This window comes from Peromyscus californicus, unplaced genomic scaffold (assembly GCF_007827085.1).
Source record: "Peromyscus californicus insignis strain IS unplaced genomic scaffold, ASM782708v3 Scaffold_23__1_contigs__length_62951481, whole genome shotgun sequence".
NCBI lineage: Eukaryota > Metazoa > Chordata > Mammalia > Rodentia > Cricetidae > Peromyscus > Peromyscus californicus.
This window is the reverse complement of record NW_026294534.1, coordinates 56,703,926-57,280,641: the sequence shown is the minus strand read 5'-3', so window position 1 is coordinate 57,280,641 and position 576,716 is coordinate 56,703,926. Positions and strand designations below refer to the sequence as shown.

The following is a 576,716-nucleotide window of genomic DNA, read 5'->3' as shown; positions in this document are numbered from 1 at the left end:
TCTGCTGACTCTCACCCTAACTCACCTTAACTCTTCCCACTCATTCTCAAGCTGCCATGAGAGGCACAGATGGGTCTGGAAGTGGGCTAAGATCCATGCAAATAAGTTTACAATAGTCAGAAGTTTAAACTAGCCAGAGGTCAGTTTATAGCCTGCCTTCAGGCAAGTCTTCCGAAAGCTGTCCTCAAGCCAGCAAACAGGGGGAAAAAATTCAAGACACGGAATAAAATCTGTCTCTTGTTCCCCAGACCTCCCCCACTAAAACTTAAGCATCTGAAAAGCAAGGCTCCTGACCCCACAGGCAAAAGTGTCATCTGTGATGTTCAAGGTATGCCAGGGAAGAGATTAAAAAGCCCGAGGACAAAATTGCCAAGTACTGACACACGCTGGCGCCTGAAGCTGCCAGGTCCCTGTTTCAAGTGCAGGACAAACAGCCACTGGGCCCAGGCTTGCACCACCGCCCCATGGGGGGCACCGATAGGGCCTTGCCCAAAATGTTGCCAGAAGGGTCACTGGTCAACTGACTGTCCTAATGCATCTAGCGGCATAGGAACATCAGATAAAGACCACCCTCCAGCTGACTTTGTAGGCTTGGCTTTCAGTGATGACTGAAGCTGCCCGGGTCCAGCCCCAGCCATTTCCATCTCACACAGGAAACCCAGGGTAGTGATCATTTCTTTCCTTCTGGACACCAGAGCCACTGACCCAGTCCTGGGAGTTTTGGGGTGTCATCTCTCCTCATTTCCCTATTGTCGGGGTAGGGAGGACAGCCTTACCCACCTCACCAGACTTAATTGTACTTACAGGGTTACTTAATGGGAAAAGATTTCCAGCAGAGCTTTCATTTCATTGCTCCGGAGCTTTCATTTCATTGCTCCTTCCATGTACCTCACTCCAGACCCACCCGCCTGTGCTTCTCCTCATGCACACAGACAGGGCCTTGATCTCTGCCTTGTCCCTAATTCCAAAGAAATAAGTTCTCATGCACCACAAGCTTTTCTCTTCCCAGTTCCCTGTTCTGACTCACTGCTCAGCTAATGGTACAGAACCACCACAGAACTGGAGTCCAAAGATCATCAAGTAAGAAACTGTAACAGCTAAAAGGTATTTACACCCCCAGACCCAAAAGTGTCTGGGCTCTACAAAAACAAACTTAAACTGGGTTCTACAAAAATAGACATTGATATAACCATCTATTACTGTTAAATGCTTTTAACAATTGATCACCTGTCTCCTGGATTCCAAACTAGTAAAGGAAACAGGTGCCTTAAAATAATCTATCTCTGATAAAGCTTAACATGTCCCCAATCTCTCCTTCTCTCTCATTAACACTAACCAATACAAGCAGAGTACTAAACACCACAAATGGTCATTAATTTTCTCATGGCTGCTTCTTAACATGTTCAAAATTTTTACCAAGCTCCAGAAACCAGCTTAAATCCATCTGGACAGGTTAGATCTACTTCAGGCTTTTCCTGTCTCATCAGCATCCTGTCAGACACAAAAGTGCCCAGGGTGCCCAGCCAAGAGGGATGCACGGCTCCAGAGCAGCAGGGCAGCCTTACCCTCCATCACAGGATGCCTGTCTACCTCGGAAGATCCCTTCCCTATTCCCCCTAAGAGCCAACCGATGCCCACCAAGTCAGCTGGAAGCAGTTTTCTGGGAGAAACAACGCCCCTATTCCTATTTACTTGCTTTTTATAATAAGCAAAAATCTGGAATGTTAGGATTCTGTACATGTGCAGCTCGGGGTCTTGTCTGGTGCCTTATGTCATCAGCGGGCAACTACGTACCGCCTTAAAAGCTGGACACGGACCCCCACGCTCTCTCTCTCTGTACCTTCCTGTGTTTCCTCTCTCTGTCCCTGCTCTGTTCCCTCTACCAGGCCTGGGTTCTCCCTCCTTCCTATCCTCTCTTCTTTCTAATAAAGCCCATTCTAACTCTGGTAACCATGGCCCATGACTCTTCCGCTGACCAAGCAGCACCATTCATCCTTTCAGTAGGACATGATGAAGCTTCAGGGGATCTTACACTGTAGGAAGCCTAGCCATAGAGCAAGGAATCACAACATGGGACCCAACAAGAGCTTGGCTACAGAGGAAACTAGCCACTGACAAATTGATGGCCCCAAGGGAGGAGGTTTGGAGAAACAACCAGATTTTCTCATCTTATCTGTTTTAGTTACGTTTTTATTGCTGTGATGAAACACCATGACCAATGCAAATTACAAAAGAAAGCATTTGATTTGACTTATAATTTCAGAGAGCTAGAGTTCATAATGGTGGAGTGAAGGAACAGAGTTCGCATCGTGATCTACCACCACAAGGCAGAGAGAGGCAGGAGGACTGAGAAAAGCAGGAATCTTTTGAAACCTCTAAGTCCTCCCCCAGTGACATGCTCCTCCAAAATGACACACCTCCTAATCCTTCCTAAGCAGTTCCACAAAATGGGGGCTAAATATCCAAATGCGTGAGCCTATGGGGGCTATTTTCGTTCAAATCACCACACTACTCACCAAATCTCCTGCTGGAACATCTGTCAGCTGGTGGGGAAGTAGTATGTTGGCTATAAAGCCATACCCTGGGGCATAGAGCAGGTAAGTCCAGGGTGGAGAAAGGAAAGATAGGCAAAGGAAAAGAATCAGCTTTGTCTCTCCAAGCAGTGTCCAGGGAAGAGGAGGATCTGATTAGCTAAGTGTCATGTGCACCTTGAGTAGGACAGACCCGATGTAAATGTAGGTGCCCAAGGCTCATATTCAGGGTTTGACTTCCCAGATGACTCGGCTTACACACACAAAAGAAAACACTCAGCATGTGCTGTGTTTGTTTCTTCATGGAACAGTTTGCTCTCTCACTGTAAATCAATAAATTGGCAACTTCAGAAAGAATTTCTGAGCTTGCAAGACCAGAAACAACACCCATTGGTGTAGGTCAGTTTACCACGTTGAGGAGCACAACTGTAAGAAGGACTTAGGATGCATCTAACTAGTCTTACCCTAATGAGGATTCTGAAACAGTCATGGACTTGGGAACAAAGATTCTTCACTCCTATCTGCCTCATGGACCTGTGACTGTTTGTTGTATGACTGTTCCTGGAGAGGTGTGAACAAATATTTATTCACTCCACATTGGGCACCAATGACAGACCAGAGAAATGATTCCACCCAGGTCTAGACTGGTGAACCAGAGTTTACCTGATTAGTTACAGGAACATGGGTGACTCAAAGGCAGCAGCATCACCAAGAAGCCCATCCCACCATGAGTGATCAAACAAAAGCTGCATCCCTGGAGTGTTCCCTGTCTAACTTGTAGTCCGCGCTGATGAAGAGTCTCCTCAGCCCACCCTGCTCTCTGCTTTTATACCCCTGGGGGCAGAGGCTTTGTAAGTCTTGTAACTTTCTGAGTTTCTCCAGCCTCCTCTTCCCTATCAGGAGTTTCCCTCCTTATCCCAGAGTGAATGTCGCAATTCTTAGGAAATAGCAGCACACACTACTCATTGCCATGATTTCCTTAAAACATCCAGGACAGTGCAAGGAATATAGGAGACCATTTGTTCATCTCTTGACAGCCGTTTAGAAGGACTGTTGCACTGATTAGTTTGTTCAACTTGACAAAAAGACTAGACATACCTGGGAAGACAGGATCTCAGCTGAGGAACTGCCTCCGTCACATTGGCCCTATGGGTATGTCTGTGGGGCATTTCCTTGGCTGCTAGTTAATGTGGGAGGGCCTAGCCTACTATGGGTGGTACAATCCTTGGGCAGGTGGGCCTGGGATGCAAAAGAAAAGTATCTGAGCAGTCAGGGAAATGAAGCCAGAAAGCCGTGTTCCTCCATGGTTTTTGCTTCGGCACCCGCCTCCAGAGTCCTGCTTTGAGTCCGTGCCTTGGTTTCCCTTGGTGGTGAGCAGTGGTTGATAAGTCAAGTAAATTCCTCCTCCTCCTCCTCCGAGTTGATTTTGCTCAGTGTTTTATCATGGCAAGAGGAAAGCAAACTAGGATATCTGTCATGGGTCAGGCATTGCTCTGGGCTTTAGGGATCTAACAGCGGCATAACTGATCTAATGTCCTGCCCTCGGAGAGCCTATATCCTAGTGGAGGCGGGCATAGCGATAAGAAAGATGGGTTGGTAAATCCTATGTTAGACACGGGTCTACACTGCATTCAAAAATAAAGCAAAGAGTGGCCCTGGGAAAGAAGTTAGAAATGCAGACAGAGATGGGGGGGGGGGGTGTAGGGGAGATCCCTCCTCCCCCACAATGCACCAGTACATGACACAGGGTGAGGAAAGCATAAAGGAAGTGAGTAGTAAGCCATGTGGATGGGGAAGAGGAAGTCAGACTGCGGAGTTCTGTAGATGGAGACGTCTTACAATGTAGTAGGGTCCACAGAGGTGACCAGAGTGGGTGGAGCACAGGAGAGGCTGGAGGAAAGAGATGAGAAAGCAGACCGTGGGAGCAGGGTAGGGTCAGGCAGGGCTTGCAAAGAGTTACACTCAGATGACTTTAATTATGCAGCCGGAAGTTCACGGCGTCTGCTGGTTCTTTAAGGCTGGTTCTTGTGAAAATGCTCTGGATAATCCTGGAGATGCTCATTGTCAGTGTCTTGACAGCAGAAATCCCATCATGCATCATTTTAATTTGTGCTATCTGACACACAGCTCACATTCATTTGATCCTGAATAGCTGCTGATATACTGATACAGAATTTCCCACTTGGTCTCCAATATGTTCCACACAAACAATTCAGTGATGTCCCAGTCCTAGCATCTCGTGAACCACTGGGACCTCACAATAGAGCTGAGCACACCAGCCTGAGCAGAGATTGATGTGCTTTAATGGGTAGGGCAGCTGCAGAGTTCAGCATCAGAAGACCCTGAATCAGTCATACTCACACATTCCTTCAAAGAAATGACAACCTGGGGACTGGGCTATGCCTAGAGACTTTATTGAAATTCCTCAAAGAGATCAGAATGCACAAAACAGGGGCATACTCACATTGAAAAAGGAGTTTCCTATATTCCAAAGAGAAAGCAGGACTTTATCAAAACTCAAATCTCGATTGTATAGGGCTACCATTTAGACTTGTATGTTCTGTTGCAGAGGCAGCCCAACTTCCTCAGGTCGCTATTTGGTAGTTGGGTGTCCCTCCCAGTGCTTATCCCTCCTCATCGTTTCTTCTTCATCTGCTTCATTTCCTGATTGATGTCTCTTGATTTCTCTTGTTTCATTTCCCAGGAAAACAAGCCATGCATGCATTAAGAATTATTCCAGGCTGAATGACTGATTACAACTTAGTGATTGTAGTGATGTAGATTGTTGCGCATACAGTGACAAATTATCTTGGGCTATTTTTAGCATGCTAGCAAGAACGATATCAGGTAATATTTGAAAACTACAGCAGTGATTTCTGGGCTTTGTTGTGACCCTCTGACCTGGGGTCTCAACAGGGAACTCAGCAATGCTTCGCTTTATGACTTTCTTTGCTCTATAACTCATAAAGCCGTATGTAGCCACTTGTACAATGGCTACTAAGGGCAACTGAACTCATGTCCAGACCATGGTCACAGGCATTTGCCTTAGAATAAACTCTGTTTTCTTCCATTTGAGGTGAGTTTAGCATCAATGCCCTTCATATTACAGCTCCCTTATTCCCATTCTCTTCCAAATCTCCCCTGATACTTGTTCGGTTCCCAAGAGGGCACCGTGTTTGAATTGAAACCAACTGCCCCTGTCCAAGAATGCCTTTGACAGTGCGGGACATAGGGTGGATTCCTATTGTTGATTTATTCTGTGTGTTTTCTTTATTTAGGTAAACTCTTGTTCCAAAAGGGGACTGAGATAGCTTCTAGGAAGACACATCACATAGCTCATTTAGACAGCCTAAAGTCCCATCAGAGATGCTGCAGTGAACGATCGAAGAGACTGTCTTTATCTCATTTATTCTTCTTCATTGGTCCTTCTCATGCAGCACAGCCCTGCAATGTCATGAACAGAGTCCTGTCCTCCACTGATACCACCCAAGAGCTCGAGTGCAGGCCTGTGGCTTGACTTCACACCGGGGCAGTGTGACCTGCCCTGCTCAATACAGTGGCTGCTTTGAGAGGCAATACTTGCTGTCATATACTCAGTGTGAATTCTAAAACGAATCTAGACTCTTTCTTTCCTCCATGTCTGTTATGAAGAAAAAGAACTACCAGTTCAACTGTGAAATCCAACAGGATAATGTCTTCCATTTCACTGTAGCAAAGGAGACTTTTCCGACTCAATTATGGCCTTTTTCTTTTTTGTTTTATACCCTGAAAATTGCAGACTATTAAGAAAGGGGGGAAAGTCATCCACTATCCTCCCTCATAAAGCAGAATTTTTTTAAACATTCGCTTCTAAGCATTTTAATAGTTGTAACAATAGAGCTCTTGTACTTTCCTCCCTAGCATTATTCTACCATCATTTCCTATGTGGTAATTTTAATATCTGTATAATATTTCTTCTATGATTTCCATAACCATTCTCTATTAGTTAGCATTTAAATTGCTTCCATCCAGTTTTTTAGTTTAGTGTGTACTGCAGTGAGCAACTATGAACACAGACTTTTTCTTATATTTTCAATTATTTCTTCAGGATCAATTCCCAGAGCTAGGATTATAGGTCAAATGGCTTTAATATGTTTATTGTGCATTTCACCAACTTGTTTGCCAGAAAGTCATACTGATTGACAAGGCATTCTGCCTAGCTTCCCTGAAAGCTCTTAGATTTCTTTAGTCTGCAAAGTAACAACGGGGAATGAATATGTACATGCAAATTTTTTGAGACATGTTTTCTCTGTGTAGCCCTGGCTGTGCTGGAACTCACCCTGTGGACAAGGCTGGTCTTGAACTCAGATATCTGCCTGCCTCTGCCTCTCAAGTTTTGGGATTAAGGGCTTGTGCCACCTTCAAGAAAGATATTTTTACTGAGAGTTGCAGTTAAGAAATACATCATAGTTCCATTTGTTATTGCTGCAGCTATTTTGAGTTTTATATGTCAGACACTCATACACACACACACACACACACACACACACACACACAGACACACACACAGACACAAATAATAGATCAGATGTAGGCAGTAAGGAGGTATTTCTCTGTTCTCTTTTATCTGTCCTGCGGTCTTCTCTGAACCCTATGTACCCCCAAGCCCACCCACAGAGCATCTTAGCACGTCACTGTGATAATAAGCCCAAACACAACTGTTGAGTGGCAGAGGTTTACAAGTGCATGTAGAGGCCAGTAACTGCAGTCACCTGTGTGATGATTGGCTCAGGCCACCCTAGAAGTACATGGACAGTATGATAGACTCCTATTCCAATAGTGATGCTTTCTTTAAATTTTTAAGAATAGGATCTCAGTGTGTAGGTCAAGATGGCCTCAAATACTCAATCCTCCCACCTCAGCATCCCAAGCCGCCAGAGTCGCAGGTGTGCACCACTGCACTTGACTTGAGGAACGTTCTTGATGAGGGTTTTACTGAGTGCCTGAAAAGGTGATGTCTGCACAGGCATTCTGCCTAGCTCTTTGGCTACAATCTCTGCTCCTAAGGGCAAGCTGTGGAAAGCTTAGAGGATGACACCTTGCTACCCCAGGGCCAAATGAGGAAGGAGCGTATGATGCTTCGGTGCCTGCCCTGTCTCCCACTTCGCTGTATCCAGTCCTGACTCACTTTCTCCCAGACTGCTGATTGGCACACACCACCCTGGAAGTGGATGGATGGTGCTGTAGATTCCTAGTCCCATAGTTCATGATGAAAACTGTGGAGACATCTTTTATTTATAGGAGTATTTTATTTTATATGTGTTTTGCCTGTATGTATTTCTGTATACTATGTGCATGCCTGGTGCCTACAGAGGCCAGAGAGGGTGTTGGAGCCCCAGGAACTGGAGTTACAGACAGGTGTGAGCTGCCATGTGGGAGTTGAGAAATGAACTCAAGTCCTCTGGAAGAGCAGTAAGTACTCTTAATCACCGACCCATCTCTCTAGCACTCAGAACATCTTTTAAATATGTTTAAACAGAATCTCATTATGTAGCTCAAGTTGGTCTCAAACCCTCAATCTTCCTAGTTCAACAAGTCAAGTATCGTGAGTCACAGGTATGCACCACTGCATAAATGAATAAATGAATGAGTGACTAAATCTGGCAAATCCATCTGATCTAGTCCTTATCTTTTGCATAGATATGACATTATAGTCAAGAAAACCACAGTAACAGAATCTAGGCTACACTGCTGCAGAACCAGCAGCTAAACCATCCTGGGAACCAAGGTATCGAGAGAAAAAGGGCTTGAGGTTCAGGGATGCGGAACAGGGTACCTGGGCCTAATTCTGTCCTCTAGAAACACTTGACTTTGGGTAAGCCAGTCACACAGGGTGCTTGTTTACAGAGTGACTTTCTACATTGGTCTATTCAGAGAGCTGTTGTAAGGATTCCACTGAATGGCACACCTGAGAAAGGGCTTTAGGAATTGCAGTGTATTCTGTTAATACACTGACTTTAATATAAAAATTCTGCTGAGGCCAAGCACGGGGCAGAGGGTGCGATCACCTCCATTCTCAGACAGTAAAAGAGTGCATCATCGGTTAAAGAATTAAAATACAATTATAAAAGCCATTAAATGTCTGGTTGGCTTGGGTTATCATGGTGTTAATGGGTCCTAGGTAATATAAGTAACAAAATGCTCATCCCCCAAAAGTTCTTTTTTTTTAATCTCTGAATTGCAAATAAATACTATAATCAAATCTTTAAAATGCACATGAAATTATCTATTTAGCAACATTTTTCTTAAGTATTTTATTTACTTTTGTTAAATAGTAAATATTTATATATATAACTTTTTATGTTTTATTTATATTTGTATTTAATTTATATATTTATCATTTTTATATATTTTATATATAACTATATATAAGCTAAATATTAAAATTTTTCTGTGATAAAACCTTGAATTCTGCATGAAAGTTAATTCAGACACCTCCCAATTACTGTTGCCAAGTTTACCAAATAAGAATACAGAGGGAAAAAGGATATAAGATGCCCAGCTAAATATGAATACCAAATAGACAGTGAATACTTTTTCCAGTATAAATGTCTCACGCTTATTTAAAACATGTTTTAAAAATATTATTTACTTGAAATTCAAAGTTAACTAGTATTTGGGTTTCAACTGAAGTCCCTGCCACTTAACCTTAAGGGCAGAGCTCTATGCCCGGCCCAGGGAGTAAATGTGTGATGATGGCTTAGTGTGGTTTTTCATGTGCTGGAGGCGCAGGTTTTTAATGTCCCCAGCACTGAAAGTAATAAACGTTTGTATTTGGACGTAAGCAATGGATTTGAACTGCATATGATGGCACACACCTGTCACCCTAGCAATAAGTAGGCTGAGACAGGAGGATGGAATGGTTCCTTGCCGGTCTGTGTTACATAATGAGATCCAGTCCAGCCTGGACTACAGAGTTGAGGTTCACGAGTGGATTCTAGGCCAGCATGAACTGCCTAGTGAGAATACCTATAAATTAGATTAGTTAATTAAGTAACTTGAAATAGAGCTAGCATAGAGATTGTAAACAAAAAGATAGTGAGTCCTTCAATTTCATAATTCTCTGAATAATCACTTGGAGTTTTTTGTTTGCTGATTTTTTTATTATTTAAAATTGAAATAGAGGAGATAGGGACTGGAAGGATGGCTCAGTGATCCAGGGTGCACATTCCCATGCCTACACCTACACATAGGATCTTCAGTGTAAAATCCTCGTTGCTGTGGGTGATAGTGTTGATGATGGTGTCTAGTGGCCCTAGGTCCAGCATTTGTCTGCATTCACAGAACCTGAAATTTGAAGACTAAAGTTCTTAGGACCTCTACTTATGATTTATGTAAGGTTTCTAACTTGTGAGGTTAAGCTTTTCCCTGGTGGAAAGCAGCTGCCTTCCTCCCATCCTATCCTGCCCTTGAAACCATGCCTTTGCCCCACCCAAGCCTGCCGGAGCCCTTCCATTTCGCCTGAAGATGGAGTTGTTTGGAGGGATAAATGATTTCCTGGTAGTAATTTTAAGCAAGGATTACTGAGTTGAGAGCTGTTTCCATGGGCTTTTAACCAGATGTTGGTGTATAAAACAGTATTTATTCCTTGTGGACCAAGCCCATAGGCTCTGATAGTTGCCTTTGCTGTTTTTGTTGAATGAGCATATGTTTTATATTTAATATTGGTGTTCCTAATTCACAGAGTTCTTATAGTTCCCTGGCTATCCTCTGGCTTGAGAGACGTACATTCAGGACACAGTTGTGATTCCCAGACACCAATCTTTTTCCCCCCTTTATTTCCTTATTTCCATCTCTGTATTCCATACACCCCTTTTGAACAACCCACCTTTGAAGCCCGGCCTATACTTATCTACAGTGTGTTGGCACAAATCAAGAAGCTGATGGCTTTTTCCTTTTTTTTTTTTTTTTTTTTTTTGTAAGTTTACAAGCAGTTAAGAGTTCACCACAATTTGCTGAAGATGAATGAAATAAAATGTTCTTCCAGCAGGCGGCGCTGTAGACCTCTGCAGCAGCTGGCTGCAAGACCAAGTCCTTGTTTACTGTACTACTAGGATCTGAAAGGAACTTCCATGCTGTGTCCCTGCAGAGACAGAGCTAGATACCAAGACTTTATCCCAGAATCCAACGGTGGACCTGTGAGCCTTTCTACAGACAAGATTATCAACTGATAATCAGGCCATTCAGGATATTGGTTGAGTCGGACAATCCTAGAGAAACAGCTAAGTGTGTGTTAAGAGTCCCACTCTTGGTGAAGATACGCTGTGTTAATAGAAACTGGGCTACGCTGGGGTTGGAGAGTAAACCACACAATTTAAATACAAATAGAATTCAGAATAACACAGGTTTGTTTGTGGTCACTTGCTTCTGCTGTACAAAGCATTGCTCAGAATTGCCCCGAGAGCTTGAATTAGGAGAACAATCTCTTGATTCCGTTTTGGAACACTCTGATTGGGTAAACCTGGGTAGGCTCTGACAGCTGGCTTCTGAATTTCCATGGGGGATTCTATTGGCTACTCCTAGTAGTTGATACCTAGCCACTGGGTTCTTCTAACTGCTCTTTGTCCTCTAGTTTCTGTGACTTGATGGAAGGAGTCTGTCATATTGATATGAGCTTTCACGTTCCTGGAGCATTATGCTCATCTGCTCAATGGGTCCAGCTGGAGAGTCCACATTTCAGCTCTGATTAGATGTCCATATTCCCTACATCCATACATCTCGTTGCATGGAGAGATATCACCATCATTGAGACCCTTGCCTTCCTCACTAACCAGTTACAATAGAGCGATGTCCTGAACAGGACTGACTTGGTCCTCTCCCTAATGTTTGTCTGTATTAGGAAATTGACCCTCTTTCATTTTATATTTTAAGAAGTAGCAAATGAGTCTGTGGTGGTTTGAATAGGTATGCACCCATAGACTAATGTGTTTGAAAGCTTGGCTCATAGGGAGTGGTGCTGTTAGGAGGTGTGGCTTTGTTGGAGTAGGTGTGGCTTTGTTACAGTAGGTATGGCTTTACTGGAGGAAGTGTGCCACCATGAAGATGGGCTTTTTGAGGTCTTTTTGTTTGTTTGTTTTGTATTGTTTTGTTTTTCGAGACAGGGTTTCTCTGTGTAGCTTTGTGCCTTTCCTGAATCTCACTCTGTAGACCAGGCTGGCCTCAAACTCACAAAGATCCGCCTGCCTCTGCCTCCCGAATGCTGGGATTAAAGGCGCACCACCACCCGGCCAGGCTTTGAGGTTTTATATGCTCAAGCTACACCCTGCGTGGGACACAATTGCTTCTGCTGTCTGTGCATCAAGATGGAGAACTCTCAGCTCCTTCTCCAGCACCATGTCTGCCTGCATGCCACCATGACAGTAATGGACTAAACCTCTGAAAGTATAAGCCAGGCCCAATGAAATGTTTTCCTTTATAAGATTTTCCGTGGCCATGGTGTCTCTTCACAGCAATCGTGCACTAACTAAGACAGAGCTTAGAACAGTACTTACTCAGGTCACTAATTGTTTAGTCATTTGGGTATCAGAGATGCTATGAAGGAATAATTAATTAAATCTGCTCACTGTGGAAGGAAAGTAGTATATGAACATTAGTGACTGAGTTTATTTATGTTAAGGGAAGAGATCAGAATAAGAACTTCCTGGAAGGACATGGACTCTCTGAAAAGCCTGCACCAGCATTCTGAAGGCACCATCTAGCTGACATACATTAAAACACAGCAACTTGTCCTCAGTGACACTCCAGAACTACTAACTCCTGGGATATTTTCTACCCTTCTGCCCTCTGCTGCTCCTACCTGACATCCTCCATACCCTTAAGAGAGAGAAAAGCTCACAGTCTACATGTGAAATAGTCTATAGTGACATAATGATTGCCCTTGTTCCACTCTGGATGCCACCTTTCCTGTTATCAGAGCCTAGCCTAGTACCCAGCTGGCTAAGTTCATGATATCTTCAACAGTAGGGGCTTGCCTTTAAGTTCTATGGAGGAACTATGGTCTATAGCAACAGCCTATATTGTTTTGGGAGTCTCTTGGGCTCCCCTGATCAACAACTAGAAAGGAGGGTTCTCATGCCTGGAACTAGGCTGTTCGCCTATGGATCTTGGGGGCACATATCACCCCAAGTGGCATAACTGTATTGCTCACCACAAACATCCTCACCCATGAAGAACTTAGCTTATAGAAAAGCTGGGGAGCTCTCAGTTGTGATCACAAAAGATGAGCTGAAAACCAGAGACATTTGGCAGGATGCAGAAGCTAGAAATGAGCTGCAGAAGTCCGGCTTTTAAACTTTCTCTTTGTCTGGCAATTTTAACCTTTATAAATGAGTCTTGGTTTCAGGAAGAACTGGAGTAAATCAATCAATGCTTATAATTAAGGAATAATGAAAACACTACCTGTCAAAACATGTGGAATAGCTAACGAAGAAATGGCAGCAAATATAACAGCCGTAAATGTGTCTAACGGAAAAATTTAAAATATTATAAATTATAAGCTGCTGTTAGTTTGTATCTAAAGATTAGTCTGCAGAGAACAAAGAAGGCACAGCTGACTGCAGATGGGGACAGACTGTAGTTGACCCAGACAATGAGAGGCTAAGTCTCAGCAGTCAGCCACGTTCAAGACAGATGTGCGCTGTATCCACTTGGCTTCTTTGTGCCTCTCTTCCTTTCCTACACATCACTTCCTTTCCTCTACATAGAAATTTGACCTTCCCACATGGGCTTGATGTGGGGAAACTGAGGGACGTTCTGAATGTCCCTCTTTTAAGCTGAACTGCTGCCCGATTTTGGAATCATAAATAAAGCCAAACAAGAACATAAAACTGCTCCCTTTCTGTCTCTCTCTGTCTCTGTGGTGTGTGTGTGTGTGTGTGTGTGTGTGTGTGTGTGTGTGTGTGTGTGTGTGTGTGTCTGTCTGTCTGTCTGTCTGTGTCTGTGCGTGTGCGTGTGTGTGTGTGTGTGCGTGTATGGGTGTAATTTTATCTTTCAACTCATCAGCTCAAGAGTGTAGAAAAATAGTAACTGAAGAAACACAAAGAAACCCTGTAGGTGGAAGTTTCTGTGTCTGGCCAGCAACTCCCAAATATGCAGCAGCCACTTCTTAGATAATTGACTCAGAGACTTAATATTATTTATGAATGTTCAGCCAGTAGCTCAGGCTTACTAACTAGCTCTTACACTTAAATTAGCCCATAATTATTATCTATGTTTAGCCACGTGACTTGGTACCTTTTCCCAGTATGGCAATCTCATCTTGCTTCCTCTGCATCTGGCTGGCAACTCATGACTCCACCTTCCCCTTTCCAGCATTCTTAGTTTGGTCACCCCACCTATACTTCCTGCCTGGCTACTGGCCAATCAGCGTTTTATTAAACCAATTCAAGTGACAAATCTTTACAGTGTACAAGAGAATTATTCCACAGCAAAACCCCATGGGGGGGGGGACAGAATTCCTGAGGTAGAAAAGAGGAAACTGCCAAGTGAGATGAACAAAGTCATCAGCTAATTCAGATAAATGATAGAGAAAGAAAAAGAGCCAGAATAGAGAAGTGCCAATATATTGGATATATACTGAAGGAGGACAATAACTACAGATACAACGTTGTGAATTTTAAGGTGATGATGAATAACTATATTTTAATGAACTTGAAAACCTACATGAGTCAGATGACTTCCAAGAAATGTAAAAATATATAAAAAATAGCAGAAAGAGATTTTTCTAAACTAAAGAGACCACTAAGTATACAAGCTTTTATAACAGAATTGATACATTGTTCCTCCCCAGTAAAATACAGGTTCCTGTCTCTGGTATTCACTCCCTTGTGTAATTTCCGACCCTTGGGTGTGTGCTGGATCTTTTTTTTTTTCTTTTTTGTTTGTTTTTTTCCAGACAGAGTTTCTCTGTGTAGTTTTGGTGCCTGTCCTGGATCTCACTCTGTAGACCAGGCTGGCTCTGCCTCCTGAGTGCTGGGATCAAAGGTGTGCACCACTGCCGCCCAGCCGTGTGCTATATCTTTTAATTCACCTCTTTCAAATAAAGCAGGGCAGAATGATTGAATGTCACTTCTGAGCTTAGAGTTGAGGGAGACCATGGCTTCCATCTTGGTGTTTCTCATTCATCCCTAAGTGCTTTCATAGCCCAGTTTCTGGCAGAAGCGTTGTGCTTCTATGGATGAGGTCCAGAAGCAAGGAACCTCTGGCCAACAGTCACTGAGAATCCAAAAACTCATGATTGAAAATGGAAGAGGATTTCTGAGTCCTTCCAAAAGTCAAGAGAGCCTGGCCACAGATACCTTTCAATAGAGCTATGTACTTTGATAACATCTCATAAGAGACCTCAAGTCTGAGGCACCTGAACTATGAGATCATTGTATGTATATGTTTTTTCTACAGTCATTTGTTACATGGAAATACACACATACATATGCATACACATGCACATACATACAGAGAGGTAATGTTTGACTTGTGGATTCAAATGACTTAAAATAAATATTTTCTATCTTCCTTAGTTAGTATTCTATTTCTCTGACAAAACACCGTGACAAAGTCAACTAATAAAAGAAAGTATTTAATTTGGTAGCTCACAGGTCCAGATGGTTAGAGTCCATGACCATCAGGGCAGGGAACATGGAAACAGACAGGCAGGCATGGTGTTTGAGCAATAGCTGAGAGCTTGTGTCTAATCCTCAAGCACAAGGCAGAGATAGAGACAGAGATAGAGATAAGAACTGGGAATGATATGGGCTTTTGAAACCTCAATGCTCACTCCCAGTAATGCATCTCCTCCAACAAGGCCACACCTCCTAATCCTTCCCAAACAGTTCTACCAACTGGGGACCAAGCATTCAAACATATGAGCCCATGGAGGATCATTCCCATTCAAACCACCACACTATCTTCTAAAATGAATTCTAAAGGCTAGAGTAAAGATTCTCATCTAAGGAAATCTTGAAGGAGAAAGGAAGTCCTGGGAGGTAGGGAAAAGACAGACCCTCAGTCCTTGTGACAATGAGTTCACTGTCATGTGGATGTGAACTGAACTCTCCTTTTGAGAGAAGAAGACAAACTGAGGCTCCTGGTGTTCATGAGTTTGCTGTCCCATGAAGAAGACAGACCCTTGACCCGTGTGACTGTGAGTTTGCTGTCACATGGGTGTGAACTGATCCCTCCTTTAGCAAAAGCTGCTCTGCCCTGTGCATTATTGCCAGGCCTGGGGGCAGGAATCTTGCTGTTCAGAGATGAGGAAAGGCAACAGACAGATGATCCAGAGGGCCATGGGCTCAACAGGCTAGCATCTCAGCTCCACAGAGTTCTCACGGCAGACCACCAACTCTCCAGAGAAAGAAGGAATAATCTGACTGTCAAAGAGGAGAGCGAGAGGTCCTCTTAGCAACCTGAGGGACAGAAGGAGGAAAATTAAAATGCATTATTATTGGCAGTGTCAATTTTCTTTTCTTTCTTTAACTTTTTATTGATTCTTCATAGATTTCACATCATGCATCCCTATCCCATTCATCTCCCTGTACTTTCATATCAGCCCTCTGCCCTGGCAACTTTCCCCAAATAAAATAAAATAAAATTTAAAAGAAAAAACTCATCCTGGAAGCTGTAGTGTGACCCAGTGAGTCATACAGTATACCATTTATTCCATACATCTTTACTTGCAAGTATTCATTGCAATGAGTCAATGGTCTGGCTCAAGGTCTCTGGCTTCTACTACACTATCAATACTGGCCCTCATTGGGGTTCCTCTTGGATACCCTGATGTTGCCCTATGTCATGGAGAGCCTGCAGCTTTGGATCTGCAGGACCAGCCCCTTCATGTGCCCCAGCATTTCAAAGATGGGGTGAATGTTGAGGTGGGCCAACTCATAGCCCTGGTTCTGAGCCTGGGTGGTAGCTGGGTTGGTCAGCCTGTCAGCTCTCCCCATTCTCACTGCCAGGGCTCACCCAAGCTAGCTTACCCAATGCCATAGGCAGTAAGGGGCTGTGCTGTGGGATGGTCTGTATGTCAAATGTGTTGCTGATTGGTCAATGAATAAATCACTGATTGGTCAGTGGCCAGGCAGGAAGTATAGGCGGGACTAACAGAGAGGAGAATTGAGAGAACAGGAAGCTGGGTGAGGGAGACACTGCCAGCCGCCATCAGGACAAGGAAGATGTAAAGTACCGGTAAGCCACAAGCCACGTGGCAAGGTATAGATTAATAGAAATGGATTAATTTAAGCTATAAGAACAGTTAGCAAAAAGCCTGCCATGGCCATACAGTTTGAAACCAATATAAGTCTCTGTGTTTACTTGGTCAGGTCTGAGTGGCCGTGGGACTGGCGGGTGACAGAGATTTGTCCTGACTGTGGGCCAGGCAGGAAAACTCTAGCTACAGGGCTGGGCCAGTTCTCCTGTTTGCATTCCCTCAGGGGTGGCTCACCCCCACACATACCACCTGGACCAGCTCTACTGCACTGTCCAGGCAAGGTGCAGGGCCTGCTCTCCCAAGTGTTGCAGCCAGTGAGGAGCAGAGTCGGCAATCCCACCCTCATGCCCTGAGACCAGCTCTCCCACCAGCTGCAGGTGGTAAGAGATGAGGGTCAAGGGTGGGCATCTCTCCCTCACCCATGCCACAGCATGACAGACAAATAGTATGGCCAGCTCTCCCATGCTCACATTCTCAGGACTTGCTTAACTGTGCCCCTGCCAACAGGGTCAGCTCTACTGTGCTGACCAGGTGAGGTGTCAATTTTCTTCCCCCGAATAGTAGACCTGTTATTCAAAGCTTGCTAAAATTTTTCATCTCAATTATTTCATCAAAATTTTTTTTAAAAATTAGTAAACATTTATCAGAAAGTCATTTCACATTGCCATATAATAAAATAGATTCCATTACATGGTGCCTGAGAGTTAACAACTCAAAGTGCTAACATTTAGACTGTAATACAACTTTCAGTATTTTAAAATCACTGACTATGTAAGGTAAGTAACCATCATGTAAAGCAGAAAGTGGTTTTTTAACTTCACTATGTATCTGGAGGCATTCAAATTTCCAAAGAAAGTGTTTCCGATCTTCCAACAGTTTATATTTTCTGATGAATGTATGTCTTAGTTTATCAGATTATGAAATTTGCTTGGATGGTTCTTGCCATCACTATCCTATAGATACAGGGTATAACTATCACAAGAAAACATTCTCTCCTTTTTAGGATATCTGTTAATAAAATCCTGAGTTTGGCCATAACTTGCAATATAAAACCAATTAAAAAAGGAAATTCAAAGCTGTTTCCCCTGGTCCTGATAGACTCTAACAAGGTTCTTTGATACCTATGAAATCGACCACAGTTGCAGAAATTAGTGTGTTCTACATGTACGCTAAGCTCTTATGGAAGTACACTCTTGCTTCATTAATTTACTTTTCAATAAATGTCTCAAGGATAAGGATAACACTCGAAGACAATCAGAGCAGTGATGTCTACACCGATGTTTCAGCAAGTGCTTAATTAATTGGAATAATTATAAAGATGAAGAGAAAAATGTCCTACTGAGCCCAGGCCTTTGGCTCTTGTATCCTTACTGCCTCTTCTATCTTTCGATATCACCACAAACATGACGTTCAGAATAACCAAGTAGAAATGAGGAGATGAAGCCCAGTAGTGGCACAGGTCTGTCATCCCAGCACTTTGGAGGTAGGTGGAGGCAGGAGAATCAGGAATTCAAGGCCACTCTCAGCCATTCCACATAGTATATTTGAGGCCATCCTGAGCTACATGGGACCCTGTTTCCAAAAACACACAAAAATAAATAAATGAGATTCCATTGTTTCTCAGCAGTAGACAGTTAAGAGCAAAATGTGAGAGGCTTGGTGATGGGCCAGAATTGAGTTTGGAAACTTCGTTTTGAAGCCAACTCAGGCAAAGGCACCTAGAGTAAGACGTGAAACTCATTTCAATAATTACATTCACCACACAAGATGGAAGTCCATTTTCACCTTTCATCTTCCTGGCCGTCCTTTCAGATTCATGATTTCATTTGCTTGATATGCTGTGCAGACCCAAATGTAGCTGGAACGTGAGCCAGATGTCAAACAGAAATGATGCTGCTAGCATTGAACTTCCCTCTTCCTTTGAAGAACCACAAAGAGTAACGGCACTTACAGAACAAATTGATTCAAAGGCCCCGACATGAACCGTGGCTGCCTATATTTTCAGCACACACTCTTCATGCCTGCATTCTTATTATTTTGCTACAGAATATAACAAGAAATTGATGCAGCTTCCAAAGAGAGGCATTTGGCCTTTGAAACACATCTTTGACTTATATAATATAAATAATTGACTTTTATTAATAGCATGGATTAATATAGTAACATTAAATTAAAATCTTATTTATGGACTTCTATTTTAAAAATAATAAAGAAAATGCTATCATTAGAATGTTTCTTTTGCCCATAACTTAGTTATAAATGATTATCACAGTACCTTTCAGTATAAAATAAAACTCTGCCTGTCATCCTCCTATGCAAAGAACACCCTTTAAAGGTAGACATAAAGATAATTCAAATAGCATGTTCATAATAAAATCAAAATCCAAGACTGAGGGAAAAGATAAGATGAAGACTTTTGGGATTTGGGTTTGGGATTTGTACATCAGGAACGTTTTGAGTGTGAATGATAAAATCTGTGTGCTGGTTTGTTTTTGTCGACTTGACACAATCTAACGTCATCTGGGAAGAGGCACCTCAGTTGAGAACATGCTACCTTCACATTGACCTGTAGGCAGGCCTGTGATTAATGATCCACGTGAGAGCACCCAGCCCACTGTGGATGGTGCCACCCCTGGGGGTGGTCCTGGACGATATACTCAAGCAGGCTCAGAAAACTATGGAGAGCAAGCTGTGTTTCTCTGTGGTCTCTGCTACAGTTCCTGACTTGAGATTCTTGCCTTGAGTTCCTGCCCTGACTTCCCTCAGTGATGGACTTGTAAGATGGAAATGTAAGGCAAAAGAGAAGCTTTCCTCCCCTGAGTTAGCTTTGACATTTTATCACAGTAATAAAAAAATAAGCTATGCAAATTTTATAGTCATAGTCAGTGTTCTATTGCTGTGAAGAGACACTGTGACCATAGCAACTCTTATACCAAAAAGCATTTAACTAGGGCTTGCTTACTGTTTCAGAGGTTTAGTCCATTTAGCATGGTGGGAAACATGTCAGCATGCAGGCAGATATGGTGCTGAAGAAGTAGCTAACAGTTCTACATCCAGATCTGCAAGCAGCAGGAAGAGAAAGACACTGGGCCTGACTTGGGCTTTTGAATTCTCAAAGCCCACCCTCCAATGATACACTTTCTCCAACAAAGTCACACCTACTTCAACAAGACCACACCTCCTAGTAGTGCCACTCCCTGGTGACCAAGCATTCAAATCTATGAGCCTATTGGGACCATTCCTATTCAAACCACCACAGGATTCCTTCCCTTCAACTAGGCAAGATGTTAAAGAAAGTTATTGGATGAGAGAATTCCCATGCTATAATCATCTGTCTAGATCTTCCTTTATACCTGGCTGTAGCACCCAGGATCTTCACTTTTAATTCTGACTCTTGCACATCTTTAATAAACTTAGTCTTTTCCTCCAGTGAGACTTTTTGTTGTTTTTATTTGTTTGTTTGTTTTTTGTTTTTCAAGACAGGGTTTCTCTTTATGGTTTTGGTGCCTGTCCTGGATCTCACTCTGTAGACCAGGCTGGCCTCAAACTCACAGACATCTGCCTGGATCTGTCTCCCGAGTGCTGGGATTAAAGGCCTGCTACACAGCCGCCTGGCCCTCTGGTGAGATTTTAATGATTCCATCTAATTAGGCAGCTCAGGATTCTTCTAGAGTTTTTCATAGAAACTGAGATGTAGCTCAGTTTGTAGCATGCTTGCCCATTATAAACAAAGCCATGGGTTCAATTACAAATACCCAATAAAACTGGGCATGGTGATTTATCCCAGCCTTTGAGATGTGGAGGCAGGAATATCAGAAATTCAAAATCATTCTTGGCTATGTAGTGAGTTCAGGTTCAACTAGAGTTTCATAAGACATGTCAAAAAAAAAAAAGAAAGAAAGAAAGCTGGATCACCTCTCACCTCAATCCAACTGATCTATGAAATTAATCAAAGACATGAAAATTTGACCAAATTCCATTTAGGAGTCATTTTTCAGTTTCTTTATTATAATTACTTTTGCATTTGCTTCTTGAATTATGTACTTAGGAAACACAGATAATCTTCCTGGGTCTGGTTGAAGGAACATCTCAGGGCAACTGACTTAACAATGAGGTGATCTCAAGTAATCACATACGCACTGAATCTAACATGTTAGCATTTGTAAAATGCATTTGGTGCCTCAGATATTGTGGGCTGAATTATGTCTCAAAAAAATGGTCCTATTTAAGTCCTAACTTCTGGAATATCTGAGTGTCACCTTATTTGAGAATAGGAACTTTATAGATATCATCAAAACGATGTTTTACTAAATTAGTTCATCCAAGGAGCTAGTGTCCTTTAAAAAAAAAGAAGACAACTTTGAACAACAATTATACAGAAGATAGATGGGGACAGAGAGCAGAGTGATGGGATTTCAAGACAAAGAATGCCCAGGCATGCCATGCCAGCAACCTACAGAGACCAGGAGACTCACAAGAAGCAAGGAAAGTTTATTACCTGGAGCCTTCAGAGTCATCATGCCTGCTGATTCTTTCATCTGGGGCCTCTCGGCTCCAGAGTGATGAGAGAATAATTTTCCATTAGTTTAAGCTGCTTGTGAGACTGTATTTTGTTGTAGAAGCACCAAGAATCTAGTATATCATGTCTCATGGGATTGTCAGTAATTTGAATATCAATGTCTTCACTAATATCCTCTTCATTGTCCAGACAGGGTCTCCAACACACACACACACACACACACACACACACACACACACACACACACACACACACCTATTCAATTTACCAAATGCAATTTACATACACTAACATGTTAGACTCAGTGTGTATGCTATTACTTGAGATCATCACACTATTAAGCTTGTTGCCTTGAGATGTTCCTTTGACAAGGCCCAGGAACCTATGATATATATGTCATACACACACACACACACACACACACATATATATATATTCCCTAAATATGTATACCCCTAAATACATATATATATATCCATATATATATATCCATATATATATATATATATATATATATATATCCCTAAATAGATATATTCCTAAATATATATCACTCAAGATACACACACATACATAAAGTGAGAGTCTTAAATTTAGCTCTGTCTGGTCTGGATCTTGCTATATAGATCAGACTGGCCTCGAGTTGTAGCAATCCTCCTGCCTCTGCCTCCAAAGTGCTAGAATTACAGATCTAAAACACTATGTCCAAGCAAATGTAGTTGTTTTACTTTTATGTATATGTGTATGTGCCTGCTCATCTGTATGATCTCTACACATGCGGTGACTGAGGAGACAAGGGTGTTAGATCCCCTGAAACTGGAGGTAAAGGCAGGGGACCACCATCTGGGTGCTGGGAACCAAAGCCAGACACATCTCTGCAGCTCCTACTAATGTATTGTCAATGGCCGGAGAAATGTCATTGAGGTACTGCTTTAGTTTCCTTCTATTGCTGTGATAAAACACTATGGCCAAAAGCAACTTGGAGGAGAAGGAGTTTATTTTCCTTACACTTTCAGGTCTCAAACTATCACAGGGAAGCTGGGGTGGGGACGCAAGGCAGGAACGTGGAGGCAGGCACCGTGGCTGAATGCAGTTTGCTGGCTTGTTCTCCAGCCTCCTCTCAGGCTCATGATCAGCCAGCTTTCTTCAACAGCCCAGCAGCACCTGCCTGGTATGGCATTGCCCACAGTATATTGGTCCCTCTGCATCAACTGGTAATTAAGACAATCCCCCAAACCGTGCCCACTGGCCGATCCAATGGAGGTAACTCCTCAAAAGATGCTTTCTCTCAGAGGACTCTGAGCTCTGTCGAGCTGATGGTGCTCAGTAGAACAGGTCCATTGTGTTTTATTGTCAGTCTGTTGTGGTAGATCTTCACCATCCTCAGAACTCACATCAGAATCCTAACAATGACAGTCAAAACCACCTTTCAGGAAGGCATTCCAAAATGAGTTGAGAACAGACTCACATGTAGGGGTCGTTCCATGCCGCCTCATCAATACAACCCTGGGCTATTGGAATAACCAACGCTCTTATTTTATCTGAGCCAAAGCTGCACAAGCTTCCACATGCCTCACTCCCTGGGTTGTTTTCTTGCGGCGCTTTCCTTACAGAGTCAGCGGAAGAAGAGGAACCAACTGCAAGCCTGAGGCTTTCTGGCAGAGCTACACCAAGACTCAGTCCAGTAATGAAAAACTGAACAACCACGTTCTGCGCAAAAGGCAGTGTAATCTATGGCTCATTTGTGGTCCTATTCCTGGAAATCCACACTACAGAGTTTGTCATTGAAGAGACAAAATGAGGATAGCCACAAGCCAACCGCACTTGCCTTGCCAACCAACACGATAACAGTAAGTTGTCTTGTGGAACCAACTCTCTGATTTGGTGCTGTTTGAACTGGCAGCTTTTGGTATTATGCATACTCCTCACGGGCTGTTTTATCCCAGTTATTCCCTTGAAAAATCTGTTTCCTTTCAATTCTCTTTGCTCTCTGTTCCAGGAACAAGCAAAAGCACAAAGAGGCTGCGTAGGAGTTATAGCTAAAGGAAGTCACCAGCGTCTCCCAGGGCCTTCCTTCCGCTGCTACCCAGATGGCAAGATACCGACAACCTAAAGCTTCACCTCTGTCAAGTGAGGATGCTCTGTCTGTTTGCAGATGGTGCCCGAGGATCATCAGCTTCTCCGTGGGCAGCAAGTTATGCAAACTGATCTGCTCCATATCGTCGTCACCAGCCCTGGAGTGCCTGGAGCGGTACTCCCTCTGCCGGCCCCGATGCTCTGCGTCCTTTCTTCCTCATGGATGCATCTCTCTCTATTGAAGAGCTACACAGTCGTTGATGCTGCCTGCTGCACCACATGTGCCATGGTCCCAACAGGATGACACTCCAGCTAGGGCAGCAGTTCTTCTTCTACCAGCTGACATCTCAGGCTCATGAGCTCATCCTCAGGTTTATGGTAGAAAGAACTGGACCAGTGAGATGAGGCAGCCACATCAAAGACATGGAGACTAGTGCATCAACATGCACACATGGACCGGAAAAGTCCTGCTATGTCCCTACCGTGCGCCCCTGTACTCAGGTTCCTGCAAGTCCCTCTGAAGCCCTGGCTTGGGCAGGTCTCCAGGAGTGCTCTAGGTCTGCTATTGTCAAAATAAGAACTCCTTACCAAGCAACCAGCTTCTCCCATGGTCACCACCACCACTGCTCTCACTGTAGCGGCCTGGTGGAGCCACCAGAGGGAGGCAAAGCTAAGCAGGCAGAAACAAAGAGGTGGCACGTATGTTCTCTTGCTCTCCAAGTTCAACACCACTGGATCACTGCACAGCCCTTGCTTCCTTCCCTCTTTCTCTAGGGATCCCAGTCCCTGAAATGAGTCACCCTGGGGTACGTACCCGTATTTGTATTTCTCCCACTGAACTAGAAAGTCTCCTCCCACCACACTCTCCTCCATTCTGGTTCCCAGATTCTTCTACCACACCCGGCCTCAGCCTTCCTCCATTATAGGTAGGCAGACTCTAGGACACTTCAAAAACATCCAGGGATAAAACACATCAAGATGGCCTGGCAGTGGTGGTACACGTCTTTAATCCCAGCACTCAGGAGGCAGAGCCAGGTGGATCTCTGATTTCGAGGCCAGCCTGGGCTATAGAGAGAGATCCAGGACAGGCACCAAAGCTACAAAGAAAAACACTGTCCCAAAACGAACAACCAACCAACCACACCAAGATAACACATATGAGAGCAAGCAAAAGCTATTCCTTCAAAGCTTGCTATGAATCCATCACCTGCCTCAGAGACTCACAGGAAGGCAGGGTGAGAAAGCTTTGTGGCAGAAAAAAAAAATGATCTGAAGGTCAGCATCCCCTGGGGGCTGTTTTGGAAACTGTGGTGGTTTGAAAGAAAACAGCCCCCAAAGGGTGTGGCACTATTAGGAGGTGTGGCCTTGTTGGCGGAAGTGTGTCACTGGGAGGGGGCGGGCTTTGAGGTCTCTTTTTCTCAACCTTCTATCAGTGTGACAGTCAGTTGATTTCCTGCTGCCTTCTGGTCAAGATGTAGCCAGCATCACATCTGCCTGCACACTGCCAGGCTCCCCTTCATGATCATAATGGACTGAACCTCTGAAACTGTAATCGAGCCACCCTCTATGAAATGTTTCCTTTATTAGAGTTGTCAAGGTCATGGTGACTCCTCACAGTAATAAAAACCCTAACTAATAAGACAGAAATTGTATTTGTTTTCTCATTTTTGACCCCAAGTAGGAAGTGTGGGGATAGCAAGCATGAGGGAACCCTATCATAAATGGGAAAAATTTGATCCTTTCTTTGGTTCCATTGATGAAGAAGTCTCAAACCTGGTCTTATTTTTTATGAATGGACTAGTCATCATTCCTTTGAAAATCACATCTCCCCAATCATCCATCCCATCTATATCCCTAGGCTATATCATCTTTCCAGGAGAGAACTTGTGGGTGGCTCTAACCTTCCAGATGCTGGGATTGAAGGTACTTTTGAGAGAAATGCTTCAAGGAGCTGGCATTTCCTACAGGTAGCATGAGGTCAAGGCCTTCAGTCTTGTAATGAGGGCATCTGAGCTCTTTGGTTTTCACATAGTGAGTCCAGAGCCCCAATCTACACCTCCCTTGTCGTCAGGCTGCATTCCACCATGGTGTAGACATCCAGGGGCCATAGACAACTACATATGGGGGTGGGCTGAGGAGGCAGCTCAGTAGAGTGTTGTCCACCATACACAAAACCCTAAGTTTACCCTCAACACCATATGAACTGATTTGGGGGTTCGTGCCTGTAATCTCAGTACTCCAGAGATAGACACAAGAGGCTCAGAAGTTCAAGGCATTCTTCAGCTATGTGAGGAGTTCTAAAACAACCTGAGATACATGAGATCCTGTTGAAAGAAAAGGGACAGGGATGAAAGGAGGAAAAGGGGGAAGGAAGGTAGGAAGGGATGGAGGAAGGAGACTGTATATGGTCTACATGTCATCATTTATTCTCATGAATAATTTAGAAACAGTTTGTACCACATGTAAGATTCTGCATTATACACGGCGGGGAGGGGGGGGAGGATGCAGTGGACATTCTGTAACTACAGATTGGTACTAATCCAATTTTTGTATCTATGCATCCTCCCAGATTCGCTTTTGTTGTGGTTGTTTCCTTTTGTGTGGTTCTCTTGCACCATGATGTGGGAAGCAAATGATGTCCTTATACCCTAGGCTTTTGAACATCTTTTGCAAATCTGCCAATGAGAAATAAGCATTCTATACTAGGCTTCCATCTCCCCCAGTCTGGTGAACAGTAAGTGATGGCGCACTGGTGATTCATTGAGTGCTATTTAATTCATTCTGTCAGCTGTTTATTAATCTGTAACTTCCTGCTGAGATGCAGGGTGTGCTTTTTAAAGAAACCTTACACAGCACAAGTTTTATTTTGGGACCGGACACACTAATATACAAAGAGGATCTGCAAGAGTTTCAGAGTCCTACAAGGGGTTTTCTCACTGCAAAGAGTTTTGTGATCACTCACTGGCACACCCAAACACTGTCCAGTGAAGTGGTAGTGTACAGATGGATGAACTCTCCTCAGCTTCAAGAAAATAATCATCTATGCCAGGGAACTGAAGGTTGCAATGTGTGGTAAGTACAATCTTGACATTCAAGGTCCATTGGGAATCAAGAGAACTGCAATATTCTAGAGAACAGAAGGATGAGTACCATAGAAGACTCTAGAAGGGAGATGGAGGAAGACTTTCAGCTAGTGGGTATCATAACAAAGCATCTCATTTTGGTGACCGTGAAGGGGACAGAGTAGACAAGGAAGAGCTGGAAGGTAGGGTAATGGCTTGACAGTTACTCTAAGAGTTTCTTCCAAATGGTTTAGGAAAGAGGCCCTAAAGGACAACTTAAGAGCACAAGGGAGGAAGCAGGTGGGAGAGTTGAGGAATTTTCATTAAAAGACATTACAGTAGGAGGTGAAAGAGGACCTGAATCAGGGGGCTGACTTAGAATTCTTGGTGGATGGTGCTGTCTTCCAGCTGAATGGAAGAAGAGAAGAAGTGTGTTTAGGTGATATCTGTGGGGATAATAGACTCACTTTGGGGACTGATGATGTCTATATGCCACCTGAACTGTGAGTACATTATTTGGGGCCATCTAGATCATGTAGGGATATCATTCAGCCACTGGACATCAAGTTTGCCATTTGAGAAAGAAGTACAGACTAGAAATATGTAATAGAGCAACATCTACCAACTTGGAAATATTTTTTCCTCCATAGAACTTCATGAATAGCTAGTGCTTCAAAGACTTGTGCCTTGTGTTTTGAAAGTGTTTTATAATGTTGGTACACTCCAGATCACAGCAATTTCATGGTGTCAGCTTCTATGTTGGGTGCTGGAGATGTTAGAGGAGAGAGAAGTACAAACTGAATATGATCCATCAGTTGACCTTTAGGCTGTTAGTGCCTACATGAAAGTATTACTTGTCTCTCTCTATGAGAGGGCTTTAAAAATACACTAGCCATCTATGGTAAACTGTTAGTTACAGCTTATCTGAAGAACACTGCTGGGAAACTGTTAGTTACAGCTTATCTGAAGAAAACTGTACAATGAAGCTTTCCCCCCAGTAATTCTTATATCAGTCCCAAGAAAATGGGCAAAATGTAAGATATGTCTTTTACCATACAAGATGAAAATTTCCAGAATATCTTTTAGTGAGAGTATCCTTTGTATTAGGGAATATGGACATAGCCTAACCCAGCTTAACCTAATCCTAGCCATAACATCAACACTAGCTCTGGCGTGAAGCCTAGCCTTAAACCTAATATTAAAACTCAGCTTCATCCTAAAGTGAATTCTGATCCCCAACACTAATGACAAATCTAACCATAGCCCTAGTTTTAAACCTAAATGTAGCACAAACTCTAACTCAATCCTTAGCCCCTTGCTTGTTCCCTAAATCTAACTTCAACCCTACAGGTGATATTTTAGGTGTTAACCTAATTGGTGAGAATGTTCTTTGGGACTCTACTAACTAGAGAAAACCAAAAGTTGACTTTTAGATTAAATAAGTAATTTCAAAACAGGTTTCATCAGAGTCTTTATCAAGATATCACTTCCCTGGCATTTCCAGTGAAGACAACCCAGGGTATAGTTTCATTTCTAAGTGTCTACAGGACACACTTGACTCTTCACTCTGACATCAATAAGTGTGCCTTAGGAAGAACTGCTATAAAATTTTACGAAATATTTCTAAGAAACAATATTTAAGTGGAGAAAGTACTTTCATATATAGCTCTCACAAAGTATAAGCTAATCTTAATTTCAGACTTTAAAAATCTCCCCAGAGAGCAAGAGTTTTCTATTCCTAGAGCCTTTCAGAAGGGTTGGGGTCACAAGCTCTTCTATTTACATTTAAATCCCAGTGAGACCCCACCTAGCTCTTGCCAGCTAGAATGTATCTTGATTAGACTGGTGATCACCAGGGTGATGTGTGGCATTTGGATCTGGGATTTATAGGCATAAAATAAGGCAACACACTGTACTGCACCTAGAAACTCACGGCTGAGCTGAGCAAGAAAGATGATTAACACACACAAGACAAGAGAGAATGAGATGAGACAGACAAAACTCAAATTCATAATTTGACGATCATGAGAACACAAATGCTCCTAAGTGCTACAGTATGTGGCAGAGTCCTGGATATTGAAATGACCCAAAGTTAAAGATATCAATGGAAGCAGTCGACAATGTTTTCTCTCTTCTGTATAGCATTAGAAACTTACCAAAACTTTGTAACATATATTCAATTCTTCCCAGGCTCTTACGAGGTGCATAGAGCATTATCATTTGCATATGCAGAAACAGGCTTGGTGGAATTTTTTGTTTGTCCCCTAGTTCCCCAGCAAGAATGGTAGAGATTTGGACTAGTGTTGCACAATTTTGAATGTCGCAGAAACTCAGTTTCACCAAATAGATAAGGCATGAACTATGCCCTAGAGGATTGAGCAAAACTTAAGAGCGATAGCAAGTAAAATCACTTTTGAATTCGAAGGGAATAAGAGGAAGGCAGGAATCTGGGGATGGGATTGCAGACAGATGGAAAACATGGATGCAAATGAAAACCACTGGAAGGTGTGGCGCTTTGAGTGCCAGCACAGGTAATGCTATTTCATGTAAAGCCTCATGGAAAAGCCAACAGTGTTTAGAAACAGAGAACGAACTAATGAAAGACGGATCTGTAGTGGTGACCAGGGCAGACTAGAAAGCAAGTCCTAGAGGCCAGCTGGGTGACTTTCAGGGGTGACATCAAGCAAGAGTCTGGAATGTGGTAGTAGAACTTAGTATAAAATTGAAATAAACGGGCTTACGGAAAAACAGTTAGAGGACAGGGTAGTGTTTGAGTACAGGAGGTGAAGGAAGCAGAAAAATGAAAGAATTCCACAGTTTTAATAGCTAGATGGAGGCAGGCAAATCATGTGCTCTTTCTGGGTCTCTCAGGAAGAAGAGGGGTGGGGATGAGATCAGCCACATGCCGATGGTACATAAATCTGGTGCATACATGGGACTATTGCATAAATCCATCACTCTTAATGAATAAAAACAATTTTAAAATGGCAAGAAACACAATGTTTTCAATAACATTATTTATAATTATCAAAAATGGGAAATACCTGAATACTGTACAATGGGGGAAGAGTTAAACAAATTAGGAGTATTATGTTAAAATTAAAACTGTATTTGAAGAACATGAGGATGTAAATGCTCATAGTATAATGGTAGGTGGGAAAAATGATATAACACTACCTAAATATCGTGGAGAGGGATGATGGGCATGAAGTCCCTCCCACCCCTGGCCGAGACACTATTGGCATCTGACAGTTACAGGAAAAGGGAGGATTGGTTTTCTTTAAGGCTGTGGCCTCTGGGAAGTCTACCATGCTCCAGCAGCAAGCCAAACATCCAAGAGTGTAGAAACAGCTATTTCTTTGTCGTTTGTGTTTTAATGACATAAAGTCGGGTAGGCAGGAAAGTGGGGAGGATCTGGGAGGGGGTGAGGAAGGGGTGAATGTGATCAAAATACAATGTATAAAGTTTTTAAAGAACTAATAAAATTTAATAAGTATTCTCAATAACTATGTGAATGAAGCAAAGACTGGTTAGAAGGAGTTATCTTGGTGCTTTATACAACTAGTTTGCATTATTTTGTACAGCTCTGAAATTTCCAAACTGTTCATAATGAGCCTTTATTTAGTTTTTATACTGAGAAAGTCTTTAGGGACAGCTGTTAGTATTCAAACTCTTTAGATGTGCTATGTTTCAAAGCACACATCACATAATGGGCAAAGAGGGTGGATTCATCCTGCACTGGCCTTAAGAATCGGAGTGGAATGGAATGTCTTCTGAGAAATGGCAAAGGAGAGGTGACCTTCACAGGAGACAGACGCAGTTCAGAAGACAAATGCAGCAGTAACAGACGGAGCAGAGATAGAGCCTCAACTAGACGGGACCAAAGTCCTCATCAGAGGCAGGCTGACCTTTGGGAGCTGTTTACATCTCAGATAAATACAGAACCGACTCCGGAAGCAGATAAGAAGACAGTTATGTCCCAGTTGCAAACAATACCTCACAAAATACTTCGGGGGGGGGGGGGGTCGCTAACCTCTGGGAGAGCTCTGCTAGAATTCCTCCCATTGCCATCAGGACTGTAAAGCACTCAAACGCATGTGCATTCCTGAATAAAACCAAAAATCATCCATCCAGGGGCACTGCAAAATATCTCTGTGGAATTAACTTAGTGAATTTATATTTAATGAAATAGAATGTTTCCAAAAAAATACACTCACATGTGTGTCTTTGGGAACAAATAATAATTGAAAGTCTAAATTGTGAATATCTTAGAATGACATTCATCCATGCCAATGCCTGTTTTCCTGGTTGGTGAGCCGCTCACGGAGTACAAAGTCACCACTCATCTGAGGGAATACGGAGCTGTAAAACATCCACCGGGCTCCGGGATTTCTGCTCATGTGCTGCCTCGCATGACCTTGCACTCTGCCACTTGAAGCAAACACCATGGTCACTATCTCTGACAGATGAGCTCCTGACAACGGAGCCTTCCTTTACATGCAGCTTTGATTTCACTTATTTTCGAGCTGCTCAAAGTGCAGGAAGTTTTCCCCAGATTATTCTTTGCTTCTCCCCACCAAAAAATTAGCCTTGCTCTTTGTTTTTGCTGCCCTCCTTCCCAACGTAGAACACCTCCAGGAAACCCCCTAAAATAACCAAATCTAGAAAGAGTCAAGATGTGGTTCTTCTCTTTTCATTTGGGGACTGCTTGTTAGTTGACTTTCTATACGCCTATCTGTGCCTGTCTCCTTGGCCACGTTCACATTTGAGGGGAAATAATGAGCATAGGTGGCAGTGGAGGTGCCCAGATTCCTTGCCAGCCAGTGTCCATGATTCCTGCCGGATCTTCCAGGTACAGAATAAGTATAACTGCTCTGTATAGAGGTGGAGGATTTCCCTCAGTGATGAGATTTTTTTTTTTTTTTTTTTTTTACCCATTGGGGACTGTCAAAACAAACACAGCAAGATTGTCTGCTTATCTCTCCACACAGGAAGTGAGCAGCATTTGGAAAACAAAACCTCCTATGCTGGTTGTAAAGTTTTAATAGATGAACCTTAGACTATGTTTGCATCTTCAAAATATCAAAGGGGAGCCAGTGCTGGAGGAGCATTTGGCCTTATTTATAGACACGAAATCATTAAACTTCAAATGGGTTTTTCTCCTACAGCTCTCTCAGAGTGCATTTTAACTAGAATGGCTGTCAAAATAAGCTGCAACTTACCACACCGCATGGAATCAGTGTGACATCAGGACCTCCATAAGAGGCCACTGTTTGTCTAACTTTAGCTACCCCGTGTACTTCCTGTAGTGTGCTTTAGCTGGCGGAGCCGAAGGGTCCAATTACCCTCTGGCTAGCTTTGGGATCCTCTTGCTCTCTCTGAGAGGTATCTCTTTCTGCACTTATTACTTCTGGATCGAAAAGCTTATATTCTGTTGATGAATTTATATCAGCAGAGAGCAAACAGAGTCATCTCCATCTATCTGGAAAAAGAAAGAAAAAGAATTTCTGAATCCTTTTGCGGATGGCAATTTCCACTTGCTTGATTACATGTACATTTCATACAGTTTGCTTGAGAAGTGAGCCAAGACTGTGTGTTTTTCATCCACGACTTGGTGTGCAGAAGAGGAGGAAGATGACGAGGAAGAGAGTCTGAAGATTTTGAGGAGAGAAGGGACTGGAGTTTCACTGTGTCGTGGAGTCTGCTGGGATAAACAGCCATTCACACACATTTTGCATTTTAAATTCCAGGCACAACCTGAAACCCAAAGAGGAACTTCTGTGAGGAGGTAGCAGACTCCAACCTGGTAAGTCACTGGCACTCTCTGTGGAAGCCACTAGCAAGAAAGTAATTTAGGGGGATATGTTTGAATCCTGAGAAATTCTGTCTTTTCCATATCCAGGGTTTTGTAGAGGTAAGAATTCTCACATGGTGGGAGAGGAGCTTAGGAACTTTGTAACAAGACTGGTGCATATTTTCCTTCAAAGATGCAGAAAAATAGTGATTTTACTAACCTCATTCTACCCTGGCATAAAGATCAAATTGTCAGTAGCATGGCAAGATTAAGAAGGTTAATGATGCAAATTTTGCCTTTCTTTCAAAATATTCCTAGATGTCAACTCTTGGTACCTAGGCTTTTCATGGACATATGCTGAGGGACAGCATTGTATATGTGTTCTTGTGTGTTTGTATGTGTGGAAGTACATGTACACATGTGTATGGAGGTCAGAAGACAACCTCACATGTCGTTCCTCAGGAGATGTCCATCTTGTTCTTTAGAGACAGGAGCTTGCCCAGTAGACTAGGTAGGCTGACCAGCAAGCCCCAGGGATCCACCTGTCTCTGCCCTCCTAGGGCTGGAACTACCAGTGTATGGCACCACACTTGGCTTTTGTGTGTGGGTTCTGGGGAGCTAACTCAGGCCCACAAGCCTTTAAGCAAGCATTTCACTGATTGAGTTTTCTCTCCAGCTTTGAGGGATGATGTTTTTTATTAAAAATTTAAGTGTATCATTTTGACAAGAAATTTAATTTAGATACACTAATAAATTAGAACAGAAAATTTGCTTTTTTTGCCCTTTGTTTTATAATAGTGTTAGTGTTAAAGAGATAAAATCATCTGAAAAGCATTTAGCTGATGACAAGTCAATTATAAAGAAAATTTTAAGTGATATAAATATTAGACTAAGATACCACATATATATTTTAACTGAGTAAACTTCAAAAAACAGTATTGCAAGCAAAAACAAAATAAAGCAACAAACTACAAAGAATATTTTATTTTTATTTATCTTTAATTCTTTCTAGTTTTATAGTCAAACCCACCGAGTTGTCTTTTATATGTCCTTTGCCCTCATCCTACCAATGAAGAAATATCTAAATGTGAAAGTACTGCCATTTATTAGATACCAAAAAGAAAGGTATTCACTAGACACACAAGTATCCAGTCTCCATGTGGATCAGTTGCTAACAACAGTAAAGGTAACTATTCTCTTCGAAGATGAGCAACCATACAAAGTGCCGTAAGTTTATAAATAATTAGGAAAAATAATTTGACATCATGCAATCTTGTACTGTGCCATGCGTGTTCCTAAGGAGAATAGACGCCACGATTTATAAGGAGCAAAGGCTAGGAATTGTGTGGCAGGTTGACACAATGCCAGCCTCATACCTCAGGCACAGTGAGGTAAGTGGACACGGCAGGAAAGGGGAGCACGTGTAGCTGGCGGGGTTTGGGAGTGCATGGTACACCTCTGCGGCTGTGATAGTACTAGATTCTCAGGAAAAATTCTTGCAGCATCAAGGGATATTATTTCTGCCCTTCTCCATCTGGAAATTTTCATTTCCCTGAGATAGGGGAAGGGAGGGAACTTCCTTGGCCTCCTCAGGGTACCCTTTGTCCCGAAAAAGAAGGAACTAAAACTCTCAGTATGGAATCCTAAGGAGCAACTCTAGGGACTGGGGAGGCCTTTGGGATTCTAGAGGGTCCATGCTTGAATGGGCCTTAGAAAACATGAGGAGTCCAGGCAATTTTGTGTTGAATTTCTAGTTAATGAATTTTGCAAATATCAGCGGAAAGGGACTTGCATAAGAGGAAGAGAGAGGCTTTCACACTAAACCTGCCTTTGAAGCCAGAGCATCTGCCCAACGTGTGCCCCGTATCTCTGACTCTTCATGGTGACTTTTCAGAGGGTATCTGTGTGGATATGGAAAAGGACAGAGCCTTCCTCCTCTTCGTAAACAGACGTGGGTCAGCCAGGGAGACTCAAAAAGATTGCAACCGGGTTAGTCTTGGTGACTGAGCATCTTGGCTGTGAGAGGAATGGGGGTGTGTTGGGGTGACTGTGAGTTGGCAAAATGAAAAGACAAGTGGAGAATCAGAATCTAGGTGCAATGGATTGTAGGAAAGAAGAGAGGTATGTGATAGAGAGCTAGATGAAAGGGAAAGGGAGGTTGGCTGCCGAAAGTGAAGAAGGCACCAAGAGAGCCAGAAACAGGTCGACAGGAAGGACTTGTGATGATCTGAACTGATTCTGCTAACAGAGTGTGTGTCTGTATTCTGGGTGGACTAACCATGGTCATGGTGCCCGAAAGGTAAGAGAACAGAATGGCCAAACAATTAGACATGGCTAGGAAATACAGGATTTCTCTTCTGTGCCTTCTAACTTCTAATATAGGTCTCCTAATTGCTGGGTCCTTTGCCTTGATCCTAGAAGCCCATTCAGTGTTGTGCTGATAGGTTTAAATGTCAACTGGACACAACCTAGAATTACGTAGTAAGAGTCTTAATGAGGAATTATGTAGAGCAGGTTGGCCTGTGTGAATGTCTGTGGGGAATTGTCTTGAGTGTTAACAGATGAATGGAGATCCAGTCCCTTGTGGGCAGCACTAACCCCAAGGCAGGGGATCCCAAACTGTAATAGAGGAGAAAATACCTGAGATCAATAAGGATATGTAAATTATCTCTTTGATCTTGGCTATGGATGTGGCAAGACCAGCTGCTTGAATGCCTGTCATGATTTCCCTGAAATGATTCACTGTAATTTGGAAATGTAAGCCAATCAACCCCACCCCACACCAGGAGAGGAAGGGAGCCACAGCAAAGCTGCCAGATGTTCATCCCCAGGTTTGTCATGTTACCAGAGTTAGGGTCAGAATCTGTGCCCCCAGGAGCTATAATAAGCTGGGCTTGGCCACACATCCCCAATAGGCTAATTGAAAGAGCCAAATTCATAGTAAAAAGCAGATGAAGGAGGTTAATTAAGTGTAGGTGCATCGGGAAAGGGGGCAAAAAGATTCATAGACAGGCACAGCCTCCATCGACCCACCCTACGCCCTGTCCATCTGTCCATCCATCTTTCGGGTCCTTAAATTAGGGCAAAGATTTAATAGTAGGCAAGAGAAGTGCATAATTCAGCAGCCCATCACTGACCCGTCATTGCCTGGGCTCCCGTCTTTCCTGCAAGGTGGTTGGATAAGTCATTGCTCTCCTGTGAAATCCCTTTTCCTTCTCCCAGTGTGAAATTCAGGGGAGAAATTCCAATCAACTAGGTGCCTGTTTCAATAGTCCACGTAGCCAGTCTCTTTAGAACGTCCTCATTCCTTCCAGGCATGCTGGTTACAGTCTGTTGTAGAGTTCTTCTATGTGTGGTGGATCCTAACAGCTGATTCTTCTGGGGAGTGAGAAGACTTTAATATGATTTCAAAAATATTCCTTTGGGTACCTCCAGCTGGACTCCACTAAGGCGGATGCTGGTTTTCCTTGTGGTCATCTTCAACGTCTTCTTTCCCCTACAATCCTTTGACTAGGGCCTATTCCAGACTCCTCCTGCCCAAATGAAGTAGGGCCCCTGGAATCAGGCTCAGGGAAACATTTTTAAAGGTTTTGCAAATGAGCCTTCCTGCTTAGGTATAGGCCATTCGCTGGCCCAAGTGAGGAGCTTGCGTCTGTACCCAGCCAGTGACGGAAGGTAATGTGCTTCTGGTGTCATCCTTCTCCTTCTCGCTTGCTCTGTGGTACAGACTACCCTGTCAAGCCTGTGGTGAGTGCTTTTGTGGGCCTACTAGAGCTCCTCTCCCCTCCTCCCCCAGGGCAGGGTGAGGGAGTCGGGGAAGCTCAGCTTTGTAACATATAACATGCCTTGGTGGGCTTTGGAATTTGATAGTATCTGGAATTTATTATTTTTCAGTCTTCGAGGAAAAACTAAAACGAAACCAGCCAGGCTCATCCTAATAGTCAGTTAAAAGCAAATACAAAACAAAACAAAACAAAAACAACAACAAAACTACAAAGAGAAAGAAGAAATGCCCATCAAATATGATAAAATGGGCTGAGATACCACAAGATTTCATAGGAAAACTTAATCATCTAAATAGTGAATCCAATAGTGAATGTGTGTGAGCATGCACACATGTTCCTACTGTCATATGGATCTATGTGGCTGCGAGTTGGGGCCTGAGATTGAAAAGAGGTATTTTCCTTAATCACACTGCACCTTGTTTATTGAGACAGGGTTTCTCACTGAACCTGGAACTCACTGATTTGGCTAGACTGCCCTGGCCAGCAAGCCCCAGGCTTTGTCCTCCCAGTCACAGGTTATGCTCAAAAACAGTTTATTCAGTGAACGCTTCTGACACTTCAGGTATCAAATAATAGAATCAAGGTCTCTAAAACTTCTTCGAAGCCCAGTTTTTTTAGACAAATTTGATCGGCTAATTAAGCTTAAAGGGAACTTCATAGAAAAAGATGATATTGGAATATTGTTAAATACTTAGAAATGGACTTTTAATTAGTTCCTGCAAATCTTTCGCATATGTAGTTAGTCAAAGTAAGATAATATCCTCATTTAAATTAAAACACTTTAGTAAATGAAAAACATTTTTAAAAATGGATTAGATTTAATTTTGATATGTGGAATTTCTATCTATTCACTTATCTGACATTCCCTTTCAAAACAAGGTCTAAAAAAAAAACCCGATGAAGGTCTGAGACAGTTTCCAATCTTCAACTTAAAAGTTGTTTGTTTTTGATGGCTGTCTCAGTATTTTCCTGTCTTTCAGTTTCCTCCTTGTTTGTTTGTGTTTGTTTTTGGAAACAGGGTCTCAATGTGTAGACCAAGCTAGCCTGAAAACCGCAACCACCACCTCCCTCAGCTTTCCAGGTGCTGGGATTTGTAGACCTAGTGAGCCACCACACCTGGCTTTTTCTCGGGCTGTAACTAAATGCCTTGGGTTTGGAAATTAATGAATCGTGTTAATTGATGTCTTGTACTTTCAACAGCATGTTGTTGGCGTCTAGTGAGGGCCTTCTTAGGGCTGCTTCTGGTGTCAGGACATGCTGGAGAGCCATGAGCTGAAAGGCAGTGAGAGTTGACCGTTATAGCAAACACCCCAACATAATAACCCATGGATTCATATACACCTCCCTCAGCCCCGCATCCCAGCTGCACTACGCTGGTAGGTAAGTTTGAGAACACTTGAACTCTGAGGGAACACATTAAAATCATAATTTTGATATTATATTCATACTAAATGTTTTCATTTATACTATCTTGATTGTGCTTTAAGCCTATCTCACCGATTAGGTAAGTGTTAGCTAGGTAACTCAGGCTTCATATCTGACTGTGTCAAAGTAGACTATAAGGAACCCAGATTAGAGCACAATGTGTTAAGTTAACCAATAAATAACTAATAGAGTAAGGGGGCAGCAAAAGGCTTGACAGATAAAGCAATAAACTTTCTGGCCAAGCCAGAGTCTTCTGTACATAAAACATGTATTTCTTAGATAACTTATAATCTTAAGAAATATCTCAGAAGCATTAAAACAATAAACTTGAACTCTAGTTCATGAAGTAGTAAATATACCCAGGCAGTTGAGTTCTATCGTGTCTTGCTCAGTACCACACTACGTTGGTTATGCAAGAGCTAATGAGTACTCTGCCCGTCTGGCACTTATGTTTAGAAATTAATGGTAGGCTGAACTGTGACTAAATGTGTGTCCAAGGTTTGAAGCATGACCCTTGACCTGGTGGCAGCTTTGCTATTGGAAACATCATCAGTATTTTACACATTTGCAGATGGAAACTTTTCTGACAACCAGCCCTCTAGAAGACTGAGAGCATTCGAAGGGGTTGTTGCCCCTGTCAGGTCAGTGTTGACAGGCAAGCTCTTGCCTCATTTCCGGTGAAACTCCAGTTTCTCAGAGCCAGCTGTCTGATGGACTGTGTTGGAAGCAGTCGGAAAGCAGCCTGTACATTACCTGGAGACCCCCTCCTCCCCAGAGACTTCTTGGTTTCCTTGAGCGCTCCGTTGAGCTTGGGATGGTTTCCCTCTTGTCTTGGCAGAAACCATAGCCTCCTGAGGGCTGTACCTGCAGCCTTGTGGCAGTCAGGCAGGTCAAGGGCACATGACAGCTCTGTCTGGCAAAGAGTCCCACCCTGAAGGTAATCATTACCTTCCTTCAGCGGAGGCTACTCTTGTCCCCCAAGAGAGCAATTAATGCAACCACATTTTATGTTCAGAGCTAAGGTCCTGAGCCACTGTGGTTTCTCTTTCTGACATAATTGATGATGCCAATAAATGTAACTCCTGCCTGAGCATCTCTTGTCTTCACATTTTAAAGTGCTGTTTGGTCAGAGGTGCGATGACGAGTGGAAGCTGATCAAATCAATGGAGGTTCACATTTCTCCTCTAAGCTCCCTGTGGGAACCCCTTGTCCTCCATTCCCTTCTCTCCTAGCTCCTGGCAGGAAGTGTGGATTCACTCCCAGGGTATTGAGAAGGAAGCAGTTGTGGTCTCCACGTGAAATGTCCCCTTTTGGCTCAGGTGTTTGAACTCTTGGTCTGTAGCTGCCAGTACGATTTTGGAAGTTGGAACCTCTAGGAGGTGGATCACTGCAGACCGGCCTTAAGGTTTAACCTGATTCTACTTCCTAGGCACAGGTGGCTTCCTGACTTTGGAATCAATGCCACAAGGTGCCTCACACACTTGTCACCATGGAGCTAGTACTGTGTGCCTTCCCCACCATGCAGACTGGATCTGCTGGGACTTTAAACCTGAATAAACTTTCCTGCCCTTGGGTTGCTCCTTGCCAGACAGTCTGTCCTAACAGGTAACTAGTATGTGTCTTCTTTCAGCCTCAATTTCTTTCTTTTCTACCATATACCTATTTATTCTTGGCTGCTTCTTGTCTTAGGGACTTTTTTTTTCTAAAGTCATATTTTTCATTGGCTTTCTGATTGTTTTGATCTTCCTCATTTTCCACCTCCTCTGCATTTGTTTTATTAATCTTACACTTTCCTCCACTCCTTCCAGCCTCCCTGTAATCATACACACCTTACCTTAGTAAACAAAGACAGTGACTTTTTGTGATAAAGTCCTTAATCATTCTGTCATATTCTTTTTAAACGGGTCAGAACACAAGAGGGCTTCTTAGGAGAGCCTGTGAAATCTTGAGCAATTCCTATTTCTTGGTGCTTTAAATGAACTCATATTGAAAATTAGACCACACTGAGCTATGCAATGTCTGTGAGCCTCCGTGGCCCAGTTTCTCCCTAGAGGAGGGTGGCACATTCTGCTCCAATGAAATCATTGAGGAAAACTTTTTGAGGTATAATTTCATGCTCATTACAAGGTACCCTATAACTTCTCCTCACCACATCTTTGAGATAAGCCCAGGGTGTCTCCCTGGGGAAGCTTCTGCTTTCTCTGAGTGTGTTCCCTCACAAATGTCTCCAAAGCTAGATGGCTCATCATCCTGTTTCTGTGTGCAGGTTCCAGTCTCTTAGCTACTTCTCACGTCAGCAATCTTTCTTCCTCTTCTTCTCTTCCCGTCCCTTCCTGTTTATGGGACTGCTTTCCTAGAAACTGTTAATGACCCCTCAAAAGTGCACTTTCTGCTTTCTTCCAGAAATTTAATTCTTCAGATGCTGGAGTCATGTGATCTGCTGGGGCAATGTGGCTTTCACAATAGCCAGTGAGTGCTTTAACTTGTAAATTAAAAAAAAAAAAAGACACTCAGACACTCATGCAAATACTGAACAGGAAAAATAGAAACTTATGAAATAAGATATAAGACAGGGCAAGAGCCTGAGGGGGAGTCCAGAAGGCTCCAGAAACCCCAGAAGTCATCACAGCCTCTGAGGTCTAGAAGAAAAGAAATCTCAAACCCCAGCTAAGGGATTTAGCTTTTTAAAATTTCTTTCATTTTTTGCTGATTACATTCCTTGGTAAATAAAGTTTACTCCCGGTTCTCATTAAAAACCACACAAACTGTTCATTTTTTTTTTTAGAGGAAGTAAACATACTGGTTACATCAGCCCCAATTAGCCCTTGCTTTTCTTTTTAGTAGATTCAACTTATAGAGAAATGGGGACATATCTAGTAATCTCCCAAGAAGTAGCTCTTTCATCACACATTTGGATTGTCGGGAGGGTCTTCCTGGACTCTGACTTCTTTTGTACCTCTGTGTTTCTAGATTGTTGCAAAGGTTAGCACTGGCCTGAGCTGATGTAAAATGGAAGTTCCTTGGTTGGGAAGGGTTGACGGTGTTTATTCTTTCCTTCAGTCTCCCAAATACTTCTATCACGTATATGCAAACAAAATCCGTTGTTTATTCCTTTGTGTTTGGTTTTGTTTCTCATCTATTTTTCAAGTTAAAGCACTCACTGGCTATTGTGAAAGCCTCGTTGCCCCAGCGGATCGCATGACTCTAGCATCTGAAACTATGGCACATGCCTCCTTAGGAATAACCCACAATGTCAACGGGGCAGATGTGGTGTCTTTTTCTCAGGATCTAATGTTTCTTCAGGAGTTGAAAGGCAAACAGTCATGGACTGAACTAAAGATTTTTTTTTTTTTTTTTTTTTTTTTTGGTGCTGAAAACGTGTTCCATGTGACTGACTAGCAAACCTGAGAGCACACCCAAAGCATACGACCCACGGTGGTTGTTTCTCACTTAGTTTATCCCGCTCTTACTGTAATCCGTAGTAGATAACAAGTGTGTTCCTGGAACTTCGCCTGTGGTCATAACTGCCTGGAAGGTGTGTTAAAATGCGTATTGCTGGGCCTTCTTTCCAGTTTCTGACTCGATTCCGCCTGATCTAGCAAAACCCAGTGATTTGCCGTTAACAAGCTCCCAGGTGCTGCTGCTGCTAGTGTAGACAGTGCTTTGAGGAACTACTGTTCTAATTACAGCCCTCCACGGCAAGGATCACACACGGTGGTTCAAATCAGCTTCTAATTTTACTCTACATTGTGCAAGAGAAACAGCAAGATTACTCTGGGTATTTGCAATTTTGATGAAGAACACATATTGAGAAAGACGTTATTTTTGAGAAACTTAATATCTGTTCTCTTAAGCTTCAAAGGATAGCATGGGCAAAACAGCAAAGCCTGGATTGCTCAGAGGTAATCTCCAGCCAGTGTTGCTTTTGCTGATGGACCAGGATTCAGTGTGTGAGCTGGGCTGTTCTTCAAGCTAGATCTGTTATATAGAAAACCCGTTGAACCAGCAAGCCTGTTGTAAGGTCCATTTGAATGTCTGCTTACAATCTGCATTCAGTTAGCTGTCATCCACACAGCTCAAAGGGTTGATGCTCTGTGTCCTTCTGCAGCCAAAGTACAAAACGGGCAGCATCTTTCTTGGAAAATTTTACCTCTAGGATTGAAAATCAACCAGGATTCCCTGAATTGCTATTCAAAGAAATATTGCAAACATGTTTTTCATGATTTAGCTTTATTTCTCTTCCCCTTATCTGTTAGGTATTTATGGGTTTGAAGCATCCTTAAGGTGTTTGCCTTTTCATTTTTTCCATATGAGGTCACATCTGTCTCTAAGGAACACAAAGAGACAAGAGATCAAGGGACTGTCACAAGCACAAGTTCAGACCTTATAAGAATAAACAAGGGCTGAGGAGATGGATCCGTGGGTAAAGCACTGGCAAAAAACATGTGTGAGTTCTGAGTTTGGATCCTTAGAGCCCTTATAATCCTGGACACAGCATTGCATCTGTTATCATAGTGTTTCTACTAAAAGGAGGGAGAAGGAAGGAGAGTTGCAGGAGTTCAAAGGCCAACCAGCCTGAGGTATCTAATGGCAAGCAGGAGACCCTGTCTCAAACAAGGAAGAAGGCTAGGACAACACCCAAGGCTGTCCTTAGTCAAGCACGGCCACACTCACACCCCCACACAAATATGCACAAATATAAACATACAGACCATCACATGCACATTGAAGACAAGACAGAGACAGACTGCTGCAGAATCACTGTGCTTGGACTAATGGGCGTGGCTGTAGAGGCCAGTTCAACAGAGCCTTGGAGTATAAAGCAGAAGGAAGATGAGCCACACATCATGTAGGGAAGAGGAACTTCACAAACTGTGTCTGTGCAACTTGCTATACAGAGCTGATGAAGAACAGTGGGGCTAGTCTGAATATTAAGCACACAGCAGCAGAAGTGCCTGCATATTATTATTTTTTCCTTCCAAACCTCTGGTGTCGTGCAGCATGACATACACATCCAAAGGCTGTGGCATCACTGTTGCTTAGCGCAGGTTTTAGGTGAACCAACTGGCCCAGGGAAGAAGCCAGGAAAGGAAAACTTGGCAAAAGAAATGAACCATGTTCTGTGTGGTTCTGTCATTTTCTTTCTTGACTACCTCGCCTGGGTTCTGCCCCTTAGATTTTCAAGTGGGCACGGGGCACAAAGATAGATATTGCCATTGGGAAGGAAGTAGGGAGCACTGAGGAATCTCTTTAACATTGGTTTCTTTCTTCATTTTTATCTGTTTTTTATAACCATCCTTTTCTTTTTTCTAAATAAAATGGTCATAAAACTTCATCTGAGGAAACTTTCTGTCTTCATAATTTGACTAGAATAGATCTGTTCTCAATTAGGTTTTCCAGGTTATTCAGTCTGTGTTTTATCTCCCTCCCTCCCTCCACCCATCCTTCCACCCCCCTTTCCTCTCTGATAGTTAGCTTTAAACCCAACTTAGGCTCACCTAGAGAGTCTCACCGAGTTAATGTCTACATGGGGTTGACCTGTAGGCATGTGTGTCAGGATCATCTTAATTGATTTAATTGAAGTGGGAAGACCCAGCCCATTGTGGGCAGCCGTTCCCAAGGCAGATAATCTTGAACTGTATGCGTGAACAAGTCAAGCTGCACACACAGCATGTGAGCATGTGTTCGTTCACTTCTCTCTGCTGTTACCTGTGGACATGACATGCCAGCTGTCTGAAGTTACTGCCTTGACTGACCCAGAACGATGACTGTCACTTGGCATTGTGAGTAAAAAGAAACCCCTTTCTCCCAAAAGTTGATCTTTTGTCAGGGTATTTTATCACAGCAACGAACATGAACCCCTCCCCATCTCTTTCCTTTTCCATTTTTGATGGGGGAAGGATTTACTCAACTGTGAATGCTCAAATAATGTAACTTTTCCTATTGTCCTCTCTGAAACACGGCAAAAGATAAATGCTCTACCGACACTCATTGCAAAAATCAGTAAGAAAATGTGATTTTGAATATTATTTTCATTTTCTGGACTATGAATCAAGCAAGACTCTTCATGATAATAGAGAATATAGGATTTTGCCTCATATTTTTAGTAGATACTAAATTGTTAATGGTCCCTTCTCCTACCAATTTAATATTGTAAAAACTGACAATGTATTTTCACACTTGACCTCAATTCAATGGCTTATTATATATTAACTTATCATATATTAATATATAATAATTTAATATATTATAATATATATGATATATTATTAAAACAGAATTTTTGTGTCTGAAAAAAGGGTAAATTTTTTTCTTATAAGCTGGTTAGGCTTTTAAATTTAAATATATATACATATATACATACATACATATATGTTGATATATCTCAACATCCTTTGAAAATATGTAGACTGAAGACTGGGAAGCAAAACAATTAGAAAACAGAATAGATATAAATTACTAATGAGCTATTAGTGAGTGAGTAATATTACAAGCCTGATGTAGAAAATGCAAGGTAAAGAATTACCTTTCTTTCTTAAGACTGCATATTTGGAGCCCCATAAATATCCCCTAACTAATCTAGCTGGTCTTGACATACCACACAGCCTTGTCCTGGATTGACATCATTTCTAACAGTGAGTCTGAGATGTGATTACTCAGGAGGTTGAACAGGCATGCAGTTCTATACTGTTCTGGAAATGACCCTGAGTGAGCACTGTGGGGTGAGACACTACTCCATGCACTCTGCATGGTACATGCTTCATGATGCACTCCTGGAGCAGTTAAGATTCATGGACTGTGGTAATGGCATCCCTCACACCTTTGCAGGAAAGGGCTTTACTTTACACACGGAGTTGCAGAGTATGAGTCTTTGGCAAAGATCCCATAGAACCTGGCATTCTGGATGGTGACAGAGGACCCAGTAGAACTCAGCACTGGCTTTACAGAAGATGTTATAGAGAAGCCATGTCAGGTGAGGAGCTGAGTACTGGGGCCTTTGGGGTTCAGTCCCTGGGGTCTTGCTGACCTGATTTGGGGGATACCTATTACGCCAGCCTTTCTCAATAGTGACTGCTCTCTTCCTGACTTTAAGTATAGTGTGTCAGAATGAGGCAGAATGGTGGTGATACATCAAGCCATGATTTCCAATAGAAAGAAAAACGAGAGGAGTATGAAATATTGAACCTGTTTTTCTGCTTGGGAGGAAGACACATAAAGCCACTGAACTACATATTGATTGATTTAAATGCACCTTCTTACCCACAGGCTAATCTGTGTTCATTGGCTTAATGATCCTTTCAGAAGACTAGACTTACACATCCCTTTGTTTTCCCTTTAGACTCTGAGGTAGACAAGAACAGGGAGACAGCCTGGAGGTGAGGGCTCAGAGAAGGGACCAGGTTAACTGAGAAATGCTACCTCTTCAGACTTGCAGGCTACTTTAATTTATCAATGATTTTTGTAGAAATACAGAGGGTGGGAAAGAAAGTGCAGATTTTGTTTCAATGTACTGGTTATTAGAGAATGTCTAAGAATCTCAGAAGCTGAGATGCCTGGTATTCACCACAAAATGATAATATGTAGAGAAGAGAGGCTTTCCTCTTGCCTGCGAACTTCAGGGGATGCCACAAAATTTTACCAAGTGAGGAAAGTCTCATTTTGATAAATTTAATATTTACTTAAGGGGTGAAAAACCTCTGAAATCACTGTTATTTATCTTAATAACTACAGTTTGGGGGACTCCCTTAAGCTTTGTGTGCTAGCTTTGTGCCTCCCTGGCTTTCCCTTGGTTCCACTAGTGCAAAAGTGCACACTCTTTTAATGTGTTAGACTAATAGAGAAGAGAAGTGACCTATGAGGAGGTGACAGAAAGCACAATTCTCAGAGCAGAGGCCAGGGAAGCCAGACTGGACTGGTTTTCGATTTGTAGTGGGGACATGTAAAGTGTAATCATGTCACAAGAATAAGCAGCTCATGGAATCTGTGTGCACGTGTTTTCTTGTGTGTCCAAGTGCAGAGGCCGGAGGACAGCCTGAGGTGTCATCCTCAGAAATGCCATCCACCTCCTTTGAAACAGGGTCTGTCACTGGCCCAGAGCATAGTCAAATGTTCTGGGTCTCCGATGGGCAAGTTCACTCTGTTGAGCTCCACGCTCACTTAAACCAGTTGCAATAAGTCTCTTTTTATTGGTTCTGCTTTTCTGGAGAACCCTGACCCCACTGACTCTGATCTAGGAAGCCTCCCACCCACACCCAGCCGGGAGGCTATTGAGGATATTCACATCCTTGGCACAGAGCAGAGCTGCCGAGGATTAGTTCAGTGCTGGCTGCCAAGGAAAGTGAGTTAAATGTACAGCAGTTTACAATGGAAAGACTAGAGCTGACGGAGAAATTTTTATGTAGAAGGTGGGCTTTCAGCTATTTTTCTTAGGATCAAATGCAAATATGCCTGAAAGTCATTTAATGGCTATAAAGTTTCCATAACAGCATCGGATTATATTTAGATTAAGATCTATTGTACTGCACACAGCATGATGATACTACTTATGCAACAAAATTGTAATAAGTGTATTAATAGTTAACTGTATGAAATATTTGAATGCTAGGCACTATGATAAATATGTTACACTGGATATTTCCTTCATAAATATTAGATAAGGATGAGATAATATGCGCACAGATTCACACCAGGGAGTCCAAATGCGTATCCAATGGCTGTAGGAATGGCTACCAGCTGCTCAAACGGGGCTCTAAGGATTAAGTGCTCTGGCCTGCCACAATGAATTCCACACATTCCATACAATCCTGTTGTTGTTGGAGCAGCTCTGGCCTTGTGGTCAAGCCAAAGCCACTCATGTACAAAGAAAACAGCTCCCTGACTCCCACAGTAAGCATTACTTCTGTCTTCTTAGAAGGAGAGAAGCCCAGTTCCATCAGGTTCTTCCAACAGCCTACTCTTAATTTTCCACTGCCCTCTACCCCGGGCCAGACCTGGGAAGGCTGATAAACACAGAGGTAAACTCGGGAGGTCATAGATTAAACATGACTCTGCCCTGGGAAGGAGTCAGAGGCGCTCAGCTTTCCGCTGGTAGGCAGTTCCACTCTCTGTGTCTTACTGAGCTTTGGGGGAGGTTAAAAGTGCCTGTCTTCATGTTGTCACAAATCCAGGAGTTCCATGGGAGTGGGGAGATAAAGGCATAAGTGATACAAAATGAAAAACTGATAATGATCACAGCAAGCCAGGAAGCATCTCCCACCCCTGAGCCTGTATTAGGTGGAATGAGGTCAAGGCCAACATGAGGAGTGCACTGGAGAAGAATCTGACTCCATGTCTTCTCTTCTCCTGGGTTGGCTCTTGCCATTGGCTAGCCAGAGATGAATGTTTGGGCTGGTTTATGGTTCTCTAGACAAAAATGAAGAGTTTCTACTTCCATGGCTTATGTGATGAAAAGCACTGTATTCCAATCTGAGCTTTGATGGGGTCCTTCAGGGTCCACCATTCTGTGTCTCTCAAATTAAAGAACCCAACGAGGCACTGAACCCCAAGGAATTAAAGATGGCTAATCTCCCAACACCCAAAGGACACAGAAAACAGAACCTAACATTGTAAATGACCAATAGGTGGGCAATGGCTAGGCCTCTACACAACTTTGTTACCAATCTCCCATGGCTACCAGGGCCAGGGACCAGGGCAGCAGACTAGCAGCAAGAAAGGAATCAATAATTACCACAGAACATCAGGCTGCACATCTGGGAGACAGGTAGGGCTAAGTTCTAGGTCCAACTCCGCCTTAAAATTGTCTTATGGCCATTGGCAGGTGAAACACCTTCTCTAGCTTCAGCTTTCTCAAGGTTAAAAGGATATAGCTGTGAAAAATGACCATGCACACTCCCTGAAACCCGAGGGTATGGCTCAGTATTGTCTTGAGTCCCAGAGCCTAATGCCATGTCACTATGGGTTCCAAGTCTCGACTGCTGCTGGTGTCCTTCAAGCAGAGCAGAGAGCATCAGCTCCAGGACACCAGAGCATTGGCCACACGGCTGGGCATCTGGGATTCTGACAAGGCTGTGATAGGCAGGAAGTTATGGACTTATCTCATACCACGGCACACACCACTAGTAAAGCAAGATATTTTCCTCAAAATCCCTTTCACCTCGGAGCTCCTGGAAGACACAACACAACTAATACATAAGATCAAGCTTAGCCAGGTAGTGGTGGTGCACACCTTTAATCCCAGAACTAGAGAGGCAGAAGGGAAAGGGAGCTGGAGACCAGCCTACTCTAGTTACACAGAGAAACCCTGTCTTGAAAAACCAATTACAGATAAAATAAAATAAATAATAGTAGATTTGCTAGATTCAATTCGTCACCCCTGCCCTCATCTCTTTCTTTGCAACTCAATGTTCTTCATTCTGTAGCATGAAAATGAACTGCTTTTCAATGGGAAATTCAGCTCTTATAGATGACCGTATTTTAATTAGGAACTTTAAATACTTGAATTACTTGGGTGATGGTGTTTGTGTTATTATATTGATGAAGAGGTATGTCCTTCTAATTTAGCACTGGATAAGTAAGTAGTAATGCATTTACCACATGAACATATTACTTGGAGAAGACAGTCAGCACATGGCTGGGCCTCTCTTTGGTCCACAGAACACATAGAGAGCAGTTTACTCATGACACTGTGATAATACTGTTTTCTCAGTTCTGAGTAATGCTGTTACTCGAACCTCCTTTGGGAGATTTCCACAGCCTAACAGAGTTTCCAGCAGTTGGTACTAAATATCTTTGACTTAATCTACTCATTTGCTTTCATTAATATTGCTTTGCAACAGTCTTAGTTATTCACCCTTTTCCTAGAAAATGCTCACCATGATTATGGAAAGGCAGCTGTAACATCCCTTCCTGACCAGGACTAAGAATTCTTCTGAATGTGTATATCCCAGTTGGGTTACAAATTCTTCTGGGATGTATTGCATCATCTCCCATGAATTTTTCATACTCTTCCTGGAATCATTTCCAGGTTATCTACACCAGGACAAATATGCTGCCTATCCACAATAGCATCAAGTCCTGGTTGACTTTCTTCTGTCGATGTGATCATACTGTCTGGGTTGGTTCTTGATTCCCTTTCCTTGACACTTTGAAAATTCTATTTCATGTTTTCTCACTGAAAGATGGTTCTTTTCATCGATCATAGTGAGGAACAGAGAAGACGAAACATTTGAAGAAATATTAGTTACTCTTCTCACTGTTGTGGTCAAACATCCAGAACAAGCAAATTGAGGAAGGACAGACTGCCTTTGGTTCCTGGGGTCAGGTGACTCAGTCCATCATGGCAGGAAAGGCATTGTGATTGAGGTAGCCTACGCTGGTGGAAGCTTATGGTGCAGTTTTTGTGTTTTGCTTTTTTTTTTTTTTCATTCTTGGCAGATCAGGAAGCAGATAGTTTAGGTGGGAACCAGAAATGAATACCACCTTTAACGCCTACCCCACAAACCCACTTCTGCTAAGAACACACTACAGTATCAGATACCCCACAGCTTCCCCAAAACACCAGCACCAACAAGTAGGGGTCAAGTGTTCAACCACATGAGTAAGCCTGTGGGAGACATTTCACACTCAAACCATACACATAAAAGGCACACAATTGAGGAAGACTAGGATATCAGAATAAGACAGGAAAAACCAAGTTTTCATTATAATGCAGCAGACCCCCTGGTAGAAAGTAACACTATAGAAGGTTATGGTAGCATGCCTCCTCCATCTAAAAGACATTCTTGAATATGGAGGAATCAAAACATACCCACACATGGTACATCCAGCCGTATACACGGAACACCTTGGCACCGAAGGGGAGCCGAGATACGTGGGGCATAGCCTGGAATGTTGGTTGGGGGTTAACATTAGGAGGAGGCTGGCTGTGGAGCTCATAAAACTGGAACTTCACATGGATGGAACTCTTCCAAGACCCTGGGGACAGGCTTGGCAATGTGTTTACACAGTCAGATGTTCTTATAAAATATTCGAAAAAAATATTTACGAAACTCTAAGTACTTTTGGTTGAGACCTCTGTCTCTAGTTCCTCCCTTCCCCCTCCCTCTTCTCCCATGTGGAAGTGTACCCAGACTGTAATGAGAGCTCTGTGGCTCCATGTGGGGGAAGTAGAGTCAGGGATAATACTGCTGGGTTAGTGGGTTATTGAAGAAGTTCATAGCCACTTGTGTGTAGGACTAAGTCAATGCTCTCTCAATGTGGACATAAATTCCAAAATCCTCTTGTTCTATCCCCCGCTCTTCTTGCTGTGATGGGTAGGTATAGAGTCCAGAGCTCAAAACTATAATGAGAACATGTTCTACAGGGCAGCACTGCTATGGCTGGATGATGCAGAAGAAACTAGGATTTAACGTGTAGAGGCAGAAACTCCTTATTGGGAAACTCTTGCTGTTACCCAAGGTGTAAAATGATAGATAACTCCATTTTAATTCACCTGGTCAAGATGGAAGTGTTAAGGAGGTAACTCAGTGGAAAAACATTTGCCTAGTGTGCGTGGGCCCTGGGTTCGATTACTGGCACCGCCACCCCACCAAACCACCCCTGCACAAGCAAGGAGTAAACAGAAGCGTTCTGTCGAGAATGGGCTGAAGAGGGTCTAGAGAAATGGGTCAGCCTACTGCACAAGCAGAAGGACCAGAACTCAGGCCCAGCACCCCATGCATGCGTGCAACTCAGCACTGAGCGAAGATCTGGGAGGGTCACTGGGACGTGCTGGCTGCCGGCCTTGCTGCACAACACAAACTTCACATTCAGCGGGGACCTTGCTTCAAAAGGAATAAGGCAGAGGGTGACAGGGGAGGATACAAAGGCTGCTCTGGGCTCAGAGCACACATGCAGGCAAGCATACAGGAACACACACGTACATACATATACCACACAAACATTTATCATAACAACACAAATCCATAACACAAAGACACACAAAAGAGATTAGATTGTGGTGGTATTGTGTTCCCAAAAATATTGTGCACCCTAATAAACTTATCTGGGGTCAGAGACAGAACAGCCACAATATTAAACATAGAGGATAGGCAGTGGTAGCACACGCCTTTAATCCTAGCATTCCAGAGGCAGAAATCCATCTGTTCAAGGATACAGCCAAGCATGGTGACTCAAGCCCAGAAAGCGAGACTTTAATCCCAGGGAGTGAAGGTAGAAAGCAGAAGGGTTTATAAGGCGTGAGAACCAGAAACTAGAAGCATTTGGCTGGTTAAGCATTTGGCCTGGTTAAGCTTTTAGGTTTTGAGCAGCAGTTCAGCTGAGAGCCATTCGGATATGAGGACACAGAGGCTTCCAGTCTGAGGAAACAGGACCAGCTGAGAAGTTGGCCAGGTGAGGTTAGCTGTGGCTTGTTCTGTCTCTTTGATCTTTCAGTGTTCACCCCAATACTTGGCCTCAGATTTGATTTTATTAATGAGAACTTTTAAGATTCGTGCTCCATTAGATTAAACCAATTTTATGTTGAAAGCAATAGTAGGACTGCACAACATCTTTGTTGATAGAATGGGTGGGGTGAAAGGTCAGACTTCCTGTGTGATGCTAGACACAAACAAACCCCAGTGCTAGAGGGCTATCTTGATATAGCTTATGCTACAAGTATCCTATGTATAGTCTGCTGGCTCCAGAGGAAGCAACGTGGAGAACAGTCATTGACCTAGGGATAAAAAACCTTGAATTCATTAACTAATAATTGGTCAAGATGTATTGCAAAAGCAAAATTTAATTAAATGCTCATACAACCAAGCGGTATCATAACTTCATTTTATGTGCATGAGTGTTTCGCCTGCATGGATGTATGTGTACCATATGTGTACCTGGTGTCCACAGAAGTCAGAGTGGGCATCAGATCTCCTGGAACTGGAGTCACAGGTGGTTACATGCTATCGTGTGGATGCTGGGCACTGAACTCAGGTTGCCTGCAAGAGCAACAAGTGCTCTTAACTGCTAAGCCAGCTCTCCAGTCCAAGGAATGAACTTAAATTGCTCCTATGTATACCTTAATTTTGAGTTAGTTGGATGCATGTTTATTACTTATATTAAAATTCAAAATGCAATATCCAAGAAGTAGCCTACTAGATTCCCAAACTATAAACTGAATAAAAGAAGACCAGAAGATGTCAAAAAAAAAATCTTTCCTACATGTCACTGCAGAAACATGAGATACATAATAAAAATGACACAGGAGAAATTAAAAATGATATAAAAAGCAGGAAATCAAGACACAAAACAGGAAAAGAAAAAAGTAGACAAGCCATGAAAATAATAGTAAAAGACATTTTTAAAGATTTCTTTATTATTTTTTTGCTTACAGGTATACATGTGTGCCTACATGAGTTTATGTGCATCACATTCATGCAAGAATTGGAGTTGTGGTCACTGTGAACCATCAGGTGGATGCTGGGACTAAACTCGGGTCCTCTGCAAGAGCAGTAAGTGCTCTTAACTTCTAACCCCTAAAAGACATCTCACATGAGTAGTACACAAACACCACCAGCAGCTTTAGGCCAATGTCTTCACTGATAAGTGCTGTGGTCTTGCCCTATATATTTTTCAAATTTCTACAGTTTTTACACAAGTCTACATAGGGTACAGCAGACACTCTTCAGGTGTTGGTTACTGAGCATTTCTTTTTATCAAAGCAACCCCTGTTCATGATTTTTAGCTTTTGACAATGGGAAACTCATTTATCTGTGACTCTATCCTATAAACTCAGTCATGGGACAGCAGAGTCATTTTGAAAGGGGAACAAAAAAGCCACAGCACTCTTCCAAAACATGAGTCATCACATTCCCTGATCTCTTCCAAAGCATGAGTCATCACACTCACTGATTTCTTCCAAGAAAAAGCTGCCTTCATGGTACTGAGGGATGGATCCCTGCATCAGTTAGCATGTTTGTGTTTGAATTGCCTCTTGCTTTAGGAATACCACACAAACCACAATGGAATTTACTACATCCAAACACAGAAAAAGAAACAGGAGTGGCATGGGGCCCTGGAAAGATGGCTCCACCTGTTAAGAGCATTGTATTCTCTCACAGAGGACCCAGGTTCAATTCCCAGCACCCATGAGGCAGCTCACAATTGTCTGTAACTCCAATTCAGGGAAACTAACACCCCCACTGACCTGTGCTACTGCATGTAGTGCACTTTCATACATGCAGGCAAAATACTTACATGCATAAATAAAAATAAATATTTTTTAAAGAAAAGGAAAAAACAGTGAAATGTACCTTAATGGCATGTCTTCTTTGTACTCAGTAACACGTAATTGAATATTTCAAATGTGAACATTAAATGTCAATATCTTTAAATATTTATAACTTAAATGTGTGGATTTTTATTTATTTTTAAATTTTTTAAAAATAATTTATTTATTTTGTGTGCATTCGGGCACCAGGGCCCACCTGACACTTTGTATAGATGTGACGCTTCAATGAACTGCTGAGCAAGCTTCAGGCTGGGTATCCTCTGCAGGTGACACCAGGGACACTCAGTTAGGTGGGCAGCTGGTGTGTCACCCTGCACTCTGGTGGCACTACATTGCCTCAAAGCCTCCCACACTGTGCCCTGAACCTCCAAAACAGCAGCACAAAGCTTGTCCTTGGGACCCCAGGAATCAAATGCACAAAATCATTCCCACATCCAGATCTCATCACCATGTCAGGCTCTGGAAAGCAGCATTACCCACAGGCCAGCTATGGAGTAAGCTTTGTTAATATTCTTATTCCCTGGTTTCTAGAAGCATATCACATAAGTGGAGTCCTCGCAGACTGTTCAGTAATTCTAAGTTCTGTTTGAATTAGTAGAATTATTTCCCCCTGGCTTTAAATGGGTAGAATTTAGACTTTAGATATTGTCCTAAAGGAATGGAGACCAAACCACAGGGAACGAAGCACATTTGAATGAGCAACTTCTATGTAACTAAACATTGACTGTCTCCTCCTAAGACTTCCAGTTTCTGAAACATTTTAAACATTTTTATGTATTAATTACTTATTACTCAAATACTCATCCACTGCCCACACAGCCTTTATTATCCTAACTCAGTTTACTCTCCTCAGTAGACCACAAAGACAACATGCATTTTACCCCTCTTTATTTTGCACTCTTAAATTGCACAGGACCAAACCCTGGCATCCATAGATTTTAATCTGATTTAAATAATAAAGTCTGAAAGTATTGGTGTGGCCATTAAGCTAGGGCTGACTGGTACATCATTATCTGAGCTGCTGAGAGACAGACGTGAGCCCTGAGAGGTCAACTGACCTCTCATAAATTATTAACACCATCAGAGACTGGCTTGGGTCTCGATCCAAGGCACCTAGCCTCCATCGGGCACTACTCAGTTCCTCATGCACTGCAGAGACATTAGGTTCACAGGCAGCCTGGAAGTCACAGAGGATCCTGATGAACTTTTCCTGCTGCCATGCTAATGAGTTATAATCACTGCCCACATTTGTTGAGCAGTAATAATTCAGGGTCCCTGCCATGTGTATAATTCACACAGCCCTGCGCAATTTTCACAAGCACCCTGTCGGTAGGTCTCGTATTTCCCCACAATTTATCTTGCGGAAACAGAAGGAGAGATAAAATAACATACTACAGAATAACAGAAGAAGGTGGGATCCCGTTCTGAGGATGACAGACCTTCAAGTACTGTGACACATCAGTAAGAGCTTTAGGCTGAAAATGCCACATACCGTCACCACGTTGGTCAACTGAAAATGACTAGTGTGTCTGATATAGAGAAGTACCTGTTCTGGGGTAGGTACATCGTCTTTAATGTCCTGACTCTGAGGCAGGACTTCTCAAGGAGGTGGCTTCCACGTTGGTGTGATAATGATCAACATTATGTGTGTGTTTCTCACATCACTGATACCAAGGTGCTAGTTCTGAGGAGACCAGGTTCACATATTAGCACTGTCAGTGATTCCTCATGTCAACCTGGGCATCTTTAACCATCCTCAGCCCTGTTCTCTTCAGAAATTATCTAAATATTTTAATAATATCCATTACATAAGGTTTTTAAGAGGATTGAATAAAACAATAGATGTGGATGCTTATTTCTTGCACACACTAAGAACACTCCATGGCTACTAGCAAAGAATCAGACTTCTCTTGATTTATCTGTAAAACTAATCAGACATATTCAAGGATCCACTGCAGACTGTGAACAACTATCCAGGTAAGGCAGGGAGAAGGAAGTCTGTTGGGGAATATTATTTTAAGGTGAATTACTTTTGTTTATGTTGTATTTGTTTAACTCTGTGAAGCTGTGTTATTGTGCCTGTCTAAAACACTTGATGGGCTAATAAAGAACTGAACGGCCAATAGCGAGGCAGGAGAAATGATAGGTGGGGCTGGCAGGCAGGGAGAACATATAGAAGGAGAAATCTGGGAGGAGGAACAAGTAGCCAGAGAAAGGAAGAGGACATCAGAGGCCAGGCACCCAGCAACACAACCAGCAATGGAGTAAGAAAGAAAGGCATACAACAATAGAGGAAGGTAAAAGCCCAGAGGCAAAAGACAGATGGGTTAATTTAAAGTTAAGAAAAGCTGGCAAGAAACGAGCCAAACTCAGGCCAGGTGTTTGTAATTAAGAATAAGCTTCCGTGTGTGATTTATTTGGGAGCTGGGTGGTGGGCCCCCCAAAAGAGCAAACAACAATCAACAGCAGAAGTCCTGGTTGGGGTGACACCTGGCCCTGTGTGGAAGAAGCATGGATACTGCCAATGCCACATTGGACGGCTGGGAAGGAACAGAGCAGAACCTGGCTGTGCTCCCATCTGAGAGAACGCATCTTTTATATCACAGGGTTGAGTCAACCTCTAACTTCTCTACCTCTTTAAAGAGGTGTTTTTTCATGTGTTCACAATGTAATGAAGAGAACTATTTTTGATTGTTAAAAATCTATTACTAATATGATCACAGATTGAATATCCCTTTTCTGACAAGCCTAGAACTCATCACAGTGTTCCAAATTTCACATTTTTAGGAAATTTGAAGATTTGCATACATGTAGTGAGATCTCTTAGTGATGGGACCCAAGAGTAAGTATGAAATTCACTGATGCTTCATACTAGCCTTATACACATAACCTCAAGGCAGCATCCTACAATATTTTTAGTATGCTTCCATTTTAACTGTGATTTGTCATGTGAGATCAGAAGTGGAATTTTCTACTTGTGGTTCAATAAGTTTTATATTTTGGTGCATTTTGGGTGTTCAGAATCAAAATGTGTGTAGTTATTAAAAAAAAACCTTTGGAAATGTAAAATGGATGGTGTAAAATGTAAAATTAATCTAGTGTGGTCACCATAGTTAATGGTACGGGCAACACTAGCTGAATATACATAATGAGGGCCACAATGCACAGCACCGGCTTGGAGCTCTCTTGCAAATTATTTCCCCGATGAAGCCAGTACGGATAGTGATTGATGGTTAGGTCACTGCAAACATTCTTTCCCTCTGCATCACTGGAAAAGTTACTTGACCCGTCTGACTGTCCAGCTGTTTCTAATCAAGTTAAATGGAAACCAAAGTTATGCTCTGAACAGGATCCAGGAGTCACTCTTCTTGCCCAGGGTTGTGGTGGTGTTAGGATCTGCTTAGCTCAATAGCGTTGTTAATCCTGTGGAGATGTCCTTGGCTTTCTCAGCTCCCTGTCAGTTGTAGTCTCCCTAGAGAGATACTGTGCCAAGCCCAAGCATTTGGTCAAGTCTGGTGTTTGACATGGGTTAATATGATAACCAAGACCTCACTCACATTAGAAGTTCTGATGCCTGCCAGAGTCAAGGGGTGATTCAAACACCAAGTTAGAAAACATTTCTGCAAGGAAGTCTGGCAGCCTTGTTGGATTTGACTTTAGGTACAAACATCCAAAGAAAAATGTGAGGAAAACTTATTCTATAATATAGGAAAATAATAATAATAATATAAATATAATATAGGAATTTGTTAGTGTGAAGGCTCTAAAAACAGGCAAACCATGGTTCCCTTCTGACTCCCCAACCTGGATGCCTCCGTACACATCATCCCACCTCTGAATAGCAGTGCAAAAGTGACCACAAAGTAAATAAAGTAGCATGGTGGTGAATACTATGTCAAAACGAAGATGTCTGAGGAAGTTTAGGTTTGTGGTCAGAAGACAGGAGTCTTAGATGCGTGCCTTTCTACAGCAGCAGTGATATCTAAAACAGAGTATTCCAGCAAGCCTCCGGCTGCTGGTAAAGCAGTTATTTTACATGTTAGAGAGTGCACTATACTGCTCGCCTCGCTGGCATGTTCCTCCGGTCTGTGGTGCCTTTGCTTCTGTTGCTCACCTCTTTTGCTTCTGTTCTACACCTCCAGAGCCAAGTCCCACATCCCACAGCACTCTCCTGAGACACCAACTGTGCAGGTGGGCCGAGTGGCCCCATCGCTTTTGATACACAAAGGTTGAGAGATGAACTCAAGTGACACGGTGTCCTGTGTTCCAGCCTAGCTCTGTCACCTAGCTGTGTGATTCTGAGCTGGTCACTTGACCTCTCCGAATCTGTTTCCTCAGGGGACAGTAGAAATCTCAACCCTATGAGAGATGGAGCTAAAGTGGGCCTTCAGCAACTCACTAGGCTGAAAGTGCTTGTGACCATGGGGAAAGAGTGTGCAGGCCCCAGCATCATGCCAATAATAAAATTCCCCATACTTCTTTGTAGTTAACAATTTAGATGCAAGGCGGGATTAAAAATCAAGTCCTTGCATTACTTGGTACCACAGGAAAAGTGCCACAAATTCTTTAACTTGATTCTACCTATTCTGGGTGTGTCCTTGTGAACTGACAACTGCCACCTCTACCCCTCTTGCTCTGGGAAATACAGCTATGGGATTTACTCTAGCTTCATAATCTGGTGACCTAGTGATGTAAGTATCTACTGAAAGTGCCAGGTGTTTAGAGTAACTTCTGCGTCCCCACACTCCCTGCCACCTCCCACCCAGGACTTACAGAGGGAGGGCAAATGGCTTGTCCAGAGGGCAGGTCCTCAGAGCCACACGCCCTCTGATCCTCTGGCCCTCTTTCCCTAGCTGGGAAACACTGCCTCTTCCTTACACTAGGACCACACTCTGAACTCACACTCAGCTTTCCCTGTTGAAGAAAGAGTGGTCCCCTCCTGGTGATTTGGCTTTGATGAATGGGCTCCTTAGAACAACTGTACATCTCCCATCCTGGCTCCTGGTCCGGGTGGTCAGCACCAGCTCTTTTTCCTCGATGCTACTCTTCACCTTAGCATCTCCAGCCAGGCAGATATGTGAGGAGCTCAGCAGCGAAGCCTCTAAACCTCTGCTTGAGCCTGCTTTGATTAATGTTGGGGCGCTCAAGTCAGCACAGGACTGACAGCCTCCTAAATTCTCCAGTACCCAATATTTCCAACATGCAGCAGCAAATACTACTTCTATTGGCCATTTGGTTCCCATAATCCCTTGGGGTAAAAGGGAGACTCCTAATTCTTCCTAGTTGCTATGTCCCCTTCCTTAATTCTGTGGTCTGAATCGCAGCTTTAAATTTTGTATTGTTTTTTGTTTGTTTGTTTGTTTGTTTGTATGTTGTTTGTGTAGCAGGAAGCTTAAATGGATCTTATTAATGAAATCAAACCCGAGGCCAGTTATTGGGGTAAATGCTGGAAGGTCAGAGAGACAGAATAAGCCACAGAGCACCTCACCTGGCCAACTTCTCAGCTGGTCTTGTTTCCTCAGACTGGAAGCTTCTGTGTCCTCATCCCAATGGCTCTCAGCTGAACTGCTGCTAGAAGCCTGAGTGCTTAACCAGCCAAATGCTTAACCAGTCAAATGCTTCCAGTTTCTGGTCCTCACGCCTTATAAACCTTTCTGCTTTCTACCACCACTCCCTGGGATTAAAGGCTGCTTTCTGGGATTAAAGGTGTGTGTCACCATGCCTGGCTGTTTCCAATGCGGCCTTGAACTCACAGAGATCCAGAGGGATTTCTGCCTCTGGAATGCTAGGATTAAAGGCGTGTGCTAACATTTTCTAGCCTAAGTACCTTGTGGCTTTTCTGTTCTCTGACCCCAGATAAGTTTATTAAGGTACACAATATTTGGGGGAACACAATACCACCACATGTTTGTTTTTTAATGTGGTTTTGCTAAGCATCTCAGGCTGGCATCAAACTTGTAGCTATCCCCCTGCCTCCACCTCTGGAGTGCTGGGATAACATGTTCTACCATGCCTTGCTCATGGTCTCAATCTTAATACGCCTTCCTTCCTTTCCCATCATCTCACATCATCATTGTATCTGTCTTCCAAACAAGCCTATTTTGTCACTGAAAAATTCCATTCTGAATACCAGACTCTGAGCGCCAGTGTTTCCTCTGTCTTCGCACTCACTACACAATTTCAACCCCTTCAAGACAGCTGAGAAAGGAGGTTTCACTCAGGACACTTCCACACGCCCCCACATACAGAAGATGTGCGTCATGTGCCCGGTTGTCTACCTCTCATTAACCCTTAAGCTCTCGGGGTGGGGCCTAGGACTGTCCCGTTTATTGAGCTCAGCTTCTGCCTACATTTTTGAATCCTTACCTAATGACCTTGGACAAGTTACTTATTCGGTTTTGTTTTGTTGGTTTGTTTGTTTTTTATGTGTAAAATGCTAGTAAAACTGTTAGCTGGTGGGTGGGACTTAGGGGATTAAATTACTTAATACACAGAAAGTTCTCCAATAGGGCCTAGAGTGAGTGCTCAGCAAATGGGAACCAAGACTGATATTAGCTCAACATTAGCCAAACTACTTTGCTCAAGAAATGTTAGATTAAACACTACACAGTGAGGTAGCCATAAAACTTAAGATGTGGATCAGGACATCTGATTATCAGTGAAGAAATGTGCTGTTGATTTCACTGTATCGTTAAAAAGAGGGTTGGGGTTAGAGCAATCTGTACACCCTTGTGTGTGTGTGGAAGATAATTTTAGCCTTTCTTTTACCTAACATCATGCATTTATGATATTTAGTACATCTCAGATCTACTTTCAAACTGTGAGCTAATACAGAAAGTGAAATCACAATAGTAACAGCGTGAGAATGTGAAGGGTCAAGGTCGAGAATTAAAATATGTACACCTGCAGGCAGATCTGCCTCATGTGCTGCTGTTGTTCTGTGTGAGCCATGCCACTCTGCTAGTCCTCTCTAGCTCATAAGCAATCATATTCCTTATATCTCTGAAGAAGGAACATGTAGCGTTATGACCTAGATTTTCACTGCTACATGATGATCTGGCCCTTCAATCTGGGTCAGCATCCGGTCAAAATCCTCTTGTGAACTGAGTTACTTCTACCCTAGAACCCTGGGGTTCCAGGAGTCTTGCTTTTAATGGGCTTCTTGTACAGAAAAAAAGGAAATCTTAATGCATACACTTTGGAGAACTTCTTATGATACACTGTTTTATTTGAAGACATTGGTAGATTTAAATATAAAATTCTATATAAATAAATAAGTAGCATCAAAAGTTTAAGCATCCCTTATTACCCACCAAATCATTCTTTTCTTATTTTATTTTATCTCATTTGTTTTGGACAAGGTCTCACCACATAGGCCAAGCTAGTCTTGAACTTGTGGCAGTCCTCTGTCTTCAGAGCCATATGATTGCAGTCCACACCAAATCTCTAAATATTAAATTCACTTTCTTTTTTTTATTTACTCACCATGATGACAATGTAGGCAAGGATTCTTCTCCACTAAAACTTCTGTTGAATTGTAACCCCCAGTGCAAGGCATTACTAGGGAGAATCACTAAGAAATGACAGTGTCTGGGGGTAATCTGCTCTTGTGAATGGATTATTTCATTCTTGGATCAATGGATTAGAGGATTCATGAGTTATATCAAGAGGAACTTGTTATAATAGTGAGGACTCCCTAGCTAGCTTGTTCTGGCCTTCATATGATACCTTGAATTGTCTTATGGCTCTACAGAGTCTCTACCAGCAAGAAAACCCCCACTTAATATGTTCCCTTGATCTTGGGTCTTTCAGTTTTCAGAACCTTGAAGTGAATATACTTCTGTTCAGGATAAATTACCCAGTCTTTAGTATTCCATTATAGCAGCAGAAAACAGACTAAGACAATATGAATGTGTTTTATAATGACTGTCTGCTACTTTCTTGCAGGCTGCAATAATATATTATAGAGATTTGGCTGTATATTAAAGCTATACCTAGAAAATTCAAGGCATTTTTCTAGAGGAAGTCATTTATCAAGGAATATTTAGTGTTATTCAGTTTTTAATATTTCAGCTGTCTTCTGCCATGAAATTCTTGTGTGCCCATATACTACTAGGCCATTGGTGAACAGTTTAGCTTCTCAGACCTACTGCTGATCCACTAGGTAACTACCACCCCTACAGGGCCCAGGAGTCAGGCAGAAGGTAGAGGCATAGCTATGTTTCTTGTGCAAATGAAGCTCAGACCATCCCTTGCCTTCAGGCCTAGTAGCATGCAGAGCAGAGCTATTGACTCAGGACTATAGGGCTTTTTGCATAACCAGGTGCAGTAAAGACTGAGGCAGAATTCCTGGACAGAGCAGAGTCATGTGGCAGGGAGAAAAAGAACAGGCAGAGCCGCATGGCTGGAGGAGAAGAGAACAAGGAGAGTTTCTATAGATGGTAGGTAGAGCCACATGGCCAGAGAGAAGAGAAGAAGGCAGAGTTTCTCAGAGCCAGGGGGAAGGAGCAAGGAAGGAAAGATGGAGGATGAAGGAACAGGGGACAAAGATGAGGTCAAAAGCATAGGAGCTTAGTTAGGACTATGAGAAGACAGGAAAAGTAGGTACAGAGAGGAGCTGAATGTGAGGATGGGGCTGAAGCTGTGTAGATAGAAGTTTGTTATAGAGAAATAAAGTAAACGGACGAAAGAGCATATGTACGTAGATTCTTTTCCCTCAGATAACCCCTCCCCCACCAGACATAGCATCTTCCCCAGGACTCTGGAAGGAATCTGTTCAGGGCAGGCCCTTGGGAAAATTCCATTACTACTTAAGAATATAGTCCATTGTTGCCAGGCGGTGGTGGTGCACACCTTTAATCTCAGCACTCAGGAGGCAGAGACAGGTAGATCTCTACGAGTTCAAGGCCAGCCTGGTCTACAAAGTGAGTTCCAGGAAAATCAGAGTTGAAACATAGAGAAACCCTACCTTGAAAAACAAAAACAAACAGAGAATATAGTCCATTATCTAACTCTTATAACAATGTAGCCCTAAGTTAAGTAAGCCACCAGCTTGAGAATTACGATGAGAATATAACTACAAGTCAGCTGTGCTAATGGAAAGGATATTGACATTTCTGAATTGTTGCCTTATTCTGGGGACATGATTTTAAATGATTTATTCTATTCATTTTGTATGTATGAATGTATGTATATATGTATGAATGTATGAATGTATGTATGTATATATGTATATATGTGTGTATGTATGTATGTATGTATGTATGTATATATGAGTGCAGACACTCTGGAGCAGATGTAGAGATTAGAGGACAACTATTGGGAGTTGATTCTCTCCTGTCACTCTGTGGGACCTGAGGGTCAGACTCAGGTGATCGAGCCTGCATGTAGACACCACTATCTTTTGAGCCATCTCCCTGACCCTAAACACAAATTCTTAGGTCAGTAATTTTAATTTTCTGTGGTTTACTTCCAGTCTTCCAAATCCATCCCTTGTCGTTTTCTATTTATTTTTATGTCATCTTCAAATGCTAATTGGATTTTGTTTCTGGTATCATTTCAAAGCACCCTGTTTTTCTTTCTGAAATTCCCTTTCTATATAATAATTGTGCACTCCTTCCTGGAACGTTACACTTTTTACAGAATATCATTTGCCACATTATTTTCTAAACTCTCCATTTAGCAAAGTTGTGCTCAAAGGCAAATTACAAATACTGCAAACTTAAGAGCAAGGCTGTGTTCCCTTCATGAGGCAGCCAGTGAAGCTGAGAATAAAGAGATCAGGCAGTGCTTTGTAATGAGCTGTGTCTGCTAGACTATGTCAGGGTCTATGTGGAGGACCTCACTCACTTTCACCTTACCTGGGACAATTCTCTTCCTCATGGAGTGACCCTCAGTTCCTTGCAGTCAACAAAGCAGAGTTACTTGATTTGAACTAAAAGGCTGGTGCAGGTCCTGCATTAGTATTGTCCCTACCCTTTGCTCTTATAAAGATAAAATTCTGACTAAACCTTCAGGAAGATGAGTAAGTCATCTCTAGTAGACTTTGGTCGAAATGGATGCTACTCTGAGAGGGAAAACTAAAATGAGAAAAGATTTCATTATTGTATTAGTTTGTGTTCTCATGCTTTGACAAAAATCTCGGATAAAAGCCACTCAAGTGTCTGTTTTGGCTCACAGGGCAAGGGTCTGGTGCAGCATGGTAGAGAAGTCATGGAGACAGGAGTTTGAGACAACTGGTCACATTGTATCCACCATCACAACACAGAGAGTGTCCATTATCACAGAGCAGAGAGTATCCACCATTACAGAACATTGAGAGAGAGAACATAGCACTCAGCTGCGACTACTTTTTATGCAATCCAAGCCCCCAGCCCGAGGTATGGTACCATCCACAGTTAGGAATGGCTTTCCAACTTTGATTAACTAACCTAGAAAATCCCTCACAGACATGCACAGAGGCCTAGTTCCTTGATGATTCTAGATCCTGTTACATTGGCAATATTAACTATTGCATTATGAGGATGTTAATTTTAGTGGAAGAAAGATAAAGTCAAATACTGTGGTAGTTGTAGGCTTGGAGATTATGGAGTTCCAGCATTTTAGGGATGAAGAATTGAGGTCTAGCAGCTAAAGAGGATTTGACCAAGCTTCACTGAGAGCTTAGAAGTAATATTATCCCAACTCTAATGAAAATCCAGGTTGCCATCATTAATAATACATGTATATTTGTAAAATGAGAAGGTAGAGATGTTTTCATAGAAGCATTTGGTAAGGAAGTCCACATTCCCCAGGCATATCTTCAATCTAGAATAAAACAAGTGTTCTATTTTTTCTTTGGACTCTGAATGTTTCTACATAGCTCTTAGTCCTTGAACCATCTATGGAAAATTCACTGGACTGTATTTTAGCAAATGGAATTAAATAAAACAATTATCTAAGGAAACAAAACATCCACTTAGAAAGCATTGGTCCTGAATTTCTAAGACATATGGCTCATGGGAACAGCCTCCTGTGTGTGCCATATAACTGGTATTGGCACAGGCTTAGGTGGACAGAAACCTGACTACCCACATATTCCCATAAGTAAACCTCAAGTCTACCCTAAACCTCTGTTCTTTCTGAAGATGGAAAATCTATTCACTTTCAAGTTTGCCTATCACTTTAAAGATTGTCCAGCCATTTAAAATTGTTTCTGCCCTCCTTCATCCTCTTTCAGAAAGATGATATAAATTCTGGAGCTGTTTATCATCCAAATCTGGGTGGGGCTTCTGCCTGGGGAAAGTGTGGGTTCTCCAGGTGTTCTCTGGACTGACAAGACAGCCATTGATGACCCCATTAGGGTCTTGGGCTTCAACTAGGCATCTGTCTGGCGTCAGCTAGGAAAATTCCTCCTCACCCTCTGCTGGACTGTCATGAGGTCCACCCTTAACATTTTATGTCCCCAAACCAGACTACTGGTTTTTCTCTGAGTGCACATTCCATGTCTCTGTTTTCCCGCATGTTGCTTTCCTTCTATTTGCAAAGTCTTACCCATACCAGTAATCTTGTTTCAAAACACTATCTAATTCTGAAAATCTTCTAAGGCCTGCACACTATGGGTCCAATGCCCGTGTTTCTGCATTCTACCCAAGTACAGCCCTTAACTCTGTACATACTTAGAATGGGGCCCCAAATTACTGAGTTAATCATTCAGTTTTTTTTTCACCTGAACTCACTTAGAGGTCAGAAGGCAGGTGAAACGTAGTTAAGATTATAGTTATTCTAAATAAAACTAAGAACATTATGAAAATCAAAACACCCATCTCCAAGCCCCAGATTGACACTAAAAGACTGTGTGGCTTGGAACAAGCTCCCCCGTTTGTCTGAGCTCTGTTCTTCACTCATACAACTATGGGATGGGAGTAGGGTGTATGAAGGACTCTTCCAGTGCTGAAATTGGGTGAGGCAGTTTTTGAACTCCTTGCAAGTGAATCTGATGTATCCACATGTCATGAAAACCTCTGTGTTCTGGGTGAATTGACCTCACTCCCATCCCCAAAGTGCCACTAGTATATGTCTCCCATCTTTTTAACAAAGAAGAAAAGACAGGGCTGAGCACCAGGCTCAACTGTGAAGAATGCTTGCTGATCTTCCAGAGATTCTGGGCTTGGTTCCGAGCCCCCACATTTGGTGATAAGTTCCAGGGGCATCAGACACACACGCACACACACACTCGTGCACACACACACATGCATGCAAAATCAAAATGAATCTTAAATTAAAAATAAGAAAAGGCTTGTCAACAACTGAAAACCTGTGGTGTTAAATTGCTGAGTGTTGCACTTGTGAAATTAAATCAGTTTGTTAAGTTGCCTTCATCATTTTCTACACTCTATTATATATCTATTTATAACTAAATATTTTTGTTAAATTGTAAGCATTTGTTTACTTTGCTTTCAATCTACATGCAATTCAGTTTTTAGCCCCTAAAATAGCTACCCAAGAAAAAAATCAAGAAACACACACACACACACACACACACACACACACACACACACACACACACCCCTTTGTAAGAAGTTTGGTGAGATCTGAGGCAGAAATAACCTCTTTCTGCTCTCAGTCTCCTATGATACCTTGTAGTTCATATCATCCAACACATAATTCATACTGTGGTCATTCTTGTCCTTTTATTTCCTTGTAGATAATAAGGATTCTGAAAACAGAAGACATTAAATCTTGTCTTAGCCACAGCATTTAAGGATGTTTAAAATCTAGTTTCTGTATGGTTGAAATAGTGATGTCTTAGTAAGTAAGGCTCCACTGTGCTATCACTTTGCTTAAGAGAGTAATTCAGTGGCTATGCCACAAAGGTGGCTTTCTTCCTGGGGTCCTGGGCACCCTGTGATGGCTCTATTCCATGGTCTGTAGTCTAGGACTTAGCTAAAGGAGAAACTACTGTGTAGACCTCACCCTCCCATCATGGATGAATACAGGAACATTGATGGAAAAGTGTGGGACTCCTGTAGGTTTCCAGTTATGCTATTACTACTTCCTTCCTTCCTTGAACCAAGACCAGCCCCCTAGCCAAACCCAACTTCACAGGGAACTATATTCTTCCTGGGCTGAGGTAGGACAGGTTCACGGGGGATACTTGGTAAAATATAAAACAATGCATGGCAGGTAAAAAAAAAAAAAAACCCTGAGAACTGTGGATGAATAGAAGCAGACATATGGGGAGTTTCAACCATCACCATAGCAACCATAGCAAAAGTACTACCAGAGCTAGGTCATCACCACCAAAGAGCTTTTATGCTGTTTTCCAACCTTGAAAATTTTCTACTTGAGGAGTTGTCAGATGCATAGCCCTAGGTTGCATGAAAAACATGTGCCAATGGAGTAAAATACAGATGTGCACAGGTGCAGGCTGTCCTCCAGAGGGCTTAAAATGGACAGCACCTCTCCACATCAGAAGAGCAGAGGGAGCAATTAGGAAGTCATTTTTTAAAAAATTAATGTTTTTATTAAAGTATAATTTACATGCCAAATTCACTCATTAACAGTGTGTGGTGATATTGTGTTCCCCCAAAATATTGTGCACCCTAATAAACTTATCTGGGGTAACAGAACAGAACAGCCACACTATTAAACATAGAGGATAGGCAGTGGTAGCACACGCCTTTAATCCTAGCATTCCAGAGGCAGAAATCCATCTGGATCTCCATGAGTTCAAGGCCACATTGGAAACAGCCAGGCATGGTGACACACGCCTTTAATCCCAGAAAGCAGCCTTTAATCCCAGGGAGTGGTGGTAGAAAGCAGAAAGGTTTATAAGGCGTGAGGACCAGAAAATGGAAGCATTTGGCTGGTTAAAGTTTTAGGCTTTGAGCAGCACAGTTCAGCTGAGACCCATTCTAGATGAGGACTCAGAGGCTTCCAGTCTAAGGAAACAGGATCAGCTGAGGAACTGGCAAGGTGAGGTAGCTGTGGCTTGTTCTGCTTCTCTGATCTTCCAGCGTTCACCCCAATACCTGGCCTCAGGTTTGATTTTATTGATAAGAATCTTTTAAGATTCCTGCTACAACAGTGTGATTTGGAGAATTTAATATCATCACAGAACTGTGCAACTATCAGTGCAATCTAATTTTAGAACATCTCCATAACTTGAAAAATCAATCTCAACTCATTCATTGCATCTTGTATTTACCATACCCCAATGCTAAGGAGCTCTGATCTATTTTATGTCTCTATAGATTAGTCTACTTTGTACACTGCATAGAGATAAAAATATAAAACACATGACTTTCACAACTTTTTCCTTTTGTCTAGTATATATATTGAAGACTCAGTGAAAATATAAGAGAATAATGGGGGAGAGGGACGAATTGGAACAAAGTATAATGACCCCCACTCAGCCATGAAATCTATTATTTTGTATGTTATCTAAGTAATTGATAAAAATAACTGGGTGATAATGGTACACGCCTTTAATATCAGTAAGGAAGCCGAGGCAGGCAGATCTCTGTGAGTTCAAGGCCAGCCTGGTCTACAAAATGAGTGAATTTCAGGACAACCAGGATTGTTACACTGTTGTTGATTTTTTTTTTACTCTTTGCTTTTTTGGGGAGCCTGCCACCCAGCTCCCAAATAAATACACAGAGGCTTATTCTTTCTTATGAAATGCCGAGCCTTAGCTTGGCTTGTTTCTAGCCAGCTTTCTTAACTTAAAGTATCCCATCTATCTTTTGCCTCTGGGCTTTTACCTTTGTACATACCTTTCTTTACTTCTTACTCCATGGCTTGCTGTGTAGCTGGGTGTCGGGCCCGTGGAGTCCTCCTCTCCTTCCCCTTTTGCTTCCCTATCCTCTTTTCCCAGATTTCTCCTATTTATTCTCTCTGCTGCCAGTCCCACCTATCCTTCCTCCTGCCTTGCTATTGGTTGTTTAGTTCTTTATTGGACCAATCAGGTGTTTTAGGCAGTCAAGGTAACATAGCTTCACAGAGTTAAACAAATACAACATAAAAGAATGCAACACATCTTTGCATCATAAAAACAAATGTTTTCATAGACTAAACAAATGGAACACACCTTCACTAATATTCCACAACATTTCACAGACAAACCCTGTCTCAAAAAACCAAAATAATAATAATAATAAAAAAATAAATAAAAAGACTCATCCATATTGTAGCATATATCAGCACTTTAAATTCTATAGTTAAGCAATATTTTATTGTATGGATATATCTTATTTGTTTATTGGTTGATAGATATTTGAGTTGTTTTCACTTTGGGCAATTTCACAAATAATACTGCTATGAGCAATTGTGTTTAGTATTTTGTATGGTCACACATCTTTTCTCCTAAGTTCCATGTAGCAGTGCATTGTTGTGTTACATGTTAGATGTGTGTTTAACCCTTTTAGAGGACAGCCAAATCATTTTCCAAAGCAGTGGCTCCGTCATATAATCTCATGAGCAGCACATAGGATACCCAATGAATGGATGTATGACCCCCTGCTTGCTTGAATCCAGACATCCCAGTGTTAACTCATTGTGGGTTTAATTTGCAGTTCCCTAAAGGCCCCTGTTAACATCTTGTGTGGACTCACTGGCCACTTGAATAGCTTCTTTGCAGTTTCTATCTATGGCTTTTTTATTCTGTATAGACACCAGTCTGTGTTCAGTAAGTTATTTACAAATACTTTCTTTCTGTGGGTTGACTTTTCTTTCTTGATGATATCACAGAATGAAGTTATTTTGTGTAGGCCCTTAAGCTTACAACCTTTACGACTTCAGCTTGGACTTAGGTGCTGGAACAAGGAAGGAGAGCAAGCTAACCTCCCTTCCCACACCTTTGTCCCCAAATCTTGACTTAGCTGTTCGGTTTGTCAGTACAAAGTGAGTTAAATGATCCCTGGCTGTGACTCTACCTCCATAGATGTAACAATCAAGCCTTCTGTTTGTATACCAACCGCACCGGACAAGTCACATACCATGAGCCAACTCAGCTGTGGCTTGAGTGGCCGCCTGTGTCTGTGAGGGTCAGTGTCTGCTCACCCTCCAGTGGAGCCATTTCTACCTCAGTCAGAGTCAGGATGCCAAAGCCTTTCAGATAAAAGATGAAGCAAGGCTGCTGGTTCTCCTCTGGGCATGTCACCCACTGTGAGAAGTTCCTTTAAGTCCTGAGAAGGAATTATTTAACTCTTCACATTTACTCCCAGATAATCTAATTAGAAGAGGTTGGCAGGAACAGTGCACGTTCCATGGACTTTACATCAGCGTCTGTCTGCCTTCGAGTGGTTTCAGAGATAGTCAAGAACACCTCATTGTTTCCAGCTCATGTTCCATGACCTGCCTGCTCCCAGTCCTGGGATCTAAAACCTAAAGATAAAAAGGGGAACTGACTGAGAATGCTAAACCCATCAATCCCCAAGCATAACTGGGCCTTTGTAAACCTGAAATCTTTTAAGAGCCTTGTGTTCCCATCATTTAAGGGAACTTTGGTGTAAAAAGCCTGCATTTAGTTTCAGGCATCTGGATCAAATACAAGTATGCATGGAGCTGGTAATGGTTGGATGTTCTTCAATTCATTACTAAAACTGACTCAAAGAACAGAGAAGTTAGGAGCAGTGAATGGACACTCAGCTGTGTGGTCTGCACGAGAGATCTGCAAACAAGTGTTTAGCTGTACACAATGGCCAGACTCGTGGCGTGACAGCAACACTCACTCTGAGGTAGATTCTGGGAACAGGTGCTGAGACAAGTTTGGGGTTATGTTTCAGGAGCCATGCCTGTAAGGATAAGGGGTACAAGCACAATGGGAGACTAAACTGTGAATTTTTGCCACCGGGAGGGGCATGGAGCTGGAAAGGCCTTTCAGGGTTATCCAGAACGAGATAAGGAAACCTAGCTCTGTACCCAACATGGATCAACCACAGGATATGGGCTGTCCCTAGGGTTGGGGATTGGCCTTGGGCAAGCCAATACCTAAGCAATTCCTAGATAAAGACCGCTGTGTCGGCTTGGAGCTAACACTCTGGCAGCTGGGGGAGTGGGTACCCTAGTTGTAAAATGGAACATCAGGGCCGCACTGTCCACTCCACCCACCACACCTCACCTTTGCCTCCTGCCACTGCACCGTAATGAACAGAACAGAGTGTGTCCACCCCAGTCTGCCTACGTCCCCAAAGTCTAAACTCCCTCCTACCAGCTGCTATTGTGGAATTATGTGTTTCAAGATTGGTGTTAGGAAGTGCTGAGAGTGAACTGTCTTTCATGGTGGGGTCCTGAGTTTTGCAGAGCAGACCTACCTAACTGTTTTAGAGCCTGTCCTCTGACAACCAGGCCCTGAGGCTCCTGACCAGCTTTCTCTACCTTTTTCTGGGAGGTGGGAGCAGACCCTCCACTTCCACATTTTACTCTGAATTGCTCTCCAGTTTTCCATTAAATTACTCCCCTTGTTTTCTTCTCTAAAATGTCAATCTACCTCGTGGCAATAGCCATTCAATTCCACTGTCATTATAGTAACCAATTTCTGCAATCTTTGAAAGTACCAGGTACCAGTTAACTACCTTTCCCCCTGCTAAGATACTATTCTCAATTGGCCATTGGCAAACAGTTTAACAACTGGGCATGTATTAATTTCCTAGCATATCTCCAATAGATGACCCCAAGCTATATGGCTTAGACAATAGGAAGTCCTTGCTCTGAGTCCAGAAAAGCATCTGGAATTGAGCTGTGGGCAAGACCATGCTCTGCCTACAGACTGCAGAAGAGTCATTTTTCCACTTTCTACTTTCGGTGACTCCAAGCATCCCTTATACTGTTAACTACAAATCTGTCTTCTACCTCTATCTCCACGGGGCCTTATTCCCTATGTTTATTGCCTGTCTGTCATCTGCTCCTACAAAGACACCAGTCATTGAACTTCGGGACCAACTTCAATTCAGGCTGCTTTAGCTAGCTCAAGGGCTGACAGAAACAACCCATTTTCAAATAAGATAATATTCTGAAGTCTGAAGCAGTTACAAATTTTGGAGGGATTCTATTCACTAGTTTGCTTGTGCTCAGCCTATCACTATCAACTCTAAAATTCCATATGACTACTCACACCACTCCTAAAATTATCCAGTTTCTCCAGGAAGCAGGTGTGCGGATGCGGGTTTGCATCTAGAAGGCTGTGTCTCCTTGGTAAAATACTTTGAGTATACAGACAGACAGACAGACAGACAGACAGACACACACACACACACACACACACACACACACACACACACACACAGAGGGAGTAACTGCTCTTTAGTTTCTGTTCATCAGGACCTGGGTCATGGGAAAGCAAAGGAAATATCTGGAGCACAGTATTTACAGAGGCACCTACTTTCCAGCAATAAGCCCATGGCTCTATGATCCTGTGAGTGAAGGTCTCCCCTAAGTGCCACGCTGCTAGACACATGCGTGACTCACCGGGGTCCTGACTTCAATGGGTACGTTGTTAACCTAAACAGTTGCTTTCCAAAGTGCTTCTCAGCGTTTGAACCGATTTGCATTCTCATCATCGACATCCGAGAGTATCAATTATACCACATTCTTCAATTTGACGTCAGACGTTAGTTTTTGTGAATCTGATGGATGTGAACCAGTGTACTGACTTATAGCACATTTACTACTAGTAAATTTGAGCATACTGTGTGTTTAATAATCATCAGGTTTCATTTTTGTAGGTTTCTTTTCAAAAACTGCACCAATTTTTCTGTTTTGTTGTCTTATTACTCATTTATGAATCATATTTATCAGCTAGCCTCTCCTGTGTTATATAGTAGCAGATATTTTCTGCTGTGATCTTTTTGTTTGTTTGTTTGTTTGCTTGTTTGCTGAGACAGGGTGTTGCTATGTCGCCTAGGCTGGCCTCACTCACGATGCTCCTACCTCAGATTCTGAGTGTTGGGATTACATGTACACACCACCATGCCAGGTGTTGTTTTTCTTTTGTGGCATTTGTATTATATAGAATGTTTACATTTTAATACATTCAGATCAATAGCTACCTTTTTTACTGTGTCTTAGATTCTTCCCTAATGATGTCATGAAGGTATTTTTGGGAGTTGGAGATATAACTCAGAGGTTAAAAGCACTAGCTGCTCTTCTTGAGGACTAGGATTCAAATCCAGCACCCCCATGCAAGCTAATGACTGTCTGTAGATCCATTGCTAGGGGATCTGATGCCCTCTCCTGGCCTCTGTGGGCACTGCACACACATGTTGCATAGATGTACATTCAGACAAACACTCATACATATAAATAAAATCCCCCCAATTTTTAAAAAGGTATTTTTTATCAATTTTATTATAACATTCCAAAGTTTTACTTATATGGAAACATTTAATATCATTGAAATGTATTTTATGTACAGCATCAAGTTTTCCATATGAACACCCAGTTTCCATCAAGATAATCAGAAAAATATGCCTGAAGAGTTTCCATAAATTTTGACTCAGGAATTAAATTTATTAAAATTTATTCCAAAGTAAGAAAAAGAGACTATATGCAAAGACTTGCTGGGATAGAAATATATTACCTGTCTGCATGAGTGAATTGCAGACAATCTACAAAACAGTATGAGGATGAGGAAATCAACTCCGTTACAGTTGCATAGTAGAATGCTTGATATAAAACAAAATCACACTTGTCAAAAATGATTTCTACAAAGATAAGGGAAGGATAATATTAAATAGAAAGAACTAGGTAAACAAATATTTTTTGGAAAATATATAGCTACAAAAGAACTGAAAAGTTCTTAACCTGTTAATAATTATCTCTAGACTGTGAAATTATGAATAATTGATTTTCTTTTTCTAATGAGTATTTTTCAGTTATTATGAATTATTACACTTTACTACCTTGTTTTCTTGTCATTTTAATTATGACGGACAGGATCGTGCTTTGTGGCTGTAATTAACTTGGAGTTCCCATTGTAGACCAGGCTGGTTGGAACTTCCAAGCGCTGGGACTACAGACACAAGCTGCCATATCCAGCCTACCTATCATATAACAAAAATAGAAAGTTCCTTTAAAACAATCATACCAATAATTTCAGGTAGCAAAGCACTCTTGTGCTTAATGAGGAGTAAGTCACGATTTTATCTTGTACTCTAATTAGATCAAGCCAAAGCCCAGAATCTTTTGTAAAATTGTGTTAGTTCTTGAAGAATTTTGTACAAGGTGTTTTTATCATACCCACCCACCCGCCAACTACTCCCAGATTTTTTTCTCTACCCACCCAAATTGGTGTCCCTTTTTTTCCTTAAGCGCATCAAGACCAACGCATGCATGGGTATGCACCATGTGCATACAGTGTTCCTGGGGTTCAGAAGAGGACATTGGATCTACTAGAACTGGAGTTACTGATGACTGTGAGTCACTGAACTAGTGTCCTCTGCAAAAGCAATGGTGTTCTTAACTGCTGAGGCATCTTTCTAATCCTTTGGATAGATTTTTTTTTTGAGAGAGAGAGAGAGAGAGAGAGAGAGAGAGAGAGAGAGAGCTGCTTAAATTGTTTTTACTCCCTGCAAGGCATGCTAAAAGAATGATTTATTTAAAAAATATAATCCTTGAAAAATTACACAAAATATCAATTAAGTTTTCACTTTTTTTTAATTCTTAAAATTTATTTTAAAAGAACCGGGATGAACTAAATAGATCATTTATTTCAGGTCTTGTCCTGGTCCATGTGAACAGCCAGCTCTTAAAGGGAAAATTGAGAATTTATACCAGTTGTCCTGGTTTCTACTATGGCTAGTTTTAAGGTACTGCCTTGAAATCATTGAATGATGAGTTTGGAAAAAGATATACACAATCAGCTTTCCCTTGTGTGATCCATATCTAGTATACATCTGTTTGTACCTAGTGCCCATATGTATAAATACTAGCAATTTCAGATTTAGTGTATTTATTTATGAAAATAAACCTTATGGATAGTATTGAAGCTCTTTTTGTTTTTCTCCAAGGCAACATTCCCTTACCTTGCTTCCCAATCCCAAGAAACAACTACTATCAGTAATCAGGCATGTATTCTTCCAAATTATGTTTTTATACATTATATAATTATTATAATTATTATAATTATTATTATTATTATTATTATTTTAGTTTTTCAGGGTCCATCTGTATAGCCCTAGCTATCCTAGAACTCACTTTATAGACCAGGCTGGCTTCAAACTCAGAGAGATCTGTCTGCCTCTGCCTTCTGAGTGCTGGAATTGAAGGCATGCACCATCGCTGCCCATTTAATACAATGCATAATTATGCTTTGAATTTCTTAATTTTATTTTTATTTTTATGTTTATGAATGTTTTGCCTACATGTGTGTCTGTGCACCATGTGCATGCAGTGCCCACAGAGGCCAAAAGAAGGTGTTGGATCCTCTGGAACTGGAGTTATAGAGGTTGGTGACAAACCATGTGGGTGCTGAGAACTGAACTCAGTTCCTCTGAAAGAGCAAAAAAGATTTTTAACTGCTGAGCCATCTCTCCAGCTCCTGGAAAATTTAAATTTTATATTAAAAAATTCAATAGCACAAACTCAAATTACTTAACTTAAAATGAATAATAGTCTAAATAGACAATTCCCGAAAGAAAGCATACAAATGGTGAATAGTTACAGGAAAAAAGGTTGAGCATCACAAATCATTGGTGAAATGCAAATCAAAATTAAAATGGCACACCATCTTATTTAAATCAATAATTGTTCTTATCCAAAAGACTAAAGATAACAAAAGTACTGTTCAGCTTGTGACAAAAAGGGACTCCTGGTACACTATTGACTAGAATGTAAATTAGCCCATTTGTTATAGAAGACGGTATGGAGATTCCTCAAAACAGTAAAACTAGAAGTAGTATGTGATTTAGCAATCCCACAGCAGTGTATAGACAAAGGAAATTAAATCAATATGTCAGAGAGACAGCTGCATCCCTATGCTCATGCTTGCTCAATTCATAACAGCCAAGAAATGGAAACAACCCGTGTGTATCAGCTGATGAATGGATGAAGAAAATGCAGTGCATATACACAACGGAATACTAACCAGCCATAAAAGCAATGAAATCCTGCCATTTTCAGAAAGACATATGGAAATGGAAATCATTCTAGGGCGTGAAATGAGTTAAACATAGACAGACAAGTGCCGTGTGGAACCATGTGCTTGCGAAATCTAAAGCAGTTCATCTTGTAAAAGTTGACAGTTGGATGGTGGCCATCATAGGCTGGGAGAGTAAAGGTGTAGGAAAGGTGGAAATGTAATCAATGCGTACTCATTAACAAAAGCTCCAGTGTGTTATCTCATCCGAGAGCGGCTGCAGACAATAATAGCATACTGTATATTCCAAGGAGGAGAAAAAAAATTGTCCATCAGAAAGAAATACTAGAAGTTTGAGAAGACAGAAATATATGCTCCGGTAATGTATTATGCAATGTATACATGTAAAAAACATCATTTCACAGTTGCAATTTTTTTTTATTTTCTTAAGGGTGAGTTTAACTTTTCAAGTATATTTTTATATTAAAATATGGAGAAGTCAGGGAAAGTGATTTTCTTGTAGGCAAATTGCAGAAATTGCACCCATCTCTTTCATTTGCATTCCATTGGCAAGAGCACTCCCCATGGATGGTTTGGCACATCCCTGAGATGAAGTTGGGAGTTACCACTGTTGGCTGGGCACGCTGTGTCCAGGAAGCAGGGTGGGCAAAAAGGGCAGACACTAGCATTCTTTACAAGCTCGGATTTGTTGAACTTTTAGGTTTCCTCTCCTGACAGCTGATCATAGATTTTTCTTTTCCTTGGTTTGTTTGTCTTTTTTTTTTCTGTTGATTTATACAGATGAATTAATGAATAGTTAGTGAGAGTCTTGACTGAAATAAAATATATGTTCTGGATTTGCGTATTTATACAATAAATTTGATCACTTAACATGTGCTAGTGTAGATGCCTAAACAAAGTTGTTTCAAAATATGAAAGACTTTTATTTAAATCATACCATATTTTTGTAAGTTCAGTTTTCCTTTATAAATAATTAACATGTATTCTGTTTTCTTTCTTTTTGAAATATGAAATCCCACCCACTGATTTTATTAAAAATTACACAAATCTATATGTTATTGGCTTCTTAAAATTTCTGCGATTGTGGAAAGTTCTTTAGGTGTATGTGAACTACTTAAAATTAAAACTTACTAGAGTCTACTTCTTAGATCCAACTGCAGCTACAGGAGAATCAGAGATCTGATATGAACATGAGGGAATTCTCTTGATCAATGAATTTCAACGTTCATTCCTGTCTGTGTGATATTATTCATGTCTAATTAGAGATTGTTCTAAAGACTGAGCAAAGTAACCTGAAGAAAACACTAGAAAATGCAAAGCTCATGTCAGTGTTAGGAATTAGAAATGCAAACAGTGTTTCAAAAGCACATATGGATATCACTAGATGTCATTTAAACCTGTTTCCAGTTCTATGGACATATTCAGCCTACTGTTTTCACAGATACTGCTTACTCTGTTTCAAGCTCTGGTCTTCCACAATCACTACCATCTGTGTGTGTGTGTGTGTGTGTGTGTGTGTGTGTGTGTGTGTGTGCCCCCGTGAGCACGCGTATGCGTGAGCATGCACATGTGCACATAAACATATGCGTGGGTGTGGTTGGAATAGCAAGCATGTGTCCAACCACAGTTATATGAGTCAAGCTCTTCTGAAAGTTGTGTTTATACTCTGAGCTGTTCTATTCTTCATGGCAACACAGGGCCTGGCTTTCCAGCCCAGCGCCAAGCAGTTCCGGGAGAAGCCAATCAGGTCAAGTTGTACTTCAGAGTTTCTTTCTGTCACTCTTTCAGAAGAGCACATGTCGTGTTCATCTCTGTCAGCACTGAATCTTTCTTCATCTCCTGCAGTTTTGCATCCCGTCTGACCCACACAGTCAACATCTGATTACTTGGCTGCGCCCCCAGCAAGCTCACCCTATCAGTACCTCACCAGAGCATCTCTGCCCTCCTTAGGGGAATAATCCTCAGGCTTGGCTGAGAAGCAAAAAGACAGGGGTGTGTGGAGGCAAGTATAAGAAAAGTCTAGGGTATGATTTTAGCTTTATTAGAATTTTAATAATGTGCTGAAGAAATGAGCCTCTTTAACAACAATATAGAACTCATTATTTTGTTCATGCAAGTGAAGCTTAGCTTAGAAATCAGCTTCCTGGTGGTTATTTTTCTCTCCGCAACCCAGTCCTGTAGATGACTGGAATGTAGCATCAGAAAGAAGAAATGAGCTGAGGGGAGAAAGGTGGAAGAATTAGATGGATTCCGGGCTCCCTCCTTCCTCCGACCCAGGGTGAAGTTAACGTTAATTTCTTTAATGAGCAAATACAACTGTTGTATTGCTAGGATACTCTAGTTGCTGAGATGTGGCAGAATCTGAGACAAGTGAGGTCCTGCTCTCATGGAGTTTAAGTTAATATGCTAGAGGATAAAAGGACATACAGAGCAAGTAACAAAGAGACACACAACAATTGACAAATAAATAGGAATGTGCCCAGTGGTGGCAAATTCCATGGAAAGATTTAAAGAGTGACATGTAAAGTATTGTTGTCATTAAGGTTTTATATATATATAAAGAATAGCATAGCAATATTCTCATAAAGAATAGCATGGCAATCAGCTGTCTCTTTCATAAATTCATATTGAAATATTCATTTCCAATGTGAGAATATTAGTGGATGGATATTTGAAAGGTCATTAGATCATGATGGTAGAGCCCTCATTGATGGGACTGAATGGGATTGGTGCCAGTTATAAGAGGTAGCAGAGAATACTCTAGCCTCTCACACTGTGTGCTGGCTCAGTGAGACAAAACCACCCATGACAACTTGGATCCTCACCTGGTGTTGACTATCCTGATTTTGAATTCCCAGGCTTTAGAAGTGTGAATTATAAATTCTTGTAATTTATAAGTTTATATGGCATTTTTATTTTATTTTATTTTATTTTATTTTTGGTTTTTTGAGACAGGGTTTCTCTGTGTAACTTTGCGCCTTTCCTGGAACTCACTTGGTAGCCCAGGCTAACCTCGAACTCACAAAGATCCACCTGCCTCTAACTTCCGAGTGCTGGGATTAAAGGTGTGCACCACTACCACCCAGCTGGCATTATTTTATGGCAGCCCAAATGAACTCAGACAGAAGCTGAGACCTTAATAAGAAATAAGCCATGTGAGCTAAGCAGCCAGAGTACATTGAGTGAAAGGCTTAGAAATAGCTAATACTCAGGTCCCAGTGGACACAGGAAAGGGGAAGGCTACCTAGTGTGATGAATGAGAATAGAGAGTTGGGAAGTACACGAGGTGGCTAGAACCAGATCACACAGCCCTCCATCAGGTAGGGCAAGGAGCCTAGATTACCAGTGCAAGGTTTTAATCCAGAAAAGGGTCCATTTTGAGGAGCCTTAGGGACATTGGAAACGCCACAGCTGTCAGAATCAGGAAACTGTAAGATTTAGGAAGTCTGTGTGGGTTGGTTCATGGGCCAACTGCTTGAGAGTATAGAGCAGACAGAGAAGAGAAAGGAGCCATTACAGAAACAGGATCCAGCTGTGGAGGAAACGGCAGCAGCAGGCATGGCTGATTGTGTAAAGGTCTCAGTTGACGGGAGTAAAGCTCTACAGGGTGAAACAGACAGATCTTCCTGATGGAGACTGAGTAGGGTTACTGTGGCTCCATACAAACCCGAGTACCTGGTACTCAGACAGGCCCCCAACATCCCATGGTGAAGACTTGGAGCAGTAAGCCAGCTCTAGAACCCTCACATGTAAACCTGCAAGTTCTGGTTCCATGGGCAAATCCTCACCAGTAGGAGACCAAAGTCCACAAGCATTTTAGAGGACAGGGTAGCTTCATTGCGCTGGGGCTCGCTAAGAGTGGCAATCCAGCAGCAAAAAAAATCTTGCTTTTGATGGTTGAGGACCCAGTCAGTGCTCTGTAGCTTTGGGTCTGGACACTGCTTAAACTAAGCCTTTAATGTTAATGTAAAGCAAGCCCTGATGAAGAACAAACATGGAATTTCTCTGCACCCAGAACCTGATTGTGCGTGCCACAGGCAGGCATGCCCTGGGTTAAGAAAAGATGAACCGAAGCTTCTTACACCAACAACACCTCAGAACAGCAGCGAATGTCCACGCTTTAGTAGCAGTGCAATTTCTAATTGTATGGTCTTTAATTTTTATTGCAAGTAAAACTCTTCTATGTAGCCCCAACGTCCATATGCTTCATCACAGACCTCCCTGCCTCCTAAGTAAACGCGTGCTTAAATTTTTTATTAATTGCAGTAAAATTGAGCCAAAATTATGAGTTGAAATGAAGCCTATTTTAAGGAGATGTAAGAAATATTACATAAAAATGTGTACAGCTGCTGACTTGAAACCACATAGGTAGCTCATGACCTGTCGGCATATGTAGTATTTCCTATAACAAGGTAGCACCAAGACCGTGGTTATTTTATTAGCAGCACTCATTTCTTGGTGCCTTTCTGTGCTCTGGGGAATAGTGCAGCACACGTTCTACATGATCTCATCCCCCTCTGCTCTTCCCCTGTTTGTGTATTTAGTAATATTCCAGAGGAGCCGAAGGGCGTCGAGGGCCATGTGCTCTGCCTTGTGTCATCTGGATTGCAGCCGCTTTTCCACTAACATGTCTTCTTCACCTCATGGAGCTCATGTAGTCACTCACTTGAACTGCCTTTGCTTTTCCTGAGAACAAAGGCAATACCAAATTACCTAAACCGACCGCTTGGTCCACAGATACGCAGACACTAATGCACAATGGGAAAGAGATTAAGGCGTCTGCTCTAGGCCACGCAACTGCTCTCTGTTATACAGTGAGCCCAGAATCTGACCCATCTTCTATTACTGTCACTTCCTCCAAAACGGAGCTTCACTTGAGAGCCAGAGTTAAGCCAGTGTGTGTTCCGAGTTGGGACATCTCTATGTCAGTTCTTCTTGGCCAGGCCATTTCCAAACAATCAATGAAACAGATGGAGTCAGAAATGACTCCTGCAAATGCTATGTGGTGTTTTTAACTGGCCCGTGTGTAAGGAACTGGGGAAAGACAGCTAAAACAAAAACACTGTGGCTTGAGACCGGGTAAGCACCACCTGGAGGAAATAGAGCTTCACTTCTCCTGCAGCCTCACCTGTGGCAACATTCTCCCCAGCTCAGGAATAAGTATGCCAGTGTCTGCTTTGCCACTTCTGCTCAAGCGTGTCCTCTTCATCCCTCCCATCATCTGCTCACATGCTGAACCTCAGCTCAGGACACGAGCGAGCAGGATGGAGCTAAAGGGAGAAGATGCTAAGATGACCTTCTCAGGTGGGTCGTTTTAATGTGGAGGTAGTAATGAGCATTTCAGATCACTTTAGGGGTGTGTGTGTGTGTGTGTGTGTGTGTGTGTGTGTGTGTGTGTGTGTGTGTTGACAGGATGAGTGATCTTTAATGATGGCTGAACCAGAGATCTTGTCTTTCCTGACCCACTGATGAAGTTCCCTGAATTGAATAGAAGCAGTCTCTTCTATCACGAAAGGAGCCAGTCACAGAAAAATCTCTGGGGAGACTAGAAAGCCTGACCAAACATAAAAGAGGCGTTGATTTAATGTAGGTGTTGGTGCTGCACAGGGAACAAGGACACAGGCAAGGTTGGTGGAAGCAGTAGCGTCCTCTGAGAGGAAGAAACAAAGGAATAAATGAATAGACCAAGAATTGAATGGCACACACCAGTGTCCCAGCCACCAGAGAGGCGAAGGCAAGAGGGAGGGTCAACTAAACTCAGGACTTTGGACTAACCTGAGCAATACAGCAAAACTCCATCTTGGGGGAAAATAAATAAATAAATAAAAAGAGCCCAACCAAAGTGGGATGTGAAGCTATCACGTTCCTACTGAAGAGGGAGGGTCTCAAATAATGCTCACTTTTATGTAGTTTATTTACAGATAAATTGGATATCCATCAGTAAGCACAGGAATTTAACTGAAGTGTTCGCCCGCTGTATCACACCCACCGCCATGCCTGTTGAATTACTCCTTAGTGATCTTCTAACGTGCTGTTGAGGAGCAGAGAGTAACAAACACGGCTGCCGTGGTGATATGAAGGCTGGCAAGGGAAGAGGAAGGGGGTGGCGGATAAACCCCCAGAACAAGCTGCATTCTGCAGGGGGCTTAGAGAGCAAAAGACCTTCATAGGTCAGAGCGCTCTGTGCCTGCCCTGTGAGCTTGCTAACAAGGAGGAGGAAACGGCACTCTTCTCCCCATGTGGAAGTTTCATAAGCAGATCCAGGGTGTTGATGGCTTGAGTCAGAGAGTGAGTCAGACCCCACTCCACCCAGGAACAGAGCCACAGTGGAGTCTTTCAGAACACAGGTGTGAGTCATGCTGGAGCACGGACCCACACTGTGACATCACCACTACAGCCTGTGATGGGGCCACCAAGTGGCTGCAAAAGTAGTGGTCACATCTGCCTTCAATTGAGTTCTATTAGATTAATCATAGCAAGGTTAACAGCTGCTACCCGCTTTATGGACAACCAGAAATCTTGAAAATGAGTGTGAAAGGCTTTATTAATAAGGCTGTGATAATAGAAAGCTGGGTTCTGATTAAATTTTGTTTAGCATGTGTTTGTGGACACCAGTGTATCTTGTGGGGATTCTCAGAGGTAGCAATTACATTTAAAAACTGTAACAGCAAATATCCCTTAAAAAGCATCTTATAGTTAGTCATAATATATCCACACATATGTGTATATAAACAACAAAACTGTTCACTACAGTGGATTTTTAAAATAATAAATATCCAGCAATAAATGATCGCTTGTTGGGTATTACTTAATTAGATTATACTCTATCTATATAATGAGATGTTATGGAACTCTGAACAAGTAAAAAGATATATATATATGATATAGATATGAACAGATATATAAAAATGAATGAATATATATTTATAGATATGAAATAAATAAAAATGAATGAAAGACAACCATGTGTTACAAATAACTATATAGTTGGATACTTTGGTGGTTTAAATGAGAATGGCCCTCATAGGTTCATGTATTTGTACTTAGCTCCCAAGTTGGTGAAACTGTTTGGGAAGGATTTAGAAGGTGTGGCCTTGTTGAAGGAGATGTGTCACTTTGAGGTTTCAAGAAACTCATGCCAGTCCCAGACTTCTCTCTCTCTCTCTCTCTCTCTCTCTCTCTCTCTCTCTCTCTCTCTCTCTCTCTCTCTCTGCATTGTGGCTGTGAATTAAGATAAGAGCACTCATATGTTCCTTTGCTGCACCATCATGAAGTCTAACCCTCTGAAATATGAAACCCAATTACTTTCTTTTGTAAATTGCCTTGGTCATAGTATTTGATCACAGTAATAGAAAACTAAGATAGACACTTTGACACTTCGTGTGTAAAAGAACACTTGGGTTGGCAAGATGGCTCAGTGAGTAAAATTATCTCCCACCAAGCCTGATGACCAGAGTTTAAAACACAGAACCAACATGGTAAAGGATAGAACAGACTTCTACGAGGAGTTGTGCTTTGACCTCCACACCTAGACATTATTTGGAAAGTTGAGGGAAACAGCTATAGTCAGGTTAGATATTGCACAAGAACTCATGCACTTGTGGAGATGGAGTGGCAAAAGAAAGAACTGGTTTGTTAAAGTTAGCTCTTTTGTTTAATGTGTCCTTTAAAATATGTTAAGCTCTATAGAAAAATGCATAAATGCATTCAGTATTCAGAGATCAAGTCAGTCACCACATCATTGGTTGCTGAAAAACTTCTAAAATGCTTCCAAGTTTCCATGAATAAGGATTCAAGTGCCCTGAAGCAATTTCATTGTTAATGTTTTCAGACTGCCATGTTTTCTCCTTAGCACCATTTTCAAGGAGTTCGGAGGCATTCTCTTCCAGGATGCTTCCTTTCTTAATTCAGACACTCATTGATCTAATCATAAAAGGAAGCCATTAGAGACACCCTATGCCAGATATTACTCATGCTTGATAAATTGCATGCCCAGAGGGATGGGAAAAAGCACATCCATAAAAATAGAATGTAATTCACATTGATTAAAACAGCATGTGCCAGGCAGCACTTTTTATGGAAGAGGAGAAGTGGCAATAAGTATCCAGGAACTCAAAAACTGAGTGCAGGAGATTCTGGGTTCCTGTGAGTTTCAATTACTTACCAAAATTTTCTTGATTGTTTATTTTGTATTAGGTGGTGCGTGGAGGATTAGCAAGAGGACAACATGGCGAAGAAATAAGTGAGGTCATAGTTGCAGAGCAGTGCCCAAAGTGATATATTACTATATCATTCTATTCACTTGGAAACAAGTGAAGAAGAGATGAGGTCCTAGAATAGGTGCATGCAAAACAGCATCTATCTATGGAAGGACATGAGATTTAGAGAAAGGCAAGTGTGCTGCTGTCCTTGTTTGGAAGGATGCAGACTTCAAATCGACTATTCTTCCCTACAACTTCAATTTAGAATCTAATAAGTACTAAAGCTTAATATACACAATGTTCCAAGTTGGGTGCCTTATTTCTCCATCCTTTCCCCCATTGGCTCTGGGCTCCTTGATGTTTTTTCTTTAGTTCTAGATAACTATTTCCTCCTTCTTTCCTTAGGCAAATGCCTAGAAGGGGTGTGTGTGTGCGCGCACGTGTGTGTGTGTGTGTGTGTGTGTGTGTGTGTGTGTGTGTGTGTGTGTGTGTGTGCATTTTATATGCATGGCTGTACATGTGTATGTGTGGGTTCACACTCTGAGGTGTACACATGGGGAGGCTAGGGAAGAGCATTGAGTGCTCTCTTTCATTCTCTAACTTAATCTTTTGAGCCAGGGCCTCTCCCTGAGCCTGGAGCTGTGTATTGGCTAGACTGGTTGGACAGCAAGCCCACTGTGTTCCTATCTCCCATGCTCCATCTCCAGTGCTGGATTAAGGGCATGCATGGCCACACCTGACTTTTTACACGATTGCCAGTGATCTGAACTCAATTCTTCATGATTGTAGAACAAGCACTTACCCCTGGACCATCTCTCTAACCTCTAGAACCACTGTTGATGATAGTTTCTTCGGTGTTGTCCTAGGGAGATCATTTCTCCGTCTTTGGTCTACAAAACTAAAGAGTTACATTATATTACAAGGGCTAATAAGTATTAATTTAAATATTTTGTTTTTAGTAAGCTTGTAAGGGGTGTTAGAACTAAGACTTGCCTGTACACCATATTGAAAGTATCAGCCAATACTCCTGGCTCTGCTAAATAGAGCTCTGTGTGCCCTCCCGGATCTCAGAGCCTTTAGGCTTCTACACTCCACTTGGCAGATAGTGCTCATTTGTACTACAAGACCGATCACGTAGTTCTCCAGTCTGAAATCTCCAAGGGCCCGCATTTCACTCTGAGGATAGACTGATTACATGGCCTAGCACCTCTGCTCCCTCATCCCGCCCCCTGCCCCCTGCCTACTGCCTCATCCTGCCCGCCCCCCTCCCCTGCCCACTCAATCCCGCCCCCTGGCCCCTGCCCACTCCCTCATCCGACCCCCTGTCTACTTACTTTTTACCAAGACTTCTGCACTCAGCCTAGCTTACTCCTTCAGCCTCTACCAGACATGCTGGACACGCCCCCTCAGACTTCAGTTTTGAATCACCTGTCCTTTTCCTTACCCTACTCCATCATATAGTGATCTCCCCTCTTATACCCTGTTTCTACTCATCTTTCTCTCATCTTGTGTATCCATGTCAAACACACAACATGTTTAACATATAATTTGGTTTGTTGTCTGGCACCTACAGCCCATCCTCATAATATGAGCTCCAGAATGGCAAGGATTTGTTTGGTTTCTTATCTGTTGTGTCCCCTCAATCTATGAAAGCACTCAGAATATTGTATATATTCAATGCATATTTATGGGTTATCTGTCTCTCAGCAGTCATGAATTGCCTGTAGTTCATGCAAGAGTAGGGCCTTCTGAAAATTTTCACATTTTATTGACATGTTAGCTGGTATTGTAATTATGCAGGTTTTCTTTAGGTGAGCATTCTGTTAAGATTTCATGGGCTCAGCTTTTCTGTCATATATAGAAGACACCATCTCGTGGCAGAGGTCTGGTTCTCTGCTCCTTACAGTCCTTCTGCAATATTTCCTGAATCTTAGGTGCAAGGGTCACATTGTAGATGTATCACGTGGAGGTTGGGAACCCCACCATGTGCTGTTCTCTGCATTCAAACCAGGTGTGTATTTCTGTAATGGTCTCCGTCTGATGCAGGAAGGAGCTTCTTTAAGGGGTGAGGGCTGCACTTACCTGATGGTAGAAGGAGAAAGGAGGACCTCCCACTGCTAGTTTCCTGCATAATTACCAACTGCATCCTAAAAGCTTATCCTTATGCTCACAAATGAGTGAGGAATATCTTTCTAATGAAGGAAGTCAAAGAGCCTCAAAATAGAGAGAGACCAGGCTCAGGGGTAGGATGATTCAATATTGTTAGGATGTCGTTTCATCCCAAGGTGTGCTTTGGAGTCAGTGCAACTTAATCAAAATCCCAGAAAGGTATTTTGTAACTATTAATAAAATAATTATAAAGTTTACATCGAGAGGCAATAGACTCTGGATAACTCTACAGTATTAAAAGAGAATGAAGTATGAGGACTTATTACCATAGTCAACCTCAAGGCTGTGAAGTTTTAGCAAAATACTAGAAAAAGAATCAGTAGAATGAAACAGAGAATCCAGAAATTGGCCCCTAGAAATAGAGTGAACTGATCATCAACAAAGGAGCAAAGACTGAAGATTATCATTTTTTAGTGGATGGTGCTGAAACTATCAGACATTCACATGCAAAAAAATCTAGACAAAGATTTACACATGTCATAAAAATTAACTCCAGTTGGATTCAAACCCAAAAATAAACTATGAAAGTATAAAACTCTAACACATGAGAAAAACAAGTGACCTTGCATGTGTTGACAAAAATTAAAAACTTCTGTCCAAATGTTAAGATAATTAAAAGACATACCACATACATACAGAAATCTGAAACTTGTAATGAAATTATGTAAAGAATTCTTACAGCTAACTTCAAATGAAAAAGGGAAAAGTTCTGCACAGGCACTCATCAGAGCCAAGGCACAAGTTACAAGTAAGATATGGGAAAATACTCAATATGTGTCATCAGGGAACTGCAAATTAAAAGAGGCTATGCGCCGGGCGGTGGTGGCGCACGCCTTTAATCCCAGCACTTGGGAGGCAGAGCCAGGTGGATCTCTGTGAGTTCGAGGCCAGCCTGGTCTACAAAGTGAGTTCCAGGAAAGGCGCAAAGCTACACAGAGAAACCCTGTCTCGAAAAACCAAAAAAAAAAAAAAAAAAAAAAAAAAAAAAAAAAAAAACAATAAAAGAGGCTATGCAACTATTCAGGTAGTTAATGTCCAAAACACTGATAACTCCAAGTGCTATCAAGGACACGGGCCAATAACAGCATTCATTCGTTGCTGGTGGAAATGCAAACTAGCACAGCCACTTCGAAAGACACTTTGAAAGTTTCTTATAAAATTAAAAATAGTCTTAGCATATGATATATGTTCCTTGTTACTTTTCCAAACGAGGTGGCATTTATGCCCATAGTAACTTTAGTCACAACAACCCAAATGTGTAAGTAAAATGATGCCCTTCAATAGGTGAATGGATAGTGAGTTGAATAGTATTTAGTGACAAGAATAAATGAGCTATCAATCAGGCCACCAAATGAGATTAGAGAGCCTTAACTGTATTTTGGTAAGTAAAAAAAAAAAATTTAGAAAAAAAACATACTTTGATTTCAACTGAACAGAATTCTTGAAAAGGCAAAATTATAGACATAATAAAATGGGCAGTGGGTATCAGAGGTTGATGGGTATGAAGTTGAATCAAGGAACTAGCACAGATTTTTAGGGCAGTGAACTGCTCTGTATGGTGCCATTATCTCCAAAGAAAGAGAACACACAGACAATAAGCACATGTTATAATACATTGTCCAAACTCAGAAATGAACACAAAGTGTGAACCTAGTGTGAATTTTGGATTTTAGTTAACAACACATCAATATCGGTTCATCAACCTAACATATGTATGATATGAATGTAAGAGATTAGCAATAGGAAAAATTGTGGGCAAGATATGGAAACTACTTTCTGCTGAATTTTTCTATAAAATGTCTCTAATCATCAGTCTATTAAACTTGTGGTATTTTCTTCTACTTTCATTAACATGTATTAATTATGTTATTAATAGTTTTCTCTGTAATATTCCAACAAATGTATCCAGCATACCAATCATCAAATCGAGCCTTTTACATACTCTCCCTCCTCATACTCCCATCCTTGAGTAATCAGTGTTCTAATTTTGGGTCAGCTTTATTTAGCTTCTACATATGAAAAAGAACATATGGTCCATGTCTTTCTGTGCCTTGCTTATTTTACTTAACATAGTATTCTCCTATCTTATCCATTTGCTGAAAATAACAGGGTTTCTCAAATGTTGGCAGAGAAATGAAGGAAAAGATACTCTCATCCATGGTTCTTATGAAAAACATAATGAAAGTTCTTCAGTAAAACTACAAATAGATATATGACCCAGCAATCCCACTTCTAGTTTTAATTATTATAGATCATATTATATATCTAACCAAAAGAAATAAAATTAGCACAATGAAGAGATACCTGCCTGCCCTACTTATTAGAATACTGTTTCTAATAGTTAAGATATAGAATCAGCTTAGGTACCAATCAATGGCTGAATAGATAAAGAAAATGTGCTGCATAGCAGCTAGTGAGATGCCCAGCAGGTAAAGAAAATGTGGTGTTTATATACAACATGTTATTCAGCCACAAAGTCTATTGATTCAAAAAAACATTTTAACTAGGAGTCCTCTGAGTTATTTGTCATCTTTAGGGTCAGAGAAGACCCTTGTGGCCATACAAGGTGGGTGAATGAAGAATGGAATATGATATACTTCAAGGAACAGAGAGGACCAAATTATGTAGAGTTCTGCAAGCCAGAGGAAGGAGTTTTGATTTCATTCTGTATATCATGGGATATTTCTGGGGCAATTCTGAGTTCATAAATTCTCTCTAGCATATCGTGAAGAGTAGATGATTCCAGTTGTGGAACACATGAGATGTTTACAAGGTTATTTGGTTGCATCAGTTAATTCATTAACCTCAAGGACACCAAAATGCATCCATGTTGCATTAAGGAATGAAAACAAAGATACTTCCCCTTAGATTATTTTAACCAAGAGTGAATCCAAGTTGAATTCTCTGTTTCTCTCCCTTTGCCTTCTGTCTGTCTGTAGTTTACAGTAACTAGCCTATCTGCAATCTGGTGTGTGTGTGTGGGTGTGCCTGGTTCCTGTGAGGTGTGTCTATCCCTGTGTCTATTGCTGTGTCTGTCCCCCACAAAGGGCCTTTCTCTGTATCTATTGAACTGCACATTAAATATGGAATGGGAAAGGAATAAGGGATACTTTCAGAAATCTCCAAGAGTTTTACAAGAGAAAAAACTTTACTCACTCCAAAAGCATTCATAAAAGCAAACAATACTGCAAAGAGATTTTATCCACGTTGCTTGCTGCATTTATGGTAGATATGTGTTGTATAAGGCCACTTCCAATCTCTTGGCTGCTTTCAGCCATCAAAATCTGAGTTTCTTTTATCCTTGTTAAGTCTGAGATGCCTATGAAACTTCCAGGTGGAGACATCACTCTTACCGATCTCAGGAATGATGCTACTAGCATATCAATATTGGCAATGGGGGAGAAATTGTAAGTGAGTTTTCAAGATGTTGAATTTGAGATGTTTAAGAGAGCTGAAAGGAGTTGTTGAGTATGCAGGTAGAGATCTCAGTCTGAAACTGACAAGAGAAAGTCAAGTATGAAGATAACTTGTGGACATTTGTGATATGTCAGCTACAGTTAGATGAAACTATGAGGTTGAAAAATGTTGCTTCTTGGATCTCGTATGCTACATCCCCACTTTTCCTTGCAGTACCAGGAAGTCACAAAGAGGAATAAGCATGCTCTCCATGCTGACTCTTTCTAACCCTGGCCTGTAACTCAGGTCTTGTTTTCTGTAAATGCTTCCACTGGACACCACCCCCAAATTCATGGGTGGCTAGAGATGGGAGCAGAACGCAGGGATGTGACATTGCTTCCGTACTTTTATTTCTCTCAATTCTTTCTCTCTCTCTCTCTCTCTCTCTCTCTCTCTCTCTCTCTCTCTCTCTCTCTCTCTCTCTCTCTGTGTGTCCCTCTTTCTCTCCCTTCCTCCCTTCTCTCTGTCTCTCTCTGTCTCTCTCTGTCTCTCTCTGTCTCTCTGTCTCTGTCTCTGTCTCTGTCTCTCTCTCTCTCTCTCTCTCTCAAAGGGCCTGAAGTCCACGTAGTCAACACTTCTTTGTACCAGAGTCACAGTCCTATGAAGTTTCAAAGTCTCTCCATCATATAGTCCAAATAGGATTGGGTTTCGGAAGGATAGAACAAGCTGGCAAATTCCAAAAATACACTTTGCCACAAGCATCTGATTCCTGGTGCGGATCTCTTTTCCATTCTATACATGTATCTACATCCATCTGTCTAAATAGAAATTAGTTTAATTTTATCTCTTCAATGATGGAGAATTTCATATTTTGAGAACTCTCTCATCATTCTTGAAACATTTTCTCCTTTTTGTTTCTTGAGGAAGGAGAAATTTCTAAGGTAAAATTTCTCTAGGAATGAAATACTCAGAAGAGAGATAAAAATCTAATTTTGTAAAAACACTCATTAGTGTATGAAAATATTGACCTTGGAAGTTATCTGGGGCTTGTGAAGAGCTATTTCTGCTCTATTCCTTGCCCCAGTACATTTTTAAGCCAAATTTTGAAATTATTTTTAAACTGAATATCACATGAATAAAATATCAGTTTTCCTAATTGTTACTTATGCATGTTTAAGGTTTAAGTATATAGTATAAGCTATGTACTGCATAATTTTTAAAAGCTTTGTTTTCTTTCTAGAATACTGGAAAGAAAGTATGCTTCAGAAAATAGAGATAATTACATTATTTGATCTCTAGAAATGAACAGTCAAACATTTGGTCTCTGGACACATTTATATTCTCAAAAATCAAGTGTCACTAGGAACTATGCACTGTTGTGTATTAAGATGACAGGTATATGATAGATATGCAAAATACAAATGTGTATTTTATATAGGTATATCATAAATCTGAGAAAATCATACAACATAAGAATATAGAAGCACATATCCCATTATTTGTTAAAATGGTGACACCATGGTAGATGTACAGTGTAAGTGTGCAAAATTCTAGAATAATTATGACAGTCTGGACTTCAAAGGCTTCCTTGAGTCTCAAGGGCTAGCAGTAGTTCCCAGGAGACAGCACAAAAAAATTGTTCTTTTCAATCTCAGTTCATACAGTGACATGAGATGGCACTGGTCAAGATAATCTTTAATGTCCTTGCTCGGGTTCTCTGTGATCTCAGACTCCAATGTCCATTCATTTCAGCTTACAAATTCTTTTACATGTTCATTGACTCATATTTTTGGCAGGTCATGTTTCATTTAGAAATCAGCCCTAGCCGGGCGGTGGTGGCGCACGCCTTTAATCCCAGCACTCGGGAGGCAGAGCCAGGAGGATCTCTGTGAGTTCGAGGCCAGCCTGGGCTACCAAGTGAGTCCCAGGAAAGGCGCAAAGCTACACAGAGAAACCCTGTCTCGAAAAACCAAAAAAAAAAAAAAAAAAAAAAAAAAAAAAAAAAAAAAGAAATCAGCCCTAAGGCTTGGACCTGCCTAGGCTCAGTGCGCCAGGCTCTGCTGACTCCCCATGGAAGACCTTGATTTGGGGGATGTGGGATGTGGGGTGACTTGGGAGAGAGGGCTGGGGGTGGGAGGAGGGAGGAGGTGGGATCTGTGGGTGGTATGTAGAGTGAGTAGAAAATTTCTTAATAAAGAAAAATGAAAAAAAAAAAAAGAAAAAGAAATCATCCCTAAAAACTCCCTGGCTTCAGAAGATGCGATGGAGGTCCAGTGTGGCAGAGGACTTGCTGCTGTGACCTGAAGTAAGAGATCCCATCTCATTTTCAGTAAGGAACCTTCGTTATTCATCCATTTCATAAAGTTGTATTTCACAATAGATTTAATTTTACAAAATAGGCCCTCAAGCACTTGGACCTAATTAAAAAAATAAGTGTTCAGAATGGAGAGAACTATCTTCAAACCATATATCCCATCGAGGTCTAGTACTCCAAATATAGAAAGAACTATTAAACTCAGTCTTAAAAAGCAGAGCAGCACGGTTGAAAAATAGAAAAGATTTCAATAGATAGTGCTCAAAAGACATGCAAATTACAATGACATAACAGATGTGTAATATCATTAGTCATTAAGGGACTTTATATAAAAACCCCTGCATGAGTGTTAGTCATGATGCACTCATTTGGGTATCTATGGTAGGTTTAGAAAAATACATAATTTTAGAAAAAGATAGCAACAAGCCCAAGGTTGTAAAAAAAAAAACCTTAGAATTCTCACTTTCCATTTGATCCCAAAATTAAACATATAGTTGTAGGATTTAACTCTACTCCAAACACAACAGAAACAACAACTTAGATTCACACACAAAAAGGGCATCCAAATGTCCATAGTAACATTAATTTAAAACAGCCGCCAAAGTAGATGCAACTTCAATATCTCTTAACTGAATAAATGAACTGTTTTAGCCATACAGTGAACACAACTATGCATTATTTTGTGCTGTAACATTGATATATCTTGCCGACACTGTCCTAATTCATGGTGAGAATCTCTCCATGCTGGGCTATCTCAACAGCCAGATAAGATTTATTTTCCTTGTGTGTGTGTGTGTGTGTGTGTGTGTGTGTGTAACTACATGTGTTTATGTGTACCACTTGTGTGCAGGAACCCAAAAGGCAGACAAAGGCATCAGGTTTCATGAAAGGAGAGTTACTGGTGGTTGTGAGCTGCCACCAGTGGTTGTGGATGCTGAAAACTAAGGGCCCCTTCAAGAGCAGCAAGTGGTCATAACTGCTGGGTCATCTCCCTAGCCTCCATTATCCTAACTGAAAAAATAAACAAGCTGGACAAGGTAGCCGTACCTGTAATCCCAGAACTTGGGAAGTTGAGACAGGAGGATCATATTATCTAAGAACTAAGGATCACTTAGGATAACTGGGGAGACACAAAGAGAAGCTGTAAGAAAGAAAGAGGGGGAGGGAGGAAAAGATGGAGGGAGGACAGAAGGGAGGGAGGGAGAGAGGGAGGGAGGAACAGAGGGAAAAGGAGGGAGGGAGGGAGGAAGGGAAGGAAGGAAGGAAGGAAGGAAGGAAGGAAGGAAGGAAGGAAGGAAGGAAGAGAAATCAGAAAAGCAAACACAAAAGGCTACATATTATGTGGTTTTATTCATAGGAAATGCCTGGACTAGGCAAATCCATACAGACAGAAATTAGGCCCCTGGTTCCCAGGGGAAGGTAGGAGAGGAGAAAGGCAGAGGACGTGTGTGAGAAGATGGAAAAGTTCTGGAATTAGGTAGTATGGTGATCGCACAACACTGTGAGTATACTAAAAATACTTGAAAATGGTAAGTGTTATATGATATGAATTAAATTCCATGGAAACATTGCAGGAACGAAAAGGGAACTACAGCCTACAGACATCGTTACTTAGAGCAGTAGCGTGTGTTGTGCATAAAACAAACAAATGAGTAGAAGAATTCCTACTGTAGATTTTTATGAGAAGGAATGTGTGGTGAATTCTTATTTCCACTCTGAGTCAGCCTCCCAGAGAAGCAGAGCTGAGCTTTCTTGGGTCACTGCTCTTGCTGGGCAGTGGTTCACAGACTCAGAGTTTGAAAATGCAATCATTTGAGCTGAGTGAACACAATTCAGCTACAGCATATGAAAACCCAAGGACGTGCATACGGGCCAGCTGGGGACGTGCTTGGGTTAAGGAAAAAAATTTGTTTATCTTTTTAAAGATTTAGGTAGAGTGAAACTGATAGAAAAAAAAAAATCAAACAAAATTCCAACCGAAACTACCACCTCCTGCAAAAAGCTCATCGAACTCACATCATAAGTAGAATGCCTGTAGATGAATTTCTAAATGGTCTTATTAAATAAAAAACAAAAGAGATCAGGGAAATAGGGAAAGCCACCAGCCAACCTTACCTCAGCAACTCTGCAGCTTCCAAAAAGAGCGACTTTCTGTCTACCCAGGCTTATTTGCCTTGCTGTTCTGCCATCAGAACATCTACATCACTTCCTCTTCCTGCCCAGATCTGTCACTTCCTGTCTGTACAGGCCTCCAGAACTCTATGGTTGGTACTGGGATTAAAGGCATGTGTTGCCACTCTTGGCTCTGTTCCCTAGTGTGTGCTTGAACACACAGAGATCCTGCCTGCTAAGTGATAGGATTAAGGGCATGTGCTACTGCTGCCTGACTTCTTTGTTTACTTAAAATGGCTTGCTATTTCCTCTGATCTCCAGGCAAACTTTATTTATTAAAGCACAAATAAAATATCACCACAAATGCCCTTTCTTTGGTAATCTTGAGAGGGCAACTCAATTAAGATAGAACTTATCTGCATTCATCCCTAAAAAAACACAAAGAAAGGGAATCATGGTAAAATAGACCATGCTGTTGTGTTTTTCATGGCCCTATGGTAAGCTCATTACTAAGAAGCACACAGCAATCTCCTAAGTCTTGGGAGGAAACATCTAGTGAAGTTTGCTTAGAGTCATTCTCAGATCCATTGTTGAAGGGAATCAGATGAGGCAGGTGGGCAGTGAGAAACTCAGGCCTCAGTGGTGGCCCAAAGGAAAAGAGAAAACTCTGTCATAATACAGATGAACTTTCAGCAAAGACCATCAGGATGACTCTGCATACCCAGCCTGCTGTATCTGGAATGGGAGTTTTAGCTGTCCACTTCTTTGGAGCACTTGAGATGGAACTGATTGCAGCATAAACCTTTCTGGATTTCCAACTATTGGCTCGGACAGTCTTATACAGAAAAGAAAAGAAAAAAAGAAAAAAAAATCCCAAGCAACTTGATAAGTATAAATGAAACTCTCCAAGTTCTGAAAGAAACATGATGTCATTCACATTCCGTGGACTGTCTGTGCTGGAGTTCCAAATGATTTCTAAAGCAGTAAGGCTCAAACACAAACAGGCAGTCCTCAGATATTTGAATCAAACCGATGTATTTTGTAATCCATATAAATCTACATAATCTAAGGAGTTACGTATTTTACCCCACGTCCACAGAGAGAAATAGAAGGTCCTTTCTTAAGGGACAAGAAAAGCATACACCCCTTTGATTAGCTGTCACCTCTTCTGTCACCAAGGAGAGTGAGGTCCCAACCTCAAGAGCAGGAAGGAGCAGTGAATCTGAGCTCTCCACCTGGAGCAGGGGTGGGAATAGTACTGAGGAGAAGCTTCCGGGAGAAAAGAGAAATTCTCTCACCAAAGCAAGAGAAGTTCAAGTGTTTAAGGGACAGAGTCAATTCTTTTTTAATTTCTTGGGTAAGATAATTCAGATACAATTATACTTTTTTGCTGTCAATTTCTTTCAAAATCCTTGTTTTCATAGAAATGAATTGAAATTTTCTTAGAAGGAATTAAAGAGCCTTCAAGTTGTCTTGAAAGATGAGATTAGCGCATAGTTTTTCAAAGTAATTTACAACCATAGTAAGAGAATATCTCTTTGCTCTTTTCTCATAGCTCAGGAGAATTTTTTTCCTCTCTGTAATTGTGCTAAAAAGATTCTGTATACCTTTGATCTGTTTCTCATGACTTGAGAGCAGATACATGTAACTGCTTTTGCTTGTGCGGGCTTGTGTAGCCTGGGAACATCATAGAGAGACAGCATGTGTTGCCCCCAGCATGTGTTGCTTGTATCTCAAACACAGCTAGTAACGATCCCAGCCTGCAGAGAGTTACCTTCAAGTTAGTGTGGAATTGTGTGAATGGGTACTAAAACAAGAAGATCAGAATAATCTGGGAAATGTGGCTGAGTAAGGGGAGTGACTGAGGAGGTAGGGAGTCTGGTTGCTACCTCCCTAGTTCTGATTAGTGGTATCCCACAGGCTGGCTCACAATCCCTTGCCTGAAATCACAGGGTTAGATAAATTTCAAAACACTGAGTGTTTTGGTCTTGAGAAAAGTACCCCATTTCAGAGGTGTTCTATACACTGTGATACTGTGATACCCTTAGGGTTAGAATCGACAGCTCAGAGCCAAGCACATCAACTTGCCTGTAGTTTTATCCTATGAACATCACACTAAATGAGAAACAGACTAAAAATAGGCTCTTATCAGTACAGATCAAGTCATTGCCCTCAAATAGACTCTGGAAAGCTTTTGGGATATAGACATATATAAAGATAGATAGATAGATAGATAGATGGATGGATGGATGGATGGATGGATGGATGGATGGATGGATGGATGGATAGATGGATGGATGGATGGATGGATGGATGGATGGATGGGCAGTTCAGCTATTCAGTTTAAGACACTACCTCTTTTACTTGCTCAAAAGAAAATCCCGTCCTGGACTACTGGTGGCAACTCCTCTGCAATGGGTCCTCCACCCTCTGCTTCCTTTTGGCCTTTCACAACAGAAATTGAACAAAAGACATCAGTACCAAACAGGAGGCCACCACTCAACAGTGGGCCTTATAAGATGTGGCCTTGACATCCAAATAGACAGATCGTTGTTACGAATACTTCCAAGAGAGTTTTAAAATTACTGGTGGGTTTGGGTGAATCATAGAGAATATGTGAATATCCAAGTGATTATGTTAAATAATCTTTCCCCTTATAATTTACCTTTGCCTAAATTATATGCATCGCCTGTCCCAACTCCTTAGGTAATCTGATGTAAACAATACCGATGATCCCTAGAGAACTGAAATGGCTGTGTTATTTCCACCCTCTGTCCTTCTGCTTCCCCCACCCCTCTCACCCAATTCCAAGTTAAGTAATAATTTAAAATATGAAGAGTAAGAAGACAGCACACATAGCAAGTATTGCCAAAGTGAATTATGGTCACCATTTTGGCTCTGTACCCAGGCTTTACTTTGAACTCTTTTTCTTGGTTCCCATCTCCACACAATGAGGGAAAGAGGGGGCTGGTTTTCAGCTGAAGGACTGAGGGCTGTGTCACACCAGTGCATCCAACAGAAACATGTAAGACACATTTATCATTTCAATTTTAAAATTTAAAAAGAAAGGTGATATTAGTCTAATGATGTATTTTATTTAAACCAACATATACAAAATATTAACACTCTAATTAATATACAAATAATAAAGAAAATTAAGAAGATATATTTTACCTTCATCTATATTTTCATACAAAGTCTTCAGAATTCTATATGTAGGTACATTTCAAGGTTTATATGATACACATAGGTATTACATGTTGTATTAAACAGCATAGGAAATGTAGACACTTAGAACACAAAGTAGGACCCAATTCCTCAGGGATTTATTATTCTGGGAAAAGAGTGGTCCCTATTTCTACTTCACTTTTGAATCAACTCTGCTATTTATTATAGCTATAATTAAAAAAAAATAAAAACCATCAGTTGGTAAGGATAAGTTCCTTCCACTACATCTAATCATAGAAGCTTACTGAGTCCACATTGAGAGCGGTGCTGTCCCTTGGCTACTAAAAGTTACAACCAGATATTCTGTTGAAATTAACCCTGAAATTATACTGTAGAGATTCAAACTCATCTAAGAAAAGTTCAGTGTATAAATATAGGTGACAGTGACTTGAAATGACTCTAAAATGCGGTTCAAGCTTATTTAGGAATCTAGATTCCTTCCCCGTTGGAACTAGAGTCCTTAGATCTTTTTTATAGTAGTGTTTATTTAAGAAACCAACTTTATGTAGAATTTTCACTGATAGAAAATGAGAATAATAGCAGGATGTACATACTAATAATAAGATGTATTCCAGGCATACACCAGCACCACCGATTTGTTTACTATTCAGCAGTGGTCATGTGATATCACTCTATTTTATTCCAAGTATAAGAAACTGAGACAAAAAAAGCAGAGCAGTTTGCCCAAGTTCACAGTTAGGAGACAACTGGATCAGAATTCATACCCTGTTCCTTAAATTAATCATAAAGTTATTGTCATGTGTTTTATATAGATATAATATATATTTATACATAATAAATGTATGTAATATATATCCTACAGGCATATAATCTGTATAGTCAGATTAGATATAGAATCCAGAGAACATATGATATTTTTCCTGAGTCATATTTTGCATATCAAATGACTTCTGAGCCATCCATTTTCCGGCAGACGTGATTATTGCATTGTCCTTTACAGATGAATACAATTCAACTGTACGTATTTCAATTTTTGCACAACTTGTGCAAGTGTGAGTTTGATAGGGTTATTACTGTGCAAAATTAGAGTTTATTTCTTTATCTGTCAGTCATTGAAATTCAGATTCTATTTCTCATTGGGCTGTGTCTAGGTGTAGACAGTACCCTTGTTCATCTTGGAGTTGACAGATTATGAGCACTGTGTTTTGGCTCTGCAAACTGAAGCCTTCTCTTTTTTCACCCATCTAGCTGGTCATTCTCTCTCTCTCTCTCTCTCTCTCTCTCTCTCTCTCTCTCTCTCTCCCTCTCTCTCCCCCTCTCTTCCTCTCTCTTTCCCTCTCTCTCTCTCCTCCCTTTCTCTCTGTCTCTCTGTCTCTGTCTCTCTCTGTCTCTCTCTCTCTCACACACACACACATCCTGCTCTTCTTAAATAGGGGTAGGAAATTAGAATTGTGTTTAAGTCAGAGCCTTGAGAAAGAGGACAAGATTGCAGAGGAGTCCTCAAAACACAAGAGTTAATGGCTATCTACATGAGACTCACTCTATGTCATGGACAGTTTGGTTATATTACATAGGACAATGCTTAATGGTGGCCCCTTGAAGCCCTGGAATAATTGTTTTATTCTTGGCCTTCTCTTCTCTCCCTTATTCCCAAAGAGACCAGAACCCAGTGACAGGAATTAAGGCATGCTGCCAATTGCAGAGGCTATAAAGTTGGCATCAATGCTTCCATTCATCTGCCGCTCTTCTGGGTCAAGAGGGCACAGTGACAGTATAGATTATGAAACAAAAGTATGTTAACTTGAGGGCAGGAGGCAAAAGCAAAGTTCAAGTAAACAAACTATAAGGTCACTGCTAATGAGCAGAGAACTGGCTTCTCAATAAGATTCTCCTGGTCTGTGAGGAACTTAATAAAATTAGATGGTGCATCCGTGACTGGTATGAGAGCAAAGTTGCATAATGATGATACAATTAGCCCAGTTTGCACAAATTACTTGTGCACATTATGATAGATTAATGCAAGCTACGTGATGGGATTAACTCCTTCCTCATCTCAGAGCACAAACCTTTATTTTCCTCCTTGGGGGGGGGGCGGGTCTGGAAAAAGTCAGTTGTCAATGATTCATCTATTTCTCCTTGTTGGATCACCATGCAGAAATTAAATGAGGTGCCTAATGAGAATTTAAAAATCAACATACTGTTGACCTAGAAGAAATATGGACATGCTTAGTTTGCATTACATTTCAGCAAATTTGTGTCATTCTGAGTTTGTTTAATTTGGATTGTGGAAGTTATACATGAATATAAATTATACTAAGGGCCCCGGGCCAAGCTATTTTTCATATTGTTTTTCAGAAGTGTAAGCATCAATCTGTTCAATCTAATCCCTAAAATTTGTGTTCTGTGCCAGAGAAAACAATAGTCTCTTCAATATCAAATATTCAGCCATCAAAATGGTGCTTCAAACTGGTCCTAACGCAGTTAGTAGTGTTTTCCTGGAAAGATAAGCGTTTTGGACAGCATTATAAGGATGTATTGAAAACCAAAACAAAACAAATGGTAAGGACTCACACTGCTAGTTTATTGAATATGTAAACATTAATAGATATTATGTACCAGTAGACACTGGCACATCTCTGAGAATAAGAATTAGCCCAAAGGTGGTGCTCACCCAAACAGCTGAGCCTGGCTAAGTAGATTGTCTTGCCCCTTCCCCAACTGACAAGAGTGAGAAATTTCATTACAATAGAAGCCAAACTAGGGTGTAATGTGGTATTAAACATTAGCATATGCATATCATCCCATAACATGTGTTGAATGTTCTTTGGTTTATCTTAAAGCTGGTTCCTTATGTAGTGAATGGCTCCTGTTATCTTTTTAAATGTCACCATCAACCCAATATATTCTGAGCCCTTGTTATCCAAGATTTGGGTAATTTTCCTTTTTGTCTTAGTCTATCAAAACTGCCGTCCAATGCCAAATTGATCACCCTTTAAGCATGCTTAGGGTATTGACACCGCTCGGTACATAACACAGAGTGACCTGCAATTGCCTACAGTAGCAAGCTCAAGCTTCTCAGTCTAGCTTTATGGCCAGGCTTTCTTCTCTTCTCTTCCTTTACATCTCTCTTCCTTCCTTTGTATTTTTTTATTGAATTATAATATGTAATACAGAAAAAATATAAGCTTCTTGAATGTAAAGATGATGAATGTTCACTAACAAAACAACCAAGTAATACTCAGCTCGAGAGAAACGCTGACTCCCTCCCTTCTAGGTACAACCCAGCATTCTAATGGAATCCCTAACCTGACTTCCAAGAGAAGAAATTAATTAAGTCAATATTAACATATATTAAGATTCTCCAACATGCAGAACTTGGAAGAAGTCTCACTTGGAGGACATGAGGATGCCTCAGATCCTCCAAACCTGACAGCCTATGACAGCAAATCTCATTCAAGTCCATGTGGTAGATGTCTCCAAGTACCCTTAGGTATCATTGAAGTAATCACAATTTACCCAAGAACTCCCAGTTGGAGGTATCAGGAAAGGGATTGATGAGAACTGAGCAGGAGGCTAGCAGTGGGACTCGGATGATGGGAAGGAGCCACGTGTGGCTTCGCCTCCCTCCTGTTTCCCAGTTCAACTCCTTAGTCATCTCCCAGCTTCCTACTCAATGACATTTAACAAAGGACTCAAAAAATGATGCCTTCAGCTGTGACATTCAGCTTGTGGAGTTCCCAGATTCTGCCAAAGACCTTTTGCCCTCCAAATAAAATGGACACAGTGAAAAGATGGTCACTGGTGCCATCTGTCCTCAAGAGTACACTTCTTCCTCACCAGGGACAGACAAGACACTCTTTTAAAATATATGTTTCTTTTTAATAAAGATGAGATGGATGCTAGTACTTGGTGTGTTATTATAAAGTTGGAATTTTACTAAGCTCTTATATTGTAAAGGTAATTCAAAAATAGTAAATTAATTACTGTTGGAAAATCAGGGCGGATTACTCATAGTTTCAACCCCACTAGAGGAATACTGTATCTTAGGTTTTGCATACTAATCATCAGGTGGTGTCCACACAATGGATCCAACCTTTGCAAGGTTTCTGTAGTGATCGTATCAGGAAAGTATTTTGTGTGCCTTTGGCTTATCGTTAATCTAATCTCTGCCTCATCTCACCTTGCCTTTTGGTAACATTTCACCTTAGCAAGAAACTCTAACTCTACATATTCAAGGGAGCCACATAGCTGAGTTAAAATCAAAGATACTAGTGCAGCATGCCTGGATTATTGCCCCCTCCATCTATTAATATTTACATAAACAAAGAAATCACCTTACTGCGCATGTAGCTCAGTGTAGAGTACTTATTTACATAGTATAAGCTTGACTTTAGGTTCCGTCATCAGCAAGGGTGGTGAGAACACAGGGAGCACCTCTAGTATTAAAGGACGGGAGGCTCACTCCTGTCCTACACACTCTACAGGATGTTTTATTAACTCAGTGACTTATTTTGAGAATATACTGTATACGTGGAGTGTTAATTGCTGGAGACTGGAAAGCAGTGGAGTTAGCATCTCCAGTTACTGAAGGAACATCTTGCACAGCACCCAGAGACAGGGGAAGCCTCCTTTATTGTCTTCCCTCAAGAATTCACAGGAGATTTTCTTCTGAGAAATGTTTGAAAACATTCCTTTTCAAATCTCATATACCATTCTCCAAACATAATTTCAGAAGCAGAAATAGTCATTTCTAATTAGAAGGACCAGAGAGGACTTTGCAGAAAATGTGGCTTTTAGGACAAATGATAAAGACAGATAGAATTAGACCAAGTAGAGGAAGTCAAAGTGTTTCGTGGGAAGATGGAAGTTAGAAGCGGCAGAAACTAAAGATATCAAAAGATTTCGAGAGAGAGTTGCCACCACTGAGAATGGAGAAAGACCCAGATCTGAACATCAGAATCCATGCTTCTCCAAGACGCCAACAGGCCCCACCCAGCATACACACACCCCAACGCCCCCCCCCCCCCCCCCCCCCCCCCCAACCCCCCCCCCCCCCCCCCCCCGTCCCCAGCGTCCTCCTTGTCGACTGTCACCCTGGCACTCGTTGCCATAGTTCTATGTAAACCTCACCTGACTTCTAGAACTTCCGAACATCCCAATGTCTCTCTGTAACATTCTCCTTGTGTCCCTTCTGGAACATGATGGCTTTCTGAAGATATTTCTCTTTAGATGCTAAAGTTTAGACCATCAGAACTTATTTTTTTTCTCTACAGTATTGAATATCAGAGGCCCAGAGAGAAGGTACTTTCGTGTCCCTCTCTTACCTTCAACTGACTGTTCCTCTTTTTCTTCAGAAGCATCGTCCTTTGAAATACATAGGCATGCATGTGTCATCCTCCTCATTATCACTGTCTCTCCATCCCTCTTCTTCATTTAATCCGAACCTTGGTTTCTTGTTCTCAGTCTTTGTCTCATCCCAATTTTAGTTAGCCCTCAGTAACCCTAGGAAGACAGTTTCTCAGGCTAGTAAGACAGATCACTGGTAAAGGCATTTGCCGCCAAGCCTGGCCCCCTGAACCTTCACACATATGCCATGGTTTGCGCATACATACACACACACACACACACACACACACACACACACACACACACACATACACACACACACACACACACACACTAAAGTGTATGTTGCAGTGTGTATCATAAAATACAATTTTAATTTCCTGACATCTCAATTTATTTACCACTTGAGATAAGTAATACTTATCAGAAATGATTTTTTTTAAATTTCCATCTACTCTAGTTATTCAGTTCAATAGTTGTGTTGTCCTAGATCAATATAGTACCTCTAACATCTCAGCTGCCAATATCATACCCTTGAGCCAACCTGTGTCTTTCTGGTTTCTGAGCTTGGTTATCTCTGCTATAAAAGTCCTTCAGCCTATCCTGGACTCCACTTCATGATCTTCCCAATAGCTCATTATTCATAATATTCTCAAGAGAGCCTCATTTCTTGTTTACATTTCTTTCTATATTCCACTATTCTTATCACTTTTGGTAAGTACAATGGCTCCTTTTATCTACCTCACCTCTGTGAATGAATTCAGCCGTCTTCCTCTTTCTATACACGAGCACACCTTCAGAACGTTGTCATTTTCTTTTTTCATCCAAAGTCTTGACTTCAGGCTTCAAACAAGTTCTAAACAGCTTATCACTGTTCTTCTATTTTTCAATGTCTGGTTCTCCTATAGGGCCAGTCTCAACCTCTCTATCATATCAGTGTTGACACACACTTTTACCTGCCTCTCCACATCTTCTCAAGCTAACACACATCAACCCAGACCTTCTCCAAAGCTTTGTCTATACAGGTTACCTATTTCTGTCCTCATCCAATTTGAAACTTTCTTTCCTGACAAAAATGTTTTTCGTCACCATGTACTCTATTTGTCAAACTCAATGGTCAGTTGTCTGATGCACAATGGTGGCAGGCTGAGTAACAGTCCCACACAGACATTCACAGAGAACATGTTACCTTCTGTGGCCACCTTACAAGCGGGTCCATTTTAGGCATTTCACATTTGCTGGTTCCTCTGCCTCAATGTCCTGGAGATGCTATCCGTCAGCATCCTTAGAGAGGAAACTTCCGGTGCCTTTTATTCTCTGTCACTGTTTTTTATGGAATTTCACAACTTCTATATATGAGCCAGCTCATTTTTTAATCATGCTGTTGTCTCCCTTATTCACTGGACTGAAGTTTCTTTGAAACCTGAGAATATAACTCTCACTTACTGTGGTGATTTGAATGAGAAAAGCCCCCATAGTTCATATATTTGAAGGCTCGGTCCCCAGTTGGTGGTACTATTAGGGAAGGATGAGTACGTATGGCCTTGTTGGAGGAGGTGTGTCACTGGAGGTGAGCTCTGAGGCTTTAGAATCCCATGCTGTTTCTAGTTAGTGCTCTTTCTCTCTCTGCCACCTATAAGATGTGAGCTCTCAACTATGACTCCGGTGCCATGTCGGCCTGCCTGCCATCAGGCTCCCCGGCCTGGTCATGGATTAATGCTCTGAAACTCTAAACCCCAAGTAAACGCTTTCTTCTATAAGTTGCCTTGGTAATGGTGCTCTGTCCCAGCAGCTGAAAAGTAACTAAGATGCCTACCAACATTGAGTCATTAGTTAGCACAATTCAGCATACTCGGCAAATATTCACCAAGAGTTTGAAATTGAGAATGAGGGAGGCAGGTGAGTGGTCCTTGCCACGTGTTACTAGAGGCACATAGGCAAACACTGGGAGAACACAGGGAGAACCTACTGCTATTTTCAGACTTTATTGAAAAAGTAGAATATTTTAGGCCAAAAAAAATCTCAAAATTATTTGGATCCATTTTTATAGGCAAATATTCCTAACTACAGTACATGGGTTGAATTAGAAAGAAATTGTAGGCAAAGATGATGGAGATATAAAAAATAATTTAGCAGATACGCATATCTTTTTAGAAAGAAGAGGACAATATAAATACATGACTATACACAATAGTTATTTTCTTTACTGAGATTTAATATTTGACTTGATAAGACAGTTCAGCCTCATGTTTGCCTGTTCAAATTACCATGTTTGAATGAATGTCCTCGGTTATTTCAGAACATATTTGTAGTAACAAGCTGCAAAACATTAATAGTTTGTGGCTCAAGGGCTAATCAGGCTGAAAGACTCTTTCTACACTAATTGGAAAAAGGTTCCCATATTCATCCGGCTATTTTTAGACACTCACATCCTCCCACTCTTTCCAAATCAGATTGCTTTAAACTAGGAGAGCAAGTCCTCTTACTCAGGCATGTGTGTGCCAGCCCTGAGGTTCTGAGGCCCAGGTCCTTCCAACTATCTGGACTGAAACAGTGCCTGGAAAAAGTGATTAAAGTCACTATGGCTCTTGACTTTGTCAAAAATATCTATTTTTTTTTAAAAAAAAAGAAAAGATGTGCTTCATAACAAACAAAAGCTAATTCTACCCAAGTTACCTGGAAAAAAAGCCAGGCACAGCTCTGCTCAGAACACCAGGAGAGATGAGTGATGGAGTGGTTGGGGGAAGGCTTAAAAGGCTTGAACCCAGTCCACGCCAAGAGGTCCGCCTCTAGCAGACTGTTAAAGGGACAGTTGGTTCAGAAGCTCTTTTATAATCCAAAAGTTTCCACAAAGTGAACACTGGGTGCGGTGTTGTACCTGAGGAGATCCCATGATGAAAGCGGGGTCTGGTGCCTGCTAAAGACATCTGCCTCACCTACCCATTTCCGGGCATCTTCAGGGTTCTGCCTCCTCAGTTCTCACCTACTGGATCATCTTTGGGACAGCAGAACCCGGAGAAATACGGAGAATATAGAGGAGGGGCAAACCAAGTGACTGTGAAAGACAACTGAACAAGTTTGTTTCCATTTTTATTATTAGGACACAGCATTATGTCAATTCCTGGGTAGCCTGACATCTAGCATTAAGAAGTAAATTTTAGTAAGGAAACTTTCACAGATGGATGCTGACGGACATTCCCAATGTGATATTATGCCACTATACAAATGCATTAAGTATGTCCCATTGACATGTAACCAAAGCTTCTGGAATGAGACTATAGACTGGGAGGCATTGCACAGCAGTGTGGCCTGGGGATGAGGCCCCCTAACTGGGTACGAGGCCCCTAGCTGGGCACTGGGGCATCTGTTGCTCTGTTCTTACTAGCTCTCCATTCTTGGCCAGGTAGACTCACTTGGTCTTTTAAACACCTTAAACTAACATAGTGGCATTTGGGTCAAGGAGGGGATGCATCCCTGAGATTAGCAAGGATAGGCATGCTGGAGTGGAATAGAGACCCTGTCTCTAGCTTGGGCTGCATTATTGATGTCAAGTTCATCCATGTGGGGGATGAAGCAGTTTCTCCTACAAAGAAAAGCCTTAGTGGGGGCTGTCTTTGCCAAGCCTAGGAGGGATGAGGAAATACTGATAAAACCACAGTGATATTTACAAGCAAGGACAGACAGTGAGCCGAACAATGGCTCCTCAGGGTTGCAGCATTTCCCACTGGGCAGTGAGGAAATGAAAACCTTGAGCAGTGGACATGCAAGAGAGTGGGGTTCAGGAAAAGGACCTGTGGTCAAAGATCTTAAAGACATGTGGCAGGTTACATTCCCTTCTTGACAATTCGTGAAGCAGAGTAGCATATGGTAGGTTTTGAAAGTTGGGCATTGTGGTACATGGCTGTAATCCAGGAGGCAGAGGCAGAGGCAGAAGGATCATGAGTTCAAGGCCAACTTGAGATCTATAGCAAGACTGTCTCAATAAACAAAGCCCACAGAAATCCTGCAGTCAAGAATCAGGCTTAACAGTGTAAGTCACCACCTTCAGAAACTGAGTGAGTAAAGAAACTCTTAAAAGATATGCTTATTAATAGATTATGCATGCATGTATTTGTGTATAATAATAATTATACTGAACACAGTAGTTAAAATATCATTTTAGGATATAAATTGTGAGCTCCCTAACATGACATGCAATGCCCTCCAGGATGGAGCTCTTGTCACTGCCTGCCTCCAACTTCAGGCTTCATACTATTAACCCAAAGCACCTGGGCTCCCCTCTTTGCAGTCCTGCCTCCCTGCAGGTCTGCAGGCCCCAGCCTGCCCTGAAAATCACAGGCCGCAGGTTTCTTTGTATGCCTGTATTGCCTCAGCAAGGCATAAATAATCTCCCTCCTCTTCCCTCACTGCCTAATGACTATTTATTTTCTAAGCTTTGAGTTAGTCAGAATCTCTTCAGACAATGCATCTGTGTGAGATGTTTTGTAACTTCGAGTGAAGTTGACTATTAAGAAAAGTAACTCACTTATGTGTGATACCTATTTTATAAATTGCTTTCTTGTATTAGTGCCTGCTGCCGTTCTATAAAACAGATAATGTTACAGTCATAATTTATAGATGAGAAGGTATAGGTCAGGAAATTCTAAGTGACTTGCTTAAGATTACCCCGTCGGGAAATAGTAACCAGTCCAGTCAGTATATGACTCATTAGAAATGAAAGACTCAGAAAATCCCAGGAACTGCTTTTAAACCAAAGGAGTTGACTGCTCCCACCCCCACCTCCGTCCCTTCCCCAACACTCACCCTGTTGTCCCCTCGGATGGACCTCTGTGACCAGAGATCACGATGTACATATCGTCTCTTGAGCTGTTGCTCCTTACAGTTTTTGACTTGGTTGGATTTTTTAAGGTTTTTTTTTTCTACCTTAAATGCAAAACAAACAAAAAGCAACTGCAGCCACGTAAAGTCCCCACACATGAGGGTTTTCTTTTACATGCAAATGTTCGTAACAAGAGGAACTTGAAAGAATGAAACTGAGCCCCCTTTCCTTTCTTTCTCCCTTTCTTTTGTGTTTTAAAAATCATTGACTGTATTTTAAAAGTTGAAGGGGGGGAAAAAAGCTAAAGGAAAGCCCCCCCCCCCAGCTGTTATTGTAAACCCTGACTCCTATAGACTGCCGAGTTTAGCTGCCCGCCTTCCCGACTTCTGGTGAGTGAACCTAGGGTATTGGTTAAGGCTTATGCCCGACATGTGTGCCCCATTCTCCACCACTACCACCCCATCAGAGGAATGGCTGGACCTGGACAATCAACCAGGTGTGTTAGACACAAAGCCCATGGGTCACATGGGACCCGGGACAGCTATGAATGTGACTGACCACAAAACTTTAAGTTTGCTTAATCCGTTATTCACAGTTCTCAGGTAGCAAGTATGCAGATAACGGTGTGTCACAATGTCCAAAGGTTAGACAACCTGGGTAGAGAAGGGACCTGGGAAAATCCCTTGCCCTAGAATAATAAAGGCATCGGGGCTTTCTCCTTCCTTTCCATCACTGTAACACGCACTTGAAACACAATCAGTTTATGGAGGGAAAAGGGTAATTCTGGTTCGTGGTTTTAGAGGTTTCCATCCACAAGTGATTGGCCCTTTTGCTTTGGACAGCAAGGCAGCAGAGTAGAAAGGAACGGTTCTCATCATGGCCGGCACACGAGAGGAAGAGGAGGAGGCAGGCCCTCTCTGTCCCTTCCTGCAGCATGCTTCTCTCGACGGGAAGGCTTTCCGCCAGGCTCCACCTATAGCGTTCAGCACCTCCTATCTACGAGGCACTGAGTCTTAACACGTGGGCCTTTGTGGGCCAATCCAGATCTCAACACCACCCCAGAGGAATCAGTATTTTAAAGGAGAGTCCCCTGCTTAACCTAAAGCAATACTTACTCTAGACAAATGAAGTTACAGGGGTAGAACTTTCAGATCTGCGGCACCTTAATGGACCATAGAATTGAAGGCCCAGGAGGCCTTCCTGGCATTTTTCACATTTCATGCTATGGAAGAGTCTATTATTCTTCAGTTTCTAAATCCATTTGACCCTAGGGGAGAAACAATAATCCTAAGAAAGGAGATCTAATGTGCATGTATGTTAAATGGACCAAAGAACCATTTTCTATCATCTAAATAACTACCTAGTGGAAATCGCTCTGGTCAAACAGTCTTACTTTCAAGTGTTGCTTTCTGTGCTCTGTCTCGACTCTTTCTTAAGCTGCCATGGTCTTTTAAGATAAATAAGGTCTTTCTTCTATTTCCAGGTTTCCATAGAAGGCAGAGCATGTGTGATAAGCACATATGCTCATAGCCTGTCTGTATCCCATTAAGGGTGTCAAAACCACTTAAGGTGCCAGGCAGAGGTAAATGGGAGCCTCATGCCTATTATCTATGTACATGTGCTGCTTAGCATGACTCACCCCACCATGCTGTAGTATTCCATATAGACTATGGTCTTCTCTCAGCAACAAAGATGCTCTGTGTTCCACAGGAAGCAGACCGTGACAGAGGGTGGTGTGGACATCTGGCTTCTGCCTCCCCTGTTACTATGTCTGCTGCTTGGTCAAGTAAGCTTCAGAGTCTCTCTTTACTTCTTAAACAGGGGGTACCAGATAAAAAGTAGCTGCTCAATTCACGTATTTTGGGTAATAGTTCTTCATTTGATGTGTAGGCATGAGGGCCTGATCCCCAGACCTCACGTAAATCAATGTGATGATGTGTGTTTATAATCCTAGTGCTGGGAGGCAGAGACAAGAGGATCCCTGGAGTTTATTGACTAGACAGCCTAGTCAATCAGCAAGCTCTAGGTTCAGTGAGACATCCTCCTATCTCAAGAATTAAGGCACGGAGTGGCCAAGGAAGAACCCCAACTCTGCATTTTGGATTCCACAGGCAAAAACACACACAAATATAAAAAACCCATTTTCACTTATCTTTAAACACTACTTTATCATACATGTTTGTGTCTCATACTCGGATTTTTATTCTATTCATGCTGCTAAATACATCAGAGTTTGATAGTGTTTCAGTGAATTTTGTTATCTGTAATACACACACACACACACACACACACACATACACACATACATATATTACCAACATGAAGTTCTATTCAGAGTCTATAATTGAGCCAAATATTTTACTTATGAGAGACATTTGCAATGTTAAAATCCTTTGGATGATCGTTAAGTACAACTCCGAGGAAGTAAAAAGAAAACGTTGACAGCTCTAGCTTTTTCCCTGCTTCTCTTCTCTCTTTCCATCTTATATTCATCACAGCAAAACTGGCCTCAAAATGAGTGTGGCTGGAAGAAAGTACTAGGGAGGAGGGGACTGAGGAGAGGCAGTGGCTGGTGACGGCCTCACAGCTGTTAGGCTGTTGCCAAGGTGCAGGAGGCAGTTAGAGGGAGGAAGAAGGGAGGGGTCAGAGTGGTGGTCCTTATAGAGGGCCTGAGGAACCGTCCTGTCTCGATGGAAACGGTGGAAAAGCACTAAAGAAAACAGGAAAGGTTCCGGCCGGTCCTGGGCTATAGTGATCTTTATCCCAGAGACACTGATGCCCACAGAGAGTGAGCACCATCCAGTGTGAGTCTCCCTAGGCTGACATAAAAGCAAATATTGAATTGATTGGAAAGGGGCTGGAGAGATGGCTCAGAGGTTAAGAGCACTGGCTGTTCTTCCAGAGGTCCTGAGTTCAATTCCCAGCACCCACATGGTGGCTCACAACCATCTATAATGGGATTGGGCACCCTCTTCTGGCACGCAGACATACATGCAGGCAGAACACGGTGTATATATTAAATAAATAAATAAATAAATAAATAAATAAATGACTTGATTGGATAGGTTGCAGTGAGCAATGGAGGATGGGACAGTGGCAGAGGTTGGCAAAACACAGGCATGGGTCTGACCTGCATTCCAGGGAAATAGCAGAGACTCTGGAGCCCAGACAAGAGAGTCTATTGTAGATGTAACCAACCATCTTATTAAATAAGAAACACAGAACCAATGCAAAGAAGAAAGCCAAGAGGTCAGAGCTAAGAGCTAAAACCTTACTCTTCCTCCTGCGGTGGTCCTACCTCTCCAAAAGAGAGCTACTTCCTGTGTTAAAGTCTTTATATAGACTTTCTGTTCTGCCTTCTCATTGGTTGTAAACCCAACCACATGACTGCCTCGTCACTGCCTTTCTGTATAGACTTCCAGGTCTTCTATGGTTGGTATTGAGATTAAAGGTGTGTGTATCCAATGCTGGCTGTATCCCTGAACACACAGAGACTTACCTAGCTCTGTCTACCAAATGCTGGGATTACAAGTGTACACCACCACCCCCTGGCTTTCCTATGGCTTGCTAATAGCTCTGATCCTTGGGCAAATTTATTTATTAACATATAAATAACATTTTAATACAAATAAAGTATCACCATAGGCTGTAGTACTGGCTTTGCCCCTTGTTAACCTAGCCAACTCCCTTCATCCTTCATCCTTCATTCCTTCATCCTTCATTCCTTCATCCTTCATCCTTTAACCCTACAGCTGCATGGAGAGTGAATTGAGAAGCAAATGAGAATGACTTGGCCGGGGGAGAGCACATATTAAAATGCAGTCAGAACCAAGTTCAGTGGAAAGGTGCCTTCCTTTCCCCTAACTACTCATAAGGTGTGCTTTTAAAGGCAGTTCCTATTTGTCTGACAGTTTTGTGACTGCTGTTTCCAGGAAGCTCACAGCTATGTGAAATGACTCACTGGGGACAACCTGGAGCTTTCAGAAGCACGTGAAGGAAGTAGAGTCTGGGTGGCACAGAGTACAGCCACCTCAGTCCCTCATCCACACTCTCAACCCTACAGCCACAGCCTCTCTTTGTAGAGAAATGCTGCTCACCTCCGCCTAGCTGTGAGACCTCTGTGCTAACACCCAGTACCTCCTGCATGTAAAGGGCTCCAGAAAACATGAACCGTGGACATCTACACATGACACACACCAGAGCACTGAATCTCCTTCTGGCCTACTATTCTGTCTGTTTCAGCATTTTTCCCACTCACTTCAAAAGCAATTGGCCTGTTTGATCAGATGCCAGGCTGGGCACATATCAATTAAAAATACAAAAAAATCACTAAGAGCATGCCAATGTGTGCATGGGGTGGGGTGGGGGTAGCAAAGGAAATAGAAACAGGATGGAAATGAAAGACTTCCTAATTAAAATATTTTCCAAGATTTGCCATCTGCTTCTTCCGTAAATGATCACTGCAAAAGGGGTTCCAGACATGGTGTCATCTCTGATGACATGAGTTGGACTTGCCTTTTGAGAAGAGGCAAAAAATAGTTACTCCAGCCAATGTGGAAAGAGTAGGAGGTTGAGGAGTCACAGGGACATGTGCCCTGGGGCTTAAAAAAATGAGATGTGAAACTTGCATTTTAAAAAGCCTCTCCAAATCCCTTATCCATGGCAGATAAAGTGACTCCTAGATACACTAATGTGTAGTGAAACAGTATGGCAGGAACAGCTGTTCGAGCCTGGACAGACTTGGACCTGCTTCTGCATCTGTTTAATTTCTGTGTCACTTTAGGCGAGCAGCTTTACCTTTGGCAGACTGCAAGGCCAGCCACGCTGAGATACAGAATGTCATATACGCCATGTTCTGGGGGTGAGAAGTGATGGAAATGGGAAGTGGGCCATTGGGGGGTGGCTGTGCCATGAGTGGGAAAAAAGAGGCCCCAGAGAGAGCCCTTGCCCTCTCTGTCATGTGTGATTAAAGATTAAAGAGATTCTGCCAGCACCATGGACTTGGACTTTTCCATCCCCAGAAACATGAGAAATAACTTTTTGTTGTTTATAAGTCACCCAATCTATGGTATGCTGCTATAGAAGACCATCTTAGTTAGGATTTCTATTGCTGTGAAGAGACACCATGACCACAGCAACTCTTATAAAGGAAAACATTTAATTGAGGTGGTGGCTCACATTATCATCATGATGGGGTGTAGTTGGATGTTTTCTCCAGTCCCACCAGGCCCCTCACAGTCCTGTGGCCCACTTATAAAATAATCACTCAGATGCTTATATTAATTAAACTGCTTGGCCATTAGCTCAGACTTATTACTGACTAGCTCTTACACTTAAATTAACCCATAATTCTTATCTATGTTTACCCACATGGCTTGGTACCATTTCTCAGTTCTGCCTTGTCATCTTGCTTCCTCTGTGTCTGGCTGGTGACTCCTGACTCAGCATTCCTATTCCCAGCATTCTCCTCATTGGCTCGCCCTGCCTATATTTCCTGCCTGGCTACTGGCCAATTAGTATTTTATTAAACCAGTGTACAATAGCATTATCCCATAGCATTTCCCCTTTCTGTCTAATAAAAAAGGAAAGTTTTAACCTTAACATGGTAAAATTACATATAACAAAACAGTTATCAAGCAAGAACTATGGTTGTAATATCTAGTCTATTTGTATTTGGCAAAAATAAGAAAATAGTCTATCTATCCTATATTTGTGAGTCTAAAGTTTCATATCTAATTTATCTTTTATCATAACCAAGGAAAATTATAACTATCTAGTCTTCAACTACATCAAAGACCTCAGAAGGATATAATATTACCTAAGTAAACAGGAAATACATTGTAAGCAACTTCCAAAAATCTAGAATGATAGAGAGAGCTGGCTGCCTAGACAGTCACCCAAAGTTCTTTGGTAATGTTGGGGCATCCATCTTCAGCCTATAGGTCTAAATTCTCTTAGTCATTTCTCTCTGTGTCCTGTAGAATGTCTGGCAGTTTCTTCTGTAAAGCAGAAACCTGAAGGACCATCTTGCCTTGCAAAGTTCAGTGGTCACCTTCCTATGGTTCCTGCATGTCCAGTTTATATAACATCCTGTCAAGCAGTCCAAGCCTGAACAGTTTCTTGCCCAAATGGCCATTTTGTGCCAAGAAGAAGATAAACTCCATATGGAGTGTCTTTGATGCTCATCTTCCTCTTTGAAGTAAATTGGTGCTGCCAGGAGCAGACATGTCTCACTGTCCAGAAAAGTCTAAGTTTTCAAAACATTTTAAGTGCTATATTCTGTAGGTCTTTGGAGTCTTTGAAGATTACCTACCTAATTGAAATATATCTGTATATGCCTAGAAAACTTAACTAAAATGACTATAAGTGTGACTATCATAGATGACTATTAATCTGTATTTCTTTTTTTTTCTTTTTTCTTTTTTTTGGTTTTTCAAGACAGGGTTTCTCTGTGTAGCCTTTCCTGGAACTCACTTGGTAGCCCAGGCTGGCCTCGAACTCACAGAGATCCGCCTGGCTCTGCCTCCCGAGTGCTGGGATTAAAGGCGTGCGCCACCACCGCCCGGCTTAATCTGTATTTCTTAATTACACATTACAATTTCAAATGAGCTGTACAAACATAATACCTTACATAAGAGTAGAAATATACATAGAGTATAACAAAATTAATTTTAAATTTGTAGTAAACTAAAATCTATAGCAATGTAAAACATTTTACACAAGTTGTTGCTCTTTAAAAGTAGATTCAATAATCTACCCTTCCATCCTATCATATCTCTATCCTATCCCCCTTTTTTCTTTAGAAAGATATTGACTTCACCACAATGGGGAGCATGCAGCATGCAGGCAGACGCGGTGCTAGAGAGGTAGTTTAGACTCCTACATACTTCAGATAACAAGAAGGGAACTCCATGTCATACCGAGTGAAGCTGGAGCAAAAGAGACCTCAAAGCCTGCCTTCACAGTGACGCACTTCCTCCAACAAGACCACACCTACTTCAACAAAGCCACACCTCCTAAGAATGCCACTTCCTTTGGGGTCCATTTTCTTTCAAATCACCACAAAGTCCAAAGACAGTAGCAACAATCACCATCATTATCAGGTTGTATCAATTTCACATCAGGATCACGATGTTCCTCATAATGGGGGAAAGAACTAAACTATAGTCCTGGAAGAATATGGGTGCCCAGCAGATGGGGTTTCCTGGAGTATTCTGAAGCCTGCTTGGTAAGGTGTAAGAGTGCTCAGTGCTTATTGTTACATTTCTGACCTCCTGGGTTGTATTTTTTATTCTGTTTCTACACCCCATGCCCTTGCCTTCTATTCTTTCACCTCTTTACAATCTCACCCAACCCCAGCTCAGCTTTATCTCTCCATTTGTCTTTATGCAAGAATTCCAATCATTTTCCAAATATAATCCTTCTAACCACATTGACTAGGAGCTCCCCAGATAATACCTCCTTTTGATCCTACCAAGTTGTGAATACTCAGCAAGGCACAACCAAATTGGATTCAGGGACTCCCGAGGACTCCAGTATAAGAACACCAACAGGGGACACCACCCTCTGAGGAAACAGATGAGAATTGGTGGCACAGTATCACTCCTTTGAGTTGAAAGTGAATGGAATGCTTCTAGAACTACTTGGAAGCAAACCTAGAGAGTGTGAGGCCAGAGGAGGCAATACCTGTAGGATGGTTGATCCTTCCTCTAGAGACAGGAAGCACAGGCTGAACATATTGTTTAGATGATGTCTACTGGTCAAAGTGGCAGAAGAGCTGGAGAGGTCAGTTTCTGCCCTCACTAACCATGTGGCTTGAAGCAAATTACTCCATATTCCCTGTTCATTCTTTGTATTCCCAATAGGAGGGCCATGCTGCCCGCCTCAGAAAGTTGTGACAGGTTGAAGTGAGAGAATAGAGTGCTCTGATAGTTTTACACACAGCATCCTCCCTCTCTATCTTTGTTAAGACTCTAGAAATTTTCTTTTTCTCTGTAGAACTGTGGAGAAGAAACCATCACCATTAGCTGAGACATGGTGCCATTTAAATTTAAATTATATGTTATTTCTGTCTACATTGTATGAATCTTGATATGGTGGCAGGAAAATAGGAAGCTAGCTTAGAATCGTTTCAAAGGAACGAAACCATGGACTTCATTGAAACTACAGAGAATGATTTAGTTTAGAAGTATTAATAATATTACTATATTATTATAGATGGTGCATGCCTGTAATCCCAGCACTTGAGAGGTAGAAGAAGGAAGATCAAGAGTTGAAGGTCATCCTGAGCTCAAGGTTAGCTTAGGCCATCTGAGATCTTGTCTCAAAAATAACCCTCATGTATACATAGAGATGTGTATGTGTGTGTACCTACGTCTGTGACTGTGTATTACTATTACAACGCATCACAACTTTAAGCTTGTGTTTACAAATTACTTTTATTTTTCTTTTGGTTTTTCGAGACAGGGTTTCTCTGTGTTCTTTTGGTGCCTGTCCTGGATCTATTATTTTTACACAGATTATCCCGTTTGACCTGTAGAAGAGTTCTGTCAAGTGGGAATGATAGACCTGTGTTATAAATACGTCCACTGAGGTTCAGAGATTTGCTGTGAGTCACACTTAATGGATGGTTACTCCAAAACTCAAGCCTATGTCTTCTAACCCCAAACCCACTGCTGACTCTCACATGCCAAGTAATTCCTCTGCTCCTAGAGTCTTCCTTGTCAGACAGGAAGCATAAAAATACGCAAATGGCCACTGCTGTAGGTGAAAACAATACATATGTATACATACATGTATGTGAAATGTAGATATCCATGTATATGATATTTTAATTGTTTTGTTGCATAAACAAATTTCTTCAGAGCTTCAAATGTGTGGAGGCATTCCAAGAGAAGCTAACAGTTATTGAGGAGTTATGTGCCATGTACTAGTCACTTAATCTCTACATAGACAGCAAACTCATGCACTAGGTATTATTAGCTAGTCTTAGAGAAAATTGGTCATCGCAAAGAAAAATTAATTTTCCCAGGGTCACATAGTCACCCAGTGGAAGGAAGATTCAGAGAAATGTTTGTCTGTCACCAAAATTCATGTTTGCAATCACAATGCTGTTTATATCTAATCATAACCATTGTTTCTCTGTACCTTACCCCCTACTTACCCAGAACCAAAGCTCCTTTAGTAGGCTCCCTAATATTTAATGATTTTTCATGGAGGTCTCCTACATGTGCCTTCCAAGCCAGCTGATCATCAGTTCCCAAGCCATCCATTTCTCTATATTTCTTGTATTCCCCCTCATGCAATTTAGAATTTGTCATACTGTCATGTTGTTGGTTATTTTCTGCTCTTTTCTCTTTTGGAGGACCTGCCACCCAGCTCCCAAATAAATCACACACAGAGGTTTACTCTTAATTATAAATGCTCAGCCTTGGCTTGGCTTATTTCTTGCCAGCTTTTCTTAACTTATCCCATTTACCTTTTGCCTCTGGGCTTTTCCCATTCTATTACTTCTATAAATCTTACTCTTACTCTAAGGCTGGCTGTGTAGCTGGATGACTGGCCCCCAGTGTCCTCTTCCTTCTTTGGTTACTTCTTTTTTCCTCACTCTTTCTTCTATAGATTTTCTCTGCCTGCCAGCCCCACCTATCTCTCTCTCTCCTGCCTTGCTATTGGCTGTTCAGTTCACTATTAGACCAGTCAGGTGTTTTAGACAGGCACAGTAACACAGCTGCACAGAGTTAAATGAATGCAACACAAACAAAAGTAACACATCTTAAAATGCTTTTCTACAACACTATCACCCCTGTAATAAGTTCACGAATAAAAAAGTAGAAAGAGCCAGGCGGTGGTGGCGCACACCTTTAATCCCAGCACTTGGGAGGCAGAGCCAGGTGGATCTCTTTGAGTTCGAGGCCAGCCTGGGCTACCAAGTGAGTTCCAGGAAAGGTGCAAAACTACACAGAGAAACCCTGTCTCGAAAAAAACCAAAAAAAAAAAAAAAAGTAGAAAGAAAGGTCCTGGGGTCCACCACTCCCACCATCTGGGGCTCCTCAATCCTTTCTTCAACTAGAATGTTGGACATCTGAACATTAGTTATAAAGAGATGAAAGTGTTGTGAAGTTTCTCCTGTGATATCTTTTAAGCCTTGCCTACTTGGGCTATGTGTAGTACAAAAGCCATCAAGCCTAGGACCTGCCACCCAGGAGGAGGAGCCACCTGTCCCTTAACTCCAGTGCCCCCTGCTTTACAGGTTTGTGTTGTGTTGGATGAAACAATGGTATCTAAAGCACCTGATGCAGTGTCTGGTGCCTCTAGAAGCTAAAACCAAATAGCGGATCCTTCTCGCTGGCCTAATTCCCCGATCTTAGTGAAGGCATAGCTCCTCCCCTTAAGGGTAGCTCACCTCTCTCCAAACTATTGAATGATTACAATATCAAAGAAAGTTCTTTCTAGGATAGTATGAACACTGCATACTTCTTGACCTATCCTGAAACCTTGATAGAAAAAACAAACAAACAAAACCTCTGAAATGATGGGAAAATTCACATTAGAATCCCAGCCAGCCCTGCTGAGAATCTCCAGAGGCTCTAGTCAACCAGCCAGGACCCAGACTGCTTCCTCACCATGGTGGGTGGCAGTGGAGCCAGCGGCAGGAAGCTGCTGCTGCTTTATGACCCAAGCCCAGGGTGGCAGGGTACGCAGACTCTAGCCACCTCTCAGAAATTCTTCCTCCCAGTCACTTCGGCCACACTCGAATTTTAGAGACAACACCTTCAAACTACAGTACTGAATACGTTGACCTGAACCATGAGAACGCCTAAGGAGCCATAGTCTTCAAAGAAGAGCTTCACGAAAAGGTTTAGATTATTTGCAACCGTGTTACACATACATAGACAAAGGCCATTGAAAGTCGATTTTGAAGTTTACAGGAGGTTTCATTGATAAACCACATAGTGTCTTTCAGATCAGACTTTAAATCACAGGTATGGTTAAAAGAATTTAGGATTAAACCATAGAATGGACAGTAAAAAGTGTGGAAAGTAATTCCATTTGGACATAGGCATCCCCGCCCTCCCCCCCACACACACACACATCTGTCACTTGTGGACAGTTCTCCACCAATCTGTTTGTTTTTGTGACTCTGAGCAGAGTCCAGTTCTCCAGCAAACACAGTCCTCTGGCTTCCAACTCGTCGGGGACTCCCCCTGGGTGCTAAAGGTGTGTTATTTCCTTCCACAGGCTGTTGGTGAAACCATGGGGCTGAGTCATGTCTGCCTGCAGCTGCTGAGGCACTGAGGTCCAAAACCCTGGCAAGGACCAGCCCTGCTCTCTTGGAGGAAATGGCCGAGCAGCCTCAGCAACAGCAGATGAAAACTTCCTTCCTCTTCATCCAGCTGCAGCCCCCCCCTACCCGAGCTACCCTAACTCTCCCCGCCCCTTCTCCAGTCACTGCAGCCTTAACAGCAGCCCCAGGGGGCCTGGAGGAGGGACACATTTTCCCAAGTCCCAGGACAGGCTTCTTGGCGTGCTGGGACCTCAGATGTACACAGGATTTAGCTCCTTCTCCTTTGAGCCTGCTGCCCGCCCCCGAAAGTCCTGGAACACAGAGACCAGCTGTTTTCAATTGCTACTCACTGAAGGAAAAGAAGGAAGACACAGAAAAACTCCAGAATCTGGATGTAAGGAGGGGTGGTGTTTGTGGATCCCCACATAGTAGGCGTTGCCTGGCCCCTGCCTCTGGGAAACTTGGCCAACCACAACCACTGCCATGCAGGCTTGCTAGCCCAGCTCCTACAATGAATGATGGAAGCAGCAGTCCTTCCATGGCCTGGAGGCACTGGCCAATCACTTCTGCCCAGGAGGACCTGTGGGGTATGGATGCACAAGCCAGGAATGTCATCGAATTCTCAGTTCCACAAAGTACCCTGCCCTATGGTGCTACTGACAGGGGAAAATGGACAATCCAGAAGAGAGGGACTGCTACCCAAGAGGTGCTTGCGCAGAGTTATGGAGAAGAAACAGGTACCCCAGTCCTGGCAATAAGGGCTCAACTCCTCAGGTACTGCTCAAGCATTCAGATCAGCCAGAGCTGCCTGGCCCCACCTGCTGCCGTGCCTCTCAAGGTAAGGAGCTGAATATACTGCCACCCCTAGACTCCAGCCATCACACAGCAGAGGGCATGGAGACAGGGCAGAGATGTACAAGTGTGAACCCTGGGTCCCCCTCTCCTGTAGGTCACCTGTACCTCAGCAGCAGAGGTGCCCACCAGCTGCAGTGTTTCTTGGGCCCTTTCCCATACTCTGCTACCTTCCCGTCATCGATAACATCCTGTCCTAAAGGAGACAATGAGTATCAGTTTCTCAAGATTTCTGCCAAGGAGAAGTTGGGTAAGGGAGGGCATACTTTATAAGAGAAGGACAGAGAGAAGCACAGGGAAGTCCGCAGACATGGGATGGGGCCGTAGCCAGCTGTTGTACTAGGTGTTTCCTCACATCTGTTCATTCTCACAATGATTCTGAGAAATCGAGGCTTGTATTTCCAGTTTCAGAAAAGAGAATTAGAGTGTGGTAAAGCCAAAATCCTCTCCCTCCTTTCAAAAAAAAATAAGAACAAAAATGAAATCTCTTTTCAAGGGTAGCGTTGAGGAAACTAGGGAGGAGGGAGGGCTGGAGCGGGGAGCGGCATTTTTCAGAGCCTAAGCACAGCCTTGGAACACTTGATCTCCTTAAACACACATGACTTTCAGAGCCCACATTACCTGCCATCTGTCCTGGGCACCAAGTGGATGAGCAGTCCTGGACACAAGCCTCTGGCTATCAGGAAGGGGGAGGTGGCCCCATGTGGCATCCAGGGTTCCTTTGGGCTGTTCCAGACCCTCGTGCTGACCACAGCCATGCTGTGATGTATTAGCATCCTGTTCTCTGCACCTCTGGACCACCCTTCTCAAGATGCTAGCTCCTGAGGTCCACCCTCTCCCCCCAGTTCAGGTGTACCACTCTCAAGGTGGGTGAACAAAATTTAAAATAGTCTTTTTTTTTCATTTTCCCTTTCCCGGTAGCATGGGTATGTTGTTATACTGTAACAATAAGGGTTGGGTAAAACTGAGTCTATATGTAAGGATTAGTAGAATGAGGTAGAAGAAAGGTGTGATGTATGTAGAAGGCCGACATGAAAGGAACTGTCAGGAAAGCTGCAGGAGAATGAGATGAAATTCACAGAAGCCTTCTGAGGGCTTGGAGGTGATCTGCTTTATCTGGATCCTGTGCTGTCTCCTGTGTACTTCCACCCGCCACCTCTCCTTCTCTTTGCTCTCTTAAACAGAGTGCTTGCAGAACCACAATTAAGGATGAGCCCAAGTTCTCTCTGGAGCGAAGCAATGTGAGCATACTTCCTTAAGAAATAGTTCACATTCCATCTAGTTCTTGTATCTCTCTTCCTGCAGGGACTTAGGCGGCAGGACATTTGTGCATCTGAGCCCAAACGTCCGGATGTAGGGCACACAGTAGTTATCTATGGACTTCGATACCACTCATCTGTGACTGTCTTCCTCTGGTCTTTGGAAAATAGGCTCAAGCTTCAGACCCGGGGCCAGTTCTCTGGGGAGAAGTGCTTTGGGAGTTGGCCCAAGAATGTGGATCTCAGCATTAGACACTTTATTTTAGCTTCCTAAGTAAATGTTGTTGCCCCCCCCCCTCCATCTGTCCTGCTGAAACTAAAGGTTATGGAATGCCTAGGGGAAAATGGATGTCCCAAGTTTAAGTCCTAATTGTAAACAAGCCACCAGAACTGAGTTCCGGTTCCCTCATCTTGAAAACAACAGTATCCCTTGCTTGGCAGTTGCTATACATAGTCATTTGTGTTCTCAGGTACTAGTTGAAAGTAACCCTCAGTACCTCTGTATTCTCTTTTCAAATCTTGTGGCCCTGAGGATTGACCCAAGGTTTTTGACATGCTGGACAAGCACTGTGTCACTGAGTTACGTCCCTAGCAGTATACCTGTCTTAAGGGGAGAAGAGAAGAATCAAGACTAATGTGACATTAAGGAGGACCAGAGAAGCCACAGGGTCTGAAGTGCTGCAGAGGGCTCCCAGAATCTAGTCAAAGAACATGGCTTCAGAAGCTTACCCTTAGTCATGCTGTCCAGAGGTAATTCCTCTGCCATAGGCTCTCCAGAGGTTAATTCCTCTGCCATAGGGAGACAGGCATTGTGAAATCCATTCCCTTGGATCTACAAATCTTTTGAATGCTTTACAAGTGCTAGGTTAGGTGATCTGGCCTCCTGCTATGTTTTTTTGTTTGTGTTTGGGGTTTTTTGTTGTTTTGAGAAAAATCAGCAAAGAGTTTTTCCTTCTGTTCATCCTGGGCAGCTTGAAGCATCCATGTACACCCTCAATTTGAAAGATTCTGATAATTATCCAGTATTTTCATGTTTGGGAATTTATCTATAAGAACATAAAAAGACTGAATAAAACATTTTCTCATTCAATCAACTATGAAGGGCAAGACCCTTGATGACTCAGTGGGCTCTTATAATTGATGTAGTAAAGAAAAGTACTGTCAGTTATATTTCAAGTGAAATGGTGATTAGATTTGGTAAAGTCTGCTCATTCCTGTGCATGTTGTAGAGTTGAGGTCCTTGTGTCAACTTTCTCAGAAAAAAAAAATTGAATGTCAAGAGTAAACCTTCTTTGCAGTAGTACAAACGATCAAATATATTTCCTTGGTGTTTAAGCCCTCAGGCTGCAGAGCGTAAGTCATGGACTTACATCCTCTGTAAGGATACAAGGAGGAGGTAAGGATGTAAGTAAGGATACAAGGAGGAAGTAAAGATGTAAGTAAGAATACAAGGAGGAGGTAAGGATGTAAGTAAGGATACAAGGAGGAGGTAAGGATGTAAGTAAGGATACAAGGAGCATGAAACGATGTAAGAAGGATGTAAGGATATAAGATGTAAGTAAGTATGCAAGGAGTGAGTGCAGAGAATCAAAGCTCCTGGTTCTTCATTTGTAGGATGACTAGCATTAGTAAGAAGAACTTGGCTCTAGTTCTCTCACCCACTCTGTGACCTAGAGAGCTCATGAGTGCTATTTTCCCTTCCTTGAGGATGTATGTGGCATCATTCCCAAATCCCGGATGAGAGAAGATGTTTAAAGACAATCAGCAACTTGCTGGGACTCACAGCTAGGACCTGGTATCTTAGGACTGACTGTCAAATCACCTACCTGGGCCCAGGGCTTCCTCAACCTTCTTTCATGGCATCTACAGCTGGGGAGACTCCCTTGGAAGGTAACCTGGACCCTTTGGTTGACACTATCCTGATTTCCATGGTGGGGAGAGTCAGAGCTAACTAAGCCTATGTCATTCAGCACCTCCAGCTTTCTGAGTCGGGAGGAGGTGGGGCTGTGGCTCATGGTGACACCATCAGAGGTCCTTCACATTCCCATGCCTAGCCTGTCAGAGTAAATTAGAAAAGTTCTGGGCCAGAGCCTGCCCTCACCTTGCCTCCTACCCATGTTATGCTGCCCCTTTGTGGGAGCACAAGGAACTGTCCACATTACACCCAAGTTGGGGGGCTAAAGTTATCAAAAGAAGGGTAATAGACATGATTCCAAAGAGGGTGTGGGGAAACCAACCACTCAATAATAGTTTCTGGAATTTACAGATATAAAAAAGTAAGTCTTCATGTCTTACCTGCTCTACACCTCAAATAGCAGTGACTACTTATATGTAAGTATATTAAAAAGTTAGCAGTAAATTTATTTCAAACTCCTGTCCCCCAAATACCATTTGCAAACCCCACAAAATGTTCATAGTTCAAATTTCTAAAAAACCCGAACAGTGTTTTTGGTTTTGTTTTGTCTTTCTTCCCTTCCTCTCTCATGGTAAGAACTTCATTCCAGTTAGCTTTCGGAATTTTCCTCACCAGTTTTTAGGAGTGTTTATGACTTGGGAAATGTCACGTAGATGAGCATAACAGACATGGGCACAGTGGAGGTTTAACCAGCAAACGGAAACAGCAGGGCAGGTGATTTTCTGATAGTCAGACCCTGTCCTGGGAGAATACACCAAATAGTTTTAACTCTCTGTTTTGTATCATTATTCCTTGAAATGAAACCAATGTTTCAACTATAAATCTTTAAAGCACATTAGATTTTTGGTAGAAAGTTTTGGTTTAGGGAAGAGATCATCTGTACTGGGATCCAAGAGATAAGAAGAAGAAGAAGAAGAAGAAGAAGAAGAAGAAGAAGAAGAAGAAGAAGAAGAAGAAGAAGAAGAAGAAGAAGAAGAAGAAGTAAAATTTAAAAGCTCTGGTTCTGCCAATAAACTGGCCCAAGGCCTCTGATGAGTCCTTGAGCAAAGCTGGCTCATCTCCTGTGCTCTCTGGGGACTTCCCAATGCTGTGGTAACTGTGAATCCATGAATCTGGAAAGGAGTGAAAGTGTTTTATGAGATAAAGGACCAACACAATTTCACTTCATCTGTTGTACTCACGTCTCTGAAGATGCATTCTCTTGTCGCTTACCTCCACTGTGAAAAGTTCCCTACAAAGGGGGCATGCCTTTCTTGGGGGACACTGGAGCTTCTAAGTTCAACGTCTGTCACCATTTCCCGTCACAGAATGTTAGCATCCGTGTTGCCAGCTGTCGGATTTTACATAGATATTTCTTTTTCTGACCAGATCCTGGCTTGAATGAAATTCCCTTTGAAGACCAACCCTGAGCCTTGGACTATTTAACCCCCCAGGAAACTGTCACTTCCCTTCTCTGGGAAGTATTCCTTCCTTCCTCAAGCTTTTTTCACTTTTCTGGCCTGTCAGAAGTTTAGAAGCTATTCCACTCCTGACATGGTATCCTAGATAACTCTGTCTCTATTTTAATCTACCTTGGTGATTAATGCTGAATTTTAAGAAGGGATTTGAACAAAGAGAAAGCATGCACAAGTGCTCATATAGAAATTTTAACAGTGACAGCTGAACGTGCATTGGAGCATCCTGTTTAGAAGATTCTGATGTTTCGAAGACAGTGTTGATTGGATTGCAAGGTTTATTTTTAGTCCATTTCATGCTACATTGGTTTGGACAAAGATGTCTTGATTTATTACTAGAATAAATAACTGTTGAGATAGTAGAATGGGTTTCAATCTTCTCTCATCTCGTAATTTGCCTTGGTATCTCCATGACAACACCTCTCTTCCTCCCTTCCTTTGACATTCACACAAAGTCCTGTGGATGGATGTACAGATGCTACCGTCTGTCGAGTAAATACAAAAACCTCTGTGTTTCAGTCCACCTATAGGAAGAAAGGGACAAAATATGTGGACTACTTTATAGCTATGTGTCCCTATGGAGAAAAGTGAACAGACTGGGAGCTGAGACCTGGGGGTTCTGGCTTTCTTTCTGATTCAAGGTAGTAAAGGGAAGGCAAATGTCTCCATTCTGCGTCTGAACTCCATGTTTGTTATGTAGAAAGAGTAAGCTATCTGGTCTGGTTCCTTCCCTTCCAAGTCCACTGATCTAGGACCAATCTTGTCAATCCACTTGGGCCTGTGTTGATAAAGTGACAACTAGAGCTGTAGCTTTTGGTGGCACGTCTCCAAAATCCATACACTGAGAAGTCTCTCTGTGTTAGAAACTTCCTTTATTTGTACAGTTAGATGTCTCTCCTGTCTACAGTGGGAATAAAAAGCAGATATGAGCAGTTAGTTCAATAAATGTCCCCCAATCTCTTTCAGAGTATTACAAAATGATAATACAACTTGTACAAAGATATTGTCTGAGCCTCACAGGTTTTAAGGCCTCCAGGAAGGTTATTTTAAAAGCACATCCTTGAATTAAGTAATATGTGAGTTTCAGCAATGAATGCACACACTTGTAATCCTAGCAGTCAAAAGGCTGAGGCTGAAGGGTGCTGCAATTTCAAAGCCAGCCTGGGCTCCATAACAATACTATCAAGAAAACAAAAAGTGTCAGCTTCAAATCATTGCCTGTTAGGCACTAATTATTGAACAAAAAAATAAATGAATAAAAATAAAAAATAAAAAAGGAAAGACATGAGAAGGAGATTTATTGTAGATAAAAGGGAGAGCATAGCCTGAGGCAGGGATATCAGAGTGACCCTGAGCAGAGCCCTGTGAAGAGATGGGGGAGGGGAGAGAAGAGAGCCAGGAGAGTAAAGGGTAGTCAAAAAGGGCCAGGTAACCAAAAGGACTGGATTATTTATATAGGGAAGGGCAGCTGGGGGAAGGGCAGCCCAGCCCCTGAGCTGGAGAAACTTAAGGTAGGGGGCAAGGTAAGCCAGCCAGACCCTGTAACAGGTAGGGACCGAGGAATGCTGGGAGAACCAGGCAGCCAGGTCTGCTTTGATATATTAAATAGGCACCTTGGTTAGCCCTGGTTTGAGACCTAACAATTATGATATGGTAATTTTTTCTCCTTTAAAGGTGTGTGTGTGTGTGTGTGTGTGTGTGTGTGTGTGTGTGTGTGTGTGTGTGTGTGTAGGAGAGTTGAACAGCTGGCAGATTACCGTCACGGATTCTGCATACTACAGTCTCTTCAACTTTTCATCAATTCACTGGGACACCTGACCCACTGTTCCCAATGCCAGAACAAACAACAAAGTGAAGAAAAACTGCGTCCCTTGTGCGGATTTCTACCCATTCCTTACACTGAACTGTGTCAGTGAAAACCGAACATCCAGCTGTGAGGGGAGGATGGTTATGGGGCTAGCTGATGGAGAGGCTGTAGTTCCAGAATAGTCACTCGCTCGCATTTTAAGGTCATTGGCAGCTCTGGATCCTTTTTATCTGTCCTTTCTGCGTGTATTTCCTGTGATTTATTTATTTATTTATTTATTTATTTATTTATTTATTTATTTATTTATTTGACATTTAACTTTCAGTTTTCAGGATGTGTAGCTTGCATTAATCTTTCAGTTGCCTAGGTCCTGGAGATTCTGAGATAACAGTCCCAAGGCGTTCTATTGAAGTCCTTACCGTTTTTTATCATTTAGAAATGCCTTTTTGGCTGGGAGAGGCTTGGGTATTCTTCAGCGAGTGCTCCGCTTAATTGTGTGGCACAGTGACCTTTGACAAACCGGCCCATTTGTCTCATGTCACAAGCGGAAGGGTCTTAGGAGAATTCAGTTATATATCTAGTCAGTCTTTCGCCACGAAGATCCGGTGCCCCACACAGTGGCACAAATCACAAGTAATAAATAAAAGTAACAGTGCAAGATAAGTATTAACAAATTGTGATGTGTAGGAAAAGTAATAAAAGTCAAGATCAAGGAAAGGTCAGAGTGGGATTAGGGAGAAAATGCCATAAAGAGCTACAGGGCCAATGTATGTAAAAATCAGACATTGAGCTTTCCCTCTGCTCAAGCTAAGGGATGCATGCTTAGCACTGAGGACTTACTGTGAGAGAGAAAGGAGGAAGAAAGGAGTGGAGTTGTTTTGACATGTTATTAAAAATTAAATCTATTAGAAATAAAAATTGGCTTGCCCTTTAAAGGGCTGGTGAGAGGGCTCAGCAATAAGGGCACTTGCTCGTAAGCTGCGTACGATTCCCAGGACCTATGTGGTGGAAGGAGAAAACCAACTCCTGCAAAATGTCCACCTCCATACATGTGCTGTGAGTGCGCACACACACACACACACACACACACATACACACACACACACACCACATATGACACACACACATACACAATACACACACCATACATACCACACACACACTCACACCACATATGACACACACACCACACCACACCCATACACACATACCACATACAACACACACACACACACACACACACACACACACACACACACACACACCACAACACACATATATACCACACACATATACCACATATGACACACACAAATACGTAATACCCACATCATACATACACACCACACACACATACACATATACCACATACCACACACACATACCCACTACACACATATACATACCACACATACCATATAAATGTAAAATGAATAATTAAATAAAAATACTTTGGATAAAAATACTTTTTTAAAATCTTTTTTCCCATTTTACTAAAAGTAGATTCTTTTCTCATATAATATATCCTGATTGCAGTTTCCCCTCCCTCTACACCTTCCCTCCCATAGAGATCCACTCCCTTTCTGTCTTTCATTAGAAGAGAACAGGCTTTGAGCCAGGCTTAGTGGTGCACTCCTTTAATCCCAGGACTTGGGAGGCAGAGGCAGGTGGATCTCTGTGAGTTTGAGGCCAGCCTGGTCTACATGGTGAGTTCCAGGACAGCCAGAGCTAGTAAGACAGTGTCTTGGGAAAGAAGAGGAGGAGGAGGAAGAGGAGGAGGAGGAGGCGGCTTTTAAGAGGTAACAAAACATAACAAAATAAAATATAATAATCTGAAACAAAACCATCACATCAAAGTTGGACAAGACAAATTAACAAAAGGAAAAGAACCCCAAGAGAAGGCACAAGAGTCAGAGGCCCACTTGTTCACATGGGAGTCCCATAAACATACTGAACTGAAAGATTTTACATATGAGCCAGGCAGTGGTGGTCCATGCCTTTAATCCCAGCACTCGGGAGGCAGAGCCAGGCGGATCTCTGTGAGTTCGAGGCCAGCCTGGTCTACAGAGTGAGTTCTAGGAAAGGCACAAAGCTACACAGAGAAACCCTGTCTTGAAAAACCAAAAAAAAAAAATTAAAAATAGGAGATTTTTATATATATGCAGTGGACTTGGAGGACACCTGTATCAGCTCTGTGCTGCTTTGGTTTCTGTGAGCTCATAACATGCTTTGCTCAGTTGATTTAGAGATCCTTGTTCTCTTGGTGTCTTCCTCCCCTCTGGCTCTTACACTCTTTCTACCTCCTCTTCCATGGGGTTCCCTGAGTTCTAAGGGGAGGGATTTGATGGAGTCATCCCATTTAGAGCTGTGTGTCCCAAGGTCTCTCTCTCTCTCTCTCTCTGCATAATGTCTAGCTATGATCATCAGCATCTGTTCCCATCTGCTGCAGGAGAAAGCTTCTCTGATGATGGCTGAACAAGTCACTGATCTATGAGTATAGCAGAATGTCATTAGGAGTCATTTTATTACTTTTTTCAATGAAAAATTTCTAAATTCCTTGTATATTTACATGACATAACTTGATAAAACAGGTAGTCACTATAATGGCAGGTGTTTCTTGCTGATAGCTCTACATCTAAAGGATTATTTGCATCCATTCATAATGATACCCCAAGCCCCCCAACTAGTGCTCTCTCTCTCTCTCTCTCTCTCTCTCTCTCTCTCTCTCTCTCTCTCTCTCTCTCTCTCTCTCTCTGTCTCTCTCTCAGAGGTTTTTTGCTTTTCTAGTACTAACTTTTCTCCATATGGACCATCGTTTCTTTCTGTTATTAGTATGTCTGCCACTAATGTCCTTTTAAAAAACCTACTATAGCCCAGGAATCTAAGCAACAGATTGGTTTAAATTATAAAGAAAACTTATGAATTATGTGAAGAGGCAGTGAAAAGACCGTGTGGGGAGCTGACTGACATACCTCACCAAGGACCTCACGGATTGGTGGTTTGTGTTTTCTTTATCTTTACATGCTTTTTTTTTTTTTTTTTTGTGTGTGTGTGTGTGTGTGTGCACTTATTCATGTATGTGAGTGCAAGTGAATGCCATAGCACAAGTGTGGAGGTCAAAGGACATCTTCTGGTGTCCATCTCCCTTTCCACCTTGTTTGAAGCAGGGTCTCTCTTGTTTGCTACATATACCAGGCCAACTGGCCCACAAACTTCTGGGCAGCCTCCTGCCTCTACCTTCTCTCTCATAGCAGGAGTGCTGACGTTAGAGACCCTTGCAGCCATGTCCAGCTTTATGTGGTTCCGAAGATTTGAGATCATGTCCTCATGCTAGCATAGAAAGCATTTTACCCACTGAAACATCTCCCCAGGCATCCTTGTGAATCTTCATGTCAACTTTTTCATATGACTTTATTTGGTTAGAGATGATCCTTTTGCTTTGGGGGACTATGAGTCTCAGTGAATAAAATCACTACACAAAATGCTACAGTGTGTGTCTGGATTTCTAGCCAGATTGTGTGTCCTTTAGAAACTCATATATTGTAGCTAGAGTTTTCCTGCCTGGCCCACGGTCAGGGCAAATCTCTCTCACCAGCCAGTCCCACAGCCGCTCAGACCGGACCAAGTAAACACAGAGACTTATATTGGTTACAAACTGTATTGCTGTGGCAGGCTTCTTGCTAACTGTTCTTACAGCTTAAATTAATCCATTTCTATAAATCTATACCTTGCCACGTGGCTCGTGGCTTCACATGCTGTTTCTCATCATGGCGGCTGGCAGTGTCTCTCTGACTCAGCCTTCCACTTCCCACTTTATTCTCCTCCTTGTCCCACCTATACTTCCTGCCTAGCCAATGGCCAATCAGTGTTTTATTTATTGACCAATCAGCAACACATTTGCCATACAGAACATCCCACAGCAATATATTAAAGGCCTGGTCTCCCCAACTTGGTGCTACTGGGAGGCAGTGGGGGGGGGGGAGAGCTGGGGACAAGTGGGAGGTCCTCAGGTCACTAGAAGGAGTGAGTGGAACCTCAGCCCTTTCATTTTTCTCTGTAAGCTACTTTATGCACTAAGTTAATGAAAGATTTCTGTAAGGGCTCATGGTAGAGCCCAGTTGGAGAAGTTGAATCCCTAAAACCAACGTTTAGAAAGCCAGGTCTGGTGTTACACTGTTAGAATCTCAGCACCAGGGAAACAGAGACAGTTAGATCTCTGGGGCTAACTAGCCAGCTAGTTTAGTCTACTGGGCAAGCTCCAGGTCAATGAATGAACCTGCTTTTTGTTTTGTTTTGTTTTTTAAAGTGAATCACTCCTGAAGAATGACATCTGACATTGACCTCTGATCTCCCCATGTGTGTACATACATGCACTTACACACACACACACACACACACACACACACACGTGTGTATGTGCCCATGCATATGTGCATGTGCATGTGTGTGCGTGGTGTGCGTGTGTGTGTGCGCGTGCATGTGTGTAGATTTCTTTAAATCTACCATAAAGTGGAATAACTCTCCAAGCTACCTCTGGGCTCATAAATCAAGCACAATGATGTTTTTGCAAGCATTTTTCTCATGGTTTAGGCTTATGTTTAAGGAGTTCCTGAGTGGGCCTGTGGCCAGGAAGTTACAGTAATATTTCTCTCTGGCTGAGCTGCTTGACCTAGTTTTCTAAATCTAGTTTGTGAATAATCTTTGGGAAAAATGTGTCCTCAACAACTGGATCCGTTCTAAAGAATCAGCTTCACTCCTTAAACAACATGCAAAATAAACGTGTTAAATATATGAAACTGAAGTAAGTCTTTCCCACTTTCTGTGATGTTTTAGAAAATTAACGGAAAGTTCTCACCCTTCTTATTAATTAATTAATTAATTTGGGTCCTGCTAGGGATTGAACCCAGGAATTTATGCATGCCGGGCAAGCTCTCCACCACTGAGCTATACATCTCCACTCCCTCCATTTTGTTTCTGAGGCAGGGTTTCAGTAATTTCTACAGGCTGGCCTCATACCCACTCTGCAGCCCAGGCAGGCTTGGGACTTGCATTCCTCCTGCATCAGCTTCCCAAGTTCTTGAGATCAGAGGCCTGGGTCACTAGACCTGGCTACGGCTCCCTTTCCTATGCTCAACCTTTTTCAGTCGATGAGATCTTTCCCGTGGTCACTACGATCTTTCCCGTGGTCACTACAAACTGTTCTCCCACCATCTCTTCATACTGTCGTGTGGACTGCTTATGGCAGTCTGCCTTTTGTACATGCCTGTTAGGGGAATTTTGTTTATGTTGCGGTCCGATGTCCAATTGAATAGAGCCCTTAGTTTGAGAGGCAGAGATCACATGCAGCTGGCTGGAATGGATCATAGAGTTGTTGGCGGACTCCAGAGGAGAAAGAAGGCTCTCGAGAGTGAGATGGGGCCAGGAGGTTGCGAGGGCATTTGCGAATGGGGAAGCGAGCAGTGGTGTTTTGTTTTTTTTTTCCCGCGGTCGCTTGTGATCGTCTCAGGTTTTTATCTTTAATATTAGTCTGTGAGTTTTTTTTTTAATAAACATTAAAAGAAATAGCAATACTAACAGTGCTCTGAATAGAGCCTCTGAAACTATGTGAAAAAATGATACACAAATTAAATTAGAAGTTGTATATTAAAATGAATATAGGATTATATAATTATGCAGTTATTTTATGTATTATTGAATTGATTTGTTAAGTGTTTGTATTCATCACAAAGCAGCAGAGACAGAAGACGCCTTCTCTGGTCTCTATAGCCTTAATGTTTAGGGCAGATGAACATATATGCAAAGGATATTTTAAGACATAGACAAATGAAACAGCAGCAGGACAAAGATCCTGATCAGTGGGAGCAGACACAGGCGTGGTGGCTGAACAGAAGGACTCTGTGTCACTGCTTGCACATTCTAGTTTGAGAGGAAAACCCACTCTCTTTATTCCATTTAGTTCAGGGAACATTTTCAGTGGAGAGGAACTTGAAGGAGATTAAATAGAGGAAAAGCTGGGCGAACTGAAAGAGTGGAAGAACATTTGAGTTTGGGGCTTCTCTCAAGTTCATGCATGGATTTCATAATCCATCATGAAGTGGTGGGACTATGTGAATGCAGAAAAAAATCATTTTCTAGTCTGGAACTTAAATTTTCTTACTTAAAATGTATCTTTTTATCCAGAGTTATAAAAAATTACACTTAGCAAACCACATATATGTGAAACAATAAAATGTCATGAAAAGAAGTACATATTTTATCATTAATAAATGATATCATTTATCTTCAAGATGACTCAGTGGTTAAGAGCCCTGGCTATTTTTCCAGGAGATCAGGATTTGATTCTCAGCACCCACACAGTGGTGCACCGCCATCTGCAACTCTAGTTCCAAGAGATTCAATACCCTCTCTGTCTTCCACAGGTACAAGGCATGCAAGTGGCGCACAGCCACACATGCAGTTATAGGATACCTCTCCACACAGAATTTAAAAATATAAAACATTAAGGATGCATCTTCTAATGCAGCACTGGAGAATTTTAAATTAGGGACAGAAAGTTTGGGTGTAGATCTTCATGTGTACACTGGACCTGGAATGTTCTCCCTCAGTTTGAAAAGATTCCCTTTCCCAGGTGACAGGCAGTGGTAGCAAACAAATAATGCCAGCTTGAAAGATGTTGCTAAGAGACAGCAGAATCACAGAAATGGGTGCTGTGAATGTGGTCCACAACCTGATGCTATTTCCAGGTGAAAGCCCACATCGGTGAGCATCTGGATTGGGCTGGGAACCCGTTGAATGGGGCTCCTTGAGCAAGGACTGCAATTCTGGTATATGAGCAATAAATCAATACAGGTACTGCCTTTGGGAGTAAGCCTATGACCCTTGGTCATAAATGATGTCCAGATATGTGTGACATCTCTAACAGTATGCCAGTTCACAATGGTACTAACTGAAGATTTGCTTTTCTGCTTCTTCCACTCTGAGGGGAGATGATGGTTAAGACCTTTATACCTGTCTTCATCATGAATGCCACATGAAAAATGCACAACAAAGAATTTATAGAGTTAATTTCCCTCCTTTTACACTCCTACTCGGCCTCCACCACAGATGAAACTGGTTTTTCTCTTATGAAAACAATTAGGTCCTCAGCAAGAAAAATCAAAATAAGTTATTCATGAACAATGAATACAGAAGATGTAACAATCTATCAGCTCACAGAAAGAGCCTTTTGATTATTTTAATAACATTATATTTAAATAAGGGTTCATATCCTATACTCTCACCTACTCTGAGGCTTTGTAGACCACGGAAGTTAGATGAGTGGTCTGGAGATACTTATGGCACCAGCATCCAGGTGTTCTTACCTTCCCTGTTAATCAATACATGGTCAGCCTAGCATAATATGGGAGGGTACAGAGTCTGCCGACAGGTTCTTGCCCTGGCCCTTCTAGCTGGGGAGTCATGGGCAAGTCACTTGATCCTTCCAAACCTTTTTGTCCTCCTCTGTAAAATGAAGGTCATAGTAACAGAGGACCCCCTAGCTCCTAGGATATCAACATTTGTATGAGTTATAACCTGTAAGGGCCTGGACGTCGGTCTGGCACAGAGAATGCAGACTTCGGGAAGCCTTTGGCTGCTAGTCTTCCACCCACTCTAACTAAGACTGAGCTCCTTCCCATCCTGACCTTTTCTCTCCTGTGGCTGTGCATCCCCACCTGGCTGGGTTTGAGAGTTTGAAATACAGAATCTGGGTTCCTTCTCCTCTCTGTAAGTCTGAACAGAGATTATTTTTATATTTACCACCCCATTATGTTATGTTAATGACAAAGTTAAAGATTTTATTTTGTTTATTCTTAAATTATGTCTCATGTGAACAATGTCTTAATTCTTCACGAATGTGGCATAATTCAGAGCTAAAAGGATCTTGAGAATAGCATTGAGGCTTACAATTAATTGGAAAAATAAATGAACTCTCTATAGTTTAAAAAAGTAGTGTCACATGTGCCAAAGTCCTTTGATGAGGTTCAGAAGTGGAGGGCAGAAATACTAAGGTCTCGGCAGACAGTACTGATCATGAGGAAATCAGTTCTAGATGCACCTGTTCTTGCTGAATGTGCACCATGCCCCTGCTCACAGCCCACCCTGGGCACTGTGAGCAGCCTCTGGACTTCACCCAATGTTCTTTTTACCCTTTCTGGTCTCCAGCAATGTATTTTAAACTATAAGGGGTCTCCTGGATTTACCTTGGCTTGGTTAGCTGTGAGTTCCAATAGCAAAGACTCAGTCAGAGGGCTGATAGCCAACGAGAACTGAAATGGGAGTGACAAGACAGTCTATTGGGTATGGGGAGAAAATGGCAGCACTTCCATTTACATTTATATGCCTCATCTCTCTAATTTTACTTTTGTTTTTAAAATGTTCGTGAAAGGCCCAGGGTGCGGGTCAGTGGTAAAATGAATACTCAGCATGTACAAGGCAGTAGCTTCAATCCCCAGCACATAGAAAAGTCTTCATAACAATAAACTGGCATATGCTTGATGTATTAATATGATGACATTCATATAATAGTTGTGTGTACATATAAAGTCCTCTGTTCTTGTCTTCGTCTGTTTTGTCTTTTGGTTTTGTTTGGTTTTTTGATACAAGGCCTCTATTATGCAGTTCTGGCTGTTCTGGAACTCACTATGTAGATCAGGCTGGCCTGGATTTCACAGAGATCCACCTGACTCTACCTCCCAAGTGCTGGGATTAAAGGCACACACCACCACACATGGTCTTGTACTGGTCTTCTTGAAGGAAAGGATTCAGTCAGGAGACACAAATAGTTTAGCTGTGGATTTTGAGGATTTTTTTTTAATCAAGATTTATGAGGTATGTGACATATTCATGAGGAAAAGTGGTCCTGTTTCCTTTCTGAAATCATGGGGGATCAGTTTTTCTCTTTAGAATATTTCTTTTCATGGGGCCAGTGAGATGATGGCTCAGTGGGTAAAGGCACTTGCTCCCAAATCCATCCGAGGGCCTGAGTTTGGTTCCCAGAACCCCCATACGGTAGAAGATGGGTAGTGACACAAGCTGTTCCCTGGCCTCCACATCTGTTCTCTCTCTCTCTCTCTCTCTCTCTCTCTCTCTCTCTCTCTCTCTCTCTCTCTCCCTCCCTCCCTCCCTCCCTCCCTCCCTCCCTCCCTCTTTCTCTCTCTCTCTCATACACACACGTAACATTTTCTTAAAATAGAGTATTTTAGTAGTCTTATTGAAAATCCTACAAGAGTAATGACATTATAATAATGTCAGTCTTCGTTTGTACATGTATGACAACCAGGCAGGTGCTCACACTTTACTTTTGACATCACAGGAAGAGCCTAACTGTAGCTTCAAGGATATTTAGCCATCAGGGGACATTCTGATCACCAGAAGACGCAGCTAACAAGAAACCACTGTTTCCTTGGTTTTCTCACATCTAAGGACCTGTTGGATCAGGAGGCACAGCTCTCAGGATAAATCTGCACTTTCCTGGCTTACCTCATAGCGATCTGCTTATTGGGTCAGGTCTTGTCCTTCCTCATCGCTCTTCTTTCCTGGCTCTCTGTCTATCTGTTTCCTTTCTTATTTTGTAATGCACGGGAACCACTATTTTGGAATGCTAGACAATGTTCTACCACTGAGCTACATTCCAAGCATGTCTATGTATATATTTTAGACATATGTGCACCAGTGCTTTTGCTAATAGGGTTCAAGGGTACAGAGGTTTAAACATGGCTAGGCTTATCACACTTAGTACTATCAACATGACAATTCTTTCCAAGTTTTGTGTCTCCTGAAGCTATAACAGCTCATCTGCAAAGGAGTTTGAGCACCTAGAACCATAAGTCTATTTCATAATACTCCTAACTATAGGAATCTCTTCTAATCTGGATTTCTTATACTACTGAAGAATAGCTTATTATTGTGAGATATAGAGTTCTCAGATTAAACAAATGTAGATATCCATCTTAAGGCTATATTTATACTATAAAATCATCCATTATCTGAAATTCAGATTCAACTAGTATCCTTTATTTCACAGATAACCTTAGTTTGGAGTCAGTTCTTATGGAAAAGTCTATCTGCCTGAGTGATCCTGGTCGAATTACTTAACTTCTAGGGCTGGAGAAATGGTTCAGTGGTTAAGAAAATTTGGTGCCCTTGGCAGAGAACTTGGGTTCAGTACCCAGCATCAACATGGCAGCTCACAATTGTCTGTAACTCCAGTCCTAGGTGATCTGATGTCCTTTTCTGGCCCCTTGATGAACCAAGCATGTATATGATAGGTATACATACATGCAGGCAAAACAAACACATAAAATCTTTTTTTTAATTACTAACCTCTCCGAACCTCCTTTCCCCTCAGCTGTTGTGAACATCTTTTGGAAACAAATGTAAAGCACTTAGTATAAGGTAAAGTCCTCATAAAATGCTCGTCTTAACATGATGATGATATCCATGTACAAATCTTATCTCCTTGACTAGAAGGTGGACCTTTCATCTGCACAGACAAGTACTTAAGGAGTGCATGGTTTGCCCATAAACACAACTTTTGCCCCAGAAAGTTTGTAGAATCTGGTTTCCTGGCTACTTGGCCCAGACACCTTTTTTTGGTCTCCTGTTCCATTTTCTTTCCCCTCCTCCCATTGGAAACATGATGTCTTGTTCTTAAGTTATTTGGGGTATGGAAACTGCTTCTCATAGCTTTAATAGGCCAAAGATCCCACAGTGTGCAGAAGATTTATTGCTCATATTAAATTGAAGGCTCTCCTGTATAATTTTTTGCAACTACAGATGAGAATGGCTGGCATGCACTAAGGCCACTCTAAAGATTTAATGATATTTGCATTCAAGCTGTTGAAAGTGGTTATGATACTGGGTGGCTTTTCTTCTGCTGAGTTTCCACAGTTGAAAATAACTTGCCCTATGTAAATTTGACATTAATTCAGGGTGCAAGAACAGCTTCCATCAGAACTATTTGCTGGATGTGAGGGACACTTAGATTTTTCTATAAAATTATGAAGCATAACAAGGATTTTGGAAAAAGTTGACCAGGAATTGTGGGGAGGACATGCTGGATCACGGGTCTTCCCAAGGCCATCCCTTGAGAGAAAAATGAAGTACCCAGCAGAGAGCAACATCATCCTTGGTCACATTCACAGCAAGGTCAACTGTAAACTGCCTGAACACAGCCACAAGTCTAGTGAAATCCCACCTCTACCAGCAAGAGTAAAGACCAGTATGGGAATCCAAGGCCACCTGGGACTGACTTTATTTTCAACTCCGACTACTTCATGTATCATTGGGTTGCATGCCATTCTCAGATATTTTAAGAGTTCCATCAAGTGCAGAGGAGCTAGTATCAGGGCACTGTATGGTCAGTACTGTATTCCTGGCAGATGGGTGCAAACCACTAATTAATAAACTGGATTGACCTTTTGGGTGAGTGGGAAAGCATTCCCTTCTACATCATTATCAGACAGTGTTTCCCATATGCCTAATTGATGGTGGGGCTTTCCTTCAGCCCCTTAGGTGCTCCATGCTAGCAATCTATAAGGGAAATACCTGCCTTCAGCAGGAAAAACAGAGTTCATAGACACATGTCAGGAATGTTTCTCCAAGCATGCCAGAAAATATGTCCAGAGGGTGTAGTCTGATAAGCCCAGGAGTTACTCAATTGGCTTAGAGGGGAAAAAATGAGTCATGAGAGACAATGGATCTGGGTTTCTAGGAACAGCTCTGGCCCATTTCACCTGTTACTGTGAGGTTACTTAGGTTCCTCAGTAACAGATCCCACGCAGACTCTGTGTGAACTCTTGCTGCTGTCTCTGGACATCCTGCAGAATACTCTTCACCTGGACCATCAAATCATGGTTCTCCCTTCCTGTCCTAGCTACATATTCACAGGGGATTTCCCATCCTTTCACCAGCTATTTGAACGATGCCCAGGAGTGTTAGTATTTAGGCTTTTGAATTTAACAAACATGTGGTCAGAGTCTAAGGGCTTTGGGGGTGCTCTTTCTGTGAGAGACATTTTTTTTTTAATGCTGTGATTCTTGTTGCGATGATATCTTTCATGCTCTCAGATTAAGCTCTGGATGAGAAGGCAGTTCTGGGGTTTCTCACAACTTCTCTCAAATTCAATGAGACTGAGCTGGGATAATAGGTATGGAGGCTTCAAGGGCTAAGATGATGATGATGATGGTGTTTACAGCAATGATAATATAAAAAATAACCACATTGTCTCTTCTGTATTATATTGTAAAGTCACAGCAAAATAGTTTCTTTACAGTATTGATAAAAATCTGACCACTTCTTAAAAGTGATGGCATGTCTATCCAAAGGCTTCCTTTATCTTACAATTGAAATAATAAACTCATTTAACAAATAGTAATTTCCAGACTCTGTGCCAGACAATGGGATTATGAAGGATCATAATTTTTTAAAAGACATGTCCTTGAGATCTTTACAATCTAGCTGAGAAGGCAATAATTTAAATAATTAAAAGAATGATGAATGTCACAAGGAAAGTCAGTAGTTGCAGAAATAAAACATTTGGAGGCACCAGGCCTGGTGAGCTGCAAGGAAATGCGTCCTGGTAGGAGCAGCTAGCCAAGTGAGTAATAGGAGCCAACATTTACTGAGCATTTATTATGAACAGTCGTAATATATACATTACTCACATCAGCACAGAACCCCATCTGCAGAGACTGTTACTGGTTTAATTCATGGATAAAAGAAAATCAAGGTTGATGAGCTGAAATATAGTAGGCTGGAGGCTCACAGCTAGTTTGAGGTGGTGCCCGAGCCCAGCTTAAGCAGATGCACCAGACTCTCTGTAACTCTAGGGCAGGAAGAAAAATGGATGAGGTTGGGGATGACTAGGTTAGACTTTGTGGGACTCAATGGGCTGTAGTTAAACCCCATAAAGAAGTGCTGCCTATGTGACCTAGGAAGGGGGTTTCCTTAGTGCCTTCTGCTCCTTTAGAGTTCGATGCCTCCACAAAATAAGAATGTACAGTTTGCTCATTTACAATTGAGGGAGGCGAATTCTCTCTACATAGCCAGAGTTATAAGGGTTTGATTAAATTTTCTTAAAGGATAAGGGATTCGTGAATCAGGCAGCATCCCATCAAAAATTTTAGAAAGGCACTGAGCAGAGCAGCTGGGCCTGTACCTGCGGAAAAGTGGTGAACAAAGAAGAGAAATGGCCAGAGGGTGTGACTAAGTCATTTTCCTCGTGCTGGCTTGAGTAGACTGGCTTCTTTCCTCTGCTAGGGGCGCCACACTCTCTACACGTTCCTCATCTGCCAAGTTGGTTCCATAAACATCATCTAGAAGCATCCTGAGGTAACAGACAGCATTTTGCCCATCTTTGTATCTCGCTTACTAATCCCAGAGAAGGGACTGCTGTTGAGGTTCACTGTGACTGCAAATTCAGTCAGCCGAGCGCGACCCCTTGAGGCCCTCCATTGAGGAGCCCTGTGAGTCTGTTTGAGGAGTTGTCTTCCTCTTTCTTTATGTCTGGTTGATTACAAGCTTGGGTGCGCAAACAATTGACTGAGTATAAATAAGCCAGGATGAGAGGAGCAATTAATGAGCTAAGAGAAGCACAGGAAACAGGGAAGTGCCTTTAAGAGTTGGCAATTCCCTGTGGAAGACGGTGGTGAGGGCAAGTCAGACAGGTGGATAATTCAATATAATTGGATGTGGTCAGTTTCACCCAGGATGGGTGGGGGAATAGGTGTCAGGAAATTTGGGTAGAAACTGAAGCATCATCCTAAGGGAAAGCTAAACTAAAATAAATGGTACTAAAGGGAGAGCATTCTAGATGGTTTAGTCATGTGTATAAAGTCTAGGATTTTTTTCTAGTGTGTAAAAATAGTAGTACCTGCCTGCTCCTGGTACACTCATAGGATTTGCAACCTGGCATACCTGCTCGTTGAGTCATTTGGCTAATAAGTGTGATTTGTCTTCTTACCAAAGATTAAACGAGACTAATTTTTCATTCCCTAAGTACTCTCCAATTTTAAGAATCTTGACCACTTGGATAACTTGATTTATTTACCTGATTTTGTAAGAGTGGTATTGTTGTTCATGCGACTTTAAGGTGTTGCCAACTGTGAGCTCACATACTCCTTTAAAAAAATTTCCATGTTGGTCTAGAGAAAGGGGAAGAGGTAAGGATAAATGAGGCATAATCAGATGCCCCCGGTAGGGGCTGGCTGGCACCTGGCTGATGCCTGAGGAGCTTGCCAAGACTAGGAAGGAAGCCACGGTTAATGAATGTGCCCCACTGTGTCTGTGGATGACTGAAAGGATCCAAAGAAAGAGCTACTCAGAGTAGGTAGAGGCCGGGAGCCTCGAACAAGAGGGCTGCTGTTGTCTTGCCAAGGGAGTTATCTATTTAACCAGGGACAGGCACCTTCTGAGCCACTTCCACCATAAACCTGATGCCCTTGAAAGACTGGTTGCTTCCATGTGTTGTCTTTCATTTCCTTCTTTCCTCGGCTGACTTTATAGCTGAGAACCCCATACAGAAGAATTCAAGCCTACCAATGGGCAGTAGGATAGTGATGCAAGAAATATTGACTGGGCTTGGTTGTGGAAACACATGTCACACTACCGAGATCTACTGATACATCAGTGTCAACCTACATAGGATGACTGGATTACAGATACAAGAAAACAGGAGCTCTCTGTGTAGAACTGTGGATAACCACATATTGATATATAGTTGGTACTGAAAGAAAAACTTCTCTCTATTCATTCTAAGAACTACTTCAGATTTTAATTTTAATTCCGTTTTACAGTATTTTTTAAACTTTTCCTTCAGTCCCATACATACTCCTTAAATTCCAAAACTTCAAAAATGTACTCCTTAAGCTGATGTTATTCACAAGTAAGAAAAAAAGCCATCTCAACTCAACAAAGCCTCCAAATAAATATCCTAGTGCAACCTAAATAAGGTGTCGTTTGGGACGTTTGCTTGGGTCATATACTCTCATCTCAAACTTAGATCTGAAGGTAGAAGGAGAAGAGTTGTGCACCCGTTGGTTCCCAGGTCCGGTTCCATCACCTGGGATGCATCCCTGGATGTGGAGCAAAGCCAGGAGTTCCAATGACTACAGGAGACAGAAGTCAACCAGTCACCTTGGCAACAAGACTGGCTAGTGAGAGTCAACAGCACTCTGGCGGGCTGGAGGAAAATGGTCCAAGACAAGGAACAGTCTGTATTTTTGTTTCTTTCCTAGTCTCTTACCATCCACATAATTCGTTTCTTAACCTTCCTTTTCTTCTGATTTGGGAGTGATTAAAATTTTTAACTCAGTCGGTACTGTAAAAACAGGATCCTTTTTATTTCTTGAATAACCGAGAACGAGCTTTATTTTCATCCCTTTCCCACCTTCCCTACCTAGTGGGAAAGGAGGAGGAAGCTGACCTTACCCAGTCTCAGCTGATACCGGTTTAAATCTCAGACTTTGCTGAAAGTGGCAAGGATCCACCCTCCTTTTCAGGCTTGTTCTTTTTCCACAAGCAGCTGTTACTGCTGTTGGACAGAATGTGTTAAAGAGGGTGGTGTGCTGGCCAGGGGGTTGTAGAGCATGCCTTTAATCCCAGCATGGGAGGCAGAGGCAGACAGATCTCTGAGTTCGAGGCCAGTCTGATCTACAGAGCAAGTTCCATGACAGCTAAGGCTACACAGAGAGACCCTGTGTTTAAAAAAACAAAACAAAAAAACCAAGCAAACAAAAAACAAAACAAGAAAACAAGAAAGAGCCTATTGTGCTCTGCTTTCCTTGGCCTTCCCTTGCCCTGTCCTCCCCAACCCCACCTTTGGGTCATACCATCAGCAGAAGAAACAACAGAATTGGTGGGCAGGGGCCATCTTTCCACGTGAGTAAAAGTTGTCGGAGGAGTTAAGAAGCCTGGGTGTATTACTCTTCTGCTGGTCCTCACTAGGGCACCATCCCATAGCTGCTTCCTGACACTATGGTGTACATTTTACCACAAAGAAATACTAGTTAGGGGACAAGAAGTAGCCCAGACATTAGACCATAGTTCTGTTTTCCATAGTTACTGCGGATTGTATTTGGAGTCTCGCCCAAGGGCGTATGTATTAGATTCAGTTACTGCCTCTGATGCTCTAGAGAGGAACTTTTGAGAGTTAGGGTCTAGAGGAAGGAGTTATATCGTTGGTAGGGTACTCTTTGAAGGGGTTTAGGACCCTAGCCCTCTCCTCCCTTCCTTTTCTCTCCCTTTTCCTCTCTGTCTCCCTTCCACCCACTTTCTCCCCCTCTTCTCCCTCTAGCCCGCCTCTCTCCTTTTCTTTCTCTATCACTCTCCCCATTCTCTCTTTACTTCCTGCCATTAAATGAAATCTTCAAATATACACATTCCTACCGTGGCATACTGTGCCACCACAGGTTCAGATCTCTGGAACCATAAAACAATATATTCCCCCTTTTGAGTGGCATATCTCCAGCACTTTTTTGTCACAGTGATAGAAAACTAGATGGAGATCCAGCCTAAGTGGCATCTAGAAGTTTCATGAGCAGCATTCAATTTTAATACAGCTAATTATCCCTAAGTACTCCCGGGGAGTGATCAACCTCTTCTGGAACTCATGACAGCACAATACGGTGTTTCTCTCCAAACCGGGCAACTCCATTTTGCAGAGAGCGCACACAGACTAGAATGTCTCTGTTTCCCAAGTGAAGATGGGAGCCAACATTGAGATTTGGGCAACCACCAAAGCGGTCAGAAGACTGCAGTTACAAAAGCTTACATGCCTACTCTCACAGTCCTCAGAGATCTCTGATATGTTCCTCAGTTGTACTTTTGTCCCTTAAGAGTGAGGAAAAAAATTGAAAATTTACAAAGAATGCCAAGTAAGGTTGAATTACAAAATCTGCTGAGGACTAGAATGGATGGTAGGGGGAGAAAGAACAGCAGTGGCATTGGGCCACACACTTAGAGCTAGAACTTCATGGGCTAGAGAAAACCCCTTCTCTTTTGAGTTCGGATTTTGACTCCAAGATGTGGCTATGGCTACTCCTATCACTACAGCTACAGGATTAACTGTAGCCTAAGACCTGGGAGACTGGAGAAAGTAGGAAATAAAGGGATGATGTCTACCTTTTTTTTAATTGCAAGATCCTCTTGCTGCTTTTCAGCTGCAGTGTTTCTCTCTCTCTCTCTCTCTCTCTCTCTCTCTCTCTCTCTCTCTCTCTCTCTGTGTGTGTGTGTGTGTGTGTGTCCTTTCCTCCCTCTTCCTCCTTCCCTTCCTCCCTCTCTCTACCTCAAGTTCTCAAGTTCAATTTAGGGGAAATAGAGGAAAAGTAAATTTGGAAAATACCGTTTCACTGTTGCTTTAAGTAGGGGCGCTGTACCCACCTGCTAGTGTATGTTTCGTTCTCAGGATCTTCAAATGTCTGAAGCACCCATACTGTGTAGTTGTCTGGTTTCACTCTACCTGTTGCATAGTTTCCGTCAGTGAGAACACAGGAGCACACAGGCCTACTGCATCATATCTAGAAGCACAGGTTCTGAAAACTTTACCACATTTTTCGATCTCATCTGTTTTGTTTTGAACACATGTTGTCAATGGAGACATTGACATCATTGTATAGGATGAGAAGATGATTGACTAGACAGTATATCCCCCAGCTTTCTCTTCTATAAAATAGGATAGTGCCTTTCTTTACAGTTGTTCCAAAGTTCGAATCATGTAACATGCTATTTTAAATAACAAAGACTCCAGGTTGGGTAGAAAGATGCATTGAGACAGATTTCAGGTCATCAGGTCCTTTGATAATGCTGGCCTCCAGAGGCAGGGGCAGCTGGGAAGGAGCTCTAACAGCAGTTCCCAGAATAAAGGAATTCCTTACATGGACAGACTTTAGAGGGAAGGTGGTCTCTGGCTTAGAAGGGGAGGGTCTCTCTGTTTAGCAGATCAGTGATGGTTCTCGATAAAATACAGGGAAGTAATTTAGGAAGTTAATCCTATTGTCCCACCCTTCCTTAGGGTTGCTACACGCTCGGAGCTTAGAACTTTAGAGAAGGTCCTAGATAGGATATAAGGTGTGACTGGCTCCCTTCTGCATGGGCAACATCTATGATCTAACTCTTGTAAGATGTGACCTATTTAGACATTTCAGATACATATTCAGCTATCTGTTTCTATCCATTGCTGGGTGAAGCCCCTCTGATGGCCACTGGGCTAGCACCAATCTATGAGTATAGCAGAATATCATTAGGAATCATTTCATTGACTTTTTTTTTGCCAGTTGTGTTTGGTTCTATCCTGGGTCTCTGAGCTGTCCTACCTCTGGTTCCTGGCCGTCCAGGCAGTGTCAGGCATAGGCTTCCTCTTGTGTGAGCCTCAAGTTGGACCAGTCATTGGTTGGCCACTTCCACAAGTTCTGCACCACCATTACCCCAGCACATCTTCCAGGACAGATTGTACATTGAAGGTTTTGTAGCTGGGTTGGTGTCCCAGTCCTACTGCTAGGAGCCTTATCTGGTTATAGAAGATGGCCAGTTCAGGGTCTGTATCCACCATTTCCAGGAGAGTTTGCTAGGGTCATTCACATAGATTCCAGGGAGTTTCCACTGCATTAGGTTTCTACATCAACCACCAATTCCAGGCACCTCTCCTAGTACTCTCTCCCTCTGCCCCATCCCCTTTTAATCCTTCCTATTTCCATGCCCACCTGCCCCCAGTGTACCTGTATATTCTATTTCCCCTTCCCAGAGGGGAGATTCATGCTTCTCCCACCCCCCACTCAGTCCTCCTTGTTACTTAGCTTCTCTGACCCTATGGATTGTAGAATGATTATTCTTTACTTAGCAGCTAATGTCCGCTTACAAGTGAGCACACACCATATTTGTCTTTCTGGGTCTGAGTTACCTCACTCAGGATGATCTTTTCTAGTTCCATTTATTTGTCTGCAAATTTCATGATGTCATTATTTTTAACAGCTGAGTAATACTCCATTGTATAGATGTGCCACATTTTCTTTATCCATTCTTCAGCCGAGGACATCTAGGCTATTTCTAGTTTCTGGCTGTTATGAATAAAGCTGCATTTAACATGGTTGAGCAGGTGTCCTTGTGGTAGGATGGCACGTCCTTTGGGTATGTGCCCAAGTGTATGGGGATAGCTGGATCTTGAGGTAGATCAATTTCTAATTTTCTGAGGAATCACCATATTGATTTCCATAGTGGTTATACTAGTTTGCACTCCCACCAGCAATGGAGGAGTGTTCCCCTTGCTCCACATCCTTACCAACATGAGCTCTCACTTGTCCCACCTGCTTCTTGAATCTCCCATAAAAGATTCCTGTGCAAAGGACTAGAGGAACACCCCTGATGCACTCCCCACTATTGCTCTCCATTTTACACAAAGGGAAAGTCACATGAGAAATTCGATATCTTCTGCCAGACTAATATGTGCTCTCAGATATTCTTGAATATTAATCTTCATGGACATAGCACTCCTTTTCAGTTTTCCAAAGATAACTGGGAAGTGGTAGAGAATTTCTATCAACCTGATGCTGAAAACTCACATTCCCACAATCAACAATTTAGATTCACCACTAACATTATGCTTTAATTTAGTTCAAATCTCTAAAATGTCAATATAGTTCAATCTTGTTTCTCCATTGAATAGTTTTAAATGTAAATGAAATTAAACTGTTAGTCTTTAAACTGTGCTTATTTGAATGAATAAATGTGCTGTATGTACAGGCTTCATGGAAATGAGGTCTACAGCAGTTTCAGGTCTCACCCACCTCTCTTGGAATATCATGAAATGTTTCCTCTTCTGTATTGTATCTAGCCTGAGTCTGCCTACCCAGTGACTGTTCCCTAAACTGTTCGGCCACCATTGGAAGAAGACTTCCTGTGACTCTCTCCTGATACCAGTGGGGCTCAATGGAGAGAGGCAGGACAGTCTGAAAACTGGAGTTCTTCCATTATCCTGGGGATGGTAGAGAACAGATTATACCCTTTACCTTCTGACTGCTGGAAAACTGTGAAAATTACAGCTTAGCCTGGGTTGGGTTGGAGAGGGGGTTCTAGTGAGGTAGACAAACCATAAAACAAGCAAAATTATACACTGAGGAAAGTACTCTGAAGCATAGGACAGCGGCCTGCAGAAAGGCTCATCTCACCACCAAGCGTGATGATCTGAGTTCAGTCCTTTGGACCTTCATGATGGAAGATGGGAATCAACTCCCACAAATTGTCCTTTGACCTCCCCATGAGTGCCATGGCACATGTATACACACACACACACACACACACACACACACACACTTGCCAAAATAAATAAAAGTTAAAAAAAAATTATGGAGAAAGTGAGTGGATGATATCATTTGCATTGAGTACCAGAAAAGGCATCTCTAAAATGGAAGCATTTGTACTAAGAGCAGAAGAATGACAATAAAATTATAGAAAAGAAGACTATCTTTGAGGCACAGTTTTTGAAGTTGGAAAAAGCTTGATGAATTCAGGAATGAAAAAAAAAAAGGCCAATGTGATGAGAATCCCAGAACAAAAACAGGAAGTAGCACGCAGAGTCGCATTTATGCGTGTAGTTTATTTCAAGTGCCATGGGAAGTCATTAAACAGTTTTGGACAGTTGGATGCTGTCATAGGATGATATTTTTAGATTCCCCTAATCTCTGTATAGATAAGAGTGGGTATGGGCAAGGATGGAAACAGGAAGCATTCTGGGGGGCTGTCAGTTCAGGAAAGGGAAGACAAGAGAGTAGAGTAAAATGTATTGTGGAGACAGAACTGAGAGAATGTGGGAAGGGAGTGTGGATTCAGTGGAGACAGAGGAGAACTCAGGTAACTGGACTATGGGAAAGACTACAAAGAGACAAGTTGATGCTGCAGTGGTGGAGAAAGGTTTATGTGAGAGATTAGTTAAGATGTGTAAGGTCTGAGGTATCTGCAAAGCATCAAAAAGAAAATTTAGGGAAATTAATTTATAAAACACCCCTCCTACTCCTCTACCATTAGTTTTATTTTCTGTGGATCAAGTTAACAATAATCAACCACAGGCCAAAGTCTCAAATGGAAAATTCTAGAAATAAACAATAATTTTTTAAAAGCTTTTACAACAGTGTATTGCTGCCATTGTTCTACTGTGTCAATTTTTGCTCTTACGATCAGCTTGCCAATCAAACTTTGCTATAGTTATATATTATGTGCAGAACAAACAGTATATATACTGTTGTTGTCCGTGATGTCCAGCGTCCCCTGAGGCTTTAGAGATCTTGCACCTACATGTCAGATGGGGTTATTCTAGAGTCTTGAACTCTGGAAAAAAAGATAGTATAGAAATAAAAGTTTAGAAATTACTAGCATATGACTTTTGGGAGCCTATTCCTCATGCTGAGTTGCCTCACCCAACCTTGATGCAGGAGGAGGAGCTTGGTCCTGCCCCAAATCTTTGTGCCATGCTTTGTTCACACCCATGGGAGGCCTACCCCTTTCTGAATGGAGAGGGAGGAGGAATGGATGGGGGGAATTAGAGGGGAGGCTGGGGGAAGGGATGGGAGAAGAGGAGGGAGGGGAAACTATGATCGGGATGTAGAATAAATGAAAATTTGTAATTAATTAAATAAAAAAATAAATACACACAAAACTAAATTAGTAGCATATTGAAGATACTTAAATCCCTAGAAATAAGCAACATTTCTCATGGAGAGAGTGTAGAGGGAATAGTGGACAAGTTCAGGATTAAACACATGGCCTGTAAGACATCTAGAATGTAGGCAGCAGAGAAATCTGAGTTCACGAAGATGAGGCACAGACATTGGCCAATCAGGGCACATGCCAGTGGCATCCCTATTAGAAATGAGTAAAACAGATATTACTCCTTCCACTCTGTGATTGAAGCAAATGCTTAGCAGGGTTGAACGAGGGGCCAAGATGGTAGGAAGGCTGGGACCGTGGTGGCTTGAAATAGTAGTTGTTGGGGTAGCATGAAATATTACCATCCAGCCACACTCTGAGTGACAGCCACAGCAGTACTTTAGTCCCTCACATTGCTATGTGTTCACAGCGAGGCTGCAATAAACATACCTCATGATTAAATGTTTATCACACACCATTAACGTGGTACCTAATACTTGATGATGATAGTAGATTATTGATATTGCCTTGCAAATGTACTGTCATTGCCTCAAATAGTATTCCGTGAACTGATACAGAAAACCTTATTATAAAATATTTTATCACGGCCGGGTGGTGGTGGCGCACGCCTTTAATCCCAGCACTCGGGAGGCAGAGGCAGGTGGATCTTTGTGAGTTCGAGGCCAGCCTGATCTGCAGGGTGAGATCCAGGAAAGGCGCAAAGCTACACAGAGAAACCTGTCTCGAAAAAACCAAAAAAAAAAAAAAAAAAAAAATTATCACATAATACCGGCAGCAGCCTCATACATCTCGTGTGTATCTCATCTTGTGATTGCATGTCAAGTGATTGGCTTCCATCATTAGGTGTGTGTAACACACTCTATGATGTTCTCACAATGGAGGAATTATCTAGTGATGCATTTCTCAGAAGCTATCCCCATAGTTGAGCAATGCAGGAGTATGTTATAGTAACTGGGACAGATCAGTTAAGTGACTTGCAGTCCTTGTATGCAAGGGGTTGCAGTAAAGAAACTGATAAAATAGTCACTCCATTAGAGAAAATGTTTTTATTGTGGGTAAGAGGAGAAAATATCCAAAGGCACCTGATATTTTGGGAGCAGAGAGAAAGAGAAAGAGATTAGACTTGCCCAGAGCTCTCTGAGAAAAATGAGTGCGTGGGACGGGAAAATGATGCAGGTTATAAGGAGGATGAGTGGCTGTGGGAAGGGAAGCCTGTGAAGTGGAGCAGGTCTGGGAGTTGTGGCAGAAGGCGGATGAGAAGGGCTTTGAGATCTATGGTGGGTACTTGTGAGGAGGGACTGAGGGGCCTAGAAGATAGCATGGACTTGGATGTGCCCATAGGCACCCCAGGTATATGCCAATAGAAAGCCTCTGTGCCTTCTGCCAGAGACAAGTGAAATGACTTCTTTTGGGGAGACTGGGCGGGAACCAATTCTTGAACCAATTCTTGAAGAATGCTGCTTTTTATCTAACCACTAGAAATTGTTCTGCAGTCCAGATTGAGTTCATTTCTGGATATATTGACTGCCTGAGAACTAACACTCATAAATCCTGCAAGAGGAATACAAATATGTGACCAGAGTTACCCCAGTTGTAGGCAGAGGTGTGCCTTTAATGTTTTCGTTTTTAATTTTTTATGGAAGCTTGAAAGATTGTCTCTAATGCTGTTCAGATGAGGCAATGTGAGAAACTTGGCTATAGTTAGTAGTAGAGAAACGAATCTATTGGTAGAAGGGTGTTTAGAGGAAGCAAAGCATGCTTGTATGTCAATAGGAATGGAAGTGAGCATTAAAGATACTGAGTCCAGAGAATATCCAAGAGACACAGTTTGAAAGGGAATGCTATGATAAAGTAGAGCTCTTCAGAACTCTGTAGAGAAGAGATGGATTCAGAGGCAGACATCAGGATGAAAGGTCACAGCCATCTGGGACATCCTATTTTCTTAAGTTTAAGCCAAGGTCATGGCCAAGCACAGCAAGCTTCTACTTGAACTTGTTTTGTACAGTTTTGTCCATTTAATCCCTTAATTTTTTTCTTTTTGTTTTATTTTTGTTCATTTATTTTGAAACAAGTAACTAAGAAATAGGTTAGCAAGGATTATTCAGGCGTATTTGTACCACAGGGATTATTAGTGTTTACATAGCTTCAGAATATGGGGAGCAGACAAGTCCGGGATCAGCAAATGAAGGGGACAGACTGACGATGAAAAAGGTGGACAGACACAAAATGTACCCTGGAACCTGAATGAGCTGTTCCCTGCCTGCTGGATCTGGAAAGCAATAGCAACTGCATTACAGACAGGGCTTCTCTTAGGCATCACTTGGTTTGCCCTTACATTCCTCCACACTTGTTACATTGTCCACATAGAATTTTCTATTCTTTCCATCAGGAGCCTGCTCTTTACCTTGTAATTCCATGACAGGCCAAAATTGTGACTTCTCTCCTACTAAGGGAAGCAGTTTCTAGACACATTTTATGTTGAATCCAGTTATTTAGATGTCCAGATTCAGGCTGTCTAGGTCCATTAGGATATAGGAGAGTGGGATTCATTTGCAAAGAAGTAACAACACAACAGATTTCCCTGAGTCTGTGACAGGTTGCCTTGGAGACTCCTTGGTTTTATATTTTTTGCACTGAAAGGCTGTCTTTTAACTACTTCTAGTTGAATAAAAGATGTAAGGGAAGAGAGTTATCCTAAGAAGTTGTAAGTGATCCCTTTTAAATGAGTCTTCAACTCAACAAATAGCAACAAAGAGCACAACAATCAATACTGTGGAGGAAGAAAATAAATTAGACTAAAATGTACAGGTTTTCAAGATAATAGGAGGACCTTATGGAACAATATATTCTTAATATGGCATGTAGTAACAGATTTACAAGCAAATAACTTAGAGATTGTCCCTTGCATGCCCCTGCACAGCTAACTGCTGAATTACACTGAGTCCTGTGTCTGCCTTTGTTTGGTAGAGCAGCTTTCTAGTTAATCTGAGTGTAATTTGAATACAGGAAAAGGAACCACTGTAAAGATTAAATCTCTGTGGCCACAGGTCACAGACCGAGGTGTGGATTCCACTGGGTCTGGGATTTCAATGTACTGGTTCAAATTATGTAACTTGGCATCATCAATACCCTTTCTACACTTGCCCTTTCTACACCTTGTGGATTTTCTTCATATCTTGTGAATGAAAAACACAGTTTAATCCTTTTACCACAGGATTATAATGTCATTGAGTGAGAAAGTCTTCAGGGTACCTAGGAAGTAGACAAGTCTCATTATGTATGGATTGCTTCTTCAGCAACTCTTCAGTTAGATAAGGCTAAGCTATTCCTTGATAATTTATCATCCCTGAATCCCAATGTATTAGTACATCAAAAGTCTATGTCTTCTTCATACAAATAAAGGGGAGAGTGATCAATCTTGAGAGCCATTGAGAGGATTTTAACTACCTCTATCAAGAAATGACATATACCTGTTTCAATTTATGCTGACCAGAATTACACATAGTGCACACTCTACCTATAAAAGGGCTGAACCTGAAGTCTTCTATGGGCCCAAGAAGAAGCAAAGAGGATACAGTGAGGACCAGAAGTTTTTACCCCAAATTTTCTTTCAGTTTTCAATACATAAAATATTATGCATGTCTATAATGCATATAATATCCTTATTCTTTAACAACTCAGTTAAAAACTTCAGCAAGCTGAAATTTATATAACAAGACTGAACATGATACTGCTTTTAAGGGTCAAATTCATTGATATGATTCTATTTGAGAATTGTTTTAAGTTACATTTTTATAAAATAAATTGATCATTTAATTATTAAAAGTAAGCCTACCAAAACTCAGTATTCCCCGAACTTCATAGATATCAAAATTCCCTTCATAGATATCAAAGTGAAGATTCTTTGTTACATGTTAACATACACAGAGTAGGGGAGATGTGGGGAGCAAAATGGAGATTGTTTGGGCAAAGAAGTTAAATCCATGGCAAGATGATTTCAGTGTCCTGCCGTATCATTTTTCCTTTCTCCTTCCTATTTCCTCTTCTCCTCTTTTTTTCTTTAGCACCTATTATTCAACTTTAATATATGCCACAAATTGCCAAACACCAAGGAGACGTTCACAAAGTAGCCTTTGTTCGTGTATTAGGATATGCTACTGCAGACAAACCCCTAATTCTCAGTGGCTTAGCATAAAAGCTTGCTAATAATCCCTACACAGCCCAAAACATGTATTTTCAAGAAGTGGAAAGATGCTGTCTCTGTGATTGAAGGGCCAGGATCCCTCATTCACGTGGTTCCAAGAATTAAACCTGTAGTTTCCAAAGTGCTTATCTACAGCCAATCAGCACAAGGGAAAAGTTCTTGGAGCCCCATATGGAGGAGATGTCCTTAGCCTGGCCGAGCAGCATTATATGTCATTCACACATCCAGACTCAGGTTGAGAGCAGAGTAACAGAGACCCAATGGGCTAGAGAGAAGCAAACCAGAGGAATTCTCTTCTGGTTTAGTAGGCCAGAAACCAAGCTTTTGTTCAACAAATAATATTGAGAGTCTTTTCTTCCAGGCATTATTGATACTGTGGTAGAAAAAAACAGACAAAATCCTATCTTTTTGGAACTAATGATGAGGTTTAAAATTCCCTTAGGATGCTAATGGTACCAACCAACTTCCATGTTTGTGCCCTTAAAAAAATATTGCACATGTACATAATATTATAGAATATTTAAGATGATGTTTATAAAAGAACTAATTGGAAGCAATGCTTCATTGATAGAAAAATATAGGTTTATATTATGTATTTATTCAGTAAATAATACATTGCAGATAAGCTGAAAAAACATGAGCTACTACTATCAAAATGAATAAATGTCATGGTCATGCAAAGTTGCATGTGCTAGTAATTCCATCACTCAGAAGGCTGAGGCAGGATGACCATGAGTTGAAGGTTAGATTGATCTTTCTAGTGAGTTCAAGACCAGCTAGGGCTACATAGCAAGATCATTTATTTAAAATATCATCATCATCATTATCATCATCATCACTGTCATAGTAAAGAGAAAAACCTCAAAAATGCATTATTTATGGATGCAAATATATATCAAATTTTTTTAATGCACTAGGGGGTTAGGGAGATTGCTCAGTGAATAGGTGTCTTTGTGATATAATCATGAGGACCTGAGTTCAGATCTGCAGCCATGGCCACTTGTGCCTGTTACCTTGGTGCTGGGAGGAGGGGAGCAGGAGAATCACTGAGGCTTGCTGGCTGCCAGCCAAGCTCCAGGTTATGTGACAGGCCCAGTCTCAATAGGACAATAAAGCAAAGAGTGGCAGAGCAGGACACTTCACATGCTCCATTGGCCCTCACCTGGGCATGCATGGGCCTGCATACCTCCATATGTGTACACTATAAATACAAGCAACATCCACTCATGGATGAGTGCATGTGTACACACACACACACACACACACACACACACACACACACACACATACACACTTATTTGCATGGGAAAGATGCATACGTATTCAGATTTTTTTCTCTAGAATGGAGCAATAGAGAAAAATGAATGGGAGGTATAGAGAATGTGAATCATAAAATTTCTCAGAGAATTTTGAAGTAAAACTTGATTAGATAAAACTAGATGCAAGTATACAGGAGTTTAACGCATCACACTCTACTTTGTTATTACATTTGAAGTGTTTTTAGTTCCCTCTTTAGCTGGAGTCACTTCTTCCCAGTTTCATCTCATTCCATCCTATCCCCAGCAAACATCCCGCACAGCCGCTAACTCAATCCCTTGGCTACCAGTTAGGACCAGAAGAGGCTTTTCTCCTTCTTTCTCCATCAGCAAAGCATGTAAAGCAGTTTGGAACGGGTGATGGTGGGAAGGAGGGAAGAACAGAGAACAGGTGTTAGTCTCCCAACCATGAAGGCAGTAGTAACCAAGAACATGTTCCCAGTAGTTCACCTTGCCTGCTCTGTTTGCAGATAACCTCCTAGCAGATTGCTGTTGCCTTTGTCATCTGGAAGTCAGCTCACTGGACCCTTCATTACCTCTTCTGATGTGGAGGGAGCTATTAATTTTATTAGGTTCAAGAGAATCTAAAACACTTGCACTTTTGAGACTTTTGGGGGCAATGCATGTGCTGGGACTTTATAGAACCCGGCTGTTCTTCTTGGAATAGTTATCTTTTATTAGGGCAGATGTCAAGCCCTTTGAGTCATCTTGATCCACAAGGCTGGTTCTTGCATTGGAAAAGCATTTCTAATTGTACATATTTGAATGTCTGATCTCCAGCATATGACTGTGTATATTGGAAAGCTAAAACTTATCCTTGAACTGAACAATGGCAGTTAAAGGAAAGGAGGTAAATTTGTAGCCTTTGTTAATTTCCCAACTGCATGCTGGGTAGAAGGACTCAAGACCAAGATGATCTTTGGTCCAAGGGGCCTCTCAGCAGAACAGTGTCTTCAGAGGTTACATTTTCTCTGGTTTGTGCTGTGGGATATTTTCCATTTTATTACAAATCTCTTTATCTTCTCATTTTGTATCTCTTCATTTTATAACACAACTAGCCTTGAAACCAATGCCCCAGTGATTTTTTCCCATAAGATCTTAACTTTTTTCTATTCTGTTTTACCAAAGGAAAAGGACTTGAATGGTTATGGATATGCATGTGCATTGTGGGTGTTTGTTTGCATGTAGATGTGTTTGTCTGTGTACATGTGTGTTTGTGTGTGCAGGTGTGTGTGACAGGGTTGGGAGGGGTAATTCTGTCTTCTTCACCTGAGTTCCAGAAACATCATTCTTCTTTGCTTGCTCTTAATACCTGCTTTGTGCTATTCAACCATTTCCCACGCTTCCTTCACCCACTTGTGTAGCTGGAGCTATCTCCAGTCCTGCCTGGGCCCCCAGCCACTCAGACTTAAATAAACACACAGATGCTTATATTATTTAAACTGTTTGGCCTAATGGCTCAGGCTTCTTGCTATCTAGTTCTTATATCTTAAATTAACCCATTTCTATAAATCTATACCTTGCCACGTGGCTTGTGGCTTACCAGTATCTTTACATGTTGCTTTTCCTTGTGGTGGCTGGCAGCATCTCCTGACTCAGCCTTCCACCTCCCAAAATTCTCCTCTATCCTTATCCCACCTACACTATACTTTCTGCCTGGCTACTGGCCAATCAGTGTTTTATTTATTAATCAGAGCAACACATTCACAGCATCCCCAGCACACTTGGACATTCCTAATGTGACTTTAACACCTGGCTTGCAATTTCATCTTGGATTCTAGCACTAGCTCTCATGTTGAAAGTCTGCCCATGATTTTATTACTTCAAGACAATGACTCCTGTGGGGATTATCCCTAAATTTGCTTGTGTGGCTGGGACCTTGGCTCCAGGTTGGTCATCTCCTAACTGACCTTTATCTGATACAACCAGTGAGTGTGTAATTCTCATTAAGGCCTGACATGGGCAGGGTACCTACCAGTAAGTGAGGACAGCCTGGCTGGTCCATTATCTGATGACATTCAAGTCTGTGCCCAAGCACATGCTCTTCCTCAGTAGGACTAATTTCCGAGTCATAGAACACTTGATAGACTCATGTAGAGCTTTTCTGGGGTTATGCCCTGACTTTCATCCATCATCAAGTTCCTAACCATTGGAGTCTCCCCACTTTGTCCAGATAATCAGTACCACTGGACTCCTTCCCAAGCCTGGACTCCTTATTTAGAGGTACTGACACCAGCCTCTGCCCATTCTTCAAGCTCTGGAGCTAAGTAGGAAAGCACTCTTGGAGGAATTCCAGTAAATATATTTATGTCAAGTCAATTCTCAGCTCTTGGCACTTGCTTTTATGACTTCCTGTGTATTTTTAATGAACATTCTGGCATTCTTACAAAAGTGGCTTTTCTAGACCATCTCTTCTTTCTTTAAGATCACTTTATTTATTTGAGACAGGGTCTTCTCAAACTCAATATATACCCTAGTCTGGCATCAAATTCCATTTCATTCTTCCTTCTATATTATCCCATACTTTAGTATCTTTCCCAGGAAGGACTGAATGTGGGCATATTATGAGCACCTAGTACAAATGTTCCTCTTCCCATTTCTTGTCAACTTAATCTATTCTTATTTTTACCTCTGTTCTCTCTTCCTTTGTTGTAACACTGGAGGAAGTTTTCCTAGTCATTGCTAGAGTTAACACATCTACCTCTGCTCTACATTGCTTTGCATTTGATCTGGGAAGTCCTTTACCCTGTTATTTTAGGTGAGTGTTATATGTTCTTATCTTTCAGTAAGTGTGTACATACATACATGCACTGCATGGGTACCTTGGATATAACAGTGAATAAAATACAGCTCTTATGCAGGGGAAGATGGTAGCATGATACTAACTTGATTGTGTGGTAAATCAACATGACATAATAAATAGTCCTGCAAGTCCTCATCGGAAGCAGCAATTACTCTGATTGGAGATTTATTTCCTCTGCTGCTCCTCCATTGGTTTCTCCATTCCAGCAGCAGAATAAATAGAAAGGGATAAGATTTATGCAAGTACCCTCATTTTCTTAATCTGATCATCCATCCAGGAAAGACTGATTGGGTGCCAACCATGTTGCAGCACTATGTTGGGTGGTGGATAGTTGATGAGCAAAACCAGGCAATCATTGGGCTCATGGATAACCAAAGTGACAAGCTTTCATCATTCAAATAAGTGTGAGTTGTATTATGTGTCATGATGAAGCGGGGATGGGCCATATGAGAGTGCATAATAAGTCATGTAAACTGTCCAAATGCTAAAAGGCGCCCACAAACAGAGGTGCCTTCTCTACACTTAGGACAGTAAAACTGAGAACCGAAGGGTGAGCATTCAAGGCAAAATAGGAAGGGAAAAACAACCTAGAGGAAGTACACCCCCATAGGAAGCCTGGCCTGTGTGGAACCTTTCCAGAGGAAGGAACCTGATAAGGACATGAGCTTGGCAGAAGGCCTACAAGGAGAGCCAGTGGGACTGAAGGCTAGGCGCATGCAAATCAAGCTGAGCTAGCCCAGACAAAATGGTCTCTAGGGTGGCTTAAGAGATGCCTCTCTCTATATCTAAGAAACACTGAAGATTTGCTCAGAGGTCTGTGTGAGCAGATGGTTGGGGAGAAGACCCTCTAGCAGCACTGTGAGGAATGCTATAGAAGGATTTGAGTCAATTTTGGCAAGACTGGAAGAGCTCTGGCCTCAGAATCAGGAGTTGTGAATTATAACTTCAAGTTTTATGAAGGCAAAGATCTTGAACAAACTTCCATTGTTCCTGAGCCTTGGTATCCTTTTGGGGACATCAAGACAGCCGAGAGAGTATTTAAGACAAATTCATGGTCCACAGGGGTCTCATCCAATTTTCATTTTGTCTAACCCCCAAGTCCTTTATTTTTCTAGTAGGTGGACATGTCAGTGTCACGTGTAGATCATGGAACCTGTAACATTTCTTCTGCTCAGTACTTGGACTTACTTCAAAGGCTTAGAGGTGACCGTGTCAATTAATTTTGAGCCTTTTATTTCTTCTCTTTTGAAAATTACAGTCTTCAAATACTAAGTCAGCAGATCTGACACATAGTCTACATTGTAAGTAATGAGCCCCTGAGCTAAGAACTAGCACAGGCTCCATCAAGAGGAGATTAGCATGTTGGGACAAAATGTTGTTTGAAAGTTCTGGCTCATTTGAGATGTTTACCTTCCTGGTAGGTACTGGCTGGAACTGGAATTTTAACCGCTACATTCTTTCCCTTGTAATTTTTTTTTAAAGTACTATTAATGGTAAATAGTCAATTAACAGGTTAAGCTGATATGTGTCAGATGAGATTCAAAGGCAGGGAGCTTTACTTTAGAGCAGTAGCACATTTTGTTGACCTCCAACCATAAAACTATTTTCTTGCTATTTCATAACTGTAATTTTTTGCTGCTGTTATGAATCATACTGTAAATATCTGATATGCAGAGTATCTGATATGGGATTCCCATGAAAAGGTCACTCAACTTCCAAAAGGGGTCATGACCAAAGGTTTGAAACAGCTGGTTTAGAGACTCATGATGCTTTAGAAGCACATTGAGTCCAACTGCTCTCTTGTTTGTGTGTAAGACTGCAGCGGTAGGAGATATTTTCCTCTCTTCTTAGAAAAGATCACCTCATTTTAGAAACGTTTAAAGAGTAAATTGTGTGTCCCCCATTCATGTCACTACCCTAGCAAATACCACAAAATGTAAATGTGTTTGAAGAGAAGATAAGGCTTGTTAAGAGGTAAGTAAGGTATAAGGTCACCAGGGAGAACACTAATGAAATATCATTGAAGTTACACACCAGCAATCTCAACACTCAGGACACTATGGCAGGAAGATCGCCAGCTAGAGGGTAGCCTGGGCTACTTACGTCGGTTCCCGACTGGCAAGTGTGGGCCTGATGTGACACAAGGCCACATCCATTGGCAATCCAAGTAAAGACGCCCCAGGAAACCAAGCCTGCAGACACTAGCAGCCTCCAGAGCCATGAGAACGTGAGTTGCTCTTAGTGAAGCTTCTCTGTCTGTGGTATTTCTCTTTAGCAGCCCGAGGAAAACACAGGATCTCACACAGCAGCCCCAAATGTATGCGAAGTGAGACCTGGTTGTGCTTCCTTGTTTCCCTGCTCATGCAGAATAAACAGGGGTGGTTTTCCGTATGGTGTGAATGAAGCTACTTAGAGATTCATAATCAAATTATATCCCTCCAGTGTTCAGCTCAACATTTTACAGTTCTGTGCTTATTGGCCACTTGCTGATTTAGAGCCTTATTCTCTTTCACAAGCAAGCACATTGGTATTTAAACTGCTGAGAGTACTCAAAACTATTCATTCAACAGCTGAGTACTTATTCGCTCCTTTATCCATCTATCTTTGCAAGCTAAATGCTCAAGGCTGCAACCATTTCTTCAGAAATCTGGCTTTCAAAGGTGTGGGCTTTAAATGGGGAAACAAAGTACACTCTACTCTCATAAAAGGAGCCTATAAAATGTCTCCAGGTGCTCTTCTGTTTCAGGCAATAGATCTGCCAGGACTATATGCCCTGGGGGAGAGTGTGAGGCCATTTCTCTTTGAAGAGCCGAAGATGTTGGCTCCATTGTCCCACCAGGCTCCCTGGCGTTCAGGTTCATTTAAGTCCCACGACGCCAACAAGCCCATTGGTCTCACCCTGGCTGCCACTTCTGGCAGAGACTTCTGCAGAATGAATCAGAGGCTGTCTGCCCTGGATCTTTGAAGTCTCTGAATGTGCATACTACTTGTTTTTAGGTTCGGGCAAGCCAGGGCTACTGCATCACCAAGGATAGAAAGCAAATTTGCATAGTGCTTCATTTTCCAACATCAAAAAACATTCAGTGGCCAAACTTGACTGTGAGTAGACATTATCTGCCACCAGGAAGCCTACCAACCCAAGACATCAGTCCTAGGACAGGGTGATATGCCAGCTTCTGCCCAGAGTACAAGTATCTCAGAGTTCCTTTGCTAGCATGTTCTTGTCCTTAAGGAGGAGAGAGACAGATCTTGCTGGTTAATTCACATCACTCAACATATTGCTGCTGAGTACTTCCTTGTGCCAGGAGTTATGCAAGGTCCTGGAGAACAGCAATGAGTAGACATCTTGTGCTCTGCCCTCAGGGCTCAACAGCATAACTCAGAAGGAGCAAAAGCTGTTTTCTCTACCCCACTACTCACAGCCTTTAACTCTCTTACCTTTGTCTTTTCCTCTATTCATTTGTCCCCTGCACACGCCTACCTCCCAGGGCGTTTCTACTGAAAAGGCTTCAGGAAGAGTGGTGATGCTTAACCCGAGCCATGAATCCCCAGCAGGGGAGTTTTATCATATAAATAATACTGATATATGTCTTTGGTGGACCCTGTACTGTACTTCAGGGATCCCAAATCCCTGTGTGGTGAAATCTGTACTCTGAACCAGCTCTGCTGTACTCTGGAGGTTCTGTGAAACTTCTCTAGAGCTCAGGGAGCTGCCAAGGGCGAGAGGCACCTCAAGACTTGCAAGTCAACAATGAAGTTTGTCATTCGCTAACCAGAAGCTGACCACCACTGCATTTCTCTCTCTCTGCTTATGTTCTAAAGTACCGTGTCTACTCAAGCACCTAGTTTAGCTTCTGCTTCCTGCAGAGATTTATGACCCCATATCCATACGAATAAAAGTCCTGCTGGCAGACAGCCCCAGAGAGGCAGTGGGGTTTGCAGAGAATCACTGAAAAAATGTAATTGCTGGCAGCTGTTAGCCCCAGGGCTGTCAGCCATAAAATTTAACCCTTAATTATCCAGGTATTATATGGGCAGAGACCTCTCTTGATCTAAGACAAGTGTTCACTATAGTCCTGTAATAGAGGACTGTGTATCTGTCATTACCCATTTTAAAGTCTTTGTTTCTGTTGCAGGAGTAACCAACCATTTCTCTTGCTAAGACTTGAATGATGGTGAGTGCTGCTCTTAAATACTGGTCAGCAACATCGACAACATTTCTTTTGACACATCTTTTGTTAGCTTCAACAAAACCTCCTCAGCTCTTACTGAGGAGTTAGCATCTGGAGCTTTCTGCAGTAATCCAACATTGCATCAACCTGGGAAGAAAAGACAGTTTGGCTTGCCTTGAAAATTCAAGGCAAGGTTATACTGTACTCGGGTGTTTCAAGGGGCAGAACAAAAGGATAAAGCGCATAATGCCAGGATTGAGTAAGAGTATGCACAGCCCTTTGTTGAGTGTGACCTCAGCCAGAGGTATGGCTCTGAGAACATAATTTATTTGTTCAATGAATAAGTGAAAGTCTAAGAAAGGAAATTGCTCAATGCTGATATGGTGGATAAATGAGAATCTCCATCAAACCTAAGACAACAAGGTCAAGTTACCTCATCCTTAAACAATGCAGTGTTCTTATTTCCTATGGGGTCATCACAGTCAGAGTTTACAATGCAATTTCAAATTCATTTCAAATGTAACCATCTATTACAGACATGTCAAAAGCAATGATGCCCATGGGCTAAAGGAAAATATTCAGACTCTAGTACTGATTAAACTAAGGCAGGCCCCCTGGATAGATAGCTTAGTGGTTAAAAGTATTTATTGCTCTTGCAAAGAAGCTGGGTTTGATTCCCAGCACCCACATCGGGTGGCTCACAACCAGTAACCCCAGTTCCAGGGGATCCAATGCTCTTGGTGCACATAGATTCATGCAGACACACAAAATCTTTTTTTTTTCTGTAAAAAAAAAATTAAACCAAGCAAACCTTCAATTCATCTGGGAATAGCACTACCTGCCTAGCAGATAATGTGAGTATTCAACGCTATGGCATGTACACAGCATTATGTATAGTGTTGGTAGCCTAGAAGGCGCCCAGTGAAGCTTCACAGCCTCTCCCAGCCCCCCAGAACTGGCTAACTTTTGGCGAGATCAGTGACTGGTTTTGTTTGATATCTTTCTATTCCTAGGATTTTCTTCCCTTTTTATTGGAGAAAATACAACTGAAGAGTGCCACGATTACCTTTCTCTTGGTCTGTACAGAGATGTGATCTTTGTCAGTCCTAGAAGACAGCTACTTAGAACAGTTGCTTTCAAGAGCTCTGTGCTGTTGCTTAGAAATGGCTTGTGTTTGTCCTGGAAAAAAAAAAAAAAAAAAAAAAAACCTTGGCTGAGTTCAAGAGACTCAGCTACTCTTCTCCTAACTGCCTCAAGGCTCCTGATGAATGAATGGAAAGTAAGACATTTGAGAGAGGGATATAGGGACACCCAGCTCCTTCAGGCAAAATTTTCCATGGTGCGTGACTCTTGTATGTGTGTTTGTATGTGGCATCTGCATGTGTATGCATGCACATGCAGAGGTCAGAGTAAGACGTCAGGTGTCCCCTAATGTTCTTCACCTTATTCCCTTGAGACAAGGCGTCCCATTGAAGCTGAGCTCACTGGTTTTTGTTTGTTTGCTTGTTTTTGTTGTTTTCATTTTGGGCCACAAAAGCCCCAGTGACACCGTTTCCATTTCTACCCCTATCCCCAATACTGGGATGACAGTCACATGTGGCAATGCCCAGGTTTTTACATGAGTGCTGGGAGTCCAAACTCAGGGGTGCTCTTATCTACGGAATCTTAATTTTATTCATTAGACCCTTAAAGTTTTATCCCCATCACCAGTAAGAAACAAAGTCACTTCTTTACAATGGCACTTAAAGCCTTTTACAACTGGGACCTTATTTTCCTTGAAAAATCTTATCTTTTTTTTCCTTGGAGTATACATGTCTATCATGTGACCTTCCTGATTTCTCCACCCAAACCCTATTCATCCTGAAGAACCTAGTCTGTGAAGTTTTCCAGTACCACAGAGCAAGATTCTCATGCTACCTTTCTGGGTCTTTCAATATCACAGTCCTTTTCACATTTTATTTTCATTTCTTTGGCTTCACTAGATTGAAAAAAAAATGACAGAAAAGTGGTTCTCAAATGTGGGTCGTGACCCACTTCGCAAACCTCTATCTCCAAACAATATTTATATTACAATTCATAACAATAGCAAAATTATAGTTATGAAGTAGCTGTGAAAATAATTTTATGGTTGGGGAGTCACCACAACATGAGGAACTGTGTTAAAGGGTCATAACATTAGGAAGGTTGAGAACCATTGTCCTAGAGACTGAGACTTGGACACTAAGGTCTTGTTTGACTAGATTAAAGACTGTGGAATAAGTTCATAAAGAACAAAATGATAGGCAGTGGTGGCATGCTTTTAATGTGCCTTTAATCCCAGCACTCAGGAGGCAGAGGTAGGTGGATCTCTGAGTTCAAGGTCAGCCTGGTCTACAGAGGAAGTTTTAGGATAAGCAAAACAAAGCAAAAATAGAACAAAACAGAAGGTAATTTATATTTGTTTAACTGCTACATTGGGGCTGGTGAGATGGCTCAATGGTTAAGAGCATGTACAGCTCTTCAAGAGGACCTGGGTTTGGTGCCCAGCACCTATATAGTGGCTCACAACCATCTGTAACTCCAGTTCCAGGGGCTCCAAAGCCCATGTCTAGCTTCTGTGGGTGTCTATACAAATGTGGTACCCATATGTACATTCAAGAAAAACATTCATACATACAAAATAAAAATTAATAAATCTTAAAAAAATTGCTGCTACAGATAAGGAACTGTACCAGAAATGTTCTAGAATATAATTTATATAATCTTATATAAGCTACTCAACAATTGAGTCAGGATTAACACATTTGCAGGTTAGTAAGCGAGTTTCAGGGTAGAATGAATTGTTTAGACTGATTCAGGCTGAGCTTACAACTGCATCCTCTGTGATGTCCAGATACCAGGCTCTCAGCACCAACCCAGCAGCTCCAGAGAAGGCAAATGATACAACTGAAGATATAGGTTGTCATTAGTGAGCACCACGAACTTAAGAAAGATAAGGAAAGGTAAGGAAAAGAAGCTAGGAGACTATGCAGTAATTCAGCTGTAAAGTGATGCGGGCAAGGTAGGAGGAGTCATAAATAAGAACAGTCAAATGTGATAGGCATTGGCCAGGAGTTACCAGATAGGAGAGCAATGTAAATGAAAGCAGATTCATAGACACTGTCTATACAGCGCAGGCCATGCTTGCTTGTGGTTGCGGCTGAATCAGGGTTGGCTGGTGGCTCTGAGACCTGTCCATTAAGAATCGGGCACAGTCCTGAGACAGGATTTCCTCAACAATATAGTGGCTTTGGTTTTGTCACTGGAGCTGTTACCTGAAGCCTGTTGAAGAAGAAACAAAAAGATTCAGGTCTTATAGAGAAGTTATGTGTTGTTAACATCTCTTTGAAATACTATACAGTGTGTTGCCACAGTATTTCCACCCATAATCATGCATCTAAGAGTAGCCTATAGAAATAATAGACAGGACCCCGACCTGTTGGTTTCTTTACCAGATAAATCCATCAAGTGTATCAAGGATATTGGCAACTGTATAGACAAAGAGTATCCCAGTTCCATAAAACACTGATATGGGGGGCTATTAGCAAACTCTGTTGGCCAGATATCACTATGCACAGAAAATTGGGGGGGGGGGGGTCATGTGTGTGTATCTATAAGTGCTGTGTGTGGAATTGCTTGGACTTCCATTCATATGGTCTCCATAACTCCCATTCCACTGAGCATCTGGAAGGGAAATATCTTTCCACAGGATGTAATCCTAGAAGATAGGTCAGCTGGGAAATCACTTTGGAATTTGAAACCAAGATTGGGGAGGGGCAGGCGGGGTCTATAGGGATTTCTGTCATATATACAATGTAGGGATGTAGATGCTTTCCTTCCCTTCTGTTGTGTAAGTTTGTCAAGCCACGTGTCCGTTCATCTGTTTCTCGTTAGTTTTGTTTTGTTCTAATTTAAATACACACACACACACACACACACACACACACACACACACACACACACTAAGCAATTTTAATGAAGAGAAATTCCATTTTCTCTTGAATTTTCTTTGGTGATGAGATTCACAGAAAGTTCCGAATTAAAGAGATGTACAAGTTAGAGTCCTTACTAGAATTTAAAACCAAATGCAGTTCCGGTTGTCCCTTTGTGTCACTCTTTCCCTTCAAGTATGTTCCCTCATTCTTCTGATCCTCCTTGTGAAACCACATTGGAAAAATTCAGTCTTGAAACAGTAATAGCAATCAGGGTTGGGGGTTCTTTTCAACAAGAAAAGATAATCCAACAGAAAGCTCTTGCTGACGCTATCCAAACAGATATTCTGGTTTAGAGAGTGTTGGGATGGACCCTTACTCTAGTCTCACCCATTGAAAAGCTGTCTGGACAGAGTGCGCTCTGCTTTTCTAAACCATATTGACTTTCAGCTTTAAACAGTCTTTATGAATGATCTGGGTTAGTTCAGAAGGTATAGCATTCCCCAAAGCACTAGCTCTTCCAGCAGCCAGATTTTCAAAGTGAAATGGCACAGAAGGAAATACTTCATTGCACATTCTGAACTGACTTTCAGGTAAAGTACAACTTGGATTTCCATATAGAACATATTTCTTCATGGTTGTTCCCACAGAGTCTATCACTTGATCTCAAGGATTTGTATCTCCTTTATTCATGATGAAAGAAGGCCCAACAAAATCTGACCCTGAGTAGACAACTAAAATGCGTGTCACATAATAGACACCTTTTCTATGGCAACACATCATATAACATTCAGAGCATATACACAAACATATGTAGAAAATTCACTTGACTAGCTCCCTTCGACTTTGTCTATCTCTGAAGTCATCTATTTCCCATTTTGCTTCAGAGTTAGAAGACAATAGTGAGCCAAATAAAGGCTAGAGAAGGTAATTTTTACATAAAAAGATCAAGTCTCGCAATGTCTTTCAGAGTATGATACTGGAACTCTTTGGTAGTCCAGAACATTCATTGGCCTCATTCCTGACTTTGCTCTCCCTTTTTGGGCATACCACCAGTGACAGGGGGACATACTACTTCACAAATTAGCTTATGCAGCAAGATCATTACTTACATTTTCAGTAATATTCTGGTCCACACTCCCATAGCCTCTTAGCAGGTTGATTCCAGTAGATCATGAATCTTACCAGGTGGTCTTGCTAGTTCTTCTTTTCCCATAAATAACATCACTGATAGATTCTTCACACTGAAGCACATGATCTTCTAAAATGGTAGAAGATTTATGGGATCTAAAGAGAAAACAGAGAATAAATCATATTTTTAACAATGAGAGAAAACCAAGTTCAAATCCTCTAAGGTATATTTGACTACACATATACTCCTAATGGGTTGGGTGTTGAAGCCAAGGACCTTCTACCCTGCCAGTCCCCTTTGTAAGCACTCTCTTCTGATCATATGGCTCTTCTTGTCCTTCCGGCATGTTGTGCTATTTCTGTAGCACAACCTTTGTCCAAGCTCCCTCTGGTTGAAAGGCTATTCCCCTGGGTCGCTGTCGTGTGCTCTCCCATTCTTTTATGGCCACATTCAAGTAAGATGAGTCCCCTCCCCCACTGAGTCACTCACAAACCCTTCAACTACTTCATCCTTCTCTACAGATCACAAATGGTGTCCCATTTGATAATACTTGGGATCTCACAAACTAACCCTTTCTTCCTCAGGTCTGACTCACCAGCATGGAAAGTTCTACTACTAATGTATTGTGGACCTTGAGATTTCGCTTCCTTCACTCATCATTAAGATCTTCTAAGGCTCGGGGATTAAAAGATCCTTTTAAATCAAGGCATGGAGATACTAATAGGGAGCAGAAGAATCCTTTGGTTGTTTAGGTTGGCTTTAAGGACAGGTAAATTCTAATTGTGTAGAGGAGGAGGGGCTGAGCACAGACAGTACTAAAGAGAATAAGATATGGCTCTTGGTGGCGTTGCGGCTGAGCTCGTGTGCGGTGGCAGCCGTGTTAGGAGCGGCTGCAGCAAAGCGTTTGGCGCGATGTCTCACACCATTTTGTTGGTACAGCCTACGAAGAGACCAGAAGGCAGGACTTACGCTGACTATGAGTCTGTGAATGAGTGCATGGAAGGTGTTTGTAAAATGTATGAAGAACATCTGAAGAGAATGAATCCCAACAGCCCCTCCATCACATACAGTATCAGTCAGTTGTTTGACTTTATCGATGATCTGGCAGATCTCAGCTGTCTTGTTTACCGAGCTGATACACAGACGTACCAGCCTTATAACAAAGACAGGATCAAAGAGAAGATCTACGTACTCCTTCGTCGACAGGCCCAACAGGCTGGGAAGTATTTGAGTTGGAAGCATTGGGGGCTGAGGGTGGGCTTGGAACAGGTGCTTACAGCGTGCTGTAGTGAACATTTTGTATGATAGTAATCCTGTTTCCATTTTGTTACTAGAGCCAAGATTGAATGTATGACACCATAGTGAATGACCTTTTCATTCGAAACCACCGTTGCCCCTTTGCTCCTTTCTTTTTTTACTTAAACATTTTTATGATAATTCAGAGAGAAAGTGTTCTTTGCCAGTTAAGGTTGGTTCCAGACCTGGAAACTGTTTGTATCTGCTTTACAGCAGTGAGTGCACCAACCCTTTGTGGGGGGTAGGGATGGTGATGAGCTTAGTTATGTCCTCTGGGAAAGTCTTAGTGAAAAATAAAAAATGTTGTGAAAAAAAAAAAGATATGGCTCTTGAAGACACGCAGGATAAAGGCCTGGGTTGTTCTGAGAATAGAAATGCTGAAGTCAAGTTTATCTTCCTTTACGTCTTTGGCTTCATCTGGCCCTACTGGAATGAGCTGCCACAACCCCTTAAAAAAAAAAAAAGCCTAGGTCTGACCATTTACTCACTGCTAGAAATCATCTCATTTATGAACTTAAATAGTAAACTTAACCCATTTAAAAAGACCGTACCATGATGGCCGCGATGGCTCGAACCTGTTTCCCAGCACTTGTATGGCTGAGGCAGTAGTCTTGCCTTGAGTTTGGGTCAGCTGGGATTCCAGGAAGGGATTCTGTTTCTAAATCAATAAATAGACCAAAGGTTCATGATGTGGTCTGCAGATAGACAGGGCACCACAGTGTGCTGGTGTGTAAGACTTCCCAGATTCCAGCCACATAATCCCACCACAGTCCGGGTGGAGTGCAGCCCAAGTCAGTCCAACCCCAGTACCCTGAGCTTGGTTAAATACACTGTACATTTTTTTTTCCACTTGCAAATACATCTGTATTAAATTCAGGGAGTTGACCTAGAAGATTTCTGGTGGATTTTCCCACTTTGGATTGCATGACATCAGTTGAGCTTCAACATTCTTAGAGACTCAAGAAGTCATGGTGAGCAGCAGGTAGAAAAGGAGCAGTGGTGGCTGTGGATGTCCACCTAGGACAAGCTTGGGGACAGTCTGTGGAGAGGAGAGGCTGGTCGCTTGTCACAGTGCCCCATCTGCATGGTGAGGGGATTTTTGGGGGGGGGCGTTTTCAGGACAGGTTTTCTCTGGGTAGCTTTCCTTGGCTGTCCTGGCATGAGTGGATGTTTTTAGTTCTAGTGAATAAACATTACACAGAACTTGGGAGGGCAATAATATTTTGTGGGTAATCTACAACCCACAGGCAACCTCTTGTGCCATTTGTGGAAAATTTTTCAGGAGTATAGTGTGGTTTATTCCTCTAGTTCTATACCCCCAACAATCTCTAGAATGTTATTTCAGTATTATAAAACTAGAGGGCACATCCCTAACATTTGAAAATTATAATGACCAGTAAAGGGTATCTTTTACTTTATTTTGGCTGAGTCTTGTGGCAAAAGCTTGTAGTCTCAGCTACTTGGGAGGCTGAGTTAGGATGACCAAAAGTTCCAGGCCAGTCTGTACAACATAGTGAGGCATTATCTAAAAATAAAAAGGAAAATGATAGCTGAAAATATAGCTCAATGATACAGCTCTTGTCTAGTATGTATAAACCCCTGTGTTTTATCCCTAACACTACTAGCTTCATAGGAAACATTGATTACCATTACATTAATTTTCTCTTTTGTTTGCATATATATTTGTTAAGACTTAGTCAAGGAATAGACTGGATATTTGTTTGTTTGTTCATTTGTTTGTAGGGTCTCTCTATGTTACCCATGCTGGCCTTGAATCTCTGGACACAAAGAATCCTACTTCTCAGCCTGCCAAGTATCTAGGGCTACAAGCATACATCACTGCCAAGTTATTAAACTTTTTAGAAGACAGTTATTATCATTTGACTGTCCTTCAGAGTCGTGTATTTGAACATTTTTTTTCTTCCGGTTGGTGGTACTGTTTGGAGAGGTTGTGTAACCTTTAGGAGGTGCTGCCTTGGTGGAGGAATATGTCCCTGGGAGCTGGCTTTGAGGGTGTATAGCCCTGTCCTGCTTCTTGTGTGCTAATGGGACCAGATAGCTTCCTGTTTCTGCTAGCATCCTTCTCCTCCATGATGCACTGCATCCTTCTGGGACTCTAAGATAGAGTAAGTTCTTTAAGCTGCTTTCAGTCAGGGTATTTTTTTTTTTTTTTTTTTTTTGGTTTTTCAAGACAGGGTTTCTCTGTGTAGCTTTGCGCCTTTCCTGAATCTCGCGCTGTAGCCCAGGCTGGCCTCGAACTCACAGAGATCCACCTGCCTCTGCCTCCGAGTGCTGGGATTAAAGGCGTGCGCCACCACCGCCCGGCCAGTCAGGGTATTTTTATCACAGCAACAGAAAAGTAACTAAGACACCAGAACAAGTAACAATAGCAACAACAACAACAACAAAATGCAATTTTCCTAATGCAAAAGTGAGATTATTACTTAGTAATAACAAGTGAATTGGTCTATTCTGGTGATAAACTGGTCACTTACAATAACTATATTAGAAGCAATTCTTAACAGTGGCTATCTATTAATAGTAACATAGTGTTTTATCAACAACAAATTAAACACACCTACTTTAATTGGTTGCCATGGTAGTAAATGGAGATACACAGAAATATTTACACCTATCAAATTTATTCTTAGCTCTTGAAACATAATTCATTTTAGGTACTAAGTCATTATTATGCAGTGCTATAAGGTGTTTGGAATGATATATCTGTGTTAGTAATGAAAAGATGTGCAAATATGCACAGATACATTTGTGACTGATTATTTATAATAATAATATTTGTGTTTGTTACTCATAAAAATTTCCTTAGTGAATCTGATAGTTAAAAATGAAAATGTAATTCATTATCATTACTCTGCTGGTAGATCATCTATTGTGTTGGCTTTGGACATTCATCCACCCTGAGAAGGTAATTGTCAGGATGGAAGAGGCCTCAAAATTTTAGCAAGAGGTCCGTTAATAGCTAGCCAGTGAACAGAGGAATTGTGGGAGAAAGTCAGGGAGACATGTCAGTTGCCTTCTGATGAGTCTAACGCAGTTAATGTGGCATTTTACTCCAGGTGTCCTTATTGGAGATCTTTTAGTCCACTTTGCCTGGACACAACTTTGGTTGCAAATATATTTAACCCTCTTCAGACTGGTCACTTCATTAAAGATATCCCACAAAAGTCAATCCAGCAGAGTAGGTAGTAGAAGTCCCTGAAATTTGTCATGTTAATATGTGTGTGTGTGTATTTAATAATATTACTCTTTCATGCTGTGATTTTTCCCCAAAATGTAGTATAATAAGCATTATAATGCTGTTAACTGTTTTTAGCATAGCTGACCCATTACCTTTGCATAACAGAATTCTTTTAAAGCATATAACATCACTGCTATTTTCACTTGATTGTGTAAAGTTTTGACTAGCTATTTATTGAGAGTAGTAGTATTTCTACTGTAATTGAAATCTTTCATTTCAGCAGTTACACAATAAAAAGGGCTATTTTTTTTTTTACTTCACTTCCTGGAATGTGCTGACACCTGTTCTGCTTGCTTTGACCTTGACAACTCTTTCATTAGGCAGAGAACATGGAGGATGTATTAGAGATTGTGTTCCAGGTGTGTATCGCTTCTGTTGACTGTCCATTAACCAGAACCAGTAATGGAGCCCCACCTGGATACAGTCATGCTGGGAAATACAGTCTTCTTTTGTGCCTAGGAGGAAACTAGCTCGGTTTGGCAAACACATCATTGTTTCAGCCTTGCTTCTCTTTACTGATGAATCCATTTTCAACAAGAAAAGGGGCCTACAAGGAGAATTGTTTATCTATCCACATTTTTTTTTATACCTCAAATCAGGCTGTCCCCTGAAGGCTGTGAAGTTACCAAGCTAAGTTCTTTCTGACTGAAATGGTTGAGCAATGAAGGCATGGCATCTGACAGAAACAAAGGAGATACAGGAGGAGAAGATAATGTTGAAGAGGGATATGAGTATACTCTGAGTATGGGGAGCACTGGAGGATTATTTTTAGGATCTGGAGATAATCTTAAACATTGGCTCCACAGTGATTCCTGGGTGCTCACTTTTTATCTTACCGAGTTTGCACCACTTTACCATTTATGTGATTTCTCCCACCATTGAATTTAAGATTAAACTCTTTCTAAGATGCAACCTTAAAAGCTAGAAAAAGAAAAGCAAATAAAATCCAAAGTAAAGATGGAAACACTTGAGCTTGAAACTAATAAAATAAGAAACAGAAAAAAGAATATAGAAAAATCAAGGAGGGGTTGGAGAGATAGCTCAGTAGTTAAGAGCCCTTGCTACTCTTCCAGGGAACCTGAGTTCAGATCACAGCACCCACATCTAATGGCTCACAGCTAACTGTAACTTCAGCTCCAGGGGAACCCAATACCCTTTGTGAGCCTTTAATAGCCTTTGTGAGCACCTACATACAGGTGATACATGCATACATAGGCACATATGCATACACGTATGAATAAAGATAAATCTTTGAGAATATATAAAAAAAGAAAAATCAAGGAAATAAAATATTGACTCTTTGAAAGGTCAGTAAACTTGATGAGCCTCTGGCCAAACTGATGAAAAAATAAAGACACAAATGTTCAGTATCAATATCACAAGTCATGAAGACATTAAAATAGTGACAGGGAAATACCATGAAATACTTTATCTCAATAATGTAGACAGTATAGACGAAATGAGTAACTTGAGAAGATATATATGTGTGAATATTGTTATGGCAAGTCTATCAGAAATGCCTATCTATTTTTAAGAGGCTTTTTGTACTGGTCCAATGCTTAATTTTGTACATTATGCAACCAGTAATTTGGTGAATTAGCTGATTTTCAAGTTCTAAATCAATTTATATTAATATGATGAATTCCATTTTTTCATGACATAGTATTAATTTGTTTGGCAGCTATGACAAAACACAGATTAAGTGGCCTAAGTAATTAAATTTATTTATTTGTTTATAATCTGGGTGCTAAATGTCCAAGATCAAACTGTGTCTTACTCATTTTATGAACATAAGTCCTATTGGATTGGGGACCCACCTTTATAACTTTATTTAATCTATTTTGTTTATTTGTTTGTTTGTTTGTTCTGAGATAGGGCTTCTTTGTGTAACAGCCCTGGCTGTTCTGGAGCTCACTCTGTAGACTCAGAGAGATCTTCCTGCCTCTGCCTCCCAAATGCTGGAATTAAAGGCAGTCCCATCCATGCCATATCTGGCTTGTTTAATCTTAATCAGTCCCTTAAAGGCCCTGTTTCCAACTTCACTCCTGTTGACTTAGACTTCAACAAGTAGGTGTTTTATCTAAGAGGGTACAAGAATGCCCATGATAATTATCCGTTTTATATGTTGCTGGATTCATTTAGCTAGTTATTTTCACTACATCAAGTTTTATAATAGATATTGCTCCATAGTTTCTTTTCTTTGAAACTATTTATCTGGTTGGGTATCAAAGAAGTGCTGACCTTCCAAAATAAATTGGGAAATGTTTTTCCACTTGCTTTAGAATTAGTATTATTATTATTATCTGTCTGTAATGCCATCCAGGCATGTAGTTTTCTTGCAAGTATTTTTAATTAGAAACTCATTTTCTTTTAAAAAATGTATATACACATACACATATCTATATAAACACATGTCTAAACATGTACATACTTTGTTGACAGTATTCACTAAACTTTATCTCTTTAGAGCTACTGAAACCAAAGGAATTCTTAAACAAATAGTATGCTATTGTCCAAAATAAGGAGAGAAAATTCATTCATTGTTCATGGACTTTTGTTGAATATCTCCTATGTTCTATGTTCTAGGCAAAATGGTCAATGCTAGAGTTTTTTTTTTTTTTAAGGTAAATAAATGATGTGTATTTTTGTGGTGGGCCAGAGTTGTGGATGGTGAAAATATTCACTCATTGAAGTCACCCAATAGCCCACACCCCTGTGGAGTCAGTCCCCTGCCTCATAATGTAAACTTCACTAATGTTGAGTATTGTCTGGTGCACTCTGAGTATCATCCCAATGGCCATGCTTGTTTTCACTTTCCCGCCAAACATCCCAGAGCCTTGTGTAGTCAGTCCTCTCCCTCAGTGAAGATATGTTTATTTATTAAGTACACTCAAGGGATGAGGGCCCTGGCCGCCCTAGAGAACTGTCTACTGTGATCCAGTGAACTAGGGCTGTTTATGCAAAAGAGGGATCGAAATACAACAGTTCTAATTGGTCAGTGTTTGGTTCTGGGTAGGGCCTAGGTTCCTATGACAAGCCACTTTGTAGCAGGGGGTAGTGCTTAATTTTGACTCATTGAGTGTTATGAAGGTCCCCTGAGGAGATTGATTAAGCATACCATGTCCACAGTACTCTTTAGATTTATTTCACCCGCCCCACACTTTCTGCCTTTTGAAGAGCTCCATTTAGTATGAATTTTTTTGGTAGTGGGGTAACAGTTCAGAATTAATTTCTTCCTTCCTTCCTTTTTTTTTTTTTTTGTTTGTTTGTTTGTTTGAGACAGGGTCTCACTATTTAGCCCTGGCTGGCCTGGAACTCACTATGTAGACCACACTGGCCTCAGACTCACAGAGGTAGGCTTATGTCTATCTCCCAAGTGCTGGGACCAAAGGCATGAATTACTACACCCATCAAATTAATGATAGCTTTTAATTGAGAGTTCTTTAAATCCTAGAATGGTGGAATTTGTTAATCAGGAAAGCCCATGCTTCCCATTCATAGAAAAGGAAATGAAAGCCTAAGAAAGGACAAATGAAACTGTTTCTCCATTCACACAGCACTTCTGACATTTTACTATGTGGAATTCTCCCTTACCAAGTTAGTCTTCAATTATTTGGGGAAACCAAATATGTGGCCTACAATCTGATCTCAGTAATACCCACCTGCAATTAGCACCATGTCTCATAAATTAGAATACTTAGTCCCTTAAGGCTGTTCCACATCAACTGCTAATAGCAGGTCCCACGCTGTAACCTCTTCTGCTGCCCATCCAGCCATGAATCAGTTCTGATTTATTTCCTAGAATGTCCGGGAACTCAGTAAGGCACTGTGGTGAAGGATGCCTCCCAGGAATAGCCAAAGATGCATGGGCGTGGAGATGGTGCTGTGGTACTCGGGCTTTTCACACCCTCACAATACACAGTATGTTCAAACTTCAGACTCATCAAATCTCTGCCTCCATAAGTTCTGTTTTTAAGAATGATTTTGAAAAAGAAAAGAAAGATTTATTTTTATGTGTATGGATGTTTTACCTGCATGTATATCTATTTGAATGGGCTTGGAGGCCAAAAGAGGGTATTAGATCCCCTGGAACTGGATGCAGATGGTTGTGAGCTACCATGTGGGTACTGGAAATTGAACCTAGGTCTTCTGGGAGTGCAGCAAGCACTCTTAACTGCTGAGTCATTTTCCAGCTTCCTTTTTTTTTTAATTAAAAAATTTAGTTGTGTATGCCTTTCTCTCTCCCTCCCTTCCTTCCTCCCTCCCCCTCTCTTTGTCACTCTCTCTCTGTCCCCTGTCTCTGTGTGTGTGTTGCCGTGGAAGTTAGAGAACTTTCAGGAGTTGGTTCTCACCTTGTACCACATTGGTCACCTGATCTATCTTGCTTGTCCCTATTTTAAGAGTTTTTACTGAGACCAATCCCTCGTACTTTCTCCCTTCCCTCAAGGTCGGTGGGTGGTTTGGGCTGAAGGGTCCAGTCCTTTAACCTGAGGTGGTCTTTTTTGAGGACCATCCTCAACCAGAAGTTGTCTTAATTAACCTACCTTAATGTTCCTCATCAGCATGAGCTTACGTGGATTAAAGGGGTCCTTTATGAGTATCAAGGCACCCCTTCTCTCAGAAATTCCCACAGGTTTGAGGAGCCTTCTGCCGTGAACCGGGACAAAGGCCATATGTATCTTATGATGGTTGGATAGAAGTGAGCTGGGACCTCTGCTCCCTGCCGCAGCCTTCACTGCGTCCTCTTGTCATTCACTACAGAGTGGTTGCATCACTATGCTGTGCTGTCTCCTTGGAAACATCCCAAGGAAATTTTATAATTTGAATACACACTGGAATAGGTAATTTCCATCGTTCACTTCTATCTTGGGGAAAATGTTAAGTAAAATATTTATTTTAGTAAAAATATGTTTTTCTATGGAATCCCCCTTGCATACCAATGTTACTTTTGAAACCATGGCTTTTCATTTGTCGAATAGTTCTGGAAAAGTGGTCCGTGGCTGAAGGGAAACAGGGACTTTTTCTTTTCTCAAATGTTTTCAGGAATTGTTTGATGGTGAAACATTTTCTAGTAGAGTGGGAGGATACAAGTAAAAGAAGAAAAAGGTAACTGTAATTGTGCACTTGTACTGACGTTTGTTTTTGTTTTTAAGGTTGGTACACAGTACGGAGAGGCCTCAGTTTAATATGGGGTTACATCCCAATAGGCCAGCCCCAAGTTGAGACAATCTTAACTCAGCTAAGTTGTAACACGAATCTTAAAAGGTCTTATTAATAAAAATAAACCTGGAGTCAGGTATTGGGGTGAATGCTGAAAGATCAGAGAAGCAGAACAAGCCACAGCCACCTCACCTTGCCAACTTCCCAGCCGATCCTGTTTCCTCAGACTGGAAGCCTTTGAGTCCTCATCCGAATGGATCTCAGCTGAACTGCTGCTAAAAGCCTAAAAGCTTAACAAGCCTAGTTCCTGGTCCTCATGCCTTATATACCTTTCTGCTTCCTGTCATCACTTCCTGGGTTTAAAGGTGTGAGTCACCATGCCTGGCAGTTTCCAGTGTGGCCTTGAACTCACAGAGATCTGCCTGGATCTCTGCCTCCCAAGTGATAGGATTAGAAGTGTGTGTGCCACCATTTTCTGGCCTCTATGTCTGTCTAGTGGCTGTTCTGTTCTCTGACCCCAGCTAAGTTTATTAGGATGCACAGTATATTGGGGGGACACAATATCACCACACTAAGTGTAGTGGTGTATGCCTGTAGTCCCAGTTACTGGAGAGGCTGATGCAGGAGGATCACTTGTGTCCATCAATTAGCCTGGATAACAGCGAGACCCTGTTTAACAATAACAACCAAGTTAAGTAATGTAAAAATACGTTGAATACACAGTTGACCAAACACTTAGCAACTCAGTATAGTGCAGGTGTCGTTTATCATCTTGTTTCTTTGTTTGCTTTGAGACATTCTCCTCTAGCTCTGGATGACCTTGAACTCCTGACCCTCCTACCTCCATCTCCAAGTGCTGGGATCACAGGCCATCCTGAATGTGTGGCTGCTGGGGAGACAGCCTGTATTGCCAGGGTATTTATTGCATCACATATGATAATCAAGGAAAGGGCTTTTTGTTTCACTTTGAAGTATAGTTTCCACTACGTTTGTATTGTTGGTGTATCATGATCATCAAGTTAAAGAATAGTAAGTGAGTAAGTTGGAGACTGTAGTGTACTGAAGAGCTTTACAGTCTGGGACAACAGACAACAGCGTGTTCTTATGCAACCTTAGGACCAAACATTCACCTGTCATTTATTCATTGCCTTTCTCTGGGCCTGCACTCTGTGAGGCTAAGCGTCTAATAGACTGAATTGATGGAAATGGACCTGGCCTGCTCTGTCTAAATAGCATAGCCATTAACTACCTGTGGGTATAGCATGTGGGGAATGTGCTTTAGAGACAGAGAAACTGAATTTTTAAACTTAGTATTCTTTTAATTCATTGAAAATGACCACATGCAGCTATTGAATTGGACATCACAAGTGAGTTGAGTAGGAGAAATGAATGCCCAGGAGTCACAATGTGGGTGTGATAGATTGGGCCAAATGTAGATGTATGGTTATTTTTTCCCCAGTGATATATGGTTGCTGAGAACCAATCTTTCAGAACCATCATCTTTAAACATATGACCATAATTTGAACACTTTTTAATGGACTCTTGTTCCCACTCTGACTTATGCCAGGACTACCTCCTACTTGGATTGCTTCAATAGCTTACTAATTCACCTCCCTGCTTCTAGCACATCCCACAGGGGATCCTAGGGGGAAAAAACAGATCATACCGTTCCTGTGCATGAAATCTTCCAAGGGAAAATTCAAAGCCTAGACCCGTACAACAGCCAATAAGACCCCTCCTGTCATACCTACTCCTTCTGTCTTGCTTAGCCCTAGGCATGCTGATAGATTTGCTGTGCTGAGCACACACCAGGGAAGACCTTAGGAGTTTTGCATTTAGTTATTCACATGTTTGCATAGTTTCCATACCTCACCTGCTTTAGGTCCTTATTCAAATTTCACCTGCTCAGTGAAATCTTCCCTGAAAATTCCTTGCACTTGCCTACTCACTATCCCAGACCCAAGCTCCTTATCCGTTTTATGTGTTTATTTTCTCCCCAAAGCAGTGTTATGTAGCATCCCATATACTTACCTTATGTATTTTCTGTTTCCTCAAGCACCTTAGGCTGGAAGTTCCTTGAGGGAAGAGATATTTTGTGTACTACTATAGTCAGCTAAGTGTACCTAGCCTATCTTAAGTGTTCAACAAATATCACAAGAATGAGTTAAAGAATAGTGGTCCATAAAAACGATAATAAAAAAATGGAGGCTAGATGTGTTTGCATACCTGTTTTTGTTTATGTGTTTGCATATCTTACACTCACCATGTGAAGCAAGAGAATCACAAGTTTGAGATAACCTGAGCAGGTAGCAAGACCATGCCTTAAACAACGTGTACATATTATTACTGTTTTTCTTACCACACTTAGCCTAAATTATTTGGGTCACAGGGAAAGGTCGAGTTGAGTATGCTTGCCATTTCAGACCACCCCCTGATCTTACATTTTTAAATTCCAGAAGTCAGGCAATATCTACTCTCTTCTCACTCTTTCCCATTTCTTCCATTCACCTAAGCACACTAAGCACATTTTGGGGCTCTGTTTCTTATTTCTTATTCCTCTCATCCATCCAGCATTCACTCCACATTCAGCATATTTGTGGTGAATTTTGCTCAGACACATCCTCTCAGTATCATTTTGGGCTCTTGAAATTCAAGCACACCACACTTTGAGGTAAGGTTGAATCGTTCTTCCTTGGGTAATGAACAGCTTCATGTTGACAATGACTCGTTGAAGCACCATTCTGGGCAGGTAGACGATCAGGAGGAAGAGCTAGGACAGCAACCATCACCCTCCCTGTGAACTCTGTGCGTGCAGTTGGTGTGTGCTTCATCAAGTATTCCATCTGCGTACTGACGCATGTGCAGAGGGCCTTCTGATTGTGGAGGCCAATATTGTATGTGATCAGCAACCAACGCCTCTTTCTTTAAATGCATCTTCTAAGAGTCTTGGGTTGTTAAGTAATCCAAAATGAATAAACAAATAATAAAGAAGACTGAACCATAGACCACAATGAGCAAACATTTAAATGTCTTACATTTTTAACACAAAATCATTCACACTTATGAAATATCAAAACTTGTAACAGAGAAAAATAAAATAAGCCGAGTTGTACCTAAATCCTGGGGTCGTACATAGCATGAAACCTTTCACATTTGTTTTTTGCTATGCATTCCTTTCTGTACCTAAATCAGTCAGTTAGTGATCTTGGCTTTCACTGAGCTAAGGAACTTGCCTTGTAACTGTAGGAGAGAAAAAGTATTTCTGGACTTGGCCATTCATGAGCGAAGTATTCAGACTTACTTGGTTTAAGAGTGTTTTGTCTGGTCCTAGATTAACACCTCCCAGCTCTAATCTAAATACGTCACTTGATTCCAATTTTATATATTTTTCTTTTGAGGTTAAATTTATATACAGAGCAGTGAACAGTTCTTAAGTACAAAATTCGAAGTTTTGATTAATATGACATCACCCAAGTAGAATATTTGCATACTCCTAGACAGTTCCTCTCATTCCTCATTAAAACATTATCATTAATCACTGCATATGAAAACTCTGAAATCCTGTGAAAGAAACTTGATAGTTTTTCCAACATTGACATCATAAGTATACACATTATTCTAAATAATTGATATGAAGATAGACTTCCCCTAAAAGTCAAATAAATGACAATAATGTTGGTGTAGGTAACAGGATTCTTTTGGGGATGATAAAATATCCTAAAATTAATTGTGGTGACGTTTGCACTTTTCTGCTAATAAACTAAACATTACTGAATTGTGAGTTTTTTTTTGTTTTTTTTGAATTGTGAGTTTTAAGTGGGTCAGTTTTGTGGCATATAAATTAAGTCTCAATGGAGCTATTAAAAAAATTGTTCCGAAATGGTAATCAAGAGTATGCATCCAGCTGGCTCAGGAACATACACCTTTATTCATAGCACTTGAGAGGCAGAGGCAGGTGGAGTTTTGAGAGTTCGAGGCCTGGTCTACATCGTGAGTTCCAGGGTAGTCAGAACAACACAGTGAGACCCTATCTCAAAAAAAAAGTCTCAAAAAATGTATGTAGCCAAAACACGTGGGAAAACGTATTATTGAAGTATTTTTAGTAAGTTCATTAATAGAAGTAGTTGATAAAAATATTATGTAATTTTTCTTGATTTAGTAGCCTTGTGGAATTGTCAAATTTTGGAAATTTGTATTGATTTTCTTTTTTTTTTCACTCTAATTACTTACTTCTGTAGCAAGATTATATATTGCAGAGTTTGGGCCTTTCAGACTGTTAGAAATAGTAAGGGTTAGATAATGACGAATTGATACATGACAGAATTCCACCCTTTCCTTTTCTCTCTTTGATTTCCAATACTGCATGCCTTCCTTGCAATAGGTTTTCTCTTTCCTTCCATACCGCGTATACCAATGCTCATGGGCCAAGTTAACGGAAGTATACTGTATTGAGTAATCATACACTAATCCATGCTTTGGGGGGTCGCTGCTGCTTAGCTGATTCTTCTTCTTTTGGGGTGATATATGAGAATGCTGTGGATTGGAACCTGGGCATTCTTTGTATTAAGTAAATACTTATCACTGTGAACACCCTAGCTAGCCCTCCTTCCTGTGTTTACGGAGATGAATTCTTAGGCGTTGGATTCTCTAGGTCCCTCAGTTAATAAGCTTATAGAAGTCAAGGTCCACCTCTCAGCCTATATGAAGTTCTGTCTGAATTTATGGATTGTGGTTTATTTTTCCAGGTAAAAGCCACAACAAGGTCCAGTGGCCACACCTCAGGGTAGCAACTGCTTTTTGCGCCAGTTCTTACTCGTGATTCTTGTCAACACAAATGTCAGGCTGGGAGAATCAAGGGGGCAGAAACTTAGAACATGGACACAGGGACTATATCTGTGAGGCTTTTTTATGCAAGGGAAGGGAAGATCCACAGATGAGAAATAGTCCATTCACTGGGGTGCTTCACACTCCCATAAACCCGCCCTTACTGCTGGTCTGGCAGGGGGAACCGGGACAGCAGCTGACTTTCAGAAGCTGGAATGGATTTATTTCCCGGTATACTTTCTCGTTTTGGTTCCTTTGGTGGGTACCATAGTTGACTTTGATAGCCAGAGATGGGTCAATCAAGGGAAGTAGGTGATTCACACACTTTCTTCAGTATTAAGGGAGCAGCTGAACTTAGAGATGGCCCACACTGACCTGGTGGGGTAGATTTATGGGCCACCAGGAAATCTGACCCCTACCTCCTTCTTAAACATGGTCATGTTAGTCACTTCCGTCTCTTTGGTCATCTTCTACTGGTTATGTGAATAAGACAAAAGAGCTGCAAGAGAATTACAGGACCACTATACAACTGTACAGGTGCCATTCTGCCTTCAGGGTGAGTGAATCCCACTTTACATAGACTAGACCTTCCTTTGACTGGACATGTTAGTCCTGCCTCCTTGATGTGTGGCTTTGACAATTGTGTTAACAGAGAACCAGGAATAAGAATCAGCACAAAATAAAGTTGCTAGTTGGAACTTGGCCACTGGCCTCATAGCTTTTGCCTGAAAAATTAGCTACCAACTCCTACATATATTCCTAACTCATAGACGGAAAACCTAAGTCCTGAAAGGGGGTGGATTCAAGGTCTTCCTCTCTCATTCCCAGTGGAGGGAGCTTTTCCAGCTCTTGTTTCTGCTGCAAGGATCAAATGGGACAGAGGCAGAGGCAGGGCAGAAGTGCCTACTTGGACTGGGGCCCTTCTGCCTGAAACTCAGTGAAGTGACATTTCACTGCGGGACCGTCCCAACGGCAAGCTTGCAATGTGGACCAGAGAGCCTGTATCAGGGTGAGACCGGTTTCCTGGAGAAATGGGCCTTTACAGTTGGTCCCAGGGCCTGGAGTCTCTGGATGGGGCAGGTGGCCCCGAGCACCCTCACAGGCCAACGCCGGGGCGCCCTCAGAGACCGACGAACTAGCGCCCCAACCGCGCGGCGACCCCGCGGAGCCTCGCGGGCGCGCGCACCGGGGCCCAGGTGGGACGGCCGGCGCGCGGCTCGCCCCTCCCGGCGCGGCGCTCCGGGGGAGAGGAAACGCCCGCGAGCGCGCCTCTCACTTTTTTTCCTCCAGGCTGGGGAAAAGTGTTGCGGAAGGAGACAAAGCAACAGGCAGCCAGCCGAGGGCTGCAGGACGACGCCGCCGCCGCCGCCGCCGCCGCTCCACTCCGCCGCCGAGCGTGCAAGCGAGCGAGCGAGCGTCGGCCGGCCGCCTCCGCCTCGTCCTCCGCGCGCGCGGGGCGCCGCCCCCGCCGGCCGCCTTCGCCTTGACGTTGCCGGGGGCCGGTCCCGGGTGCCCGCCGCCGCCGCCGCCGCCGCCGCCGCCTCGGGCTCCGCCAGCTACCGCCGCCGCCGGCCGTCCCGGGGCGCGCAACAAAGAGCCGCCCCGCACTCTCGCGCACCCGCCCGGCCCGGCCCGGCCCGCCTGCCCGCTGCCCCGCGCCGCAGCCCGGGGTCGCCCGCAGCCCCGCGGTCGGTCCCCCGAGCCCCGAGCCCCGCGCGGGCGATGGAAGATGGAAGGAAGAAACGCTGCTGCGGTGAGCTCGCCATCCGACCCGGGCTAGGGAGAGGGCGTGTGGAGTCTTGACACGGTGGCCGTACCTGACCCGGGCTTTCTTTTGGACTTGCCCTTTGCTCTGCCCCATCGGGATGTCTGGGCCACTTCACTTGGTGGCTCTGATAACTGTTTTCCCCCCCGCCGTTTTCTTTCTTTGTGTGTGTTGGGGGGACCCCAAGAGGGCCAACTTTTTGTTGTTAAGGTTTTCGTGTTTTTAATTCACCCCTCTCTGGGTGAATTAAACCTCATCTGGGGAGAGAAGAAACCTGGAAGCTGCTTCTTACCTACTGGTCTAAAGAAGGAGGCATTAAAGAGGACCCGAGGTGCCCATGTTAGCCTGCCAAGTCAGCTCTCAGATTGATTATCATGTTTCTCTGTCAGAAAGAGAAAAGAAAACCCTCGCACGGAGAAAGCAAACAGGCAGGAGGAGATTATTCCACGGAACATTTCCACTAGTTTTTAAAGACATTTAAGTGATTCTGTTTAACATGCATTTAACTTTCGACATCCATGTCGTGGCAACTGATGTAATGAAAAAAAAATTGTTAAAAAAAAAAAAAGGCTAACACAGGTTACGAGGCAGAGTTTACCATGCTGTCAGTTCCCTCAGTCATAAGTGTTTACTTTAGCTACTGCTCTGGGTGTAGAATGATGTTAACCACCACCAGGCAGGAGATATAATGGGCATTAGGATTGTATTTTCCAGACTCTGGCCCTCGCGACAGTGGGATCCAGGATTTCCGCTCCAGAGATTTTCTTGAGTGGGTCCAGGTGCAGGTATAGGGAGGAGGGAGATCTGGAAAATCACTTTAAGTGGGATTTTGGCAATACATAGTGCAATTCATTATCTGCAATTGAGTATGTACAAAGGATGTTGCCAAGCCCAATGGCCGGTGAGTAGGACAGAATCTGTGCTCTCTAGGAGCAGCGTTCTGTTAGGAGAGACTGAGTAGGTTCTGTGCAGGATCCGGAGAAAGCGGGCTTCTGTCTTACAGATTTGGAAGTCCCAGAAGAAGCTCTGGCCCTTAAAGGCGTGGGGTTGGTTGGCTTTTGTTTAGGTGTAGGGGAGAGGATGTTCCCTACTGAGAGAGGGCAAATGCTTTCTACCCTTTCACAATAAATGCTTTTGCAGCCTTGCTTAGAGTATTTACAAATTCCCTGTAGAAGTTCTGGAGTGATTGGTCATGCATTATTCACAAACTAAGTCACCAGGGTTATGATGGGTTAATCTAGGTCTTGGTGAAGAGGTGCTGAGGCGAAATTGTGAACATCAAAATGTGTATGCACATTGGCTTCAGCACTGCCTTCTTTGAGGATTATGGGGATAATGTCATTTGGCAATTATGAAAAGATGGTATTTTGGGGTTTGGGTTGGATTAAAAGATGAGTAATACATGCTGATCATTCTCGTTTTGTCTGCAATACATTCAGACTGGATTGGGCTTTAGGCTGACAGAAAAGGAAAATGTAGCCAAAGCCTGCGCTTTAGTATGTGAAATATGGTTATAGAAGGTTGTGGGGGGTGGGTCTAGTCTAACCTGAACCACGTTTGCTGCAAGTGTTCTCCACCATGTTCTTCCATGACCGGGAATGGCTTTCTTCCTGGGTTTTTGATTTTTTTAAAAAAATAATGCTAACATTGAACCCAGAGGCTGATGTATGCTATGCTACTGCTTAGCTGTTTCCCTACACACCCCTGAGTTCGCTTGAGTTAAACCAACCTTGATTTATTTTAGGGGAGTGAGTGCCAATGAAATTCTCTAGATTTCATGGTAGGGTGCCGATGAATTTCATACAGGACGCTGATGACATTCTCCAGAGCATTAGTTCATGTCTTGACAATCTGCTTGTATCTGTGAAAATGTATGTATATTCAGAAATGAAATGGTGCTGTTTTCCTGAGTACCAGTCTGTGTTTCTGAGTTATCTTCCAAAGCTCCATTTGTAGTGACGGTTTGAGTTTACGGTGGAGAAAAGGATAATTTGAAGCGTTCAGTTGACATGTTATTCTAAAATCCAAATTACCATGCCTTGTTGGGAAATAAGGGGTAACTCATAACATTAATAATGAGCCTTTGCTTAGGCTATCTTATTTATACAAAAATAGCACATGTCCTTGCAATACTTGTTTGCCCTACCAAAAGAACGATTTTTCCCTGTGCCCAGAAGGTCAACAAACTAGAATCCAGTTGGTGTTGCCAAATGGACAAGGACCTTGTCGGCACTCCAGGGCACGGGGGTGGTGGATAATTCTCTTTTGGCAACACCTGTGATATAAGGAAGCCCCCCCAGCTCTTCTCTCCTCCCATGGCAGAGTCAGACTGTGAACAGGGCTGCCTTTCTTTCTTTCTTTTTTTTTTTTTTAATTGTGACAAACCATGATCTTGTTTGAAATACTCCTTTATGATCCTAAATCAGTGAGATACATCAAATGTACTTGCTTATGAGCTTTCTTAAGTGGTTATTTTTGGAGTTAGAGATCTGGAGTGAGTGGAGGCATCTCATTTTTACCTGAGGCTGGGACACTTTCCTTTTTATATGTTGTATTTTCGTGTGCTGTGAGTTTGTGTTTATGCGTGTATTGTATTTACATGTGCTGTGAATTTGTGTATATGCGTGTATTGTATTTACATGTGCTGTGAGTTTGTGTATATGCGTGTATTGTATTTACATGTGCTGTGAGTTTGTGTATATGCATGTATTGTATTTACATGTGCTGTGAGTTTGTGTATATGCATGCATGTATAAACACATGCACGTAGGGCCGGAGGATATCGGGTGCTGTTCCTCAGGAGCTATCCATTTCTGATACAGTCTCTCACTGGTTGGGAGCTTGCTGATTTATTCTAGGTGGACTGGTTAGTGGTGTTCCTGTCTCTGCTTCCCCAGTGCTGGGATTGCATGTGTGTGCCCCTGCATCTGGCTTTAGTATGTGGGCTTTTGGGTGCAAATTCAAGCCATTGTGTTTGTAAAACACTTATTTTCATGCAGGGCGCCTGAGCAGCAGACGTGCCTTTACGTTTCATTTCAAGCCCTACCTTTTAGAAAATGTTTTCTTTACAGTGAAGTGCTAAGGTCACAGCTAATACTTTTTGAGTTCTGCCGTGGTGGACCATCTCCTGTCGCTGTGATAGCCAGGAAGTCACTACTGTCATCACCTCCAACTTGGAAGGCCTGGGAAATTTAGTTGCTCAGCGTCCCACAGCTAATAAAGTTGCAGAGCAAATATTCAAACTCAAGTAGTCTAATTTGCTTAATCCCTCTTTCCTGAGTCCTCAGAGTTAGCACTGTGTGCTGTGGAAACTGAGGTTTGGGATCTAAAAGGTGATGATGGATGACGAATTCATCATCAGCCGTCATGGATAGATTTATTGGCTTAAACGGCAGCACTACTATTACTTGGCTCAAGAGATAAAAAAAAATGTATAATTTCTTGTCCAGAGCACATTAAAGAGTTCCCTGTAGTCATAAATCATTGAAATAAAAAAACAGCAGATTAACAATTTAAAGTTGAATGCAAGCCCCACATACTTAAATTTCTAATTATAACACCTCAGAGAAGTATCTAGATGTTTCTGCCACAGTGGTGTTGACATAGAGAAGACTGCTTTTCCTTATTATTTCTTCCCAGGAGCTGGAGCTCAGAGCTTGTTGAGAATGCATCTGAAACAATAAGCGGGGTTAGGGAACCAGCAGAGGGCATTCCTAAGATCAGGCCACAGCTGCTCCCTGCTTGTCTGGCCTTCTGTTCTGGGACCTTTGCTAAGAAACAGTGAATTGTAGAAATGAAGCAGCTTGGCTCTTCCTGAGGCTGTTCAGTGCACATGGGAAAGAGAATGGGTTAAAAAGCAGCTGTAGCTTCCTTTGCTTGGCCTCCAGGAGCTCCTTGCTAAAGCACTAATGGGGTTGCTTTTCTGTATGTAAAATTCTGCTAGCGTTTTCAGAATTGGGGATTTTGAAAACTTTATTTTCCAAGAAGCTGCTGGGGCAGGTAGAGTGGTTCACAGGACACTGAGGAAGGGGGCAGTGAGTGGCAGAGACTCTGTGCAATTAGATGCTTGCTGTCTTTGTGATTATATTACATTGTAGCAAATTTACAGTAGAAAACACCAAGAAATTGGAGGCAGGCTATATGATCTTTTGGGGCATCTCCGGTGACTTCCCCTCTGTGTGTGTGAGAACTTCCAGAGCAAAGCTGCTTTCTTGGGTCTGGAGCTTTGTGCGTGAATGTCACAGTTCGGGCAGCTGTTTTGGTTTTACAGATATATTTCTGGTGGCTCCAAAGGGTCCATGACCTACTTGCCTGGTCTGCTGACACCCATTTCCTCTCATAAAATATCCATAAGAAAACAAAATAAACAAACAAAAAAGCATCATTGCTTTCTGGGCATTAATTTATTATCTTATTAGTAAATTAGGGCAGAAATTAAGGTCCATACTTTTCATTCATTCATTCATTTATTCACGGAGTCTCCAAACAGGTTTGTCTACTGACCCAAGCTGACCTAAGACCATCCAGAGTTCTTGAGTCATTCCTCAGAGAGTCAAACTCCACAACTGGTAAATACTGACATTGCTGTTCTGAAGAATCCAGCTCCTATAACTGATGGACTCAGTCAAGCTCTTCATCAGCATTCCCTAGGAGAACTTTCTGTTCTCTTCAGAATGTCCTGTATCTATCTCCCTTGTCCAGTAGCCAGAATTTGTATGTGGCTAGTGAGTACTTCATATGGCTGGTCTCAAGAACTGAATTTAAAACTAAATGAATTTATTTAGATATTCAGTGAATTTAGACAGTCTTAGGTAGCTAATGACTATTCTGCTGCACAGCCAGGCATTCAAGCAAAAGAACTTTAAGGGATGCCCTTGTCTGACCTGAGCTGACACATCCCTCTTGAACCTCTGGCTGCTCTTGTGTGTTTACTGACTGGACTTTGATAAACTGAGGATTGTTCTTATTTATTTCGTCATGTCTGATAGGTACAGATGTGGGAAAAGTATATGGGAGGTATGAGATTTTAGTGAAAGTGAATAAATTAATTTAAAATGAGAGGAAAAATGGCATTGCCGTAGGAGCTATTAGGAGGAAAACAGGGACATTTTTGTAACTAGTATCATATAAATGGGAAAAGTTTTGAGTCTAGTCTGGCTGAGAGTTGTCTATTGGTTTAGCTTTATGGAAGAATGAGTGACATTGTTTTGAGAGCTTATGGAAATGATGGCAACATTATAGTTGACTTCTTTCTTTTCTGTAAGGCATGTCTGATACTCTGACTTCAAGTTCTTGTGAATCTGTATAGCATAGTCATGATGATCCAGTTGGACAGTGGTGGGTATTGAAACAGTGAAGATCTTTCTTGAAAATCATACAGAACTGTCTTGGAAAACCGGTAGATACTCAAAGAACATGAAGACAACAGGAAAATGCCCGGATGACACACATATTAACAAGAAAGGTGTGTTGGTCTTTATACCTATAGAGAAGTGAATATATTCGTCTATGTTCAGGCTGGCTTTGATCTTCTGTCTCTCTTTTAAATGCTGGAATTACAGGTGTGAGCCACCCTTCATATGATTTCGATTTGCATTTCTCTAATGTCTGATAATATTACGTTTCTTATGTATGTTGGCTACCTGTACATCTTCTTTGGAGAAATAATTGTTCAGATAGATTCTGGATTCCTATCTCCCATGTGAGAGGTGCTTTGCAAGCATCTTCTACCATTCTCTGGATTGTCTTTTTATTTTCATTTCTTAGGGTGCAGACCTTTCTTAGTCTGATTCACATCTTAAATCTGTCACATAGGTGTATCACCCTGGGCAAATTATTTTGACCTCCCTGTGCCTCACTGCCTCGTGACATCATTGAATACCTCACTAACATCTACTGGTTGGGAGACGCTTAGGATTACCTGGAAAAGCAGTAAGTGGGCAGTGACTGTGACCTTTGGATGGAAATCATACTTATGTAGGTGTAGAACTATTATTGCCTTTCTTGAGGTCACATATCTATTAAGTGGTATACTGACCTTTCTGGCATCTGTCTGTGATTACCTGTAAAAGTGCTATATAGAGGTCAGAAGAAAAATTTTCGTACTTTGTATGGTGCTTTGGCACATAGTAGTCATTTAATAAATATTTCTTCAATGACTTATTTAAACATCACAGATAGTTACATAGGTAAGTACAAGAAGCCTCCCAAGAAGAGACAGATAGTGAAAGTGTTCTGCTGTTTAGCCTTGTCTAACCATGGAATAGAATTTAGAGGGTCATCATTGGCCTACTAACTTTCTGCTGTTGGCCTCACTGTGGGCTTTTTGTTTTATGGAAGTAGAATTCTCCCACTTTTTAGTCAGCATTTATGCATTGCAAGTTTCAATGTGACTGGCATTATAAGTCTCAATAACAATCTAGAACACAAAAGATAAGCGTAACATGGCTGTGAAAGTCCTCACCTTGTTCTTTGCCTCCTGGCACAATCTTCTGGTAGAAGTAGATAAAGACTATGAGCTGTGTTTGCCTAGTGTGAGAAAATGGTCTTAGATATCCCTTCCATTCATTCTTTTCTTTGATTTTCTCTTCTCCTTTTCTTTTCCTCTCCTTCCCACTTTTTATTTTGAGACAGGGTTCCATATAGCTGATAGTGACCTTACTCTTCCCCTCTTCCTATGCTCGTATTGTAGGCATGCACTACTCCACCACGTTTACATGGCACTAGGGTCAAACCCAGGACGTCGTGCATGCTAGACAAGTGCTTTATGAACCAAGCTACATCCCCAGCCCCATCGTTCATTCTTGACACATTTCTTCCTACCTTCCTGGTGAGGCTTTTTATGTCAGTTGATAGTCTCTTGTACTGCTGAGTCCTGTTTCGGGCCATGGGGAGACCTTTAATAAGACATAGTATGATATTCTTAAACTGGAGCTCCAGTAAAGATATGTAGCTTATAGACTTTGATAGTCTTAGGGAAACTAAAGCCAAGAATTTTTAATCCTTAGGCCAGTATCTATATGTATATGATTACTCAAGTCAGTGAAATGTGATTTAATTATAAAATCATATCTCAATAAGATTAGCAAGGGAGTTATAAGTTTGATGATCATTCTCTTCTCACCCTAGGTAGTGCATATAGACATATTTGTATCATGAATTTTTATATTTTATAAATAATGTTTTATTTTGCTTCCTTTTAGTAATGGCAATTTAAAAACAAAGTGAAATTCTCTAATGATCACTTAATATCCTTTGGCCTGGAGCTCACTATGTAGCCCAGCTATCTTAAAACTCTTGGCAATCCTCCTGCCTTAACCTCCTCTGTGCTGAGATTATAGGCATGTGTCGCTGTGCCTAGCGTGATGTTCTCTTTGGGGGGTAGGTGAGGAATCTATTTCAGCTTATACTTCAAGGTTACAGTCCATTACTGAGAGAAGTCAGGGCAGGAACTGAAGCAGAAATCATGGAGGAATGTCTCTCACTGGCTTTTAAAGCATTTTGTTTGGCATTTATGCTGAAACCCCTCTTTCTATGCCTATATTTAATTATTTTGGGGAGTGTTTTGTTAAGTGTACACAATTTTAGTAGTAAGTACAGCCATCACAATTTCGGGGCAAACACAAATGGTTTCTGGTAATCTCCATGCGAGCCGAATTTCACAAGTTTGCCTGAATCGTGATGACCGACTGTGATTATTAGTGATAATGGGCGTCAGCTAGGATGTCTTAGGCAGTGCCTAGTCATCTTTGAGGTGGTTAGTGGGAGCTGCTACTATGCACATAGTAACTTCAGAAACAAAAACAAACCTATTATATGCAAATTAGTATTATTGGGATATTGATATTAAGGTAGAGGAATTAGCACTTTTTAAAATTTTGTTTAAAAATCACGTTTGGCTTTTCATCATTCTGTTGTATGCAGAGATACTCCTTTTTGTAATAATTCAATTCTACACACAAACAGGTGCTGAAACTATTTTCCTTTTCTTTTATCTAGAAGACACTTTTAACTTCCGGAAAGTGGCTTATAAAAACATGACCTACCTTGTTCATTTACTGTGTGTGCTACTGAAGGATAGCCGTTTTTTTTTTTTTTTCCTGTTTTGAACTTAAGTCCAGAAGTTCACTGAAAGCGGGTAACGCCCAGATTTTTTACATCATTAAAACATAAAATGCTTGCACCATGCATCATAATTTCCCTTTCACCTGAAGAAATCAAAGTCCATTGCATTGTCCTGGCCACTTTCATCTGCCTGCAGGAAGGATGCGTGTGTAGAGCTCTCATTTAAATGTGCTCTGCTAAAGCAAGATTTAGAGTTTTCAGGAAGCATGGCATCCTTAGGATGTGTTAGAACATCTGAGTTTAGAGAGCTGCTTCTTTATAGTGGGTCGTATTTTATGGGGATAATATAATGATCAAATTTGAGGTTTGTTTTCATATAACTGAATATGTGTTAGCATACAAAGTGATCTACTTAAAAATATAACTTTAAGCCGGGCGGTGGTGACGCACGCCTTTAATCCCAGCACTCGGGAGGCAGAGCCAGGCGGATCTCTGTGAGTTCGAGGCCAGCCTGGGCTACCAAGTGAGTTCCAGGAAAAGGCGCAAAGCTACACAGAGAAACCCTGTCTCGAAAACAAACAAACAAACAAAAAAATATAACTTTAAAATGTTACCAGAAATACTGTAATAGATTCTGTGCAGCTCTGTTACACTGTCCCCTTGCCTTTATTCCTAAACTTCATTTAACAGATATTTACTGAATTTCTCTGTTCTAGGAATTGTTTTAGGTCCTGGGATTTCATTGGTCAGCAAAACAGACTAAAACAGATGTGTGTGTGTGTGTGTGTGTGTGTGTGTGTGTGTGTGTGTGTGTGTGCACGCTTGTGCACATGTGGCAGGAATGTAGCTGCTGTGCCATGTGATGGTCAGAAGACAGTTGGCCAGTCTGTTTTCTGTTTCTACCGTGTGAGTTCTAGGATCACATTCATGTCAGTCCGGCTGGGCCTTTAACCAGTGTGCTCTGTCACTGCCCTCCACCTTATTTTTACTCAGCTCCCCGTGCGTGTACTGAAGGCACTTTATGGACTGACATGTATCAGCAGCTTTAAAACATTGCTTTATTTATTTAGTTTAGGTGTATATCATTTCTGTTCATCTTAGTCACCCAGGACAGTCCCTAGGTGCAATATCCATGTTGCCTGAGGTATTCTTTGTCTGGATTCTGCTGGCAATTGATGGGTTCTTTAGCAGTCATTTGGAACACAGATTTACCACCAACTTTTCAGCATGCATGTAATCTGATTTCCTGTGAACTTATCAGGTAACACAGTAGTCACCATCTGTATTAGATGTATAAAGCCCTGTGTTCGGATGTAACAAACTCAAGGAAACAGATGGGCAATAAGCAAAAATTTGGACAGGACAGATGCCGCTAGATCTTGTGTGGGTGAACAGCTGCTCCTCAGATGTGGCAGAATCATGTGAGGACAAGGTTGAAGTGAAGATTCTGATCCTTTTGGTCTGGGATGGGGACTGAGAAAAAGCTGGGAGTGTTGGAGCATCTCCTGTGGAGTAAAAAGAGATCGATCAGAGGGCAGTACTTTCTGAGTTCCTTTCTCCCCTCACTAGATTTTGTCCTGCACTTTTATTCTGATGCTTCCCTAGCAGTCCTCTTCTACAGGGCCTTAGTGACTTAGAAAAACACAGCATTTCAGTGTCCCTGCCTTCCTCCTCTCTCTTGGCATGTTTTTGATCTCTGACATAAGCCTGTAGGCATCTAGGTGTTTTGCAGAATTATCAGCTAGCTGAGGAGACTTGAAGCAAGTTCATTTGCATATGCAGAAGGCCAGACTTCAGGGTCTCATTTAAGGGGCAAGGTCCTTTTTCCCTCCCTCCTGGACTCCTGACTACCTGTGCTGGTGCTGTTATTTTGTCAGTTTGGGAGTGTTCCCATCGTAGTGCTCTAGACACCTGCCTGCCACAAGTGTCTCTGTAGACACCTGCCTGCCACAGGTGTCTAAGTCACTTCAGTAGCTGGCTCCCTTGTTGGAGGTCAGTCCTGTGGTTTATCATCTAAGGAAATTTGGTCGGTTTGTGGAAGAGAGAGCAAACCACATGCTAATATCAAACTTCTCTCCTTCTTCATCACTTTGGCAGTATCAGGGGTGGAGTCCATCTCCTTAAATCCAATCAAACAGTGGCAGGGGACTCCTGTACATTTGTGCCACTTTTAGTTTCATTTCCATATTTTTTTCTCTTACTGTTTTGTTTTTGATTTTTCTTTTTCTTTTTTTCTTTCTTTTTTTTTTCTTTCCAGAGAAAGAACATGGAGTTGGGTGGGTAGGGGTTTTGGAAGAGTTGGGAGAGGGAAAATAGGATCAAAATATATTATATTAAAACAACAACAACAACAACAACAACAACAAAACCTTTGAGGGTGGTGAGGAATGGGCTGATGGTGGCAGCCTGCTTGCCACCCGGGACCAGGGTGACATACCGGCCAGGGCTGCTGTTTAGGACCACAGCTGGCGTCTGTGTTGATGTCCATGGCTTCAGTTACCACAGAAGGCCGTGTAGAAGACTGGGGTCTAGTCAGATACCTGAGTCCATGTTGGTGTCCAAGGGCCATGCTGCCACCGGGGCCATGCTAATCTGGATGGTCAGTCTGTGTTGCCATCCAGGGCCAAAATGACATCCGAGCCTGGACTGTAGCATAGGGCTATGTCTGGGTCTGTGGCCCTACCTCAGCCAGGGTTTGGGTTGATAGCCATGGCTCCTGATACCACTGAAGGCTGTGCAAATCCCAGAGTCTGGGCCATCACCTGAGGCCTGGTGGGGATCTGGGGGTCATGTTGTAGTTGGGGCCATACAGATCTGAGTGGCCTGCACTGCCACAAGGTGCTATGGTGACATCCAGGCCTGGGCTACAGCTGAGGGCCATGTCAGGGTTCATGGCTCTACTGTAGTCAGGGTCTGTGTTGATGTCCATGGCTCCTGATAACATCAAAAGCCATGCTGATGCTTGGTATCTGGGCTGTCATCTGGGGCCATGTTGGTGTCTGAGGGCCATGCTGCTGCTGCAGAGGCCATGCCAATCTGAGTGGCCTGGGCTGCCACTGGAGCCATAGTGATGGTTGGACCCAAGGTACTGCCTAGACACACACACACACACACACACACACACACACACACACACACACATACACACTCACACATTCATTTCCTAAGTTCTGTGACTTTAGAGAACTCTGACTAATACGACCTCTATGCATTTAAAATGGTTGATGCTTTTAGATAGTAAGTTTTAGTAACATTATTTATGATAATTTGCTTTTTGAGATAGCTTCTGAGTAATGTCACAGTAATATAACAGTGATATCACTGAGTGTTTAAAAGGCAAGGAGCTTCATGCCAAACAGACATTACACCTATTGTCCTCGATTCCTTTATCTCTTATAAGGCAGGGAGGTGGTGTCTTCACATACGTTTACAGTGGAGAGCCCGAGAGCAGAAAGGATACGTGATTTTTCCTAGGTCACATAGAAGGATTTGAACTAATACTAATACTAGAACTTCCTTAAATTTTTCCAGCACATCCAAGTGATGCATGCACTTACTTCATCTTCAGATTATATAGTGGGAGCCTAAGTATTTAGTTGTAAAATGTGTGATCGTTTAGCTGATATAATCTACTTGCACTGGAAACTTTACTGTAAATTCTTAATCTAACTGCATTCTGTCTATTATTAATTTCAGTATTAGTTTCAAGAGTTGCTTAAAGTCTTGATTTTTGATTGATCCACTGTTTAAATTTAACTATAACACCTTAATTTTATGCCTAATCTGTAGTCAAATTTTCTTTGGACCACCAGTTCCCAAATAATTACATGGAGGCCTCTTATTAATTATGAATGTTTGGCCTTATCTTAGGCTTGTTCCCAAATTAACTTGTTTATATTAATCTATGAGCTGCCACATGCTTCTTTACCTTGCCTCAATTCTGTACATCTGACTCCCTCTGTGTCTGCCTGGGGAATCCCACATGCCCCAGATACTTCCTGAGTTCCTCTCTCTCCCTGGAAGTCTCCCCTGTTCTCGCCTGCCTAGCTATTGGTCATTTGGCTCTTTATTAAACCAAAGACACATCTTCACAGTGCACAAAAAGATTGTCCCACAACACTAATCCTTAGGGAATAAATAGCTAATAATATGCAATGTTTTTTATTGTTATAGAAAGCTAGAGTACACAGCTTGATTGTACAGATAGAAATATTGTGGCATTGTTGTTAGCAATCAAGAAAATCATATTTATTGAGTGAGTATTGTTTGGCCAAGCCACCTCTGTGCTAATACTTTGTACTCATGTAATCATTAGAGCAGGCTCTAAGATTAATTTTATTATCGTCAATAGTCAGGTGTCTATAGCAGTACCACCATAGCTGGAAACGGTTAGACTCTAAAAACGATCTGATTATGAGAGTCTTGTATCTAAATTTAATTAATTAATTAATTAACTAAAAAACCTGGCTTTTCCCAAATTGGCCTTGAACTACTGGTGATCCTCCTGCTTCATCCTCCCAAGTACAGGGGTTAGAGATGTGTACTAACATACCTGGCTAGATGTTTGTTTTCAAAATAGCATTAACAGCGAAAGGGTAGATGAGTGGTGAGAAAAACATGGATAGGAGGAGCTTGCGGGCATGGTGATCTTTAACCTAAGGGCAAAAAAAATCAGGAAGAACAATATATGTAAAAGTTGTCTTTCGGCATTTAGAACAAGGATATGACCTGAAGAGAAAAGAAAACAGAACATTTAAGACTTCTGTCTTAGCTAGGGCTACAATTGCTGTAGACACCACGACCACAGCAACTTTTGTAAAGGAAAACATTTAATTGGGGATTGCTTACAGTTTCAGAGGTTCAGTCCATTGTCATCATGGTGGGATATGGTGGCATACAGGCAGATAGGATGCTGGAGAAGTAACCGAGTGTCCTACATCTTGCAGACAATAGGAGTTGATACAGGAGTCTCTGTCACTGGGAGTAGCTTGAGCATAGGAGAACTCAACCCCACCCCCACAGTGACACACATCTACTCGAACAAGGCCACACCTACTCCAACAAGGTCACACCTCCTAATAATGCCACTCCCTTTGGGGGCCATTTTCTTTCAAACCACCACAACTTTCTAACAGAGTTGATTAAAGCGGAATCAACTTTCTGTCTTGATGCCTTTGAACAGACTAGGTCACTGCCTGGATACTCTAGATTAAATGCTTACATTAGCAAATTTGGATATATAAGGACATAGGCAATAACTAAAAAAATTGTTCAAATGTGAAGGAACCTTTAAGTTGTGATGATGTAGTAAAGTGTGTTAAAAAATAAAATATTTTTATAATAAATAATAGATAATAAAATAAAAATAAAAAATTCCCTTTATAATTATGGACTTGCTTTGCAAACGGTGGAGATTCTGATTTAACAATAGAATGTCAGAGCTCAAAAAGACCCTAATGACAAACCCTAAAGTCTAACCTCGTTTTGTAAATGGGGAAGCTGAGAAAGTTAGAGAAAACGAATTAAGTATACACTTGGAATAGAGCTCAGCAATTGAATTCAAGTACACTGACTATATTTTAAAAACAATTTCCAATATATAGATGAAACACATTTAGAAAATTTAAAAGTTCTTTTCAGCCTTTCTTTGTACTAACAGAATGACTTACAGGTCACTTTGTTTGTTCTAATTAGGGCACACTTGAGTTCTTTTGATTCTCTTATCTGAACGCAGAGCCCAGTGATTTTCCTAAGGAACTGTTTCCTCAACTTTATTTAATGCTTCGTTTCACTGAAAACCTGCGTCTTTGCAATAAAAGTAGAAGAAAGGATGAGGTGCCTTTGAGAATTTGTTCTGCCAATACGTATTTCTTTAAATAATCTATTTTTATTTTTCCTTTTGTTTTTTATTTTTAAAGACATTTTATTAATTTTCTTTGAGAATTTCATACATGAGTATTGTATTTACATCTTTTCCTCCCTACTGTCTCCCTCCTTAAACCTCTCCCCTTCTGAGTCTTCCAACTCACTCTCACATTCATGACCTTTTCTTCTTTAATTATTATAGTTACACACACACACACACACACACACACACACACACACACACACACACACCTATTTTTGAGAGCCTCCTGTGTGCTACATGGTTTTTCAAGATTGTAGTGTGAGTGGTTTTTACTTGGAGATGAGAAACCATTAAATAACTTTGAATAGTAGATCTGGAGATATGTAGTTGATTTTTTTTTTTTTTTTTTACTCTTTGGGGGCCTGCCACCCAGCTCTCAAATAAATACATGGAGACTTATTCTTACTCATATGCCTGGCCTTAGCTTAGCTTGTTTCTAGCCAGCTTTTCTGAATTAAATTATCCCATTTCTCTTTAACCACATTTTGCCTCTGGGCTTCGTACCTTTCTTTATTCTATATATCTTTCTTTCCTTCTTACTCCGTGGCTGGCTGGGTGGCTGGCCTGGTGTCTTCCTCTCCTCCTTTTCTTGCTCCTTGACCTCTTCCCTAGATTCCTCCTCCTATTTATCCTCTCTGCCCGCCAGCCCTGTCTATTTCTCTCTCCTGCCTAACTATTAACTGTTCAGCTTTTTTATTAGACCAATCAGGTGTTTTAGACAGGCAGAATAACAAGCTTTACAGAGTTAAAACAAATGCAACATAAAAAAATGAAACCCATCTTTGCATCACTAAACAAATATTCTTCAGCATAAACGAATGTAACACATCTTAAACTAATATTCCACAACAGCTATCTTTTTTCTTTGTCTTTATTTTTAAATAACAGTAATAATTTAAAATCATTCCCTGTGAATTTCAGCAAGCTGTAGTTTAGTTTGCTTTGATTTAGTGAGCTATTCAGACAGCAAAGCAATCGGCATTGCTGCGGGTTGAAGTTTAATCTTGTCATTATTTAAGTATGTTCACAATAAATGCAAGCCGCTTAAAAATAGTCCATCATATACTGGTTGGAAGAGCACCATGACTTCATGAATAAATTTGCTGGATCTAGGGTTGATCTCACATTTTACTGATGGCCAGAATTTTGGGTAAATATATTCATTCATTTTCTTTCATTCTTTCCCTCCTTCCCCCTCTCCTTCTCCCTCCCTCTCTTTCTCTCTCTCTCTCTCTTGATATAATTTTCTACTATAGTCCAAGCTGGCATGGGACTCACTATGTTGCCTAGGGTTGGCCTCAGGCTCACTAGTATTGGGATTTCAGGTGTGAACCACTATACCTGGCTGTATTCATTTTTCTGAGGCTCAGCTTCTTCTTTGATAAAACTTGGTTAATAGGCTTTTTGAAGATTAAATGGCTCAAAAGGAGATGGTACTTTTGAAATGTCTGGCATATTGTAAATATTTAATAAAACATACTATGATAATGTGCCAAGAAGATTTTAACAATGGATACAGACAATAAACTGAGAATATAATTTAGAACTTTATTTTTAGATAATTTTATGATTTATGTTTAGAGTTCTTAGAAAATGTCAAAGTTTTGTTTGAAAGTCTTGACATTGAAACAGTGCTTAAAATAGCACTTCTGTCTTCACACCGGTTGTTCTGCATGTGTGTGAGGGTCATTAGCTCTTTTTGTAGTATCTGAACTTGGTGTATTCTTAAGTCTCCTCCTCATCCCACAGACATCAGTTTTGGATCAGTTCTGGAGGTCAGAGCAGGATAAATTCTGCCTTCAGGTCACAGTTGACCTGTAACTGGAGGACACCCTTGGAATTGGTGTGCTATGAGGACTCCCTGAACACTGTGGGTGGGTGTGAATGAGTGGGTATGTTTGTGTGTATTCTCTGGTACTCAATATTTTTGTCTTCCCAGAGAGCAAACATAGCCCTTTAAGTTGTAGGTGAATTCTGTAGTGCTTTTGTTTGCTTATCGTTTCTGGTAAATACAGTCAGACTTCAAGTTCAGTATCGTACTTGTTGCAGTGTCTGATCAGCAGCATTGTGAATTTGACTTGCTGATCTCCATGTGAGCCCAGGAAGAGACCAATGTAAACCAAGCTGCACCTACGCAGAACTCAGTCCCAGTGGCTCCCTGTTCCTGCCAGGCTCTGGTTGTCTGCTTACTCTGCCTCAGTTCTGCAGCTCATCTTCCTAGGCCTAGGTATCAGTGAGCTGAGCTGATAAATTCATCTGAGTTTATGGAGGGTTAGAGGACTATTGTGGACATTTTAACTGTCTTTGTGCCCCCATCAGTTGCTGAAAAGCACATTAGCAAGTGCTGAGATCACTGTGTTACCGTGCTAATGTTACGTTTCAGCTTTCTTAGTCAATCCCTTTGTGAATGTGATTATCATGGGGATTGTAGATTGCAGATAAGGTAGATGCATGGAGGCATTATGCTTCACAAGCGTGTATGACCTTTTCTTAGGCTGTGTAATGAATTAAAAACATTCCATTTTAAAGTGAAAAAAAAAAGCAATGCTGGTGCTGGTGGTGCATGCCTTTAGTGTTTGAGGTGAGCTTGGTTTATATAGTGAGACTCTACCTCAAAATAAATAAATAAATGAATGAATGAATGAATAATACATTTTCCTGTTTATAAAAAATGCCCTGGTAATAGTAGATAACTCAAGCTATCCAGATGTATCTATAGAAAGAGAAAAAGAAGATTAGTTGTAATTTCTGGAGTTAAAACTGATAATCTTCTTGAGGCATTTCCATTTTTTGCTTTATTGTAAGTATGTGCATCATACAGTATACATTATTTTATGTCGTGTTTTACTGTGCTTAGCATTATATTATGAACATTTCCCCATGTCGTTAAAACCATTTGCAAATATGTTTTTAAATGAATAGTATTTAATCTTAAGACCATACCATAATTTGTTTAGTCAGTTCATTGTTGTTGGAGGTTTAGGATATTTCAAGTTTTTCACTTTGAGGCAAAACACTGTTATGCGATGACTACTGAGTATTAGTAGCTATATAAACTTTGACCTGCATCTCTGATTATTGCCCTCATCTACTGTCCTAAAGTGGAGTGGGAATCAAAGGCTTGATTCCCTCTTTTAAAGGTAGTATCAGTTTACATCTCCACGTCACACAGTAGCAAATGGAAAGAAGCTTCTATACTTTTACTGTGTTACTTTGATATTCATTTCTTTACAGACAGTCTCACTGTGGCAGCCAGGCTAGTCTTGATCTTATATGCATCCTCCAAGTGCTTCTATTAGCACACCTAGCTTTAAAATGATGCTTGAAAAGCCTGGCTTTGGTATAGCCACTAAAAGTCTAAATCTTAAGGAGGTTGTAGAATCATAGGTGTGATTGGTCCTTAGGAAATATGTAATCCTACTTTATATTCCCCCAATGAGAAAACAGAGCTATATAAGTTAATTGACTCACTCAGGATCTTGTAGATAGTAATTTGCAGAACCGGGATTAGAGACTTGACTCTTTCCTCGTCCTATATGTTTTCTGGATTCTGATCCTCACTTAAGACACAGTACTTGGCCAGCTTTGAATCATAAGTGACAAAGCCTGTGACCTAACATTCCCCCTGCCACAGTGTGCCCACTGCTTAGTGTAACAGTGACATACTCATCATCTGACTGACAGCGTCTCTGTTCCAGGATTTCCAGAAATCTCCTTCCGATTAATTCTGATTAAGTCTGACTTGAGTTATGGGTTGGTGAGTTGTGGATAGAGTACCTTGATGGTCTGTGTCATGTGTTCACATTCATGGCCCTGGACTGGGATGCTCGGAGTTGGCAGTTTAAGTCAAACCATGTACAGTGAGAATGAGGGAGAGATGGTTTTAAGAAGAGGCCAGAGGAAAGATGCTTGGCAGGCAGAAACAACAGATGTCTGTGGCAGATGAGATGGGGCTGGCCAGAGGAAGCATATGCCTGAGAGACAAAAGGCGTGTGGAGGGAAGAGGTGAGCATATGAACGAACAGCTGAGAGAAGGTGTGGCCTGAGTAGGTAAGATGGGATGTAAGAGTGGAGACTGGCCTGGAAAGGTAAGTGAGGTTAGATCATGAAGGATCTTACTTAGGTGTTTAGATCTTAACCAGTGAAAACGGGTAGTTATTGGTGGAATTTAAGGTTAGCATTTTAGCTGTCTGGAGAATGTTGGAGAAGGCAGGGAAGGAACCAGGGAGATCTGTTAGGGGCCTGTAGGTGAGAGATGGTTTGGACTCTCAAGGTTGTAGTCGTTGAGATGCAGAAGTAGAAAGACAAATGAGACGCCCTGATGTAGATGAACAGAGCCTGACGGTCAGATGGGGTGTTATGAGCAGACACCCTGATGTAGATGAACAGAGCCTGACAGTCAGATGGGGTGTTATGAGCAGACACCCTGATGTAGATGAACAGAACTTGACGGTCAGATGGGGCGTTATGAGATGCCCTGATGTAAATGAACAGAGCTTCATGGTCAGATGGGGTGTGATGAGCAGAATGCCGTAGATGCCTGACTTGATTCACAGACCTCATGGGGCTGCCATTCTTGTGTTAGTTACTTTTTGTGTTGCTGTGACCCAGGTACTTGGTAGAAACTATTTAAGGGAAGAAACAATTCCTTTTGGTCCCCGGTGTCACAGGGTCACAACCCATCAAGGCCGGGAAGGCAAAGCCGGACATTTCTGTTTAGAGCACCCGGAGTGTGCAGTGGAGTCTGGTTCACGTGGTGTTAACACAGGAGACAGAGAGAGAAGTGGGAACTGGAGACCAGTTAGCTATCAAGATCAGTAGGTCTGCCCCTGCTCATCTTCTTTGGTCAGGTGGGTGTTGCCTCCTAAAGACCCCACAATGTGCCAAAACATAGCCATCTGTTTGTTCGTTGGATATTGTTTTGTGGTGCTAAATGCCTCACACCTAGACTATAAGATTAGAATAAATATTAGCCACATTCCTATCCATCACTGATTCTAGATGTGCTCATTAAGGCACATAGTAGGCTTATGACTTCGTTAGTCATAAATTTAGGTGGGTAGTTGATCCGAAGTCTCACAGCCTTGAGAGGAAACATAAAGGAGCAAAAGACCTCTTTGTTAGAATGATTTTTTTTTTTTTTTTAAACAGGAGGAATTGGACAGAGGCAGACCTAAAGAGACTCTTCACAGAAGCCATACCACAGCTATGGCCTTCTCTTGTGTAGGCCTCTGTTTATGTGGCACTCTTGTAGTATGCTTGGTCCTGGTTTGTTCTCAGGTTGAAAGCCCCACCCCTGTGAAAATGGCAAGCTCCCTTCTAACAAACTGACACTATCTGAATACACAAACATAACGTGTGGGTATCATTTTTCTATAGTTATTGAAAAGTGATGATTAAGAGAATTTTAGAAATCAAAGTTTTTGTGTATGCCTTTGAAGGCATATTAGAGCACTTCTGTTTCTTAGGTTTCTAAGGAAAATGTCTCAATGCTTTGCCATCTTTTCAACTCCCACCCCCACCCCCACCCCCGCAATAAATCAAGACTTGTTTTGACATGCTTTCTTCTGGAAAACTGGCTTTCATTTGCATGTCTGGAAGTAGATCTTTGGAAGGACTTGGCATGGGGGCAGGGTGAACAGTCTTGAGTTGGGTAATTAGCCACAACCATGTAGAACGGAAGCGATGATTAATCTAATTAGGTAAGCCATTTTATAAGTGTTATGGTGGACCCCTGGGTAATGGCCTAGAAATACCTCCTTTCCTAGTTGATTTGATTGATGAAAAGCAGGTTTCACATGTGCAGATTTATTTATTTTTCAAAGCTGAGATTTATTTGCCTGTTTTTTTTAAATATGTTTCTTAGATAACAGAGAGGCAGACATGTCTCGATAGTTTTGGGATAGGCTCTTCCTCCTCTTGTTTCATTACAATGGTTTAGTGGAGCCCCTGGAAACAGGTACCTTCAGTCTTTGCAAAGAACCTCGGTGCTGTATTTGGATAGTTCAGAAGCACCTTTACTAGTGACAGCCTTTTCTGGCCATTTCTAGACAGGCTCTATTAGATGCAAAGGATTGAAAGATAATCTAGCAGTTTCATTTCACAGCTGCAGCCTGATGCTTGGTACACGGTAGGTACTGTATCAGTAGTTGTGGAAAGACTGCGTCCTTGTGCAGGTCTTATACAAGATGTCAGACCACTCAGAGTTCATAGGTGTAAGTACCCTGTTCTGTTTGGAAAACACTGGTCTGTTGTGATTCTTGGTAAAGTCACCATGCTCCAGTGTAGGTCTCATAGACATCATGGTATCCTTGTGGCCCCATTATTATGGTGGGCACAATAGTGTGAGGCTCAGAAGTGAGCTGACTTCCTTCTTCATTTCCTTCCTCACTCATGTCTTTGCTCACCCTACCACATTTGAGTTTTCTCTAAAGTTACTTATCTGTCTGTCTGTCTATCTACTTGATTCTTACGTTGCAAATGGATGCATTGGGCTGACTAGCCCCGTTCTTTAGGGCATTCAGCAATATGAGAAGTATCCACCTTTTCAGTCACCATAGCTGCTAACTTTGCAAGTGGGACGTAGCACATTCAAATGCTGTGTGACTGATTTGGCAGACACTGAATGTTTTGTTTCTGTGTGGCCATGCTTACCTACCTCGGGGGCGTCGGTAAGAAAGTGTAGTGAGACAGAGACTCTGGTGGACCTTTCTGGAGCTCCTGATTACTGTATTAATATTTCTGATAGAAAACCAAAGATAACAGTGTCAACCACTCTAGGATTATTTGGGGGACTGAATGAGCTAATTATCTTAAGTATAGTGTTATCTAAATGAAGTACTCAGTAGTTCACGGTAGAAATGAAATAAAATAGACAGAAACAAATTACTAAGCACCCAAGTGTGGGGTTCATTTCAGGCGCCTTTGGAAACTTTATAATTGAAGTTCTAATTGTAGTAATCCTTACCTAGCCATTAACGTAGTTTTTCTAAGACCTCTAACGTTAACCTAATTTCAGTTACTTTCTATGTGAAAGTATCATAAGAGTTTCTTTTAAAAATAAACTTCCTGGATTCAGTATCAGCCCACAACAATTTATCCAAAATAAATGGATTTTATTACATCATTATGCAGTGAGTCCATTGCTATGCTACCATGTATTTAATGGTTTAGAGACTTTAGAAAAAACTCAACTCTTAGTTTGTATATATTTATTTTGATATGGAGTCATGTTATGTTGTTTAGTTGGCCTTCAGTTCCAAGGCTCAAGCTATCTTTCTACCCTAGACTCCTAAAAAAACTGGAAATATAGGAATGTGGCAAAGTGCTGGGCTGACTCTATTTTTAAATGGAACATTTGGTGGTAAAATGAAGCAAGCTATTGATAGCAAAGCTTAATAATATAATTTTAACAGTGATACTAATTTATAGTTAAGTATTCATTCAAATCATACTATTTAAGAAACAGTTGATTGGTTCTAGTAAAATGAAATACATTGTTATAATACTTTAATATTTGGGGAGAAAAACTTCAAAACTTATTTTTTACTGTTTTATGGAATATTAATACATTATTATTAGAGTAATACTTTCAGATAATATGGAATTGGTACTTCATTTAAAAACTGAAAATTGTTTCCTCAAATGATCAAATAAATAGTTTCCTTAGATATTTTTTCTTGTTTTTTAATTGGGTAGTACAGGGGATTTAAAACTGTACTGTGATGGTTGTTTTCTGACAGCTTGACTCAAACCTTGGCATATGTGAGAATGTGGGAAAGAGGAATGTTATTGAGAATATCACCAAAGATAGACCTGTAGGCAAGTCTGTGGAGGTATTGGTATTGCCTTGATTAATAACTGATGTGTGAAAGCATGATTTATTTAATACTGGAATGAATGTTTCAGTACTATAAAGCTGTAATAAAAGTTAATAGCAAAATATTAAAACTTTTTTTCTTGGAAAGAAGTATGCAATTAACTATATCAAAGCTACGATGTCTATTTTGTGTATGTGAAAGGAACTATTGATGCTATTGATCCAAATGGCAAACATTTTCTTGTTAAATGGGAATGAGCTTGCCTAAGCTAAAACGCACCGGATTTCATATAAGAGCTACTTGTAATGAGTAGAGGGTGCTGTAGAATTCAGCTCTAGGGAAGATACTTTGTTTTCAGTTATACTGTATGAAAATTAAAACATGAGCACAGATTGGGTACACTTCTTGGCAGTAGATACTTGGGAAGCATTAAGTGCGAAATTAAAAATGGCTTTATGCTGCCTCCCTATGGTGTCCTAGTGGTTCTCGTATTCAGTGATTTCATTTGGACTTTGTAGAAGTACAGAGTTTTGAAGCAGGAAAAAGATCTGAGAATCCCTTTTACCCACTCATCTTGCAGATGAGAAAAGGACCTGTGGTTAGGCAGGGGCTGGGGTGAATGATGGGCTTCATTCAGATAGAAGGATGTAGACATTACAATTGTTACGGCTTTCCTTCTTGGAGGAGTGGCTTGTTGCTGCCTAGTCCTGTAGCTCTGGCCTCTTGCTCCTTTGTAGAGTGATAATGGTGGGAAGAGAAAAATGAGGGAGGGACGGAAAGAGGAAAGAGACAGATAGTAAGAGACTACAGAGAGGCTGGTAAAGTCAAAAGGTGGCCTGCTTTGCTTCCTCTAGAAAGTGGCCCCAGTAATGCAGTGATCTGAACAGTTTCTGGTGCATCTATGAAGCCTGGCCATGGTGGAGACAAGGGGCATCCTGTTCTTGCCACTCCCTGCCCCATTCCTAACCCATCTTGAGGTTGCTGTTTCTATGTCTAGGTTTGTTGACTGTCATTTTCTTTTTTTTTTGGTTTTTCGAGACAGGGTTTCTCTGTGTAGCTTTGCGCCTCTCCTGGAACTCACTTGGTAGCCCAGGCTGGCCTCGAACTCACAGAGATCCGCCTGGCTCTGCCTCCCGAGTGCTGGGATTAAAGGCGTGCGCCACCACCGCCCGGCGACTGTCATTTTCTAACCAGTACATGTAGCTGCCTCATGCCATGCCAGGGAGAGAAGAGCAAGCTCCAATACTATGCGTGGTTGACTGTCAAGTTTCATAGTTTTCACACCTTAGCAATAGGACCTCCCCCTTTCCTTTCTACTTTTATATCTCCCTCCAATTCCAGATCGCTCTGCTTATTCAGCGCTTGACATTTTAAGAGAGGTTGCACTGGAAACTCATGGAGCAGATTGAATGCATTAGTTATTCCTTGCCAGCTCGCTCAGTCTTTTATTGATTTGTTGCTGTGAAACTTGTTGAAACCGAGCAACATGTGGGCATGCCTGCTGCTGCAACCTTGCTCACAGTGCCCTCTGGACTTGTAGCCGACTTCAGCCCTAAGCTGTGTTCCCAGTTTTTACTCCTAGAACACTTACCTGGTCTCCATTCTGATTTTTAAATCCTAGCATACTTCCCTGAGTCAAGTAGGAACTGACCTAAAAGAAATGTCAGATTAGCTACTGCTTAGCTTTTGCTGGTGGCCTGGATAGTGTCAGATTCCAACTTACATCTCTTAGGAAAGGTTGTTTACTTACTTTTACTTCGAGGCCCATCTCTGGGTTTCCCATTGGAAATCTTTCTATTTGGCCTCTTCCTTTATTGGCTTCTATGGTTGGAAGTAAACTCATAGCTAAAATGTCATTAGATAAGCAGTACATATTCTAGAAAAATAGGAAAATAAGGATAAGAAAAAGAAAGCAATATAAATTATCTATAATCTATCTGCCAGAGAAACCACTAAATAATATTTTGTGCACATCTGAACATTTTACATGTTTATTCATGGAGTGTTAAATGACTTTCATAAAAAACGAGTCCATAATGTATATGGTGCTTTGAATTAGTGTTTCTCACTTGATGCATTTTATACATCTGTCATATAAAATAGAATTTTGTTTCTTTGGAAAGACAAATCTTTGTGTTTCAGTCTTTTCAAATAAAGCTAGTATAAGGAAAAATTTTAAAAAGGCCCATTATCTTCCTACTCAGGTTAACATATTAAAATGATTAGCAATCAAACAAGTAACTAACTGGTTGCATGGTGTGTACTAAAGGCTGTTTTCATCACCTTCTTTACTTCCCAGAGAAGCTGTAAGAAGTGGGTGTTATCATTAATCCTGCTATAGTGGGGCTAAGTGTTTAAATATATCCCCAAACAGAGATGAACCCAGACTAGGGTTCAGGCTGCTGGGCTCCTAAGGCCATTTGTTCTTAAGATACAATATCATACCTTTAGGGTTTTAACATGAAAACTACCAGTCAACCTTGATGGCAGTTTTAGAATATGTTATCTATTCATCTGTGCCAAAACAAAAGGGATCATACACAGTTTCCTTTATCTTTAAAGGGTGGCGCACGCCTTTAATCCCAGCACTTGGGAGGCAGAGGCAGGTGGATCTCTGTGAGTTCGAGGCCAGCCTGGTCTACAGAGTGAGTTCAGACTCCAAAGCTATACCGAGAAACCCTATCTTGAAAAACAAACAAACAAACAAACAAATAAACAAAAAAGAATTTAGTTAAATACCCATACACATAGCATAATAAACTTATGAGATCTTTATCAACACACATAGAGCTACCTCATAATAATAACCATATAGATATTGATTATGTGCTTTGGCTTAATTTTTGAATTCACTATTGGCAGACAGTTTCATTGTATACAGATATTTTCAATGATAAGCACCAGTATTCTTGTAGTACTAGTTTGTATTGAATGATAAGTTTAACTATTACATAGTAAAATTAGTCATTTCTTGTGAGTGGACCTTATACTTTATGAGAAATTTATATAGTCCTCAAACTATCCTTATGAACCACGTACTGCTATTGTCTCTGTTACACTTGAACAAAATAAAGCTGGAGAGAATCAGCAGGTCTTCTTTCACCATATGGTATGTGAAGTCTAAGATTTGAACCTAGCGTTCCTGGAGATTTGCTCTTGACGACGCATATGTCTATGACAAACATCAAGGGAATAAGTAGCCATTGTTCCAGTGTTGAAGATGAGGCAGTCCTAACAGTCCTCATGGCTGTATACACTTGCACTGTGAGACCGTGAAAGTGCCTCTTTCAAGCTAAACCTTAGATGGAACAACCATTAAGAAGTTAAAAAATGGTATGCTGCAGTAATTTGTACATTGAATGATGAGTACGGTTGAATAATGCATACTTACTGATCATTTCTGTTGCTTTTCCTGCAAATTCCTTCAGTCATTTTCTGTGGTATAACAATTCCACAGACTAAGTAATCTGTAAACAACAAAAGTTTGTTTGGCACCTGGCTCTGGAGCCTGGCAAGCCCGTACATGGCACAAGGCCTTCCTGCTGAGTTATGACATAGCAGAAAGCAAACAAGCATGCCTAAGACAGATATCACACTGAACTCTTACCTGTACTGAATGACCCTGGCCATAACTGCACTCACCCGTACACAGTGCGTAGCCCTCATGACCTAACCACCAGTTAAAGGCTCTTCCTCTTAATATTGTCACATGACAGTTGAATTTCAGCATGAGTTTTGGAGGAGACACATTCAAACCGTAGCTATTCTTCTATTCATTTTTTTGGGTAGTTTAAAAATGATTTAAAATACATTTATTCATTTTATGTATATGTGTGAGTGTATGTCTGTCTATATGTATGTATCACATGTGTGCTAATGTCTTCAGAGACGAGAAGAATGTGTCTAGTTCATTGGAACTAGAGTGACATGTAGTTGTAAATTGCCTGGTATGAGTGCTGGAAACTGGACCTGGGTGCTTTGTAAGAGCAGCAAGAATTCTTTAACCACTGAACCATCTCTCTAGCCCTTTTAAAAACTCTTTAAAATAAAGAAAAATTTTCACATGCATTGCAAATATTTTTCCAACATAAGCATTTTTAATGATTATAGATTTTCCTTTACATTAATAGTGGGACTTTTATTTCCAGCTTTTCATTATAATATTCAGTAATTCCACTTATTGTTTTCTTAAGAAACTTCCTGGACATATAAATAGTAGAGGGAAGTAAATATACATTTTATGCCTCTACTTAGTGGATTATAAGAAACTTGATCCACAGGGTATGATCTAATACCCATTTCCCAATAATATCCGTGATATTATTCATTATTTAGAAAATCTTGACCAAACTATATTTCTTTGAGTATGCATTAAGATTGAAATATTTTTTGATATGTTTATTTGTAGTTAATATTTCTTTTGTTTTGAATTTGCTGTTTGTGCTTTAAGGAGGATTGTGACTTTCTATACAGTTTTTAAAACTCAGTATACACTGATCTAATAGTAGAATGAACACGCCTAGCTTCCTATCACTAATGATATTTGATTAAAAGGTGTTGGAAGTGTTTATGGAAAGGAATGAATGTTTATTAGCTTGCTTTGATATTAGCTTAGTGCTTCTTATCTGGTTTAATCTTTGGTTCAATATTAGAGATGAAATACAAGAGGCTAGAATGGGTCATATGACTGACTAGTAGTTGTGCATATCAGTAATAGCCTGTAATCTTCCTGACTAACCTTGTACCGTGCCTTTCTTCCCTCCCACCACATAGTCTTCTACTCCTTAGTCATCCCTTGTTTAAGGTCATTCATTCATGCTGGGCAGTGGTGGTGTAAGACTTTAATCTCAGCACTGGGGAGGCAGAGGCAGGCAGATCTCTGTGAGATGGAGGCCAGCCTGGTCTACAGAGCAAGTTCTAGGACAGCCAAGGCTACACAGAGAAACCCTGTCTCTAAAAACTAAAAAAAAAAAAAAAAAAACAAAAAAACAAAAACCAAAAAACAAAAAAAAACTGAAAAAAAGAACGTAATTCATTAACTTGCTGCTAGGTTGAAATGGAAGCTATATTCTGGCAAATAGTGTAATGTGATGTGGAGTACTTGAGAAATTTGCTCTTCTTTTATTTTTTTCTACTTATTCCAGTAGGTGTCTTGATGCATCAGAGATGGTAAACATGGGCAGGGTGTAGGCAAAGACCCTTTTCAGAATAGTAGTGACCCCCGCCACCCCCTTCACCCCCTCTTCCCCCCTTCCACACCCTGTGTTTCATTTGAAAGTTTGCTTGCTGCCTGTCCCCTGAAGGCCTCAGCACTTCAGGAAGAGAAGTTTCTGTTGGCCTGTTCTCCTCACCTGTACCTTTCTCTTCATCCCCTGGAGCTTGGAATACTGCTTTCTCTAGTAGCCTAACACCATGGCAACAGGCCATGGTCACTGCGTTCCTTGCAGTCAAGGGAAAAAGACTTCTTACTTTCCTTTCTCTGAAGCCTTTTGTTTGCAATTAGCACTGTGATCCACCCTTTCCTCCAGTAAAAAACAAGGAAGTACTGATCTGCACTCACAACTGCAGGACCTGCTGGGTGTCATAACTATGTGGCTTTCTGCTTTTTTGTCCTCCTTTAAACCAAACTGTCCCTTGACCACTGTTGCTCAAGTAGTACCCATTGCATCCTCTGCCTCTTTCTTTTGCTGTCTTTCTTTCTTTACTTGACATGTTCTGTATTTGAGTAAGTCTGGAGTTTGATTAATTGTTCTCTGTCTAGAATGTAATATTAGTCTTGATTAGTGAGATTCCCTTTTTGCCCACTGCTGTTTGTGTTCCCTTGGCCATAAGTATATGTCAGATGGCCACAGGACTTGGTGATAGAAACCTTGATTTTGTTTCATAGGACTTCCTCTCCTTGGATTGCTTCCCCTCTTGAAAGAAAAACATAGATTACATTTGCCCTTCACTTGGAAGTATACTCAATTCCAGGACATTTTGAAGTCTATCAGTTCCAGGCCCCAGGCCAAGTAAGAGCGCAGTAGGAGCAGGTTACAGTCCACACAATAGAACTGAGGGTTTCCCATGTGAAGTCGCTTGACTGTGGACTGAATCTTGGTGCTTTTGTGTTTCTGGTCACCATGGCTTTAAAGAAGGCTTTTGGAGCCTGTTTCTTCATTTACACCACCTACCTCCTTGACTTTCCATGCAGATTAATTCCGACAGCGTGGAGAAGCAATGGATAGATAAGAAAAAGAGCCAATGGTGTGAATGTGATTGTTAGTGTTTTAATTTTCTTCCGATTTTCCATTGGCAAATGGAGTTATTTTCTCAATTATGTTGCAGGCTGTTGAATATAATACGAGCTGGGTGAGATGCCTATGGAGTTGAACGCCTTAGGATCATGTCTCACTGCTGAATATCAGTGTGACCCTGAGCAAGAGCCAGCCTCTATATAAGGACAGTAGTAAATGTTCACACTACTCGTTTCTACCCTAAAGTAATGTTTTGGCCCACAGTTTCTCAATAACGTATAGTTGCTGAAAGTTTGATAGTTGTTCTCTCCTCCAGCTCTGCTATCCTGCTGTGTTCACTCCTGCCTTATAGAACAGTGGAGAAATATCAGCTTCATTTTTAGATGCAACCTTTCATATACTTAAGATTAGGTTCTATGATGAACTCAGTTGCCTCTCCCTAAAATTTGTTACATTGAAATCATAACCCATTATATCAGTAGTTCCCAACCTATGGGTCATGACCCCTTTTGGGGGGGGGGATCGAATAACCCTTTCTCAGTGGTCACCTAAGACCATTGGAAAACACAAATATTTACAATTTGAGTCATAACAGTAGCAAAATTACAATTATGAAGTAGCAACAAAAATATTTTTTATGGTTAGGAGGTCACCAAAAGGGTTGCAGCATTAGGAAGGTGGAGAACCACTGCACTATATGATGACTGTACTTGAAGATAATCAAGGTTAAATGTAATGATAAGAATGGGGCACTAGTCCACAGTGTGTTCTTGTAAGAAGAGGTAGAAGGAGTGTGAATGCATAAAGGGAAGGTCATGTGAGAGCACAGCAGTCACAAGAGAGCCCAGTGAGAGGGCTCTGTCTGCAAGCCAACAAGAGTGCCCTGGAGGCCCCCTTGATCTGGGACTTGCAACCCTTAGAACTGTGGAGAAAATGCCTACTGATCAGGTACCTTCAAAGGCCTTATCTCGGGGCCTATCATCACATTGGGGTTAGGATTTCACCATAAGAATTTTAGGCAACATAAACATTTAGTCCCCTGAACGGTGTTCTTAGCCATGCCTTCTCCTGTATCTTCAATGGCAGGGATCCCCACAGTTTATTTTGTATCTTGTCGCATTATTGGGTTCACTCAAATCTTCAGAGGAATTATGTGAATCAAATTAAAATCTGTTTAATTTCCACTCCTTGATTACATCTCTGCTCTTTTGAGTAACAAAATGTGTGTTCTTACCGAACATGACAGTTTCTGATGTCCTTCTCTTCCCTGTTTTTTTTCAACATTACAGAACTATTTTATTCAGTATCATTAGGACAGTTAATACCACTCGGTTTTTAAAAGGCTAAACTGGAAAGGTAAATCAATCTGTAAGAACATAAGTAAAGTAGGAGCCTAATTAACACAGAGACACAATTTTTTTTTTGTTCTTTTTGGTGAATATCTAACATCAGATCATTTTTAAAGTGGAAATAGATCGCAGAAATAGACTCTCCATTTTTTTAATATTTGAATCAGTAAAATCCATCTCTCTCTTTTCTGTTCAGTATGATACAGCCTTTCCTATAAATGTTATCCTATTGCATGTTTATCTTAACTCTTGATAGTATTACACAGACTAGAAGAGATCCTTCAAATGAATCCTATCTTCCAATCCTGTATTAGCAGAAAATTTATCATTTTTTTTCTTTTTTGTGCCAATCTCCTGTCCTTTATTAGACCCATCTACTCAAAGGATGAGCTTAGCCTCCCTGTACTGAAGCCAGTGGCTGTGACTCCCTTGTCACCTCTGTTCATCACATTGGGCGTGTCAGCTGAGCACAGCCAATCTGGTCAATTTGATCATTTTCTCAGGTGATTGGTTCTAAGGACCTGTCTGTCATGGACCAGTATCTAGATGATGGTATTAGAGTTCAGAGCGATGAACTTGGAGGTGACATTCCGTTAGAGTACAGTATCATTGTGAAGTATCACTGGGCTGTGCTGTGCTCTCTTTAGTCTCAGCCTGAGTCTGGGTTCCAGCTCTCTGCAGACAATGAGCTTAAATTTCATGAGCAGAAAACTGGGCCAGTTTCTTGCCTTTGACCAGGAACCTCAAAGGTACAAGTTTATTTGACAATTTCCAAGTCATCCAGTAGGACACTGGTGTTCGTTCATTGCCGCCTACACACATGTAAGGTCTGCATGTTCTTGTTAAGGAATGTCCTCCCTTGGGTGGATAACTGCTGTTCATGTGTAGTTGGAAATGATCTCTTCTCATCCTTAACTGTTTAACTTTCAGAGGACTACTGGGAAGAATTTTTTACCCTTTCCAAGTAGGTACTGACTGTTAAGAGAAGGCAGGCAGGCAGGGGACATGCTGGAATGCTGGCTGGTAGAACACAGGACATGTCTTAAAGGTCTAATTAGTAATCCTGCAGCTTGTACATAGTTCTATTGCAAATATCACAAGAAAGGTTTGTTTGCCAGTGGTCAGGTAGTTATTTGGGGGAAATGAGGTGGTTTTTCTTTGTTTCCCTTTGCTACCTACCATACACTTCTCACTTCAAAAGGCCATATAGTTAATAAATAATCTATTGTAAGTTCTTTTAAAATAGGAATTCTAGATGACTAGCTTGTGGTGGTGACTGTTTGAATAAGAACATTGCAGTTAGATATTTATAGTCTGTTTTAAAAACAATGTTTACAGTTTCCATACAGTGTTTATTGTCTAGTAAAAATTTTCTCAGCACCAGACTATTTTGCTGAGTCATAATGAACTTGGGAGCAATTTCCTGAGCTGGAAATCTTATTGGGTGAACTAGGAGGTAACTGTCACTGAGGCTGTCAGGGACTCCCAAGAACCCAGAAGCAGTGTGCAGTTTTGTATGGGTGTGTAGAAATAAGCTCCCCCACACCTCTCAAAGGGTCAGTGAGTTAGTCCTTCTTCTTAGGGATATAGGATCCCCAAACAATGGAGAGCAGGAAGGTCTTCTGTGTTTGGCAGTTTCAGGAGCAGTAGGAACATGGGCATAGATTTCTGATTTATTCCTAAGTCTAGAACTGCTATGAAGAGGGGGGATTTAGTGTCTTGGGTGTCCATAGTTGTTTGGTGAGTTCCTTAAAGGTGTGTGGTTGAGTTTGGTGGTTGGTCTTTTTATTTCTCCTCCTCCTCCTCCTCCTCCTCCTCCTCCTCCTCTTCCTCCTCCTCCTCCTCTCCCTCCTCTCCCTCCTCCTCCTCTTCTTCTCTCCCTCTTCTTCTTGTCCTCCTCATCCTCCTTCCTTCTTTCTTCATCTTCTTGTTTTATTGGGAAGAGTTTCACTATGTAACCCTGGCTTTTTTTTTTTTAATTTGCTCTGTAGACCAGGTTGAACCCAAACTCATTACCCTTCTGCCCCTGCCATCTGGTGCTTTAGACTTAGATATTTCTCTAGCCTCTTGTCAAACATTTTTGTTGTTGGAAGTAATTATTCTTATATCTTGGAGGGTTTATTTGTAAGTGCCTTCCATACCTCCTCTTAATTTTGAGCTTGCACAAATAAGTCTTAGAAAAATCCTTGTGTTTGCACCATCAGCTGATTTCCCTCATAATCTGCATATTACGATTATGTACTTCCAACTCTATAACTAACTTGATTGATCATTTCTTTTATGGTTGATTTTAAAAAGAAGTTCATGTCCATTTGACACTTCACTTCAAAATACATTTTAAAATAAAGTCAATTTTTGTGTGTGTGTGTGTGTGTGTGTGTGTGTGTGTGTGTGTGTGTGTGTGTGTGTAGGTTATAGGTCAGACAGTGTTGGACATCTTCTTTAATCTCTTCCACATGAACTTTTGAAACATGGTTTCTCATTGAACCTGGGGCTCATGGATTTGGTTAGGCAGGCTGGCCACTGAGTTCCAGGGATTGTCTATCTATTTATTCCTAGAGTTAGGATTACAGATGTGTGGGGAGGCTTTTATTTACATGGCTTCCAGGATCTGAGTTCAGGTCCTCATGCTTGTATGGCAAACAATTTATTAACTAAGCCATTTCTCTCCTAGTCCCTAAAATGAGATTTTAAATGACCATCTGTTCAAACTGAGTGCCAAGAAAACCTTCCTATTGGTCAAAGACCAACGGGTCCCTCTTTGGCGCCCTGCCTAGTAATACTGAGAACTCTAAGAGACCTATGTGTTAGAAGCACAGTTGTAGGCCTAAATGGTTTCCTGAAGTCTAGGGAGGTTTTGAGTTCCCTATTATTGTGACGGATGCCTGAGGGAAACAAACTAAAAGGAGGGAAGCTTGATTTTGGCTCACAGCTTACAGAGTTTTAGTCCATGGGAGGCTGACTCCATGTTTCTGGGTCTTTGACAAAGCACCAACTCACAGTAGAAGGGTGTGGCAGAGAAAACTTGTTCACCCTATGACCTCTAGGAAACACACACACACACACACACACACACACACACACACACACACACACACACACACACACACAGAGAGAGAGAGAGAGAGAGAGAGAGAGAGAGAGAGAGAGAGAGAGAGAATCCTGTGAGTAGTTTCCTCATCTTTTTAATTTCTCCCTCAGTTATGGACCCACATGTCAGTTGTCTCTGGAAACACGCTCATAGACACATGGAAGAGTGTGCCTTACTAATCTTTGAGGTATCTCTCAATCTAGTCAGGCTGACAGTCAAGATTAGCCATCATAGGAAGTGCACGTTTTAAAAAATTTCTTTGACAGCCTAGTATCGACTGTGAAGACTGGGAAGTGGAATGGCAATATAGCGTGTAGCTGCTTTACTGAGAATCCACCTCATCTTAGAGGCATTTTCTTTAAAGTGTTCCAGTGTATTCCACAGTTTACCGAGATGCCTGTCAGCTCTTTCCCTAACTATAGGCTTGAGTGCTGGCAGTTAATACTGGGAAAAGTTATGCAGCCCATTTTCCATCTTATAAAGGGCGATTAAAATGCTTGCTGCCTACTCCTTTCATTGGGTGTTGTAAGGATTAATGAGTTCATGCTAGTAATGTGCCTTAAACTCAATGGAAGGAATAGGTATGGGGAACCCCAGGTGTTACATTACTATTTAACTCTTGGCTTTTACTCTGCTATTAAGCTTCCATTTATTTTGTTCACATGTTGCTTTGGACAATAAAGCAAAAAGCTATATTAAGCTTGAGGCCCATCTAGTGGGAGTGATAATATTCATGTGTCAGAATGGAGGAGTGAGCCTAGTCACATGTTTTAACTTCCATCCATTGCAAAAATCACATAAGCTTGAATAGCGAAACTGGGGCTGGACACGTTTTCTGTGGTTCACAGGGTCTTCTTTGTCCACTCAGTACTTTAATAATCTGTAAGTGTTTACAGCATACTTTAAATTCTCATCTTGGTAACTTAATGTGTGTACATTCTCTCCAGAGGGTACGATACATGCTGTCATACGCACTGATGTGTTGGGATTTGAGAGGAAAAGGCTGGCTGGCAAGCTTGTGGTCCCTTTGTGAAGGGTCCTATGGGGCTGCCGGTTCCTGAAGGACACAGCCCTCTTTCCATAGGTAGAGCTTTCCCTGATTCCATTTGGAGAGGCTTCTTTTACCCTTTAGTGTTAACGTGTTCATATATTTTCAGGTAGTATAAACTGGCTTGCATAACTGAGTGTATTATTCGTCTTTATGCTCCAATCAAATACTGGAGGCAGACAACTTATAAAGAGATATTTACGTGCTTGACAGTTTTCGAGTTTGGCTAGGGAAGCAAACGTTGGCACATCATGGTGGGGACAGATGTAGTAGCAAAATGGTCACATCTTGAACTGAAACTGAGAGAGAAAAGATGGGCAAGCTTCCATAATTCCTCCCTGAGCTCCTCAACTTTGTTTGTTTAGAAAGAAAAGGTTTTATTCAGAATGAACCTTAATACAATAAAAAGACCACTCCCATCTAAGAAATCTACAAATGTCTCAAAATCAGGCAGAAAAGGAATTCCTATTATAGCATAAAATAGAATCTTTTGATGGAGACTTGCGTACGCGGGGAAAACACCAGCCCCTTTTCCTACACTGACAGAAAGAGTTCTCCCTGTGCCCAGTCAGTTCTCAGGAAAAGCTGTTGAGGAAACCAGTTCTTTGGTTGTTCATTGGTTCATTTGTTTGCTTGGTCATTGCTCATACTTGACAAGCTCCAGATCATAAAAGGAAGCGATAAATCTGATGTTTGGTGGAGACAAAGGGTAAGGAGTGACAGTTATGAACATTCGATCAGCACCCCTGTTGGTTAATGATACAGAGTCTTGTGAACATCATCAGTACTGGAGTTAAGAGTCACTCTGAGGATCGTACTGGAATGACCCCCATGTGCTTCTAATGCTGAGGTATCAGCTTTGTAGCTTGTGGAGGAGATTCTGTCAGATGGACATGTGCAGGATCTTAGTGACAAGGCACGTAAGGTGGATGTGTCTAGTACTAACATTACAAGAGTAGCTATTGAAAAGTGAACACAGGATTAGAACCAAGGTCTGTAGTCAGAGGGTTGCTAATTGAAATTCTAGAGTCTGAGCCACAAGTATTCAGATGGAGGAGGGAGAACATAGACAAAGCTTCCAATTCACAACCACTTTTAATGACATATGCTTATAACCTACAGGACCCCTCTCTCCATATGGCCTACCTCCTAAACATCCTACCCCTTCCCAATAGGGCCCAAGCCTGTAACACATGTAACAAAGCCTCTGAATTGTAGCACTGGCTCTGAGTTTAAAAGTCATATTCCCAAGTGTTCAGAAAGATATTTATGAATGACCTATGAATGAAGCCATTGTGATAGATAACAGCAAAGTTTAAAATAATGTTGATATTCAGGATGGCAGTTGGGGTGGGGAGGAGGAAATTAGATGGAAGAAAAATAATTCTGAACTTTTCCTTTTATTCCAGAGAAAGAGAATGCCTAATTGTTAACATATTCTAAGCAACGAGTTGGGGAGTTAGGCACATTTAAAAATAGCAATTTAGCATGAATGAGCTTTTGTATGAGCTGCGCTTCAATGAAGAATAAAGTAGTCATGGAAATTGTATTTTAGTAGTCTATTTTAAACATTGGATTTTTAACTAACATTTGAGATTTGTGAAAGAAAATGAAAAAGTCTGACCTAAAAGCAGCACAAGAGATTAAAAATCTGGATAAGAGTGTATACCCTGTGAAGCAATCTTTGTTACCTTATTTAAATGTTATGCTTTCTTTGAGTTTTAAAATAAGTAAAAGGGGTTATAAAAGAGAAACCACTAATTTGGAATGAGTTGAGAATCCATGTAGATGCAGGAGTCTTTTGTGCCTCTTTGCAGAAAAGTAATTCAAAGCCTCTCAGGACATTTTAACAGCTTTGGAGATCAAGGGAGGCCTTGCTAGGGAAGTCAAGAATAGCCCAGGAGGTAACTCTTTAAGGAAGTAATCATTGCTTGTTCTGAGAACTGATTCTGAGGCAACTCAGTCTTTGAAATTAAAACAACAACAAAAGGCAAAAAACCAAAAAACTAATAAGGGTTTTGGATTGTAAGGAAGTTTGTGTGGACAAATAAAGAATAATAAACTAGAATCAGGGACTATTTTTAATTAATCTGTCTTGTCTAAATATGTAGAAATATATGTTGCCTGCTTAAAATATTTCTTTCCTTTGAACCTGAGGAGTTACTGTACCTATAGGGAATACATTAGGTGGGAAATAATTTACCCAAACCAGGTGCCATCTGCCACAAAGTGGTAGTGAGCAGGGAGCACAGTGTGAAATACTCAACAGGAACAACACATTTGAGGGCTAGGCAGTGTTTTCCTCTTCCTTTGGCCTCTGATGTATTTGTTTCATGTCTCAATACTTTATACTGTATATTTTCAACTATAAGTTTGGGTTAGGGAGATGGCTCCATGGACAGAGTGCTTGCCTCCACTAGTGTGAAGATTGGAGTTTGGATCCCTAGACCCTACCTAAAGGCCAGGCAGGTATTGTAGCTACCTGTAGTCCTGGTACTTGGGAAGTAGAGTCAAGGGATCCCCAGGTAGACAAGCTAGAATCAGTGAGCCCCAGATTCAGTGAGAGACCTTGTCTCAGTAAATAAATGTAGAGAGCAACCAGTGAAGAAACATAATCAAGTTAGGGCTTCCACATGCACACCTATACAAGTACATGTGCACTCCTCATCACACATCTGCCCTGTACACATATGGATATGCCACACATGCAAGGAAAAGAGAAAATTCTTAATGCCATTTTGAACTTTTGTAATACTAGTAATTCATTTTTTTTATACTAGAAACCCCTTGATCATTCATTTCTTCAATTTCTCATTTCTTGCCCCCCCCCCCCGCCCCCCGCCATATTTATAGTTCCTTAAATTGTCTTTATCAGTTAATCTAGAACTCTGATTAGGAATGAATTAAGATATGTTAATCAGAATATAAAATGTCTTTCTATCTTTGTTTATCTTTTCTATCACTGGTGTGGATTGAACCTGGGGCCTCTTGTATGCTGGACAATCACCCTTCCGTTGTGCGCATTTCTGGTCCCATCTCCTGTTCCTAGTAAGACGATCCCGTGAGCTTTGTCCCTAAGCGTACTGACTATAGCACCACGTAGAGTACTCACGGACTTTCTTCTTTCCTTATTTATTTTAATGGTTTGTTCTTTGTGAGGCCGTTTCCCGTTATTCTATGGCTTTGGCTTTAATTTGTGACTCTGACATTCGAAGAGCCCTTTTCCAGATCACCTTTTAAGTAGCTTTCTCTATTGCTGCTTCTCTTTGATCTTGTCCTTGCTGCGTATTTCTTGAATCCTAGTCAGATATGACAATGATTTTAATAATCATAATCTAAAGGTTAACCTTGAGAAAGCACCTCTTGATCATGCTTTTCCTTTCCCATTACAATTCCTTCTTACCTACCTAGGACCACACTCCACAGGATGACATTGATAGTTTCACAACTCAAGAAGTAACTGAACAACATCTTTGTTGAGCATTCTTCTGAGGACTGAATGCTCCAAGAGAGTGACCTAGGACCATGGGACTTACTGTCTACTTCATCTTGATAGGTGGACCATTTACTGAAAGAGAGACATTCTCCCAAATGTCAAATGAAAGAGGAGCAGCAGTGTTAAGTTATGGGTGCATCCCAAGGGATGGGCAAACTCCTAAATGTTGTCTACAGGGACAGAGTTTGTAAGTTAGTGTTGGGTCTTGAAAAGAGGTATCTAGCTGTGGCACACACACCTATAATCCTAGCACCTCTGCTACACAGCAGGTTCAAGGCTAACCTGGGTTACATTGCAAGATTTTGGTTTTTGGTTTTTTGAGACAGGGTTTCTCTGTGTAGCTTTGGTGCCTGTCCTGGATCACGCTCTGTAGTCCAGGCTGGCCTCGAACTCACAGAGGTCCACCTACTTCTACCTCCTGAGTGCTGGGATTAAAGGTGTGTGCCACCACCGCCCGGCTCATTGCAAGATTTTGTCTCAAAAAAATTTAAAAATAAGTGTTGATTATTAATGATGGACTCTAGTTTCACTGGTATTATGTTTCTGTAATTAGGACTATAGAGGGAAGGAGAAGGTAGAAAAACAAGGTTGATGTAGTCAGTTCATCACTGAGTGGATGAGTGCGTTTGTGTTTAGAATAATGGGAAAAATATGAAGAGAAATGGAGAAGGAGGTTGGGGTAGTGATTCAGTAGTAGAGTGTTTACCTAGCTTGGTTGAGGCCCTGGGATTGATCCTGGCATTAAAAACAAACTATCAAGATACAGCAAATTTAAGCCAGACTATATAGAACTGAAATTTTGATAAAATTTCAAGAAAAGAATTTTGATAGAAACTCTTTAAAGTTAGCTTCTAATAGACTGTGCCTTTTTATGCCTCGAGACTTTGAAAGTGTCTTGGCAAAGACTCACTTTTCACAGTCCAGGCCACGTGGATCTTCTGTGATGCTGTCTGAATTCTTCTGCAGTCCACATAGAAGTTGGTGATGTCATAAGCTTCAGAAGCAGTGACTTCCTGCTAGAGAGTCATCTGAGAACCTTGGGAGCTGCTGTGTTCTGGACCAGTTGGGAGGAAAGGATACTAGCAAGATGCCCGAGATGAGGAATTGAGCTCACCTAACCTAAGTTATTCCTGTCTTTATTTTTTATTGTATCTCCCTTCCCAACTCGTAACACAATGACTGAAAGATTTCCAGCAATGCTGGCTTCTTCCTGTCAGTATCCCAACACTAACGGTTGACTGGGAGGGACAGAAAGTGATGCCTGACACAGAATTACCAGCTGGTGATTTGCCTAGACCTTTTTCTCTTTTGCATTTCCCTGAGTTGAGTTAGTTTTCCACATTTTGAATAACCACCATTCTTTCCTGTGTGAGTATTTACTCTGTATCTGAGGTGTGTTCCAATGATACATGCTCCAAGAACTTACTTACTGAATTTGAATGAGTTAGGCTCAGTGAGTTAGGGAGGGGAATAACTCTTGGTTACCCCTATGTCATTTTAATGAGAAGATCCATTAACTGGGCCCTTGGTTGCCATGAAACAATGATAAAACAGCTTCCAGGAGCTTTGAGCTATGGTTTCAGCTGAATGTGCAAGAGAAGATAAGGGGTAGGAAGAATAAAACTCAATCCATTCATTTATATCTGCTAATTATCAGTTCTATTATTAACAATATATATTGTGTGTTATATATGTATGTATGTATATGAGACATGGAAACCTTGCCAAAATAGCCTCAGAATTTTATATAATTAATTAAAACAGAAAATACTAAAATGACAAAAAATATTAAAATGATTGATAATATGACATAATTATTTTTCTTACCTAGTTTTTCTTATGTGCTTAGGTCTCTGTTGCCTAGAAACCTCCCATGAACTCCTTTCATTCAGTTGATTATCATAATCCAAAACTAACTAGTAATACCTATTTCTTTAGTATCACCATCTACTTATTGTTTGAAATATGTTTCATGGACCAATAGCATCAGTATTGCTAAAAAGTTTGTTAAAATGCAGCCCTAGATACTACCCCAGACCTGCTGAATCAGGACCAGAATTTCAGCAAGATCCTCAAGCATATTGAAACACTCTGGTCTACTTAATTTTTCTTAGCCGTTCTGAGCTAGCCCAGCTGTCATTTTCGGAAGCTGTTCTGTACTTTTCCAGTGGCCTGCCTTTCCTGGGATGATTCTGTTTTCCCAGAAATGCCCTTCTTTCTCTTAACTTCCTTCTCCCTTTCCTTCTCCTTACTCCTTTCACTTAGTTTATTAGATGTGTAAAACGTGCTAAGAATTGTGATTTTGCTTGAGAGTCAACCATGTATGAATATAGTTAATGGCCACTGCTGGTCAGACACTCTGGAGAACAGTTTGGAAACACATAAAGACTTGAGTCTTACATATATGTTTTCTTTGATTCTATCCTTCTTCTTCTAGGAGATTTTCCTAATAGTTGGAAGACATTGTAAACAAATGTAAAAAGATAGGTCACTGAAACATTACTAACAATAGTAAAAAATTAAGAAGTTGCCCCTATAGCAGTTATTTAGTTAAGAAAGTAATATGTGCATTTAATAATGAAATAAAAATATGTCAAAATTAAAATTATTCCATATTGTAATGTTATTACAATATACGGTTCCTATATTTCAAGGAAATAAATATGTAAACTAAGTTATTGAGATAAGTATGTATAAACTAAGTTAAGATAACTATGTAAACTATGAAATTTCAAAATAGAAATATATCAGTAATACTAACAGCAGCAACTAGTTGGATACTTTCAGAAGTCTATGCTCTGTTCTGTGTATATCTTTTCTTATCCATAAAAAAGTGTAAAGTCAGATCATTACTTGTAGATGAAGAAATTTAAGCACAGAGAGCATAAGTAACTTATGCCAGGTCACATAGCTCAAAAATGTTTAAATTATGATGTGTTGACACATTTAAGATAGAGCGCATACACAAAGTTTGCAGGGGATTACTTGTTTCCCATGTGACTAAGACAGTGAGTGAGGAAGAACATTCTGGATTATATGTATAATGGTGTGAGAGGTAAGAAGAGAGGAGAGGTTCTGGGCATCTGAGGAAGTATGGAACAAAGTAGGGTAGGAAGTTCCAGAGATGAGGAGGGGTCAGAAGTGGATACATGCTGTGACAGCGATTTGAGGATTTCATCTTGGACATAGAAACAGTTAGAAAATTTTAATGTGGAAGAGCCTAGTTTTGAAATTCCCAAGTATGGGACAAAACTTGGAAAAAGATCAGCTCATCTTGACCCCAGTGGTTCAGGTCTGCAATGATGAGGTCACAAATGAGAGCCCCAGGGATGGATGGGAAGAGCATAGTGATCAACTGTGACTGTTGCCAGGTACTCGTCCAGATAGGAATATGGTTGTTCCTGAATTAAAAGATATTAGAGGGGTACTACAGTGATCAAATTGACATTCCAGAAGATTAGTTAGAAGCGGAAGTGAGAGAGAAGACAGTATCTAGAGTGACTTCCTGACTGGCTTGCTTGCCTCTGTATGAATGTTAGTATTCCATAGTAAAATGAGGAGTATACAGTAGGCTCCTTTAGAAGTTCTACGTTCTACGTTAACCAGTGGTTAAACACTATATGAAAATATTAAATGGAAAATTCTAGATCTAAAGTATTCATAAGTTTAAATTATGTCCTATTTTGAGTGGCATGATAAAGTTTTGGGTTATGTCCCTCCATCCTGCTTGGTATGTGAGTAAGATTTTTCACAGTGGCTTCTCTGCCAGGGCATCTACTAGTGTTTCCCAAAGAGAAGTGGAGTGGTTTGGGCTTCAGAACTAGTTTCTCTTTGTGGCTCAGCTATCTCATGCTAGAAGATGAGTGGAAGTGATGGGTGTAAATTGTGATGTTTGGCTCCAGAACCCTTACTGTGACATTACCCACAGGGTCTGCCTCTTTAGCCTGTGTTCCAGGATGAAGGTAGAGTGAGCTGATTTGTCGCCACCTTGTACCTGGAGCACAGCCACAATTGTCCCACAGCAGTCTCAGTAGCTGAGCAACCAGTAAGCACTCCCTGAAAGCCACTAGCATCGGAAGGCTAATTATTAACTGCTGCAGCCAGATCTGTGGCAGCTGACCAATACAGCTGTCCCCTACTTGACTCCTCCATTGTCCGCAAGCTCCTGGAGGACCCGTGTTATTCATCTATTTTGTCATCTGTCCAATATAACCCGATGTCATTTGCAAGGTTGATCTAGTTCATTTAATTTGGGATGTGTAGAAAGGTTAATTCGATTGTATTAGAGCAGGGTCTTCTCACAGTGTGATCCTTGAGACAGCTTTATTTAATCAGAGTCATTATGGAATTTTCTAGAAATGGATTTCTTGATTCCCACTGTGGGGGGTGGAGGCCCAATCAGTTCTTAGATACCTTTAAGTTTTGGACTACTAGACTCAAAATGACCTACCAGGATTTTTATCATCCCACACCGACTGGTATGAAACAAATGCTTTTGCTTGCATTTTTCCCCTAGACCAGACAACTTTTGTGGTATGGGAGGATAGATGGGTGGATGGATGGATGGATAGATGGATTGTGGGTGTGTGGATGGATGGATGGATTGTGGGTGGGTGGATGGGTAGATGGATTGTGGATGGGTGGATGGATGGATGGATTGTGGGTGGGTGGATGGATAGATGGATTGTGGGTGGGTGGATGGGTAGATGGATTGTGGGTGGGTGGATGGATAGATGGATTGTGGGTGGGTGGATGGATAGATGGATTGTGGACGGGTGGATGCATTCATGCCTCCAGTCTTGTTTGCTTGGTCAGTTACAGGTGAGGATATTGTAGCTGTGTTTGATTGAAGGACCGGATAAGGCAGTCTGCAAGTGTAAAGAATCAGTGCTTAGCCGATACCCTCTCTCTCCCTATACTCTGTTCTTGAGGTTTTGCTCTTAGAGGTTAAAGTTTACTTATGTAAGTCACACATGAGCATGCTGAAAATTCAACACGTTACTGGTAAAATCAAGTTTTTCTTTGTACTCCTCCCTGAATCTCGTTCCCTTGTTACCCACTTCAGGATTTTTTTTTTAATCCATACAGTTTCTTTTTTACCCTCTTCTCTCCCCCCACCCAGCCCCCATCCCTTGTTGAGCCCCAGCCTCAGCCAGAGTCTTATATACACACATGCGTAGTTAGGAAATAACAAAATCTTTCAAAATTTCCCATGTCAGAGCTCCTGGGGGTCTTTTGAGAGAGGAATAAGGTTATAATAGCATAGATTTTTTTTTTAAGTACTATCTACTTTGGTCATTCTGAAAAAAAGTTGCCTTCTGAACTGTGTTGGCTGGGTATTGTGCTCCAGATAATAGAATTAGACCCCAATAATGTCACACCCCCTTACAGTTCTAATTCATTTGCTATTTTGCTCTTGTCATAAGCTAATTTTGTTCTCATCTCCCTAAAGCACAATTAAAGGTTTGTAATCAGACTCATGTCAGGAATCTCTGTTCACAAATTAATAGACGCTATCCATTTCAGGTAGCCACATTTTATTATCATGGTTATTGATAGAGTTTGTAGGCAGTTTTTGCACTTCATGTGTGGATTTCTGAAGTTCACCTGTAATCTAATTATCTGGAGCTCTGCTCTTGTTTTCTCTGACACAAGTCGGGTTCCCGGTGTCCATCAGGTAACTGTCAAGAAGACGTGGTGAAATATTATGTTCTTGGAACCACATCTGTCTTAGGATTGTTATGGCTGTGATAAAACACCATGACCAAAGCAACTTGGCGAGGAAAGGGTCTATTTGGCTCACACTTCCATATCTTCACTGAAGGAAGAAGTCAGGACAGGAGCTCAAACGGTGCGGGAACCTGGAGGCAGGGACTAATGCAGAGGCCATGGAGGGGTGCTGCTTCCTGGCTTGCTTCCCACGGCTTGCTCAACCTGCTTTCTTACAGATCCCAGGACCACCAGGCTACCCTCCCCCATCAATCACTAATTAAGAAAATGCCCCACAGGCTTGCACACAGCTTGATCTGATAGAAGATTTTTCTTAATTGAGGCTCCCTCCTCTCAAAAGACTTTAGCTTGTGTCAAGTTGACATAAAACTATCCACACATCTTCAGTAAAACATGAAGCGTTTTTTTTATCTAAACCTTGGAAGTATATTTTATCACAGTGTGTGTGTGTGTGTGTGTGTGTGTGTGTGTGTGTGTGTGTGTGTGTGTGTAAGTGTTCCTTTGATAGATGCACAGGTAGAGAATAAACCTCAGAAGATCTGCAGAGTAAAAACAGTGGGGGTGGGGTTGAGGTAGAGTTGGCTATATACTTATGAAAGTGGTGAATCACTTATTCTCTAGTGTTTAAGAGCAGAGACCATCTGCATTTGCAGTTTGTTCTTTAGTTCACGTAGAGCAAGGGTTGTTTCTCCAGTGTTGTTACATCCCTTACATTGGATGGCCCCAAAGCAATTTTATGTCTACCAGTTGTTCTTCTTAACAACACAAATTTAAAACCATTGAAAACAGCAAAGAATGAACAACTTTAACATACTCAGAATGTCAGAAATGCTAATTTATCTATACTTGGTGGTTGTAGCTTATATTACAGAGGTGGATGTGGCTTAAAAGGGATGGACTTCACTCTTTGTCCTCAGCTGCGCTGCTCTTCCTTAGGCCTTTTTAAATGTCAGTTTTCTAACACATGTAGCTGCAGAATGAATAGGTATGGCTCAGACGTCAGCATGCCTAAGCAGCAGCTTCAGGCATTTGGTCACCATGCAGGCCCTCCAGCTTCACTCCTGGTGGTTGGGTGCAGCAGACCCAGGTGGTTCAACATTCTGCATTTGCCCACAGGCACCCCACATAGTGTGTTGCAGGTAGAAGCACTGCTCCAGAATGCCTCATTCTTGTGTTGTTTTTCTCAAGTGTGAGTCACAAGCACAACTGGCTAACTTGTTTCTGCAGGTTATGTTGATGCCTTAGAGCATCAGGGAACAGCATGACATTCCTGAAGTGGTAACTGGTCAAATGGAACCTGAAGTTTTAAAGGTCTTGAAGGAACCATTTGCTTAAGAAAGTTGCATTTGTTGGAAGTTGTCAAGTTATAGTTGTATATGCTCACAGTGTTGAGAGGAAGTGAAATAAGCCAGGTGTACAAAGAAAAAGAAATACTGTATAGTTTCTTTTATGTGGAATCTAAAACAATTGAACTAGTAGAAGTAGACGTCCGAACGGGAATTGACAGGTGTTGAGAATGGGGCAGAATGGTCAAAGGGTACAAAGTCTTAAGGGAAGCAGGTTTTTGGGGGGTTGGCGGTGGTACCTGTGTGGGATAGAATATTGCACAGCCTGCTAAATACAGTTAATATCAGTACAGTCAACATTTCCAAAATCAGAGTAAATTTTAGATATTCTTACCAGAAAATGATAAATATTTGAGGTGATGAATACATTCAGTGGAAAACTATAGAAGATTTTTTTGTTTGTTTATTTGTTTTTAAGGAAGAAATCTGAGTTTCGTGGGAAGGGATGGGAAAGTAGAGGAAATGATTGTAGGAGGAGTTGGAGGATGGGGTGTGTGTGTATCTTTAAAATACAGTGAATAGAATTCTCAGACTTAACAAAATATCATTAAATTTTAAAAACATATTTCGGGAAGTATTTACTTTTAGAAAGTATTTTGTTTCTTAGACAGTTAATCCTTGTAGCTTTCAATGAATAGCTTCTACATGGGCATTTATTACAAGTGGTAGTTTGTGTCTTTGTACAATGGGAGGGAACTGTTTGATCTTGTCAGTAGAGTTAGTGCCCCCAAAGCCTTCAAATGGTGAGGAGCTTTGGAAGCCAAGATTCAGGTCATTTTGTCTTGCTTGTCTGCAGTCTTTTTAATTTGTTGACTGGCCATTAGGACTTAACTTGAAGCTAGCTTGTCAACAATTTGCTATTGAACACTGGGCAGTTCGTACATCCTGCTGTGCTGGTTGGTTTTTGTCAACAGGACACAAGCTAGTCAGGAGAGCCTCTGATTTGAGTAAGTCCTTGGAGACAGTTCTGTGAGGGCTTTTTCTGGGTTAGTGATTGCTGTGGGAGGCCCAGCCCACTGTGGGTGATGCCACCTCTGGGCAGGTGGGCTTGAGTTGAATAAAAAAGCAATCTGAACAGTCGATGGGGGGCAAGCCACTAAGCAGAGTTCCTCTGTGATCCAAACCATAGTTCCTGCTTCTAGATTCCAGCCTTGAGATCTTGCCCCGACTTCCCTTCATGATGGACTGTAAACTGTAAGATGAAATGAACTCTTTCGTCTCCAAGTTGCTTTTGGTCACGGTGTTTATCACAGTAAGAGAAAGCAAACTAAAACAATAAAAACTTATCAGTGCAATTTGAAGAAACAATTTCACTGGTAAACCACTAACATAACTTTTAGAATTAGCAGGAGCAACCACATCATATATTTTACTGTCTTTATCCTCTTAAATAAAATTATGAGAAACAGTTCATCTAGACCACAAATAATTAATGTTTGCCTGAGAATTGGTAAAATTTTTTGAGTACATTTCTGTTTTCTGGACATAATGTTCCTTTTGGTATCCATTTTTGCCTCGACTATATAGATGCTGTTTTATGGAGTCTCTTACTACATTCTGTGCATGTTGCTTGTTCTTAGTACCTGGCCATTTATAAAAGAATACACAGAGGAGCTTTTATGAACCACAGTTATTTATAGTCAACTTGAGTTTTCACAGGGCTTCTGATTATGCTCTGTTGACTTGGATAGTTCCCTGGCTCTCCAGCCCTCCTAGCACAGGTTCAGGAAACTCCTCTGCATGTGGTATGGATGGTTCTAGAATTCTGATTGCCAAGCTGGAAAACAAATTTAGGGTCTTAAGAGTGTTTGTTTTTATGTTTTAAAAATGTGAATCTTCATCTCATTTGTTTCATTTATGAATTTTAAAGTACCAGAAGTACACAGACCCAGAGCCTGAGCAAAGCAAAATGCTGTCAGTTTGGGCAGGCAAAAAAAGAAAGGTGAACCAGAGACTTGACTCACTGGGCCTGTTCATTTGCTGTCAGAGGGCCCACCCATCTGTTATGACTAATTGTGAAATGGTGGGAAAGGCGGAGGAGGGGATCTTGTGAGCTAATAGATTTGGTTGTTAATTTTCTTTTAAACCCTGTCTTTGAAGCTCCCCAGCTCTCTGGATACCTGTTATCTTAGTGAAGGAGCTGTGAGGAAAACTGATACTGGTGTCTTGAATTTGCTTTATAGAAAGCTTTGCTATAGGTGAATGTTTAGCAACTCGTCTTCCTAACTCCCAGCATTCTACACCACACTCCAAACAAACAAACAAACAAACAAACAGATAAATAAATAAATTAAACAGAAGTCACCATCTGTGAAGCTCTAAAGTCTCACAAGTTAGAATCCTATCTAGGGTGGCTCAGATCCTTGCAGGAGGAATATAGTCTTCCCACGTGCTTGGAAGATAACTGAAGTGGGGCCAAGCGAAGGTTGTCAGTGGAGGATGTGTTGGGGTCTGTGACAGGCTTGCTTTCATACTGATGGGAAGTAGCGTGGTGCTGGGCTGTGCTCTGGAGCCCCGCTTCCTGCCCCCACTGGACCACTGGCTCTGACTTTCACCTCCCTTGGGGAGCAGCAGAATGTTCATTTGCCCATGTCCCAGGGGAGCTGCTTTCAGGAAATGGGCATAGTGAACAGACAGCAGCTGGTAGAAAATGAGACGGGACCTCCAGGGGCTTTCAAAAGGGCATGGATTCAGTTTTCGCCTCTTTTGCTCACACTGTTAAATACAGACTGGCAGCCAGGCTATTGAGCAAGCTGACTACAGCTCTTCGCCAGCGTCTTCTGACCCTGTGGCCCTTCTCCTGTACCTTCCTTTTATTTGGATGGTCCTCTCTCACTTTCAGAAATGAAGGACTCAGCCTTTCACTTACTCCACTTTTCTGCTGGGTACTTTTAGCTTCTCTACTGTTGAGAAGCTCTGTGCACCCCCCCCCCCCCCCCCCCCACACACACACACACTTGATGTCGTTACTGACTTTTGGAAGATGCGGTTAGCCTGTCCAGGGAATAGGGACCAGTTGTAGGGAGTAGGCGGGCCGAACCTTCTTCCCAAGTACTAGTGTTTTCTTTTGTTTCTGTTGTTTACATGGATGCACATGTCAGGTATATTATTAGGAAAAATGCGCATGTTCGGATTGAATCTCCCTGTTTATTTCCAGGGAAACTGAAAGAACGGATAGTTTTGTATACTTTTAGGTAGTAGAGATTTTTTAATTGTAACAGGAATTTTTAATTATGGTGGAAGAGCACCATACTATATTTGGATGCACAGTACTAACAAGGACAGTATAGGATAGCAAATTCCATGTTAGGCTTGTGATTATTTCATTAACAACTCATTGGTTCTCAGAGTCAGCAGAAATGTGTTTCCAGAAAAGAAACCATAACCATGGCTTTTGTTTACAAAATCAAAGCACAAACAAATATAGACATGGACGTGTGCATTTGTAGGCATATTTCTGTTTCAGCTTTAGTTTTCTGTGACTGCTGTAAGAAGCTTAGCTTAAAACAGCACAGGTTTATTTTCTTAGAGTTCTAGAGGCCACAAGGAGTGTTAGGCTCTCAGTGTGCCAGCTTGGCAGCAGTTCCTCTGGGGACTCCAGGAGATAACGTTTCCTTGCATACCAGATGCGTTCCGTAGTCCTGGACCCTTCCTTCACTTCAGAGCCAAGGGCATTAGCATCTCTTCTGTGAGTCTACTTTGCCGCTCTTTGTGACACAGCTTCTGTTTGGTGTCTCTCTGCTTCCTTAGGACACCTGGGATTACGTTTAGGGCTCCCTTGAATAATACCGGAGAGTCCTGGAATCTGATTTAATTATGACTTGACTTTTCTTCATGAGTTTTCCAGATGCTCCCCCCCCCCCCCCCCCCCCCCCCCCCCCGGCACTTCCGTTTCTCTGGTCCAAGTATGGCCCAAGTTTGTTCTTTGCTTCTGCAGACTTTTCCTGGCTCTAGCCTTAACACTTAGATTATTTGCTTAAAAGGTGTCATGGCCTTTTTATACTTATGGGTTTGTAATATATATATATATATATGTATATGTGTCTGTTTATTTTGCCGTCTTACCTCCAAGTGATCAAGTGATCTCTCTCTCCCTGCTCCTACCATCTCCCCACCTTTTGTTCCTCCTTATTTTTTGCGGGAATCCTCTGCCCCTGATAGACCCTCAAACCCTGCGTGTATAAACAGCAATCAGTAGCTGTGGCTGGGTAGATGCCGAGAGCTTGTAGGACTGACTAGGAATCCTTTCCTCTTGGCCTCCCAGCCTTGCTGGTTGCAGGTAGCTTGACTGATTCTCCACCTTATCCAGCTCCCCATCTCCTCACACCCTCACTGCTCACTGCTCTGTGGATTGACTGAAGGGTGCACCCTCTCATCCTTATTCCTTTTCTAGTTCAAAGGAAACGGCTGGGGCTGAAGTTCTGTCACCTTCTTAAAGGGGAAAAAGCTACTGCTCAAGAAAACAGAAGCTCTGGCCTGGGTGTAGACTTGACAGTTCAGTGAAGACCTGGTCCTTCGCTTTGGCCAAGGGACCAGCCACCTCTAGGAAGGTGAGGTCAGCGTAGGCCATGCTAAAGAAATAGGTAGAATAATTAGACCATTTATTTTTCCTTCCAGTTTTTTCTTTCCCTGATGCAATAACTTTATCTAAGTATGAATTATTCAGGAAAACTTTCTTTTTCTTCTTTATCTTTTCCAAGCCTTGTTACTTAACATAGACTCCCTCCCCAGCATTTTGAGCTTCCTCATTCTTTCTCTCAATTCCCCCTCCCCACCATGTGATTGCTTCTCGATCACGTGTCTGGCCTCTGAGAGCTTTAATGGCTTAAACGGCTTTTTTTCCGGCCCTCCCTTCCATCCTCCTTCTCTGGGCTGCATCTGCACTTTACGACTGGTCTGCCTTGGGGGTTTTCTTTCAAACTCTAATAAAATTGCCCTTGAGCCTCCTTTTGACTCTGTTCTTAAATTCTCTTACTCATGAGATTAAGAACCCCTAAAGAGGACCTTGATTTCCCATGTATCCACCCTAGGAAACTTCTCTTGTGCCTTTAGTTATTTCAGATTTGCTGTGTGTTTGTAGGCTGTTAGCATACCACAGACTGAGTGGCTAGTGCAGCAGAAATGAATTGTATCATAGTTTTAGAGATGAGCCATCTATGACCTTATGTTGTCACTGCTGAAGCCCCTTTCCTTGGCTCCATGTGGTCACCTTCTCGATTTGTCTATCTCTCTGAGTCCCTGGTCTTGCTTTCTTAGAAGGTCACCAGCTACCCTAGATTAGGTCCTATTCTCATGATCTCATTGAAATGGTTTCCAAATACAGTTGTGTTTGAAGTAGGGGGGTTAGGACTTCAACATGCATTACTCAGAATACAATGCAGCCAGGAACACCTAACCGTGCCTTCTGCAGTACCAGCCCTGAGTGTCAGGTCCCTGCCTGCATTTGGTTGGTGTGTGCACAGTACCCTGTTTTCAGTGGTCAGGGCTTTTGCTGGATAATGGGGACAGATGGGATTAAACAGGATCAAATGTGGAATGTGAATGCTGGAATTAAGTGTTGGTTTTAAGTGAGTTGTGAAATATTATTTTTATAGTGTTCAATTTAGCTTTTAATGTTTTCTGGCCCAAAGCAGCCTATAATACTCAACTCATTGACTTAGAGTCTCTCAGATCCTCTAGCCATCATGTTGAAGTTGAGATTAATTAGGAAAGGACAGTCTGTGACACCTGCCTCAGGACCCACTCACATTCCCTCTCCCCCACTCCTGTGGCCCCAGTCTTCCTTGCCTACTTCACTGAAAATGAGTTTTACTTCTTAAGTTCTCCGCTTTGCCCTCTTTTTTTCTTTCCTATTTTGTAGCCAGACAGAAGTTCTTTTGCATCAGGAGCATCTTTCTGTTGTGTAAAAGTGGTTATCATGGTAAGATTGTGTGTTGAAGAATGTAAGTGAAATTCTTTGTAAATGTTGAAAGGGTGTCACAAGTGAGGCTGAGATTTTTATTTGTGCTATCCTTTCTTTTACTGACATTCTTGTGCTTGTCTGCACAGCATATATGTTATATGTTGGTGATCTCACCATTGTAACTTTATCATAAAAAAAATTGCGAATTACTCCTGAATGAAGATTGTGCAGGTGGTTCAGAAATGTGAAGAATTACCGTGCTTCAGAACTAGAGGGGACCTCAAACGAAACTACAGATTTAGGGTCTCCTATTGAGAACGGATGGGATTAGGAGTATTTAGATTTTGATGTAAGTTTTAGTATGGAAATATTTGTGTATATATAATGTGATACCTTATGTTTCATATACACCATACATACATAGCCTGAAAGAAATTTTATATAACATTTTTACTGTGCCTTCATTTTGACTTGTAACATGAGGTTAAGTGTGGAATTTTCTATTTGTGATGTCTTGTCAGTACCTAAAAAGTTTTAGATTCCAAATTAAAGGTGTTCATTGCAATACTGGCTTTTCGCTCTTCTCTCCTTCTTTCCTTCCTTCCTTCCTTCCTTCCTTCCTTCCTTCCTTCCTTCCTTCCTTCTTCTTAATAGTGTCTCACTATGTTTATTGGGTTGACACTGAATTGTCAGCCTTCCCACCTTAGCCTCCTGAGTGCTGAGATGAGAAGCATGTATCACCACCATGTCAGCTATCCAGCTTCTGTAGTACTTTTATGCAGCAGGGAATCTGAAGAACCAACATTTATGTAGATTGAGGAGTAGCAGGTACTAGCAGAGCTGGATTTTTGTCCTGATCACCTAACTTAAGATATAAGTCCTTTACATCCTTTTAAATTGCGTTTTAGGTGTCAGGGATTGAACCTCAGTCCTCATGCATGCTCAATATGTACTTCTACTGCTGAGCTCATCCCCAGCCTCTATTCTGTATGGTTATTGAAGAGATTTATGCTCCTGAAATAATTGCGATAAAGCAAAGGAATATGTTTTATTCAAGTAGTAATACAGACTGAAAAATGTATGACTGAATCATGCATGTCTTTAATCAAGCTGATTATTTCAAATACAATTTTTCAAAGATCTATAAAAATTATTGTAGAGATAAGTGAAGACTTAGAAGCATTAGTATGGAAAGAGCAGTATCAGCAGGGCTCACAATCTTAAGATGATTAATGTAAGGAGAATGAGTTTTATTTCACTTAGTGAGGTGGAGGGATATTAATGCTTTAAATTTAACCTGGATATTGGGGTCCCCACAATTGCCAAAATAATGGAGCACTTTTTAAAATCGAGACACTTTCATGTATGTTACTCCTAGATAGAGCAGCCCTTAAAAAAATCTTTTTCTCCTATGAGAATCTGAGTATGCTTTGGACACTGACTGCTTCACTCTCCAGCTTTAGAGCCTGCAAGTAGAAATACTCAAGTGTGGTTTGCTCAGTATCAATCCTGCACATCAAGTTGATTCTTACATACAGTGAAGTATGAAAAACACACCAGTCAGGAACTGTGGTGCAGACAATGTGATTTCAGAATCATCAGCATCACCTGGTATATTGGTAGAAGGTGCACATTCTCAGGCCCTGTACTAACCTAATCTGAAGCTCCTGGTTGCACCACAGAAATTGTATTTTAATAAGTGCTATGGATTATGGATTATGTTAATTTGTGCTAAAATTTGGGAACTCCTTTGTATTTTTAATAAAATTTATTTATTCTATGTGTTTTTCACATCTTGTATCTTGATCCCATTCATTCCTGTTCCTTCACATCTGCCTTCTGCCCCTGAACCTTGCTCCCCACCACCCCCCATGCCCCCAGATATAACAAAATTCAAGAGAAAAAAATGGAGAAGATAAATGAGAAAAATAAAAGGAAGGAATTAAAAATCTCATCATGGAAGCTGCAGGGTGACCCAACAAGTCACTCCTTTGTTCATACATCTCTGCTTGCCAGTGTTCATTGCAAAGAGTCATTGGTCTGGTTTGAGGCCCCCTGGTCTCCACTACTTGTTCAATGCTAGGCCCCCTCCTGGACATCCTGCTGGCACCCTGTGTTGTGGAGATCCTGCAGCTTTGGGTCTGTGGGTCAGGTCCCTTCATGTGCTCCTTCAGATCATAGATAGGATGGATTTTGGGCAAGCTGAGTCATAACCCTGGACCTGGGCAGCTGTAGGATTGGTCTGCCAGATAGGAAATGGGGACAGCTCTCCCATGGTCACAATTTTGGGACTTGCTCACTCACACCTCTGTGCTAACAGAGTTGTGTGGTGATATTGTATTTCCCAAAATATTGTGCACCCTAGTAAACTTATCTGGGGTTAGAGGACAGAACAGCCACTAGATAAACATAGAGGCCAGAAAATGGTGGCACACTGTAGCTTAAAGTTTTCCTGCCTGGCCCACAATCAGGACAAATCTCTGACACCCGCCAGTCGCACAGCCATTCAGACCCAACCAAATAAACACAGAGACTTATATTGGTTACAAACTATATGGCCGTGGCAGGCTTCTTGCTAACTGTTCTTACAGCTTAAATTAATCCATTTCTATTAATCTATACCTTGCCACGTGGCTTGTGGCTTACCGGTACTTTACATCTTCCTTGTCCTCATGGCGGCTGGCAGTGTCTCTCTGACTCAGCCTTCCACTTCCCAGCTCTATTCTCCTCCTTGTCCCGCCTATACTTCCTGCCTGGCCATGGACCAATCAGTGATTTATTTACTGACCAATCAGCAACACATTTGACATACAGACCATCCCACAGCAGCACACACCTTTAATCCTAACATTCTGGAGGCAGAGATCCGTCCGGATCTCTGTGAGTTCAAAGCCACACTAGAAACAGCCAAGCATGGTGACATATGCCTTTAATCCCAGGAAGTGATGGCAGAAAGAAAGTTATGTAAGGCATGAGGAACAGGAACTAGAGTCTGGTTAAGCTTTTAGGCTTTTAGCAGCAGTTCAGCTGAGATTCATTCCGGATGAGGACTCAGAGGCTTCCAGTTTGAGGAAACAGGATCGGCTGAGGAGTTGGCGAGGTGAGGTTAGCTGTGGCCTGTTCTGTCTCTCTGATCTTTCAGTATTCACCCCAATATCTGGCTCCAGGTTTGTTTTTGTTAATAAGACCTTTTAAGATTCGTGCTACAGAGTTGGCTGTATTGTGCTGCCCTGGTGAGGTGCAGGGCCTGCTCTCCCAAGTATTGCAGCTGGTGGGGGTGAGGGGTGGTTCTCCTGCTCTTATGACCATAGGGCCAGCTCTCTCATCAACCTCTGGCATTGATGGGTGGGAGGTGGGAGACAGGAGGGCACTTCTACCCTGCCCTTGTCACCCTAAGACAGATGGGTAATGGAGACAGCTATCCCATGGTCACAGTTTCTGGGCTGACTCACCCACACCTGTGCTATCAGAGTTGGCTCTATTGTCCTGCCCTGGTAAGGTGCAGGGCTTGCTCTCCCAAGTATTACAGCTGGTGGGCGTCAGGGATGGCTCTCCCACACTTATGACCACAGGGCCAGCTCTCCCGCCTGCCTCTGGCATTGATGGGAAGAGGACGTCTCCCTATCAGTGTGTTTTAAAAACATGGAGAGATATACTTAAATTATGACTCCTTATACTCACTGTCCTGGTTAGTTTTATTGTCAACTTGAGACAAACAAAAGTCACCTGATTAAGATGAGACTTCCTTCCCCAAGTACCCCATGCTTGTTTGATCACTGCTTCTGAGATCCATGCTGCTCTGTCTCTTGGTCTCTGAACTGACTCACTTACCTATTGTTCTGTACTTCTTGGCCTGCTCTTAGTATAGGCATAGGTTAGTCATTTTCAAATGGCCCCCTCTGTATAGCATATGTTTCTGTCCTTCCCCAGCTTCTTAGCCTCACCATTTCTGCAGATATCACTTCCTCAGAGAGCCTTCCATAAGCATCTTCCAAACTAGGTCACCTTCTATGGGAATCCCTGGGGGAGTTCCTCTTTCATTAGCAGAAGCTCTCTAAATACACAGATTATGATTATTTTTCTCTCTGTTGGGGAAAAGGATAATTAACCTGTACTTGTTAAACACATTACACTAAGAAGAATTTCCAGAGGTGAATTTTGCACATTATGAACATTAAATGATTGCAGAGGTATTTTTAGGAATGCTGTCTCAAAATTCTGCAAGTTAACTTTTTGATAATGGTATAGAAGAGCAAGGTGGTGGGGGAGAGCCACAGGGCTACTGCCACATGCTGAACTTGTCTGTCGTGGGGTGGTGGAGTTGTCATTGGGCCTTCAGTCACCATCAGTCATTTCCTCTTCAAAAGACTGTAATAGAAGTCCTAAGATACCCTTGTTTCAAGTAGCTCCTTGGTTATTCATATAACCCCGAATGTCATTGTTCCCCAGGATGAAGGGTCAGTTGTGGGTCAGACATGAGATTAGATGTTTCATAGTCAACATAGAAACCAGTGTAGGCATTCTAAGAAGCCCTGGAGGTCACCTGGCAGCCCAGTACTGATAATGTTCTTTCTCTAATCTCTTCTCATCTCATTTCACATACCTGGATGTGCAAGCCTGACTCCTGTGAATGAAAACAGGTTCTGGATGTTCTCCCTCACAGTAGAGACAAGAGAATGACTCCTGATGCATATAGATCAAACTTCATCCAGTACTTCAGTTTAGGCCAGAAATAGGAACCACTCAAGTTTTGGCAGTTGCCTAAAGCAGTCAGGAAGGAGGTCTTGGGAATTCAAAATTGTGATGTGAACCACTTTTGTCTCTGTAGTTTTTCTTTAAACAGCAGCTCTTTAAGAATTATGGAGGACACTGGGCAGATGCTCAAATTTAAGACCGATAGTGTCAGTGAAAGGGCTGGCCGTTCTGTGTGTGTCTTGTCTAGCTGCATGGTGTTTCTGATATACAGATGTGGTCATTTTTGGAGAAAGACTACTCTCTCTTTGGTGTGGCTCAACAGAACCCGTAGAGAAATATTTTATATTGTGACTGAGTGATATTAATCAAGCAGAAAAATAACACAAGCAAATCGTTTTTGGTTTTATTTATTTGTTATTTATTTTATTTTTTTTTTGTGGGGCAGTGTTTCTCTGTGTAATAGCCCTGGCTGTCCTGGCACTTACTTTGTAGACCAGGCTGGCTCCAACTTGGAGATCCACCTGCCTTTGCCTCCCGAGTGCTGGGATCTTTATGCCACCAAGTCCAGCTTGTAAAATAGCTTTTTAATAGCTAAAAAATAACATAAACTTACTGTGAGTGTATGTATGTGAGAGCCTGTTCATGTGGGTGCATGTAGGTGAGTATGTGAGTGTGAATGTGAAAGCCAGGGGTCCATCCTTGGTGCCATTCCTCAGGAGCCAGTCACTTTGAAACAGGGTCTCATTGTTCTGGAACTCACTGAGTAGGCAAGGCTGGTCAGTGAGCCTTCCCAGGGCTGGGATTACAAACTCCTGCCTCCAACACCTGCTTTTTTTTCAAACCTAAATTCTAGATATTGGATTCAGGTCTTTACGTTATATGGCAAGCACACTACTAACTGAGCTCTCCCCAGCCACATAAACTTTTTAGAACAGTTTGTCATAACCCTGCTGCATGGTCATGGCAGGCTTTGCGTGTGTTCTTTTCTTCCCCCGTGGATAGCATGTGTATACTATGTTTTGTCTGGGGCCCACTGCTGAAATCGTGTATCCAGATTGTATTCTGATTTTTCTTGTTTCATTTTGAGTGATTATGCATCACAATGGTTTAATCATCCCCTCCTTGGGTAATTTGTTTTATTATTATTTGTTATGCTGTGTTGTAACGCTGTCTTTATTTGGTTCTCATTCTGCAGGCAGAGACATTCGTTTGGGTTAACAATGCATCAGCACATTCCCAGAGTGTTGCCAAGGCAAAGTACGAATTTTTATTTGGGAAGTCAGAAGAGAAAACTCCAGATGCGAGTAAGTGTTTCTCAACATTACTCTTGGCGGGCAAAAGATAAGTGACTGCACGTATCTTCTATGTAAGTACAGTACTTCTGAGTACTAACTACGTCACTTCCGTTACCCCTGTGAAGCCTGTGTGCTCCAGCTGTTCCCTAGAGCAACCTTCCCGAGACTTCCCAAAAATTGCTCTCAGTAATTTCAAATCATGTTCCTTGAAGAATTTTCAGCTTATGATACTTCAAATTTCAAGAGTTAACTAATTCTCGTTAAGATTTTGTTGTCCATGTCTACCGTTGTTCTATATACCTACACTTCATTTTTGGCTCCAGTGTTATATTATGGAGACGCAATTCCACAAAATTTTCAGACACTGTAATCTTAGGAGAGCTTTCATTTGAAAAACTGTTTGTTCAATCTAACTGTCACATTCTAAAATTAGAAGCAACTCTCTTCAGAACAGCTTAGAACGAACACAATTAATATCAGTACAAATATCAGTATTCCTGTTGACTAACTTACTTGCTCACTTAGCATGTCAGCGCTATACGATGTGCTTCAAATACGGTATCTTATTTGATCTTCATGGAAATTCCATAAATTGCTGCTGTTATCCCCATTCTCAAGAGGCGGAGTCTTGAATAACTTCCTTCCAATTATAATTACTCACAACAGGTCTAGTACTTTAATCCATAGTACCTGATCCCAAGCTTGAGCTTTCAGTCCATTGAAGCATTGCATTTATGAGTACATTTTCCTCAAAGAAAGTGAAGGGAGACACTGGCCTTTTGGAAGACTGAAAGGGCTGAGAGCGTGTGCTTCAGAGTTAGACTTACTGAGCTTGAATCCTGGGCTTGTAAGTCGCAACCTTTGTGGCAGTGTGTAAATTATCTAACTTCAGTTTCGTAATCTGTAAAAAAGGATTACAGTGTCGTGTCTCAGTTATTTGGAGGATTTAGAATGTGATGTGCAAAGGTCTCAGAGTCATGGTTGGTACATAGCAAGTGCTTCTGGTTTTGTTTGTTGTCCTGATGAGGATGAATAGCATGTCCTCATGTCCATATCCCTGATCTTCAACAGTGACATTTAGAACGATAATCATTACTGTTTCCACCTGTATCATTATCTAACCCTTGGTATCTGTTTTACACGTGTAAGGAGTTTGACCTAATGTGGTTGGTGTTTGGTTGAAAACAAAACAAGTAACTCTATTTTCGATTGGCATGTTGGTTGGGATTATATAACATTTTAAGATTTCCAAGAAGTCAGTGCATGCATATTCACTTTATTCTTTTAGTCTTAAAGTGAATATTAATTAATATTTCAATATTTAGAAATGTTTAGATGCAGTACAAAGCAGTGACATGACTTAAGACCATCATTATTGTTACAGTTTCTAAATTTATAATCACCTTAATACAGTTTGAAACTCTTTGGCTCTCTTAACATTGAATGCCACAGTGTGGTTTTGTTTCACTTTTTCACTCTGATGAAGCACAACTTTTACTTAACTATGTAAACAATGTGCAGCATTTTCTGTGTCAAAAGTGAATTGGCAAGAATGTGCATCTGCTGGGTCTCCTACATACAGTTATGTAAAATATTTAAAAAGCATGTGTGAAATATTTAAAAAGCAGTTAAGTAAAACATACACCTTTTGTACCACCTGGCCATTTTATTCCTCAATGTTTACCCAAGAGAAATTCAAATTTATACCCACTTTTATGGGAATGTTTACAACCAGCCCTTTTGTTTTGCTGTCTGGGAAACGAAGCACATTAGAGTTTATGTTTTTTAAAAAATAAGAAGAAATGACTGGAATAAGGAAATGAATACACAAATAGTAGGTAGACTCTGTGTGGTATTTTTCAGAACTTGTCATTTCTTCTTTAATACTAATTGACATTGGTTTAATATACTATTTATGCTGGAGTCTCTTCTATAGGCCCCTGAGATTTGACCTTGAAAACTAGAAGACAAGCACTTGAAAAGAAACAATCACACACAAATTCTTGGGTCAGAGGCATGCTTTGGTCCTCCCTCCCTCCCTCCTTCCCTCCCTCCCCCCTTTTTTTGAGATCCTTATTGTTAAGCCATGTAAGAACATGATTGAAAATTTAATTCCAAACTGTAGAACCAAAGAATAAAATGGAAAGGGGAAGAGAAATGTGTAATTTTATAGTCTTAAGACTATACCAGTTAAAGGCTAATATTTTATAAGTCCTTTGAAATCATTATTATAATTTAAAATATAGTGCTATAAATATTGCATTATATTTTTGGCTGTGGGATTAGCCTTTAACAGCTAAGCCATCTCTCCAGCCCTGAATATTATATTATAAATATATATAGAAATAACAGAATTTTAGAAACATTTTTCATTATAATGATAAAATATGAAGATCTGTTTTCTACTTGAAGGAGCAGGAATGCAATTCCATCTTAGACAGAGAGCAGCTCCATTGTAGAAAGTGACCTAAGCCTGAATCCAGGAAGTCCCCAGCCAAGTTTAGCCAATCAGCTAAATAGTTTCAAACCTGGCCTTAAAAGGCTAAGGGGGCCCAAAGTTACAGGATATGGCTGTTACTTACCGTATATGACTAGCTCTGTCCAATCAACATGCGCCCCATGTAACTGCTCCTTAACTGACCAATTAGAACAAAGAGTAGCTCACCATACTTAGAATTCCCCACGTTCCTTGTTAAAAGGGCCTGCGTGCCTTTGTCCAGGGTTGTCACAGCCATTTTGTGTGGACGACTGACCCCTGCATGCTGGCTATTTCTGCAGAATAAACGCTCTTTATGCTTGCATACCATTTGAGTCTGGGGTCTCCCTTCAGCAGTTCTCAGACCCTCACGATACTAATCCTGTTAAATGATTAAATGATATTTTTAATGTCCTTGACTTGTCACCTTGTATCTCCTGTTGTCAACATCTCATATTTCTGGTAATTGTACCCAAACTTGTAATTTCCTTAGGGTTATAGAGGTAACAGTATGGAGTATCCAAACTTAAAGAAATATATAGTGGTTCCTGTTACTATAACACCTTCTAAAGTATGGAAAATATCAGAGACTTCCTGCAGCATGCTGGATTGAGTTGATACAGAACAGGAGAAAACAACAGACCCTGAGTAGATAGGAGAGCTTGAAAGAAAGGAATCCCTTGTGCTGGACAAAGAAGAAACCAAACTCAGAGGAAAGCGGGGGCCCGTCCATCAGTGGGCCTACGAGAGGGCTTTTTCCCCTCTGATAAGAACAATTTAGGTGCCCACCAGCTTCAAGACAAGAAGCTAACATGGCATTTATGCAAAGCTGGACAGTGTTCACGGAAATTATGACTAGCAAAACTGTGCGTTACCTAGAAGCTGTTATATGGGGCTGTGGCTTGACATACCAATTTTCCCAGAGTTCTTAATGTAGGGGAAAATTCACTTCTTGTAGAATTGAAGCCCAAAGTTGGAAGAGGGCACCAACAGTAGTCTGCAATATCTAGAGAGTGACATAAAACTAGTTTTAGGATGGTAAAATGTTATGCAAAATTACCCTGTGGTAACAAATAATCCCTAAAATGACAAGCTCACGATTATTATCATCTGCACAAAACAAGGAACCTTTATGGGAAGGAGAGTCAGCATTTACAACGCGGATATCAAGACCCAAAGAGTGAGAGCCATTGACTATTATAAACTGTAAAATAGTTTTCTGTAAAGATAAAATGGGGAAAAGCATTAACATAAAGCAGGAGCATGTGAGGAAGACATGTGAAGGAAAAACGGCGCTGGTTACCGCGTGGAAAGGTCACGGTCACGACAGAACCCAGTGTTAGTTTTTAGAGCTTTATTCTGAGGGAAAGTGGGGAAAGAGGAAGAGGGGGCAGGCCTGGAGAGAGAGAAAGATGGTGGGGTGGGGAGGGAGCAGAGCAGAGCAGAGAGAGGGTGGGAGTCTGAGTCCAGCTTTTACAGGCACAGATTGTGACCACACCGCAGGTATGTAGTCACCAGTGCCTGCTGATGATGTAAGACGCAAGGCCCCGAGCTGTATATGTGCAGGAGTGAGGGCAGGATCCTAACAACATGCATGTGCTTAGGAAACAGTCTGTGAATTTAAAAATACAGATAGTGGGCTAAAGAGATGGCTTAGTGGTTAAGAGCACTGGCTGTTTGTTCTTCCAGAGGACCTGGGTTCAATTCTCAGCACCCATGTGGCAGCTCACAACTCTCTGTAACTCTTGTTCCAGAGGATATGATGCCCTCATACAGATACACATGCAGGCAAAACATCAATGCATATAAAATAAAAATAAACAAATCATTAAAAAAGTTTAACAAAAAATACTGGTAGTAAAGTGGAAAAAAAAACCCAATGGGGTATTAGGTATAAGTTTATTTGGTTTGTGGTTAGTTTAATTGTTAAATTGATACATTTGAGAGGAGAGGCTCAATGACGGATTGTCTAAGTTATGTTGGCCTGTGTGTGTGTGGGGGGGTTCTAATTTTGGTCAACTGAGGTGGACAGACTCATCCTGAGTGTGAGCAGCGCCACCTTATGGTTGGGCCTTGAACTGTATGAGTAGAAAAAGGGAACTGAGCAGTAAGCATGCGTGAATTCAATTCTTTGTGCACTTGAATGCAGATGTAGCCAGTGGCTTCCGGTTCCTGGCTTGGCCCTCCTGCAGTGATGGACTACACAGAACCTGGGACTAATTGAAAGGCAGATAGCCCCTCTCTCTTGGTCAGTGTGTTTTTACCACAGCAACAGCAATGAAACTGAGACAGGATTGGGTCTGGTTTCTGAACTAGAGCCTGATGATTCCATTTCACGATCTCGTTGCCCCAAGTGATACCGTAGGAAGGTGAAGAGGAGAGAAAGAAAGAAGAAAGAACACCCCTAGTTCCAAGCAAACTTTGTTCACTTTCACTTCTTACCTCTCATATCATTTATATTTCCATGTTCTGTATCTGAGTGTATACCTATTTGTTCAGTTGTCAATTAGTAGATGACTGCTCAGTACTCTGCACCAGGCCTTAGTGATAGTTTTTGTTTTCTATTTTATGTATTTATTTACTGACCATTTGTTTTTGTATGGGGGTGTGGGGGAGCAGACTCTTATCACAAATCCCAGGAACCTACTGTCCTCCTGCCTTATCATCCCTAGTGTTTGGATTCCAGGCCTGATCCACCATATCTATATCTAGTAAGATAGTTTTAGACCTTAACTAAAGAAAATCCCCATTTCTCAAACTGCCTAACAGAAAGATTATTCTGGTTTATATTCTCCTTGCCAACTTTAATTAGGGAAATGGGCTGAATCGCTTTTAGTCTGTTATATGTAGAGATTTATTTTTATTTAAAAATAATATATTTTATCTTAAGTATAATGTGAATTTTAGATTTTTACTTCTAAGACAATGTGTATGTATGTCTGAGAAATGGAGTCTGGACTAAATTATACAAAAGAAACCAGGAGGGGCAGCTCCTGTCCCTTCCGATCTCTTAGGGCTCCACTGCTAACACAGTGGTCTTTAGCCCTTTCCCACACTTTCTGGGAGCCCTTTCTCGTCACCCTCAGCCAAGGCTCCATCCCTGGCAGTGAGTCTGCGCCATAGCTTCACCGTTTCGTTCTTCTTCCTGTGCTCACGTTTGCTTTGATAAACATGGCTGCTAGTTGCCTCATAGATACTACTTACCCATTCTTTAAAATAAAAATTTAAAAAATGGCTTATAGTCATTCTAAAACAGATGTATATGATGAGAGAGAGAGATCTTTTGCTTGTATTTTTAAGTATGAGTGTGTAAAACTTCACTTCTGAGGTGACTGAGCAGCCTGCTCATGATGTCATGGTCTGAGGATGCATGGTCTCTGCTTCTTCTCCAGCTTCCCTTTCCATGAGAAGCCTCTGGGATCTGTCTTTACTCTTACCAGACTTGTGGCATCTATATTTTATATTGCAACAATAGCGAAGACTTTTGTACTTTTAATACAGGCTGACTCTAAACATTTGAACTTGGCACTTGTACTTAAGAACTGCCAAATCCAAGTAGTATGCGTAGTTGCACCTGAAGCAGAAGAGAAGGAGGGCCTATGTGTGCGCCCTCTGCTGGCCACTACAGGTAGAACGCCCCAGAGCATTGGAAGGAACCTGGGGGAGTGGACCAGCGTTTTGTTAGATGTACTGATTGGTTGTTACTTTATTATATTTTACTATGGTATTTGTAGGAGGAATTTGTTTTCCTCTGGGAGATATGCTTCTCATCCTAACCTGATGCTTTAATTTGTGCTAAATTTTTTCTAGGCCGTTACATAGCTGTTCTCTGTAGACTTAAACTTAATTCTGATTAGGTGTACTGCTTGGATCTCCTGCCTCAGTCTTGGATTTGGATTTGTGTGTGTGTGTGTGTGTGTGTGTGTGTGTGTGAGAGAGAGAGAGAGAGAGAGAGAGAGAGAGACAGAGAGACAGAGAGACAGAGAGACAGAGAGACAGAGAGACAGAGAAAGCACGTGCACGAACATGTGCACTCATGTACTCATGTACTTCAGAAGATCCAGATTGGTAAAATTTCTACAGTTGTGTGTCTGGATATTTTGTTCCCATGCTTCATTGCTTTCTCCTCTAGGACTGATCTTAGCTCACCCATTCTCTAGTCCTGGCTTCAGAGTCCTTGGTCCCTTGGTGCTGGCAAGATTCTGGTATTTGCTCCTTGTGTATCATCTGCTCATTCTTTCCAATCACTGTCCAGGCATCTTTGCTCTGCCCTATAGTCAGGAGGAGGATGCGTCTTACCTCTGGAGATGTTTATTCTATTATTTTTCAGCTATTTCCACTCTACTTATTTTGTAACTGTTACTGTTACTTCTGAGGTTCTTTGTTTGTTTTGGTTTTTTGTTTGTTTGTTTGTTTTGGGACAGGATTTCTCTGTGTAACAGGCTGTCCTAGAACTTGTAACTTGTTTTGTAGCCCAGGCTGACCTGGAACTCACAGAGATCCACCTGCCTCTGCCTCCTGAGTGCAGGGATTAAAGGCGTGCGCCACCACTTCCTGGCAACTTCTGAGGTCCTTTCTTTTGTTGTTGTTTGTTTGTTTTTGCTTTTGTTTTTTGTTTTTTTGAGACAGGGTTTCTCTGTGTAGTTTTGGAGCCTGTGCTGGATCTCGCTCTGTAGCCCAGGCTGGCCTCGAACTCACAGAGATCCGCCTGGCTCTGCCTCCCGAGTGCTGGGATAAAGGCGAGCGCCACCGTCTGGCCTGAGGTTCTCATCACACAGATAATAGGTGGATCGCATTATCTTCTGTGCCGCTTAGTTTTCCATTCCTATTTTAAACCGTCACCTGACATTCTTCCTAAAACTGTTCTGTTTTGGTAATTGCATTTACAATTTTAGTCACTTCCCTTCATAACTATTTCACTACTGTTTATGAATCAATGTAAATAAATGATATGCAGGATATCTTCACTGCAGTCTGTTCTTCCATAGATACATCATTTTGAATTTCCAAAGAATTGATCAGAGTTTATTTTTTAAGATTACCCTAAATTTCCTGAATTTATGCTTCCTCCTAGGTCAATTCTATTTCATTAAATTTTGGGACTTCTCTTGGAAGTCCCTGTTTTATCTGAGATGTTATTACAGTGTGTAACTTAAGGTTTATCTGTAGGTGAGGTTTTTCTAAATGTGTGTAATGTCCTTTTTACAGACTAGGACTAGGATGACTCTTTGTGAGGCAGAACAGAACATGTAGACTGGCCCGGGGTAGGCTTCAGACGGACTCATGTGGAGTGCCCTATGCAGGCAAGCTTCTGGGTAGCGGAACAGGACAGCGGTGGGGCCATCATGGGCAGCTGATATGTGGGTTACTTTTCAGTTAATCAGTGATGGCACATGTTCCATGACCTGTATCAGATGTAGCTAACGCTGGTGCTGGGTTCTCAGCTTCCCTGTATTCCTCCCTTTAGGGTAAGTGTGCCTGCTGGGTATGTTAGGGGTTTTGACTTCTGATGTGTCTCATCAGTGATTGTAACGAACCTATGTTTGGTTATGTGTTGCCTTTTAAATTCACTCTAGAGCAACCTTCCTAATGCTGCAACCTTTTAATACAGTTTCTCGTGTTGTGATGGCCACTAACCATAGAATGCTTTCATTGTTACTTCATAACTGTTTCACTACCGTTATGAATCAATGTAAATATATGATATGCAGGATTTCTGATATTCTGCCTCTGTGAAAGGGTCGTTCAAGATTATCATTGGGGTTGTGACCCACAGGTTGAGAACCACTGCCATAGAGGAAAAAGGCAGACTTCTGTCCCTGTATGTCATAGTGATCCAGAATACAGAGTAATTGTTTATGTAGAAAAGGTAGGATTGCCTATTTTATTGAGATAAAATTTATGTATAATGTAAGCCTCCTATTTAAAATGTAAATTTTTTTGTTTGTTTGTTTTTTGTTTTTCGAGACAGGGTTTCTCTGTGTAGCTTTGCGCCTTTCCTGGAACTCACTTGGTAGCCCAGGCTGGCCTCGAACTCACAAAGATCCGCCTGCCTCTGCCTCCCGAGTGCTGGGATTAAAGGCGTGCGCTACCACCGCCCGGCTAAAATGTAAAATTCAGTGTTAGCCTGCTCATAGAATTATGTGTCCATGACTGTCGATAGATGAGGACATTTTTTTCTTTCAAAAAGAAATGACTACACTTGCAGCAGTCCTCCAGACAACCACACACCCTTACTTCTTGTCCTCTATAGGCTTACATTTTGTAGATACTTCCTATAGAGTACCAGTAGAGAACTGGCTCTGTGCGCCAGTGGATTTTCACCCCATTAATGATGTCAGGTGTCTTTTAATGTGCCTGCTAGCTAACTATTTGCTGTCTTTGGAGAAATGTCCATTCAGATCCTTTTTCTGTTTTTAACCTGGCTTATCAGTCTTCTACTATTGAGTTGTAAGAGCTCTTTAAATATTCTGTATACAAGTCTCCTATCAGATATGTGATTTGAAGATGGTTCTCTTCTTCTGTTCTTTTCTTGATAGTATCATTTGTAGCATGAAAAATTTTAGTCATAACGTCATAAAGTCAAATTTTATCTTATTTCTTTCTTACGCTTTTAGCGTAGTATTTATTTGCTTCCTCCAGGGTAAGTAGGTTTTAGCCAGTGTTTTCTTTCAAGTTTTGTAGTTCTCTTATTTCTAGGTCTGTGATCCCGTTTGAATTAACAAATAAGCAAACAACATTTGGTGGTCGTGGTGGTAATGGTGGTGTGTGTAGACCATAGGACAATATGCTAGGAAGTAGGCTTTCTCCTTCTACTCTGTGGGTCCCAGAGATCAAACTCAGGTCATTGGACTGCTGGCAAATGCCTTAATAACACACCGAGCTGTCTTACGAGCCCATTGTTGAGGGCTTATGTTTTGGTTTGTTTGTTGTGCGGCTAGGTACTTCTTGATGATGGAGGGGACATGCTAGCACATTACTGATTGGGTGGACACTACTCGGTCTACACAAAACAAAAAGTAAAACTGAAACATAATAAGATCAGCAACAGTGAACAAACACAAATTAGCATTGTAGCACTTTAGGGCACAGCTCAGTCATTATTCTAATCTTTGCATGTAGCTGTAGGGTCTGTGAAAGCTGAGTCAGTACTTTAAGAGAAACATGATTTGGCATAGAAACTACAGACATACAAAGGAATGGATGAAAAATCCACTAATTATAAGGTTTTCTGTTGATTTATTTTTTTTTGTCTCCACCACAGATTGAAGTCAGTTTATAATTTTGTGGCGAGTAAGACTGTCTTTGGAACATTTCATTTAGCTTGTTCTTTCTTCTACCCAGACTTCTTTCTATCTGTATGGACAGCAGAACTGTCTTTATAGTATTATATACAGCCATGTGATAGATGTGCTCGGTATTACTTATTAAATGGACAGATGGTCTCCATTACTGTGTCTGGACTCAGCCCCTGCTGTGCCACAGCTGCTGTGCCACAGCTGCAGTTTCATCTGCGTTGGTTGGTTTGGTCACGTGAGCTGGAGAGTGACTGTCAACCTGCTGTTCGCGTGGGGTGGTTCATGTGATGAGCCCCCTCACCCAACACTGACCCACAGATCTGCAGATTGAGCTGTCCCCCCAGTAGCCTCAGCTCTCTGATTGGAACTACTTGGTGCTCCATGTAAAGAGGTAACTATGGAGTGTTGCAGAAACAATCTGGAGGGCATGTTAAAAGCTTACATCTTGTTCCTACTTTCCAGTACAATATTTTTGCTATCTTTTAGACTGAAGCTCGTTATTGTATTGCTTCCTTATTTTATTTGTGGGGTGCTGCTGTGGTTAGAGGGCCTCGTGCATGCTAGATAAGCAATCTTAAAGATTGAAATACATAGCTGGCCCTGATTTTTTTCCTTCCCTCCCTCCCTTCTTTCCTTCTTGTGGTAGTGTCTCACTGTAGTCCAGGTGATCTTTGAACTCATAAAACTCCTGCTTCAAGCAGTAAGTGCTAGGGTTACAGTGTGGAACAACACACCAAGCTCCACTCTACCCTTCCCCTACCGTCCCTTTCGTTCGCCTTTATCTGCCTTTCCCCCACTTTTCGTCATGTCCTGTCTGTATTGAAAAGCTGAGGAGCCAGGGGTGATGACTTAGGTTTGTAATCTGGTTACTCGGGAGACTGAGGCAGAGTAATTGATCCCAATAGTTCAAATCAGTTTGGGCAACATAATGAGAACACACACACACACACACACACACACACACACACACACACACACACACACACAAAATCTGATAAGACATTTAAATTTTTCTGGAGGGTAGAATTAGATCAATCTTGGAAAAACATTGGGATATTGTATGTCAGTTAGAACCAAGATATTTTTATCCTCAGAAATTTGCTGCACCAAATATAATTAGCACCAAGCTTTTTTGCATGTGCTTACTAACAATTTATGATTAATTTTAAATGATTTCCTTGTTTGCCCATGTTTTATATTAAAGAGATAGTCTCTTACTGACTTATACAGCTCTTTGGATGCTGTTAGGATGTGCTAGAATAGATCGTTGAGTGTAGAATCCTGAAGACTATTTTAATTGTTGAATCTGTTTCAGAAAGGGTATTTAGCAGCATCTCCCATGTTGTTCCTCGATGAGCTATCTAATCTTGAATTTCCTTTTGTTTTTATGCATCTTTCCACTTTTATTTTGCAAAGCCTTGATTACATATTGACATCTTTCATTTATGCTTTATTTGATCCACTTGGGGGAGAACAAGCTGAGCTTTTAAACTGTGGGAAGTTTCATGTTAAAAATAAAATTCTGAAGCTCCTGGTGATGAGGTTGAAACTGCATGGCACTCAGCTGGGTTATCACTACCCTGATGCCTGTAAAAACCAGGTCCCCAGTCATCACCCCTCAGTGGTCTCACCCTGTGTCTCTGTACCAGTAAACATTTGGCCTCATTATGGCCAGCATTAGAGTCTTAGCACTTATGCCCAGGTTTGTGGTTATAATTTCAAGGAAGTCACCCTTTGCCATCCAAAGTTGCATTCCAGGATATATTTTCTTGAATCTAATGAGTACATAAGGCTTCAAAGACGGTAAGGAGCATACCATACTGCTTTTCTTTCTCTTAAAGAGCTCCCTTTCCCTGAAACTGTATATGAGTTAGGACCATATATGTGGATATGTGGATCTGCCTTGGCCAACGATTTATTTGTGGAGGTCAAGATTTCTAGATTCTGTAGTGGGTGGGATGGGACAATACTGGAAATAGTTGTTTCATATGCTCTGTAACTTTAATGTGGTGAACTTTCATTTGGTGTAGGAACAATGTGTTTCTAATTTTTTGTACTTAGGATATATTATGTAAGCACTTCTGTGAAGGATCTTTAATAAAGGTTTTCTAAGACATAACTACCATACACATCAATGGAAGATTAGACTTTGGTTTTGATTTTGGAGATTTACTAAAAGTTGGTCATGATGTTGAAATATCATCCCTCAGAAGGCAGTGCTAAGGTTACTGAGTCATGGTTCAATGCATTTGGATCCCTCTCAACTCCTGCCTTGATTGCAGGGTGATTTTCCCTTTAGGGACAAATTAGTGTCTCACTAACTTGAACAGTCATATAATTAATGGCAGCTAAGTTTTTGTTTTTCCTTTGCACTATATTTAAGAGATTATAATGATTATTTTGAATTTTACCTTTGGGCTGTTACATTGTTTATGAATTTTGTTTCAAGATAAAGGGTTGTTGCAATCCATTTGCTATTTTAAAAAGTTGAAACTTGATTTTTAGACATCACAGTTCTTAAAAAGGAATAAGTGGGTATGGAATTGACCCATGGAAGTTTTGAAAATGGTCACTGTGGCCTCCTAAGGAGTACTAATTCAGCAATTACTGAGGGAACCCTGGGGGCTTTTCCACTTCAAAGAACACTTGGAAAGTGCTGTTCTTCATATCAAGGTACACTGGAAGTGCTGGATAAAGGCAGCTGCTTCCTTTTGTGGAAGTACTGCCCTGCCCTGGTCTTGCCTTGTTCTGCTTTCAAGCAGAAGTACTGTAGACACCTTTGGTGCTTCTTATGCTTGTTAAAAACTCAGGTTCTTCTAAGTCTCTCCAGTAACTCCAATTCTGTATGCTACGGTAATGAACTCCGAAGATGTACAGATCTAGGTAGTCTCACTGTGAACAAGGAGAGGCCAGGCCCCTTTCTAAGGACATGAGAGCTAATAGTAAGAGATTTCTGAGATAAAGCGGAGTCGTGGTAACTCCTGCTTGGTTGGATTTTCTCTCTGAGTCCAATCACCGTGTTGGAGATGCTGTAACACACACCACTAGGAGATCAAGAGGAGATCACCTGGCTCCAGTTACACCAGTTCCCCTCGGAGGAATGTGACCTAAAAAGCTGGGCACATTTGCAGAGAAGTTACAGATTTATTGTAGGGTTCTTTGGGAGTCACTACAAAAGGACAGCTGCTAGAAAAAGGGGGTGGCAAGTCTATTTTAGAGAGGAGAATTAAGGAAATTGTAGCAATGGTAGTTTCAGGGTTCTCTTCAGTTGCCTGTTAGTAGATTAATAAAAGTATTGGGGGGAGTTGGGTGTCCTCTCCAGCTGGTACTGAGGTCTCAAGGATTAATGGTGGGAACCAGACAAGGGTGCAGGCCAATGTGGACCATCGTCTAGTTTAGAGGAGACTGCATGGGTGGGGGATTTTCAGGCTGGAGGAGTTGACAGGTTAGTAAAGCTGGAAGCCTGTGATGTTGCTGTAAGCCCAGGCATGAACATGGCGAGCACTCCCTAGCTCTCTATTTTATTGGGATACGTTTATGGGGAAATGCTGGTATGTGGAAAATAGACCTTGGACAAATAATTTAGAGGCCTGGGTTTTCATTAGTGGCAGGTATCAGATCCCCTAAATGTCCTTCTAGGCAAAGTGTACTGAGTGGTGTTGTGTGTCATCTTGACACAAGCTAGAGTCATCAGAGAGGAAGGAGTCTCAGTTGAGGAAATATCCCCATGAGATCCAGCTGTAAGGCATTTTCTCAATTAGTGATCAATAGGTCCAGCCCATAGTGGGTGGTGCCATTCCTGGGCTGGTGGTCCTGGGTTCTATAAGAAAGCAGATTGAGCAAGCCAGGGGAAGCAAGATAGTAAGCAGCACCCCCACATGGCCTCTGTATCAGCTCCTCCAGGTTCAAGCCCTGCTTGAGTTCCTGTCCTGACTTCCTCAATGATGGACTGTGATCTGAAAGTACAAGCCAAATAAGCCCTTTCCTTCCCAACTTGCTTTTTTTTGGTCATAGTGTTTTGTCACCGCAGTGGAAAACCTAACGAAGACAGCAAGTGAAGACTCTTCTGAGGGCATTTTCTCAGTGATCACGCAGTGAATCATTACCTGTAGTTGCTAAACTGGAGAGAGATGAGTATACCGTCTTGTTGGAGTAACAGAGAGTACCATGATGACTGTAACACAGTATGATTCCTGCAGAAATAAAGGCAGGGGCATGTGGCAGTCTATTGAAGGCACATACTGGGTAGACTGGAAGGAGAGCATCCTCGATGAGGAGACTGTCTGGACCATGTTTCTGAGGATATGTTGGTAGGGGTGTTGGGAGGAAAACTGTTTTGACAGTGGCAGAAGCTGTGGTACTCTGCAGACATAGATTAAAGGAACAGTATCTTCAGAGGACAAATGATAAAAATTTGGGCAGGCAGAGACCAGTTTTAAAAATCATACTAAAACTTGCTAACATGTGTTCTTATTGATTAAAAATGATAGGTTGCTTCTTTACATTGTGTGTTTAGGAGACAGGTAAGAGGTCACTGTGAGATAAGCCGAGAAAGGTAAGTCTGGGGAAAGTGTGTTCCCACATGTGTTCATAGTGACAGATATCAAGAAGCTGTAACTAAAAGTGTTCTGGGGCCGCTCATGCAAAATACCTTTAAAGTATGGCTAGGACATGCCGCTTTGCCCTCCATATTCCCTCTTTTCTCTTTTCTGCTCTCAAAAATAGTCAAGAGCTGAAGCAAGCACACGGGTAGGTGGGAAATTCTCTAACTGATGGCAGATCAACAGGCTCAAAGTAGCCAGGACCACTCCAGGTCTGAATCATCTGTCTGATTTTCACAGAAAATATTTGCTTAGGCCAGTGTGTGTGTGTGTGTGTGTGTGTGTGTGTGTGTGTGTGTGTGTGTGTGTGATGCAGATGCATGCAGTATGTGTTTGTGCATGTGGGGCATGTATGTGCCAGAGTAGGTGAGTGGAGTTGAGGACAACTTTGTGGAGTTTGTTCTTTTGTGCTCTTTTATGTGGGTTCTGAGAATCGAATTTAGGGCATCAGGCTTGTGTGGCAAGTGCTTTTACCCCATACGTCATCTTGCTGGTCCTTGACTTTTAAAACATTCTACGTATGAGATAATACAGTATTGTTTTTCTTCTGTGCCTGTCTTATTTTACTTAGCAAAATGTTCTTCATATTTATTTGTGTTGTTACAAATGACAGGGTTTTTTTTTCTGAATAGTATTTCATTAGGTATTTATCTCACATTTTTTCCCCTCCATTTAATCCTCCAGAAATACTTAGGTTGTATCAGCAGCTTGGATATTTTGAATAACAATACAAAAAACCCACAGGTGTTCTGTCCTTTGTGTATTTAGGAACAGGATTGATGGATTACATGTTCATTCTATTTCTATGTTTGTAGGAGTCTCTATTCTGTTTTTCATAATGTCTTTACTTACTTGCATTCCTAGCAACAATGTGCAGGGAACCTTCTTTTTCTTCCCAAATCCTCTCCAACACATCTTTGTCCTTTTGGTAATGACCTTTCTAGCAGGTATGAGGTGCTATCTAGAGGTTTGACCTTTCCCCCCAAATAATTAGTGTCTTAGTTGCTTTACTATTGCTGTGAAGAGACGCCATGGCCAAGGCAATGCATAGAAGGAAGAGTTTATTGGGAGCTTGCTTACAGTTTCAGAGGGTTGGAGTCCATGATCACCATGGCGGGGAGCATGGCAGCAGGCAGGCAGGGGCGTTGCTGTAGCTGTAGCTGATGGCTTATACTTTGATTCCGAGGCACAAGGCAGAGAGGGACACACTGGAAATTGTATGGACCTTTGAAACCTCCAAGCCTGCAGTGACATACCTCCCCCAACAAGGCCACTGCCCCTAACCCTTCCCAAACAGTTCTATTAACTGGGGAGAAAGTATTCAAACAGATGAGCTTATGGGGGCCATTCTCGTTCAAACCAGTTAGTGATGCTGACCATAGTTTCATGTACTTGTTGGCCATGTTTGTCCTTTTTTAAGCTTTTGAGACATGTCTATTAGTATTCTCTGTCCATTAAAAAAAGCCAAGTTATTTGTTTTCTTGGCATTGAGATATTTAAGATACATCATATTTACTAATTATCAGATGTTTGTTTGGCAAGTATTTTCTCCCATTCTGTAAGCTCTTTATTCTGTTAACTGATGTCTTTGCTGCACAGCATTTGAATTTGCTGTGCAGACGGTTTTCACATTGACGTGGTCCTACTTTTTTTTAATTTGAAATAATAATTTTTGAGAGTTTTGTATATGACTGCTGTCTTTAATTTTTATCCCTTCCTCTCCCCTTTCAGCTCCCTTTTAGTTTCATGCCTTCTTTTAATTATTATTGTACATATATACATATGTATATACAAATGCAAACTGCTGAGTCCCTTTGTTGCCTCTTTTCCCTGTGAGGGGTGTGTGTGTGTGTGTGTGTGTGTGTGTGTGTGTGTGTGTGTGTGAGAGAGAGAGAGAGAGAGAGAGAGAGAGAGAGAGAGAGAGAGAGAGAGAGAGAGAGAGAGAGAGAATGTGTGTGTAGGGCTGACTACGTGGAATTGGATAATCTATCAGGGGCTTGTCTCTGCAGAAAGGCTCCCCCCAGCTCATTTCTTAGCAGCCTTTTTTTTCTTTCTTTGATTTTGTCTGTGCTTTTGATGTCTCATACAAAAGTAAAGCAAAATAGCCTACACCAGTGCCAAGAAGCTATTTTTCTTGTGCTTTCATCTAGTAGTTTTTAAAAGGTTTTGTTAAATATTTAAGACATTAATTATTTGGGTTGAACCAAAATATTTTTAATGGTAATAGTCTTGAATTAGTCATAAGAGATGTTTATTGTCTTCTTGAAGGACCGACTAGGAGTATAATCTTCATCACCCTGGTCATTGACACTTGGGGCCTTTGTCCCTGTGACAGGACAATAACTTCCTCTTTGAAGATAAAATTTTGGGTACCAGGCTGGCCTAGAACTCACAGAGATCTACCTGGCTCTGCTTTCCAAGGTCTTGGATTCAAGGCATGTACCAGTAGCCCTGGAACATACTATGTTTTTACGCAGTGTAGGGAGATATTTAAAGTAGGAGCCATCATAAAATGGCTTGAAATCTGGTGGGGCAGTTGGGCCCTGGCTGTCACTGATCACCACTTTCTCTGAACTTTTGCAGCAGACTGCAAGTGAGGATGGGGTTTGTGGTGGGGATTGAAGCAGTCCTGAGCAGAATATAAAACTACATTAGGAGTCTTCTATTCCTTCTGGGATTATCTTTGATCTAGACAGGCCTAAGTGAGTGTGAGCAGTGGATGGTGAGATTGTGATGCCATTGTAATCTGACTAAAGAAATAGAAAATAGAAAAAAAATTAGATATTTCTTCAAATATGAGAATTCTTCTTTTTGCTTAGAAATGTTTAGGAAGTAGTTTTATTTTTGTTCATGTGATTAAGTTCTCTGAATAGTTAGACAACACTCCCCTCTGGTGGGCAGTGTCTGTGATGCTCTTTAGTATCACTTCCCCAGTTGTCAGGGGCTGTTTCACTTTCCTGCCAGCAGCTCTCTCCCACATTTGTTCTGAGGTCAGAGAGGGGGGAGGGGGGAAGAAGGGAAGGATGGAGGAAGGTAGAGAGTGGGTGTTTTGTGTCTTCTGCTTAAAGTAATTTGGAGGCTTAGTAAAATTCCAGTTTTATCTTAGTATCATTAGGACATCATGAAATAAAGATGTAGAACTTTCAGATTTTAAAAATACTCAGATTTAAAAGATAAGAGACATCAAAGAACTCTACTTCCCGTTAGACATTTTGGTGGGCCATCAAGAGAAACCAAGTGTGAGCATAAGATGAACTAGGACAGTGTATGAGACAAGGGCCGGGATGGTACTTGCTTTCTCAACTGTAATCATTTTGAAAAACTTCTCAAGAAATAGGTACAATTGAGCATTCAGAAATAGAGAGATTGATGTGGAAGTTTCTAAATTGACTGCTTGTTAACTGATAATTTTTCGTGTGTGTGTGTGTGTGTGTGTGTGTGTGTGTGTGTGTATGTATGTGTGTAATTTTGGGGTTCAATCTGCTTTCTCTCCTCCAATTAACTACTGACCTGTATGACTATACCCGTATTTGTGTATATTTATACTCACATATCTATACATTCATCTTTGATAGATACTCTTTATAATTCTAAATAGCTATACATTTATCTCTACATATCTATAATCTACATGTCTATACATTTATCTCTGACATTTACGTTTATAATTCTAAATATATAAAATGCTATCTGGGAATCTGAGAAGGAAAGGTTAAGTGCCCAGTTTTAGAGTTCCTGTAAGAAACACTCTTCTGCTACTTTTCACATTGTCCTTTAGCATTCAGAAGGATCTGATGCAGTAATCTTTATTTTGCAGATAAGGTCACTCAGACTCATCCTGGATAATTTACTACCTCAGGTCACATGGCAGCTAAGACCTTTTGCTGGCACGCCAATTTAATTGTACATTCAGAAGCTGAGTTTTCTCAGCAAGTCCTGCAACCTTACAGACAAGTACCACTTAAAACAGTTCTTTAACTTAAGGTTTTTTTGTCTCCCTGGGGGTTAGGGAATGAGGAGAGAGCATGAGTCTCTGCTTCCACCCCCAGTGAACCAAAGCTACTGCTTAGGTTCTCTCTGTTTAACTTACTGAACTTCTGCACTAAATATCATTTGAAGGAACATATTTTTTTCTGCTAAGATAAAACCAAAAACCTTTCTGAATATTGACTTACACCCGCTCTTCTTATTTTCCTTTTGGAAGGGAAAGTATGTGTTTATAGCCCAAGACATCAGATTATTTAGTACAGATTGCATTCAGTTATTAACATTCCAGAGCTGAAGACATGGTCATTAAGGGGAAAACAAAGTCTTCATGGAGCTCTCATTTCTATCTTAAGAGGCCAAAGCATATACATTCTTTGTTCCTTACAATTGGAGCACCTACCCCGCCACTTTTTCTTGTATAACATTCAAGACTCCAGGATAGAACCCCTACATCCCAGCTGGACTTTGTAATGTTAGAAGATGAAAGTGAAAAATATGCAAAGCATTGATCTTGATTGCAAGTTACAATTTCAACTTGCAATGCTGTCAGATAGAAATTTCTTGAAAAAAAAATACAAAATAACAATGAAGTAAGAACCAGCATCCTTTTACCTACTACTGAATAATCTGTTTTTGTTGCTCCTGCTGTCAGAGACTGAAGTACCTAGGGATCATTTATCTGCTGCTGGTATTAATAAAACCAGGGCCATTAAGGTACAGATAACCTTAATTTTCTTATATGAGGAACTTCACAGTATATTATTTGTAAATGTTCCTGTTGTTTAAAATGGAGCTTTGAGATATGATAGAGGTAGCATAAGGAAAAACAAAACAAAACACCTTATCTTTTGAAAGACAGACCCTCGCCCTAGAACCCAGGCTGATCTTGAGTTCACTGTCTAGCTCGCACTAGCCTTAAACTCATCATCCTCTGCCTTAGTTTCCCAAGTACTGGCATTATACACCTGTGGGTAGGAAAAATCAGTTTAATGTTTACCTTTTTGATGGTTAATGACTAAATATTTCAAATTTGGGCCTTTTAGTTGTCCTTGGAAGAACTGCCATGGTGAACTTGGAGTTAATCATGGTTAAAATAAATAGAACTAAACATTGAGACCTATTTAAAACTTTTAATTAAAGGAAAATGGCTAGAGACTCTTTTATGTGGTAACATGTTTTCCATAATTTGTTGGGAACTGAGATGCATAGTTTGGATTTTTATATCTAGATAGTTTGACAGAAAAGAAGGACCAGTAGGTTATTAAATAAAAATGCTAGCACCAGGGATGGGCTGTCTTCCTATGAGTAGTTAGTTGGTCAGGGAGACCCCCAAGCCCCCAAAATGATACAGGTCATTGCTCCAGCTGTTGGTTGCCCACCAGAACTAGATGACAGGATACTGTTGCTGAAGACGCCACATACTTTGGTTTCAGAACAGAGAAATCAAACTGGAATTGAGCTGGAAGCTTCCTCTCTGCTGTCTAGATTTCACAGTGCCGGAAGGAAGGTGCTATTCGGGTGGCTGGGGGAGAACTGTCATCAGTAATCTTCCTCAGCTGTGGACTGTGAGTGCTACACTATCAGCTTGCTGGACAAGATGTGCCCAGTGGTACAATAATGACATGACAGTTAGGAGATAACTAACAACTTTCTGATTGGATCGAGGCTTTCTAGGTAGCAGGGAATTCACACCTAGTACTGTAAGCCCTGAAGTCAATAGTCAATAGCCAATAGCCGGGGAGGCCATGCGCCCTAAGACTGTTGTTTTGCTAAGTGGTCGTGTTGTCAAACTACCTTACTTAATATTTATATTTATGTCCATAGATTAGTGGTGCTGTACGCTTCGGTCACTGAAACTTCTCTTTTGCAATGGGTGGCACGTTCTGCAGAGACTCAGAACTGAGAACAAATAACCAGTGAATGCTCAGCCTTAACTGGGATGTCCTCATTATCTCAAGGCTCGGGACATCAGAAGAGGCAAACAGAATGTTATAGCCAGAGGAAGGAGAGAAGTAGTGTGAGCTTTTGTCCTTTGGGTGTGGCACAACTGTTGTACTCTTGAACTCTCAATAGCTATATTACCTGCATAAATAATATCTACAGGCGGTTAATGGTTGCTGAGGAGAGAGATTTTCTTTCCTGGCGTAGCCAAGGTAAGTTGCCTAAGCTCCTATCTGGAGACCTCCTTTTAACGTCACTGGGTCACAAAAGAAAGAGAACTAAAAGTAGAAGGGGGACTAGTGAAAAGAGAAAGGGAATCAGTGGGATCTGGAGGAGAAGGTAGAAGGGGTGTGTATGATCAAAATATGTTTAATGCACGTATGAAGATATCAACCGTTGTTATGTATAAGTAATTGTCTTAGTTAGGGTTTCTGTTGCTGTGAAAAGACTCCATGACCACAGCAACTCTTGTAAAGAAAATGTTTAATTGGGGTGATTCGCTTACAGTTTCAGAGGTTCCGTCTTTTATCATCATGACGGGGAGCATGACAGCATGCAGGCAGATGTGGTGCTGCAGTATTAACTGAGAGTCCTACATCTTGCAGGCAACAGGAAATTGAATGACACATAGGTGTTATCCTAACTAAGCACAGAAAACTTGAAAGCCCACCCCCCACAGTGACGCACTTCCTCCATCGAGGCCATACCCACTCCAACAAAGCTACTCTTCCTAATAGTACCACTCGCTGTAAGCTAATTGGGGCCAGTTACATTCAAACTACCACAGTATGACATGCTTATAAAAAACCAGAAAGGGATCTTCAACACTCTCAATTAACTTCTACAAATATTTTGAGTCTCCTGTTTATCTTGCATTGCTAATCTTGACTCATAAGGAGCTAATGAATTAACAATTAGGGCAGCATTCATACTAGGAACCATTTAATAGGAAATGATACATAATTTAGTGTCAAATGATTGATACAAATCTCGTGGAAGGGTGATTAATTCTATGCTAAGAGCCCTTATACAAACCGAGGAGCTTCTGCAAGGTGAAAGAAAATAAGTGCCAGCAGCATTCCATATCCTCAAATACAGCTCCAAGTGGTTGTATTGGAGATGAAGATCAACAGGGATCCTGGGGCTGTGTGGTCAGCAGTTGGACAGAGGAAGAGTGGGGTGCAAGGGCCCAGTGGGGGTGGGGGTGGGGGGTATGAGAGGGTGCTTTTTGTTCTTTCCTTGGAAGGGTAGGTATCAAATGGAGGACAGAAACGAGAAGAATGTGCTACTCTGGGAGCAGGTGAGAGTGAGTTTAGGATTATGTGGAGGACGGTCGAGTGCTGACGCAGGTAGAGAGGTGAGTGAGTCAAGAATTGATCATTGAACTAAAGTATCAAGTAAACAGTGCTGATCCAGGGAATGTGTGAGATCCACAGAAAACCTGTGCTGAGCCTTTTCACAGAAGCCACCAGAGTGGTCCAGGAAGTGCTGAAGGAACTAGAAATCCTGAAGACTGGTTACATTCTTCCTCTCCTCTCCATGTCTTTGCTCTTCACTATAAATTTCCCCCTTTTCCATTGATTATAATTTTTAAAAATATTTTTATGTTGTTTTGTCTGCGTGTGTCTATGCACAATATGTGTGATTTGTCCTTGGAGTCTAGAACAGGGTGTCAGATCTCCTGGAACTGGAGTTACAGACTGTTACTAGCTACCATGTGGTTACTAGGATTCAAAACCTAGTCTTCTGGAAGAGTAGTCAGTGTTTAACCACTGAGCCATCTCGTCAGCTCTTGTTTATGTTTTTTGATACTAGAGTATAATAGTTTGTATCTAAAAAAAACCTGCCACATGCTTTTAATATGGTGAAGTTTCTTTAAATGTCTTATATTAAAATGGAAATTTAAGTAATTTAGGCTGTGAGCAGATAATATGAGACCCTCTGAGGCATTTTCTTAGCTTTTTAAAAATAGGCCCTTTTATGCAAAATTTGTATAAATATTTGTGTGTATTTTCTATAGGAGGAAGATTGAAAGGGTTTTCAGTGAGACTTCTCTTAGATCTAGGTCGCAGAAAATGGTTTAAGGATTAAGTTATATCTTCCTCGTCCTAGAAATCCAAATGTTACCCAAAATTAATCATTCCTGTAGGATGTTTACTATAAAATTACAAAATAGACGTTTCGGAGTAGTTTCCATGAAAATGTGATATTCCAGTTGATTTTAAAAGACCTCATGCTGGGAAGATCAAAAGGATTAGCCTATACTTTTTTTCTTTTGAAAAATGGTGTAATTACTATGAAGAGAGCACTTTCTTTAATCTTTATAAATATGAAGAAGGTTAGAATTGTTTCATGCCCATATATCCATGGATGGCTGTGGATGGTAAGATGCTATGGTAGTTATCTAGGATATTACATAGGCAGCCTAGGCCAGTGAGATAAAGGTCACTAAGCAAGACAGTATAAAATCATGACGATGTAAGGGCCTCAGGTAAAAGTGCAGGCCACATGTATTAGGGCTCAGTAAAATGGGGAATTCGATTTGTTATGGGGATGGGAAGAGTAGAGCATAGTTACATATAGGGGAATAACTTTGAGCAAAGATCTGGAAGTGACTATGCTGTTCACAGTTGACCATTGGAGAGGCAGCTTTCTCTTCCTTTAACGGAATGGACCCTTCATCCTGGCATCCTGGCTTCTGGTACTGGCTGTAAGTTACTGAACCACTCTGTGCTCTCTGTCTCTCTCTTTTTAATGCAAAAAGCCGGAAAGAACACCGTAGTGAGAGTACTAAGTGAAAGAGTTAATGGTCCAGTCACTGAAGAGCTCTAATGATAAGGTCAAGCAGGAGCTGGCACGCTAGGTATGGCCCTTGGGCCAGTTTCTGTGGCCTTTGGAGGTACCGTCTTATTGGAGTGTAGTCATCTGTTAATCTACTATGGTTTACAGCTGCTTTTGCTACTTTGGCAGAGTTATTACTATGGAGACCACAAAGCTTAAACTGTTTGCTTTTGAGATAGGGTTTTGTTATGTAGCCCCTGTTGGCCTCCTGTAGTCCATGCTGGCCTAGAACTCATGGCAGGCTTCCTTCTGTTTTTCAAGTGCTTGGCTTATAGGCCTGTGCCAGTATGCCTGACAATTATCTGATCTTTTAAGGAGAAAGTGCTGATCCCTGAGTTAAAAAATTGCAGATTTAACATTAGTATGTGGGGAATCGGTTTCCAGTCTCTGTTTAGTTTTGCTTTGGGGAAGGGAGGCACAAAACTGGACAGTGGTGACAACATTGCCATCAGAAGTATGGCGCTCAACACACAACGTACAAGCATACAGAAAAATGACTGATTAGAAAGGATAGTGATAATTGCCATGATTATTTTTTCTCTTTTCATTTTTCCTTCAAGACAGAGTCTCACTATGTAGCTCTGGCTGTCCTGGAACTTGCTCTGTAGAACGGGCCCAATTCACAGAGATCCACCTGCCTCTGCCTTCCAAGTGCTGGGATTAAAGGCGTGCTCCCAGCTACAAGATGTAGAAAATTAGGCGCAGTGGAGGATATCAATCGTCAGGTTTGTAGTTAAGAGCAGAAGTTAATTTCTAAGCAATACCCTGTGCTCTAGAGAAGTGTAAGAGCACAGATGCACGAGACATCAAGAAAACAACTATAGTCATGGTGAAGACAAACAGGGAGCCCTGAAGTATGAGCCTGGAGCAGCGCGCCTTCTCCCCGCCCTCCCACCACTCCTGAACACCGCACCCCCTCTCCCACCCCCCCAGGGAGTAAAGGTTGCCGGGGATTGGGATCCCCAGCGAGCCGGCAGGTCGGTCCACCGAGAAAGGAGCACGGAGGAACTGGGACCGTCCTGGAAGATTGCACCAGTGGTGTACTGGTGCACCAAGAGCGCACAGGGGAGTGAGGAGCCAGGCCTCTGAGAGCCCTGACCCAGCATCCCGAGAGGCACCCCTGGCTCCTCCTCGGGCCCGCGGGGACATGTCATACAGAGAGCTCTACAAGGGTCAGGATCCCTGACCCAGATGAAGTGTGGTGTTCTGCTGAATTAACCAAGGAATACAAAGAGGGGGGATAAGAGTCTGCAGCTGACTGGAAGATGACACACAATTTGGGAATACTCAAACCATGTCCAAAATAATAGATGCAATTCTTATGGATCCAGATACCTTAGTAGGAGAAAATGACCTCACGCACTCAGCCATCTCCATGAGCCTGCAGTTCTGCAAAACCTAAAGGTCCATTTCCTGGAGTCCAACAATATCTATGCTTATTGTGGTATTGTGCTTGTTGCCATCAATCCATATGAGCAGCTGCCAATCTATGGACAAGATGTCATCTATGCCTACGGTGGCCAAAATATGGCTGACATGGACCCCCACATCTTTGCCGTGGCAGAAGAAGCCTATAGGCAGATGGCCAGAGATGAAGATAACCAATTGATCATAGTCAGCCGAGAGTCTGGAGCAGAGAAGACTGTGTCAGCCAAGTATGCCATGCACTATTTTGCCAGGGTTGGTGGCTCAGCCAGTGATAGCAACATTGAAGAGAAGGTCCTGGCATCCAGTCCCATCATGGAGGCCATTGGGAATGCCAAGACCACTCGCAACAATAGCAGCACTTTGGGAAGTTCATTGAGATTGGCTTTGATAAAAAGTACCACATCATCAGGGCCGACATGAGGACGTACTTGCTGGAGAGTCTAGGGTGGTCTTTCAGGTGGATGATGAGAGGAATTACCACATCTTTTACCAGCTCTGTGCTGTTGCCAGCCTTCCTGAATTTAAAGAGCTTGCTCTAACTTGTGCAGAGGACGTTTTCTACACATCCCGTGGAGGAAACATGACCATCAAGGGTGTCGATGATGCAGAGGACTTTGAGAAGACTCGACAGGCCCTCACACTTTTTGGAGTGCTGGAGTCTCATCAGATAAGCATTTTTTTTTTTAAAGATTTTATTTTTTTATTATGTATACAGGATATATGACAGCAGGCCAGAAGAGGGCACCAGATCTCATTACAGATGGTTGTGAGCCACCATGTGGTTGCTGGGAATTGAACTCAGGACCTCTGGAAGAGCAGTCAGTGCTCTTAACCTCTGAGCCATCTCTCCAGCCCCAGATAAGCATCTTTAAGATAATTGCTTCCATGTTGCACCTTGGAAGTGTGGAGATTCAGGCCGAGCATGATGGGGATTCCTGCAGCTTACCACCCCAGGACGAACACTTATGCAACTTCTGCCGCCTGCTGGGAGTAGAGCACAATCAGATGGAGCCCTGGCTGTGCCATCGCAAGCTGGTCACCACCTCAGCAACCTAGGTCAAGACCATGTCGCTGCGGCAGGTGGTCAATGCACGTGATGCCCCAGCCAAGCATACCTGTGCCCAGATGTTCTCCTGCATTGTGGAGCACATCAGCAAGGCCCTGCACTCCTCCTCCCTTAAGCAGTACTTCTCCCTCGGAGTCCTGGATATCTACAGGTTTGAGACCAAGAGTAACAGCTTTGAGAAGTTTTGTATCAACCGTGCCAATGAAAAGCTCAAGCAACAGTTTCATGTGTTCAAGCTGGAGTAAGAAGAGTACAGGACGGAGCAGGTCCCATGGACCTTGATTGACTTCTATGATAACCAACCTTGCATAGACGTATAGAAGTGAAGGTGTTGGATGAAGAGTGTAAGGTCCCCAAAGGAGCTGATCAAAACTGGGCCCAGAAGCTCTGTGAATGACACTTCAACAGCCAGCACTTCCAGAAACCATAAATGTCCAACACAGCCTTCACTGTCATCCATTTTGCAGACAAGGTAGAGTAACTTTCAGATGGTTTTCTGAAGAAAAATAGGGATACGGTATATGAAGAACAGATCAACATCCTGAAGGCCAGCAAGTTCCTACTAGTGACTGACTTGTTCTATGATGACAAGGACTCTGTTCCTGCCACCAACACAACTAAGAATCGATCATCTTCAAAGATGAACATTCACTTTTCCAGACCCCCCCATTAAGGTCTCCAATAAGGAGCACAAGAAATTTATGGGCTACCAGTTCCACACTTCCCTAAACCTGCTTATGGAGACCCTGAATGCCACAGCTCCACACTACATTCCATGCCTCGAGCCCAATGATGAAAATCTCTTTCACTTCGACCCAAAGAGAGCCGTGTAGCAACTGCAGAGTATTGGAGACCATTAAGATCAGTGCAGCTGGCTACCCACCCAAGTGGACCTACCATGACTTCTTCAACTGGTATCACGTGTGGATGAAGAAGAGCGAGCTTGCCAACACCAACAAGAAAATTATCTGCAGGTTTGTCTTGGAGAGTCTCATCAAGGATCCAGACAAGTTCCAGTTTGGCCACACCAAGATCTTCTGGGCAGGCCAGGTGGCTTACCTGGAGAAGCTTCAGGTAGAGAAGTTCCAGGAAGCCACTATCATGATCCAGTCAGGGACTGGCTGCAGAAAGTAAAGTACTGTAGGCTGAGGGCAGCTACTGTAACCCTGCAGAGGTTCTACAGAGGACACCTGGCCCGCAGGCTGGCTGAGCACCTGCGGAGAACCCATGCAGCCATAGTGTTCCAGAAGCAGTACTGAATGCAGAGGGCCTGCCTGGCCTACCGGAGAGTCTGCTGGGCTGCGGACATCATCCAGTCCTTCACTCGGGCCATGTTTGTGCAAAGAAACTACTGCCAGGTCCTCAAGGAGCACAAAGCCACCATCGTCCAGAAGTGTGTCTGGGGCTGGGTGGCACGTAGACATTTCCGGCAGCAGTGGGATGTAGCCATTGTCATCCAGTGTGCCTTCCAGGCCAAGCAGGAGCTGAAGGCTCTCAAGATTGAGGCCCGCTCTGCATAGCATTTGAAATACCTCAGTGTGGGCATGGAGAACAAAGTGGTCCAGCTACAGGAGAAGATTGATGACCCGGAAAAAGAGTTCAAGACTCTGTCAGAGCAGGTGTTTGCAGTTACCTCCACACATGCCATGGAGGTGGAGAAGCTGAAGAGGGAGCTGGCACATTACCAGCAGAACCAGCAGACTGATGCCAGCCTACAGCTGCAGGAGGAGGTGCAGAGCCTACGCACTGAACTACAGAAGGCCAAGTTGGAGCACAGGGTCGTAGAGGGTGCCCACAGCAGGGAGAATGGCGAGCTAAGAAAGCGAGTTGCGGACCTGGAACATGAAAATGCTCTTTCAAAGGACGAGAAAGAACACCTTAATAACCAAATCCTGTGCCAATCATAAGCTGAATCTCCCCAGAGTTCTGTGGAGGAGAACCTCTTGATGAAGAAGGAGCTGGAGGAGGAGAGGTCCAGGTACCAGAACCTCCTGAAGGAACACTCCCAGCTGGAGCAGAGATATGAGAACCTCTGAGATGAGCAAACTCTGGGCCACAGGAAGAACCCATCAAATCAAAGTAGCTTAGAATCTGATTCCTATTACCCCTCCATTTCCACTTCTGAGATTGGAGACACTGAGGATGCCTTTCAGGAAGAACCCATCAAATCAAAGTAGCTTAGAATCTGATTCCCATTACCCCTCCATTTCCACTTCTGAGATTGGAGACAGTGAGGATGCCCTTCAGCAGGTGGAGGAGATTGGTGTAGCGAAGGCAGCGATGGACATGACTGTCTTCCTGAAGCTGCAGAAGAGAATGCAGGAACCTGAGCAGGAGAGGAAGAAGCTGCAGGTGCAGCTAGAAAAGGAGCAGCAGGACAGCGAGAAAGTACAGATGGAACAACAAAACAATGGCTGTGATGTGGACCAGGATGCGCATCTGGCCTACAACAGTCTGAAGACACAGAGCTTAAGTCGGAGAACAACCTGAATGAGCTGAGGAAAGCTGTCTCCGGCCAAGTTGTCCATGCAGGACAACTCCACTCACAGCTCCCTAGACAGCTACAGTCTTCTATTGAGCCAGCTCAAGCTGGCCAGTGAGGAGCTGGAGGTCCGCAAAGAGGAGGTGCTGATCCTCAGGACCCAGATCATGAACGCTGACCATCGCCGGCTGGCTGGCAAGCACATGGAGCCGAACATCAATGCCAGAACAAGTTGGTTCAACAGTGAAAAATGTGTGGACCAGGGAGATGCCATTGAGGCCTATCATGGTGTCTGCCGGACAAACAGGTTGCCCGAGGCACAGCTGCAGGCCCAGAACCTGGAGCATGAGGAGGAGGCGGAGCGTGTCAAGGCCCAGGTGGAGGCCCTGGAAGAGAAGATGGACAAGCAGCAGCAGACCTTCTGCCAGACCCTGCTGCTCTCCCCACAGGCCCAGGTGGAGTTTGGGGTCCAGCAGGAGATAACTGGACTCACCCATGAGAACCTGGATTTTAAAGAATTGGTAGAAAAGCAGGAAAAGAAGGAGAGGAAGCTGAAAAAGCAGCTGAAGTACACGAGGAAGGCCCAGGACTTAGAAGCTGCCCAGGCATTGGCCCAGAGTGACAGGAAACACCATGAACGCACAAGACAGGTCACAGTCGAGCGAAAAGACTTCCAAGGCATGCTGGAGTACCGCAGAGAGGACGAGGCCCTCCTCATCCGGAACCTGGTGACAGATCTGAAGCCCAGATGCTGTCCAGCACTGTGCCCTGTCTGCCTGCATACATCCTCTACATGTGCATCAGGTATACCGGCACTGTGCCCTGTCTGCCTGCATACATCCTCTACGTGTGCATCAGGCATGCAGATTACACCAACGATGACCTCAAGGTACACTTGTGGCTGAGCTCCACCATCAATGGCATTAAGAAAGTCCTCAAGAAGCACAATGATGACTTTGAGATGACATCATTCCGGTTATCCAACACCTGCTGCTTCCTTCACAGTTTGAAGCAGTATGGTGGGGATGAGGGCTTCATGACGCAGAGCACTCCAAAGCAGAATGAGCACTGTCTCAAGAACTTTGACCTCACTGAATATCGGCAGGTGCTAAGCGACCTTTCCATTCAGATCTATCAGCAGCTCATTAAAATTGCAGAGGGCTTCTTGCAACCTATGATAGTTTCTGCCGTGTTGGAAAATTCTCACTTTTTTTTGGAAGTTGCTTGTTTGCATTTCCTCCTTACTCAGTTAATATCATTTCCTTCTTGGGTCTCTGAGGGAGTTGAAGATTAGATAGTTATAGTTTTCCTTGTTAATAAATTCAGAAAAGAAACTCACTAGAGAGGTGTTTATAAAGTGTGTAAATTCAAAAACCTCAAAAGATAGTTTTCAGTTTAATACAAGTTAGGATAGAAAGTGAATTAGGTACATTTTGGACTCACCAAAATAGGATAAATAATGGAGTATTTTCTCTGAATATGTCAAATGTTAATGGACTGGACATTAATGTAATTCTTGACTGTATATATTGTATACACTTACTATACTTACTGTATATAGTTTTTCTTATAACCTTCTATTATTATTTTAGACAAAAAGAGGAAATGTGGTGATATATTGTGTACCCTAATAAAATTTGCCTGAATATCAGAGGACAGAACAAGCCACTAGATTAAACATAGATGCCATGGAGTGGTGACCCACACATTTAATCCTAGGACTTGGGAGGCAGAGATCCATCTGTCATTCAAAGTTCAAAGCCACCTTGAACTACATGAGTCTAGGAGAGAAAACAGAGCCAGGCAGTGGTGGCACACATCTTTAATCCCAGTACTGGGAAGCACATATGCCTTTAGTCCCAAGAAATGATGACTGGGCGGAGAAAGGTATCTAAGGTGTGAGGAGACAGGAACTAAAGGCTTTTTGGCAGAAGTATCCCTTTTAGTTAGAAGTCTTTTCGGCTGAGGAAGCTCATTCGGCTTTCAGTCTAAGAAGTCCTAGAAGTAAGACGTGGCAGTGGCTTGTTCCTTTGTCTCTGATCTTTCAGCATTCACCCCAGTATCTGGTTCTGGGTTTTTTTTTTTATTATAAGACCTTTAGAAATCGATCAACAGAATTCTTTATCAGGAGCTAGTTTTTCATAGAAGGCAATCTTTATGATTTTGACATGTTGGATGTGTAACGTGGAACATATGAAACATAGTCAGAAATTGACTCTGCCTCCAGGACAGGATCTGCTTTCCAGGTGAGAGTAGGAACAGATTTAGAGAGTAGACTTGTTCAGACCCATTCCAGACCATAGGAAAGTGAGACTCTTTCTCCCAAGTTAAGGCTTCCTTCTTCTGGTGGCACCTGTAGGAGACAGACTTAAGTGGGTTGGACTGAAGAAACGGTGTGTGTGTGTGTGTGTGTGTGTGTGTGTGTGTGTGTGTGTGTGTGTTTAACAGCAATTATTACTAGAAATGGCTTACCGTGTGGGAGAACATAAGGCACAGTACCCAGATGGTCTCTTGAAGATGTAGCACACATTTACCCTTCATGCAAAATGCAGGTATTTCCATTCATCACCTGAGACTCAGGTCCCGTCTAGGTGCCTCTTCAGACATCCATATGGTATAAACTGTCTGGACTATGCAAACCTGTTTCTAGTCATGTTTTACTTACATTTTTCCTCATTCTGTTACAATTATCTCAAGGTGACCTTTGCTCCATTACTTTGATGATATGGTTTGGGAAAGGCATTATGTCTTGTTTTTCCAGTCCTTTGTATTCAAAGTTTATTTATTTATTTATTTTGAGACATGATCTTGTTAAGTATCTCAAGCTTCTCCTGAACTCACTATGTTGTCCACACCGTCCTCAAACTCAGTGTTCTCCTAGTCTCTGAGTTCTGAAATTACAACAAGCTTGAAATCAAATTTTACAATTAGTTTTTTGGTATAATTAAAACAGTTAGTAACTGTGGGGGAAAGTGAGACACTTGCCCCACAGAGTTGATTTACGATGAAAACTGACAGATATCCCGTGTAACTGTATGTTGCAATCATGAAATGATATTCCAGTGAGTCTCTGCACTGATTCTACTAGCCATAATTATGACTCCACAGTGGTGATCTTAGGTATCCAGACCAGACCTTTCTTCTAAGCTTCAGTCTACCTCACTCTTCTACTGAGTGGGAACACTGAATCTAATGAGACAATGTCATAGAAAAAAAGAAAACTCAATCATTAGTAAATTAAGAAGTACCTGTAAACCTGCTAAGCCAGACATCTGAGGTAGAGGTCTAAAGTTAGACTCTGATTTTAGAACCAGGAGAGAAAACAAGGTAACTGCAGATGAGTTGTATTATGTTGACTACCAGAGTGCATCAAGTCAAATATAATAGGAATTCTACCCAGAGTTCTCCAGACTCCATTTCCACATGCTTTGTGGTTGCAGTTAGACTTGCTTCAGAAAAGTTGTATACTGAGAAAATTTAATAGAAGGGAAGTACTGGGATATAGCCCAGACCTTAGCCACTGGCCTTAGATTGTGAGTCAGTTAGGATGGTGTAAGTTGCATATATTAGAAAACTGAAGTGAGATAACTTGAGTTTATTCCCTCTAGTACAAATGATAATAGGGCTGCAAGATTCTTTGGTGGGTATTTGATGGGGTTCTTTTTTGCTTCCCTAGCTGGTGGGATGGTCTTCATTCGGGATGACTGCTTCAATACTGGCCCCCTCTTCTCTAGCCCATGCTTAAGGAAAAAGAGGAGGAGCATAGGGTGTCTGTTCCTCTCTCTCTTTGTAAGGAATCTTGGATGGCTGCCGCCAATTTCAGATTGCATCTCGTTGGGAACTGGTGATTTGTGGACTGGTTAATATTTGGATGAGGTCAACAAAGGCTGTCCTTTCTGCCTTTCCAGTATCCCTCCCCCAGAAAAATAAATCCTACCAGGTTTCCTTAGTGAGAGTTTTGGAGAGGGAAGAACTGGGCCGTTTAGTTCAAAATAAGCTAGTCATGGTGGCACACACCTGTACACTCAGTACTCAGGAGACTGGGGCAGGAAGATCAGGAGTTTATGACCATCCTGGGCTATTTAGTGAGGCCCTGCCCCTACCCCAGGAAATAGAAGTTATCGGTAATCATTGTTGTTATTATTACGGCTGAGCTTTTACTGGGTATAGTAGAAGATATAGTAAAACCGCTCATCTGCGTGGTTTATTTGTATGCATGCTTTATTTAATCTTTAGAGTAACCCTATTATTTCTATGGCTTTTGGATGAAGAAGCTGAGGACTAGAAAGGTGAAATAACTTTCTTAAAGTGACATAATTATAAGGTAATGAAGTCTAGATTACAAGACCAGATCATGTGCTTTTACCACAGTGTTATACTAATCAGTAAGCTAAGCATCCCTAGCTTAGAGGTCAAGAGACTGAAGCTGGGAGATTTTAAGCCATTTCCCCAATGCAAGACAGGCGTCAGCTGTGAGGCTGAGCTTCTCGGCTTTATTTCTGTTACTTAGTCTGCTGTCCCTGGGTACACCATCTAATCTTGGTCCTCCTGTTTATGAATTAGTCTTCTTGAGGGATGGGCCCATTTGGTTTGCTATACTTTCAAACCCTGAAACTAATAATCTTCTTTCATAATTCTTTCTTTGGCATGCAAGCTTCTAGGAAGGAGTATAGCTTGGTGGTACAGAGGGTGGACTTTAGAGCTGTAGTGTCGTGTTTGAGTTCCAGTGGTCTAGTTTTACTCACCTGATCTGAGATGACTCATACCTCTTTTGTATGTTAGTGGTCTCATCTGTAAAATGGGTTAATAATAGTAGCTATCCCAGAGGCTGCTAGAAGGATTAGATGGATTCCCAAAATGTACCTGCTTAGTGTGGTGTCTTGCTAAACAGTTTCCAATCTAATTATTTATAAAAATGGACATTCTGATTTAAAGCAAATATGTTTTCTGGCACCTGGTTGATTGCTGCTCACTGAGTGTAGAGAATAGGAAAAAAATAACCTTGAAGTGCCTTTGTTCTCATGCTGATTAGAATATTAATGATATTGAAGATGGGTTACTTTCTAATTTTTCAGTGCTGGGGATCAACCCTGGGGATAGGTGAGTGGTCTAGCACAGAGGAACACTTTAAGCCTAAGATTTGATTATTCTTCGTATTTATACCAAGCCCAAGGGTCAGTATTATGTTTTTGACCATGCGTTAAGTTTCATGTTATTATTTATAAAATGAGTGCTTTTATTGAAATTGCTTGAAAAGTGTTGTATGCATCCAAAGTACTATTAGCGATGTAAAAGTTTATGCCATTGCTTTTAAAACTGGATCTTAACGTCTTTCAATCTTTTCATGTCATATTTTCAAGCACTATCAATTGCCCATTAAATATTAATTTATCAGAGGAACCGTAGTGTAATCATTAGTAAAATGACTGGGTGACAGCAGCACTTACAAGTGAGATAAGGACTGTCAGCTCAGGATTGATGTCATGGAAGCGGCTTCTGGGCTGTGTTTTTGCATTTGCCTCTTCCGTTGGAACAGCGTGAGAATTAAATGCTTTTAAAGGGAACCAGCCCGTCTCGGTTCATGTGTGTCATTCCAGCATCAGAGAAAATGCTGCATAATCCTAGGATGACAGCCCCACCTCTGATGTCACCCAGGATGGTACGATCCTCTCTGAGCCTCTGCCGGCTTCCTGCTGCTGCACTGGGGGAATGGTTACATTAAAGCTAACTCCCGGCATCTCAGTCATCTCCTTGGAAGTAGTTTTCACAATTATAGAAAAGCCCTACAGTGGCTGTTTTCGGTAAGCCACCAAGGTAGAGAGCGACTGAGGCTGAGCACAGCCGGAGAGCAGACTGCTCTGCCTTTGTGAGGGGCTGAGGCTGCAGTTCCTGGGCTCGGCTGGCTCGGCTCTGGTTCCAAGTGCTCAAAGTGCTTCCATTTACATCACCGTGTGCAGTGCAGGGCAAGAGGGGCCTCCAGGAAATTTGAAACTAATTTGCTTCCAGTTGACTAGAACAGCACATTTTGCATTAGCTTGCTTCTTCTCTCGTTAACTTTTCTCAAGCGTTAAACTGATGAACTGGGCATTTTCTATGATCAATGGGTAACTGCTGGAGCTACAGTAATCTCTGTGAGTAACCTCTATTTGTAGGTCTATGCAGGCAACTATATTTTATTTATCTTTTGTGAAATGCTGCTGTGACATTCTCCGTCTATATCATTGACTGCTTTTGCTTACTGGTGTTGTCTTTTGGCCATCCCAGTAGGAGACTTCTGGGGGCGAGCCCAAGTTCTGCTGAATCCTGCTAGGTATAGAGAAGAGCAGACTGCGTTCATTCTGGGGTATCCCTGCCAACCAATCTTTAATCCCCCAGAAGACAGAAAGATGCCATGGGGGCCTCCAAATGCTTTTGCCCAGTACCTCACTTGGCTTTAGCTTGGAATATTTATTTTAGTGTCTGATATTGAATTTTCCAAATTTCTTTTTATTTTTAAATAGAGTAGATCATCATGCTTACCTGTAATTTTATTTGCTTTCATCCCTTTGTCCCCAAGCAGTTTTCCTAGGAACAGCGCATTTTATTGCCCTATAGAAATAAGCTCCCTTTTTGTGATGCATTATATAGGCAGAAAGAGGATACAGGCTACTCTTTAGAGAGCTATGGTTTTGGATAGGATAGGGGAGGAGTTTCTCTTAAAGAACCCCAGCTCCTTTTCATCTGCTTGTCTGAAGCACAGCAAGAAGTCTAAATAGCCCTGAGCAGATGAGGATGACTTTAGAAGTGGCACCCAAATGTTCCCACTGGAGTTGACCCTGAGGTCTAGTCTCCCCTGGAAGAGGCAACTCGTTGTCTTGTGATTCCTCAGCATGTCTTTCTTATCTGTCAGAAGCATTTTAAAGTATTTTTAAGATTTATTTCTCCCTCTAGAAAAACTGAGTTTCAACTTTCTGTTGAACTTTCAGTGGTAGATTTACTTGCGACTTTTCATGTCAGTTTGTGGAATGAATCCCGACTTTAAACCTCAGGTTTCTCCTGAGCATGAAAGCCAATGTGGGTCAGCGGAGGTTTGGTCCTGGGTCCTGGGTCCTGGGTCCTGGGTCCTGGGTCCTGGGTCCTGGGTCCTGGGTCCTGGGTCCCGGCTCCGGAGCTTGTTGGTTTACACTGACATCTGCCTTGCAAGGCAGCAGCAGCTAAGGAGTCCCCAGCTGCAGTTGATCATCACTGCTAATAACAACACTTGCTTGGCACTTGGCACTCAGTGCTTTTTAAAATAATTCTATAGTATTTTGGACATCAGTTTAAATTTCTTCACTGTTATTAAATAACTTCATAAAATGCACAGGAAAAAATTATTCTAATATTACCACATCTCTGTGTTAACTTTAGCAAAAGAAAGCCTGCTGTAATGATATTATGGAGTTAGGAGTTCAGTGTGAACTTTTATTCTCTTTTTAAAAAAAACTTAATAAAAACTAAAGAGTCAAGGTAGAGATATTTTAAAACTGGATATTAGAATCATAGATTTATAAACAGGAAGAAGTATAGGAAATGGACAGAATGGATACGAGGGGGAGAGAGAGAGAGAGAGAGAGAGAGAGAGAGAGAGAGAGAGAGAGAGAGAGAGAGAAGAGGTAAGGTTAAGTGAGGAAATTTGGAGTGTGCATCTATAAAACAAAAATTATGAGAAGTAGTTGAGAGACAGACAGAACTGGGGAACTGTTCAGGCTGAGTAAGGAGTCCAGTTTTTAAAAAGCCATGATTGCAGGTAAGCTCCCACTGAAAGATCTCTGTGCTGGGAGCGGTGCTCTGTGCAGTTGCAGAAACTTGCTCTAGCTTTAATGGCTTGCTTCTCTTCTCATCCTTCTAACCTTCTGAACGCTGTCTGCTGCTCCGTAGTTCACAAAGCTTCTGCTGAGACCGATTGGCATGGTAAGCTACTATCACTCCTATAGGGATTAGGACTGAAGGAGAAAAACTGGGGTCTGAATCGTTAGCATATGGGATTTGGTTTGTGGTAAGCACAGCTGTAACTATTAATCACCAGGGGAAGAATGTCCAGTTAATGGAACATTCTGTATTTGTATGCACATGCTAAAAGCTTGAATAATGCTTGGCAGGTCTTTCCCGGCCTTTGAAGCACATAAAACCTTAAATATGCATGCACTTAGGGAGTTATCAATGTCCAGAAAATAGTGAGTATTGTCCACCATATATGATAGTCTTCTCCAAAATAAGACTTTTATTAGGTGAAGAGTGTGTCCCCAAATATAATGCGGTTAGATTACTCATTTGGCGGTTTCGCACTTACCCCTCTCATTTTCTGATATTTTTATCACACCAAATACATTTTCTACTGCTTGGTAGGGGGAGGAGATTACCCCTGCTTTGCTTTAGTGCGGCCCTTTCCGTTGCATTGAGGGTGTAAGCTGTGCATCTGTATCTGGACGGGTTGTTGATCACCGTTTTTCATAGTTAAGAATTATAGTTACTTATAGGCAAAATGCGCTTGAGGTCTTTTTAATTCTGTGAGGCTTGATTTTTGTATTTGGTTTGTAAATGAGGCATTTGTCTCACAATCTTTCATTAACAAAATTACAGACTGAACGGTCAAAATTGGCACTCTTTGCCATCAGTGGGGAGCAATTGCTTCTGAGGCAGTCAAAGGTTTTGCCTTTAGCTTGTTTCTGTAAAACTTCCACTCTTGAAGTAATTCAAGAATTTGTAGTTTCCTTATATGTTATTGCAGTTTGAAACAGCACACATGAGGAGGAGGGGAGCAGGCTTTGGGTGGCTGGATGACCTGTGATTTATAGAGGATTGAGAATGTGATGATCTGTGTTATTCTCAGAAAATAGACTGTAGACTCTTAGTGCAGGCTCACTAGTGTCTCAGCAAACTGACTGTGAGCATAATTTTTTTTAACAAGTAATGTACACAAGAACATGAATAGGAATCCCTGGGGAAAACAACAACAACAACAACAACAACAAAACCCCTCTGTTTTCTGTGTACTGCAAAGCCTTACTTCCTCTCAGCCTTTACCTTTTAAACGCCCATGTAATTTATTTAAGGACTACTAGATAGTAACGTTTACATTTTTGCGGTCAAGATCACTCTTGAATTTTTGTGTAAGTGTAGTCACTGACTATCTGAGCAATATTCACAATGAGCTCTAAACTCAGGGAGGGCAGTGCTCCGGCCAAGGCCCTTCATCATCTTCTGCTCTTTGAAAAGTACCCTGGATTACTTGGTATGAGAGCAAACCCACATCAGAATGATGGAGCGAGGAGTGGAGACTTTTTTGACCGCTGAAAACCATGATTGGTTGTTGTCTGTTCTATTGGTTGAACTATTGGAACTTTCCGTTAGGGGGTAGGAACTTGTAATTTTTTTAAAGAGCAAAACTGTAGTCACTTATTAAATATTGTCAGAATGACTTCTAGAGGGTGGTATAGTTTCTGGAGCAGTGCTCCTCATACTTCATTGTGTACATGAGTCTCTGGCCTGTTGATTCATTTATAGTTAGGTGTGCATGTGTATGTGCATGCATGTGTGTATGTGTGTGTGTGATACATGCACATGAGTTTGTATGTATGTACCCATGGCAGTTCGTGGAGAAGCTTCAATTGCTGTCTGCCTTATTGTGCCTTGAAATGGGGTCTCTGAACTGGAAACTTGTCATTTCCAGCTAGCCTGGCTGAATGTTCAGTCCTCAGAATCTTCCTGCTGGGACAGTGAAGTGGCTCAGTCTGTAAGGGCACATGCTGCCAGGCCTAATGACCTTAGCTCTGTCCTCAGAGTCCACCCACGTGGTAGTGGGAGAGAAACCCTTTACACAGGTTGTCCCGTGAGCTCAAAAGGCATGGCATGGCATGCATTCTCCTGAACAAATAAACATATGTGTAAAACAGTTAAAAATAATGCACATATGTCCATCCCCTAGTGTGGGTGTTATAGTCATGTATAGCCAACCCTGGATTTTTTAAAAGATGTATTTATTTCTGTGTGTGTGTGTGTGTGTGTGTGTGTGTGTGTGTGTGTGTATATATATATGTGTGTGTGTGTGTGTGTGTGTGTATGTATGTATGCCATATTCATGCAGTGCCTGCATAGACCAGGAGAGGGCATTTGGGTTCCCTGGAATGAGAGTTTCAAACAGTTGTGAACTGCCCTGTGGGTGCAGGGAACTGAACTCAGGTCCTCTGCAAGAGCAGCGAGTGTTGTTACCACAGAGCTATCATCTCTCTACCCCCGTGCCAGGCTTTTGATGTGAGTGTCAGGGAACTCAGGTCCTTATGCCTGTGCTGGAAACACTTTTGCTTCCGGGACCATCTCTGCAGTCCCTCATTAAGTTTCTTATTCGAAACCCTCAAGATTCTACCTTGGAAAGTCGGAGGGCTGCTTTTGTGACATCCTTCTGTGTGATGGGTATGCTGCTGTCTCAAGGACATACTAAGTACGAAGCTCTAGGGCGGCACTTTCAAATCAAACTTTCTGTGATAACAGATATTTCAATGATCTGCCTGTATAGAGTAGTTTGAGAGCTGCTAGTGATATATATGGAACACTGAAGAATTAATATTTTTTAGATTTATTTATTTATATTTTATGGGTATAGGTATTTTGTCTGCATGTATGCCTGTGTACCATGTGCATGTCTGCTGTCCTTGCAGGCCAGAAAAGGGCATCGAATCACCTGAAACTGGAGTTACAGAAGGCTGTAAGGTGCTAGGAATTGATCCCAGGTTCTCCAGAAAGAGCAAGTGCTCTTACCCGCTGAGCCCTCTCTTCTACCCCGAAATTTGCAATTTTATGCAGCGAATTTTCATGGTCAAATGAAAATATGGCTATTATATTGAGCAACACAGGGTTTGCTGAGTGGTCAGTTGTGAAATTATGTTTCATGTTAACAGCCTGGCTAACATCATGCTAATTTCTAGACGTGCAGCTGAAGTTGTCTCTATTGAACCCCCCCCCCCCCCAGCCCCAGGAAACTCTGTCTGCAGGCAGTGTGTCAGAAGGAGTTGCCGGCTTGTGAGCGAGCCTGATGGCAGGAGTCCTCTGTTCATCTGGGCTGCTGCTCTTCTCCCCGTGTTTACCTCATACTTAGTACACAAGAGAAGCTGGCTGAGAGGGTGAAAGAATGAGTCTACTCTAAGATGGGACAGCTCTCTGCGTTTCCAGCATCCTCTGTTCAAGCTGCTCTTTGGTTATCATGTCCTGTTTTATGTGTGTTGGAGGAGGCATTTCTTTTTCTTTGCCTTGAGTTCTCCTAATTGACATCCTGTAGATTGTATATGGCCTTCTTTATTTCACTGAGACAACATAAATGTCGATTTTGCTCGTCTCTAGTGTTGTAAGAGATGTAATGGCGAAGAACAGACAAGTGCCCTCTGGAGTTTATATTCCAATGGTGACAAAGAAAAACAAGCCAGGGACTCTTCCTAAAATCCACTGGGCCCAGAGCCCGGGAAACAAGTGTGTAGAATTTATAACTCTACACCCCCGATGGACTTTGGCTGGATGTGGCAGTCATGTTCCCTGTGGAAGCTTAGGTCCTACTGCTCAGAATCACTCAAGAGAGCTACTTTTCTTTATTCAAGTTTCAGTGACCAAGTGTCTGGTACATGTGCCAAATGGTCCGTGGGTGGTTTTTCCTGGAACCACTTTCTCTTGAGTTTGCTAGCCAGAGTGGAAGAGCATATTTCATATACTGGTTCTAAAAGATCATTCTGAGGAAGGCATAGTCTCTCTGCAGCTAGCCTTGTGAAGCAGGCTCATTTCCTCATGATTGAAACATACTATGTTTCTATCCCATCGTTTTATTACAGCCCTTTCCCTGTGTTGCAGAAACAGATGGCTACTTAATACAGAGTGCAAAGCAGTGCTAAAATTGATCTTGTTAACATTAAAATTATCCTATTTCTTTCTCAGTATATTAAATCAGATTTTAAAAGCCAGTGGGTTTACAGATCACAGAAAAGTAACTTTACCAAATACCAGGAAAGGTAATTTTTTTGGAAGCTTTGCCAAATATACAATGTAGTAGATAAGATTCCAGATAGAAAAGACAACTTTTAATGAAATAAAAATTCCCTCCTAGTATAATTTTTCAGTGAGTGGAACTCTTCTCCTTCCATTCACTTCCCTCCTACATATATTTTAGACTACATTTACATTCTTTTAAGAGGGAAAAAAGAAATGCGGTTATACACCCGCTACTCCAGTTCTATGAGCGTGAGGTTCATATTCAGGTAAGTGCTAGAGTTCTTCTTTTTAGTATTTAGCAAATCCCCTTGTCAGATTTGGGGCAGAACTCATTCAGTAAGGCTTCCTGTAGAAAGAAATGTTGATTGGGGTCTTAGAGTAGTAGTAGACTGGGGGTGGGGCACCTTACATCGGGGTGACAGCCCACAGCAGGTAGACGGGGGGCAACAGTGGCTTTGGTGGAAATACGTAGAAACTAGGTAGATGTAGGGAGAAGAGATGACAGTAGATGTGGATAGAGTGTAGCTGGAGTTTCCTTCAGTCCCACCTGGGCCCACAGCCACTCAGACCCAAATAAACACACAGAGGGTTATGTTAATTAAAACTGTATGGCCTAATGGCTCAGGTTATCTAGTTCTTATATCTTAAATTAACCCATTTCTATAAGTCTATACCTTGCCATGTGACTCGTGGCTTACTTGTACTTTTCATCCTGCTTCTCATGGCAGTGGCTGGCAGCGTCTCCTGACTCAGCCTTTCTGTTCCCAGAATTCTCCTCTCTGCTTGTCCTGTCTATACTTCCTGCCTGGCTACTGGCCAATCAGCATTTTATTTATTAACCAATCGGAGCAACACATTTACAGCATACAGGGCTTGGCGGGACCTGGGGATAAACATCCAGCTACAATAGAGCCTTGCCGTAAAACATCCTGGGACGGGTGGCCGCGCGCTGGCGTCTTTGTTCCAACCCAGTCCGTTCTGCGTGTGTTCTGCCTCAAGCCCTTCCCTCTGCATTGCCCAAGCCTCTGGTTGTCCTCAATCTGTTTATGCCCATGCTCTCTCCCCTCGGACGCCCTGCACTTGCCACTCATGTGTTGTGTGCTGTGTCAAACCCACACACCGTGTCTGACAGTGTTCTTTTGAATCCCCTATGTTTGTTACATAACAGATTATAGATACAAAGGTTTGCTGAGTGAGCGAATGAGTGCTGGAAACAGCGGCAATGTTTTGAAAAGGAGCAGAAAAACGAAACAAAACCTTGAAGTAAAAATTTGCTCAATTTCTTTCCTTCCTTTTAAGAAGTAATCATACTAGTATAGTGATTTCCATAGGAATTACTTCCATGGGCTAAATACAAAATTCCAGACAAAAGATGAGGATTAATATTTTGCAAAGTTTTGTTTGTTGTTAAAGGCAGTGGTGAGGAGATGTAAATAGCAAAAGGAAGCAGCTCTTGCAGTGTGACAACAAAAGGGTCCTCCCTTTGCAGGGAAAGACCCACTGAGTCCTGTGAAATGTCCTCTGAAGGACTGTGTATGGAGCCCATGGAACTTGTTTGGATGTAGAAACTACTACGAAGGATAGAAAGGATAGAAGAATGTTTGTTTTTGGTAACTTTACTGCTATTAAAAACAGTGACCTCACTACTTAGTGGCATCTGAATCTTTCCCACGAATTTATCCCTGTGAAGCTGGAGATTGTCAGTGTAGTCCAGACTCAGCTCTGGTTAGAGTGCGTTGTTTACACTGTTTGCACATCTTGCTTAGCTCCTTAGCCCCTTAGGTTGTTATTTGCCCTTGACTGTCTGTGCCAGTCTTTACTTACTAAAAGGTAAATGAAACTCAGTCAACTAGTTCTTCCTGGAGAATAAGCGTAGGCCAGGAGAGCTGGTGGAGGAGTAGAGCCTGCGAGGGGTTTCCATGTCTTTGAACTCTTTTGCTTGGACCAGTTGCCAGGTGGTGTCAGGCATCACAAGCATTTCCTACACTTGATGTACTTCCTTTTTCTGTCTGAACAACATTCCAGGAAAACTACTGCTCTTGCAGTGAAGGACTTAGCATACTTTTTGAGAGCCCGTTTCTCTATTTCTTTTGGTTACTTCCCTGGGCCAGTCCTTATTCTCTTGCTCATTTTAAAGATGAAAAATCAAGCTGTTGGGACGAAGGGGCCTCCCAGATGATGTCAGTTGACCCTTCTCTGTTCTTCTGAGTGAATTTCACTGTAGTAGATTGTGGTATGTGGATGACTTTAGTGTCACCGTGGTAGAGTTTCTTAAAATACTTCCTGGGTTAAAAATTGTAGCTGTTTAGAGGATAGAAAAGTAGCTCACTGGTTAAAAACTCCTCTGTTTTTCCAGAGGAACTGTTTGGATCTCAGCAGCAATGTTGGATGGCTCATAACTACAGCTGCAGTTCCCAGGGGATGCAGGCACGCGCACAGACATATACACACATACATAAATAAAAATAATAAAGTCTCTAAAAAATTGTAGCTCTTTGAACCTTAAAATGTGCATTAACACCATGCTTCTGATTTCGTGTATGTGAATAGCTAAAGTTCTGTTGGCATTTCCAGTGAGGGAAAGTGCTTCCTTTCTCTCAAGAGTTAAGGTTATCAAGGGAAGATTTAATTAAAGGTAGTGAATTGGAGTTAGATCTGAAAGGGTAAAAATAATATGATCATTTGAAATGAGAAGACGTATGTCAAGTAAAAAAGATATTGGAGAAAGGCAAAGGACAGTATGTAAAGTTCAGAATGGCCACATGGTTAACTTGACTTCCAGTATATGTCAGAATTCAAACCTTTTCAAGGGATGATGTCTGACACCCATTCTTCAGATCAGAAGCAATGACCTAACACTGGAAGGGGAGCTGGGAGAGACTGTAAGGCAAAGATAGGGTGGGGCTGAAAAAAGATGCAAACCTCTCTATTCACAGATAACAAGGTATTTTATGTAGAAGACCTCAAGAAATGTATAAAATACTATGAGATCTAAAACACAAGCTTAGCAAGGTAGTTAAGTGTAAGAGTAATAAATAGCATCCCAAAGTACTTTAATGCGGTAAGAATGCACAGTAGAAATTAATTGTTTTAGAAATCCACTCAATATTGTCAATAAGAATAAAATGAAAATAATAAGGTAATTAAAAATTTGTTCACAGAACTATTGCTGAAAGAAATTAAAGGAGATGAAATAATGGAAGGGCAGCCCTTGTAATAGTAATGTGGCTAAGAATGTAGTACACTATAGATTAATTGCCATTCTTGTTAAAAATCCCAACTGTCTGGTAGGTTGATCCCAAAATTCATATAGGAAATATAAGGGACCCAGAGTTGCCAGAACATTCTGGAAAAGAGAGAACAGAGTTGGGAGACTCTCCCAGGTCCACACTTTACCTATTGCAGAGCAGCAGTGGTCAAGACAGAAGAATGCTGGTATGAAGATCCAGCTCACTGTGATAGAATGGGGAGTTACAATAGAACCTTACTGTGTTGGTCAGTTGAGTATTCACAAAGGTATCAAGGCATTTAAATGAGCAGGGAGAATAGTCTTCTCAGCAAATAGTGCCGAGACAACTAGATGTCCACATGCACTAGAATGAACTTGAATTATACCATACACAGAGATTAACTTAAAAGAGCTAACCCTATAAAAGCTATTAAAATAAAATGGGAGTATATCTTTTTAACTTTGGATAAAATAGTGATTTGTTACATATAACAAAAAGATAATCAAACCAAAGAAAAACAGGTAAGTTAGACCTTAATCAAACTTACAAATTTTGTAACTTAAAAGGTGCTGCCAGTCAAGTAAAAAGACAACTCATAAGATGTTTATAAGAATTTTTTATAATTAAATAATAAAAAGACATAAATATTGTAAAATGGATAAAAGATCTGGACAGACAAGTCTTCAAAAAAGACATACAAATGGCAAACATGGTAAGATGTTCAGTGTCATTAGTTAGCAGTGCAATCAGAAGCATGGTGAAATGCCATGCTATACCTTTTAGGGAGGTTATCCATGATCAATGTCTAGTGGAACCCTAGACACCCTGGCAGCAAAGCAACATAGTGCAGTTGCTCTGGAAAGCCATCCCACACTTTCTTTTTTTTTTTTTTTTTTTTGGTTTTTCGAGACAGGGTTTCTCTGTGTAGCTTTGCGCCTTTCCTGGGACTCACTTGGTAGCCCAGGCTGGCCTCGAACTCACAGAGATCCGCCTGGCTCTGCCTCCCGAGTGCTGGGATTAAAGGCGTGCGCCACCACCGCCCGGCTTCCCACACTTTCTTAAAACACTAGAAATATGTCCACCCGCTGACCGCAAAATGCCACTCTTAACCATGAGAACTCAAAATATATGTTGATACAGAGATTTATATACAAATTTGTTACATATAATAGCCAAAAGGGAAGCAACCCCCAAATATTTATTAGTTAATGAGTGAATAACGAAAGTATGTTATTCTGTGTAATTAAATAAAATGTGATGGAAAAGGGTGATAAAATTCTGACTCATAATTATAACTTGAATCATCCTGAAAACAGTGTTGTTGTGGCAGAAATGAGAAGAGAATGCCATTTATTGTATGAATGACCTTATGTGCAGTGTTCATAATACCTATGTCCATAGAGATAAAGAAGGCGGTGCTTGCCAAGGAGAGAGGAAAGAGCACAGTGCAAAGTGATTGCTAATGGATACGGGATTTATTTTAGGGGTAATGAGAAAGTGGTGATCATTGCATAATTTTGTGAGTATATTTAAGACTGGTTAATGTTGTTGCTTGTTTTTTCCTCTTTTGCTCTTTTGGGGGCCTGCCACCCAGTTCCCAAATAAATACACACTTATGAATGCCCTGCCTTAGGTTGTCTTATTTCTAGCCAGCTTTTCTTAACTTAAATTATTGCATATCCCTTTGCCTCTGGGATTTTTCCTTTTCTTACTTCTGTGATCTTACTGTCACTCTGGTTGGCTGGGTGGCTGGGTGGCTGGGTGGCTGGCCCCTAGTGTCTTCTTCTCCTTCCTTTTCTTGCCTCTCCATCTCTCTTGCTTCCCCTTCTATTTATTCTCTCTGCCTGCTAGTTGATCCTATCCTTTGTCCTGCCTTGCTATTGGCTGTTCAGCTCTTAATGAGACCAATCAGGTGTTTTAGACAGGCAAAGTACACAGCTTCACAGAGTTAAACCAATGCAACATAAAAGAATGCAACACATCTTTGCATCATTAAAACAAATGTTCCACAGCATAAACAAATGTAACACATCTTAAAATAATATTCCACAACAACTTAATATTAAAAGGGAAAAAAATCAAAGTCCCACTACATTATTTTTAAAAACATAGCATTTATTTATTTAATTTTATTTATTTATTTATTTATTTATTTATTTATTTATTTATTTATTTATTTATTTTTGGTTTTTCAAGACAGGGTTTCTCTGTGTAGCCTTGGAGCCTGTCCTGGATCTCACTCTGTAGACAGGGTCTACTGCGTTTTTCTGACTGGCCTGTAACTTGCTATGAAGACCAGGCTGGCCCTGACTCACTGTGATTCTTCTGTTTCTGCCTCCTGGGTTCTGGGATTAAAGGCTGCACTGTCATGCCCAGCTAAAATTTATAATGTTTATTGAATTTGTTCTCTGACAATTTCATACATGCATAAAGTGCATTCTGATTATTGTAACCCCCACCTTCTAATCAGTCTCCGACCTCATTACTCCTTCCTCCTTACTGGTCCTTTTTCCATATTCAGGACTTACTTTGTTGGTTTGGTTGTTGTTATTTTGAGATCCACTGAGTTTAACCAGGATCATTTGTGTGACTATGGGTTTGGAACTATTTGTTGGAGCCTGGTGGGCTCCTCAATTGCACAAACAAAAACAGTGACTGCCCTGTCCCAGAATCCACCAGTAGCCAATAGCTCAGCAAGCAGGGGTAGGCCCAGAAGGCCCTTCCCTGATCCATGATTGACTGTTGTAGGCCCAGAGTCTTGTGTAAGCCTATTGCAGACAGGCACAGCTATTGAGATTATTTTGTGCCCAGAAGGCAGAAGTTCATAGCCCTTTTCTCTATCTTTTGGCTCTGAAGTTCATTCTTGCCTCTCTTCTGCAATGATCCCTGAACCTTAGAGGGGGTGGTGTAAATGTCCTGCTTAGGGCTAAGCAATCAACTGTCACTTCTCAGCACCTTGAGCAGCCATGTACCTCTGCATTTACCTCTGTTCATTGCAGAGGGTTGGTTCTCTTGGTTAGGGCAGGGAGTAGCATTTTATTTTGGGTATAAACATAAACACTTAGAGGCAATCAACTACATTGTTTATTGAAAAAAATTAAAATGTCAATGTATTTCCAAGGGAAAGGGACTCCAGTTGTTTAGCTGTCTAAAGCCAAGGTTTGAAAAGTTGCTTCCTTTCAGAGTTAGGAAAGTATATCTCATTAGTTCCATCAAGAGAACCTGTAGGTACTTCAGGGGTGTGCCTGAGATTGTATACTGTTTGTTTCAAATTTAATGATGAAAATATTCCAAATTGTTCAAAGTGGAGTACAAAACAACCTATATGCTCAGATATACTATTACTCTTTACCAAATTTTAGTATGTGGGGAATATCATATCTTATGTTAACACATGCTTTCAAGTTACCCCATTTTGTTTATGCCTCCAGCCATGTCTTTCATGCTCCATGTGTGTATATTCAGACATTTATCAACTGTTTTATTAACTGCTTTGCTAAAGAGGAAGCTTGTGTCTCTGCAGTGGCTCATAAGCAACGAAAGTTCTCTTTCATAAAATAGAAGTTAGTATACCATAGATGAGGATTTTCCTGATTCAGTAACAAAAACCAAGTGCAGAGGGAGGTTGGATACTGACCTAAGTTATTTCCCATAAAAACTTTCATTTAAAGAATTTCCCTGTTTTCAGGTCTCTGATTGGGAAATATAAATTTTATTGATTATAATAAATATCCTAATTAAATATTGTTTCCTTTGCTTTATATACTGGAATTCATCATATAATGCAATTAAATTTTATGCAGTTGGTAACCTTATATGTGAACTCTCAAAATGTTGCACTCATGCAACAGAAAATAGAATGGTGGTCATCAGGCTGAGGACAAGGGTAGAGACTATGGAGATGTCCATCAGTGGATACACGATTTCAGTTAGAAATAAATCCAAGAAATATGTTTTACAATATAGTGATTACAGTTAATCATGACTGCTTGAAATTACTGAAAGAGTAGTCTCTAAGTATTTTTAACATTAAAAATATATATACCAATTATGTGAGGTAATTGATATATACTTATTAGATTAATTTAGTCATTCCACAATGATATAGATATATGTCAAATTACCTTGAAAAATATATGTAACTTTTATTTATTAATTAAGAAAATAAATAAAACGCAAAATAATTACACACAGTTGAAATCCTGGAAACCCTTCTCAGCATTGTGTTTCCTCCTACACGTGGACCTCGCTGTCACTCCTCAGGGAAGCTTTAAAAATGTCCCCCTCCCTGGACTATGACAGGGAAGAGCAGACTTCTAGCTGGAAAATATTTACTGACTTTGAATAAATCTTTCCTTTTCTGAGGTCCAGTCTCAGATTTCATGGCGTATTTGTAAGGCTGCTTGGGGCTATGTCCCACATCAATATTTATTATTTCATCAGTGGCATTTGGATGATGGTACTTCCCCTAATTTTCATATTTGTACATATGAAGGAACTGAGTTATTACAGTCTCATTTCTGGGACTTCCTGAGAAGTCGGGTTAATACGGTGTGAGCCACTTTTCTGCCTCCTCCTATGTAGAACTTCTGTGGTGATGAATGTGTATGCTGAGTAGAAGGAGCCACTGCAAGGTTAGTGAAAGCGTGTGTTGCAGGGTTGGGTGGAAAGAAACAGTAGACAGTTATTGCGAACCTACCGTGTGTGAGATTCATGAATACATAGGAGACCCTGATGTCATGTCTCCATTCTGTTCCGATCCTAGGCGATCATGGAGGAAGCACTTTACTCCCACCGACGGTCACAAATGAATTTCCAGAATATGGGACCATGGAAGAAGGAGGAGGGGAAGGCCTGAGAGCCTCTCTAGACTTTGATACCAAGTCTCTGCCATGCCACCCGCCAGAGCAGCAGGGTGTCCATCTTCTTGCTGGACAAGACTCTACGCTCAACAGTGTTACAGAAGGACCAAATAATGCCCCTCAGTGTCACCCTCAGGAACAAAGTTTACAACCCATTGACTCTTTAATTTCTGCTCTGAAAGCTACAGAAGCCAGAATAGCTTCAGGAACATTTCAGGCTACAAAGGTACTGGACAAAGATGCTAAGTTTTCAGGTCAGCAGGTGGATAAAGAGCTGAGTACTGCCGGTCATAAGCCACAGAGAGCCCACAGAACATTCCCTGCCGGACCAGGCAAATCACCAGGTTTACCTCTTTCAGTGGAAGTACCAACGGAGGGAAAGTTTTCTTTGAGCATCCAGGAGGATCTGACTGCACTCTTACCTGAAGAAGCTCAGGCAGACCTGTCCCAGATAACTAATTACAGGAAACAAGGGCCTCTCTGTGTGCAGGAGCCAGTATGTCCCATGTCCACCCTGCGGAGCTCAACAGGGAGCCAGAACCCTGTAGACAGAGTTGGTGTTTTGAAAGACCAGAGGTCTGACCTTGGAAGAGCGCACCCTAGAGGGTGTGATTCGAGTGGCTTCCTGGGCCGCCAAGGCCGGATCAAACATGTAGAGTTTCAAGGAGTAGAGATATTGTGGACCGGAGAGAAGGCGGAGACCCAGCATCCTGTAGGCTTTGAGAAATCACCGGAAAGGACAGCGTCTCCTGTGAGCAAGGAGTTTGCCAAAGGGCCAAGCTATTCCAGCTCAGCGGCTGGTTTGTGCAGCAATTCTGTTAATTTAACTGGAAGTGTTTGGGATGAAACCTGGAAAGTTCCTTCAGCAAGGCCTGGCACGAGCTTGGGGACATTGACCCCCGTGCCACTTGCTGAGAGTGGAGAGGATGAAGTCTTCCTGCAGGAAAGCAAAGAACACCTTGAGGAGAGCTTTGATACCCAGGGAGACAAGGAAAGGTGAGCTCCAGAGTTGTCATGCTATTTGCGATGCCTGGAACATGTTATAGATTTTTACTGTCCTGGCTTGATGTGGGAACTCACTACATAGGTCCATAGCCTCACCTTAACAGCCAGTTTGCTTTGCAAGGTTTATTCCATTTACCTGGAGTCAACTGTGATGTTCAAAAATATTAAGTGGAGGATTCTAGAAATAAATAATTCATGTTTTATGTAACTTTTATTACAGTGTATTGTTACAGTTGTTCCATTTGTTATGATTATTAAATCTCTTGCTATGGCTAATATGCAGTAACTTTATTATAGGTATGCATGTATAGGAATGAAATATTTAGGAATCGCTATAGTCTTTGGTTTCATACCAATGGCAATTTATCCCTATGCTTAAATGGGAGGGCTGCCATGCTCATTGTCCTTATTGTCACAGAGTGGAAGATACATTAGTGTAATTAGGCTTTTCTTCGATTCCAGTTTCTAAGACAGGAAAGTCATCATGTCATAAAGCTGTCTTTTAGACAAGGGTCAGGGCAGCCATGCTGAAGAGACTGAACATGCCCCTTGCCGATGTGGATGTGTTTTTGACATGTCCTGTGGAGTCACTGCAGCCCATCTGTGGCCTTCCTCTGAGTGCAGACAGTGGTTGCAGTGCAGCATGCATCCAGCCTGTAGTGCAGCCTGCTTTCCTGTATGAATATAGAGGTTTGGGCCATGCAGATCTTGGGGGTGTGAAAGGACATCGCAGAAGGTCAGAGGTGGAGTGGACTCCAATTCTCTTGTTCCATGATATTCACAAATGAATCCCTTCTTCTCACAAATAGCATGGGTTTTGATACTTGGCCTGGGTTAAGTAAACTTGACATTTCCTGATATTTTCTAGCCTTCCTCAGTATTTCTTACATCTCTTCCACCTTAGAGCCTGGTTAGATAGAAGACACAACTGTCTTTCTTCAGTCCTTCTGTTCATATCTGATCATTGCTTTTGACAAGTCATCTGTTGTGTTCTGCACTGCTATACTTTGAATGTTAGCCTTCTTTTCATCTGTCATTCCTCACTGAACATATTATAGTTTTTATAAGTGGTTCTCAACCTGTGGGTCATGACCCCTCTGGGGTTGAATGACCCTTTCACAGGGATCGCCTAGGACTGTTGGAGGAAAACACAGACATTCACACTATGATTCATAACAGTAGCAAAATTACAGTTATGAAATAGCTATGAAAATAATTTTATGGTTGGGGTTTACCACAAGAGGAACTGTATTAAATGATCACAGCATTAGGAAGGTTGAGAACTACTAGTATATATGCTAAAAAATATGTCAAGCCCGAAGGAGTGTGTGTGTGTGTGTGTGTGTGTGTGTGTGTGTGTGTGTGTGTGTGGTGTGTTTGTGTATGTGTGTGTCTTTTCCTCTGCAGTTGACACATTTAAGATGATGTTCCTTTGGAGTGACTATCAGGATCACAAAACCCCTCCCTTCTATTAAAAGTAGTCTTGATATATGGCTCTTGTCTTTGCATCACTCTGAAATGTGCACTTTTACTGCTGTTCAGATTAGTAATTGATTGCTCCCCGCCTCTTCCCTCCCCTCCCCTCCCCTCCCCCTTCCCTTTTCTTCCCTTCCCTCCCTTTCCTGTCTCTCTTCTTCCCTCCCCTCCCCTCCCCTCCTCTTCCCTCCCCTTCCCTTCTATTTCCTCCCCTCCTCTTCCCTCCCCTTCCCTTCTATTTCCTCCCCTCCTCTTCCCTCCCCTCCTGTCCCCTCCCCTCCCCATTCCCTTCCCTTTCCTTCCTTCTTCTCCCCATCCGCTCCCCTTCCCTCCTCTTCCTTCCCTTCCCTTCCTTTCTATTCCCCTCCCTCCTCTTCCCTCCCCTCCCCTCCCCTCCTCTTCCCTTTCCTCCCTTCCCTCCCTCCCCTTCTCTCCCCTCCCCTCCCCTTCTCTTCCCTCCCCTCCCCTCCCCTTCCTTTTTAGTCTAGAAATGTTTTCAAGCTGCTTGTTGTGTCCCTGACCCTGTTAGATGTTGGACATAAAAGATTAGGGAAAGTACTCGAGAGAGAACCCTGGTCTGTGGACTTTAGTACTAAATATACAAATTGACCACATAAACACCATCTGGGTACTGTGAAGGGAAAGAACAGAGATCTCCTGGAGAGATAAGCTTGAATGGAAAGAAAGAGGCTAAGTCAGGTGGCAGCTTGGGTAAGATCTTTCTGTAAACAAGTTAATTAAGTGAGAGACTTGAGAACTGAGGCAGTTGGCCAGGGAGAAAATGGGGAATGAGGTCTGTACAGGATCTTTGTTTTACTTTAAGACAATGAAAAGGCTTTGAGAGGGGTAAGTCCAGAAAATTATTTGGTACACAATGGAATGGCAATAAATTAATACGAACAAAGACAGCCATACCATTGAGTGTGGAGTCTGCTAATACTTAGGAATCATTTATGAGACATTTAATCCTCTTCCTTATTTCTGCTTTATTTCCTATTTGAAGGAGTCTGAGGTGCAGAGAGGTCAAGTAAGTCACCTAAAATTACATAGCAAATAGGCAGCAAAGCAGTGAATCAATTCTGTGTTTTCTAACTCACTTACCTAGGTTGTCTGAATGTTCATCTTCATCTTTGAAGACCACGCTAGATATTCTTCACATCTCTATGCTAACATTGATGCCCCACTCCTTCATATTCATGACCAAGTTGTATCTAGCTTTTTATGATTTTGGCTGTCTTTGCAAATGCCAAGTTTATCAGCTTTTTAAAAAATTCTTTTTTTAAGATGATAATTTTCCCCTTCTCTTCCCCTTCTCCAAACCCTCCCGTATACTCTCCTAGCTCTCTTTGAAATTCATTCTCCTTTTTTAAAATTGTTGTTAAATGCGTATATACATATATATGTTACATACATGTATAGAATATACATATATGTTCCTAAATACATAAATAATAAAACCTGCTCAGTTTATATAGTGTTGCTTGTATGTATGTCTTCAGGGTGGACCATATGTATTGGATAACTCATTGGTAGGAATATCAAGTTACACCCATAAAATCTCATGAGCTGAACAAGGACAACAACAGACGTGTTAATGTGGACGGGAACAGGGGTGGAGAAGCCCAGGAGACCTTAACTCTACCCAAAGGACTAAAGGCAACTAAGGAATACTGTGATCCAGAGAAATAGTCCTCTCCAGGGAAGAGCACAGTTGTTGGTAGCTTTTTAGAAGTTTACTTCCCTGCTGTGAGCCTGAAGTCTCTGCAGTTCTACTTTGTGTCAGCAGAGGGCAGCATCTGGACTCAGACAGCTTCCTCCCCCAGAGCATCTGGTTTCTAAGTATTAATAGCCAGTGAGAGTTCTGTGCATTTTTTACTGATTGTTTACTGTATCAAATTTACATAATATTTATGTGCTTCTCTTATAATTAATGATTATAGTTAAATGATCTGGTTGAAAAGAAAATTTAATATTTTTTCAAATATGCACTATTAGAAGATATAGGAAACTAGTTTGAAACTTTATTGAATTGCTTACAGATAAGTGATGTGTATTAAGAATATTTTAACCTTGGGTTGGAGATGTAGCTTAGTAGTAAGGGCACTTGTTTTTACAGAGGACCTGGGTTCAATTCCCATAGAGGTTCACAACCATCCATAATTCCAATTTCAGAGGATCTGATATCCCCTTCTAACTTCTGTGGGCTCCAGAAATGCATGAGGCACATACATACATTCAGGCAAAACACTCACAAAATAATATAGAGAGAATATTTTAACCTAAGTAAGTTTCATATCTTCCTTCCCAAATATGTTACTAAGCTGTAAGTTTGGTGGATATAACAGTTAGATTTATACAACACAATCTTTTCTCTATGGTTAGTTGAAAGCAGGAAAGTGAAAAGAAAAAAGTTAATATTGAAAATTTTCACTATTACTAATTTTCCAGGTTTCTCGAACAAGAGGAGCACCTTAGGGGAGGAGATGATGATATTCTTGGGCCCGGATATACGGAGGACTCCACTGATGTATACAGCAGCCAATTTGAAACCATTTTGGACAACACTTCCTTATACTACAGTGCAGAGTCATTAGAGACACTGTACTCGGAACCTGATAGCTATTTTAGCTTTGAAATGCCGCTTACGCCAATGATACAGCAGCGCATTAAAGAAGGTGGCCAGTTCTTGGAGAGGACCTCTATGGGAGGACATCAGGATGTCCTGAGTGTGTCCGCAGACGGTGGGATCGTGATGGGTTACTCTACCGAGATCAGCAATGGACTGCATGATTCTGCCAACTCTGTCTACAGGAAAGGTCCTCAAGAGATTGCCTCCTGGGGAAGGTAGCAGTGCCATTCTCATTCATTTCCTGCTTGTGGGGTTTTTTGTTTTTGTTTTTGTTTTTTTGTTTTTCTGGGTGGTAATCTCTCTTTGGGAAATCTATGTGGAGGGTATATTTTAAATGAATCTGGCAAGTTTCTGTGGATATGAGCAAATGATTGCGTAGATGGAAATTTGGGATTCAAGAGAATGCCAGTTACACCTTAGTGATTTGTCAAATTGGCAAGCTGTGGGCCTTTCCTGGGTTACTCTATGTGAACGGAGACTGAGCCAATAGTTGGAGTGAGTAGACGTTTGCTCTGATGTGCAGCACTGTAGACAGCGGCTGGGGTCATAGAAAGAGCCTTTAGTCTCACGTTGGCAAGGTATTTACTCCCTCTGTCTTACCATGGACATCCATCTTGAGATAAAATGACAGCCTAGGCAGGGTACGTGCTCCATAGCTGTCAATCTGGCGTTGTGCGTCTCCTTGCGGATATCCGTCATTTCACCTACTTTTCCTGCCACCTTGGTTCCTCTGTCTGCCGTTTAGCATCTCTGTCAGCAGGAAGGGAAAGCTACACCTTGTAAGTTTTAGGAGTTGAGTTTTGAAATGTGTTTTCTATGTATGTATCTGGAGATGGGAAGGTTAAATGAGGACAAGTACTTAGAGGTGTATGAAAAATGTCAATGCTTTCTTTTCTCCTTGAAATTCTGTTCACATTGCAGCTCTCCAGTAAATCTCTCTTTTCCAACAGTCTGCCATGTGCTCGAAGCAGAGTTTTCAGGACCTTTGGAGGGACAGATTCAGAACCAGCACATTTCAAGACTGTAGTTGTTTCCCTGTGGAATGCGTAGTGATTGCCTTGGGTCATGGTGAGATAATGAAAAGTACCTAAGTCTCAAAAGGACAAGGTTTTACCTGACCTAGTGATACATTCTGAAACCTGGTTTGATTTTGTTTTCAAAATAGGGATAGTGATACCCTGTGTACTGTATAGCTATGAGAATTAAAGGGTTAATATAGCTGAAAGCACCTAGCAAAGGCTCTGACTGCCACATTTAGACTCTCTGTGTCATGAAGAGGGGTGCCTCTAAAGAGGGGCACCCCTAAGAGAAGGATGTCTCCAGGTATGTGTCACTGGGAGAAGAATGCCCCCAAAGAAAGGAGATTCTTGAGAGCAAGCATTCCTAGAAGAGAAGTGTGCCTGTGAGCAGCATGTTCCTGGAGTGTCTCTGGCTGCATTGTCCTGGAGAAATGTGTCGGTCTCTCAATAGTGCGTGCCACTTTAGTCTCTTGTGACTGTAAATTTTGATAAAATGCTGTAGATCATGTATGTAAAAGAATTCAATGTATCTCCAACCCAACTTTCTGGGGCATATAGAAGGTTTTTATGTTGCAGACAACATTAGGTCAAGAGCTAAGGTGGTTTGCAAAGGCTGTGACCTCTACCACAGAAGCCCCAGGAAAGATGTCAGGGAAGATAACAGATCAGAGCCAGTGGGCAGCCCAGAAAAGATGGATGGAAGGCTTCTTCATTTGTAGCTTCTGTACCTCGACTTGGCGGCATAGGTGCTGTCTTAACTAGGGGTTACTTTTGTTGTAATGAAACATCGTGACTAAAAGCAACTTGGGGAGAAAGGGTTTATTTCACTCACAGTTCCATGTAATAGTTCATCATCAGAAGCAAAGGTAGGGACTTGAGTGGGGCAGGAACCTGGAGGCAAGAGCTAATGTAGAGACCACGGAGGGGTGCTGCTTACTGGCTTACTCATCATGGTTTGCTCAGCCAGTTTTCTTAGAGAACCCAGGACCACCAACCCAGGGATGGCACCACCCACAATGGGCTGGACCCTTCCCCATCAATCAGTAACTAAGAAAACGCCCTATTGCCAGATCTTATGGAGGCATTTTCTCAGCTGAGGTTCCCTCCTTTCAGAGAACTCTAGCTTGTGTCCAGGAGACACAGAAGCAGCAAGCACAGGTCCCAATCCTCGGTACGGACAGAGTTAAGGACTGAGAGTCTGAGTAGCTCCTAGTGTTTTACCATGTCAGAATCGGTAATGATGTCTGTTGGCTGAGGTAAAATGTCAGCTGTGTCACCTGCCTGTGGCAAAAAGACCAAATCCCAGTGCAGAAAGAAGCATCTTAGAGGAGCTTCCTCCTGCAGGACTCCTGACCAGGTCATCCTTCCTTCCGTGTGCACTGCCAGTGGCTGGGACCGAGCTCCTTGCTGGGCACTTCTTTCTAGTGTTCTTTGAGTTGGCTCAAGGGAATAGGTAGGTAGAGGTAGACAGAGTTTTACAGCTTGGAAGGGACCTTATAAAACATTATTTATAACAACAACAATAACAACAAACCAGTGTCCTGGTTTGGCTGGGGGACTCACCCAAAGCCATGTGACTTGGTAGTGACAGATCCTGTACCTGACTTCAGGCTGCTTAACTGCTTAGATGAGTGTTTTCACTGTCTTGTCCTTCCAGGTCTTTTATATAATTATTGTTTTTACATAACAGTTATTTCTTTCTTGTTCTCTTTCCTTTCTATACAGACAGATGCCTGAATTGGTCTGTTTTCAAGAACTTAGTTCCAAATGCTCAACTGGTTGCTGCTGTTCTTGTTGTTGTTAGTGTCGTTTGTGTGGGGTGTGCATGTGTCTATGTGTGCATGTGTGTGTGTGTGTGTGTGTGTGCATGTTTATGTGTGTATATGTGTGCATGTGTGTGTAGGAGAATTGTTTGGGAGTGGTCAGTGTAACAGAAGTCCCTTTGCTCTTTCAATTTTGGTAGCCAGGAGGAGATGGCATTTCCCTGCTGCTCTCCCACATATGTCAAAGAAGAAAATTCCTTAGAACTCTCATATTCCAATATTTAGCTGGGACGGTTCACTGTTTGAGTCCTTATCCTACTCTATGCATTTTGAAGTATTACATATAAATAAAGAAGTCTGCTGAGGTCTTGGATCCACTTTGGACAGGAATAGTTAAATTCATCCAGGATGCTCTGACTGTCTGCTGGCTAGGAAGCTGCCTGTCAGCAGGAAATAACTCACCTCGCCCTGCTATGTAATGCAATATTTTTAATGAAGGAGCGAAGAGTAGCATCCTCTCCCTTAGTGGTCCAGCTGGGGAGCCTCAGGCCCCCAGGGTTCAGCAGTGCTGTGTGAAGTCCAGTCACATGGCTCCAGAATTAGAAAGGATAATTAGAGACTTACAGTCACACATGTCCCCATGGGTTCCTTTGTGTCTGGGTGTTTCTCTCTCGCAGGCCTATCAGTCGAGGACCACAACTCCAACCAGTAAGTTCTGTCTGACCTGAAGACACAAATGTCATGTCATCAACAGTCATGGTGAATAATGTCCTTTTCTGTTGAGCTTGGGTTTGGTTTGGACAGAGGCAAAGAGAGATTGCAAATACTGGAATCTGTCAGCAGCTTCTTTTCTGGTTCTCTCAACTCTAAGAAACTGCCTTTAAAATATGCTTTGTAGTGTGAAAAGTACGTTTTACAGCTCAGCTTCTTAGATTTTTCTCTCAGGATATGAGTTCGGCAGCGGAGGTGAATTGCATCTGTGAGCAGCTGATATGCCTGAGGGAAGTGCTTCACTGTTCAGTACCCTGAAGTTGATATCTGTGGGGTTTTTTGCCACCTTCTTGTCCTTCCTCCTCCTTCCTTTCCAATGGAATGCTATGCTATTTCTTCTGAAGCCTTTTTCTTTCCTCGATGCCTTTCTGCTTGGGAAGACGTAACTTGAAATAGCAGTGATAAAGAAATTGGTTGAAGTATAATTTAAAAAAAATTAGCATCCCAGTTTGAAAGCTGAAAGGAATCTCCATATGCCTAATTGTTAAAGTAAGAGAATACAATGATGTGGTGTTAGTTTAGCTGGCACTAGAGTAAAATGTTAGTTTTATTGGGTCTCAGAAGGCTTCTGGAACTCTGAGCTTCTCATCTGTGCTTAGGGATAGGACACTCAGCTGCCTCCTGGGTTAGTGGTAGGTAGATGTAGCTCCAGTGATCTCTTACAGTTTTTTTTATAGTCTATAAAGTTTTGTCTCTGCAGAAAAGGAGGTACTCATTTTTGTCTTCCTAACCTTCTGAAGTGGCTGTAGTGATGAAGTTAGTATTTTACCACTTGAGAGTTCCTGTAAAGTTCACAGTCAGTCAAACCTGATTTTGAACCTTAGTTATCTAGTAGGGCTGTTTGTATTTGTTAGTTATTTGGCAGGTGTGAATATGTGTTGTTTATAAAGTCTAGGAATCTCCCCCTAGTGGAAAATGAAGTGAATAGTAACTGTTGCCAAGGAAGAAGTAACGAAAGAGAAGAAGCGAAAGAAAACCAAGAACGGACAGTCAAGTGGCTGCCGTGTCCGATGCTGGGGCAGTGAATGAGATCACTGCTAACAAGAGGAGTGGCCTGGAGTCAAGCAGCCACACCTCAGCCCTCTAGCTGCCCTCAGAGCGGCCAGCACAGACTGTCCAGCCCTGAGCGTGCAGAGGCTTCCTGCAACATCACTTTCCTATACAAAGCATTATTCACCAAGGGGGCAGTAGGGTCGGGGGGGTGGGACATAAACTTGGGGATTGTGGGCCTTTTCATCTTGGCATTCCATCTTTTCATTTGTGGAAACTCATTCCTTGTTGGTAAAGTAGAAATATCCCTACCAACCAACTGAGTTTGGGTATATGAATTTGCTGAGTAATTGTCCGAAAAATAATAGGAAAATAGATAAGAAAAATCTTGGTAAAGAAAAAAAAAAAGCACAAAGATTGGGTCAGTGTTTCAATATGGGGCAGGTGGGGTTGGTCAAAGTGACCTTAGATTTCATGCATGGATGACACACAGTATCCAGAAACTCTCATATTCAGTTAAGGGCAGAATCGCTATTTGTAGGCGTCACCTGGCAAGTTCAGCTTTAAACATGTTACATTTGAGACATGCAATGATTAGTCATTGATGAAGGGCTGGTGGAATGTAGGATTGAAGGTCCCTAGGAGACTGTGGAATCAACCTTTTAGTGACTTGCAGTTTTCAAAGGGAGTGGGATGAGTGAGGCTGCTTACACATAGGAGAGCCTGGGTGATCCTGGTGTGTCCTTAATTTTTATACAAAATGTCGTTTACAAGGGCTTTGCATATTTTGGTCCGAGGGTTGAGATGTTGGCTTCTTGGATATCTTTTATGAAACACAACTTCAGGTGATAAAGGTATGGAGGAGGTGGGAGTTCTGACAAGGAGTCACGACTTTAAATGAAAAACTTGGTTACATTTCTCGTGGCTGAGATGCTGTAACATCCTTTATCCAACTTCAGTGTAATGTTTTTGTTGTCATTTTTTGGTGGTGGAGATTTTTACATTCTAATCTAATCCAATCTAATCTAATAGATGTTACCATTTTAATTCAGAATTAATTAGCTTCTCAATCAAAATACATAGAGCCAGGCCTGGTGGTACATGTTAGGATCCCAGCATGCAAGAGGATTAGGAGTTTAAGACCAGCCTCAACTACCTAGTGAGTTCAAGGTTCACCTGTCCTGGCCTACATGAGATACTTCCTCAAAAAACTAAAAGCAGTTTGTAAGAAAAATGGAAAATTGAGAATACAGTTGCATCTTTCTAGAACAAACACGAACTTGTGACTTTCTGCTTTGTACAGATTCTGTCAGGGATTCCTTAATGTGTATGCTGGGCACATGTAGAGAAAAGCATTTCAGTGTTTACTTTCTTCAGCTTGAAACAGGCTCTTTGCAATTAACATCAATGGATTTGCAAAACACAATCTATCCATCCATTAGTGCTGACGCAGTGGCACAGTGAGCTGAGGAACAGTACCAACAGATGGCTTGACAAACCTAAGCCATTTCTCCCACACAGTAGCAACGGTATAAGACCTTCACATGATGCTTGATGGAGTTCATGACGCAGTAAGATGTCAGCTTGTGCTTTTAGCTGAAGGGTAGCAAACACCAGCAGAGTTGTAGGCTATCACTTTAAAGACAGAAGAGGTAATTTATATTTTCCTTGGTTCAAAGATCCTTATAGATTAGTTTTGCCACATATGGCTTAAGCACATCTTCATACTAACAAAGGAACCCTCTGAGGCAGAGATGCTTAAAAGGCAGAATAGGAACTCTTCTCTTTCAGCGTGCGCACATGTGCGTGCGTGCACACACACACACACACACACACACACACACACACACACACACACACATGCACGCACATGCACACGCACTTATACATGTTGAAGTTTCAGACTCACTGGGCCATAGAGCATCTTTGATCTGTATAATTGTAGAATTACAGTTCTCAACACTGAGGGCTCATTAGAAATACGGGCATCACTCTCAATTTCTGGTTCTCCAAAGATTCTGGACTGTTTTCATTCTAGGGGGGGCACCTGGACATTGACAGCTTGTCAGGTGATTGTGATGTGCAGCCTAGGTTGTCAAGCCTCCTGCCGCTCCTAGGTGTGGTCCTCAGACTAGCAGCATAGACATAAGCTTAGGGTATCCCAGACCTCCCTCTGAACCCACTTAGTTGCATTTGCATTCCTGTGGGATATGTAAGCACTTTGAAGTTTAAGAGGAACTCACTGGAACCTGATTAGAGGCAGAGTGCAAAGCTAAGCAGCACAGAGTCCTTGCAGGTCTGTTATAGGTAATGTGCTTGTGGTGGGGAGAATCTTCCCTGCAGAGCTGAGTAAAAGTGAGTGTTCTTTCTATGAACATGAAATGATCTTTTGTGGGCAGCGGTGTCACACGCCTTTAATCCCAGCACTCGAAGAGGCAGAGTCAGGCAGATCTCTGTGAGTTTGAGGCTAGCCTGGTCTACAGAGAGAGATCCAAGACAGGCACCAAAACTACACAGAGAAACCCTGTCTCGAACCCCCCCCCCCAAATAAAAAAAGAAAGAAAGAAAAAAAGTGTAGGGCTGGAGAGATGGCTCAGAGGTTAAGAGCACTGGCTGCTCTTCCAGAGGTTCTGAGTTCAATTCCCAGCAACCACATGGTGGCTCACACCCATCTGTATTGAGATCTGGTGCCCTCTTCTGGCCTGCAGGGACACATGCAAACAGAACACTGTATACATAATAAATAAATAAATCTTTTAAAAAGAAATGACCTTTTATATATCTGGTATAGTACAAATGGTGCTCACGTTTCCTCTAGAAATATAGGGGCCACCTTCCTTTCCATCCAGGAAAACAGTGGTATGATTTGGCTCCTGAGTATCATCTTCTGGAGCGTGGTTGCTAGCCTGTGGTGCTATTGGGAGGTGGGTGAACCTTTGAGATCAGGGCCTAGTGGAGGAAGTGAGTCCTGAGAGGGAGGGCATGCTCTTCATAGGGATGGTAGGACTCCATCCTTCCTTCCTTCAGCCTTCGTGAGGTGAGTGAGCAGTTTTGTTGGCCTCATGCACTCCCATATGCTATGTGGTCTTGCCTTGCCACAGATACAAAGCAGTGGGACCAAGCGATTATACTAAAACCCGTGAAACTGAGCCCAAATAAATCTTTCCTCTTTTCAAATTGTCTAAGGCATTTTTTTCACAGTGGTGGGAATGCTGTCTATTATGTTTGGTAGTGAAGTGTGCATAATTTTAAGTTCACATTTCATCCTGATTTTTCTTATTCCAGATAACATCTTAACAATATAGTATGAGTTAACAATTTACTAAAATGTTGTGAGTCTTCAACATTTCTATTGTCAGTAATAATAGAGTTTGAATTATCTTTACAGTGTTCTCAAAGTCATCCCAGATGAATGAACTATGGTAAAATGGAGTTATATTGTATATGTGTAATAATAACTCTAAGTCTTAGATTACTTGAAGGTAAGGAGTTATAATAGCAGTTTTTATTGCCTTTTAAATACTTAATAATGTCAACACAAACACTGTGACATTTTCTGGCCAAGATTAATATTTTAGTCTTTAGGATAGAGAGGAGAAGAGATATTGAATGAATTAATTATATCGTGAAACAAAATCTTAGAAATACATATCACTTGGCAATCACTTAGGTATTTTAGGGTTTCCATCTCACCGACTAGGCTATAAACTTCTCAGGTCTTGTTTTGGGGCCCCAGAGGACCTCTGGTGCAGTGGTGGGAATGCATTGGACTTTCGCTCTTCCCTGAGGAACTCAAGGAGCAAGTGTTCTCAACTGCTTCACAGCTGACTCTGTGCTGGGCCTGGGGAGCCAGGCTGAGGCCCCGACCAGGATGCTTACAATGTGATGTCACAGGCAGTGTCCTGGAAGTGTTGCTTTGTGAGGTGGACTTTGAAGGAGGTGGCTCTATGGCACTGGTTGTGGCGGTATGAGACAGGGTGGAAAGACAGAACAGGGTAAAGGGAGACAGACAGAATGACAGACACAGAGACTTTGGTAGAACCAGTAGCCACTGCTTAGATTTTGGCAACTGGGAGTTGGGAACAAAAGCTTCTTTTCCTATTTGTTACTCTCCATGCTGAGCAGGTGCTGCTTCTCTTAATGAAGATATCACACAGGTGATCTTCTCCAAGTTAGGGAACATTGTAGACATGGCAAACAGTGCAGGAAATAGCCAGCCTGTGGTTTCACCCTTCAGTTTAGGAGAGAAAACATCACACCTGGAGTGCAGACTCAGGACCGTCTCTCACCTCTTTTCCTCCTTGAGGCAGGGTAACTGGCGCGTTGATGTGTATCGTTCCTGTTGGACACGTGTCCATCAAGATTAGGTTGTGTCTTTTCAATGTGTTTAGACTGTATATGAATATCATCTCTGTTTCCTGTGATATTACTGGTTTTTTTCCTCAACATTTGAAATGCATTTATTTACTTTAAAGCCCCGACATACCCGTTCATTGATATGGAGTAGTCATTATATGGATGCAGTATAATGATGCTTCTATTTTCTTATATTAGTATTTTTGTTTTCTCTAACAGCATGGCAATGTACACTTACTCTTATATAACACACAGCTTCCTGTGTAAACATAGGAATGTTTCTCTAGGCCTGGGTGCATATTCAGGAATAAAAATTGGTATGTGGAAAGTATAATCTTTTTTTTTTTTTTTGGTGCATCACTCTTGAAAGTGCATACTACGTTTTCTTTGAGTGTGTGCGATTTTATGTGTTTCTGTTTATAAGGTAACTCTCAGTTCTTCCTCCTCTTCCCACCTCAACAAAATAGCGTCGGTGAAAGGAAAATAGCCAAAAAAATCATTGCGGCCAACTGAGTCCCCTTTCCCTTTAGGAGCTCTGGTACAGACTCTGGCATCCATTAGTTGAGTCTGGAGGCTGTGTCTGGATCAGATTGCTCAGTTGCTCTTGTCCCTGTTCTCCCTGGCAGATGCTTTTGTGGCAGTTGTTGTCTGTGTCTGACAGCTGTGAGTGTGCCTTGTCCACTTCTGGCTGACTAAAGCAGAATTTGAACAGAAGGACAATAAATATTTTCACAATATGATTGCAGAGAAACAGAAACAAAGTTAGAATGAAAACAGAAAAACACCAGCCGCCCAAGTGTATATATCCAACATGCCTTAACTAGTTCTCAACAAAATGAACTAGATCTGTTTTGTAGGCTAGTTCAAGGTGAATATATGAGTTGTTAAAAATTCTGTCCTTTTAACAAAGCACTGCTAAAACCCTGTGCTCTTATAAAAGACGGTGCTCAGGTAGCTTACTTTAGAATGGTGTTTACGGAACATCATTTTCCCCCATTAACGACAGCCACTCTAATTATGCTCAAACATCTGCTGTTTCTCCTTGTCACTAGCTCTCTTCTGGCTTTTAAAGAGTTAAGTGGGAGGTTTGTGAGGTCATGTGTGACTTCACTGGGTCTGGACTTTTGAAGTAGAGCTGTTGGAGGGAAGCTGCCTGTTTAGAGGGAAGGGCTGGGAAGAGGGGGCAGGACTCCTTCAACTTCTTTCAAGTTCTTATCCCACAGGCAGCCCCCAGGGATCCAGCGGCATTCTGGGAGAATGTCACTGTGGAGTCAGGGTGTAGCAGCGGGTACTCACCCAGAAGCCGCTTCAGAAGTCCGTTAAAAGAGCCCTTACGGGAGATGAAAGTTTGCCAAGCAGATGGATCAGAAGCGTTCTCTTCCTTTCCTGACAGATTCATGGGGCAGACTTTCCTGACAGAGGTAACAGGAATTTGGGTTGATTGCCTTTGTCTGGTCCCTGGTCTGAGACAGTCTGGATTATGCACAAATGTAGTTCTAGAAAATTCCTTGGACTTGAAAACATTTAATTTTAAATACTGTAAGGCAGTCTTGGCCAAATACTTAAAATGCCTTTTTATGTTGTCAGTAAAGCTGACAGAAATGAGGAAGGTACTTTTTGCAGGGTAGTGCTTGGGCACGGACAGAGTTTCCTTGGTGGAGCCACGTTGATGTCTAAGGCGATTATCCATAGCTTGGTGCTCTTAGATTGTGGATACGTTTTTAGAAACTGTGTGAAACTTCTAGCAGGCAGAGGTGATCAGTTAGAGCTTGCTCATTTAGTGGGCCATTCTGTTTCCTGAGGCTGCCATTCTTATTGTGTAACTGCTCTGAAAAGAAAGTTGGCTTTGCAGTTAATAGGGAAAAATGATTCGTGTTGGAATGCCGGAGTAGGTTTGCTCCTTCAGAGGCTACCCAGTTATCTATGGAAAAAGTATCTTCCAGCTCTACAGTTTATTTCTATAAAGGTCGTGTTCAACAGACAAACAGCATAAGGGACCACAGTGACATTGAAGAATAGGGCATGAGTGAGTGTGGCCCGTTGATAATTCAGATCAGAAGACTCATCCACCAAAAACTGAGAGCACCAGCCCCTCAATTCTCAGGGTAATGAGCCGATTACATTAACAGGCATGTTTGTGTGTATGTATTGGTCAGGTTGGCATTTCTTGACTTGATCACAGATATTTTTTTTTAGTTCCTATTTATAATAATTTACAATACCATTTGTTTTACTGGCCAGTCTGTATCAAGTTTGACCTCCTGTATATGGGATATTTTGTTTCACTTTCCTCATAATAAAGGAATAATAGAAAATTCACTAAATATGGTTGTGGGAGGCATAGTCCAGTGGTTAGCAGCCACAGGCCAATAGCTTTAAAATTTCCCTCTGGTTCATAGGGTTTGGCCTCTCGTAAGTTACTGAAGCACTCCGGAAGCTCAGTTTCTCCACATTAAAATGTGGATGAAAATGGTACTTATTCTAAGGGATGGTTATTGTGAAGACTAAAGTACAGAATGTGGAAGCACTTGCCATATTTTGTCTACACTAGGAAAAGCTCAATAAATGTGAACTTGGGCTACTATTGCTATGTTTAATTGTGTTTCCTTATGTCAGGCACGCAAGAGGACTTGGTTAGGGACACTAGTAAAATGTGGAAGAGCTTACATTGTCAAGATAGAGGAGCTTTGTGTTCAGGCCCCGGGTAGCACTTCTACCACACCTGCCTGTCAGTCTCTTCTCTGATGCAGCCTCCCATGCAAGGTTATCAGAGAGAAGGGGCTGAGGGTGGCAAGTGCAAATCCGTCAATACTTGTGAAAACTCCTGGCGGCTGGGCTGTGATGGCAGGCCAGTTTTCTCGCATCTTTGAATGTGGGAAACAGAGCTGTGTGAGTATCTTAGATACTCAGAGGTGGCTTGGGGTGCACTTGAGGTGTTAGGTAGAAAGGGCTGCTGGAGGGTGGGCACTGTTCCTGTGTCCTCTCCCCAGATGCAGGCTCCTCTGCTGGGCAGTGGCAACTGTTTTTATAGGCTTATCTGTAGCTCCAGCTTTGCCCTTTGGCTCTCCTCACTCCAAGGGCTGGCACTTCCGCAGCAGTATGAACTATGTATAGTTTCTTAGTTCCTGGTCTGTTGTTATGGATAACATATTTATCATTATTGAGACTAACTAAACAAAATTTGTGGAAATGCCTAGCACAGAGTAAGTACTAAATCTATTTTTACTTCTCCAAATCATTCTATTTCTTGGGTTATAGTCAAGGGAAGTTTAATTATAATTTGTAAATAAGTCTTTTTTCCCTCCAGCAATATATTGTAAAAGTCTCATGTCTAGACTGTGGTTCTAAAACTTTTGATTAAAATACCTTTCTTGAGCTGAGCATGGGATGTGCGCCTGTAATCTCAGACTTGGGAATTATAGGCAGGAGAATCAGGAATTTTAGGCCAATCATGGCTACATAACAGTTTTGAAGTCAGTCCGGGATACATGAGACCCTGTGTCTATAGTGGCAGCAATAATAGTCCTGTGCTACTAGTTTATGCCATTATTGTCATTGTGTCAGCCTTTCTGATAATAGTTCAGTGAAGGGTGTAATACGTACAGCTGTTAAATTCAACCTTAATCTAGTTTTCAGAACCATTATGAAAAATAATACAGTGCCAGTGGTAAAAATCAAATTGAAATCCCTACTTGTTTCTCCAAAGGAGCTTCCATTGGAAGTTCCCAGGGTATCCTTAGAAGGCAGAACATTCAAAGTTTGTGGGGGGGGGGGATGGATTTTTATCTGAAACTGTCTTCCTGATGTAAAAGTGTAAGTGTGGTCTGGAAAGTTCTGTTGGGTTTGCCATGTCCCTGCACAGTTAAGTCCCTCCTTCTAGCTCCTCGGGGTGTGGAATGTTTGGGAGTGTCCTTGCAGGGAGCTGCCTGCCCAGCTGGGTCATGTCACCCGGAGCCCAGTGTACTTGACAGGTCCAGCTCAGCTCATCCTGCTTCGGGTCATCTGACCAGCCCCGAGTCCTTGGAGGACACTCAGGGGCTTAAAATGCCCTGGACACCCTCAGTCTTGAAGCTCTGTGTTTCAGCAAGGATCTGAGTCTTTGCTCAGCTGGTTTGAGGGTGGGGTTCAGGCAGTCCTTCGGGCTGCTATTGTGCTTGGCTGAGAGTCCTCGGCAACACTGGGTGGGGAGAATGTAGAAATCGTTAAACTGAACATGGAATTGCAGGACTATGTTTAACTTCCAGCCTTACTGTTTACCATCTGTGACCTTGGCCAGGATGACTCTGGCTCTCAGCTTCTCTACTTGCAGAATGAAACAATTGTGGAATAAAATAATGCATGTGGAAGTGCTGGACAGTGCAGAGTGCTCTGTCGGTTTGTTAGTCTTAGTGCGTGGGTTCTATGACGGTGGCTAGTTCTGACCTGGCTGAGGTAGACTGAACATTGGTGATTTGGAGAAGGAGGAGAAAGTTCAGTGTAACTACCTGGTGTCCTTAGACTTAGACGGGTCTCCTTGAGGAGGGTTTTGTCCTATCTGTACAGGATAGTGTACAGTGCCAGTGGCTTGCCTAGAAACTTGTATTCAGAAGGTAGGGAACAACGGAGTAGTTTCTATGCCTAGAGTGTTCTCAAATAAGTACCTTTTGGTTTAGGTCGTGGTTTAAGTAGGGGAAGCTCTGGGAACCTAAGTTGACCCCATTCTGGTGCTGATTGTCAAGACTAGAAGTCACTCTTTATCTCTCAGTTCCCCAGCTTCAAAAGCAGAGGTGGATTAAAGACCCTTTTGTGTGGGGAGGGTATGATGGCTATCTTCCCACTTCTACGTTTCTTTTGCCTTGCTCTCATAATTTTAGAGGACAATATCTGATTCCCAGTTTAAATAATTTAGGAAAACTACTAAATAAAAATTATTAATTCTTTGGGAATCTTAGATAATGTATTTGATCATATTCACCTTGAACTCTTTCCCCAACTTCTCTCAAATCCATTCTTACTTCTCTACCCCTGGATTTCTTGTCATTTTTTAATTTTAATTTTTTAGAAGCACCCACTGGCTCCAGTTAATGTCATCAATACATCAATTCCTAGGTGAGAGCCCACCCACTAGAGCATGATGGACATACTAAGAGCCACACCCTTAAAGAAAACAGACTCTTCCTCCCCTACTAGCTGCCACTTGTCCATAGATGTGAGTCAAACTCAGGCCATCAGGCTTTACCCTTTGAGCCTTCTCACATATTCATGAGAAAAAGGGCTAGAATATAATGGATTAACTTAAGGAATGAATTGATGAAAGTTTGATAGTCTGCATTTTCTGGCATTTTGACATTGGGAAGCTGGTGTTTTGTGCCATGACTTTGGATTTGACCTTAACTGATCTTGCTGTAGAGATGATACAGCTGAGCACTTTCTAAAGCTTAAAAGTGATGGAACGACAGAGGATCTGTACAAAGCACAGCCAAGGATTGCCAGTCTGTGCAGTATTGTATAGCAGTAAGTTGCTTGTGTTTTAGCTGTCGCTAAGGATAAGTTTAGTGGCTGTTCTTGCCTCAGCTGGTGAGTAGCCTGAGTTTTACAACCTGATCTTACAAAAGTAACTCTTTTTTGGTAAAGAAAAAACAAATTTTAATAGCAAAATACTGAATTGGGAAAAGTAAGGACATGAATAAGCCACTTCCATAATTATCTGACACAAGAGAGGACAGGTACAATTATGTTTGATACCTGGTCTCAGGAGTTGCAGTGATGAACATGGCTGCATGCTGTTTCTTAACTCCAGCCCTGGCTTGACTGCCCAACAGTGGGAGTCAGCCATGTGCTAAGTCGGCAGATTCTGCCTAGGTATCCAGGTCTTCCTAGGGATGTCTCAGGACATCATAACTCCAGAAAGAGACTAAAGAGATCTATCTGCAGAAGCTAGGTTATAGACCAAGGGTGGGCTTCTCAGGATGTGTTTTCAAAATCCACCCATGGTTGGGTAGTGTAGAAGTAATGTCTGTCTTATATTGAATTTAGTTTAATGAAAACGTTTGAAGTTTGAATGTAATTGTATATCAGCTTGCTTACAAATTGAATTAATATGCTAATAGCATATTATATTTTGATCCGCTAATGCTTTTCCCCCACTAAAAATGTACTAGTCAGACTTTTTATATATAGCTCTAGATGTTTGGATGGCAGGTGTTCTGCACCCCGCTTTCTTGCCTGTACCTTTCTTTTCTGTATTCATAATTGTTCAGGTTGTCCTGGGTTCCTTTCCCTTAATTTTTGCTCTTAGTAAAACTTAGTAACAGCAGGTGAAAAGGAAGGGTGGGTTGCTCTGCTCTTGTGTCTTTGCCCATCTAAGGGTTCTGTGACTCTGAAGAACCTAGATATTGTCTCCAGACTCTGCATTAGCATTGCGTCTACCTTCCATGAGATACAAATGGTCCTTGTGCTAGGTTTTGGGAAACTTAGAGCCTGGCTATGTCAGTATTTAAGTTCTTAACCTCTCTTTCTCTCTGAAGCTTTCATTTACTCATCTGGAATGATTAAATAATTTATAGTCTTTTCTAATTAACAAAATTCTATTAGTTGACTCCATGAAATCGTAATTATCTGGCTGGCTCCTTACATGAACTCTTTGTGACCAGTTGGAGTCTAATCTATGGAGCAAATCTAACAGTTGAGGAGGCCATGGACTTGGAGCAATGGAATATAACAAGAAGGTGGAAGGCTGATCATAGAGTATTGGGTCTTTAGAATGGAGAGTGCATGGAAGGAGAAGTAGTTACCTTTCTGTGGCAGTACTGTTTGGGTTGCCTTAACTGGTTGACTTTCCTATTGTTTTTTTCATGGAAGAAGTAATACTGGTTACCTTTCCTCCATTTGAGTTGACTGCCTTGACATACTCATTTTAAAGCCCTAGTTGTATTTAGTTTTATAAGGAAAATACAATGGCCAAAGGGAAAATATAGTCCCCTCCCTCCCTCCCTCCCTCCCTCCCTCCCTCCCTCCCTTCCTTTTATTTTTCTGAAGTGACTGACCATTGGCTGTGGCTTTTTAAGTCCTGTGCAGAGGTCCTTGTTCTTCCGTGGAGGCAGAGATGTGAAGCCACCTACTGTACATGTCCTTTCACCTCTTCGACTATGACTCCCTCACGACTCCTAGCTATGCAGGGTGTAGATACTGGAGATCCCACATTTAGGAAATTTTTTCCTCTTTTTGTACCTGGAAATACAGCATGGGGTTGGCACTTTGAAGCAGTGGCTTTTCTTGTATTTCATATTAGCTCTAGGATTTAGGGCATGCCACCTTTTCTCAGATCTCATTTTAAACATGAGATGGTTGGGCTAGGCAACAGCTACTATGTTTAAGAGACAGTCATGGGCTTGAGATTTCTTTCTTCCCTGGTATACCATCCGAGGAGAGGCAGTGAAGGGGAAGGGGTAGGATTAGCTGGCTTTGCTTATGTCTCCTGTGCAGCCTGTAACCTCTGTGAGGCAGAGGCTACCTTTTAGTGTTTGGACAGCCCCAAGTCCAGGCTACCACAAAATGTTTTAACATCGATTATTCCTTTTTTGGTCACTACACTAAATTTGGCATTTATTTATCGAGATGTCAGCAGTTTGTAGCTCTCCACTTGGAATAGAGTCTCCCATAAACATTTGTGGTTCCCAGTGCAACTTCCCCGCCTGGGCAGGAGAGCTTTTGAACTGTTTGTACCACTGTGAGGAGCATGGTTCTTTCTTGGGAGATTCTTCCCTGTTTTGTGTGCTTTTTGTTCAGCAGAAGCCTCGAGGACACTCACTGCTCCGGGGCCTGTCTTAATGTGTCTGCAGGCCTTCAGTTCAGGGCCTGCTTGAACTCCGAGAGAGAACCGACACTTCTGCAGGGAATTGTTTGCTTTTTGCCTTCTTAATAATGGCAGGGCCAGTCTTGCACTGCTTACTGAGTGTGTCTTCTGGATTTGAGGCAATTTGACACCACCCACCCCAACTTCTTTTACTCTTTTACAGGGAAACTTTGGAGTTGACTAATTGCATTGTTTAAAATATATCTTTTTTTTTTTCCATTGAAGGATGCTACTCTATCCAGCCCTGTCAGCACATTCCTTTAGGCGCATGCCAGTGACTTAGGTGAATGTGAGCAATAGTAGTGAAGGTTATTTATTATAAGTGCACTTGGTTAGTTCTGTTAGTCAACAGAACTTCGGAGTGGTTCTGGGAGTTGAACTCAGGGTTTTGCATGTGCTAGGGAAGTACTCTTACCATTGAGCCAAGTTCCCAGAAGGATTTAACTTACATCTTTATTCTCTTCAAAACAAGAGTTTCAGTATATTTCCAGTCTGATTAGTAACTTAGGTGGGCAGTTGACTCATTTGAGTTTCTTAGTTCTGGTCATGAAACTCATGAATCTTCACTTGTGGTTCACCTAGGGGAGATGAAAGTCAAAGGGTACCTACCATTGGCTCCCCCCCAAATGAGTGACACAGTTAACAGGTTGCTGATATGGTGTTTCCAGGGATCCCCCAGTTTAGAAACCTTTGCTGATGCCACAAGTTCATTGCTGATGTTACTAGTTCATTGCTGGTGTTACTAGTTCATTTTGGATGTTACTGTTCATTGCTGATGTTACTAGTTCATTGTTGATGTTATTAGTTCATTGCTGATGTTACTCTTTATTACTGATGTTAGCTGTTCATTGCTGATGTTACTAGTTCATTGTTGATGTTACTAGTTCATTGTTGATGTTACTAGTTCATTGCTGATGTTACTCTTTATTACTGATGTTACTAGTTCATTGTTGATGTTACTAGTTCATTGCTGATGTTACTCTTTATTACTGATGTTACTAGTTCATTGTTGATGTTACTAGTTCATTTGGGATGTTACTAGTTCATTTCGGATGTTACTGTTCATTGCTGATGTTCCTGTTCCCCCCTTTTAAAGCATAGTGTCTCTGTAATCTCTGCAAATGCTGCACTCTTCTAAGAGAAATAGTCTCAAATCAGAATGGTACTAATGAAGCAGGCTTTTGATATTTAAGTATTGCAGTATACAGTCACCATATTCTTGCCTCATGATTTTTATTCCTTTGGAATATACTTACCCTTAAAGTGAAACTATTTAAATATGACTTTAGAAAATGCAGGCCACATTGTGAACTTATGGCAGTATATTCTGAGATTTGAGCGCTAAGCCTTTTCATGCATTATTGAATGAACTAGTCATTGTAACCAACTTTGTATGGGACAGTTGTCTTAGATTCCAACCCTGTAGCCACATTATTTTCTTTGTACCCAAAGTAAATGCTGTGCTCACTAGCTTATCCTGGAATTTGACTACACATTTTTTTCTCTTCTGTAGAAAGATCCTGATGCTCATGTGATTAGTTTCCCATGTCGCTTATGTACTTCAAACTTTCCTGGTAATCTTATTTTTCCCAGTGAAAGTAGTCCATCCTATTTATGTAGTGTCAAGATGTGGTTAAATAGCAACAAATTCAGTATTTTCATTACTGCTTCATAATGTTTTCAGTGGAAGCGATTCAATATCAGTGTGGTTTGAGTTCAAGGGTACAGAAAAATAAGTCCTACAAATATGTCAGCTAGGCGGAGCATAGGTAGCCAAGATAAATGTATTGAGGAGTTCCACTGTTACAGAAGTTCACACTTAAATAGAAGATATGTGCGCCACTTCAAATCATTAGTTGCTGTTGCAGGAGTGAGAGTAGCGAACCCTTGAACTTGCAGACAATTTTACTTCCCTTAGAATTCTCAGGGGACCCAAAGGAGGGGGGGGTTACTTCTTCCTTCGTCTCTTTCTGTGGCATCATCATGTTAGAAGAAGAACTAAGAGAACTCTTGTGGTTTTTCCAGTGGGAAGATAAATCATTTAGATAAATATGGATAATTTTATAGGAGTTAAAGGTTATTAATTGAAGTTTTACCACTGTTGGAGTTTTACCACTGTTGGAATTTTATCAGCCTAGCGTTTGGACACCTTTCTTATAGGACCAAACTCTATGCAAGCAGCAGAATCTTGTGTAGGGTTTAGGTCTTGAATTTTTAAAAAAGTATTTTCCATCATAACTCAATGTGGCTATTTCCTGAAAATACTGCATTGGGTAAAAATCCCTCTGGTTCTCTGTAAAATAGTTGTTGTAATAACTCCTTGGAGTTGTTAACAGCATTAGTCTAGATACTATTTACAAAGTGTTAGTGTGTGTGCAGTCACTGTCAGCAATGAACAGGAACATCTGAAGTGAACTAGTAACCCCAGCAATGAACTAGTAACATCTCTGTGTTTTCCTGCATGCTTCCAAGCTCTTCATCTCATGTCTTAGAATCACAGAGCTCAATTAGTAACAAAGGACAGAGCAGCATACTCACTAACATTTTTGTTTTTCTTTTATATTTTATGCCTTTTTGGGTGTTTGGTCAGAGGTGCTAGGTAAGGACTGAAGTATATCTTAAAAGTGTATGAGAAAAGATGAAAGCACCACAGAATATAGTTTTGTGCAGTATTTAAGGGCAGAATTTCTTAACACTCCCTATGTTACCATATTATATAAAAGTGAATGTGGGGGATAAAATGGAGAGACTCAACATTGATCCTCTGGCTTATGGTTTTAGGCATGGTGGTGTGATGCCTCATACTGTGTTATGTTCTGCAGAGCAGTGACTTTTCCTAATGAGCTCCTGTAACCCTCCTGATGACTTTATTAATAGTTGTACCAAAGGCTAGTCTTAAGTGGTCCACCATGGGGCAATCAGCATGGAAACTGAGTATCTCCTCATGAAAATTAGAATAAGAGGAAATTGTATAGGTCTGTGCACAGAAGTCCACTGGAGGAAGGCACCTGCAGCTTACCATTTCAGGAGACATTCTGTATTTAGTAAACTCAGCCCTTGATCAGTAATTGTCAGTCTTGTTTGTCTTAGACACATTGTCACTGTGTTGTCCAAACCAGCAGTAAACGCAAGGGCTGAGGCATTCCTTCTAGTCTCCCTTGTAGGGGGAATTATGGTTTTGTGCCACCACACCTGGCTTCTCCTTCCTTAATGCCTATCTGTAGCTAGAATATTTCCCAAAGAGCTCTTTTTGGCCGGATATTGAAAAATAGAATTACATTTTGAGCTAGAGTCTTGGTGGTGTAGCTCAGGCTGGCCTTAATTCAAGATTCCATCTCTTGCCTCAGTCTCCCTAGTTCTGGGATCATAGTCATGTGTGACCACACCTGGCTAAAATTGTGTAATTTGAAAAAATACATTTATTTGAGTGTGTGTGTGTTCACGTGTGCGTATATGGAGGTCAGAGGACAACTTGAGGGAGCCGTTTCTCCTCTTCTACTATGTGAAATCCAGAATGCTCTGAGAAAGGGCCAATTTTTTTTTTTCCATTTAAGGCCCTGATGATAACATTTATATGCCAAACTACTGTCTCTGTTTCTTAGTCTCCATACCACACAAGAGTTTTAAAAGGGCATGTAAACTTTAGAGGTGTGCATTCCTGGCCCGTCTTGGGTTATGGGGATTCACATAGCGATGCTGCATAACATTCTCATGCTGTTGGTCCAGGCTGCAGTCGTGGGCTCCTCACCTGTGCCGTGGTATTGGTGAACTGGTGTGTTCCACACTGCACAGTCCCTTGAATCTCTCTCTGTCTAACAGTAGCCTCTGGGCACCCTTTCCCTCCTGATATTCTTCTAGTCCTCTTGAGATGTTAGTGACCTTGAGAGGATGGTGAAGTAGTAAGGACTGTTGCCTTGGAAACAGAAGAGAGGCCTTTCAACTACCCTCCTGCTGTGACTGGTGGACAGAGTTTCTCAATCAGTTTTCCTTCCCCTACATGTGTACTAGCCTGGGGTATTCTTTTTAGAGATAGAGCTTTTAATTAACCACGGAAAGGGACCAGGGGCTCTTGTTAATTCAGGCACCGAATGCACTTTGTTACCCTTCTATACTCCACAGTCGGGTTTCTCTCTCCCAGGTCTCTTTCCTTAGTGTAGGAGACTTTTTCTTCCTCTCTTTCAGAAACATCCTGAGACACTTCATCCTGATTAGCAAGGAATGAAGGTCTGTCAACAGCCTCAGAGAGTTCTTTATCCTCACAGGGGTCATTCTAGCATGACTCAGTGATAGTGGTTGTGTGTAATTCACAAGAGTCCCAGAAAAGCTTGCCGCCATACGGCAGACTTCCTTGCCCACTTCGTAATGCCTGCACTTCCTGTCTACATTTCCACAAAGCATCCCATCTCTGAGTTGGTGGATTTTACATTTTTCTTATATCATCATGTATGTACATACATACGTGCTTGTGTGTGTGCGCGCGTGTGTGTGTTTAAATAACAGGCAACTTTTCTTCTTTTTTTTTTCTTCTTTTTTTTTTTTTTTTTGGTTTTTCGAGACAGGGTTTCTCTGTGTAGTTTTGCGCCTTTCCTGGAACTCGCTTTGGAGACCTTTTAAAGTAAGGAAGAACTCCCCATTTTACCATCAGGTTAAGAAGCTTGAATAGTGGGTTTGCCAAGCTCTACTCTAGCGACTCCATCTTACTCTCAAGATGCTGCTTTTTGTCCTCACCAAGGGCACATGACTTACCTCCCATTTATGGTCATGCTATGCTGAGCTCACATGCATGTGGTATACACATTAGCAAGCTGTCGCAAACACTGATCTGCTTTCTCCAGCGACCAGCTAGTGTGGGTACTAGCTCACTGCCTTAAGCACGAGCTGTTACTGCTGGCCATGGGTTTGCCAGGCAGTTTTGGTTGTAGAACTCTACTTTCATCCAAAAGAAATCATTTTTTGTTGTTGTTCTTCGTTTGTTTGTTTTGGTTTATATTAAGTTCTTTTTTGAACACTTTAAGATAGCACATAGTATTCTAATCAACTTAGTTGACAGTCGATTATAATAGAATTTTAGAGATAGGATATTCATCTGCTCTTGTAAACTCCTCACCCACAACACACGTGCCAGAATTATATGTGTGAAGTTCTGAGACAAAGGAAATAAGGACAGTTGCCCAAAGTCACACAATTATTCATTAAACTGGATCAGCATTTAAATCCTTCCTCTATATCCTGCTGTTCCAGGTCATCACCATGCAGTTTTCCATTTCACTCTGAGTCTTCTAGGAGGTACTAATACCATAGACCCCTGAGGTGTACCACAAAGCCCCTAAAGTCAGACTCCCCCGGTCACATCCCAGCTCTGTCATAAGTATTATTAGGATGTGTCTCGTTATCCTTGTTTGTCAAATTGACGTGGAGTTCTTGTGAAGATTAAATGCCATAAAAGTCATAAAAGAACAGTGCCTGGAATGATGAAGGTACTTAATACATGTTATCTATCGTTTTGGTCTGAGTGCTCTGAATGGCAATGGAGAGAAAGTAGTAAGTAGAGTCTATTATAAATCCCATTGAAGGTTTATGTCAGCCTGAGTGAGCAATTAGAGTTCACTTAAGATTACAAAATCACGCCGGTGGTGGTGGTGGCGGCGGCGGCGGCGGCGGCGGCGGCGGCGGCGGCGGCGGCGGCGGCGGCGGCGGCGGCGGCGGCGCACGCCTTTAATCTCAGCACTTGGGAGGCGGAGCCAGGCGGATCTCTGTGAGTTCGAGGCCAGCCTGGGCTACCAAGTGAGTTCCAGGAAAGGCGCAGAGCTACACAGAGAAACCCTGTCTCGAAAAACTGAAAAAAAAAAAAAGATTGCAAAATCTCACCCTCCCTCCTTTCTTTCTCTCTCCCTATCTCCTATCTCCTCCCTCTCCCTGTCTCTGTCTCTCTCTGTCTGTCTCTGTCACACACATACACACACACACACCTACACCTGCTCATCTCTGGGCAAACCCTGTGTTCATCACAACTTAGCACTTCCCCTCACACCTACTACTGAGTGACTGAAAGCATTAGGCACTAACAGTGATGTGGTGTGCATCCTAGTGAGAGCCGAAAGTTCCTATAAGCTCTTCAGGCTCATTTTCTTGGCTGTCACATTCCTTTGAAACATGGCCTAGTAATTTTGTTAAAGACTAAAGGACAAAGGGATTAATAATATGACCCCTAAATACAAATACTTAAGGAGTGTCTACCTCTGCTAAGCGTGAGCCAGTGTTTTGTTCCTCCATGTAATAATGAAAATTACTATGCGGAATTGCAACTGGTGGGAGGGGTGAAGGGTTTCTGTGGAGTGACGGCACTGCGTTGTCTGCCTCTGTGAATGATGGGGGAGAGATAACCACAGAATACAGCTCAGTGACTGCCATGTCTGCTAGTCTACTGCCAAGGGCTGTGTGGGAGGCAGGGAAGGTAGAGTTGCGGGCAGGGTTGTGTCATGAGTGTGTCATGGGAGAGCTGCTGCCAAGCTCGAGTCTCGCTTGTATGATGAGTAAGGTACTTGTGGAATAAACATGTCAGTACTTGAGTCCAGTGCTGAAATGACTTACGGTGGCTAATGTCAGAGGCGAGGGCTTTCTTCCGGAAGTGCTGAACCTGGGGAATCAACTGAGGAGTCTCTTGCCTTTCCCTGGGTGAGTGAGCATCCTTCGTTCCTCCTTACATTTGCAGAAGTGTGCCTTCTGAAAGCAGGCTTCCCCTGGGCTTCCTGTCACTCTCCATCTCTTTGCTTGTAGCTGACTACTCCTTTTAACGACCAGAGGATTTGTGACAGGAAAAACCAGGAAGAGCCAATAGGAGGTGCTTTGGTGTGGAAGAAGCCAGAGAGGGAAATTTAACCTTTGACAGTGGATCTTTTAAGAGAAAAAAGACTTATTTTACTGATGATAGTGGTTCTCTTGTTTTGTGCCTAAGAAAATGTTTTCCTTTAAAAGGATAGAAATGATTAGGTGTGTGCTTAGTGGAGGAAATGCATTTTTGGAGTAGGGATATTTTTCTGCACCAGCTGTGATGAATTAAGAATGCCAGAAACTTGTGAACAGAATACTTGAAATGGCCTGCATTCTCTCAAGCTGGGATGCGGATATTTCTGTAGTTCCTTGGCTGTCTGGGAGAGAGCCAAACACTGGAAGTAGTGTTGTGAGATGTATTTTCTCGTTCAGATGCCATACCCTGATGATTTTGTAAAGTTAGTTGGGCTTTTTGTTTGTTTGTTTGTTTGTTTGTTTGTTTGTAGCATTCATAGAGACTGAGATTGCTGAACAAGCCCCCCCCCCCCAAAAAAAAATGAACAAGGCCTAGACGCAAAACTTTCTTGAAATGCAGTTAACTGGAGTTTCTATTTTATGAGGTATTGTCATTTTTAAAATGTTGAACTTTGACTTCCATATACTTAGACGTATGTCCTCAACTGTGTGCTTTTTAAGAAAGGACAGGCTAGAATTATGTGGGTTTGCTAATTAGAGAAAGCTCTTGGGAAGCAGAAGAACCAAGAAGGAAGAGTCAGGCCATTTCCTTTCAAGGAAATCTATGCTCCTTGTTCTCAAGAATGCTAAGGCGAAGCTGGCCTTGTCTTGATTCTTAGTTCTTGAGGCATCTTGGCCACGTCATGAAGCCTTGGCTCTCCACAAACCTAAAATTTACTTCTAGTATTATTCAAAGGAGTTTGTTTCAGACAGTCAGAGCCCTGCTTGAGATGGTAAGGTGAATTCTAGTGTGAGCTGTTAAGGGCATTATATGATTTTACTATATTATTAGCTAGTTAAGCCACATGATTCATTTTATAGATGAGATACCTTAAGATCGTTCCATGATTATGCATTTTACTAGAGAGCCCAAGAGCAGTGTCTGTACTCGACAGGTATTTAGAGCAGTGCTCTTATCGTTGGTCCCTAGAGTGACTATCACCTTACTCAGGAACAATCCCCCGGATTTACAATGTGGTGTTGCAAAGATAAAACCAGTGCAAAGACTTCTTTGTTCTTAATAAGTAGAAAATTGCTTGAAAACCTTGGGAGGGGACCAGAATGCTGTCAGCTCTTAATTCCTTGTTTCATTTATTTTGTGTATTGTGTTTACCTTGTGCTTATTTCAGTTTATCTGTGAACATGGCATGTTAGAGCAGAGAGGAACGGCATAATCACTGCTTTTTGAGCTTCTCTGGTCTTCATGGGACATATTCACATCCTCGTCTGCTCTATCTATGCATTTACATGTATATTTTACCTGGGTGACATTCTAAATGATACATTTTTATTTATATGAAACATTTGAACTTGTTAAAGTATGGTGTCATGATATTACCATGTGTCAAAAAAGACTTACCACAAATCGGTGAAATCACAATGAAAGATAGTTCCTGGGCTGTTAAGTGACAAGGACTTGGTTATGGTTGGTTTCCATAGTATTAATTACATAATAATATATGTATTAATTACTCTTTGTTGCTCTGATAAAATACCATAATCAAAATTGACTTATGGAGGAAAGTTTATTTTGGCTTATGGTTCCAGAGAGTGAGTCCATAATGGTGAGGAGGAATGGCAGCAGGCAGCTGGAGCAGCAAGCTGATAAATCACATCTTCAACCTCAAATGTAAAACAGAGAGTAAACCGGAAGTGAGGCATGGCTATAAAATCTCAAAACCTGCCCCTCATGCCCCGTGACTGCTTCCTCCAGAAAGGCTCAGCCTTCTAAGGGTTCCAAAAGTTCCCTGAACAGTATCCCCCAACTGTTGACCAAGTGCTCAGATACATGAGCCTAGGAGGGACATCTCTTATGTAAACCACCACAGTGTGTATATTTACCTTTGAGGAGTTGATTTTGATGTTACCTGCCACCCATTGAATTTTCAATATTATATGTATTCTCAGTGTCACTACTGTTTGAAGTTCGGAGTCTAGGGTTTGTGTGTGTGTGTGTGTGTGTGTGTGTGTGTGTGTGTGTATCACCATTTCCTATGCTTTGTCTCACTTCAGATCCCTGCTTTCCTTTTGGTCTTTTGGATGTATAGTTAAAGCCCTACTATAGATAAACTAGAAATAAAAATTTAATTTGAACAAGATATGTATATATTAAAAGCACTTGAAAGGAATTTGATTTGTAGAAGTAAAAGAATTTTGTTCATTGAAGGTAATTGGCAAAGCACACTTAAAAACAAATTAGATTATCATGAAGACAGCTTGACAAACAAAAAAGAAAATAAATCTGTTGGCCTTCAAAAATAGCATTGCTACTCCTTATTTTCAGACTTTGTCACTGTGTGTGTCTAGGTGTATCTCTGTATAGTTAGGTAAAACCTGCAGAAGGTAATTAATGCCTGTCTGGTATTCTGTGATATAAATGTATTACATTTATTTAAAGTAAGTGCTTTTCAAAGTATAGGGCAGACATCTTGTGGTATGTGAGTTAATTATAGAGTGTATATGGAGGAGTGTATTTGATTTTGGTAGTTACATGTTCTAGTGTGTTGTAAAACTATGACTAGCTCATCAAACATTATTTCATGATTACCATTCCTTTGGGATACTTTACATGTTGGGAATCTCCAGCCTCTCACTCATTAGGTAATTCCACCATGCCTTTGGTCTTCAACCACACAAATCTGGTCAACTTTACTTCAACGTACATGACAATCACTTAAAACTCAATATTTAATGCTGCAGTGGTCCACATCACCACGGTTTATTATGGAGCAGTTTGTACTCTGTTCAGTCTTTTCTTGGTTTGCTTGCTCCACATCTCACATGACCAGTGTGCTTCTGTCCCCACTCTAGTCCTCCCACTCCTGTTTGCTAGGCTCCGCTGGCCTCTTAACTACATTGAACACCTTTAAAATGCTTCTGCCTCATGTCTGTGGCCCTGGTGTCTTTTCCGGGGATGCCCCTCCTCAGGTATCCTGTGGCCTGTTCCCCAAGTCTCATTTTTAAAGTTGTCTTTTTTTCCGCCCAAACCCTCACATTCCCTCACTAACTTTTTTTTTTTAATTCTTACCTGTTCCACTAACATGCCACATGTTTTATTTACCATCTGTTCTGTCTTCTGAAATGTAAGCACCATGAGGGTGAGCATTTTGTTTGTTTTTGTCTCTGCTGAATCTCCAGTACTTAGAACAGTTCCTACTACATATTAGAGACTCGGTGAGTATTCATTAGAAAAATAGGCTACACAAAAGCAGGAGCTGATAGAATGTTTTTAGAAAGTCAGTCAAGGGGCTACTGGGTAGGTAAAAGTTGTAAAGGTGATGGTGTTTGAGAATCATTGATAGATAATTTTTAATTTTGTTTTACAAGTGTAGCACTGCAGTAAATATCCTTATGTAACTTTTATATATTATATTTATGATGATTTCCATTAGTTAATCTTTCTACATTGTGTGTGTGTGTGTGTGAGTGTGTATGATGTGTGGCATGGCTCATGTGTTGAGATCAGAGGACAGCTAACAGGAGTCAGGTTCTCTTCTTCTACTATATGGTTTCTAGGCATCAAACTCAGGTCTCAGCTGGACAGGAAGCACCTTCACTTCTGAGTAGTCTCGCTTGTCTTGATTTCCTTGAAGTGCTTGTAAGTGTTGTTGCTGGTTCTCAGGGTAAGCACGTTTTAAAGTTAGAAAGCTGGCACATGTTTGCATTTCTGCTCGCAGTCTAGGAATGCTTATATTTCTCCTTGTACTTCACAGCGCATTATCTGTCTGTCCAATATTTGCCAGTTCTGTAGGGGGAAAGCTTTAAGAATGCTTTAACTTGCATTTATTTGATACTGATGATTTTCCCACATGTCTAGTTCTTATCTGCTTATCTTATTTTTATTACTTATGAACATTTATTTAGGTCTGGGCTCTAGTTGCACTGGGCTGAAATGTATTTGTAGTAGTTTTACTGTCTGAATATTATGGGTATCAGGTTTATATCCTTGGACAGATTGGGAAAGACAATGAGGCTTCCTCCCAGACTAAACTGGAGGGTATGTTGTTCTGTTTCTTCTTCTCGTTCTTACTGGATTGCTCCCTTGTCTCTCAGCGTCTTTGCTTTCGTGTGACTTTTTCTACCTGGCATTGTGTATCCTGCCATTGACCTCTGTTCTCGTTCACGCGCTCTGTTAGTTTGGGTACTGTCATAGTCTAAGTGCCATGGATGTCTGTGTCCCAGGTGTGTAGGAGTGAGAACGGTCTACTTGATTGTCTTCATCAACTCTTGGGTTCCCTTCTGGACAGCTCAAATCATTATGGGAACCTGAGGCTAAAGCAGCCTCTTGAACCAAGACCGAGATTAGAATATGCAGGACAGTTTCTTGTAAATTTATTTAATTTGTTTACTTTTGTATGTGAAAGTTGTCTTGTGTGGGTTTTTCTCCATTTATTATGTTAATTTTTCTTGGTGATATTGTTTATATAGTTAAATCTATATTTTTGTGAGTATAAAGGTCAGAAACATCTCTGTGAGGAAAATTAAACATTCAATTGTATTTCCTCTTCTTCCCTTATGGTTATATTCTTTTAAAACATTATTTGTTTTTGTTTTGTGTGCATCTGTGTGTTATGTCTGTGTGTATCTGTGAGGACATGTGCTACAGCACACACGTGATGGTCAGGGGATACCTTGGGAGAGTTGTTTCTCTTCATCATGTGGGTCCCGGGGATAAAGCTCAAGTTCTCGGACTGACTGGAAAACACTTTCTAAGTCATCTTTCTGGGACTGACTGGAAAACACTTTCTAAGTCATCTTTCTGGGACTGACTGGAAAACACTTTCTAAGTCATCTTTCTGGGACTGACTGGAAAACACTTTCTAAGTCATCTTTCTGGGACTCACTGGAAAACACTTTCTAAGTCATCTTTCTGGGACTCACTGGAAAACACTTTCTAAGCCATCTTTCTGGGACTCACTGGAAAACACTTTCTAAGCCATCTTTCTGGTGTTCTAGGTTTATTTCGTATGTTCCCCTTGAATTGTATTACATTTTAGAGAGACATAGGGTAGGATCAAATATTTATTCTAGGAGCATAGAGTTTGCATTAGTTAGGACTCTTCAAAGCAATGGGAATCAGTAGGATAAATAACCCCCCTCTGTCCCTTTCTGTCTCTCTCGGTCTCTCCCTCTCTTCTTCCCCTTTCTCCCCCCTCCACTGTGTGTGTATGTGTTTCTCTCTGTCTCTGTCTCTGTCTGTCTGTCTGTCTGTCTCTGTCTCTGTGTGTGTGTGTGTGTGTGTGTGTGTGTGTGTGTGTGTAAGGAGGGAGATTGAAGAGCCAGGGGAAAGGGGAATAGCCTAGTTTAAGGAACTCGAAGCGTCAAAATGAGAGACCAGCGATGCAGCCTCAGCTTGAAGCTGAGTCTTGGAAGCCCCTGGAGAGCTGCTGGTGAGAGTCAGGTTCAACACGGAAGAATCTAGAGCCTGATTTCTACAAGTGACAGCAGGAGCAGTGAGAATCAGCAGAGCCCAAGCCCACACCCTCTTGTAGGGGAGGGGCGTCAAGCATGCACATGAGAACCATGCCTTCCCTTCCTTCCATCCGAGTTCGTGCTGCCGGTGATCAGGGACGCTTTCTCTCCTTCACTTCACTGACCCACATCCCAGTCTGTTCTGGAAACATCCCAGGACACACAGAAGCGTGCTTCACCCATTTTCTAGGCATACTTCAATTGATTCAAGTTGACAGCCAAAATGAGCCATCGCAGTGTTTAGTTATGTATTTATAGTTCCTCTCAGAAAAATTATATAGCTTTCCTTAGTTTAATTCTGTAATGTATTTGTTCCTAGCTATTTTGTAAATTTTGTTCTTGGTGAGTTTCTTTTCAATTATTTCTCTAATTAGTACTTCATAGTTTGTTAAAGCTCTTCTTAATTTTCATTTTATGACTGACCATTATACCAGTTTCACATTGAAAAATGTTTTCATATGTATTTGTCATTAGTTCTTTGAAAATTTCATATAATGTCTTTTAAAATTAGTTCTTTGAGAATTTTATATAACCTTCAACAAATTAGTTCTTTGAAAGCATCATAGGACATGTTTGATCCTGTTCACTACCCCTCTTGACTCTGTCCAAAGTCACCTGCCTCCCTGCCTACCCAACTTCCTATTTTTGTTTTTAATTCTTCAAGAACAGATTTGTAATTGCCTAAATATTTTTGGTTGTGTGGGCTTCTACTGGAGACTGGTTGACTTCCTAGATGCTACACTCTTCTAGAAAACTGTCTCTCCTCCCAGCAGCTAATGAATGCTATAGCCCCATGGCTTGGGGTGTGACTGTGTGACCAGCTCCTCTGTCCTTGCTGATATCTGGTCTGGCTGGAGCTTGCCCAGGTCTTGCACACGCTGTCACAACCACTGTGAGTTCGTGTGTGCCGCTGCCTGCTGTGCCCAGAAGAGAATATTTCCTTGTAGTCACCTGCCACCTCAGTCTCTCCACCCTTCCCACTTTCTCTTCAGCAGTGCTCCCTCTTTGGGGATGGATATGTAGACAGTTAGAGCAGCTGCAAATATTTATCATTTTTTCTTTACATTTCCCCCCTGAACTTACTATGCTAGGTCTTTTAGAATGAGGAAAATAATACTTGGGAATGCAGCCCATGTCTTGTGCTGGTGTGTTTGGTTGGTATAATTAATATGACTGAGCGAGCACAGTGTTTTGATAGCATGTGAAGTAAATATAAGTATATTCAACTTTGGAGACCCCTCTAACCCAAACAACCTGAGCTTGTCTAGAAACTTGCACACTTCACTTGTTAGTAACTTTTTCTGGTCAGAGCATCATCCCTAAAATGTCCCTGCTATTCTTTCCCTATATCTAATATAGCATGGTATCTACTTTTTTCCCCTGATAACTAATACTGGCTTATTATTGTGGTAAATTGAGAAATAGAATAGGAAGTATTTTTGGTTTGATAGTAATTAATTTTTTTATTTGAGAATTTCATATATCTATCTCTATAATCTGTGTGTGTGTGTGTGTGTGTGTGTGTGTGTGTGTGTGTGTGTGTGTGTGTATCTACCTCTCTCTCCCCTACACCCATTTTTCTTCCAGCTTCATGTTCTCTTTTTTCGAATCCAGGGACTGACTCAGTGCTTCCAGCGTGTGCACGGGTGTAGATCATCAGAGATACTTGCTCTTCTGTGCTCACTGCTGCACTGTTCACAATAGCCAAGAGCTGGAAGCAGTCTAGTGGATAGAGAAGTATTGTGATGGGAACCTCAGCAGGAGCCTTTGTCAAGCTGCAGCTGCTTGACTCTGTTGTCAGTGTCTTCTCCCAACCCCCAACCAGGACATTGTCACCTCCGGCCCATAATCTTCAGCTAGAGTGAAGTTTTGCTCTTTCAAAAACATCTTGTTCTTTTACCTGGAATTTCCTAGTTATTCCTGACTTTGGCATCTTGCTTTTTCAAAGTCAGCTTTAGTGGCCCTTTCTTCAGGAAAGCCAGTTTGCTTACAACAATATGTGTCTTACTCCACGTTCCCAATGCCTCATTTGTTTTCTTCAGACTCACATTATTTTAATTGCTTGTTAAACTGACTTATGCCTATAACCCAAGCACCTGGCAAGCTAAAGGAAGAGCATTGCTCTGAGGCTCTGAGAGCAAAGCAAAACTGTACTGCATACTGAGTTCCAGGCCAGCCTGGGTATAGGGTGGGCTGTGTTTCAAGAAAAAGAAACATGAAAAGCTCTTTAGAATCACCTCCCTTGGGACTGTAGAAATACCTCAGTTGGTAAAGCTCTTTCAAGCACCAGGACCTTGGTTCAAATCCCAGAACTATGTTTTGTTTGTTTTTAAATTTTTTTTTGTTTGCAGAGCAGAGCATGGTAGCATGAACTTGTCATCCCAGAACTTAGGAGTCAGGAGACAAGTGGATCACTGATCAGCCAACTTACCTTATGTGTTGAGTTCCAGGCTACTGAGAGATGGTGTCTCAAAAGAGTGATGATTGACACGTGAGGAAGAACACTCAGGGTTGACCTCTGGCATCTAACATGCACAAGCACAGATACACACTCATATATTTGCATCTGCAAAAATATATAAATGCGCGTGTGTGTGTGCGCGCGCGCACACACACACACACACACACACACACACACACACACACACATATTGGTGTCATTTGGCTACTGAAGAATTATATAACCTCAGACTGCAATGGTAGAGGGAGTGTCTGCCTTAACTATTGCATCTGGTAGGTAAAGAGCCACTCAACATATATTTCCTAAATTAATGCTTAAGAAGGGAATGGGAACACTGCCTGGCATGCTAAAATCAACTTGGATGACCACAGACAGCCGCTTGTTTGGCAGAAGCAGGCAGGGAGGGTAAATGAGTTGGAAGGGGCAGTATATGCCAGTGCCGAAAGTTTTCCAGTCTTTCCCGAGTCTGAACCAGTGTAGACCTGAAGGGGCAGCTGGCTACTGTTCTCTATGTTTACTGGAGTTGGGGATAATTTTGAGGATTTTGATATGCAGTTTCATAAAAAGATGAACTCTGTAAGCTTGAGCATGATGAAAATATAACCCTATACTTTGTGCCTTTATCCTTTAATTTCCTTGCTCCTCAGGGTTGCAGTAATGGATCCACTGAGCTTTTACAGCTTCTAAAGTGGCAGGCTGCCTTGTAAAGTTCAAGAACCCCACCTATAATAAAGATAATATTTAAAAAGCCTGTGGGGGAAAGGCAGCCAGAGAAAACACAACCCAGGAGTATGTGCTACAGTGCTTGGTGTAACTTTGTTGACGTGAGGGAGGAAAATTTGCTCTTGTGAGTCTGAATCGTAGCAGGTTTTCAATATTGTTGTGGAAAGAAATAAAAACTATAACATTTCAAAAGTTTCAGTGTATTTACCTTTACAGATTTCTGGTTTTTACAGTATATGTTTGTTGTTTCATAAACTGAATTGAGGGATGGATAAGAATAGGGAGACTAATTCAATTTTTGGTTATTTCCTGTATTTCATTTATTTGTGCTAAGTTTTGAGGAAATCTGATGTTTTCTGTATTATTGCATTTAGCTTGGAAAATTAAAAGCAAATATGTGGTGATTGGGGCAACTTCTTGAGGCTGCTGAGAGTGTGTCATTTAGCTGAGATCTACAGCTTCACCAGGACTCAGGGTTTAGTCCTTTTCCTTTCTGAATGAGGAAGGTGAGGTGTGAGATGTTAAGTGACCACAGTGAGATCATGCAGCTTTTCGGCTTTAGAGCCAGACAGCTGCACTGCTGTAGACTAACGGCTGCTGTTAGTACTTCTCTCTCCCATTTTACAGGTGAACAGACTGAGACACCAGTCTGTTAAACAGTTTCTCTTAGGCTTTCTTTGAAAGTTGACCTGAAAGTCAACAAATGAAACAGATTGATCATATAATGCCCAAATGAATCATAATACTAAATATTTACCTCTCTGCATGAGATAACAGATGATTATTCCTTCTGCTAACCCTTTAAACTATTTTTATTATAGTCTGTTCTTTATCATTCTGGGAAATAGCAGGAGCTTTAATGTATAAAGCTTGCTGCAAGGCACAGTTCATTCATAGTGGATCTATTTAGGATATGGACCACTAAGAGTTGATAATAGAAATACAACACAAACCTAAGCATTAGCACCTAACACAATCTACAACAAGGTCTCCAGAGCCTGAGAAGCCCATGGGATCTAGAGTGCATCCGTTCAATAGATTTGGAATTTTCAGAGCTCTCTCAGGAGGGAGGAAATAGTTGCAACTTTTTTCCACATTGGGCTCTATGACAATGTCATCTTTAAAAATTGTGTTTACAAAATTTTTGTTTTTTTGTTTTGTTTTGTTTTGTTTTTTTGAGACAGGGTTTCTCTGTGTTGTTTTGGTGCCTGTCCTGGATCTTGCTCTGTAGACCAGGCTGGCCTCGAACTCACAGAGTTCCGCCTGGCTCTGCCTCCCAAGTGCTAGGATTAAAGGTGTGTGCCACCACCACCCGGTGTACAAAATTTTCATAAAAATTTCTCTTACATTTTGAAGCATCTTTTAACCCACATCACATCTATAATTGTTATTTCAGGACATGATAAAGAAGTGCTCTATCAGAGGCTAACAACCGAAGTGCTAGGGCATGTGATTTGAACCCTGAGGAATAAATAGATTTCTGCATGGTAGAAGTGGGGAGGACCCTGAAGGCTGCAGGAACCATAGCATGAACTAAGACACTACAGAGCAAACAAGAGAACTGGAATGGGCTTCCAGGTCAGGATTGGACCTGCCAGATGCAGCAAATCTCAGGGCACCAAGTTTGAAGCAGTAGGATAAGCACCATGGCGTTGGGAAGTTTTTATTTTTAAAGAAAAGGAATGTTATCCATTCCATCTGTGGACCTCAGGAAGAACAGTGATTGGATAGAAAAGAAGAATAAAACCTTGTTTTTTTTTTTTTTTTTTTTTGTTTTTTCGAGACAGGGTTTCTCTGTGTAGCTTTGCACCTTTCCTGGAACTCACTTGGCAGTCCAGGCTGGCCTCGAACTCACAGAGATCCACCTGCCTCTGCCTCCCGAGTGCTGGGATTAAAGGCGTGAGCCACCACCGCCCGGCACCTTGTTGTTTTAATGTCTGTAGATTCCTGGGCTACATTTTAACCTTGAATCTTGTTTGCTTCTGTATTTTGAATGAATTTGTACTTTCTCTGTAGTATAGGAGATCTGTTATTTTATTAATCTTTAGGTGCTTTGCCTTCAATAGTAAAAAATCTTGGTCAAGGTAACTATTTTTAAATCATTAATTCAAGATGACATCCACTATCAAAGCTTGACTAAAGCTACTTCATTATTGCTATAACTTAAAAATGGACTATACTTTTAATATTAAATATTTGGGGAATTTCTTGTTACTAATAAGAGATGCCACAAATCATTCAGTAGAAAAAAAAAAAAAAACCTGCCTGCTGTCTGACTAGGAATTACTTTTATCAATTTGGGGCTGTTTTCTACAGTAAGATTAGGAAAAAGCAGAAGACTAGATGGCGGTGATATGTGCCCGCTGGCAAGTCGGCTAAGAGGAAATGAGCGCCTGTGCCTCGGAGTCAGAGACTTGGCCTGTCATTTTATTGCTTGCAACTTTTAATTATGCAATTCAGGGAGTACCTCATTAACTCCTCCGAGTCTGTTTTTGTAAAATAGTTATAACTTTTATAAGGAGTTTATGAGACCCGAGTGATTTAAGTATGTGGAACACCAGATTTTCATATCATAAAGCCAAATGCATTGTCTACATCCTTCCTGAACAGGCTGGCTCATAATTACCTTGGTTCAGTGCCAGATAAGAGTCCCGATTGACTCACTCCCTTGTCCCAGTCAGAAGCCTTGAAGTCTGACTCTGTTTCCCCCTTCTCTTCAGTTTGTCACGTGTAGCTGGCCGTGAAGTTCTTTTCTCTTCGCCATTATTCGTTGCCTTGTATGGAGTCTGTTCACCTGCCGCCTGCTCCATGGGCACTGGCATCGGCTGCTCAAGAGTGGCTTCCCATCTTCAGTCTCACCCTCCTAACATTTTCAAGGCATTTAACTGCTAGATACCATTGAGAGCACTTTCTCAATTATTACGACTCATTTAACCCTAACATTTTCTATGAGCGCCCCAGTTCTCCCTTAGATCTGATTACTTTTCTTATTTACTTAAGAGTTTCCTGTATTTTGCTGACTCTTCTGAACTCAGTAATCTAGTGGTGTCTTGTAAAGCCACATGATTGTGCTAGTCTCTGTACCAAGGGACTCTCTCATTTCTGTCCACCTGGTAAACCCATCTTTAGGTTCAGGTTATACAAAGCATAACCTCTTCAGCTGAGGCACTGGTTTCTCTACAATTTTAGTGTTTCTTAGCAGCTTAGAACATGAAATCCTTGATGTTAGGAGCTATGCTTTGCTCTTTGTTCATGTCATGTCTTGCATGAGATGTGACTGTTCAGCAACTGATGTCAGAGGGGAACTTTGTAGATTACTAGGCAGCCGGATCTTCCTCTCCAGCCTCTTGCCTTAGCAATGACATTAGACATCGATGACATCATGCTAAAACTATTCACATCCCTTTGATATGAACTGATAATCATATTGCAACACCCAGAACTTAGAGTACGTTTGAACGATAGCACACTGCCTCTGGCTATAGATAGGTCTCAGTGTTCCAAGTACAAAATGGAAGTTGATCCGCAGTGTGTATGGCTAGAGTTAGTTTTTCAAACATCAAAAGAAACCTTCAAAAACTTTCCAGATGGCCTTTGCTCGGGTTCTGTGCATCTGTTAATGCATCAAACATAACCTCAAGAGTGAGCACAAAAATGCATCCAAGTTGCATTAAGCCACAAAACCAGAAACATCCCCTTGGATCAGTTTGACAAAGTACAAGCCCAGATCTGGATTCTCCACTTCTGTCCCTGTGTTTTTGTCTGTAGTTTGTGGTTTCTGGCCTGTTTGTACTCTGTCTGGTGTGTGTGTGTGTGTGTGTGTGTGTGTGTGTGTGTGTGTGTGTGTGTGTGTATGCGCAAGTGCACACACATGTCTAATCTGTCCCTGTTGCCTCTCTGATCTGTGTTTGTGCCTGTGCCCAACAAAGGGCTTCGTTTTGTATTTATTAAACAGCACAGAAAACATGGTGAGGGGAAGGAATGTGGACTTTTTTTTTATAGAAATAGTTGAGTTTTACAGGAAAGAAGTTACATTATTAATCCTAACTGACTCAGAATAGCTTTCAAAATCTCATGTCATCAACCTATATACACACATTGCTTCCAACATTTATTACATATTTATTTTGTTTAAGTTGCTTTAAGCATGCTGTCTGCTTTCAGCAAATGATTATGACAGCATATACATACATATGCACATACATTGCTCTGTGTCAGATTCAAGGAAAAATATGAATGATGAAAGTTATGCATTTAGCTTATGTTGTAAAGGTGATTGCCTGGGAAATCCAAGGCATAGTACATTTGGTTCCATTGTTCTCTTAAAGACAGGTTTAACTTAAACAGCCTGAGTAGACAGTAGGGTAGCAGGTTAAATACATAGTCTTAAGTGGTTTCAAGACAGAGTATTAACTTAGCTGTAAGGTCTGGTCAAAGCTCAGACTTTAGGGTCAAGAGGGATTCAGAAGAAATTATCACCAAAGTTATGAAGGTTAACATGACTTCTTCAACCTTCAGAAATAGAGTGCTACATATGTTACTGAAATCATTGTATGTGATATGACATTCTCTCATTAATGGTGACATTTCTATTTATTCTTCTAAGGGGAAGTTTCCAAGGATCTTTAGGAGGGGGGTACCATTACATTTTAGAAAATATAGGGTAACATCATACTGTGGCATTTAAAGAACAGTATAACAAATTGGACTTTGGAAGTTAGAAGAGAAATTGCTGTGGATATAATTCCATTTAGACCCAAGAATTGGCCGAATTTATGTGAAGAGTGTAGTATATTTGCATATGACAGGGAAATACCACCAACAGGAGATGGTCTGTTTGTCATCTTCTGTCTCTCTGCCCATCCATCCAGCAAGCTATTATGGGCTTTATTATAATTGTTTTTCATGATTAAGGAGGCTGAGAAGTCTCTTGACTTTCTCACTGCAAGCTAGAGACCCGGGCAAGGGTTGTTTGAAAGCCAGAGCTGGTAGTGTAGACTTCATTCGAGTTCCATTTGTGAGCAGATCAAGTTCAAGAAAAGAGGAAGGTGGACCTCGGCATTCAAGTGACCAGGCAGACGCTGAAGTACCCTTTCTCCACCACTTTTGTTCCATTTAGGCCCACAGAGAATTGAATGATGCTCATTCACATGACAAGGGGACATACTCTTTATTTTCCAAATTTAAATGCTTGTCTCTTTTGTATGCACCCTTATGGACACACTAAAAAAGTGTTTACTCACATATCCAGGTATCCTGTGGTCTAGTGGAAAATTAGACAGCCTAATGCCTCTTGCTGTAAGGAGAGGAAATACAAGGGAACTTGAGCATCTGAGCAAATAAAGTGGCTCTGAGTCAACTGATGCCAGGTCCTGGTGGATGCTCTGATTTGTTTAGTATTTTTAGAGTCAGATGTGAACTGCTAGGGAAGAGACCCGATCTTCACAGATCATCCTCAGTCCTTCTTTCAAAATTTTGATATTTGTTCAAAGTATAAAATAATAATTTCTCATCCTCCCTTTACCTTCTGAGTTAATATTTACCATGGTAAAGGACTTACTTTCCCCTAACACTCTATATCCCTTCATGATTGTTACATTTTTTACCCTCTAATAAGAGATAATGTGAATTGGGTGGTGGTGGTGGTGGTGGCTCACATCTTTAATCCCAGCACTCTGGGAGGCAGAGGCAGGAAGGCCTCTGAGTTTGAGGCCAGCCTGGTCTACAGAGCTAGTTTCAGGACAGCTAAGGCTACACAAAGAAATCTTGTCTCAAAAATAAAACAAAACCAACAAAAAAACCCAGAAAAACCGAAAACAAAACAAAACAAAACAAAAAGACAATATGGTTAGAATGTGGATGCCTGCATCAGTAGACATGGTCTTTTCAGTTGCCCCTTCTACATTATGAATCACAAACTGGGTTGCACCCCACTACCCCTTCTCCATTACGGATCACAAGCTATGTTGCACCTGTGACTCCTCACTATTTACAGATGATGCCATAATCTGCTTTTTCTTGGCCAGTGTCCCAGGGAACTCTCACGTACAATAAAAGTTAAGAGCCGTATAGGCCTCTGTACTGAGGACAGCTGCCATTTCCAAACCTACTGTGTGCTCCTTGAGATGTCAATAACTCATTGACTTTCAACCTTCAGGTCTGGGATGGGGCTGGGTAGGTTGACTGTATAACAATTGCCAAGTGATTCTAGTACCTGAGTGAGTTTGTCACCTCCAGCAAACGAGCATGCACCACACTGCAGTAAGGAAGCAGGTGAATAGTTATCACACAGAGGTCCGTGAGCCAGTGTTTGACAGCTACTGCAGAGTTAAAAGGTGTGTTTGTGTGTCTGAATGTTTTAGTGATTTTCTTGTATTGAGAGACTTGACTGAAAGTGCGATTGTGGACTTGTGTGTTTCCTGACACCCTGGGCTGCAGTGCTGTGTGCTGCTGATGCTCTTATCAGGGATCAGCCTCCAGTCGATCCTCTCAGATCTCTGCATTGTAGTCACATATTAAACAAGCCATCTTGGTTTCTGGATTTTTTTTAATCGCTACTCCAAACACTACATTTATCTGTAGCATTTATTCTAAAGAATAAAATATGTGCCATAAGCTAATTGCTGGCCTTTGACGCTACTTTGGGGAGTTGTGAGAAACTTATCCTTATTTCTGGTTTGTAAAACTTAAGAACTCTAAGAAGCAGAAGCCATTGAAATGTTTAAAAACATTTTAGGAATAGGAACTCTCTGGGATGGGCAACTTTAATTCTGTTAACCCTTCAAGGCAGATGGTATTCTGTTATTTTCATATGAGGAAACTGAAGCTGAAAATGGGGCCATAATTTGTAGGTCTGTCAATCCGTAACTTTTCCTCTTATCCAGACACTTTGTCCTTATTTCCATTTTACCTAGAGTTATATAATGGATTATTGACTATGCACAGTGCTCTAGGGTCTGGGCAGGTTTGAGTCAGTTCCAGCTGTGCATCTCAGGAGCCTGGTGTTTTGGAGAAAGCACTTAACTTCTCTTTCATTAAGTGTGTAGTACTTTAGAAACATTTTCAGTAAACATTTGTGAACATGGCAGGGTGTGTGTGTGTGTGTGTGTGTGTGTGTGTGTGTGTGTGTGTGTGTATGTGTTACATGTGCTTAGTATAAAACATCTGTAACTGGGAGGGGAACACAGCAGGTATCTCATTTGCAGGAATGAGCTTTCTCCCAAACTTGGGCAGCATTTAATGGGGGCTACTTCTGGAAGTATTTTGGTTGCTATGAAGTGACCAGCATGTGACAACATTGTGACAAGGTGCAAAGGCGTCATCCTTGGGTGACTTGGAGCTGGCAATGTTGTATTTGCAGCCCTTTGTGGAATTTAGGCTCCCCTGTGCCAGTCTGATTCCTGGTAGGACAGGACTTCTGACACCTCTAGGGATGACAGAGCAGAGAACTCACACCTTTGCTATTATTGCCACTTGACCTGTGCTTCTTTTTCAGTGGCTATGGTAAAGTTCCTTTTGTAGAGCTTGTGGGGATTGATTAATAAGATGTCTGAGGCTTATTTTATCAGTCCTCCTTTCTGCTATAGCAGTTTAGAATGCCAAACCAAGACAGCCTTCATGAACTGTCTAGCTGAAGTTGATATTTAAAAATGAATTTTAAGAGTAGTGCAAAAGCGAATAGTATTTTCTGCCAGCCCAGAGGGAAGGATTGCGTCCTCCAGGTACAAGTCCCAGGATGGTAAGTGCGACTTGCATCTTGGGTGTTTTTCTGTCTGTTGACATGATTCGTTTTTTTGCTCTCTTTTCTCCTCTCTTCATTTTCTTCCTTATGATATCTTTATAATATCCCTTGAGTGATATTTCTTATATGTTCTATAAATACAACAAACAAACTTTTCATGGATTTGAATAACTAGAGATCCCTGTCAAGTGGACAGATTTGCTAGGATAAGCTTCCTAGGGACCCAGGGAAGGAAGGTCAAGGGAATATATCTGTGTTTACAAACTTTAAGTAATCTGAAGTTGATCATCTGATGCATTTTTTTTTCATTTTTGGCAAAAGGTAAGGTAAATAGGGTTAAAATGAATCGTGTGCTGATATGTGTGTTCTCTGAAAGTTACCAGATGCGTGCTGGCTCTGGGTTCATCTCTGGTGTGCAGCTTCTTGTCGCAGATAGGGATTTCAAAGTGGCTCATGTATGCACCTTGAGGCATTTAGGCCAGCAGGCAGAGATGTTAACTAGAGTTTCCACTTACAAACTTAGTATGTATGACCCTTCTTAAGAAAAGAAAAATAGATAAGTCAAATTTTACTCTTAATCATCTCTAGTATATTTGTGGTGCTCTAAGGATAATAGAAATGCTTAAAATGTCCTCACTTCACTGTACTGGAAAATAATATTTTAAAAGGCATTGAATGATTGGGGTGAATTACTCTAACATTTTGAATGATAATGTTTGAGACTTATACAAACCCCTGGAATTAAATACAGAAAATCAGATTACCAAAATAGCATATGCTGCCCCAAATAGAATTGACAGCAAAGAGCTTAGTACCATCATTATTTGATTATCATGACTTATCAATAAATAAAAGAACAGAGTGCAGTCTTCTGAGCTCCAATTGCATGCACATGAGCATGTACCCACATGTACATATACACACACAGATTTACAAAACTGAAAACCTCGACTGGAATGGGGAGGGGACACATCTCACACTGTGATTCCTGCTTGCAATTCAAGAGGACAGATGTCCTGATAGACATGGTGCAGCTTTCAGTTGTATGCCAAACAGGAAGTAGGAAGGATGGGCATAGATAAGCCAACTCAGTGATAGGAGCATTGTTTAATAAGCAGTATATAACTTTAAAATTGTAGCCATTACCCCTGTAAAGATTGCCTAGTTTTTGAAGTATCCACTGCCAATTTTGTAGCAAAATTTTTATGCTTCTTCACTGGTCAATCCTAGATCCCTTCAACCAGCCCCCCTGTAAGACGAATCTTAAAAAGTCTTATTAATAAAAAACCTGGAGCCAGATATTGGGGTGAAAACAGAGATCAGAAGAATAGGACAAGCCACAGCCAACCTCACCTTACCAACTCCTCAGCCTCCAGAGAGAGCTACTTCGAGTATGCCTTTCTGTCCCTATATGCCTTTCTGTCCCTCCCCTCTTACTTCCTCTTTCTGCCCAGCTCTATCATTTCCTGTTTGTCTGTACAGACCTCCAGACCTCTATGGTTAACTAGTGCTGGGAATTAAAGGCATGTGCCACCACACCTGGCTCTGTTCCCAGTGTGTCCTTGAATTCAGAGACCTGGATGAATCTCTGCCTTCCGAATGCTAGGATTAAGGGCGTGTGCTACCACTGCCTGACCTCTAGGTTTAATATAGTAGCTGACTTTTTCCTCTGATCCTCTGATAAGCTTTATTGGGGTGCACAAATAAAAATATCACCACAGCCTCCTTATCCCTTCTGCTATATAGCCTCTGAGACCAGTGTATAATACTGACCTATTCAGCTGAACTTAAGCATGGACAGAGGAGGCTGTCCAATGATATCCTGTGATTTTTCTAGAAAGATGAGTCCTACTCCACATGAGTTATGCTTCTTTTCTTACCCACTGGATTTAGGGTTCACTGATCTTAACTTTTACAGAGAAACTCCTGAGCAAATAATGATCTTACAATGTTTTTGTATTTGATTGTGAGACATGTGGAAATGATTCCTTTAAAATTATTCATTTCAAATTACTGTGGTATGGTTTTCATTAAAGTGGATAATATAATAGACACTACATTCTCATTTGAGAGTTGGCACAAAAGAGCTGCAACTTAGAAAAACAAGGAGCCTGGCCTAGTGATTCATGCTGGTACTTACTCTCAGTGCTTGGGAGGAAGAGACAGGATCAAGAGTTCAAGAACTCTGCCTCAAAACAAACAGCAACAAACTCAAAAATCCAAATGCAGAAAAGTGAAAACCTGACTCTTTTGGGCTTATTTCATAAAGAAGCATCAATGCCTATTAGGGTAAAAAATTTCGTTTATTAGAAATCAGTGCTTTAGAGGCAAAAGTGCTCATTTGGTAAGTCTAGCAGTGTGAGGCCCACTGTTGTACACACTGGCGCCCTCTAGTGGAATGCTGAATGTAGGACCCAGTAAATCAAGGTTTAAAGAGGGGAGACAGTGATTGAAATCATCACGATAAAGACAGACTTTTTGCTTCTATGCTGCATAGAAAAGTATCTCCTAGGACCTTCACTAATTAGCTTTTTCTCTCATGTTTTAAATCATGAGGTTTCTTTTAGGAAAATATTGTATTGATACAAAAAAATGTGGTTATTTTGAGACAGTTGTCTTTATAAAGTTAATTGCCAATTCCTACTAAATGCTGACTGATGTTTCCATAGTGTCCGATGTATTACACTGTCATCAAAATAAACACATAGTAACCCTGATGTTGGAAGTGGTAGGGGTAGGGAGTGGTGGTGAAAATGGATCTGATGCTGGGAGCTGACCAGACACTGCATGGATCTTTGTACTTAACCATTCTATCACCGTGTGAAGTTGTTGTTTCCATTTTAGAATGGGACCGCATGAGATAATGGACATCATTCCCCACGATCCCAGCCTGATTGTCAGTGAAACCAGTGTTGGACTTTTCACTCTGTAACTGTTCTTCGGCAGGTATTTGTTTTCAAAAGCACCTTCTGAGTTAGTAATTGTTACTTTTCTGGCAAACTGATCATTAAAAACTTTCTTAAGACGTGAAGAGGAGGGAGTGGGAGGTGGTCCTTCTGTAATAGGACTTCGTTCAAATGGCAACGTTGCTAAATGTACTGTGTTGGCACATTTCAGGCATACTAAGTCATGTTGAATGCTACAGCTTTCTCCAGGTAATTGTGTCCTCTGGTACTGGTGGCTGCTGGGATGCTGCTGAGTTTAAACCAGTGTGGATGGTTATCCGGTTCTTTGAACCAAATGCATAGTCTTTCTGCTTTCTGTCTTGTTTCTTTGTAGGCATGAACTTTAAAACATGGGCCCTCTAATTCCTCTTGTGAACTCACTGGTTTTGTTGGTAGCCTCATATTTCCATGAGCTTCTGAGTAAAAATTGGCCTCTTCCCCTCTCAGCATAGCCCCATACATCTCATTGCTCATCGTGTACCTCATTTTACCTTCTCAACATTTCAGAGCAGGGTTTTTCTTCATATTTGTGCAAATTCTCAGTTCAGGTTTTCATCTGTTGACCTCCTATCTGGTTTCTCTGCCTTCAGTTTTTCCTTCATATTACAAGTTAAAGGGATCCTACCAAAACTCCAAACAAATAAAATATATGTGCTTGAAGGCAATTTTTCAAAATATTCATTTATTTAATTTATGTGTGTGTGTGTGTGTGTGTGTGTGTGTGTGTGTCTCAATGTATGTATGTGCACCACATTTGTGCAGGAGCACCGAAGTCAGAAGAAGGCATTGGATCCCTTCAAACTGGAATTGTAGACAGTTGTGAGCCACCATGTGAGTGCTAGCAATCAAACTCAGGTCCTCTGCAAGAGTACCAAATGCTCTTAACTTCTGAGACATCTCTCTAACTCTCTGAAGGCAATATTTGCTGTATAATCAAAGAACCAAGCGGCATCAGCAATCCCATTTTGGGTCTATGGGTGGATAACATATAAAAAGTGGTCAGAGGAAGCCTCATTGAAAAAGTAGCATTTGACCAAAGCTTGAAAGAGAAGTCAGTTGTGCTTTTTAAAGACATAAAAAGCATTGTGGGCGGAGAACAGTCAGTGAAAAGGCCCCAGAGCTGGAGCATGCTGAGATGTACAAACAAGCTAGATCAGTATGGCTTCATGCGGGTCTGAGTGGTGACCCAGGATCATCTCGGCATCATTTTGGGTCTTAAAAGGGAAATGCCAAGGCCTTCCCTAAGGCCAGTAGACAGCTGAGAACTTCCTGGAGTGAGGCACTGGCCCACATCTTTCCTGAACGTTTCACATGTCAGGTATCCACATGCTTCCTTGGACATCTCAAGGCTAATTCATTTAAGACAGAACATCTCTTCTCTCTGCCAGAACAGCTTTTCTCCCCGATCTTTTGATCTTGGCTAGTGACAGATCCAAAGTTGTGCTGGCCTGAAAGGTTAACTCTTTTACTCTCACACCTCAAAGTAGGACTTGTTAGCAAATCATTCTATCAGCTCTACCTGGAACTATGGCCATTCCTATCCCTGCAACGGTATCTTCCCTAGAATATTTATGGCCTCTCACTTGGTCTCTTATACTTTATTCTTTCAAAAACAATGAAAGGCTCACCTTTTGTATGTTCATGTATGTGTACATAGGTGTGCATGTGTGGAGGCCAGAAGACACCTTTTTTGAGATATGACTCCCTCTGGCCTGGGGGTCATTAATTAGGCTAAGATAGTTGACCAGTGAGCCCCAGGGATCTACCTGTATCCACTTCTCCAGCACTGGCATATGCTTACAACAACTTTAACCATGAAGTGGTCCTGAAGGTATGGTAGGACTTTCTTTGAACACAAAAAGCTTTTGCAGGTTATCAACATTGAAAGGGAAACTGTCCTTAAGTCAGACTTTATACTAATATCACCCAAACATTATGTTAACTGCTGCTAGTTAAAAGCCTAGCCATGCATAGCCTAAAGGGATGCATTCTGAGAATGTATTGTCAGGAGATTCCATTGTATGAACACCATAGCATGTCCTTGCAGTAACCAAGGTGGTATAGCTCACTATACACCTAGCCATATATAATACACCGTCATCTAAGAGGTCTCGAGCATCTCTCAAGTGTCATTGTGTCAATTAGTGTTACTGAACGGTAAGAACTGCAGCTCCTCATTTCCACAGTAGACTGTGCATAAGTTTATGAACCTGTATTTTCTCCAGCTGCTGTGATAAAACTTCAGTGCTGAGAAAATGTCTAAGAATATTCTCTTTGACCCAAGTTTTGAGACGTTGTATAGTTGTCAATAGGCATATACTATTACAACAGGCACAATTAATTGGTAATAAATATATTTCAACCTAAATGTATTTGTCAAATAGCTATAAATTAAGTCCACTTAATGTTAGTACACTATTATTCTGAAAAAAGAAAACTGTTAGCGGTTTTTTTAAAAAAAGTTATTTTGAGCTTAGAGTATAACAAAAAGTCATAAATTAAGGTTTTGTGAACTGAAAAATTTGAATCTATGGAATACACCCATACTAGTTGCTTAACCTTCTCTTTCATTCATTCTGATGGAGCTAAACTCGTCTAGCTTGTTCTCACACATGCTCCAGAATCTAGGCTGTAAATTGATTGGTTTCTCTGTCTAGAATGTTTTTCATTTCTGTTAAAGTTCAAATGCTGCCTTTTCAAATAGGCTTCCAGTGGCCACTTTCTATATATTTACCTATAACCCAAATTGGGATTCCTGTTCTCTTTTGATTCTTATATTACTATAGCAAATGTTGCCTTCAAGTATATATGATTTATTTGATCGTGTTTACTCTTTAGTTGTGTTTTCTTTACTGAGATATTCCAAGCACCACACACAAAACCCCTTTCTACATTGTTCCCTTTGCCCTCTCTTCATGCCCACAGCCTCATGTCAAGCTCTGCAAATTCTGATCCTACAGAGCTCTGGAGAAGTAAGAGCTTTCTAAGAAGGATACTGCTGTATTTCCACTTGCTGCATCCTTCTACTACTTGGGATAAGACTCTTTTGTAACACTGCCTTCGGTAACTCCCGACTCTTGCTACTGCTGCCAACTCCACTTTGTATTCACAAGACTAGGGTGACATGACTCAATAAAAGGATGGAATATCTGGGGCAATCCACCTTATTAGTTTCCTCCATCATCTTCTAAAGTTTGTTACCAACAATGACATGTGGCTTACACTTTCTAGTTCATTATGACTAACTGAAAAAAAATGACATCAGCAGGAGGTGACGAATACATTACCTTAGATACATTGTCTAGAAAAGGCAAGTCAGAAGAACTCTCGAACAGTGGCTAGCAATGAATTCAGCATAGGACCCCTTTGACATCTTCAGGTTCACAGAATAGATACACACAGAACCCTGACACTAAAACTCAGAAGCTATATTCTTTTTTCTTTAAATTTTTGAATTTATTTTACATACCAACCACAGATTCCCCTCTCTTCCCTTCTACTGCTCCCCCACCCCCACCTACCCCCCAGCCCCTCCTCCAAAAGGGTAAGTTGTCCCATGGAGGAACAACAAAGCCTGGTACATTCAGTTGAGGCAGGACCTCCTCCCTGCCTCAGGGGTGAGCAAGGTGTCCGACCATAGGTAATGGGATTCAGAAATCCAGCTCATGCACCAGGGATAGATTCTAATCACACTGCCAGGGGCCCCTCAAACAGACTGAGCTACACAACTGTCTCCCATATGCAGAGGGTCAGGTCCGGTCCCATGCAGGTTCCACAGCTGTCCTTCTCAAGTTCATGAGTTCCTATGAGCTTGGTTCAGTTGTCTCTGTGGATTTTCCCATCATGATCTTGACCCCCCTTGCTCATATAATCCCTCTTCCCTCTCTTCAACTGGGCTCCCAGAGCTTGGCTGGGTGCTTAATTGTGGATCTCTGCATCTGCTTCCATCAGTTACTGGATGAAGGCTTTATGATGACAGGGTATTCACCAGTCTGATTACCAGGGTAGGAAAGTTCAGGTACCCTCACCACTATAGTCTAATCTGGGGTCGTCCTTGTGGATTCCTGGGAATTTCCCTAGCGCTAGATTTCTCCCTTACCCCATGAGTTCTCCCTCTATCAAGGTAACTCTTTCATTGCTCTCCCACTCTGTCCCTTCCCCAGCTTGGACCATCCCATTCCCTCATGTTCTCATCCCCCATTCCCTCCCCTCTATTGCACCCCCATCCCCAGTTTACTCATGGAGATCTCTGTTTCCCCATCCCAAGGTGATCTGTACGTCCCTCTTAGGGTCCTCCTTGTTTCCTACAAAAAGCTATATTCTTGGTAGGAAGGCAAGTCAGTGAACATGAGTGTTAAGGGCATTGTGAAGTACATGCAAAATCATGAACCGTAAGCTGCCTGTGAGAAAGAAAATGATATCCTGTTGGCCATGGTTGTTTATGGCAGTTGTTTCCCAGGTATGCAGAGACAGTACAGAATACAGTCCTCACAGAAATATAAACAACACATCACTCAGAACTGCCATGCACCTCTAATAGTAACACTTACCTCTAGTAATACTATTCACCTGTTATCATCTTACACTGGATCAGCACTCACTGTGTGCCAGTCACTCAGCTAAGTGCTGCCTATTGGCTGCTCATCCAAGAGTCTTAGAAAACAGGCAGAAGGGAACTTCTTACCTATACGAGAGCTTCGGGGAGGGGCTGGGCATGGGCAATGGGACTCTAGGACCCAGTTCTTCATGCTGTATGCTAATCAGTGGCTACTACTAGCCATCTTCTAATATGAATGTCCTCACAAATGCTTATCAGGTTCCTGATGATGGACCAGTAATGGACCAAGGACTTGTAGTATTTCAGTAAACAAAACGCAACTAAAGAATAAACAAGAGGCTTGAGGGGGTTCTCCATAGATTCAAAGTTCTCAAAAAAGGTAGAATATAACTCTAAAGGAGAAGTTATTGTCTGCTTGTGTTGGACCTTGTATATCATGCTTCGGGATAAGAACTTTTGTCTTGAGTAAGAGTTTTGTAAAGTGGGCATATAATTACATTTCTGGTGGTGGTAGGGTGGCTAGGAGAGAACATTGAAAACTAATGGAAAAGGTTTTCCACTTATATAGAGAGGGCATTAGAGGAGACTCAGTTCACTATCAGCAACCGCAAGTCTTGAGCAAATAACAGAAGCCTAGCAGAAATATGAAGTCAGTTATAGAAGGAAGTCAAAACATACTCAGAGGGTATCATTGTGAACCCAGTGATAGGAACACCATCCTTACAGCTCTTTAAGTTTTGAACAAACATTTTTTGAAAATAAGGTTGTCAGACAAAATATAGAATGCCTAGTTAATCTCGAGCTTAAGATAGAGATTGATTTTTTTATAAATAGTTTAAATACGTTCTTGTACTATTTGGTAAAGATGTATACACGAATCACTATTTTGTACTTACCTGAAAGTTTGACACCTGGGCATTTTATTACTTTGATTTGGAAAAATCTAGCAACCTGTTAAGAATAAAAGGTTCTGGGAAGGCATAGTGATCACACTCCATGATCCGATTTGGATTGTTGAGAGTTGCCATGGTTACTTGACTGTGGGAAGTAAAGCCTCTACTTAAGCGTTTCCTAGAGTACAGGAGTGGGGACACTTAAGTAATTGGTAGAGATCTTACTTTTATGAGATTGCAAAGACAAGCAGGAATGAGACTGAAATACACAAAAGGGAGACATCTTACCACTGAAAACATCTACTATTCGACAGACTACAGGGACACAGTTTCGTGTATATAGGGGAAAGAATGGGGTGTTATCTCCCTTGAGGGCTCATCCAGTCTGCTTTATCAAGTGTGAACAAGGCAGGGCTGCTTTGTTTTTCTCTTCATACACAGTGGCCCCTGTGTTCTGGGTCCTGTTTTTATTGGAGCTGTAAAAGTGTTACAGAAACCCCAACAGTAAACAGGGCTGAGAATGTGAGGTCATAGTAACATGACCTCACAGGGGTCAAATCCTTGGAAGGCTGGGTAGTTGAGCAGAACTGGAGTCAGAGTGAAGGAAGAGAAGAAGGAGGAGCTTCAGTAAGAAGGATGGCCCAGATGTGCCTTAGCCGTTGTCATGGGGATTACATTGTGTGTACTTCATTGCTGGTGAGTTTGTATTGTCATCATATTGTGAGGATTTCAGTTTAAAAACAAACATTTTCTGTTTGGTTCACGTAATCTCATAAGCTGTGAAAAAAAGGACAGATTGAAGACATCTAGGAAAGAAGGAGTTTATCGTTACTTTGCTCCTCATTTTCTCCGTTTACTGAAAGTTATTTATTTATTGTTTTAAAAGAAGACCCAGAAAAGTCGGATGTACATAGATTTTACAGTCACATCTCCCCCCCCCCCCCCAACCTCCATGAGGAAGATAGAGTGAAGTCAGCTCTGTTGGGCAAGAGAATAGAAGGAAGAAGAAGATAGATGACATGAGGACTGTGAGAAAAATAACCAGGAGCTTCATTAGTATTGTTTTCAAATCTATAATTACATTTGAACAAAATCGGTCTGAGTATATCAAGTTATTAGACCCCATTTCTTGCATGAAGTGATTAATAAAAAAAGCTATGAGCATTCTGAGAAATGAACAGTAATTAGTGGTATGCTGATAAAGAAAGTTCTTTCTTTGGCATTTGTTTCTACTACATTATAGCTATATGTAGAGAAAGACTATTAGAAAACTTGTGGAAACACAACTCCAGGAAGAAAGTGTAAGTGAATGTGTTTGTGTTTGTGTGTGTGTGAGTGTGCATGTGTATGCATACTTTTATGTGTATACATATGTGTATGTATATATATATGTGTTAGTATTTATGTATGTATATGTATAAACTTATTTGATTGTAACCAGCCTTATTCTTGGGATATTTTACATTCTACTATTGATGTGGTAAAAACTATGACTTTCCCTTAATATGAAATTTCTGAGTTTATTTATATAAATATGCTCTAGTTAAATATGAAGTTTTCACACAATGATTGGCAGTTTTAACTTTCTAAGTAGGTTCAGAATAAAATCAATGAAATATTATATTCATTTTAGGATGAGATCATCCTAGGGAAGCAGTTAGTTATTATTGTAGGTATTTTCTGTTGGAAATTGAAGGTGGCTTATTGTTTAAGAAATGTTACCATGGATCCTTGTTTGTCTAGGTCCATTTCTCTTTAGCTCATTGTTTGCCATTGACAATGGTTTGTAATTTGACTTGAAGGTGAAAATGATTGCTATGGGTTTGGTTCTTTTTGTGTTCTGAACTTGCCCTGTGGTATTTACTGGGAGCAAGTAAGTTGATCTGTGCACTGAGTCAAATTTTCACAGAGGTGGATGTAAAAGGCAGTCTGACATAATAGCCCATCCCTCTGCTCTCCACTCTTAGGTCTGGGTCCTGTTGATTGTGGGCTGAGGAGGAGCTGCTATTTAAGGGAAACAATCAACCAATGACTGGACAGTTGTTAAATTAAAATTTTTATTAAAAATTGATGTTTTGGTAAATGAAATCCATCCAGGTTTCGTGGCACATGCCTTTACTTTAATCCCAGCACTCAGGAGACAGAGACAGGAGGATCTCTGTGCGTTTCAGTCCAGTGTGGTTTATATAGTATGTTCTTGGCCAGCCAGGACTACATAATAGAACCATGACTCAAAAATAGAGTAAATAAATAAAATATTAAAGATAAAATATTGAAATAATTTTGGAAACCCATCTCTCGCTGGTATTTTAGCAGTTTCCCGGTGCTTAACTACATTTCTGAGGAAGGTGGTAACATTAATACAAGGGGCTTTTCTAGTATTGTGTGATGAGACTTGTTTACAAATACTTTATAAAAGAAGAAAACATAGCAATAGAAAAATCACACATGGTTAAAAGATCCACTTAGAAGTACATGATAGAAAAGAGAAGTATAGGATTGAATTTAATGTATGAGTACAAAAGCATATTGGGGTAAGTTTTATATTACAACTGACTTTTAAGAAATTATGATTTTTCTTATTCTCATGTTTTATATATATACATATATATACATATATATATAAAGCATATCCACAGTTATTTAAAAGGAATGTTAAAATATACATTTTTGTACTTAAGTATCTGTGTGAAGACAGATTTTCTCAAAATACTTCAGTCAAAACAATAAATTAAGAGGTTTAATCAATAGGTGGTTCTGATAATCCTGTTTTCCTCTAAGAGCTAGCCAGCAATCTGTAAAAAAAAAAAAAAAAAAAGTAAATCACTTAATTTTTTATTATTGGAGAACCTGTTTTTTAGCAAAAAAAAATGTATTAAGTATATTACACAAAGTGAATTATTTCTGAAAATATTAAATGCTTTACATTTTGTTTTATTTACCAATATGGTACATATCAATAGATAAAATTGACATTAAACAGAAACTTATTGGGGTTTTCAACACTTAAAAATAATAAGGTCCTAAAATCAGAATGATTTGTTTAGGTCTTAGGCCAGTGATTTTCAACCTGTAGGTTCCGACCCTTTGGGGGTGTCATATGACCCTTTCACAGGGGTCGCTTGGAAAGCACAAATATTTACATGACAATTCATAACAGTAGCAAAATTACAGTTATGAAGTAGTAACAAAATAATTTTGCAGTTGGGTTCACCAAATTAGGAAGGTTCAGAACCACTGCCTGAGACAGTTATTTTTATAGTCCTTAGAAATAGAGTTCCTGAATATTTGCTGTGAAATATTTAAATAGAAAACAGTCTTATTTAAAATAATTTTATATAGTTGATGTTACACTGTTGCAATATCTTCATCCATTATTTCTCTTTTGTTGTACAAGAAAAATTTTCTGTTTTCTTTTCTCTTTTCTTTTTTTAAGTGGTGGCCATAGCCATGCAGAGGTGAAAACCCGACCAGACGCTCACTCTGAAATGGGGAGCACTGAGATTCTGGAAAAAGAGACCACAGAAAGTCTCAGTAACGGCACGAACAGCAACGTGGAAGCAGCTAAACGCTTGGCCAAACGCTTGTATCATCTAGACAGATTCAAAAGATCAGACGTTGCAAAACATCTAGGCAAAAAGTACGTTCTTGAGGCCGTTTCCTGTCTGACCGTTTTTTCTGTTTCTGTTTCTTTTCTTTTCTTTTTTTTTTTGAATAGTTGTCATTTCAATAAGCAACTCTACTCTGTTTCCTTACAGCAATGACTTTAGTAAACTCGTTGCGGAAGAGTATCTGAAGTTTTTTGATTTCACAGGGATGACGCTGGATCAGTCTCTCAGGTATGATGAAACATCACTTCTGTTCTTCATCACCTCTAAGTCACGACTTCTTAGCAGAGGGAGTCATGTGCTCTGGTTAGGGTCTGCTTCCTGTTTTCACCCCAAATCCATTTGCTTTGTGGGTTTAGATGAGAGTCTGGATCCTAAACAGAGAATGTGAAAGAAATAAACATGAACTGATATTCTGCATATAATAATAAACTTGAGTCCATATAGCATAGGACAGTATGACCTGAAATCAAATCTGGGAAAAATGTCTCTTTTGAGGGTTTCTTTAATTTTTCTATTGCAGTTAAAATATGCAATTAAATTTCTTATCAACCATTTTAAGGACACTGTCTCTGGCATTAATATATTCACAGAGCTGAACCACTGCCAGTCGCTAATTTCTTTTACTTTGCTCCTCTGGGAGCTAAAACTACCTGATGATAAATAACTCTCCTTCTCCCTAGAAACCACTCTTTTGACTACGTTGACTACTTCATATACCTAGCATCAGACAATATTTGGAGGGATTTTTTTTTGGCTTGTTAGGTCTCAAGGTTTTTGTGTGTTGTAATTTATCACAGGATTTTTTAACCTTCTTAAACTGAGTAATACTCCACTGTATAGACATCACTGTTTTCCTGCTCACTCATCCATCAGTGGTTACTTGTATTCCATCCACAGTTCATCTGTTGTGAATACTTCTGCAGTCCACACAGGCACATACATGTCTCCTTGAGACCCTACTTTCAATTCTGTTGAATAAGAAGTTTGGGGTCCGGCAGTTAAAAAGACTGCTGACTGTGAAATTAGAGGTATTTCCTTGAAATAGCAAGTACAAGATCTTTTCCGATTATACGTTGTTATTAACTCTTGATTGAAATAAAAATAGCTCAACCAATAAAGTCTACAGGATGTTACCTGTGAAATAGACTGTAATGTCTACTATCTGATGAGTTTTTTTTTAAATGAAGACACACTAGTACTCATTTTTCACATTTGAGCTACTGAACATAAGATCTAGTGAGCATTTAATCTTATGAACTACTTTGAAAACATGAACCTCAGAGAGTTCTGATCATCCAGTACCATCCCTTTGTTTTGCAGGTCAGACAACAGAAGCCTGGGAGGTGAAGTAGGGGTGGTTCTATTAGAGTAGCTCCCGGCTGCTTGCAGGCTGTTAGTTAATGAAAACATCCAAGAGTAAAGGAATGAATTGTACCTGTGCTTTGTGCTCTTACATGTTTATTTCAAAAGTTAGAAAGAAGTAGTGATCGGTATGCTTTAGGGTAATGAAGTGCAAATCTCTGGTAAGAAAGGAGGCCGAAGTCTCATGAAAATCAGGTTCATTACATGTACTTTATGGTAGTAAGACTTCTTAGAAAAGTTTGAATGGTTTTTATATGTAACATATTGCTTGATATAAGGAACAGATTAAGGTTATATTTCCTAATTTCTGTCTCACGTATCAATGATGATATGAAAGAGACAAAATAAATTAACCCAAATCTGCTGTGTACAAAGGAGTGCACCTGACATTTTAGTAACAGATGGAGATCACATGACTAAGGTTTTAACACATAGCTGGTATGATTGTACAAGTGAGTCATCAATGTTTTTTCTTCTTTTTAAACCTACCATTTGACAATTACAATTGGAAATCACCCGCCTTTCTCAGGTTTTCTTAATATATTGGCCTTTCTGTTCTTACTGTGACATATTTTATAGAAGTTTATATTTCTTTCCTTTCCCTTTTTTTTTTTTTTTGTGTGTGTGTATGCTCACACGCATAGATGTGTAAAAGTTGGGGGGAGTGCAGGCATCCATGTGGTACAGCAAGTGTGAAAATCAGGACAACTTTTACAGTCAGCCCTGGCCCTCCTTGTTTTCGAGGCAGGCCTCTCTTTGTTTCTGCTGCTACCCTGAGTTCTCTAGGTTAGCTGGCCTGAGAACCTCTGGGCCATTCTCGTGTCTTCAACTCTCGTCTCTCTGCAGGAATTCTGAGATTATAGGTGCGTGCTACCAAATCTCCCTTTCCGCATTAAATATATGGATTCAGGTCCTCAGGCTTGTGTGGCAAGCTTTTACCTGCTGAGCCATTTGTCCTGCCCACATTTGGTAGAATTTAAATAAGTTTGTTTATATTGAGTAACCATCTAGTGAATATTTAGGAAGTATGGAGAAATGATTGTAGGATGCTTTTGTATAATTATTCCCTTGTTTTTCTCTAAGTTAACTGTCAAATATTAAAAAATGTAAAATTCTTAAATATTTCTCTCCTTTATTATTCTTTCTCAGGTATTTCTTTAAAGCATTTTCTCTTGTGGGAGAAACGCAGGAGCGTGAGAGAGTATTAATACATTTCTCCAATAGATATTTTTATTGTAATCCAGACACTATCACCTCACAAGGTAATTGAATGAGAAGCTTGAAATTTTTTATGACTGTGGTTATTTTCCTTATTATAAAAGTTACATTTATTGTAAAAAATATAAGAAATTATATTTAATTTATCTCTTTCTAGTTTATTTAAATCCAAGTTGGAATCATTAGTTTCATTTGCTATTCTTTACCTTTCATTTTAGTTTTTCATATTATCTTTTTAAGGAATGTTCAATAACATGATATTTTTGTTCTTTTAAGTATTTTTGTTCTATTTAAAAATTCATAGTATGGCAGTGTACTTTTTTTTAATCAGAATTTTTTTAATTTTATTTTACAATACAATTCAGTTCTACATATCAGCAGTGTACTTTCTTTATATTGACTTTCTTTGCTCAGCTTTGCCACTCCAGAATTTGATGTACAAAGTAGTTTGTAATACTTTGTTTTCTTACTTCTTCTTATAGTCATACATAGGCAGAATTTCCCTGTCCCAATCACCTGCTCCCAAATAACTGGCAGCTGCTTCCCAAATAACTGAGTCAGAGACTGAATATAAATTATAAATGCTCAGTCCATAGCTCAGGCTTGTTGCTAGCTAACTCTTATACTTTAAATTAACCTATATTTCATATCTATGCCTTGCCACGTGGCTCATGGCTTGTTACCACATTTTTTTACATGGCCTGCTTCCTCAAAGGGTGGCTGGCATCTCCTCTGACTCTGTCCTTCTTCCCATCATTCTCCTAGTTTGGTTAACCTGCCTATAATTCCTGCTTAGGTACTAGCCAGTCAGCTCTTTATTAACTGATGAGAGTAATAAATATTTACAGTGTACAGAAGGATTATTCCACAGCAGTCCTAATCACTATACTTTCTGAAATCCATGTGTGTTTAGCTTAGTAATTTCTTTTGCATATTTATGTATCTCTATGGAAGCTTTATTGAATCTCTGATGCTTTTGTTTGATATTAATTAAAATCTTTAAAGCTACCTTTCACTTATGACTTTAGTAAATTATGAGTTTGTTTGTGGTACTGTTTTTACAGAGTAAAGTAATATTTAACTATTTAACTGTTGGTCTACCCAGAAGGAGAGTCTTTTTCCATTTAAAGTATGGTAGCAATGCAGTTTCAAGTTTTAAGCATATTCACTTTTAAATGTGAAAGTTTCTCACAAATGTATTAATTCTGGAATAAATTACTAGGACTAGATGGTCAAGGAGCAGTAATTCTCTCCAAATAGAGACTGATAGTAATCAAAGTCCTTGCTTACCCCACCCTGTCAGACTGTAGCTATCAGCTACATCATCAATATCACATGCTTGTGTGTGAATTGGTAGTATTTGGACCAATTATTTATCTGTTCTGTCACCGGGTCCGCACTAACTGGAGAACCCAAGAGGTGAGGGAGAGTTGTTTCCATTACACCTGAAAGTCTCAGAGGATGTTAACGTGCTTGAGAGTATAGCAGGGCCTGTGGGAATGGGTAGACGTGCTCTTGAGGAGGGTGTTGGAGTGTCTGCTGCTGACTTTTACAATAATTCCTGGAATTGCTTTTGGACTTGTGATCAGCAAATGGTATGAGAATAAATATGCTGTGAGGTATATACATTACATAAGAGAAACCACCCACTAAAGTAAAAGATGTGCTTTTAAAAACAAACTTCCTTCCTGTGCATTTGGCATATCTCTAAAACTATTATCATCTGTTATACTTGGGTTAAGAGTTAGTAAAGAGAAAAGCTAACGTGATATTTGAAGGTAAGATGTTTAGCTCTATGTACTTTTTATATTACTTTATAAAATAAGGTGAAAGTGATAATCCCATTTAAGTTAGGCATGTTATTTCAGTCTTTGACTGCATTTTCCTGAATATTTAATTTTTTAATCCTCTCAGATTATTTCAGTGTTTTAGTTTTGGCTTTATCTATAACATCCTAGAAGAATAACACAATCTAAATGTGGTCTTTAAAGAATGTTGTAAAGTATGTCTATGATAATAATAATCTGTATACCTTAAGTGTTAGATTATTTATTTTCACATTGATACCATATGCTACAGAAAATTGAGAAAGTGTAAATAAAAAAGAAATATGTTTCATGATCCAGAGATATCTTTGTATTTTGACGTATTCTTCTAGAAATATTTACATTCCATAGAATCATACTGAACATAGTATATTTCTCATATAACTGATTATCAAGTCTCTTTTCACTCCAGCCTATGTTTCTGCACAGCGTTCCTAATACACTCAACGTTACAAACGTCTGTTTCTGGAGGGTTACATTTGTCTCCCATTGTCACCAGTGTCTGTCTCTGTATTTTCATATTTATGTGGATCCTTAGTTGTTTCCTTAGTGTCAGGCCACAGAAGAGTTGCTCTGTTAAATGACACTGCTTGAGGCTTTGCACATGCAATGCCAAATTGCCCTTCAGAGAGGAGGTACCAATTTATTTATCACTAGAGGAATTCAGCTGTCTTCGGAAGTCCTTACAATTTGTCTCATCCATCGTCTGCCTTCCAAACAAAGTTAGTTGTGTCTAGCACAGCTTGGTATACGCTCCGTTAACAGTGGTTCCTGTTTTTGCAGATGGAGTCCATTGCCTCACCTGTGCTATGATGCTCCTCAACACAGACCTGCATGGCCATGTAAGTGTAGGTTTGTGATGCTGCCTCATAGACTCTGCAACATTACAAGCTTGTCTTTGCTTTTGTGTTCATACATAGTTTTCTCTGCCCTTCCTTGCCTTTTCTCTAGAGCATTCCCATAACATGTAGATAAATACAAATTTTCCAAAAAAAAAAAAAAAAGAAATATCCCTTTCATTCCACATGCTAGCACAGAGAGTAATTTTAAAAAGAAGCTGTTATTTTGTAGGTGCTTGGTTTGGTTTCAGTGTGTGTATTCTGTATCATCTTTCTCCACCAGATGGCAGGCAGAGGCTTTACTTGTTTTGGGTTTTGTTTTGTTGTCTTTTGGCTAGGTAGTCAAGTGGTTGATGTACAATGTTGGAAAGATAACATAAGTTAGAACTGAAATTGCCATTTTTAAGTTTTAATAGGTGTATCAGTTCAGTCTTTTCTGAATTCTTCAACTCACTTGTTTTGTTAACTAGCTAAAATATCAAAATAAAACCTACTGCAAAACCAATGTATCTCATCTTCTGTTTAAAATAAAAGATATACATCATAAACTTATAATGATGTTTCTATTACAGGTAATAGTTTAAAATTTTTATCATTTTAGTTATCAAGTTCACATTTGGGAAATGAGAGTATTTTATGAAAATCTAAACTCATCTATATTTATTTAGAACAAAGTTCTTGATCCATGTATTTTGAAGGAAAAATTCAAGTTTCTGTGTAATTGAATATATCAACCCTTGACTTAATATATTTTACTTAGTAATTTTAGAAGCTATGTGAAAACTACTGGTTAGCTGCTCTCTGTTCCATTATCCTAAACAATTACACCGTTCTCTTGAAACCACAGAGCTCCTTTCTAAAGCAGTTAGCGTGGAGCTCTATGGGACCTCTAAGTTGAACTAGCTGTTAGCAGAGGACTAGGGTGCAGAAAGGGTTCCCCCAGCAGCGAAGTCTGGGGAAATTGAGTACTAGATCATAATGTTAATACCATGGTAACGTATCTAAAAGTACTCACAAGTTCATTTTCTTTTGCATATTTTAAAGGATTATGTAGAGTAATTTGGTGGGTTGGAGACATGTAGCAGAAGTCCAGAAATGAAAGTATTGTAGTTCCCTAAGTGAGAACCTTTAAGTGTTGGACTTAAGCTGTGGACTGTCCGCTCACTTCCTATAGTCAGACAAGAGGTGCTCTTACAACATGGTTCCTTGAATTATGTGATGATAGGCACCTCCTGCCCCTCTTTCCTTTCACTCCATACTTTCATTACCTAACTTTTTGGTCAAAAAGGATCATTTTGAGTATAGATGTGCCCATATAACATTGACCTATTCAGTGATTCCTAGCTCTTCACATTGGATGTTTTTTAAGTCCAATTAACATAAAATAGTTCTGTATTTATCATCTTTTGATTAAGAAATATTTGATAATGGAAAAACGTACTAATATTTCATTCTTGTTGAAAAATGTTGAGGTTCTTATATAATGTCTGTAAAAGTTGTCAGATTTGGGAGACTTTTTTCTATTAAATCCTGGATTGCTTTTCTTAAAAAGAGCTCATAATGTTTAATAATACTTTGAAGTAAGCATACATCTTACTGCTCAAAATAATTTGAAATAAAGCAGCAAGTGTGGATATGACATCTAATTTTTATTCAGCTAACCTGTTGTGGTTGAATGTAGACACATTGTAGATCTCCTGGTGTCTAACCACAGCTGCAGAATCACAAGGGCAGGGTCATCTGTCCTAATCCCAGCTTCAGACCTCTTGAGGGGATCCAATAAAGCCTCATGCATTGGGCACAGTGGCACACTCTTGGAATCCCGGAAGTTGGGAAACTAAGGTGGGAGTATGGAGAGTCTGAAGCCAGCTGGGCTCCACAGAGGTACACTACTAAACAACAAAGAAGTGAACAAACAAATCATTGCATTTCCTTTGACATTGGGATGCAAGAATATTCGAATGTTGCCTTTAGTTGTGCTGAATGTAGACAATTAGCAGTTGCCTAAAGTAGCGTGTTACTGATATAAAAGGGAAAACTGTAATTACAGTAAATCTCTCTGGATCATTATCTGGGTTGTATTTTAGGTGTTAATTGGTTCTCGGGCCTTGGTTGAGTGTGTAAAAGTATATGCTATGTACTTAGGGTTGTCTAGAGTTTAGGTTTTGTGTAATGATTTTCTTTGTTATACAATGCATGCCATTATAAATCTGTGGGATCTATAGTTGCTACCATAAGTGCTAACCATATGAAAATGTGTTTCTCCTATCTTTCCCTCTGGATTCATTTTAAAAATAAACTTTCCTTCTAGGTGGTAAGTGTTTGTTCATAATTCTGGATGTAGATTCTCTTGCATCATAATTGCCTGATCTGTTCTAGTATGTGTGTGACTGGTTAGCATGGCCATTCTGAGGCTGAATCATTCGAAGATGAGTGGATTCTTTCTAGTGTATGCTTCTTCCCTTTGCCTTACTGCTGTCCTGCATAGGCCATCGCCATCGACTCCCTGGCCCAGTGCCAGAATAACCCTAAGGGTAAACTAATATGCCATTTCCCTTCTCTTCGCTACCATTGTGCCCTAACAGCAGCACAGCAGCATGACTAAGAAGTACTAAATCCAGCTTGTCTTCGTGCTTTCTACAGGGAAGGGCTAACTTGGGGGTTAATTGATTTGGGCTATTTTGTTTTGTTTTGCTTTGGTTTGTGACTCTTCTTTAAGCAATGATGCTCTGTAAATGCATTGGTACGGGCCTTGTTTATCCTGCTGTTTTCACTAATTAAGATGATGAAATGAGTACTAATATAATAACCTCTAGTAGGTAGCGCCACATTACATGTTGCACAGCTTTTCTATCTTTGTCTGAGGTATGCATCCTCTCATTCACCAGATCTCAATAGCGCCCCATACTGTTTCAGGTTCTGTACCATTTGGGCAAGCATATGTTCCATCAGTCAGAGCTCCTCTATCATGGGTGACTAGGCTGGTTACTATTAATCAGATTTAACTGAAGGCATGTTTAGCAGGTAAATGAGAAGCTGTTGTAGAAACACATCAAGGTTTTAAAAATTCACGTTGCATTGTAGTTAAGCCTCGTTAAATTCTTTCCAGAAAAATTCATTCTTGCTCTTTACTACCTAGTTTAAAATGAAAAGGAATGGTTTATCGTTATCTTATCACCAGTATCTTGTTTATACTTATCTTTGAGTACTCTTGTAGATTAACTACTTTGAAGTTTTGATCACATGACTGACTTACTCAGTAATCCCTTTTATTTTTTCAATGTTTCATTATCTACAAAATGTACATGGAATTAAATGTCTATGAATAAAAACTTTTAAATTACAGTTTTAAGCACTAAGCATGCTAAAATTGCTTGGAATATGGAAGTAGGATTGACATTTTTGTTTCCATTTTTGTTTTATTGCAAAGTATTATAAATAGAAGGATTTGACATATGAGAATAAATTTGATCATTTCTGTTTGGACTAGGCTTCAGGTAAATTCTAGTGGCTAAAACTAACTAGTTCTCATATGTTTGGTGCATAGTAAGGATTCATCTCCCCTTCCCCAAGATTGTTGCCTGGTCTGAAGACAGGTGGCAGGGGCAGAAGAGTAGTTAGGACTGGTATTCTCAGGGTGCTGCTGGGGTTGGGAGCGGGGGCAGGAACATTGGGGTTGGCTCCCAATGAAGAGTGAGCTAATATGAACACTGTTGACCAAATCCACAAATCCAGAGCTAGGAAATCTTGAGAAATATGCAACCAGTATCAGGCTAAAAACTCAAAACATGATTAGAGGCTGTGTCAAGGAAGTTACTGTTAGATAAATTTGTGACAGAATTTACTGTTTAATATTGGTTTTTAAGATTTTCAGTAGCAGCTTTTCCCAACATTGCTCTGTGCTCTTCAGTATTGTTAGGATCCACTCACCAGGTATTGTGGGTAGAAGAGGTAGAGTACTGCTCCTAAGGTGAGTTTCTACTGTCTTCATTGGTTCCCATACAGATCTCTTGTCCTTGGGGCACTGAGTATCATCTTTGTGGTCAGAGTTTAACCAGAGGCATGACCTTCCTTGTGCTTGGTGTTAAGATTAAAGAATTAAACACAGGGCAGAACCTGATAAATATGCCATATTGGTAGGGAAAAGAAAGAATTGAGTGTACATTTTGCAACAGATTAATCTTAAAATATGGTAAGAGTGCCTTCACAGCAGCGAGTTTCATTTGCAGCCAGCAAAACTAATTCTTAGATGGACTTTGTGGGAATTTAAAGGGTAGATAAGTATTTGGTTTACTTGAAGTACTGGAAGATAACTGTCACATTTTTATTTAAGACAATACTTTCTTACTTTCTTTTATTGTGTTGTTTTCCTTCATTCTTGAAAATTCATACATGTATAGAATGAAATATGATCATATCCATACCCAATTTCTCACCTCCAACTTCTGTATCCTTCCAACATGTCCCCCTCCCAACCTTAGCCTGTGCTTTTTTGCTGCTGGTATCCTACCAAGTCTAATTAATGCTGCCCCTGTGTTCATGTGGGTGGGTCGCCCACCAGAGCATGGGAAACCCTCGTAAAAGAATGATTCTCCTCTCCCCAGGAGTTCTACATGTAAAGGCTTTACAGCCCTCCATGAAGCTGATGAGCCATATGTAGTTAATGTCCTTGGGAATTTCTATATCTGGAATTATTATAACTAGCCTTTTGCTTTCCGCCCCTTCTCCTAGCTTCCCTGTGTCCTTCTGTCTGTGCTGCCCTGTATCCTTGGTGTCCTCTGCTATGGAACCTATCCTGAGTTTCAAGTCTAATAAAGGATTTTAGCTGTGAATGTAATTTCTGCCAAGTCAGCCCTTTCCATGTGATCTCTTTTCCCTTATGGCAGTGGTTCTCAACCTTCCCAATGCTGCGACTCTTTACTACAGCTCCTCATGTTGTGGTGACCCCCAACCATAGAATTATTTTGTTGGACTTCAAACTGAAATTTTGCTACTGTTATGAGTTGTAATGTTAACATCTGGTATGTGATCCCCACTGCTGCCTTGTCATATCCTGTCTTTTCTCTTTTTTTTTTTTGGTTTATCGAGACAGGGTTTTTCTGTGTAGCTTTGCGCCTTTCCTGGAACTCACTTGGTAGCCCAGGCTGGCCTCGAACTCAGAGAGATCCGCCTGGCTCTGCCTCCTGAGTGCTGGGATTAAAGGCGTGCGCCACCACCGCCAGGCTCTGTCTTTTCTCTTGATCAGCCATAATGACTTCCACTAACTCTCCTCATGTAAAACTCCTCACCAATGCTGAAAGTCCACAGAAGTACAAGTAGGCTTGGATCTAGAAGTGATGATGGTTTCTAGCTGAGTTGTTTTCACCATTATTATGTTTTTAAAATATTATGTATTACCAGAAGGAGTGTGTACGGACTAGACTTGAGAATCTAGCCTTCAGCTGTGGAATGTTTTTACAGGAAAATGTCATAGTTTTTTTTTTTTTTAATTTTAAAATGACCTTTAGAATGCAGTGCCACTCACTATCATATTGGCAATGGTGTAGCTTTTAATAAGAATCAATCCTTACTTAAGTATGTAAAAGTTTAATTATGCACTAGTCAATTTCATTCAATTCTGTGACCTCTGAAAATGAAAACTTTTCCATTCTTTTATCTGCTTCTTCACTTTTTTTTTTTTTAATTCTACCCTGTTTGAGAACAGGTTCACATGAAGAAGATATGTCAGAGTGGCTATCTCTTGAGTCAGAGTGCTCATTTCGTGACCTTGGATCTAATCAACACATTACTTAATCAGTACTTTCCCTTCTGAGTTTTCACCCTTGCATAATAAGGCATGTGAAACTCGCTATTAAGTCAGTTTTGCCCTCCCTCCCTCTCTCCTTCTCCCCTCCCTCCCTTCCTTTTCCTTCCTTCCTCCCTCCCTCCCTCCCTCCCTCCCTTTCCCCCTCCCTCCCTCTCCCCCTCCCTCCCTCCCTCCCTCCCTCCCTCCCTCCCTCCCTTCCTCTCTCTCTCTCCCTCATTTGGAGAGAGGAAGATTAAGAATGAAGAGAATGAGTGAAAACTCACTAGGACCTCTCCTCTCCATGACTCGACTCATTTCTTCTTATGACAGCCAAGTTAAAAGTCAAATTAAATCTTTGTGTTTTGACAGAGTTCACTGTGTTTTATTTCCTCAAAATTAAAAAAAAAGTGTTCTAATTAAGTACTGCTAGACTCTATTCTTAGGACATTTTTCCAACTTTGTCTTAGAATATATTTATACCTCTGAAAGTGTTTGAAGACCCAAACAGAGGTGATTTTTTTTTTGGTGTGTTTTAATAATACTGCATTATGAGCTGAATCTAAAACGTTAAAGTCATTATTCAATCATTAAAGTCCACTAAATAAACAACATATTTTTTATAATTATGATTATACTTTATGATATGAGACAATTGAGTGGAAACAGTAGCATTTTTTTTAAATTTTTAAAATTTTTTTAGTCCTTTTACTATTTGGACTAGTTGAGGACAGCTGGAGTTTTATATTTGCTTTCACACTTACTCTATTGAAATATGTCAAAAGTCATATAGCTCCTAGAATTGTTTGGTGAATACTTGTGAGACAATGCGAGTGAAAAAGTAAATGCTTTTTTGTTTTGGTTTGGTTTTGTTTTTTCCAGACAGGGTTTCTCTGGAATTTGCTTTGTAGACCAGGTTGCCCTCGAACTTACAGAGATCTGCCTGTTTCTGCCTCCCGAGTGCTGGAGTGCTGGCATTAAAGGTGTGTGCCACTACCCACTGCCTGACAAAATAAATGCTTTTAGTGTTAGTACAAAACAGATTTGAGCTTATTGAAACCTGGAGCAGAACCCTAGAACTGAAAACTCTTCATATAGTGCATAGTGTCTTCTTACCACTGTCAGTGGCAATATGTTACAGGAGAGGTGGATAAAACCCACCAAGATTTCGGCTATCCTTGATGTTGGATTTTCAACCTCTTAAATATGTGATTGGAGTCTATGAAAGAAGCTAAGTCTTCATATTGCAGATTCCTGCTTTGAAAAATTCTTCTTGTTTATTTTTGAGATTGTAATTATGTTTTTCCCTTCACTTTGCTTCCTTCAAATCCTCACACTCCCTTTCAAATCCATGGCCTCTTTTTAAGTTAATTGCTATTGTATGCATGTGTATATTTGTGTGTACAAATAGAACCTGTTGAGTACACGTAATGTTCCTTGCGTACTAGTGATCTGACGGGAAATGGGAGCAGGGGCTCCTTAGAGAGGGGGAGAGAGGTAAATATGGAAGAAGGTAGAGGAGAAACAAATGATGTGAGGGGGAAAACGGAAAGGGGGGATCCCTTAGGGAAGGGAGAGGAAGGTAAGTACAGGAGAAGGGAGGGGGTAAAATAGCAATCAATATAAATGGCTGAATGGGGCACATTAAACTACTATTTATCTTTAAAAAGTGCACATAATACAGTGTCTAAATGTACATATACAGTTTTAATGCAGTTTTCTCATCTGGGCTGACAGAATTCCCTCTTAAGAGCCAAAGACCACCTAACAAAAACCCCAATTCCAGACATGAGAAGCCCCCTTTTGAATTGTTGGCCAGGGCTGTGCAAGAGTCGGCTTTGAAACTTTGCAGAGGAGTCTGCTTTGCCCACCAAAGTGCATCTAAAATGATGAACACCAGAGGGCAGCACAACACAGTTCCACTTCCTTGGTAGAGCGGCAAACAAAAGCAAACCTGAGCCCTACAGCAGTGCCACTTAGCTGAGGTCGCTACCAAGTCAGAGGTGTACTGTTTCATCACACAGTGTGACAAGTCGGAGGAGGTGGAAGTGTCGTGTGTGTGTGTGTGTGTGTGTGTGTGTGTGTGTGTGTGTGTGTGTGTGTGATACTCTGGCTGTGTTCTGTTATCTCAAGACTTACCAAGCTGGATTTTACCCACGGACAATGAGAGATGTTAGTTTCTACCAAAGCACGCGTCCCACAAAGCTTCCAGCTCTTCCGTTATTAAAAGTTAATAACTTGATGATTATTCTGCCCAATTCTTCAGCCCTAACTCAGAATCTATGCTGTGGTCTACTTCCATGGTGGACACTTTATTCTGTTGGCAGTTCCCACTAGGTCTGAGACTACTGATGACAGTTGGAACTTAGTTGAAGGGTCCATTTCTTTGTTAGGAGCAGTGTGCCTTTTTGCTGAGTGCTTTTTTGTTTGTTTGTTTTGTTTTAACTAGAGCTTGGGTAGCTTGGTGAACAAAAGTCTCCATTTCCCCCTTTCATCAGTTGGGAGCTGGTTTTGGGTGAAGTGGAGGAAAATCCACTAACTAAGGGAAAACCTGAAATTGAGACTAGATCTATCAGGATGCTTAATCTATTATCTGCTAACTCATATTAGGCCAAGGATGGTGTCTTAGAGTTTCTATAGGTGCAACAAAACACCATGACTAACAAGCAAACTGGGGACAAAGGGTTTATTTGGCTTACAGTTCAGCATTGCTGATCGTCTCTGAAGGAAATCAGGACAGGTACTCAAGCAGGGCTGTTGTCCTTTGTTTCTGCTCTTTTGGGGCGACTCACCACCCAGCTCCCAAATAAACCACACACAGAGGCTTATTCTTAATTATGAATGCCTAGCCTTAGCTTAGCTTGTTTCTAGCCAGCTTTTCTTAACTTTAAATTATCCTGTCTACCTTTTGCCTCTGGGCTTTTCCCATTCTCCTACTTCCATAAGTCTTACTCTTACTCTGAGGCTTGCTGTGTAGCTGGGTGGCTGGCCCCTGGGCTACTCCTCCTCCTCTGGCCACTCTTCTTTTTTCCTTCTCCATCTCCTTTATTCTTCCTCCTCCCAGATTTCCCCTTCTATATGTTCTCTCTGCCTGCCAGCCCCGCCTATCCTTCCTCCTGCTTTGCTATTGGCCGTTCAGTTCTTTATTGGACCATCAGGTGTTTTACACAGGCACAGTAACCCAGCTTCACAGAGTTAAACAAATGCAACATAAACAAAAGTAACACACCTAAAAATAACCCTACAACATGGAGCAGGATCCTGGAGGGGATCTGCTTACTGGCTTGCTTCCCATTACTTGCTCAACCTACCTTATAGAACTCAGGACCAAGCAGCCCAGAGATGACACCCCCCACCATGGGCTGGGCTCTCCTGCTTTGATCACTAAATGAGAAAATACCTTACAGCTGACTCTCATCTGCTTCCTCTTAGGACTCTAGCTTGTGTCAAGTTGACACACAAAACCAGCCAGTACAGACGGGCACAATCTATCTGGGTTCTATGTTTTGTTGTGTTTTTTGGTGTGTGTGTGTGTGTGTGTGTGTGTGTGTGTGTGTGTGTGTGTGTGTGTATAAAGTTTTACTGGAATACATCCATGCCTACTTTTAAAAATCTTTACAGAGTGATGGCAATGTTGAGCAGTTGTTACAGAAAACTTATGGTCTGCAAATAAAATATTTGCTGTCTGATTCTTTAAAGAAATTACAGAATTTGTTGGCTTAATACTTCTTTAAGGGCTGAAGAGATGGTTCTGTATTTAAGAATACTTGTTATTCTTACAGAAAACTTGAGGTCAAAGTCCCAGCACCTGTATGGCTGCTTACAAACATCTGTAATTCTACATCCAGGGGATCTAGTGCCCACACAAAACATTTCTCTTTCTCATACACACAAACACATAAATTTTTTTTAAAATTTGCTTTAAAACTACTTGCAGTTTGGATGTCTCCTCCCTGAACTTAATTAGGTGAGATTTAAAATGTTCCCTTAAAGTTTGAACTAGGACTGTTCTAAAACATTTAAATTTATTTATTTGGAAAACAAAGAATTCCCCTCAAAAAAAAAAAAAAACATTCACTGTGTCTTTAAAAGATAAAGACATTCACTGTGTCTTTAAAAGATACCTAGAGAAAAGACTCTTTTCTATAAAAAGCAATCTATTTTAAGGGCAGGAGCAGTGGCTCCACTAGTAAGAGGGCTTCCTGTTCTTCCAGAGGACTGAGTTCAGACTCCAGATCCACATTAGCCAGCTCATAACCACCTATAACTTCATGTTCTGGCTAGTTTGATATCAACCTGTCACAAGCTCAAGTCATCTGAGAGGAGGGAACCTCAATTAAGACAATGCCTCCATAAGATCAGGCTATAGTCAAGCCACTAGAGCATTTTCTTAATTAGTGACAGATGCGGGTCCCAGCCCATTGTGGGTGGTGCCATCCCTGAGACCTGGGGTCTATAAGAAAGCAGGCTGAGTAATCCATGAAGAGCAAACCAGTAAGCAGCTCATTTCAGTGATGAACAGTGATGAACAGTGATGTGGAAGTGAGCCAAATAAACCCTTTCCTCCCCAATTTGTTTTTGGTCATGGTGTTTCATGGCAACAATAGAAACCCTAACTAAGACACTCTAGCTCCAGGGATCCAATGCCACCTTCTGGTCTCCACTGATACCTGGACACCCATGATGTAAAATATATGAGCATCTTTGATGTAAAAGCATAAAATCACATACACACACACACACACACACACACACACACACACACACACACACACACACACAAATAAAAATAAAATCTTTCTTAAAAAGAAAATATTTTAATGCAGCAATATAATCAGTGTAGAGAATAATTTTCAGCTTATTTGGTGAACCTTTAATAAGAAAGTCTGATTTTTTCCTCTTTAATACTTTTTCTTCAAGATAGCACCTTGACCACCTAAACATTTAAGTTTAATATTTGAAGGTTTCAAACAAGATTCTTAATATTTATGGTATTTCCTGTTTGCATATTTTAACTCTCCAAGTTTGGATTAAAGTCTTCCTTGTCTCCAAGGGAGTCATCTGTGTTAGCATTGTAGATTTGAGAAGTAATACATCTCTATGAATAAATGAGTCAGGATGGCTTTTCAAGTTTTTATTCTTTACTGATCTCATAAAAAGGAACTCAGGTAGTTGGTTAAGCCTTGTTTTAGAGAGGCCTACCCTTCTTTAATCAACTTGTGAAGAGAATGAATATATGAGCATCTTTGCTATACTAAGAATTCTTAATATGCAAACTAGAGTTCTTAAGATATAAAGTAACTCAAGGTCGCTTTACCAGTGGACAGCATTTGCTTGAATGATATTTTAAAATCCATGTGACTTTATGTGGCAAGGTGAAGAGAATAGAAGCATCATGAAGAAGGTTTCTGGATGAAAGACACTTTATTTTTTACTTTGATTAAATTTTTTATGGAACTTTGTAGAAGGGGGAATGTCTAAATACATGACAGTAAGAATTAAAGTGGACAGACTCGAGCCTTCAATTTGCCTGCAAACCTCTCTTAGAAGAGCTACCAGTAAGCCAGAGAAAGGCAACAAAGGGCAATGATAACCAGCTTCAACTAACCAAGTATTCAAGAGGTAGTTGGACATCCTTGACACGGAGAAAGCCATACGTCTTACTTACCTTTTTTCTCTGTTGGTAAGAGAAATTGGCTCACAATGCACTATGTGATTGCACTGTGCTTCTATACTGTGTAATCCAAGGCATAGCCAACCCTCCCCGCCAGCAGGGGATTGATTCTAGTCCTCTACTTCCTCCTGAATATCCAACATCTTCATGCTCTAGTCCCTTATAGAAATAATAACATTTACATTTTTCTAAAATATATTCCCTTATGATTCAGATATTCTCTTGATCAACTAAAATATTTAATATATTCCCCCAAAATACTTTTCCCATTGAAGTTTAGTTGATTCTGATGATGAAGATATTTGAACCTGAAGGTATGTGCAGTGCGGGAGCACACAAAGGTTTTCTAGAGAGAGCTGAGCTTGCTTTACACAGCAGGGCTGCATTAGGGGATGGTTTGACCACGTGCAAGGTCACCAGGTATTTGGGATGTTCTACACTTGGCTGTGTTGGGGGGAGGTCTTTTGCGCCACCCCTTTGCATTCCTTTAAAAAGCCCTTTAGTAAAAGGTGAAAGATTTATATGATCTGAAGGGAAACCAGAGCATCTCCCATGCTCATGGATAGGTAGGATTAACATAGTAAAGATGGCAATCTTACCAAAAGCAATCTACAGATTCAGTGCAATCCCCATCAAAATCCCAACACAATTCTTCACAGACTTGGAAAGAAAAATACTCAACTTCATATGGAAAAACAAAAGACCCAGGATAGCTAAAAGAATCCTGTATAATAAAGCAACCTCTGGAGGCATCACCATCCCTGACCTAAAGCTCTACTATAAAGCTATAGTAATAAAAACAGCTTGGTACTGGTATAAAAACTGACATACAGACCAATGGAATCAAATTGAAGACCCTGCCAATAATCCACGCACATATGAACACCTGATATTTGACAAAGAAGCCAAAACTATACAATGGATAAAAGAAAGTATCTTCAACAAATGGTGCTGGCATAACTGGATGTCAATATGTAAAAGATTACAAATAGATCCATATCTGTCACCATGCACAAAACTCAAGTCCAAGTGGATCAAAGACTTCAACATAAATCCAGTTACACTAAACTTAATAGAAGAGAAAGTAGGAAGTACACTTGAACGCATTGGCACAGGAGATCACTTTGTAAATATAACACCAGCAGCACAAACACTGAGCACAACAATTAATAAATGGGACCTCTTGAAACTGAGAAGCTTTTGTAGGGCAAAAGACATAGTCAATAAGACCAAAAGACAGCCTACAGAATGGGAAAAGACCTTTACCAACCCCACATCTGACAGAGGACTGATCTCCAAAGTATATAAAGAACTCAAGAAACTAGACATCAAAATACTGAACAACCCAATTAAAAATGGGCTAAAGAGCTAAACAAAGAATTCTCAAAAGAAGAATCACAAATGGCTGAACGACATTTAAAGAAATGCTCAACATCCTTAATCATAAGAGAAATGCAAATCAAAACAACTCTGAGATACCACCTTACACCTGTCAGAATGGCAGTGATCAAAAACACTAATGACAGTCTATGTTGGAGAGGATGCGGAGCAAAGGGAACACTCCTCCACTGTTGGTGGGAGTGCAAACTTGTACAACCACTTTGGAAATCAGTATGGCGGTTTCTCAGAAAATTGGGAATTGATCTACCTCAAGACCCAGCCATACCACTTTTGGGCATATACCCAAGGAATGCTCAATCATACCACAAAGAAACATGCTCAACTATGTTCATATCAGCATTGTTTGTAATAGCCAGAACCTGGAAACAACCTAGATGCCCATCAACCAAAGAATGGATTAAGAAAATGTGGTACATATACACAATGGAGTACTACTCAGCAGAGAAAAACAACGACAGCATGAAATTTGCAGGCAAATGAATGGAACTAGAAAATAACATCCTGAGTGAGGTAACCCAAACCCAGAAGGACAAACATGGTATGTACTCACTCATAAGTGGATTCTAGATATAAAGCAAAGAACAATCAGACTGCAACCCACAGACCCTAGTGTAGCTAGAGTTTTCCTGCCTGGCCCACAGTCAGGACAAATCTCTCTCACCTGCCAGTCCCACAGATGCTCAGACCCGACCAAGTAAACACAGAGACTTATATTGGTTACAAACTATATGGCCATGGCAGACTTCTTGCTAACTGTTCTTACAGCTTAAATTAATCCATTTCTATACATCTATACCTTGCCATGTGGCTCGTGGCTTACCGGCATCTTCACATTCTGCTTGTCCTGGTGGCGGCTGGCTGTGTCTCCTTCTGCCTTCCTGTTCTTTCTTTTCTCCTCTTTGTTAGTCCTGCCTATACTTCCTGCCTAGCCACTGGCCAATCGGTATTTTATTTATTGACCAATCAGAGCAACACATTTGCCATACAGAACATCCCACAGCACCCTAGGATGACTGTGGCTTAGAATAAGTTTTGGTTTTACTCAAATAAATAAAAAACAAATAAATGGATGGATGGATGGATTTTAAAAAAAAAAGCCCTTTAGAAGAGACAGAAGGGGTGGGTGGGTTTTGACCCAGCCCTCCCGACCTATCCTGTGTTTTCTAACTGTCTCTCTCCTCTATACTTCTATCTACATATTTCTCACTTCTCCCTCCTCAAGAGTACCCTGGGGGTGGGGGAGAGGGAGCAGGTCTCCCTCAGTGCATGTCATTTCCAATTGCAGTTTCACAGTCTATAGGTATGTTCTAGGGGTATCTTTATTAATACTGTGGAAATGATATAGTCATCACTGAAAGTATACCAGAGGAGCTACTAAATGAACAATCAAAATAAATATGGATTTAAAATGAAGTATGTGTTTTTAAACCAAAAAGACTCTGCAGACTTTGATGCTGTTTGAAAGTATTATAAATCACACCATTGTTTCCTAAAATGGTGACAGTTCCATTTACAGTAGAAATTCAGTGTACCGAGAAAGCATTCTTCATACAGTAACTTCCTTTGTTATTTGAGGCAGGGTGTCCTGTAGTGCAGGATAGCCAAGAACTACTTATATGGCTGAGGATGGCCTTGAACTCCTGAGCCCCTGTTTATACCTGCTAAGTGCTGGGATTACAAGCTTATGTTGCCATGCTTACCCAGTAGTCTTTAAAGATGTTATTCACGAGTCTCCTTGAAGAATGCTGAAAATATTACAGTACCTCCAGAATGGCAGAGTGAGGACCTCAGGAAATCTACTTTAATATAACTTTGGTAACACTGATAGAGATAGTCACCATTTTTAGGACTCTGGAAATTAACCCCAGGCTTGTAGCAGTCTAGAGTGTATTCAAGGGAAACCAGATGAAAACACCTAATGTCCAAAAAACCATTGCATAGTGTTTTACTTGTCAGGTTACATCCCTTCTCTTCAGCTCTGTGAGAACCGGCCTTTAAAACCAACGGCCTTACAAATCATAGTGACTGTGAAACCAGAAGATGAATATCTACTGGGGCGGCAATGTGGAGTGATCCAAAGCCTCATTTCCAGAGGATTGTCAATGATTTGTCTAGCTTCTCACCCCTGGGATTTGTCTTCCTTTGCCCTGGCTCTGCACTTACTCAGTGAAAATTGCCTATGGCAGCTGTTGAATATTGTTGTTGCCTCAGATGGTGACAAGTTGTGACAAGCACCATATCAAATTATGTAGAAGGGAAGCTTGGAGAATTTTGTACACAAATGGAGCTTTGGTAAGTACTGACATGGTTTGGGTCATTTAGAAAACCTTTCATGAATACCCAAGAAAGAAAGGCCGGAGAAGTAGATAGGCTTGCACCTTCCGCCTGACCCTAAGATGCTGCATAGGTAGAACATCCAGGGGAGGACAGGGTGGTCTGCCTGCTGGCGCATTGGAAGCGAGTCTCAGCACGTGCTAGAGCCATTGAAGACTCCATCTTTGTCCATGTGACTTCTAAGTCTCTGCTCCTGTGGCTCAGTGGCCAGCTGATGACTAGACTGGGATTTCCTTCAATAGCAGAAATTCCTTTGGGGGGAAAAAAAACTACAAGAGGAATGGAAGGACTCACAGGATTGCCGAACTATTTTAAATCTTTCACTTTCAGCAAATAATATAGGACCTACAAAGAAGTAATGTGTCTAAGACACAGTAAGATAGCATTCCCTAAGTTTTCCTCCCCCACTTACAAAATAGTAAGAGATTGAGGCATCTACTTCTGTCAGCAAAGTAGACTTCAGGATAGTACTCTTTTACTAGAGACAAAGTAGGACACTTTTATAACAATAAAAGAATTCAATAAGAAGTTGTAACATTTTGAATCAATATAGGCACCTGGGATGTTGTAATAAAATAAGTAGTGTTTGTTTTTTGCCTCTGGCACATGGATTAGAACCTTTATAGACATGGAGTTGGAAAAGATCTAGGAGAAACTTTGGTTCTTTTGGTCTTCAACATCTAGCACCTAATACAGAACTTCTAAAATGTTTGCAGTTTTCTAAGTGAGAGGAGATTCTTATAGAGAGCCCTTAATCCCTTGAGATTTTCTGGGTGATAATGATTTTTATTTGGAATTAACTCTTTGTGGCTTACTGGGTGGCTGCAGAATGGGAGGGGTGGATTCCAAGAGACCAGACCATTGATTAGAAGGTTAGGATTTTCATCCTCTATCCTATACATGCCTACCCTGCTTGTAGGGGAGACTAGGCCTGAAGATTGAGTTGCCTCTAGTGGCAGTGACTTGATCAGTTATGACTATAATAAAGCTGCTATAGAAGCCACAAAGGGATATTCCTCCTCTCTGGTTCTTGGACTCCTTCCTCGCTTAATTAATATACTTTGGCTCTGCTTTACATGCACACACACACACACACACACACACACACACACACACACACACACACGGAGGGAATGGCACTGGTAAAGACAAACATGTCAAGTAGGTGAATATCTAAGTCCCACAAAAGACAGAAGTCTCTGTGCTCAATAGACTCTCAGACCAGCCCTATATATTTCTTCCTTGAGTGTTTCTATGTGCCATCCTGTAAAACAAGGGGCAGACGTTAGTGTGTTCTTGGATTTTGTAAAGAGCAGGGCAGAAAACAAGTCAATAAATGTGAAAAGATTGAAACTGTACAAATTATGTTCTCTATATCGTGGAATGAAATTAAAAGGGACTGAAGGAAATTTGTGGACATTAGAACAGTATACTCCCAAATAAACAATGTGTCAAGGAAGAAATTCAAAATGCAAATGGAGAAGTAATTTGGGATAAAAATAAAAATGTATTTTTTAAAAACATCTTTTAGGATACATTAGTAGTGTTGTATGGTAAATTTGCTGTAAGGGCCATTCGGAAAGGAAGAATGAGTGCAAATCAATCATCTTGCCTATTTAGAAACAAATTACAAACACATGTAAACTAGTGAAACTAAAGGAAATATACGGCAGAAATACAAAAATAGAAAAACAATAAAAATTAGTGGATTCATAGGCCATAGGTTTACTCTTATATAGTATCAGTGTCATTTTCTCTTTTTAAAAGAAAGTAATGATTTGTTTTTATTTTATGTGCATTGGCATTTTGCCTTCATATGTGCCCATGTGAGGTCATTACATCCCGAGATTGGACTTACAGACAGTTGTAAGCTGCCATGTGGCTGCGGGGAATTGAATCAAGGTCCTTTGGAAGACTAGTCAGAGCTCTTTACTGCTGGGCCATTTCTCCAGCCCCCTATCAGTGACATTTTCAAACCATGAAAAGAGAGAAGACACATATTACAAAATGCAGTATGAAAGAGGGGACATTATTATTGATTGACCTTGTAGAAATACAAGGATCCTAAGTAAATACTGCCAGTCGTTGTATGTCAACAGAATAGGTGATTTAGGTGAAATGAACAACAACAAAGAAACTAACTACTGGAACTCAGAAGTACAGACACTGAGTAGACCTTTAGTCAGTTAAGGTAGTAAATGAAGATCTCTCCGCAGTGAAAAGCTCATTGCATGCCTGTAGGTGTGAAGTATATCTCAGTTGTAAAGAGAATGGGAGAGGACACTTCTCAGATTCACTGTGGGAGTGATATCAATCTGATACCAAAGCAGAGAGACAGCAAAGAATATCCTTTATGAATAGCCTATGTTAAAACAACCAAAGCACATCAATCCAGCCACATATCACAAGGCATTCCTTTTGGGCATTCCTCGGAGATATTCTCTGGTTCCAGGGGACAATGAATGTATGAAAATTTTATCAACCTTAAAAGTTATGCTTATACTATGCAACAGATCATTAAGTTTGCAATAGCCATATGTTTCTGTACCAGCACATGTTCCTTAATTAAAACAATTACTCAAACTGTTAATGATCACCTGAGCCTTTGAGGAGGCATCATCTTGCTGGGGCAGAATTTTGCCTTTCTGGTGATGCCTACCTACTAATCAGCCTGTGCTTGCTGAAAGTTGGGGGTCTCTGGCAGTTTTTGGAGTTAGAGGACAATGAAGTTTAACATGTGGCTTGGCAGACTTATCTGTAGTGTGCAATGCTCTGGAATAGTCTTTTCCTTGTGGTAGAATGTCCTTCAGAATCAGAGTCCAGTTTTTCAACCCTCATGTCACAGTTTTGTCAACTTGGCACAGCTTACAGCCAACTGAGCAGAAAACCTCAACTGAGAAATGGCCTAGGAAAATTGGCCTGTGGGCAGGACTGTGTCGGGTCGTCTTTTGATGCAGGAAGGCTATCTCACTGTAGGCAGTACCATCTTGGCCAGATGGCCCTGGGCAGTATAATAGCTAGTGAAGCGATGAGCCTGAAGCAAGCCAAGAGAGGAAGCCAGCAGGCAGCGCTCCTCCACGGTTTCTGTTTCACGTTCTGACCACAAGTTGCTGCCCTGATTTCCCTCAGCTATGGACTGTGAGCTGCAAGTACACAACGTTTTTCTTCTGTAAGTTGCTTCTTGTGTTATCACAGCAGCAGGATGAAACTTGAATGCCCTGTCTTTGACTGTATGTGATGCTCCAGACTAGATCTGCGTTGTCATTTCAATAATGTAGCAGCAGCATCACCAGCAGTGGGCGTCATCTTCAGAATCCATATTCTTCTGACATATAAATAAGACAAACTGTTGTTTGCATGATTATGTCCTGATTATAACAAGTCAGTCCTGTCTTTTGGGCTCTATTTCTAATTCTACTTCTGTTGAAATCCCAAACCCCTCAGAGTCTTCCATGAAAGCTGGAACCAACTTCCTCCAAACTCATGTTAACTTTGAGATTTTCTTAAAAATCTCATGAATTATCCATTGTGTTAGTGGTGAATCCTTTCCAGAAGGTTCCCACCTTACTTTGCCCAAATCCACCAATGAATCACTGTTTTATTTCATATTTCTCCATGAATTCATATTTTGTCTGATTTTCTGTAAAAGTTTACTTGTGTTAGGTTTTTATACTTAGAATGTTTTTTTCTGGATCATAATTCTTATTTGCAATAAAAACTACAAATTGAAATGAAATATGTTATCACATGTTAAACATATTTTAGAATGATTTATACTTGGTAATAATTATTAACAGTTTATTAGAAGCAAAATAATGTACAAATTTTAAAAAGGAATTTGAATTTCTCAGACATGTTAAAATATTTTTGTGTGATTAGTGATTATATTGAGGAGTCTTTAAAATTTTTTCATTGAAAGCAAAGACTTTTAAAAGACGTAATTGCTTCATGATTATTCACTGTTTTTTCTTTGTTCTTGGAACATAAAAAGACCTTGCCAACTCATATTGAAATGAATTGATCATACCTTGAGGTACCTTGGTTGACCTAAGAAAGGATTATGAAAATTGAATTTTTGTCATTTTTGGTATACCATTACAAAGGACATTTTAAAATTAAAGTTCCTTCCTGTGCTTTAAATAAAAAAATCATCAAAACTTCAGAAAGGCAGACTTTATTCATTGGAAATATCTACTGAATAAGGTGATTGGCAAGGCTTGTTCTTAGTGTCAAGCGATTCACCCAGTCTTTCGTAGGAACTCCGTGCCTACTTGCTGATGGAAAAGGCAAGAGCTTCGACAAGACAGTTTTCGCACTTCCACTCTCAATATTTAGATAGCCGGGTGGGATGAGTCTTCTTGAGGAGAACACAGGGAAGGTGTGTGAGAGTTGCCCCGAAGAAAAAGGGTGTGTTCTGGAAGCTGGGGTTCTGTGTTTGTGCTGCTGTGAAACTGTCGGTGAAGTACTTGTACTCTTTGTCTGTGGGAGCATGTGCTTTAGTCATTTTGACTGCCACGGTTCAAATCATACCTCTGCTATTTGTGAGATAATAAAATAGCTTTGGAGAGCGTACTCATGAACCTGTTGTTACCGACATAAGAATGCTACCGCACCTTTTGTTCACTTGCATTACATACTGCTGGAGATGCTATACACCTGTGCCACCTCTCTATGGTCTGCATCCCTCCCCTGCATGTGCCAGAGTACTTTTGGTTCTTTGGTGTCTTTTCAAGATTTATTTCTCAAGTGAGCAGCTTTGGAAGATAAAGTGACTTTGGAATGGTACTGTTTTTTTTTTGTTGTTGTTTTTTTGTTTTTTGCTTATTTCATTGGAAGATGGATGTGATGCCTCTCTCTGGATGGAAGGGGCAGATATTCTTTTGCCCCATTCCTTAGGCTTAGAGACTCATTATAAAAAGCAGCCCACTACATGCACAAGTGTCATTTGCCCCAATTCAGCTCGGTGTGCAAACTGCAGCTCAGGCAGCTGGTTCAAATTGTGTTCACATTCTGGCTCCTCCTGTTATTGTAAGCATGAATTCTTGTTTATCTTTCTTGGAAGTCGTTTCCTCTGCTGATAAGATAGTCTGCCAGCTTCAAAGTAAAAGAATCTAAGGACCTTAAGTGTACTTAAATGTAAGGAAATATAAGCATTAATTCAGCTCATAAATGACATTTTAACCCATGCTTTAAGTTTAAAACCATATTATATATCACCTGTATAAATGCAGCATCATTTTGCACATTTTCATCTGGGTTAAAATAAAGGTTTAACATAATGTTATGATTTATACAGTATGACAATTTTAAAAGCATACTAAGCCGTGCATCTTTCTTATGTTAGAATTTTATTATAACAGACACACACACACACATACACACACACACACACACACACACACACACACACACACACACACACACACACACGTGTTCAAAACCAGATCTGTTACTAACTCTGCTTATCTACATTTTAAAGAATTAGTCTTAATTGTGTAATGTCATTATATTTTCCTTTATTTTAGAATATTGGAAAGAAGATGACCTGCCAAGAGTTCATTACAAATCTCCAAGGAGTAAATGAAGGTGTGGATTTCTCCAAGGATCTTCTGAAAGTAAGCATAGGACTGTCGGTTTTCAAATAGATTTGCATTTATATTTCCTGCTAATTTAAGCTGATGATGGCTTGAGTTTTTAAGCTTTTTGTTTAGCCTTCTATTGGTGGTATTTCTACTGAGCCTTGATTTGGGTAGTTCAGATTACAAAGTTTCCTAAGGCAATAATTTCTAACAATCTGCATCATGATAAGTAATGCAGAGAGAATAAGAAGCTGTGGACTGGTTGGTAATGCCACTAGTTAGTGAGTGGTGTTTGTGTTGCAGGGGTATAGTTATTTTAGAAACAAGCATTTTCAGACTTCTGGAGGCATGTGTGACAGTGTTCATCCTCAGTCACAGGAACTCTCATATGTCTCTCTAAATAGATTAAATCCCAAGTGATGTGAAGTGAATGAATTATTTGCAATTGGCATTATTATTATAACATTCATCATGTTTTCGTCAGATTGTTTTCAATGAGACAAAATCATCTTTGACATCTGTAGATTTTTCCAGCATATTTGATAAAATATGGAATAATTGCTGCAGAGCATGAATATTTTAGAAGTAGGGTATAAGATATGTATGTTGAGAATGTGAATTTTACAGATCTCTGTTCAGTCCTAGTCTTTCATTTAAAACTTGGTATGCATAGCTTTCTTTTGGAATCAGTTACTTTGGAAGAATTGCCTCAGAATGGTAACACATTTGAATCATGCTGTGAGATGGAAACGTGCTTGTTGAGAGAGGTGTCCTTCATTATAGTTTATATAACTTTTAGTCTATTTATATGGTGCACGCTTAGCTAGGGCTGTACTGCCAAGCCACATCTCCAGTCCTGTGTAACATAAAGAGAGGGTGGAGTTCTGCCATAGTATGTCAAGAGGCATACTGTGGAAAATTAAAGAAGGTATTAAATACAGTACTATCAGACTTCAGAATATGATGATTTTAATGCAACTGATTTCAAAACTTATGTGGTTAAAAATACTACTTCTAGTTTTTGATTTACTGTATTACAAGATTTTTTTTAAGTTAAAATATAATTGCGTTCTTTACCCCTTCCTCCCAGTCCCTTCCAAGTACTTCACCCCTTGATTTCCTTCCCTTGAAATCAAGCCCTCTTTTTCTTTAGTTGTTATTGTTATATGAATGCTGTAACCTGCTCAGTTCGTATTACTTGTATGTATGTGATTTAGATGTTTTAGGGCTGACTACCTGTTACTGGATAACCAATTATGGGCTTATTCCTGAAGAAGACTGTTTCTCCCACTCTCAGCCATTCAGTTATCTGTAGTTCTTTTTCTGTGGATGCAGTCCTGTGAGATTTTTTTTCCTTACCATGTTAGTATACCTAAAGAAGTCCAACAAGATATTTTTTAAGATTGTTTTCTTGTTGAGTAGATACTGCCATTTCTGAGGGTACAATTTCAAATGAGGATGGGAAGTAGAGGGTGCAGAACTGTGACATGCTGAGTGTGTTGTGCACACTCTATTAAAGCTACAGTGTTAACAAGTCTTTTATTTTTGTTTTTTCGTGTGTGTGGGGGCGGGTATGTGGTGGTGGTGGTGGTAGTAGTGGTATTACAGAGGAAAATGATGAAGTCTTTTTAAGGGAGGGCCAGTGGGGTTTTTATCAACTCCATGAGAAAGAGAAATTGACTGGAAAATATCTAGATAATTAGATATTAATTAAAAAGCATTTAGATATTAATAGTAAGCATATGGATCCTCCATGGCTACAGGTATATTATTGGGTAGACTATAAGATTTTTGATGAGGCTGTCTAGAACCAAACATAGATAATGTACAGTGCCGTGACAGCTGTCCACGTTAGCTAAACATGCTGTTCTTGATTGACTCTGACAAGGATTGGCCTGATGCTTTGTGAAGTCCTGAAGCTAAATCATGGCTATGAACCTCAGGGACGGACTCATTATTTACTATGGGAAGATTCTAGTGACTGGAAATACTAGTGGCATTTAGTGTGGAAACTGTCATATGAAATATGGATTTCCTTTCAGAGTAGCTCTCTGCCACTCACCAATCGAGGCAATGTTTTTGTTTTAGTATAATTCCAGTTAAGGAAAGGTTTTCTTGAAATCAGTGTGACTTCATTTCATTGTTGAGTGTTCAACCTTTTCCCTAGCTTCTCCTCCTCCTCCTCCTCCTCCTCTTTCTTTCCTCCTCCCCTGTTTCAACTCTTAAATTCTTTGATGTTCTGCTTGCTTTCCTTTTCACTATCTTTTAATTTAGGAGAAAATTCCAATTATATAATATGTATACCATACAGCTAACCGCAAAAATGTATGTTACCATCTCACAGGTTTCTGAGTAACACTTTTTCCTCTCCCTCCACCCCATTTACGACCTGTAAAACGACAGGCATTCATGACATTCTGGATTTTTAAAAAAGTGTGGTAAGAGTGAAAATTGGACTTTGAATACGTTTCTTATAAAAATATGTTACTGTATTAATGATCAAAAATGCTTTAATCTACTTCATTGAACTTGGTATTTTGTTCTTTCACATTGGCCTTGTTTTTTGTTGCGTAATATTAATTTAGGATGTGTTACATTTGTTTGTTCTGTGGAATATTTGTTGAATGATGCAAAGACATGTCACATTTATTTGATTAAATAAAATTAACCTTCGGTCAGGAGGCTGAGTCTGCAATTAGCTGACAGGAATTGGTAAGGAGGAACCATGTATAAAGAGAGTTCTTAAGCAGGGGCAGAGCGGAAGGATGCTGGTTTTTGAGGAGTAAGGAGAGAAGGTTAGCTACTTGCTATACAGCATCTCTGAGCTAGCAGAATTTCACCTCAACCTTTGAATCCTGAGTTCTTTAAAGGGGTAGAGATCTAGATATAGTTTCCTTTAGTGACCTTGAGAGAGCAGTTCCTGAGGGAACAGAATTCCCAAGGCTTTGGCCCATGTGGTGGAACCTGCTGGTGGTAGCTGTGGAGTTACAGTTGCTGATTAGGACAGCCGTTGCTTAAAGGGCAGACACTCTATTTAATGAAAAACAACAGTTTTTAAATCTCCGTGGCTTAAAGTTACATTTAGATTTATATTTCTTCAAATGTTTTTGGACCAGAAGTAACATTTCTACCTATATTGTGGTTGCCTAGATGGAGACAGTTTTTTAAAGGTTTAGCATGTGTTTACCAGGTGGTGTAGGACTTGGAAAAGATTCTAGAGACAAATGTACACATGTCCTCAGAGATGGCACACTGCTGAGAAACACGGAGGACTTTCTTTAGTTTGAGCAGTTCTCCAATATTAGAATGCACATGGATAGTCTATTCTGCTTTATCTGAACAGACATGACAAAGAAAACCACGCCCTAATCTATTTGTGTATTGAATGAGAAACGTACCTCTGTTCTTTAATTCAGTGTGTAAGCTCTTCCTCTGCCTGGCCTTCCACTGTGCTGACAGGATGGATGACAAGATGGTCCCTTCTACAATTGTCAGTACAGTTCCAGCTGTTTCTTAAATAATCAGATGAGGAATTTGAATGTTTTGGCAAATAAGTTTTCCCCATAAATTGTCTAGAGTAAAAGATATACACATCCATAATCTAAAGTAAACAAAGCAGGAAGACAGCCAGCAATAGAAGATCATTTACCTTCGTCAAAGGTGGTAATGATTTTGATGCTCAGTTAGAAGCTGTATTTTTCATTCAAGCTATTATTCTGTTTCATTTTGTACCTCCTATCAACAGTCTCAACATGTTTGCTTTAGGGAGGGTTTAAATGCTTTATTTCATTAAGGAATGATAAAGAACACTGAATTTAAATTATTATAGATTTTTCTGATCAGACTCTCACTAAATTTCTTAATTAAGTACATTTCTTTTTTCTTGCTTTCTTCAAGGACAGAGTTTAGACAAGATCTTTTTAGAAGTTTCCAGAACTTCATAGACTTCTATGTCCATCCTTTAGTTGGTTGAATGCTTTACCGATACATACTTGGTTTTCAATGTAATGTCTCATTTGGTATTCTTAAGGAAATGTACATTCTAAAAACAATGTAAAATCTGCGCAGAAAGTTGCAAACTTTAAACAGATTCAGAACTCAACAAAGAGAAATGAATTTTAGATGAAGACTAATACATTTTCTTGGGCAAGAAAGAAACACAATTAGAGAATAAAAACTATACGATTGAGGTTCATAACCATTAGCTTTTTATTCATTTATGGCTGTCTGTAAGGGTAAACAAAAACAACTCAAAATAGTTTGGAAAGTTAGAGATAAAATATTTTATGAGTTCAAACTCTACAAAGGACCTGTTTACACAGAGTTGACAACAAGAACTATAAGGATTCTTCTAGAAAAGCAAAAGCAAGCAAGCCTACCTTACTTCCCCAGCTCCATCTGGCCTCTAGTTGGACCTATTCAGTGGGGGAGAAGACTGCAAGCATGACATAAGGTGCCCCATTCTCTATTTCCCACCGAAAGGTTGACCTCAAGCAGCAGGTCTTCGCTTTTCCTTACCTCCACATTCCATGGGTTTGCCCTTCCCCCTTGGCATTAGATTCTGTGATTATCAGTGAATGCAAGCATAGTTGGGGAAATATGAATGAGACCAGATTCTATTAATCTTGTTACTTGTGATGTTATATTAGTCTTTTACAAATCTTGACATCGAATGGGACCATATAAATGTGCAAGGAATCCATTATTCCTTGTTAACACCAAACTATTCTACAACTATCTCAAAAAATGAAGTTTTAATGAAAAAATAATGAGCAGGTTTACTAAATGAAAAAGGGAAGGTCAGTTCTCTCTATTCAATCAGATTAGATATCATTAAAATTGACTTTAATGAAATTTTACTGCACTTTGTGATTCTTTCAAGAGTATTAGATATCATGTAACATAGCTCAGATAAAACTAGCAATATTAAAAACAATGAAACGTCAATGGCTTATAACAAACTTTATTAACTTAGGACATAAACACAGTAGGGGTTGAGTAGACCCTGCTTTTCTGATTTTCCTTCTTAAATGGATTTAAATGGATTTAAATGTGTATTTATATATTTGTGAGTTATGCAGAAGTAAATTCAGTCTTTAAAGCAAAAATACATTGGGGATTATTTTGAAGAATTGAAAGCTGAACAGCAGCAGGAACCTCTTATTCTTCTAGAGGATGTTGCTGGGAGGAAGCATAGCATGAGAAGGGCAGCCCAGAGCCTGTTCTCTAGTGAAAAGTGCTGGCCTGGACACCAGTGTCAGTCGTGTTGAGGGACATGTATAGGAAGTATTATTACTTTGAGCCTCTTGTTAGAGCTTCTGTTGCTAGATTGTTTTCTTAGATCCCCCATGCCTTTCTGACTGTGTTCTAACCAAATGGAGTCGAAGAGAAACAAGTGGTAAATTGGAATTCTCACTGGGCATGGTGGTGCATGCCTTTAATCCCAGCACTTGGGAGATAGATGCATATGAATTTCTGTGAGTTTGAGGCCAGCCTGGTCTACAAAGTGAGTTCTTGGACCGTCAGGACTATAAATTCTGTCTTCTCACTGGTCTATGATTTGCAAAACTGAATGCATCAGAATGCTTCATGGTCGAGTTTGAGATAAACAGTGTAGAAGAATCTGGAGAGCAAGATGCTGCACGTCATATAACATGTGATTGTGGTCCCTGTGTCTTAGAGTGAACAGAGGGACTGAGATGTAATGTGTGTCCGTTTGTCATGCACAAGGCTTCCTGATGGAGTTGTGAAAGTCCCTGGACTCCCCAGTGTATCTGAGTGTTGCTAGTAATGTCACTAGTGATAGAATCTTGGCAGGGGGTATTGATGTTCATTTTACTTCTTAATCTCTCTTAATCTTAATTACTGTCTTCATCTCTAAAGTTGTAAGATAAAGCATGCACCCTGTGCACTCATGAGGCATGCAGTATCTGCTGTCCGGCCTCTTCCCTTGTCCTTCCCCTCCTGCTCCACAAGTGGATACTCAATTCCCCTTTGTGTTCCGACTTCCTCATGTGATATCTTTGAAGCATAATATGCCTTGGCACAAAAGGAGTTGGAAAATGGTTGGCGATCTTTAAGCATCCATTCAGTGTCAGTGCTGGGAGTGTTTTTTACATTGTTTTTGTCTTTGAAAACTCAAATCATGTCTCTTAATGTTTGTTTTCCTCTTGTGCTACTGATTTAGACAAAGAAGCATGCACAAATAATGGAGCCAGCAAATATTGAGACCTAAATCTAAGAAAGATGTTCTTTTTATAGCAGCATTCTCAAAAGATCATGCCCCAAAGACTGGAGGAGAAGAAGAAGGGGGCCTCAGTCTGAAACAGGTCTAAACTTTTTATAAATGAAAAACCAGAAGCGAATTCTCAAAAATACTTGATCTGAGTTATATTCGGAGTATGTAGTTGAAAATAGGAACTTATGGGTGGTATTTAAGTGTAGCTATAAAAAGAGCATCAACTGTTGCCTGGAGTAGGTGAGCTCTCAAAGAGAAGGTCATGTAAACCTGGTAGCAACAGTATCTATGGAGGAAAGGGCTTAGATGCTTATCCTAGTATAAGGAGGAGAGCCTTTGAAAAGAAAAGCTATGTTAGTGAGCATCTAAAGAGAAAAGCATTAAAGGCTGTGGCTCAAAATACAGACTCTTGCTGCCTCTTTTCAGTATGGCAAATCAAGCCGAGTTGTCAGATGAAAGGCATGTTTCTGTTTCTACCTTCTCCATGGAAGTCTGGAAGCCAAGATAATGGTGGTGCCTTTTGTATGGTTCAGACCTTGAATGAATGTGATGATAATGAGAATGATACTCTGAAGTAGCTGAAAATCTGCAAATCATGTTTGTACTTAATTGAAACAACAGCAAAAACCTCCACAAAAGAAGTCTGTTAGAAAGGTATGACAGGCAGGTGCTACTTTAAAAGTACAGTGGGGGAGGGGCTCGGCCCTGCCTCAACTTGGTGTGCTAGATTTGTTGACTCCCCAAGGGAGGCCTTACCCTCTCTGAGGAGTGGATGTGGGCTGGGATGGGGGGAGGTGGGGAGGGCCAGGAGAAGGGGAGGGAGGGGAAACTGGGATTGGTATGTAAAATGAAAAAAATACTTTTTTTAAGAATGAATTTTTTAAAAAAGAAAAATTTGAGTAGGGATGGTAGTAATCATTCAGTGTGTTGTAATGGAATATTAATGATTCCCAGGCAGATTCTATTTTTAATTTGACCACAAAGCAACACTACCTGGCCTCATACTCCAGTGACTCCACAAAATTTTGAATGTTGGTATGTTTAGAGCGTTCTTAAAACATTGCAACACTACCCTCCAAGTTAGCTGTTGCTGTTACTCAGACATGAGCATATAGACTTGACTCAAAGTCAGTCTCACTGCAACTTTGAACCTTCTCTTTTTGCTTATGATTTACCCAAAGGAGCCTGGGAGGCCTCTAAGAGTGACATGCTTCTGTCTGCAGGCTTATAATCCAATAGTAAATGAGCCATCACAGCAAAATATGGTTATATCATGTATATTCATTAAGGAACAGTGGAACACATTTTCATTTAGAGGAATTTGTAGCTACAATAAAAATAGCTCACAAAGGAAAACAGTTTGTTTTATGGTTGTAGTAATAACTTCACTGTGTACAGATCAGTTTCATGAAGCAGACTCAAATATATGAGAACAAGCACAATTAAGGTAATCATTTTAATAATCTCTCCCTCCCTCTGTCTTTCCTTCCTTGCTTCCTCCCTCCTTTCTCCCTTCTTCCCTTCCCTCTCTTCATTCCTCCCTTGAGTATGCAAGACACGCACTCTACTACCATTGAGCTACATCCTTTTCTCCTTCCTTTGCTTCATAAACACATTGCTGTTTAAATACAGGTATATACAAGTACTTGACACTGGAGACTGGCCTAAGCACATTTGGAGCCAATATTTCGTTGACAAAATATTAGCCACTCCAATTTCATCTTCTAAGACAAACTAAATGAAAGTAGTGCAGTGATATCACCAGGTCACAGCCTGAAGATCAATTATTTTTAGAGAATTTAGAAATGAATTAGAAAAATGAAGTTAGAGTAAACATGTATGCCAATTATGTGTTGGTAGCAAGAACTAATTTGATAACTATGTGAAAGGAAAATGGAACTTTTGAGGGTAGCAGATCTCTAAATGGAACCTTTGGAGTTTTGAGTCCTTCTCAGAGAGTGACTATATTCTAGCACTACAAAGTAATGGATGTACTTAATGACTCTTCAGAAATGTTCTGCTGTGCTTGATTTGTTTCATTAGGAGATGGGAGTGTGAAACAGATTTGGAAAAATTGGCCAAAAGCTATTTAATAAAGATCTATAGCATTTAAAGAAATCACCTTCAATCAGAAAATCAGCTAACACAGAATAAATAATTTCTTTACCTGAAACCATCCTGCAATGTTTATTCTCTGTCCATGCAGGATTCCTGTTGGTAGTTATAGCCAGCCTTGCACATTAAACCAGCAATAGATTAAAAATATTTGGTAGGGAAATTGAATCTTCCCTGTACATATACAGACTTTATTCCTATATTCTCTAAATAGTATAACAATTATTTCTATAGCATTTGTATTACATTCATTATTGTAAATCATCACGAGATGGTTTGAAATATGCAAGAGGATATGTGAAGGTCATGGAGAAATTCTACAATATTGTATATAGAGTGTTTGATTGTCGCATTGTTTGTTATCTGTGGATGGGATGGGTTATTGGAACCAACACCACATGGATGTCAAGGATTGACTGTTGTTATCTGCCAATTTTGTTTTACTCTTCCCTCAAACTTTCCATAGGTAGAAGTAGTCTCCTGTGTTCATTTTCTTCCATCCCATCCCAGCTTTTTCCCTAAACTGTTGATTTCTCAGAAACATCAAAAGCCACATTCACACATACTTTTCAAGGAAGTCTTTTCATGATATAATTGCAATCATTCTCCCCTTCTCTTTCATTGCTCCAAACCTTCCCTTATGTACCCATTCTTTCCTCTCTAATTCATGTTTTTTCATTTCTTGTGGTGGTGGTGGTGGTGGTGGTGGTGTGGGTACGTGTGTGTGCTGATAAATATATAAACACAACCTTCTCAGAAAGTCCATATAACTTTACTTGTGTGTATATGACAGAGCTGACTACCTAACATTGGCTAACCCACTGGAGGGCCCTTCTCTGGGGAAGAACATTTCTCCTCAGCATCACCCATTTCCCTGTAGCTAGCAGTCCTTACAGCTCTTCCCCTTCCATCTTAACATTTCCAGTGGTGTCATCAATGTTCAGGTCTTGTTTAGGAAGCCGTGCTGATAGCCTTTCTGACATTTCTAGGAGACACAGTCTCACAGAAAACTTCTTGGTTTTCTGGCTTACAATCTTTCTACGTACTCTTCTGCAGTAATTCCCGAGGCTTAGGTATAGGAGTTGTGTTGCAGATCTGTCCGCTGAGACTGGGCACCACTCTACCTCTTGTTATGTGCTTTTTCTGTTGGTGGTTGTAGTTTTCTACAATGGGCTTGGTCTGTTGCAGTGAGATGTTTACCTGATGAGGCGTGAGAACCACACTTACCTGTGGATGTATTTAGAATGGAGGTAGGGATTATGCTGGTTTAGTAACATGGCAGCTGTGGATTCACCTCCAGATTCCGTGACTTCACTAGCCCTGGGTAGTTGGCTCGGCTTCTAGTACTAGGCATGGTCTCCCTCTTGTTGAGCAGGCCTTGGATCCAATCAGAGTCGTTGTTTTCCACCAAGGTGTGTGTGCCTCTATGGCACACTTGGAGCTGTTTTGCCATGCTGGTCTCTGAGTTCATAGGTGTCATAGCTGGGTAGGAATATTGTTTGCTTCCCTTTCTGGATAACTTGCAATACCATGAAGCTAGTTCTCAGGGAGAAGCTGTGAGGAAAGTCTCTTAAGGTGAACCTTCCCCTCCAGTGTCCCGTTTGTCAAATGGGCGCATTCATCCTATTGCCCTCCACTGTCTCGTAGTCTCAACGATTTCTACACCTTCGAGGTTTTTCCTAGAAAAATGAAACATGGTATCCCTTTGGATACCACTGCCACTTAAAAGAACGCTGAAATGGAAAGCCAATTCAGAGCTTGTTGCTAAAGCAAGTCACTTCATTGTGAGATTACTTAATTCTTGAAGCAATTATTTTACTAGAATGCAAAAATAGGTAAATTATTACTGGTTACCTCCTCATTTACAAAAACATAAATCAGTTACTCAAAATATTATCTTAAGAGGGTATTTGCATTTCAAGTTGTTAGTCTTACAGAATCACCTTAGGCAAAAGTTTTGAAAGATTTTTTGAGACCATACTGTGAGACAAAGATAGTATTTCTTATCACTCCTGTGAAAGCTCAGCTCCTTCTTGCCCTTATTCTTAAGGATTGATACTATGTATTGAATATTATGGTATGTGTGTGTGTGTGTGTGTGTGTGTGTGTGTGTGTGTGTGTGTGTATCACATCTAGTGTAATTTCTAGGACAAGTAAGCTCATCTTTAAAAAATACTTGCTGAAATAATTGCAGTTATCTTGGGTCCCCTAAACAATAAGTGCCATAGATTGAAACTGTCCCACAGTGCAGCCTTGTGCATTATTTTTTTAATTAAAATATGCGTTAAAGCTTAAAAGAAAGGATTGCTCTTATTTTTCCACTAACCTCTGTGTCTGAGTCGAAGAGCATAGTCCTTAATAAGACATGTAGCCTGTCACTCACTCATGGAGCTTAGAATCAGGTAGAGTACACAATAACCCAACTTGGGAAATGTCTTACTCAAAATTCTGCATGAAGTGTATATACCTATGTATATAAAGCAGAGTCACTAGACTTGCCATGTTTATCTAAAGTCGGGTGAAATTTAATAGGATTTACAAGTTCTCTTTGCTAAAAGCTGTACTAAATATATTGGCTGAAGCAAAGATGAGCAAGACATTAGTTCTGCACTGAGAAGATTTTAATCAGTTATAGTAATTTTCAGATCTGACCATCCATTAAAATCACTGGGACAAGGGGAGAAAAGAGAGAAGTGAAAAAATATTCTATTCAAATGGCAGTGTATTAGAGCAGTGAATATTGGAGAAAAGTCTGGCAATTTGATACCAACCTAAACATAACTGTATGGTTGCTTTGGTTCAAAAGAAATGGAAAAAAAGAATCCTCAAAGCAACTTTATTAGCAGTAGTTCCAAATTAGCAGCCATACAGAGGTCATCAGTAACTGAAGAATGGTAGTTCCCACAGAGGACTGCTGCACAGAAGTGAAGATACATACTACCGATACATACATAGCTTATGGAGGAGAGACGCCTTCCACCAGGGCTCTGCATGTGCTTTTGTTCTTTGAAGTTCTTGAGTGGCCAAAACCAGTGTACAATGGTGGAAAACAAGCAAACAACAACCCAAACCGTGCTCTTCTCCGGGGATGTGATGATGGGAGTTTCCTAGGCATGGAGAAACTTACTAAGATGATGCTATCATTAATACATTGTATGGAAAGTGTTATTTGGCACCCATGATAAAACCCTTGATTCAATCTCCCTGCCCATTCTTCTTCCCAACTGTCTCTCGCCACGTCGTTTTCAAAAGCTGCCACGGCAATTTGAACTGTTAAGTAGGAAATAATTCAAAGTGGGTATATTAGTTATTAGTTCTTTGTTGCCACTTTTAACAAAGTGCCATGAGTGTGATGATGTGAAACAGGGTGGGCTTACCTGTCCTCCGTAGGTTAGAGATGGGCATCGACATGGCTGGTGTTATTGCTTCAGCTCTTCCCCAGTACAGAATCACGCAGGACAGTAGTTCTCTGAAGAAGCACTGAAGCTGACTCACTTCCACGTTCATCCAGTTTCCCTGACTGAACCTCATGCCGTTGTAGACTGAGGCTCAATTTTTGGTTCTGGTGTTTTGCCAGGAGTCTTCCCAGTTTGCAGAGTTGACCATTCTTTCTCCATCCACCTTGAAAGCCAGCAGTGATGAGTCAGTCATCCCACTTCTCATATCTGTGTGGGGAGCACCGCCACCCACCCCAGCCCACCCCTGCCCACCCCTGCCCACCCCTGCCCACCCCTGCCCACCCCTGCCCACCCCAGCCCACCCCTGCCCACCCCAGCCCACCCCTGCCCACCCCTGCCCACCCCTGCCCACCCCTGCCCACCCCTGCCCACCCCAGCCCACCCCTACCCACCCCTGCCCACCCCAGCCCACCCCTGCCCACCCCTGCCCACCCCTGCCCACCCCAGCCCACCCCAACCCACCCGCTCTCTGCCTCATCCGATCTCTGGTTCCCACTTCTGGCTCATACTGAGTGACTATTGTCAATTATGTTGTGAAGGATGTATATGAGTACAGTGGGTCAACTTGGGTAATTCAGAGTAAATTTCCTGTACTAAGTAAAGTTAGCTGCTTAGCAACCTGAATTCCACCTACCAAGACCTTTATCACCAGCATCTAGATACTTATTAGATTAAATAAACATAAGAAGTGTGTGTGTATACGGTATATATATATATATATATATATATATATATATATATATGTGTGTGTGTGTGTGTGTGTGTGTGTGTGTGTGTGTGTATATGCTTTACATATAAAATATTGAGGGCTTTTTGGACAAAGAGAAACAACCTTGGAAACCACCTTCTACGGGCAGATATAGTTGTCTTTTGAAAGACAATTCTGATGGATGCTGTGGTGCTAGAACAGGAGGTATTTTTGATTAGGAGCAAGACTCAAAATACCAGTGTGGAGAGAGGCTGGGTAGCAGTGTGTGATACATCAAAGCAGCCCTTCCACATGAATGCTTTCTCTGTGTGTTAATTATTATTTACAATGCGTTTATTCAGGTCATTGTAGCATAAAGTCAGATTTTTATTTTAGATCAAAGTGGAAAAATAGAAATGTCAAAAAGTTTATGATCATTTACTGGGCAGAGATGTACTATTTTTAAAAAGACTAGGGTGGCTTTATGCTGAGATTTTTTTTTGTACCACCTTCACATTGACTGTTAAAACTTTGTAGAATTACACATGAAAGTATAAAAATCTCTTTCCATATTTCTACATCTCTGAAAACTCCAAATCTGTAATCCAAGGAAGCAATGTGACATTACATAAAACTGTGAAACTCTCACAGTATTGTCTTACAAGCCTTCTCTCTTTGACCACAGCTAGTGGACTTTGGCAGCTTAACTGCCCACATCTGAGGGCATGAGGAATGATGCCCTCATCACAGTCTAAGGAATGATGCTGTGGCATCTCCCTGTGTCTGTTTAAAAGTCCCAGCTAGGTCATGACTGAGTGTTTTGTAGACACTCTACATAAATGAAGAATTCTTTCTGTGGACATTGCTTTGGGTTTAATCTTACCTTTCATCCAATATATTTTTAAAAATGACTGCATGTATTTTTTGTTGTTTTGAAAGATATGTATGTGCACAAAAAGTTGTAGACTACTTTTTGCACACCCTTTAAAACTACAGCATAAGTTGTGGGCAGGTGTTCTTTTTAAATCTTCTAATGTGTCTGTGTAAGATCTAAACCACTGAAACCAGCACAGCTAGCTTGCACATTTTAGAAGCGGTCTATGAGAACTAGGGAGAAAGAGGAGGCTATTGTGGCAGGAAGCCAAGGGGTCTTTTCCTGGGGAACATCAATTTCTCTTCTCTTTGGCGGTGGACATTTTACTTAGTCTCGCCAAGGCTTTCTTCATGTCTCTCACCACTGTTTGTTTCCCTTCCTTCTCTTCCCACCTTCCACCCAAATCTGGAATGATGTTGGCCGTGTGATCACAGGCCCATGAAGGGAACTCCTTCCCTCTCTGGCTTTTTCATAACTTTGAGAAGTAGTTATTTCTTGGCATTGCTTTCTGAGTCAGCGTTCGTGCTAAGTCTTTCCTACTGGAGTTAATTCAGCTCTTCAGCTCCTGCAAAGGAAACTCCATTCTTGACTGTGTGTGACAGTCTCTGGTCACCATCCTGTCTTCATCTCTATAGACTTCTTAGTTTAGGCATTGCATTTTTCAAAAATATTTATATTTGATTTATATCCTGACCACAGTTTTCCCTCCCTCCTCTCCTCGCAGTCTCTTCCCCCTACTTCCCCTCTGCCACTCCCTTCCTCTCCCCTCTTCTATTCAGAAAAGGGCAGGCTTCCCATGGATATCAACAAAACATAGCATATACAGTTGCAGTAAGACTCAGCTCCCTGCCTTGTATTAAAACTGTGCAAGGCCACCGAGCATGAGGAATAGGGTTACAAAAGCCAGCCAAAGAGTCAGAGACAGCCCTTGCTGCTACTGTGAGGAGCCCCACAAGAAGACCAAAGTAGACGACTGTCACATCTATGCAGAGGACCTCGGTCAGTCCCATGGAGGCTCTCTGGTTGTTGGTTCAGGCTCTGTGAGCTCCTATGAACCCAGACTAGTTGATTCTGTGGCTTTTCTTGTGATGTCCTTGACCCCTCTGGCTCCTACAATCCCAAATAGAAATTTGGGGCAGTATTTGTATTTGAGAAGCCATTCAGTCTTGAAAATCAATTTTAGGGAATATATTATTTTTGTAATCGCATTATTTCTTTTGAAAGAAAAGATACCACCATTTAAAAACTAAAGCATCACACACACACACACACACACACACACACACACACACACACACACACACACCAAAAAACAAACAAACAAACAAACAAACAAACAAAACAAAAACCAGACAATACACATGTCTAGAAGTGCACAAGCAGTGATTAGTATCTGTGCCCATGTTTGGACTTACTCTTTGGTCCCTCATAGAGTGTGTCCTGACTCATTTCTAGGTAGATTGATAACTTTTTGACTGGCCCCATTATATTATAGATTAGCAGATTAAACCAATCAGCTTATATGGGTTGTGAAAATTGAAACTAAGAACAGTAATTATAGACCTATCTTATTTTAGATAAAATAATTTATAATTACACTGAAGAAAATGTTTAAGTGAAGAATCATACACAGTTTTGAAAAACATAGTATTTTAATGGATGCTATTCAGGTGAAAACAAATGTCAGCATAGAATTACCAAATTTTACTTAGTTTTGTTTTTCTAAGGGGTGGGAACTATCATCAGAAACGATTATAGTATGTTTAAATAGGGATTGAACAATAAGCATATATTTTTGTAATAATAAGGACTATTTTTCTGTCCTAATGGAAGGTTAAAATGTGCACCATATTGCAGTCAGGTTATTATCTGTAAATTCATCAATTTTGATGTATAGAGGCATGTATGTAGATGGTTCTATAGGCATGGGCTTCTTTGTGTTACATGTTCCTTTGCCCTGCCTTCTAAGAAGACCTAGAACCAATCACTTACTCTTGGTAGCAGTGGATAAGGTAAAAATCCAATCCTCAGTTTTAAATACCATTTATTAGAAAGGAACTATGGATCTCATCCTAGCACAGAGGAAACACAGTTTGAAGTAAGACCTCTTTGTACTGCCAGAAAGTAAAGAAATATACAAAATAAGGAGGAAGGACTGCCAGGAGATCAGGCCAATGCAGATGAGATCCTAAATACCCACACTGGGACAACTTACAAAAGAAAATGATAGTATTGATTTATACCCACAGCATGAACTAAATATCCATGGAAAAATAAGCGATGGAATTGGTGCAATTTATTCATTATAGAAAGAATCGCTAATAAATCACAAAGAAACCACCACTAGACATCACAGTAATTGTATATAGACCCATTGAAGGGTCCCAAATGTAATAAGTAGAAGTTGGAAAAACAATATTTGCATTGCCAAAGTATTTCTCTCAGGATATTAATTATTTACAGAGGGAAAATACTAACTTTACAATATAGACAGCTAGTCGGTACCATCTTAGTGGGTCATTCGAAGTTTACAATAGTACTGTAAGACTGATGGTCACCATGACGTCTCTGAAGCAGTAAGAAAGACATTTCCCAATATCCTTCCCCAAACGTCTGACTTCATTGTGAACATGAGAAACCATTAGCTAACCATGAATGAATGATACACTCCAGGAAAATTGCTTATCCTTTCCAGAAATGTCAACATCCTAGACTAGAAAATGACAGTGATAGAAAAGCTGATGTTTAAATAAAGTTTATAGTTTGATTACTTGGTTATGTAAAATGTTAAGAGTAGGGGGAAGATTTGGTGAAAGATGTATAGGAACTCTTTGTAAACAGCATTTTTGAAGATCAGAAATTATATGAAAATGTACTGGGTGGTGAAATGTGCATAGATTGTGTACAAGGACATTAATTACAGTGTTACTTGTTATAGCAAAATAAAATGGGAGTAGCAGTAATACCTGTTGATGAAAATTTGGGCATGTTTTATTTTATTCAGATAGCCAAATAAATAATAGAGCTGTTAAAAAGATCACATAATGTAATTTTTTTAATTACAGACATGAACTTGCATGCCTTCATACACATACAGCTGTCATAGTAAAAATGCAGGCTTAATTTTGTTCACTTGTTCAAGTGCCTGTATTCTGACCACTTCACTGATACTTAAAACTAATTGTGTGGCCTCCAGCAAATATTTTCTCTCTGTTCACCCATTCACTCATTTGCTAATTGGGAATTAATAATATTTAAGAGTGAGCCATGAAGATTAAATGTCAAAATCTATGTGAAACACTGAGTGTATATTTAACAAAACAATAATGGTTATAATAGCATGCTGTTATTTTAAAAGAATAATGGTATGCATGCAGAGTTTTCCCATGCTGGGAGCCACTTCCAGATTACCACACAGAGGCTTATATTAATTGTAAATGATTGGCCAATAGCTCAGGCTTATTACTAACTAGCCATTACATTTAAATTAACCCATTCCTACTAGTCTGTGCTTTGCCACATGGTTTGTGGCTTTACCTGTCCTTTAACATGTCTTATTCCCTCGGCAGTTGGCTGGTATCTCATTGACTCTGCTCTTCTTTTCCCCCAGCATCCTCAGTCTGATTGAACCACCTATACTTTTTGCCTGGCTATCAGCCAGTCAGTGTTGTATTAATAGCAAGCATAACCCACAGCCGTGGTGTCCATCAAGTAAGAGTAAGCAAGCACAGAGACCTGTATTTGTAATATAAAGGCTTTGAGTAATCTCTGAGGTCGTGGACTTGTCTGTTAACAGTGGAATGACAGTATGCTTCACTTTGCTGCTAGCCACTGACAGACAGTGATGTCTACAATTCTCTGGAACATGAGTCTTAATTTGAAAAATTAACTTCATTCTCTAAAATCTGTAATTCTAGGCTGTACAATTTTATATGACAGAATAAGGAGACTAGCTTTTTGTCTTTGTGGGAAACAAACAAAAACTCCTAAGTTTTATAATTTGTCTAGAAATAGGTAATTCCAATGTAATCTTTATAATGATTAAACCCAGGAGAAAGCATCAAATGGTGATATAATCTGTAAGCTATAAGCTAGAAATAAGATAAATAGCAATTTGTGGACACACTGTGCTAACATCCTGTCTGAGTGACAGCAAGAGCCAAAATTTAGTAGGATCATCACAAGCCTCTTTATTTCCATATACTCCAGGCAGACCATATATGGAAATATACTTTGAAATAAGTATGTTTCCGAACAATATGTTTTTTTAATGACTATGTAAGTTTGATAGTCATTTCTCTGTGTTGTCAGCACCTGTCTTGTTCTGAATTCTTTAAGTGCTTGTACAACTTACCAGGCTGCCTTGATCACTGCTTCAGGTCTACACGGACCTGTGAGGCAAGCATAAGACTCAGCTGCTTTTTCGATTGAGCTCTACTTGGCTTCTTTTTGGAAAATATTTCAAATTTTGACTTGATGCGATAATAATGCATGTTCTAAATGAGGTTTACTTATGTCAAATGTTAACCAATCCTCTGGACTCACAATTAGTACATCTCATAATTAATGCCTACTCACAATTAGTGTCCTGTTTCCCCTGACCTCACTCATGCTAGTATATACCTGCTTCATGTTTTATTTTCTAAGATTTAACAAACAACAGAAAACATTATCTAATTCTTCTTTATATGGACGTGGAAATTTTAAATTTCCTTCCTTGCTTCATTTCCTGTTAGCTCTGTTCCAGGCATCTTTCTGGAGTTGAAACATTCCATTTTCAGGAGGCACTCAAGTGAATTCACATGTGGAGGACCTCCAGGAGAGCTCAGGAGAGCCCTGATGCCAGGTTGAACCTAGGACATCTGGGAGGTATGGGGAGTTAAGTTTGCTTCTCAGAAGAGATGTTCAGTGAAGCTAGGATGAATAGACTGTAGTAGGGAGAGGGCAACTGGGTGTGATGGTGATGGAAGATTTCTGGATGTTTGTTGGGGGAGTTGCCTTGCTGGGGCCATTTTGTTGATATTAGGAATGTAAGATTCATTTTGTTAGAAGTGTAGAGAATTTTTTTAAGGTTATCTGGATAGACTGGTGTTTAAGATAAGAGCAATGAGGAATTATCAGGGGTAAGCTCTAAAATGATTTGAGACTTTTTCAGGGTCACTCAGACAGTCTCTGCTGTCATAAGAGTGAGATGATTTGACTACTTAAAGGCCCAGGGAGACCAAAACTGATGGTTTGATACAGTCTAAATTTCTTAGGTAGCTAAGAAATTTACAAATGCAGCACCAGAATGTTTCCATCTCTGTAGCTAGATAAGGTCACTGCAAGCTGTCAGAATTGACAAGAACTGAAGTGGAAAATAAGGGAGATAGAGCTGAAATCAGATTCTGAGGAGAGAGGGAGAGAACAGGTTGTCACAGATCAGTGCTAGTGAAAACATTGTGGTGGCCGTCCAGGCTGAGTTGACACAGTGGGGATGTCAGTATGGAGCCAATCCAGTGTCCAGTTTCGTAGGCCATTTGGAAACCAAAGCTGGAAACAGGAGGTGGGAAAGCTATGTTCTGTGTAGAAGGGGCTAGCCCAAACGTACATACTCCTGTACAGCCGCTGCTGCTGTGGGCTGAGAACTTCTTTCTGGTTTGCTTGATAACGCACATCTTGCAGTAGGTCTGCAAACTCATGTCTAGGAGCTTGTTCATGAACATGGACATTGCCAAGCATCAGTTATTCCAAATTTGCTAACACATTCCTTATGATTCCTTCAACTTTCTTTTGGAAACAGCTACTAATTTTCTAAAGACAACTTGTAGTGCATTTTCATTTCATTTCTTTTATTCTTTAAATCTACGTGCCTTAAATGGATAACATATACTAAACTTGACTTTAACCAAAAGGCTGAATAAATTTTAAAATGTTCTTACCCTGAAAGTATGTTTAATTAGACCAATTTCATTATTCCACGTTGTGACATGGCTTTATTTCCATATAACCATACATAAATAATTTAAATTGATTCACAATAAGTTAAAATTGCTTTATAGTCTACCACTCCAAGTATATAACTCAAAGTAGGCTAGAATTCTAGAGCCCTGCTTATTAGTAATAAAAGATACATGTGGACCTGTTATCTGTAGGCCAGTAGACACACAAAAATGGAAATTAAGAAATAGATTTCAAAGCATATAATGTATTCTTTCATTTCCAGCCCTATAATAAGGCACAGATGTTTTAAGGACAGTTTCTGGTCCATTGTAGCATAAAAAATACACTGTATTTACATTTGAACTTTTCCAGGTTTCCTAGCCCTGTGTTTCTTTAAATACTCATGATATTTCAACTAGTTGAGAACTAGTAATTAAGCATAGCAACACCCATTTTTCCTTGTATATCTACTCTTCTTTCTTCTCCAAAGATTTGTTTATCTAAAGTTTTTAAATCTTCTGAGAGAATCATGTGGTTTTGCTTCCAATTTTAGCTAAGCAGACTTTCTAATTTGAATTAATTCTTTAATTACTTAATCTTCTTTCTTAGAGATATTTATCATTAAATTTTCATCCAACTGAATTTTTCTAGTTTTCCAAATATACCATTCAAAATGGTTATTGAGCCACAAGTATGAATAAACATTAATATGAACACACACATATGAATAAACACAAAGATGAATTAAGTCACTAAAAGAAATCAGCCATTGGTCCAAGTTCCAAACACTTCATGATACATCAGTGCTTAATGCCTGTCTTAAAGTAGGAAAAGCTCAAAACCTCTTTAAGTAGCTCTATCTTTGAAAAATATGAAATTGTTTTAAGTGTAACTTTCAACTTAAAAAGAAAGTTATAGAGTTGAATGTTACACTTAAAAGATGAAAGTTTTGGTAAAAACTGTTGGAATTTTGTATGGAATGTGATTTATTTGGGGTAGGGAGAGTGAGAGACTTTCTACTTTCCAGTATAGCTTACTTCTGCTTGGAAGTTTTTAATATTACAAGAAAGCAAAAACAGAGTGTCTATGGAACATGACCAGTCTGCTAAGAGTTTTCCCAGCTCCTTCTTCTGTCTGGTGCTTAAATCTCTCAGGGATATTGTTGTTCCATTGGCTAGAATATGAGTACTGATGTTCATTCTGAGAATAAGATGCTACTTTGGACCTTTATTCATTTTCATTGTATGGTTTATCCTATAATAAACTTTACATTTCAGATCATTTTAAAGTATTAAATATAATACAAACCTTACTTATAATATAGTTACTTTGTATTTTTTAATATGTGTTATCTAGTAGTAGGGATTTCAGAAAAACAACTATATACAGTAACATTAAAAAAAAAACCAACAGAAGTCCATCTTCTCAACTAGTATGTTAACCAACTAGAGTTGAAAGTTACACTTAAAATGATCCTATTGAAGTCTCTCATTTGGTAAGTGGGGAGAAATGGGTTTCAGAGAGGAGTGTCTGCTGAAATCCCCCTTGGTGGGCAGGATATAGCTTAGTGGTAGAGCTTCCTAGCATATGAAACACCGTCAATTTAATTCCCAGCACCAAGAAAGGAAGTGCTGTTTTTCCTTCCCATTCCTTGGGATTCCTTCTTCAGAATACCTGAAACCTACAAATGTCGTCCAGTACTAGTTATTAGAAAGTATTAGTTTATACTTATTGTTATATGATGCTCAGCTATAGAATTAACCTTTGGTTATGGATTTGCTGTTTTTTCCCAGTGATCCCATTCCAGGTCTCACACTGATAAACAATTTTTAAATCAAGCAAAAAAAAATTAGCTTGTAGCCATTCCCATCTGTAAGTGAGAAAGACATTTACAAGCAGTTCCTCTTGGGCACAGATGGAATAGAGGAATTCTATACCTGCTTGTCGAGGATCTATGCATGGGAACAGTTTCTCAAATGACAGGAAATCATTTGCCACTGTTGAAAGCAAAGCCCATGTGATTAGCGTTGTGTGTCTTTTCTTTGAAAGTTCTATAAAATTAGAAAATAAGCAATAAATCAGGGAGAATCTGTGCAGTGAGGAAAAAGAATAAGTTACATACTTTTCTCCCCTAAACTTGTACCTGCAAGATTTGTAGACTCATGCATATCATAAAACTATATACTTTCTATGTGATTTTCTGAAGTGAAAATAGCAGGCAGGCAAGGGGTATAGTTGAATGATTGAGCATTTGTTCATCATGTGTAAGACCCTGAGTTCCATCCCTAGCCCTGAAAAAGAAAAGCAGATTAAAATACCTGGGTTCGAATTATAGTCCAACTCTTTTCTAATTACCTCATTGGTGAACTAAGGAAGTGCTTCTCCACTGTAGCTATGTGCTAGAACCATGTGACAGAATTAAATAGACAAATGAAAACAAAACAGTGCCCAGCCTCCATCCCCGGAAAAAAAAATTATTTTAAATAATACATTGTGGTGGTTTTTAAAGCTCCTGTGATTCTAATGGGCAAACAAGCTCCTGCAGAAGAAGATTTTTCAAATCTTATCAAGATCTAAGAATCATCCATTCTGTGGTTTCTTGTGTCACAGTCATCCAGCTTTGTGCTCTGTGTGTTTTTAAAGGAGTGTTTAGTAGCTCTGTTATCAGCCATGTTGAATGTTCGCCCATTACATTCAGGAAGCAGTCTTGAGATATTTTCATGATAGCCAGATTTGCCTTTGCAGAAACCTAAAACTCCAATTCCAATTCGTGCTTATCTGATGGCATTTGGATATTGAAGATTACTTGTAGGACTCCACAAAGGTACCTCTTCTGAGTGTGTGTGTGTGTGTGTGTGTGTGTGTGTGTGTGTGTGTGTGTGTGTGTGTGTGTGAGAGAGAGAGAGAGAGAGAGAGAGAGAGAGAGAGAGAGAGAGAGAGAGAGAGAGGAGAGAGAAGAGAGAGAGGAGAGAGAGTCTTGATATATAGAATAAGCTGGCCTAGAACTAACAGGGTGGCCAAAGCTGAACTGGAACTGCTGATCTTTCTGCCTCAGCTTCTGAAGTGCCGGGACTCCAGATACAAGCCATCATTACTGGGTCTAATTGCCTTTTCTTTTCTTTTTCCTTTCTTTTTTATTGAAAAAAAAAATTCCATGAACAATACATTTTGATCATGTTTTCCTACCCCAATTCCTCCTTCTCTTAGGACAAAATATTTCTCAAACTGTATCTTTTGTCCATGTGACATTATTTCCAAATCTCAACATCTTGTTTGTGGTGTTCTAGAACACCACCAGCTTTTGCAAAGTTGGTCACAAGAGATGGACATGGAGCCCCAATAATAGAGGAGGGAGCAAAAGAGTTTGATGAGTTTCCATTCCTCAGGTGTTACCAACAGGGGTCCACTTAATCTGCTGATAAACACAGTCAGTAAGTAATGCTCTTCTCAGCATTCTTCAGTTTTTACTAAGTAATGTATCCTCAAAGTATATTAACATGTTTGGAGTAAATTATTAAACCTTCAAGTTTTTAGATTTAAACTAAAACTGTTCCTTTGTCTCTGAGTTCTGACTGTCTTGGCTAGGATGTTGGTTGGTGATACAGGGTGTGTTAGGTACTTGCAGCAGTGACACAGCATGACAGAAGTGACTTACGGACTTCAGATTTAGGCTCTTGGTAGGGACGACATGGCAGCGGAAGCTTTAGGCAGCTGGTCCTATGGTGTCCACTGTCGGAGAGCACAAATAAATACTAGTATTCCGCTTACCGTTTCCTCGTCATTCAGTCTAGGACCCCAGCCTATGACCTGGGATGGGCTTCATTCAGGCCAAGTCTTCCCACCTCAGCCCAATCTCTCTTAAATGCCCCTACACATGTGCCCAGAGGAGACGCCTGTGTGATGGCAAATCTCCTCAAGTTGGCAAAGATTAGGTATCACAAGGAGCATTTTATTTCAGAGCCTGGTGCCATTTAACCTTTTCATAGAGGTTTTCTCATGTGTAAAATAAGAATATTGATTTCTAAGTTCTTCGTCTGCCCCAGATTCTTAGGATTGTATATACATTAATAAAATTCTGTTTATACCAATAAATTTAGCATCATACAGTCAAATAAAACCATTAATCTCTTAGATCTAAAGTAATGGAACTAAGAGGTTTTCATTTATAATATGCTAAATTACAAATAACATTGCCTGAATTTGCACATAAAACTAATTTTTCTTACTTTTGTTATTTTTTGTTCTAAATTGAAATCAGTAATGGCAGAGAAATTTAGATTCTACATCTGAAAGTTTTGAGAAAGATTATGAATTGAACTTTGTAGAATTTTGTAGGATTTTAAAAGCTTTGTCTTCCTGAAACCTATGACTTAATAGGTCGATAGGAACTGGAGAGACATAGGAGTTGTATAAAGTATATCTTTATGATAATCTCAATATTACTATAATTGCTTTCTGTGTTAATAAATTTCTACATCTATTTATAAAACAATGTATATGTTAATTATAAATGATCTGTTACTTATATTTTAAATAAATTTTTGCTAGACCTTTGTTAAATTTACCAAATGAATTTCTAAAACATATTTTGATTTTTCAAATGAATGTTTCCTCAGTTGACCCAAACAGGATTTTTCTGGCTACACATCACTGGACAAACCCTTTGAAGAAGGCTTCTTGGTATCCACTGATTGACATGTACTCCCAGAGTTTCCTAAGAGATTTGCCTTGATTATAGCTCTCCGTGAATGTATTCCTCAGCCTCTGTCATATTCATTCTGAAAGCCCCAATGTTTTGAGGAAGGCTTACACAGTTACCAGTAGACACCGAGCCGTGGGGACAGGGACGGTTGTAGACCCTCTATGTAGTTTCTTTAGCCTCTGGTGTTTGTAGGCCTGATAGTGCAAAGGCTAAGAAGAAGACTTACCTGTTCTCATTATTTCTGCTGGTGTTCCTTTGTGTCCGTTCCCCAGCTTGGTGTATGATTCTGAGTATGCACCGGGAGCCTCTCAGCCATCATTTCTGACCGCATGCTAAGTTTGTTTGGTCCTGTACTGTGTCTCTGTCACCTTCAAAAGGATTGGATTCAGGAATATAAAGATAGCCTCTGCGAGGCCAACTTTTCCTTTAACAGTACAGCTTTCCCTTTAGCAGTGAATTTTAAGTTTTCCTCTTAGGTGAGGACTTTTGTGATACTGAAAGCCTTTGTATTGATGTTGCTGGTTTTAGAAACTGTTGATGTCAGTTTCAGAAGGAACGATTTCACACCCTCGGAAGCATCAGAATGGAAATCATGAGCCTCTCTTTTGTTGACATTTATATCCACAGGCGAAGACTTAAATCCAGAGAGAACTTTGAAGACGTTCTAACTTGGTCACTTCATTTTTATGAGAATGCCACCCGAAACTGTGCAATTGCTCTTTCTCTGTTCTCCCATGACAGAGGAAGCTCCATGAGATGAGGACTGATCAGTGTGTTGTGTTCACTGCTAGTAGTAGTCCTGAAGGGACTCCGTTAGGTTTGCTGTCTAAATGAGTAAAGCCTAAGATCTGGGAAAAGAAAAGCCTTACCTGTGATGGTCTTGTCAGTCCGAGGCAAAATATGACCTAGGGCCGGGCGGTGGTGGCGCACGCCTTTAATCCCAGCACTCGGGAGGCAGAGCCAGACGGATCGCTGTGAGTTCGAGGCCAGCCTGGGCTACCAAGTGAGTTCCAGGAAAGGCGCAAAGCTACACAGAGAAACCCTGTCTTTAAAAACCAAAAAAAAAAAAAAATATGACCTAGAAATGCAAACTTTGACTACAGAATTTGTGCCTTTTCTGTGATTAAAAAAATACACTTGAGTCCTTAATGTGTCTAAATAGTAAAATCATACATGGTTTACTAGTACAAGTTTTTGAAAAATAATTTATCCATATTTTTACAGAGATAGAAATTTGAACTTTAAAGGACTCAGTAATTTATCAAGGACTACATAGGTCAGAACTAATATTCACTCTAGATTCTTTGCCTTCTACATTTTCCTTGTGTGCTAGAACCAGTGTTTGTTTATGAAAAATTATCTAGACATACATTACCTACCCTTATACCTGTAGGTATGTTGAAAGTTAACTTAACCTTATGGATCTGAATTTTAAAGACAAACCAAAATGGTGTGTGTGTGTGTGTGTGTGTGTGTGTGTGTATACACGCGTGTGTGCCCCCATGTATGGTGTGGCCAGGGTAGGGCGATTTCCCAGTTCCTTTCATTTTTGGTTCTGTATCGTCTCTCTTGGCCTCTTGTATGGTTTTGTTAGAAAGCTTTTCCTTTTTTCTTTTTTTTCCTCTCATTCTCCAGCATTTGATTTGGAGTTCCTCATTTTGTCCTATATGATTTGCAGACTCTAAAACTTGTCCACTAAGTTAGAAATATTACTGAGATACAGTGGTACTAGAGATTAACTGAGGATTGATGAGTACTGCCTTTTTGACTCTTTATATTGGAGAATGGGGAAGAACAACAAACAGGAACTACATGGAAGACACTGTGACATGGAGCATTCACCTACATTTTGTGGGCCAGGCTGACACTTCTCCAGAGAAATATGTTGTCCAGGCTCAACAAAGTTAGTTTCTTAGAAACTGGGAATCATCTCATCATATCTCTACTCTGTACACCCATCTGTCAACCGTTCTTTGGCAAAGGTCGAGCATAAATAATGCCACTGTTTCCTCTTTCCAAAGAATAGGGATTTGAAGACAGGGCAAGCTTTCTACAACACTGCACCTTGGTGCAGGAAAGAGGAAGCTGCCTGTCCTAGGATTTGAAGTGCTATAACACTCATCTGTTTTATTTTTCACCTGTCAATGTTCCAAGTCTAATATGCATTTATTCTAGAAAGTTATGATAGAAACATTGACCTATTAAAAATACTAAAAAGCAGAACTTTTCAATTTTAAATTTTCCCCTACCAATTGGCTTGGTAGCAAATTCTTGCAATATTTTTAAATGTATGTTAAAAGTAGTAAGAGATTCAGTGGTGGCTTGTTAGTCCTCTTCACTTATTCTCCTTCTTCAATATAAGGAATCCCGATTAGACATTTATGACCCTGGTTACTAGAAAATAAAAATGGGCATGAGATGTGATATAGTATCAAGGAACGGCACCTGATCCTCCATGCTTTATCTCTTTATTATTTTTCCTTTTCATTTCCTTTATGTGATTGTGGTTTCCTTTGGTGCGGTCCGTGGCTTTTTTATGCGGAGATGCAGTTGTTTTTCCTGTGCACCTCGTGTGATAGAATGTCAGGGAAGTGACACTGCAGTAAGGGTGGGTCTTCAGAGGATATGTCACCAGGAATGGAAGGAAGTCTAAACAGTGCTGGAGAGAGAAGCCCTGTGAAGGAGCACCAAGATGCCCTAGCTTGTGACTTGTGCCACACCCGGGTATATACTGGGTGTCTTTATCCTATTGAGTTCTGACCCCAACTGTACATGCACCGAGCGAACAAACTTGCCAGTGTTTTAAGCCATGGACATTGGGATACTTCATTGTAGAGATTGCTGTGGATTATTGAGACAGGATTTATATCCTGCAAACCATTATATCTCTTACCACATCTGGTAACTGCTTTCACAAGTCATTCTATTATTCTGTTATCCTGTGTTGCTATCGAATCTGCCCACTGTTATGTTAATTGTAGTACAGATTTGTTAAGTATTTTTTTGGTAGCTGATTTGTAGTTAGTCTTTTTTCTCTTAAATTTTTAAGACTTTAATTGTTCTTTGTGAAATCCACACATGCATGTGTAGAAGAATTTCTAAATGGTCTTATTAAATAAAAAACACAGAGCCAAATATAGGGGTGAAATTCTTAGAGAAAGATCAGGGAAATAGGACAAACCACAAGCTAACATCACCTTACCAACTCTGGAGCTTCCAAATGCGAATTACTTCCTGTCTACCCACGCCTTTATTGCCTTACTGTTCTGCCCTCTCATTGGCTCTCTTAGCCCAGCTACCTAACTTCCTCTTTCTACACAGCTCTGTCACTTTCTGTCTGTCTGTACAGACCTCCAGACCTCTATGGTTGGTACTGAGATTAAAGGCATGTGTCACCACGCTTGGCTCTGTTCCCTAGTGAGGCGTTGAACACACAGAGACCCTGCCTGATAAGTGATAGGATTAAGGGTGTTTGCTACCACTGCCTGACTTCTTTGTTTACTTAAAATGGCTTGCCATTTCCTCTGCTCTCCAGGCAAACTGTATTAAAGCACAGATAAAATATCACCACATGTACGCAGTACTGTTTTTATCATATTTCATATTCACCCCCACTCTTTTCTTATCCACTCTAACACTTTACAGAGCTACCAACCCCATGTACTTGACCTCATATTTACCTTTTTTAAAAAATAGAACCTACTGAATCCCTTTAGTGCTTTTCATAAATTTGAGTATATGGGGCCATCCACTTGAAGGTCAACCTACCAGGGACCCCACTCCTAAAGAAAACTGACTCTCCTTCCCCAGCAGCTATTAGCTATCAATAGCTCCTCAGGTAGGAGTTGGGGCTTGTGAGGCCCTCCCCATCCATCCTAGAATATTGATTGGTTTGATTTTGTATAGGCAACCACAGCTACAGCTACCATGAATTTGTGAGTGCAAAGGTCCTGTCATGTCCAGAAGACTCTTCTATGTGAACATCCCTCCGGGGAGGGGGTATAATATTTATTGCTGAACACTCTAAAGATAAGTTCTCTCTACTTTGTCCAGTTATGCGGATGGCATGAGTATTAGGGAGTTACCAACCACTTTCCTCTGTTGCAGAGGAGGAAACCTTTGCCTGGTTCTATAAATCTGGCTAAGAAAACCTGTGATTGGGTAGCTCATGGGCTCTAAATTAAGACTACTACTACTGCTTTGCTAAATGGACATAGTATCAAACAGCCTTCTGAATAAAGAGCTGTGTGCCCACAGATTAGTAGAGCTCTCTGGGAATTGTTAGCTTTGTCAGAGAAGTGTCTTTGTCCAGCGCACAGCTGATAGAGAGACTCACATCTGGTTAGTGGTGCTTTTTACCACTCAGAGCAGATGTGTCTGCTGAGATACCTCTGAGTGAGCTTTCCTCTCTAGGACACAGAAGTACCTGTTTCATGTAGTTTTGTGTGGGAGACAAAAATGAATCTTCTGTCTCCACAACATACTGATTAGAAAAAGACTTATTCTCAGGGCGGTGGTGGCACACACCTTTAATCCCAGCACTCTGGAGGCAGAGACAGGTGGAGCTCTGAGTTTGAGGCCAGCCTGGTCTACATAGAGAATTCCAGGACAGCCAAGGCTATGCTGTCTTGTCTCCAAAAACCAAAAAGAAAAGAAAAGAAAAAGACTTTCTCATAAAGAGTTCTTCCTCTCAAGCCTACACTCACCTCTCAGTCTCCGAGAGTAAATTTACATCATATTTTTTATAATGGATGAAGGATAAAAATATGGATATGTGTAAAAATAACATTTTAAGGCAAAGGCTAAGACATTTGGGGAGAGTTTACAATGTATATCTTCTGTTCAAATTATAAGTGTTCCCAGGGCAACTGAGAAGGCAGTTATTTAGTTTTATTTTAAACTTTCTGGAATGATCTGGAGCATTTTAAAAGCACAACTTTTAATTTCCTGAGCACAATGAATGTTTGTTCTAAGGTCCTTACATCAGCTTCTACAAGCAATTTCCTTTGAAACCCCAGGGTAGTATTTTCTCATTTTTTTGTCACTGTCTTATACTTAAAGATTTATTGTTTTTTTTTCTATTGTCTTTCTGCCGCCTTGCAGCTCCTATCTTCAAACTGTCCAGAATAGTTGATTTAGAAGAATTATTATGTTTGGTCTAAAGTAGTAAAATTTCAGTATCTGATGGATAAGACAGAAGAGTTCAGTGAATCAGAGTTGCCTTTCAGATTGACACAGGGGATCTTACCATACATACCTGAGGACTGTTTCTCACTTTTCAGTCATTATTTACAAAGACTGACTGTGAGTTTAATAGTCTGTAGTTGGGATAAATGGTCTGCTGTATTGGAAAGAGAATGGTTTTGAGGTGTTAATAAAAGTGATGATGTACTTCAGGGGTAAATCATCATCATCATCATCATCACCTTCGTCTTCCTTTTTTTTTTAACACCAGAATTTCATTCTAAATCTGACTTATACAAGTAAGACTAAATTAAACTTTGTTTTGAGATCAGTGTTTGAGGCATGCATATTTTAATTACAGTACTTATATAGTATTCACTGTGAATTTTTATTGAAAAAATTTTTTTCACACAGTATATTGTGATTATGGCTTCCTTTCCCTCAACTCCTTACAGATCCTCCCACTTCCCTACCCACTCAAATCCACACCCTTTCTTCCCCTCATTAGAAAACAAACAGGCATCTAACAATAGCAATAATACAAAATATAACAAAACAAACCAGAATAGGATGAAACAAATAAGCAAACAAACAAACAAAAAGCTAAAGAAAAAGCATAAGAAACACATAGATACAGATACACTCATTCACATATAGGGAAACCTCATTAAAACAAAACCAGAAACTATAACGTATAAGCAAAAGATCTGTGAAGTTAAAAAAAAAAAGTAAAACAAAACAAAACAAAAAACCTAAAATGCCATTGAGTTCATTTTGTGTTGGCCATCTACTGCTTGCCCTTAAGTTTGGTTTGTGTACCCAGTGATATTCCACTGGTGAAACCTAATTCTTTCTTTGTGAGTGGTTATAACCAGTTGGAGGTAGCTTCTGGGTTAGGGATAGGAGCTTGTGTCTACTTCTTCTCTCAGCAATGGGCCCACATCTTAACCTGTGAAGGCCCTGTGAAGCTGCCACAGTTTCTGTGAATTCATGTGCATTAGGCCTGTTGTGTCTTGGTGCCTCGTTTCCTTGGTGTCCTCCATCCCTGCTGATCCTCCACTCTTTCCACCTTCTCTTCTGCAGAGTTCCCTGAGCCCTGAGGGGAAAGGTTTGATAGAGACATCCCATTTAGGAATGAATGTTCCAAGGTCTCTCTGCACATTGTCCAGCTGTGGGTCCTGGTATTTGTTCCCATCTGCTGCAGGAGGAAGCTTCTTTGATGGTGGCTGAGCAAACCATTGGTCTATGAGTGGAGCAGGGTGTCTTAAAGAGTCATTTCATTGCTGTGTTCTTTTAACAGACAGTTGTATTTGGTTTTCTTATAGGTCCATGACCTATCTAGTCTCAGGTTCTTGGTGACCTGGGCAGTGTTAGGCATGGGTTCTATCTTGTGGAGTGGGCCTTGGAGTCAAATAGTGGTTGGTTACTCTTCAGGGGTAAATAGAGAACAGAGAATTACAGAGTTTGGGAGGAAATTCATTTTCTTAATGTTTTCATCTTTACCTAGGTAGGTATGAATAGCTTTTTGGTTGCTATTTTAACAACCGTAGAGCCCAAGCTATTTATGTGATTGTTAAAATTTTAAATGTATTTCCTGTATGCTTTCAATATTTTAGATTTCTGAAAATTGATGGCTAACTATTCAACCCAAGGCATTGGTCCCCATGGGACATGTAGCAATGTTTGGAAACATATTTGATTGTTAACACCTGTTCAGATAGCTGCTGTGTGTCTTAAAGAGTAGAGGCCAGGAATGCTGGTCATTACTCGGCAGAACATAGTGTCTGGCTCACAGAACATGACCAGCAGGTGCTTCTTGGATGGATGTGTCAAATATCAGTCATGTAACAATGATATCAAATGTCTTTCTTTTCAAATATGTGGAAAGATTCAACTTCGTTAAAGATCATTTTGCATGTTTTAAGTATATCATGTGATTGTCTTATCAATATTGACATACGAAAGATTTTTACACTCCCTGTGCAGTAGCAGAGATCAAAGCTAGATAATGATTATTTTGGTAGTTGGAGAAAAGACATTTATTTAACCCATTAATAGATGAGCCTTGTTGTCTTTGTTGAAGATCATGCCGTGATACCTTCCTCTACCCAATGACTCTTCATTTTTGCTGTGTGGTTGTAGAATGAGCAGAGAACCCTTTAGAGCTTTCCATACTAATGTTTGGTAGGAAAGAAGTATTGCATTGGGAAAAACATAGTATTTTTAATTAGGAGAACACAATAATTTAGTTAATGTAATTTTTACTTTTAGAAATCAGATATAAATGTACCATGTGATGGCCTTGTTTACCAAGTGAGGAAGCCTTTACTTTGTGGTGCATACTTTTGGACTCTGCTATTTTAGTGAGGGAGAAATGGTTTCAGTTAATAATAGGAGCATGACTGAGTTGAAACATTGTTTAATGCCTTTTAGCAGCATTCCTAAGGAAAAAATGAAATTATTATTAACTTCCTCAATAGGAAGTTTCAACTTGGGGTTTATTTCCTTCTCCTGTGTAGTAGGGTAGAAACAGGAGTGTGAAGTGCTTTCCCTGGGGATGGCACTTAGAGCATTTCATGGTGACCTTTCTTTCATGGCCCAGGGTGAGTGCAAGGCATTTAGAGAAAGGACATATTTGGAAGTACTGTGTATAGTAGTAGCTCTTAATGTACAGTTGCTTAAAACTGCTGTGAAAATCTCAACCTTGTTTTGAAACCTTTATCTCTTTTTTCTTTTTCTATTCCCTTTTATTTTTCTATGATTTTTAAAATCCTTTTTCCTGTACACTTTACTTTAATGTGGTATCGTGTTCTCAAGAGTACCACATTGAGTCTAGACCTAGCTCTCTTCATCTTGAAGTAATTTAGAATGAGGCAGGGTGTTCATTAGTGTATCACCAGGGGCTAATGCAGAGCTTGGCACACATAATGCTCTTAGCTAATTTTTGCATTTGTGGAATGAGTAAGTGCTAAAATGTATGGTTCCGAAATGCTGTAGAAAAATCCAAGAAGTAATTAGTGTGAGTAGGATCACAACCTGAACCTTTAATCTTGAGTGGTAAGTGCCCTCATGGCAGATGTTTGACAAACTCTATCCTAACTTCACTCTGGCTTGCTTATTTACTTAGAACTACTTATTCATCCAAAATGCATGCTTGACGTTTCACTCCTGGTATCTCTCTAGGTATGGAAGATGGAACATTATAAAATCCTGGTCCTCGTACAATTTACTTTATAATGGATGGAGTTGGATAAAATGGGCTAAATATAAGTATGGAAATTAGATGAGTGGGTGGAAGGGCAATGGGGAGGCCAGATTCATGGGTGGGATGCACTGCAGACTCAGCTGTAACGTTTCCCTTAGGAGCCTAATTTTACTGTGGAAAGAGGTCGGACATCCAGAAGGGCCAAGCACTCACAGGCACAGCAGACTCTTAGCCAGCACTAAGTATGTAGACAGTGAAAGTGAAAGGCCAGCTAGGTAAGACTGTCAGAATAGGCGTGGCTAGAGCCACCTTGGTGGCAGCGGGAGAAAGATGAATAAGACAAAAAAGCAATGTGAAATGTGTAGATATTCCCTCCTCCCTCTCCTTCACTCTCTTCTCTCTCTCCTCTCCAATTTCTATATCCCTTTCTTCCTTCCTCCTCCTCATTTTCTTGTGTGTGTGTGTGTGTGTGTGTGTGTGCGCGCGCGCGCGCGCGCGCGCGTGCACGCACATGCCCACAGGTACAAATGTGTCATGGACATATATGCAGAGGTCAGAGGACATCCCAAGGTGCTGGTTCTTTGTTTAAGACGGGGTTTCTAGTGTTAAGTGCTCCATACTCCCTGTTAGCCTGCCTGTGTCCAACACTTCTCATGTCAGTACCTCCCATCTCTTGGTAGAATCATGCTGGAAGTACAGACGCTTGTACTACCATGCTGCGCATCTGTTTCCTTCCCTTTGGGGGATCTGAACTCCAGTAGTCTTCAGGCTTGCTGGGCAACTGTTTGACCACTGTGCCGTCACCCTAGCCCTCTCCCACTCTGTAGTATATCCACATAGTGCATCGCTTGTGGCTCTTTTCTGTATGAGAACGTTAAAAGCCAGGCCTTTCTTAGACTTCAAGTTCTAAACTGTTGTTTTATGCAAGTTCAATAACTTAATGTCTGTGTTTGCGTATTACTTGGCAGCATCTCACTAGCCCATCGATATCAGTGTAGGCTGGTCTCCAACAAACGCCTGAAAGAAACGGAGGCCAGTGATTCATAGGATTTTCAGCAGATTTGGCACCGGGCGCCTTCCTGTGCTTTGGGAAGCGGTGGACGGTAACGGCCTCTGCACAGCCCTTGTTTTTTTCTATCATCGTTGTTTCCTACCTGTCCAGAATGACCCTGAACTGGCTGGTTAGTGTTTTGGCTTAGAGTTAAGCATGGGTTGGCATTGAGCCTCAAGATTTTTTTTTTTAAGCCTCCAGAACAGCATTCTCAGTGGGTGGGGAAGTGGGTGGGACACGAAGCCATGGTTTTCTATTGCATTGCCTGGCTACAGCTTGGTATTTCTTTCCTTTTTCCTTGCGTCACTGGCATTGGTGCCGCTGGTTTCGCTCCCCGCCCCCAACACTTTCATAACTTGTTTGCTGGGGAGCTGTTCGATGTCTCAGTGTTAGATTTTCTTTGGAATTTTAGCAGAGCTCTCGCTGAAGCCCCTGGGAGATGTTATTCATTCCGTCTTACATGATTAATGTTAAGACTTCCTCTCAGTGGGTTGTTTTTCCTCCTACATCTTCTCCCTGGCTATCTCATACTCTGGGGCAAAAAATGAAGGATTATACACTGTAAATGCCCCAAGCCCTCAAAAATGGGAAAAAAAAATGGATCATAAAGTAGGAAAAAAGGTGGAAAATAATCCTATACTTTCTGCCTCCAGTAATTCTAGGAAGCAGAAAATAGCCCATTTTCCAGAAGAATGGGGATATTTACCTTTCTTTTCCTGAGTCCAACTGAGGAAACCAGTAATAGTAATTTCTTTCAGGCTATAATCCTACTTCTGTCCCCTTCTTTATACTCCATTCTCTTTCCTGTTTATGACTACAAAAGAAGAGGAAAGTCACTGTTTTCTAAACTTTCTAGGGAAGAGCAGAGTTCTTGGAGACTGCATTATGTTAGATATGAAAGGGCGGGTAATATTGGATTGGGTTTGGTTTTATTTTTTGTGTATTTGTTTTGTTTCAGAGACAGGGTTTCTCTATGTAACAGCCCTGGCTGTCCTGAAACTCCCTCTATAGACCAGGCTGGCCTTGAACTCACGGAGATTCTGTTGTCTCTGCCTCCAGAGTGCTGGGATTAAAGGCCTGTACTATTTATTACTCTGTAAATGGATTACAAAAGGTTATATTGTGCTCTGGAACTAGTACATAGAGCACCATTGCTGTACTCAACACTGAGCAGGCTATTTGGAAGAAAAGAATTAGGAAATTATATTTGTTCAATGCCATCCCACATAGGAGAATCCAGTGTAAGATGAATTGCTAAACGGTCTTATTAATAAAAACCTGGAGCCAGATATTGGGGTAAAAACTAATAGATTAGAAAAGCAGAAAGAAGCCAGCCATGTTTTTACCACTTGGAAAAACTCAGCCAAAGAGACCCACTTCCTATATACCTATGCCTATCTGCCTTTCTGTTCTGCATCTCACTTCCTGTCTCCACCCAGCTACATCACTTTCTGTCTGTCTGTACAAACCTCTAGACCTCTGTGGTTAGTGTTGGGATTAAAGGCGTATGTCCCATGCCTGGCTCTGTTCCCCAGTGTGGACATGAACTCACAGAGATCCATCGCCTCCCAAATGCTAGGATTAAAGGCATGTGCTACCTTTGCCTGACTTCTATGTTTAATATTGTGGCTGGCTTTTTCCTCTGATCCTCAGATAAGCTTTATTAGGGTGTACAATATTTTGGGAGACACAATATATCACTACAATCCAGTTCACTTTCCTGTACTCAATCTTTTTACATGTTTCCTCTCTCCCTCCCTCCCCTCCCTCCCTCCCTCCCTCCCCTCCCTCCCTTTTCCCCTCCCTACTTCCTTCCCAAGTCCTAGCTTTCTCATTTCCTGGTGAAGTTAACACTAGCCTTGAACTCATTATGTCCTGTTAACTAGCTTTGAATTTATAATCTTCCTACAGTGCTAGGATTACAGGCATGTGTCATGTGCCCCCATGCTAGGACTGAATTTTCTCGCTCCCTTTTCCTGAACTGGTAACTTTGTTAGGATCACCCACTTTCACATTGCAGTAGTCCTGGTGTGCTTGGAGGGTTGTTCTTGTGAATAATCAATTCCGTCAGTTTTCTCATTATTCCTATTTGTTCTTGCATCTGTTCATTCATTCCTCCCATCTTAAGTTCATTTTACAGGATCATTTTGTTCAGCAATATTTAGTTTTCATATTAATACTTTCATGCTCTAATTAACTCCTAACTATACATAGAATTATGGTTTGATTTCCAGATTTACCTGCTATGCGTTAACTTGATTTCCCTTCTGTTTCTAGGCTTGGTAACAAACATAACCCTTTTATTCATCTTCCTGTTAGATTCTCCACTGCATAGCATTTGCTTCTAACCCCAAAATTTGGGTTCATAGTTTCCCCCCTATTCTGTATTTATAATCATTCTATGTCTCTATTAATTCCAGTATGGTATTTCTGTGTATTGTGTATAGGTCTCATATTTATAAAGGAAGCTTCCATATGTACTCTGTCCAGAATAGGTGTAGAATTAGCCCATCAAAGTATTTGCTGCCTCAGGAAACATGAGAGAAGGTTTGAAATCAATAAAATGGTTCTTGTCTGACAGTGTGTGTGTGTGTGTGTGTGTGTGTGTGTGTGTGTGTGTGTGTGTGTGTGAATAAAATCTTCTCTCTAGATAATCAAGAAGAAAAAGCATGTTCTTAAAATATATGAATATGTTTTTATGGGGCTAGACTTCATGTGATTATAAGGGCTCCTATATTTGCTGTGGTTATTCTTAAAATTTTCATTATTCTGTAAGCAATACAATGCCTCCAGGAACTCTGGAGTGGTTACTGTATGTGCAGCTCTAGGAGAGATGGCCTTGCACAAGGGCAGGTTTTGTTCATTTTCTCAAAGCAGAAGGAGAGCTGTGTCACACCTCTGTCTGTCTGTATTTCAGTGTTGCTTGGTACAGATCATGTAATCAATTTTCAGTAGAGAAATGCCTATGTAACTAATTTAGATTACACGAAAATAGCTACTGAGGATCTTTTAAATGCTTGCTGTGAAATGAGAACGTTCACTGAATAATGAAATCCAAAAATGCAAGAAAGATTACATCCATATATGTACAAAGGCATTTGGTGAATCTTCATGACAGTTTATGCCTAAGTATTACTTACGGTGCTTGACTTTATATGAAGATGACTACAAACAATGGAAATATTGATTTATATATCTAGTCCATTCAGAGGTGTTACAGCACTCATACAATGTATAGGCATATATCTTTCTCTTGCTTCTGGGCTCATGAGTAGCCAAGATAGAAATATTATAGGTCACTTTTGAGATATATGAGTGTTAATTCACTGCAGTATATTTTCCCCCTTAAGCACCTATTTGTCTATTTGCATATCACTATGAAGGCAAATATTTTGAAAGTATGAGTTTGTGTGAATGCCCTCAATCTTTTTATGGAAATGGGGAAACAGCACTGGTGTTATGTACGAAGGAACTAGAAGACATGGGCATTCTATGATTAGTTTCTTCTGTGATTGGCAGCTATTATGAGCTTGTACAATAAATGCTCCTTAGTTCTAAAAACGAGCATTTGATAAATGTGTGCTATGTAAGAAAATCCCAAGGGAGTGGTGGCACTTGGATAGGCCTTGCAGATAGATGCTGTGCCTCACCCAGACAGTGAAAAGGTGCCTGTAAGGGCTAGAGGACAGCAGGATTTGAGAAGTAGGCTGGGAGCATGTTTTAGTGGAGGATGACAGCGAATATGGCTGCGTGGGTTCAGACTGCACAGTTGTGGCTATTCCTGAAAAGTTAAAATGATTGGCCAGAGGCAGTGGAAGGATACCCCAGGAGTTGAGATAGACCACTGTGTCTCTTTTCTACCCCATCTATAATGGCTTCTTCCTCCTCCTTGATTTCACACTTTTAGAAATGAGATTGACATCTATTTTTATGGATTAAATCTCGATATATTTGAGAGAAGGGGTGGGGGAGAGAATGGAGAGAACTTACATTAATCCATTGTTTAAAAAGGCAAATTTATTCCTAGCATGGATCATATATTACCCAGCTAATAGGAAGCCTTCAAAAGGCCATAGAGCTAAGAGAAATCTGAGTGTCGACTGTGATTAGAGTTGCTTTGACTTGCCTGGAAACAGGACATAGAAGAGCATGTGCATTTCTAGGTTCTGATGTAACTCATTTATTATATTTATCAGCTCTGAAGAGCAGACCAAGCAGAGGCAGGTGAGGGTTGCTGCCTCAGGAACATCCTGCTCTTGTGGATCTGGGGAATCTCTAAGACTCTGTCACATACATTTTAGTCCCACTGACATATTACTCCCACACCCTTGTGGGTAGTAAAGTTAAAATTTTAAAAATGTTCTTTGATCTTCCACCCACTGATCTCATAGACATTTAAGCTCAATACTGTATCTGGAGAAAGGGTAGTTGAAATACAATTTATACTGTTTTATTTTTTTCTAAACCTCAAAAAATCAGTCTCTGTCTCTGCACTAGTTTTGAAATTATAATAATAAATTGGCTTCCATTTTTAAATGTGTTGTTAGTCATCACACTTTAAATTGCATCGCGTTACTATTAATGACCTCCTTATAGTGGTTGTCTCTTCATTAGGAACAATGTACATGCAGCCAGTGGTTGGCTTGCAGACTTCTTAAAAGCCATCTTTTAATTGCAATATTATGTTGAACATCAGCATGTTAAGTAAACACTGTGATCCTCTATGGCTGGATGCCGTTGGATGAAGAAGTGTGGTATGTCTTTTTGGCTAGGCAACCAGATAGTTACTCTGATTGATTAAATGTCTCCCTACTGATAAAGGTAGGGCACACTTTCCAGGGTGATCATCTGTGTATTCAATGACTCCTAGAGTAAAAATCATAAGACTAGGTGAGCCTTCTCCGGCCTTGCTATCACCCACCTTTGTGGCCTAAAGCCTGACCTCACATGCTTTCATCTCCCTCACATATAAAATGAGACCTTCCAATAAACATCAAACTTCCTAAGTAGTCCTGGCTATTCTACGGAAAACAAAATGTAGACAGTGGTCCTTGGTTACAGGTGGCTCAGTCCTCTGGTCCTAGTTCACTTGGGCACCACTAATTCTTCCAGGTGGACACTTTCAGGGGGGTGTAACAAGGAATCTTAAGTCAGATATTTCAGTGGTGGCCCATCCTCTGTTAGAGATTGATAGATTTTGTTCAGAAACAGTTGACCCTTTATGAGAAAACAGGAAGAGATGAGATCCTACAGAACGTTGTGCACACCTTGTTAGGGCAGCTAGAAGTGAGAGTTGTGAGTGAGTGAGTCCTGGGAGACAGATGGCAGTGACATGACTCACTGAGGGTCTCTCTGAGAGGGCTCTGCTCCCAGTGTGATATGGCAGAGGACGCGGCTGCAGAGGCTTCCTCCTCCGGAAAACGACACAGGAGCACTTGTGATTCAAGTCCGTACTCACAGTGGCCAGTGCTGCATTCCCTTTCCCAGCTGTTTTATTAAAATGTTCTGTCAGTCAGGAGTTGTCTTCAGAGGCTCTCGAAACCGAGTCGTACCAAGGTTAGTAATCCAGAATAGTGTATAACAGGTTGATAGGGATGGTTGGAATATGCCTATTTTATTTATGCCCAGTTCAATGAAAATTTGGTTTTTTGTGCCTAAAGTAGGTGCTTTAAGTTTGTTTTGAAACTTTCTAACCTATTCCCCCTTTTTTGTAGAGTGTTACTAGTCTCTAGTACACAATGCTAGTACACTAATCTGAGTTGTCTGTATATTAGATAGTATCCCTTAATTAGTAAATATCCCTTAATGTCATGACTTAGAATGGGACTGTCTCAATACCTACAGGTTTCTATTTTATGATTTTGAAATATTTGTTTAAAATTAATAATTTTTACAAACATAAGAGTATATTTCTGTTATTTAATCCTTGTTAGTCTGTAACTCATAAAATAGCTCGTTATTATCTTGAAAAGCTTTGACAAAGCAAAATATACAATTTTAAATTTTGCTACATGCATAAAATTATAATTATGAGTCATGTTTGTATTGAAAACAGAGACAAGCAAAGCAATCAAGTCGGACTTCCTTGGAGTTGGACTTCAGAGATGTACTACCTTGTAGTAGTGAATTCCTTAACCTGCAGTTGTGGACAGAGAGGCTGGTGTGAATGTTAAACAAGGGTCTTGGCTAAAGTAGTCATGGACTAATGGGCTTTCCAGTCTTCTCCAAGTGAGAGTCTGTAGTGCATTTTCATAGTTTTGCCTAAATGTAACCTAACTTTAAAGCAAGAAAACTGTTGTATATAATGGAAAGCTGCAGCCAGCATCTCCTACTGCCTCTGCCAACAATATTCCTAGTGTGGTTTGAAATTTTTCTTTTGCCCTAGAGTTCTCTAAAACATGCAGGAAGATAGAGATTTAGTGGTTTATTCAAGCCAGAGTCAATTTCAGATTTTTAAAAATAAATTTCATAAAACAGTCAATTCCCGTCTAGCTGAGAGGAATTTTATATATGCTGTGCATCTAACATTTTACTTGCATAGAAGCGGAGTCCATTCTTACTCCGAGGTACCTTCTAGAAAGTTGTTTATCAGGCAGAACAGAGCGCACAGTGCTTCTGAGTCTAGCTTCTGGGCTTCAGAAATCCTAGCCATCTGTGGAGTCTCTGTCTTGGCTGTTTCCTTTAGCCTAATCCTCTGGATCCGTTATCACATCCATCCTTTAATCCTGTATTCTTGCAGCATCCCTGCCTCAGGTGACCAGTGGGTTTATCGGTGTGGGTAGCAGTCAGGTGGAGTCTGAAGTTCTGTGATGTCTGGTTGTAAATAGTCTAGGCTTTTGTGCCGTTACTCTTTTTTTTTTTTTAAATCAGAGCTTTGTTTCCAAATTCATTTTTTTAGGATTTATTTCCATTATTTTTTAACTATGTGTATAGAGGGTGGAGAATCTCCTGGGTCTGGAATTCTCGGCAGTGTGAGCCACCTGACAGAGGTGCTGGGAACTGAACTCAGGCCCTCTGCAAGCGTCTGCTCTTAGCTGCTGAGCCATCTCTGTAGCTGCTCGAACTCTTTCTATTCATTTTATTTCCCTGATTTGCCATTTTCTCCTCTCATTGTTTCCTGTTTTTCTCATGCTGTATGCCATCTCCTAGGGGTCTCAGGGTTTTATTTAATATTATGTAGCATTTTATGTCTTCAAAGAGCTTATGCTCAAGAGCACTGCTGCTGCACTGAATACAGGGCTAATATTTACCCGAATATTTTCTTATTAAAAGTATTAAACAGTTCTTTTAGAAAATCCCGTAGGATATTAAAAACACATTAGTATTCTTAATGCTTGCAGGAGGTTCTTTTACCATTCTCTTTTAGTTCTCTTAAGGTATAAAGTCGTATGACCTAACATTCTTGTCCTACCTTTTGCCTTATTTTCTGTCAAGAACAAATACTAATACACACACACACACACACACACACACACACACACACACACACGTACGTGCGTACGCGCTTGTGTGTGAATGGCTGCCAGAGGCTAGAGTTAAACCTTGTGAGTTATTTCCCTGGTACCATCCACCTAGTTGGATGTTGAGAGTCTCTCTTGTCTTGGAGCTCAGCAGCTTGGCCAACTAGACTGGCAGGCCGGGAACTACCTGCCTCTCTCTCTCCAGTACCAGAATTAGAAGTGCATGCTACACGTGCCTGACTTTTCTTACGTGTACTGGGGATTGAACCCAGGTCCTCAATTTTGCACATCAAGCACTTGATTGACAGAGCTATTCCCCCAGCATGCGCCCTCAGTGCCCTTTCTATGCAATATACTTGAAATTTTATGAAACCTGTAGATAAAAGTGTGAAGGGAACACACAAGCCTGATGCTCCCGGAGGCCAAGCTCCCTAGGTGCCATCTTAATAAAATTAATAAATAATCCCTTAGTACTTATTGTTCTACTGGGTCTCACTTCATCTGATTTAATACATTTTAGAGGAAGCTAAACATTTGGGAATTTGTAAAAAGAGAATGATTGGTTTGGATTTATATATGAAAAAGAAGCACAAAGCCAGCTGACTAGAGAGGAAACAGGAAATACTGTTTGTTTGTTTGGTTGTTTTTGATTTAAGAAAATAAGTCCTTCTGACTTGGTCAAAATGGCATGGTCTGACCCAGTGCTCTAGTGTGACCTTCACTAAATTCAATATTGTGGCTGCTTTGGAGGATGTAAAAGAAATTCCATTCAATATACAGATACGTGAAATGTGGACTACAGCAAATGTGTTTAAAGCGGATTACCTTTATTCCTTTTGAAAATTTGAGCATGTTTGGGCTTAAAAGCTTAAAACATCATTGTAAAGAAAATAGCACATTATCGCATTTAGACCAGTTATAATAGGCGACCTCAAACCAGTAATGGCTGCCCCTGGCAGAAGCATGGCAATTACTAAATGAGGCATGTACTTATGGTGAGCTCTCCCACCTCCCATTCTAGAACACTTTTGAAGTCAACATTTCATTTAAATGACTTTGGTCACTATAAATAGAATGTGAACAACAAATGCTTGCTATCTGAAAAAATAAATAAATAATTTGCTATGGTGATTTTTATTACTCCACATGTTATACCTTTGGATTTTAACTGTGTTTTGGAGAAGAAACTCAGCCGCCTGAGCCATTATAGTCTGTCCTGTGATCTTGTTTTAGGTTATTTCTAAGACTCGGAACAACTTGGAATACTTACTTTATCTGCTTATTGCCTTGCCTCCCTCATTAAAATCTGCGTTCCAGGAGTACACGCTTTGCATGTCACCACTGTAGCTGTCCCTACCTAGAGTAACTTCTGACAAGTGTTAAGGGTTCGGTAAATACCTGCTGAATGAACATAAATGCCAACTCGAGTTTCCCGGTAGCGGCCTGGAGGATTAAGACAGGGAGAATGGGAAGACTGGCCTGGGTACGAGCAGAGGGCGCTGTGATTAGGCAGTGCTGTTCCCCTGGAGCGCTAGAGCAGCTTGGGGTCTGTGAATGTCATCCTCTGTAGCTTGTTCCAGCCAAGGCAAGCATTAGCCACTCTGCTGGGGAACACTTTGGAATGATCTTCCTGTTTCAAAAAAGGAAGCCAGGTCATTTGGATTTTATAAAGCACTCACCATTGTTTTCTCACTTCTTGATTAGGGGAAGCGCAGTCTACCCTTGTAGCTCAGGCTGGTGTGGAACTCACAGTCATCCGGTGACAGTCTCCTCGGCACTTCTAGCCTCTCCCTATGTGCTTACCTTGCTTGAACAATTGGATTTAGGGTAATTGCAAGACTAGTATAATATTGTCTTCCCTTAAAGTGTTCTGATTTTAAAATGAATGATAAATACATATTTGAATATATTACTGAAGCATGATGAACCAATGCTTTTTAGATGACAAATTGTGGCTCTATTAGTAAGTAGATCATTGAATCAATCTAATGCCTTTCAAATAGAATAGTAAGTAGCTATCCTTTCTAGAAAGGTAAGCAAAGTTCTCTGAAAGTTTCATCTTGTATGTGCTGCGCCATAGTAAGCCTTCCTCCATACCTTTGGTGAAAGCTTAGAAAGCACTGAGTCATTGGTGTGATCTGTAACCCAGTGGTGATGGCTCAAAGTTAGAAAGTTGCCTGTGGAATGATTTACCTTATTATTATATATCAGAACCCTGGGTTTAGAGCTGGCATGTAATATCCTCTGTACTCCTATAGGAGGGAAGTAGGGATAAGCAGTCCATCACCCTGCACTGAACTTGGCTGCGTGCTTGACAACCATCTTATTTAGGCCTCTCAGTACAACTTAAAGGAATTGCTATCATTATCTCTAAATTACAAGGAGAAAAAGGAACTTCTACTGTCATTTTTTTATCTTCTCTGCCATGTGTATAAAAGAGGAAGAAACAGTAAGTACAAGTATTAAAATAAGCCCCATTACACTAAATCAAGCAGCACTCCTCTGTGTCTTTCTTCTTTGCTTCCTTCTTTTAGGGTCAGGCAGGGCACCCCAGCCAAGACTGTAAATAAATAGTCTTTACTTATCTGATCGCTATATGTTAGAAGCAAGGTTGCTTGTTCTTTGGGGCAAGAGTAGAGAAGGTGTTTTGGTGGTGATGTCCAGTCTCTTCTCTGTCGTCTGAGCAGTTCCACTCTGGCTCAAGACTTACATGACCCCAAATATTGTTGTCACTATAGCCTGCCTTCATAATAGACAGATCAGTATGTATCTGTCTTTATTCAAGCATGTCTTTTGGAGGTTCCTGTTTCCTATTTTAAACTTTCAGATCTCATGCTATATTCTTTTGGAGAGAAATATTAAAACTTTTATCTATTTGGTTATATTTCTTGTGAGGCATACACCATTAATATAAAGATGCTGCGATGAACAGACAATGAACATGAGCTTTGGATCCAGCTGTCCTCTAACTTGTGACGTCAGCAATATCATTGACCATCTGAGCTTTGCTGTCACATATGGAACATAGGAGGGATGATAATATCTATCTCTTAGCCTGGCCTTTGGTTTTTATTCATTAAAAAGTCGTCAGAATTCTGCCTGGCAGAATTAGTTAGCCTGTTGGCAGTGTGGCAGCCAACCAGAAAGCCCACACCTCCTGACTGCCAAAACAAGCAGGATGAACCTGCTCGTACATTGCCAGATTCACGTGTCAGAACTTAATCCCACGAGTGTTTTTCCATGATCCATATCTTACCTAGTGTCCAGGGGCTCACATTCAGTGGAGGAAAGTCTCATGTCATGAATCATGAGCAGAGGAGAATAAATAGATGGGGCAAGGGTTATGAGCTGAGAAACAGGTTTTCTGGAACAGTGAGGAGACTGGAGCTCTGAGGTGTTTGAAGGATAAGCAGAGAGGAAAGTGGGAAAGAGATAGCAAAAGGAGAAGACAGATATAGGATGTGTGTTTGTGTGGGAGAGGCAGTGAAGGGGAAGAAGGGCCATCAGAGAATGGAATTGAGTGTGGAGAATAAGACAGATCCTAAGAAGGCTTCTAGGGTAGGAATTATGGAAAGATCCTACATTTCTGAATGCCCACTTAATAGTCAAGAATCTCCGTATGTCCTTTCCTTCCTTTCTTCTTTCTAAAACTGAAATGCAAATGCCAAGTAGATCAGTTATATCTATGCCAGTTGAATTAGCACATTCTTTTTCAACAGGTAAAACTGCTAAAAATCAGAGAGTACTCCAAAGTTTGCTGAGCAGATAAGGCTCGGGACAGAGAAGGTTGGAAGAATTATCTGTTCATTATCATTCGCCTGAAGCAGTTCCACAGCTGGTTTCAATGGAGAGGAATTTTCAAATGGGTCACAAGCTTCAGCAGTTTCTTAGTTGCCTCTTCCATAATCTCCATGTAATGATATCACCAACTCAAACTAAAGTATATCAAAGCCCACTAGATATGAAAGGCTATTCCCACCCTGAAGTGTGCATCTGTGGGCACTGCTAGGACCCTCTGGTAGTGTTCTTTGGGTGAAAACTAACAATGATTTTTAATGTATTCAGACACAATTAGTGAATTTGTTTTCTTGAGATACCCTTTATTTTAAATCATTGTGTTTTTATAGTACATAGTTATATTACAAAAATAGCAGCTATAGATAAACAAGAACAAGGTCTTCTATAAAGTCAATTTCTAGAATAGAATTCTGTTGTATATTTAGTCACCCCCTTTTCTTTGTAAGCACCCTAGAATCACCACAGCTTAAAATTTATGTATTCTCCCCCAATCACATTGTTGGTGGCTTTGGAGATGGCCTTGGCAGAGCTGTGCCCTGCTCTGAGTCATCTCACAGTCATGTTCCACCTGAAGGACCATTCCCTCACTGAACAGACTTGTTCCTGTGGTGTAGATGATCTTGAGGATGAGTCTGAGCCTCACAATACATGTAAGATTTCTGCGGGGTATGCCATAAGACACATTCATTCATTGTTTATTGAATAAAATGTGTTTTTTTGGTCAATAGCCAGCATCAGGAGAGTAGGAAGTAAGGTATGTAGCACATATTCATGAAAAATAATTTGGTTTATGATGTACTAGACTACAAATACTCTTTCTTCACAGTCAGAATATATTATGCAGAGTGATCTAGCAAGCACATTCCACATTCTTGGTGATGAGTACCGTTCCCCAAAGGAGAATCATGTGAATATAGCACATGTTGTATTCTTTAATGTTTACAGTATTAATGTAGATGAATACATGTTGAAGCGATGGAGGTGTGCACTTCCCCAATTACCATACTAAAATGTCTTTACTTGTGCATGTTTTTTCAAGAGCTTTACTTATAAGTGTGTTTTCAGTGTGAGTTTAATGTTTGCACTTTGTTTTATGATATTGACTGTGAATTGCTTAACCAGTTCCCAAAAGAAGACATTTTGATTGTCCTTTCCAGGTTCTTTAAGATGCTCTTTATTTTCCTAAATGATCTCTGAGCATCCTCACATGTTAGTTGTTTTGCTATTTCCTGTCACGTGTGCTTCTGCCATCTTTTCCTCACAGTTTCTTAATCTTATGTAGAGTATTTTGAATAGTCTGGCACGTGGAGGTAGAATAGGCTCGAAGATGAGCATATGGGGCGGTGTCTAGGTGGCAGGTGCCTCTTGCGGTTTAGCATTGGATTTCTCTCTTTTTCCTTTGTACACAGTGTTTCTGCTTCCAGCTGCTGAGGTTCAACTTCTCGGAACTGACCCATTCATAAAAGGGAACTCTATATTTTAGAAAAAAATTCCATCATAAAATTGATCTTTCAGTAGTAATAAAGTAAGAGTTCAATGAAAAAAAGTGTTGGAAGTTGTACAATTTAGTTACCTTTTATTGTTCAAATGATCTTAGTACTTAAAGTGTTTGGAGAGAGGCCAGGGATTTGTTTTCAGTTTGGAAGCAGCATTTTGGTACATTGTGCTTTGCTTTGGTTCATGCTTTTGCATCTTATATTTGGGCATCTTTTTTTGAGGTATTATTGGCCAGAAGTTATATTTGTTCTTTTGAATCAGCTGCTTTTTGAAATGAGCACCATGGCTTTAGAATCAAACTGGTGATGCCCTAGTGTTCCTGGGATTAAAAGCATTTATAATTAATGGGAAATTCTTTTTCAGTGTATGTTAGGCCAAATTCTGAATGTGATAGCTTTGTTGGTCAGCCGTCTAGTTCCATTCAACCAGGTTTGCTGACCAATTTTCATATTTGATGTTATATATACCTACAAGAAACATGCTCATATTAAACATTACTTTTTATAAAGAAAACTGAAGGTCAGAAACTGTCTTCTCAGAAATAATATCCCTAATCAGCCAATCTTCTGTGGGAGTCGCTGTGTTGTTTATTTGACTCTTAAGATTTGTGTTTCCATATGAGATCCCTTTTCTGAGATGATTGTTTACACCAGCAAAAGTTTAGTTTAGCTTTTTATTGATTTTAAATTTTTCTTTACAAACTAAATATGTGATTTTCTCCAAAGTTTAAATTGATGGTGATAATGAAAAATTGAAGAAGTTGTTTTGATCTCAACTTTATGAAAATACTTTTTCATAGCCTTTAAGTACCTGGGAAGGTGCACCAACTTCTCAGTATGCCCTTCCTCAAATGAGTTGGTTCAGCAGATTCAGGAACATTTTGGTCCCTGAGTATCACTGTTCTTTACAGCCACAGAACACTCTTGAAGGAAACCTTAGCAGTGTTTCCTATACTGTGCATTCTCCAAGGAGCTCAACCTCATAACCAGGTGTCAGGCACTGATGGTAGTGGTGGTGATGACGCCTTTTCTTCCCCCGCCCCCTGCAATCTGGCCAACAAAGGATTGCAGGATGTTTCATCCACATTTTGACACTGGCAAGGATTTCTAATAGCTCTAGCTTTATCAAAACACTAAAGTCATGACAACATCAGAAAAGAGATGGAAACATACTATTAGGAACATGGGATGATGATCTTGGTGAGGAGTATACAAAATCATAGAACACTTCTTGTAAAGAGCATAATTTAAAATAAAGACTTTTCCACATAAAGTAACATTTTATGTGATTTTCAACTTATGATTTTCAAAACAACCCATAAGGTGGGCTGAATATATAAACAAATTGACACATGATAGTTCCCTATCTTACAGAATTGAAAAATGAAGCTTAGCAAACCTGAATCATCTAGAGTTCCCAAGATAGTAAATAGTATACTCTACACATCATCTTTATTATTTTTAATATTTTTTTGGTGTCTGTTCAGCATTATTGGGCATAGTGATGTGCTTTCCAAAGACATTTTCATCATGTATACTATGTATCTTACCTGTATTCACTCTCCTCACAACTGTATTTCTTCCAACTCTTCTCTTACACTATTTCCGTTCTCCTCCCTATCCCTTATCGACTTTCATGTCATATGCATATAAATGATGTTAAGTATCTATGCACAATGTAGGGCTCACAAATGAAGGAAAACATAGAGGATTTATCTCTCTGCATCTCACTTACCTCACATAATGTAGTAATCTCCAGATTTCATTCTTTATGGCTGGATAAAATTCTATTGTGCATATATCCTACATTTTCTTCACATAATCACCTGTTGATGGACACCCAGGCTGATCCCATCACTTACCTGCTGAGAGAAGTGCAGTAACCTGGATGTACAAGTATCTCTGTAGAATGTTGACTTAGAATCTTTCAGGTATGTCCTCAGACCTGGGTAGCTGAGTCCTTCAGTAGTTTTGTTCATTCTCAAACACTGATCTGAATATCTTCAAAGGAATGTATTTAAGTAATAAGACTTTGTTGTGACATTATCAAGAAAAATGTAAATCTGAGAGATAAAGCTACCAACAGTTCTATTTGAAGATGATCTTAAACACGTAGAAAGAATGGTTGGTCACAGAAAGATCACTTCTCCCATTCTCTACAGACAGATGAGTATCAGCATACTATGTGGCAGCAGAAGCTGTCACTCAGAACATTTGAAGTCATCCTACTGCTTGTGGGAAAAGTTTTGCCTTAAGAAGTCAAAAGTATCTTTGGGGGTTTGGGGAATCTTAAGGGATTTTGTTTTAGTTTTCAGTTCTTTCACATAAGAGCACTTAATTTTCACATAACTTTTAGACACAACATCCCAAGAGGCCATGGATGGTCCTGTGAATGCAGTATTTCACACCAGTGGCATTTTCATGAGTTTTATTGATGGGCTGAGAAGACCAGAATGCAATATTGTTCGTAAGTCTCTGCTTTGTGTGTGCACCCATGGGAGAGCTGTTGGCTGTGCAATTTCAGATTCTTTACCATAGTAAATATTTCGATCTTAAACATTCTCCTAGAGTCAAATTTCCAACACTTCTTAATAAAAAATACATTTGGAAACAGCTTCCTTTGGCACTTTTTATTATACTACTAAGAAGCAATTTTTTGTTTCCTTCCAAGCGAAGAAATTCTCTTACACAGTGAGATTATCACATACACATTTGGGTTAACTCAACTATAATATATATGATCAAATCATAATCTATTGATTGATATGATTTTGTTTTATCTTGATATATAAGTTTAAGTTGTGCATTATTCATAAATTCACTTGTTAAAATAGATTCCCCTGCATGAATTTGAAATATGTGAAGATTGAATAAAACTAGAAATTACTGTCATGGAAATTATTTATACTAACTTGAATATAGGTAATAATTTCCTGTAGCCAAAATTGTAGCATGAATTTCTAATAGATTTTTTAATAAAAACCTGGGGCCAGAATATTGGGGTAAATGCTGAAAGATCAGAGAGACAAAGGAACAAGCCACCACCTCCTCAGCTTGAAAAGCCCTCTAGTTCCTTTCTCCCCACACCTTATATACCTTTCTCTGCCCAGCCATCACTTCCTGGGATTAAAGGTGTGTGTGCTTCCCAAGCAAAGACATGAGATCTCAAGTGCTGGGACTAAAGGCATGTGATTCCCAAGTACTGGGATTAAAGGTGTATGCCACCACTGCCTGGCTCTGTTTTCTCTCTTAGACTGAGTAAATCTCATGTAGTCCAGGGTGGCTTTGAACTCACAGAAATCCAGATGGATCTCTGCCTCCCAAGTGCTAGGATTAAAGAGGTGTGCCACCACTGCCTGGCCTCTATGTTTAATCTAGTGGCTTGTTCTGTTCTCTGATCTTCAGGCAGATTTTATTAGGATACACAATATATCACCACACAAAATAAAAATTTCAATTAAAATATGTAACATGATAGTATGTTTTATGAGACTGTAGAACTTTATATTTTGAAAGACTAAAAATCATAACTTTATATAGACAAGGTAATTGAGCCTGAGATATGAAGTGGCCCTTTCCAGGCTACATTACCGGCTGGTGGCATTGCGTCAGCTTCACGTACATGTCTGAATCTCAGTGTAGAGCTTTTGTTCATGCTCAAGCTTGTGCACTCACACACCCTCTCACACTTTCTCTTTCTCCCTTCCTCCTTTACCCATTCTGTGTGTGGGTGTGTGTGGGGGTGTGTATGTCTGTGTGTATGTCTGTGTATAGATGCATGTGTGTGAGCTCATTTGTGGAGGCCAGAAGCCAATGTTGGACATCTTAATGACTATCTTATATTTTGGCTCACTCAACCTGAAGCTAATTAATCATTTTTCCTTGGCTGGATTGCCGGTGAGCCCCAAGAATTCTTCTGGGTTTATACTGAAACTGTAGGTGCATACCTCAGTCTACATACAAAAGAGTGAATTCAGGTTCTCATGCTTATATACCAAGCCATTTCCTTAGGTCCTCAGTCTGACACCTATTCTGTTCCACTCTTACCTCAGAGGTAGACATGTAAAGAAAAAGTGAAAAGATGGGAAAGACCAAAAAAAGGGAGGATGCAGTATTCCTTGCATGGATCCTCACTATGACATACATTTGTGATGTCCTAGAGTCTAGATATTTAAATACTTCTGCTTTGCTACTATTTTACAACTTTTAGTAAATTACTTAACACTTTGAACTCATTTGCATTGTGAATGGAAACAGTCCTCCCATACTATTTGACATAGTTAACCTGCCTTTTTCTTTTGTTTTTTTAGGGATGGAAATGTCTTTAAGTATTTATTTACTAGACTTAATGTACTTTATAACTAGATAACCAATGATAAAATTGTAATAAATGCAATCAATAAACAGAATTCTGTACCCCTGAACATATATACTTACACCGGCACCCTACAGAAGTCTTGTTTAGTGATCATGTTACATTTCTGATGATTCTTATCTCCAAAAGCTAATTGTCTGTTTAAATCACCATGGTTTTCACTTTATTTTTAACATAATAGAAGTGTGTAGAATTACAAGAATTGGATACAGCCTCTAACCAAATTTCATAAGGTGTAGTGTTTTATATCATTAACATCTTGATCCAGGAAAGAAATATTGTGTTCTAGAAAATACATCATTCACAAAAATATGTATGATGACTCATTTGTGAGAGCCTATAAAATTTATATTCCTAGCTGTCTATTTAATAAATTATTGTACATTATGTACCTTTCAAATTTTATCTAATAATTGATTGAGAAATATATTCTGACAGAGAAATGGGGAACTCTGCTGCATTACTTTCTGGTGTTCTTTTTTTAAAGATTATTAGGAGAGTACTCAAAATTGGTTGCTAATTTTATGTCCCATTTTTCTGCATTAGTCTAGGGAAATGATACTGTATTTGACTGGAAAAAAAATCTGTCAAGGCCTATGTATAAAGAAGCCTCACAACTCTGAAAATTTTCCAGGAATCTTATTATCAGTTCTAACTACCTATGAAGAAAATGTATACTTTTGTATATTTCCAGTGAGTTGACCATTTGCCAACACATAGGCTTAGGTAAGAAAGAAAGGAAAAAAGAATATATTATGTGGCTTGGTTGTTCTAAAGGTCTCATTATATAATTTTTATAACTGAGAAGAACCTTAAAGACCTTTTCTTTAAGTGATGGAAATGATTAGTGCTCTCTACATATCATTTTATTCTCCTAGGCTTACAATCACACATTTTTTTTATCCTATCATGCTTGTCCAAACTTACTGTTAACTTGTCATTTTATTAGCTAAAATTATAATATTTTGTTATTATGATGTATTATACAGTTATTCCCGGTGCTCTGTAAAGTCTGTAACAGGAACCATAATACCCCAGGAAATCTTTTCTGAGGAAATTCTTCATACAGATAGTAACCTGAGTACATAGATGGTCAGCATCTCATAAAGTATAAATCGATAGTCTTTACCATAATTACCTCATTGTGTAATGGGTGGAACACAATGGAGGTTCAGTTATTGCCTATACTGGTGTCTGTACTAGATATCCCTGACAAGGTCGTGATTTTGTCAAGAAACATGACAGGAGCATCTTTCTACTTCATCTTCGTCATTAAAGACTTTTTTCTTATTTGGCCTGTGAGAGGAGAGTGTTGAGAGGGAACACTGGTTCTCAAATTCCTTGCTGGAAATAGTCCATATTCATTCTGCTCCTATTTGATTAACAAGGATCTAGATGCAAGGGGCACTGAGAAACAGAAATTTCCAGAAACAACCCTATGGCATGGAAAGGAAAATTATTTGGTTTGTGAAAGAGTAACCTTCTGCCATACCAAGTAACCTTTTAGAAGCAGGGTTTCTTCAGGCTTCAGATGTTCTCTGACTCATTAATGCTAACATAGACTTGCTATTCTTTATCAATGGTAATTTAAAAAGGCAATATTTCTGCATCTTTTCCAAAAGAGCTATCACTTTTCTTAAATTGAAACTTGTCTCATATCCTGTTACTGTCTTGTATGTAAGGACTAGCATAGAACCTGTCTGACCTAACAAAATAAGAAGAGTAGTTTGAAGTCTGTGTTCCCATTAACATTAAGCCCAGTTGGACATAATAGCTTGGATGCTACTTGTATGGTATGCCAATCAATGTATCAGCTTCCAGTTGCTGCTATGCCATATTACCATTGTTACTAGTTTATAGTTCTGAGCCTCCAAATTCTAGAATGGGTTGCAGAAACTGTGCTTCTCTTTCAGCTTCTAGAGCAGAGGCTGTTTCCATCACCCACAATCTGTATTTTTGCTTCATGGCCCCATTTCTGTCTTCAGAACCAGCAGTCCAATAACATCACACCCATGTTGACCTCTGCCTCCTTCATTTCATCTCTTCTGACTCCGAATCCCCTGCCTACCTCTATCTCACAAGACACCTGGGATTCCTTTGTCCCTCAGACATAGCCCAAAATAATTGCCTAGCCTGGAGGTCCTGGAGTTAATCATCTGTGCAAAAGCCCTCTTTGCCTTGAAAGGTAGCACATTCATAGAATAACATAAAGCATCTCCTAATCTGGGATTAGGGCATAGATGTCTTGTGGAGGGAGTCATTTAACTACCACAGTATGTTAGAGATGGGCAGACTTTTTCTCAGCGAAAAGTAAAACAATGAAATGAGTCTGTGGTTGCTGTTCAGAAAAAAAAAATATGCTCACCAGATAGACCCTGCCTATCATAACCTGCTGGCTTTGGAGGGACTGTAAAGGTTATCTTGTCCAGCACTTATGTTCTACAGATGAAAAGCCCAGGGCTTTGGAGAGACATTTTCTTAGAAATTGGAAGATGTTTGTCATAGGCAGAGCTTTGGGAAGTTCTGCAGATATTAGGGTAAAAGTAGAAAAAGAGAATCTTATTTTTTTTTTCTTAGAACTTAAAGTACCTAGTTGTTCATGTCTCTTTTCATTTCCTTTCTTTGCTTTTTTTACTTTTATTGGAAATAGATTATTTTTTCTCATTTAATACATCCCAATTACAGTTTCCCCTCCCCAACTCCCTTCCCATCTGTATCCACCTCCTTTCTCTCATTAGAAAACAAACAGGCTTCTAAGGGCTAATGAAAAATAAAATATAATATAAAAACATAAAATATAATAAGATAAAACAAAAACTAGCACATCAAAATTGGATAATATGAACAAACAGAAGGAAAAGAGCCCAAGAGAAGGTGCAGGAAACAGAAACGCACTCATTTACATGTTCCGGAATCCCATAAATACACTAAAATGGGAGCCATAATATATCCCCAAAGGATACTCCTCCTGCCCCCACTTCAGCAGGGTTCACTGAGTCCTGAGGGGAGGGATTTGAAAGAGAGACCCAGTTTAGGCTGAGTAAGTGTTACAAGGTCTCTCACTCTGCATAGTGTCTGGCTGTGGTCTCTGTATTTGTTCCCATCTGCTTCAGGAAGAGCTTACCTGATGATGGTTGAGCAAGGCACCGATCTATGAGTATAGCAGAATGCCATTAGAAGTCATTTTATTGCTACCATTTTCTTTTAAACAGTAGTATTTGGTTTTACACTAGGTCCCTGGGCTATCATTCTCAGATTCTTGATCACCCAAGCACCGTTGGGTATGGGTTTCATCTTGTAGAGTAGGCTTTAAGTCAAATCAGATATTGATTGATTACTACCACAAGCTTTTTGCTGTCATTACCCTAGCATATGTTGCAGGCAGGACTGCATTGTCAATCAAAGGGTTTGTGGCAGGGTGGATGTTTACCTTTCTTCTTTGGTAGCCTGCAGAGTACCTTCCTGTACCAAAGATGCTGGCAGGTAGACGTGAAGACACTACTTAGGCACCAGCTCAATTTCTTCAATGCGTTGTGTGTTATCTTCAGCAATAGGATATTGCTGTCGGTTTGTGCAGAGCAGCCTGTAGTTTTGGCAACAGTCTGGGTTGTTTGGGGATTCCCTTGGGACACATTTGACCAACAGCTCAATTAGATGTAATCCAGTCCCAGTACTGGAAGCTTCATTAGGTGACAAGAGATGGCTGAATCGGTCTTTGTGTCCCCCATTGTTTGACAATTTCATTTAGATTGCATCATATATATATCTATATATAGATATATATTTAAGGAAGCTTCTACTGTATTAGGTTTCTAAACTACTCCTCAAATGGCCCTTGATTTTAGCTCTTCCCTCTCTCATACCCCTCTGCCCTATTCTTCTGCACTTGATTCTCCTATTCCAGAACCCCAACATCTACCCATCGCTATACTGTTTACCTTTCCTAGGGAGATCTATCTGCCTCTTCCAGTCCCTTACTCTATACCTAACCTCTATGGTTCTATGGAATGTAGCTTAGTTATTGATTTAAGAGCCAAATCCACTATAAGTGAACATATACTATATTGTCTTTTTGGGTTTGGATTACCTCACTCAATGATTTTTTCCCATGCATTTACCTCTGAATTTCATTTTTTAAACAGCTGAGTAATACTCCATTGTGTAAATGTACCACATTTTCTTTATCCATTCTTCAGTTGAGGAGTATCTAAGTTGTTTCCAATTTCTGGCTATTTCTGGCTGTTTTGAACAGAGCAACAATGAACATGATTGAGTAAGTGTCTCTGTGGTAGGGTCCTTTGGGTATATGCCCAAGAGTGATATAATTGCATTTTGAGGTAGATGGATTCCCATCTTCATGGGGAACCACAAAACTGATTTCCATAGTGGTTGGAAATGGGCAGCAATGGATGAATGGTCCCCCTACTCCACAACCCACCATCACAAGCTGTCACTTATTTTATAAATCTTAGCCATATGTCTGGTGTAAGGTGAAATCTCAAAGTAGTCTTGATTTGCATTTCCCTTATGGCTAAGGATGTTGAACATTCCTTTAAGTGGTTCTCAGACATTTGGGTTTATTCTTTTGAGAATTCTTTGTTCAAATATATACCTCGTTTTTAATTGTGTTAATTTTCTTGATATCCAGTTTTTTGAGTTCTTTATATATTTTAAGTATTAGCCCTCTATTAGATGTGTGGTTAATTGGTAAAAATCTTTTCCCATGCTGTAGGCTGCCACTTTGTCTGAGGAACATTGTCTTTTGCCATGCAGAAGCTTATCAGTTTCATGAGGTCCCACTTATTAATCTTAGTGCCTGTGCCAACAGTATCCTGGACAGAAAGCATTTTCCTGTGCTAATGAGTTCAAGGCTATTCCCCACCCTCCCTGCTATCAGGTTCAATGTATCTGGTTTTATGTTGAGAGTTGATCCATTTTGGAGTTGAGTTTTATACAGGATGATAGGTATGGCTCTATTCATTTATTCTGCATGCAACTGTCTCATTTTACCCATCACTTGTTAAAGATGCTGTCTTTTTTCCAGCATATATTTCTGTCGTCTTTGTCAAAAAGCAGATGTCCATAGATTTGTGCATGCATTTATGTCTGGCTCTCCGACTAAATTCCATTGATCAACATGTCTGTTTTTGTGCCAATCCAAATATACTGTTTAGTACAGTTAGTACAATTTGATATAGGGGATGGTGATGCCTCCACTAGTTCTTTTATTATTCAGGATTGTTTTAGTTATCCTGTTCGGTTGGGGTGGTTGGTTGGTTGGTGTGTGTTTGTGTGTATGTTTCCATTTGAAGCTGAAAATTGTCCTTTCTAGATCTTGTGAAGAACTGTATTTGAATTTAGGTGGGGATTACATTAAGTCTGTAGATATCTTTTGGTAGGATAGTGATTTTAATTATGTTAATCCTACTGATCCATGAGCATGGGAGATCTGTCTTCTGATATCTTCAATTTCTCTCTTCAAACACGTGAAGTTTTTGTCGTACAAGTCTTTCACTTGCTGGGATAGAGTTACCCCAAGATATTTTGTATTGTTTGAGGTTGTTGTGAGGTTTTTCCCTGATTTCTTTCCCAGTCTGTTTTCCATTTGTATATAGGAGGGCTACTAATTTTTGTGAGTTAATTTTGCATCCAGCTACTTTGCTGAAGTGTTTATCAGCTGTAAGGAATTTCCCTGTGGAATATTGTGTCACTTATGCATTCTATCATATCATCCACAAATAAAGATATGTTGACTTCTTTCTTTCCAATTTGTATTCTGTGGATCTCCTTCAGTTGTCTTATTGCTCTAGCTAAGACTTCAAGTACTATATTGAGTAGGTATGGAGAGAGTTGACAACCTTGCCTTGTTCCTGATGTTAGTAAAAGTGCTCTGAGTTTCTTTCTATTTAAGTTGTTGTCTGTGTACTTGCTGCAAACTGCCCTTAGTATGTTTAGGTATGTCTCTTGTATCCCAGGGCATTTTTTTTCCTGTGTTCATTTTTTTATTCTTCTCTCATATAAATCCTAGAACTTTTATCATGAAGGATTGTTAGATTTTTTTTTTCCCGAAGGTGGTTTATGCATCTAGTGATGTCTTTCAGTTTGTTTATATGGTGAATTACATTTATTGATTTACATATGTTGAACTATCCCTGCATCTCTGAGATGAAGCCTATATAATTATGGTGTCTGATCTTTTTGATGTGTTCTTGGATTCTGTTTGGAAATATTTTACTGACATTTTTAAGATTTATTTATTATGTATACAGTGTCCTGCCTGCATGTCATAAGAGGGCACCAGATCTCATTATAGATGGTTGTGAGCCACCATGCGGTTACTGGGAATTGAACTCAAGATCTCTGGAAGAACAACCAGTGCTCTTAACCTCTGAGCCATCTCTCTAGCCTCTTTTATTGATAATTTTTCCATCTATGTCCTTAGGGGAAATTGGTCTGTAATTCTCTTTCTTTGTTGGGTCTTTGTGGTTTGAGTATCAGGGTAATTGGTCTTATAAAATGAATTGGGCAATGTTCTTTCTGTTTCTATTTTGTGGAATAATTTGATGAGTATTGGCATTAACTCTTCTTCAAAAGTCTGATAGAATTCTATACTCACACTGTCTGGCCCTCCTTGGGTGTTTTTTGGTTGGGAGACATTTAATTACTGCATCTCACTGGAGGTTTATAGTTCTGTTTAAATTGCTTACCTGATTTTGATTTAACTTTGTTAAGTAGTAGGCATCAAGAAAATTATCAGTTGCTTTTAGATTTTCCAACTGTGGAGTACAGGTTTTTAAAGTCTATGTCTTTGATTCTCTAGATTTCCTGTTTTTGTTATATCCCGTTTGGTCTCTAATTTTGTTAATTTGGATAATCTCTCTGCCTTTTAATTACAATGGATAAGGGTTTGCCAAACTAATTGGTTTTCTCACAGAAGCAACTCTGTTTCATTATTTCTTTTGTATTGTTTTTTGTTTGTTTCTATTTTACTGATTTCATCCCTATGTTTATTTTTTGCTGTCTTCTCCTTTGGGTGTGATTTCTTGATTTTTAGCTTTCAAATGTGCTAAGTGACTAGTAGGAGATCTCTGCAATATTTTAATGTAAGCACTTAGTACTTTGAACTTGACTCTTAGAACCATGCTCATTGTGTCCCATAAGTTTGTTTATGTTCTGTATTCATTTTCATTCAATCCTAGAAAGTCTTTCTTTTTTAATTTCTGCCTTAACCCATTTTTCATTCAGTGGAGAGTTGTTCAGTTTCCATGAGTTTGCAAGCTTTCTGTTGTTTATGCTGTTGAAGTCCAGCTTCACTCCCCAACAGTCAGATAGGAGGCAGGGTGTTACTTCAGTTTTCTTGTACCTGTTGAGACTTGCTTTTTGTCCAAGTGTGTGGTCAGTTTTGGAGAAAGTTGTGTGAGGTTCTGAGAAACCACATTCTTTTGTGTTTGGGTAAAATGTGCTGTAAATATGTTAGGTCCATTTGGTTTATGATGTCAGTTAGCTCTGGCATTTCTGTTTAGTTTTTTGTGTGAATGGCCTGTCTATTGGCCAGAGTAGGGTATTGAAGTCTTCCACAATCAGTGTGTGAGGATGAATATGTGACTTAGCTGTAGTAGTGTTCCTTTTATGAACATGGATGCCCTTTTGTTTGGTGAACAGACGTTAAGTTGCCATGTCCTCTTGTTAGATTTTGATGGGGACATAGTGTCCTTTCCCTATCTCTTCTGATTAGTTTTGGTTTGAAGTCTGTTTTGTCAGATATTAAAATGGCTACACCAGCTTATTTCTTATGTCCATTTGTTTGGAATATCTTTTTATTGTGGAATTCAAATAATTGATATTGAGATATTGATTCCTTTTATTTTGTTGTTGTGTGTCTGTGTTTCCCCTGTTGATTTTCTGTTTTGAGATTATTTCTTGTGTTTTCTTGGATGTGATTAACCCCTTTAGGTTGGTGTTTTCTTTCTAGCACCTTCTGTAGGTCTGGATTTGTAGATAGATATTGCTTAATTTTTTTTTATCATGGAATGCCTTATTTTCTCCATCTATTGTGACTATAAGTTTTGTTGCATATAGTTTTCTGAGCTGGTGTCTTTGATCTCTTAGAGTCTGTAGAGCATCTGTCCAGGCCCTTGTGGCTTTTAGAGTCTCCATTGAAAAGGCAGGTATTGTTCTCATAGGTCTGCCTTCATATATTAGTGGTCTTTTTCCTTGCAGCTTTTAACAGTCTGTCTTTCTTTTCTAGTCTATTTAGTGTTCTGTATGCTTCTTGTACCTTTACATTAGGGAAATTTTCTTTTATGCTTTTGTTGAAATATTTTCTGTGCCTTTGAGCGGGGGTTCTTCTCCTTCCTGTATGCCTATTATTCTTAGATTTGGTCTTTTCATAGTGCCCAGATTTCCTGATATTTTGTACCAGGAGTTTTTTAGATTTAACATTTTCTTTGACCAAGGTATCCATTCCTTCTGTCTTGTCTTCAGTCCCTGAGATTCTTTCTTCCATCTGTGTTTTCTCTTGATGAGACTTGCCTCTGTGGTTCTTCTTCAAGTTCCTAAATTTTTCATTTCCAAATATCCCTCACAAAAATTTTGTGTTTTCTTTATTGTTTCTATTTCCAATTTTAGGTGTAGAACTGTTTTCTTTCCTTCCACTTATTTTTTCATAGATTTTTTTTAAAGATTCATTCATTTCCTCTCTAAGCAACTTTATCATCTTCATAAAGGCTATCTTAAGGTCTTTGTCTTGAGCTTCAGCTGTGTTGTAATACACACAGGACCTGCTGTGTTAGGGTTGCTGGGCTCTAGTTGAAACATAATATTCAGGCTGTTAGTTACTGTGTTTTTATACTGGTTTCTCAGCATCTGGAATTGAGATGATTTTAATTCTACATTGCTGATATCTGGTCTTGTCTTTGTTAGTTTGGTATTTTGTTCCTTGGTTTCTGTTTCCTCTCTGTTTCTTCAAAGAGTGTGGTGGCTGTCTGTTGCCTGGTAAGAAATTCTTCTGAGATCCTTCTAGATGTAGCCACTGTGGGTTCCAGGTAAAATGTTTTTCTATGTATTGGTAGCTGACACTTAGGAATGGGGATGGGCTAGAAGGGACAAGCTGTGAGGGATACACCATGCTCTTGTTAGCCTCCTGGGAGTGGGAGCAGAGAGTAAAGAGAGGCTGCAGTGGGTTTTCTCCTGTAGCACTCCATGTGAGACTGATTGGTTGATTGGACGTGGAAGAATGCAGGGAGAGGTGAAGATCTGAAGTTAGCCTACCTGCTTAACTGTCTGGAGTGGGCTGTGGGGTCCTAGTGAATGCCTGCTGGACTTGAGGGCTTGGATACAACAATGAGTTGGGAGAAGGGAAGTTAAGAGGGGAAGATCTATGCCACTGGAGATGGGGCAGGGTGTAGGGTGGTTTGGGAGAAGGGAACTTAGAGGGGAAGATCTGTGCCGCTGGAGATGGGGCAGGGTGTAGGGTGGTTTGCCGCGGAATGAGGGCTAAGCCTGGGGTTGGGCTTTGGAGGAGAACAGCGATAGGTACAGATCTGCAGTTGACCTGCCTGCTCCCCTGGTGGGAGCGCCCTTTGTTTCCTAAGTAAATCTAGAGTTCAGAGTCTTTCCAGATCTACTTTTGATAGAGAAGTATGTGTGTTCCTTTATAAACCTCAGACCCCAGTGCAAAACGCTAATGAAATACTTCTGTCTTGTTTTGTAAGCTGCTCTTGTTCGAATGGATCAGTGAGGAGACAAGCTCTGTATTTGATTATGTACCCACCAACTGTCAAGTTTGTTTTTTCCTGACTGGAGAGGGACTGTATTGTAGAAATTGTCGAAATTCTCCAGTCTCGTTCATATTCGCTCCTTGTCGGTGCTTTTGTCTTCATGTGTGAGATCTATACTGCTGCCCCTGACCCCATGTGTCGGTGCCTTTGTCTTCATGTGTGAGATCTGTACTGCTGCCCCTGACCCCATGTGTCGGTGCCTTTGTCTTCATGTGTGAGATCTGTACTGCTGCCCCTGACCGCATGTGGCTGTACAGCTCTTGACAGCTGGCTGTCCAAGGGGAGATGCTTCACATATGGAAAAGCATGCACCAGAGTTCTAAGAATTAATAAGAAACAAATAAGAATTTCAATGTCTCAGTAATTTTTGTGTCAATTACCCACTGAAATGATAACATTTTGGATGTGTGAAATGAATAAGTTATTAAATTTTCTGTGTTTATGCATATGTTAATGAGATTGCTGTGAAACTTCAAATTATTAAAATTTGATATATTTCTGTCGTACAATATTATTTGATGCTTTTTTTTTTCTTTCATAGAACCAATGGTGGTCTGACTGATCTGATGCATACTACTCCTCTCTCATTTTAGTTAAAATAAGTAGTGAGGGTGCAGCTGATTTCTTAGAACTAGCTCAAGAGAAGTTAAGTACTTCTCATTTATATTCATAGGCTAGTAAACTGCTCTTAAGCTTACCAATGTAATATTCTTTTACTAGTCAAATATAGCAAAACCTTGGTCATTCTAGGAAAATTTCCCAGCAAACTATCTGAATTAACGAACGTTTGCCTCCAGGAGTGTATTATAATAGAAACCTAGAAACCAAGCAAGGTGCTGCTTGGTGATATAGGCCATTCAGAGAAGGGTGTGGTATTTAGAATTCAAGTAGATCCTGCATGATATTCAACTTGGTTCCTTTTGTACCTGAGTAGCTTTAGGCAGCTTAGCTGCTATCTCCTGTCTCCACCCATGAAAGGGAAGTAATAACATCTGCCTAGAAAGGTTTACCATAAGGATTAAATGAAGTAGTGGGGTGAAGCACTGGCTTATATGAAATTCCCTGGGAAACATTCTTTGTCAAAGCGGTTTGGGAAGGAAGCATGACTGGAACCCCTGGATTATGATGTAGTCTCACCAAAGGCCTCTGCACTCCTCACAAGCTCTAAAAGCTGAGGTGGCCCTCATACTTGTCCTAAGTGGGATGATGGAGCTAGACCAGTGCTGGATCTTCTTCAGATGCAATCCTTCCCAGGAGCTTGCTTCCCCTTGCAGCAGTTCTGAGAGCGAGCCAACATCAAGACTTCATGTGTTCTTCCTTCATGAAGAGAATTCCTAAATACCATGCAGGAGTGTTTATTGCCTTTCTTTACCCTCCATTTACATAGCTCTCCACAGTTGGGAGTCTGTGCTATTCTACTTGTAGGTAAGTAAATGCTGTCACTTAGTAAGCCATTGAGATGTTTGTTCTTTTTTTCCTGTTACACACAAAAGTATTATAAGACTCATTTCCTGTAGCCTGTGTGTAATATTATCAAGGCTGTAATCCCAAGAGAAGATGTGTGAGGTCCTAAGGGATGCCCTCAGCACATCTGTAATGTCAGCTCAGTGCTGCTCTTTACTGTTGCTGGTCTTTGAAAGGAAGGAAGCCTTTTCCTGCTCCTAGAGGCCCCATGTTCTTAGCAGTAGCTTTATTCCTGGAGGGTCTAAGAGTCGCACAGCCAAACTCTGGCACCTTCCAGTTCTGTTTGTCTTAGTTTTCCTCTCTCTTTTTTTTCCTTGCATTTACTGGTTTCTTCCTACATTTGAGTATTGTCTTAGGTATTTCTTACTTTTGACTGGATTTTAAGATGCTGTGATTTCCCACACCGCAGGTGGCCAGCTTCAAGGATCCGCTAACATACAAGGACAGGGACTGTCCTACTACCTCTGGCAGGGTCCTTCTGAAGTGGGAAGATGTTACATCGTTGAGTAGCCTAAAATCTGTGGATGTCCAGTGCAGCAGGCTTCTCCTGTTTGGTTTGGTTTGTTGTTGTTGTCTGTTTGCTTGTTTTGTTTCCTTTTGTGTGAAATTTAGAAAATTTAAGAAACTCTCCCCCAAATAAATGGTCAAGCTGAGATGTCAACACAGGTCTCTTTGGTGCATAAGCATTATTCTTTACTATCACCATGCATGCTCTTAAGCTGTGGAAGCTACAGTTACGGTCTTGGCCAAATTGAAACTTGGATGAGACAGGGAAAGTTAAACTGTTAATCTGTTGGTTTTGTTTCTTTGGTGGTTTGGTTAAGGCTTTGGATTTCTGGCTGGTTTGATTACATTGGAACCCAACAGATATTGTAGGGGCTGAAAAAAGTGAGGAAGAGGCCAGAAGCAATATTACCAGTAGGTGAGGAAAATGCCTTTGAAATAGATAGCCCTGGAACCCTCAAGCCTCAAAAAGACTGACTCAGCCTGAGATGTTTTTGTGTATGTAGTATCTGGCCATTACCTATTTAGGAATATGAACTAGATTTCTTCTGAATCTGCCTCATGATTTTTCTAAACCCTTCAGGAATATACTTGAGGGTAAGGTACTGGTCTAAACTCCCACCTAGAGTTTATATTCCCAGAAGTGAACTTCTGATTTAAAAGTATTGTTTTTCTTCAACCTCCTATATGACTTAAAACAAAACAAAACAAAAAACAGAAATTGGGATTGAGAGAGTGTTGTGGGAATTCCTTCCATTCAACCAATGACCTTTGGGCTATCTGACCCAATTGACGTGGCCCTTTCTGGGTACATGAGGGGTTAGGGTAACATCTGTGCTGCATAGGCAATTTGTTTATTGTGCTTTTGTACAAACCAAGGGCTGGGATACAGGAACTGACCTTAAAGTAACAATTTTCTGTGGGTCTTTCGTGATTACCCATTCTTGACATGGCTGTCATCTTACAATTACTTATGAATAGCAGTGTTGCTGTGAATTGAAGTAAACCTAGGCACTTTACATCCATACGCAACAATCCAGTCAGCTCCATGTTACTGTCGGTCACTGGCGACCATTGATAGATACCCTTGGGTTTACCCTGTGCAAACATTAAGGATGTAGTACGCTGAGGCATATCTGTTGATATGGCCCAGGAATTAGTTACGGGGAAGGAAGGAAAATCCTGTCACTGTTTCTGAAAGCCCGTGTGAGAGGGCATCAGCCTTAGTCTAGCTGCCCGCCACCCACCCACTACCCCCCCCCCCCCACGCGCCCTTTCTCCTCTCAACCTCCTCTTAGCCACTCACATTCAGTCTTCCTGCTCCACCACAGGAACTGGGGGACCCTGCTCAGGTCCCTTCTGCAGTTTATTCTCCAGTTCCATCTCAGCCATCAGTCCCTAGTTTCCTCAGGGAAATCCTCCTCAAAGCCAGGATTGGTGGGAATCCTTTCAGGATTCTGCCTGCTTCTTCATTATGATATTGACAGTGTTACCGATTTGTCTTTGTTTGAGAGATTGATTATTTAATCAATGATTATTTGATTGTCTGTCTCAGTGGGAAGGGATTCTGCCTGGTTTTGCATAATAATCTGTTCCTAGTGCCTGGAATAGTAAATGAGAGAAATCAAAATGTTGAGCAGAATTAAGCATGTTTTGTCATTTGCACTATAGAGATTACAATTATTCTTACATGGCATCAAGTGGGAACCATTGTGTATATGTGGGGGGCGGGGGATGGGGCTTTCTGATGGTTAATTTACATTGTTAACTTGGTTGGATTAGAAATGCACATTTAATGAGCCTTTGGCTATATACCTGAGGACATTTCCAGAAAGGATTTACTGAGGAAGAAAGATGTTACCTGCGTAAGGGTAACATCATACCCTGGGCTGGACTCAGGTACTGACTAATAAGAGAAAAATAAAGCCAAGGGTTCCCATTTCTTTGTGTACCTGATCTGCCCAGATGTGGACAAACTCACATCACCACAGCTGTAAGCTATTTCTGCTACAGTGCCTCCCCTGCTCTGGGGGACTATATTCCCTTAAAACATGACCAAAATAAATGTTTCCTCCATGAAGTTGTTTAGCCAGGTTTTTTTTTAATCACCAGAAAGAGAAAATAAACTACTACTGCTTAAAATAATTGACTGATTAAAAACTAGAGTGATCCAAGCCAGGTGGTGGTGGTGCACACCTATGATCCCAGCATTCAGGAGGCAGAGGCAGGTGGATCTCTGTGAGCTCAAGGCCAGCCTGGTCTACAGAGCAAGATCCAGGACAGGCACCAAAACTACACAGAGAAACCCTGTCTCAAAAAACAAACAAAAACAAAAAGACAACCTAGAGTGATCCAAACTACTAAACAAAGTAATAAAAAATTTCATGATGAAGGATGGCGGTATTTTAGGACTTTCTGATAACAAAAGTGAGATAGAAGAAAGTGGGAAAGTGGTGTGTTCTCTGAATAAGGGTTTAGGGAAAAAGGCAGTGGAGTTATTTACTTTGATTGACACTTTCTTGCATAGAAGTATAATTTATCTCTGTTACAAAGCACCATGAAGGCAAGGTCTCTAATCATTTCATTTCCTCATAGACACTGTGCCTGGCACATATTAGGCACTTGGGAATGTTTATTATCACACTGGATGGTGTAAAGAGGTAATTATGGGTGGGTTATTGGATTAGCTTCCGGAACAGAACATTTTCTCAGCATTTACTACTCCATATACAATTATTAGCCTACTCACCTTGGAAAAACAGCTTTGAGCTTGAAATCCAATTTTTATATTTGCATCTTGCAATTATTCTGTAACAGAGTGAAGATTACTTTCTTATAACAAGAATTTATACTATTTCCAGTACATAGAATAGGTTGGTTTACCCACCTACCTAGAGAAAGCCTATCATTCTAAGGTAGGGTTCTGCATTTTTTCACCAGGTTAATACTTTGGAAAGAAATGCCAGTTACAGAGCTGTGTCCTGGAGGAAGTTTCCCATGTGCATTTTTCCTTCACTCCAAACTACCAAAACTAACGTGTGACTCTGATCTAAATGGTTTGACATGAATGTCTTGGTTTAAGGAGAAAAATACTTTCTTAAGTTTGGGACTCCTCCATGCTGATCTTCCTTCAAGCATGTTCATGTCATTTCATTTTAAATGTAAGAAGGTTCTATTTAAAGGATTTCCCCCATCTAGTTGCTGTGTGTGTTTGAAGAACAGATGGAATTAAAAGCATGTGATGCTACAGGCAAGACTGAGCCTGCTAGAAACAACGTGTTCTCATAGGTAAAACAGATCATAGGGTCTCTGACTTCTGACCGTCAATTACTGTGCATAGTAATTGATCTTTAAAGATGACTTAATTTCAGTTTTTAGTTTGCATCCTAGTTGTTTCTGAATCAGGAAATGTATAATCACCTTGCAGGGCAAATCTTTTCACTTCTGTTTTTGAGATCGTCAAAAGTGAAGGCATGTATACATGAAGCTTGCTCAGCAGCCTCTGAACCAGAGAACAAAGGTACTGTTTTGGGAGAAATTTCCCGAGTCCTAATTCGGAAAAAGAGGTTAGGGTCGAATTGGTAGACAAATGTCACCTGGCAATGAGATCAGCACAGGCTCTGATATAAATGTTAAATTCAGTTGAAGCTCATGTCACTAGACCATCTGAGGATCAGATTTTTGTTGTGAGGCATAGAGTTCTAGTAGTTGCTAAGCTGTCACATCTCCTTATATTCAAAATGGGTTCTCTGGTAGTGCTCCATCAGCTTAGATAAACTGGAAGAAGACAGGAGGCATGGATTTAGTTTGGGTTTTTAAATATCACAGTGTGCATTGAGTACATGCTTTGTAGCTGATAGTAAATATTGTTCTGTAGAAGGATGACTAATTTTGTGTCACATGATGTCTGGAAAGGAAGAGTACCCAGTGCATGGAAGGGCGCCTGCCTTCCCCTATTGCACCAAGGAGCAGAAGAAACCATACAGCAGACTTGGTTTGTAAGCTACTACAGAGAGGGTTGAGTTTTTTTTTTTTTTTTTTTTTTCAAGACAGGGTTTCTCCGTGTAGCTTTGCGCCTTTCCTGGATCTCGCTCTGTAGACCAGGCTGGCCTCGAACTCACAGAGATCCGCCTGCCTCTGCCTCCCGAGTGCTGGGATTAAAGGCATGCGCCACCACCGCCCGGCGAGGGTTGAGTTTTTAAGTCTCCCTTCTATAACTATTTTCTGAGTGATCATATCTAGAATTTGTCTCTCCAAATCTGCTTCCATTTCATAATGATCATTTCCAACTTTGTTGCAATCTACAAAGGTGTGTGTGTGTGTGTGTGTGTGTGTGTGTGTGTGGTATATTTAGCTTTTAAAAGATAAATAGTGTGGGAGATAACATATCTTCCTCCTGCACCCCTAAATAATCCCGCTGGTGTTAGAAAGTAAAAAACCCTGTCATAGTCAGGTCCTGAATAAGTCATGTTTATCTCAGAAATACTCATCTTGGAAATGAAGAGGTTGGAGATGGTTATTTCTAAGTCCAAATCTGATAGTGAGTTTGAGTCCAAAGGAAGAGGTTGGAGATGGTTATTTCTAAGCCCAAATCTGATAGTGAGTTTGAGTCCAAAGGATTATTTATATTAGCTCCCTTAAACAACAGCAGCTTCCTGAAGGTGGTGATCATGTGACAGTCATGGCCAGAAAAATGTCAGCCAGCACCTGCCCTCTGCCTATCAGATCAGCATCTTGTCACCTTACTAGGCCTCAGTCCCAACTGAGGAGCATAGAGAAAGAAAGGCCCGGGAACCTTTGAATTAAGGGATTGTTAAAACCACCATCTGTTCTGAGAATAAAGGGGAAAATGGCCTCCTTTGACTCCTTACATCCCACCCATCTCCTGAACCCTGCTAACTCTCTAGATGATTGGTACTTAAAATTAATTTCCACTTTGTCTTCTCTCCAGTTTTCATAACTGAGTCTTTAACTTTTCATCCATCTAGTTCATGTTTGGATTTGGTGGTTTGTTTTAGTTTAGTTTGTTTGTTTGGCTAATGTTCTATAAGTTTATCTTAGAAAAGAGGGAAGCTTCTGCCAGATACCATTATTGTTCTTCAAATTTTCACGTTAGGTCTCTACAAACCTTTAAGTTTGTTGATACTCCAAAGGAATTCACTATTGCCGGTGCACTGTCATAACTGAATGGTCCAAAGTTAAGAGCACAGTTATATTAACTGGTGTTCATTTCTCTGGGGCTCTGTTGAGCATTTTATTTACTACTACTACTACTACTACTATTATTATCTAAAACCTTTTTAAGAAGGCTGTGGGACTTAGGTACTAAATAGTTCCCTCATTCCCAGAAAGCATCATAATGTGAAGTGCCAGCTCACAGTCCTCTGGTTAATAGATTTGCCTTGATAGTTTTTCCTACCATTTTGTTCTGTTAATGAAGTAGCTTTTGTTTTCTACTGAAGCTTTCATGGAAAGTTATTCTTTGCTGTTAAACAGCTGCTGCTCTCTGGGAGGCCTGCCTTTATTTTATTGGGAGCAATCTGTCTGCATAGGTCAGCTAATGTGTAGAACAGGCAAGGCTTCAGAGTGGCTAGTGCAGAATGGAACCATGTGATAGGTCTTTGAATTGATACTTTCCTATTGCATCTAGTTGTAAACCGTAGGCAGCCATATCAAGATGTTGGGTAGTAGAAAGGAAGTGTAAGAGAACCAAAAATATAGTTTGTTTGGGAAGCCATATTGTTTAAATATAATACATTGCATCTATATTTCTGAGCCATTTATTGTAGCAAAAGATAGTAAATTCAATGTCTAATAATGACACCAATGAAACACAATATATCCATATAATGCAATCGTAGATAATTATTAATGAATGAGATAGTTTTATATGATTAAGTAAACAGCAAGAATATTTATGTTTTCATGTATTGCCCCTAAGAGGGAAACAGATATATACATATAGTATGTATGGGTTGATACACTCTGGAGCAATGAATACCAAACACGTAAAGTTCTTGTTTCTGAGCAGAGAGACTAAGCAACCAAAATGGGGAAGAGATTTAAATTGCATGCTCTCTTATAAGCAAATAAAAACCAAAATTCATTGTTGTTTACTGTATTCAATTTTCAGAAAAGTATTAAATTCCTTTAAAAGCAAGGTCAGTGGCCTGAAATCTGATAGGCAGACTTGCCTTATATTTAAGCAGTTTGATTATTCCACAAGTAGTCACTAAGTTCCCTGCCAGCTGCTGATGTGGATTCTGAGACAGCTCTGACTTTAGACTGAATGTCCTGAGGATGAGGGTTGTGGGGCTCATGATAGATAGTGACTAGAATGGAAGATAAGGATTGTTTTAGGAAGGGTAGCTACGGGAAATCCCTTTGAAAGACAGCCCTTGGGCTGACTCGGGGCTGGTGAGAAGCCAACCATGTAGACTGTGGGAGGCTGAGGGTGAGCCACCACAGGTCCGGGAAGAAGGACACCAGCGGGAATCTCTGATAAAGGTACAAAGTGGAAGCAAGCCCATGATCTGTTCAAATGCTGTGTGCAGGTTATAGTCCAGCCCATCAGCCTGGCACGAGGCGATGGCAGCTGATCTGACTGAACAGGACAGTAATGGAGATCAGTAAGTTCAGATCAGATGAGGCTGAGAGCTAGCAACTTTCATGCTTCTCAGGTGCCTCTTAAAAACAAGCTTAGAAGGTTAGAGGCTCCATCTGCTCTCAGTCCGTGGACTGTGAGTGCCATTGCAGTGGAGCTTGTCGCCATCCAGAGGAGCGTGTTCTGGAACTTAGAATGCAGGGCAGGGAAGGAGGAAGGCTTTGCTCTGGCTCTAGAGAGCCTCACTGTATCTGCAGTGTTGCGGAGATGGTACCCAATCATATAGCATCACATGAGGCTCGGATCTGTTGTTTTGCGGCATCCTAAGCTGACCATCCTCATCTGTATAGGTTATTGCGGTTACTTCTCTGAAATTGTAGGTGTTGAGCAGTTGCAAGTAGTCATTACAGTGTATGGCTAGTGCCAGTTGGGCTCGACAGGGCAAAAATAATAACATTTCTTCCATAGCTCCCAGAAGTGGAGCTGGATATCATATTGTAGGGCATAGTTTCCTTTTTTACTTTTTTAGTAACCAGTTCGGTAGAGACAAGAAAACTGCCTCAGGAGATAGTCTGAATCTGCCTGTGGAGACTGGCAAGTCTCCCAAGGCTGTAGTGATAAGTGCTATCTGTTTTGCCCACTCTGGGGAGGCTCTTGTGATGGATGTGAGTGGGACTGCTTGGAATTTGTTGTGCTGCAGTGCCTTTGTGGTCCCACCTCGGATGTTACATTGGTTAAATATACTTATCATATGCTCTGGCTACAATTGCGCATATTGTAAATTATTAGCTTTATTACACTGTTACAGTACACATTTTATGTCTTTGAAACATGCCCCATAAAGTATAAAGCCATTACATTCTTAATCAATTACTTGAGGAGAGAAAGGTGTACCTTAAAAAAGACAAAATGGTATCATAGACTCTGAACTCCATGCAGCCCTAAAGGCAGTAGAGCCCTAAGATCTTCTAAATAGATTTTCTATTATTATTTTAGACCAAATTCCACTTTAATTTGTCAGTGTGCTTATAGAACAGTTGAAGCCCCAAGGCTTCAAAAGACAAGATGGAGATGTGAAGGGAAATGGGACACACTCTGTCATGAGGTGAAAAATCAAAGGCTCAAGGGTCCCCTTTCCCTGGGCTGGTTGACAGAGCCCGGGCACGGCTGAATGTCTTAATGTCCAAGGACATCAGTACCTGGCTGTATGTTATATAGAATTCTCAAGAATCAAAAAGGAAGTCAGATTTGAAGGTTGTAGGGAATCAAGGCAGCATTTTTTGGCAGAATTGTTTTTACATATTATTTTTAAGTTTTGCTAATATTTATTTGCTAGTATTTATATTAATACCCAAACCAAGACAGGACTCTGCAGCTGACCTGCTGCCTCTGAGATGCTGGACAAGTCAGGTGTTACAATTGTGAACATTACATCCAAAAGTAACGTCGTGTATCCGAACTAAATAGATCTCGTTTTCTAACAATGTCCAACTTGTAATTCTTGCTCAGAAGGCAGCAAGTTCCCATTTATGGCATTTGTGGCTTTGAAAAACCTCCTTATTGATCTGGATTGGCTTTATTGATCTTACTCTAAGGCATGTTTAACACCCTCATTTTTTTTTCTTAACTTTCAGTATGACAGGGAGGTAAATAGCATCCTTCTGCATTTACCAAGCAAGTCAGCAATTCCTGTCTAAATACCAGACTGTAGTATTCTAAGGTCATAGGAAACATTTAATGCTTCCAACCAGCAACACAATTTGAAATAGGAAAGGAAGGAAAATTGTTGATCACCAAGATGCCTTTGCGGCTAACCTTCTGTCACAAACCTGTAATTGATTGAGCCTATTAACACCCTCACCCCCATCTGCATTTCTTTTCCCCTTTTAGAAATGCAGCTCCATCCATTCTCATCCCGCATGGTGCCTGCAGATTACTTGCGACTTTTATTTGTGGTATCTCTTTTGTTGTTGACATTAATGAGATTACTGCACAGTATCACAAGAGAAATGGTGTTGCTATTTGGAATGTTAATGAATTGCTTGCTTGGCCAGTTGCCATTTGTTCCAGTGTGTGAACATGGTGTGTGTGTGTGTGTGTGTGTGTGTGTGTGTGTGTGTGTGTGTGTGTGTGTGTGTGTGTAAAAGAGCCGAGGAGTAGCAGGGGTGGGATTGCATTTTTTTTTTTTCCTCTTTGCAGCCAGTGACGTGAGCCGCGCCTGGAACAATCAGACTCGCTGCAAACAGGGTAGTTGAAGATGCTGGGGGAGGCAGCTTGGTGCTTCCTAAGCTAAGGCGATCTCAGAGCTGCTCAGAAGCTGCTTGGAGCTGCTGGAGGATAACCTGCAGAGTTCCTTCAGCGTCAGAGCCTTGTAACGGGTAGAAAGTGCCTTTTTATTTCTCCAGACCTGTTCCCTAGTAGACCTTCAAAATGATTGGCGTGAATAGTGTTCAGAGTGCCAGCAAGGTACGGGTGAGGACCTCAGGGTCTGTGAAGTACTCCCGGGAGGATTCTATCCGGCGGCAGTCCCACCGGTCAAAGTCTATGAAAATTTCCAACTCCTCAGAGTTTTCTGCTAAGGAGACCAAGGTAAAGAAATGCCATGTTAAATATTATTGACAGTGTATGGTGGGGTCTCAGGATGCTCTGCAGTCTGCCAGCATGTGATGTGCAGTGACAGACAGGCTGAGAAAGTAACAGGAAGCATAAAATGGCTCTAAGATAATCAGTGAGATTGGGGTGAGCAGTGATACCTGAACTCTAGATAGGAGAACTGCTGTGCTGGGCAGCAGTTTTGCTCAGAGCCGGTTCGGGGAAGAGAAGGCTTGAACAGTATTCAAACAGAGATGATTGTGGAAACTGGTGGTTGGCACGGTGGTCGTGTTTTAGTCTCAAAAAAAGGTTGCCTTGACAAATGGGTTTTCAGTGTGTCGTATTTTTAGAACCTCAGGAATTTAGAAATATCTTTTGTGATTTTTATCTTTCATTGAGTTCATTTTTTTCCCTCTTCTAGTATGTCCCCCTCCCCCAGTCCGTGGAGCTAGTGGAGAAAAGTGACCCTGTTCTGTGTGCTGTATTCTTGCTATGTTCATTGCCAGGTGTGTGTAGCTGGGAGAAATTCCTCCTTTTGTGTTCCGTACATATGTATGTGCCACTGCCATGCTGCCGTTAATAAAGCACCGGTGTTCCTGTGACTCGGAGATAACATAATCTTGGTTCATGTGGAATGGGAAGGGAGTGATTACGTAGTGAAGTGGGCATTTACTACATGCAACATATTCTTGAGATTCTTCCCACCACCATCTGTGTGAGCAGGGTACTCAGAAACACTCCCACTCCACAGGTTTAAAAATGGAATGGTGGAATCATAGGATCACAGAACTCTGGGTCTGGGGATGTGGATGATTAGAACAGGATTCATAGGCTTGAAGATGTGTCGGAAAGGCTTTGGGAGGTGGGTCTCTGTCATTTCAGCCCTCACATGGGCTCTGTCCAAACTCACAGAGAGTGACATCAAGCCTCCACCCTGTCCCCTTGTGCGCTGCCCTCCTCTCCTGCTCCTTCCAGCCTCTCCCTCCTGTGCCATTACAGTATTGGAAGACTTTAGTCTTAACAGGTTCCCCTCAAAATATGGGAGGGGATGGATGGTGACTTTAAGAAATGTGCTGATTCTCCATCTATTACCTTATATTATGAACAGAGGAGTCTAACCCCATCAATCATTAGCAAATTATTTTGGCTCTGATAAGTTGTAAAGAGTTGGTTATTTTCCTTGGTAATTTTAAGTTACAGTTTTAGGAAGAAACAAGCATCTTTTGACAGTCTTTTCATGTGACTTGAATGAGCATGTCTTGATTCTTACTGCAACTTCTATGCGACCTCCCATGGTATGATGCCTACTGTCTCCTGTTGACATAGACCCCAAGGGTTTAGTACAATATTAAGTTGATGTAAAAAGGCATGTGTGTGATGGTCAGCATGATTATAAAATTGACTTTTGCAAAGAACACTAGTTTAGCATCTCTGGATTTTGTTTTACATGTCTGAATGTGCATTATATCTATAACATGTAGTCAGACACCCTGGGAAGTAAGAGGTCATCGTTATGAATGCTTTTGTAGCCCAAACTCGCATCCTGATAAAACTTCTATCATTTTAATTCTATTGGTTTGCTCAGAATTAGATTGTATGCTGTAATACTGGAAGCTAACAGATGCCAAATGAGCACATTTCTCTAATGCCTTCTCCATTTTTCAACAGTTACAGCCACTCCTGTTTGATTAGAATCTATGCACTTGGGAGATGCTTTAGTCAAGAGTATTGGATATAAGGCCCTGATAGAACTAGAGTCAAGAGGCCATCACATGACTTCGGCAGCTATAGTCCTGTTAAAAAAATACATTGAAGCATTACATGGTCTGCCGAGTTCTAAGTTGTTTATTCAAGAATACATCTAAACTCCTAGCTCCCAGTCTCTGTCTCTCTCTGTCTCCTTGTCCCCCCATCCTTACCTCTCGGCCTTGTGTATGTATTCCATTAGAATGAGAGATGCAGTAGATTAAACATTATCATTCATTAGCAATTTTTGTTCACTAAATGAAGTTAACTGAAGAGCCTAAGTGCTTGTACCCTAAACTAATGAGCTGAATTTCATTATGGACATGGTAACCTGTGTTCTTTTCTATACTACACATTTTATTTCAAGTGTTAGTAATTAAAAGGCTTATTCATTTGACTTGTATCTAGTAGTAAAACTTTAGTAGTTAAAAGCAAATCAGTGTTAATCCTATTAATCAGGTAAGTAGGTTTTTTTTTAATCTGACTGTTCATCAAAAAAAATAAAAGTTTATCTAACCTGATGATAAGAAATTTTATGCCTTCTACCCTGCCTATCTTAGCACTCTTTCGTCCATTCTAGACAACAGTAAGATAACATTAATTAACTCAGGATAACTTACTTCTAGGATTGAATTCTCTCTCAAAAACTCTGCCTGGCCCATACTATAATAAGTATAATACATTTCATCTTTTCAAGGAGTTTAATTAATTATGTTTTATAATTTTTGAAAACTGTCATCTTTGATGTTTCTTAACTTTTCTTTTGTTGGCCATAAAACCCATTTATTTGCATTACTATGAAATCAGTTCATCTGAAGGCCTCACTTTTCATCTGATTATGCAGTTTGTTCCTTATTTGAAGAATATGTTAAAAGGCTTCTGGAAGGATTACTTATTGCCTTAAATTTTATTAAATATATCATTAAAGATTTCTTTAAACATTTTAAGTGAAGAAAATTGAATTTTCTAATCTTTGTGCATCATGTTGTCACAGTCTGAGGCAAATGATTTCACCTCCCCAAACAATTTCTGTGTGTTGTTTTCTGTAGAACTTGCTACTCTTTGTGGCCCTCCCGTACCCTTAAAAAGTGATTGAATCATCTTCTGAATAATATGACTTTGCCTTTTGCTAGATAATGTTAATATCAAATTCTGAAACAGATAAAATGGAGAGGATATTTAATGTTAATGTTTTTAAGAAGAGTGCTTATACATTTATGGAAACTAGCATTCATTATTAAACGGTCTCATTTAAACCTGACTTTGCATTCAACCGTTTGTCTTATCTGATACTGAGGGGTTACCATTAAGCCTCCTGGCCATTAGGTGGCACTATAGACCTTCCTGCTACCAGGGCCAACTAGCTGTTGTGCCTTAAACAAAAATAACAATTTGGAATCAATTTTGGATATTGATTCTTAACTTTTGTGTCTTTCTTTATTCGGTTAATTCATCCTATCCATTTATGTGTTTATCATGGTACTGGGATATTGAATGAACTCCAGGTTTCATGATGCTTGGCAATGACTCTACCATTATCTACATGGCCATCCCAGATCATGCTAATTCAAACTTCACTTCTACCAAACATTTCCACATTCCCTCCTCTTTATCAAGTTATATATAAAATATAAATTAGCTGAGTATTTCTTAATTTTCAACTTGCTTAGTTAGATTAAGAATGTGAAAAATAAAGTATATGAAAGCTGGTTTCATACTTTAATTTGTTTTAATGTGCCCATCTCTTACAAAACTACTATATATTTATCTGGGAAAATCTCAGCCTGACTCTATCATTTCTTTATGATGTTGCAGAGGGTAAAAATAATATGCATAGGTGGATCCTGAGACACCTTGTTGGGGGAATAACATCACACTAAGAATTCTCTCATTCGTGGTTGTGTGAACTTAAAATGAACTGTTTAAAGATTTTTTTTTTATAAAGTAGCAAAGAAACTTGTTCCCTTCTCATAAAACTTATGGTACTTTGGGTGGTACATAGTGAAAACATGTACCATCTGCTTTGTGGGCCAAGATGCTGGCCAGGCATCATGTGGATTTTACTCATTAATTATCATTGTTCATCTTCCCAAGTCTTTTCTCTCTGAGTAAATATCAACCTGTAAATTGCAGGACTTGCAATATCCTTCTTCTGAGCAAGGTTAAGTTTTATAATTTTGATGGACTTATACTTTTTCTGTTCAAAAAATATTCTAAAGACCAAGCTAGCTTTCAGGAAGTTGAGTTTTATCGCATTTTAGAAAAATCTCAGTCTAGGAAATGCTAACTGTAAACATGTGAGAGAGAAATGGAAGTGCTTTGCTGCAAAGCACTGCTTTGGGAATGCCTAATTCATTGCTTTGTAAAACATGTTGCAATAATATTGAAAGGCACCATCAACTCTATTCCCTTCATTCTGCAAAGGCTTTGATTGCTCTTTCTTTAGCTGTGTTAGGTAAATGCTAATCACTTCTCCCTCTGTGAGTCAGAGCTATACAAAGGAACCTGAAGAAGTCTTTACAATGCCCCTTTGCAACCTCACATTCTAGTGGGAGCTTTGCAGGCTGATGTCATGGTTTTTTCCCTAGATCATTTTTCTTTAGACAAAAGGCTAAATCTGGGAAGGAGATTCTGATCAAATAGGTCATTCCCGTCTGCCTGTTTAAAAATGTATGTCTCGTGTAATATGAAGGAAATACCTTCTCAATTGAAACTGCCCTTGCATATATATTATATAAATATAAAAAATAACAAAATATTATATATTTAAACTCTGAGGTTGAAGCAGAACATCTTTCAAATCCTATGAATTCATCTGTTAATTGAAAGCTTTTGGAGATATAAGATACAGATTGTTATACCACAATAGTAAGAATATCATAGATGTTAGTTAAAACCCTGGCACTGTGAATCTGGGAAGAGTGCAAAGATTAAGACAATTATCCCAAAGCTCTTTTTTTTTTTTTAAATGATGGTGCCATCATCTTTATACTATGCTTCCTATGTTCTAGGAAGTTAACATTTTTGTTGTCGGTCTTGCTATTTTGCTCTTCTGCCAGACTCTCGTTAATATATGAATGTTTTTGTTTGTTTTGCTCTGTACCCAGGGAAGACCTTATGAGGAGACCTAGCTCCCTCAGCCTGCCCCACGGCTTGTGTCATTACCAGCAGCCGTGTGTCGGCCTCAGGACTTGAGTCAGACTTGTTCAAAAACAAAAACTTGTCTGCCTTTGGTTCTATTTCTGAGTTTCCAAAGCTAGCAAAGTGGCTCGGTTCTGTTGTTGAGGGTTTTGTTTGGGCCCCAGATGCCCAGCTTGGTGCTCTGAATTTTGTACGTCCTACAGTGCTTTCATGTAAGTTAGCACCTTTGCCTCTGGGTTGTACAAATGACTATTTAGGAGTAAGTGTTGAACAAACCATCCTACTGCCTGGGTGACACCTGCTGACTCTTGAACATAATTAAAAGCAGATCCTCCACCATCACAGCTTGATCCGTTTTCCCTTGAGAAAGGGGCATGTGGTGGTGTGTTCCTTTGGAGTGTCTCTAAAAGAACTCTCGATGCCAACCTGTGCTCTTGTTCTGCTGTTCCCACGAGTAGGTTGTGTGCTCACCTCCAGGTGGCATGGACACTGGCAAAAGAATCGCCAGTCTGTGCAGTTAGGCTCGTCAACCTAGTGTTCCTGCTCATGTCAGAATCGAGGGAAGGGCAGAGGACAATCTGTGATAGGAGTGAAGAGAGGAAAGAGGACGTACCTTTACCGGTTAATCCTTGAAAATCAGGGCAGCAAGAAGAGAAATGTATGAGGACTCACATCCTCTAGCATAATGGCTTTCCTTCAGAGCAGCCTGCTGGATGGTGCCTGGCTGGCTCAGCATTCAAGGAGTATATGCATCTATAGTTGTTCCAGGGGCAATTTTAGAAAAAAAATTATTCATTCATAGTGAAGCAGAAATTGAGTAGCTGAGTTAGAAGGCTTTCTCCTCAATTTATCATGAAGTTACTCTGTTGTCACTAATTGTTATTATTTTGAATTTTGCATTATCATTCCAGTAGGTCAGTTTTTTAATTTCTTTTTAAAAACCCAGTTTACCACCTTCTAATGGACACCTCTTCGAATGCATGATCTTCTGATTTCAGTTTAATTTGATTTGGGCAGTAGAGTCTTTGGTATACTTCATGTCAGAATTTTATGAAAATTATTGAGTTGGGTCCTTTTTTTCTTGTGCGAGTTCTTTTTCATGATCTGTGGTTGCTTGTCCCTTCCAGTTTAGTTTTGGGAAGTGAAATGCTACTCACAATGATGCATACACATCAGTATGCTACTTGCCAGACTCGAGTGTTGTAAGCCAAATAATGCTATTTAGCCATCCAGATAATCTCATCTGCTGATTTAGGGCTAATTTACTAGACCTCTGTGTTCACAGTAAGCACTGAGAGTCCCATCCTGGAGCCCTGCCGCTCAGGACAGAGGAGTCAGTCCCTGGCCTGTGCTTCACTGCAGTTACCTACTAAGATCTCCAGCATAAGCAAACCTGGTACATTGGCTTTCCTACCTAAGTGGATGCTTTAATTTTTATGTTATCAAGAACAGGACTGTTTAGCCCTGTCTGGCTTTCAGCTCTTGGTCCTTCTGTCTTAGTATCCCGAGTGATAGGGTTATATGTGTGTGTGTCACCATGACCTGCAAGAAAGCAGCTATTTACTCACATGAGAGGGATAAAGACAAAGAAAATCCCAAATTATTTATGTTGATTTATGTCACTGTTCTTCACTCTTATCATGACTAGTTAGTGTTTTGATGGGCTTTTTGTAGGCTTCACTAACCCCATGCTATGTTTTTTAGGACACAAATGATATTTTTATTCAGCCAAAATTAGTTTAAGAGAACAGTGCCTTTTTCTCTTTGTGCCTTGAAAAACTCCACTGACACTTGAGGGAGGAAGTCATAGATCTTGAAGGACGGGACAAATGAGAGGATGCTCTTAAGAGGTCAAAACATTGGAAAGCTGAAATCTTACCTTCTAGTCCCCAGGAAATAGCTGATGCACAGGAACCTAAGCCCTGCAAATCAAGTTGGGAGAGTGAGCAAAACACAGCCAGTCCCCAGGATGAAGGCCCTGGCCACCTCCCAGGGCAGCCAGTCAGAACAGAAGACTCCTTTTTCTAAAAGCTCTCGACTTAGAAATGCTAAATGCCTTCCCCTACCTTGTGTGGCCAGTGGCCCCCTAAGTTTCCTACTCATCTTCCACACTGAGTTAACCAGGGGCTTTAGGCATAAATCAGACCCATTTTGAGGCCCACAGTGAGATTCCCCAATAGAAAATAGCAGTGGTAAGTGAGATGTCAAAATATTTCACAAAAGGAATCTCAGCCCTCTCTCCTCCCTCAGGTGTATTTTCTCAGAAGTAAAAAGAAGACCAGTATCCAGTAAACAGGAAGTTGAATAGCCCAGCGGGAGGGAAAACTCCAGGAACATGATACAGGGAAGCCCTGGACCACATCTGTGTAGGAGATGGAAACAGCAGATAGGACAGGGAGAGTGGGAGATTCTGGCCATAGCACTGACAGAATGTCTGGCGTGGGGCTCTGCAGCAATGGAGATTGGAAATTTGAAAGGAGATAGCGGAGGTGAATTAGAGATAGGTTCCTTGAAAACTCATTTAATGCAACCAGCAAAGTGAGATTTGATTAGTTCTATGGTAAACACAAGTGTGTTATACTGTACCACATTGCTTAGGTATGATTTCTGTCAATCTTGTCATAATAACACAGGCCTGAAAATCCAAATTGTGAGGGTTTATAATTCTAATACTTAGAGGACATGATTCTAATAATTAGGGAAGAAGAGAAGTATATGTATTTATATATAATTTGTTTTGATGGACTGGTGGTAATAAGTGCTGTGTTCCTTTATTGTAAAAAAAAAATACTTCTATCTTAACAAAAGAAAAAAACTGACAATTCTGTGTATTTCCCGAAATTTTCTTTTGAAAATTTTCTTGTTTATGAAATCTAAGTGCCTAGTATCCACTAGATTTGATGATTTGACTCAGCTATATTAATTGTTTTGAATAAAATCTGTTTCCATTTAGATTTGTCTTCATTGCTTTTTCTAATGTGTGGAAATGACAGGGAGCAGATGCCAGGCCTGGTTCCTTCTACTGTTACTGTTCTCTGGGGTTGTTTTTTAGAAGCCATTTATTAAAATGGGCTCAGCTTGTTGCCCAGAAAAAATAGTTTCTTTAATAACTGTGCAGATTAATTTTATGATCATCTCCATAATCATTAAATATAATGGATCATTTTTCTTATGTATTTAAAATATAATTTACAAGGTGTTTTGAAATTTATGTGTCCCTTATATTTCAGATTGTGAAAGGGTTCTTTCTTAGGACTTCTGCCTGCTCTACCACACAAATGATCTAACAGCAGATCATAGCAAGTGCTGTCTAGAATCCTCTCTGAAAATGGAGGTTAGGGTTGTAGTTTTCAAGCAAAGATTAGCTGTCCAAATGAAGAGCATCTTTAGATAAATAGCACTCCAGAGGATCAGGGGTAAGCATGAGAAATGGACTCCAGAAATGGCTATAATCACAATGGACTTGGAGCTTGTGAAGAGCTGCATATGCTAAAGAATGTCTTAGAATCAGCCTTTCCTCCACTCATCGTCACTAAGACTGTAAGTGCATGCAATTTTATTTTAGTCTCTCAGGCTGCAAAGTTTTCTACATAAATCACATTCACATAAGGTTTCGAGACACTTGTGTCTAACATCTATAATGAGTTGAGGAGAGATGAGAGTACTTTTATATGTTCCTGTTATTCTACCTATATTTCAGTCAACTAAAAGAGAATGCCTCTTCTCCATGGGCTACATACCTTCTTCTGGAGAACATGTTGATATCGTCATGGCAACTCCCTTTGGGGGAATGGTATAAAGAGAACGTAAAATACTCAACTAAAAAGGAGCCTGGGGTCTGACTCCTGTGCTCAAGTTTCTACTACCCGAAGGTCATCAGATTTAACCAGTATGACTACAAAGTAGCCAGATAAATTTAGGCTGTTTTAGATAACAATTTTTCCTATGTCTAATATAAAATTTGGGGACATACTTATACTGAAAAGACTCATTCAAGTTTAAATTTAATCAGATATCCTGCTTTTGGTCAGACATTCAACATCCAGCTCTCCAGCTTCCAGATTAGTGAAATCCAATAATCACATTTCCTTCATAAGTTACAGGTTTGAATCTAGCTTTGCTGATTTCTAGGCCAGTAAGCCTGTATTTATGACCCACCATCATACTTGTGGTATTAAGCATCATTATTAATGAAGGCCTTGTTTTCTCAAGGATTTTAAAACACACTGGCTTCAAGATGATTTATGAAATATTGTCAGGACTAAAAGTAGACAGGAGACTGCATCTATGGAGTTTAAAATCTAATGTCATTTAGTTAACTATATTTTAGTTAAGTGATGTATGTGTGGTATGTTAGATACTTAATAGTACAGAAGATTTTATATATAGAAAAAAATCTTCCCCACCTCATCTCCAAGGATAATCAATGGTGACATTGTGGTGATTTGTTGTCATTGTTTTGTGTCTGTATAGATCCATATTTTCCCATAAAATGGAAACAGACCATAGGCTCTTTATTTTTAACAATATATTCTGGTATATTCACTAAAACTGTATTTAAATAAGTCTTGGTGGGAAGCATTGTATTTCTGGAGTTGCTATTGAAACAGTTTGTCTACTCATTCAAACATTCATGTTTAGGTTGTGCAGAAATGGGCCGCCCTTCTCTCATAATTTTGGGAGGGAGCCTGACACATTCCCATTCCGCCACTGCTGTCGCCCAGGCCCAGTTACATCTCCTACCTGAACACTGGCAGCCGCCTCATGACTCTCCCTCGCCTTCTGCCAACTCAGACGCTGGGATTCCTTTAAAATCATGAATCACAGCAGGCCACTCATCTGTTTAGGATAATCCACTGCTTGCCCAGCTTGCATAGAATAGACATCTAGTTGTTTCTAGTTAAAAACCCTCTAGGACCTGCTTGTCTGTTTTCTTCCATGCCAAGGTTTCCACACCCAAGGCCCACTGTATCCTCCCGCATCTCCTTCGGGTCTGTTTGGCGCTTTCCCACTCAGTTATTCCTACAGCTCCTCCTCCCTTTCTTCCAGACTGTATCCTGCATGTTGGGCTGTGTTTTCCTTTTCCTTGCAGAATGACATTCTCTGGCCATCTCGTCTAAACCGGATCCTTACAATAATTAACTGATAAGCCGCCAGAGCTACCAAAATTATTTTTACCTTTTTGTTTATTTTTTTTAACTTTCTGTTTTAACCTCTCTGAAATTAAATATTTTGTGTTAACCTCTGGACATAGTATTTGTTAACTGAATATGTAAATAAATGAGTGGCTTTAAGAAAAGATTAATGTATACTGTTAGATGAGTAATCTAGGTACGTTGGCATAAATTTATATTCCCACCTCCTTGGGATTACATGCTCCACCTTACTTTTTCAGACAAGATCTCTCACTGAGCCTGAAACTTGCTTGATTTGGTCAAAATGGCTGTGCATCAAGGGATCCTTCTGTCTCTTCCTACCCAGCACTGAGAATGTGGGCATATTGCACCTGACTTTAAAAATGGTGCTATATCTGAACTCTGCTCCTTATGCTTACATGCCAAGCACTTTACTGGCTGAGCCATTTCCCTGGCTTCAGTTTTGGAGCTTTTAGTGGACAGAGGTGATGAGGACTGTAAGATGGAGAGCTACTAGACAACAGAAGAGAGTTCAAGAATAGCATGGGCACCTTAGCGGTACCTTTGTCCTAAAATAAGAAAGGGAAAGTGAAGACAAGGGTATGGCTCAGTGGAAGAGTTTGTGGCTGGTCTGTGTGTAGCCCTATGTTTAATCCCAGTCTAGAAAACAAAACCAAAACTGTACAACTGTCACACAGTGATAATCCTATTACACGCAGCTACAAAATAACTCCTTTGATGTTTTAATACTGTGTAGTATACTATGTACTATACTATGGAAATGTATTATATACTGTACTACAAAAAGGTATTCTGTTGAGTGCATAGTAGTTCCTCAACTGTTTCCCTTTCATGTGTTAGTCTGTGTTGTGTTGTGGTATTTGCTGTCACCATTGTGTGACATTGGACAGATAACTTAATGTATGTAGACATTAGTTACATTCTTTCTCATACAAGAGTAACATCTCATACAATTGACATGTGTGTCCAGTCAGGCTAAGTGAAAGTAAGACATGTAAAGTTTCATTGACAGTCATTGTGTGTGTGGGATAGCACCTATTGTGAAATGGTTAGAACATCAAAAAATATCAGCTCAAACATCAGCTGCTCAGAAGTTTGAATCTAAATCATAAATCAGGAATGTCACTATATCTATTAATTCTTACTGTTTATTCTTGATAGTTTTCTAATCAACTCCATCTACTAAAAGTTTCAGAGCTGGACCTGGGAAGACAACTCAGCCACTAAAGTGCTTGTTGTCCAAGCGTGAGGAACTGAGTTCAGATCCCAAGCACTCATTTAAAAAGCCAGGTGCAGCATGTCCACATTCTCGGTGCTGGGTAGGAAGAGACTGGAGGATTCCTGAACTTGTTACACTATCAGCCAGGCCCTATCAACCTATCAGCTGAGCATCAGGTTCAGTGAGAAATCATGTCTCAAAAAATAAGGTGGAGAGTAATTGAGGCGGATGCCCTATGTCAATCCCTGGCATCCAACACACACACACACACACACACACACACACACACGCACACGCACACGCACACGCACACGCACACGCACACACATAAATAATACATAAATCAGGGTTTCAAAAGTTACATGTTCTATAGATTTCTCTGGGCCACACTGGGTTTTGTGGCATTTTTTCTGTGTATATCTACAATTGAACATGTGCCAGTTTTGAATAATTTTCTTGTGCTCTTCCTATGAAACAAAAAGCAAGAGCCCAGAGTAGTGGTGCTGCCTTCCTCCAAAGCTAAGATAGGCAGCGTGTGAGGACTAACTCCTGCTCTGTCTCAGCTTTTCCCTCCTGCTGTGGCTCCCTCAGCTTCCTGACTCTTGTGTGTCCTATAGATACTGGAGTTACAATGCTTATGTTGTTTTGGAGTGCTGAACTGGCATTTGGACCTGATGTCAAATCAATTCATGAGCACATGTCTACAGTTTTAGTGAGAGAACTGATTAGGAAGGGATATGGAAGAATTTTTTGGAGTTGATGTTTATGTTGTGTAACTTAATTGGAATATGAATGCACTTGTCAGATTGTATTTAAAGGTACATTTAAGATTCAGAGAGTTCACTTTATATCAATTATATCTGAAACAACTCTAAGCAAACGCTGAAAAATTAATATAATGCTGGAGTGTGTAGAAGTGCAGTATGCTGATATCCACCACGTGCTTTTTTAATGGTGTTGCTTTGAAACAAGGTCATACATATCCTGTGGTGGCCTTGTGCTTGCCATGTAACCTGGCCAGCCTTGGACTCCTGATCCTCCTACTTCTAGTACTAGGATTTCAGGAATTCTTCCTGCCATGCCTGGCTACTGTGTACCTGTAAATACACTGAGAAATAAGACAGAGTGATAAAATGGTAGGATGAATGCATAGGTCATAATTAGGTGATAAGACAAATAACATAAATTCATTGTAAGTACAATTGAAGGGTATATCTGTTACAATATATAATTCTCTCAATTTATAAACACTTAGCCAGGTGGTGGTAGTGCACACCTTTAATCCCAACACTTGGGAGGCAGAGGCAGGCGGATCTCTGTGAGTTCGAGGCCAACCTGTGCTACAGAGTGAGTTCCAGGAAAGGCGCAAAGCTACACAGAGAAACACTGTCTCGGAAAAACAAAACAAAAAAGCAAAAAAAAAAAATTATAAACACTTAAAATGCTGTAGTAAAATTACAGGGGAAGCAAGGGTCTTTTACTCATAGGAGTCTAATCCATAGAAGTAAAAGCTTTAAACACTAATAAAATAGATAATATGCATCAATTAATTTTTGAGGTCCATACTTGGGATTTGGGATTAGATAGTAATGCTTCCAGTTAATGATGACAAAAAAAAAAAAAAGTGGGGAATGGAAAGAAAGGGATGTGTGCAAGACCTGGGAAAAGAGCTGATTTCTGTGTATGTTCCAAGTGAAATCATAGGCTGAGAGAATTGAAGGGAACCAAGAAAGGTAGCTGCATGCAAGCCTCTCAGATGGCATAGAAGGCCAAGGTTTTGATTAGCTTTCCAGTATTGCTGTGACCAAAATACCTACGAAAACCATGTAAAGAACAGGAGTCTTTGGCTCACAGGTGCCTAGGGTTCAGTCCACAGATACCCGTTAACCTGTGCAGAATGTTATGGTAGTGGAGTATCTTCTTCACCCCATGGCATACAGGAAGGAGAGAAAGGGAAATACAGGGGGGAGTCAGAACAAGGTATAATCTCCATGCTCAGCTGCCTCAAGTTATCTCTTCCTGGCAAGTAGGCTCCGTCTCCCACTTTTCACCACCTCCATTAATATCAACATATTATGAATCCACCAAGAGATTAATCCAAGGGCTGAATAAATGGCACACATGAGGACCTCAGTTTGAATCCCTAAAGCCCACGTAAAAGCTGACTATGGAGGTCCACATCTAACTACCAGTGCTTTCAGGTGGGATGGAAGTAGGTAGATCCTTGGAGATCACTGGCCCATAAGCCCACCTTAACTGATGAACCCCAGGTTCACTGAGAGACAGTGTTTCAAAAAATGATGGAGAAAAATGGAAAAAGACACTGGATGTTGATCACTGGTCTCCATAAGTACCCACATGCATAGGCACACATGTACACACACACACACACACACGCAGAGAGAGAGAGAGAGAGAGAGAGAGAGAGAGAGAGAGAGAGAGGGAGAGAGAGAGAGGCAGTCAATCCAGTTATTAGGTCAGAGTATTTATAATCTAAGTTGTCTCTGGAAAGACTGTTACAGACACAGTCAGAAACGGTTGACAATCAAGATTAACCATTAGGTAAATTAAATTATCTGTTTTCAGTAAATAATTGAAAAGCATGTGTCCTACTTCTGCCTCTCATGTGCTTAGCTGCTTTTCTCTGGATCTCTTTTCAATGAATTTTTCTTTGCATAAATAAAACAATGTCATTTATTAAATCCAGTGTGTGAAAGTGTCTTGTATGTTGTATGTGGGAAGAAGTAAGTTAATAGAGTCTGTCAGGTGACTAATTCTCAGCTAGGTGAAGTCAGCCAGGGTTAGCAGCAATTTTGTATTTCTTATGTAAGAGACCCTTGAAGGCAGAATAAGGAGATTCATCCATACCTGGCATGATGGCTTCATAGTCTTTACAAAGTGCTCAAAAATGTTTATTACATGATGAGTTGTATATTAGTATACCTCATATTCATTCCCATTAAGGTAGGGCATCTACATTTTCCTATTTCCATTGTGAATCTGTGATTATATGTCCATTTCTGGCTAGATATCCCTGTGGCTACTATTCTGGTTTGTACATGCACCACAGCACAAAGTTAAGTTAATTACCCAGGACATAGATTTTGGCTCTGTTTACCTGATGGCTTGGTCCAAAAATTGAATCTAATTGTAGATATGGAAAAACACAAGCCAGATTTAGGCATGCATTTGTTACCTTGAATATTAGCCAAAGAGAGAAGTGCCCACTAGACTGCTTGTGGTTTTGATCTTCTTTAAAGTGGCATGCCCTTTATACTTGGGTGAATTCCAGTGGACTCTGGGATATGGATATTTATCAAGAGCCAGTCTCATTTCATTGTACACTGAAGAATATTCTCTGTAAACGGATCCATCGTGAATGTTTCCAGGCTAAGGTTTCAGTTTCTCCATTTTCACCTCTATCTGATGGTTACCTTCAGCCACCTAAAAAAAACAAAAGGCAAAACTCTCATCAGTCACAGCATTTCATACATTGCACAGATGTAAGAAGCCTATACAGGTGATGAGAGCGCAAAAAAGGAATCAATTACAAATGCTAGTGTGGCAGGGGATAGTGTTGCTCTTTGATATAAAGGCATAGAAGATCAGAACACATGTGGATCATTGGCCTTAATATACTTTGAGATTTTTTTATGAAATTTGACATTTGTCTGGTAACTATAGTTAAACTTTAAATTTAAGCTAAGTCTTCCTCCTTTCCCTCCTTTCTCCTCCACTCTTTTCCCTCCCCTCTTAAGGATTTCAGTTCTTAGGTAAGATGGCTTCTGACTTGGGACAACACTCCTTCTCTTACCTTCTGAGTGCTGGGATTACAGGTGTGAACCACTGTGTCCAGCAAGCATGTCTTTTTCAAATTTGCTTTTCTCTGATACCACTGCCAAAGTGGGCATATTTAATTCTACACTTAAAAATCAACTTAACTCTAAATGAGTACGTGAGCCACTATATGGCGTTTGGGAAACGGAGCCATGGCCTTGATGTTGGTGGCATAATTTTGGTGGTATAAATTCCACAGTGATCAGTATCAGTTTCACTAAAAATGGAAGCTGTGCAACATCTTCCATGCTTTTCATAATTATTCAGGATCCACAGAGGAAAAACCATCATTGGAATTTAGAGATGCTTTAACTAAAATACATGTGTTCCATCAACTACACAAAATGTGCTTCTTGAGACACAGAGAGAGACTTCTGATTATACAGTGTGGTGATGGGAAAAGATTGCGGAGCCTGTGTGGGCTGCCGGGGAGGTGCTAAGCTTTGAATAAAATGGCACTTTATCATCTTCGAGAGAGAAGCAATCAGAAGTGAGGAACATGGACTTAAAAGTAAATTTAGACTGAATACCCATATTTCTGTAATGTAAGTATTTGCTTTCTCAGTCTTAAAATTAATCATCTTCACATTTGAAGAAGCACCTGTCCTGTTCAGTGTCAGTAGTTCCTGGGATGAGTTGCAGGGATGGTGGTTAGAGACCAGATTTTTAAGCTCAGAGAACGGTGGCTTTTAACATCATGTCTGGGTGGCATTTGAAATATTTGCTGATAATTCATACAGAATCCTCCAGGAGAGTTCTGGAGATCTGGGCTAGGGTCCAAAATTTTAAATTCTCTTCATTTGTAAAAGTTAACTTGACAAATTTTGGTGTATACTCTCATACTTTCAGATGACATCCATAAAGGGGAAGATACTTTTATCTAGTGGCTGACTTGGAAATATTTCTGAAAGTTGCTTTTATTAAGTTATCTGCCTTTCATTTATACCCTAGTGCATTGGTTTTCTGTGGCTGCTGTAACAAATTGCCACAAATGCATTGTATTTAAAAAGTGCAGAAATACATCCGCAGTTTTTGACTCTGGAACTGTGAGATTCATGTGAAGACGGGGCTGCATTCTCTCTGAAAAGTCAAAGGAGCATCTGCTCCTTGCCTCTTCCAGCTACGGGGGTTGCCATACTGGCTCATGACTGCATCACTCCACCGTCCTTGTTCCCTTTTCTTTGGCCCTCTCTTCTGCTCCTTTAAATTGCCCTCAGCCTTCTTCTTGTAAAGATATTTCCGATTCCATTTAGAGCCCACCCACAGACTTTTCCCATCACAAACCCTTTAAATTTGATCTAAAGATTTTTTTTTTGCCATATAAGGAAATATTCAGAGGTTTTAAGAATTAGGACATAGGCATCTTTGGGTGGTATGTTATTCAGCCTCTGCAACAGGCATCACCACGCTGTGTGTATCCATGTGGGTGGGCCCTGTGGTACTTTTTCCCACTTTACCCCAGCTATCAGTCTAAGAGGAAGTAGACAGCCTGCCGGGACAGTATTAATCCACAAACCCTGATGTCTTGGTTAAACTAGATAATTTATCTCTAGCTATGTGAAGGGTTAGCAACCCACACCATGTGTGTGTCACGGGGTAGAAGGAGAGAGAGAGAATAGTCCAAAGATCAAGGCTGGGTGTCTTCTTCAGGCACTCTCCATCTTATTTACTGAATATGGAGCTCACTGATTCAGCTGGACCAGAGAATAACAGGAGTCTTTCTCACAGTTACTGGAGTTATAGATGCATGTTGCCATTCATGGCATTTTTTTAAAAAATATATGTGCTAAGGATATTAACTGGGGTCCCGCATGTTTGCATGGCATGCATGTAGCTGGAGAATTTTTCTCCAGCTCCCGCCAAGCTCCACCAGTCCCGGAGCCCACTTATAAAATAAACACACCGACTCTTATATTATTTAAACTGCTCGGTCATTAGCTCAGGCCTACCATTGTCTAGCTCTTACTCTTATACTAAGACCATTTCTGTTAATCTATATGTTGCCACGTGTTCCATGGCTTTACCTGTTGCCTCTACATGATGTTCCCTAAAAGGCAGCTGGTGTCCCCTTTTCTCTGCCTTCCTCTCCTTTTCCTCTCTCCTCTCTGCTAGTCCCGCCTATACTTCCTGCCTGGCTACTGGCCAACCAGCGTTTTATTTATACAGAGCGATATCCACAGCACTTTATTACCTGAGCCATCTTCCCAGGTCCAGGGGTTATTTTGTTGAGCTGTGCCTGCACCTCCAGTTTTTCTCCCCTCACATGGCCAGTATGTTTGATTATAAGTGCACGGAGAGTACAGGTCATTTTAGCAAGCTTGTCCTCACTGACAAAGGTACTTGAAGCATGTGTCCTAGCAACAGTGCCTCTTCTGTGAAGCTTATCTTTTAAGAATAGAATCTTCCAGTGCTCTGCATTATTTGAATCCATCTAAAAGAAGCACAAGCCTTTTTACCTTTCCCCATAATCCTTAATGTAGGGCAGGAACATACAGGGTTGTCAAGTTTAGGATTAGCAAGAAAGAAAGTAATTAGTTGATAGTAAATGTAAGTAGAAAACTGGGGGTGATGATAGCTAGAAAGGTCCTCGATTCAACCCAGTACCAAAACCAAACAACAGTAGAAGAGGAAGAGTGCTGTTTCGGAGTTAGATTTGTGAGAACTGTCTTCAGGGTGTTAGATTTCACCTTCCTCATCCTATGGAAGGTAGGGCTTGCTCGTTTCAGCTCTGAAATTCCATTGTGATAACTCTCTCCTATCAGAAAGGAGGAGGAAATAGGAACCTTGACAAATGCGTCTTAGAGAAGATGGCGGGAGGTCCAGGAGGATGGCGAGCGGAGCCAGACAGTGGTGGTGAATATCCAGCGGCATTCATTTCTGCTGTTGCTTACCTCCTTTCTTCTGGTAGTGCTGAAAGGGTCATACACAGATTCCGAATCTTGCTGAGCCCAGGAACTAGCCTACAGTCACTGGACCTGGACTGTCCTTTCCTAGCAGACAGGCCAGTACTGCTCGGGAATGGCCTGGTCCAGAACCTCATTGTCTAAGAAATGGACAGTAAACCAGAAAATAGGTAACTAAACCACAAGGAGAATGTTGTCTCGGGACTTTAACAGCTGGAACTGAGAGAAAAAGTCCTTTTTTTTCTCACTAGAAACACAATGGGTGTGGATGTGCACAGAGGACCATTGTGATGGAGTAGAGAAAATAATCATTGGGGATGTTTGGTGTAGAAAGAGGAGGGAAAGAAAGAAAAGATAGAGGAGTTTTAATTTCTGCATCTCTGAGACTAGTTCTGTCCATTTATAATTTGGCTACATAACCCTTTTATAATTTGGCTACATAAACTAATAGCTCACCCTTACCTTTAAAGTACCCTTTGGGTATTTGACATTGAAGCTAAGGGAACTCTTGAGTTAGGAACTCTTGAGTGATATAGCTCAGATGATCAGGTGCCTACCTAACATGCAAAATACCCTGAATTGAATCCAGAATTCCACATTACAAGGGCAGGTGGGTGATAAATGCCTCTTTTCCCAGCACACAAGAGGTAGAGACGGGAAGTAGAGAAGTTCAAGATCATTCTCAGCTATAAAGTGAGGTGGAGATCAACTTGAGCTACAGGAGACCTACCTCAAAAAAGCGAAGGAAATCTTAGTTCTTACATGTCATGTTAGTGTGGATTGGCAGAGAGTTATCTGGTTTTACTTTTCATGTGCAACAGAAAGACAATAAAAGAAGTTGATAGCATAGATTGGGTATCTTTTGTCTGAAGTGCTTGGCTCCAAAAATGTTTCAGACTTTTGCCTTGGAGTATTTGCATATAAAATTTGCATAATCAGTGTTTGCATATCTTACATATTATCTTGGGAAGGAACCCAATCTGAGTAGGAAATTCATTGGGGAGGGGGGTAGACATTATATGCACTGTCTGAAGCAAGCTTACACAGGACTTATAATAGTTTTGTTAATAATTGTTTTTTACCATTTTGAGACAGTCTCACTATAGAGCTCAGGTTGACCCCAAAATTGTTATATGTCCAGGCTTATCTCAACTTATGATCTGCCTGTTCCAGCCTCCCTTGTGCTAGGCTTACAGGTGTGCACTACCTCACCTGGTTTAAAACAAAATTTCATGATGTGGAATTTTCCATTTGTTGGCATTGTGTTAGGGTTTTAAAACCTTTACATTTGGAGCTATTATGGTTTATTGGGGGCAGGGTGTTTTATTAAAGAGCTACATTGGTTACGTTTCTTGTCACTTTGACAAAATCTGTAGTTTCAATGTATGTCTACTAAATTTGGAAGCACTTTGATAAGAAAGGAATTTGCTATGGGAATACCGTCTTTTTGCTGACATGTACACACTCAACCTTCTGAAGCCTACCTTCCCTCATCTGGTGAGGGGTTGAGTGGCATCTGACCCTCCTTTTCTGTCACAAAGTAGATAGTCTTTGCTGAACATTCAAGTCCTAAGAGATCCAAGACTTTATTAGGAAAAACTTTTAGCATCGTAAGTTTTATTATTTTTTTCTGTATTATTTTCTGCCATGGCTTTGCATCTTAGAAATGCATTTGTCCTTTCTTTATTTTATCGTATTCTAAATTAAAGTATTTTTCTGGGTAGATGCTGTAGATGAGCAAATTGATCACAAGGGCTTTATATGGAATACTGGTTCTGGGAGGGCCGGGAAGGCTGTCTTAGCTGATATGATGATTGTCTTTGTTTCACCAAGCCCTTGGGAAGCTTTCTGTCTCATTCTTCATCACTGTACATATATATTGAGGTAGCACTCACTGAACTGTAGGGAGAATTATGACCTTAGAATAATAGTGTAGGAACTCTTAAACTATCCCAGATACATTTCCATATCTGGCTTAAGGTTTCTTGCATGTGTCTCTTTAGGTAGCATAAGAGCAATCACATTTCTTCCATTATTGAAGAGTTGGACTACCCTTAAAGTCCATATTAATGAAGTTGTCAGAACATATTTTAAATGAACGAAATAGAATGCCCTGCTTGAGTTCAATCATAGCCTAATTCTACTGTACCAAGACACAATGTACACTACTGTGTGCTATTTATAAAAGGCAGTTTTTACTTAGTGCGTGTTTCTTTGTTTCATAAAATGCTCATTTGCCTCCCCTGTGAGTTTTTCAGCTTCTAGAGACCAATCAGTTAAGATATTCTGACTGTTAAGGCATAAGGAAGTTGCTTAACATTTACTGAAGCCTTTGACTTTGCTCCTTTACTGAATTCAGCATATGGAACAGAATAAAAACATTAATTTGATCTTATTTCCTCTGTTTACAGGCCCTGTACAACTCAATCAAGAATGAAAAGCTTGAATGGGCAGTGTGAGTATGCTAAATAGCAGCTTTTTAATAATGCGATTTTTTTTCTTACTACCTTTCTTTATGCCTTGGAGCTGATTTTAGAGAGTTAAGTTTGCATAGCCAGTTCTTATTTTATGTCCGTTGTCTTTCCGGCTGATAGGAAACCTGAGTACGCTCTTTACTGTTGGCGGTGGTAGTGTTTGTTAGAGTTCTGCTTTAACCTGTGAGCAAGTATTCACCTTATTGTGAGTCTTTGAAAATGGCATCCGAAAAGAAAATCTTTTGGCAAAATTGTGTTTATACCAAAACCTAAAATACATGGTGTGTGCACCATCTACTTATTTGAATTCTCCTCTTGCTGTCATCGAAGATCAAGGGAAGCAAATCTTGTTTCTCATGACACTAGTGTACTGTGACGTGTGTCCATATTAATGAAAAGAGAGAAAGGATTTTATGGGTAGACAAGTTTGAGAAATGACTGAGTAAAGCCAGTCATTTGTTTTAAACTTCAAATTTAGAACATTACTACGTATTATTAATAATCTCTAAATCTATTAAATATGTTTAACAGTCTCTAAAAGAAAAAAAATAAAATTCCTGAATCTGCTTGACAGTAAAATGTACTGTTTCAGGGTATATGCTTTAGGAAATACTGTTTAGATAAACTATACTTAACTTTATATAAACAAATAATACTTTCTTGTAAGTTTTCACTAATATACAATTTAAAAATTTTTTAATAATTATTAAGTTTGCTATTGAGATGGCTTAGCTGGAGAGAGAGTACCAACTTCTACCAGTTGTCCTCTGAGCTCCACGTGTACCATGACAGGCCAGTGCCCATGCCTCCTCCCCCAGGGCACTCCCCAGCCCCCGACATACACAGTGAGTTTTTAAAATCAGTACCACTTGAATTATTCCATTAATTACCAGACCATATATTACTGTTGTAAGTGACTCCGTTTGGGAATTTAGTACTTGCAAGTGTAATCACTTATATTCTGTTTATACATGATGAACCTCACTTAAAAGCAATATATCATTTCAAGGAGTTCTTGTAACATTCTCAACAACCATGATTAAGAGCACTTGCTGTTCCTGCAGAGAACAGAGTTGAACTCCCAGCACTCACATGGTAGTTCACAACCATAGCTCCAGGTCCGGGAAATCCTACACCCTTTTCTGACCTCCGGGGGCACCAGGCATCCTTCTTAGGAAGCCACATTGCTTAGTTAGATCTGAGTTTCCTCTGCAGGAGACCACGTTGGTGTCAGTGATTGTGTCCACGTGACTTTGGAGGACCCACAAGTATAGATTGCCCTTCAGTTCACACTTAGCACTGTAGCTGGGAAAGCTCGGGTTCTACTTACTTTCTCTCCTGTTCCTCTCTTTTGTATCCCTCATCCGTATACTTGGGTGTATACTACTGTGTTTTATGAAGAATAGAAGTAAGGCACTGTGGCCATTAATTACATTTTAACCTCCTTCTATAAAACAGAGAAGTTGGGTAGAATCGTCACACGTACCTTTCCAGGTCTGGTATCCTGTTTTTGAATTTTACTTTATATCAGCATCTCCTAGGCCCATTTCCTGTGTAAAGAACAGTGTTGTGTAGAGTGGGCTATGAACAAAGGGAAGGCAATGGGGGTGGGAGAAGCTGTGTGGAGAAAGTCAAGGTGTCTGTCCTGGTGTGCTTTCTGTCGCTGTGATAAAACACCACAGGCACTATCAGCTTGAGTTGGAAAGGTTTGTTTCAGGTTACAGTCTATAGTAGTGCTGAACAGCTACTGAAACTAGTGTTTGTAGAACACATTCAGAAAGCAGTTCTCTACCTCAGCTTTGTGGGATCCACTGGATCACACTCTTTTTTCCTTAATAAATCTGTTGCCCTGCATGTACATTTGCACCCCAGTGCCCTAGCTCTCTTTACACCTCTCTCTGACTCGTTTTCCACTTCTTAGCCATGTCTGTTGATACTGCCCTAAGTTCAACCCTGCAGATTGTCTTCTGTGATCGTTGTTCTCATTCATTCCTTAAACTTTATCTGGCAACTCTATACAGAGGCCCCCTCAATAGAAATGAGAGGGAAGAGGGATTCTAGGAGCAAGGGGCATGAAGATCATGATGGTGAAATCTACAGAGACAACCGAACCAAGCTAGTGGGAACTCATGAACTTTAAATCACAGCTGTGGAGCATGCATGGGACTGGACTAGGCCCTCTGCACAATCGAGAAAGCTGTGTAGCTTGATCTGCTTAAGGGGCCCCCTGACAGTGGGATCAGGATCTATCCCTGGCGCATGAACTGGCTTTTTAGATCCCATTACCTATGGTGGAACACCTTGCACAGCCTTGATGCAGGGAGGAGGGGCTTGGTCCTGCCACAACTGAATGTATCAGACTTTGTTGACGCTTCATGGGAGGCCTTACCATTTCAGAGGAGGGAATGGGGGTGGGGAATGGGGAGGGAGCGGGAGAGGGATGAGAGGGGGATCTGGGGATGGTATGTAAAATGAATAAAAAATTTCTTAATTAAAAAGAAAAACAGATATGATGATATGCAGTGCTGCCCACTTTCCTAAGTTTCAGTTACCTTTCCATTGTGCTGCAGGGCTTTAGGCCAGCGCTTGCGTGCACCATCTCCTTCTGGCTTTTACAGTATATTCATCACTGTTATGGACATTAGTAATTTCCTGCTCACCTGGGTTTTGGCTTCTGCATCACCTTCGACTTCAACTTCCCTAGGCCTGGCTTTCAGCAGTGTCCTCCCGTTCCCATGCTGCTGCCACTCAAGCGTATTGAAACATGCGTTCTATGTGCCCCCTAAACAAATGTGTGTGTGTGTGTGTGTGTGTGTGTGTGTGTGTGTGTGTGTGTGTATGTATGTGTGTGTGTGTGTGTCTGTGTCTGTCTGTCTGTCTGTCTGTCTGTCTGTCTGTCTGTCTCTTGTTGCTTTCTTTTACATTAACTGACTGAAGCATCCCTATGCTGTAAAGCTTCAAGTAGGCCCTACACGTTCTGTCTGAGACGTAGTTTATCACACACTGTTGTCTTCACACCGTCCTCCTTTCAACTAAGCACAGTTACTAGTGCTTGGCCCATGGCGTTTTTACTTTCCCTCCGTTCCCTCTGTGGAACCTTAGCCCCCAAATCCATTACAGCTCAGCTTATATGACACCCGTCCCTTTAAGTCTGTCCTGGCCTTGCCAACTAGAAATGATCTCCATTTTACTTTATCTTATAGCACTGCGAGTTGATACTCCCCAGTATAGCTACTGGCAATAAAATTTCATTAGTCTCCAGGTTCCTTGAGGAAAGATACATGTCTGATTTCTCCCTGTACTTCCTCCTTTTCTTACCAGAATGCCTGCATGTTGTGAAGATTCCATAGAAGGCTCTCAGAAAGGTTGATGGTGTAGATCAGTGGGAGAGCGTGCATTTGTCATGTTCAAAACACCAAGCTCAATCCCTCGCACCAGGAGGAAGAAATAAGAAGGGGAAACCAAAAGCAGTGCTATAGAAAGAATTTGAATTATATACAAGGAACTGTGATGCATGAATCCTAACTGGTCTTAATAAAAACCCGGAGCCAGATATTGGGTAAATGCTGAAAGATCAGAGGAAACAAGCCACTCTAGACACTTCTCACCTCACCAGCTCCTCTGCGGAAAGGGGAAGATCCTGTCTCCACAGATCCTCAGACTGATGCCCCTGAGTCCTCAGCCAAAGGAGGCTGAGTTGCTCTCTCCTCCCACCTTAGATGCCTTTCTCTGCCCAGCTATATCATTTCCTGTGTCAGCCTTCCTAGTGCTGACATTAAAGGTGTGTGACTCCCAAGTACTTCAGTTTAAGGTGTGTGCCATCACTGCCTGGCTCTGTTTCTTTTTTAGACTGGATTAATCTCGTGTAGTCCAGGGTGGCTTTGAACTCAGAGAGATCCAAATGGATCTCTGCCTCCCCAGTGCTAGGATTGAAGGTGTGTGCCACCAGTGCCTGCTCTGTGTGACTGGCTCTGTCCTCTGTTCTTCAGGCAAATTTTGTTAGAATATAAAGAAAATATCACCACATTCCCCCTTTTATGTCTAAAATAATAAAAGAAGGTTTATAACTAATATAAGAAAAACTATATACAATAAGTACAATAACTGTATATAATATATACAGTCAAGAATTACATTAACAATGTCTAGCCCATTAACTGTTGACAAATTCAGAGAAAATACTCCATCATTTACCCTGTTTTTGTCAGTCCAAAATGTCATACCTAAATCACATTCTATCTAACTTGTATTATCAACCAAAAACTATCTTTTAATGTCTTTCACACTTACACACTTTACACATCTTTAGTAAGTTTCTTTTCTGAATTTTTTAACAAGGAAAACTATAACTGTAAATATATAGTCCTCAATTCCTTCAGAGACCCGAGAAGGAAATAATATTAACTGAGTAAGCAGGAAGTGCAAACAAGTGACTTCCAAAAAATGTGAGAAATGACAGAAACAGCTGTCTGCCTGGACAGTCACCCAAGGTTAGGGCATCTATCTTTGGCCTATAGGCCTAGCATATCTGACAGACTTTTCTGTGAAGCAGGATATTCTGAAAGGCTGTCCCCTGTCTTGGCAAAGCTCAACAGTGCTTTCTTTGTGTCCTGCTTGTCCAATTTGGACAGCCTGCTGTCAGCACTAGAGGCAAGAGAATCGCATTCTTGAAAGGTGATCCTACATGTGTATAATTCAGAATATAACTCAAAGATGTTATAGATGCACTCAGAACATAAAGAAAAGATGCTGCTGATGCAGAATTTGTAAGATAATGTACATTTAAGTATGAATTCTTTTGATGTTGATTTTAGAGCCTTAGAGGAAACAAACATATAGAATTATAGACTGCTATAGTAACTAAAGGGGTCTCAGCTGTTAAATACAACTTTTCTCTAACAGTGTTTTGTGGAGCCCTAGAATTACTAACATATCTGAGGGATCACTCTCCTTGGAAATATGAGTGAGGGAAAAGGCACATGGCAACCAAGTAACAAAAAGTACTTCCATTATGATCTTTTTAAAATGTGACTAAACTTTCACTAAATATTTTTCTTTTTTGTATATGCATTTACAAAGTTTGGGGGAGTTGCTCTAGCATAGAGCCTTCTTTCTCTGTGTGAAGAAAACTGAAATCAGGCCACATTCATTTGTAGGTCCAAAGACATTCAGCTGGTACCATGGCAAAGCCAGGGTTTGTTTCCTCTGATGTCAGGCCTGGCTTACCTATAGGTACATAGTCTTATGACAGTCCTTATGGGAGGGCAGAAATAATGTCTGAATGTTTTTATGTCAGCCTTTGGTACAGTGCAAGTTAAGAGAGTTTTACATAGGTGTATACGCCCGTCAGATGCTCACAGAATTACTGGTATTGCCAGGCAGCTAGAAAGTGAAGACCAACCACTCATCTGCTCCATTCTGTATGTTCTTCTTCTGGGTCTGGCCAGGTGTAGAGCACAAGACACAGATGTGACTGTGGAGCAAGTCTGTTCCTAGTAAGAACAAAGTGTGAAGGGAGGAGCGGCCACTACAGGAACGAAAGTCTAAAAATGGTGGGAAGTCGGCACCTCACACAGGAAATTACGTTTCTTCGTCTCCGTTCCTTTGCTCAGTTGCTCGTTACTCATAAAGCGTCTATCTGTTGAACTGCTTTGTTCTATGAAGCTCTCTGGGAATTCAGAAAGAACAAAAGTCTGTATACCACTGTGGCATTTTCCTGAGCTCTAAGGCAATTCAAAGTTCAAGTTTACAAAAATCAAAGCAGGGAGTAGGACAGAGATAAGATGGCATTTATAACTAGTTCTAGCCTTGTTTAGAATACACCCACATGGAGATCTTCAGAGAATACAACTAACAATGTGGCAAAAAAAATCAATAGTATTCAGAAGAAAAAATAATGAGTTTAATGCTTTAACCTCTAAGATTGTTGATATAACTATATGACAGCTATATTTAGGAATTACAAGGAGTCTTCCTTAAAATGTATGTACTGTTGGATGGACCTGGTCTCACTCTAATGAAGTCACAATGTAACCCATTTTCAGTACTGAACTCCTGGGTTATACTTCTGTTCTCACTGCTTTGCTCTTGCTCCTCATTTTAAGTCTGAATAAACATTTTATAGCTGCACCATCGAATAATTTTTGCTACTTCCTATTACCCTACCAACTCATTTGTGATGAGATCATTTCAAAACCTTTGCTGTCTTTTCTTCCAAATCAACCTGTTTCTTGTCTGCCCTCAAACAGCCCATTACCCTGGCTTGCTAGGTGGTGTAGTGGCGCATTGGCTCTTTGTGTCCATCTTCATGGATTAGGCTATCCATGCACATTTGAAAATACGGCTTCAAAGACCAACAATTAGACTTCTCCTTCTTTCTTGTGAACTTTAAGAGTGGCTGTTCTTTCTGGTACCATTGTTGCTCAGAGAATAATTTACTGACACCAGAAAATAGAAAACAACTTTCAAGACTTCTTCCCATTTCTTTATTACTAGGTCTAACTGTGTGTGTGTGTGTGTGTGTGTGTGTGTGTGTGTGTGTATGCATGTGTGTGTTTGATGTTTGAGAGATTGCATGAGTAGTCTGTGTGTGTGTGTGTGTGTGTGTGTGTGTGTGTGTGTGTGTGTGTGTGTGTGTGTGATATGTCTATACCCGTGCATAAACATGCTCAGAGAAGGGGTATGGCCGGCCTTGTCTATAAACTTTTTCTGAGAGTTAGAGAGGAAGCTTGAGGGATGGAGAGGACATGAAGCAGCTTGCCGCCTGTCCTTGTGGCTGAACACTCTAATTCTGTTTCTCACCTAAGGCTGTGATCTGAACTTGATTACTACTCCCATTTTTCTTTGTGATCTCTTAGAGTCTTTTTCCAAGAAACGAATCCTTAAAGCTCCTTTAGTCTTGTTTTTTTTTTTTACTATTTCTTTTTCATATTTTACTTAACTGAGTATTGATTCTAATTTTCAGTAATAATACAAAATAATTAAAATGTAATCTCAGTTGCTCTGTGGGAAATAGCCATCCTCGAAGAACAAATCGTTTTGTTCTGCCCAAGACACGTTTCTTTTATAATGCAGACTGACTTAGATGTGTCATCTCTACTTATGAAGATGATTTCTTTCATTTAAGGTTTTCTTTCAATCGTTTTTTCCATGTAATTCTCCCTATGGGCTTTCCTACCTCCCCCCATCAGGATCCTCTAGTAATAAAAACTGAAATTCCTTTGTCTGCCTTTGAATTTTAAAGTGGTGTTCTAGGACTGAAGAGGTAGTTCAGAGGTTGAGAGCACTGGCTGCTCTTCCAGAGGACCCAGGTTCAATTCCCAGCACCCACACAGCAGCTCACAAATATCTGTAACTCCAAGATCTGACATCTTCACACAGACATGCATGCAGGCAGAACACCAATACACATAAAATAAAAATAAATAAATTATTTTTAAAAGTAGTATTCTAAAGAAAAGTATGCTTAGCCTCATTAAAAATTTATTGTTGTTGTTATTATTATTATTAACCAGAATTTCATGTAGCCCAGCTGGTCTTTACCTGCTTTTGTAGCTGAGTACAACCCTGAACTTCTGATCATCCTGGAGTGCTGTGATTGGAGACATGTTCCACCACACCCAGTTTCAGATAGTGCTGAAGATCAAATCCAGGTCCTCATTCATGCAAACACTCTACCAACTGAGCAACATCTCCAGCTCTTGCTCAGAATGTTTTTACACTGAGATAAAGTTATTTCCATGAAAAAGATAAATCACAGTAGTTTCTTCTTTGTGTCATTGCATTTTTTTTGGGGGGGGGGGCTTAGGTTCATATTCCTACCATGGTAAATACTGCATCATGTGTCACTGTTGGTAAATTAATAGTTCTAACACTAATATCACCAGAGCTTTAGTGGATTGAAGATAGTGTTTACATACAGGAGGAATATGAGCAGAGTACAGTGGCATACATGTGTGGAAATGTCATGAAGAATCACATTATTTTGTATGCTTGAGAAGATTAGTTGAATGTAAAATTAACAGATGGCACAGTAATTAAAAACTGGCATTTAACTCAAGATTTTGAACTGAAGAAAACAGATCATCTGGAATTTTGTTATCTAGAATTAATCCTGAGCATCAATTGGTCTTCAGTGTTTAAAAAATTCAAAGCTTTGGGGCAGATAATTAGAGAAGAATTTCTAAGGCAACTCTATAAAATGTCATTTTATTATCCTAGATCAGAGTTCACACTTAACATTTACATAGAAGTGGGTTTTTTTCCCTCTCTCAGTGAAAATGATGCCTTTTTCAAATGTATATAATTCAGGCATAAAGGAATCTGGAGTAATTTGCCACCAAATTCTTCACTTTTAAATGGTAAATTCAGGAAGGAAAGGGAAGAAAGACAGGGTATGTGTTTCATGTGTAAATGCTTTCTCTGAGTGATTGGATGGAGATGGATCATTGGGGATTTTAAGGGTTCCATTGTGAAGACAGTTTTAGCATAATTAAGCTGGCCTTGAAAGAGAATCTCCCTTCACTTCACATCTTAAGTGGGAGCATGGAAAGTCACCTGCTTGGCCAGTACATGGAATGTGACTACAAAAGCAGTTTTAGAGTCACTGAGGCAGGAAAGATGCTGGGGGCTGGGTTGTGAGGAAGTGTTTTTCTATATGCTGGCCACTTAGGATTTGATAACATCTATAGCATTTGAGAAGCTTTTGGTATTTAGAAAAGCTTAATGTGAAAAGAAATACAATAAGCGTGATTTCTACGTGACCCACAGTATGCATACAATGATTAATGCCCTGAACATGTTAAACAATATTTGTTTGGGTTTTATCATTTATCTATAGCTACATCTTAATATGCACACTTAGATGTCTTTTCAAAAAGTGAGAAAAAATTGCCATTTTAATAAAATTTGCCATATCAATAAGGCTAAAGGAAGTTATTTGCCTATTAAAAATTCCTGGTATGTTTTTTGGAAGTCTCTTTTGGGGTTTGACCTCAATGTATTTCCGAAACCTTTTTCTTTAAAGAAGCATATAAAGGCCTCCAGTTATAATGTTCTTAGTTTAGAAAGCTACACTACAATTGTTAAAAATGGATTTTTATTTAGACAGTGAAGTTATGAGCCCCCATCTTCTCCACATCTGGCAGCATTCTTACTGATATTAAAGGACACCCCACAGAGCTCAACACTTTTAGATAAAAGCACAGCCATGCTTTCACAATTTAAAGGTCTATGCCAAAACAAACTATTTTTAGAAATAAAATGCAATGTGTTTCATACTTGCAGCAATGTTTTGAAGTTTATCTGCATGCTTTGTTTTTATTTTTGGTAAGTGATGAGGGCAGATCCATTTTAAACTCCTCCTGCCTTATGGCATAATAATGTAAAACAATAGAGAACCCATGATAAGTCATCACTGCTTTAGTAAGTTCATGCCTTAATTTCCCACCTATCATCTGGTTCAATACATCTCAGTATCCAAATTAACCATTTACTCTTGTATTGAACCACTTTTATGAAGTGTTTGGTTGATTATTTTATAAACTCATCTAAATATAATTCCATCGTTTTCTTTAACAATGAACTATAAGATCTAACAACTGCTATAATCCATTACCCCATTTCTACCACCCCTAAAAGAGTCCTCATGCTGAAAAGCCAACTTATTTCATGGGAACTCTTCCCTCCTTTTATGACTATACCGTGGTCTGTACACAACTGTGTTGGGCCATGTATTTCATTTAAAAGATGCTCCTCCTCATGTGTTATGCATCCCTCTCGGTGTTCTCGTCAGTGTGATACTACCCAGCAACTTTAGTGCTTGATTTGATTTTGATATCGATTAAGTTGGCACTGAGTATGCCATGAGGAACATATCCAGGCATTTCCTTCATGGAGGAGAGCTGAGGTTTAGCTTCCTACTACCTGTTGTGTTCCACACGCATTCCTGTAGGTGAGATGATACCCCAGTTAGGGACATCCTCTTGTAGTCCTGCAAATTCTGCCTTCTGTCTGGATCTTGGTCTAGCTTGTAGAGCAGTTCTGAGATGAAGCTCAGAAGTTATGGTGATCACAGCTGTGACTTGAGATTTAGAGCAGGGTTTGGTACCCCATTCCTTTCTTTAATGTTTCTGCTAGAGGAGTACATACACAGAGCAAAGTCCTGAAGCTGTTGAGTTTTGCTCAAGCCTACCTGATAGAGGGAAAGAAAAATGTGCACTTCAATCCCAAGATAATCCCTGCCCAACCTATAGGCATAATGTGTAAAAATTGAACCTGGCACAAGAATCTGGCACTTCATAAGCAAAGACACACTAACAACCTGAGGTCACATCCTGAAATTCTAGAAGACTCCCAAAATATACACTTTATCAGTGCATTACTCTAGCTTATTTAATGTACTTACTTTTGCTCATAAACATTTCTAGATATAAGGAAAATATAAAGTGCATATGAAAATCAGAAAACAATTTGAAGAGGCAGAGGCAGCATCAGAATCAGAGTCAGATATTGCAAGAAAGTTAGATTTGTCAGAGCCAGAACTTAAAACAATTCTGGTTAAGATACTAAGAACTGCAATGGATGAAGTAAACAGCATGTGTGAACAGATGGGAGATATTAGCAAAGAGATGGGAGTTCTAAGGGGAAAAAAGTGAAACTATATATTAACAGACTTGGTAGGGTGTTTGGGCCCATTAATAACATGGACCTGTGTCAGAAAAGACTAAACTTAAGGCTATATCAAAAGAAATTTCTGAATCTCCAAGGGGGTGGGGTCCAAGATTTAGAAAAAGAACAGAATACCTGAGAACTCAACAACTACAGAAGGTGTAACATCCTGACAGCATGTGGAAAAGAAACAAGAGGGATGGGAAAAGAGATAATGAACCAGTAATGACTGAGAATTTCCCACCAATGTCAAACGGCAAGGCACAGATAGCTCAGAAAACATGAGATAGAATAAATTTAGGGAATGAGGGAGAACCCAACATTTTGGCATCTCCTTTCAACCTACAAAGCAAACCTATTGTTAGCGCAAGGAAACTCGTTTTAAATGTAACTACACATAGAAGCTGAAGTAGCAGGATGGAGTAAAACAGACTGTGATAACTGATCCTGAGAAAGAGGACAGAAGTAGCTGTATCAGTTCAGCTGAGAAGACTTAAGAGCAAGAAAACTTTCAGGAAGGAAGAAGGTGTTTGATGATAATAATAGAGGAGTCTGTTCTCCAGAAAACCCTGATAGACCTTAATGTGTGCATCTAACAAATGTCCCTGTTGGTGAGTCAAGAGCTGATAGGTTCCAAACTTTACACATGAATTGACTGATCCAGCAGGCTAAAAGTCAAAGTGCAACATTGTTCAGTTCTCCTGCACCATCAATTAATATCAGATATAATTGATATCTGTTAGTAAATTCTTATAGTAACAGCAGAGTTCATAATAGTCTCAAGGACATGTGGAATATTAACCAAAGTTGGTCACACTCTCAGCCACAATGAAATACACCTTAACAATTTTTAATAGGAAAGCTTAACATATTTGCCCTCACACTAGAATGGACTTAAATTAGAAATGGACAACTAAATCGTAAAACTCCCTGAAATGTAGAGACTAAGCAACGTGCTTTTAAATAGTCCATGAGTGCAATTACTCTGAAGAGAAATTAAAATGGTTCTAATCTAAAGGAAAATAAAAATGCATCTTATTATAATGTGTGTTGTAGTGAAAATATACTTAATCACTTAGCGACTTATGTATATATAGATCAAGGCATTTCACATCAGTGATTGAACTTCCCACATTAGGAAATTAGGGGGAAAGATCAGGTAAAGCCAAAAGTAAATAGAAAAGACAAAGAAGTTAGTACATAAATTAATGAAATTGAGAACAGTAATTAAGAGAGTTCACTAAAAGCTAATTCTTTGAAAGATAAATAAAATAGATGAGATCTAGCCAGTGTTAACTAAATTAAAATTATTAATTTTAGATATGAAAGAGGAAAAATAACTTCAAATCATATGACACTTAAAGGATTGTAAAGAGATATTATAAACAGATCTATGCCCATAGATTTGATAGGAACAATTTTTTTTAAAGATTTATTTATTATGTAAATTTATTTATTTATTGTGTATATAATGTTCTGCCAGCATGTATACCTGCAGGCCAGAAGAGGGCACCAGATATCGTTATAGATGGCTGTGAGCCACCATGTGGTTACTGGGAATTGAACTCAGGACCTCTGGAAGAACAGACAGTACTCTTAACCTCTGAGCCACCTCTCCAGCTCTGGGAACAAATTCTTTAATGACACCACATCTAGATGGTATTACTGGTAAATCCTGCCAAAAATTTTCCCAGTTATTTATAATCTCTCCAAGAATGTAGAAGTAAACAGGAACACCAATACGCATTCTTACATCCTGCAAGTGTTGTAACCACCAAACTGGATAAAATCATTAAAGCACAGACCAATGTATCATGAGCACAAAGTCAGAACCCAATATTCACAGATCACATAAAATGATATAGTTAGTCTTGGGATGAGAAACTTAAAGTTTACCTGTTTCAGCCCAGAAAAGGGGGGAAATAAAGCCATTTCATCTCACCACTGCTCTTCAGTGTCATAGTGGAAGCCCTATCTAATGCACTATAAGAAGCAAAAGGATAGGTAGACAGGTCTGGAAAACAAAGAACTGCTTGTAAGAATTGATGGAGACAACTTGACATCTGTTCAAAATGAGTAAATATAGCCCCAAAGTGCAGCACTTAGGAATAATGTGAATACGGGTGGAAGACAGTTGTTCATATTTCTGTCATCCATGTTGATAAGAAGTGTGGAGATGATGTGGGAGAAAAGACGAGCCTCCAGCAGAAGATCCAGGATAGTTCTGGTAGTGTTGCTACAAATAGCGTTTCTGTCGCAGCCACCACAGACCAATGTAGTCCATGCGTAGGATCCAAAGACAACGGCCACCAGATGACGCCAGCCTACATCTGGGAGCAGGTTGAATTTGTGCCCCTAGAACCTGACAAGGCCATTCACTAACCTTTACAACACTAATAGTACTTGTTTTTCAGAATAGAATGTTTTAGAACCTTTATTCTTGGTATTCCATTAAAAAGTACTCTGTTTCTGTACTTACAGTTTTCCTACTTGAGTATATTTATTTTTTAATACTCAAGTATCAGAATCTGTAAACCCCTCTAACAATCCTGTCCAAAAGAGTATAACATGTGTCATTAAAATGTCAAATAGTAAATTATAAAAGTATGAGAACTAATTGAAAATTTTGAGGTGTTTTTATTGATATTTATCCAGAATATTGTGCTAATATATCATCATTATAGATATAATTACTTTTGCACTGAGTTTTTAGAACTTATACCAAAATTGCATTCATAAAAATGTGCTGTAATAAAATTTATTTGCCGCTCTCTTTTTTTTTTCCTCTCAAAGTGTCTTATCCTCTCTTCTTCTTGTAATGATGTGATCTGTGGTTCACCCCACAGTTGGTCACAGGTAACTAACTGTAACCACAAAGGAAGGACCATTCATGTCTCTTTTGAGAAATATGAGTCCCTGTATACATTGGACCTTCTCAGATGATTTGCAAATATTGTTGACATATTTATTCCAAGAGCTATTTATTCACATTTGTAGTCCTTTGCTGTGTGGTTTGATTGAATCCTCTTTGCCTGGTTTTGCTCTTGCTGCCCATGCTTTTGGAGTCCTACCTAAGAAATCACTGGCCAGACTGATGTTGTGCATTTTACCTTGTGTAGGTCTTATTGTGCTTAAGTCCTTCATCCATTTGAGTTGACTGAGTGCTTTTTTTTCCTTCTTCTTATATAAGGGTCTAGTTTCATCCTATACAAGATAACAGGCAAGTGTCCCAATACCTTTTTTAAAGAGACTATTCTTTAGTGTGAGTCTTGGAGATCAAAATCAACTGACTACAAATACTTAGATATACTTCTAGCTTTCCATCCTATTCCATTGGTTGCTAGATCTGTCTGATTTTATTACTAGTTTTGATTTCATTACTGTCTGGTTTTATTATAATACCATTATAATTTATAGTTGGACTATAGCCATGTTCATGGATTTGGCAAACCATATATTGAAAACTGTGTACTAGTATGTATTTATCTTTTATTTTTGTCATTGTTCTCACTAAACATTACATAATAACACAGCATGTACATTGTGTTATTGGATGTGTAGCTTATGTACAAATACAACCTCATTTTATGTAAAAGCCTTGAGTACCCATGAGAAATCTTGAATCCAATTTTCCACAGATACTAAGGGAGCACTATTTGTCAAGTGAGGGCATATGATGCCCACTGTTTCTTCTTTTTGTTCTGTATTTCTTACAGTTCAGAGTGTTTTCTGGTTCCACAAGAATTTTAGGCTTCTTACTATGTATTTTTCTGTGAAATATCATTGGAATATTCCTTAAGAGATTACTTTGGCTCTGTAGCTTTCTTTAGGTAATACAATCATTTTAATCAATCTGCCCAGCCCACAGGGAATCTCTTATCATTTATTTGTATATCCTTACATTCCTTTCATCAGTGTTTTTTAATTGACAGTGAACACATTTTATTTTCTTGTTAGAAACAGGCCTGTTATTTTTATTTGGGAGGAAGATGGGATTCTTTGGAAATGGGATTGTTTACAATGTTTACTATTTTTTTTATTTCATAGAAACTTAATTTTTGTATGTTTACTTTCTAAGGTACAATTCTGCTGAATTTGAAAGTTATAAGTTGGGTTTATTGTGTTGATTTTTAGTTTGTTTTGTTTTGTGGTGTTATGTCCTTAGAATTTTCTTTTATAAAATCACACCATCATCAGAGAGACACATTAGCCTAGTTGCCCCAGCTAGGACTTCCTAGCACCATGTTAAAATGGTGAGTGTTGACATCTTGTTCTTTATCTTGTTTAAAGACTTCCATCTTTCCCCTTCTGATTATAACATTTGCTTTGAGCTAAATGATCTGTCTGAAAGATAGAAATTGCCCTTCTAATCTATAAAAGATTTATAGTCCTGTTCTTCTATAGTAAATTTATGATGTTATTTTAAAACATACTTTTTAGTATTAAAATGGAAACAAAGACACCAGATAATGCCTTTTCTTATGTGAGTAAATAAGCTGAGTATATCTGTACAATTACAGTGCCCCATAATAATAAATGCAAAACTAGTGGTTGACCTGGAGTGTGGAGAATGTTAAGTGTATTTTGCAAATGTTTGCCAATTATTAATCATTCTGGAAAAGGCAAAATTGTAGGCAAAAAAGATAGATCAGTTGCCAAAGATTGGACCCAGTTTTAAAGAGGGCTGTAGATATTCATACGACCACACTAAAGAAGCACGTCAAACAAAGGAAGCAATTCACCACAATAATAATTGTCAGTGGGAGATTCATTTATGAATGCTAATGTAAGGCAAAGACAAACAAAAAGCAGGATATTAGCTAAGAAACCATCTCTACTAAAATGCTTACAAAAAATAGAGTAACTTTGTATAGATTGCTGAGAGACACTACTTTAACTCATCATGGCCAGTTAATGTCTGAAGAATTGAAAGGGGTACATGCCCTAAATTGTATTCTCCCCACCCTGAGCTCCAACCTCAGTTTACTGGGACAACACGAGACAAATCCAAACTGAAAATAATTTTCAGGATAACTGACCAGGATTCTTCAAAGTGTGAAGGTCCTAGAGGACCAGGAAAGGTACGGGATTGTTAGATCCAGAATAGAATAAGGAGTCACGACAGGGCTGACGATGGCTGAATCTATTATGGGATCCAGGAGATGAACCTGGGACAAACAAGTAGATTCATGAAAAAAGCTGATGAACCCTGAAAAAAAAGTCTCCTTAATCCATAGTATTTTCCTAATGTTGATTTTTTTCATTTAGAAAATGTCACTGTGGTTATATAAGATGCTAGCTAGCAGGAGAAGCTGGACATATGGAAACTCGATGTACTGTCTTTGCAAGTCTAAAATTATTTCAAAATAAATGTAAAATATGAATGCTTAAGAGTTCCAATTTTAACTTCATTTATCTCTCAGCTCCTTACAAGATACCATTAGAGAACAAAGGCCGCTTTTCTCCATCCTTCTCATAAACTACTTTTGAAAGAAATTTTTTTTTTATTTATTTAAAATATTTGGGGGTGCTAAGTTTGGATAAAAGTTTAGTAAAAGAGTCCGGTCAGCATTTAATAAAGAAACAGGGCAGATGATCGAAATGAGACAGACCTGCTGTACTGTTTAGTTTTCCAGCTCCTGTGGAAAACTAAAACTAAAACAGCAGATCCTGTAAGTAGCTTTCTTCTGCTGATTTCATTTCTTTATTGACTGAATATTGGCTATCTGATCTGTTGACCTCTTCATAGTTGGGGTGTGCCACGATCTCAGATTTAAAGTTTCTGTGCTCGAGGGTACAGAGATGTAGAAAACAAGGCAAGGCACATAGGAGTTTCTCAGTAGCTGGTGGGCTGACCCATGCCTCTGTGATAGTTGGGAAAGTAGCACCTTTTGAGACACCAAAGAACTATGGAAACACTGCCCTCCCACACACTTGCAGCTTTATCTGGAGTTTGGATGCTAACAGTGAGCCTGCTTGCTTGGTAGACAAAGCCGAGTTCTGTTCTCTGGGCTCCATGTATAGGTATCTATGGTCCTCTCTACACCTGTTCTTCTGCCAGGGTCAGTATAAGCGTGCAGCTTAGAGTCCCGACCAGAACCCCCACTGTCTGGAAAAAGATGACCAAGAAGCCATCATGGCAGAAGAAAGCAAAGCTGTGAAGATTCTCCAGTCATATCTTCATTATCTCTTAATTACTAAATCTGTAGCTTTGGGGATTTATTTGGACTGACTGGGTCTGTTCCCTTATCTGCAATTAAAAATGCTAATATTGGTCTTACATAATTGTTGTAATCACTATTACTTGGCACATAGGTGGCTTTTATTTAATTAAATAAATTGTATTTAATTAAATAATTTAATTATTTAATTAAAAGTCAAAGTAATGCATTTTCTAAATTTTTAATTCTTTTCTTTTATTGAAAATAGATTTTTTTCTCATAATATATCCTAAATATGGTTCCCCCTCCTTTGACTCTTCAAGTTACTCCCTACTTCTCCTCACATCCAAATCTACCCCCTTTCTTTCTCTACCTAGAAAATGAACAGGCTTATTCTAAGGGTTAGTAATAAAATAAAACAAAACAAAATAAGATAAAACAAAAACTAACATCGGAATTGAACAAAACAAACAGAAGGAAAAGATCCCAAGAGAATGCACAAGAAACAGAGACCTACTTGTTTACATACTCCAGAATCCCATGAAAACACTAAGCTGGAAAACATCATATATACACAAAGGACCTTATAGGGTAAAAAGAAAGAAGAAAAAATATGTAAGATAAAGTAAAACTAAAAAAATAAGATAAAATAATAATAAAAGAAAAGCCCTGAAGTAAGTATGAAACGAGAAACCTCCAAAGATTCTGTTGAGTTCATTTTCTGTTGACCATCTACTGCTGGGATGCAGCTTACCCTGAAGAGTAATTTGTTTCCCCAGTAAGACACCCTTGCAAGAAACTAAATTTTCATTTGTATGTGGTTATTAGTCAGGAATTGTTTCTGGGTTAGGAATGGGGGCATGTGTCTACTTCTTTCAGCTCTTAGGACCCCATCTGATGCAGACCCATGCAAGCCCTATGCCTCGGTCTCTGTGAATTCATATGACCATCTATCCTATTGATTTTAGGGGGCCTTGTTTTATTGATGTCCTCTGTCCCCTCTAGCTCTCATATTCTTTCTACTTCTTCTTCCACTGGATTCACTGAGCCCTGAGGAGAGGGATTTGATGGAGATATCCCTTTTAGGGCTGAGTGTTCCAAGGTCTCTCATTCTCTTCTTAATGTCTGGCTGTGGATCTCTGTATTTGTTCCCATCTGCTTCCATAATGATGACTGAGCAAGGCACTGATCTATGAGTATAACAGTGTTGTTAGGAGTCATTTCATTGTACTTTTTTTTAATATATAAGAACAGTAGTATTTGATATTACCCTAGGTCCCTGGGCTATGCAGTCCCAAGTTCTTGGTCACCCAAACAGAGTCAGGTGTGGGTTCCATCTCAGGGAGTGTGCCTTCAGTCAGATCAGATATTGGCTGGTTATTCCTACAAGCTTTATGCTACCATTGCACCAGCATGCCTTGCAGGCAGAAGAACATCATTGTAGAATAAAGGGTTTGTGGCTTGGTCGGTGTGTACATTCCTCCTTTGGTAGCCTCCAGAGTTCCTGCCTGTACCAAAGATGCTGGCATGTTGGAGTAAAGGCTCTGTGTTAGGAACATCTCTTCTTCTCTGTGTTCAGTGAGTTGTGTATGTGCTGTGTATGTTCCAAGCAATGCGGCCTTGCTTCCAGTTTGTGGAAAGCAAGCTATAGTTTTTTGTTTTTGTTTTTGTTTTGTTTTTGGTTTTTCGAGACAGGGTTTCTCTGTGTAGCTTTGCGCCTTTCCTGGGACTCATTCGCTATAGTTTTTGCAACAGGCTGCTTTGGTTCGGGTTTCCCATAGGACAAGTCAGTTAGATGTAACCCAGTCCTGGTTTTGGAAGCTTCTTTTGGTGACGAGAGATGGCCAGCTGGGGCTCTGTCTCCCCAAATATTTGATGATTTCATTTAGATTGCCTTCATATATGTATATATTTTAGGAAGCTGCTACTGTGTTAGGCTTCCATACTACCCCTCAATATTTCTCCATATTCCCTTCTTCCTCCCCCTCACCTCTCCAACGCTACATTTGATCTTACCATTCCAGTCTCCTACCTATCCATTCATAAGTATCAATTTATTATGTTTCCCTTTCTTAGGGAAATCTGTCTGTGATACCCCCCAACACACACACATACACACACACACACACACACACACACACACACACACACACACACACACACACACACACACCTTTACTCTAGACCTAACCCCTGTGGTTCTACAGATTGTAGCTTAGTTATCATTGGCTTAACCGCTACTATCCATATATAAATGAATACATACCATATTTGTCTTTCTGGATCTGGGTTACCTCACTCAGGATGATATCTGCAAATAAGAATACTTTGAATTTTTTCTTTCTAATTTTTATCCCCTTGATTTCTTTCAGTTGTCTTATTGTTCTAGCTAAGACTTTAAGTACTATATTGAGTAGTAATGGAGAGAGTGAACAACCTTGCCTTGTTCCTGATGTTAGTAGAATTGCTTTGAGTTTCTCTCCATTTAAGTTGTCTGTGTGCTTGCTGTAAATGGTCTTTAGTATGGTGAGGTATGTCCCTTGCATCCCTAATCTCTAATCAGGACTTTTATTATGAAGAGGTGTTGGACTTTTTGTTACAGGCCATTTCTGCATCTCATGAGATGATCATGTGACTTTTGTCTTTCAGTTTGTTTATATGGTGGACTACATTTATTGATTTACGTATGTTGAACCATCTGTACATCTCTGGGATGAAGTGTACTTGATCATGGTGAATGATCTTTTTGATGTGTTCTTGGATTTCTTTTTCTAGTTCCATCTTTTTAACCTGTGAATTTCATGATGTCATTTTTTTTTCAACAGCTGAGTATTACTCCATTGTTCTTGGATTCTGTTTACAAGTATTTTTTTGATAATTTTTGCATCTGTATTCTTAGGGGAAATTGTTCTGTAATTGTCTTGGTTGGATCTTTATGTGGTTTGGTTATCATGATAACTGAGGCTTCATAAAATGAATTGAGCAATGTCCCTTCTGTTTCTATTTTGTGGAATAATTTGAGGATCATTGGCATTAATTCTTTGAAAGTCTAGCCCCGGGCTTTTGTTGGCTGGGAGGTTTTTAATTACTGCTTCTATTTCACTAGTGTTTATGGGTCTATTTTGTTTAGCTTTGTTAAGTTGTACGTATTGAGAAAATTATCGATTTTTTTTTTTTTTTTTTTTTTTTTTTTTTTTTTTTTTTTTTTAGATTTCCCAACTTGGAGTACAGGTTTTTTTAAAGTATGTCCTTATGATTCTCTGGATTTTATCTATGTCTGTTTCATGCCCCCCTTCCTAATTTTGTTAATTTGTAATTTTTCACTCTGCCTTTTAGTTCATTTGAATAAGGGTTTGTCTGTCTTGTTGGTTTTCTCAAAGAACCAACTCTTGGTCTCATTGATTCTTTATATTATTTTTGTTGTTTTTTGTTTCTGTTTTATTGATTTTAGCCATGAGTTAGATTATTTCATATTGCCTATTCCTTTTGGGTGTAATTTCTTCTATTTGTTCTAGAGCTTTCAGGTATGCTGTTAAGTTGTTAGTATGAGATGGCTCCAATTATTTCATATAGGTAATTAATGCTAAGAACTTGGCTCTTAGAACTGCCTTCATTGTTTTCCATAAATTTGGATATGATGTTATTCATTTTCATTCAATTCTAGAAGGTCTTTGAATTCCTTCTTAATTTCAGTCTTGACAGTTCAGTTTCCATGAGTCTGTAAGCTTTCTGTTGCTTCTTTTGTTGTTGTTTAATCTGTGGTGGTCAGATAGGATGCAGGGTGCTGTTTAAGTTTTCTTGTACTTGCTTTGTGTCCAAGTATGTAATCAATTTTGGAGAAAGTTCCATAAAATGCTGAGAAGAAGGTATATTCTTTTCTATTTGGGTAAAATATTCTGTAAATATCTGTTAGGTCCATGTGGTTTATAACGTCACTTAGCTCCAGCAATTGTCTGTTTAGTTTTTTGTGCAGATGGCCTGTCTTTTGGTAAGGATGAGGTATTAAAGTCTCCCACTATCAGTGTGTGAGGGTCAGTATGTGATTTAAGCTGTAGTAGTGTTTTTTTTACAAACTTGGGTGTTCTTGTGTTTGGAGCAGAGATAGTAAGAATTACAATGTCCTCTCTCTTGGTGGGTTTTTTCTTGATACGTGTAAAGTGTCCTTCCTTATATCTTTTGTTTAGTTTGGTTTGAAGTCTATTTTGTTAGATACTAAAATAACTATACCAACTTGCTTCTTAGGTCCACTTCTTTGGAATGTCTTTTCCTATTGTTTTTACCCTAATGGGATGTCTGTCTTTGATGTTAAGGCATTCTTTTTGGATGGATCCTGTTTTCATACCCATATTGTTAGCCTGTGTCTTTTTATTGGGGAAATGAGACTTTTGATGTTGAGAGACATCAGTGAGCAGTGTATGTTGATTCCTGTTATTTTGTTGTTGATGTTATTGTTGTTGTTGCGGTGGTGGCGGCGGTGGTGTGTGTGTGTGTGTGTGTGTGTACTTCTCCTCTTTTAACTTGTTGGTCTGGGATTATTTATTCCTTGTGTTTTATTGTGTGTAGTTAAACTCTTTAAGTTGTAGTTTTTTACTTCTATCACTTTCTGGAGGGCTGGATATATAAATAGATATTCTTTAAGTTTGGTTTTATTATGGATTGTCTTATTTTCTCCATCTATTGTGATTGAAAGTTTTGCTGGATATAGTCTGGGCTGGCATCTGAGGTCTCAGAGTTTGTAGAACTTCTGTCCAAGCTCTTCTGGCTTTGAACGTCTCCATTGAGTTATCAGGTGTTATTCTAACAGGTCTCCCTTCGTAAGTTCCTTGGGCTTTTTCCTTGCAAGTTTTAATATTCCTTCTTTGTTCTTTATATTCGCTGTTTGATTATCATGTACTGGGGGGACTTTCTTTTCTGGTCTGCTCTATTTGATGTTCTTTATGCATCTTGGACTTGATAGGCATCTTATTCTTTAGGTCAGGAACATTTTCTTATATGATTTTTGTTGTTGCTGTTGAAAATATTTTCTGTTCCTTTGGCCTGTGTTTCTTCTCCTTTCTCTATTCCTACTACTCTTTCATTTCGTCTTTTCATAGTGTTCCTGATTTTCACAGTGGTTCTTGTGAACACTAATCAACTCTTAGCAAACAGGGAGTTGATGACTCTAAATAACTTTGTTTATTGAAAGTTTAAGGTAAGTTCTTATTTCAGTTTTTGTGTTTTCCCCCTTACAGAGATGATGAAGAGAAAAAGAAATCTCCCTCAGAAGGTACTGATGAGAAGGCTAATGGAACACACCCAAAGACCATCAGTCGTATTGGGAGTACAACTAACCCATTTTTGGACATTCCTCATGACCCAAATGCTGCTGTATACAAAAGCGGATTTCTGGCTCGCAAAATCCATGCAGATATGGATGGAAAGAAGAGTAAGCATTGTTGATTGTCATTTCCTGTTACATTTATTTCACCTTTGGGCTCAAATTTTAAAGTGAAGTCATCTGAAATAAAGCCAAGGATAAAGAAAATTAAATCTATGTAAAGAAGTATTCTTGAAGTTAGGCATCCAGTCTTAAATCAGAGACTCACTTTAGTGCCTGATCAAAGTCATTTCAGAACTCTAGAAGTGGAAAACCGCTCATAGATGACTTACTTCCCTGGCTCTCATTCATTTGTGTATCCATGGCTTCAACACTGTGTAGCTGTGAGTGGGATGGGCACAGACCCTGTCCTCGTGGATTTACATTTCTGGTGGTTGGGGATAACTTGAATAGCACATAGAGTAATCAGTGACATATGAGACCGGAGACAATGAGGAAAGAAATTCATACCAAGGGATATGTGGAATGGTGGCCTTTGGTAAGATGAGAAGGTGACACGCAGGGCAGTACCATGTGATTAGTATTGGAAAGCTGAAGGAGTCATATTTGATGGCTTCCAGTTTCTCTGTGAATCATAAAGTGTGATCTTCAGGTAGATAAGTGCTGTTTGGAATTTGAAAAGAAGGAAATGAGTTCACATAGTTAAAATAATCTTTGGAGAGAGTGAATAAACAGTTTGATGTAGCTGAAGAGCTAAGGCAAGGTTTATGCATGCTCAAAATTAGTAGACTTTACCTCCTGGGTGTCTCTGCCTTCCTACAGACAGAACATGGAGTGAGGAAGTGGGCAGTTTTGTGCTTGTGCCTGGGCACTTTTCTCACATTTACCATATTCAGTTAAATTGCAGTGGCTTTGATACTGTCGTACACTGCTGAATGGATTTCTTGATGTTTCTATAATCTAGGAGTACCTCTACCACATTTCCTGTGGACTTCGTAGACTAGCCAGACAGGCTTAACTTTTTTTTTTTTTTTTTTTTTTTTTTTTTTTTTTTTTTTTTTTTTGGTTTTTCGAGACAGGGTTTCTCTGTGTAGCTTTGCGCCTCTCCTGGAACTCACTTGGTAGCCCAGGCTGGCCTCAAACTCACAGAGATCCGCCTGGCTCTGCCTCCCGAGTGCTGGGATTAAAGGCGTGCACCACCACTGCCCGGCAGGCTTAACTTTTTTGACAACATTGTGTGTGATCCCTTTAGTTCCAAGTGACACCAGTTAAAACTAGCTTAGGAAAAAGACAGTCCTGAAGAAGGAAGATTCCTACCAGTGCACACTTTTTATTTAGGCCTCTGTGTAACTTTGTATGTGCTAGCTGTATTTTTTTCAAATTGTCTGGATTGCAGCTGGGCACATGCCTCTTAGCCAGCTGCATATAATCAATATTGAGCTTTCTAATTCTTTCTGACTTTGAATTTAGTATATTATAGGGGAGGACTGTGTTTGCCTAACTGAGGGGATAAAGGACTGTGACTGACAGCACCCGCTTGGTTGCAGTAGTAAGAAGAAAGGTCCCTTAGGGAAGAGTATGGTACAGGTCTCAGAAAAGGAGTTGTTGGCAGTCATCAGTAGACACTCGGGTCTTCATTTTAACACGTGCATGCATCCTTTCCCATGCACCAAATAGGAATAACCTGCTAGTTAGCCAAACATGGTTTAATTTCCATTTATAGCCACAGATACGCCCCTTTCTCTGCAACTTGCCATATTCAGCTTCATCATTCAGGTCATATTCAGCGTCAGCTTTCAGGTATAGCTGTGACCGTTTCCTCCAGTCAGATATTTATGTAGTTTCAGTCCTTGAGCTAAATATACAATAGAGACTCATCTGATACAACTGGTGGTAGAGGTAATGGAGGATTAAAAGCAAAGAGAACAAAATACATCCGTTTTGAAAGGCCTGTTGAGCAAACTATTTTAAAATCCAAGGTATTGGCACATGCTAGAACCCCAGCATTTAGGAAGCAGCGGCAAGAGGATCGGGAGTTTATTACCTACCCAGCTGCATAGTGAGTCCATGGTCAGACGAGACTACACGGTGCTTGTTACATCTGTGAGTCTGTATGTGTGCCAGCACCACCTAGTTCTCTGAAGATGTCATTGCTAAATGTTCATGGCCAGACCAACTTACATAGTGAGTTACGTTACATCTGTGAGTACGTATGTATGCCAGCACCACCTACTTCTCTGAAGACAGTGTTGCTTATGTCTTTAATAAGGAAAACTTGTGCCAAAGTACTACTGAGATATTATTTTCTCCAAAAATATTATTAACTTTCCTTGAAAAGACCACCTGTTCATTCAAGATTTGATATCTTTTAGTTTTTAATTGTTTTATGGGCTCAAGCTGTTCAGATTATGTGTATAATTTTTCATATGAACATATTTTAAACCTTGAAGATTTTATTGCATTTTTTGCCTTCTAAAAATATGCTCAGAAATTATACCATCAGGAGATAACTAATGATTTCAGTCAAGTCTCTGTATCTCCCATAGAAGTGTATGTGTTCACCAGAACCATTAAATATAACATTAAGAGAAAACTTTGCAAAGTCAATTTGAAAAACAAGATGTATCTTTGGTATTTTGTCAGACAGAATTAAAAAAGAAAAGATACAAACTCTTGTTTTTATCAGTTTGTTGTTACTTGTGAAAACCAAGAAAGTGATTACATACTCAAAATACATTCTACATGATCAAAGTCAATAATAATTTAACAATAAAAATAATTGCTCAATGTTGAAACTTTATCCCAAGCACTTCATGTGGTAACTCATCTAACTCTAACATATGAAGCAAATGCTATCATCCACTTGCAGAGAAATGAAGTCATATGACTCAGCTTAGCCCAAGCTTTAGCCAGTACAGAGAAACGGCAAGCAGATGAACACCCAATTCTCGCTTGTTGTGGCTTATTGTCAAAAGGAATTTGTATGAGAAAATATGACTGGAAAACAGTTGAATTCCGCATTTTTTGTGGTGGGGGGCAGTCTGTTACTTGTATGGCATGCATTTGAATGACTAAAGGTTCTAAGTAGGAACAGTGGGCTCTTCATTTGCCAACCAGTACTTTTTAAATATTGATGAGCATGAATTTACTCAGTCATCTTCTATTGACCATGGTTTCTCCAGATACTTATAGCCTTGTGCCAGGCTGCCTCACAGTAACTGCTACTTTTCTGTCACCAGTCATTTGTTATCATGATGCCTCAGTTCACTGACATCATGTATAAGGAAAGTAGAGTCCTATGTAATATCACATTTCTACCTTTTCGGTAAAAACATGAACTAATGAAGTGATTAAATAATTTTATTTCAAAGCCCATATTAGATTAGGTGCAGGTAACTAAGTACTCCTCCAGAACCCAAGACTATTATAGATTATATTTTATAAATAAATATTATATAAAGATATATTAGATATAAGCTATAGTGTCCAAAGCACTTACATATGGTTGTGCTGTTTAGAAAGGAATCATGGTTTGTAATTAGTGAATATAAACTTGTTACTGATTACAGCATTAACTGAAGTATATCATAAAATATTAAAAGTTGAGAGGAGGAAGTATGCTGTGGGCAGGCTGACTTTCCCATGTAATTAGGCATAAGCAACCCGATAGGGTGGAAGAGAGAAGACAAAAGCGGAGATCTCCAGTACTTCTGAAAGGCTTTTGTTTGATAGAAGAAGTAATTTATACAATAAAAGACAGCAATATGTTTCTGGAAATGATGCTGAGGCTTTGTGTGTGAGTGTACACATGTACACATGTGTGTCCTGTGTATGTGTATATGCATGTGTGCTCTCTTTGTGTGTGTCTGTGTGTAAGTGTGCAATGCATCTGTACCTCAGTTCTAACATGAAAATCAATTTCTTAGAGATAAAGGTAAGAGCTCAAGAAACATAGCTTTAAGGTTTTTAGAAGAAAGTATGGAACAGTACTTTATAACCCTTAGGTAGAGGATGCCTTAAGACTTAGAAAATCACAAATAGAAAAAACTGTGATCTATGTATGTCTACATAGATAGATAGATAGATAGATAGATAGATAGATAGATAGATAGATAGATAGACAGATAGACAGACAGACAGACATATTCCCCATTAGAATTGAAACCAGGTGTCTTGAAAGCTAAGTACTTGACCTTCCACAGAACTTACCTTTAACCAAAGAATTCTTTATATTGTAATTTTCTCCTAAAATTTTGAAAGTTAAAGCATAGTTTGAAAAGAAGATGCATATAGCATTTTCAGTTATTCAGACCTATATTATACATTTAGATATAATCTTAAATTATTTAGGAAAAGAAATGATTCTTTTTTCTTTTTTCTTTTTTTAAACTTTTATTGATTCTTTGTGGTTTTCACATCATGAGTCTGATCCTGTGTTTTTCAATGGGCTAAAGTCAGGACAAGCCAATCACACAAGGAAAAAAAATTACTCAGATTATTTATTTAAGTTTTTTTTTTTATTTATTTATTCCGTATTACAATTTAAAGTAGTCAATCATGATAGGAAGTCAAAGCAGCAGGAGCTTGAAGCTTTTCATATTGCAGTCCCAGGAAACAAAGCAATGAATGCTTCTTAGTGCTTTACTTTTTCTCCATTTTATACAGTCCAGGATCTCCCATCAAGGGACCAGCCTCCTCTCCAGCCACCATGAGTCTTCTTATATCAATTAACAGTCCTTCCCAGGCATGCAAAAAGGCCTATCCCTCAGAGGATTCTGGATCCTGTCAGATTGACAACACTGACATATAGTAGAATTTTATATATTGTCCAGATTGACCCTATAGTCTCCAATAAAAGGAATTATGAAATAGAAGTAGAGGGACAGGGAAGCAGAAAAAAATCCATTGTTCTACAGAGGAAGAGAAAGATACTGCTACACAGAAAACAAAACAGTTGTCATCAGTTATACATAATTGAAAAAAGGAGGAAAACTGTAAGCATGTGAAGTAAAAGTCATGCTAATGAGCTTGATTGTGGTAATTCACAATGTATATAAATATTAAATATCAAATGATACTTAGTACAATTTTTATTTGTTAGTATTTCCTTAGTAAAGCTAAGATGTTGTTGTGGCTATATTTCAATTGATAGAGTCTAGCCAACCATACATAAATCCCTTATTTCCATTGTCAACACCATGTAATTCAGGTGTGGTGGTGCAGGATGTTCTTAGTAGCATAGTGAGCCCAAGGCCAGCCTCAGCTATATGAGACCATGTCTAAGAACCAGTAGTTAAACTAGGAAAGAAATTGGGGGTGGTGAGACAAGATCTCGCTGTATAGTTCCAGCTGGCCTGGAACTTGGTATGTGAATCAGGTTGGTAGGACACTCACTGATATCTGCCTGCCTCTAAGTTCTGGAGGAAAGCTATATGCCACCATGCCCAGCTAAGGAAAAAAAAACTTCACTAAAGCAACAATGTCGTCAGGATGTTCCTTTAAACCACAGAGGACAATAGAAATATAAATTAAGATTCATAAGATAAAGATGATTATGCCTGCTAAATCCTCATCTATCACAACCAATAGCCAACCAATGATAGATATAGCGAAAAAACAAATGTTTCAGAGTATCATGTTGGCTAACTACCAGGAGAAATAGATCAAATGTTGAAAAGTAGATTCTTTTCGGGAAAGGAAATAAAAGGATGAATCATAGAAGTTTCATTATGTTAGTAATTTTTAAGTTTTTAATTGTTGCATTTTCACTGTTGATTCTGCACTGATATTACTAATCTTGGATATCTTATTTGATATATTTTTAAATTGCCAGCTTTTTAATGCTGAGAGAACTTGTGATGGGATGCATTTACAGTCTTCTTCACTGGGCATGCAGGTGACTGAGCAGAATGCTCAGAAAACTAGGGGCTTCCACTCATTCTAGAGGGATTTGCGCAATTGTCTGTCATCAGAAGTTCTGAAGATTCAATCCTACATGTCATATGTGAGAGAGTCAGTTATCCTGAGTCACACATACTGAAAACAGAGTTAGAATGGCAATGCAGGCAGAAATCGTTGCTATTGTATAACATTGGGAACAGCGACACTATAATTAAGAGATAATAAAAGGGTTTTTTTTTTCTCCATAAGACAGTTGTCTCTTGCAAGAGAGATACTCATTTAAGAAAAGACCAAAAAAAAGCAATTACTTTAAAAGAAGGCTAAGGTCTCCCCTCCCCTCTCCAGTTTGCTATTCTGTGGAAATTGGGTAGATAAGAAGTGTTGGCTGTCCACCCAAGGCCAAGAGCTGTGCAGTGAAAGAAGCCATGGATGTGTGGAATAGTCCTTTGTCATGTGACAGTTGAATTTGGTGAAGTTTCATGAATGCCCCTTTACAGTCCTACATTCAAACCCAAAAAGTATGCTGTAGGTTAAGCTCCGTTTTGATGGCTGTGTCTTTAATTTAAATCTACCCTTTTTGGCAATGAAGTTAGCGAAAGGAGGCCACCCACCATTCTCCTCAGAAGCAGTACTTTTGACAGGGAACAGTGGAACATAAACTGCCAATCTTTCAGGACCAAAAAAGTCTGGGTACAGAGTCTCTGACGTATTTCTTGCTGGCAGAGAAATGCAGGTTTCAGTGCATCTAATTTTTAGAAGTTCTTCTATTTTTACTGTTTACCCTTTAGGTTTAGTTAACATTTAAGAGAAGGAAGAAAATAAGTTCTGTATCTCTGTTATGGTAATTTAATGCATGTATTGAATTCTAAGTAATTAAAATTGAAATTAAAAATACTGTGTGGAAAATGCACAGTGGTGTTCATAGGCTCTGAATGCAAGAAGCCCTGGACCCAGTCCCTAGCACCACCAATGACAACATAAACAGCTGCCAAGTAGTTCCAGGGACTTCATAGCGTCCATTTCTAGATCCCTCCACTCTGTCTGAAATTGTGGACAGGAATAAACACTGTAAGCTAATGCCATTTCCCTGTTCATTAAGCAGTCATTGTGTACTGTTGCTACAACTTTTGCATTTTGAGTGCTGCAGTACATCAGCATGGATTTCTTTTTCCTTCTTTTGAACTTAATGGATAGAAGATCTCTTCTTAACATAGGTCCTAACAAACTCAACATAAGATTCTTTTTTCTTTCTTTCCTCTTAAAGGAAGCACTTTGCACTTTTGCCTTTTCATATTCAAACTGCCAATGGCACTACTGTTGTGCTCTGGGGTTCTTAGTAAGTACAATAAGGCTTCCTTGAACAAAAGCACAGAAAAACAAAACTACAAAACCAAGAGAGTAGATCAGAGATGGTTACTGAGGATCTAACTTTGTAAACAGAATGGTTATTTTGGACAAGTTGATGATAAAAAAGATCCTGGGCTGACTTGATGGGGATTGTATTGCACTACTCAGAAAAACATGCAATTTAAAATTTAAGAATTTCTAACTTCTAGAATTTTCTACTTAATATATTCTAATGGGTAACTGAGACCACAGAAGCACAGCTACAGAGAAGGGCGGACCTAGTTCCCTAAAAAAGTTAATCATGGTAGTAAAACTCTATGTATGAAATTTAGCGTTTTACAGAGCACCAAATTAAGGATTTGACCTTAGAAATGAGATAGGTCATTGATACATTTTTAAGATTTTCTGAGCGCTAGATTTGTGCCAGTAATACTCTTGGAGAGCAAGGTAGGAAGAGTCAAATATATCTGAGCAGGTGTCATTTAAACTGAGCAGAGCACTAACTTGCAAAAGGAAGGTGATGAAATCTCTTGTGATAGAGATTATGGATGACTATTCCAACAGCGAACAAATACAGCACAGAACCCTTAAACTGGAAATAATCAACGAAACCTTTTGTATTTAGCGTTGTGCTTGGCTCATAGATGGAACTAAGCTGTTATTTCAGCTGTAGAATATAGCTGTATTCTCCTCATCCTAAGAGGGTTCTAGCTAGTAACGATGCATTAAGTAAGAAATGACATAGCTGTACAATTTAATCCTTTACAGATGTTGGTTGAATGACATGATATATCATTATACTTTTTTAAAACAACAAGTTTATTATTACAATGTAGACATCATCATATTAGTGATAGCAGTTATCCCTAGACTGCCAATCTGATATTTTATGTAGGGTGTTGTTACTCGTGTGTGTGTGTGTGTGTGTGTGTGTGTGTGTGTGTGTGTGTGTGTGTGTGTAAGTGTGTGTTTTATTTTTGCCACTGATTCTGGACAAATATTTATATGTATCCTGGAACAATTGTTAGTTAGATATACATTAATGCAATGGAGTATTTTAAAGTCATAGCTAAATTTAATTAATAAATATAAAAATATTTGGAAAATAATGACAGATATGGAAAAATATAACATTTATTACCATGTGATTATCACTCAAGAATGGTAATGACTGAGGTATGATTGTAGGTATTTCCTCTCGGATTTAAGTTCGTTGCACAGTCTTCTCTCCCTGTCTGCAGAGCTCTGGTTCCCAAACTGCTGTGTAGGATGGGATATTTTATACAGAACCTATGAGATTCCCCCATGTATTAGCTCCTCTCTCCATTACTGGTAATGTCCAGTACAAGCATGTGCTATGGAAATAGATGTTACACTGTGTTGTGTAGGAATTGAAAAATTAAAAAAAAGAATTCTATATGTTCAGTGCAAATGTAACCCTAACTAGATGCAGGCCTAACTACAGGTACATGAAAGAGACTCCAGGTAAAGGATGTTAAAGGAGGAATGCTAGAGTCTGAGAAGCTGAGAAATAGCAGGAGATTACATCATTCTTGGGAATTCATCTTGGGAATTTAGCATTCAGCTTGGCATACAACAAACTCAAGTTTTTCTTTCGGGAACTTTTTTTTTGGCAGTGGTGGTGGAGAAGGGGAAGATCAGTATCTGTAGTTAATAGAAGCACAGGTAGGAAACCCAGAATACAAAGGACTGGCTGAGCCAATCACAGCAAACAGGAGGGATATAGGATGACTGATGAGTTGACAGTGTTTCAGCATCACTTTAGTGACTTGTTGCTCTTGGGGGATACACACTGGTCGCCCTTTTATGGAAAGGCAGGAAGTACTTGAAAGCCTAGGAAGTTTGATAAATGCAAGGCCCTTGGCCAGAATTATGGAAAGCTAAGCAGGTCACATATGGTGGCATCACTTGGGGTGGAATCTGTGGCAGTGGGCCTATGTTCAGGGGTGAGGGTTACCTGTCAGAAGCTGCTGAAGTCTTAGGGAGCTCCTGAGTTTGAGAGAACCAGCCATGCTGTGTCCCTCTCCTTAAAGAACAGATCCTGTCTGGGGGCTGCTCATCCTTGCCACTCTGAATTCTTTTTATTGACCTGGAGCCGCTTCTGCCTAGAGGCATTTTAAAGGTGCCAGGGAGCCTGGGGCTGCTTTACAATTACAATGGCCTGACTTGAATTGCTATTTGTAGAGATGCATGCTCAGCAGTAGCTTTGGCTGTGTCATTCCATGGGTCACAGGGTGTTTCTGAATTTAAGGAGACTTGATTGCTACCAATAACCCTCCTTCCCCAATTATCAGTAGCCTGCAACTTCAGAGAGAGACTATAAGGGATTAGCTACATTTCATCTAAGCATTTAGCTCTTTGTAAGTTTTACAGAGAGCCCAAGACCTGATGACAATTCATTGGTATGCTGGCTCTTCTTAGTTCAATGTTTCTAGCTTTCACTTAAGTGAAGGTACTGTGCCTCAGGAAGATTTTGTTACGCTCAACTTTTTAAAGTTTACTAGAACAAGTTTTCCAGCATCTTCCCTCAGCCAGATCCGCTTTGTAAGTGTTCCGATAACTGTTTCTTAGAATCTTGGTCAGTTGTCCCAGGTGTTTGTTCCTTGACCAACCCTCAGATAGCCTCATAATTTTTCACACTGTGTTAGTTCCTATAAACCTGGTTATTTTCTGATATTTTATTGCATATCCAGCAGCATCTTTTTGTTTTGGTTTTTTGGTTTTTGGTTTTCTGGTTTTTTTGAGAGAGAGTTTCTCTGTGTAACAGCCCTCGCTGTCCTGGAACTCACTCTGTAGACTAGGCTGGCCTCCCCAGTGCTGGGATTAAAGGAGTGTGCCACCACCGCCCAGCCCAACAGTATCTTAATGGGGCAATTTATATGTTTTTTTTTTCTTAAATGACTTTTTTTCTTTTTTTATTTCTTGGTATTCTGAAACTGAGTCTTAGACTATAACTTGTGATAACTTGAACTTCTGTAGTTCCATTGGAGCTAGCCATAAACTCTTGGCAGTCCTCCTGCCTCACCTGCCAGAGTACTTGCTGGGATTATGGTCATAAACTACCATGTCCCACTGCCCTTTCCTCCTTATGCATCCTATCTACCCAATTGATAGCAAAAGCACTATACAAAGTCTCCTCCATAATATTAATATCTTCTGTGTCATATGTTGTATATCTGCCTATTTAGGACATTTTGACTTTTTAAATTGGGAATGGAGCAAACGTTATCTGAGCTGTAGATACCAAAAACCCAAAGTACTTTGTGGGGCTTCTATTCAAGTTTGAGCAGAGTGCTTGTAATCCTTGTGATAAATTTATGCAAGTATTAAGTAATCAAAGGATAATTAATCAGTAGAGTATTTGTCTCCCATGCCCAATGCTGGGGGTTGAATCCCAGGAGACAGGAGAGAGGGAGACAGAGTAAGGAGAGAGTTTGTTATGAAGGAAGCAGACACTGTGATGCAGAAGTCGGGAGAAGACAGACTCCTGGATGAACTAACACTTGAGCAGAGCCCTAACTGAAGTGAAGGTGTACGTCATGATGTTATCCTGGAAAGAAACGTTCTATCACGTGCTAGTATGAGCTTTGCTCTAACTAGATTAAAAAAAATCTCATGTTTCTACAATGAACATATCTGTTTTCCTGAATAAATAAATAAAAGGATATGCCGTTATTCTGATACTTCCCCCCACCCCCTTTTTTTAAACACCTAAATAATGTGCATACTCTGGTTCCCTTCTACATTGTTTTTCAAAGCCAGTCATTTACATTCATCCTGGACTTACAGCAGTGGTCACCCATGAAATCACCCCGAGTGAGAGCGGAGTGCTGCATATATGAGTTCAGTTTGAATGTCCTTTGCTTATTAATACCTAGATAGAAAATTCTCCATCAGTTTGTTACTTCTACTAATTCCCTGATACCTCAGTGTCAGGACAGGGCATAAGGACTAAATGGATACAAATAATGTGTTAATATGTCGTACTTTATACCCTCTCCCAGGGAAAGTAAATGTGCTAAATGTCCCTTTTCCTTTAAAAAGTGGTCACACTCCCCAAGAATTTATTCTCGCTCGCCTAGCAGATAGAGATTAATCACCAGTAGCTCCTTAATAGGGGCAGAGCCTCAAGAGGGCCTCCTTATCCATGCTAGAACTTTGACTGGGTTGATCTTGAGCTGTTATGAGTTCATGGCTGCATCAGCCATGTCACAGATGACAGCATTTTCCAGACTTCCTCCCATCCTCCTACTCTTACATTCTTTCTGCCTACACGTTGAAGATGTTCCCTCAGACTTGGCAGGGAAAGGTTTGAGGGGGAATGAGTTGGGGGATTGATAATGGTGTCCAAAATAGGCCTGGGCACTTAAAATCATTTCTTTATCCCCAGCACTTTGACTAGTTATGCATCTTTCCACTGACTGCAAAAAGAAGCTCCCTCTGACCATGCTTGAAAGCAACAACCCACATTGATAAGTAGAAACACAAAAGTTCAGAAGGAAGCTTGATGACATGACCATTGAGCAAACTAAGAAGAGTAGATTTTACCATAGGGCCTAAGACTCCCCAGTCATGGGCCTTTGGATAGCTTTACAGTAATGGCTGTAATTCCCTCCTGAATCAGGCTGCAAATCAAATCAGAAAGTTGTCAGTTACTCTAATAGTTATGTTCTGTTAATCCAGTAGGTCCATCTTGCTGGTAGTTGGTATTGTATCATGTAGAATCTAGCAGTTAGACCAGTGATGTCTTTTCTCCTCCAGGAGCATGCATAGTACCTTCTGGTACCATGAAAGCTCACTAGCAGGAAATTTCCTGATCTATTTGAGATTTATTTCTTTAGAATCTGCAACTAAAGTATATACACACATTTTTTTCGGGGTAGAATGTGTCCCAAACTTATTCATATGCCTGGAACAAACTGAACAACATTGTAAATATGAAACTAGTGACATTTTCATGTTACAAGTTTAAAACCAAAAATATTAAGTGGGCAGTATTTATAGTAAGAGAAATTGTAGGCATCAGGGTGCTAATCAACTTCAAGTGCCTTCCTCTAGTTCAGAAGGCTTTGTGAGGCTGTCGGGGGCTTTGGGCTAAGATATTCTTCTAGTCCTCTCCCTTCATGTTCTGTTCTCTGTCAATCATGTAAGCATATTCATATCATATAAAAGAAGGAAATCTTTTTCTGGGAAAGCAATAGGTATAGGTTAGGCTGCCCCAGTTTTTCCTTTAATAAAATATAAGTAACTGAGCCGGCAAGACTATCCTTACCTTACAGAAAAAGAATATAAGGGTCAAATGATTTTTTAATATGTAAATTGCCTCGTGTTTCAAAGGAAATCAATTTAGAAATATAATGTTACAATAGTAGTATTGTGTTTTTACCACCCTGTTATAAACCTGGGAATGACTAATACTATCATTTGCTTAATACTGTGTGACTCATCTCCCCCTGTAGCTTCTGTTATGCTCAGCTTGGACTCAGTTGCTTCCAGCGCTAATTGGAGAGTACTGGAGCTCTGCTCTGCTAATAAAGATGGAATATTATGGTAGTCCTTATGCTTGAGGATGCTTTGTTAGGGATAAGTATGCACTGATTACCTGTAACTCCCTTTATGGATTCCTGAATCTGTCATCTATGGCTTATCTAAATCTTTGCAAACCAATTGCACAAAACAAATTCTGCACACCTGAACTGTCACCTGCCAGATAGGTACCTGGAGGATTTTGCTGACATTTAAGACAGAATCACTGGGGAAATAAAGTAATTTTTAAAGATTTCTCCATGAACCTAATGAAATTGGAAGAGTCTTGCATTGGAACTGTCCCAGCTCCATATTTCTGCTGCCGGTTGGCCTGGCAGAGCCTACATTGTTAACCTTCAGACAACGTGAACAGACTCTTCCTCTTTAATGTTGGTATGGCTTACTGACCTCTACCCTCAAAGGAAAAAGAGGTTTGTCATTTTACACAGACAAATAGCATGTTTTCAAGACAGCAGATGAGAAATGCTGGTGTTTTAAATGAGGAAATAGGTAATGTGAATATTTTATTTTTGCCTACTGTGCCTTTCTGATTTAAAGCTGAAAAAGCAGATGATTAGGGAATTCAGTGAGGAATGGTTGAAAATGGTACAAGATTGTGTAGTCTTTGCACTGTTTAGGGATGTGGTGTGCCTTCTCTACAAAAGTGCACAGTCCAGATACACATTTCCCTTTGTTATGAAGACCCTTGCACTTCTTAGGGGTGCAGTGTGCCTGCCCTCCAGAAGTGCATAGTCCAGATACACATTTCACCTTTTTATGAAGGCTCTTGCATTGCTTAGAGATGTGGTGTACCTTCTCTAGAAAAGTGCACAGTCCCAAATACACATTTCACCTTTTTATGAAAGCTCTTGCATTGCTTAGGAATGTGGTGTACCTTCTCTACAAAAGTGTGCAGTCCAGATACACATTTCACCTTTTTATGAAGGCTCTTGCATTGCTTAGGATGTGGGTGTACCTTCTCTACAGACATGCACAGTCCAGATACACATTTCACCTTTTTATGAAGGCTCTTGAATTGCTTAGGGATGTGGTGTGCCTTCTCTACAGAAGTGCACAGCCCCAGATACACATTTCACCTTTTTATGAAGGCTCTTGCATTGCTTAGGGATGTGGTGTACCTTCTCTACAGAAGTGCACAGCTCCGGATACGCATTTCCCTTTGCTATGGAGACTCGTAGTAAACTGAAGGTAGAACGTTATTCACAGCATGTTATAGTTCCACATGAGGTCCTTCAGTGTGGAATGTAACAATTGGTTTGTGATATTGAAGAGCCAGTGATAAGTGTCACTATGGACCGTCTCTAGAGCCACTGCTAGCTTTTAGTTTGCAGAAAAATATATATGTGTATGAAAGTTATAGAAGAATAATCACAGAATCTTGTTGGTCTTTTTCAATTTTATTTTAACCCGCAGAGAGGGCAAGAAACAATGTCCCTGCCAGGACTGATAGTCAAGGGGTATGTACTGATGCAATTATATAGCCCATTATATAAATATCTCTGAGATTATTTGAGGCAGTGTTTTTCCTGAGAGTCCACTCTTGCTGAATCAGCTTGTAAATAATCTAATTACCCTTCTGTCTCCTAGCAATCCAAGACACTTTGCCCTAGATCCAGTTTAACCTGCCTTGGCCTGAGCACATAGCTGAGTGAAAGTGCCCAGTGATGGGAGAAAAACACATGCTCTGAGTTCTATGTGGATCTCAGATTTAACGCCAGCAAAAGTGGGTTGCAGTCAAGGCTCCCTTATAGAGTTCATGTTTTAGCATATGCATGTGGAATATGTGAATGGTTGCTACACGGTATGTTCACAGTAAACATTAGCTGCTGCCCTTATTACTATCACCACAATGTTTGTACTATTGATGTTTGTGTTATTATTCTCTAGAAATGTTGGAGAGAGCAGACACAAGGATATGGCTCTATTCTAAGACTGTAGCTTTGATCAGGGATGTATTTGAAGGCCCCACATTTCAAAGAGACTAAAGATCGAACGTAAATCCCCTCCCCTCCAGTCTCGCTACCTCCTTCCCAGCTCCTCCTTCCTCCAATGTCCATAACATGTTTATTGATCTGACTTGTCCATTGAAATAGCTTTGGAATCTTCAAGTGAACAACCTACCAGACAGCTTTCTTAACTTTTCCGAACTGCACTAATAATTATAGTTATAGAGATGTTGGTATGGGTTAAAGATCATTACTTACCTGAAAGGTTGCTGTAGATCACTTAGAACAGTTATATTCAAGGCTAGCCTCGCAGCCATAGCAGGACTTGGGTAGTCTCTTCCCCTTTCTTCCTCCCTTTCTTTATTTTAATATACTTCAGACCTCTGTGCTCTGGCCCTTTTCTCCTGCCTGTACTACTGTAAATGCCTCCCGGCTGATTGCCTTGTTCTACTTTCTCTTTCCCTGTCCTTACCCTCATACATTCTATATTCTGCTCGAACTAAATTCTTCCTAGGTTACAAAGTTCATGGACACATGTCTTTTAAAAGAAAGAACTATAAACTCTATTTTTCACTATATGTTGACCTACAGATTGTGAACTTTCTCATTATAAAACTTCTGAAAGTGATAGAGAAAATATTTTTAAACACCCTTTAAATAAAAATGGATGGCTCTGTAACAATCAAAGGGAAATCCAGTGAGGTTCAGAGTAACAGTGAGTCCAGGTCCCGAGACATGAGCTCACCAGCCTCACCTAAGCCTCCAGTCAGTATTGGATTAGAGATGGAGGAGGAGTGGTTGGAATACTGGAGTTAGATCCACATAGCAGGTAGCAACAAAGGACAATGACATGGAGAATATGACGGAGCAGCTGAGAAACCCTTGGAAGGAAGGTCAAGCAAGGTGACATGTGTCTATATCCCCAGCTCTGGGATGGTAGAGGTAGGTGGATCCCTGGAGGTCACTGGCCAAACAATCTAACCAATCCAAGAGCCATGATTTCAGTGAGAGGCCTTGTCACAAAAAGGGAGGGAGAGAGAGAGGAAGAGAGTCACTATCAACCTGTTACCTCCATGTGCGTATGCATATTGACATATATGTACATGCTGGACACACACAGGGTCAGGAGTAATAAATTATGGAAAGTGAAAGAAGCCTTTGAGGGCCTGGGGATGTAGCTCAGGGGCAGTGTGGGGCCTATCCGGCACCAAGACCCTGTGTTCTAATTCCCAGAATTGACAACCAGAAACAAAAGCAAAAATTCAAAGAACAACAAAATGCTTGTTAGAAGTGAGAAGTCAGAACGGGTGTTAGGCATTAGATGGTCGAGGTATTAGCAATAGCCAAGGGACACAATAAGATTTAAAGACACAATGGCTAAGGGTTTCTCAAAATGATGTACTAAAGAGTTAAACTAAAAGAAACTCATAATCAAACATAATTTTGAGGTTGCTAGTAGATATGGCTACAATTTTAAGAAAAATATCACGTTTACAAACAAAAGTAAAGGTTAGCTGCTAACATGCCCTTACTAAAGGAATTACTAAGTCCAGATTTCAAAGACTACTTGAAGATGCCCTAGAAAGATGTAATGAATGAAGGAAAAAGCAGATATGGAGGTACATCTGAATAGACAGTAGCAAATGGCAAAATAATGTCTATTTTGGTAGTATTTTAAGCTAAACTAATAAATGCTACTGTTACATAGGTTGGAGGCAGATGCCTGGAATTAGTCCTTGCAAGGCTCTCATATTTACAGGCAATAATTAAACTGAACTACCCTTGATGGACTTGGAAGTATAAGAGCTAAAAACTGCTATGTAAGCATGATCTTGGCGTTAAATTGTATCTGTTTGTTGCTTTGTAAAACACTCTCTCACCCTAGATAGCAGGATGTTTATTCAAATATTTCTATATTTGACACCCTGCTTTCACTCAAATGTTGGGGTTCCTATAGATTCACGGTCTTTCCCCTCATCGCTCCCATTGTATATTTTACATAACTGTAGTTGACAGTACTTCGCCCAGCTAGCTGTATGTACTCGATAGCACATGAACTTCAGTCTCCAGGGATCCCACAGTTGTTGTTCTGAGGAGCAGTGCTCTTCATTCCTGGTGTCAAGTGGAGCCTCACTTCATGCAGTCTCAATAGCAACTCTATGGAGATGGTAGAGGGTGGAAATCAGAGGGCCTCCCAGCCTACTCCCGTGCACAGTGGTCCTCCTTTTCCCAATTCACTTATTCACACCCACAGTCCCCTGAGAAAATGGAGGGGGTAATAGCTCCTTACTCTTAGCATTGTGGTGAGAAGCCTTACTGCAAACTGGCTGTGGTCCCATGAACACTTGCTTGTTAGGAGGATTGCAAATTGCTTTATTTAAGTCTTAAACAGCTCGATTATCATTGACCAGACCACGTCAATTACAACTATAAAAGACTATAATTATAACCATAAAAGGCCAGATTAAGTCTTCCACTTCTGTGGAACATGAAAAGTAGCTAGTGCCATTAAGATGATTGGCACTGGTCCTCAGGGGCGGGGTTCAGGTTGATTTGTCACATGAGCTGCTCCTCAGAGTCTGTTTACGATAGATGCACTATGGTGATGCTAAAGAACCTTTACTTGGCTTCTTAGCCATAGTGTTACTTTATGGTAGAAAAGTGGATTTGTGGATCTTTGCATTGAAGTTATCTCACGATCTCAAACATTAGTCTTAGAGCCCCAGGGAGAGCTTTTCAACACTAGGACCTATATAAACATCTCATAGGAAACAGGCTTTTCTCTGCTTCTCACCAGTGGTTAGCCAGGGCTTTCCTTATCCAAAGTTATGCAAATTACCCACACAGTTTAATGAATGGGCTGAAGTCCTCAGGGATTGTGTGAATTTTCAGGGAGGTGTCATTTTTGAGATAGCGTGAACTCTAGACTGGGCCATGCTACTTCAGAGTCCACTTCGCATCAGGTAACACAGCCCATGGTCACGCCTATGTGCATGAGTCTCGTATGGGCAGGATCAGAATTTATCATCTGCTAAAGTGCCATGACTTACCTACTAAATTCTCCTTCATGTTAGTCTCTTTTTTTTAACCAAAGGAAATTGTAATGTGCCCTTTTTCAAAAAAATTTTTTTCAGCACATACCTTCAAACTTCACCGAGTAGAAACAGAAGGATGGTATTTTCTATTTCCCCTGAAACCTGCAGAGCGGATGTCTTTCTTGCCAGGTGGCTATCTCAGTGTGCTGCTGGCAGGAGCACTGGGGCTCTATAGGTGGAGAGTTGCCTAGATCCCAAGCCAAGAGTCCTGAGAACTCAGCTGAAAAAGATTTGTATATGAATATGTCCTAAATTAATCAGGTGCCCAAGATAAAGAAAGCCAAATGTATGCGAAAGGGATATGTGTAAATGCACCTCAAAAAATGTGTTTGAGCTAACATGTTCAGGAGAACAACATTCAGGTGATAACATTTTCTAGTCACATATTCCAGTTTTATTGGAATAAATAAACTTTTGTCTGATCTGTGGTTTTGCTTGAGTGATTTGTTGAGTTAATAGAATGTGTTAAGTGAATAGAGAAAAATCCGCTTTGTATTCTAGAATAATAAAAGGAATATAAAGACTTATGAATGAGCCGATTTTAGGAATCTTTTGAGATAGTGTCTAAATCTGCTTATACTATACAAGGATCTGTGATCTAAAGATTAAGACTGCCTGGTCTCAGATCATTCTGAGTCTAGGGAAAGAGACATTTAGGTGGGAACACAGGACAATCGCACTGTGGTAATACCAGCATCAGAGTTCTACAGTGTGCACAGAAGTGATCACAGAGCTGTGCTTTGGTGGGAGACTTGGGAGAGAAATGCCAGGGGAGGGGTCCTTTCGTAATCACGGGTCTCTAATCTGCTTAGTTTAGGTTTTTGTTTTTGTTTCTGTCTTTCTGGGAGTCACCTCTCCTGAAGGACAGCAGGTAGAGCTATGCTACCAGAGCTCTGTTTCCAGCCCCTCTTCCTTCCGATTGTATGACTATGAGCAAGACGACTCTTTCTCTGCTCACTTTTAGAAAGAGGAAAGTCCTAATGCCTGCTTGGCAGGATTACTGGGAGGATGAAGTACAACAATACATGAAAGTGTTTTAGAACAAATAGGTTTAAAGGAATTTTTAGTTTTCATTCTGTTGATAGCTAACAAACCAGGAATATTAAAAAAAAAAACAGTCATCATGTTGAAGTTTTAAACTGTTCTTCTAAAATGCTGATTTTTGTCAACTAAACTTTTACATTTCCCCTCCTTAGCTCCAAGAGGAAAGCGGGGATGGAAAACCTTCTATGCTGTCCTGAAGGGAACAGTTCTTTACTTACAAAAGGTAAAGTACGGTGGGTAAAACCAAAATGTACTGCTGTGAGGACACTGTGTCAAAAAACATAGGTGCACACATGTCTTCCTGCAGTGACGGTTTATTGAAGTCCATGAGCTATGTCAATTACTTTGCCTGTAACTCACCAGATAACCCTGACTTTACTTGATAAGGGCCCTTGGCCATCAGAAGTTCTTCTCTTCTCATCTTAATTACAACTAACTCCCAGAGCACACAGTGGTATATAGAAATGGCTTTAAGAGACTTAAGGAGACTACTAAAGGCAAAGGCAGAGAACAGATGTACACTCAGAGTCACATGGTGCAGAGTCATGTGGTGATGTATTACTGGTCCAGTACCTGTGGAAATTGTTAGAGGTGGTTCACAGCAGAGCTTATTCAAGCCCAGGTATAGAACCTTGCCAAGTTGAAGTCCCTGGAACAGGCAGGCGTTAGGAGCTTATCTCTTATATCCTATAATGCATGCACTGAATAATATGTCCACTCAGTAGATGATGGTGATGACGGGGTTATAATGGTCTAGTGTGTTCGGCAGGTTCACTAGACTAGGTTTTCTGATAGGATTTTGATATGCACATGGGTTCCTGATCTACTTCAATAAATTCATAGGTGGTAACTATTTTCTTTGCATGAACAAGTTATTAGTCTGTCTTGTGGTTTGTGCTGGGCAAGTAGTGGTTTTTAATCACACAAACAAGATGTAGAGTCATTCCTCGTTAGAATTTTCATGCCAAATACAGGTGACCGACTTCTACTGTGTAATATGAAGTCACTTGGACTAGGCTTAGCATGCAAGTTCATGTTCCATTTAGTATGGAATCTCTTAAAGCTTGTCAACCACTTAGAACACGGGATAGCCTGATCATACCCAACCGAGCTATATGAAACACTGACTTACACATGTATCCTTTTATGATAAGGTATACAAAAAAGCCACATCAAACACCCATAGGACTGTTAAATTGATGCTTAGAATCTCTCTGTCTCTCTGTGTCTATGTCTGTGTCTGTGTCTGTGTCTGTCTGTCTGTCTGTCTCTCTTTCTCTCTCTCTCTCTCTCTCTCTCTCTCTCTCTCTCTCTCTCTCTCTCTCTCTCTCTCTGTGTGTGTGTGTGTGTGTGTGTGTGTGTGTGTGTGTGTGTGTGTTGGTAAAAACTAAAGTTTTATGGATATGGATATACACATGATCAGGAAAGTGGATAGAAATAGATAGGCTCTGTTCTAATTGTTCCATAGGCAATATAGCAAGCTAGACCTTAGATACAGACCAGTGAATAAGGCCTAATTCCATAGATACTTATGATATAAATTGATTATCCTTTAGTGTATTATTTAACTACCTTACTTTCACTCACACCTGTACATACACACACGTTTTTATGTCCTGAAACTTTTTCACTTGAGAATTCAGATGTACTCCAAGTTTTCTGGGTACATTTTCTGTCAGATTCCTTTCTTCCAGTTCTAGACCTACAGATCTGTTTATGGTTTAGTTTATGCTTCCTATCTCCATGAAGGGTAGTCTCCAGCGCTTCTAGCTCCTAACTCTGTGTGAATGGAGACAGGAAGGTTAAGCGATAACTATATACTTAACTGGAAGCTGTTCACCACTTATTAAACGCCAACAGGGTTTTACACACACTATGTTATGAAGAGGCGGAGATGAATTAGGACTGAGAAGAAAGACACTATCAGGATTATATGATGATTTTAGAGAGAGGGACATAAAAAGAAATGAATAAGATGGTATATACCCTATGAAATTTTAAAAATATTTTTAAACATTTATATTTTAAGGATGTGTATATATGTGTTTGTATGTACATTGTGTGCAGTTGAGGGTGTCAAATACCCCGGAGCTAGTTACAGATAGTTGTGAACCACCTGATGAGGGTGTTGGGAACTGAACTTCTGTCCTCTAGAAGAGCAGTACAAGTTCTTACTGCTGGGCCATCTTCTGGCACCCTCTTAAATGTTAACACACAAAAGACATTCCTGGCAACATGGCAAGTCCAAAGGTTTTAGGGAAGTATGCGAAGAAATGAATAGGAAGATTTTATAGATATATATATATGAATATATAAATATGTATGCATGTATATATTCTTTATATTTATAAAACATTTATAATAGTGCCATTGAGTACCTTTTAAATGCCTATTGATCATTTGTATATCTTTAGAGAAATTCTATTCAAGAACTTTGTTCTTCAAATAGTATTTTGCTTATTCTTTCATTTCTGTTTTGTTTGTTTTGCAAGTGAGTCATAGATGTCTCTTGTTATTTAGAGTATTAAGCACCAGGTAGTTCGCCCATTTCCCAAGATTACCGTTATTCAATGTTTAGTTGTTCAGTGTAATGTAGTCCTCCTTGTTTGAGCTTGTGGTGGCCTATCTAAAAATCATCACCAAGATTTTCCTGTTTGTTTGTTTTCCTGAGACTTTTGTGGCTTAGGGTCTTAAATTTAGTATTTAATCCCTCTCGTTAATGTTTTCGTTGACTCTAAGATGTAAATGGATGGACAGATTTCCCAGCACTGTTCTATTCCCCCGGGTGTATTACTGGCCCCTGTGAAAGTTTTGGTCCTGTCTCGATGGGACTTCCCCAGGCTCACCCTTCTGCAGACGATGCTGTGCTGGAGCTCTGGGACAGGTTTTTAGTTCAATGCCATGATTCCTCCCTCGTTCACTCTTTCTCTAGATTGTCTTGGATGCTTGAGGTCTCTGTCAATATAGAATTTATTTTTAATTTCTGTAAAATATGTCAATAAGGTATTGACTCCACTGAATCTAAGGGTTCCTTTGAATAATACAGATGTTTTAAAAACATTAAATCTTCAGTCCTGAGCATGACCGGTCTTTCTATCTTTTCTTTTCTTTGTCATTTCATTCAGCACTGCTTTACAGTTTCTAGTTTATGAATCTTCTGTTATGATTGCTTATTCCTAATGTTTTTATGTTTATTGACACTTTTCTAAATGGGATTATAAATTCCTCTTCAAGTTGATTCCTGTTAGTGTGTAGAAATGCAACTGATTTTGTGTGTTCGTTTATATTATGCAACATTGCTGATTTTATCAGTTCTAGTGGGTTTTTGGTGGATTATAGATTATTTTACATAATCAGCATTTCAAACTGTGCCTAGTTTTTAAATAATTTCATCATGATATTGATAAAGTATATTGAATTTTGTTAAGTACGTTTCAAGGATTTGTTAAGGCATATAAATATAAATGTGAATCTCAGTATGAGATTTTTTTATACTTTGGTTGATTTTCTTATGCTAAATTATGCTCTATCCTTATGGATAAATACTTCTAGTTTGGATCTTTGATTGTTTTAATGTACCATTGAATTCAGCCTGCTATGGTTATGGGTAGGATTTTGCATCTATGTTCATCAGGAGTATTGGCTGGTAATTTTCTTTTGTATGCATATATTTGGTATCACAGTGATGCTGGCCCCTAAGATAAGTTTGGATATGTTCCCTCTTCCGTGCTTTGGAAATGTCTAAAAAATATTGGCATTAATTCTTCAACTGTTTGGTGAGATTAATTCACTGCTGGGGCCATCTGGTACCAGGCTCGTCTTTGTTGCAAGGTTTTTTGGTTTTTGTTATTTTGGGTTTTTTTTGTTTTTGTTTTTTGTTTTTTACATTATCAAGTTTATATTCTTACTAGTTATAGGTATCTTAATCTGTTCTGTTTTTCCATGATTAAACCTTGATGATTGTATGTTTCTAGTGATTTGTCCAATTCTTTTAGATTGTCCAATATGTTGCTACATAATTGATCATAATACTACTTTCTTAGAAACTTCTTCATTTCAGCATCATCAAGTACAGTTATTCACCTCTGATTTTACTTATTTGAGTGCTTTCTTTATTATTTTAACTAAATATTGACCAATTTTGTTTGGGAAAAGATACTTCTTAGAGTCCACTATTTCTTTCCATTTTTTTTTCTACTCCATATCTTCTCGAAATTTAGTTCATTCCTTCCTTTGATTGTTTAGGTATAAAATTAAGAAATTTAATGTTGCCTGCCTTTGTATTGTAGATGTTCATTGCCAAAAACTCATACTCAAGCTACTTTTAATGCATCTCCTAACTTTTGATTTTATAAGTTGTGTCTATTTTCATTTGTCTCAAGATAATTTCATTTTTTCTTTTAATTTCTTCAACACATTGGTTCAAATAGTATGGAAGAGAATGTCCACTTTCTACATATTTTCCTCTGCTATTTTTATAGCATTATAGTGGTAAAATGAGAGTGAAATTATTTTGGTTGTCTTAAGTCTATGACGATTGTTAACGTTAATGTGTGATCTGTGGTGGAGAGGAGATGTGCACATAAGAAGAATGTTGTATCTGATGTTCTGGACATGTCTAAATATTTCACCCATAGTGTGTTATTAGTCCTCCATGACTTTCTTGGTTTTCTACCTGCCCTTCTCTCTCTCACTGAAGTAGAACTTGGACATCTATTGTTTGCTGTTTTTTCCTTCACTTCTGTCAATATTTGATCCATAAGTTTGGGAGAGAGAGGGAGGGGACAGGGAGATAACGATTTATTTTCCTAGGGATTGACTTTATTCCCAGTACATTATGGTTCCACATTATGTCTCATTTGGCAGTTTTTATTTGAAGCTGGTCTTGTCTGGTCTAAGTGGGGCCACTTCTTTTCTGGCTACTGATTACATGGATTATCTTTTCCATGATTTCACCTTAAGGCTGCCTGCTTCTAAATCCAAAGGAAGATGCTTACCGATGGCATTTAGTTGATCCTTTTTGTTTGTTTTGTTTGTTAAGTCCAGTTAGTCATTTCTCTTTCTTTTAGTCGAGTAGCATAATTTGTTGATTCTTGCTGGAATAGTACCACAGGTATTATAAAAATACCCTTCGTTTTTTAAGGATGTCTTTGCCAAATACAGTTCTTTTATGGCGGTTTTTTGTTTGTTTTCTTTTTTCTCTTTTTTTATGCTCTCAGCATACACAATCTCACAGCCTCTCTGAATTGTTTCTGCTGAGAAGTTACTGCTTGTCTTATGGACATTCTGTGGTATATGACAAGTCATTTTTCTCTACCGTATTTTCTTTGACTTTCCATAACATGGTTGAGTCGTGGTGTGATTTCTCTGCATCCATCACTATATCTCTCCATTTCCTTCCCCATATTTGAGAAGTTTCTATCATCATTTCTTTGAAGAATCTCCCTGTTCCATTTTTTTTCTTTTCCTTCTTACACTTCCATAATGCATATATTGGTGTCCCCATAGTCACTTAAGCTTTCCTAATGATTTTCACTGTTCTCTTTTTAATCCTCCTGAATTGAACAATTCAAATGTTGTTTTTTGTTTCTGTTTTTTTTTTTTTTCCCTGCCTTACCAAGTCCATTGTTGAGCCCCTCAGCTAAATACTGCATTTTAGGTATTGTATTCTTTGGTTTAAAATTTCATTTTCTATTCTTTTAGATATTTCTGTTTCTTTTTCCAAAATCATTTTATTATCCATCATTTTCATGAGCATATTGAACCTCTTTATGGTGATTATTTTGCATTTTATTTTATGCAATTCGTATACTGTATACTTTCTTTCCTTACAGTTGGTTTCTAGAGATTTATTTTCTTCTGTAAACCAAGCTCCTTGTTTCATTGTGTCTCTTCCAGGTTCCATTTATAATCTTTCCAACTGAGGAAACATCCACCTCTGATAGTTAAGGAAGTGCTTGACACGGAAAACTCACCGCTCGAGGCCTGGTTAGAGAGTCTCTTTAAGAACATGTTATTTCTCTGTAGCTGTGTGTGCAGTTTCTCAGTTATCCAGGAGTACTAGTTTCCTTCCCAGAAACCTATTGTCCTCTCCTTCCACCCTCTGATATCTGTCTTCATTACTCCCGGTTAACTGGCTGCACAGCTGCAAGCCACCCAGCTTTTCCTTATTCTGAACAGCCACTGCGCATTCAATGTATGCCGGTTCACCAGGCAGACACCGTTTTCTCTGGCCGTCCTCAGGAGAGCCAGACCACTGGAAGCATATTCTTTTCCTCCACTTCTCTCCCAAGAGAGAAATTTGAGCTGTAAAGTTCTCCCTGCACAGAGATGTTCTGTGCACCAAACTCTTACCTTTCTTCTTTGCTCTCTGCAGCCCCCAGGCTTCCAAGCTGTCAATTCACTAATGCTGTGAGTGAGCCAAGGCAAAGGTTGAGTCCCCCAGATAGTCCTTGGAAAATTTAGAATACTGGCCACATGCTCTCCTCCCTCCCTCGTGCGAGAGAGAAACTTTAATTGTTGAGTGCATTTCTCCTGATTGTATCAAGCTGTGCTGGCTACAGCAAGCCACCCACCACTTTCTTTTGTTCTAAGCAGTCCCCAGGCATCCAAAGCATGCCAGTTCCATCCTGCTTATCGGGAGCCAAGAGACACTCATTACTTGATTAGTCTTGTAAAAAGCTAGAACAGGAATGTATGCTCTACACTTTGATTTCGAGAGAGAGAGAGAGAGAGAGAGAGAGAGAGAGAGAGAGAGAGAGAGAGAGAGAGAGAGAGAGAGAGAGAGAGAGAGAGGAGAGAGAGAGAGAGAGAGAGAGAGAGAGAGACTTCCTGGGCCAGAATAATCCCTTCTGCATCTGCTTGAGGGAGGGGCTGGTGTGGGCAAAGTCCACATTCTTCTTCCCTGTCACAGTGTGGATTTCTCAGTTCTCTGCTTTCCTGAGAGTATTGCATGCTTGTAGCTAAATTTCAGCATTCTGATAAGAGATACTTGGGTCCACATGTGTACTGGCTAGTTTTATGTCACCTTCGCACAAGCTAGAGTCACCAGAGAGAAGGGAACCTCAACTGAGAAAATGCCTCTGTAAAATGGGGCTGTAGGCAAGCCTATAGGGCATCTCTTAAATAGTGATTTGTAGGGGGAAGGCCCAGCCCCATTATAGGTGGTACCAACTCCAGGCTGGTGGTCCTGGGTTCTGTAAGAAAGCAGGCTGAGTAAGCCATGGGAGCAAGCCAGGAAACAGCAGCACCTTTCCATGGCTTCTGCATCAGCTCCTGCCTCCAGCTTCCTGTCCTGACCTCCTTTAATGATGTGGAAGCATAAGCTGAATAAACCCAGGTTGCTTTGGTCATGGTGTCTCTTTGCAGCATAGAAACCCTAACTAAGACAATCTGTCACTGAAATCAGTGTTTCTATGAGGGCATGAGCTGGGACTCCCTGTTCTGCTATTGGTAACATCACTCTCAGGGAAGGTTCTTAAAATCTATTTGGATTCATATAAGAACATAGTTCTGGCATCTTGACCTTTCTGCTCTACATGTATCATAAACACTTTCTCATTAAATTCTCTCAAAAGTGGATTTTTTTAAATCTAGTGACTGTCATAGGATGCCAGTACAATTCCTCCCCCATTTTGGGTTCATGAAAGAATTTATTTTAATATGCTTGCAATATTTTCGGTTAAATAATGTTCTGTAATGTAACCTTTTTCAGTTTTTCAGACATACCCTTTTTACTTTCTCATAGTTACAAATAACAGTGCTGTCTTAGAGTTTCTAGTGCTGTGATGAAACACCATGACCAAAAGCAGCTTGGAGAGGAAAGGGTATATAAATAAACCAGGTAACCGTCAATCACAGAGGAAAGTCAGAGCAGGAACTCAAAGCAGGGCTGGAGCCTGGAGGTAGGGGCTGGTGCCACGGCCACAGTGAAGTGCTGCTTCCTGGCTTTCTCTCCATGGCTTGCTCAGTCTGTTAGAGCAAACATGACCACCAACCAGCCCAGGGGTGACACCACCCACAATGAGCTGGCTCCTCTTACATCGATCACTAATTAAGAAAACGTGCTACAAGAGCACAGCGCACAGAATCAACTAAGTAGGGCTCCTAGGGTCTCACAGAGTCTGAAGTGACAGTCAAAGCCTGTACCCAGTCTGAGCTAGGTCCTCTGCATATATGTGATGGTTGTTGATCTGGTGTTCTTGTGGGACTCCTAACAGTGGGAGTGGGGTGTCTCTGACCGTTTTCCTCCTACTTGGTTGACTCATCCAGTCTTGATACACAAGTGTGTGCCTATTGTAACTTGTTATGATGTGTTCAGTTGATGTCCCTGAGATGCCTGCTCTTTTCTGAAGAGAAATGGATGAGGAGTGGATCTGGGGGACAGGAAAGGTGTATTTTGCGGGGAATGGGAGTAGTGGGTGGAGGGCAAACTGCAGTCAGGTGTAATATATGAGAAACGAATAAAGAAGAGAAAAGAAAAGAAAGAAGATGTGCTAAAGGCTTACCTACAACTGATCTCAATTTTCTCAATTCAGATTCCCTCCTCTCAGATGACATAAAACCAGTCAACACATGTATAGCTATTTATTTGCTTAAAACTGGATTCCTGGGAGTGTCATGAATTACAGAGTAGAAACTATTAGCAATTATATTTTGAGACATTTTAAAATTATACATATAAAAGTTATACAAGTTTTTACTGTGTCCCACAGTTTTATAATAGTATCTGTTGCACAGCAGCCTTTTCCCAGCTCATTATTGGGGTTTTATGCTTATTGTGAGAAAGGGACCATGTTCATTTTTGATGTACAACTTTACAGTTTACACACTTGATATTCTCTGGGAAATGGTCTTTTCTTTGATTCATCATCTGCAGGATTGAATCAGATCTGTGTGATGGCATGTACACTCAGTACCTAGAGATGATACACTCTTCAGAAGGGAGATATAAATATTTAGAAAAAAGATTGATTCATTGGTATTTTAGATATTTTAAAGGCTATGGTAATATATCTATAAGATTAAAAGAGTTTTCTTCTGTGAATCTGGCCTTCCTCTGTAACCCAGATACATGAAGATAGTTGTTGATATTCAGATTAACCATGCTCTTACTTGGCCAATTATCTTGTATTGTCCTTTATTTCCCTGTGGAGTTGTTATAGCCTCTGATTTATATGCCCTCTTTTGTGGCCTTACTAAATTAGCATATGTGCATGCTGAGCCCATACTGGTCCTTTCAGATGATTTTGTCTCTATAGGGAGCAAGGCTTTGAAATTAAATTCCACATATCACAGCTGTTTCTACTGCATAAATCCCATCTCCTGACTCACGTTTTTGTTTTCTCTAGCATCTCTATCTTTGACTAACCCTTTCCTTTGAATACCTAACCACAGGATTTCCACCCCCTCCATCTCCTGGTAAGCCTAGGCATGGGAAATACTCTTACACTTAGCATTTTATGGAGTGATGCCAAAGAATGCTGTTTCCCAGTCACCAACTTTTTCCAGCCCATTGTCTTCTCCCTTAGAAGTGCATTGGAGGGAACAGCTCTGTACATGTGCTTTCGACATCAGTTTGCATTACAGCTTCAAAAAGACTTGCTTCTCCTGATTTAGGGAAGGTAACAGATTGCATTTGGAGAGAGTTGTGTGTCAAATTCATTCAATGAAGAGAAAAGATTAACACCAAACATATATGTATATATGTGTGTATGCATGTGTGCATATGTGTATGTGTGTTTATGTGGGTCTGTGTGTGTGTGTACATGCATATGTGTGTATGTATGTGTATATGTGTATGTGTGTGGTGTGTGTGTGTGTGTAAATCAGTAAGAATGCCAGCATGGCTGAAAAGCATCTGCTTAAAATGAGAATAAACAAGCTATCAAAAGGATAACTTTTTTTTTTTTTTTTTTTTGGTTTTTCGAGACAGGGTTTCTCTGTGTAGCTTTGCGGCTTTCCTGGGACTCACTTGGTAGCCCAGGCTGGCCTCGAACTCACAGAGATCCACCTGGCTCTGCCTCCCGAGTGCTGGGATTAATTTTTTAAATGAACTGTATTTTTTTCTTTTTCTTTTTCTTTTCTTTTCTTTCTTTTTGGTTTTTCAAGACAGGGTTTCACTGTATAGCCCCTGCTATTCCAAAACTAGCTATGTAGACCAGGTTGGCCTCAAACTCACAGAGATCTGCTTGCCTCTGCCTCTTAAGTGCTAAGATTAAAGGCATGTGCCCCCACTACCCAGCTTATTTTTTTTATTTTGAGTTTTTAATTTTATTATATTTCTCCCTAGACCACACCTATTGGTTGTCCAGTGCCAAATAGTCCCCCTGAAAACATACATGTACATTATATAGACTGAACAGTTATATTTAGGAATAGATATGTATGTACATATATAAATGTAAAAGCAATTGGTGAACAAAGAGGACATGGATTTGAAGGAGAGCAGGGAGGTGTATGTAGGAGAGTTTGGAGGAAAGAAAGAGAAAGCAGCCATCTTTTATAACCAAGTTCTACTTTCTTTTTATTATTGTTAACATTCCTTTAAAAATAGTCTAAAAAAAATGAATGCTTGAAACCTCAACTAGTAATGAACAATACCCCTTCACAGTAACCTCACGTAAATCGTAGAGACTAGAGCACCTGTCATTGGAAGATTATTAGCAGATCTATGTTGTTTATGGGTATATCTGCCTGATTATGCTTCAGAATGGTTTTTGGGATACCAAGCTGCCCACATAAAGGGCAGTAAACAGACAGCCTTGGAACTGAGGTTCCATACTGCTAATGTGTCCTACAGAGGGCTATCAGTGGACACCCTAATCTTCTTGGATGCCTGATGCCTGATCTACCAGAACACAGACACTAGACAAAAGGTAAATTGTGTAATGACAATGTGATTTGGACTTCATACACCTTTTGTTTTATATCCTCTCAAAACTGTGGAGAGCTTGTCACACACATGTCCAACACTACAAAAATTTCCAGGCTTCCAAAGGGTTGCTGAGACATAGTCCTGCTTACATAAAGATCAGAAAATAGAGGACTATCAAGTAAAGTGAGCATTCATTAAAACAGTAGAACAAAGTAATAAAGGCATTTTAAAAATTTTAACCGAAGAGGGCCACCCAAGAATGTTTTCAAACATCGAGGAATATACCCAACACATAGCTGACATTATAGCACAGAGTATTTTAGCCAGAGGGGAAAGCAACAATTTGAGAAAGTGTCTCATGTTCAATAATGGTCAGTAATACTTTCATGTTTATACTGTAGGATGAATGGGGTATCGATAGCTATAGAATGAGGATGAGAAATGTGTTTCAAAACACACGTGTCATGAAGCCTAAAGAGATAGTGTCGTCACTGTCTCAGTCTATCTTGTGTACACAAGAAGCTGCTTCCTTCGGGAAGGAATTTCAAGCTGAGACTAGCACTCCCACCAGTACCCAAGTACTCAAAGGATTCAAATGACATTGTCTTCTTTGCCAGGCAGCTCTTCCCACAAGACCTCTCTTTATTGGGTTCAAGAAGTGCCACACTGCTCCTCCCTCTTACTCTTGGAATGACAGTATTATGTCCTGAAAGTTAAAGTATAGCTAAGAATGTCACACCCCTCAGTCCTTTCTGCTACTTGTCTTCTACATTTGGTCCGTAACTTGTGAGAGTTTCTCTTACCTTTTTTTTTTCTTTTCACGTTCTAATGATGCAGAATCAATAATCATCCCGTGCAAACCTATCAGCTCCTGCTGCAGCTTCAGTCATCAACAGGAGGGTAAATTGGTGCTCGGGTGTATTGTGTATTGTGTGCTAAACTGTCGGATTTGATGATTGGTAGGTTAAGTGCATTAAGTGTATCTGTGACTCATATTTTCAACATACAATGTTTATTAAGATAAAATTGCAATCAGAAGGCAAGGAGCTCCTATTTTGGGGTTCAGAGTAATGAGAAAAAGGCCAGCATTTCCCTAGACCAAATTCAGTTGAATTCATCTTAGCACCAAATCAGCTCACTGTGAGGATGGGCCTATGGTTCCTGTAGTGATGCAAAGACTTTAGGATTTAGTATCTGTCCTGAACATCACTAGTCTTCTTAGATTCTGCATCCAGTCTCTTTTCTTACACCTAAGTTTTCCATCCAAATTCCTTGATTTTTGTCCAAAGAGTCTTCCCTCCTAAGTGCCTGTGTGGTTAGGTATTATTTCATCACTGCATCCCAGCCCAAGATGGCTGCCAGTATACTGGAGAGTGTTGCTAGAGACAGAAGGAAGCAAGGCTTCTGTTTACTTGATTCTGTGAATCAAAAGCCTCTTCTAAAGGGACATAGCTAGCCACTAATCTTTCTTTGACTGTAGCTGCAGAGACACCGTGCACATGCGCAGAACCCCTTTGCCCTTGGAACAGCAGTCTGTTAGGAACTGCTCTGCAATTACTTTAAGCCTTTCATCAAGATTTTTCAACTATGAAATAGACTCTAATGATTTTTTTTATCCATGTAAGAAAATGCAATTTGTGCTTTCGATAAGATTGAATAGTAGAAGTTTCCTCCTCCGGAAAACCCAAACAAACAAAAGCCACAAGTCATCAGAAGAACTAAGCTACGGTTGAAATACTGGGACAGAACTCCCAGTGCTCAGTCCTCCTTCACCCAGCTTCCATCCCCGCTTCATCTCAGCCAAGGAGGCTGCCCGAACAGGAAGTGGTCCAGGAACCTGAAGTTAGTCTCTCACATCCGTCATGTTTGTAACCTGACCTCTTGTCATGGTCTCCTCAGCATGGTCACGTGGTACAGCACTTTCTCAGACACTAACGTAAGAACTTTGATAGTTGTGAGTGGGGCCCTAGCGGGTCTCCCCTCCGCTTTCTAAACTCCCTCTAGGAAAATTATTGAGAGCCACTGGTAGCAAAAGTCCATGGAGTATAGAGCAGTGACAACTGGAATTCAGAAGGTCAACCTCTCTGAACTAAGGGTTCTGTTCGAGGAAACCATCAAGAAAGGCTATAAAGGAATTACTGCCTTTTGAATGAACTGGCTGTCTCTTGTTGTAAACTTCTTGTGGAATAACAGCTATGATTCTCCCCATTTACCGTGCATCTCCATGTTATGTGTACATGTAATCTCACGATTACATCTCAATCTTATGGGCACAACTTCCCCTATACGTTTGGGGTAATTGTATAACTGTCCCCAGCTGTGTTTATTTTTTACTAACATAAATCTGGCCAGGGCCATTCTCCAGACAAAAGTATTTCAGCTAAGATACCTTTTTATCCAAGGACAAATGCAGATAAACATTACCTCATCTCAGTTACAGATAAGAGAAAGTAACCACTAGCAATTAAATCCTCAACTCCTTACCTTCTCCCCAGGTTATTTACACAAGACCCTAATTTAAAAGACTTACTGCTCACATTACTGGGATGATGTTTTAGCCATTTGCTAGTTACTTAGTTAAGGTAGTTACTGCCCGCTGACCCAAGGAGATTGCCCTCAAGGCCAGGCAGGTGATAGGTGCCAAGCTTCTTTCTTGTGCAAATTAAGTTTTAGTTTCTCCTCGGCCAGGTGCTATTCCTAGATCTTAGCCTTTAGTTGACCCTACCAGAGACCTCCCCTTTAGTCACTCTCCTTTTGGGTTGTTATTGGAAGCTGACATTTATTGCTTTATGTGGGGATCCTTATCACCTTTCTCTGTGACCCTGAAAACTTCAAGCCTCGCATTTCTTTGTCTAAGAATTCCTGCTTGTGTTCTCTGAGAGCACTGGGGAGAATGGATTTAGAGGAACAAAGATGAGCACAGAGATGGAAAGAACTAGCTAGAGATGAGAGAACAGCAGAAGGGACTGAGAGGAGCTAAGTATGAGAACAGAAAAGAAACTGTAGATAGAACTGACTGAGAAGAATGAAGTGAATGGACTAAAGAACTCAGTGTGCTTAGATTCATTTGACATCCCTCAGATGAGCATCCTTAGCCGCTTGTAGCATCTGTTCTGACCTGGTAGAATTCTCAGGCAGGCACTTGGGGGGAATTAGTTAGAAAATAACTCTTAGAAGAGCAACCTGAGTTTGATCCATGGAACTTACATGAAGGTGGAAGGAGAAAATCAACTTCGAAAACTTGTTCCCTGACGATGCACATGCACCATGACACGCATGCCCCAACACACCAATGATAACTTTCTACAGTGTGAACCCTAACCTTTCTTATTCCCAGATTGACACTTCAATATAACTGAAGTATTCATTAAATTGAACTTTAGCCAGCAAACCACAATAATATTAGTTAGGAAGAGATCATAATAATTTCTCATCTTTAAGCCCCTGCTTGGTTTCTAGAATATTATAAACAACAGATATGACTGTAACACAGTGTAGCCCTAAAGGAGCCTTCAGTGTTCTGTCTGAAAAGATCAAGAACAAGAAGAATAATTTGACTCTATAAAGGCGCCAAGGAAGGGAATGGGCTACTAACACGTATAACTAAGAAGACACATAACTAAGAAGAAAAGGGAAGATCATGGAAGAGCGATACTAAGCCTAGATTCAAATGACAAATGAAAAAATAAAACTCTTGTAGGAATTCTGACAAGGGCAAGCTTATGTAATGCTGAGACGTGAAACCATAGCATATTTGGGGAGCTTCAAGATCAGTTGAATATAAAAAGTGTTCAGAGTAGATTTAAAAGGCCTACAAAGCCAAATTAAAGAATTGAGACTGTCTGAGTGCAGTGTGGAGCTAATGCAGACTGTTTGAAATAGACAGTGACAGAATTCTTAGAGTTTAGAAAGATCAGCCTGCTCACAGTATGAAAACTGACTTAGAAGCAGATCCATCCATATATGCAGACTAGTTTGAACTAGGTTATGTTAACAGGAAAGGGTCCAGTGGGTAAGTTTGAACTAAGGTATTGAATTAAAAATTCTATGGAATAGTAAGTGGCTGTGTACAATGGGAATTATGCATATTCAACTCTGGAACTGAGGGGGATGCCTAGAAATATAGTCTACAGAGTCACCAACAAATTATTGACAATCCAAAGCATAGGAATAGATGCTGTCACTCCAGTTTTATAGATTTAGAATATCAGAACTGGGAGTATAGACACACCATATGTACTGGAGGAAAAGGAACCTGAAGGAAGTGGCTGAGAACTGAGAAAGCTAAGAGAAAGTGGTGTCATGGACATCAAGAGACATCAGAGACCGGAATTAGACTGTGTCACATGAATTCAGCAACCAAAGATTAGTGATAAAAAAAATTGGTAGAGTGATGGGCAATAGATGCCAGATTAGAGAAAAGTTGAGGACACAGGAAGGGAGTATATTGACAACTTCATATAGCCTCTTCTGGTGTCCCTCCCTGTGGTTTTTGCTAATGGCAGATCCCAGTGTCTGTCTCATGTCTCCTGGATCTCTGAATCTTTCCTGTCATTGCTTTCTCTCTAGAGTGAAGTAAGGCCTGATCTATCATTTTCCTTTGTCAGAGGTCTTGTTGAATATTTCCACCCTATACACAGTTTTCTCCCCACCTTTAGCTTTTCTTCTCTCTGGTCCCCTCCCAATGGCCTCTGACTTTCACCCAAATAGTGATGTCAGAATCATTAACAAAATGTCCTGTTGCAGATTAGGCAGAAAATGAACATACTGTCTACTCCTCCCAGAGCTTGAACTGATGGCAGAGATGGAAAGGCCAGTCTTAGGCTGGGAGTTGCTAGTGAACTCTAAAAATCATCTTATGAAAAACACGAGGTAACAAGATGCACAAATAAGATAAGGACTGTGCTCATCGCTCAGTGGTCCAGCTACATGGAATGTATTTGGGTGGATAACAGATTGTAATTTCCGGAAGCCTCCAGGGTACAGCCTGTGAGATACAACACCAGAACTGGGCCTCATACAAATACCTGCACACTTAAAACCATTCTGAAGTCTGGGAACCAACCATAGTCTGGCAATATTGCCACACTGGGAGTTCTCTGTGCTTCATGCCAAATCTTTCTGCATTCTTTGTGTTACTGGAAGAGAACTGTGTTGCAGCTATGTCTAGGTTTTATAAAAGTCCATTTGGAAAGGGTTGTTTGTTTTTCTGTTTGAAGTATAGTTACAATCAGGAGTAATCCTGGCCCGGCAGGAAGAAGACACGAGGGAGGAGTCCAGATCGCCCAGAAGATGCCAAGAGCTCATGTGCTAAACTCCACAGAGCCAGGACAGGCTGATCCCAGTCTGGCCTCTTATGGCTCTTCACTAATCCTGTGCACTCAGGGCATTTTATTTCCTTTTGTGAAAGCGCTGACTTTGTAACCTTTCATGCTTTGAAAAGGTTATACACCCACTTTCATTCCTTTTCCATCTACAATGGTTAATACTTTTTAAAGAAGCAGGGAACTGGGCTTGGAAGCCTAGTACTCCTTCCCAAGTTTTCATGCATCCTAGTTTAGATTAATGGCCCAGTCTAGGAGATAAATGTGTCCACTATGTGAGTGATACAGAGTATAATTGCAGTTTTTAAAAACAATAAATTCTTAATAAGATACTGCAGCTGGAAGCACTCCTGGTCTTTGGGGTTTTAAGCATTTCAGCTGTGCTTTAGGGGATTCTGCTGAAAACCAAGTTCCAGTTTGATACTCAGCTAGCAGAAGCTAGCTTGTTTCATGCAGTGCTTGTGGACTCTTTTTCCCTGGAAGTAGAAGGTAAGTCCAGGTCATTGCAGGCTCCCTTGTTCCTTGTGCATGTGTGCTATTTTCATATATTTCCTCTTCCCTTCACACATGCCTTCATCTCCCTCCTTCCTTTCCCTTTTCCCCTTCCTTTTCCTCCATTTACCTTTCTACCCCTACATCATTTCCTCCATTCCTTCCTTCCTTTGAGTAAATATTACTACACCTTTACCAGTCATGTAAAAGATACGGAGGGGAACACATGAATTACCTGTTGGTTCGCCCTCACTGCATTTGGACGCAAAGAAAGTGCTGTGAGCGATGATCAGACCTGACCGCAGTGTAGTAATGATACAAGTAAACCGTAAAACACACACACACACACACACACACACTTCTATTTATCTTGCAGTGTGTGCATATGCTCACACCGTCGCGCACATCTGGAGGTCAGGGAACAACTTGGGGGAGTCCGGTTCTGCTCTCCTTTTCAATTGTGTGTGTGAATCAAGGGGATCAGACTCAGATTGGCAGCCTTGATGGCAGCAGCCTTTTCCAACCCCGAGCACTTCAGCGTGTGCTTGTTGCTCTAGAGCTCTCCCCCTCTCCCAACCCTCTCCTTCCCCCTCCCCTCCCCTCTCCCTCTCTCCCTCCTTCCCTTTCTCCTTGCCCACCCCCTCTCTGCCCCAAGCATGCCTTCAACAGCTTGGTAGTTAAGTCTAGTGCTGAGTGAAAGCAGGAATGCTCTTCCACCACCCTGACCTTGTACTGATGAGAAAAGTAAATAGTGAGAAATTGTAGTTTCACTTAAATAAATTTTAAGACTTCTTGGTGTTTGGGTTTTATTTTTTTTTCCCCCCAGATATTGGTCCAAGAATCCTATAATCTTTTCCCAAGGGCAGTTGTTCTCTTTCCAAATACCTTCATACTCATTAAATCTGACTCACTTGTCAATTTTACCCTGGCAATTTTCCTGTGCCTCCACTGAAGCCCAAGGCCTTCCTGAAAGTGTGTGTTAGTGCCCCTGCCCATAGACTGAGGAGTGAAAGTGTGTGTTAGTGCCCCTGCCCATAGACTGAGGAGTGAAAGTGTGTGTTAGTGCCCCTGCCCATAGACTGAGGAGTGAAAGTGTGTGTTAGTGCCCCTGCGGGTAGACTGAGGAGTAAAAGTGTGTGTTAGCGCCCCTGCCGGTAGACTGAGGAGGTGTCAGTGCCAACAAATAAGGAATCTTTCCGAGGCCAGGGTCACCCTATTATTGTCAGGTGAAAATAGACACTGTATGTACCCAATTAACAAACACAGAGGGAAACCTTGCATCTTTTTTGCTTTCCTTGGCTTAGTATTTTTCTACTGTAACATGGTTTGTGTATGAAAAACTAGCTTAAGTGAGACTAAAGTCTCCTCTCCACTTTAACTGTGTGAGTGACTTTCACATATATGCTTGGTTTAGTGAAAGATCAAACCATGTTTTCAGTTGACTTGCTACTGTTCCTCCTGCCCAGATTCGGAGATAGTCATACTTTCTCTGTGCTGTGTCAACCATAAAAACGGTGAAACTGGATAATTTTAGAAAAATAGCTGAATATGCTAGAATTTTTAAAAGATAGTGAGCAGATTGCAGGACACATCTCTTACCATGTGAGAATCAAGCATCATTAGACAACTTAAGACCATTGGGTGCATGAGCTGCTGGTATTTTTTGTTAATTTTGAAACCAAGCATCCCTCTTACTGTAGCGTAGAGCTGACAAGAGATGGTAATGTAGTACCAAGCGCTCTGAGGGAGGAAGAGCAGTAGACACTCAGTCATGGTGTATCCTACCTGCTTTAGCTGCTCATATTTCTATTTACAGCCTCCTGCCATCAAACGGGGTTCTCACCTCTGTTTATTAAGTAAATAATACTTCAATAAACAGACAGAGAATCTGAGCATACTTTTCATTGATGCTAATGAGTTTTGCCGCTTTCCAGATTGTACTTTATAGTACCTGAGAAGAGAATTATTTCAAACTTGATGCAATAATTTGTGATTTGGCAGGGTTTCTCTGTGTAGCTTTGCACCTGTCCTGGAACTCGCTTGGTAGCCCAGGCTGGCCTTGAACTCACAGAGATCCGCCTGGCTCTGCCTCCCGAGTGCTGGGATTAAAGGCGTGCGCCACCACCGCCCGGCCACAAAAGCTTTAATCAACAAACACTGTAAGGAAAAGACTCTTTATCTCATGCCTTAAATGAACATAAGATAAGAATCTGTAGACTCACACTCTCACTGCTTAGCACTGGCAGAGTGCCGTCATGAGTCACACCAGACAAAGCGGTGCAGATTGCTGGGAGCACAGGGAGAGGAGCATGTTTGGGGGCGTCATTTTCACCTCCATTTGTTGGAGAAAATGGGTCATAATTGGGTGTCATGGAGCATTTTCCTTCCTTATAGAAAATGCCTTGATTGGATTTATCATTCTCTCTGTTTTACATTTAGTTTCCACAGCAAACAGTCTTGGGCTTGAAATGGTCTGATTACAATAATTTGTGCCTTATTCCTTCCTTCCTTCCCAACCCCATCATTTGACTACCATCTCCCAGCTTACGCAGCAAACACTAAAGCTACCAGGGTGGATTCTGTGGGGTAAAGTCACTTCTGTTCACTCTCATTGTCAACCTGAGTATTGCCACACTACCCAGAGTTGCTCTCATTGGGGGTTGGGGTGGGGGGACTTGGTGCTTCGTTTTTCTTGTAGTAATTTGAGTTGCCCAAACATACCTTATTGTTAATATTTTGCATTTAAGATAACATTTTTTTTTACTATTAACTAGAAAAGTAGAAACCAAGAGACTTAAAACCCCTAATTTCAGTTTAGTCCTAATAAGCAGACCCCACCTTCCATTTCTGCCCCATGGGGAACTTTCTTCTCAGCATGAACTGGCATGTGTCTTAGAATGCCTCAGCCTGCCTTGAGATACATTATCTTCCAAAACAGTGTTTTCTAAAAGCTGATTAGGCAGCTTTTGACTATTATAGTATTTATTTAAGGCGAGTTTATTTTCAAAGAAAAGAGGATTGTTTGGGCTCATAGTTCTAGCAGTATATGCTCTGACCAGGGTCCCTTAAACTCCAGCAATACCATGGTAGGAAACAGGAGTTTCTCTATGATTCTTTCCCTCTTAGAAGTCATAGGACTCCACCCTGGCCTCCTAATCCAATCACTTCCAAAAGGCTCAACATCTAAATGCTGTAGATGGAATAAGTTTCCAGCTTTTTAATGGCGTGAGCATAAGACTTTGGGAATTAAACGTCCACATTAGAATGGGGACAGAGTATATTGGAAGAGAACAAAAAGATGACTGTTCTGCCAGCTCTCACTCGTAAGATCCATGACAAACATAGCCTTTTTGTACTCATTAGAGTTGTACTGCAGTCTGAGAATGCCACGCATTACCTTCAGTTCCAATGGAAATGTTAGCAGAGAGAATATACACCAGGGGTAGTTACAGAGCTTTCAAGCACTGAAGTCATTGATATTAATAGTGAGCAACCAGCTTATTACTAGTAGTTTATTTTATTATTAGTTCACAGTAGTTTGTTAGATACCATGATACAGGTGAGCGTTGATATAAGACTAGTTGTCTTGACACCTCAAGAGATACTTAAAGAATTAAAATGGGAATGGGCTAGTGGCAGGATGATTATTTAAGAAGCAAACTAAAGGTATTGTCTCTATTAGCAGAGGTATTTTCACTAATTCCTAAGAGAAAAAAAACTAACAGTTAATGAGTTTAACCCATCTAACGTCATGCAGACATTAACTATCAGAACCAGGCATTTGAACACACAAGCTCTAAACCAGATACCCATGTTCTGCCCTAGAGTTAGTTAAGGGTGTTGTGTCCACTTGGCAGGACAGAATGAAGAGATTACCATGGGGATGTACAAGAACTGTCAATTAGCACTGAGTACATCCAAATCTGGAAACCTGAAGTCCCTGGTGCGACCATTGTACCCCGTTGTGTTGTTTACCTGTGGTGATAGTTGTCTGGCCATTTCAGTGACCATATAAAGGAGAGTCAGTGAGATTTTTCCTTTTTTTTTTTAGACTGATTAGATGAAAATTACAGTGCAGCCAAGCAGATTTTACTGAATGCCCTGAATAAAGAGAAACATCTATGAAATTCCTAATAGACTATCTAAGAAGAAAAGTTTAATCGAGAATAGAAGAGTGGGGAAGGTTGCTCAGTGGACTAAGTGTTTGTTTGCAAGCATGAAGACCCGCGTTCAGATCCCGGAGGAGTGGGGGGGGGGGGACAAATAGTAACAACAACAAACAAAGCCAGGCGTGGACCATGCGCCTGTAACCTCAGTGCAGAGGCTCAGGGGGTAGTGGACAGGAGGAGTCCTAGGGCTTGCTGGCCAGGCCTGGCTGGATTGGTGAGCTTCAAGCTCAGTGAAAGTGACTGAGAAAGACACCAACATTGATCTCCAGTCTCCACACCTGAGCCTCATGTGCTAATACACACACACGCACACACACATACACTGTGCCCAGTGTGCAGACTCAGAATGTCCTTGGACTCTATTATATTAGAAACTGGAGGAAAACTGCTATTGCACCTGCAGACTGTAAAGAAAAAGAATAGGAAGGATTGCACCTGTGAAACTTTATATCCAGTTCTATACCTGTCAAAAATACCCTGAAAGATATTTGAGAAGAATTAGAGCATATTGCCCACGTTAAGAAAATACTTCAAAGAGCAAAGGGCTAAGAATAGCGATATCAAGACAGAACAAAGAAATAAAGCAAATGAGCAATGAACTATGGACACAATCAAATCCCAAACAAGGGGAGACAGCAGTAACATGTAAGGGCAAATAAGGTTTCTTGAAACAAAATTCATGATAAATACAGTTTAGTAAGATTTTTAAAATAAGGCATGCTCAAGTATTCCAGCCAAATTTGGAATTAATGAGAACACGAAAGGTGAGATAAAATGAGTTTGTTCAAAGTCTTATTGACCTAGCTCAGACTCAGACAGCGTCCATGATTGTCACTCGCATCTCTGTGAACCCTGTGAGCCTTGCATGGTTGATTCTGTGGGCTGTGTTCTTGTGGTGTCCTCAACTCTGGCTCCTAGAATCCTTCCTTCTCCTTTTCTTCAGGGTTCCCTGGCTTCACCTAGTGTTTGACTGTGGTTCTCTGCTTCTGCACCTATAGGTTGCTGGAGGATGCCTCTCTGATGACAACTAGGATGAGCACTGATACTGTTGCATGGCTTGATGTTCTTGTGGGACCCCTAGCGGCAGGAGCGGGGGTATCTGAGTCTTTTGTCTGTACTTGGGACCCTTTCCCTTCTCCTAGGTCCCTTCATCCAGCTTGATATGAGCGTTTGTTCCTAGGCTTAGTGTAACTTGTTATGCCATGTTCAGTTGATGTCCCTGAGAGACCTACTCTCTTTCTTTCCCTTCAGGAAAATGGAGGAGGAGTGGATTTAAGGGAGAGGGGGAGTAATGGGGGACTGAGAGGAGTAGAGATGGAGAAAACTGCAGTTGAGATGTAATTGTATATAAAGAATTAAAAATTTTAAAAGTCTTGTTGATATGTGTGAGGAGCATTAAAAAAAAAGTACAAAATTTATGTGGAAGATGTTTTTTGAAATTTCCACCTTACATGACCACATACAAAAGTTGATAGAATACTTAAAAATAATAGGTAGCACATAGTTTTAAGAATAATACTTAAAACCTATCCCACTAAGCTGTAGAGAGACGAATGTGTAAATATGAAGGCTGCTGGAAATGGAGGGAAAACTTGCATTGCCTCTCAGTACGTGGGAAAGGTCGGTATGTTCGCGGAAGGGGATGGACAGTGGGGAAACATGTAAGGAAAGGAAGAGACCAATCAGTGTGCTTGATTATAAAAGCTTACATGTTTTGTGAATAATGGGCCTTTCAAGGAACATAAGCAAAAATCAACACGCAGGTGGCTACATGAATACCCTTAATAACATTCAATGAAAAGTAGACTTTATAGGCCATATTTTCTGGTCATAAACTAAGCCAACAATATTTAAAAATATAAATAATAAGTAACTTTAGCTTTAGCTTTAGGCACATTCTGTTACTAAGATCAAAAAAACATATACAAAAGTAAAACTATAAACTATCTAGAGGTCAGTGAAAGATTTCCAAGCTGTATTATACTATGTAACTCATATTAAAAAAAGTTATAGTTTTAAATTCTTCCTTAATTAAAAAAGAAAAAAATGTGGCTGGGTGTGGTAGGACACAACTCTAATCTCATTGCTGGGGAGGCTGAGGCAGGGGAGTTATTGTAAGATTGAGGCTGGACTATCTGTTCAGTGAGTTATAAACTAGACAGGGCTACATAGTAGATCTCATCTCAAAAGACCACAAAAGATGAAAAATAAAAGTAGTAATAAAAATTACATGTAAAAAAAGAAAGAAACTCAGAAGAATTGAGAGTAAAGCCTGAGTCAGGGAGCCAAGAACCAGATGTTCATGTACATCCTGGTCTCAGCAGGCCAATCCCAGGTGTGTGAGGAAGACATGCATGAGAATGGAGGTATGTGTGATTCTCAGAGATAATTTCAGTGCTGATCATTTCTCTCCCTTCTGCTCTCTCTCTCTCTCTCTCTCTCTCTCTCTCTCTCTCTCTCTCTCTCTCTCTCTCTCTCTTTCCCTCCTCTTTCTCAATTTCCTATCTAGAAACAAAGAGACATTGTTGGGAAAAGCATGCAGGATTCTGTTACAGCATAATCCTGAAGCTGGAGGGGATTTTGTACTCAGGCTACCTGTACTTGAAACTTCTACTCAAAATTCCGTGAAGAGAGTCAAAGATTTTAGAATACTGAGTCACCGAGAAACAACTTTTTGAAAGTGCAGAAGAGATTTCCCAGCATAGCTGGGTTATAGTTATGTGGACTGCTGGGATGGACTCGTACTAAAACATATGCTTTAATATATTGGTTTTACTTTCAATACTCTCTTTTCATTGTCTTTTGATCATTTTACCTTGCCACAAGGCTCTGTCAGCAGTGAATTGTAATCCCTGAGCTTAAATAAACCAAGACTTGTATCCCATTCTGGAAGTCGGCATTTAAGAGTGTGAATGTGGGAACTCTTTAGATGGCTGCTGGTGTTTACTTCTTGATTAAAAGAAAAACCTTGGCCTCTCAGTTCCCTGCTGATAGGGATGATCAAAGATCAACATTTGGCTTGTCTATTTTTTATTCATTTTGAATAAGTTGCAGGCATTAATATATTTGAATTATTTGAGTTTTGAATGGTATTGGTGAAAAACGGGGCAATAAGGTAGAAAGTACTAATTGCTTTTCTAAAAAAAAATTGAAAAAAACAAAAAACCAGCCAGTAGTGAGAATACTAACATCTTCCCCTTTATATGTTCACTGTGGGTTAGAAAGAGTGTGTGTGTGTGTGTGTGTGTGTGTGTGTGTGTGTGTGTGTGTACTTTATAGGAGAAGCATAGGCTTATTAAACATCCAGAAATACGTACTGTCACTGTATGCAGCAGATAGGTAGTTTTTTACATTGGTTTTAACCTTTATTTATTACAGTGAACCCAGCAACTACTAGAAATAATTGACAAACCTATTTTTAATTCTGATTATTATTCTACTAGTGAAGTTTTTGTTTTGGCTGTCATGTTTGGAGGGTAGCCATACAAAGGAACCTTTGAAAACTGAATTATATAGTGGTTGTCAAAAAATAAAATTGTATATACATGGCATCTTCCTATGCATTTTATGCCTATTTAGAAAAATAGAACCAAGATTTATCTTAAGTTTATCTTTTTTTTTTGTCATCAGAAGAGCTAGGGAAATTACTTTATTTCATTGTTCATTTTCCTATTAATAATATTAATCATCTCAAAAAATAGCCTCAGGAAAATGTAGTGTGTTCAGATAAAGGACTAAGAGGCTTTGTTTCCAGCACCAGTGCAGTTCTCTTGATGCTAACTGCGAGCTTCTGCATGTGTCCATTTCATTCTGGGACCGACTTATGCCTGTTGGAGCTGGCCATGCTGCAGGTTCCCATAATGTGCATATCTACCTGGCTATCCTCAGCAGACTGCCATAATTTATATACATAAATATATATAAATATAGGCTTCATAAAAATGCCTTTGTGTGCATTCACTGTCTCGTTGCACATTGTTCAAAAATGTGATGTTGCATTTACAAAGTTATCAGGAGTTTGTACTCCACATTTCACTTTCCCATGGATTGTCATGGATGCTCCAAAATGTTTTCCTTTAATTTTAGATTCAGGAAACTTGAGCAGGAGTCATACTCTTGTGCTTCTTTTCTTCATATCCATCTGCAGGATGAATATAAACCAGAGAAGGCTTTGTCGGAAGAAGACTTGAAAAACGCAGTGAGTGTGCACCACGCCCTAGCATCCAAGGCCACCGACTATGAGAAGAAGCCGAACGTATTTAAACTCAAGACTGCTGACTGGAGGGTCTTGCTTTTCCAAACCCAGTATGTTTGTTGGTTTTGTTCTTACTTGGTCTTAATCTTCTCCTCCTCCTCCTCCTCCTCCTCCTCCTCCTCCCTCCTCCTCCTCCGCCTCTTTTTCCTCCTCTTCCTCCCACTCTCCATGTAAAGGGGGAAGGAGATAACCAGCTCTAACCTCCCATACTCGTGCTTTGGCACCCCCACACACACACCTATACATCATACAAACACAATAATAATATCTTTTAAAGAATGATGCCGTAAACATTGGCATACAAATTTTTGTGTTTCAGTGTTTCATCTCTCTTGGGCACTTACCTAAGAGTAGAGTTACTGGGTTGTGTTGTAAATGTGTAGTTAATATTTGAGGAAACTATCCAGTTCTTTCCCACAGTGGTCAGGCATGTTTTTTTATAGTTCCTTCTCCTGCTATGCCTGAGTTCAATTAAAAAAAAAATGTGTGATTAAAGAGATGAGTTAACTTTAATATTGATTTGGGCCCAGACTAACTAGCTTCCAAGAAAAAGGAGAGTTACAAAGCATATATCCCATTTTCTCTATGTATCTCACAGAGAGAGTCACAACATTGTAATGCGATGCCGATCAGCCCTGTAGCCTTTCATTCCCTTAGTGAGCCCTGTTGAGAGTGTTAGCCACCAGTGAACCAGTGAACTTGTACACTAAGAGTCAATTATCTTAACGGGCCATTTTAGATCAGTGATAAGAAAGAGTCAAAGTGTCGCCTCCCTCGATGCAGCACTGCCCTAACATCCCCGTCCTCCTCCCCCTCCTTCAGGAGTCCAGAGGAAATGCAGGGGTGGATAAGCAAAGTTAACTGTGTGGCCGCTGTGTTTTCTGCACCGCCATTCCCAGAAGCCATTGGCTCTCAGAAGAAGTTTAGCCGCCCCCTTCTGCCAGCCACCACCACCAAGTTATCCCAGGTAAGCCTGTGTGACCATGCTCTGCACTTAGAAAAACGTGCCTTGTAAGGATACAATGTTTGCTAATTTTTAATATTGGAAGGAAGGTTCTGCATATTTTGGTCTGTCTTGTAAGGTAGGCCTTGTAAGAGTGACTTGCTTATGTCACTTGCTTATTATGAATGAATGCAGTGTGATCTGATTTATACTTCAAACACCTTTGCATGCTTTTGTATTTTTTTAAATCTTTATTTTCTGTTACATACCAAGGGTGGAGGCAATATCCTGGCTTGGTAATGAGCTTTTCGCCCGTCATCCGTTACTTTCTTTTCACTGTTTTATGGAGGGAGGAGTATAAAAGTATTTCCTTAAATCTTTTCTCACTGTAGAGTGAGTCTAGGGGTATCCAGTTGAATTCCTTGCCCTCAGGGAAGAGGCGATAACATTTGGTTCCCCTAAACTCAAAGTAAAGAGCTGGAGTTCTTTTCTGGGTTCATTTACATAAATGTCTCTGCTGTTGTCAGATTAATCTCAAGGTTATCATCATAGTCCCCCAAGGCACTGCCAACATTAGCCATGTCTGAAACAGCCCCACTGCCACTGACCAGTAAAGGATTTGGGAAGTTACTTTGACATCTTTACCGAATTCTTGTTTCTTACTACAGAAGTCATGGCATCTAACTGGTGGGCCAGACACTGGCATTGAGAAGCAAGTACTTGTAGTTGTGTTTGTTGGACATAGAGAATTCTATCCAGAATGCTGGATGGTACAAAGGGCAGGATAGCTAGGTGAATCTCTTGAGAAGCTTAAAGGAAGACAAGCTGTTATAGGAGGTGTGACCTAAGGGGCAGAATGATCAGAGGAGAAGCCTGGGGTACAAGAGCTTTGTCCATGTTACTATGGCCCGAGAAGCCAGGAGACAAGCAGAAATAGACCTCTGAGGAGGTAAGCCTGGGCTATGTCATGAAAGAACTTTGTCCTAATCTGGTCTGCTATAACAGAATACCACAGACTCAGTAACTGACTTAAAAACAAAATTCACTTCCTTTCCTGTGAGGTCAGGTTCCTCCTGCTTTATGTAATCTTGTAGAGCATCATCTGGAGAGGAGAGGAAGGAGCTAGCAGGAGAAAGTTGAGGGTGTCAAACTGCTTCTTAACAGTTCACACCTTTACTCAAAACAATATTCCCAATCAACCATGAGTGTGAAACTCATGCAACTTAGTCACCTTTTCACAATTTCATATCATCACATAGGAAATTAAACTTCCATGTGTATTTTGAAGGGGACACTAAACCATGGCATATTTTCCATGTGTAGGATTTTGAATGCTTTGGGAGCTCCCCCCGTATCCTTAAGACAAGAGCTTCAAGCAGGATAAGAATGTGATCTAATCTGTATTGTAGAAGTTATTATCATACACACATCTCACACGGGTGTAAATAATACATACAAACAAAAGTAGATATAGCACATGCATGTGTATAATGCATACACACCAAAGCATACATATTACAAAAGTGGATATAATACATACACACAAATGTACACACACAAAGAAGTTATTATTGTTACTATATGATGGAAGAGTTTAAAGAAGATAGAAGCACAAAGGCCCTTGAAGGAGCTTTAGTAATCCTGAAGAGAATATCTAAGCTAGATGTGGATGGAAGTGCAAGCATTTGAGGACGTGACTGGGCAGTTCTCATGGCTGGGAAAGATGAGAAGAAAGGCTGCCACCTAGGCTTGATTTTATTAATAATTAAATTTATTAATTTTATTAATAAGACCTTTTAAGATTCATGCTACAGATCCACAGACCCATAGTCTAGCCAGGGCCTCCCTGAATATCTGAGGCTCTTTCATAATTTGGATTTTTAAAGTATATAGCAACAAGATAAGCTTTTTCCTGGAAAAATAAACCTTGCCTCACTGTGTCCTGATTTCCCTACTCTGCTTCTCTCCACAAAGTCCTTTTCTAGATCCTTGTCTTCCTTTTGACCCTAAGTGTTCTAGTACCAGGGCTTGGAAACAGACTAAGGCACTTAAGAAACAGTTTCTGTAGTTCCTTGGATGGGAATAACCAACTACGGAGTGTCTGCATTAAGAAAAGCAGAAGGGAAGTCAGATGAAGTAAAGGCAAGAGATAACGTCTACTAGGCAGCAGAGAAGTCTTTGGTAAACTTGGTGAGAACATTTTGGCCTGAGTGATGGGAGGAGCATCCATGCTGGTCTTCTTTGATGAGAGAATGCGAGATGATGAAGATGGAGAGGAAGGGAATGGACAGATATTCTCATAGGTATAAAAAAGAAAAACCAGTGGTAAGAAAAGTGAGATGGCTTCAGGAGAGATTTTACGTTGTGTTTTTTAAAACTTGTATTAGATATTTACTGTACAAGTGTATAAGCATGACTTTTGCTATGTAATTCATCTTAAAAAGTATTAGGGATAGAAAGGACCAAGCATCAGGGAAGAGTGGCATTTAATTTTCATATGTAGTGAGTATGTTTAGTGAAACATTGCCCAATCTTCTCTGGGGTCAAAGTTCATCCGCTACTGTTGAGAACCAGTGCTTTTCCTAGTGATTGTAAATCTCAGATTGTAAATCAGATCCATGTGTTGATATTGTGTTCCCCAAAATATTGTGCACCCTAATAAACTTATCTGGGGTCAGAGAACAGAACAGCCACTAGATACAGAGGCTAGAAAATGGTGGCACTCACACCTTTAATACTAGCCTTCTGGAGGCATGGATCTCTGTGAGTTCAAAGCCACACTGGAAATAGCCAGGCATGGTGACTCACACCTTTAATCCCAGGAAATAATGGCAAAAAGCAGAAAGGTATATAAGGTGTGAAAACCAGGAACTAGAGCTGGTTAAGCTTTTAGGCTTTTGAGCAGCACAGTTCAGCTGAGACCCATTCAGATGAGGACAAAGAGAGGAAACAGAATCAGCTGAGGAATTGACAAGGTGAGGTGGCTGTGGCTTGTTCTTCTTCTCTGATCTTCCAGCATTCACCCCTGGCATCAGGTTTGATTTTATTAATAAGACCTTTTAAGATTCATGCTACAGATCCACAGACCCATAGTCTAGCCAGGGCCTCCCTGAATATCTGAGGCTCTTTCATAATTTGGATTTTTAAAGTATATAGCAACAAGATAAACTTTTTCCTGGAAAAATAAACAGCGTTGGGAAAAATTAAAGGTTCAGTTAAGAGTGTTTGGTGCTTTAAGACACATTTGTTCATTAGCCTGTCCCTTGTGAGCTTTTCTTTAATTTGTTCTTGTCCTGCCTCCAAACATATTAGCCTGAATTATTAAGACTGATTGCTGCCCGTGTGGCGCAGCTCTTCCTGAACAGCTCTGCTGTGTAGGCGGCACCTTCTCTGTTGTTTTCCTCATGGTGCTGCCAGAGTACATTTTCCTTCTGCTGGGGGTGGAGGGACTACTTCAAAGATGTAAAGTTTTCCCCCTCCTTCTGGTGCAGCTGTCCAAACAGAATATCATGCCCCACTACATACACCTTCCAGTCGATTGGGGACCTCCCTTTACCATCAAAGCAGTCATTTTCAAGCTTGATGGGCACAGAATGCTCTGAAACTTGTACCACAGGCCCAGTTTGCTGCCCATTGTGATGAATAAGATCCAGGCTGAGCTAGGAAGTGTGCATGTTTCTCAGATATGCAGGGAGCTGGCTAGGAAAAAAGGTAGGTGGCATGTAGACTCATGACTGGCATTCTCTGCCTTCCTTGGGTCTTTCACCACTTCTGGATGCTCATATCTCATAAAGTTACTATTTCTTGTATCTAGTTCTATTGTCTTTGAATTCCAGACATTGTCTTGTAAAAGTTTGAAATGAATAATCATTAGATCCTAAACACTATACGTTAACTGAGGGCAAGTCACAGGATGAACACTGGTAAGAAACAAGAGTCCTGTGCTCACTTTTTCATTGAAGTATCTACCTCTTACTAGGTGATAGGTACTGAACCCAAAGCTTCTTGCATGCTAGGAAATCACTCTACTACTTAGATACAACCCAACTCATTCCTGCTTCTATCCTGTGGTTTGACCAAGGGTGGGAACACTAAGGGCCCACTGTGAAGACAATGGGAATGTGTGTGCTGTGGCAGAAGAGGAATTCTTGTGGTTGCCTTCCTCACTGGTCAGAACTATACACCTCATTCCACTCATACTTAGACAGTCTGTCATGTCATGGCCTACTGTATGTATATATGTATGTATGTATTAAAATGCCACACTGAACCTCATTAATGAATATTGTTAATACAACTAGCAAAAGTTAAATAAAGCCAGGTGCAGTGAGCACATCTGTAATTCATCTACTTGGGAGACTGAGTTAGGAGAACTGCTTCAAGGCCAGCCTAGGCAGTAAGTCAGTTAATTAAATTGAAAAGACAAAATATGAAATGCCCTTCAAACTAAAAATACTATTATGTAAGAGAAAGTGAAGTCTCATTTTAAATTTTAGTTGACAAATATGCATTGTCTATATTTATAGGTACAGCGTGTTTTATAGTATGCATACATTGTGCAGTGATTAATCCAGCTAATTGATATATGTGCCACTTTTGTGGTCAGAACATTTGACATCTCTTTTAGCAATTTTAAAATGTGTGTCACACTATTATTAATTATAGTTGTCTTGATATACTATAGAACTCTTGAATTTATTCTTCCTAATGGACATTTTGGTCTTTGGCCAACATCTCCCTAATCTCCAAAATCCCCAGGCTATATAGCCACTATTCCACCACCTAGTATCATGGGTTAGACTTTTTTGGATGTCCCATTTAAGTGATCTCATACAGTGTTTTCCATGTATCCACGTTGTAGTATGTGACCAGAATTTTTTTTTAAGACTGAATATTATATGTTGCATTTTCATTAGTCATGGTCTCAGTTGTTGGACACGTAGTTTATGTTTGTATTTTAGACATTGTGAGTAATGCTACTGTGACCATGAGAGTGCATGCATCTTTTTTCCTTACTTCATTCCTTTAAGTATTTACCCAGAATTGGGATAGCTAGATCATCTAGTAATTCTGGTTTTAGTTTTCCAAAGGCCTTCCATTCAGTTTTCCATAACTGCTGTGCTGATACATATCCTCACAGTTCTGAAGCCCTGAAGACACAAGGACAGGGTGCCAGTGAGGTCAGAGTCTAAACTCTTTCCCTTTGGGCTGCAGGTGATGACTGTCCTTCTAGCTTTGCATTGGTGCGTAGCATGCATGCAGAGAGGTCAAGCTTTCTAGTGTCTCCGAAGGACACTAGGCCTTATATTCTCACTGGCCTTGATGAGCGTCCATCTTCTAGTATAGGTGCTTGGGGGTTAGGGTTTCAGCATATCCATTTTAGAAAGGCATCCATCTGTAACGTGGTCTATGTATGCCTTGGCAGAACGTAATAGGTAAATGAAACATTATATACTAATCTCCCTAGAGTTTTTATTGGCTTTTGTCATTATCAGTGCACAGCTGATGGATTTTCCAGAATCTTAAGTATATCTCTCTCCAGTTTTTGCTGGGACTACTTTAGGTATTTTGTTATGCCTGGTACTTCAAATGGATCTGCTCCTCTTTTCACCCTTCTCTCCAGGCTCCTTTTCTGCACTCATTGAGTTTACTTTTCATCATTTATTTTCTGTTTGGTGATCTTAAATGTTCAGGTTATTTTTCTTTTGGCTCTAAGAATCTCACTATTTTAGAGGACTCTAAGATACTGTATTTGACTCATGCTTTCTGGGTGACTTTTTTCTTAAAATATTACATAGTCTTTAGTATTTGGAATTATTAATTTTCTGATAGCTTTAAAATCCTCTATTTTGCTGTGCAAATTTTATAATATAGAATTATGCTTCTGTTATGCAAAATATATTTATTGATTATTTTAATTCCTTTTCATCTGCCATCCATTTATTTTATACTGCACATGTAAAATTATTCAACATTTTGAACAATTTTCATGGGAAAGTGGAATGCCAAGCAGTTACACAATTGTAGGGATGCCAGGGAATTACATTATCTTTGCTTCAAGCATGTTTAGAGCCGCTGGATGCATATTATGGGCCTATAATCCCAGCACTCAGGAGGTGGAGGAAGGAGCGTAATGAATAAGTTTCAAGGCCAGCCTGTTCTATTCAATGAATCTCAAAAAAACAAAACGGAAAGAAAGAAGTAAAGAATGAATATTTTCAATGTGTTATGAGAGAGTTGAGCAGCATATCTTCTTCAGTAGTGTATTAGTAAGGTGACATAAATGGTGTCCAGGAATGGAAATCCTTATACATAGGATTGATTGTATTATTCTAGTACCTAGTGTGTGGACTAATGCTGTGCATACAGTAATCGCTCGGTGTTTAACTTTGGGTCAGTGAAACTGAGACAAGTGAGAACCCCTGCCACTCCAGGGAAGAATTTCATCTGCAGATACGTTTCACAGAAGCATTTCTGTGTAGCACAGTTTCTCCCCAGAAGGAAAGTGTTATGCAAATAAATGTTTATTATGATAAACAGGGAGAAGCTAATAGCATTGCTGAGTGGGCATGAAATGAGAAGCCAAATCATGTGACTCTCAGGAAGGGAATGTAATTGTTCAGCTTGTAACTCGCTTGTCAGGGTTTCTTTTAAGAGGCCTGGTCCCCACTTGGTGGCAAGTACAGTTGGTGAAGGGCTCAGAAATGGTATGACTTTGTGATGAGAGACTGGCCAGTAATGTTAGTCTCTGTTCCATCCTAAAAAGGAATATACCAAGACTGGCCTAGAACAGTGGGAAGGACTTAGGCTCAAAGGCTCACTGGACTATTTGGATAAATTGAAGTCATTAAACAGAAAGGATTTTACAGGCGTCTTGTGCCTCTCTTTGATTATTCTCTGCACACTGAATGACTTCACAATTTCCTGCAGGAGGAACAGCTGAAATCCCATGAAAGCAAGCTGAAGCAGATCACCACTGAGCTGGCTGAGCATCGCTCATATCCCCCAGACAAGAAGGTCAAAGCCAAGGATGTGGATGAATACAAGCTCAAAGACCACTATCTGGAGTTTGAGGTACAGTGAGCCTAGATGTTGCCGAGGGCTTGTTGTTATGATCCATCTGTAAAGCAAACACCTCATAGCAGTCATGGTAGTGAGCTTGCCTTGTCCTGGCTCCAATGCAGGATGTCCTAATATGACAGGAGTCCTTGTAGCTCCTCATGCTTGGGATTTTATTTAAGCACCAAACACATATCAAAGTGCACTTCAGACAAATAGTAGGCATAGTGTGCGCCTGTGATAAGGGTAAAAAAAGAACACCAGTAGGGGAACCGTGCCAGGAGGACAGCTGCTTTCTGTGACCCTGTGTTTTTTCCAGCAGCGTTTAGGTCAGAATAAAGTACAGTGGAGGAAATGAGCTGCGGGTGATAGGAAGCATCTGCTCTTCCCTGCACACCCTTGCTGCTAGGTGACATCAGTCCACTTTTCTCCACCGCTCAGGCCCTGCTTTCCAGAAGGGGACTGATGAATTAAGTCTTGGCTCATTCACTTTCATCTGGTGTTGCCGGTGTGATGATGAGAAAGGTAGCTGATTCCAAACCAAGCTGAACACGTCTTCCCAAAGTGTGCCCTTTGTCTGTGGTTTCGCACAAATCAAAGCTGGCATCCTCCAGCTCTCCCTCTTGACCACCACCTTCAGATCCTTAAAGGATCTCGTTCTGAAAATCAGGAAAGAAGGGAAAGAAAAAGGAAGAGTGCATGTGCCGTGGGATTTTGCTTCTTCACACACTCTTCTCTCGGGTGTGATGGTACACATTCACCTCCGGTCCCTTCCATGTCCTCATTCTTCCTCGTTCCCATGTTACATGCCGTGTCCTCCTCAGGATTGAAAGTGGGGGCTTCTGGGCACTCACATCCTGGTCCTGTCTTTGCAGAATTCCACGCTGGACCCTCTCTGCCACAGCCACCACCTGGGTGCCTCCTCTGTGCCAGTCCTGGCTTCCTTTTCTCTCATGTGAGCTGGCAGTTGGCTCCTGCTGTCTCTCCTGCCTTTAATTCACCCAAGTCCTTTTCTTTTTTTGTACCGAGTGTCAACCTCATTGAGAGTGTCACCTGTTCAGCAGCTGTCCCAGCTCTTATACCCAGACCCCATTGACCTTCCACATAAAGCCCCCCACATGAATCTGACAGGATTTGCCTTTTTCTCCTGTCTAGACCATGACTCTGTCTACATGCAGTGGTCAGATTTCTTTCCCTTCTTTCCCCCACTACATACACATTCCTTCGTTCAGCCACTTCTACCTCCACTGCCCTTCCTACAGTTTTTAGTTTTCCTACTTACCGTCTTCCAAGGTAAGAGCCAAATTTCTCCTGTAACAGTCCTGCTCTAGACGCACCATAAGAAGTCAGTCTGCTCTAGAACTCACCCTAAGCTGGCTCTGTGTTGACTTACATTAGTCTGTCCTTGTGTCTGAAGTAGATTCCACAGGCTCCAGTGCAACATGGCCAGGGCCCTGTACTTGCTTGTTGGAGCTGCGACCTGAGTTGTGGCATTATATTTAAGATAGACTTAGATGGCAGAACCATATGCCACTCTTCTCCATTGTAAAGGAGTCCTTGCTCCAGTCAGAAAAATCTTCTAGGAAATATTGAAAGTTTATTAACAAAAACTACTGAATCCTGATCAGCAAAAGACTTGAAAAGTCAATGAAAAGAAAAAGCCGTTAGCTCATCTTTGGCCAGGCTTGTTCATTCTTGAGAAATGTGAGTTCTCAAAAAGCAATCATTATTCTTCACACGTCTGGAGTAACTTGAAACTATGGACTCTTTTTTGTTTCACACTTTCTAATTAAATTTCCCAACACCTCACTCCCCTGCTTCCAGCACTCAGCACCTTGCTTTGAGCCCTTGACTCTTGGAGGAGAGCCTTTCCCCAAGAGGTGGGGCCCTTGCAAGGCCACCAGAAGGTAGCCACTGCTAACACAGAGACCAATGTGTGGGTCTTCTGTGGGGCCCTTTTCCTGAAAATGGAGCCCATCATGAAACAGCAATTTCATTTCCTGAACGTTGAAATCAGACTAGCTTTAGGGAAGCTGGGTCTGGTCATCATTGCCTCCTCAAGGAATTGTGTTCCAGGACTTCACTCATTAAAGTCAGACTCAGGCTAAGGTTTCAAGTGTGTTGAATTGTCTGTCAGGCTGCATTAGCCTGTGTCAATGAGGAAGGTCCAAGGGGCCCTTACTGTGTGAATGTCATCAGAACAGGTTTCTATGAGATGAATAAATACTCTTGAAAAAGTGATCGTTGTTTTTCACTAACTCAGATGAAAATTGAAGTAATGGATCACGTAGAGTCTACTGTGCTGTGATTTCAGCCACAGAATTGATCTCCTGTGGGTGCTTGTGGAGGCCCTTGCACAGCATCTTTTGCTTTATGAGCAACGTTCTTTGAATCACTCCCTTCTTTCCTCGGTAGAATGTAGGGAACTTTCCTGAATAGGGTGTAGGCCAGTTTGTGTATTCTGCTTACAGCTCTACCCCAGATCCTAGAATATTTACCAGCTGAGTGACTCAGTGAAACTCCATCATAGTGTATAGAGGGAACATCAGAGAAATGAGTGCATTCAGAAAGCTTCGTGTTAGTCCTTTATTGAGGGACAGATGCACATGTGACAGCAAATCCCATTAGCAGGTGAGAAGGGCTGCAGAGCCCTTGGGTGGCCAGTGACAGGAGGAGGGTGCTAATCCAGCCTGCGTTCACACTCAGGGTGAATCACAGGATCAGCTCTCTTAGCTCTTGAGGATTGAGTCTCACCTACTCAGGGACAGGTCATTATCTCGAAGCTTCCTTGGGTTTCAGAGCTGTGCTTGTCATTTTCTGCAGCCTCAGAAAGAAAAGCACTTTCATTCTGGCAGGGTATTAAACTGCTGGTGACACCACCAGGAGTGTCCCTATGTTTATGCATTGCAGTTGTGTCCCGGGTTGCTTTGAGGACACATAATTCTTTATGGCAAGCCCAATTCATAGCTCTCTGTATGGCTAAGAATTCCTGAAAGCCTTCACTCACAGTAAATAATTAGAAATTCCAGCTAATGTGTAGGTTTGGGACTTAAACAAAGACATCTACAGGAAGCAAAAAGATTTTCATGTTAGCCTTGTAGGAAAAGGTTCATTTTTACCTACAGCAGCAAATTTCACTGAGAATGGGCTGTAATTAACTAAGTACTTTCTGCTCTGACTAATATTGGGTGGAGAATGGACAGTTTTGTTCTTGACTCAATGGCCTTTTCTTGAAAGAATTTCCATGGGAAGCTTGCTTTTGGAAAGAGTAGGCTCTGAAACAAGATTATTAAACATCACAAGACCACAATAAGGAAACTAAATTGTTTCCCCGTTCTGGGAGTATCTGCGATAGCCACACATCCTTACACAATAGCTTATTTCTACTTTATTTAATTCCCATTTTATTATAAAGTGTTTTCATTGATTTCTAAGCTCTGGGAACATTAGAAAATATATAAAGATTTAGAGGGCAGACAGGTGGTTTGTAGATAACATAAATACTCATAAAGGTCCAGTCAGTCAAGGCTCAATGGGCTGAGCTATGCTGGGAAGCATTTGTGTTCTTGAAGAAGTAGCCTCATCAAATTCCCTTGATGGCCTTGTCCTCAGCCCTTGTATTTGACTTTACTCCTTCTTTAAAAACAACAGCTACTAGAAAATGAAGACACTGTTTATTTCGAGATGTGTTTAATGCAACACTTAAGATAGTTGCTAGACCTGAGGAGGGAGAAGGTGTGTCAGTATAAATCTCTAAATCATTGCTGGACTGGGAGACATTTACTCAAGAGGGATTAGAGAAGGTGGGATTGATCACAGGTTCACAAATGTAATTGTAGAGCCACCTGCAAAACTGAGCTAACACAATGTACATAGATTGTATATGGCAGCATATTGGTTTATTTGCTTTGCTTGCAGTGTGAATTCATTTAAGCAAAAGAAGCTGTTTCCTTCCCGCTGGCTCCATTATATCACATCCAATAGCTCTACATCTTGGTTAATCCCTGAAGGTGTCTGAATCTTCAAATCCTGTTACTGAGACTGCAGCCAGTGGTTTATGATTGGAGTGTTAGTTGGATCATTGAATGTTGGCTTCAGAATTCATCTTGATATAGTTGATTACCACATGAAATTATTGTGTCAGAAATTTAACCTTCAATATAATAGTATTGAATGGTGGATCCTAATAAGTGAATGCAATCCTCTGTTGCTCACTCCCTCGTGTCCCCTCTTGTCTTCTGCCTTGCACTGTAAAATGATACTGCATGAAGACTCATAATTCTTTGTTCCTTATAAACTGCCCCACCTCAGGCATTTTCTATAATCACATAGATTGATAGACAGTAAGTACAAAGAAGTGAAACTTTTTTCTATAACAAATGACTGGAAGTGTGGGAGTGACTTTGGAATTGGGCATTGGGTAGGGGCTGGCACTGTTTTGAGATGAATGCTGGAAAGGCCTGTATTGTCACAAATGAAGCATAAAGATGAGTCTGTTAAAGGCTCAGTGAAAGGAGACAGCTGACTAAGGTAAGGCCCATGTTTCCTAGAGAGTGCTTCAGCAGTGTTTGGCATAATGTAGACAGACTCTAGGAGCATGAAGTCTCAGAAATGAGAAATAGTGTGCTCTAACCTAGGGTCCATGCCATGCCTGGTAAAGAGTTACAAAGAACTCAGCAGAATTGGCTGTAATCTAGGCCATTGGGGACGGCTAATTTTAAATTGATGAATTCAGATGATAGAAGAAATTTGTAAACAAAATATAAATTTAGATGACAGAAGAAATTTGTAAACAAAATATCAAAGAAGTAGCTTGGCTACCTTTAATCGCATACAGTAAAGTGAAGGAGGACAGAAATTGAGACAGAATTTATCATTAAATGAAAGCAGACATAAAGATTAGGAAAATGTACAGCATGATCCTATAAAGTGTGAGGTCTCCTTAGGAGGACAAACCACAGGTATAGCCAAGCAGCAATTTGCTGGAGAGGCTAGGGATAGAAGAGATCATTAGAATGATGGGGAAGAGCTCCCAAGGCTTCTTCAGATGTCTGAAGATCCCAGCTCCTGGAGAAGCCTTGAATACTAAGTGTCCAGATAATCGATCACAGGATATTAGCATATGTCCCCTCACACCATGTAAGGACTCCCATTCCAAAATTCCTATGCAGCCTCCCTCAACCACCCCAATCATGGCGTCAGCAGCCCCAGATACAGCTTAATCCTCTGCTGGGAGAGTATGAGCCTTAAGTTTTGGCAGGATCCATATGGTCCTGACTCTGCAGGTGTGCCGAATACAAGAGTTTCCGTTGTTTCCTGCACTGCCATTTCAAAGGAATCTCGAGGAGACTCAGACAGATTTGTCATAGAGTCCCAACAAAGGTAATAACTTCCTAGTGGAGGTGTGAGAGCAAGACCTCTACATAGTCCCCATTGGAGGAGTGCCTATTGATGCTTCAGAGGGAAGCTCTCAAGACCCCAGAACTAGAAAGCTACTGGTGTGCCAATGCCAGCTTAGGAAGACTGCAGGCATTAGACACTAACCTCCAGGTGGGTTTGATGCCTAGACAAGTTCAGCAAAGCTTTGAGGACAAATCCTACCAGCCAGGTGGCTTCATTCCTAGGCCAGGAGATAGGACATGAAGTTGAAAAAAAGAATTCTCCAGCTTTAGGATTTAATGTTGCTTTTTTTTCCATGTTGAATTGGGGGAGCACAACACACCCTTTTTAATGCATTTCTATATCTTGAAAAGAGAATATCTGATCATTGTTTTATTTTGATTGAGGCCTAGTGATGATCACAAATTCACTCATGGAGACACATCTTCATTAAGGTAAATTATGGCTCAATTCCACCCATGTCTAATTTAGATGAGACACGTGTTGATAATCTGTGGTATTTGGTAGGTTAGATGTACTGACTATGTATTTGACTTACTTTACATTTATGGTGGGCTTGTCAGAACATAACCCATGTAAGGAGCCTGCAAAGTGGAATAGAGAGACTGTATTTTGCATTGTGAGGGGAACTTGAGCTTTGGAGGCCAGAAATGGAATGCTGACATTTGAAAGTCCTTTAATCCATGTGTTACAAGTAAGAAGAACTCATTGGATCATGAGAGCTCCCCCTTTACAGGTAGATTGCTCTCACTGACCCTGGCTAGGATAGTTCCATGGGAGGGCTTTGTTAGAAAACTAAGCCTGTCCCTCACTTGTTCTATTTTGCTCTCTCTTGTTCTTCCTCATTCTGCCATCAGATAGCAGCAGCCAGAGGCCCTTGCCAAGTGCTAAGGCAAATGCTCTTAGACTTCTCAACCTCCAGAACAATGAGTCAAATAGTTCTGTCGATTAGAAGTTACTCACTCTTAGACATTTTATTATAGTGACACAAAACTGATTAAAACATGTTCCTCTATGCTTCGAAGTAGAATACTTGCAGGTGTATGAGTCCTCACATTCTTATTTATCAGAAAAGAGTGTCAGATTCCCTCATGACTAAAACCAGGCAGTTGGAAGCTCCATTGACTTAGTGGGCTGGAGTTCAACTGAGTCCCACTCCTGAATTGTGACCCAGAGTAACATATGCTCATGGCTTAACACAGAGAGGACCCACACAGGCCACATGCCTACAGAAGCTAATTTTAGAAACAACAAATGTCTACTATAACAAGACAACAATATTTTAGAAGAGAATATTTTAAATCTAAAAAATCTGGGGCATTCTTATAGATACATCCTTTTCTGAATTTTTGTTTTTCTTGTCAATCAAAATGATTTTATTCCTTCTCAAACTGGTATATAAGAACAAGAATACATTGCCTATAGTCATCATGGAAACCCAAAACAACTAGTGTCTAAAGACCACAGAAGTATTAACTAGAATGTTCTAAGCTTCTTTTGAACTGTGGGCATTTTGTTTCATAGTTGTTAGTGGGTAGTTAGTTGGACATATTTCCTTTTGATAAAATTCTGTTTACTTCCTCAGATTGTTCATTTTCATTTCCCATCACTGTATTAGTTATTTCCACATTGAGAGCTCTGTAACTGACCACCTTCCCACGCCTGGGACAATGTAAGGCCTATCTAAGCATCCTGTTATTTCCACATTGAGAGCTCTGTAACTGACCACCTTCCCACTCCTGGGACAATGTAAGGCCTACCTCAGCATCCTGCCAGGTGCCACAAAGCAACCCACCTTTTGAAGTAACATATCTAGATACTAAGTTTTTGTTCATGAAAGGACAAAGACAGGACTTATTTCCCTTTATCTCCCTAGTGACGACTAAGGAGAAAAACCATTAACCTACTTAAAGATAATTGGTGTCCCTAATCTGTCTCAGTAACTGGGCCTAGAATGCCTGGAACTGAATGCCGCCTCCTGTGCAGACAGCATCAGAGACATGATATCATGTGTTTTGATCTGAATAACCAAAATAGCACAAGTTAGTAGACCTCCTGGAAATCCTAAGTTTTTCTTTTTAGTGGAATGACGTCCTAAATGATGTCCAAAGACAGAGTCCAACGGTCAGCAGTTGTCTCCAGGCTCATTTCAGGTAGTCATAGAAGCAGGGCTCTTGGTCATGTGGACTCTCATGTGACACAATGGAGAAGGACTAAGGCGGCCTGAAGGTTAATCTTTAAGTGATTACAGCTGCCTGCAAAGGGAAGAAAAGCTTACAGCAGATTCACTGAGCTTCATATAAGGAGCTAGTTCCTTGCTTTGAGAAGGCATACGAAGCATCTAGTCATGTACTTGAAATGACTCAAACCCCAAGTCCTGTCTTTATCAGCTGTGCGTGTGTGCCTGAAGTGTCTTCTTTGAAGACAGTCGTAGTATATTGGCTTCCAAAGGAAAAGGGTAAATGTTCTCAGAGATTTAAAAAGGAGGGGGCATAAGTAGCACAGACTTCGAAAAAAAAAGAAAATTAAATAGCACAGACTGGGAGTCACCGGCCTATAGTTACAGATACTCTGGAGAATGATGTGAGCCAAAGAGTCAAGACTGGCATAGGCAGTGTATCAAGACCCTTTCACAAAAAGCAATCATGCTGTGCTAATCAAAACTGTGTAGTTCTAAACTGGGGGATCTAGCTCAATGGTAGAGTGCTTACCTGGTGTGCACAGGGCCTTGGGTTTAATCCTCAGCATATGAATGTAAAAAGACAAACTTACTGTGATCCTGATCCAGTTGTAGGGAGTGGGTCAGTGAAACAAAAAAGATCCCAGAAATAAATCCCTGAAGATGAGGTTGATGGCTATTCTTGTTTGTCAACTTGACCACATCTGGAATTAACTAAAACCTGAGCAGCAGCTGGGTACACCTGTGAGGGATTTTTTCAAATGGGAAGATCCACTTTTAATCCGGACTTTTTGAGGTAGGAAGATCCACCTTGAATCTGGGCCACACTTCAGCTGATGGCCTATATAAAGGACATGGGAGAAGGAAGCTTTAGCTCTTTGGCTGCTTGCTCACACTCTCCCTAGCAAGTCTGTTACTTCTTCAGGTTTCTGGCATATACTGAAGACCAGCCTTGTGGACTGAACAACTACTGAATTCTTGGATTGTCCATTGTTAGACAGCCATTATTGGACTAGTGGGACCATAACCTGTATGCCATTCTAATAAATCCCCTTTAATTACATACATCTATATATCTATATATAGAGAGATATATGTATATACACATACACATATGTGTTATATAAGTTCTATTCCTCTAGAGAACCCCAATTAATACAATAATATTAAACAATCTTCAACAAAGATCCCAAGAATACATAGTAGGGAAAGAATAGTCTCTTCAATAAATGGTGTTTTGAAAACTGGAAATCCATGTACATGAAAACTGAAATTGAATTTTTATTCCATATTATATGCAAAATAAATTCCATATAAACTAAAGGTTTAAAAATAGGACATGAGGCTGGACATGGTGGGGTACACCGTTAATATCCACACTTGGGAGACAGAGGCAGGCAGATCTCTGCAAATCCAATGCCAGCCTACTCTATATAGTGAGTTCCAGGCCAGGCAGAGCTACTGAGTGGAGGCCTGTCTCCAAACATCAAGTGAAGATAAGAGCAGAGTCAGAACATGAAAACTCAGAGAACAAAGCATAGCTCAAGCCCCAAACACTGGTCTGGACAATCATACCTTTTCCAGTGTGTCACCGACACCACAGACAACCAGAGCACAAACAGCAAATAGGACTGTGTCAAACTAGAGCTTTCTGCCCAGCGAAGGAAACAATCTACAAAGCCAGAACAATGAACAAAAAAGCCTGTCTGCAGAGCATGTTTTCAGTAAGGGGCCAACGGGCAAACCGTACAAGGTCATCATACAACTAAATAAACAAGCAAACAGACAAAAACCAGCCTTCCAGAAAGGACCTAAGTAGATACTGCCCGAGAGATGCCACGCATTTGTCCCACCAGTACATGAAACAGTACCCGTCACTACTAACCACCAGCGAAATGACGTTTAGGGCTGCTGTTATGAACAGGTCAAGAGGTAGCACGTTTTATTGAAGAGAGAGAGAAAAAAAATGGAGCCCTCGTCCATCGAATGCAAATCGATATCACTGCTCTAGGAATTTATAAATAGCATCACTATTGGACCTGAACGTATGTCAGGATGGGGAGTTACTTTCTCTCTGAGACACGCCTGCATTCCTGCTTGCGGCGTTGCTTACAGTAGCCAAGATACAGCAGCAACCTGTGTCTCCCAGCTGACCGGTGAAAAAGAAATTGGCGTGTATCCATGTCTGAGTAAAATCATCTGATTTCTGTTGAGGGGCAGCCACAGCTCACCATGAGCAAAGGCTGAATTTAGGGTCCACGAAGGCAGTGACTGCCTGGAGAGAAAGACAGCAACTTCGAATGCATTTTGCAGGCAGCTTTTGAAGACAAGGGACACAGAAAAGCGCATCCTGGTCGGCAGTTGCAGGGAGACGTGAAGCAAGCTAGAAGCTTAAAAGAAGCCAAACGCATGCTGTTAGCTGGGGCATTTCAGCCCCAAGTTTCTAGCCCAACGTTGGGTACTTTCCCGTGGGGCTTTCCGTGGCGGGGGGAGGGTAGGAAAAGCAGGACAGTTTGAGGTTCAGTCAAAGAGAGCTCCAGCTAAGACAAGATGGGGGAACCTCTGCCCTGTTACATTTTATTCTGCCTTAAGAAGGAAGAAAATTCTGCCGTTTGTAACATGGTTGAACCTGGAAGGCACCACTTTCAGTGAAATGTGCCACACCTTATTATCAGGGTCCTCTAGAGCAGTGGTTCTCAACCTTTCTAATGCTGCAACCCTTTACTACAATTCCTCGTGTTGTGGTGACCCCCAACCCATAATGTTATTTTCCTCGCTACTTCACAACTGTAGTTTTGCTACTGTTTTGAATCATAATGTGTGTTTTCTGATGGTCTCGGGTGACTGCTGTGAAAGAGTCATTTGACAATCTCCAAAGGGGCCATGACCCACAGGTTGAGAATCACTGATCTAGAGGAATAAACCAATAGAATGATTCCATAGTAAATAGGGGTTTGTTAGATTGGCTTACATGGTCTGGGTTAATCCAACAATTGCTGCAAGCTACAGAGACTGAGAACCCAGTCGCTTCTCTGTCCACAAGGCTGGATGCCTCAGCAGTGCCAGTCCGTGCTGCAGACAGAAGAATTTTCTAAGAACTGCTAGTATTCAGTCAATGTTTGAAGGCTGAGAACTGGGTTTTGATGGAAACAGCAGTGGCAGCAGCAACAGGGTACATGTATTCACCAGCAAGAAGCAAGGGCAGGCAGTCAAATAACCACAGCATTTCCCTCAAACCTCCTTTTGTCTTGGATCCCTTCCCCGTTCATGTTAATCCTTCCAAAAAATGCCTTTTACGGACTTACACAGAATCTCTTTCTTGATTCCAGATCCAGTCAGTTTGACAGTGGAGGTCCACCAACTCACAAGGAGCACACAATTACAAATACTTCATGATTCCAGATCCAGTCAAGTTGACAGTGGAGATCCCCCAACCCACACAGGGCATACAATTACAAATACTGCATGATGTACTCACATGTCTTAGTTTCTGTGACCAATAATAAGAAAAGAGATTTCTTTCAGCTCATGACTGTGGTTTACAGTAGAGGGCTATATCTGGACCTGCTTTACTGGCAGATTCCCAAGTCTAATTGAATCAGTGAGCTCTAGGTTCAGTTAGAGACCCCTTCTCTAAAAATAAGATTGAGAATACTGAGAGAGAAACTCAAGTCAACCTCTGGCTTATGCACATGTATAGCCACCTGCACTTATGCCTATTGCATAAACATGTCCACACACACACACACACACACACACACACACACACACACACACACACACACACGAACTCCAAGAACAAGGACATGTTTTTGAGGATACAGTATATAACTTCAACTAATTCTTATGGAATCAGAAGGAAGATCAAAATACAAATGAAAAGATAATGAACACGACTATATAAAATGTTTTTTTTAAAGCTAAAATTTTTGTCTTAAGTAGGTAAAGGGAAAGTGTACAGAGATAGCAGTATTTCTCTAGCTCAGATACTTTTTACCTTGGGCAAGCAGAACCTGTAGTTCAGGAGACAACTTTGTTTCACTTTGCTGAACAGCAAACTCTTGAATTCCAGTCATCCCATCAACCAAAACAAGCCTGCACTATAGAGTGAATTCAAGGCAGCCTAGGCAACTTAGTGAAACGTTGTCCTAAAATAAAAAGTAAAAAGTGGGCTGGAAAAGTAGCTCATTGGTAAAGTACTTGCCTAGCATGCCTGAGGCCCTAGAGGAAATTATCTCCAGGGAGAACATAGGAAGTGAATTACAGGTTTGGGCCTGGTTGGGTTTTGATATATTCTAGGTGCAAGATCCTCATTTGTGTGCAACAAAATTCTTTGAGATGGACGGAACTAAAGCATGATCTCGACGTTATGTGGGTGTCAAATTTTGGAGGTGCTTCAATCTGGTTGGATTTTCTAATTTCTTCTACGGACTAGATTCCATAGGAATATGATGGCAAGGCAGGGACCATAGAATGGTGACAGTTGACAGTCTCAAAACACTCTCTGTAAGCACAGTCCCTTTTGTCTGTATTAGTACAAGCTTTTGACTCCTCCTTATATCATTATATAAAAGGTTTTCATTTTTTAATTATTTAAGAAACTGCAGTCACTAAGCTCATTTAGAGAACATTAAAGCGGAAATCAAAACTGAAACAAAAGAAGGAAGTGCAGATATCTTTAGGTGTTTTCCAGAATGTTAGCTATCTGCACTGATAATGTATGGTACTTGCTATATTTAAATAGTGGCTTACTATTGCATACAGAGGCCTGGTATGGGAGAAGAGTAGGGTGAAAACCCCCTAGCCCCAGCACAGCCTTTATGTTAGGAATCTGTTCTGCCTATTGCCTAATGAAATTAGCAAATAGAGGTGAGTAAGCTAAGTGACCAATAAGAAAGTAAATTGCACATCAATTCTGCCATGAGCTCCAGTAATGCAGACTGAAAATGACCAGTCTATACATGAATAAGCAGCCAGTTTGCAAACTCCTCACTCCATTTCTTTTGATTTGGGGTTTATTTCTTCATTTTCTACGTAGAGATCTAGAAGCAAAATGTGCTTCACCATGTATGTTACTGCCTATTCTGTGTAAAGATGGCCTTTTACTCTGCCTCTGTGTGAGAGATGTTGGGAAGAAATATTCAGGATCTGGTTTCTGGAGCATTGGGCTGTGAATACAGATGGGCAGTGAGTGAGTGTCACAGAGTAGCATGACTTTCATTAAGGGTGTGACTGTTGTGCTCCTGTATCATGAAATAGAGGGTGGAGACACTTGTATTAGGTGAGACAAGAGATGCTGAACAGGGCTCAGGAGAAGGAAAACCATCAGATGCAGGTAAGTTTATATGTGGGTGTGATGAAATTAGTTTCAAAGAATATCAATTGCTGGGTTGTTTTTTTGTTTTTTGTTTTTGGTTTTTTGAGACAGGGTTTCTCTGTAGCTTTGTGCCTTTCCTGGTACTTACTTGGTAGCCCAGGCTGGCCTCGAACTCACAGAGATCCGCCTGGCTCTGCCTCCTGAGCAATTAACATTTAACCCAAGTAGCAGCTTACATGTCCTTAGGCACAGTATTTTTTTAGTTAGCACTCATAGGCCTTGTTACTAATGAAGAAAAATAACTTTTTCCTACATATAAAGATTTTTTAACAGGGAATTAAGAATAAGCTTAATGAAAATAGGGAAAACTAAAGAGGTTACGCATTGAAGAAAATATCTTAGCTTTTTAAAAGCCACTTGAGTTGTATTTGTACTTGATGTTCCCGGAAGCTCATGAAAACAGCTAATCCTAAGAAAGAAATTAGCAGAGAGAATTTACTGGTCTATCTCTCCAAAAAACCATACTTTAACATTTGGGCGCCTAAGTAGTCCCAACTCTTGGACTTGGTAGAAATCCTATCTGGAGTTGTTATCAAGCCGTGGGTTAGGTCATGCAGTCTAGGCTGCTAGAATTCTGTTTACACTATTGGGACAGCCCTGAGGGAGGCAGGTGAGCATGCACTCAGAAATACAGAACTAATGTGAGCGTGTGTTTATAGACTAAGATCTACTTACTGATATCAACAAAAGTAACAAGAAGTCCTTGAGGCACCCCTTCTTTCCATAAACTTTTTGTCCTTTGTAATGAAAGACACTTACCTGATGGGGCTGAATAATGGCAGAACAGTGGTCTAGAATGTATTAAGACCCACATTCACTGGCTTAATGACATTGTCATCCACAGATATCTCTGGTAAGACTATTTTCTTGCTGCCACTGTGCTTTTCATGGACTGATTTTAGACATCCCATCTCATTTTTAATGTCCTAGATTAGAAACAGTGTTAGTATCTAATGCAGTGATGATGTTGTGGTGTGATATTAAATTAACTTAAAATGCCTCTTTTTTGATATTTCACCTCTGTTCTACATACCCCATTGTGGATCATCCAGTCATAAAATTGTCAGTGAAGTATAATCCTTCAATATTGTTATTGCTTGTATAGTGCTAATTCATTCTAATTAATAAGGTGAGAGACCACTATTCTATGGGCCAGGGTCCTGGCCAATCTTAGTTTAGCTTCCAAGTCAATATCAAGCCATAAATGTGATCCTGACACATTACATGTAAATGATATGTAAGAATGACCATGCAGGTGTAATCTAGATGTAAATAACCCTGGGGAAATCTTTATCTCTTTAGTGTATACTTGGGTTTGTGAACTTAGAGGGTCCCTACCAATCAGAATGAGATCAAGTCACTATCCAAGTGAGGAAGCTCCAGAGTCCCAACATAGTAGTCCAGTTTCTTGATTTATCCCTAAGCTTATAATGGGTAATAAAAGCAGTTCTTCTCTTACTGCTCCATAAGAGATACATGTAAAAATAAATCTGTATTTTATGGCCCTCTGAAATAGTCCTCTGTCTCTGAAGAGAAGGACTCAGTTTCAGCCAGACAGCTTATATTTGGTGCTGTGATTAGGATTTGTCACAGATAATATCTCAATAGCCAAGGTCAAGAGGATATGAGGAGAGAAGGAATAGCCTTAGAATGATAAGTCAGACCTTAGTGATTCATGGGAGACATGGGAATGGTGGAATATCTAAAATAATGATATATTCTCAGAAGTTCTGGAATTAATAACTTACCAGGCATCTACTGTCAACGTCTATGTCCCTGTTGTTTTCATTTATATAAAAATTGGCATAGTCTGTTTATATAAAATATATCTAGAATATATTTTCTGCTAGACTTGGAAGAATTTAATTTCTCTTACATATGCTTTTTTTTCCATTCATACATTAATGGGTGTTTTGTTTACTTTTGGCAAACAAAAGCAGTTGTTTTCCTTCATGTGAGAGCATCTTGGGGACAAGGGAGAAATAAATAATATTCTCTAAAAATTAAAAATACAAGGCTGTTGGATGGGGACAACTGATAAGGAGAAAAATAAGTGGAGGGGTGAGAAGAGGTGTGGTGATTTAGATTTGGCAGGCCTTGATGTGACAATGACATCGTGGAGTCTGAAAGTGATGAAGGACAGTAGTGATCTCCATGGATTTGTGGGTAAAGAGCTTTGGGGGCAAAGAAAACAGAAAGAGCAAGAGGTCCTGGAAGAGAGTCTGATGCATACAAGGGCAGCCAGAAGGCAGGCCCTCTGGTACACTGCAGCCCAGAGACGTACTTAAGAGGAGACCAGTGGTGTTGGTGGCACAGGGAGTGACAGTCAGCAAAGATTAGAGGTATGGAAGCCACTTGGAGGATTTGAGGTTAAGGAGCATTTTAAGGATCCGAGGCATTGCAGTACTTTAAGCAGTGACAGTGTGCCGTGTTTCACATCACTGACTTTTGAGAGGAGTGTACGTGGATGTAAAAGGAGGAAGCAAAGACTAGAAGACTAGCAGCTTCCCGAATTGTCTAGACATGAGATGACTGTGCTTGTTTCAGATTTGGTAGAAGGAGTGAGAAGACACAGGATTCTGAATATATTGTGAAGATGGAAGAATGGGACTTGCTCAGAGGATGAATGTAGGGTATAGACAAAGCAGAGTCAAGGAGAGAAATGTTTATTATCAAATTTTCTTTGTGATATAAAATGTTCTAATTTATTCTCTGTACCGGTATTTTAATCAGACTCTGGAACTTAAAATTATATATACCATCTTAGAATCTCTTAGAAACTGTAAGATATACATATAGTAGACATACAGGAAAAGACTAAGAGAATTGTATTCAGCTACAGAAAACAAGTAATTGACATAACATTAACAGTGTACTTAATAGTCACTGACTTAATGTTCATTATGTAACCACATTGTGGTGAATAGTAATGTCTATCAATAAACCATTGACTATTCACAAAACAACAAAGTTATACCATGCCACAATTTATTAACCAAGTAACTTTTTCATAAATAAAATGAGTTTCATTGCTACTCAATGGGGATGTTTTTAATGCTGGTGTACTTTTGGCTATAACTAGTAGAAAACTGACCAAATGGTTAAACAGCATAAATGTTTTACATCTAACTTTAAAACAAATATAAATGGATGGTTACTGTCTGCTAAATGGTATCATTGTGGATGTATAGTCTTCCTAAAATACTAATCTGTTTTTATGAGCATAATGGCTTTTTGTTTTCATGCTTATTTCATGGTTTCAAAATGGCTACCTTAGTTTCAAGCATTGGGTTTATCGCTTGTTATTAGACTAGCATAACTGCTTTCACAAAAATGCCCTAGCAGACTTACACATACGTGTCAGGGGCGAAGGCCGGAGCATATGGCAGAAAAGGAGACTGCAGGCGTGCTGGGAATTGCTGGGTTTCATTTTAAACTTTGTTTCCTCTCCTCAGGCTAGTCACATGAATATTTTTAATTAAAAAAAAAAAAAGAAGAGAAAATTCAGTTCCATTTGTGAGGAGGAACAGGCTGTTAGGGAAGCAGCAGTCCTCTAAATGTCATCGATCAGGTTCTTCAGGCAAGGTTGGCTGTTTGAATGTTGGTTGTTCTGCTAATCTGATACATCAGACTTTTAAAAAGAAATTAAAAAAAAAAAAACTGTAGGGGAGGCCTGGTGGAGAGTCTGCAGAGGGCTAGCATGAGGACCTGAGTTCAATGCCTGGCTTCTACAGAAAAATGACAAGCTCTGAAGAATGGACCTATGATCCCAGTGCTGGTAGGTGGAGACACAAGGATTCCTGGGACTGGATGGCCGGTCAGTCTAGGAAAATTGGTGGGCTTCAGGTTCATCGAAAGACCCTGTTTTTAAAGAGAGAGAGAAAGAGAGAGAGAGAGAGAGACAGAGACAGAGACAGAGACAGAGACAGAGACAGAGAGAGGAGAGAGAGAGAGGAGAGAGAGAGAGGAGGAAGGAGGAGGAAGAAGGAGGAGGAAGAAGAAACTGTAAGGAAAACAACTATTGAAGATATTGGCTGGTCTGGGCAAAGATTTTTGGGTGGTATGACCCCAAAAGCATTGTCAATGAAACTAAAAATTAACAACTAGGGTTCATTTAGTACGTGTCTTCACAACAAAGGGAACAAGCATCAATATAGAGAAGCAACTTGCTGAATGAGAGAAAATATTTGCAAATGACTCATCTGATGGGTGATATCCAGAATGTATATGGAGCTCAAACAACAGCAAAAAGAAAACAAGGAAAATTTTAATTAGAAATTCTGCACAATAGGAGTGGGTATGGGGTGGGATTACAGAACAGAGCAAAGGGTTACAGGATGGCAAATGACCTGAATGGACATTTCTCAAAAGAGATTGTGCAAATGACCAACAATTATGAAAAATGTTCGGTATTACTGATCATTGGAAAAATAAAAATCAAAGTAGAAATGAGGTAAAATAGCTCTTATCAAAAAAAATAAAAACAAAATAAAATTGACGCATGATCCTAATTAGTCTTAACAATAAAAACCGGGAATCAGATTTTAGGGTGACTGCTGAAAGATCAGAGAAGCAGAGCAGCCAGCCACCAGAAACTTCTTACCTCTAGGAAATCTTAGACCAAAAAGGGCAATCCTGTCTCTACAAATCCTCAGACTGAATGGCGAAATCCTGTCTCTACCTGCCTTATATTCCTGTTTCAACCTCCCTAGTGCTGGGATTAAAGGCATGAGCCTGCCACGTGCTGGGATCAAAAGTGTGAGCCACAACCACCCAGCTCTGTTTCTCATTTAGACTGGTTCAATCTCGTGAAGCCCAAGGTGGCCTTGAACTCCTGATCTTCCTGCTTCTTCCCGTGTGCTGGGATTAAAGGTGTGTGCCACCACTGCCTGGCCTCTATGGTTATCTAGTGACTAGCTCTGCCCTCTGATCTCCAGGCAAGCTTTATTGGTCAGAACACAAACAGAATATCACACAACATAAAATTAAAAAAAAATATGGTAGTGATGCAGAGGAATGGAGAAGACTCATATACTGTTGGTGATGCCAACTTTTATAATCACTGTGGCATGCTGTATGCAAGTTCCTCACAACCTACAAACAATTGCCATATGATCAAGCAGTCCCACTCACTCCTGAATATGCAATTGAAATCAATATGTCAAGAGAGATATTTGCATCCATGGGTTTATTTAACTGTTCGTAATAACCCAGGTAAGGAATCTCAAGCTAAGTGCCCATCAGTGGATAGACAAATGGATAAAGAAAATGTATATTGTTACATATTATATTATTGTAGCTGGAGAGCTTCTCTCCAGGTCCCACCAAGTATATCCCGCAGTCCCACAACCCACGTATAAAATAATCACTCAGACGATTATATTACTTATAAGCTGTATGGGCGTGGCAGGCTTCTTGTTATCTACTTCTTCTATCTTAAATTAACCCATTTCTATTAATGTATAAGTTGCCATGTGGCTCGTGGCTTACCGGTACCTTTCATCTTGCTTGTCATGGTGGCGGCTGGCAGGTCTCTCCCTCTGCCTTCCTGTTCCCTCAGTTCTCCTCTCTGTTAGTCTTGCCTATACTTCCTGCCTGGCTACTGGCCAATCAGTGTTTTATTTATTAACCAATCAGAGCAACACATTTGCCATATAAAACATCCCACAGCATATTATAATCATGTGTATTTACATGTCTTATTCAGCCATAAAATATGGATGTGTATCTGGCATTTATAGCAACATTCATGGAGCTGGGCCCCGTCATTGTTATCTAAGTCAGGCTTAGAAAGAAAAAAAAAACACATGTTCTCTCTTAGTGGGCACTAAAATCTTGATCTTAAAGAAGTGGAAAACAGAATTTTGGTAACCAAAGCCTAGAAAGGAGCTTGGGGAAGGGATTAAAAGATAGTTACAGGGATGCAGTTGGAGAGAAGTGATAACTTCTCATGGTCTACAGTACCTTGGTAACATAACTCAGTTGACAATATTTCATTGAGTATTTGACAAGAATAGAAAGGATTTTGACTGTTCTCAGTACAATGTCTGGGATGATACTTATGCCAAGTACTATGATCTAATCATACACATTGTATACATGTATTGTAGTTTCCCACTGTACCCCCAGAGTATGTCCAGTCAATATGAGTCACTTAACAGTAAAATACTTTTGAAGAATGAGGATGTTCTTCCTGCCTCTTCTTCCTTGATGTTCCCTGAGCCATAGATGCAGGAGTTGTGATACAGGTATAGCCATTGGAGCTGGGCTCCCCACAATCTGTTGATTTCTGCACTGTGTCCAGATGCGGTTTTCTGTGATGGTCTCCACAAAGTGCTGTAATTAAAAAATTACGGGTTCAATTAAAAACTAAACTAGAAAAAAGGGAAAGAGTACAATTACTCTTCCTACTGTGTTGTTTGTCCTTGTGTACCAGCTTCAGCTTCAAACTTACCTTTCCTAGTTTATCTGAGGAAAATCTATGAGCATCATGTCTTCTAAGAAAGGAAGAAAGAAAAATCGCCCTTCAAAGATGAGGTCATGATAGTCAGTCAGAAGTACAATCTTCCTACTCCTCCAAGAAAGCCCAGTGAAAACTCAAGCAAGGGCTTTCATGCCAAGTTGTTTTTCTTTCATTGGAAGGGAGGCTAGCCATCTGAGTTCCGAGGGCTGCCTGCATTGCCTGGCCTTGCTTTCTCTAGCAGTAGAGTAGTTCTTTTCCCTGGTCTTCCTTCACCTTTCCCTCTCTTCCTCTCTTCCTATGAGCAGATGACTCCTACATAGCCATGCCTCTGTGCTGTGGTTAGCAAAGTCACGTGACTCACATGTGACACGGCTTTGTAGTGAAGCTGTGAGATGCGTGAGTGACAGGGTTTCCTGCATGTCTTTTTCAGGTACACCCCCTCCATGGTACCTGCTTCTTTTTTTTTTATTGGACTTTCAGCTCTTTATTAGATCAATCAGTTGTTTTAGACCAATTAGTTACTTTAGAAAATGTAACACAGCTTTACAGAGTTAAACAAATGCAATATAAAAGAATGCAGCATGGCTTTGCATCATTAAACAAATATTCCAGAGCATAAACAAATTCGACACGCTCTTAACTAATATTTCACAAAGTAAAGAGTCAAAATAAGGAGTCTACAATCTCACAGTATGTATTGATGCAATGACCTGAACTCAGATAACCTAATTTCAAACTCAAACCTTTAGTCATTGTACTTTGGTACTACTGTACGCCATCAAAATGAGGCATTTTCCCAAAGGAAGTGATATAATAAGGCAGAGTATGAGATTCTGAAGTACAAAGTGTGAGCTGTCAAGACACTGTGATGGTTAATCACAGTTGGTAACTTGACTGTCTTGAGAAACACCTAAAAGATCAGTGGAACACAGTTCTCTGAGGGTCTCTGAGGGTGTTTCCAGAGATGACTGTCTGGGAGGTCAGTGAACTATGAGGAAAGGTCAATTCCACATGTGGGTGGAACCTTCCCTTCACTTAAACTGGGAGTTCAGAAGGGATGAAAAGGTACCTGCTTCTTCACAATAATAGAAACTACTAGCTGTATCACGTCTCTCCTTGCATCGCTTGTATGTCTTATCAAAACACGGCCCTTCCTCTCTCCTCACTGCATGGACGCTTTTCTTCATGGACCACTGTGTCTCACCCCGGCTTCCTGAGTCTGCTTGAAACTGCCGATATGTCACTTATACAGAATCAAGTCCTCATTGAAAATAATCTTTCCAGAATTTTAATTTTGCCATCAAGCCAGTTTGGCGATGGTGTAATAAATTCTTAAAATAGATAAGGTTGTAGAACCAGTGTGTCCTTTGGATTTCCTCTAGCTCTGATGTCAGAGCACATGTAGCAATATGTAATGCTGGTGACCTTTTGATTAGCGAATGGTCTGACTAAGCTCTCACGGTTAGCGAATGGTCTGACTAAGCTCTCATGTGGTCCTCTAAGGCAATGTTTAGCATGTTCTCTGGTTTTTGTTTCCTTATTTATGAAAATTGGAATATTCAAGTAGTAATTCTTTCACCTGAAAATAAGGAATGTTGACAGTGCCTTCTTGCATACATAAATTTGTGGTTCATCTTTATGAATCTGGGGATGTGGGGAATCTTAGGGTTGGGTCCAGCTTATTGGGTCAAAATATCAGGCTCTCTGTCCACCCCCCTCTCTGTCTGTCTGTCTGTCTTTCCATGTCTTTCAATTTTCCCTCAGGCCTAGCATGTTTTTCCTTTGTATCTATACCTCCTATCCTACATCACATGGTAACAGCTTTAGGAATCATATCAAATGGGGAGAAAGAGTAAGGCTTTGGGGCTAGAGAGATGACTCATTGCTTAAGAGTGCATATTGCTCTTAAGGAGGACCCAGTTCAATTCCAAACACCCATTATGGACAGCTTATCATTGCCTGTAACTCTTGGAATATCTCCTGCCTCTGGCCTCAGCAGGCAATGCACTCAGGCACATGGGTACACAAATGTACATAGTTAAAATAAATCTTTTTTAAAAGAGTAAGGCCATAAAACTGGTGGCTTCTCCAAAGTCCAGCTCTCCCATCGAAAAGCAAACTCTTTCCTAGGAGCTCCCAGAATTCTTCTGTCTACTCATTTCTGGAGTATCACATGGCCCATCTTAGTTGTTAGAGGGGCTAGGGAACCTGCTGTATGCTTTGTGTCTGTCTTTAGAGGGCCAGGGCAAAGAAGAAGAAATTGACAATAGCTTTTGATTGACCAACAGTGTCTGTCTGAGTTCTTCTGAGAATATGCATTCATTTCCATATGGTCATTTCCAGAAAGAAAATGTTTGCAGAGTGTATCCCACTGTTACCTTCCTTGGATTAAAATCAAAGTTTCCTACCTATGTATCCTGACTTTAGGCTTCCCTGACTTTGTTTCCTTTTGAGTAAAAAGAAATACTAATATTACAAGTTTTCTATGATTGGTGTGATTAACTTCATGTTAGCACGAGGGCACTCAATGGATGTTCAGTGCCATGGTTGGATGCAGAACAAATTGAATGGCTAGCAGGCTTCTTATGTTGGACAAAAGAACTTGGAAATATAGCACTTAAATCTGATGTATACAAACCTCTAATCTAACTAGAAAAAATCCCTGAAAGATATATAGTCTTAACAGCTTTTGCCTCCGTTTGTTTGGACGGCCCTATAACTGACATGCTCTTGTTTAGAAATGAAACGTTGTAGGGCTTATCCAAAGTCTTCACGTGTGGAAGCTGCCTGCTGAAAAGCATGTTTTGACAGGAATGTATCAAATCAGGACTCTGTACATTTCAGTGTGTCTGTGCAGCAGCTCTAGATAAGTGACTTAGACAAACAGCACTGTTAGGACTGGGGTGAAACAAACGCCTCTGCAGTGTTTTCAGCCATTAGAAAGAAGAACAGCCCGAGAGAGACGGTGGGGGAGGGGGAGGAAGGGGCTCTCTGGAACATAGAAGGCATTCCATAAATAGCCGGTCACAGAAGAAGTGGAGAATGAGAAAAGCATCAGAAAGCAATTCCATGTTCTGCAAGCCTCATCTTGTTTCCTAGTAACCACTCTTCATAGTGTGAGGAGAACTGGCTGATCCTAGAAGAAAAGCAATAGAAATTCAGAATGGCTTCTAGGGTGTATTACTGCCCTACGGGGGACTAGCAGATGGATTCAGCATGGAAGGACTATCCAGTGGACTCTTCCAGAGTTACAGAGAGTAGATGACTGTGGTCAAGCCAAGTACATTTGAAGCCCAGGTCACATGCAGGAGTGTCATGTGAACCAGAGGTTACAGCTCCTCCTGCCCAGAAGGTAAACCTCCACCTTGGGCATGTGCATTTCGGATGCATGGCCACTCTAGCCAGTGTATTGGCATTTCTCAGAATCCAGAATAAGTGCTAATGAAAATTCTAGCTTAGTTTCTTGTCTCAATAAATGAGTCATCATCCTGCGGTTATGAGTACCCAGGTAACTTGGCAGCTTGGGGAAAGTCGGGTGTTCAGAACCCTCTCATGTGATGGGTGTTGGATGCCAGGTTTGCTGCACACATGCAGTTGGGAGCTGCACTGACTGCACTTCTCTGATTTTTGCCTTCAGAAAACCCGCTATGAAATTTACGTCAACATTCTGAAAGAAGGAGGTAAGGAGCTCCTGAGTACTGAAGGAAACGAGGCCGTGGGACTAAAGAAGTCACATTCAAGTCCTTCCCTGAACCCAGATGCATCTCCAGTCACTGCCAAGGTCAAGCGCAACGTGTCAGAGAGGAAGGACCACCGACCTGAGACACCGGGCATTAAGCAAAAAGTTACTTAGAGTCCATCCACGGCCAGGAAGTGCTGGTCATGGAGCAAAAAAGAGTTTTTCAAGATCTTTCTGGTAATCCGTGAATATATTTAAAAAAATAGTCTGTGACTAAATGGTGCATTAGTAACCTTTTATATTGTATATTTTTGTTAGTTTCTGTACAGGTGTCTTCGCTCTTGAGTTTTTTCTTGCTTTGATGATTTGGGCGACTTTATAACTAATGCACCTTTTGTGAGGGGCAGAGGATTACAGATCCTTTCTCCTTCAGCTTTCTCTTATTTGCACTTCTGCACAGTTATTTTATGTCTTCCCAGTCAACCGTTGTACTTTTTTTTTTTTTTTTTTAGGTTTAAATTTTTAATCCATTGTGAAATACATAACTGGACAAGCATTGTGCTTTAGGAAATCCTAGACTTTACATGTGAAATCCTGCCCGGTCACGGAGGTGAAGTTGAATGCTTATAGATGCTCACCTAAAAATGGCAGTGCTGGGCGTCAGGGTGGCCGAGGGTGGGGCGCTTCTGCATCCATCCTGGCACCTGTTGTTCAGTGCTGGACACAGGCAAAAGGGGAACATGAAGAGGACAGGACTGGAAGGAGACCTTAGGGAGGCACCCAAGTCTGCCTCAGGGGTGGATGCCATTCCAGCCACAAGGGAAAGCAGAGGTGGCGTCACCTCGAGGGCGGAGTGATCCCAAGCTACTTTTGTTTTCTAAAGGGTGGTGGCAGTAATCAGCCCTTTGGGAGGGAGCTGGGAGCTGCTGCAGTAGGGTGTGTGGCGTTCTGTAGGAATGTGTTACCTCACTCCCATGGGGTCTGAACTAGGAATCAGAATCATCTCTGTCATTGATTGATACCCTTCCATCCAGGAATAGATTCATTTTTGCATAGATGTGCAGGCACACATCCTGTCCTGGTTGAAACAAAACAATGTGGAAAATGAGGTCCCCCCTTTTTTCTTTCCTACATTAGGACAAATAAGGAGCAAACACAGTTGCAAGAGAGAGTGACCCTTCAGACCCAGGCTGAAGTCAGTCTGATCATAGAGCCCGAAGATGGAGGGGTCCGGTGACTTGTGTGCAGTTTCTTATCTTAGTCTCATCTCCATCTCCAGAGCCATCTGACTCTGTCACTATTAAGATTGCTCCTGAAATTCTTTGTATATGTTTGATCTCATTTTTTTCTCTGTATTCATAATGGTTTCACCTTACAATCAAACAGTCCCTTTAAAATTCAAGGTATTAAGTAGAATATTGCCTGTAGAGGAAGAGAAAGGAATATAAAAGGTGAGCTTCCTCTATGGCTGAAGACTCTCAGGTTTTCAACCTTGAAACTGTATTCTCTAAAACTACTATCTTCCCAACAACAGATCTTCAACACTAACAGGATGACATTTGAATATTCTTTATGTCCTTAGACATTTTCTCTATTTCTACTTGGTTAGTTGAAGGTACTATGACCAGAGAATCAGCTGCTCTTGCATGAATAGCATGATTCCAGTAAGTTAGAGGAAGCCTGTTAGAAATCATGGTAGTTTATAGAGACATATCATTAGGATCTACTAGCATTTAGTTACAGGATTAAGTATTAACCTGTACTTCTTTTCACCTCTGTACATGTCCGTCTTGCTTGTGCCCAGGAATAGTAACTCCCCTCCAAAGTAGCTGCTTCTTTCATGGTATTTTGCTACACTATTGAAAAACTTCCTTTAATTTCTATCTTGTGTAGGTAAAGGCAATTGACTTAATTTATATTTTAGAACCATGAAGCTAACATGGGTAGTTACCATTGTGGTTCAAGTACCTGAACTATTTCATAGCTTCCTACCGAATCCAATATTTCCTGAGCAAGTTGCCTTTCTTCTGGAAAGTGAATTATCGCTGTCTGCTTTTTGCCTAAGTATTTGTAGTCCCTGAAGGGAAAGAGGTACCAAGACCTTTGAGTCTTGAGCACACCTTTGAGCATCAGTAGCTGAAGAACAGTTAACGTGTTTGAATGTGTTTGTCCACAGAGTGTGTCTATATGTGTATAGAATGTTTGTATGTATTTGCCTGAAGTATCTAATATACATTGAATGGTACCTTGCTCTAGAGTTTCTGGCATGGAGAATAGTCTGAGAATACCCTAGCATCAGCACTGCCACTGTTCCTGTTACAGGACTCACTAGTGTTGGCTCCAGAACTTATGGCCATGCTTATAGATAATCAGAGGACGAAGACACTTTTGAAGCTGCATCATTTATCTTGAAAAATGACTATAACATTCTTCTGTGAGTTAGAATCCCAGCCTGCCCTAATGTAATGCTGTCCATCTTCAGAGGATAGGCTTAAAGTGTGTCTTCCCTGAGGCTTCTGGAAGGATGTTGCCTGCTAAGAATACACAGCAGGCTATATTTATCCTGTGGTTAGAAACACCTCTGATCTGATGGAACTCTGAGAGTCTGGTCCATAGCCAATCCCATTTCCCCCACAGTATTGAGTCATAAGAAATGGAAGGTGGTCCTTAGTACAGTTACTCTAAGCCTGCTGCCCAGTGCACGGTACAGGGAGCTCTCCTCCCCCTCCTTTCCATGGTACTTCATCCTACCCCATCTATACCTACTTTCATCCCTACCTCAGTGCCCTGGAGCCTCAGAGTTCTCCTCCATATGATAAAATAGCATCTACTTTAAGCATACCCTTAATAATGACTTTCAGTGTAGAAAATCTCAAGTCATCAAAAGACTTTGATGATAGTCTTGTTGCAGACTGACCCTGTATAAAATCTGTGTGTATTGTGGGGTTCACCCTACCTCACATGCTAACTTCTAAGAAGGTTTGCCAGGAGCTCGATTTTAGAGATTAAAATCTAGTTACTTCCATTCAGAGTCCTTATTTTATTGGTATATCATTGGCATTACTGAAATGTACTTTTAAAAATATATCATTTACCTAACTCTTAGAAATGTCTAATTAAGCCAAATGCTACTTATATACATTTCGGTTAATCACAGTGAATCAAGCCTGTGGGGGAGTGCTCCGGTAGAAATAGTTTATAGATTATAGGTCGCTTTTTACAATTTCTCTGAGGGAAATAAGATGGAGCCATTTTTTCATGTCACGATCTTGTGAAGTTTGTAAGGCACTCTGTGCCCCTCCCAATTATTTCCCTCATCCTGAAGATGAGACTCTTTTCAGGAAAATGGAGTGTGAGGGAATTGATTCTGGAAGAGGAAAATCTGGCTGGTTTTTCAAGGCCCATCTAGGTTTGTGTTATAATCTGCTTGGGAAGTTGAGTGCAGGAAGGTACATTGGCTCCTTTGCCTTCTGCCCTTTATATAAAGAGCAAGGATGAAGGGCCATCCTCTGAAATAAGGAGGGACTGTCCTGAGATGCGCATCTTGTCCACCCTGTTGATTAGAAGTCAGTTTCTCCTTTGTCTTCCCAAATGAGAGAGACCTTAGATGAAGTTAGCTGTATATGGAATTTTAATTCTTCGGCATTTTTTTTTTTCATTTTTTTTCTAGTAGTCATCAGTTAAGCCTCACTTGACATTAAATTTCTTAGTTTTAACCTTCCAAGTTTTTGTGGTTTAGCTTTTGTGGATGCAAGATTTTATCAGGTCAGTAGCCACCTTCCTAGTTTTGTCAGAGAATACCTTCATTAAGTTCAGGCGACAGTGTGTTCTTCACTTGTAAAGGTCACACGAGAGCCAAAATCGAATTGTAGCATCAGTTAAACCTAGACTCTGGTTCAAGAATGGTAACGCTTTTGCTTCAGAGCATCTGTGTCACTCATAGAAATAGGCCAGTCAGTTTTGTAGGCAGAGGATCTCCCTTGCTCCAGGGCCTCTTACTTCATTCCCCAGGCCAGGCTGCTGGTGAACCTCTAGAGCAGCAGAAATCCCCTACTTTTGACATCTGCCATCATCATACCATCCAGAGGACTTTATCAGTCCACATAAAATAATCCATGATCGGTTGTAGAGGTACTATGTCACACTGCATTGCCCTTCAGACTCCTTTCCATCCTTCACACTTAACAGGCCTGCCATCTCATGTCATTCTCATTCTGCATCTGTAGAGTGGGCATCCTCGGTCAGTCAGCTCATGCATGTGGAAAGAATGTCAGTAAATACTTGAATCTGCATGGCGGTTCGCTGATTGTGCAAGAGCAAGGGGTTCAGCCAGTTACTTGTACATACAGTAGGTTTCCTTAGGTCTTGTGGGCACTTCCTTGTAATTTATGTGTATATCTGTTGTACTAAAGTATTTGGGGAAATATTTGTATAGATAGTATGTCACATGTCAAAGGAAATGCTCTCCGTCACCCGCTAATGTTGTATTTGTGGGTATTTATAGTTGTATGTATGTATGTGCATCAGTGTGTAGATTGTGTATCCGTATATGGTATATGTATGTTGAAATTATTTTTGTCTTTAACAACCAGTATAATATGAAAAGAACGTTTAAAAACCTCATAGGAATGATTATATAGTACAGGTGTTGAGAGTTCATATAGTGGTATTGTTTTATTAAACTTAAATTCAAATGATATTTTGATTAAATTTTTTAATAAGACTTTACGATGGAAAATTCCATCTTTAAGCTTTGAATTACCAGGGCACAAATGACTTTGAACTAGACTTGTGGATCTATTGAAGTGTACAGTGTGCAGTACAGTAAGAACTCACTATAATTTGGGAAATACAGAAGAAGTGGGGGAAAGCCAGCCTGGGCAGTCTTAGCAACTTTAGTATTAAGAGCACTTAAAGTTGAGCTGATAACTTTGGGCTTATTACAAAATGTGATGCTTTTGAGCTCACGTTCTTTATTGTTGTAATTAGTCCAGAAAAACACATAGCTTTCTGAAGAACTTAATAAGTACCCAGTGTATCTTTTATGTACCGGTGTATATTTTAGAGTAGATCACACACTCTCCTGGTGCCACATCCTTACCCTCTTTGTTATAAAGGAATATCACAGACAATACTGAAGTCTATCAGGGCATCCCAAGATCGGGTACTGTATTCCAGGTTCGCAGTTGCACAAATTAACAGCTAGTGTCACAGGTAAAAGGACTTTAGGAACAAGTTAAAACTTTATTTAATATTTTTATACTTCAGTCTCTTTTTCCTGACTCTCCCCAAAGAAGAGCCACTGGCCTTAGTTGTTTGATGTTGTTGCTTATATTATAGAGTGTAAATAGTCACTACAGTTTTATTAACCAGCATGTTTGGTATATTTAAAGCAGCGAGTGGGTGTGTTTGAGTGAGTGGTTGGCTGCAGTGTCTTTGTTCATGTCTGAGTCGGAGAATTGGAACTGTAGGGTCTAAGACTATCCTCAGCTCCAGGCTGCAGACCCATATTGGTAGTTACACTTGAGTTTTGTTTTTATTAACTCTTCAGTCTCAAACTATTTTTGCAAATATATATTTCCCAATTTGTTCTTTATGTGTGGTGGGCTGGCTCTGTGGCTTATCAGCAGGGCTTCTGCAAGAATATTTCCTCCTAAGAGTTACTTGTGATTTGCAGAAAACAGCCATTTGATTCAGAAATCACACAGAAAATGAGGAGTAGAAATAAGGTATATTTTAGGCCATAGTTACTTGAAATGTTTGGATTTTAATATAAAGCCATGGAAGTTGTAAAGCCAAGTAACCATTTGACATGGATAATAATATTCACTCTAGAGAGTATATATGCACATTGAATTTTTATGTTGTTAGAATACTTTTTTAAGCTTTAGAAATAAGAGTAATTAGACCAAATTGAAGTGGAGGGGTAAGCTGGCAGTTTTCCACTCGGGGTAGCGATGTGTGTGTTAAATCCTTTCCTAAGAGATTCACTGAATAACTGCCCCCTTAAGTGTTTAAGGAGAAAATTAATATGCCTATGACCGCATCTGTACACACACACACACACACACACACACACAGAGAAAGAGAGAGAGAGAGAGAGAGAGAGAGAGAGAGAGAGAGAGAGAGAGAGAGAGAGGTTTTAAGTTATACCTTAAGTATGACCTTAAGACACTGAAAGCCAGAGTATTCTAAAGAGATGATAAATGAAGACAGTGTAAACTGTATCACAGATGTGTTCCAAGAACCAGGGAAGATGGATGGAGCGCTGGTGTTTGACTTTGAGAAGCATCACAGTTTTAACAGAGAAATGGGGATACATGCCATGTCCTTCCTGGTGGACCACCAACTTGAAGGCATTCTTGTGACTCAAAGGCAGTGATTCTCCAGCATCCCCCACTGGCACTCTGCAGATCATTCATTTAAGAGGGGAGTGTAAATGGAGAAACCATATTACATTCAGAGCCCCAAGTGTGAATTGCCTGCCCTGGCTCCTCAGCTGTGGGTGAGAGAGTTTGCACTGGAGTGTGCTGAACAGCTGAACACTTAACCATAGGCCAGGATCTTCAGGAGAAATAGAGGTAGGAACCCAAACACAGTGTCCTTTTGCAGGGGAGAGTTCAGCTCTCACTCGCAGTCATATGAAAATAAGCACTTTGACTTCAATTCCTGGAAGCACTGGTGACTGGAGAGAACTTTGGAGCTCCACTTAGCGTTTTCCCCATCAGTCTGTGCAAGCCTTCGGATACACCCACAAGTCCCAGCCACAAGGCTCCATGAAGGACCACACAGCAGGTCTGAGGCACTGCTCTGAGCCCTTACCCTGGGCAGTGGAGAGCAGGGTGATTTTCCTACGCTGGAGCTTCTCCTTGGCCTTCTGCTCCACTCGGGCTTCTGCTCAGCAGCAGGTATATCCTGGGTTCCGGAAACAGGAATCCGGCTGTCCCAGTGGCTTGACCCTGCTTAGGCAAGATATCAGCTCTGAGAGTGACTCAGTCATGGAGGAAGACACATAGGGTGAAAAGATCCTCAGCTTGACGCTAAGATTGCATTGGGTCTTTTCAAGAAACAGATGGGCACATTGAGTTCCGTTCAGTGCCAGATGATATCTTCCCCTTTGCTCCCCAATGTCCAGAAATGGATACGATTTCATTTCTGCGGGAAGGGTCAAGGAACATAAAATTGCTCAACAGTGCTCTGTTCACGTGAAAGTCGTTGAGCAAAGGCCGACATGCCTCCCTGCACTCTCTTCTACCTCAAGTTTTTGGAATTCACTTCTGGAACAGAAATTTAGACAAGGGAAGAGCCCATGTTGTCAGCCTTGGGGATTGTGGGATGCACGTAAGGGTGGCAGTTTGTATCTGTTAAGATAAAACAGGAGCCGGGCTTTTACAGCCTCGTCACTGGTTTCTGTTTCCTGTGGCTCCACCTGATTGGCAGTGCATAACATTCCTTTTCCTCCAAAGTTTTCTCCACCAGTCCTTTCTGTGTCACCGCAGCCCCGCAGCCCCGGTGTCACACGCCCCTGCATGTTGTAAAAGTAATTAGTGACCAAATAGTAGCCTCCCCTTTTCAGTGGCCAAACTGTCAGCTTCAGCAGACCTGGGAAAGCTAGTGGTACCACACCATGTACTGAAAACCTGTTCCTTATCATATACCAGACTCAAGAAATGCCACCTCCCAACTGTGGCATTCATGGTGGTAGTCTTTGGAATGGAACAGTAATTTATGTGCATATTGTTAAAGTGTTTAAAGACTATTTTGAAAATTAAGTTTACATTTTACAACTGCTTTATTTTTATTGAAATAACTGTATATAAATATTACCCTATTTCACTGTTATTAAAGTAAACCTAGACCTTGTAGACAAGTGGGTCAACTGTATAGAAGCTGTGATGTCTACAGTACATTTCTCTATTGTGTAAATGGCCATGAATAGAAATGCCCCTGTGTTTTTATAAGTTGAGGGTATTTTGTTGTTTTATAACAACAAAATTTATTGCATTTGAAATGGTTTTTATGTAATAGAAATCATGCAAACAGTGAAGGATTATAATATGGTATATGTAAATGTACAAACTTTAGAAAGAAATAAATACAACAAATTCAACCATTTTAGGAGAATGTTTTTATTTGCTTATTGTATCCAAGTTGAATCATATTTTGAATAATAAGTAGTACTACACTCTGTACCCTTCCATAAAAGGGCAGGCATGAGGACTGGGGACATGGTTAAGTGAGTAAGAACACTTGCGGTGTAAGCATGAGGACCTTGAATTTGGATCCTGGTACTCAGATAAAATACTGGATATGACCATGCATGTGCTTATAACCCAGTGCTAAGGTAGACTGAGACAAGAAGATCACTAGGAGGTGCTGGCTACCAGCCTTGATCTGGGTTCAGTGAGAGACTCTGTCTCAAAGGAATGCAGTGGATGGATAAAGGTACATGTATCTGCATATATATATACACATACAGCCAGCCATGGCAGCACACATCTGTAACCCAAACACTGAGAAGGCAGAGATAGGAAGCTCTGCAGAGTTTGCTAATTGGCCAGTCCAGCTGGTGAACTTTGGGTTCAGTGAGAGAACCTTTTCAAAAAATAAGGTAGAAAGCAATTGAGGAAAAAAACACATGTAGACCTGTGACCTATACATACACACCCCAAATAAATAACAATACAATGATAATAGTAAGAGACATCCAAGATGGAAGAACTCCAAGATGAAAAGATTTGACCTTTGAAGTTGAATGAAGTGATATCTACTCTGATAGTTGATACTAACTAGCCTCCAAGAATGTCTATGAAGCTTGGTGTCAGCATAAAGACCTTAGATATGTTAAAGATTATAGCAAGAGGGGGAGTAACTTCTTGAATCAAATTCAAGAATTGTTTACCCTCCCAGTGATATCCAAGTGTGTAGTGCAGTTAATCTGTCCTAAAATGCAGATGCTCATCTCCATAACTTTAATGTGGCTAGCATGCACCTTTGTGCTCCCTAAGAAAGCCTAGTATAATTGAGGTCTATGGATTTAGAAAATGAAATTCCACCTCAACTTCTGAGTATTGGAAACAATGTCAGGGTAGGAGGTATGGATTTTCTGAAATGATATGACTGGCTGCATCCCGCTAAATGGAAGCACCTTAGAGAGGTCAAGACTTCTGTGTTGTACATCTCAAGAAATGAAAACTATGGGGAATGAGGAGGCACCGCGCCTCTCTGTCCCCTGGCTTCTGTGTGAAGCCCCTAGTTGGAGTGTGCAGCTCAGGCAGCAGGCTCATTGCTGGCAGCCTGCCCTCCTGTGGCAGTTGTGAGTGGCTTACCATAGTCTCGGTGGTGCCCAACTAATATTGGGAGAACCATCGGGACTGGAGAGATCATTTTAAGAACATTCCTAAGAGGAAACTAAAACCCAGGTCTAATTAAGATGCTGTCAGGAGCAGGTAGAATCTCTGTTGCATCCCCAGATTAATTTTTTTTTGAAATGGCCTTGGAAGAGACACCTAGAGGGACAGTTGAATCACTGTCAAATCATCTAGAAAAGTTTTGTCAACCAAGAACAAACTCTGATTAAGAACAAAGAAAACAATATTTACTTGGAACTGATTGCGACTAAAAATCTAGGAAAACATGCCTGGGAGACGCCACGCCTGGGGTTGCTGCCATGACAGACTCTTATTCTTGTGGAACCATAGCCAAAATAAATTCATAATTTGCATTTGGTTGTGATGTTTTATTACAGCAATCAGACAGGAACTAATTGAGCACGTAAATATGCATGTATCTGTGATCCCAACATTGCTAAGGCAGCACCAGGAGGATCCCTCCAGCTCACTTGACAGCCTGTGTAAACTGGCTGCTGTGCTCCAGGCAAGGAAAAGACAACATATCAGGGGAGTGACAGTGCTCCCGAAGATGACTCTACAGGTAGTCACCCATCCTCCATGTGCACCCACACATGTGTCCTCACAGGAAAGCAGGTGTACACACACATAGATGAAGCCACACACGAAGTATTAGTTGTCTAAGCTATAGACCAGTAAACTTGAACTTCACTCTGGGCATATCTTTAGACAGAAAGCAAGCAGCAATGATTACAAGTCAGAAGAGGCTTCCAAGAAGTTATATTAGACTCGATTTTCTATTCGGTAAGGCTGGTAGATTAGACATGTGTAGTAAATAAAATATCGGGACTTTAAGTGAGTTAACATGGTCTTTAATGAAATATGCCCTGGTAAAGTGAGAAGTACAATCCACACACTCACCCCATTGGTGGGCGTGCAGCCACTTAAATAGCACTAATTAAAACCTGGAGATGCATCTCCAGTGTCCTGCTGCAAAGCCTGCCTTTGGCCCCATCTGTTCAACATTTTAATTAATGTCTTGGCAGAAGCTACAGAGGCAAGTTTATGAAAAATGGGTATGTCATAAAGCTGGGACAGAATGATTATCCCAGATGACAGAATTGGGATTCAGAAAGATTTTATCGGGCAAAGAAATGGGGCAGATTAACAGTGTGATGTGGAGAGCTGGAAGTGACGGAAGTGCACAGGGACAAGCCACGACTTTGAGTTGCATAGGACAGTGATTACACAGGACAGAACGTCATAGGACAGTGATTACACAGGACAGAACGTCATAGGATAGTGACTAAATGGGACAGAACGTCATAGGACAGTGACTACACGGGACAGAACGTCATAGGACAGTGACTACATGGGACAGAACGTCATAGGACAGTGACTACACGGGACAGAATGTCATAGGACAGTGACTACACGGGACAGAATGTCATAGGACAGTGACTACACGGGACAGAATGTCATAGGACAGTGACTACATGGGACAGAACATCTCCAATCTCCAGCTGCAGAAAACTCTAGGAAAGCCCAGTGACGCTGCCACCAAAACCATGGGGGCTACATTTCTGGGTTTGGTTTCTAAAGCCGAGGAGGTGAGTCAGATGCTATTGACACCAGAAGACCAAACGGGGTAAGTCGTCTCCAAACTGGCACACTCACACGGCAGAGTATGCAGAAATATTAGCTCGACAGCAAGAGCTGCGGACCATGGCATGGAGAACAAGGGAAGGGTGAGAACGGGGGATGGACAGGCCAAGACAGGATGAGACCAGGCTGGTTTAAGTGTTGAAATGTGCTGGCAACCACCGGGCCACTCTAGCCAGGGAAGCAGGTAGGCTAACTGTAGATCTTCCGACCTCCTCCACTCCCTCATGCCCAGTCCCAGAGTCTCCCGTCCTCCAGCTCTGCAGCAGACCATCTGCTGCAGTCCTCTCCCTTTCTGCTCCCTTCTTCAGTAAATCACACAGAACGTCCCCTACAAACCCTCTTCCCCCCACCCCACTTATTGCTTTATCGTAACCCCCAAACCCAACAGCCATTCCCTGGGAACCCTCAGGCCAATTAGGCCAGCAGAGACTTAGGCTATCTGCAAACCTTCAACTCTCCTTTTGTTCCTGCAAGCTTAATCCCCCAGTCTCATCCTCAGCTCTGTGACAGACCACCTGCTTCCGCCTCCGTTCACTCTCTGCCCCCGTTCCCAGGGGACTAAGTAGATCCTAGTGGAACACCCTGCTTTCCTCCCTCCTTTGTACCCCCTCTCCTTAGTTCATTCCCAGCCCTAAGTGTCAGTTCCCGAAACCTAGAAATACATTTTACCTGGAACCCCCAGTATACACATCTATCAGAATTCAAGAAGAATTTCCTAGCAGACAACATACAACCACCACACTGAGAAGACAACAGAACCAAGGAACAAAACATCCACACAACAAAAACAAGACCAGTTATCATCACCTGGAATGACAATCTTCGCAAACCCAGATGCCTAAACTTCAGCATAAAAAACACAATCAATAATCTATAGGACGATATGTCTCTAATAGAGCCCACCACCCTACCACCGCAGGCCTTGGGTGTTGCAACGCAGCCGAAGCAGAAGACAAAGACCTTAAAACAGCCTTTATGAATATGGTATAGATACTTAGAGGGGAAATGAATGAATGAATCCATTGAACAAATCTAAGAAAACAAATAGGAGAAGGAAATGAATACAACAGTTCCTGAAATAAATAAGACCTGAAAGTGGAAAAAGAAACAAAGAAAACACAAACTGAGGGAAATCTGGAAGTGAAAAATTTAAGAACTCAAATAGGAATCTCAGAGGCAACAGAATACAAGAATACAAGAGACAGAAAAAAGTCTCAGGCATTGAAGACAAGATGAAGAAATAAATAACCTCAATCAAATAAAATGCTAAGTCTAAAATTGTTCTGAAACAAAACATCCAGGAAATCGTGGACATTATGAAAAGACCAAATCAAAGAATAGTAAGACTAGATAAAGGACAAGAAATCCAGGTCAAAAGAACAGAAAGTATTTTCAACAAAATCATAGAAGAAAATTTCCCTAACTTAAAAAAAGAGTTGTCTACCAAAGTACAAGAAGAATACAGAACACCAAATAGATTGGATCAGAAAAGAAAGTCCCCTCAGCACAAAATAAAACAGTAAACATACAGAACAAAGAAAGAATATTAAAAGCTGCAAGGGAGAAAGACCAAGCAACATATGAAGGCAGACCTATTAGAACAATACCCCACTTCTCAATGGAGACTCTAAAAGCCAGAAGGGCCTAGACAGATATGCTGCAGATTTTAAGAGACCACAGATGCCAACCCAGACTACTATATCCAGCAAAATATTTAATCACTATAGATGGAGAAAATAAGACATTCCAAGATAAAACCAAATTTAACAATATCTCTCTACAGACCCAGCCCTCCAGAAGGTGCTGGAAGGAGATCTCTAACCTAGAAGCTAACAACATTCAAAAAACAAATAATCCCAGACCAGCCAATCAAAAGAGGAGAAACACATACATACACACACAGGCACAGGAACATACACACACACCACAACCACAACCACAAAATAACAGGAATTAACAAACACAGCTCAGTGGTATCTTTCAACATCAGAAATCTCATTTCCACAATAAAATGACACGAACTAACAGTTTGTGAAAAAGGATCCATACTATTGCTGCAACCAAAAAAACACACCTTAACATCAAAGTTAACAAATTAACAATCCAGACTAACAAAATTAGAGATAGGGAGTGAATAACAATGACACCTATGAAATCCAGAGAATCATAAAGATATTTTAAAAACCTGTACTCCACCAAATTGGAAAATCTAAAAGAAATCAATAATTTTCTCACTTACCAAAGTTACATCAAGATCATATAAGCAATTTAAACAGATCTATGACTGCTAGTGAAATGGAAGCAGTAATTAAAAATCTCCCAATGAACAAAAGAAGAAAGAAAGAAAGAAAGAAAGAAAGAAAGAAAGAAAGAGGAAAGAAGGAAGGAAAGAAAGAAAGAGGAAGGAAGGAAGGAAAGAAAGAAAAAGAAAGGAAAGAAGGAAGGAAGGAAAGAGGAAAGAAGGAAGAAAGGAAGGAAAGAAAAAAGAAAGAAAGAAGGAAGGAAGGAAAGAAAGAAAAGAAAGAAAGAAAGAACAAAAAGAAAGGAAAGAAAGAAAGAAAGAAAGAAAGAAAGAAAGAAAGAAAGAAAAGAAAGAAAGAAAGAAAGAAAGAAAGGAAAGAAAGAAAGAAAGAAAGAAAGAAAGAAAGAAAGAAAAAGAAAGAAAGAAAGAAAGAAAGAAAGAAAGACAGCCCAGGGCTAGATGGTTTTAGTGCAGAATTCTACCAAGCTTTCAAAGATGAGTTAATGTCAATACTCCTCAAGTTATACAAAACAGAAAGAGAAGTAACATTTCCCAATTCATTTTATGAGGCCACAGTTATCCTGAATCCCAAACCACATAAAGACCCAACAAAGAAGAGAATTACAGACCAACTTCCCCTAAGAAGATAAATGTAAAATTTATCAATAAAATACTTGCAGACAGAATTCAAGGATACATCAAAAAGATCACCAACCGTGATCAAGTAGGCTTCATCCCAGAGATGCAGGGATGGTTCCATATATGTAAATTGATAAATGTAATCCATCATACAAACAAACTGAAAGACAAAAACCACATGATCATTTCATTAGATGCAGAAAAGGATTTTGAAAAGATAAAACACTTCTTCATGATAAAAGTCCTGGGAAGATTAGGGATATAAGGGACGTACCTCAACATAACAAAGGCATTTTACAGCAAGAACATGGACAACAACAACTTAAATGGAGAAAAACAAAGCAATTCCACTAATACAAGGAACAAAGCAAGGTTGTCCACTCTCTCCATTCCTATTCACTACAGTACTTGAAGTCTTAGCTAGAGCAATAAGACAACTGAGGGAGATCAAGGGGCTACAAATTGGAAAGGAAGAAGTCAAGGACATACAAATTGGAAAGAAAGAATTCAAACCATATTTGCAGATGATATGATAGTTTACATAAATGACCCTAAAAATTCCAATCATAAACTCCTACAGATGATAAACACTTTCAGCCAAATAGTTATACAAAATTAACTCACAAAAATCAGTAGCTGTCCTATATATTGATAGAAACTCTAACCAAGCCCACACGATCGCTGCATGCCCTGGCAAGACACTTAGTCATTTCCGCCTAGCCATTTCAGGGTCCTTTGTCCTATGTAATCCGTGAGCTACATGGTCACGTAATTTGCACACAGCATGATCATGAAATCTATGTGCATGCACGGAGTAGCCACACAGGCCCATGCGCGCATGCACAGGTAGTCCATAAAAGGCAGATCCCATGTGCCCTCCCTGCTCTCCGCACATGTCCTTTCAGCAGGCCTGACCACACATTCTGTCCTGTCCCTTCCTCCTCCTAATAAAACTCTTATAGTGGGTTTTGTGCCTCGTGACTTTTCCTTGTAGGGTAAAAGCACCACATACAACCAATCAGGCCCTCCCAGCACTCTGCACCAGGGAATCTGTGCAGAGGTTTTGCTCCTTCTACCAGACAGCCCACTTTCCATTTGCCTGGCTGCTGGACTGCTCCGCGCAACACCAGCTGCTGAGATTGGTGAGCCCCCCACTTCCAGCCAGCGTAAACAGTCTCCTGGACTTGTGTGGGAATGACCGTAGATCATTTGGTGCCCCTCTGGTGTTCCTGAGACTGGGGGTACCTCCAGTCACAGCCTTCACTGGCTACGGTGGGCCCCCAATGCAGGCTAAAATTTCTAGCCATTTCCCACATCTACGGTTTGAGATATAATTCTCGGGGTCCAACTCCCGTCCTCAGGCTGCGTCCTCAGGCTACATCCTCAGGCTGCATATGGCCAACTTATTCCCTCACTTGACAAAGCAGTGAATGCTGTTGGACTCCTGGGGGGAGGGGTTCCCGCCTATGCATGCCTTGGCCCCCACCTCCCTCCCTCTTTCTTGTCGAAGCGTCATGGTGGTTTGTGCCTGCTTAGTCTCAGGGACGCCTGAGGATTTGGCCTTGGATCATGTTTGTTTATTTTTATTATTTTTTTAAATTTTTTTTCTCTCTATTGCAGACATGGGAAATAAGGCTTCCAATCCCATCAGTCCCACCTCTCCCGGGATGCCTTCTGGAAGCTCTAAAACTTCTCAGCATAATGCCTTACTTAAAGATTTCTAAGCTCGTCTGCCTCTGTACTAAGAAATGGCCCAAATATGTTTTACAAAATAACAAAAAACGGCCATGGTGCAGTTCCTTAGACCCTGATATTTTATGGGAATTATCTAACTTCTGCCAGTGAACAGGCAAATGGAAGGAGTTGCCTGATATTCAGGCTTTTTTCTATCTAAGCTCTAAACCCTCCCATCTCACTTCCTTCTCTCCTGCCCATGTGCTCTTAGCACCCTGAACAGAGGAATCTCTGACTCCGGAACCTCTGGCTCTGGAGCCTGCAAATGAACCTCCGCCTATCCGACCTTCCACTCCCAACTCCCGCTCCCAGGGCGCCTACTGCCCCTTAGGTTCCTATTCTGGCTTCTTCCTCTTATCCGGTACCGGGCACTTCCAACGGCCCAACTCTGGCTCCAACCTTCACACTACCCACTACCCACTCTTGAACTGCTAAGGGATTTGACCCAGCCATGCCAACCCACCAACCATTCTCCCTTTGTGAGAGGTGGCCGGGGTGGATGGACTGGTTAAGGTTCGCGTCCCATTCTCTCTTGTAGAATTCTCTCAGATAGAAAAGAAATGGGATTCCTATACCTCTAGTTCTGCTTCCTTTATTAAACAACTCCAATATATTACCCAAAACCCACTTCCTGAAGAGCGTGGGCGGGTCTGGGAACAGGCAAGAACACATGCAGATGAGGTTCACCAAACCAACCCTGCACACGCTCCAGGGGCTGAGGTGGTTCCTAACTGGGACCTACATTGGGATTATAAAACCCATGGCATGTCTCTAGGGAATAGGTTTATCACCTGCCTCCTGTCAGGCCTCCATAAGGCTACCCTAAAACCAGTAAACTACGAAAGCTAAAAAATGTAATTCAAGATAAGGATGGAAATCCATCTCTTTTCTTAGAACGGCTTACAAAGGCTCTTCTTTAATATACTAGCTTAGATCCTGAGAGCCCAGAGGGCAGGCAGCTCCTTATGACCCACTTTGTCTCACAGAGTTTCCCCAACAATAGGACTAAACTTAAGCACTTGGAGAGAGGGCCCCTGACCCCACAGGCAGAAGTGTTAGCAGTGGCATTTAAGGTGTGCCATGGGAAAGACGATAAAGCCTGAAAACAGAACTACCAAATGCTGGCACATGCTATCCAACTGGCTCCCCGAAAGCCTCCGGGTCCCTGCTTTAAGTATGGTAGAGAGAAGGTCACTGGGCTCGGGTGTGCACCACCACCCCATGTGGCCCACCAATGGGGCCTCATTCAAAGTGCCACCAGGAGGGCCACTGGTCAGCTGACTGCCCTCATGCACCTTGTGGCATGGGGCCATCAAATCAGGACTACCCTCCAGCTGACCTCCTAGGCTTGGCCTTGAGCAATGACTGAAGCTGCCCAGTTCCCAACCTGGCCATGCCCATCTCACACAGGGAACCCATGGTAGTCATAATAATATCTGGGCCACCCATTTCCCTCCTTTTGGACACCAAACCACTTACTCAGTCCTGAGGGAGGTTTGGGGTCCCACTTCTCCTCGATTCCCTATTGTTGGGGTAGAGGGACACCCTTAAACACCTCACCAGACCCCGCCACTTAATTGTACTTTCAGGGGTACCTAATGGGAAGAGACTTTCCAACTAAGGGAGGAGCTTTCATTTCATTTGCTCCCTCCATGTGCCTCACTCCAGACCGGTCAGCAGGGCTTCTCCTGCTCATGCACAGTGACACAGACAGGGCCCTGTTCTCTCTCAAGTTCCAGAGGACACCAGGATCCGCTGCCTTGTCACCAATTCCAGAAGAATGAGGTCTCACCCCACAAGCTCTTCCTTCCTGGTTCCCTCTTCTAATTAACTACTCAGCTAATTGTTATAGGACCACCATAGAGCTGGAGGCCAAGAACTATCAAGTATACCCAGGTGGTAAGGAACAGTAACAGTCCAGAAGTATTTATACCCCCAGACCCAAAATGGTCCAGACTCAGCAATTGATCACCTGTGTCTCCTGTATGCTAAACTAATAAAAGAAACAGATGCCTTAAAATAATCTGTCTCTGATAAGGCTTATTTCAGGTAAAAAATAAAAGCATGTTCCAAATATCCCCCTCCCCCACCCCTCTCTCACCCCCTCACTAACACTAACCAATATAGCAGAGTACTAAAATATTACAATATCACGGTTGCAAGCTCAAGATTTTAAATTTCCCATGGCTGCTTCTTCTGAGCTCCAGAAACCAGCTCGAATCCATCTGGACAGGTCGGATCTGCTTCAGATAAGTATAAACCCCAACTTTCCTGGTCCTGGGACCCCCCTCCCTCACCCTGGGACCCCTCAAAGGAGAAATATATATATAATTCTTTTTTTCTGTCTCACCAGCACTTTCTCAGACACAAGCAGCCAGAGTCCCAAGCCAAGAAAGATGATGGATGGCTCTAAAGCAGCAGAGGACAGCCCACCATCCCAGGACGCCTGGCTACCTCAGAAGCCCCCTTCCCTACCCACCCTCCAAGAGGCAACTGACGCCCACCAAGTCAGCTGGAAGCAGTTTTCAGGAGAAACAATGCCCCCATACCCACTCATCTGCCATCTTTCACAAAAACAAAGAGTCCAGGATGATAGGAATTCTAGCCATGCCCCCATGATCGTGAATGTCCTGGTGAGACACTTAGTCATTTATGTCTAGTCATTTCCAGGTCCTACTTCCTACGTAATCCATGCACTATGTGGTCACAGAATTTGCATGCAGTGTGATCACATAATCTATGTGCATGAGTGGAGTAGTCATGTGGGCCCATGTGCACATGCACTGGGTAGTCTATAAAAGTGAGTCCCGGGGTTGGGGATTTAGCTCAGTGGTAGAGCGCTTGCCTAGCAAGCGCAAGGCCCTGGGTTCGATCATCAGCTCCAAAAATAAAAAAGAAAAAAAGAAAAGAAAAGTGAGTCCCACGTGCCCTCCCTGCTCTCCGCACATGTCCTTTCAGCAGGCCTAACACACATTCTGTCCTGTCCTTCCCTCCTCCTATTAAAACTCTTATAGTGGGTTTTGTTGTGCCTTGTGACTTTTCCTCGCAAGGTAAAAGTGCCACATAAAACCAACATATATAAATGACAAATGGACTGTGAAAGAAATCAGGGAAACAACACCTTTCACAATAGCCTCAAATAATTTTCAGCGTTATATGAAAATACAAAAAAAAAAAAATCCCAGGATGGCTAAGACAATCATAAGTCTTGAAGGAATATCTAGAGGTATCACAATCCCTGACCCCAATTTGTACTATTGAGCTATAGTAATAAAAACAGCAGAATATTGGCATCAAAACAGACACATCAATCAACGGAGTCAAACTGAAGACCCAGTCATAAATCCACACACCTATGGACACTTAAGTTTTGATAAAGAAATGAGAAATACACACTAGAAAAAGACAGCATCTTCAACAAACGGTGCTCATCAAACTGGATGGCTGTATGTAGAAGAATCCAAACAGATTTGTACTTATCACCTTGCACAAAACTCAACTTCAAATGGATCAAAGACCTCAACATTAAACTAAGTTTATTGAATCTGATACAATAGAAAGTGGGGAATAGCCTTGAACTCATTGGCATAGGAAAATACTTTCTGAAGAGAACAATTGTTGATCTTAAGGCATTAAGATCAACTGAGACTTCATAAAACTAAAAACTTCTACATGACAAAAGACACTGTCATTCAGACAAAGCATCAGCCTACACAATGGGAAAAGATTTTTTTTTTTTACCAACTACATACCCAGTAGAGGACTAATATCCAAAATGTATAAAGAACTAAAAAAACTTGATTATCAAGAAAATAACTAACCCAATTAAAAATTGGGGTAGTGATCTAGAGAGAGAATTCTCAGAAGAGGAAACTCAAATGGCTGAGAAACACTTTGAAGAAAAGTGCAACATTGTGGTGGT

At 40.8% G+C, this 576,716-nt stretch overlaps 3 protein-coding genes across 9 annotated transcripts; all 3 read left to right on the top strand.

Annotated features, from left to right (window-relative positions):
• The first annotated feature begins 118,100 nt into the window (after positions 1-118,100).
• On the top strand, positions 118,101-565,279 carry Psd3 (pleckstrin and Sec7 domain containing 3). Of its 7 annotated transcripts, none has more exons than XM_052752396.1 (16): positions 118,101-118,442; positions 236,347-236,455; positions 284,553-285,645; positions 289,579-289,974; positions 341,727-341,930; positions 342,049-342,129; positions 344,413-344,525; positions 347,091-347,149; positions 367,863-367,952; positions 459,839-459,882; positions 481,962-482,155; positions 501,101-501,171; positions 525,957-526,114; positions 526,887-527,031; positions 533,938-534,081; positions 557,123-565,279. In XM_052752396.1, exons 1-16 carry the CDS (start codon positions 118,116-118,118, stop codon positions 557,336-557,338), a joined length of 3,444 nt encoding a protein of 1,147 aa, XP_052608356.1. In that variant the 5' UTR covers positions 118,101-118,115; the 3' UTR covers positions 557,339-565,279. The 7 variants fall into 7 exon arrangements, with proteins under 7 accessions (XP_052608356.1, XP_052608357.1, XP_052608360.1 ...); XM_052752397.1 differs by lacking the exon at positions 118,101-118,442 and adding an exon at positions 180,341-180,454 and having other exon boundaries at positions 347,091-347,151; positions 367,862-367,952; XM_052752398.1 differs by lacking the exons at positions 118,101-118,442; positions 236,347-236,455 and adding exons at positions 270,271-270,697; positions 272,466-272,498 and having other exon boundaries at positions 347,091-347,151; positions 367,862-367,952.
• LOC128119171 (enhancer of rudimentary homolog) lies at positions 165,014-165,481 on the top strand. Its single transcript, XM_052752405.1, has one exon. It carries the CDS (start codon positions 165,074-165,076, stop codon positions 165,464-165,466), a length of 393 nt encoding a protein of 130 aa, XP_052608365.1. The 5' UTR covers positions 165,014-165,073; the 3' UTR covers positions 165,467-165,481.
• Positions 257,252-265,575, top strand: LOC128119170 (unconventional myosin-Vb-like). Its single transcript, XM_052752404.1, is given in 3 exon segments — positions 257,252-264,557; positions 264,560-264,606; positions 264,608-265,575. Coding segments are annotated over 3 exon segments (1,242 nt in total). The 5' UTR covers positions 257,252-264,226; the 3' UTR covers positions 265,472-265,575.
• Positions 565,280-576,716: the final 11,437 nt, after the last annotated feature.

What these genes read in the sequence shown, in the direction of transcription:
- Psd3 (XM_052752396.1), top strand. Translation starts at nt 118,116, where the DNA reads ATGAATGATGGAAGCAGCAGTCCTTCCATGGCCTGGAGGCACTGGCCA. An exon ending in ACCCAGGGAGACAAGGAAAG is followed by an intron (nt 285,646 to 289,578) that starts GTGAGCTCCAGA and finishes CTAATTTTCCAG; the next exon opens with GTTTCTCGAACAAGAGGAGC. An exon ending in AGACACTATCACCTCACAAG is followed by an intron (nt 344,526 to 347,090) that starts GTAATTGAATGA and finishes CTGTTTTTGCAG; the next exon opens with ATGGAGTCCATTGCCTCACC.
- LOC128119171 (XM_052752405.1), top strand. Translation starts at nt 165,074, where the DNA reads ATGTCTCACACCATTTTGTTGGTACAGCCTACGAAGAGACCAGAAGGC.